The 576,716-nt window shown below is 36.5% G+C and overlaps 1 protein-coding gene, 1 long non-coding RNA gene, 1 other non-coding gene and 1 pseudogene across 8 annotated transcripts; 1 reads left to right on the top strand and 3 right to left on the bottom strand.

The window, feature by feature from the left end:
• Window positions 1–135,349: 135,349 nt before the first annotated feature.
• Window positions 135,350–463,229, bottom strand: CNTN3 (contactin 3). 6 transcript variants are annotated; one of them, XM_072785360.1, is made up of 25 exons: window positions 446,802–446,989; window positions 441,641–441,780; window positions 440,089–440,182; window positions 379,248–379,382; window positions 352,698–352,824; window positions 342,335–342,510; window positions 280,721–280,816; window positions 230,412–230,615; window positions 228,667–228,769; window positions 227,977–228,161; window positions 224,207–224,343; window positions 223,155–223,284; window positions 220,478–220,628; window positions 197,574–197,701; window positions 195,246–195,421; window positions 173,881–173,998; window positions 172,888–173,046; window positions 172,639–172,788; window positions 171,117–171,187; window positions 169,916–170,150; window positions 167,538–167,653; window positions 155,226–155,409; window positions 139,979–140,091; window positions 139,223–139,391; window positions 135,350–137,314 (listed from the first exon to the last, which is right to left on the bottom strand). In XM_072785360.1, exons 4-25 carry the CDS (start codon window positions 379,300–379,302, stop codon window positions 137,214–137,216), a joined length of 3,084 nt encoding a protein of 1,027 aa, XP_072641461.1. In that variant the 5' UTR covers window positions 379,303–379,382; window positions 440,089–440,182; window positions 441,641–441,780; window positions 446,802–446,989; the 3' UTR covers window positions 135,350–137,213. The 6 variants fall into 6 exon arrangements, with proteins under 6 accessions (XP_072641461.1, XP_072641462.1, XP_072641464.1 ...); XM_072785361.1 differs by having other exon boundaries at window positions 441,675–441,780; XM_072785363.1 differs by lacking the exon at window positions 441,641–441,780.
• On the top strand, window positions 263,418–275,841 carry LOC140609960 (uncharacterized). Its single transcript, XR_012011731.1, has 4 exons — window positions 263,418–263,618; window positions 265,074–265,178; window positions 271,480–271,645; window positions 273,447–275,841. It is a non-coding gene; the product is annotated as an uncharacterized lncRNA (long non-coding RNA).
• Window positions 463,230–535,272: 72,043 nt separating the features above from the next.
• LOC140611525 (U6 spliceosomal RNA) lies at window positions 535,273–535,378 on the bottom strand. Its single transcript, XR_012012676.1, has one exon. It is a non-coding gene; the product is annotated as a U6 spliceosomal RNA (small nuclear RNA).
• Window positions 535,379–548,528: 13,150 nt separating this feature from the next.
• Window positions 548,529–549,790, bottom strand: LOC140611282 (heterogeneous nuclear ribonucleoprotein A1-like; annotated as a pseudogene).
• Window positions 549,791–576,716: the final 26,926 nt, after the last annotated feature.

Below are 576,716 nucleotides of genomic sequence, written 5' to 3'. Positions count from 1 at the left end.
ATTTATTGACTGAAACAGGACTCGAAGAATCAGGTTCTTCAATTTATAATCCGGGGTTCATTTCACTCTAGCCTACTGATGTAATTAGTATATTTATAGTATTTATTGATATGTTTTTAAATATAACATATATATATATCATTTTGAGATATATATATCTCATTATGAGATATGTTTTATCTCATTTTAACCCTGCAGGAAACTCTCAAAATGAAGATGCCTCTTTTCAATCTACCAATCACAGAAGATTACTACAACTAACTCCAGAGATATTTTTTAAGTCCTCTGATGAACAGAATGGGAAAAAATATTTGCAAACCACATTATCTGGTCAGGCATTAGTATCCAGAATATACAAAGAACTCTCAAAACTCAACAGTAAAAGGGAAAAACTCCAACTCAAAAATGGGCAAAAGATATGAAGAGACATTTCACCAGAGAGGATACAGAGATGGCAAATAAGTACATGAAAAGGTGTTCAATATTATTAGCCATTTAGAAAATTCTATTTAAAACCACAATTTAAAACTACATTCCTACCAGAAAGGCTAAAATAGGAGAAAAACAGAGGATAGTAAGAATGAGAAAGAACTGAATTACTAGTAAACTGCTGGTGCACATGTAAAATGTGCATAGCGGCTGGTGCAGCCACTATGGAAAACAGTTAGACAGTTTCTTAGATAACTAAATGTGCAACTGCCATATGACGCAACAATTGCACACTTGAGCATTTATCCAAAGGAAATTAAAACTTAAATTCACACAAATTCTACACATGAAAGTTTATTTCAGTTTATAAGAACCAAAAACTGGAAGCAATCAAGATGTCCTTCAATAAATGGTCAAACAGTAGTACATCTATACCTTGAAATTCTACTCAGTAGTAAAAAATAAATAGAATATTGATAGACCTAGAATATGGATGAATTCCAGAGAATTGTGCCAAATGAAAAAAGCCAATCACAAAAGATTATAGTGTATAATTCACCTGAACATTCTTGAAATGAAAAAGAAAATCATAAAAATGGAGAACAGGGATTAAGAAGGCAATGGGGACAAAATGGAAGTGGTATTGTTATAAAAGACTACATGAGAAATTCTGTCTTAATCACCACCCTTACACCCCACTGGTAAGGAACAGATTCCCACCTGACACTGCTGGAGATGGCCAAACACCTGACACCCTGCGCTGGACAAATGAGATTGGCCGCAGCTTATTAGTAATCCAGGGAAGGGAACACTACACCATGCAGGACCACAGTGGGGGTTGCTATAGGTAACAGAGTGAACAGCCAGAGATTGTTGGAGGGAGGCTTTGCAATATCAAGAGGATAGAGTGACCCTTGGTTATAATGGAAGGATATGACTGGCTAATTTGAATAAGTTCACAGTCAGGGAACTGGAGTTCACAACTCAGGGATAAGCAGGAACTGTGCTTAACTGCATCTTAAAGAGGTAGCTAGGGGACCTTATTTGCAGGAACAGAATGGGAAGAGGAACCTATGATTAGGCCACGTTAGTGTTTTTTAAGATAAGAAAGCAACACAACACTGGGCCTTAATTTTAGGACCTATGCAGTAAGTCATTATGACAAAGGAAATGTTCTATATCTTGACTGGATTAATACTAACAACCTTCTTGTGATATTGCACTATAGTTTTGCCAGGTGTTACCATGGGAGTAAACATTGCAGTCAGCAGAACAGTAGCTTATAAGAGGACATAGAATTTGCCATGAGCTGAACTCATTCAAGAAAGTCTGTTCTGAAAAGATTATTAGGAGCTGAGTAGAACGCCTCCGTAACAATGCATGACTGTAAATCCCAAATGCCTATTTTGGAATTTAACAATAATTCTTTTTATGTATTTTTATACCACCTATTGTCCACCGTTTTTTAAAAATACATCTTAGGGGGTACAAAAAAGGTAGAAGATGTGGTCTTTAATGCTGAGGAAGGTCCATTTTTGCAGTTTCTAAACATGAATGGATCAGAGAAAACACAAGGTAATATAATCTAGCATGGTTCTGGTCAATACAATACAAAAGTGCTCACTGAATTTCAGAGAGCTGAGGCTTGAGTGCACTTATACAGTAGAGAATGGAAAATGTACAGTCATAATGGTAGAATCTGAAGATACATAGGGAAAGGGAAAAGAAGCACTTCAGTATAAATAGATACAACTGAATGACACACATATATATATTGTGTGTGTTCAGTGACAATTAGCATAGTCAAAATGGAAATTTTATAGCTCAATGGGTAAGACATCACATTCTGTTATTAAACTACCTAGGTTCAAATATTGATTTTGCCCCTCACCAGCCATTTAACTTTGGGGAAGTTATCTAACTTCTCCAAACTTCATTCTTTCATTCATAAAAGGGCAGGAAAATGGCACTGCCTCATAGTATGGTTGTACTGTCTAAATGTGAAAATGGGTGCAAAGGGTTTGTCACAGTGTCTAGCATATAATATGCATTTGATAATTGTGAATGATATTTTAAAAGTTGCACAGGTATGATTGGGCCAGACAATAAGGGGTTTAACATTTCCGGATCAGGAATCTCAACTTGATAGGTCCAGGAGGCAATGAAGAACCGTGGAAAGTTTTTCAAAAGGGTTTATAATCCATTAAATAAAATATATTGATTGACCCATTTATTGATCTGTTAGAATTCTTCAATTTGCTACTCTTCACATCACTCTCCAACACAGGAATTACTAACCTTGATTCACAGATAAGGAAACTGAGCCTTAAAGTGAGGGAGTTACTCAAGTTCAGGCAGTAAGAAAGATCAGGGCCAGGCCTACTAACTTCTGGTCCAAAGCTCTATCTGTCAGTCAGTGGTTTCCATGAAAGATATAACCACAGAGTGCAGATGGCAGATGGCCACTCTGAAAAAGGGGCAAGTTTCACATGAGCAGAAAGAATGAGGGATGCTCATTTGAAGAAATGAGTATGTAAAAGCCTATTATTATTATATATAATGAAAATAATCATTCAGGAAAATTCATCTTACAGAATAAAAGCTGGATAGGGAGAGGTTGGGCTGGGTGACCAGGACTGTAATCCAAGATTATAAGGAAATCTCCTTTGGTGTTTGTAGTTAGAAAAGACAGAAAAAACTGGACCATCTGAAGGAAGAGTCTTTTGAGGAATCAATGGATATTTTGAGACAGATGTTTTAAGTCTTAGAATAGTGACCTGTATCCTCTGATAGTTTTATACTGATTAATTAACCTCTTTTCAAAATGCCCCCCCAAATTAAAAAGCCACCAGCATAATTATGAGGGGCCAAAGATCTTCTTAAAATTGTAATGATTATTCTAAAATCCTCCTACTATTTCATCTTTGGACAAAGGATTTTGACAAATACAATTTTTGAGAGGTTCTTAGTCTAATTTTCTTTTACCCTAACCATAAATTTGCTAGGAGAATGGTAATTATATGGTAAACCTTTGGCTTTGCCATTATTGCTAACAGTGTTATATTTTTCTACAATAAACCTGAAATTTTCCATGAAATATAAACACAATCAGCTGTCAAAGCCCTTTTTAAATCACAAAGAATTAGAAAAAAGTGCTCTTGGATTTGTCTCAAGAACAAAAAAATGGCATTGTGATAATTTTGTTCCCCATTTCAGCCTTTAATGAATATAGTCTGTAATTCCCAACTCTGAATATTACTGAGAGATCACATTTTTCTTCTGTTTTAATTTACAGGTGAATTCCTTTGTTTGACAATTAGATACATAATTAACTGTAATTTCAAAGTCTAGCTTTGATTTCTAAGAAAAGAAGTTACACTAAGATTTAGAATAGCACATTGATAGTGAAGAGAAAGTAAAAACAAGGATAAAATCTAGAGCAGACCATAAGACAATTAGATTCAAAAAACTAATTTAATTGCCTAATAGTCATAGAACTATTTTCTCATTTTGACAAAATATATTTTACTTTTAGATATCACTGACATATATGCAAAAACTATCATTGGTACCTTAGAAATAAGAAGCCTAATCACACCAATATTAGGATTTCTGTATGTGCTATGGGACACAAATTAATTGGGGAATGTGCATATTCTATCCTCCTGCGGTCCTTTGCAGAAGGTCTCATGATTGGCACAACCATCTTCTCCCTCCTTTCCCCTTCCTAAAGAGCAGATATCCCATTCTGCTGTAGAGAAACTAGATTAATCTATAGGATAAAATAATGGATTGAAAGAAAGCATGGAAGAGACCTAGAAAGGACTAGATGTTATAGCAAAGGAAGAAAATGTGAAAAATTTGTGGAAAGAGAAACTTTGCAGCACATGTGATGGAAGTGGGTAGAAAAGAAAAGGGAATCTAAGAGTCTCCATGGAGAATGTTCTAGATCCCTTTATTGTAGGGTTGTCCCTCCAAAATAGAATGTGGTGAGATAATAGAAAATATATATGTCAGTCTCTGCCCACAGTTCCTGACGGAGAATTCCTGAATCCCTTGTAAATTCCTAAATGATAAGAGCAACTAGGAACATCTTCTATTCCAATAACGTGACTCTGAGTGGTCTCCTCTTGGCTCCTGGATGGAGGCTGGACACAGAAAGACCAACTGGTGATTTGAAGCTTAGAAACTTCGGCCCCATTCCTCATCCCCAGAGAGGTCACAGGTGCCTACATGAGGAAGTGTCCATAAAATCCCTGAAGTATGATGACATTTAGAGAGCTTTTAGGTGGGTAAATACAGCCACAAACTGGAAGGCTGACACATCCTATCTCCACGGGGACAGAGGCTCCTGCATTAGGGACACTCCCAGATCTCCCCCTGTATATACTGTCATCTGGCTGTTTGTATCCTTCATCATATCCTTTAATAATGGTAATCCTAACTGCTTCCCTGAGTTCTGTGAGCCACTTTAGCATATTAATCAAACCTGAAGAGGTGATAATGGGAACCTCAGATCTGTCAGAAGTGCAGGTCACAGTTGGACTGGAAATTGAAATTTGAAGTTTGATAGGAACAGTCTTGTGATTCATTAATGTGGGATCTCAGTCTATCTCCAGGTAGATAGCATCCGAATTGAGTTAAATTGTAGGACACCCAGTGGATGTCTTGAGAATTGCTTGGTGGAGGAAAATCCCCACAGGCTTGGTAACCCAAAGTGTCAGGAGTGTCCTGTATGAATGTTAGGGAGACATAAAGGATGTAAAACTAGTTTTTCCCTAATACTGATGTCCAGTTAAATTTGAATATCAGTAAACAACAGATAATATTTTAATGTGAGTACATCCCAATGCTGGGTCATTTGGCTGGTTGGTTCTTTGTTTCTTTCATCTGTTTCTCTTTCTCTTTCTTTCTTTTCTATATTTGGTAGCCCTGCTATAGATTATCTATTAAGGGATGGGATCCTTAAAAATTACTTTAGCTGTTAGGCTAAATGTCTTTGATATGGCCTTATTCTGTGATAGGACTAGGTGGATCCAGACTTTAATGAGTTGTATTTCCAATGATAGACATCAGGGTGTTATCTTGGGAACTTCCCAGAAGTTAGATAGAACCTGAATTTTGAATACCCTGAAAGTGCTGCAATAGACCTTTAGTATTGAAAGATCCATGTGTTTAAGCTTGAAAAAAATAATGTAACAAAGCCTCAAAAGTTCACAAAATATAATAATATAATCTGTTCCAATAAAAATTATCCTTTGTTTCCTAGGGATTATAACCCATAATTAAGGCAATCATGGAAAGAACCAGATGTATACAGTAAAGTTGGCTTTACTATAATTATTCACTCTCATATTTGGCTGGAATTAAAAACAAAGTTCATTCCCACAGTAGAAGAGAAGAATTGTGCTATTGCAATTTCACTTACTTATTTTAAAATTTAAATTTGGGAAAGAAATTATATACACAAAGCTGTTATTTGGCTGTCTTTTTGAGTCTGCAGAAGAGAGATAGAACTCTTCATGCAATATGGGGCATGATGCATTCAAATAAGCACTATAATTAGTCACAATAACTTTACCACACGGTGCTGGAAAATATAGAATATCCATACTCTAAGCTCTCAGTCTCAGCTGTCTGTATTTTATTTATTTATTATGTAGAATAAATGGATAGATGATTAATAATTAAATTTGTAGTGTTTTCTCTCTTTTTTTTTTAAGTTTTGTTAATGGATTTCTTCCCTATCCCCTTACTCTTAGTTTTTGCTATTTCAATGTTTTACTTAGAAACCTTCAAATAGCCCTTTGCTGAACTCTGGATAAAGTTTCATGTGCTTTTAATCTTTGACAATGCTTTCTGTCACATGGCCCCACTTGTCCTCGCCAGCCCCTAAGTCCATGATCTTGATAGGAGCAGATTCTCTGGGTTGATCCCCTGCTCCATCCCAATAAAGGAACTTTGCACATGGTGCCTCCTGGTAGAAAACATTTCTCCATATCCTTACCTCTACCTGATTAACTCTTATTCATTTTCCTTGTTTCAGCTTAGACTCCACTTTTTCTGAGAAGTAATAAGTCAAGATTGATTGGGTGACAGTGTCATTAGGTTCCATATGTCCTGAACTTATATCAACATAGCAATTATTACACTCAGTTATAAATATTTACTTATTTACATGTCATACTAGAGAGAAAATTCCTTTAGAATTGAGCCTTATTTACTACTTAACCCCAGTACCTAGTACAATCTTCTCACAGAATGGTCCTCAATAATTGTTGCTGAACGAATAAACAAATACATGTTTGTGCTGCTAGGAGTTTAATTTGCTACAGCAGATTTTCCAATGCAAACTGTTGTATCAGCAATACAAACAACAGCCATTCCAACAAGAAACCATTGAAAATTGCTGCAATTAGCAAAAACAGGTGGAATCTGGGCATCTGTTTTTAGTACAATCCATTCCCTTTGAAAAATACAGAAAAACAGTTTACATGCAGGCAACTGTGCTTGAATCTTGTGTCACACGTCACATCTTTGAAATTGTGTTAGTTTCTAGCATTAGTGAATATAAATGATATTACCTTCTCCTAAATCCTCCCCTTTTGAAAGCCATGTGATGGCTCAAATCTCTATGCAATCCATCAACCAGTGAATTTTAATTTCAAGTCATACTCTATAACAAAGGCCGTAGCTACATAGTCAATATTTGACCACTTGAAGCTTAAATTGTTTTCCAGGTTGACAAGTGCTCAATTGGTCAATTGCCCAAAAGATAATCCCACTGAGTGTCTTTATAACTGAAACGACTAAAGCTATATTCCAGATTTTTTTAAAAAGACTTTTGAAGACTGAATCAAATAAATCAACTAAAATCTACTCATTTGTTTGGCAATCACCTTGGCAACATCTGCCTCAAGTTACCATACAAATTCAGACAACGGTGGTGAACTCAAATGAAAATTTTGATGATTTATGTGGATTTCTAAATAGGAGAAAAGAGTAAAACAGGAAATGAAAAGGTGTGAATACTTGAACTGGATTATGATATGAACAAAATAGGAAAACTGAAAATAAAAAGTATGCTTTCCCCTCCCCTCATTATTAATACCTTAGCATAGTAGGATAAGTTCAAGTATTATACATACTCATTAGAACTACTCCAAGAGTCATGAGCTATCCTATATTGCTCCAGTTTAGTGATAGGTACTTCAAACATAATCACTAATCACACATAGCTTAGACAATATTGAGCAATTTCAGCACTTTTATAATTTACTATTATTTAGAGGGCAAGATACAATAGCCTGATGATTACCTTGTATTATCGCTTCTTGAGTTATCTGAGATATAATGCCAGAGTGATTTTAAAAACCAGCTTGCTAACTTTAAAGTACCTAGGGAGTTGAAGTAGCTCTATTTCTGAGTATTTGTACCAAAGAGGATCAACCTACTAGATTTGATATAAGCTTTCCAATTTATCCATTTTGTTCTGAGTGCTACCTATTTGAGAGCTCTGCAGTGTTATTTTAAGACAAGTTATGGGAAATTTATTAGACACTTATGGAATATGTTGGGCCAGATATAATGGGGAAAGAATACCAAGGCTTCACCTGGGCTCTTTTCTTGTGCTTTATAAAAGAAATATCGAATAATGTTGCTCTGGTATTTAGTATCTTGATCTGGAGGACCCTGGACATAGTCAATCCTTATGTCTTCATTTGATTTATATTGTCTGCTTACAGATGGATAGGTCTCTTTGGAACATACCTAATACTAACAAAAAATCTCAATTAATTTATAAATATGGCCTATGAGCCTTCACATTTTCAGGCTTTTGCATCCATTAAACAAAAAGCTTTCAATCTACACTGAGTCACAGTGTCATTTTTTTAAACATTTAAACTGTCTCAGAGCCTGACAGATGTATAATACAGAGCATTTGAAAGGGAACTGTTTTACTTAAGTAAGTTACAATGCTACAAAACACTGTCAAAATGCTGCAAAAACACGTCTCTTCAAATCACTGACTCTTTAAAGAAAATCACATGACTTTCCAAAACAACAAGTAATCTTTATTTTGGGTTTGTTAGTAATTGACTGGGACATGGTATTCTTCTGGAGTAATAAAACCCAAAAGAAAATGACCAAAAACTGGCTGGAGATAATTCATTTAACACTTGTTTTTACTGTTAGTACAACCCTGGCCTGAGGAATTTGGAAATTTCTCTTCAATATGTCAGCTGGAGGATAGCACTATATCCTAAAGAACTCCAGTTTGGAAATCTTAACTTCTTACCTCTATGATCCTGATTTGAAATAAATGCAAATAAATTTTTCCAAATGGTTTAGGGGACCTCCTTATTTGACTTTGAGCATCACTTGTGTTCATAAACTGCAAGAATTACAATTTATAGACTTTAGGCTTAGAGACCTGCAGTTTCTACTTTCTTTCAAAATCTAGAAATAACCTAAATGTATACCTGCATGGAGAAAGAATTCATTACTTTACTTAAAAATGTAATCCTCCCAACATAACCCATCTCTCACTAGATTTAATTTTCTCCATAGCATGAAGGACCATCTGACCTATTAAAAATTTTACTTATTTGGCTGACTCCTCAAGTTAGAATGTAAGCTCTAACAGGGAAGGGATTTTGTTTGTTTTGTTCATTGCTTTATCCCCAGGAATGCATACAGTAGACAGAATTAATAAATAGTTGTTGAATATAAATGAATGAATATATAAACATACCATAGTAAACTAGTAATTAGTAAAGGTTGTCAAGCGGAAAACAAATCTAGATTTAGAGGAGAGATATAATTCAAAAATACTGTTGCAATGTAGAGAAGGACAGCATTGCAGTTAAGAAATTGGGGGCTATTGCAATAAGGAGAATAAAAGGAATACCCTAATTGCAAGATCTATTAAGCATCTCAAACAACAAGAAGAAAGGCTTGTCTTTTATGGGAATGGGGAATACACAGGGTTAGAAGGAACTGGATGTGAGGGAGTGGAATAAGTAAGTAATGACCTTGGATAGTTCATCAGGAATGTTGTTTCCTGAAGTTTGACATTTCTTGATAGGGACTATTAAGGAGGTGCTACTCTGCTTTCCAATGATTGCTCTAGGGTGGGTCAATGTCTTGGAGCCTACGGGAGGAAGTCTGATTAAAGTTTGGGTAAGCCAAGTTAGTGTAGCAAACAGGTCAGCTAATCATTAATGAAACAAAAAATAGGAATTTGGAAGGTCTGCCTGTGTTTGGCCATGTAAATAAGAGGATGGGGGCATCTACAAATCTTCCCTAAGTCATATGGGGAAGTATAGCTCTTTGAAGTAAGCCATTCCCCTTAACACAAAAAAAATGTGGATTGGTGTTTTGCCAACTGCTATTTTCTAGGAGCAATGGGCTCAGGTAAAGTCCAGTGTTGTTAAGGGGTTTATTTCTAAGCATCGCCAAAGGAAGAAAGGCTTTAAGTATAAAAAGTATTTAAAGAACAAATGACACATATAGAATTCTTATTGTGCATCCTGTACATCAAGTCCATCCTATTGTATTTTTTCATAGTTCCAGGTGTGTCGTTCTAGTAGAATTTACACATTTATCATCCATACTAACTAGAAAGAGAACAAAGGTGGAAATATCGTGTGCAATTCTGCCTACCATTATGTGAGCATATGCCTCAAATGAGTGGAAGAAAGGAAATGGGACTGGATGCTCTGTTTCATGGTACTAATTGTGATCTTACCATTTAGAGATTTGAATTTTTATATATGATAAACCTGATGAACACACCACCAACTTTTATGTAGTTCCTCCATCTTAGTAAATGGCAAACTCACACAGTCAGTTCTTTATGCCCCAAGTCTGCAGCCATGTTTACCCTTGTCTTTCTTTCATAACACATTCAAACCACCCACAAATCTCATCAAAATATGGACACCTGACCACCTCCCACTACCTCTTGCTCTCTCTGCCTAGAATGTTCTTCCCACCATCATAGATTTCCCTCATATCTTTGGCTCTTGGCTCAAATGTCATTGCATCAGAAAGGTTTTTCATGTCCATCCTAGATCAAAAAGCAACCTCTCCTCTCTTAGCACCCCTTACTCTACTTTACTTTTCTCCATAGCACTAACTATGATGTCTCCCAATCCAATGGGGGTGGGCCACCAAATGGAGGGTATCCTAATCAGATTGGAGCCAATGGAATGAGTGATGAAAGAATTTGCCCAAGGTGAAACAAAAGAGATAAAAGTTATTGAATACACTGCAAGGGAGTGTCAGACAGGACAGCAACGGAGAGAGTGTCTGGGACAAGGCAGTGGGAAAGGGTCACAGATATAGGGTGGAGTGAAGGAGTATAGGAATGTATGCAATTTTCCCTTTTTGGTAATCTTAGAAACTGTGCCTAGTTGTAATTGGTCAGTTAGGGCCTGTGGCTATTTCAAGGTGGGCTTGAAATTAAGCATGAACCTGTTTACATTCAGCTAGGTGATAGCTATGGGCTCTTTTGCCTTGATCAAGTTTCTGTTGCTCAAGCCTGTTGCCTAAAAGTGACCTCTACACTAACCACCATCATCTATCCATTCATCCATCCATCCATCTACTCATTCATTGTCTTTATCACTCTACCATGGGATTTTTTTCTTCACTACTATATCCACAGCATCAAGAACAGCATTTATCACTGTCTAGGCATTCAAATAATATTTTGGATGAATAAATGATTTATAGTTTCATGAAATTTAAAGTTCTTTGTACAACTTTGTTGCTCTGAGACACTGGAAGGAAAAAAGGAAAACAAATTGCCAGTAATACCAAAGAATTTTCCATAGATGTACAAATTATCTCCCTTTAGAGAAAGAAAAAAAGTTATACTGACTACATTTAAGTAAAATATTGGATTTTTTTTTGGTATAAGCCTTACATACATCTAAGTTAAGTACTATAAATATAAGCTGATATTTTAGGTACATATCATTTTGGATCTTACTCATTTCTATACACACAGCATCTGCCACATGAATACAGGTTGGCATAACTTGACCACACACTGTTTAGATTTTTCTCAATTTGTATTTTCAATTAGTTGGGCCAATAGTTATTAGATATCTACTCCTCAGGGTGGGTTTAGGAAGATAAGTCAATAAGAGATATGTTCCACCTTCTAATAGTAGCTCCTTATGAATAGTGGCATGATGACAAGGCAGCCATGCTTTGATGCAGAAGGAAATGAAAAAGATTGCAAGAGATCTGGAACTGAGACCCAGGTGGAAACTGGTAGAAATGGCATAAAGCTTGTCCTGTCAAAGGTATTCTATGACTGATCCTACCTCTCACTCTCCTTGAACAGGAACCTTGGCTGGACCCAATAGTGTAGCAAAACATCAACAGGATTTCATTTCCAATCACATCCATTGACTGGAAATGAAAGAAGGAAGGCAGGATCATGAAACAGTCTTGCCTTGGCACCAGAAGGGTAAGAACAAGCCTAAGAGCCCAAAGGGGAGTTCCTTTTATTGATAAAATCCAATATATAAACTTTTTTCCTTATGAGAGGCCTAGGGAGAATTTTTTAAAACCTGCGAAATTTTCAACTGATCCAAACTCACCTGATAAGACACTTGAGAAGAGCTTTAATTTTAATAATAACAAAATAAATGCATATTAAAATTCCAGGAAACTTTTCTGAGTTTATCGAAATATAAATGTTATTTCAGTGCCAAAGAAGACTTAGAAAAAGTGGGCAGTCACAGGCTAGTATGAGTATAAATTCATACAAAGTTTGTTCAGGGCAAATTGGTAATATGCTTCCAAAGCACTATAATGTCCATATCTTTTTATCCAGCCATTTCATTTCTAGGATTTTATCATGCTTCTTCCCACTACAGAGCAGAGATGTTCAAAAATTATTTATGTGCTAAATATTCTTTAAGACTGCAACAGCAAAAATTTGGAAGCAGTCTAACTGTTCAACTAAATGAGTTACTTTTTAAGTTTGCAGGATATATATGAACGGAAAGATACGTTATTTTTTACAATACTATGTAGGGCAACCCTGAATTGGTCAACCAAAACAAACAAACAAACAAACAAATAAATTGTCTGTGCCTGGGCTGTGAAGTACCAGTTTAAAAATCACTTGAACTCAAGCATCAACCTAGAGGCTTCCCTGCCTTTTTTCTGTTGTGTTCTTTCAGCCTATAACAATAATCACTGCCCTTCTTCAAATCTATTTTTTCTTTTATTTAAAATTTAAATGTTTCAATATTTTAATTCATTTCCATCTCCAAGACATTTGTAAAGTTTGATGTATAAATCAAGATTAAAAAAATTCCTAAAAAAAATAAATTAAAAAATAATAATAAAAATAAATTAAAAAATTCCTGGGGCACCTGGGTGGCTCAGTTGGTTGAGCATTGGCATTTGGCTCAGGTCATGGTCCCAGCATCCTGGGCTCCCAGATCAGTGGGGAATCTGCTTCATCCTCTTCCTCTCCTTCTGCTTATTCTCTCTCTCTCTCATAAAATCTTTAACTAATGCAATAAGTAAATAAATCAAGATTTCCATTGTTTCTTCTAAATCAAATGATTTTAGGACCCCTGAGTGGCTCAGTGGTTAAGCATCTGCCTTCAGCCAGGGTGTGATTCTGGAGACCCGGGATTGAGTCCCACATTGGGCTCCCTGCATGGAGCCTGCTTCTCCCTCTACTTCTGTCTCTACTTCTGTGTGTGTGTGTGTGTGTGTGTGTGTGTGTGTGTGTGTCTCATGAATAAATAAATGAAATCTTTAAAAATAAATAAATAAATCAGATGATTTTACACTGTGAGGTCAGCATTCTCAGGTGGAGAGGATGCACTAGATCCACGTAGATAACCAAAATGTTTAACAACCAATAGGGCACAAGCACCAAACAGGCAGATGGACTCTCACTTCAGTGCCCAAGTCTTTACCTGCATAAATACAGGATCACTGGGTCTTCCGGGGGACCTGAGAGAAGATCCAGGTAACATAGGGAGGAATAAAGTGCTCTGAAGTTCATTTACTGATAGCTGCATTTTCTTTTTAAAGAATTCTTTCTAAATAAAAAGAGAAGGTGCTCAAGTCCCCCAGCTGTAACTCTGAATCTGGTCATCCTTCCACTCTTCTTCAAGTCAGAGGAAAGAAGGCCTCCATGTGACTAAGGCATTTGAATGCTAATAAATGTCAAAGAGTGAACTACAAACTGGGAGCCAAATGACAGAGAGAGAAAAAAGAAAGAAATAGAAAAAATAAAACAAAACCTGTTATAATCTGGATGTGCAAGAAATGAGGAGCCCTGAAGGAACCAACAAAGGCCATAGGACTGAAAAAATGAAGGGTGGGTGTCTCTATTTCTGCCCCAAAGCTTCCAGAGATGAGGGAGGGAACTACATGATTTTTTAAATGGATGAGTTCTGTACTTAGAAAAGCAAACATCCTTTTGCAGATTAGCATTCAAGGAAATTCTGCTTCTTTCTTTTCCTGGTCTACTGCCCTTAACAAGTTTTCATTTATTTTGTGCTCTCATGCTTTCGTCTTTAAACACTCTTTGCTCTCTCCACAATAAAGTATAACAATGATAGAAACTAAGTTTCAAGAAAGCTTCTAAGTACATTTAAATGGTTACAATTTCACCTCTAAAAGTAACATATCCTACTCCTCTATTAACTCCAATAACATTCAATTATTGTACAAAGTGCCAACACTTTATTCAAAAGTCAGCCATCTGGGAAAGGGAGCCAGGCTCAGAAGCCTTTCCAGAATCAGTCTTTAACTAGACATCTTTAATCTATAATTCAGTGTAATTCTGCTCTCTGACTACACCAACTGGTTCACAAATGGATGTGGCACCTTCATTGCTTACCGGAACATAGCTGGGAAATTTTACTAGAACTGGCTAGGAAGAAAAGCTTTCCTCCTGACATTTCTGAGATTTCTTTCTCTTAGGATACCTAAGAATGTCTGATAGACTCACTGCCAATACTTTATATCATCAATCTTTATCTTTTGAGCCAAAAAAAAAAAAAATCCAGTAGCAGGGTATATTTTGATCTTTTGAATGCAGCCATGTCTGAAGTGTCTGAAGCTGTTGTACTCCCAATAACCTTGTTTTTGGACAATAGTCGGCTTCAATGTAATTTTTTTGCACTTGACTGATACTCTTGATCTCATGAAGATGGGTATTGTCGTTCTCAACTACTTTGTTTGAGAATGACACAGAGCTCATTTGCATGAACATACAACTTCAAAATGTTGAAAAGAATGAACTGAAATAACCCCACCCCAACCCCCCAAAAAAGAACACCAGAGATGGAGGAGGAGAATTTTTTGGTTAGCTATATAGGAAAGGACATCTATCTGTAAACACTAAAAAAAAACTGATCTTACTTGAAGACGTTCCAGTTGTGACTAGAAAATGAAGATATTTTACTCATATTTTTATTTTACCTAATACTTGCAATAGTTACTTTTCTCTATTAGCCATTACACTAATATTTAACATGAGTAATTCATGACTGCAGTTGATATACAGGGGCCACTGAATTGTTTTTCTCTCATGAGTCTTAAGAGCCTTTAATTTCTTTCTTCCTTTTTCTTTTTCCACTCTGTGTGTCATAAGGAATTCATTTTTGGGTGCTCATTAAGGGTCACCCTTATCATATATCATATATCATGTCACTTTATACTAACGAAAAGCCTTAAAAGGTAGATTGATCCACTCTTAAAAGATTGTGTAAATGGAAGCTTTGTTAAGTTTAAATCAAAACTCATAAATAACAAAATAGGAATTGAAACCCAGGTTTTCTGTGTTGGTAACTCACGTTCATTTACTAATAAGAAACATAATATTAGTAATAAATAATCATAGAAATAACAATGACAGAAACACATTTGCTATGTTTTAGGCACTTTACATGAATTACATATAGTATCCTCTATTTTAAGGATGAGGTGACTAATGGAGGTTAAGGCTCTTGTTCAAGATCACACAGTAAGTGATGAAGTTCAGAATCCATCCAGGTGAGGTGTCAGGAATCCTTGTTTTTTAATACTATGCCATACTGCATCAATTCAATGATTCTCATTCTTTAGGCCAGGGCCGTATTTCTCCAGCATGTTTTTATTATCACCTCTCTAAGCTCTTGGTACTGAAATCCCTCTATCAGGAAGGTAACGTATGGGGTATATGTCCCGTAGGAGCAAAGGCTTTATCATTTCTGCTAACCTAATTTAACCCTTTATCCTTACACCTTTGGCTTTTGTTTGGTGGTATAGTATATGGGGTACTTGGATACATTAACTGACTGGAATGAGAAGCATTCACCCCAAAGCAGAATAAATTCCACAGCCTTTGATCAACAGTACTTTTTTAGCAAAACCAGGGGAAAAGACCCTACCTGTCATCTTCAGCCACCCTTCTCCCCTTCTTAAAGATATAAGAATGTGGCATATTTGAATTTAGAGCTGCAATCTACAGAAAGATTCTCCAATGGAGCGCTCTAAAACTTTCATTCAATGGCATTTTCCAAAAAAAATTATTTTTATTTGTAATGTTGGGATACTATCTAAAATCTAAAATCTTCTAAAGTACTTGGTACTGGGTTTTCACAGATTGTGACAGCATTTTTTTTTTCCTTCAGACTCTAGCAAATTGACTTTCAGTTTTCTAAGTTAAAAGGAAACTTGGGGAAGAAGAATTCTTTTTCTACTCAAATTTTTCTCTATTGTTAAGTTACTTGGTACCCCATGAGAAAATAGCTGCTGTTGTCTTATTTCCACCTCTGTATCTGTTTTTAAATTAATTTATAACTGATGCAGCCTTTATTTTATGACTACCACTAAAAGATGAATTATGAATTAATAGGGAATTATTAATTTTACCTCAATCAATAAACATCTTTAATAAGTGAGGATTGTCCATAAAAAATCCAATAAATCATTATGGTCAACTTTAATAGCTTACACACTAAACTCCATGTGACAATATATAGAGAAATATATTGGGAATTTATTATAAATATCTAGGAATAAACTTATGCTCACCTAAGATTTGAGTTATATTTGTTGACTCCAGTCGATATGATAATGAGAGCTATTTTCAAGGCCTTAGGAACAGGTTTTTATGCCAGAGACTAGAGAGTAAATTTAATTGACACTTCCCTGATATTCAGACTTGCCTCATCTGTAGAGCTTTCACATGAATTTTCAATTCAATTTCAACCTCAAATGGGAGCTCCCACAAATCCAAACACCTTGTTGAAACAGCAGAAAATGAATTATGTGGATAACAATATTTCATCAAGCCTGAAACTCAGCTGTGTTATGTCCAAAGCAGTAAAACTGTGTAAATAAATTGCTAAGTCACACTAAAATTGATGACTTGTATCTCATGTTTTAAAACCAGGATGACTAGTTAAAAGGAGAGAGAGAGAAGAAAAATCATTCCTTTCACTTGGCACATTTTATTGTTATTTTGAACGTTAAAGCAAAAAGTTATCCTATCAGATTTAAATAACTTCAAATTACTAATAAATTTGTGACTGGCTATGTGCATGCATTTGCATTGGGACCTTATATTTAAACTAAGATTTTCCTACTCAAACATTTCAAGAAAAATGTTGGGTGATTGCAATTTCATTGTATTATAATGGGCCCATGATTCTCAACTGTAAGGGAGGAAAAAGTTTCCCATGACCCTCTTAAGGTTCCTTGCTGGGTCTGCAAATTAGACTGACAAAGAGAGATGAACAGGAGAAAAGCATACACATTTCATTGAATTTTTATAGGTACATGGGAGCTTTCATAAGAGAAAGACCCCAAGAAGTGACCAGGCTGGAAGCTTTTATAGTTTTTAGACCAAAACAAAAAATTGTAAATAATTGGACAAAGGGATTTGGGCCAGGCGTAATAAATGACAAAGAAGGAAGATAAGTGTCAGTTTAATAAGGTTTATTTGTACAGATTTCTCAGCCCCAAATTCCCAGGCTCTAGTGACAGTAATATCTTCTTTCTTCCTGGTACAGGGAAAGTAACCTTCACAGGAGAGTTTTATGACTTGTTTTAGGGGAAAAGGGCTTGGGGCCAGGGGTGGTAGGAGCAATCTTCCTGTTTCTGCCGTTTTCTCAAGCCCCTTCAGCTTAGGATATTCAGTATGCCAATTTGGGGGATTCAATATCCCATATTTTGTGGTAGCATGTCTGGAACCCCATTCCAGCTGTCAATAAAAATTTAAATTTACATGGCTAGAATATCAATTTTGGTATCCAGGATAATCCAGGCAAGTTAAGTCCTCTACACGTGTCATACATTTTAATCACCCCCCAACTCAACCAAACCTGAATACCATCGTGAAAATTTCAAAAACAGTCAAGGCCAGAGACCTACTAACAGCTGCTGAAACAAACAAACATAACAATTAACAATAACAGCAGTAGCATCTCCCTCTTCAGGGGTTGGGTAACATATTTCTGAACCCCAGTCTGAATAGAAAGACCAATGGGGACAGCCATTGCTAGAAATGATCTTTCACTCAGAAAAAGAAACAACAACCATTCCCTAGGTAGATGGAAGCAGAAAAGAAATAAAATAAAGAAGGAGGGAGAAACACAGTACTTGCCCATCTATCCAGAATTCTCATGAATATAGAACTAGAGTCTTTGGGTCTCCATAGGATCGCCTGCATCCTAAAACTAGGGTGGATGCTATTCCATTCTACAAGTCTCATGCAGTTTGCTAAAGCATTGCCTGTTTTAGGCTTCTATCACCAGATTTAAACATTCCCAGAAGAGATCATTTATCTAATACTGTCCCTTGAGGACTACAAGGAGAAGTGGTGTGAGCAGGAAAGAAGTTTCAGAAGGAATGCTGAGATCTGAAAGGTGAAGAAGAGTAACTTCTGGAGAGAAGAGAAAAAAAAAAGACAAGTCTAGTGAGAAACAGAATGAGATAAGATATATTTATCATTTACTGAAAAGAATAAAGATAGCAACATTGGCAAGCTCTTTCTCTGAACCCAAGAGAGGTATTTTCCATGTAGTTTTAGCAAATTCCACTGAAAGCCCCATGGCTATTGTTGCTAGGATGCTTGCCCACCATCCAGGCTGAGCTTCATTGCTCTTAAGTACTGAAGAACTAGTTCTGTGCTGGGTGGTAGCCAGTGGCTGATTTCAGCAATTCTTCTATGAGCCACATCTATACTATCTCCAACTCCTTTTATTTAAAGAGTGTTTCTACAGTGCTGTGCATGTGTATTCTATCTGGACATAGGACACACATTTTTACTTAGGATGGATCAGCCCTTTCTTTGATGTCTTAGCTTTCAGGCATTCTGTAATCCTTGGGGAATGGGCCAAACCCCTTTACTTACTTTCTATTCTTCCTCTATTCTCTTAGGCATTTCATTGAGAACTTGAGACAGTGCAGAAAAAGTGGGCAGGAAAGAGCCGTCATTTGCATTTTGCCATCTTTATCCAGAAAAGTGGCTTCTTTTGATTATTTGGAATTGATTCTGTTCTGTTACACACTTTATCCTTCTTATAGCTTTCAAAAAAAAAACTAGAAGTCAAGATAGTGTTCTCTGGGATTGTGGGCTGATTCTATTTCATTTTTGGATGTAATAATAACAGGTAATGTTTACTGAGTGTGTATTATGTCAGCATTGTTCTAAGCTCTATACATGTATTAACATAACTTTACAACAACCCTGAAAGGTAGGTACTATTATTATCCCAATTTTATGGCTGGGAATCCCTTTCAAGAAATTTTTTGTAAGTTCATGCCTTTGATCAGTAAAACATGCTGCCTCCTATCATACTGAAGGAAACTCTGATCAAATCTTCTATGCTTAAAAATAAACTATATCCATAATTCTTTATTGCCTCCATTCTGTGCATTTTAATAAGTCAAAATAAAAACAAGCCAAAAAGCTCTCTACCATCCTCCCCACCCTATGTGGAATTAAAGATATTTCGTGATTTCTCAGTCATGCCTACTGAGTGTCTTTATCTGGCACATCACAAGAACTAAACTTATGTCCTTGATATGCTGCATATTTATCATGCTTAGGGTAGAAAAAGCAAGACCCAGAACTTCTATCACAGAGTACATAAAATTTCTCTTCTAAAAATCAAATTTCTCATATGGAATGATTCCCCTTTTTTAACCTCTCACTGGTTTAGACCTTAATAGTTTTCCTCCTTCAGAAAATAATAGTTAGCATTCCCATGGATGGAAATTGTCAGTCCCCATGTCAAAGTTCTTTTAACATTTAAGAATTATGTATACTTATTCTATATTTTAATCATATGTTTCTCCATGTGCATATGCCTGGATTCTTTTCCACGTTTTACTGTCAAATTATTCAGTTCAAGCGAAAGAGAAAAGCATTCCCTGAGTCACTTTGTCAGTATTCAGATAATAGAGACAAATCCCTAAACATCCTTTTGTTATTCCAGATCAGTTCAATGGAAAGCATCTTTCTATAGATTTATTTTCTCTTGTCTGTAGAAAGCCTGCAAAACGTTATAAGCCTCAGTTATAAGCATTCTAAGGCATGTCGGCAACTCCTTGGTGCCACGAGGTTGACATTATTGCTATATTGCTTTGCCATCAATTGTTCATGATTGAAAGTCTTCCTCTTTATCACCTTTGATGCCTTACTGACACTTCATAGGATATTTTGTTGCTCTCATAAATCCCTTATTTTAAGAACCTTTTAGATGATAATAGGATTGATAATCATATCTTGCAAAAGTCACTTTTTTCCCCCAGAGGATACCTTTTAAAGTCCTTGCAGAGCTCAAAACTAACATAATCTAAGTCACACTCTGACAAATATGGGCGAGTGCTTGTGAGTCCCAGCTTAAGTGGTGCTTCCACATGTCAATAACCTGGCACAATCAATAGGTCACTCAACATGGACATTCTATAATTCTCAGAAATTTTTAAAAGTTTAGACCCACATTGGTTTACTTTTTAGAATACAGTCAGACTGTATTAGTATTTTCATGTTGTATACTTTCAAATTCCACAATCCAAATTAGAACAAATTAAACCATATAGTATTTTATTCTGTCATCTATGTTTTTGGAGACAACTAAATTTAAATAAAACTGAATTTAGTTCTTTTCTGTAATTACCATTGAGAATGCATGTAAAGGGAAAAAGATACTCATTCCTAGCACAGTGCCTGGAATACAGCAGGGACTAACCAAATGTTTATTGAAAAAAATGAATGAATAAATAAAGTCTTGCTGTCTTACTATTTCCTTAAGATATGATCTCCCTGGTCATAGAATAAATTTTTATATTTCAATCCTTTTATACTTCTTTAGGCTTTACTATTCATTTTCTTGGCATCTGTACTGCTTCACTGAGAACATGTTACTAATATCCTTAGTATTATTGATTGTAATGGAATGAGTGTGAGTTGACTGATGGAAGCACTAAAAAAGCCCCTTCTGTGTAAGACTATACAAGCAAAACTGCTGTTTCCAGAATAAACTGGGGCAGCTGCTCTAATTTTGCACTGCCTGGGTTGCACCAAGCAGGTGAGGCTTCGTAGCGACCCCTTCTGCTTCCAGAGCATGTACCACATGATAAGTGATAAGTATGTTGAACACATCTTTTGTTTAATTCCCCCAGCCACCTGCATTGAATGCCTTTCATTAATATTATCCATTTTACATATGAAGACACAGACACTTAGAGAAGTTTATCCCAGGTTTGCAGCTAATAAATGACAGAGCTCAGACTGAAACCCTGGCTGCATCTTTAATGACTTTGCTCTACTGCCTCATGAGACAAGAAGAGTTCCTCAAAGAAATGATTGGGATGGGAAAGAAATCAAAATATCACTTTTTGAGTAATGAATATCATTTTAAGAAATTATTCTGGATGATTAAAAACATGGAAAGGCAGGATAACTATTTTCAACTCTCTGAAAAGCTATCACACAGTAAAAATTCATTTAGATTTTTCTATAGAACACCCAATATTAGACGTTAAGATTGAGAATGGAAGTTTTAGGGTGAGCAATTCAATCTCAATATATGAGAAACACTAGTAATATCTACACCAAATGGATTACAAGCTGCTTTGGCAGGAAATAAAAGCTTCAATAGGAGGAATAATGAACACTTGCAAAGATGATAAAGAATGGATTTGTAGATGAATAGCTGCACCAAAAGGCCCTAATGTCCTTTTCAAGCTAAAGATTTCATGATCCTGGGATTCAGCAGGAGCTAATAAAAGGAGGAAAGAGAAGAAAGGGGGAAGAAACATGAACTTAATACCTAGTTAAGAACACTACTTATGCAACTTCTACTTAATACTTATTGTAAGGTCAAAATTGGCCGTTTGGTCAAAATCATCATTTCAATCTTACATACAAGAAATAATATGCCAAACTCACAGACATGAAAACTGAGTCTTAGCGTATATAAATAGTATCTCCAACACCATACAGCTACCTAATAGCAAAGCCTGGATTGAACCTCTATTGTTTTTGATTCTAAGCAAAGGTTCTGAATGGAAGAAAAATTATGGATGAAAACTACTGGAAGAGAGCTAGAAACACAGATAAAGAAAAAAAAATCAGTAATGGTAAAGTAAAGACCATCGTGGTAGGTCTAGTGACTATGGCAATGGGATTTTTATAGTGGAGGAGAGAGATTGGGCTCAATGTTGAATACAGCATAGGCTAGTGGGAATTTATAGCCAGGGAGGAAGTGTGGAGGTCAGGGAGTGAAGTTTATGAAGAGGAAACACTACGAGTGAGGGGATTCTGACTAACTTGGCTCAACAGGATTCTTGCTGTAGACAGGTCAGGTGATCAGACACCACTAATGTCTGAGAATGGAAGATGAATATTGGAGGGTGAGGATTCCAATCAGATATTGAGGGTTGGGGGGGGGGGGTTCTGATCAAATTGACTCAGCAGGATTCTCACTCAACTGAATTTTATAAGAAAGTACTCAGATGAACCTAGAACATAGTCAGTGGGAGTTTACGGGGCAGGAGGAAGACATAAAGGTGTTAACATAGCATACACCCCTGCCAGGAGAGCCTCACATTTGCTCTAAGGACACTGCTATTTCTTCAAGTACATCCAGTTTTAGGCTGGACTTAGAGAAATTAGGTTTCTCAAAAGAGATTAGAGCTGGGCTTGGGCACTGTGGGAGAATAATTCATATATTTCCAATCTTTGAAATTTACCAGTCCATGGCTAGAAGCACTATGATGAATAGTATCCAAATAATTGGTTGCAGCTGACTTCTTATGGGCAACTTGGAAGTCTTCATGGGCATTTGCATGCAGTCGTTTCTTCAACAAGTATGTTGTAGCTACTGAATCTCCATCACTGGAAAAAAGTCATAAATCCCTATCGTCATGGAGATTACATTTGAGAGCAGAGAACACTAATGTATAAATAAATTCTGAGGCATACGGGGAGAAGTGCTGTAGAAGAAAAAACAGAGCATGACTAACAGGTTAGGAGATTGGGAAGGAGCTTTCAACCTTAAATCTAGGTACTGAGAAAGGCATCTGAACAAAGGCTTGCAGCTGGGGACAAAATGAGCTGTGCAGACATTCTAGGACACATCATTCTAGAGGGAGGAATAGTCAAGGCAAAGACAACAAGGAAGGAAATATGGTCACATGTTCTAAGAACAATGAGGTATGGAGAGGAAAAAGAGAAGAGGTCATGGCAAAGCAAAGGCAGGAGATGAACTGATGGAGGCCCTTGCAGATTATTGTAAAGCCATTAGCTTTTACTTTGCATGCAACGGAAAGCTATTAGATAGTTTTGAGTGTAGGAGTGTAAATGTAAGTAACGATCTAACTTACATTTTAAAATTGTAAAATAGGATCCCTGGGTGGCTCAGCGGTTTAGCGACTGCCTTCAACCCGGGGCTTGATCCTGGACACCGGGGATGGTATCCCGCGTTGGGCTCCCTGCATGGGGCCTGCTTCTCCCTCTGTCTGTGTCTCTGCTTCTCTCTCTGCGGATGAATAAATAAGATCTTTAAAAATAAATAAATAAATAAATAAATAAATAAATAAATAAATAGTAAAATAGATACCAAAATACTCCAGTATGTTCATGAGAAATGGACAGTCTACTAGTAATTGCCATAAGGAGATAAGGAAGAGGATTCCTATTGCATATCACATTGAAGAAATATATTAAAATTCCCTTCAGATAGTTGATCTCCAGTTGCCCTAAAAAATTATTCTTTGGGCAAATAACACCATCTCTCTGCCCTCTTTCTGACACAGCTGCCAGAACTCTTTCCTACTCTTCTCAGCATTTATTTTCCATTTCTATACCTCATTTGGCAAAACAATGCTCTCTAATTAACTTCAGAGCAAACTTCTATTTTTTTCTCAAGGGTGCCCTTGAAAGGCTCCACTCTTTACCCAAACTTATCAAAACGTTTAGTCAAGAACACCAGGTTCTTCCATCAAAATAATTTTGATGCTAAGAAAATAAAATTTTTTCCATATTGTTATTTTTATGTTGACTAATCTTAAAATACACTAGATGGGACTTGAAATTAGTTTTTTTTTTTTTTAAATTTAGGGATTGGGGTCTTTCTCAAAGTAACTACTTTAGCACATAGACTATGATATGTTGGCTCTCACACATTTTTTTTAAAGATTTTATTTATTTATTCATGGGAGGCACAGAAAGAGAGACAGAGACATAGGCAGAAGGAGAAGCAGGCTCCATGAAGGGAGCCCGATGTGGGACTCGATCCCATGACCCTGGGATCATGACCTGAGCCAAAGGCAGACACTAAACCACTGAGCCACCCAGGCCTCCCAAGAACTCACACGTTAGTTCAGAGGAGGTTGCGATTATAGGACATGTCAAAATATCTTGTAGAACACTGAACTGAAGGTGAAGTAAAGGAGATTTCATTTCCACTTCCCCACAGAGGACATACATTCCTGAATTATCCACAAACAGGCTTGGCAGCCAGGAGTTGATAAGGAGGCTTCTGATGTGGTGTAACTGGAGGAAGTTAGATCTTGAGACCTATTTATTAAAAACTGCATTTGTCATTAAAGCAAAGGCTTCAGAAGTCAGCAGACCAGTATAGGGAATAGAGTGTTTGGGCCCCTGACCAGAGATGAAGTTCTGGGAGAGTAGGTGGAGATAAGAAAGCCAGGCTTTGTTATTTTGCCCCAGGTTTATCCACCTAAGTAGAATCAGGGGCTGTGAAAACCATCAGACTCCATTGTACCAAGTTCTTTCTCTAAACTCTTTGCAAAGGTAGGACCATCAGCAGGAATAACAACATTTGACAAGTCTTCATTGTAACAGAATGTCCTCATGGATCAAACTGGATTACCACCAACATCCATAGTACAAGGGATTTCCAGTCTTAATTCAAGATGAGCAATGACTCTAGAAAATTCTATTATTCACAATTACTCCAAAATGCAGTCAATGCCTTAGAGCTCTGCTACCCAAAGTATGGAGCTCATGCCAGTAACATCAGCATCACCTGAAAAGTTTGAAGTGCAGAATCTTGGATTGTACCCCAGACCTAACAAATCAGAATATGATTTAGCATCCCCAGTGATTTATATGAACATTAGAATTATAGAAGTAGTGTCTTAGAGCAATTATTCTCAAACTTTGTACATAAGAATCACGTAGAATGGTTTTGAAACAACAGTTAGTATAGGTAGTTTAAAATCATATACTTGAATTATCAGAATTCTTTTAACACTTAAATGATTCCAAAATGCAGACAGGTTTGAGGATCAATGTCTTAAAAATGATAACATTTTCATTCAAATAGAAATGTACTCCAAACTTTGTATTACTGATTGCCAGTCAGGTTTTCCTGGGAGGTTAGAGATTAAGAAATTAATAAATCCTATCATATAAAATTTCAAATTAAATTTCCAAATTCTAATGATATTAAATTTCTAAAATTCTGATGACATTCATTTTAATTTGCAATAGATCAGTAACTGACAAATAGAGAAATCCAGAAAGACTGCTGAGTTTTTCTACTCAGAAATATTAAGGATTCTTTATTTTTAAATACTGTTTATAGTTCAAGGGTGTTTTTTCAATTGAATGATTTCCTCTTATTTCTCAAATCATTACTCAATAAAGGACATAAAGAATCTAAAGTATGTTCAATATTTCCAGGCATGATTATCACAAATGTTTTGCAAGTTAGCTTCAGGAGCTGAAGGATTTCTCAATGGCAGGTGATACTTTTATTGAATCAACAAAATTGACTGGTCTCATGGTTGCATTTAGTGAGTCAATCATTTTCACTACACAATGGATAACATTGAAAGGAAATTTTCTTTTATTCATTGGAAGGCTATTTTGTGATATTAGGAACAAAGAAAATCAACTTTCCATAGAACTAGAGTCAATCTTCCAAAACGTTACATCCATTAGGAGAAAAAAAGAGTGTCAGATGAGAAACAAATTGGCTAAATTGGTTGAAACAACTCTTTAAAATTAAGTTCACATATTAAAGGGAAGATAAAAGGAATAAGTGATTCATTTTCTAAGACACAAATACTTTCTGATTTTAGTTATTTCACATTTCAATTTCTTTTTTCTTCTTACATTTTTAGCGCTTCTGGTTATGAGCAGTAAGAAAATGAAATCAAACTGACTTGAAAAGAAGATTTATTTATTGGTGCATATAATTAAAATATTAAGAGGTTCTGGCTTTAGGCACTGTTGGATCCAGAGGCTGATTATGCCAGAGTTGGTCTTTTTCTATCTCCAGGCTAAGCTTTTTCTCTGTGTTGCCTTAATTTTGAGTTTTCACTGAATAATGGGCCATTATGTCCAATAACCTCACAGATTATATTTCATTGTCTTGTCTTGTTTCAGTTGTTTACCACCGAATCTGATTCCTTGGTGAAGGAGATGCTTCTTGGCAGTATCTGAATTCTGTGCTCAATCTATGGAGCTGGAGATAGAGCTAACTCTGTTTAAACTACATACCCAGAAGAGAAGGTGGTGGCTCCCTAAATGATAATCAAAGTGCTGATGTCAGAAAAGGGGTTAGGGATGCTGGAGAGGCACACACAACACTGAAAAGGCTCCTACATTATTTGCCTTTTATATAACAATTATTTTTGAGAAGTCCAGGAGAAACAGGCTTAGAAAACTATCAATTTATTCATTTTTGTTTATATCCTGTGGCATGGGCTTTCAACATACATATATTGAATCAACTCCAATTTAGGAAAGTAAAAGTGTCTGGTGTTCTAATCATGAATCCCAAAACTCTACAGCCCATGACAGGAAAACCAGAATACAAGAGAGCATGAGACAATCAGGCACACTAGGATAAGCCTTACTCAGTTAGTGTTTCTGTCTTTTGTTGAGTGTGTTGCTGTATTGTGAAATCTACCTCTTTTGAGGATGACCAAGTGCTAGTAAGTTAAATGCACTACTCCTTTATCCGTGTACTGTTGTTACACTCAGGGTCTTTAAGTAATCTGAACAAAGAAAATCAGCTCTGTCTGGGTCGAGATTCTATCTTCCAAAATGAAATACATTCAGGAAGAGGTAGACCAAGACTTCAGATGGGTTCCTAAGACTCAACAGATACTTTCTCTTTATTAACATATATACTAGCTCCCAGAATTTCAGGGTGGATTCTAAGACAGCAGTCACATGACTGAAATTGAAAGTGTATCTAATTCTCAGACTTAACTGCCTGTCTTTTTTTACAGATAAGAAAAAAAAGGAAAAAGCTTCTAAGACTGAGTTATATAAATAGGATTGATGAGAAAAATAGTCCAGAAACACTCAACTACATTTATGTGGAAACTATTTCTTCCAGTGACTTATAAATGTACAAAGCAATGTACTAGATTGATGTATAAACATTTGTCTTTCTTTTGCCCACCCCACACCGAGAATTAGAATATCAGCCCTTATTCAGACTTGTCAGCTTGTCAATGTAGGAAATTCACAGTGTCTTATCATTTAAAACAAAATGAACCGTAGACACTTTAAAGTAGGATCTCACAACCTCAGCACTATTAACATTTTAAGCTGATTAATTCACTATTGTAAAGGACTGTCTTACATAACTGTAGTATGTTTAGAAGTATCCCTAGTTTCTAAACCCTTAGATGCCAGTAGTAGCCTCACATTTTGGGGACAACCAAAAATGGCTCAGACATTGTCAAATGTCCCCTAAAGTGCAAAACTGTTTTTCGTTGAAAACCACTGCTTTAAATAAAAAATGAAAATATTGAAGTTCATAGAACACTTCCTTATCAAAATCATGCTAAAGCAGTATCCAGAATATAAATATTTTGTTTCTTTTTGACCCATAAATTCCAGGATTGTTACAATGATTTCTTTACAATGAACAACAACCTATTTTTTTTTAAGTGGTGAGAATAAAATCCCAAACTGCAAAATACAAGAACACTCCTTGGTACATAAACCTTCAAAGGTAAAGAGGGCTGCTGCTTAAAGCACAGTGCTAGATGAACCTGCTTATTTAAATCAAGATTCCTCTTTTCCACTTCCCTTCTGATTTCTGTTGGTCACTATAGTAACGAGAACATGAGAGATTCAGAACCAGGACACATGCACTTCAGCATGACAAGTTCAATTTAAATCTAGACCAGCAATGTAACAAGAGCAACAACAAAAAACCCCAAATCTGTGAAACCCAATGATTACGTATATACCATCAATAAACTTTGCAATGGCATTCTGAGAGTAACTCAGCTCAATATTACTAATCATCAGGGAAATGCAAATCAAAACCAAAATAAGATATCACTTCATACCTGGCAGCATGGCCATTATCTAAAAAAAGGAGAGACAACAAGTGCTGGCGAGGATGTAGAAAAAATAGGGACCCTTATGCATGATTAGTGGGGATGGAATAAAAGCTGGTGCAGCTACTATAGAGAACAGTATGGAGGTTACCAAAAATAAAAATAAAAATAAAAATAAAAATATCATACCATTCAGCAATTCCACTTCTGCAACACTAACTCAGAAAAATATCTGAACCTTGATGTTCATTGCAGCATTACTTACAGTAGCCAAGGTAAGAGAGCAATGTAAGTATCCATCAATGGATGCATAGATAAAGACGATGTGGGATCTATATATCTATATCTATATATCTATATCTACAGCAGACAAGCACACACACAATAGTATATCACTCAGACACTAAAAATGAATTAAATATTGCCATTTGTAGCAACATGGATGGACCTGCAAGATATTATGCTAAATGAAATAAATCAGACGAAGACAAATACCCTATTATCTCACTTATATGTGGAATCTAAAATACAAAACCAAATAAAATTAAACAAAACCTCCTAAGTACAGTGAACAGAGGTGAGTGGGTTTAGAGATGGGTAAAATGGATGGAAGGGATCAGATGGTACAAACTTCCAGCTAGAAAATAAGTCATGAGGAGGTAATATACAGTATGGGGAATATAGGCAATAATATTATATTAGCTTTGTACAGTGACAGATGGTAACCAGACATTACAGTGATCATTTCGTAATGTATATAAATGGCAAATCACTATGTTGTATACCTGAAACTAATATAATTTTGTATGTTAATTATACTTAAAAAGAGAAAGAAAAGAAAATCCTTATATTCTTAAGAGTGGAAAAAACTCAAACATTTTCGTTAAGGTATCACTCTGTCACATTTGTCCTGAGAGTTTTGGATCCCTTGAATATATAAGGTGCTTCCTTACCTTTTGGAGAATTTTTTGTTTATGAGATAGAGTGCCAAGTGTCTCCAATGATAGTGAGTGAATAGAATTTTGAATATTTAGATATGGGCTGGAATACTCCTATGTTCCATGTAAGAAATTGACATTAAGATCATTAAAGAAAAAAACCCTCTATTCTCTAAAGGGACATTTCTTTTTTTGTCCTACCAAAGTGTTAAAAATATTGTTAGAATTATATTTAGAACCAGAGATATGTTTCAAAATTGGAATCACATAGTGCAATGGAGAAACAATGAGTTGTTTCCTAGTGGGATTAAAAGTCATTGCGTGGGAAATATTATTTCCTGATTTTTATCATTGCAGGCTATTAAAGAAAATGATGCTTACGGCTTTCTTTTCTTAGACTTTGCTATAGCTAGACCTCAGTTTAAAGAGCTTGGGGATTGAATTTCTTACTTCTATAAACCTCAACTTCTAAAGGTGACTTCGATTTCTCTAACTATGGGTTAGTCTTTGCGTAGAATTGAAACTATTTTGAACAAGTGACTACTTTTAGAGATTCTTGAAAAAATAAGACAAATTTGTAAATATTTGTTTATTTAACTATATCCCTTTTTAAATTGTGAAATACCCAAGGACAAATCTACACTGTGGCAGAGAAGACTAGTTTTCCTTTTTATCTCCTTTTCATGATTGAACTATCTCCCATTGCATTTTAAAAAGACTCAAGCTGACCAGCTAGAGTATATTTCTAAACCTACCTTTAAGTCAAGTGCAATTAGTTTCTTACCGAGGGATTGTGAGGATAAGTGATATTGCAACATTTCTCACATCTTTTTTTTTTCTTAAGATTTTATTTATTTATTCATGAGAGACACACAGAGAGAGAGTCAGAGACATAGGCATAGGGAGAAGCAGGCTCCCCATGGGGAGCCTGATATGGGGCTGAATCCTGGACCACAGGATCACGTCCCAAGCCAAAGACAGATGCTCAACCACTGAGCCACCCAGGCAATTTGTCTCTCACATCTTTTAAAGAAAATCACCCACTCTCCATTTCCTCCTTCCCCCTTGTAATGGGCTAGAACATGGATGTGGTGGGAACCCAACATCAACCATATAGGATAGAACAATATTTTAGAGAAGGGGTTGGCAAACTATGGCCCATGAGCCAAATCCAGTCTGCCACTTGTTTTTGTAAATAAAGTTTTATTAGAACACAGGCACAGCCATTTATTTATTCTTTGTTTATGGATGCTTTTGCACCACAGTGGCAGAGCTGCATAGCTATAACACAGACCATACAGCCCTCAATGTCCAAAATATATGTACTCTCTGGTATTTTATGCAATAAACAAGGTTTGCCAGCAGCTACCTAAAAGGATGGTGGAGGAACAAGAAAGAAAATACAGTACCTAGATCCATGAATGGCCTAGTGGAGAAAACTGCCTTTCCATGATGGACAAGTTGCCTACTTCTGTACTGTCACCAGGGAGAGAGACAGCTGCTAGTTTTTAGCTAGGGCTAAAAACCCACTAAATTGTCACTTAGGGTATAAGCTAAGTAGTTATAACAAACTAATAACATGTACCTAATCTATTTTTGGGCTATGGAGGTGCTATGAAAGTGTATGTTGAATTAACTCATTAAATGAACATTCTTCCACAAAGTTTGATGACATTAATACTATAGATTTATGATAGTAACATATTAGGGCTGAGCACAACATACATAAGCACGGATATGTTTTTTATTCATATGTGAACTTAATTTTGAAAGAATTTCGGAAAGAATTGTAACTATGTACACCTTAGAATGTATGGTTATTAATGCAAACTAGTGACAAGAGACAAGAAGGGATGGATTCAAATCAAAGTTTTCCTACTACTAGGTATGTATTTGGAATTATGATCACATGTAGAATGGGATCATCATTATCAACCTTTGTGGGTCACTGTGGGGATAAATGAGATAATATAAAATAACTAACAAAAAGTAGGTGCTTCTTTAGTAATCTTTGGAAACTACATTGTGTTTGGATTTCAGTTAGGCTGCTCTATCCAAAACAAAGGTACAGTGGCTTAATCCAGTATCATAAAACAAGTAATCTAGGGCTACTGTCATTGCTATCCAGTGCTGAGGATCCAGTAGTCTTCTATCTCTGGATGCTGTCAGCCACAAGAGTTGGCTCCTATTTTATGGTCTGTAGTAGCAAGCCCAGCTCCTACCACATTCACTTTTCTAGCAACTAAAGAAGTAGCTGTGTTCCTGTGCTTTAAGATCATGACCCAGACATTGTACAACCACTTTCTGCTTAGTCTGTTGAGGTTGCTTTAACAAGCTCTCACAGACTCGGTAGTTCATCAACAACAGAACCTTATTTCTCACAGTACTGGAGTCTGGCAAGTCCAAGATCAAGCCACCAGCCTGGTCCAGTTCCGGTGAGGGCTTTCTTTCTGCTTCACAGTCAATATCTCCATCCTATGTCCTCACATATAAGAGTGATGGATCCCTGCAAGGGTCTCTTCTAGAAGTACACTAATCCTATTCAGAAAGAATGCTACTCTCATGATCTAACATCTTCCTAAGGCCCCACCTCCTAATACTATCATCTTTACACCTCATGATCTCAACCTCTGAATTGTAGGGGGACAAAAACATTCAGACCATAGCACTTTTCCTTCACGTGCCATTGCCAGCATTTAAATTTTTTTTTATTTTTTTATTTTTTTTGGTATGGCTCCACGTGTTTGAAAGAGTAGCCAGCAAGTCTAATCTACAGGCAGGTGGTCAAGAACCCCACGTCAAATTGGCTGCTCTGTTATTAAAGGACAGAATGGGTATGTGAAGTAACTGGCATTTTTTGGCCACAAACATTAACCGAGGTGAAAATGTGAATTTTACATCAATTGACTATTTGATATTTCTCCATTATCTTTCTTTCTAGATCACTGAGCCATAAAATTACATGCATATGCTGAGGACTGTATCACACATCAGATAGTTAAGATGTAAAATCCCCATGAGGACAGCCAAAGGCAGATGTACTCACCTTCCAGGGTATGTGGCAAGGTTGTGAGATTAAAATTAACCCTTGAATGGCCCCAAAAGAAATTGGTGTATAAGCAACAGCTAAGTAGATAATTATTGATTCGAGGAGTAGGGATGGAGTGAAAACCCCAGAGCATAGAGGATGGGGAATGTGTATGCTTAAAATTGAGCCACGGTGGAGAGCTCCACAGAAGAATGTAAGATGGGTCCAAAAAGAATGCCCTAAACTGTGGGAACACAGCATGGCTCTGGAAAACAGAGGAAACATCATTAGGAATTTGGACAGACATCTTGTAAGATGCAAAGAAAAATATGGATATTGTTCTTAAAAAAAGTAATCACATTGGCAGTCACAGAGCTAACATAGGTAAAAGAATTCAACCATAAGGTTGGGGGGGCATGATTAAGTACTGAAATCAACTGTATTTACAAGACTGAGAGACTTGTAAAAAGTGAGTCAGAGAGAATACCAGTTAAGTACACACTAAATCCCTGTGCTATGCACTGGTTTTAATGCTGCTATTTTAAAGATCCATAACATCCTCCAAAATACAGATTCTGGGTTTCTGTCACAAAAGTTCTTAGTCTTACCTTTCAGCAAAAATCAATTGCTGAAACATCCACTGAATACAAAGTAATGTGAACCGCTGTGTATGTGACCAAAGTATAGCTGTGGCACTGAAGATGCTTTCGAAATAAGGCAGCAGGAGGAAGTAGGCTCCTACACAGGTGACATTTATGCCACATGATATCATTATGCTCACCTGGAGATGCAGTGATGAGCAAAGCATGCTGGACTGGGTTCGTTCCAATTGAGAGCAGATTTTATGGGAAAGGAAGAACTAAAAAGTTCTTGAAGGAAGCAACAATTTTAAGAATCATTATTGGTGGCATAAAAAGGCAAAACAATGCAATGGCAACTCTGCATTTGAAAGATAAGAGGGAAAGATATATAGAAAATATTTGCAGAAGAAACACACATAATGAGTTCTATACAAAGGTCTGTCATACATGTATTCCAACTAACAAATTCTATTCATTATGCCCCCAAACTTTGTCTTTTATCCAGCACCCATCATGGCCTCCTTTTGGATCCCACTCTGACCCTGTGATCCATTCTCCACACGATGACCAGACTTCTTTCAAAATGCAAACTTTGTCCAATTTCTTTCCAGCTTCAAACCTTTCAACAGCTACCTAACATGAATAGAAGAAAATTTAAGGTTTTTCACTCAAACTGTGAGGTCTCTGAGACTTAGCCCTGTCCATACTCCAGTCAAATTCATCCCTACCTTACCTCTGCTCAGCATGCTCCCACCACACTGCATCCTTTCCCTTTCCTGTCTCAGAATTCCTGAGCATTCAGTTCCTGCCTCTAGAAACTAATTTATTGGTCAAATTATCACTTATCCTTTAGGTTGCATCTTAGATGTCACTGCCTCAGAAAACTGTTGCCTCCAATCTCAGTTGGGGTTCTTTGTTAAAATGTCCCAATTTGTGACATGTGTGATCACTGTCTAATGTTTATCTCCATCATGGCTGTTAAACTGCCTGAGAGGAGAGACCATGCTGATCTTGTGAAACCTCTTGTCCTCAATGACTGGCACTCAAAAAGTATTCACTGAATAAATGTATTAATGCAGGCGTGACTGAGCAAATAATAAAGGACTTTCCTCAAAAATGCAACAAACATTTTTAAAGCCTCCTGATGTTTTATCTTCACGATGTGTTAAGACAGTGAAACAAGCACATGTGGGTTGTAGTGTTTCTGAGGGCAAAAGTAAATAAAATTCAGACAGGTGAGTGAAAAGACAGATTTTTACGATTACATTGCTACTAAAAAAGATAATAATAATAAAGTATGGACTTTAAGCACTATCTAAACAAATTATATGTTCTCTAATTTATGCTCCCAAATGGTGACTCTTACTCTCCCTCTTTCTAGGGAAAGAGCCTTAACATGACTTCCTCTAGAGTGCCCAGCTGGTAGGAGGGGTTGTGCAACTGTTAGGACTGGCCCTTGTTCATACCGCCTCTTGTTTAGGTTGTCCATAAGTGTAATAGACTGAACTGTGAGTATATTAACTTGATAGCAGTTTCTCTGAAATTTTAGATTTTTACTGCCTTTTCTTTACTAGAGGTAAAATACGATCTAATTAATAGTAAGAAACCAAACCATTGACTTTTTAAAAAATATTTTATTTATTTATTTATTCAAGACACACACAGAGAGAGAGAGAGAGAGAGAGAGAGAGGCAGAGACACAGACACAGGCTCCCATGCGGGGAGCCTCATGTGGGACTTGATCCAAGGACCCCAGGATCATGGCCTGGGCTGAAGGCGGAGCTAAACTGCTGAGCCACCCAGGGATCCCAAACCATTGACTTTGAATAGAAGGAGATAAGGCCCACAAAGTATAGTTTACATGTAAAATGTAAATCTATTACGCTAATTCTGAGACCACTAAGCATTTGATCGTTTAGTTTTGTTGTTTTAAAGTTCTCATAGTAAATTTCTACTTTTTGAAAGTATTAATGTTTCTTGTAAAATGATAACATTCTTTACACTGCACAGCACAATTTGGGACCTATAATTATGGCACCACTTTAGAGGGAAAAATGCCTGTTGGGAGATTAGTAATTGTATTAGATGGATCTTGGTATGACATAGAACAACTTGAAGTAGAAAAGACTATTTTGGTGAGACAAAATGTTATTTTTACTGCAGTACCTTGGAATAGTTTTTATGCTCTAAAACCATGTGTTTTTTCCCCAATATACATAAACCTAAAATTTTATGAGGTAGAATTATTCTCTGCTGCATTTTATTCTTACATTTATTTGGGGCAACACTTCCCACGTTACTAAACAGTGAAGGCAAATATGTTTTTAGATTCAGTTTATGTTAAAATAATCCTAATCAATATCTCCTATGTTTCTATATGATGGTTAACTTTGAATAAATGTATCAACTTGTCTCTTCTGGATGACATAATTTATAAACCATTTTAAGTGACCTAAATGCCAATAAAAATATAATTTTGAATCTTTCTCTGTTAATTATTTATACTTTTTCAGAGACGCTAAGAAAAGTGTTCTTAAGTTTAGTATGTACACATATAAATACTCACCCCCCCATGTGTTTATATATATACATATATTTAAATTATTGGAATATATATTCCAATGAATACATATAGCCTAATAGTTAAGACCCTGAGCTTTAAATAAAGATTATCTGAATTCTAGTCTTGGCCTCACTGTCTATTAACTTTGTGATTCTGTGGTTGAGTAAATTCATTTATAACATGGGGATAATAAAATTATATATCTGCAGAGTTTTTGTAAGGATTAAATGTGATAAGACAAATTCACTTTTAACAGAGGGCCTAGCCCTCTGTTACATGTTCAGTAAATGTTACACATTGTGATATAATTATAAAATATTTGGGTCTGTTATCACAAAACTTAATAACCATTTGGATGAAAAGTAAAATATTTTAAAGCCTTTTACTCTATACTATTTGAAAAAGCTTTAACATATTCATAAAGAGATTTTCTGATTTGTGCTGAGAGGTCCGTTTAAACCAGCACTATTTCCCATGTTCTACTGTATCTCTCATTTTGCTTCATTTTTATCTTGTGATATAGACGGAAAACAGTGGTAAATAACATTTCAACACTCAGTGAATCTGTCTAACTATCTAATCTCAATCCATCACTTACCACTCTTAGTTAGAAATCAAAAGCATTCTAACAAAACAATACTTAATGACGAAGAGTGATACTTTAAACTCTCAAGTAGGAAAGATTTAAGCAAGCAAAAACATAAATCAGTATGCAGTGCAGGGTCCGAGGTTGGGCTTTACCAATTGGCACTCTTGAGCTGAGATTTTGGCGTATGGAATTTTCATTTGAGCAACAAAATGCATCTAATTGTGTAATTTACATTCCTTAACTAATGCATATGAAAAGCAAATAGAAAGCATTTTAATTTTTGAAGTAAAAAATATGATTGGCTCTTGTAAGGTTCTTATCTTCCAAGAATCTTCTTGGTTTAACACATAGATACAGAGAGGAGTTTGGTGGTTGCCATAGGGAGGAGGGTTGGGGGCATGGGCACAGTGGGTAAAGGGGATCAAGAGGTACAAACTTTCAGTTATAAAACAAATAAGTCATGAGGATGTAATGTACAGCCTGCTGAGCACAGCTGATAATATCATATTGCATAAGTGAAAGTTGCTAAGAGTAAATCTTAAAAGTTGTCATCACAAGGAAAAATAATTTTGTAACTTTGTAAGGTGGTGGATGACAACTAGATTTCCAGTGGTGATCATTTCATTGTATACAAATGTCAAATCATTATGTGGTATACATGAAACTAATTTAATGTTAAATCTCAATTATACCACAATAAAACAATAACAACTACGGAATCTTCTAGGCTTAGAGTATATTAATGAAACTGTTAGGTAAAATAAGACACTAGGGTAAGTTAACGATAAATCATGAAGACAAAGCTCTGAGGTATTTATGCCATCAATGAATATTTATATATGTGTTTTATACAGTAACAGTAAGGATTTTAAATTCTTAAATCTACCTCCCCTAAATTATCTTTTACTATCAAGTTTAATTATCTAATATTGAATGAACTAACAATGGGTTCATAGAGTGATACCAGAAGGTTTATTAATTTTTGCCACTCACCTAAATCAGGGAAATATAATATTTAACATCTGAAGAATGTAAAGAGTGTAAGAATTCTGTTATTTTTATTATTGCTCTTAAGGAAAAATGGAAAGTATGTCTCAAAGCAACTTTCTGAAATTTTCACTTCAAAAATTTCATACAGCTCTATTGTAATTGATTTTGTTGCATAAATATTTATTGAAAAGTTTACTGTATGCTAGGCATTTGTACACATACATTTAAGATATTGATATCTCCTCCCTTATTTTTTATGGTTCACAATAATGTAGAACAGATTATTAACTTCATAACAAACATTTTATCCCTCTTCCCTGACCTGAACAATGTGCCAATCTTAAAAACTTCACTTTCTTAGACCCAATGTACAGAGTGGGGTGCCCATGCAAATGAATTCCAGCCCATGAGATATAAGTGGAAGTAAATGAATGCAGTTTCCGGAAAGCTCTCTGTAAAGAAAGTTCAGTAAGCAAGAGCCTTTGCCCTGTCCCAGTCTTTTTTTTTTTTTTTTTTAATTTTTTTGTTTTGTTTTGTTTTTATGATAGTCACAGAGAGAGAGAGAGAGAGGCAGAGACATAGGCAGAGGGAGAAGCAGGCTCCATGCACCGGGAGCCCGACGTGGGATTCGATCCCGGGTCTCCAGGATCGCGCCCTGGGCCAAAGGCAGGCGCCAAACCGCTGTGCCACCCAGGGATCCCTGTCCCAGTCTTCTACCTACATTCCACATATGTATAAAATGAAGAGAGCCTTATCCCAAAGATACAGAGCAGCAAGTATTCTAATCTTTTAGTGGAACTACTTTAGCAGACTTTCACTTCTGGACTTACCACACACGAGAAAGATCAACCCAAATCTCCTTTAAGCCATTCTTATTTGGGTTTTCTGTTATAAATATTTAAAGACATACTAGAAATGACATTTAGGAATACACATTTCAAAGTTCATTTTAACAAGGAATTGTACAAGTTTTTAAAGTTCTATAAATACAGCAAGGAGTATAAGATCTTAAAAACATTGCACATGTGAGAAAACTCACAGATAATATCATACTCAGTAGTGAAACACTAAAAGCTTTTTTTCCTAAAATTAGGAACAAAGCAAGGATGCTCACTTTTACTACTTCCATCAGCAGAGTATTGGAAGTTTTAGAGCATTTACACAAGAGAAAGTAATAAAAAAATCCTAATTGAAAAGCAAGAAATAAAATTTTCTCTGTTCACAGATGACATAATCTTATCTGTAGAAATCCTAAAGATTACACACACACACACACACACACACACACTATAAAAGCTCATAAACTAACAAAGTAGCAGGTTAGAAAATCAACACAAAAATCAGTTGCACTTTTATATACTATCACTGACCAATGAAAAAATGTAATTAGGAAAATTTCATTTACAACAGCATCAAAAAGAATAAAATAATCAAGAATAAATTTACAGAGACAAAAGACTGGAATGTTAGAAACTGCAAAACATTAAGAAATTAAAGTACTAAGTAAATGAAAAGGTATTAACACTCATTAACCATGACAATACAACCCAAAACAATCTATAGATTCAATGCAATCTCTATCACAATGCCAATGCTATTTTTTGCAGAAGTAGAAAAATCCATCCACCATTTCATATGGAATCTCAAGGGACTCCAAATAACAAAATAATCCTGAAAAAGAGCAAATTTGGAGGACTCACACTTCCTAATTTCAAAACTTAATATAAGTTACACCATACAAAAGAGTATGGTACTAGTAAGGACATATAGACCAAGAGAATAAAAAATATTCCAGAAATAAATGTTCACATGAATGTTCAATTGATTTGCAAGAGCAGTATCAAGACCAGGGAAAGACATTTTTTTTTTAAGAGTGCTAGAAAAACTAGATATTCACATGCAAAGAAATGAAAACAAATCCTTACCTTATATCATATACAAAAATTAATTCAAAATGGATTAAAGTCCTAAACTTAAGAGGTAAAACTATTGAACTGTTAGAATATTACATAGGAAAATCTTCATGAGATTGAAATGGATAATGATTCCTTGGATATGACACCAGAAACACAGGCATCAAAAGACAAAATTGATAAATTGGACTTTATCAAAATTTAAAATCCTTGTGCATCAAAGGAAACTATCAAGAGAGTAAAAGACAATCCACAGAATGGGAGAAAATATATGCAAATCATGTATCTGATAAGGGATTAATATCCAGAATATATTTTTTAAAACTCTTACAACTCACCACCACCAACAACAACAACAAAAACAAACAACCTAATTAAAAAATGGGTAAATGACTTGAACAGACCTTTCTCCAAAGAAGATACACAAATGACCAATAAGCCTACAAAAATATGATAAATATCACTAGTCATTAGAGAAATGCAAATCAAGCCCACAATGAGATACCATTTCATATGCATTAGGATGGTTATCACCAAAAAAAGACAGAACATAACCGTTCTGGTGGGAATGTAAAATGGCACAGCTACTAAAGAAAATAATTTGGTGGTTTTTCAGTTCAACACAATTACCACGTGACTAGCAATTCCACTTCTAGATATATACCCCAAGAAATTGAAAGCAGGGGTTTAAACATATCCTTTCATACCAATGTCCACAGCAGTACTGTTCAGATAACCAAAAGGTAGAGGTAACCCAAATGTCTATCAGCAAGGAATGGATAAACAAAATGCAGTTATGTATACATACATATACACAAATACACACAATGGAATAGTATTAAGCCTTAAACAGGAGGAAAATTCAAACACCTACTACAACATGGATGAACCTTGAAAATATGTTAAGTGAAATAAGCCAGACACAAAATGACAAATGTTTTATGATTTCACTTATAAGAGAGAGATCTGGAATAGGCAAATACATAGAGAAAAGTAGAACAGAGATGACCAGGGGCTGGAAGGTAGGGAGAGAATGTGGAGTGATTATTTCATAAATAAACAACCTGTTTCATATGATGAAGACATTCTGGAAGTGGACAGTAGTGATGAGTGTGTAACACTGTGAATTTATTTAAGGACACTAAATTGTACACTTAAGAATGGTTAAAATGGTAATGTTTATCTTATGTCGATTTTAGCACAATTTTTAAAAAAGTACTGTAAGGATTCCAGTCTACTTTTCATTGTATAATTCATTTTAAATAAGTTTAAAACATTTTTATTTTTAAATTTATAATGTTTATCAGTCTAGGAAAGCAATTTAAAATACCATAAAGACAATAATTTCTTACCTAGAATTTTTTAAAAGGCCATTATGAAAGAATATCATTTAAATCATATTACCATGGCACCAACCCTTGTGCATTTTTAATATGAAAAAAAGACCCCAAAGCCATAGATAATCTACAGTTAAAACTTACTTGGGCAAACTTAAACTAATAGATGAGAGATTTCAATCTAAAATAAATCAGTTTCTTTAACAACCCTTGTCATTTGCCACAGTTTTGACTGTATAATGTTTGAGATGAAAATCTTAGATAAGTCCATGCACCAATTATGACATCTAGCTTTAGAATTGTGATTTATTGTAAAACGTTTTTGAAAATAAAATAAACCATACTGGATTCTTCCCTAATTCTAAAAGATTTTATGTTTTTTCTTTATGAGTTTTATCTTAAAAGAGAGAAAAAGCAAAATGACTTAATGCTTAAAACAACAAGCGTTAGCCACATTATAAAGAATTTTAGAGAGATTCTATTTAATTTGCTTTTTCTAATACACATAGGAAGAAAATCAGTTATAGCATTTCCAGAATAAAGGAACTAAAAATGTAGAGTGTGACCAATTCTGTGATGTGCATTCAAAATAATTCTTTTAAGACCAGGAATGTGGTCACTGTGTTCTGGTGACTTTGAAAGTTAAGCTTCTTTTCTTAGATGGAAATCTTGCAATTTATCTTTGAATATCAAAGCACACCTTGCTTTGGGAGAAAATGGATAGAAAATGTTTTTCACAGTAAGATAGGATGGGACAGATATTCAATCACAAATGCAAGAGAAAATAAAAATAATACCTTCAAAATATTACTTCCTCAGTAGTCTAACTCCTCTTTATAGTCAATATCAATTCTGCCAATCATGACACAAAATTTCCAAATATTAAAAATCAAGTTCCCAGAAGGTATATACAGATTCCTTCCCACACCAACTCTTAATTGCAGTGCTCAGCAGCCACCTGTTCCCAAGCAGCGTCACTTTAAGCCCTCAGAAGACAAGTTAGAAGTAAAAGTGAAACTTTTCACCATTTTGTTAACCTGGAAACATGTCTGGTTTTTGGATTAGAGAAAAACAGGAATCACATATTTTTAAAAGAGTATTGGACCACTGGCTTTGGGTACAATCAATATTTATCAGGGATTGTTTAGAATGCTCAGATAAAAACACATTTCATTCATTGTAGCTCTTACTTTCAGAGACAAGTTAATTATAAAAAGAAAAGATTGGCAAAGAAATTTTGCAACGTTTTGGCAAGGCTTATCTTCTTTCAATAAATGGATAGTCTTGGAATACACAATAACAAATTTTAAACTTCCAAACTATGATTGTATCAACTACATGCATTAAAAAGTTGAAAATGAATTCCCACCAATAAGCCAATTGTGGTAGCCCTATATACTTGCTCATAGATATGACAGGTCAGAACAAATTTATCAGCGAAGGAATTTCTTAGATGATAACTGAGTGTGTGATATTGAAAACTTGTCCAATTGGCTCATTCATAAACACTACCTTTAGAATCATATAGCTTATATTTGAGTTGAACCATAGCCTTATGGTTAGAGTATTATCCTATTAGACACAATAGAGCTCCCTGCTTGGCAACAAGTGTTTCGATACTTTGGCCTGATACACTTAGCTTATTTATATGAAAAATAGTTACCAACTGAAGATTGTGGGCTGACAGTTCACCATTTCAAAATCCTCTGAGGGTTCCACTTGGGAACACTGGATGACTAATTACCTAGAGTTAATGAAGTCCTAATTGCCATGGCATAAGCTGGTCCACTTAACTTTCCAACTTCAGAACAATTAGGCATCATTAGTATTATCCACTGACTGAGCTATAAAATAAGATTTAGCATTTCATTCTCAACAACCCTTAGGTATCCAAAAGGAAAGTATGTCATGACTTATGACAAGGTCTTCTAGAAAAATTAAATTAATGGATAAGTCAATAAATAAGAATTCAGATGGCTTTTCAACTAAATAAAGCAATGATCTAAATGTAAATTCTAAATAAATTGATATTAACATTAAATATTCAAGCATAAATTTCCAAATGATGGCTTAATTTCTGTCAAAAATTAAGACTTTTTTTGCTAAAATTAAGTACCAGAATTAAGTTAAACTATGGTGACTTCCACTCAAAAGTGAGGTAGAATCATGGGCAGGATCCCAGAGCACCAACTCCTAACAAGTAGAGTCAGTAATGTCGTAGAATATCTGAACAACACTTTTAACATAACTTAGTATTCAGAGATCTAATTGACATTCATAGAACACTGCACCCAGCACTGAAAGAATATACACCATTTGTGAGTCCACAGAGAACATTTGCCAAAATAAAGTATATGCCAAATCATCAAATAAAACTTTTAAAAAATTGCATAGAATTTAATTCATTCAAATTATGTTTTGGGAACATATGGGAATTAATTAACTAATTAGTCCAATAAAAATAACTAGAATATCCCTCAGCTTCTTGGAAATTAACCAATAAGTTTTAAATAAAATATGGGACAAGAAATAAATCACACACACAAAAAAACAATCAGGAAACCTTTGGAGGGATCCCTGGGTGGTGCAGTGGTTTAGCACCTGCCTTTGGCCCAGGGCACGATCCTGGAGACCCAGGATCGAATCCCACGTCGGCTCCCGGTGCATGGAGCCTGCTTCTCCCTTTGCCTATGTCTCTGCCTCTCTCTCTCTCTCTGTGTGACTATCATAAATAAATTTTTTAAAAAAACCTTTGGAATTAAATAATAATAAATATAAAATCTTCTAAGATACACATGATGCAGTATTCAGAAGCATATCTGTGCTTTAAAATTCATATTTTAGGAAGTAACAAAGATTGAGAACCAATGAACTAAGTTTCTATCTTAAGAAACTAGAAAGAGAAGTGCAAATTACTCCCAAGAAAGTAAAGGAGGGCAACAATAAAGAACAAAAGATAAATTTGACAATTTAGATAAAAGTACATGGTTTTTAAAAAACAGTGATTACCAGGGGTGCCTGGGTATCTGAGGGGGTTAAGTGTCTGACTCTTGATTTCAGCTCAGGTCATGATCTCGAGGTTTTGAGACTGAGCCCTGCATCAGGCTCTGCGTTCAGTGGGGAGTCTGCTTGAGACTCTCTCTCTTCCTTTCCTTCTGCCCCTTGCCCTGCATGAACTCACATGTGCGCTCACTCTCTCTCTCAAATAAATAAATAAATCTTTTTTTAAAAATCAGTGATTACCAAACTCAGTACAAGAAACCCCAAGTTCAGATGGTTTCAGTGGTAAGCCTTTTCAAACATTTAAGGAAGAAAATGTGAATTTCAAAAAAAGGATACTCCTCCCTTATTTAATGAGACCAACATGCCTTTGAAGAAATCCATTACGAAAAAGAGAAATTACAGGCGAATCTTTTCCAACAAGAGAGATGTAGAATCCTCACAAAGTATTGTATGAAATCCAAAACTGCACCGAAAAGATTATACACCACAATTAAGTGAAGTTTATTCTGTGAACACAAAGTTGGTTAACATCTGGGGAAAAAATGTAATTTGATGCATTAACCACAAAAAGGGGCAAATCATATGGATGCAGATAAAGATTGTGATAAAATTATATACTCCTTATTAAAAATAAAACAAAGCAAAAATAATACCACTCAAAAACTCACAAAAGCCAAAGTAGATTAGGGAAGAATTTTCTTAATATGATACTTTCTCTTTGAAAACACGCAAAGATCATACATCGTGATCAATTATTAAGTACTTTCTGCTTGCAATAGAGAATAAGATAAAGATGACCACTATCACCATTTCTAGTAAACATTGTATGGGAACTCCCAGCCAGTGTAATGCAAGAAGGGAGGAAAAGACAAGGGTTAGAAAGGAAGAATCAATATTTATTCACAGACAACATGAGAGTACCTGTAGAAAACCAGAAAGAAACAATAGGTGAGGGCAGCCTGGGTGGTTCAGCGGTTTAGTGCCGCCTTCAGCCCAGGGCCTGATCCTGGAGACCTGGGATGGAGTCCCACTTTGGGCTCCCTGCATGATGGAGCCTGCTTCTCCCTCTGCCTCTCTCTCTCTCTCTCTCTCTGTGTGTGTGTATATCTCTCATGAATAAATAAATAAAATCTTTACAAAAAAGAAAAAGAAACAATAGGTAAAGTTCAAAAGTAAGTAAAACTCATGTATGGTGAAAAAAAGTCAGGGTAAAATATTCCTTTGTGATGATGGAAAGTAATTTCTGGAAGTAACATGTTATAATAGCCAGTTTCTTGTTCTTAATGCTATCTACATTGATGTGTTCACTTTTGAAAATCTACTGCCCTATCAAATTAGGTTCTATAGGGGATCCCTGGGTGGCGCAGCGGTTTGGCGCCTGCCTTTGGCCCAGGGCGCGATCCTGGAGACCCAGGATCGAATCCCACGTCGGGCTCCCGGTGCATGGAGCCTGCTTCTCCCTCTGCCTGTGTCTCTGCCTCTCTCTCTCGCTCTCGCTCTCCCTCTCCGTGTGACTATCATAAATAATAAATAAAATCTTAAAAAAAAATTAGGTTCTATATACTTTATGTGTTAAAGTATAAAAAAATGTACATGGTATGTGATAGGTGATATTTATTGATCACTGAGATGATTATGCATCAAGAATTATGGCATTTAATAAGGAAAATATTTCAGGAGGCAAGTCCTGTTTGTAGACTCATTTTACAAATAAATAAATTATTGAAAGTTGATCAATCTCAAGTATGCCACAACATAAAAAACCCAGAAGTTTAAACACATATCCTTCTGATGCCAAACTTAGCTTTATCACTAAATTTAATATTTTCAATGCTCCTTACTCAATGTCTTTTCAAATTCTCTTGACAGTTCTTTCTGTTCAAGATTTTGGGCAACAAGCATAGGTTAAATTCTAAATCAAAATGATTGTGAATTCACAAAAGCCATGACATCAAATGATTACATGGCTGAAAAACCCATGCTTAAGGAGATGATATTGAGTGCACGCTGCATTTTACTTACGTTCACGCAAGATTGACTCAATCTGTCAAATGTTTAAAAATCAAAGCCAGACATACAGCCAAACATATATTAAATCATGTGCACAAATGATTCATAACAAAAGCCAATCCACCCCAGTGTGCTGGCAGCCATGAACAAATCACAGCTATGCCTAAATCTGAAGAACTACTCTTCTCATATATTGTTAATGATGAGATTACAAAGGCAGCAAAGCACAGGAGATGAATGGGTGTCCATAAAATATAAGACATATGCTTCAGTAAGACCCAAAGTAATTGAAAGAAATTAGATCATGGTGGCACTTATTTCTCCTCTATCTAGTTTTTTTTTTTTTTTTCAATCTCCCAGCAGAAGTTGATGTAAGAAGAGAAAATATTTGCTGGTCGATACAACAGGCAGTGAAATCTTCCCACTTTTGTGCAGATGGAAGCTAACTTAATCTGGTTCATATGTTCTAAGAACATCTTAAAATAAAAACTGGAGGCTGATTTGCACCCAGAAAAACTGTGCATAAAGCTGAAGGAGGCAAGCAATTTAAATTTCCAATATGTCACTGGAATTTTTTTTTTAATTCCAAAGGGGTAATAATGCTACCATTTTTCACTTCATCATTGGATTCCTTTTGAAACCCACACTTACATTTCAAATATTACATCTGACCTAATTATTTCAAGAATATTGAAGTTGCTTTAAAAATCAATTACAATACCCAGTATGTTTTGTTTCCACTTACAAATTCATTATAGAAACTTGCTGTCAGAATTCATAGCAGTAGAGTTTCTAGTTATAATACATGTATGACATCTGTTATTTTCTCTTGCAAGTGGAGTCCTTGGAGTACTTTGGCAAACTTGGTTATGAAAATATACAGTAACCATTTTAGCATCATCCTACATAATAGGACAATGCTTATCTAATTATTGTTGTTATACCTTTATGGAGTTTTAAATTCATATTCTACACTTATCTATATATATTTTTTTTTCCTGGGGAAGACAGAAAAGCCAAGCATTAAATTTTAGTGAAGTGTTCTGTTAAGGGGAGGGGTCTTCCATTTACTTCTCTGTAACTAGTTGGCATGTTTTCCACAGTAATAGAAAAAAGAGGTGGAGAAAGGACATGTTAAAAAATAAATTTGTCATTATTTCAACTCCCTGTTTGTTGAATCAAAGCTCCATGAAGGCAGGTACCATGTAGGTCTTACTCACAGATTTATTCCCAGATTTTAGCCCAATGACTGTTGCATAGTAGGTGCCCAGTAAATTTCCATTGAAAGGATGAATGAGCTTGCCATACAAGGTCCCTTTTGAAAGCTAAGAACAAAGAAATATTGTACTCAGCTAAGGGTCCCCAAAGATCACCCCCAGGTTTGGTGATTCACTGAAAGAACTCCCAGGATTCAGCATATAGTGGTTCTTACAGCCATAATTTATGACAGTGAAAGGATATAGAGCACTGTCAGAAAAGGAAAATGATTCACAAACTTTCAAGAGCCCTCTCCCAAAGGAGTCACTTGCTTAACTGCCCAACAGTGAGTTTTAACAACATATATAAAACATTGGCTACCAGAAAGTTCATCAGATTCAGCCCAGGGTTTTACTCACCATGGCTTGGTCACAAAGGCATGTCCTGCTTTGCATGTACCTAAATTCCAGACTCATTGAAGAAAAGTTGGTGTGCAGCACAAATCCTATTGTTTGCATAAACATCTTAGGCACAGTAAGACATTCTAACAGTTCTAAGTGTGTTGGGAAGCCTTTCAAAATCTCAGTTCTCAGATGCCAGCCAAGGGCCAACATTGTAAGCAGTTCTTCCTAGGATAGAGGTCTCAGGACTGCTATTGTTTTATACATAGGGCTCTTTTCAATTCATCATGCAAATGTAATGCTTGTCAACTTTTCTATTCAATTCCTATCTTCTTTTTTAACAGAACTCTGTGGGAAATTCCATATATATCCAATATCATTGGTTATTAGCAAACATTTTAACACTAAGTAACGTATCTAATAATATACACTGCTCTTTGGTTAAAGTTGTGATGAGAACCATATTAAATGACACAAAATAAATTTTAAAAGTCCCTTTCCTTTTTGAATTTCTGTACTGTTGTGAGTTATTTTGGTAGTTGTTCTAGGAGGGGTCATTTTTCCAATTTTGATTCATCTAAAAATGCAGACATTGTCTTATTAACATTTTGTCCCTTAAAGCATTTGGGATTTTTATAAATTATTAGTGCCACAAATATTTGTTGAATGAATAAATTTGTGAATATTTACATATGATCTTTGAAAGATAAATTTTGCTACTGGCTGAAATTTTAAGACTAAAAATTCCTTTAAAAATATTGCTTTGCTGACTACTAGGTAACTTGTTCTGGTTAAAGACACAGATTTTTTTTTCTTAATATTATTCAAAAAAGAGTCTACTTCAAATGGAGAATGTATGTGTTTAAGAAAGGAGCTTGAATTGGGAAGTCAGTTTCTTCTGATGGGAAAATAGGATGATTATAGTAAACTGCCTTAATAGCACCAGTATTTCACCTTCCAAGGTGAAAACAGAAAATCCAAGCACTAAATTTCAGTAGGACATTCCTTTGCCATGTATTCATGCAGGTCTTCCCAACGAAAGGCTTAATGTATTGCTTTCCCCTCTAAACCTGGATTTGATCATGTGGCTTGCATTGGCAAACAGGATGTCATCAGTCATGAGGCAAACAGAGCTTGAAAATTTTTTTGCAAGATTGAGTTCATGCTCTTGCGTTTCTGTCATTGCCAAGAGAAGGATGTTCTGGGCTGGCCCACTGCTCCCTAGGGAGGAATGAGGGACATGTGGAACAGAGCTCGGTAACTCCATCCAAGCTCAGTCTGGAGCAGCTGACTCCCTGCCAATGGCCACATGTCTAAGCAACCAAACCAACATTACCAGATCAACCAGCTGAGCCGGGCCATGGACCAAGTGAATTGCACAGACACATGACACATAAATGTTTATTTTTGTATGCCACCTGACAGTTAATAAAAGTCATATAAAAGTCATAGAGGCAAATTATAGGACATGTTTTGCCAAGCCACAATGAGGAAAGTTTTAAACAATATTAACCACTTATAGCTGACTAGAGGAAGATGTCAGGCATTTCCTAGAAACAGTATTTACATCTGTAAAAGACTTATTCTGGATCAGCTAAAAGCAAAACATAAATATTTTGCAAGGGCAACTTTAAAATAAAGTTAGAGTCACTCCAAATCAATCATTAAAAGCTAATTTGATGTCATCTTATATTCATAGTCTACAGAAATCTTGACTCTTAGATTATTTTATTTAAATTTTTAATCACATCTTGAACCACTTTTTCAGTGTATAACATCCCAACATAGCAGAGTAAAAGGAAACAAAAAGGGTGGTAGACAGTTTCATGATGGTATGACGAAGACTTCTCAGCCTGGTCTTGAGTTTACCAATTGGAGGGAGAGTAGTAGGAACAGAAACAGAAGTGAAACACAAGAGCCTGTACTTTATTTCACAGTTCTCTAATCAAGGGGGAAATAAAGGCAAGGGATAGGAAAAAGGAAGTATAGAGGTACCTGATTATGGCCATAAGTTCTCGAAATCCTAAAGGGATTAACAATAATAAGGCAACCTACTATCATAAGTATTTTCTTATAGTCACTTAGGTCAAAGTCCTATCTGATTATCTTACTTACGAGAAGTACTGTCTACTATAACAAATGAATCCTAGAATTTCAACGGCTCACAACAGTAAATGTTTTGTCTACATAATTGTCCAATGTTGGGAAGCTTTTGTTCTTGTTGTTCTTCAAGGTCCCAGGCTTTATCCACCTTGTGATTGTACCACCTCGAGGGGCCTGGGAGTCCTCTGCAACCAGCCAGTGCACAGGAAAGTGGCAGTGAAGGAAGTACACTTGCATCTTTAAAGGACTAGACCATAAGTCACACTTTCTCTGATATTCCACTGGCAAGAATTAGGTACATGGACACATAGAGGGGCAAAAGAGACTAGAAATGTACAGTTTCAGGCTGTATAGCAGCTTGCTAGCAACTTCACACAAAGGAAGTTTGGTGGTTAATTAGCCATTCCTGCCATGCTGATAGAAGTGTGCTTTGCCCAGAAAAATCAACACAGGCCTTCATTGCAGCAAGAGCTCAGTGCATATTAACAGAATAACAGAATTCATGAACTGTCTGGACTCATGTAGTCATCTTAGCCCTGTAGTGTGGATCTAGTTATTATTAGTATGTTTATTGGCTCTCATTGAGAAACTGCTTCATGCCAATGGCTGAGCTAACTAGCTCTCTGAGATAGGTATTTCCAGTATCCTTATTTTAGCAGATGAGGAGACTAAGGTTTATGAGTAGTCAAGTGACTTGCCCAAGTCACAGAGCTATTAGGTGTTAGAATCAGGACTCAAGGCTAAGTCTAACTCTACAGCAAAATATTTAAAGGCACTTAGTGGATCCTTTACAATTTTAGCTCAATCGTATGCTGATTGATAATGCAACATTTCCCATGTGTGGACATTTCTTTGGCAGTTATCACGAGTGCTTGGAGGAGATAGCCTAAGCCTTTAATGAGTTTTTTCCCTTGGGCCACCCCCTCCCTCACAGCTAGAATAAATTTAATCTTATAACAATCTGTACTGAAATATAGAAAGGAGTACTTAATTATTTCTGTTGAATTAAAAAAGTATTTATTTCAAGCAACTAAAGGCTTTTTATGTTGAAGGTAGTGATGGGATTTTTCCATCTTTCACCAAAAACTGGATAAAATGTGAAACTCTTAAATTGTGGCTGGAGAAATCCAGAGAACCAAATATTCATAAAAATTCAATATTAAGTTCTTTGTGAGCTCAGGTTTGAGCAGATGAACTGCTTTATTTATGACAGTTTAAACCAACTTATTCCCAAGTTCTTGGGCTGACAATTTACTAACATTCAGTTTTACCAGATATTTTTACAGAAATGATTTTATTTTTAGGATAAGCAGGTAGCTTGCCTTCATATAAAAATTTAATAAAAATAGAATCCATGATTTATGTTCACTGTATCAGTAGTTAATTAATATTAGCCACCATAGCAGGTAAACCTAAAAAACAATAGGGATTCCAGATCCCTTTCTCCATGACAATGTTTAATAAGGGTGGAGTGACATTTCTTCCCTTGCAGCTGTGTTATCTGTGGCTTCTAAGGCTGCAAAGATAGGGAAAGACACACAGGAAACACAACCTCAGCTGCCTTGGCTCCCCACTGACACAGGTCTCATCCAGCCTTACTCCATTGGCCAAAACTAGCCATGTGATCTCAACTGACTACAAGAAAGACTGGGAAATGTAGGGAAACAGATGAGTATTGGATGAGTGCTGTTTCTGCTACATTTACAGCTGAAACAGGCACCCAATTTTCCTGAAAGCTGGTCTAGAAATTTCCCCATGGATCTTAATCCCCCTGCAGAGTTACTTTGGAGCTAAAAAAAATTGTCTGTGGCTTGTTTGAGCTGTGCTTATCAAGGCTATCATTTAAGTAAAAAGATAATTCTGATAGAATTGTGGTGGCAGGTGTTATCCTCACATTCTAAATCTCCTGACTCTGAGTTTGAATTCCTTATCATTGACCATGGAATTTATTTTCTAAGCTTTAAGCAATTCACAGCTGAAACTTGATGACCGGAAGTCCGATGATTTAGTAGGAATGCATAGTAGTTGAAGTAGACATGTTTAATAATAGGAACAGGTATGATTTAGTAGGATTTTTCTCATAAGGAATGATTTTTTTTTTCTCTGTGGGTACAAATTCTGTTTCTCAGTTTCTACAACAAAGCCAAAGTAGCTTGTACTGAAAACTTTCTCTTAAATTGGACACATTGTGGGTTTGTTTGTTTTTTTTTTAAATACTTACTGAAAACTCAGCATAGAATAAAACTAATGACATAGTCACCTGTTTTTCTTTTCTTTTTTCCTTCCTTTAATCATATGGATCATGCAGACTGCATTACTATACCAAAGGGAATTTTTTTCTGGCTTTAAAATTTTTTAAAATTAATGTCATGCAAGGTAAAATGGTATTTTCTTGTCCTGTTCCTAAGAAAGTTGTGATAGCATCATATTTCATAATAATTTGGACTTATCATTCATCATGAATATCTCAAGTGCTTTATAAACAAATTACTATTTTTGGAAAGCAAACAGATTTCCTCAAACTTTGCTCAAATTGATTAGTAAAGATGTACCTAAGGGAGTTTTGAAATTCTTCCAAATCCTCTCACATGTTAACCACCTTTCATTATGATGAAATATAGCCTATTACTTATATGTTACTAGTGGATAAGAGGGATTATTTTAACCCAGTCCTCCAGCATGGGTTCCAGAGAAAATATTATAATCATTCACATACGCCAAATCATTGCAAGAATTCCTTATAATGAAATGATTTTATCAGGAGTTTTATTATAATATCACACTGTGCCTTAACTAATGCTTGTTTTTCCTGACTTTCAAATACCACATGACATTATGAGGTCACATAATGGCCTCAGAAATACTTCCATTTATCCAATATTTTAAGTCTCTGTTTCTTAGACACTGAGGAGAGTTTCCAGAAATTTTGGTATCTTGTGTTTAATTTATGCCTAAAAAAGGACTCTGCCATCCTGGTTTGAGGAAGCTAGAAAGTGATAATCCCACTGAAGAGAAAAAGTCACTTGAAACAGTCCATGGCAGATGACATTAAGAATGGAAAACCCGCTCTTCTTGAAGTCCTAAATATTAGTTGGCAAACTTTTAGCATTTATTCACTACAAAAATATACAATGGCAAAATTTTCAAATATGTAAAATTATAGGGGAGTTATTAGTGAAGTTTAATCATATGCACAATTTTCCTAGACAAATTAAAGAATTACAAGCATGAAAAGGTAAAGGAGGAAAATAATTATCAGAATTGGCAATTCACAAGAAGAAATTTGGAAGGAACTAAAAAACACTTGGAGGTTAAAGAGCATCCTACTAAAATATGAATGGATCAACCAGGAAATTAGAGAAGAATTAAAAAGATTCACGCAAACAAATGAAAGTGAAAGCACACTGTTCAAAGCCTTTGGGATATAGCAAAGGCGGTCCTAAGGGGGAAGTACATTTCAGTGCAAACCTCTCTCAAAAACTTAGAAAAATCCCAAATATACAAGCTAACCTTACACCTACAGGAATTGGAGAAAGAACAGCAAATAAAGCCTAAACCAAGCAGAAGAGAAATAATAAAGATTAGAACAGAATTCAATGAAATAGAGACCAGAAGAACTGTAGAGCAGATCAATGAAAATGGGAGCTGGTTCTTTGGAAGAATTAATAACATAGGTAAACCCCCACTCAGGCTTATTAAAAAAAAAAGACTCAAATCAGTAAAATCATGAATGAAAGAGGAGAGATCACAACAAACACCAATGAAATACAAATGATTTTAAGAAAATATTATGAGCAACTATATGTCAATGTATTAGGCAATCTGGAAGAAATGGATACATTCCTCTAAACTTATAAATCACCAAAACTAAAATGGAAAGAAATACAAAACTGAAAGAGACCAAAAACCAGTACAGAAATTGAAGCAGTCATCAAAAACCTACCAAGAAACAAGAGTCCAGGGCCAGATGGCTTTCCAGGGGAATTCTACCAAAGATTTAAAGAAGAAATAATACCTAGTTTACTGAAGCTTTTTCAAAACACAGAAGTGGAAAAAAAACTTCCAAACTCATTCTATGAGGTCAGCATACCTTGATCCCAAAACCAGACAAAGACTACATCCAAAAAGAGAATTACAGATCAATATCCCCGATAAGCATGGGTATCAAAATCCTCACCAAGATACTAGCCAATAGGATTCAACAGTACATTAAAAGGATTATTCACCATGACCAAGTGGAATTTTTTCCTGGGATGCAAGGGTGGTTCAACAGTAAATCAATCAGTGTGATAGATCACATTAATAATAATAAAAAGACAAGAATTATATGATCCTCTCAATGCAGAAAAAGCATTTGACAAAATATAGCATCCTTTCTTGATTAAAACTCTTTAAAGTGTAGGAATAGAGGGAATATACCTCAATATCATAAAAGCCACCTACAAAAAGCCCACAGCAAATATAATTTTCTATGGGGGAAAAACAGTGCTTTTCACTAAGGTCAGGAACATGACAGGGATGCCCACTCTACCACTGTTACCAATATAGTATTAAAAGTCCTAGCCTCATCAAAAAGAAATAAAAGGCATCCAAATCAGCAAAGAAGAAGGCAAACTCTCACTCTTCACAGATGACATGATACTGTATATGGAGAACCCAAAAGACTCCACCACAAAATTGTTGGAACTCATACAGTAATTCAGCAATGTGGCAGGATTCAAAATCAATGCACGGGAATCAGTTGCATTTCTATACACTAACAATGAGACTGAAGAACAAGAAATTCCAGAATTGATTCCATTTAAAAATGTACCAAAAACCATAAAATACCTAGGAATAAACATAACCAAAGAGGTAAAGGATCTGTACTCTAAAAACTACAGAACACTTATGCAAGAAATTGAGGAAGACACAAATAGATGGAAAAACATTCCATGCTTGTAATCCACATGGGGGGAATAAACAATATACTGGTATAATGTTTTATTTGGTAAAATTGCTCTGGGTATATACTACACATTCAATGCAATTTCTATCAAAATACCATGGACTTTCTTCATAGAGCTGGAACAAATAATCCTAAGATTTGTATGGAACCAGAGGAATGTTGAAAAAGAAAACCAAAGCTGGGGGCATCACAATGCCTGACTTCAAGCTGTAATTCAAAAGCATAAGATACCTAAGAATAAACCTAACCAAAGAGGTAAAGGATCTATACCCTAAAAACTATAGAACATTTCTGAAAGAAATTGAGGAAGACATAAAGAGATGGAAAAATATTCCATGCTCATGGATTGGAAGAATTAATATTGTGAAAATGTCAATGTTACCCAGGGCAATTTACACGTTTAATGCAATCCCTATCAAAATACCATGGACTTTCTTCAGAGAGTTAGAACAAATTATTTTAAGATTTGTGTGGAATCAGAAAAGACCCCGAATAGCCAGGGGAATTTTAAAAAAGAAAACCATATCTGGGGGCATCACAATGCCAGATTTCAGGTTGTACTACAAAGCTGTGCTCATCAAGACAGTGTGGTACTGGCACAAAAACAGCACATAGATCAATGGAACAGAATAGAGAACCCAGAAGTGGACCCTGAACTTTATGGGCAACTAATATTCGATAAAGGAGGAAAGACTATCCATTGGAAGAAAGACAGTCTCTTCAATAAATGGTGCTGGGAAAATTGGACATCCACATGCAGAAGAATGAAACTAGACCACTCTCTTTCACCATACACAAAGATAAACTCAAAATGAATGAAAGATCTAAATGTGAGACAAGATTCCATCAAAATCCTAGAGGAGAACACAGGCAACACCCTTTTTGAATTCAGCCACAGTAACTTCTTGCAAGATACATCCACGAAGGCAAAATAAGCAAAAGCAAAAATGAACTATTGGGACTTCATCAAGTTAAGAAGCTTTTGCACAGCAAAGGATACAGTCAACAAAACTCAAAGACAACCTACAGAATGGGAGAAGATATTTGCAAATGACGTATCAGATAAAGGGCTAGTTTCCAAGATCTATAAAGAACTTATTAAACTCAACACCAAAGAAACAAACAATCCAATCATGAAATGGGCAAAAGACATGAACAGAAATCTCACAGAGGAAGACATAGACATGGCCAACATGCACATGAGAAAATGCTCTGCATCACTTGCCATCAGGGAAATACAAATCAAAACCACAATGAGATACCACCTCACACCAGTAAGAATGGGGAAAATTAACAAGGCAGGAAACCACAAATGTTGGAGAGGCAGTGGAGGAAAGGGAACCCTCTTACACTGTTGGTGGGAATGTGAACTGGTGCAGCCACTCTGGAAAACTGTGTGGAGGTTCCTCAAAGAGTTAAAAATAGACCTGCCCTATGACCCAGCAATTGCACTGTTGGGGATTTACCCCAAAGATACAGATGCAATGAAACGCCGGGACACCTACACCCCGATGTTTCTAGCAGCAATGTCCACAATAGCCAAACTCTGGAAGGAGCCTCGGTGTCCATCGAAAGATGAATGGGTAAGGAAGATGTGGTTTATGTATACAATGGAATATTACTCAGCTATTAGAAATGACAAATACCCACCGTTTGCTTCAACGTGGATGGAACTGGAAGGTATTATGCAGAGTGAAGTAAGTCAATCGGAGAAGGACAAACATTGTATGTTCTCATTCATTTGGGGAATATAAATAATAGTGAAAGGGAATAGAAGGGAAGGGAGAAGAAATGTGGGGAAAATATCAGAAAGGGAGACAGAACATAAAGACTCCTAACTCTGGGAAATGAACTAGGGGTGGTGGAAGGGGAGAAGGGCGGGGGGTGGGGGTGAATGGGTGACGGGCACTGAGGGGGGCACTTGTCGGGATGAGCACTGGGTGTTATTCTGTATGTTAGCAAATTGAACACCAATAAAAAATAAATTTATTATAAAAAAAAACAAAGCTGTGATCATCAAGACAGCATGGTATTGGCACAAAAACAGACACAAAGATCAAAGGAATAGAATTGATAACACAGAAATGAACCCTAAACTTTATGGTCAACTAATCTTTCACAAAGCAGGAAAGAATATCCACTGAAAAAAAGATAATCTCTTCAATAAATAGTGTTGGAAAAATTGGATCACATGCAGAAGAATGAAACTGGGCCATTCTCTTACACCATACATAAAGATAAACTCAAAATGGATGAAAGAGCTAAATGTGAGACAAGAATCCATCAAAATCCTAGAGGAGAAATATTTTTGAACTTGGCTGCAGCAACTTCTTACATGTCTATAAAGGCAAGGGAAACAAAAACAAAAATGAATTATTGGGACTTGATCAAGATAAAAAGCTTCTGCACAGCAAAGTCAACAAAACCAAAAGACAACCTACAAAATGGGAAAAGATATTTCCAAATGACATATCAGAATAAAGGCCAGTACCCAAGATCTATAAAGAACTTATTAAACTCAACACCCCAAAACAACTTAATCAACAAATGGGCAGAAGACATGAATAGGCATTTCTCCAAAGAAGACCTACATATGACCAACAAGCACATGAGAAAATGCTCCACATCACTTGTCCTCAGGGAAGTACAAATCAAAATCACAATGAGATATGACTTTACACCAGTAAGAATGATTAAAATTAACAAAACAGGAAACAACAAATGTTGGCAAGGATGCAGAGAAAGGGGAACCCTCTTATGCTGTTGGTGGGAATACAAGCTAGTGCAGCCACTTTGGAAAACAATGTGGAAGTTCCTCAAGAAGTTAAAGTAGAGCTACCCTATGACCCAGCAATTGCACTACCGGGTATTTACCCCAAAGATACAGATGTAGTGAAAGGACACCTGCATCCCAATGTTCATAGCAGCAATGTCCACAATAGCCAAACTGTGGAAGGAGCCATGATGCCCTTCGACAGATGAATGGATATAGAAGATGTGGTATAAATACACAATGGAATATTAGTCAACCTTCAGAAAGGATGAGCACCTACCATTTACATTGATGTGTATGGAACTGGAGGGTAATACCCTGAGTGAAATAAGTCAATTGGAGAAAGACAATTGCCATAATGTTTCACTCATATGTAGAATATAAGAAATAGTGAAAGGGGACATTAGGGAAGGGTGGGTGGAAACTAAGTGTTGAAAAATTAGAGAGGAAGACAAACCATGAGAGACTTCTGACTCTGAAAAACAAAGAGTTGTGGAAGAGGAGGTGGGTGTGGGGGGTGGGGTAACTGGATGACAAGCATTAAGGAGGGCACATGAAGCAGGCTCCATGCACCGGGAGCCCAATGTGGGATTCGATCCCGGGTCTCCAGGATCGTGCCCTGGGCCAAAGGCAGGCGCCAAACCGCCGCGCCACCCAGGGATCCCTGAAATGCCTAATTTTTACTTTATTAATTAAAAAATTTGAGCATATGACAAGTTTTGATTGTAATTATCACAGTAGGATCCATATACACATCATTATTCTCTCTCGGTGGGCCAAAGGATTCATGGACACCTTGTAGATCTTCTAAGGGTTTCTCCAGAGGACAATGAACAACAGTGGGAACTGAATCCATAAGTTAATAATGAAAAAGCCAAAATCAACTGACAAGCTTGTTGAAAACACAGAATGCTCAAGAGTGAGCCATCTTCCTAGCAAAGCTAAGTCAATAACATACTCACAGGACACACTCACCTCTACGTGGACAATGGTTCATAAATAAAAATGAACATTATTCTTGATTTAGTCAATGTCAGCAAATAGCATATGGATTACTCACTGCTACTATGCAAACTTTGGAGGAAGTGACATCATACACATGCTACTTGAGAGTTAAATTTGGCAAAGTTTTTCTGCAAAGGGACAGATAACCAATATTTTAGGCTTTGGGGGACAGATGGTTTCGGTTGCAATGTTGTCATTGTAGCACAAAAGCATCCATAGACAATATATAAATGGATGGCTATGGCTGTATTCTAACAAAGCTTTCTACACAAATGGGCAGCAGGCCAGATTTGGCCTGAGGGCTGCAGTGTGCCAATCCTGGGTACAGGCAGGCTCTGAAAGGCACCTTCCACATCCCTGGACACAACACAAAACCTCAGGAAAAATTCTTGCCTCCAGGGGAAAGAAACGGGATGGGTGAAGGACAGGAGACAGAAATTCACTTTCTATCATATACCTTTCATAAATTTGAATTCTGTACAATATATCACATTTAAACAATAAATGAGAGACGCCTGGGTGGCTCAGCAGTTGGGCACCTGCCTTCGGCTCAAGTCACGATCCCCGGATCTGGGATCAGGATCTGCACTGGGCTCCCTGTGGGGAGCCTGCTTCTCCCTCTGCCTATGTCTCTGCCTCTTTCTCTCTTTCTCTGTATGTGTCTCTCATGAATAAATAAGTAAATCTTTTTTAAAAAACAATAAATGAATTTATCTTCAGAAATTATTATTCCCATGTGGCAATCAGCTTTCCAAAGCTTCCATTTTATCTTCTCTGGAACAAGGGTATAACATCTCTTCTCTTGCTTCCACTGGGTGACTATGGAAATAAAGTCAAACTCTATATGCAAATATGCTTTATATCCAGCTAAAGCACCACCTAAATATACAGTATATTTTCATTATTTCATAACTGTTGCTATGGGGAGACAGAACAGTTTAGCAACTAGAAGCTCAGGTATCAGAGCCAGATTGTTAAACACCAACCAGAGCGTTTTCAAACTTCTTGCTTTCTTATCATCTGTGTGTTCAAATAGAAGCCAATTTAAAATCAATACTAGGCACAAAGTAATTCAGACACAAAATCAGAATCGTGAAAACTGGTACATAGAAATAAAAGCTCTAACTTAGACTTTCTATAAGAATTCATAGTATTTTCTTCTCAAGTCTATATGATTTACTAGAAAAAAAACTGAGATAAGGGACATGCTTTCCATTTATCAATTTTTTAAACTTCCATAATAAATTGTGGAGTCAATGAACCTTCAACCCTGTCCCATTGACATTTACAGTTTCTATAAATGTTGTACAATTGGAAATTGTCAAGATCAGAATAATGACCTTAGGCACAAGGAAATCCTCAAGCACTAAGTAATATTTAATTAAATCATCTCAAACATATTATGTTAAAGGATGAAAATAAAATGTTTTAAAATGATTTTCAGTAGTAAATCTTATAACTAAAAGAAATTTCAGGTTAAATGACTTGAAATAATTTGTTTTCATTAAATATGGATTTACTGAGATTTATTTCAGAGGACAATTTAAATGATTTTTGGATTATACCCTCTCTAGCTATTGTTTATAGTCCCGGGAATGGATAAGTTAAGAAACAGATATGTTAGGGGATATGAAGAAAAACAAAGTGAATTAACGTAATGGAACAAAGCATTCACTGTTTAAATGAAATAGTAGTACCACACTTGGCAGTGTGAAATGTGAACAAACATCGATTAGTAATTGATAAAATACTATATAATATACTACATAATTGTATTTGAACCACCTAGAAAGTTGGAAAAAAATTGCTCACTTGGTTAAGGATACAGAATGCACAAAGTGATGAAAGCCAGCTGTGAAATGGAGGCTTTTGGGTAATTTTTTTTTCCAAAAATAAATCCAATATTGAAGTGGAAGATGCCATATATGTCACTGAATCTTACACCCTGAGGTAAGGCAACTATGAACAAAACTCTAGGTATGCATGATTCTGAACTCAAGAAGTAATAAACTGGAAGGGAAAATGGATTTTGAGTAGCAAACTCTCTAGGCAGCCTAAGATAAAAGACTTTCTTGTTCACAAATAGAGGCACCATAGCAAAGGATTACTTCATCAATGCAAGAGCTAATTAATTCTTTAGGAAATTGTTCCCAGGCACGAAAGACAGAGAGCAAATATCAAGGGTAATGGTTTAAAAGGAGTGCTGTAAGGATGAAGGAAATAAACCAAAATGAAAATTTTGGCAAGAATGGTTGGCTGGACCACCCATGAAGTTCCCCTCTTAGAAAGCTCTGGACAACCTACTTCACTGACCACTTGAATTATTTATTCCACTTTGTACTTCTCAAATCCTAAATCTCTGTTATGTTTTAAATTCCCCCAAAAGGAGTAAACCTGTGAAACCCTAGGTACTCTACCTTTGGACCCAATAAAGGTAGAACCGAGGTCTCCTGCCCCAGCTCTTCTCTTCCCTACTCATAACTTGGCTATGTGGCCCCTGGACACACAGTGTCTCTTCAAGGACCTGTGAGTAATAAATTTCATTCCATAAAGTTCCTCATGATTGCTGCTCAGGAACATTTTACAATCATAATAAGAATCATAAGGACCAGTCCAGCTACAATACTGGTTCTGGTTAGATAGATCAATGTCTGCAGGGACTTACCACAGGCAGTGAGGGCCCAAATGAGTGCCTCAGGCATTCTTAGGCCTATAGCATCACCACTGATAGGTTGAGGCTGATCCAAAACAGCCAGATCCTGGATTTTCATAAAAATGATGAGGAAGTTGCAATGCAATTTACTTCCAACCATTCTACCTCTACTTTAACTTGTAAAACTTACCAAAAAGAGAACATTAACAAATATATAAAATTATTTAAGAGAAAATTACCAAAAAGAGAACATTAACAAATATATAAAATTATTTAAGAGAAAATTTTTCTTGTTAATTTCTCTGGAGACCCCAGATTCTTTCACAGAAAGATTAATGGGACTTCATTCCAAAAGATTTTAGAATTTCTAGGCTACAGAGTATGATCTGAAGAATGGTATTTGACGGTTCTCTACTCAAGAAAAATCTACCCAGGAAGGGCATTAAACTTTTCTCAGGCACTCATCATTTAGAATAAAAGGGGATGATTCAAGGCTACTCCCCTCACTAAAATTTAAATCCCTCTCTAGCAGAGAGTAAGCAATTTGGTCACATTATTATCAATTAGAAAACTCATCAGGAATCAGTATATTAGATCAGAGAGTTACCAACCATATATCTGAGAGAATATTATCCAGGAAAGTTATGTTCTGAAGTTTTGAGGCAGAACAAGGTAATGAATATAGATGAAAGAAATGCTCTCTTCCAAAAAGGGTTTCTGCTTCTAGAGGACAAACCATAATTGGGTTTTCAGTGAGAGGTGGGCAAGTGAAGCATAGGGGGAGCTAGAATTCCTGAAGAGGTGAAGACAAATGGAGAGGGAAGAAGTTGAATGATGCTGAAGTTAGTTTTTTTATTGTGTACTTTTGCCAAGGGCCTGCTTTGCCCTCAGCTCCTGATCATGACCAGGTCTGCGCAGATAATGCCATGGGGCCGAAGCTGCGTGTGTAGCTGAAGAGGTCAACAGTAAATTCTAGTGAGTGACAAAAGACTCCTTTTCATGTCAGGCACTTCAGTAAGAGGAAGTTTGATGAAGGGCTTTTTCAGATGACTATCTTATGCCAGCAGATCCCAAAAGGAAGTAGGGGTGCTACCACTAATACATGGGATGATGAGGCTTTGGGGGCATTTCCTTTGAATGCTTTTATTCTGTGTTGGACTTATCTTAACATAATAAAGAAAATTTTTTTTCTACCTGTTAAGTTTACAGAAATTATAAAGTTCCCCTTTTAAATTAATTACATAAAAGAAAAGGGGGGTCAATTTAGAAAAAAAATAATATTTTGAATAGATGATACTGAGATGTGACAAGAACTATTGAGGTGGACTCAGAATAATGCAGTCTGGCTAACAAAGTCATATATAATTCTGTCCTTTCTTAGGACCCTAGAGAAGAGGAGATTTTGCAAAGACTGTAGAGATAGAACACATTTTATATTAAAGGAGCCCAATACCTCAAATTCCTAAAATTTTTATCAAATAAAAATGTAGTTAGAAATTCCAAAATGTGGTTACATTCTTTACCCTTTAAATTTCAGCAGGGATTGGACACTCCATTTTTACCTAACAGGAGCTTGAGGTTCCAAAGGTGTGAAGGGCCATGTTAAGGTTTGAACACAGGTCGACTCCCTCCAAATTTCATTGTAGCGATTATTCTAGCACAAGTTCCAGATGACATCTTGGTGAAATTGTTAAGGCAAAAAACCAGTAGGGTCAGCAAAATGGTAAATGTCTCAGGCACAAAGGACATATTTACTTCATTAGCTATTGCTGGTTAAAATTTTACCAATTCCTGGAAGAGAATTGTTAACATTAGATCCACATAGCAGTCATGATGTTCAACCAGAAAAATATAGTGAGAAAGATGTAGATTAAAAATTATATATGTTTACATATATGTATGTGTGCATACATACACACACCTCCCTACTCTGCATGTGTGACATGGGACTTTGTTGATAAAAATCAGCAGCATTACACTGGGTGCTCTGACATTTAATGCGAATTCCAAAGCCTTATTTTCTGGATTCAAATCCCATACCAGCTATGTGACTTTAGATGAGATTTTCACGTTTTGTGAGCTTCAGTTTCCTCAAAACAGTAGTAAGAATGGTAGCTACTTTTAGAGTTGGTATGAGAATGAAATAAGGTTAACATATAAAATATGCTGAAAATTGAGTCTCAGTGGGGCACCTGGGTGGCTCAGTGGTTGAGTGTCTGTCTGCCTGTGGCTCAGGTCGTGATCCCAGGTCCTGGGATTGAGAACCACATCAGGTTCCCCACAGGGAGCCTGCTTCTCCCTCTGCCTGTGTCTCTGCCTCTCTCTGTGTCTCTCATGAATAAATAAATAAAATCTTAAAAAAAAAACTGAGTGTGGGGGATTATAAATGATAAATAACTATGACATTATTATTCTCCATTTGATGTACAATTTAAAATACACACAATGCACAGAAGTATTGCTCTCATTTGACACAGCATTTAATGCATTTCAATCACAGATTTATTTATTAAATAGAACACTAAAATTATTTTCACACTAGCTGTTGACACAAGCAGTATAAGATGTTTGAAATACTTTTAATAGTGTGGTCACTATTTCAAGGAGACCCTTGCCTGAAAACTCGCCATAGCTACAGTCACCAAGCAAGTAAATGTTCTATTATGCCTGAGATCTACCAAATATTTGCCCAAGAGATTCTCCAGTTTATTAACTTGGACTAGAATGTCAGTGCTACACAAGGGTGAGAAGGAGCGATGGAAACACATGGAAGGGTTGGCCAACTCAGTGTTGGATGGAAGTGAATTCAAATCCTAAAGGATGATGAAGAGTCTGACAGCTGACTTGGCAAAGAGAGAGGCAGAGTTTGTCCTGGCAGTATTCACTGTGTACAAATGCCCAGAGGTGAGGAAACACTACTTATTCATGGGTCTCTTGCATGCTTTCTAGTACAGTATGAGCTTACATTATAAGAGGAGAGAACTTGAGAGATTAAGCCCGCTTAGGGCCTGTCTTGTCATGCTAAGGGTTGCAGTGTTTGTTTTGAGAGAAGTTGTGAGCAAGTGGAAGACTTTAAACTGGGGAATTACACAATCATCACTACTAAGAGGCCCCTGGCATCTATGTGATAGGAGTTCTGAATCCACTGTCCATGAACACTGCCTGAAATTCAGTAGGTCTGTGAACTGGGATGGCCAAAGGGAAAAAAATAACACATTTATCTTTACTAAGCAAGGCAATGTGGTCATAAATAAGCACATAATTCTACATTACAAATTCACTTACAACATATGAAGCTTTTAATAAAATTGGTTTTATCTGTAATCCTATGTATGTTATGCTTTTAAAAACATTTTTTTTTTCTGAGAAACGGTCCACAGGCTTCATCAGGTTGCCAAAAGAGTCTATGGCACAGAAGCCCGATGGAAGGATTACACCTGTGCATACAGAGACTCTGAAAGGTTTTTATGGGAAAGGCAGGGAAGTAGCCAAGAGTAAAAACCACCACACATCCCAATAAGGTAATATTTCAAATGGCTTAATTAGAAATTCCAAATACTGATAGCTCTAGTACTTTACTGTGTTCTAGGAAGAAAGCTCAAAATATTAGGTTGTCTCTTTCAATACCAGTCATCTGTCAACCTTATAGACACTACCCCTGCATATTACTTTTGGTTGCTTCTATACATATATGATGCCACAGTGGATGCTTTCTGGGGATATCTCCCCAGATCCATCCCCCTCCTTCTGGCAGTAGCAACCAATTAATGGATCCACTCCTAATAATTTGGTCTTGGGAATTTTCATCCCATGTATTTACCAAGGCTAAACTCATCACTATATCACATTCCCTCAACCACGTGACCTAGATTTGTCTAATCACAATAACTCTCAAGATTTTGCAGGAATAAGCTGACAAGATTCTAGTTGTTTCTATGGGACATGAACTCAAGGGGCTGTGAAAATGGAGCTTTTCCAACATGAGAAAGAAGCTGATATCAGAGGAAGAAGCCACCATGCAGACAGCAGAGGCAAGAAATGGGGAGAAACAGTTCTGCTGATACCATGTGATTCCTGAAGACAGAGCTGACACTAGACTTTTAAAATGCATAATCCAAGTGGTTTTCTTTTTCTATTAATAAAATTAGAGTGATTTTAAGTTTTTATTACTAGATAGAAGTTATCCTAACAAAAATCTATATAGGCCTTACCATAATGTAGATTCATTTATCAATTAATTGGTGACTGCATGGTTATACTTGTCATTATCATGTCTTTGGTGGCCATATTGTATTGATGGCAATCCTTAAGCTGAAATTTGTCAAATGTACTCCATGAACCACGTGCAACAGGATCCCACAACATGCAGGCCAACAGCAGACATTACTGCACTCAAGATCAAATATATTAAATCTCTGGGGGGAAATGGTTGAGACTTGGAAATCTGCATTTCCCTCAGATACTCGGTGATTTTCACACACAGAAAGATCTGAGAACCCTCTTTTATGGTTACTAAGGCTACAGAAAATAAGGAAAATTATGCCATCAGAGTTTCTGCGTTGGTACTATACAAAATCTTCTCTAGATGTTTTGTATTTTTCACTTTAGAATTTCATATTATTTAGTGGATGTTTTGCACTGTGATTTGTTGCACTCAAATGGTCACATGTGCCATAATTTCTGAAGACTTAGTACAAAAGTAGGTTCCCAGAACTTATTCTGAATTCAGTTAAGAATAAGTAGAGGGAGCCCTAAAAAAATCTGCCTTTTGAAAAATCAATTCTCCCAGGTAATTCTGATACTTTCTGATATTTAAGATCCATTGAACTGGAGAAATCAAGAAAAAAAAAACCCTGAATTCTAAGCAGAAGAGAAAGAATATTAAATCTGAAATTTTTTAATTCTCTTTTTACTTGATCAACCCAAGAGACCTTCACTTTTCTCTATTTGCTGTAGGTTTTTCCCTTTTTCATTATACCACATCTTTACCGCTACAGAGGTTGGGAATTCATGGTGTTCTCTGTATAGAACAATTCAAGCTACTTGCAAGCAATAACCAGTTTTTAATTAGGACTATACCTAAGGAAAAGACTTGGGCACTCTAATGGGCACTGCTATGCCCACATCTTGTCACTGCCCAGCAGGGCTTAATGCTTAATGAATTTTAGGATATTTTTAAAGTAGGAAATTGAGCATACAATTGCAAAAGTGAAAACACTGCTACATTCATCAAGTAAACTCGCTGTGAGCTCCGAATTCCATTTCTGTCCCTCAGTCAAAATTGATTTTGAATTATGCATACATTTTTGGAATAAGAAAGCTATTATTTATTTCTTTTCAGATATGAGTTTTGGCATCTTATCAAACCAGGTGTAGAAATTGAGCTGTGTATAAGAGAGCAGAAATGTTGCAGTGTTTTATTGTTAGTTTTGTTGTTGTTTCTTTCACAATTGCCTTAGGTAGAAATGAGAACTTTTCCCACATTGTAAACTGTCCATTATTAGGAAGAAGAATGGAAACTGCATTTATAAAATGTTTTCATTTTACCATATTGATAGAGTTGCCTTAATGTGTTAATTCATGGGATGCTCACCTTTTTGTGTGTATGTAGAAGATACGGATGGAGAGTGAGGGTGGGGGAGAAAAAAAAGATGTTCTTCATCAATTGCCTGTATGTATTAAAAAGCTGCAAAGAATAATAATACCTATTATATAGTATAGCTGTATCTATTATTTCTTCTCATTAATAATTCTGAAGAAGAAGAAAAGTCATTTCTATGATATTTTCATTTCTTTTCAGGAAAGTTTTAAAAAGTTAGTATCAGGACACCTGGGTGGCTCAGTGGTTGAGTGTCTGCATTTGGCCCAGGGCAGGATCTTGGAGTCCTGGGATCAAGTCCCATATTGGGCTCCCCACAGGGAGCCTGCTTCTCCCTCTGCCTGTGTCTCTGCCGCTCTCTTTCTCTGTGTCTCATGAATAAATAAATTTTTTTTAAGTTAGTATCCGTACATTAAAAAAGAATGTTTCTCACGTGTAGCAACAATAAGACAAAAGGATCCAATCATTTTCTTTTTCCAAAATAAAGACATTTTATCTGATCACTGTCCAGGGTGCATAAGTTATCTTTTAAATGAACGTCTGAATCAACTCTTAGAAATAAAGCTTCACAGAGCATCTCACTTCCACTTAATCCAACAAACAAGCAATCTGAACACATGAAGTGCAGTGCTGGTGTCTCCTACCACTATAACACAGTAGCAGCCATAAAGATTTGACTCAACATTTGACTGAAGCAAGAGCCTATATAGGCTCATGTGTTCTCTTAATGGTTTCTTTGTTATAAGAAACCAGTAGGCATTTGTTCTCATCAGGGACAATTACACTTGATCTTAGCCCATAGGCTGACAAGTGATCATCATCATGCACTATTAGCAATAGAAAATACTGTACATTTTGGTCAGCCTTGCACATCTATTCCCATCCCATGTCTGATTTTCAGCAAGGGTATTAGTGAGGGTTTAATCAGAGGAGGGCCACTATGCATGATTTATGAGGAGAGGAACTTACACAAATGTGGGAGCTGAGTGGCATATCCATCCAAGGCTACAGCTTCTGCATCTGATTTTGGGCCTCGCTTGCTATAGTTCATATAGGCTGTCCTCTAGTAGGGGAAGCTGGATATGAAGTGAGGCAATAAGAATTAAGTGCCATCTGAAAGGATACACTGTAATCTACCAAGACAAATGACTCTCTCAATTTCTTCAGGAATATCTGCTACGTGATGTCTGTAATAAAATACAGGTCCTCTGCCAACGGTAAACAATGTTCATCATGGTATTTTTTCCCCCAGTGATCAGAGACTCTGCTTCAGAATCCTTCTAAACACCGATACATAAGCAGTCATTTCCAATTAAATGCAGTTGATCAAAAAGAAGGAATCTATTTGCCACCTCTAGCGTCAACACAGCTTTCAAGTAAGGGGTGCCCTTTTACAGGCCTCCCTTACTCTCTGGATCTCAGTCTTCATCGATTTTATGATTTAAAGAGCCTGTGGGGATAATTAATCATGATTTAAGACATTGCTTTTTGAGCGAAAAATGAATTTCAAGGTTCACTAACCATCTTATGAATTCATGCTTGGTAGATTCCCAAGAGAAAGTATTTTATTAACAGTAGTAATAATAAAAACTACTTCCTTGAAGATTATCTACATTTGTTTTTATTTTCCCTAAATTTACATTCTTCAAGTCTATGTAAACTTGTCCAAAATATTAACAATTAGATCTTGAGAAGAGGGTAAAAGTTAACAGGTACCAATCTGGGAAAGATCTGGATACCACCTTCCTCCAGCCTCTATGGAAACTCTTCTGTAAGTACTGACTTCATATATTTCACAAGTGCCTGGACTCTGTTTTCTTTCTGCTCTTCTTATTGATATTTAGCTTAAATCAGCCCCTCTCTGGCTTCACTCAGGTGACCAGAATTCTTTCCAATTCCTCTCCTCCATGTGATCCTCCAGCTCTTACTTTTCCCTCAAATCTTTTCTGCATCAGAGGTAAGAGTGTCTATAATAAGTCCTCTTTTACCACATAGCATGATTTTTCACACATTCAAGCACTGATTATGCTTGATTGTTCTTCTCCAGAAGCATTCTGGTTTATTCACACTTCTTCCAGAGCTGGGAGACCCATACTATATTTAGCACAGCATTGACTCAGAGCGTCATAGCACTTGTTTTGGAATATATGCTTCTGTGATAGCCTTAGAATTAAAAACAAATTGCTTCTCTCTCTTTCTCTCTCTCTTTCTCTCCCTCTTTTCCCATATCATATTACTTACTCATATTGATCTTGTGGTCAGTTAAACTCCTTAAGGCTTCCCAAACAAGATTTTTTAAGTCACAGTACCATTCCTGTAACTGCACAGCTGGAATACTTAGACTTCAGAGAAAGTCATTATATTTGTCATTTTTGTAGTTTACTGGCCTCAAAAATTTCAATGGGAAAGGGTTGAGTGGTCTGTAAAATTTTTTTATTGGATTCAAGCAATCACGACTACCTTTCCTAAGTGCTGACAAGTCAACCTTAGACATTATTTTGGATTTTATCTGGCCTACTGGCAGGTTTACATATATACCCAGTACTGTATGTTTACATGGTTAAGAGCTCCACAAAAGTAGGAATTTCTAGATGCTTTGTTCACTGTTGTATCTCTAGCAGGAGGCCCTCATTTGAATCTTCAGGATAAATTAATGATGTGACAGGAACTTTCTATCCACTAAATTATTTAATCTATATAATAGCCCTACATGGTTAAGTAATATTTTTATTTCATTTTATAGATGAGGAAGTGATGCATTCACTTTCAAAGTTGAAAGTGAATATTGACTGGTTACTGGAAATTAGCTCTAACATGTATATGGAAAACAAGAAACTCTAGCCCAAGGAAGAGCCAAATTACCTAAAACTGATTAGATTTGCTTTATATACAAAGTATAGCTATTCATTCATTCAGACATATTTTAGCTGTTTTTGTGCACCAAGCTAGGAAGAATTATGCAATAAAGGAAAGCCCACAGTATCAAAGACCTGTTGATCATGCTCAAAATAACAGAAAATGTGTACTAATAAGAAATAATATGGAAATGAAGGACCACACATATGCTATGTAAATGTCTGAGTGGGCATGACTCAAAAATGACATAAGCAATTGTTTTTTTTAAGTCAACAAAAGCTCAAATGGGGGGGACAAAAATGGAATCGGATTACAAAATGAAATGTGATAAGAAGCTCTTCTGAACCACATAAAAACTGAGGGGATAGGTACCATTATGAGACCCACATGAATATTTATAAAAAAGATTCCATATTGATAAGGAAACCATTGATGATTTATTGCCTCATAAATAAGAGAGTGGTTAATCATATATACACACAATGAAGGTATTTCTTACTTAGGAAAATGAAATTAACTGAAGTCAAGTAAGGTTTTCAATTGGTCTAGCTTAACTAGTTGCAATTTAGATTTATTCCTCATCGTTGTTCTCAGAAAAATTCTTTTGTTGTAGGACTTCCTAGGTTATAAAGATGTTTTCTGGATTTTTTTTTTTTTTTGGAATCCACACTATTGATTTTCTTTGTTACTCATAGCAACAACATACTCTAACAAATCATTAGTCAAATTTGGAGGCTGACAATTCTAAGTTCAAAATTCTATAGTTGTACTAATCTATAAAGTCTGTATTAAATGTTAATACACATCTATTCCAATAGTTGGCATCTGTCATTATACACTTGCAAACTATTTGCCTCAATTTGACCTGTTCTAGTAAGAGTAAGCCTAATAAGAGAGAGTAGGGTTAATTTCAGTCCAAAGAGACATTGGAGAGATGGTTCATAAAATAATAAAAGCCAGAAATAAATTATTATTTTAGATGATTCTATTCTTTGAATGGCACATTAATCCCACCCCCATCACTACTTGCAATTTCATTCAGCAAAGTTATGGTATAAGCCAATCCTGTTTTCTGAATTTCAGCCAGAAACTTGACTGTTATCTTTTTATTTCCAAAGTTTCTAATGATGAGAGAAGCAATTTTGGCTTCTTTGGTTTCTGATAAAAATTCCACTATTAAACTTATTGAGAGTCCATTGTACTTCATGAGTCACTTCTTGCTTTTTGAAAATGGCTTTTTTGTGTGTGCAGTGTGGTGGTTTAAGTCTTTATTTTCTTAGAGTAGTTTTAGGTTAACAGCAAAATTAAAAGAAGGGTACAGAGATTTGTCATTCATCTCCACACATGTATTGGCCCCTCATTATCAACATAACTCACCAGTATTCTTTAGACTTGATGAACTTATGTCAATATATCATAATTACTCCAAGCCCATAGTTTACTTTGGCATTCCTTTTGGAATTGTACCTTCTCTGGGTTTGGATGAACGTTTAAGGTCACGTATCCATCATTATAATATCATACACAATAGCTTCACTGCCCTAAAAGTGCTCTGCTCTTTGCCTATTCATCCCTCCTCCCACCCCTCACTCCTGATAACCAGTCATCTTTTTACTATCACCATAGTTTTGTCTTTTCCAGAATGTCATATAGTTGGAATCATAAAACACATAGGCATTTCAGATTCTTAGTTATGTGCACTTAAGTTTCCTTCATGTTTTTATTTTTGTTTAATGGCTTGATAGCTCATTTCTTTTTAGCACCAAATAATGTCCCATTATCTGGATGTATCCCTGTTTATTCATCCATTCATCTACTGAAGGTCAATTTGGTTACTTTCAAGTTTTGGTAATTATGAATAAGGCTTCTATAATGTCTATGTGCCAAGTCTGTTATAGACTTTCTTTATTTTTGACTTTTGGTATTTTGGATATATGTCTAAGTGTGGATATCTAGGAGTTTATTCTACTTGGAATTTGTTGAGCTTCCTGTATGAAGAGATTAATGTTTTTCATCAGATTTAGGATATTTTTGGCCATTATTTCTTCAAATATATTCCTGTCTCTTTCTCCTCTACTTCTGGAATTCCAATTATGCATATCTTGGATTGCTTAATTGTGTCCTGTAGTTCTCTGAGACTCTGTTTTTCTTCATTTCCATTTCTTTTTTTCTTAGACTGGATGATCTCAACTGATTTCATAAACAACCTATCTTCAAGTTTGTTGAATCAGATCTGCTAGTAAGCCTCTCTTTTCAATTTCTTATATAGAAACATTTAGACACATAGAAAAATTTTAAAAAGGTAAAATAATCACAGTGATTCATCATTTTTTTCTTGGGGAAAATATGCATCAAATGTCATTTTAGTCAAATAGAATTAACTATGTGCCAAAGAGAGGGAGGAAAAATAGTGCTGACAGCTTTGCTTACCATGCATGAGCTGGGAACATTAATATGAGTTGGTTCAGGTCTTACAGCTACCAATGATTTAAGTGTCTCATTGTGCTACATCTGAATCTATTGTTTAAAGATGTAGAGCTGGAAAACTCCATTTTGCAAGATTATTATCTTCTGGGTACATGCAAACATTCCTGTTAACATACAGAATTATGCACATGATACCAAGTGTCATGGGTCATACAGAGTTCCCAGAAAATCGTGTCCATCAGGAACCGTAGAATATGAACTAATTTGGGGTACCTGCGTGGCTAACCTGGTTAAGTATTCAATTCTTGTTCCTGACTCAGGTTATGATCTCAGGGTTATGAGATCAAGCTCCACAATGGGCTCTGTATTCTGGACAGAGTGCTTGAGTGCTCTCCCTGTCCGTCTGCCCTCTCTCTGCTTTCACACATTCTTTCTCTCTCTTAAATAAAATAAATAAATGAAATCGTTTTTTTTAAAGGGCTTGAACTTATTTGGAAATAGTGTCTTCGCAGATATATTTAGTTAAGATTAGATCATACTACATTAGGGTGTATCCTAAATCCAAAGACTGGTGCCCTTATAAAAAGAGGAGAGGACTCACAGAGATGCACACAGAAAGGAAGAACATAGGAAGATGGAGGCAGAGTTAGGAGCAATGCAGTTCCAAACTAAGAAACACCATGGATTGCTAAAAGCCAGTAGAAGCAAGGAAAAGGCAAGGAAAGGTTCTTCTCTAGATACTTCAGAGGGATCATGGCCCAGCAATAACACAATTTTGGACTTCTAGTACTTAAAACTGTGAGAGAATAAATTTCTATTGTTCTGTACCTGGTTCATGGTACTTTGTAGGAGCAGACTTAGGAAACTATTATAGCAGGAATCCATACTTTCTGGAAAACATAAAGAATTTTCAAGAGTAAATTGAATACAATCTGGCATTATTTTCACCTTAGGCACAGAGTTAACACTAATCTTCTCACAGCACTTATGACTCTAGGATACAAAGAATTTCATAATCCTGAAAGCATAGTTTCTTTTAAAAGTATTCAAAATAGGGGCACCTGGGTGGCTCAGTCAGTTAAACGTCTGCATTCAGCTCAGGTCATGATCTCTGGGTCCTGGGATTGAGCCCTGTGTCTGGGCTCTCCACTCAGTGGGGAGTCTGCTTCTTCCTCTCCCTCTGCCTCCTCCTACCTCCCCCTGATTGTGCTCACTTGCTTTCTCTCTCTCTGTCAAATAAATAAATAAAATATTTTTTAAAAAAGTATTCCGACAAATAAATAAAATACTAAAAAATGAATAAAATATGTAAGTACTAAAATCTAATCTATATCATTGGCAATATTATTCAAATGCTTCAGCCTTTAATTTCTTCATTGGAAAAATGGAATGTCATATTCTAACCAACTATATGTATTTTCCTGTATGTGCATAGAGGTTTGTGTTAACTTCCTTTATAAAATTTAGAATGTTATTGACCGTGTAAAATCTTTCAGTTCAGAAGGCTTATGTTATTATCTAGTTATCTAGGCGTTCAAAAGTTTGTCAAAAGAATGCTATCTGCTTAATGCCAGAATAATAAAATTTTAAAGCTAAAGAAGTTAAAAAGTACAATACAACTGGCAAGATCTAAAACTTTCCTTTTGGGAACTGAATCTCAGAGAGTTTATCACCGCAGTGAAACCAGATCCTCAGACTCCTTCTATGATAAAAAAAAAAAAAATGCTATTCTTATTAGAAATGCTCCCAACGAGTTTTGCATAATTGGCATAATGGTTAAGATAGTAAGCTTTTGAGGATGACATCTTTGGTTCAAATTTTGTCTCTATCTCATACTTTGTGACTTTGGCAATTAATACAATCTTTCTAGAACCCAGTTTCCTTATCTGTGGAATGGATTTAATAATCATACTCTCACATCACAGAGTGAAGAAAATTAAATGGGTTAAGACATAGGTGTGTAAGAAGCAGACTAAGAAAGTTAGTGGCTATTATGACTACAACCAAACATTGTACTTTTGTAAATAGCTGCTATGTAATGCACTTTATGGCTTAATTCTGCATATATTTGCACTATTGCTTCACGTAGCCCAGGGTTTCTCAACCTAGGCACTAGTAACTATTGACCTAGGCACTGGGTAACTTTTTGTTGTTGGGGGCTGTATAATGTATTGTAGAATGTTTAATGGCATTCCAGGACACTATATGCCAGTAACACACATCCCACCAGGTAGCAATGAAAATTTCTCCAGGCACAGCCAAATACCCCTGGGGGAATATCACTTTTGATTAAGAACCCCTATTGTAGGGATCTCTGGGTGGCGCAGCGGTTTGGCTCCTGCCTTTGGCCCAGGGCGCGATCCTGGAGACCTGGGATCGAATCCCACGTCGGGCTCCCGGTGCATGGAGCCTGCTTCTCCCTCTGCTTGTGTCTCTGCCTCTGTCTCTCTTTCTGTGTGACTATCATAAATAAATTTAAAAAAAAAAATTAAAAAAAAAGAACCCCTATTGTTGTCTTAAGTTCTTAGAGGGCTAGGAGTTGGTCTTACGTCACTTTATTAACTCCCAAATATCTTCATGCTCTTGTATAACATTGTATTTTATAATTTGTTATAGCATACAATAATTGATGGGAAGCCTATTTAGAATTAAAACATTAAAGTAGGGCAGCCTGAGTGGCTCAGCGGTTTAGCACAGCCTTCAGTCCAGGGCGTGATCCTGGAGACCTGAGATCAAGTCTCATCTCTGGCTCCCTGTGTGGAGCCTGCTTCTCCCTCTGCCTGTGTCTCTGCCTCTCTCTCTCTGTTTCTCAAATAAATAAATAAATAAAATCTCTAAAAATATTAATAAAACATTAAAGTATACAATAAAGGAGGTTATTCCACCACCATTACCCCATAATGATCAGTATCTGGTAGCTAGCTCAGTGCTTGGTTTATGAGAGGTAGTTTATGAATGATGCTTAGATGAATGAATGTTGGTTGGTTGGAGAAATTGTTCATTTATTAGAAGGGGTGAAATTAGAAGCCTCCCATGTACTGAATTTCATCTTGTAAAGAAAGGCACTGAACTAAATGGCTTACATAGGGGCACCTGGGTGGCTCAGTGGTTGAGCATCTGCCTTTGGCACAGGTTATGATCCTGGAGACCCGGGATTGAGACCCCCATCAGGCTTCCTGCATGGAGCCTGCTTCTCTCTCTGCACGTGTCTCTCATGGATAAATAAAATCTTTTAAAAAAATAAAAATAAACAAATGCCTTACATACTTTATAGCAATTAACTCTTAATTACCAGATAATGGCAGAACCCCATTTTGTAGGTAAGAAAATCTATATTTAGTTCAAAGCCAGACAACTAGGAGAAGATAGAAGCAAGGTTTCAGTGCTTATCTTCCTAAATCCTCATCTACATTTTGTGTTCCTTGGATATCATGGAGTTACAATTAATAGCCCTAGAATGAATAGAATCATCTATTATAGTATCAACCTTTTTCAATTTGTTTCCTAAAATTACACAGACAGTAGAATGTTTTAGATCCAAATAAATGCACTAGAAACTAATGAAAGCCACTGATGACTTTGAAAGACAATTTTACAGTGTAAGGTTGAGGAAAAGCAAGCAGGTTACTTCCCCAAAGCATTTATTCATCAGTCATGAGCTTAGACCAACTTATCTTATTTGACATACATCTCATCACCTCTACTCAGGCTTGTAGCTCTCATTTCAGGATGGTATGTTCACAGTGGAAAATAAGTCTCAAAAAAGATTTATTATGTCATTAATCAATACTCAGTGCCACAGAGCAAATAAACCACAAACACGCTGAATCTGCTAGTTCAGATGTCTTTAGTACTGTGAGCCCAGAGTGACTGAGATCTGAGTGTGCTCATCCTAGGACTAAGGGTGGGTACAAACACACATATGTGATGTCCTATCTAGAAAAGCTAAACACTATTTAATAATGTTGCACCACTGTCCAGAGGTGTCTAGATCATACCATAACTTTATAAATTATAATTATAAATTATAATTTTATAATTATATAAAAATAGCAGTCAGTCCTGCTATTTTGTAAATAGGGTAAAAAAATCAAATGTAGATCATTAGAGGGGGTCCAAGAGGTGGTGTGGTAAGATCCTGAACTCACTGCATGCCATGGACATATCAAATCTATAGTTATAATAAGGATCATTTCCCTCTAAAAAGGATTTGAGAACTAGGTAGACTGCTATCCACAACAAAGGATAAAAGATCACATGGAGAAGGTAGGAGAAGCAGAGACATCGTCTTGCAAAACACTTCACTCCTGGCACTGCAACACACAATAGGGAGGGAACTCTAGACATATAGGGATTTATCTCAGAGGAGCAAGGTGTTGGTGTCCACATGGGCACTCTAGCTTCTGGGATTTGTACCAGAAAAAAACGAGCCCTCAGAACATCTGGTATGGAAAATCAAGAGACCTAACATCTGGGGGTCCCACAGTGCTATAAGAAATGGAGATTCCCCTCTTGGAAGGCTTACATGTGGCCTCGCTTGCCCCAGACCCAGTGAAAAACAGCAATTTGAAAGCCATCTATCAGAATATATGGGAGGGAGATTCATTTGCTGATCTGGGGGTATTGGCTGGAGGTGTAGGGGAAAGGTGAAACACTTTCTAGAGACAGAGGTAGTGGTGGATGTCTGATACATTCTCCACATAGCCTGTTAGCACAGGGGGTATGAGATCAAATGGTGCAAACCACCCCCCCCCCCCCCCCGCCACCTTGGTGAGATGGGTGGGGGTTGAGCAACTGGGCACTTGTTGAGGCTGAAGAGCATGGGCGATTGTAGCACTCCCTTGCTTTCTGGCTGGGGTCAAAGAGTTCTTCTGCTCCTAGCTAAAATCTGCAAGCTAGTGCAGTTTTGACACTCCTCAGTCCCCTGGTGATCATCAACAGTGGCAGCATTCTCCCATTCTCTGCCTAAAGCCAACACACATACAGAGAGAACACTGTCCTGCTGCATTGCTGAAGCCCTTGGGCACACACAATCAAGATATTTTCCCACTACCTTATTAAAGCTAGCGAATGCTCCCAGTCCCTATACTTTCCAGATGCCTTGCTAAAACCAGCAATTGTGCACAATCCACATGAGGGACACCCTTTGATTACCTGGCCCTGGTGGCAAAGAAGGCTGGTGTTACAGAGTTCACAGACTATAACAATCAGAAAGACAGTACTTGGCCACACCTAGGACACTGCACGGACAGAAGACTGAAATAAAACCCTAGTTTTTTTGAAGAAAAAGACCTATTTACTTAGCCTGGAGCTTCAGCCTGAGGGACAGGCTCCAGGTGTCCCACACATCTAGAAACTAAGGAGGTGCTTTCCAGGGAACATGAATAGGAAGATTCCATCTTTGTGCACTCCACAGGCCTTGCTATGGCTCAATGAGGCTTCCCAGAAAGGAAGTGATATACTCAACTGGAGTCCCGACTCTTGCCAACTATCTCCTAGGAAAACCTCCAGATTATCTGGTCTGGAAGCCAGAAGGGATTATAAATGTGGCCCACAGGACTGTATATATTTGTATACTTTGAAAGCTGCTGCCCTAGGGTCTGGCCTCCAATTAGCCTGAAATTAAGTGTTAAAAATGAGACTCCTTCTCTTGGATCACTAGTGGGTATTGGCATACTCTCAATAATGAGGGCATATCAAGAATAAATCAGGTTGTTTAACCAATCACAAAGGTTTAAGAAACAACCAAAAGCTAAGGCAAGATTAAATAAGAATTATCACCTATACAGTTCTATTCTCTCAAGACAGAGAGGTAGCTGTTTCACCTAATATATCAAAGCAAAAACAGAGAGTCATGCAGAAATAAAGAAACAGAGAAACATGATCCAACTGAAACAAAAAAATAAAACCTCAGGTAAAGACTTCAATTAATATGCAGCTAAGTAATCTACCTAATAAAGAATCAAAGTTATACATATGCTCAGTGAAGTTGGGAGAATGGATAAACACAGTGAGAATTTCAACAAAGAGACAGAAAACAAAAAAGTACAAAACAGTAGTCACAGAACTGAAGAATACATAATTGAACTGAAAAAATACATGGGTTAAATAGCAGACTGGATGAAGAAGAGCTCAGCAACCTAGAAGACAAAGCATTGAAATGCACACAGAGCAGCAAAAAGAAAAAATATATGTGTGTGTGTGTGTGTATATATATATATATATATATAATGAAAAATATATATATATATATAATGAAGTTAGTTTATGAGACCTCTGAGACAACATCAAGTGGAATAACATTGATATTACAGAGCTCCCAAAAGGAGAAGCAAGGACCAGAACATGTATTTGAAGAAATAATGGCTGAAAACTTCCCTAACCTAGGGAAAGATGCAGACGTCAGACATTCAGGTCCAGGAAGCCAAAAAAGTTCCAAGTACAATGAACCCAAAGACAGCAACACCGAGACACATTAATGTCAAATGTTAAAGATAAAGAATCTTTAAAGCAGTAAGAGAAAAATAAATTGGCTCAAACAGGGAAACCCATAAGGCTATAAACATATTTCTTGGCAGAAACTTTGCAAGCCGGAAGGCAGTGGCAGTACATATTTAACATGCCAAAAGGAAAAACTTCCAACCAAGAATACTTTGCCTGGAAAGGTAAAGAGATGAAGATTTTTCCAGATAAGAAAAAGTTAAAGGAGTAAATTACTACTAAATTACTACTAAATTAGCATTACAAGGAATAATAGAGACTTCTTTAAGATGTAAATAATTGACACTAATTAATGACAAGAAATCAATGGGCATTAAGGAGGGCACTTGATGGGATGAGCACTGGGTATCATACTATATGTTGCCAAATCGAATCTAAATAAAATATTTAAAAATGACAAGAAATCATATGAAAGTAGATCTAGTTGGAAAAGGTAAGCACATAGTAAAGGCAGTAGATTAATCACTGATAATGCTTTTAAGAAGCTTAAAAGAAAGAAGTAGTAAAATTAACCAAAACTATAATAATTAGTTGAGGGATATAGAAAATAAAAAGATGTAAAAAGTGCCACTAAAAACATAAAAACATGGGAGGGCAGTAAAAATGTAAAGTTTGGGAATATATTCAAATTTAAGTTGCTATCAACTTAAAATACAGTTATAAACATAAGATAATATATGTGAACCTCAAGATAACACAAAGCAAAAATTACAGTAAATACACAAAAGAAAAAATGAGAAAGGAGTGTAGGCATAACATTAAGTCATCAAAACTACAAGGCAGGAAGAAAAGAGAAGGAAAAAAAAACCCAGAAGAGCTACAAAATCATCTAGAAAATAACCAAAAGGCAATAAATGCATGCCTATCAATAATTACTTTAGATGTAAATGGACTAGATTCTTCAATCAAAAGACACAGAGGGGCTGACTGGATGAAAAAAAGTAAGATCCATCTTTTTGCTACCTATAAGAGACTCCATTCAGTATGACAAACACAGACTGAAAGTGAAAAGATGGGGAAGGATATTTCATGCAAATGGGAGTAAAAAGAAACCTGGACTAACAATATTTACATAAGACAAAATAGCCTTGAAAACAAAGACTGTAATAAAAGACGAAGAGTGGTACTATATAATGATAAAGGGGTCAATCCAGCAAGAAGATATGATTTATAATTATATACACACTCAAGATAGGAGCACCAAAATATATAAAGCAGATATTAACAGAGCTCAAGGGAGAAAGTGACAGCAATACTATACACCCCACTTACATCAGTGATCAAGATCAAGATCATCCAGATAGAAATTTGGTAAGGAAACTGGTCTTAAACAACACATTAGATCAAATGTAATTAATAGATATATACAAAACATTCCATCTGAAACCAGCAAAATATGAATTATTCCCAAGTGTAAATGAAACATCCTTCAGTACAAATCACATGTTAGACCACAAAACAAGTCCCAATAAATTCAAGAGGACTGAAATCTTATCAAGCATCTTTTCCAACTACAGTCTATGAAACCAGAAATCAATTATAAGACAAAAAACTAAAAAAACTATAAAATAAGTGAGGATTAAACAACTTATCACTGAACAATTACTGGACCATAGAAGAAATCAAAGGAGAAAGAAATACCTAGAGACAAATGAAAATGGAAATAGGATATTCCAAAATATGGGATGCATCAAAAGCAATTTTAAGAGGGAATTCACAGCAATACAGGCCTACCTCATGAAACAAGAGAAATGTCAAATAAACTGTTTAACTTCACACCTAAACACACTAGAAAAAGAACAAATTAAACTCAGAATTAGTAGAATGAATGAAATAATAACGATCAGAGTAGAAATAAATGAAACAGAGACTAAAAAGATTAAAGAAAAGATCAATTACACGAAGAGCTGCTTCTTCGAAAAGAAAAACAAAATTGACAAATTTTTAGCTAGATTCACCAAGAAAAGAAAAAGAGACAGTGTTTAAATAAATAAAATTAGTAATGTAAGAGAAGGGGCGCCTGGGTGGCACAGTGGTTGAGCATCTGCCTTTGGCTCAGGGCATGATCCTGGAGTTCTGGGATCGAGTCCCACATCAGGCTCCTTCAGGGAGCCTCCTGCTCCTTCTGCGTATGTCTCTGCCTCTCTCTCTCTGTGTCTCTCATGAATAAGCAAATAAAATCTTTTTTTTTTTTAAATGTAGGAGAAGTTACAACCGATACCACAGAAATACAAAGACTCTTAAGAGACTAATACGAATAATTATATGCCAAGAAATTGAACCACCTAGAGAAAATAGATAAAGTCCTGCAAACATACCATCTTCCAACATGGAATCAAGAGTAGAAAATCTGACTAGACTGATTATTAATAAGGATATAGAGTCAGTAATCAAAAACCTCCTAACAAATAAAAGTTCAGGATCAGACAGCTTCACTGGTGAATTCTACCAAACATTCAAAGAAGATTTAATACTTATAATTCTGAAATTCTTCTCAAAAATTGAAAAGGAGGGAAAGCTTCCAAACTCATTTTATAAGGCCATCAGTGCCCTGATACAAGAGCCAGAAAAGAACACCATAGACAAAAAATAAAATTACAAGTCAATATTTCTGATGAACATAGATACAAAGATCTTTAACAAAGTAGGAACAAACCAAATTCATCAATACAGTAAAAGAATCATACATCACAGTCAAGTGAGATTTGTTCCAGGTATACAAGGATGGTTCTACATTCACAAATCAATCAACATAATATGTTACATTAAGAAAATGAAAGATAAAAATCATATAATTATCCCAACAGATGTAGAAAAAACATTTGACAAAAGTCAACATTCATTTACAATAGAAAATCTCAGCAAAGTTGGGATAGAGGGAACATTCCTCAACATAATAAGGGGTATATATATGACAAACTCACACCTAGTATCATATTTAATGGTGAAAAGTGAACATTTTTCCTCTAAGATCAGGAACAAAACAAGGATGTTCACTATCTATACTTATATTCAACATAATACTGGAAGTCTTGACCATAGGAATTAAGTAAGAAAAGGAAAAAAAAGTCGTACAAATTAAAAAGGAGGGAGAAAACTGTCACAATTTGTAGATGACATGATACTATAGATACAAGGCTCTGAAGACTTGACAAAAAACTGTTAGAACTAATAAAAGAATTCAGTAGATTTGCAAGATACAAAATTAATACACAAAAAATCTTGCAATTTCATAAACTAATAATAAGCAATCATAAAAAGAAATCAAGAAAATAATCCCATTAAAAAGAATAAAATACCTAGGAATAAATTTAACCAAGGATATAAAAGACTTGAGGAAGGGCAGTCCGGGTGGCTCAATGGTTTAGCACTGCCTTCAGCCCAGGGCCTGATCCTGGAGACCCAGGATTGAGTCCCACATTGGTCTCCCTGCATGGAGCCTGTTTCTCCCTCTGCCTCTCTCTCTCTCCCTCTCTCTCCCTATCTGTGTCTATCATAAATAAATAAAATCTTTATATAAAATAATATAGATAATAAAATATTTAATAAAATAAAATAAAATAAAATAAAATAAAGGACCTGAGGAATGATAACTATAAGATACTGACGTGAAGAAGATGAAAATAAATAGAAAGATATTCCATGCTCATAGATCGGAAGAGTTGTTAAAATGTCCATATTGCCCAAAGCAATCTACAGATTTAACACAATCCCTGTCAAAATTCTTTTTTTTTTTCCTGTCAAAATTCTAATGATATTTTTTTACAGAGCTAGAGCAAATAATCATAAAATTTGTATGGAAGTACGAAACAATCCAGATAGCCAAAGCAAGCTCGAGAAAGGACAAAGCTCTAGGTATCACACTCCCTGCTTTCAAACTAGACTACAAAACTATAGTAATAAAAAGAAGTTGGGGATCCCTGGGTGGCTCAGCTGTTTAGCGCCTGCCTTTGACCCAGGGTGTGATCCTGGGGTCCCGGGATCAAGTCGCACATCAGGCTCTCTGCACGGAGCCTGCTTCTCCCTCTGCCTGTGTCTCTGCCTCTCTGTCTCTGTGTCTCTCATGAATAAATAAATAAAATCTTAAAAAAAAAAAAAGAAATAAAAAGAAGTATGGTACTGGTAGAAAACCAGATTCACAGTTAGGAGAATAGAAAGCTCAGAAACAGAGACACATGGGTGGCTCAGTCAGTTAAACATCAGACTCTTGAATTCAGCTTAGGTCATGATCTTAGGATCCAGTCCCACTTTGGGCTCTGCACTCAATGGGGAGTTTGCTTGAAGTTTTCTCTCTCTTTTTCTCCCTCTCCCCTTCCTTATCACTCTCTCTCTCATGAATCAGTCAATCAATTTATCATCTATCTATCAATTATCTATCATCTATCTATCTATCTATCTATCTATCTATCTATCTATATTTCAAAAAAGAAAGCTCAGAAATAAATCCATCGACATATGGCCCATTAACTTACAAAAAAGAAGGCAAAAATATATAATGGAGAAAGGACATCTCTTCAATAAATGATGTTGGGAAAACTCCACAGTCACATGAAGAATGAACAGACATGGACCACTATCATGTACCACATACAAAAATTAACTCAAAATGGATAAAAGACTCACATGTAAGACCTAAAATCATAGAAATTCCTAGAAGAGAACATGGGCAGTAAGCCCCTTTTCTTAGAAATATTTTTTGGATCTAACTCCAAAGGCAAGGAAACAAAAGCAAAAATGAACTAAAATACAAAACAAAAAACTTCTGCATAGTGAAATAGTGAAGGAAGCTATCAACTAACCAATCTACTGAATGTGAAAATATATTTGCAAATCATATATATGATAAGTAGTTAATATCAAAAATATTTAAGGAACTCTTACAATTCAATAATTTAAAAAAGTCTGATTTTAAAAAATGGGAAAATGGTCTTAATATACATTTTCTCAAAAAAGACATATAGATGGCCATCAGGCATGTGAAAAAGTTCTAAATGCCAGTAATTGCCATGGAAATGCATATTAAAACCACAGTGATGTATCACTTTACACCTTCCAGAATGGCTATTCTCAAAAAGACAAGAAATAACAAGTGTTGGCACAGAGGTAAAGAGTAGGGAACCCTGGTGCTTCATTGGTGGGAATGTAAGTTGGTGCAACCCCTATGGAAAAAGGTATGGAGGTTTCTCAAAAAATTAAAAATAGAACTACGATATGATTCAGAAATGCTGTTGGCTATCTATCCAAAGAAAACAAAAACACAAATTTAAAATGATATCTGCCTCCTGTGTTCACTGAAGCATTATTTATTATAGCAAAGATACAGAAACAACCTAAATGCCCATTGATAAATGAATGGTTAAGATGTTGTATGTGCAAGGGAATAGTACACAGACATAAAAACAACAACAATGGAATCCTGCCATTTGTGACAATATAGATAGACCTGGAGGTTATTATGTTAGGTGAAATCAGCCAGACAGAGAAAGACAAATACAACATAACTTCACTTATATGTGGAATCTACAAATCAAAACAAACTACAAAACAGAACACAGATTCATCAATATAGATGTTAGATAAGTGGTTGTCCAAGGCAAATAGATTGGAGTTGGGTAACATGGGTGAAGGTAGTCTGCAGGTACAAACTTCCAGGCATAAAAATAAAAAATGATGGAGATGTAATGCATAGCACGGACAAAATAGTCAATAATAGTGCAATAACTTTGTATGGTAACAGAAAGTAACTACACTTGGTAGTGAAAGCTCTGCAATGTATACAAATATCAATCAGTATGTTGTACACCTGAAACTTATTGTATGTTAGGTGCACTTGAATAAAAAAATCAAATGTAACTCCATGTTGTTTAAGGAATATGGAAACTGGTAAATGCCTTTTAGTGTGAAGTGCTACCTTCAAATGTGAGCTCTTCAACAGAAATGAAATAAATTTGGTGTCTGGGATTTCTGTTTAATGACTTCTGGCCATTACATAGGTGTTATTGTTTGGGGGCAAGAAGGGGACTTCTGTTCACTTTGGCCATAGTCAATGCAGTTAACAATCATGTACACTCAAACCTGATTACTGCTAAGTTGACCTTCAACTGTACTGTAAACAGGGTAGTCTCCATATATATTTATACTTTTCTATAATATTTAAGAGTTGCTTAGGAGTATACCAAAGGTACAGTTACTAAGATATCTAATTTTTTTTCTTCTATCACCCTTTGAAGGGAAGGGGCTTCAGTTGTTTCTACAAGGCTAGACCCATACTAAACAATGTATCAGTACTTTGTAACATAAGTATTGAGATATGTTAGTAACACTCTTGCAGCCTTGTTTTACAAAGTTTACTTTATATGAATCAATTCAGTACATTGCACTTATTGTTTTGGTTATTTTGACTATTTTCATTATATGAAATCTACCAGATGTCAGAGAATATTTAATCTATTTAAATGTTGAACTCTAGTAGAACTTGTACATTTACAGTAATTCAGGATTAGTAAGGAGGTGCTTAGATTGGAATAAAGTGGTATGAAAGGCAAAACCAAACAAACAAAAAATACGAAAGTATGTAAGTTTATGCCCTAAATTCCATTCAGTTTAAGATTTTTTTCTATCATACACAGTCAATCAGAACTTGCTTATAAATAAATTATATACTAGATATTCAGCTTTAAGGCAATTGTTTCTATGTTAGAACACATTTGTCAAGTGTACCTCAATAGAAAAATCAAATGTAACTCCATCTTGTTTCAGGAACATGGAAAATAATCAATGCCGTTTAGTGCACAGTGCTACCTTCAAACATGTGAGCTCTTCAACAAAAATATTTTAAGATTTTCTTTATTTATTTAGAGAGAAAGAGAGTATGTGAGCCAGGGGAGGTGCAGACAGAAAGAAAATCTCAAGCAGACTCCTTCCTCAGTACTGAGCGAACACAGGGCTCTATCTCCTGACCCTGAGGTCATGACCTGAGCCAAAATCAAGAGTCAGTCACTTAACTGACTGAGCCACCCAGACACCCCATTTATGACGTTACAATATTATGTCATTTTTATAGTCAATCTACAGAATTCTATTTAAGTCAATGCATTTGAAATAAATAGCATTATTTCAACTCGAATCAACCACTAAATGTATCATTTTTTATTGAAAAACACATTTTAAATTATGGAAAATAGACTTCAATTCCTTAATGGTGATGATGTAATGGCATTATTAGAGTGAGGAATTCCACCAGTAACAATATAGAGAAAGATGATGCTACTGGATATTGAGAAGTTCTTTTCTTTTAAATTCAGTTCGAACTCATTCAATTATTCTATTTTAACACATGGATTTTGCACTCTGGATGCTCACGGCTTCAAACAGGAAGCAAATCCAACTATAAATAACTGCAATAGAGTGAGATAAGAATAATAACAGACTGAATATAAGTTAGAGATTATGTAGGGAAGAGAAGGACAAGCAGGATGGTGGCATGGGATTTAAAAGGGCTTTACTGAGGAGGATAGTGTAAATTTAGGAAATCTGATTTAGAAAAAAGTTGTGGTTTTACTCACTCATGTGAAACTTTATCAACTCATCTTTAATTCAAGCATCACTCAAAGAATCTGGTAATTAGATAATATCACTCCATAATTATGAGCTGTAATATTATAATTAAACTTCTTTTATTCATTTTGCTTTGTTTGAGTCTGAATTTCTGGGAAACAACCCTTTGAAATTCACATTTAGAAGAAGAATAATGGCCAACACTGGAGCACTTACTACCACCTAGGCATTAATTACTCCAAGCACTTTACATGCATTATGTCATTTAATCCTGACAACTTGCTTATGATGTGAACTCTATAGTCTCCATTTTGTAAATAAGAAAAATGAAGCACAGAGAGATCAATAACCTTCCTGAAGTCACAGAGCCAAGATCTGAACCCAGTGACTCTAATTCTAGATCCAGATCCAGATTTCACCATAATCCCATACTGTTTTCAAATAATTAAAATAATAACTAACATCTAGTTTGATGTTTTCCCCAGTTGCCATTTTATTTGAGTTCACATATTACAGTGACATTAAAGGAACTTAGCCCAGAGACTTCTGTTAAAATTACTTCTGCTTTTGCATCTATTACGTAGTCCATGGCCCAGCAATTCCACTTTTAGAATTATACTCATTATATCCACGTTTGGTACATTTAACAAAAGACATAGGCACAAAGGTCCACAGCATCATTTGTAATACCCTTACACTGGAAAATAGCAAAATGCCTTTCAATTCTAGAGTAGATATACAATCCGTGGTACACTCCTAATGGAATGTTATATGGCAAGGAGAATAAATGGTCTATGACTACAGGCAATATGGATGAATCTCCCAAACAATGTTTGGCAAAATAAATCAGACAAATGAGTATATAACATACAAATCCATTTGTCGAGTAGGAAAAGAGACAAACCAACCTAAGCTATTCAGAGTCAGAATCATTATTATCCTTAACGTGTGGAGTGACTGGGATGGAGAAGAAGTGGACTCTTAGGAACACTGATAATGTTAAATTTCTTTTAATGGGTGCTGGTTATATGGATGTGCTTGAGAAGCTCATTGCGCTCTTCATTTATAAGGTGTACACTTTTCTACATATATATTATACAACAATAATGTTTTAAATAACATGATATAATGCACTGACCACTCAACAGAGCAGCTAGCTATATATGCAACATATTGAATGGAGCAAATACTAACAATTAAATGTTATTTTATCAAAACACTGCTTTGGGCATTCAGCTTCATATACTTAGCTCTTGAATCATAATATGATACAAGCATTTTATAATCTTTAAATAATCTAAGAATTTCATTTTTCTGGTTTGGATCTGGGCAGGGAGTGGAAAGCACAAATGAGCCAAAAGGTTTTAGTAAAACAGGGCAATGCTTTTGAGATGGTAGCAAGGAGTTGAGCAGGAAACTGGAGCAGCAAACGAAAGTCTCTAAGAAAATTCAGGAGCCCACTTACTAATTGGGTGGTGTGAGCAGAGTATCTAAGGAAAAAGTAAAAGATGTTCTGGCCAGGCATGAGTAAAGAGTAAAGGCTTTCTTGGACTATGAGTGCAGGGTTAAATTCAAGTGTGAAGGGCAGCGATAAAAAGCGATAGTTGGTTCCAGGCACAAATCCATGGTAACCATCTTAAATTGTGCTCTGTTCCCTTGTTGGTCTTTCCAACTGCACAAACTATAATTGCTTTTAAAGTCATTGCAAAATCCCCAAATATTAAAAATTATATATATATATATATATATATATATATATATAGACACTGTCCCTTGAGCCAAGCAGTTATGTGGGCATTTACTTTGTTATTCCTTCTCACTAAAACCTCCCAACAAAGGAAGGAAGCATATTAGTACTTAGAATGTTAATGTAAAATATTTAGAGGGGTCAAATGTTTGCAGCTTTTAAGTACTGAAACTATGAATACTTGTCCTGAAGCACATAAAGCACCATCACAAACCAGAAAATATTAATAACTTGCTGCTAACTTAAATTGTGCAGCCCATGGCTCCTCTAGATGATGAAAGTCAAGTAACTCTTTTTGAGTGTACACTGGAGTCATCCCTCATCTTCTTACTGGTAGTAGGTAAATAAGCCCCACGCTAATCTTTGTGTTAGTGCTTTCTTATCTCCCTGTTAATCTGTAATTAATTTAGGAAGTGGCACATACGATGTGGGACTGGAATCAGTTTTATTTCCAATGTTAGAATGGTAAATCCCTTCATTAACAGAAACAGTACATGGAATAGTTATTAAATTTATTCTTATTATGTTATATTGGGTATTTGTTTCAGATTGCAGTTATGCATGAATGGATATTATATGATGCTTTGATGACCTTTCGAAATTCATCTGATTAAACGCTGTTGTACTTCATTATGACATTTCTCTCCTTGTACTACTAGATTTGATGTGTATGGCTTAATAATGCAAGGAGACATGCATGCTAATAACTTCACAATTCATTGCTATTTTGTAATGCACATGAAATTTAGTACAAGTTTCGCTGGCTGGAGGCTTACATGAATCATATAAATTAGAGGGTAACAAAAGAACATATTAGCATTTGTTAGCCTAGATGCACGAATTTTATACTAACCATTTTAATATGTACTACAACTTTTCCACCCTCAAGTTAAAAAGCTTTTCAATTTTTCAACCAACATCATAATTGAATTGGTTCTCTTTCTGCCTAAGGATAACAATTTTACACTGATGGAATCTTTATTAGATTCTAAGGATTATACTGATGGTTCTGGTTTGTAAAGTCAAACAACTCCACCTAGAAAAAGGGGTATTTCAAATGATCATGACCAAAAAAAAAAAAAAAAAAAAGTTAAATTTGTCTTTTAAGGAGAAAATGCTTGTTTAATTATTATTGCAAAATAAAGCTGAATGAGCCTCTGATAACTTATTCTCAGGAGAAGTGGACACACACTGAGAAAGCTATGTAACATAAAATTTCATAAAGCAAAATTGGCCCCAAATCATGGCTATTTTTCACTCGAATTGGTGTTTTGTTGATTTCCTAATGAATGCGTTTTTAAGTTGGTGTTTGAAATAGAATTTTAGAAATCATAAGATAGGACCTTTCTTTTTTAGAGGTGAAGATTTTTGTGTGTGGCCTAATTCATTATTCTTGAAATGGGGTTTAAATCAACTTCATACCAAGTTATAGCATGTTTCACTTGATTTTCAAAGTCCCATTAGTATCCTGACAGCCTGAAAGAAACCTTCAGATACTCCAAATTAAAAACTCCAAAATTATAGAAATGGCCTTAGAGATAAGCTGTATAGGCCATGGTATTTTTGAACAATGAATCTGATGTCTGGGGGGGGAAAGGTTATGTGTAGACATCAAAGTAATTTTGACTATTTTTTTATATATTTTAGTAGATTTTTCTGCTGCCTTTGGTTGCTGGCTTAAATCTAGAGGAAGAGTCAAAACAAGCATTGCTGACCATAAAGGAAGACTTGAGAAGTGAACGAGATAGCTGGAGGGAAAGCAGATGAATGTAACTGCCTTGATTGCAAGCCACTGAAAGAGACTGTTAACTGATAAGCACATGCATATATTCATGGATGTACACACACACACTCATACACATACAAGTCAATTGGAAGGAAATAGGACAATTCATAAACTCAAAAGAAGAGTGACTTCTTCTCTAAATGATATGAATCAGAGCAATTCTTGGTTTCCAAGTAGTATGAATTAATGGGCATGTGGTTTTCCATTTAATACAATTTTTTTTTATGTTAAGCGTACCCACAGTTTTCTCTCAGTAACCAATTCTCACTTAGCTCAGGAGTGGATCGTATGTCCCTGCCTAAGCCAATCAAAGTAATTCATTCATTCATTCATTCATTCATTCATTTTAGCCTTGGCAATTGCTTAGGGATGTATATGTAACCCAATAATGTCTTTCTGGGACTTCTCAGAAATACTTTAATTCCTGTCACCCCAGATTTGAACTTGAGAGGTTATATTTTCAGGGCTATTATAATAATTTATTACCACTGAAAACAAAACATTGAAAGTTAGCAAAAATTTGGGGGGAAAATATACACATATGGACAACCATTATGTGATAAAGTAACTAATGTAGCAAAACCAAGCCAGACACTCACACATAAGCCTCATAACTAATATAGTTTTAATAGAGTGAATACTCAGTAAATGATGCCTGACACTGCTCAGAGATTAAATGCACAAAAGGTCTTCACTTAAGACCAAACCCTATCCAACTAACCAAAAGCCCTCACTTGCGTTAAGAACTTGATGATTCTTCAGAGAGTCTCTATTCAGCCACTTAATTCTTTATCTTTAGCAAAGTCATTATGGTTAATAAAGGTAAAAATGATGAAGTTAAACTAGAGCTCAAGTAATCAGTTGAGTGCTAAAGCTTAGGAATTATTTAAGTTCAGATCCCTAAATAAAATATGTTTTAATAAACTATTCAGAAGTACTATCTTCTAAAACTGAACTTTTACAATGGGCCAGTCTCTGAACCAGGTGTATTGGATCATTTTCTCACTTCATCTCCACAATTACTTTGTCAGGTGGCATAATTAGTACCACCTTCAAGCGAAGAGGTATAGTGTTAACTTGCTGAGGAAGGATTCAGATCTGTGTCTATCTGAAGTAAACAAACACCTTTTTTTACCACTGACCCATGTCCAATCTAGAGATATCTTTTGATTACACTTCTATTATTACAATTTAAAACTGAGGTTTTTTTTAATACCTGTAAGCTCAAACTGAATCTCCTTCACATGTTTACAACTCAATTTATTACTGACCTCTCTCATATCAGGTCCCCTCCCTGACAAATATAAACAGTGCTGTTGGGATTGTGAATTGGTACAGCTTTTCCAAAGTATTTGGCAACATGCTGCAAAGGCTTAAAAGTTCTGGTACTATGTGAATCAGCAAAGTTAATGCTAGGAATATTTCCTAAATGGTTACATGTAATCATATTGTTACATATTCAAGTAATTCATAACAGAAAAAAAATTACAATGCAAGTAAATCTCCAAAGAGAATTGAATAAAGCAATTATTGCTTAATTACACAATGGAATACTTGGAAGCCATTAAAAATGTTTCCATAGAATAATATACAATAGCATGGAAAATATTCACAATAAGCATATGGAAAATAAAGTAGGATACTTAACACAATGTATAATATGACTCTTTAATCCTGTTCTAATATACACACAGAGAAATTTTTGATTATCACTAAATAAAGGAATTCTGGGAATTTCTTTGCAAAAGCTGTGGTGGTTGCAAAGAATATAAACCTACTAGAACCAGCTGAAGCATAAAAGGTGACTATATCATAAACTCTGGGGTATTTAAATGAAAGCAAAGGGAGAAGTACAGTTGGGCCTTGGGAGAGATGGAAGTTGGACACTGGAAAGCTGTTCAGAAACAAAGCTGTTACATTCTTGAAATTGCTCTCCTCAAGGCTTCTGTTCCTTTGAATATCTGTTTTGATAACCCTTTATAGTTTGGCTTTCTTTGCTTCCCTGTGTGTATGTGTCATACATGGAACACCCAACCATATCCTGGTTCACATATTCTCACTTCAATCAATTAGGGAAGGCTGGCTTAGCATCTCTAGGTTAAAAACCTATAGGAATATCTCATCTAACTCGGGCCACATATGGATCCTAATTCAATAAATGGTGACAAAGGGACCAGGTCATAGAATAGGAATTTCGGTTTTAGTGCCAACCTAGGGGTTGGAGGTGGGAGGTCAAGGGCCTGGGACCTTACCTTATAATTTTTTCTGTAAGAGGAAAAGTGTGTCTTTGCTTTTGCATTATTATGCTTTTCTGAATTTTTCAATGTGAATGCATGCCTCTTTTGCACTAATGAAAAAAAATTACCAAAAATTTAAAAGAAAAAAAGAGGTTCAGAGAGGTCATGGGCATAGCAGGTGGTCTCCCCTTTTGGACAGCAGAACCATGAATTCTATCCTGCTCACATCCTCATAAGAGGTAGAGAATACTACGACTAGGAACTTGATACAAATCTTTTTTCATCACTGCACTCTTTGAACCTACTGGTTTCACTAAAGATCCTGAAGGTTCCAGTAAAATATCTAATGGCGGAGGGAAAACTAATGGGTCTAAGAAGCCAAAAGCATCAGAGGTCCCAGCTTTGTTTGACTCTTAAGAGAAAATGGGTAAGGAAAACAGAAGCAGCATGATATGATATAACATTCATACCACCCCCAGGAGAGAGGTATGTCAGGGATTATGTCCCATCTTTAGGAAGTTACTGATATTTATTTTTTTATTTTTTATTATTTTGTACTTCTAAAACATGCACATGTGTGTGTTTATTTATAGATACTATAACGATTTTTAATTCTGTACTCACTGATTTTTAATTCTGTAAAACCAATGGGCTTGAACTAAATAATATATAGCTCTGAAAATATGTAGTTCTAAATATCTGGTAAGAGTAATCATAAAATAACGAGGTTTAGATATATTCACTTGGTTTTTTTATGACAGTTAAAGTATATTTTCAAGCTATTTTGGCCTGTGTACCAGAAAGGAAATTTCAATATTTGGGGTCTTAGTCATTTACTACAGAATAGGCCTTGTCATTCAGGAATAATCAGGTATGCAATGCACTGCTATCTTAATGGGTTTTTAAACCCCCCTTCATGGTTCATTAACATGGATGGACATAACTTCAGAGGTCATAAAGCACAATAGCTTTCCTACACTTAGTTGATAAATAGGTCAATCAGCTTACTTCATAGAGTCAACAACATTCTAGATAAGCACAAATTGAAACTCATACACAACTAATTGTATATGGAATGACCAAAATGTCAGATCAAAATTAATATCTATGCATTAAACTATTATCAACTATATGAGATGGCCTTTCCATTTTGTTTTACTCTGTTGCTAAGCCACAATACTCTCATTAAGAGTGCGTCAATATTTTTTTTTCTTTTTTGGAGGCAGAGTAAGAAAACAGAGTTTTGCATATATAAGTTATATCTTCATTCAAAAATTTATTTTTATCTTGGGAGCTAATTCTCAATATGTTATACTCACTACTCTGTACTGTTTTCCTATTGCCTACTACACATTACTTTAGTTTCAAATCACTGTGGCTCTTTCAAAAAAAAAAATGATGTGTTACACACCATAAATGTACTTGAATTCCTTCCCTGATAATCAAAAGTCTGTCAAGAGGTTTGCTAGGATTCGACTCTGATATTATACTGTTTGACATCATTCAATAATGTGTTATACACTGAGCAAACAAGTGTTACTCTTTAGTCTCCAACATATGTCAAAATAAATGGCTATTTCAGTTCTAGTTTTCACTGAGTGACATTTCTATGTGGTGTCATGCTTTTACTTATCGACCTTAGCTTCCTGGAGTGATGAGCCTCAAGACCAAATATTACCTCTATTGTTCCCCAGCCTATTTTTAACAAGTTGTCAAATCCAAAGATCCATTCCAAACAATTTCATGAAACAGTCTATCATGTCTCATCTACTAAATTGCTTTATTATCTTCTGCACCATTGGTACCAAGACTAGATCCTGTCGTCCAGTTTCTGATTTCCTGAACTTCAGTTCATATTCCTATGTAACTTTTTTTTTCACTATAGCTACAGGTTTCGGGATTGTTAATGCACATTGACAAGATCATATCTATGGATAATCTTAAATAAGTGGATTATTTAAAAGTTATCTTTGGAAGTTGCTTTATAGACATCATTGCAGAGGCTTACAAAGGAAGAGATTCAAAAACTGAGTTAGATGGATTTATGCCAGACACTCAACTTCAGGGTCAAAATCTTACAGTGGATAATTCAAAACTGCTTCACCAATTTACTCTGAATTTCTGTGTTCATTTTTTCCCTCTCCCAGTGCATTTTCTGATGGTTAATATGACAGATACTCAGTTACATCAATTGCTCCTTTTTTCCTTAAAAGATTCTATAGTCTCCCTTTGTAATGTGGAGGCTTTTTGAAATTTCAAGTGAAGTCTATGCTTTCCTCATCTTTCTTATATATTATTTTTGCAAGTGGGTCATGATGGTAAGAAGAGAAAATGTGCATATTTGAAAGTTGGGGAAATTTCTTGAACTGAAAAATAATGTCAAAACAATTCATGTTATAAAGAAATCAAAGTACTAAAAATGAAACAATTGTATCTAACTTTATTATTCCCTACCCTGCCCTCCAATTACACGGAATCAACTACTGTCAAAGATTTTTATCTTAGATCTATTAATTATTACTTCCAAATCCTAAATAGTTCGCTTACCCTGGTATTTCTAGATTTACCAATATAAGACATTATTAAATACCTCATAAAATATGAGGATTTAAGTCATTTATTCTGTTTTTCACCTCCTTACACCAACATGTAATCAAAACACTGTAATGAACACTCCAAACTCCTCTTTACCATCAGTGGCCCCCAAAATTCATTGATTGGTTCACCTAATAAACATGTATTGAACAACAAATACACGACCAAGTCTTTTTTTTTTTTAAGATTTTATTTATTTATTCATGAGAGACACAGAGAGAGAGAGAGAGAGAGAGGCAGAGACACAGGCAGAGGGAGAAGCAGGCTCCATGCAGGGAGCCCGATGTGGGACTCGATCCCGGGTCTCCAGGATCATGCCCTGGGCTGAAGGCGGCTCTAAACCGCTGAGCCACCGGGGCTGCCCCAACTAAGTTTTTTATAGGTGCTGGGAACGTAGCGGTGTATGAAACACGATAAAGCCTGCCCTCATAGATCTTTCATTCTCATCAGGAGAAAATAGACAATACAATATGCCAGATGCTGATAACACGGTAAGAACAAAGAATGAATGCAGCATAAGGAATTCAAGAGGCTTATCGCATCATATGAGAAGGGCTTTTGACAAGGTAGCATTTCAGCAAACATTGGAAGATAATGAAGGAATAAGCCATGTCAGTATCAGGGGGAAGATGGAGGAAATTAGCAGAAGCATAGCTGGTCTGTCTATAAAGGAAAGGCAAGAAGACAAGGTGAAGCACAGTGATTATAAGGAGAGTAGAGAAAATGAGAGGGTTTGGGACAGACAACAAGGAAGAGGGTGTTTTGCAGATCTTAGAGAACTGTCAGCCAATGAGGAAATGTCTGGTAAAAGGAATGAAATGGGGTCCTAGCAGCATCATGCATCAGAATGGAGACCATACAGTGTCTTCACCCACCATGTCTTAGACTGGGCCTCTCCATCATAGCCTTTGTACCACATAAGCAGCAGTAGATTATTCTAATAATATGATTTATAATGGTGTTATGGAAAGCCCACTGGACTAGGGACAAAGCAATGGCAAGACAATGAATCTTTGCAAGGCAGAAAAGAGCCTTGGACCAAGTCAGTGACATTAGTTGCAGAGAACAGTGGACAGACTTGAAAGAAATTTCCTAAAACCATCTGTGACTATATATGGCTCTTTAAGAGAGTGAAAGGGCAAGGACGGATTTCCAGGTGTCTGTCTTAGGAAATGAAGAGATACAGTTGAGAACTCAGGAGAAGAGGCACGTTTATTGAAGTTTTAAAAAAAAGTCTATTGCAGGATAATTTACGGTCTAGGTACTTGTTTGGGTATTTGTTTTCACTACCACAATGTGAAAGCTAGCATTTCAGGGAGAGGTTCTTAAAATTCTTCCTTAGAATTTAGTGTGTACTGTTATTGTAGGATTAATAATTCTCATCCAGTTTTCTTCGATTAAGATTGAATTGTACACTTTGGAAAGGTGATAAGCTTAAAACCAAAGGTTACATACCAGCAAGTTGACAGAAACTGGCATAACTATTCTGGTCATTTAAAAGTCCCTAACTACTAGATAACCTAGTTTAATATTCCCCATATCTTGTTGCTGCATCTGATTTCGTTCAAAAATATTTGAAGGTTTACAATTTTCCAGATGCTAATCCAGGTCATGGCATAAGAGTGAATAAGCTATGGTCTCTATCTTATTCTTTTATGGCAACATATTCTATTAATAAATTATGAGAATGCCAATCATAACTCCATTTGCTGCTGAATAAGTACTTTTTAAGGAGAGTGAGGAAAGACTATTTTAAAATCATTTCATGGAATGTACTTTTCTAAAAATTTTAAGCAATTCCTCAATGGAAAACTTTTTAAAAATTATTATTCTGTTTTTCTTAATTCTCTTTTATAAATGATCCATATGAAGTTTGGCAAATGTGTAGTATCTTCCCTTCCCTTCCCTTCACACAGCAGAAATCATTAATCTATCATAGACTTCTTTCCGAATGAACCCTTCTGAAAATATTCTCAGAAATATTTTTTACAATAGAGCACAAAATAGCAGCAAGCAATATTTTATTCGTGCATATGAGATGAAAATTCATTGCCATCCAAGGCTTGAGAAGGCATTTTACAAAAGATGATAGGAAAATGGCCTATGTACCTCTATGAAAAGGATCAACTTCATGAGTCATCAGGAAAATGCAGATTAAAATGGCAGTGAGAGAGTAATATCTAAATTGAAAAACTCAGACAAGTGTTGACAAAGATGCAGATCAAATGGATGTTTCACTGTAAATTATTTAGGTTTTAAATTGGTCCAACCACTTCATGCTAGGGTTATACCTAAGCAAAATATGTCCATATGCTTACCAAAAGATATGCATAAGAATATTCATAGTAGCAGTATTCAAAATAGCCAGAAAAACTGGAAAAAAATACCCCATCACTAAATGGATAAATAACATATTTACAATGTTATTTTATATTACATTATATACTATACAGTAATTAAAACAAACTACATTAAATTGTACCATGGATGAAACTCATCAACTCAATATTGAACAAAAGAACCCAGAAAGGAATATATATTATCAAAGTTTGTTTATATAAAATTCAAAACACAAAATTAGTCTATGGTGTTACAGGTTACTGTTGGGAAGGTATCAAGGTTGTTGGTTGCTGATAGTATTCTAGATGCATTTTACATAGGTGGGCTCATTTTGTGGAAAATAAATTGAGCTGTAGTCAGATAATATGCATATGCATAATAAATTAAAATAATTATATGCATGTCATAGTATATTAAAACTTACTTTTAAAAAAACTAAAAACCTTTGGCCATCCATGAAATTCCACCAATTTTGGAATTTTCACTATTTTCTATTTGAAAATCCACTCATTCTGGAATTTTACTTCCACACGAACATCTATGCTTTCATGATGAGACATCACTTTAATTAATTGTAAGAAAGTTTAAAAATAAAATTTCAGATTCTAAAAATAGCCCAGGTTTCCGGTAAAAATTAATTTTCTACTACTAAATGGGCTCTGTTCATATTTCATTTGATCTTATCTTCATATCAAAATGTGACTGCAAATTTCTTTTCAAAACAAGTTAAGTAAAATTTGGTAATAAAATACTTTTAAAAAGAATAATGTATTAAATTATTAACACAATGACTTTGGGCATTTATCAAAGCTCTTGACCTTATGAGCTGGGGAAAGAGAAATTGAAAGGTAAAAAATATAGGATTCAGGTGTATTTTTCTAGTACTTTTTATTCTTCTTACTTACATAACTTGTTTCTTATGATTTCCCTGTGAATGTAAGATATTTGCTCTTTTCTGTTGATCATTGTTTCTTTGGATGATAAATATAAACCACGCTTTGCAGAATTTATTTGGGGAATTCTCAAGTGCTTTTCCTTATATACTTTTTTGTATGTCAACTTTCAATTCAACTCACTGGATTTATAACTGCAAAACTGGAGGCTTTTAAAAAGAGAGAATATCTGAGATGATCTATTTAATTCAATTTTAGAAATTTCATTCTTTTGGCCTGACACAGAGGCAGGTTTGTGATCCCATTTCTGATCGAGGTATCCCAAGGGAGGTGACCATTGGTGCTTGTGGCAAGGTGCTTTTCTGTGAAGAGATACTGTGAAGGGTTCAGGTTTCTGCCTCTACTCTACAATCTGGGCAGCTGTAGTAAACAGAGAATCAATCAATGAAAGCCGGAGCTCACATGTTTAATCAGCTTGACTATGATAAATAAACTTGTGGCTATTCACGTTTTTATAATTGATTTAATCTTATTGCAGAGCAGAATTTACGGGATTGGAATAATGAACCATCAGGAAAGAAAAGAAAAGTAGAACAACTAGGTCCTTGATGACAATACTGAGCTATTGAAATTGCCTCACATGGAGCTGACATATCATTGGACTTTGGCAGGTAAGGGCAGTAATAAATGTACTTAATTTTAAACAATTTTTCATTGGAATTATACAAGGAAAAATAAAACTATATTATTTGAGATGGATAAGTTTATTGTCTTCCATGCTTCCCTGAAATCTCAATGCAGTGTCTCAGACTTGACACATACCTAACAAACATTTGCTGAATTTGCAATTTGTGCTTTCAGCTCTCAGAACCTAGAGCTAAGCATATGCTTCCAAAGCTCTTCTCATTATCAAGCCCCCACCAACCTTAGGAGAAAAATTAGATTATTTTAAATTTATTTAAAATTGATTAATATATTGATTGGTTTAATGATTTTAAACTTAAATTTAATTTCCCACTAAGGAGAGATTGCCTTTTTGAGTACAGTATCTCCTCTCCATTAAGAATACATGTGTATGCCCCATGTTCGTTGCAGCATTTTTCACAACAGACAAGACATAGAAGCAGCAAGTGTCCACTGACAAACTGATGGCTAAAGAAAATGTGATGTATATATGCAAGAGAATATTATTCAGCCATAAAAAATAAAGAAATCCTGCCATTTGCGATATGTGTGGAACTTGAGAGCATTATACCACATGGAATACATCAGAAAGTGAATGACAAATGCTGTATGACTTCACTTAGATATGGATCTAAAAATGCTGAACTCATAGAAACAGAAAAATGGCCACTTCCAGGGGCGGGAGGGTGAGGGAAATATGGAAATGTTGGTCTAAGAGTACAAATTTCTGGTTATAAGACAAGTAAGTTCTAGGGATCTGACATAGAGCATGGTGACAAGATGTATTATAGACTTGAAAATTGTTTTTTTTTTTTTTGAAAATTGTTAAGAGAGCAAACCTTAAATACTCTTACCACACACACACACACACACACACACACACACACACACAGATAACTATGTGAGACGATGGAGGTGTTAAGTAAGCTTATTGTGGTAATAATTTTGCAGGAATATGTACATGTACTAAATCATCACCTTAAAATGACACAGTGTTATATGTCAACTGTATCTCAAGCTAAAAAAAAGAAAAGAAAAAAGAAAAAAAGAAAGTATGCTAGAGGATATGTAACCGGGCACCACATGTGTGGTGGGTTGGTAGGGGAGAGGGAAGAATGGGGGTGAAATATCTCATTTAGGAATTTTCTGACACCAAAATGACAATGACTATGGCTCATCCCTCTATGCAACGTTCTGCGATACATAGTAAATAGAATTACACAAATATAAATATTTACGAGTTTATTTATCATATTCAAATAGATATTATGCCTAGATTACAAGTTGTTTTTTAAAAATATTTTATTCATGTGTTTGAAAGAACACCCATTTGTAGCATTTCTTCCTCAGATAGAGTCATATTTTCTGAAACCTGGCAAGCACATTTTTATAAGATGCCTTGTACAATACATCAACAACTAATGAAGAAGAAATAATGATGACGGTGCACTGTAAAATGTATTAGAACACTAATTAGACAATCGCAGAAATGCTTACTGATGGCTTTTAAACACCTGCTTGGTAATTTCTAAGCCGGGGTGTTACTTCATTTAACAATACACGCTTAATTAGGAGACAGAGTTAAGATTAAATAATAAACCCAGGACCGCCCAGCATGCTCTATGCTTTTAACTTTCTACTTCATCCACAAAATTTAAGGAATGATAATTTCATTTACAGGGGAAGCAATAGAATAGATTTATTTGTTCCCTCAAGGCAGATTCTAATCACTGTTATGAACCTCATTTCATAGAATGGCAGAGAAGATTTAGGAATGAGGGTATGTATGGGGGTATTGCAAAGATGTGGGAGCCGAGAGCGGGAAGCTGATCATTTCCAGGTGTAATTTCTCCAGACACCAGGTAGTCCATTTCTCTGTGCTCAACAGAAACCAAATTTTGTTAGGGCTTCCATCTTAGTGTCCTACCTTGGGTACCTGATGTTTTATGTGCTTGCCACCCCACTTGCACACACATTTACTTTCCTCCTATTTTTGGACACACAAATACAGTGGAAGCACCCACAATAATAAATATGACAACACACAGTTGGCCACAGTTGGCAAGTGGTCTCTTAACACCGAGAGAGCATTCAACAGACCAGCAGGACTGTCCTCACCTGTTTCATTAGAAGTGCACCATCTCTGGCCCTGCCCTTGACCTACTAAACCAGAATCTGAATTTTCATTAATTCCTTAGATACTGTACATGACCATTAATTTGTGGTACACTGCCCGAGGGCATTTTATTTTTGATGTCCCATTCAGTCTTAGCTTTTGATTCCCTGCAATACTCTTGGGTCAGTGTAACAACCCTTTTCTTTTAGCTAACCACAATGGGCTTCTACTACCTGCTACTAGAAGACTCCAGAAAGCCCTGCTTTACCTCTTCAATCAATTTTATTTCCTAAAACAAAAGGAATTTTACATTTGATTTCCAAAACAATTTCCTTTCCCCAAGCAGCATTAAAATAAAGATTGAGGGGGATTCATACTGGGGGGGGACCCGAAATTGAGTTATTTGTTGTGGCTTAAAGGGTGATTGGTGAACATCTGAACACAGAATAACTACCCATGTTCAATGGCTGAATTTATTACAGGAAAGCCTACCACTACATGTAAAAAAATGTTTTTAAGAATAATACTGTGCTACTGATACTGTAAGAAATAAAAAAGGATGGAATGAGAACTTGTAGATTAAGAGAGGCTTAAAAGAGACGTCAGGCCAAATTAGAGGAATAAGAATAAACTCATGCTTCTAAGGGTGCACGTTTGGGTGAATAAAAACATTAAAAATAATTAACTATAAAGTCAAGATAATGGCTACTTATGGAAGAGGAAAGACGTGATTGAGAAAGAGCATATGGAAGGGGTATTTGGGTAGGTAGCAAAGTTCTATTTCTTAGCTTGATGATAGTTACAAAATGGGTTCTGTGAAATAATTTATTAAAGCATATGTTTGTTTTGTGTGGAATTTTTTTGTAAGTGTATTTTATTATAAAAATATATAAACAACAACAAAGTGTATTTTATTATAAAAATATATAAACAACAAAGGAATGTCTGGTAGGAGAGTTTAGCTTTACCTTAGAACTGAAGTACCTTTTCTGCATATCAGCCTCTTTGCTTTAGTTCAACAATATTAAAGTCAATTACCAGGGATCCCTGGATGGCTCTGTGGTTTAGCGCCTGCCTTCAGTTGAGGGCGTGATCCTAGAGTCCCCAGATAGAGACCCATGTCGGGCTCCCTGCATGGGGTCTGCTTATCCCTCTGCCTGCGTCTCCACCTCTCTGTGTGTGTCTCTCATGAATAAATAAATCTTTTTTTAAAAAGTCAATTACCAAAAAAAAAAAAAAAAAAAAGGGAAATATCTTCCATTAAAAATACAGCAAGGGAAAATAAATATTGGGTATATTTTCAGGACTCATCATTCTGGATTCACCTATTATTGACTTTTTTTTTTAAGAGGTTCTGTTTTATTTTGGCATTTCAGGAATTGGCTTGTGCTTCATATGGAAGCTCTAGATCCCAGGTGCCCAGATGCTAACATGATGATGTATTAATACTGGTCCTTTACTCATCCTTATCTTGGAGAGAGGGGTAACCACAATATCTAACTCAGATCTTTGATATGATGTGAGAATATGTTTTAAATCACTAAGTGCTGTGCCTCACCATTTATGATCCCAAGAGCTGTTAATTTCTAGTAGAAGTTGTGAAAAGAGCAAGACTTTTAGAGTCTAATGATTTGGACTGAGTCCCAAAACTCATTTAAGCAGGGTAGCTATTTTCTGCCTAATTTCATAAATCATTTAAGTGTTCATTTGGGAAAAGTTAATTTGTAAGGTATTTTCTATTGTTCTTAACATCTGGAAAATAATTCATTCTTCAAATCCTAGATTATTATCTTAGAACAATATCTAAGAGGTTGAAGTGCAAGGTCAGATCATTTGCACATTATAAATCTTTGATATGTACTATATACTTGCATTTATCTGAGATAAGGTAATAAAGCTAAAAAAATTTCAATCAATATTGTTTTCAAATCTTGATAAATGTTGAATCTAGTTCATGGGTACATGGAGGTTCACTGTATTATTCTCTTTATTTTCTAGCCTTGGAAACTTTCCTTAAAAATATCTTCAAACTCAAAAAGATATATAGATTAAATATGCATAGCTTTTGTATGTCAATCACAGCTCAAATAAAGGAGTCTAAAAATATACAGATTGAAGAAAAGAATAAAATCTTAAAAAAAATAGATAAAACCACCCTTAAAAATCTCTTCTGGAAGGAACTATGTTGAGGATAGTCTAACATGTCTTCTTTATAGAATTCCAACACAGCTAGTATTTCCTACTGGGTTGAAATAAGTCATCTTTTTCTTTGGTTAAGTACCAGATTAAAAAAAGGACTTGCCAATTTGATAGGTTAAAAAATTGCATTTTCCTCATTTAATTTGTATTGCTCTGAATACTAGTAAAGTTGACCTTGTTACATTTTTTATGCTTTTTAGTCCTATAATTGTCTTCTTTTCATATCTTTGGCTCATTTTACAATAAGGTCATTCATCCTTTTATTATTATTCTCTAAGGACTTCTTATACATTACAGATTAATTTTATTGTATAATACATGTCCCAAAGTCTCCCTGTCTTTATCTCACTTTTTACCATAGATATAAGATGTTAACCTTTATTCAGATATGCATATATATACATATTGTTTTTCCTTCATGCTTCCTTCCTTTGCCTTTTTACTTAGAAAAACTCTCCCCTTCCATTTATTGGTTACCTATTTACATATTTTTCCCCCTATTCTTTAAGATTCCATAAACTTTATAATATTTAAATAGTATATATATTATGATTTTGTATTATAGTTGACTCTTGAACATGGGTTTGAACTGCACTGGTCCACTTATACACAGATTTCTTTGTTCAACACATTATAACAAGTATATTTTCTTGTGGTTTTTAAAATAACATTTCCTCTTTCTAATGTGATTGTAAGAACCTAATATCTAATACCTATAACATATAAAATATGTGTTTCTTGACTATGTTATCAATAAAGCTTCAGATTAACAGTAGACTATTAGTAGTTAAGTTTTGGAGGAGTCGAAAGTTATATGTGGATTTTCGACTGTGCAGTTAGTTAGGTACACTTAAGCCCACGTTATTCAAGGGTCAGCTAAATTCCCTTTGGCACTTACTTAGATATATTTTGTGAAGTACAGATGTAACTTCCTTTTTCCCCTCAAATAGACAGTTATTATTTATTCTGAAAATAAATCCATCTATCCTTATATACTTGAGTTTTCTTCTCCTTCATATTCTAAACATTATGAAAACAGGATGCTTTGCGTACATATAATTTTTATTATAGGTGACCATTCAAAAGTTGACAAAAGGCAGCTTTAGTCTCTGTAGCTGAAAATATTTCATTTTTCAGAAACAGGTATACTTTGAGAAAATAAAGAAACTCTGAGGTCCCCATTTATTTTCACAGGATGAGTAGAAAGGAGATAGAATCTAAACTGTTCTGTAGGTAGTTCTGCTGCCCTTCTCTTGTGTTCAAAACAGAAATTTATGACACTAAAGTCAAAATCATGGTGCAGGTAACCTTGAAATAATCTTGAAATTCCCATGATAGGCACAAAACTTTTCATTTTTATTTTGAAAGTAAGGCTTAAAGATGTAAATAGTCTTAGAAGAGTTTACATTTTAACCTCCAAGAACTTTAGATATGATACTGATAAAAGCCAACCCTAGGAGCAGGTATCATTGATAAGGGTTCCTGTGACTGATTGGGCATGTTGGGGATGGAGAGAAGTTAAAAACACAAGATGAAAAATAGACAGTTTCTATCACTTGTCTTGCTATAGCTTCTATTTCCAGAAAGACGATCATATCCTAAGTACAATCTAGCAATCCTTCTCTGGAAGACGGGCAAATGAGTACCATCTGTAAAAAGCTATGGAATTCTCTAGGTCGTACATTTCATTTGACCCTGATGATGAAAATACCAGATCATAGGTTGATGAGAAAGATGAGATAAACAAGAAGAGTTATAAACTCAAGATACAATGGTGTACTACAGATACACGTAAGTCACTCCTAAGTTGTAGGAGGAACAACCGAAATTCCAGAGAAAAACAAATGACATATATTATACCTAGAATCTGAGTGGACAATGCTTGTAACTTCAGGGAGGGCGGGAATAACATTTAGATGACTTAGGTGGTAAATTGTCCTGACCCTAAGAGATGCAATGTTTCCATGGTAAGAAAACATCATCATTCTGGTGTTTATATAGGGACAGGAGATAACCCCTCCCAGGGACGCACTGCCCCAGATGGATATAAGTTGAATTTTCCACTCCTTTACCATACAACTAAGAGGTTAAAATACCTCCAATACAACAAATGCAGTATTTTACTGAAAGCAATACTTAATAGGATGTTTATTCTTAAGCAACAGAATGGACAAGGGAAGATATTGTCTTTGACAAAGAAACCCAAAAAAGTGCTTTTCTACTCAATTCTATTTTTGTCCCCTTAAATCAATGAACTCCAAGCATTCTCCAATACAAAATATTCTCTCTTTTACAAGAAAGGGAAATGCAGTCATTTCAGATTATAACTCCTTGCCTTAAACTCTTTACCTCTTCCAAATAAGATACATGTTTTCTCATTTATGTTGTCTTTCCCTGGAAATTGACTCTTGTTAAGAATAAAGAGTAATATCAAATCGAATTTCACATGGTTGAAAGGCAAAAACAGAAACATATTTCTGCTCTCTTATCCTAAACACAATCCTTTATAGATTAAGTATTAGTGTGTATTTCTTGTGAAATAGCGTTTCTATGATATTCTCCATTATTATTTAATGATATATCATTTTGCTTATTACGTTGAGGCTAAACTGGAGTGTACATGTTTCCCTGTGAGTGATTTTATTTGTTTTTGTTTTTGTGGTAGTGGTCATATTACTGTTTCTGTTTATCAATTTGATGATGACCATCATTTGGACAATATCCAATTCAGCACCTCTGTTAATTTTAACACACACCTCTAACTGCCTGCTGGATATTTTAACCATTGCTCACTTCTACCTAAAATCAGGCATGCTGAATGCTAGTATCACAATCTCCACCGCAGCCACAGTGAAATTGCCTCATTTGTTGATTCCCTTTTTTGTCTATGATAGGCAGAGCAATAAGTGGGAGTAGAGTCAGAATTCAACATTAGCAGAATCAACATCTTCTAGTCAAAGATGAGGCTTGAAATCCCTCATAATCCTTGTCTCCTTTCCTATTTTTTCCTTTCCTCATGTCTAATTATTCACTTGTTAGTTTCCTTTCCACAATTTCTTCCTTCATAGATTAAAGCAAACAAGGACAGCAGACAATGAGAAATATGTCTTCATCTCTCCCTGTGTCCAGGATTGGGAGGTGTTTTACTTCTATCAGGGCCTGAGGAAAGTTCACCTTCACTCTGTATTTCTAACCCACAGCACTATTAATGACACATTTCTATAGAGCTCAATGATCATACAGTTTTCTTTTATTTCCATCTGGCATGTCAGGTTCTTTTTTTTTTTTTTTTAATGGAGATCATCTACATTCAAGTCAGCAATTATTTTTGGAGCACATAATACATGCCTGGTGCTGTAACAGAAAGGGTGCCTACTTCCAATAGAAGAGTCTGGAAAGGTCCTACCTTTCCAAAAGTAAGAGGAGAGGCAAGTTCTAATGTGAGATCCTGCAACACTAAGGTTTACAGTTATTCTTACAACATATAAGTGCTAGAGATAAAAAAAGGTAAAAAAATTAATTTAGAGGAAAACCTCATTGAGAGCTTGTATGTTAGAATATAGCTTTCGCATGAAAGGGGTAAGCAAAGTTGTAAGAAGACAAAGGTTAGTAAGGAATCCAGCTCCCTGTTAAAACCCCATGTGTGATTCTTCAGGTTTGACCATGGTAACAGAGGCTTTAGTTGGCAGGCCTCATGGAAAAGCTGTCCTCCCCAAACCAGATTTGGGACACAGCCAGTGCATGGTAGCCTCCAAAGGGGAGTGCAGTGAAGGATGCACTCTGTGGGTGGTCATGCTCTTCACAGATTTATGTTCCTGGCCCAGAGGCTTCATTCCTCCGTCTCTTTATCCAAGACTTCAGGCAGAGGTGTTCTTTTGGCAACTTTGCTGAGGTCTCCTTATGCAATTGGGGAGTGGAGTTGGATGAGGAAACCTTCAAGACACTTTTATCTGCTCAGACTCAGTGCCTAGTATTTTTTTACACCTCAGCCTCCCACTTCCTCCTCCCCTTGACTTCAGGGTCCATCAAACTACCAGAGTTTTTGTTCAGGGTTCCCCCTTAGCGGTGATACAACCTCCTTTTGGCCCTACACGGGTGTGCAGTTCCATGGACAGGAATGGAACAGGAGGGGTCCCACCTTCTCCAGTTTTAGACTTGCTATTACCTTCCCAGAAAGTGATTAAGAGCTTAACCATTACATTTTTGGCTTCATGCTTTAATCAGGAGCAAGACACTATCAAATCCTCTGTGTACACAATAAGGCCTTCTCTATGAGACAGACAATTGTAAGGAAGCATCTTCACTAGGTAGACACATTCAAAATTTCCTCTTCCTTCAGAGCCATGGGGCTAGGGCTTGGAACTGGAAGCTCAGGCTGTATTTCACCCTTGTCCAACCTGCACAACCATAAAGGTAGACCAACCCTAGATTGACAGTACCAGCAAAACACACGGAAGGAGGAAGGGTAATTTCCTACAGATAATAAGGCTCTGGGCAGACACCAGAGCCCACCTCACATGCCATAAGCAGAAATCAACAGTGTCTACAGGCAGAAATAGAACGGACCATTAGTTACAAGCAATAACCCAGCTAGACAGAAGGCAAGGTGTGAATACAGGAGAAATTCATCCAACCATAACACAATGAAGGTGAACATATTTATAATCAAAAAGAAAAATCACATAAGGGAACAAAGGCTCTTTAAACAAACACTCAAGAGTTCTCACACCCATTGTATAATTGAAACTGTGATTAACACTCAAGAGGAGAATATTTATCCAGTACTTTGTCAATGTTTGTTGTTTTGTGAACCATTAAAAGCTTGGATCTCTAGTCTTGAACTTTGTATTTCTATCATTAAACTATAGCTTCTATCCACAAACCAAAGAGCAGATGAAATATAATTAGAATATGCCTTTCAAGGAGAGATAGGAATATGTAATAAAAGCATTTCACAACACCATTTGAGCTTGGACAAGGATCAGTGCCAAATATGGAAGGTTCTCCCACTGCATGTGGAAATGTTTGAATTGTGGGCCCCTTACTACATAGAGAGATGACTGAAGTCTCACTGAATTCAAAAGTAACCTGAAAAACTATATTTGTCTTTCTTTTTTCAAAAAGGATTTGAAATCCAATCTTTATCCTCTAAAGATAATATTTCAAGTGAGTACTTTTAGAGGATATTGTAATGACCCTGATTTCTTTTTTTATAGATACATCCTTCCTAGGTAGAATAATAATCTGATTTCTTAAGTGCCTTTAAATACAGCAATATCATTTTACCTACTTTAAAAAGTCAAATATGAATGTAATCACAGATCCTATTAATTATTGCACCTTCAAAATCTATTTTCACCATACTCAATGTTACGCTTTTATAATGAATACAGTAGGCAACTGACATTTGCAGGTTTGTATTTTATGATTTCGACAATTAACAATGATTATGAATGTCTATGACATGTAGTATTTTGTAATTTTCTGGAGGTCTGCATTTGAATTGCTGGGAGGTAGATGATCAAGAATAAGTTACTAAGCTAGTGACTGAGTACTCTCATCCAGCAGCTGCATACCTGACAAATGCCTATTTGCATTAACACAGATCCTAAATCAAGTTGCTTTATATTGTCAGAGATGACTCTATTCTATTCACAGGTGAAGTGGGCTGATGATCTAACACAATGACTCTCAAACCTGCGAGTGCATCAGAATCATCTAAAGGGGTTTATTAAAACACCAATTATTGGGCCCCATCCCACCCCAGTACTGTGTGAGTTGGAAACTAAGAATTTGCATTTCCAGCAAGTTTCAAGAGTTCTGAGGAGATGCTTTGAGGACCACTGATCAAAAAAATTTTATCCATTTCATCATCAGAAAATTTTTTTTCAAATTATAATTTCCTAAAGCAAGTAACAGCAATAGTTTCACCAATACAATTTGTTGAATCACACAATTACAAGGGATAACCTAGATAAGAATTGATATTTACTGATAACATTATCTAATGGTCAAAAAAAATTTTTATGGTCAAAAAAAAAAACAACACTTTTCTACAAGTTGTACAATAGCCACATCACCGCAACAACTAAGTCCTTCCCCTTGACCAATACCATGCCTCTCAGTCTACACAGGAAGTAAGCAACTAGGTATTAATACCCAGTATAGAAGGGGGCCTCTAGAACTTTTCTTTTACACTCCAAAACCTGGTTGGGATTCTATTTTTTTTTTGTATATTTTTTAATTGAAGTTCGATTTGCCAACATATATAGTATAACACCCAGTGCTCATCTCATCAAGTGCCCCCACTCAGTGCCCGTCACTCAGTCACCCCAAACCCCTGCCCACCTCCCCTTCCACTACCCCTTGTTCGTTTCCCAGAGTTAGGTGTCTCTCATGTTCTGTCACCCTCTGATACTTCCCACTCATTTTCTCTCCTTTCCCCTTTAATCCCTTTCACTATTTCTTATATTCCCCATATGAATGAAACTATATAATGTTTGTCCTTCTCCTATTGACTTACTTCACTAAGCATAATACTCTTCAGTTCCATCCAGTTCAAAGCAAATGGTGGGTATTCGTCGTTTCTAATGGCTGAGTAATATTCCATTATATACATAGACCACAGCTTCTTTATCCATTCATCTTTCGATGGACACCAAGGCTCCTTCCACAGTTTGGCGATTGTGGCCATTGCTGCTATAAACATCGGGGTGCAGGTGTCCTGCCATTTCACTGCATCTGTATCTTAGCGGTAAATCCCCAGCAGTGCAATTGCTGGGTGTAGGGCAGTTCTATTTTAAACTTTTGAGGAACCTCCACACAGTTTTCCAGAGGGGCTGTACCAGTTTACATTCCCACCAACAGTGCAAGAGGGTTCCCCTTTCTCCACATCCTCTCCAACATTTGTTGTTTCCCGTCTTGTTAATTTTCCCCATTCTCACTGGTGTGAGGTGGTATCTCATTGTGGTTTTGATTTGTCTTTCCCTGATGGCCACTGATGCGGAGCATTTTCCCATGTGGTTGTTAGCCATGTGTATGTCTTCTTTGGTAAAATTTCTGTTTATGTCTTTTGCCCATTTCATGATTGGATTGTCTGTTTCTTTGCTGTTGAGTTTAATAAGTTCTTTAAAGACCTTGGATACTAGCCCTTTATCTGATACATCATTTGCAAATATCTTCTCCCATTCTGTGGGTTGTCTTTTAGTTTTGTTGACTGCTTCTTTTGCTGTGCAGAAGCTTTTTATCTTGATTATGTCCCAATAGTTCATTTTTGCATGTTTCCCTTGCCTTCATGGATGTATCTTGCAAGAAGTTGCTGTGGCCAAGTTCAAAAAAGGTGTTGCCTGTGTTCTCCTCTAGGATTTTGATGGATTCTAGTCTCACATTGAGATCTTTCAACCATTTTGAGTTTATCTTTGTGTGTGGTGTAAGAGAGTGTCTAGTTTCATTCTTCTGCATGTGGCTGCCCAATTTTCCCAGCGTCATTTATTGAAGAGATTGTCTATTTTCCAGTGGATAGTCTTTCCTGCTTTGCTGAATATTAGTTGACAATAGAGTTGAGGGAAATACATTGCAATACAGGCATCCCTCAAAAAATTGGAGAAAACTCAAATACACAAGCTAACCTCACACCTAAAGGAACTGGAGAAAGAACAGCAAATAAAACCTACACCAAGCAGAAGAAGAGAGTTAATAAAGATTTGAGCAGAACTCAATGAAATGGAGACCAGAAGAACTGTAGAACAGATCAACAAAACCAGGAGTTGGTTCTTTGAAAAAATTAGTAAGGGCAGTCTGGGTGGCTCAGCGGTTTAGCGTAGTCTTCAGCCCCGGGCCTGATCCCGGAGATCTGGGATCGAGTCCCACAATGGGCTCCCTGCATGGAGCCTGCTTCTCCCTCTGCCTGTGTCTCTGCCTCTCTCTGTGTGTCTCTCATGAATAAATGAATAAAATCTTTAAAAAGGGATCCCTGGGTGGCGCAGCGGTTTAGCGCCTGCCTTTGGCCCAGGGCGTGATCCTGGAGACCTGGGATCGAATCCCACGTCGGGCTCCCGGTGCATGGAGACTGCTTCTCCCTCTGCCTGTGTCTCTGCCTCTCTCTCTCTCTCTCTGTGCGTGTGACTATCATAAATAAATAAAAATTTAAAAAAATAAAATAAAAAAAAAATAAAATAAAATCTTTAAAAAAAAGAATTAATAAGATAGATAAACCATTAGCCAGCCTTATTAAAAAGAAAAAAGACTGAAATTAATAAAATTATGAATGAAAGAGGAGAGATTACAACCAATACCAAGGAAATACAAATGTTTTTAAAAACATATTAGAACTTTTCTTATTGGCCATTGCCCTCTGTTTTAGAAAGCAAAGCATAATAGGAACTGGAAACTTTCCTTTGTCCAAGACAGGTCAGCCCTTCCTTAAGAGGAAGTAGGTAGAGAAGTGGGAGGTATTAATAAAGATTCTTTTGTTTTTTTAAATCTTTCCGTTTATTAGTTTCTTGATTAATTTTTTTATCAGTGTCTTACCATTTTATGTGTATATATATCTTTTACTTTCTTGGTTAAATTCATGCTTAACTATTTCACTGTTTTTTTTAAGATTTTATTTATTTATTCATGAGAGACACTGAGAGAGAGAGAGAGAAAGGCAGAGACACAGGCAGAGGGAGAAGCAGGGTCCATGCAGGGAGCCTGACATGGGACTCGATCCTGGGTCTCCAGGATCAGGCCCTGGACTGAAGGCAGCACTAAACCGCTGAGTACCCGGGCTGCCCTATTTTATTGTTTTTTAGTGATAATATAAATGAGATTGTCTATTTTTCAGATTTTTTTTCATGTGTAGAAATGTAACTTTTTTTTTTTTTTTTTTTGAGAGAGAGAGACAGAGAGAGAAAGTAAGCAGGGGAGAGGGAGAGAAAGAATCCTTTTCGCTTTATTTTTTTAGAGGTGGGGGTGGGAGTGGGAGAGGAAGAATCTTAGCAGGCTCCATGTCCTGCAGAGCCTGATGCAGGGCTGGATCCCAGGACCTTGAGATCATGACCTAAGCAAAACCAAGAATCAGAGGCTTACCTGACTGAGCCACCCAGGTGCCCCTAGCAACTGATTTCTGTATATTGATTTTGTGTCCTGAAACTTTACTGAATTTATTTGTCATTTCAAATAATTTTTGGTGGAATCTTTACTTCAATAAAATAAGGATTCTTTTTGGTTAAAGAAAAGAGTTGGCAAGCTTATTTATGCTTGCTCCAGTAATGGAGGCTTTTTACAATGGAATAAATTCAAATTGCTATAATTCTTGAGCTTCCTGAGTCAGAATCATTCAGGCTCAATTATTCAGGTCAAACATTAGAAAGGAATCAGAACAAAACTCTACCATTAACAGCAGTTCACCTTGTTCAAGTACCCTCTTTGTATCTTTAGAGCTGGCATTGTGATAGTCAGATTAGGATCCAAGGATTTGGGAAGCAGCCACCTCAAAGATTCAACTAGACAAAAATGTCAATGGTATTTTGAAAGTTGTCTCATACATAAACATATTACATAATAATGAATGCATAAGGATTTATCATCACCATATGTTTGTATATGATCACTGGCTTTCAAGATGTTCTAAAGCAGCACTAATACAGATATCCAGGGGGATGTCTTAGTTAAATCTTTGACAGATTTTCCTCATGTCCCTGTTGGCAAAATTCTTCATGGGTAAATTACTCTAGTTTAAACTTAATCACTTTTCTCATTTGGTCCTTAGAGAAACAATTGTGTACCTCACAAAAAACTCCCAAAATTTTAAGCTAATGATTTTAAAATCTCTATCACCTTTTCTTTCCTTTCTCATTGATTCAAATAAATAAGCACCTACCCCGAGTACTAGGCTAAGTAGCAGGGCTATAAATGAACTAAGTATGACTCTGTCCTCATGACACAACCAACATCAGGGAGAATTACAGTTTTCTAGGAGAGGGCATGAAAGTGGAATAAGTTTGAACTGAGGAACAATATAGAGAGAAGAAAAGCATGAAAGGAAGACTTGTCTTGGCAAACTGTTTCATGTAGTGGAGAAAGAAGAACCATGTGGTTGGAGCAGAGAGGAAAAGAGGGAGGGAAGGGCACAGAGACCATAGCATTCATGACTTTGTTGAAGATTTGGTCTTTAACCTAAGAACAATAGAAAACATATGAAGAGTTGCAAGTTAGGTGTGGTATGAGTAGACTGAATTTTTAAAAAATTATCCCTATGGCTGACATAGTGTGGAGACCACGCTAGAGAGGACTAGCATGGCGAGATGGTAATTATTGTAGTATTTCCACCAGACATGATGGTGACCTGGACTACAATGGTGATAGAGAACATGAAAAAATAAGAGCCCATTGGATATACATTCAGAAGGAAAAATAATCAAGATACTTTGGTGATGAAGTGAGTAAGGGGGAATTGAGGTAGGGGAGATTCTTGAGGCTGTGAATAGTAATGTCACTGTTTCCAAGTTTCAGGGACAGGGGAGATCAAGAGTTCATTTTCAGTTTGAGATGCCAGTGAACATTCTTGAGGAGATATCACAGATATCCAGGTCTCTCTCTCTGTAAGTCTAGATTTCAGAAGAAATTAATATTTAACCTTGTTGTTTATTAATATCTGTAGAAGAAATGTTGCATAGTGGCTACCTTAGGCTTTGGATTCAAAGGCATAGGGGCAGAACCAAAGACATCATGAATCCCCAGGGAAAGACTTTGAGCCAGCTTAGAAACTACCTTTTTTTTTTAAATGGTTTTCTGGTTCTATTCCACAAGCATCTATATAGTAAACTCAGTCTTATGGTTCACTTAGTCTGTAACTTAAAACTAAAAGAAATAAGCATAATGGATTTCCATTTGGCTCTGCCCAGATGACTAGTTGGCCAGCACCTGGATAAAGAGGCTAAGCTCACAGGGATCAATAAACAAAACAAACAGCAACTCTGTCCTGCCCTGGAGATTTCTTTATATATTTTGTTTTTTTACTCTAATTGCTTGGCATCCCAGTTAATGACTTTCTATGAGATGAACCCTATGACAAACAGTTCTGATTCTAGTGACAGTCAGCTCTTTAACAATGCCATGTACTAATCAGTTTGCTTAGAGATGTCATCAGCAGAACCAGTGAGTCCTACCTATGGAATCTACATTTTCATGCAATTTGAAGCAATAAACAAAATTCTCAGGATATTTACTCAGCACCAAAAGTAATCTATCTCATGCAAGGAAAAAAATTACATTTTTCATATTTGTATATAGACTTTGCTTTTCTCTGTACTATCTTGAGAGATAACCTCTCCCTCAGCTGAAGCAGAGTACAATTTCATAAGAAAGTCATATTTGGAAAATAATATCAATACAAATTACTTAAGTGGTTATGATTAAATAAAAAAGTTTTCTCCAATATGGAGGATAATTTTCCTTCTCTTTTAAACTCTGAATTAAAAGAACTCATTCTGCCTGTCACTCATAAGAGTTACATCTTATAAAGAAATTAGTATCAATTATGTGCAGTGCATCATAACTTAGTCCTCAACCATTATGAGAGGCAAACACTATCTTATATATCTCAAGTTATATACTTTTATATTAAAAATATTTACATATATGCTTAATGTTGTATTTTATGTGTTTGTTTAAATAGTCAAATAAATTGCACAATAATTTTTACCAAAGTGAAATGCCCAAGGTCAGACACCTGTTAAGTAGCATTTCTAAGAATTGAACCTTATGTGTGATCCTAAGTCTGAGCTCTTGACTAAAAAGATACATTCAGAATCATTTTTATCTTTGTAAGATTTCACAGCATTCATGGCATTGTCTGACTCTGTGGAATTAATGATTTGGATTAATTACTAAGATGTGAAAGGCCACCTTCAACTAAACTTTTACGTACCATCTTCGGTATTTGGGGACATACAAGGCTTGGTCTCCAAAGAGAATTATTTTCTCAGACTAAACGCAACTACTGAGAATTACAGCAACTCATTCAGCAGCAGCATCTATGTGCAATGAAATACTTGTCTTTAAAAATGATCAGTTCTCTTAGATATTCAGTTCATTCTCCAACTGTAAATTATTTAGAAAAGTTATCTCTTCTGCAGTTCTAATAAATCCTATGAACTATTTCTCATGATATCATATTCATATGCGAATGTGAAAATCTCCATCTTTTCTGTCTTTTGTGCCAAAATAAAATATAGCAAAGCTGCTGAAAACCTGTATTAAGGCATTGAAGTTGTGTTTCAAAAAATAATCAGGAAATAGTCAAAGAGAGTCTCTTTGTGTGTGAGTGAAACTGATTAAAGCCTAACATATTTGTAACCAAATGGAGGTATCACACCAATAGAATAAAAGGCTGCAAGTAGGTGTCTACTTGTTTTAACATGAAAATCATACTACTTACTCTGCACATATTGTTTTAATGCACATTTTTTCCTTAATGAGTTCTGAGTAATAAAAAGAGAATTATACTAGAAATTTCATATGGAATTATGTAGTGTATGAAAAGGGTTTGCATAAGGTTTCTCTTCTATCCAGGAGATAAAGTTTGTAATTCACTAAAACCCTGGATATTAACAGCTCCTATATCTAGCCTGAACAGTCTTAGCTATAAATGAAAATTTCATAGAAATATAGTCTAGTTTAAAACAGTGTTCTCAAAAAACAAATAAATAAAACAGTGTTCTCAGAAGAAGTTGAGACAGAGACAATAATATTTTACTTAGATTTATGCCTTGCCATACGTGGACATGCTAAGGATGGTTGGATTTTTTTCTTTTCTATATAAATCATCAGAAATATGCCTAACAGGCACTGTTGATTTTAGCTGACACACAGTGATTTCATCCTCTTCTTGGGAGACACCCTCTGCCTTTATTCTATCATGATTCTACGTCCCAAAGCAGGTTGAGCTCCGGGCTCAGCAGAGTCAGCTTGAGGATTTCTCTTCCTCTGTTCCTCCTCACTTTCTAAAGTAAATAAATAAATAAGGTAAAAAAAAAAAAAAAAAGACCAAAGCAAACATGTTGAAATGTCTTAAAAGTCCTTCCACATACCACCTGAAAATATTTTCCATTCAAAAGCCCATTCTAGGGACTTAATTTAGAAAAGTCTTTATTATTCACATAATCTTTAGATCTTAGGGCATTTGACAAGAGTTAAAAGACAAACCATTTCTCAAATAAATCAGCCATCAAATCTCAAGTATTAGTTCCTGTTAAGTGAACCCTGTAATTCGATCTTCCAATTAGTTCTAATAAAACACATACATCATAAAATGGAAATTAATTTTCAAAAATCTGGGATTCTTTGACAATAATGGATACATATATCTCTGGATATAAACTCTATATTTTAATCTGTTACATATATTTTCATAAGTTCTCTCATGTACTAACATCCTCAGATCAAAGGAGACTTCAAGACTTGGATAATAATTGGGAGATGTAGGCACCTAGGTGGCTATGTTGGTTAAGTCTTCGCCTTTGGCTGAGGTCATGATTCTAGGGTCCTGCAATGAAGTCCTGCATTGACTTGGCAGGGGGTCTGCTTCTCCCTCTGCCCTCCCCCTACACTCATGATCTCTCTTTTCCACTCTCACTCCCTCTCAAATAAATAAAATCTTTTAAAAAAATAATTAGGAGATGTAAACAAGTAGGAAGTGATATATTCTAGAAATCAAAATATAAAGGTACTTTCAGTTTGCCTCCAATACCAACTGATTAGCTTCACGTTCCTCAAGATTAAATATCACATGGTATTCCCTTCTGAAATAAAACAGGTCTAAAGTTAGCAAATTAAGGTAAGCAAGGCAGGTGTTCAGATGGCAGTCTGGGGGTGGGGGGAGGCATGGTGGTGACCAGGGATCAGATGATCAGGTATGAGGAGGGGTCTTCATGAATGAATATGGGGTGGGGTGGAGGAAGTAGCCTGGTGTTCAGTGTCAGAGTCCAAGCAGGCTATGAAAGGTTACCTGGTGTGGAATGTTAGAGCCCAAGAGGGGTATGGAGGACATCTCTGTGGAAGATGGTCTGCCGCAAGTATCTGAGTCAGAGAAAAGTGAAGATGTCATTCACAAGGGTAAGCATGAGAATGCCTGAGAATGACTATACAAGGGGAGGGTGTGGGTGGGGTGGTTGGTGGGTGATGGTGTTCCATACAAAGTACAGGAACATGGACAGGGATAGGAGATGTGATGGGTGTGTTGACAGGTGGTGGTGTCATTTCTGCACACAGGGAGATGGACCAAATGAGTAAGTACTTTAAGGGACATGGGATTTGTGTTTCTCATTGTCAGAGGAAGAGGTAACAGACCAAAAGGCCACAGAGACCAAACATATGTCCACTTTTTATGAGAAGGTATTGAGGAAACACCTAAAATGTTCTAATATTTAATTAGTGAAGTGAATCATCAATGAAACTGCTGTAAGTTGACAGAGGAGTCTCACATTTTCTTCAAACCTGGTGCACAATTGTGCATCACAAATTTAAAGGCATGAATTAAAGGCTCAATTCACTCACCTGCAGACTGAGGAATCTTAAGCCTAGGATGCGTGAATGCATAGGATAAAGCAGAGTAATTCGTACTGGTGGGAACAGGTGATCTTTCTCCTCCATGAACAAAGAACAGTAAGCTACTGTGTCTCATGAGACAAGTACAGGAAAAGAAACAATGCTAACATGACCAAAGAGATTATTACATACTAACTCTGATATATGCTTTAAATGTTTTGTCTCAGTTCTCCCTGCAACTCACAATAGATACTGGGAATCTGGATATTCTAAGACCATTTTGTAAAATGAACAACACAAAGCTTAGAATTTAAATATTCTAAGTTGGGACTTTGGACAAGTCCATTACAGGATTAAAGATCTTAGTCTGATTTCAAGCCCATACTTTCTATTTTATTTATATTTGCATATTTATCCCTAAAATAGAATATAGTTAGTCTCCCAAATATGATAGCTCTTCTGAAGTTGTGCTATTCCGGTTGCTAGTCTTCAGTAACTCTGTTACAATAAACACTGTCTCCTCAGTACATATTAGTATTGTGTGTCTTTCATGAAAAAAATGTGGAAATGAGGCTCTAAGATATTATGGGTTTAAGATAATCAAATGTTTTCTAAGGAAACGAGTTATTCCTTTTATCATAATGATGACAATTTATACATTTTCTATGCAAGGGGATTTTATTCTTTTTTTTTTTATTTCTTGTGGTGATCACTCATTATACTTGGTTACCTTATGTGCTTATTGATTTTTAAACTGCTTGCCGCCCATTTTGTTTATAAACTTAAATAGGAAGCTCCTTTGAGGCATGGGATAAAGTTGAGCACCTCCTGAAAGGGTTAGAATCTGGTTCTGGCATGGTCTTAAATATATTCCTATGGGAAACACATCTGAATTTCTGACATGAATCAGCATTTTTGTATTCACCTTTTAGGATGAATTTAGTTGGCAAACTTGTACAAATGTTAGATGGTGTTTATATATTTTCAGGGGAGATATTTTACTCCTTCATTTAGTACCCAGTTTGGAGACAGGAAATTTTCCCATTTTCATCTGGGAACAGAGTTATTTCGAATTCCCCCTTATATGAAGAGAATGGTACTCTGGAGTTCCAACCAGAAGAAAAGAGGATTTCTGCTTTGACTTTCTCATCTGGGCTCAGCCTTAAAGTTGTTCTTTTCTGTACAGGACCCACCCCAGTCCTGTGAAATATCAAAAAATGACACTCAGGAAAACTATGACTTGCACGTGTGATTCAGGTGAAAACTGGCTTCAGTGCTTCAATCAATCTCAGGGTCTGGGCTTCACTCAGCCATTGCTCTAAGTTCTTTACTTTTTTTTTGTCAGAGTATATACACACTTCTTTTCTTTTCCATTTTGTTGACTGTTTTCAAAAGAAAGGTCAGTCCTAGATCCTCATCTGCCACATTGCCAGAAATGGAACCTAGAAGGGTAAGTTTTTCATTATTTATTCAGTTAATCTCTAGAATTTGGTAATACATATTGCTGAAATTAATTTGAGGGAAAGACTATTATGGATGGCATGGTGATCTCATAACTTTCTATTTAAGGAAGAAATGTAATATATGTTAATCTTTCCCCTTGTTAATGTATTTCTTTTCTTTGCATTGAAGATCAATAATTTTCTTTTAATATTTTAAGGGATAATGAGTTTTTGAGAGGCCTATAGAGAGACTTGTATTCTATGCTTTTTTCAATAGGAAAAAGCTGTATCAGTTGATAAGCAACATAATCTCTCTGGACTACAGTTGTGAAAAGTTATCTCAAAAGGAAAGGTTTGTGTTTCTTATAACTACTCAATCATGGACAAGAATAATACATGGATGTAAAGATTCAGTCACAAAAAGGCCATTCTGGGACTAAAATCTCATTTGTAACCACAAGATCTTTGGGTGTGTTGATTTTAAATCAATGTATAATTTCATGGCAGTCACTCTCTACTTGTAATTCTGGTGTGTCATTTGGTCTCAAAAGACCTGATCTAAAGTTGGTAATGCTTATTACATTAAAATTTGCCAATGCCACTTGGAAAAATTAAACTATGATAGTTAATTAAAATATGCAGTGTTTAATATGGTGCTTCAAATTCTTACAGATACTTGACAGATATACAAGGGTTTCGGTGACTTGTCTTTTGAAATTCAGTGATTGGAGCTGCTTCTTTGAGTCTTATGTATACTCTCGTGCTTCACAAAGCTAATACACTGGAATGTGTCATGAGTAACCCTACAGTTTTACTTACACATATTTTGTATGAAATGCATGTTTTTAATACTTCTTATTTTGTATGAAATACAGGTTTTTAATAATTACATAGTCAAATCCTCTTGTTTGAGGTCTGTTAAAAGCAAGAAACAGATGTCCTGTTTAGTTAAGTTCCAAGAAAAACTAGAAAGGGCAATGCTTGGCAAATGCACAAATGATTGCTTGTGAATTTTATATAAACATTGAACTTGAGTTAGGCAAGATATTCCATTGATTGGTTTTACAATGAAACTCACATATTAAGTTAATAATACCAAAATTTGTTTTGAGAAGAATAGTGTTGACTGGAATAGTATCTGGCATGTAACTGTATTAATATTCAATCAAATATGTGTGGATAAATCAATCATTCATTGAGCTGTATAACAGATTTGTACACTTAAAATAGCCCAATAAATATCTAATAGCACATTATCCTTAATTTTATTAACTTGTCAAACAGCTCGTCTAAGTCAGAGCTTTCAGCTGTATGGATGTCTGGGTGATCCTTGGGATTATGTGTTAAATTATGAGTTTAATGCCTAAAGGTGTTTTTCCCTCCTGGGGAAAGAATAACTGCTTCCAGAAGACCCTTCAATTGTTTGAGATGTATAAAGTTTAAATATCACTATCTTAAGTAGGATTTGTCACCAGTTAAACCCAGGACCTGGCTTTGACCGTCCACCTGCTTATACTATCTTTTGTTTTCTATTTTTCCCTATGTTTTCTTTCCATTTTTCCTTCTTACCTCAGACAAACGAAACTTTAACCTCACAATTTTTGGAAATCTTCCCAGTGTATGGTAAAATATATAAAGAATTTCAGCCAAGTAAGTCCCTAAAAGTCATATCTATGATGTTATATTCAGGTTTGAAGTCAAAACTTGAATCATCTTCTGGTTTGCTTTATTAAATGGTTTCAACATTTAGCTAAAAGAGTCACACTATTTTATTCATCCAACAAAAGCCTACGGTGCAGATACCAACAGAGCTTACACTCAAACAGGGGGAAATGGAAAGATCTATGCCTTTGAATTATAGTTCTTTCTAAAAGAATTAAGTCACAAATTATTAGATGATTAAAGAAAATGAAAGAAAGCAAAAAATTAAGAAATAATGGTACTATATTATTAATTATATCCACATTTACATGTTAATGAAAACTGAAACCTTTTATAAAGAGCACTTAAGGATGATCTAATCTAACATTCATTTGACAGATGGGAAACCGAAGACCAAAAAGGTGAATTGGTTTGTGCAATATAAAACAGGTAATGCAAGAAGTCAGGAGGTAGGATAGATATCCATGTTTTCTAATAGTCTCAGAATACTTCCTCATAGAATGGGAACTCAGTTGTCCCCCATTATAGTGACTGAATGGGTGTTAGTTTGAATTCATTAACTAGTTCATTTCCACATAAAGAAAAAGACATATTATAATGCTAAAAACCTCAGAGTGATTAAGAACTAAGATGTAGGTCATGTATACTGATGGGTTAATATTTATCATCAGGTATTCTAGTAGTTCTAACTCCCTTAATAAAAACCAACTTATGGGTAAATGACTATCTTGGTAAAGATGGAATATTTAGGTATACCATTTTAGAGGGTCATTAGTAATATCTATCAATATTAAATATGTCTACGTTTTTATTTTACAATCACATCTCTAGAACACAAGTTTACAGACATGCATACAAATTAGCCAGAATACTTATAAAAGTGGCGCTTGTAATAAGAGGAAAAAAGGCAAATAGGTAGCTTTACTCAATCCTTAGGATTATAGAGACATGACTATTTTTCAAGTCTCTGAAAATTTTAGTCCCATCATCTAAAATGGATCTGATATATAGTAGGAGAATGATAAAATTTAGTTTAATTCTTCAAAAGCACAGAACCTGACACAACTCCTTGTACATAAAACATCAATAAATATTATTGATGAATTCCTTCTATCCTAAATGTACTATTTCAATCTATTGGGAGGCACCTTGAGAACCAGCATTGGTGAATGGTGTCAAACACCTAGATACTTTTCTAGGCTCTAACACATGACCATTCAGAACCTATTCTTTTGTTTCCTTTTTTTTTAAGCAGTCATAACACATCACCAACTTCATTTGACTGTTTTAAGCAATTAAGTCCTAACTTCAGAGACATGGTGAATGGCCATCATCATGATCATCATCATATGTATATGCACACAGGAGTTATACACTCTAAGCATTGTTTTTCTGTCTAGGAAGTGCTTAAAATACTGGCACCATTTTATCGGGTTGTAGTGGAGGTAAATAGAATTTTTTACTATAATATAGTGCTTTGTATTTCAGGTAATTATAAAGCAGCATTATTTAGTAACTATATTTCAACAAAAATCCTGAAAATTCTTCCGTAAAATATGTCTAATATGATAATTATACTGAGTTGTGACAGGGCTATTGAAGCTGACTTTATTTTTTTTATTTTAATTATTATATTTTTATAAATTTATTTTTTATTGGTGTTCAATTTGCCAACATATAGAATAACACCCAGTGCTCATCCCATCAAATGCCCCCGTCAGTGCCCATCACCCAGTAACCCCCACCCCCCGCCCACCTCCCCTTCCACCACCCCTAGTCCGCTTCCCAGAGTTAGGAGTCTCTGAAGCTGACTTTAATAATAAATCTATTTTTAAAAACTTACTAATATCATGTGACTACTAAAGAGAGATTCTGAAATTATAGTTTATAATAGTATAGCTAGTAAGATGTCAAAATTCCTTCTCTCTCTAGGTATAATCATTTATTATGTTTGGTCTAATTTTTGAGGTGTATACAACCCCTGACTAATATTGAACTTTATATTTCAAAAAGGGACAACAGGCTATGTTTTGCTTTGCAAGTTGTACCTTCTACAGCTCTCAAATTATATGATAAACATTTCAAATTGTCAAGCTATCCAATGTCACAATGTTAACTAGTGTATATTCTTACGATTGCATAGCTTCAAAAATAAACAGGCTTAGTTTTAGGTAGATCAGGAATCAGCAATTTATTTTCCATAAAAGCCCATGTTTTTTACTTGAGGGCTATACAGTCTCTACTTCAACTATTCAACTCTTCCACTGAAACATGAAAGCAGCTAAAGACAATACCTAAACAAAAAGGAATGGATGTATCCCAATAAAACTTTATTTACAAAAACCAATCTGTGGGGCATACTTCACCAAGGCTGTGTTCATTGAGCTTTGCTTTAAAACTCTTTTTAGCATTCAATACCTGTGCTGTAGACCCCTAAATCAGACAGTATGTACATGAATTTTATAACATTGTACAAACTCATGAAAATGAAACATCTCATGCAGAACCTTTAATTTTTAAAGGCACAGCATTGTCAAATAGTGAGTTAACCACTGTCATAGGGCAAATGAAAGGCATCTTTCATGGATGGAATCCTGTCAGAAAGAGTGTTACTTTATAAAGAGAAAATGGCACATTAGCTACTCTTCATTACATGAAAAAACAAAAGCTACTCACGAAATATTAAAAGCATGTGGATATTGAGTGAAGAGAGAAATAGATGAGCTATGGCAGCAAAAAGAACCATTTCAGTGCATTTTATTGATCATTAACCTTTTGCTTTAGGAGGCATTTGAAAACAACAGAGAACTGTGTTATTGGTTTGGCATGAAACCTCTAATGATGCATGAGAATATATGCTCAAAAATGTCAAAGGTCACTGGAGAAATCTCATATTGACAGATAAAATGTTTTTGATGTTGTGTTATACAGAAGTAAAGGGCAATAAGCTAACTTTTCTTGCAATGCTGGCTTGGGGAACTTTTGTGGTATTTAGTAAAGCTAAAACTGAATGTGGTTCAATCTGGCCTTCTCCTTCCTAGATATCATGAGATAAAACTGATTGATAACATATCAATATCAGGGACATGTTTCTTACCAATCATGCATTTAAAATTGTCAAGAATCAACCAAAATATTTATATTAATGGTGGTTCAGCAATTTGTCAGTAAAGATTGTCAAAGATTGGAGAACCTGTTTACTTATAGGCAGACACAGTGTTTGCTATATAAAGCATTCATGCATTTTGTTTCTTTGGTGATTGCTAATGTCTAAAATATGTCCATGAGTAGTATCTTAACTATTATAAATATTAGGATAAGCTCAATGGAGCTTTTTTTTCTAGAATGAAAGGTCCCCAAATAAACTTGAGAGGGATTTTAAAAATCTGGGATTGTGTACCTTTTACATATCACCAAATAAACATTGGTATGCTAAAAAGTTCTACCATTCTCACACTTAGAGCATTATACATTTAGGACCTCATCTGAATTTCTTAAACTGCTTTAATTGGAGAAGAATTCAACACTGCCTTCTAAAATAAACTTAATTTGCAAAATTAAGCTTTGCAGGTGTATTAATTTGATGAAGATAAAAATGAAAATTAGACCAAAAATATTAACTTGTTATAAGGATAGGATGGATTTCTTGATTTTGGTTGACAGTGATTTATAATCTACCTGAAGAGAAGGCAACATTTATAATGTGTGGTATAAGTTAAAAAACACCAAGTGTACATTAAAGAAGAAATCTTCATGGATTATCCTGTAGGTAATGTTCAAATGATCTAAGATGAGTTGGTCTGTAAGTTACTTTAAGTGATCAAGGAGAAACAAAACAAAAACAAAGAAGTCATACTTTATTTCTAGTTTCCCATCTTGTCCCACATCAAATTCATCAAACACTAAGATTAATCCTACCTCCAAAATCTTACAAGGGTTCTCATTGCTCCCTACACACTTCCTCCTCTCCAGCCCACCCACCAGAGATTCTCACTGCAACTTTCACACTAACCTCCCAGATGGCCTTCCTGAGCCAACATTTTTGACATACAGTGGTGAGTATAATTAAAACAAAATAAAACAAGAGCGCCTGGGTGGCACAGTTGGTCAAAGATCTGACTCTTGCTTTTGACTCAGGTCGTGATCTCAGGGTCATGAGATTGAGCCCCACACTGGGCTATCTGCTCAGTGCAGTCTGCTTCAGTTTCTTTCCCTCTCTCTCTCTGCCCATCCTCGTGCTTGCTCTCTCTCTAAGATAAAGAAATCTTTAAAACAAACAAGCAAACAGAAAAACACAAAGAAATTCCTCAAAACCATCACCAACACCAAAAAAATGATTTAAGTCATGCCACTCTTACGCTTAAACATTAAATTGCTTCCTTTATCCTGCATATAAAATCTAGCTTCCTTATTATGACGTACAAGTCAACAATATGTCTCCTTTATCTGATACCATTTTTTTCTTATCCAGACTCACTTCTTGCCTCAACTTCTTTGACTTAATGGTTTCTCTGTTTGAAATGCTGTAGTCTTAACTCCTTTTATGATTAGAAAATTCTCCTCTTTTAGCTCTTTACTGAAATCTTCCACCACCCATCACTTCTCACTCTTTCAAATTCCCCTATTTCCCATTGCCATTACTAACCTCCTCACTGTATTTCCTTTACGGTCTACAATTACTCAGCTCATTTTCTGATTACTTGCCTTATGTTGATTACTTATTAAATGAAAGCTCCATGAGAACAGAGGCACTATTTTCTTTGCTAACTGCTAAATCCCACTGCCTAGTGTGAAGACCTATCCACTACAGATAATCAGACATTAATTAAAAAACGAGACACACATGAAGGATGAAAATCCTGCAGATCCAATAATAAAATGATGATATAAGGTATACACACACACACACACACACACACACACACAACTAGATGTTTTATAATTAAAGCTTCATGTCCTTATTAGGTGTCTTGAAATTATTATAACTACTGAGATTAAATACTATATTTAGATTAAATATAAATAGACAAGGTAGAGAAAACACTAGAGTGATGAAAAAGTTAAAAACCCTTTAGTTTAAGCTGAAAAATCACAAGAAAGTTTATGAACAGAATGACTTTATGTACCTAATTTCCTGTCTCCAAACTCATAGAACCTGATCTGAAGCACTGCTCCATCAAATGTCAAGTCTCAGTTAATGACAACCATTTATTGAGTTCTTATCTAGATGAGACTATGCTTTCTGCTTTATGTGGATTCTATGTTAATCCTCACAACAAACTTTATTGAGTTGCTATGACTATTCTCATTTTGCAGATTAGGGAATCTAGAATCTTTTATCTCCACAGACCATAGAAATAAAAAAAAAAAAATCAGCATATCATCTGCTAGGCTTATGAGAAAAAAAAAGACAGTGAAGATTTTACTGCTGTGCTAAATCATTTATGAATCTTAGTTTAACTTCTGTCTCTTGCTGGAAAATAGAGAGACTATGGAGTGCTCAGTTAATTAAGAGAAATGACATAGCATGTCTTTCTCCATGATTCATGCAGAAATGTCAGTGGCTGGAGATTGGTATAGGAAGCAAAAGGAATGAGAAGATTATATCAGATTGAAATATGGGAGACAATGATCCAGAACTCTCATTCGTTAATTCACTTCATTAATTCATTTGTTGATTTCCTTTCAATTACCAACCAGAGTGTTATATGCTAGAGATAAAAAGATAAATAAAAAGCATTCCCTGCAGAGACACAATTACTGTCATTTGAGTACAGAGACAAGTAAACCAGTAATAAAGATATGCTGATCCCTTTGATAATGGATTGTATTTATGGAACACTTTTCAAGAGTTAAATATATACCTAAATTCTGAGTAAATAAAACCGTGTGAAGCAAACCAGCATGAGATGTTTTTATGAGACAGTAGGGAAATGCCAAAAGCACAATTCATTAAGTAAATAAGGACTACACATCTTAGGAGACAGATACAGAACAAAAAAAATTTTCAGAAGAAAGAGAAAAATCTCTATTTTTCCCTTTGAAAAATATTGAAGTATTCAATATTGTATTCAAGTATTCCAGATAGAACGTATTGAAAAATATTGAAAAATCCCTGTTTTTCTCTCTGAAACAAGAAAATATATTTCTTAAAGTTTGGCTATTTACAAACTTCCCTTGCTCTCCCAAATCCTATCATATTGTTATTTATTTTAGACATAAAGCTGTCAGATTCATGCCTGTTCCCATGCAAAACTTCATCCTTGATTGTCTGAAGTTAATTCCTAGAGCCACTGCCTGACAGATGGTTTCAACTTTTACATTCTTACAATAAAGAGACAAGTTTACCCTTTTCCAGAAAACTATCTAAATTTGATTTCCAATAACTATTAAGGATAACATTAACATCTAGACTTGATAGCTATACAACATCCAGCACATCTATACAATATATTTGACAGTCAATTGTCTCGCAAACCAAAATACATTTTTACACTGACAAGTCAAATTTAAGGGATCTTTTCAAAGTAACATTGCTGGAAGCATAAACATGTAATTGTAAACACAAATACTTACAAAAGCATTCCCATTCCTGAAATATTTTTTTATTTTTATTCAAGACTTTTACAGGCTATTTCCTTAATTACCCTTTATTCAAATCTGTTTTTCTTCTTCAACATTTGTAACAGTGATTATTATATACTCCTATGTTTATAAATTTTATTTAAACTTTAGTATAATGTCTGTGTTTGATTTTCAATATGTCATTTTTCAAGTGTCTGTTTTATGTTATTTTCAATTTTCAGATATTAAAGTTTAAGAAGTTAAAAAATATGTATATACATACTTATACATCCATATATATGTATATATTTATATGCCTTTAATCTGTCCCACAGATTGTACACACACACACACACACACACACACTCTTTAGAGAAAAGAAAATGTAAATAAAACAGAGAGATATATACTCAGATTTTGCATAACACAGCTTTCCCTCAGGCTCTATCTAGTAACCTTAATTTGATTTTAGGGCCTCCTCCCAAGCAAGCATTTTAGAAACTTCTCTGACCACTTCTGATTAATCACTAAAGCTCTCCATAAGGAACTCTTCCATTCACCCTCTTTGCCTAAAGATGCAAATTTGGCTTGTGCTTTATTGCATTATTCAGAATCTGAGCCCATTATTGTCCAATTTTATTTGTATCCAAGAATGATTTAAGATTAGAAAAGGAAAACTTTCTGCTTACATCATCAAGCACTTGTCTGTGTGAATCAATGAAGAAAACCTGCGTTTTAAATCTTAGGTTGGCCCACAGTGTGGGCTCTACAGACTGGGGAAAGTAGTGTTTTCTCCCTTTAGGCTCTTGTCTGGATTAGCATTATTTTACCTGCTGCCCTTGCAGAAAACAGGCTCAAGTCACCCCTGAAAAGACAATGCAGTGGTAACAGAATCTGAAACACAAATCTGAAATGAGGCCTACCAACTATAGATTCCATATTGAGTGTGGAGCTCAACCCAAACAAATGGGCAAAGTCTTGGGGTACCTGGTGTGTTATCATCACAGCCACTTGTTCCCTTGACTTGGGAAGAAACTGTTTTTTTCTCTTTATCTCAATTTAAGAGAGAGGCTTCAAGACCACTCTATATGTCACCCCTGTATTTGGAGCACACAGTGGATTGGGATGTGTTTCCTGCATAAAACTATCTGAAGCACCAGGCAGCCAACCAGCCTTTCTGAATTGAAATTAAGCTGGAATTCCTGCTGCATTGGTCTCTGTTGTAAATCTAGAGTTTGTCCAATCAATGAACATCTAAGTTTTCAAATTTCCTTGGATAGGATGTCAACCACATGAGAGAGCTCTTGGTGCCTTTAATCCATTCCCACATACCACACAAGGAGCCAGAAAAGCCCATCAAAAATATCTTAGCCAGCTGCAACAGAGCCAAAATGTCTAGTGTGACAAGTATGGGAACATAGAGCTCCTCAGTCAAGGTATTTAGTAAGAATTTCCTAGGATGGGGTGGTGAGTGGGAATGACGTCTCCAAAGAACCCATGAGAGCAACTTCAATGGATTCTCCTTGGACCTTGAGATCCACACAGCATGGTGACTCTCAAGACAGTAATTTCTAACATAGCAGTTCAAAGATACAAGAAATCAAAGCAGAAGGTACTAGTCCTCTTAAAGCACAAGCCCAGAACTGGCCTCGCCTCACTCTTGTCATAGTCCATTGGTTAAAGCATTTACTGGCCAGTTCGGGTAAGAGCAAGGGAAAGAGTCCCCATCTCTTGATGAGGGTATGATTGCAGCCATCTTTGGTTTGTCCACAGTCACAATTGAAGAAACTAATGGCAAGTAGGTGCTGATTTATGAAGTCCCTCCCTGCCTCTTTACCTTTTTCTCTGTTCATAAGCCATGGTTAGTGAGAAAGTGGAAAAACAGAAGTTCCAGATGAAGAGAGAAGCTATGCCTACCTCTCCCATTGAGACCAATAGGGTGCAGCAGACCTGAGATGAGCAAGGGGATGATTTTTTATTATTTTGTTTGTATTTAGATAGGAAAATTTAATTATCAACTAGAACACTTAAAACAAGTCCAGACATGTCACTGGACTTGCCATAAGTTATATTCAGGAGTAGAGAAACAATTAACATCATAAGACATTTAAAAGGGTGATGAGCCCTGTTAGAATGGCTACATCAGAAAGATAAGACATGGGAATGTGTTGGTGAGAATGCGGGAAAAAAGGAAACACTCATACACTGTTGGTGAGATTGTAAATTGGTGTAGCCAGTATGAAAACAGTGCAGAGTTCTCAAAAAATTAAAAATAGCATGGCTCCTGGTGGCTCAGCTGGATAAGCATCCATCTCTTGATATCAGCTCAAGTCCTGATCTCAGGGTTGTGAAATCAAGTTCCACTTCCCACCCTCAGGTCCCCCACCTCCCCGTCAGACTTCCCGCTGGGCTTAGAGCCTGCTTAAGTGTCTGTCTCTCCCTCCCCACCCCAATTAGCACTCTTTCTCTCTAAAAAATAAAACAAAAACTTTATATAGAGTCTAGCTCAGATTCACAAAGGCCCCCTCCAAATATGAATGAGCCTGAAGATATGCCAAGGTGTCATGAACATTTGACTCATAAAAATGTGAGGATATCTAAGAGTCCAGTTTATCCTTTATGTGTACAGAAAGGCTTTAAAACAACTAAAACACTGAAATCTGAATATATTAGAGAAGAACAAGAAACTTTTTTGATGCAATTTTTTCTCCTTTAAAAATACCACTTAGTCTCAAGGAAGAATAATTGAAATCAAGTGCTTATAGACTCAGGACCCTAAAATTTACTTATGACCATTTGGGGAAATTGTTCTGGACCAGTAAAGGAAAGAGGTCATTTTTCCTTTTCGGTCTCTCTTCCGAAACAGAACAAACAAAAGAGAAACCGTGGGCATTTCCTTTCAATATGGCATTTGCTGGGTCAGTTTGCATCTTGAGTAGCAAGCAAGTATACAAATGGGATCAATGAAAGTGGTATCAACTCTGGAATAAAAGGCACAAAACATTTCAAGTATTAAGACGTTAGCACTAACCTCCTCATTCTTGCAGTATTCTGGATGAGAGAAGAGTAGAAATCAGTTCCAAGCATGCAGGACTGCGGACTGACTTCAGCAGGTAGAGAGATAACCATGTACTAGATGTATTTCATTTAATTATCACAAAACAGAAGCAGGCAATCTAACCTCCATTTGACAGGATGTTTAAAGGAATTCAGAGTGATCAAGTAAAGTGCTTGAAAGCAGTAAGCAAGTGAGTGGCACACTAAGGATATGCCGGCTGATTCCAAGCCCCCTATTTGTAATCATTTCCCAAATCTAATATCTTTTCTAAAATTCAAGTTAGATGTACTTACCAAGACTTGACCAAGACTCAGCTCATACCTCTGTATAAAGTCCTTCCCACCAGTGTGTTGCTCAGATCTGGAAACTTCCCCAAGGCAAGTTACCATCTGCACCAGTTACCCAAGTTGCACAGGGCCTCTGCCAGTTCCGCCATCACTCCTGAGCCAGTGGGCCCATCTACTATCACATCCACCTGTAGCCCACTAGCTGCCTTTTCAACAGTGTGGTGGCTATAAACACAATGTTCTCCACAGGACTTAACAAGTCTTTGAGTAGAAGTATGGGTATGTGTTATTTTCAAGAAAATCTCTTTGAAGCTACAGAATGACTTTTCATTGAAAGGTGAATGTTAAGTAAGTGAAATGTTATTACCTTGGAAAATATACCCAGCACCTATTCTCCCTTTTGCCAGGTCTATAGATTCAAATCTTGACCTACATCTATTGCTCTCTCTTTCCTCAAGACTATTTCATTACTTTAAAATGAATCTCCCAAGGTATGGCATGAGGCAACAAAATTTTTTTTTTAAATCTGTATTCCTCATATAGAGGTGGAAAAACAGGAGAAAATGGCTTTTTTTCCCTCTACAGAACGTGCCTAATCAGGAAGGGCCTTGGATAGAGATAAACATACTTAATTTCTGAAGGGAGAAGCTTTAGGTTATGTGGTAGCAGTAGCCAAAGACATCACTTTTGGCGTTTCCAAACCCAACAGGACAGTCTGTCACTTATACATAGTGAGTGATTCTGGCAGTTGGAGGTACCCTGAGCTAGGTAAGAATACAAAAATAGTAATGTTCCTAAAATGGGCTTCTCTTGGATACACTTCACATGATTTCCTTTTACCTAACATATTCTTTTCTTCCAAGGCTCTCTAAAAATTTCTCAGCCATTACAGGCTAAGTTCCAGAACTTTTTCTACATGCTAGACCAGCCCTACCAGAACATGTGTCTCTGATTTAAACTTAATTATAAATAATGAGGAACATATATGAAGTCACAAACAGGCCTGTTTACTTAAATAGGCAATAACAAAACTCTTAGTCTGAGATTTAACACCTTTCTGAATAACATCCTCTGAATATTATCACTGGTGTAGTTGATTTGTGACAATATTCTGAGCTATTTGTCATCTGGGTCTGGCTTGAGAGATTACAGATTGCAGCCAGCAGAGGCTAGGCTCCTTACATGAACCCAGTATTGTGCACAAACTCTATCAACATTACCTTAGTTCTCACAATTACTTGAGCATATATTCTAAAATATCTTTCTCATCCTCAAATTACTCTCTAGTCTCTTTCTTTGCTTTCTTATATATAAAATTCCTGAGGCGAGGAATCTTAGACCTCTTATCTCAAGACCAGTGTCTGGAACTATGGATAAATTCATGAACCAACCTTTTAGTAAGATAGTATTACCATGTGTATTTGACAAGGAACCATTGAAGAAGGATTCAGCATTTAAAACCCAATAATAACAATAATATGATTAACTTATTAGAGTCTGTAATTGAGGACCAGGAGCCAAACTGTGATAGAGGCCTCCTATGATTACATCATGCCATCTGCCAGGATACTCCTCTAAGATGGGTCCTTGCATTGGTGCTGTTTTAGAGAAATACTGTGTCTTAGAGGGGATTAATTTCTTCTCCAAGGTCACACAGTTATTTAAAACATGGCTAGGATTTCCAACCCAGATCTATGACTGGGAACAAATGCTCTTAATGATGAGGCCATACCACCTTCTTTACAGTTTGGTCAACTTTCAGGGTATAGATGATCTATTGCTTATAATTACTTCAAATACAATTTTATAATACCTTTTGTTCTTCTAATTATCATATCTGTTATCTCCAGAGGCAGCCAGGAGAAAAAAATTAAGCAAACAAAACAGGAAAGGGTAAGATGAGATTGAATATTTCACTGATTTAATTCAACAAATATGTACTGAACAGATAAAGATGAGCGTTGTACAATGAGAGCGCTTACTGTGCCAGGGTTTATAATCCAGTGGGCATTCTGACGTGTGATCTTGATATTTAGCCTTGGAAGGGCAGCCATTCTCATCTGGATGTTTTGGAAAAACCACTACAACAATCAAATTGAATGGACATTTCCCTTCCTCATTAGCCAGTCTAGCTATACATTTCAGATTAGCTTTGGGTTTGTGTTTGTCACATTCTACTGTCTGATGCCAAAATAAATCTGCTAATTTACCATTCTTATCTTTGTCTCTGTTCCCCCCACACCCCCACAGAGTTTTCCCAAGAAACATCCAATTATACAGTTTCTAATTCTTCCTTTTCCACACACAGTACTAATGACCCAGGTAGAATCATCAGGCACCAACCTAATTTCAATGGGCAGAGTAAGATTAAAGAATAGGAATGAAGACGACAAATAACAGAAGTACCCTTTCTTACATATTTAATTCTGTATCAGTACATTTATTCTGTGTGCAAGTTCAAGAGGTAATTATCACCTACGTAGAAGCAAGACATGCTAAATTAGGGCTCAGTGTTCAAATAAAAACAAAAGCAGAAAAACCTAACGATTTAAATAAGCCATATTCCAATCTGTTTATATCATTTCTTTCAAAAGAATGGTACAATTTACTAATTGCTAATTTTGTAATTGCTGCCATGGGTTGATTTTACCTTCAATATTTACTGAAGTGTATCCAACTTATAATGAATATCAGTACATTTTTCATTTTTAAAAAGGGTATAATACTTCAGAAAAAACCAATTAAGGTTAATTTTAAATTTAAAAAAAAGATAGATGGCATTGTAAGAGTATGGAACGGCAGGGGGGATTTTAATTGGAATAAAAGAACTTGTAACATCCTAAACATTTCGCATTTTCTTTATTTTACTGAAATAAACTGTTATGTTTTTATTGAAAATGGTAAAAATATTGAAAATCAACACAGACCACCTTTAAAAATATTAAAGAAGGAGATCCCTGGGTGGCTCAGAGGTTTGGCGCCTGCCTTTGGCCCAGGGCGTGATCCTGGAGTCCTGGGATCGAGTCCCACATAGGGTTCCCTGCATGGAGCCTGCTTCTCCCTCTGCCTGTGTCTCTGCCTCTTTCTCTCTCTGTCTCTATGTCTATCATGAATAAATAAAGTCTTTAAAAAAATAAAAATATTAAAGAAAATGTATGATGAAAATTAAACACAAAACCTAGAAAATATTTTTCATACAAATATTTTTATAACTTTTATGTAAGGAATTCTGAAGCTGGGCCAGTTTTATCTTGGATAACTTTCCACGTAGGAATTAGAGAATATCAAAATTTACAATTGTCAAAAGGAAACTTCTTAGCTTTTGCATTCCCCAATTTGAGTTCTTATCGACAATAGAGGAAGAACAAAGTACACTACAAATTAGTACTACAAATGCTTACTCAAAATTTCTATATATTAAGATTTTTAGTTTATTTATTCATGAGAGACACACAGAGAGAGGCAGAGACACAGGCAGAGGGAGAAGCAGATTCCCTATGGAGAGCCCAATGTGGGACTTGATGTGGGACTCCATCCCAGGACCCCAGGATCACGCCCTGAGCTGAAGGCAGAGGCTCAACCACTAAACCAGCCAAGGCGTCCCTCAAAATCTCTAAATCTGATGGATCTGATTTTAAGAGGGACCTAATCGTGCCTTGGGGTGCAAAGTTTGCTGCTTGCCTGGGTTGGAATCCTATTTTACTTGCCCTTGCTAGAATGACGTTGTACAATGTACTTAAAATCTGAGCCTTGGTTTTCTTAGCTGTAAAATGGGCTTGATAGTAATACCTAACTAATAAGATTGCTGTGATGAGATTACTTTAGCAACAGTTTAGTGGCTTGGAGTCTGGCACAAAGACAGTGAAGATGTCATCGGACATTATTTCTGTTATAGTCCTACAAAAAATCCAATAAAGAATCACTTTACCCTTCCTAGGAATTACTGGTATCATATACCTTTGATCCCAGTAGAATGAGATCAAGGGAAAGCTCTAAACATATTAAAAGAAAGTCACCCTCAAATGTTTATTTTTCAGTGTCACATATTTACCTATTGATGGGAAGATTAATGATAAGAGCGTGGCTCTAAGCACTTACACACATGGTTTCATTTACTAACTTCCAGCTTTTTAAGTGGGTACAAGAATAACTCAATTCACAAAAGATGAAATCCAGCACAAAGGGTGCAGTAGTCATGGAAGGTCGGACAACTCTAAACTACCATGGCCCCATTCTGCAGACCGGGAGACTGAGGCTTAGGGAAGTAACTGAATGTAAGCATGTAGGTCATATGGGCCACTAATTGGTGAGGGTGTAATTCAGACCAAGGCATTATGCCCTAAAGCTGACCTGATTTTGTCACGCTGAACAGCCTTGGCTTTAGAAGACAGGACACGGGCACTGGTTTTAGTGGCGTAACCTGTTTCCGCACATCCCTTAGGTCTTTCCCTTCTTTTAGGTACACTAATACACCTAGTACAGCTGTTGTAAATTTAAAATCGCACCTCCCTACACACAGGTGAACATACACTCATGCTTGGCACAAGCCCTACACACAGTTTCCCCACTTGATTGTTCTGCTTTTAAATCTTTGAGTTTTCATGTAAAAAGATAATTGAATTATTACTCTACTGTGAATTTTCCTTACATCCATAATAATATTTAAAACTCTTTACTAATTACAAATTAATCTCTTCTAGTGTATTTTTTGAAGTATTTAGAATATATTACACAAATATTGTTTAGAAAGTCTCAAACCCTGGTACCTGTGAGAAACTATGAAGGACTAAGTAAGTTGATATTAATCTTAAGAAAAAAGTTGTCAAAAATGTGGGTGTAGACATCATCAAACAAGTAAAGTCATTAGAAACTAGATACCATAATTATATAAAGTGTATTTCTTGCTTCCCCTCCCTCTCTCTCTCCCATGCCCAAAATACTTTTAATATAAAAGACCCTTTTTTCTTTTTCTTATTATTGGAGTTCAATTTGCCAACATGTAGCATAACACCCAGTGCTCATCCCGCCAAGTGCCCCCCTCAGTGCCCATCACCCAGTCACCCCAACCCCCTACCCACTTCCCCTTCCACTACCCCTTGCTCATTTCCCAGAATTAGGTGTCTCTCATGTTTTGTCACCCTCACTGGTATTTTCACTCATTTTCTCTCCTTTCCCTTTATTCCCTTTCACTAATTTTTATATTCCCCAAATGAATGAGACCATATAATGTTTGTCCTTTTCTGATTCACTTATTTCACTCAGCACAATACCCTCCAGGTCCCTCCACGTCGAAGCAAATAGTGGGTATTTGTCGTTTCTAATGGCTGAGTAATATTCCATTGTATACATAAACCACATCTTCTTTATCCATTCATCTTTTGATGGACAAGGTTCCTTCCACAGTTTGGCTATCGTGGCCATTGCTGCTATAAACATCGGGGTGCAGGTGTCCCGGTGTTTCACTGCATCTGTATCTTTGGGGTAAATCCCCAGCAGTGCAATTGCTGGGTCGTAGGGCAGATCTATTTTTAACTCTTTGAGGAACCTCCACACAGTTTTCCAGAGTAAAGACCCTGCCTTAAACTGCTGTTTTAACCAAGTCAGTAGGGTATAAAAATAATTTTAAAAATATCCCCTTAGGGGCACCTGGGTGGCTCAGTGGTTGGGACAAGTCTTTGGCTCAGGTCATGATCCTAGGGTCCTGGTATCAAGTCCCAAATCAGGCTCTCTACAGGGAGCCTGCTTCCCCCTCTGACTGTTTCTCTGCCTCTCTTTCTGTGTCTCTCATGAATAAATAAATTAAATCTTAAAAAAATAGAAAAAGTAAAAAATATCTCCTTAGAAGATGGAAAGACTAAACTTTGGCTGAAAAATATAAGAAATGATAGCATCAGCATAACTATTATGATGCCCTCCCATTCCCCCCGCCCCTTAAAATATGCTTTTTTTACCATACCACAATTAATCATGCATGAGCATTTGATTGTTATAAATTTTATTCGAATAATAGAAAATAATACATACAGATAACCATAGGATACACACACAGAATTCAAAGATAAACTTTATACTTTTCAATATGAAACGAAGTACATATCTCATGGAGATATATTTCTACAAATGCCAGGAAACAATAGAATAATCATCTTGAAAATGGAAAGTATAGGAACATATTATCAGAATTACTAAATAATAAAAAGGTACAACTCCATTACGTGTAGCATAAAATACAGGTATTGGAGAAAGTGTTTCCCCACTTTTTGACTGGAAATAACAATGGACATATGAAATCTACTAGTCATTCAGATTTTTTCTAGATATATACAGTATATACAGACGTTACAGAGAAAGTTCTAAATCTTTTTCTCCTTTGTGTATAATGACTTTATCTTAAATGTAATATTTAAATGTAAAGTAACATTTTATGACGGTATCAGAATTTTGCTAATTTTTATGCTTTTTTGATATCTGAACTGTTGGCTTCAAATTCTGATATCTTTGTAAAGAAGAACAAGTTCCTGCAAAATGTGAAACTGGTAGGAAAGAGGTAAAAAAATTGATTTTGCAATGTCTAACACTCAATCTGTCGATTTTCATATATTCTTTACATATTGCTATGAAGTCATGTCTTCAACAATCTTTTGAAAACCACATATTGAAAGACTGAGTCATACATATCAAAGTCAGCAGCACTGCCATGGTTCTATTACAAATTTAACTCAGGAACTAAAAAGCCTGCCAGACTCACTCTGATAGACGGTTGGATTTCATTAAAAAACCATCTCCACCATCCAAAAAAGAGACGGTCCCTTAATGGAATCAGAAATTGGAAATGAAGAATTGTGTGAATTTTGTTTAATATTTGAGTTGAGATTCAAGTCATTCCTTATTCTCTCCACCATGTTTTAATAAAACCTGAAAGCTTGTTCATAGGTGTGAAGGAAACAATTACTTTTTAATTTTTTTAATATTTGAGAAAGAATAAAATGTGATCATTTCAGTTTCATAATATTATTGAAAAAAAAAAAGAAAGCATTACCCATAATAGAATGCAAACTTTAAAAAAGCCACTGGTCCTTATGACTTTTACATGGTTAAGTAAATTCATATTAATATTTTGCACAGATTCAGCGTGTTAAAGGTAACAGAACACTTTCACATTTCCTTCTTTATCTGTTAACAATGTATGGGGCAGGGTCAGATGCGAGGTATTATTTCCACATTTTCTAGACGAAAAATTGAGAGCTAGAAGAGCAAGGTGATTTGTAAAGAATCTCACAACTTTGTTATACTTAAACAAAACAGCACTGTTCCCACCTCTGGTGTAGCATTTTCCAACATTCTTTTGAATCACATGCACCCTCTTCCAAACAGGGTAATGTAAAGAGGTAAAAATGTATTTTCAGCCTTGAATATTTCAAGTGAACATTTCAGAATAATACTGATTAAGTCTTCTGAGCAATGCTGTTGTAATGGGAAAATAACATTTGGACTAAATGAGATTTTCTACATTAACAAACAAACGTGTGTGCATATGTGTGTGTATACATGAGAGCAAGTGAGTCTATCCATAGGCAGTGCTTAAAATCATAGCTTACGAAGATCTTTATCAAAAGTCTAATGTAGGTAATATGTAAATTCCTTTGGTTTATCAAGTAAATATTAAGGCATTTCAGATTCCCCTAAAAAGATTTACTGTTTTTTTTTTATTATATTCATATTTTACCTATAGAAAGTTAAAAATACAGAGTTGAAAAAAAAACATGCATAATCACTGCATTTCAAGAAAGTACTTTTTTGTAACCAATTAACTTTCTAGTAAATAATTTAAAAAAGTTACTATCACCACAAGGCATTTACAATAAAGAACAATACTACGGGTATATAACTTGACACAGCGTGGACATTTGAGATGGCTGAAGTAGAACCTCTTGCATCCATATCTGTCAAAGATGATAAATAACTCATTAATAAGGACTGTATCAATATAAATAATCAGGGCAAAAGCAATACCTCTCTATCAAAATCAAATCATACCATGAACCTAACCTAAACCCCCAAGTTATTAGCCCTCATATTATTTATCAATGTAGTATTGTATTACTTGCCAAAAACATCTCTGAAAACGCTCATATACTTAAGGTTTTTAAAAAACAAATCTAGGCTTTGTTCATTTAGTATTATTTAACTTTAATTGAAATTGCAAAAACAACTTAATCATTTTGAAAACAATTACACTCTATTACTGACAATTTTGAGATAATTCAATGGTTTAATTAAAGAAAGCTTTATTGGATAAGAGTTTGGAAAATCTGTGTTTGTTTCTACTTTATGCATTTCTAGATAAATTATTTGGCATAATATAAAACATCATCTTTTTAAAAAGAGGCAATCAATAAAAAGCTCCATTTTCCTGAGATGGCCTTGTCTGCTCTAGTCTTTGCAAGCTCAGCAGACGGCACATGTCAAACGGAAAGGCTACTTTTGATTCAGCAGCCCTCAAAATGCAAAAATAGTGTCTGTCCCTGCAAAAGCAAAGAACCTACTCCTTACACTTACACTCTGGCCCTATTATAATGTGAACTCTACATCTTGCCCTATTCTAGGAATAAGAGAACATATCTTAATTACTTTAAAACCTAATATAATAATCATAACAAACTTAAATTTCTAGTTTTGCTCTATTGAAGTGCATACAGTTTTTAAAATGTCTATAGTCTGAAATAGTTTTTATAGATTTTAATGCTGTGGAACTCTGTTCTGAGATAAATGCTTCCCATTTTCTTGGTATAGTTTAGCTATTTGTTTGTTTCAGTCTAAGTGTGGCAGTCTACATGATTTCACGTAAAGATAAACTTCTTTCAAGTTTCCATACCCCTCTTTCTCGTTACTTCCTAATGATGTCAGTCATTTTGTTTTTTAAGATGAAAGAGAGAGCTTTTAATTTTACACCCAAGATTATAGACTAGGTCAAGCCCAATGACACAGGGAACAAAATTACTTATGTCACTGAGAGCTACAGAATAGAATATGAAGACAAGACAGCTTCTACTTTACTTAACTGAGGTCCCCAAACTCCAGACTTGAGATTTGAAAGAATAAATGAAGTTTCTTCTACCGCTGTCACTGATTAAATATGAAAGTGAGCCTGTTTCCCTTCACTCTAAAAGTGTAATTTCTATAGTAAAGTAAGTAGAATTTGGATTTTAAAAGGAAAAGTTAGTGTGAACCTCCTTTGAAATCAGAAACAAATTACTTTTTTTTAAGAAGTGTCTTTTGGTTAAAAAAAAAAAAAAAAGGAGTGTCTTTTGGTTTGGCCAAGCAGTTTATGACCTTAACAATATTAAATTTTCCATTTTTTGGCAGCAGCTCTTCCTACCCACAGGTCCTATCCCGGTGCTTTAATAAAACCACCATTTTGAAAAAAAATTTTGAAAATTTTTTTTTAAAGAATTAGTAAGATTCATGTATAATTCTAGGAGGCAAACAAAGATCTTAAAAATAGTTTGTAAGTTTAACATTATTCTTGTGAAATGCTTAAGAAATTCTGTTCTTTACAGGCAATCCAAAGGCAAATTTAGGCATAACTCATAAGAAGGAAAAAAATTCAACTTGATAAAGTTCTGCTAAAATTTTTTGATGTCTTTTCTATTTATTATCTTTCTTCATATTTTGTATCACTCTTGAGAATTTTCTCTTAGCCTCATCTCTCATATTCCAAAAACTTCTTAGCATTCAGATGGAGGACATCATGGGGAAAAAATAGACAGAAGGGCATTGATTAATTCATTCTTGGGGGCTCATAACTCTGATGTTATCAATAAAGTAAGTGTTGAGTTTGACCAACTTACTGGTTATTCTTGGAATCCTGATCTGTTCGCTACTGGTTCCATCCCCTCCATCAGTGGTGGCCTTAACTTCAATAATGTAGTCCTCTTTAATGGGCAATAAAAGTTCTGCTGAAGTTTTATTTGTGTTTAGCACTTGCACATTATTTTGACTGCTAGTCCTATAGAAAACCTAAAATGAATGAACAAATACATTTATAATTCTTACATTGCCTACTCTTACTGTTTTTCATAGAACCGATTACACTGATGTCACCTCACTTATATTGTTTTGTTATAGTCACCAGAATACAAGTTCAATTCCTCGCTCTTTTCATAGGTCTTAAACTGGGGGTTAGTACATACTAGAATCATCAAGTCCTCAAAATCAAGAGTCCAGCTGGCTTGGGCATTTGTAAGGTTGGAGAGATGGAGCAAACCTCTACTGTACTGATTTTGAAAGCCAGACCAACAGGTTAGAGCCAACAATTTCAGTTGTTTTTTAAGTACTATATGAGCGACCATCAGAAGTAACTAATTAACATCATGAACAATTTACAAAAATTTTGTTCAAAATCACTGCATGACCAAAATTACTTCCCTTAAATTTATATTTAGAAATCAGATATCGGGGAGGGGGGGGATATCCTTTTTATAAAAAGTTTGATATCTCTTTGTCAAAATCAGATTATGGCAACCATATTATCACAGTTGGAAAAATCATTCAAACCCAGCTTCCCTTGCCAGGAATAGGAAAAGAAATCATTGCAAATAACTTACTTTATAACCCGTTACTTCTGATTCATTCTCCTTTGCTTTAACTTGTTCCCAATTAAGTAACACTTTAGTGTCTGTAGCATTCCAAACAACATTTCCTGGTGGCTGACTGGGAGCTTGAAATGCAAAATGATAAATTAAAACAGATTTGAACAGAAGTGATACTTTACATAGAACAGATAATGACAGTCATAGAAGACTTATAGAAGTATAGCAAAATCTCTTCGGTAATATGTTGCATATATGTATATATAGGTGGAATCAGAAAAAAAGATGAAGAGTAGCTAAATGCCCTTTAAAAAAGCTTTTTCGGGATCCCTGGGTGGCGCAGCGGTTTGGCGCCTGCCTTTGGCCCAGGGCGCGATCCTGGAGACCTGGGATCGAATCCCACGTCGGGCTCCCGGTGCATGGAGCCTGCTTCTCCCTCTGCCTGTGTCTCTGCCTCTCTCTCTCTCTGTGTGTGTGACTATCATAAATAAATAAAAATTTAAAAAGAAAATAAAAAAAATAAAAAAGCTTTTTCAAGGGACATCTGGATGGCTTCGTGGTTGAGCATCTGCCTTCGGCTTAGGTTGTGATCCTGGGGTCCTGGGATCGAGTCCTGCATGGGGCCTGCTTCTCCCCTTTGCCTACGTCTCTGCCTCTCTCTATGTGTGTCTCTCATGGATAAATAAATAAAAGCTTATAAAACAAAAATACTGTTCAATTAAATTGTTAGATAATTCATTTCATCATAGTCATCACATCTTTTAGGACATTTCTTAATTGTGGCTGAGGGTCTTCTTCTGGAAACCTGTCCATAATGGAGATAAGGAAATTCCTTTATCCACCACTAGAGGGATGCTTGTTGATTTACCAAGAAAGGCAGGCTGTGTGACCCACTTTGACACATCCGGAGGCTGAGAGAAATTGCCAACTGAGCAGATTAAAGATGCACAAAATGAAGTGTGGATGATTTTTAAGCCAAATTGTGTGATGAGATAGGCAAAATGGGAGGCAATCAAAGATAAGGGTTACTCATATTTATTCCCATGAAGTAATAGCTATTCATGTGAAAAACTGCAGCAGAGAGTCTATATTTCACTCTTCGTTTTCCAAGTTTTAAATCAATTTTTGAGAAAAATAAGGCAAAACCCTAAAACATTAATGAGAATTCCATTAGATAATGAATGAAATTCTCTGAGGTTGGAAAAACTTGGGTTCATAGCTTAGTTCTCTCTCACGAGCACCAGACAGCATAGTCATGCTGGGGCAAGGGGGTTCAGCGACAGCACAGACAGGACATTAAAATTCAGTTTCCTGTCAAGCACAAAACAAACACAATATTATCCATTTGGCCACAGCATCGCAATTGCCCAAAGCAGTGCTGAAATATGTTGTACTTGTGGATTTAGCTGCAGAATGTGATCTGGTTAACTGAATTTGTAATGGGAAAATGATATAAAATATTGGCTATGCAGAGAAATTTCTAAACATCATTGACTCATGCCACGAGGGAAAGACGGCTGAATTTACAGATGGGAAGAGCTCTCAGATACATTTATGTGACTAATGACACCAAACAAGATTGTATTCCCTGCAGATTCTTTTGCTGCGTGTCTGCTCTTTCACACTATTCTATGCTGCCTTTGAAATGTTGCGATCTGGCATTAGCAACGACTTGAGGTCAGCTCAGAGAGCTGAAGCTGCACAGCTCTGATAACAAAAATATGTTTAACGGCAGTTGCTTAGGGTTGAAATACTGTTGACCACGTTCTGGTGACTCAATCCAAATGATATGAATGCACAAGTGTTAGAACATTTCCCCCAAGTCTATGATTTCCTGCATCCTGACAGTACTATAACAGGACAGGTTCTGTTGGATGTGGTGCAGAGCACAGCCAGCATGGTCTGTTCTACCAAAAGCTGTGTGTGCTTGGAGATTACAGGAAACTTGAGTAATTTTGGTTGAATCATCTCTTCCAACACTAGGCTTGTAGAAGAGATGAAGTGCAAGTGTAACATTGAGGCTTATCTTGTATCTGTCCAAAAACAGATGAATGAATTCAGCCTGAATCAAATACCTTTTGAATAAACAGAAAGAAAGAAACAGGAAAAGGGAAAGGAAGAAAAAAATTAAGGTTTGTTCTGGGTCTGATTACTCTTATTCTGAATCATATCAGTGTTTCCTGAGCCTCAGATAATCATGTACCACTTTCATAACTTTTGCTATCTTTAAAAAGAAGACTAGATTTAAAAAAAAAACCACCATATAAACATCTACCTTTAGCTTCATCACAAGCACTAATACACAATAATGGGCTTAATATGCTACTGACATTCTTAAGGTGCTCTCTAAAATAAATGAGGCATTCTTAAATTTTAAAAAAATTGTGAACCACCTTTAAATCATCTCTCTTACTACTACTACTAAGAATAAATGGTGGATTATTAATCACCACTAATAAGAATTTTCCATCATCTGGAAAATTCTATACCAAATAAGTTTTCCTTCTATGTTCAAAATCCTATTATTGTTAGTAACTAAATGCTTATTAAACATTTATAAGATGGGCTGCGCAGGGTGCCCGGGTAGCTTAGTTGGTTAAGTGGCTGTCTTCAACTCAGGTCATGATCTCAGGGTCTTGGGAGCTCTGTGCTCAGCAGGGAGTCTGCTTCTTCCTCTCCCTCTGCCCCTCCTCCTGCTTGTGCTCGCTCTCTCTCTGTCTCTAATAAATAAATAAAATCTTAAAAAAAAACCATAATACGGGCATGGTAAAATGTGCTTTTATATAATGTAATTTACTTCATTCTCATTGCGTTATAATAACATCCATTTCTGTACATGGCTAATCTGGACCCAGAGACTTAAAAACAACTGAACACTCATGTTTACATCAGCATTATTCACAGTAGCAAAAAAGTGGAAGCACTCTAATCGTCTGTCAACAGATGAATGGATAATCAAAATGTGGTATATACATAAAATGAAATATTTTTTTTTCATAAAATGAAATATTATTCAGCCTTAAATAGGAAGGAGATTTGCTAACACATATTACAATATGGATGAACCTTGAGGGTATTACAGAAAGTGAAATAAGCAGGTCAAGAAAAGGGACATTCTGTATGATTCCACTTACATGAGGTACCTAAAGTAGTCAGATTTATAAAGACAGGAAGGGGAATAGTGCTTGCCAGGGACTGGGGGTTGGGAATGGGGAGCTGTTTCATGGGAACAGAGTTTCGGTTTTTAAGATGAAAGACTTCTAGAATGAGTTATACAACAACCAATCTTAACACTACTGAAGTATACATTTAAAAATGGGCAAGATGGAAAATTCATGTTACGTGTATTTTTACCATAATTAAAAATTAAAAGCAAGAACTTACTAAGCTACACAACTGGTCAGAGATATTATGTGGATTCAAACCAGCTCTGATTAATTCCAAAGTCCATGCTGCCCATATTATATTGTGCAGAGTACCTGAGACCTTATTTAACTTCCAAGTAACTGATCACAGATTTATAGATGATGTGAAAATGAATATTAAACAAGAATGTCACAAGAATGTCACAACCTCCACCTTCACAGAAATGTTTTCCCTGCTATCTCAAACTAAAGTGGGGCCTCTTCTTCAGATATTAGGTCCTTTCTTCATAATCCTCATCAAAGGTATATTTTGCATTTTGTTGTGGTTTTATTTTTATTAACATCCAGTTTTCCCCCATAAGATCCTTGTAAGCAGAGACAATATACAGTAAGGTCTATGACACAGAGAAATCAATATGGTAGATCACTGGCCCAATGCCTTGCCAAGGGTAGAGAGCAAATTAGAATTTTGTATATGACTGATGTTTTAATGTAAAAAGCACAAACTCAAGTATCAAGGAATCACTTTTACAGTGTTATCAAAAAATAAGTTCAATCCATTTCCTTCGTGTTCCCAAGAATGATTTGTGCAATGAACATTCTAAATAGGGTAAAGATTCAGAGTAAGCATTAGTGAAGTTAATTTCCTATGGTGGCAGCAGGACAACATTTGGCTGGCCACACTTCTCAAATGCAGCACATCAGATTTCGAAATGAATTGTCTAGCTACATGGTTAAAAGTTCTCCAAGACATCCCCCAAAATGGTATACAATTTACAAAGACAAAACTGGGAGAGTTAACACTCATTGATCATCAGCTTTGAAACCTGCAAAAGAAAGTGTGTTAAGGGTTAAAGAAAAAATGAATAAGGAGGTGACAACATCTGGAATAGTTTTTGAAAGGCAAATTACGATTTTTAGATATAGACGCGAAAGAGGGAAAGGTATCCTGCATAGGGTTAAACATGTGTGAAGGCACAAATGCAGGAAATAGCAAGGCACAGTGGGGAGCTAAGAAGTTCTGACTGGTTACAAGGTTATGGGGAGGAGAAGGGAGAGAGCAGATGCAGCTTAAGGAGCAAGTAGGAGGAGGCCTGGGTAGCTCAGTCGGTTAAGTGTCTGCCTTCGACTCAGGTCATGATCCCAGGGTCTTGGGATAGAGTCCTGTGTCTCTCTGCTCAGTGGGGAGTTGGCTTCACTTCTTTCTCTCTCCCCCCCGCCCCGCCCCCCACTTGTGTGTGCACAGGCATGCTCTCTCTCTCTCTCACTTTTTCTCTTAAATAAATAAAATCTTAAAACAAAAAGAAAAAACAAAAAACAAAAAACAAAAAAAGAGGCAAGTAGGAACCAGATGTGAAAGGTCTAAGAGACCAAAGAAACCAGAAGAAGGATTTTTCTGTAGGCAATTAGGAAGGCATTAAATAAATGAAAGTAGGGAAATGATACTACCAGTTTCGGTTTCCTAGATCTTTGTGGGAACAGAGGGAAAGGAGGAGAATCTTAGTGGGCATTCTGTTGGGAGAACATAAGTAGTGCTTCATGTAAGAGAGAATAAAGGTCTGTTAACATGAAGATGATTATAGAGGACCTGGAGGGATGAAATTTGTGTAGACGCAACAAATTATGATGACTGACATCATATAGGTGCTGGCAATAAAAAGCAAAGCTGGGATACCTGGGTGGCTCAGCGGTTGAGCATCTGCCTTTGGCTCAGGGCATGATTCTGGAGTCCGAGATCGAGTCCCACATTGGGCTCCTTGCAGGGAGCCTGCTTCTCCCTCTGCCTATGTCTCTGCCTCTCTCTGTCTCTCATGAATAAATAAATAAATCTTAAAAAAAAAAAAAACTAATTCTAGCTGATGACACAGACCTTGAGGAATAATGTCTCCACCTGGCATGTTTTTCACTATATAATTAAGAACTATTTATGTATTAGGGATCCTTCCGAGTACAGTAAGCAATGAGATAAACATGTTCTCTGACTCTAACCATAGGCCATATCAGTGGTTCCCAAGGATCCACATTTCTTCCACTAGAGAGGATTTTAAGTGGATGACATTTTTAATTGGAAATATGTACACACTTTCATGATAGATTAAAAAAATCTGTCACATCCAATTCTTGACTGACAGATGTAATTCTTTTGGATGAAGCCAATATTGATACATCTGTGGTAATCTACTTCACACACAACACACGGATCATTAAAACTAGGTTCTAATTAATGATACAGAACAAAGGTGGTTATGCAAACACAAATAACTTGTATGTTTCCAGCTGCACACAGATGTCTGCTAAGCATCCCAAAATACAGAGTGACAATTCCAACTAATTGACCTAAGGGAATATTTAATACAAATAATTCATCTTAAACCAAGTGATCAAGAAAAGAATATCACTTTACTAATAATAGTCACAAATACCCTGATTAATTCTTTGTAAAACTTATTCTCAGGTTTTCCTTTTTTTTTTTTTTTTTTGGAAATCAATTAGGTTTATTTTTCTTTGCATTTCTTTGTACTGTTTAATTTTTCAATTCAAATAATTGCTCCATTTTCATTTTATTAAAAATCTTAAAAAAATCTTATAGCTACTATCTAATAATAAAGAATATTAGGGATTTTCTGTTTCTAGTAAATGTATAGTTGCCTTTTATTTTATTATTTTTTAAAGATTTTATTTATTCATTCATGAGAGACAGAAGCAGAGGGAGGAGCAGGCTCCATGCAGGGAGCCCGACGTGGGACTCGATTCCGGGTCTCCAGAATCATGCCCTGGGCTGAAGGTGGCGCTAAACCGCTGAGCCACCCAGGTGTCCTGTATAGGTGCCTTTTAAAATAAATATATTTAACTATTAAATCTATAAGGAAAATAATAATACAGGTTGTTTGGGTTGGTGGCTAAACTCATGCAAATATCGAGGGACTGGAGATGGCAAAACGCTGGGCAGATTAGGAACAGGTTGAGTTTGCTCAATGCATGAACCAACCTTCTCTTTAGCAAAATCATTCCCATTTGTGGTTTCCATCGTCACCAAATTCAGTTACCTTGTATTGAGCCTTCAATGCCCTCTTCCATCTTCAAAGACTCAAACCTGAAGCAGGAACTCTTTGCTTCTACAATCTCTCTAAAAAGGCTGCCTACCCTCGTGTGCCAGGAGTCATCTTGTAACAAGCACAGAAACAATCTACCTCATTTACTTCAGACAAAGGCCTGAAAGCATTGTGGCCAGTTACAAGGCCCATGTCCTGAGCTACTTGCTTAACCCAACAGAAGCCACAGTGTCTCAACTGTAAAACAAGGAGAAGAGCTTGGAGAGCAACTGTTAAATGAAAACCCACAGGAGAGTGGAATCGCTTTACAACTATAAAACCTCAAATCGGAAGTTGCAACCTGAAAGTACATTAGACAGCCTGCAAACTTTTATTTTTTATTTTTTTGGTCTAACCCCCGGTACTTTAATTTTGTTTAGTTGCCGACATTTAAAACTCAGGAGCTTGGGATCCCTGGGTGGTGCAGCGGTTTAGCGCCTGCCTTTGGCCCAGGGCGCGATCCTGGAGATCCGGGATCGAATCCCACGTCAGGCTCCCGGTGCATGGAGCCTGCTTCTCTCTCTGCCTGTGTCTCTGCCTCTCTCTCTCTCTCACTGTGTGCCTATCATGAATAAATAAAAATTAAAAAAAAAAAAAAAAAAAAAAAAAACTCAGGAGCTTAAGTTCTGGATTTTTTTTTTTTAACTTTATTTATTTATTTGAGTAAGAGCACAAGAGGAGAGGGAGAGGCAGATTCCTTGCTGAGCAGAAAGTAACATGGAGCTTGATCCCAGGATCCTGAGATCACGAACCAAGTGGAAGGCAGACGACCAAACGACTGACGCACACAGACACCCCTAAATTCTGGATTTTTGATTGCTGATTGCTCGTGTAGTATTAGATTGGAAAGAATGGGGCCTACTCTGATGGATAGAGAGAACAGGCTGGACCTAAGATGCCCCAGCCACACTTCCCTGATCATTTATACCTGACAGCCACTGAAGGTATCTGACTTTACATTTCTCTTTAGAAATAAATACTAGTTTTGGCAGGCGGGGGTGGTGGTGGTGGTGTTATGTGTCTGGATGGCTCTGTCAGTTAGCAAAACTAATGAAAACTAATTCAATTTTAGTAGAAAGATAGCATATTACAATATAGCACAACACTGGTTGGCAGGCTGCGAAATTATTTCAGTAATTTTAAATGCTGTAACAAAAATTATTCATTGAAGGCCTTTATTATTGTTGTTCTTCAACCACCCATCATGATATCCTCTGTGTATTTGATTCATAGACTCCTCAAAGTCAGCTTTATAGATTTTACTTAGTCTGCAGCCTCTTGCCTATGAGTAAATGATAACTATAAGGCTGTTGACTGGATGAAGCTAGGAATATAAGGCATGTTTACCAGTAGCAAAATGATTAAATTGTGGTATATTATCACAATCAAATATAATACATACACTAACCTATTTATGAAAAACTGCTAATGACCATGGGATTTGCTATGATGTATAGGTAACTAATACACAGCATACTTCCAATACACAACAGACATTCTATAGAATATAAGCCTGAAAAGAAAGCCCAACAATTAATGGTGATATTTCTGAATAGACAGAATTATGAGTGATTTTTATTTTCTTCTCTTCAGTTTTCTTTTTTTCTCAAATTTTCAACAATAAACATGTTTTCTTTTATATAATAAAAAATAGAGGTTGTTAAAATTAAGAATATTATTTTCCAGAATTTTCAATAGTGATATTTTCATAGTGGTGATGGTGAAACTGGATTTACTTTCAAAATCTGGGATTTTAAGAACATATAGAATTTTAAGAACATGTTTGCTATGATTAATTATGGAATATTCAATAGATATCTCAATTTTTTTTTCTTGCCTCCTTGATGATAATGAAGTGACCTAGTGGTAAGTGGTTGTTCTCACCAGTAGCTAGAAACCGTATTTTATAGTTGGAGTTCAGTTGAGTTGAACATTAGCATTGGTCATGAAACTGCTTAAACATGTGACATTGTACAGGGATCAGGTAATGAAAAGATACTTTCTCCCAAATAAGGAGACATATTTGTTTAGGAACCATTAGAATTATTACAAATAAACAAATGACTAATAATAGGAAGCTGACTCAATGTTTAACTATACAACAAAAACATCTACATAACTCATCTGAAACTCAGAAAAGACTTTTCTTGGGGTCTAACCTGGAATGTCAGAGAGGAAGATCTTTCTTTGTTTTAAAAGACTGGAAATTTCCTTGACCAAAATCTTTCCTTCTTTGAATAATAAAAATAATACAATTTGTAAACTATAAGTAAAAGCATTTAAAAATTTCTAGAGAATTTGTAGGCAAGTGGAATATTTCCAAAAAAGTGCCAAAGCTCCAACAAAGTAAAGTTCATAAGATTTACACATTTAGCCAGAGGAATGACTTGTTCTTTTATTAGCTGAAACTCCCTGACTGAATTCTGTTCAAGTTCAATATTACATTATTATCTTGTTTCAGAACTTACAAAATTAGAAATCATTTTGTTGAAGTCCATAGACAAAAAACAAAACAAAACAAAACAAAACAAAACAAAAAAAACAAAAACAAAGACAAAAAAACTCCATTGCTCCTAAGTCTGAGGAATGTGCATTAATGAACAGTGTTTCTATATCTGTCTCTGTGATTTGTGGTATATCCAACAATAACATTAGTCACCTAGTGAGAAATTTCCTTTACTTTTCCTATTGGTTTGAAGAGAAAGCTGGATTTGGGGATACTAGGTCTTTAATAATCTCTTAGATACTAATATCATAAACACAGAGGAAGCAGGTTTAGAGGTTTGAATAGGCAAGAGCATGTTGCTAGTATTAAAAAAGTGGAGTGACTTATTTGTTAATTTTATTATTCTTATTGATTTTATTACTATTTGCCTTATTATTTTGTTAGCATGAATTTATGGCAATGATACTGGTTTCCATATTCAGTTTCCATTTTAGTTTTAAGTTTATAAAAGCAAAAATTACAAGCTACTTTTTTAAAAATAATACATTTATTTTTTATTGGTGTTCAATTTGCCAACATACAGAATAACACCCAGTGCTCATCCCGTCAAGTGCCCCCCTCAGTGCCAGCCACCCATTCATCCCCACCCCCCCCACCCTCCTCCCCTTCCACCACCCCTAGTTTGTTTCCCAGAGTTAGGAGTCTTTATGTTCTGTCTCCCTTTCTGATATTCCTTACCCATTTCTTCTCCCTTCCCTTCTATTCCCTTTCACTATTATTTATATTCCCCAAATGAATGAGAACATATAATGTTTGTCCTTCTCCGATTGACTTATTTCACTCAGCATAATACCCTCCAGTTCCATCCACGCTGAAGCAAATGGTGGGTATTACAAGCTACTTTTTAAGACAGGCTGCCAAGTACATATTAGAAGAGACCCAAAGGAATGGCAAAAATTGAGAAGAGAAGTCACATATAAAATTTGGGAAACCTTGCATTGATATCTTTTCCTAAATCATAACTTAGAGTGGATAATCAGATAATTAAATTATACACATAAAACTTGAGAACTTCCAAATTGTGTATTTGAAATAGGAATATTCATTTTATTTTAAACCTCTGAAATATTCTGACTCATATTCTTTTAGTGTTTGTTTTACTCACATTACCTTTTCAATTCCTTAGAACACACTTAATTGGTTTCCTTAAATTTAGACAATTGATTTTAGCTCAACTTATATGGATGAACATTCTACTTGCAAAAGCAAAAATCTCAAGGGCAAAACATTGTACCATTTAATATTATTATGTTTTATCAAGTGGACATACATGTATAATCATCACTGAAGGAAAAAAAAATAGTATTCCCTTGTTCCAGGGTAAGGTCTGGGCCTGTGATTCAGGCCAGGCTAGGGAAGGTTTTCTATCAACTGATCATAACAATTGGTTCTGGAATGAGCCAAGAAGAACCATCCTTGGCTCTGAGTGGAGTTATCAGCAGGGAGTGGTCCACTTTTCCCAGGGCGTTTAGTTGATAGAAACAAGCCTTAAGGTGCAAATAGCAATACTTCTACCCTGAAAGGGGAATATGGTGAGAATGATTCCATCAGAGCCAAGAGATGGAGAGAGTCTTGTTTGTTCAACATCCATTATTGGGCACCAACTATAATTACTTCAACACTGGAGAAAGAAGTCTGAGGAGGGAGTTATGATCAAAGTGGGTAAAATTTTTGCGCTGAAAGACAAAAATTGTCTTCCATTCAAAGCAGGCTGGAGAGACAACAATCAAATAAATGAGGATGAGTTATAGAATGTGAGGTTGGTGTCAGTGCTCTACCCAAGAACAAAGCAGGGAAGGAGAAAGAGTGTCAGGAGATGAGAGATGCACTTTTAAATACAGTATATTAAATACAGTATATATTCGGGTGGCACTGAGCTGATACTTGAGCAAAGATCTGAAAGAGATGAGAGAATAAGCCCTGGATAGCTGGAGGAACTTTCTGGACAGAGGGAACAGCAAATGCAGAGGCCCTAAAGTGAAAGTGGAGTGAGCAAAGACGAATATAGTAGGAAATAAGTCAGAGTAGGATTTGGAGGATGGATCATATAAAGCCTTGTTAAGCATTATAAGGATTTAGTATTTATCTGAAGTGAGATGAAATGGGACATCTTGAGCAATACTGGGGACTTTGGGAGACAGGGGTGAGGAGAGGCTGAACAGAAAGTGGTCATTGCCCTGATCCATGTGAGGGATACTCCACCTTGCATCAGGGTGACAGCAGTGAAAGCAATGGGATGTGGTAGGTTCTTGCAGAGTCAGATTCTGAACCAGTTGTAGGGGATGAGAGAAAGAGAAGAGTTGAGGGTGATTCCAAGATTTTTGACCTGAGAAACTGAAATACTGGGGTTTAATTTACTGAGACAGGAAATGTTGTAGAAAGGACAGGTTCTAAATGGGGTGGATGGGACAGTCAAAAACTTAGTTTTAGAAATATTCAGTATGAAGTCTTATTAGATGAATCTTGAGGATGTTGGTAGAGTGCTAAATCCATCCATACTGAAAGCCAGAATTACCACTTGACTTTTTAGTTATACAAAGCAGAATATTTGCCCTACAAATTCCTTCTTGCAATCTCTGAACATAAAATTCTCAATATGTTTCCTTTTAGAAGCCAAGAAATTTCATCATTTACATGCCATCTGCAATTTTTCCTCATCAGTGCCTTTAGAAACAAGATGTTCTTAAGAGTTAGCTCTCCTTGGGTTGCAAGTAACAGAGACCCATTTTAGATTACTTAAAGAGGCTAATTAGAGTTTAACTCAGAAATGCTTCCAAAAAACACAAGTATTTGGATATCAAAAATTAAGTGTTTAATGGAAGCTACAGCATTTAACTTGAGAATCCTTGTATTATTTTACATTAATCAAAAATAATCACCCAAGATCTGTATTGATATAAAGGCTTGCATACTAAATTCCATGATTACGAGTCCATGAAACTTGCACATTTTAAGCAAGATGGTAAAAGACTACATTAAGTGTTTTGAATTCACAATGTTCAGTCAAGAGGAAGTAGATTTGATTAATAATAGTCCTTCAGGCTGGCCTGCTACTTTAAATTTCATTCATCCATTTAGCTACCCACTCAGTATTTAACACATGGTCTGTAGCACCATGCTGGGCACTAGGGCTGGATGAACAAGACACAGAAGAATTCTTTCCCCATAAAGTTTATAATCCAGAGGGGAAATCAGACAGCAAGAAAACAGTCAAAGATGTTATTTTAGTACTTATGTCTGAAGCATGATGATAATTCTCTTTATATAGAGATAATCACAAAAACCTTACCAAAATTCTTATAGGATTTGAAGCTAAATCCAAAGTCAAAGGTTAGGATGACTATTAAGAGTTGCCAGTAACAGTAACAAGAACAATTTAATTTATATATCTATCTATTTATTTATTTTTAAAGATTTTATTTATTTATTCATGAAAAGCACAGAAGGAGAGGCAGAGACACAGGCAAAGGGAGAAGCAGGTTCCATGCAGGGAGCCTGATGTGGAACTTGATCCCGGGACTCCAGGACCACACCGTGGGCCGAAAGGCAGGTGCTAAATCACTAAGCCACTGAGGCATCCCCAAGAACAATTTTAAAGGGTTCCATTTTACTTGCATTTTGGTATCTTTAAGGAAAATTATTAACATAAAATTGAAATTTGTAACATGCTTCTCATATCCAATCTTAGAATAATTAGGATTTCAATTATCTCTATCAATCTCTGACCCAAGGTAGGAAATTTTTCCCTAATAACACTACAGATCAACAAGCAATTCCACTGAATTGTAGAAATAAGAATGTATCACTTTCTGAGGGATTTTATTCAATTGTTGGAATTCCCATCAGACTACAGCTCCATGAGCAAAGGAATTCTGTCTAGCTTTGATCACATTACCCATATCCTAAGCATGGAGTAAAATCTCAAAAAACACTGATGTTAAATGAGACACAGATATTCTGATTATATGGATGAAAGAGAGGCTCGAAGAATTAAGACTCTGTATGGATTTGGATGCCTATCCTGCTACTAAGTCTGTGATCTCAGGGAAGTTAAATAACCTCTATATGCCCCAGCATCCTCATCTCTAAAGTGAGGCTACCATCAGCTTTGAAGTCATGGTGTTGCTGTGAGAACTGAGAATCAATATACAAAACATACTGAGAATAGTGACTGCAAATTGCTCAGTAAGTGTCAGTCATTAAAATCATAATCACCATCATTATTGTTGCATATTTCTACTTTAGATTGAGTGTTTATGTGTTACACTGAAATCATAAAAATTTCTTTTTAAAATTTTATTTCACTCATTGTACATTATCTTAATATTCCTATTATTTGTCTTTTCCTTATGTTTTACCAACTTAAGTTCTTCACTGATTCCATGATGATGTCATACTGTTATAATCATAAATTTTTAGCAAGTAATCATATCAATTATTAAGTCAGAGGGAAGAGCCAGATAAACTTGCTTGCATATATTCTTGCAATCAGAATTTTTGATTGATGCTGTGCTTTGAATACATAAATAATGATGTATATTTAAATCTTACTAATTCAGAATTGTTATTGAGAATACCAAACACATTTAGCGAGAAGTTCTAAACACAGAATGTTTTCAGTTTAAATATTTCCAAACCCGTATACTCCTTGGTCTAACCCCTGAAATGTATTATGAGTAAGAGGTTGGGGTCAGGCTTCCCCTACTAACTCGTGAAGGACAATATTGAATTATTCCATGAGTTGGCTGATTGTAAATGTATGTTACTGAAGATTTACAATGGTTTGTGTTAAACTTTTGCTCTGCAATCTCATTATATCAGCAAACTGGTAATTGAGTTCTCTTTTATATAGATAATTCAAACATGAACATGAACTTCGCTGATCAAATTAACACTGGCTAACCAAAATCTAAAGTAGTAGGGCAGCCCTGGTGGCTCAGCGGTTTAGCGCCGCCTTCAGCCCAGGGTGTGATCCTGGAGACCAGGGGTGGAGTCCTGGAGACCTGGGGTTGAGTCCCACGTCAGACTCCCTGCGTGGAGCCTGCTTCTCCCTCTACCTGTGTCTCTGCCTCTCTCTCTCTCTCTCTCTCTCTCTGTCTCTCATGAATAAATAAATCAGATCTTTAAAAAAAAATAAAGTAGTAGAATTATGTTTTATATATATTTTAACTTATCCACAAAGTTAGCCAGTGATATTCAGTTTTATATTATTGGTATTCTCAGCAATTTTATTTAACAAATGTATGGTCTCATAAAAATTTGAGGATTATATACAGATATAGAAATGCATTACAGAAATCAAGCAAAATTAATGTCTCATTCCCATATGCAGCCAGTTAAGCAAACATTTTTACCGAGTTAATAAATTTTGAAAACAAGAAGAAAAATAATTTTCTGTAAATAAAAGTAATACATTATTGGGTTAAAAGTATTTCATCCTTCATGCCCATTTCCTTACCTGCACGATGCTAAAAATAATGATAGCTACCTCCTGTGGTAGCTAGGAAATTTAAATGTGGGAATACATCTAAAGCACTTGGGACATAGAGCATTCTCAGTTGCTATCAGCTATGATGAAGACATGACAGAGACAATTCAAACAGTTGTACTACAAGAAGTTACTAACAAAATACAACAAATAAAAACATATCTGTGCTCTCAGTTTAACTGAAATATATGTGGGAGACTATAAAATTGCAAATTACTGATTTTCCTGTAGTGTAATTCAAAGCCAAGTTATGTATAGCTCATAATTGCGGCTTGTGAATTTACCTGTGAATACATAGCTAACAAAGGCTCAGCTTTGAAGGCAACTAACATCTCTGGTCAGATTTTTAAAAGTATTGGTATATTCACATGGACCAACATCTTCTGGTGGTAACCTTTTAATGCACATTGGCATCTTTTAAATAAAGTAGGAAAGCAAAAAACAAGAAAAACACTCGACTCTCTAGTATGAAATTTAACTTATTCATGTTTACCAGAAATGCTCAAGCTTTGGAAAACTAAAAACAAACACAAACAAACATGAAACTAAACTAAGTTTATCACATTTTGAAAGAAAAAAAAATCCCATACTAAGATTTTTCAAAAGGTACACATTTATTTTCACTTGGGGTTTCTATCTAATGATTCAGGGGTATCACAAAGACAAAGATATATGTGACTGAATTTCCAAGGGTTTGGGGTTGGATTTGTAAGATTCAGTGTGCTTACTGACTTGGGTTGTCCATTTTAAATGATGAAGAAAGCTACCATAAATTACTTCCTTGCCATTGAAAAAATCAGAATATACGTACGAGTTTTCTTGGTGGTTGCATTCACTGTGGTGCTAAAGGGACCAGCCCCAGCACTGTTGTAAGCCCGGACAGCTGTGTAATATGCCAAGTTACTCTTCAAGCCACGGAGTCTGGCTGACGTCTCATTTCCTGCCACTTTCACTTTGCTTGATGATTCTTCTTCTCCATTATTCCAATAGCGCACCTGGTGGACAGAAAAACATTAATGATGCAAAAGGTTGACACAAACAGTACTACCCCTTTACATGAAGTGATTTTCATGAAAATGGGTACTGTAATATATATACATTAATCATTTATGCAACAAATGCTGGTTAAGGACCTCGTGTGTGCTAAGTGTTCCATTAGGTTCTGTTCCACAAAAGTGAGAGAAAAAGGAGGAGGAGACAGAAAATGAATAAGCACATGAAGAAGCCAGATAAAGTCAAAGAGAGTAAGTGCTTGACTACAGCTCATCAAGGGGAAAATGAGGGTGAAATCTTATTGAATAAAGCAAGTGCCCCCCGCCCCCTTCTCAGGCCCTAACCAACCAGGTCCAAGCTCAAGACCAGAATGCTGGCAACTCTATTTAACCACCACTCAATGGTAGAGGTTCCCTCCGGGAAGAAAGTGAACTGTCTGAGGAAAAAAAGACTATCAAAAAGCCAGCTGGCCACTAGATTATCCTACAGTGATGGCCAGGTGTCACCAAGTCCACCTGCTCATGCAGAGCTGCTGAAGAGAAAAGGAAAGCAGTTAACACAGTTAAATTTAAGTATATGATAACATGTTTTACTTGTATTTCATTATTCTGAATTGTGAAAATGATCCAAGATATTATATAAAGATAAATGCATATGCAGTATAAGGCATAAAAATAGGTTAATGAGAATATTTAGTAAAAAAGAAAGAAGCGTAGGAAAATACAATAAAAATACATGTTTCCTATCTCCAGTCTTTGCTATAAAGTTCTGCTATGCTCTGCTAGGAAGTTTGGATTATCTATAAAGTAAAAGCAAAACGAACACAAACAGCAAAGGCATCAAAACCACCAAATGGTTCAGGAAAAGTACAGCCATTCCTCAAGAGAAGGCCAGATATTACCATTTAGCCCTGTAAAGCAGGGACCAGACACTTAACATAAATGTGTAAAGCACACTGGGTACATATTTTTTGCTTTCATAAAGAAATACATATGCTCTCTCCTGTTTTTCTTGCATCATGTGCCCTTTCTGTCTGACTTTCATTGATCTATTCTTGATAGTGAAATATGAAAACGGAAGACCATTTCTGTAATTTGTGTATGTCAACAGCTGTTCAAGCACAATGAAAATGGCAGTTGATCCTTAGCCGTCAGAGTCATGAGGGCAACAGACACTTGTGGGGACTGTGGCAAAATAGCCAGCCAAGTTTCATCTTAGTAAGGGAGCCACTGTTTGGCTCTGGTTGACTGAGGGAAGATAGAGCCAATATTTACAGGACTTTTTTTCTTTTTTAAGATTTATTTATTTGAGAGAGAGAGAGAGAGAGAGAGAGATAAAATCTCAAGCAGACTCCCTGCTGAGTGTGAAGCCCAATGCTAGGCTTGACTCCCTGACCCTGAGTTCAAGACCCAAGCTGAAATCAAGTTGGACATTTGACCCACTGAGCCACCCAGGTGATTTTTTGTTTTTCTTTTTTAAGAAAAGGAGAAACCTTTATTTTAATGTGAAATGGTTCAAATTTAGTGTTGGCTCCATTTTTTAAAGTCATTGTCCAAACAAAGCACGTTTATGAGCTACTTTGGTGACCAGTTTTAGCCCTCTGAGAAAAATACACTAGAAATTACTGTTTTTTAAAAAAATGAATAACCATAAAATTCTTTATTTAAAAAAATTAGTAGCTAAGTATAAATCTCAGATTTTTCAATAATGATCCTAAATTAGCACACTAATATACTAGAACAATATTTTCCCTACATATGTATATGTGTATATATATGCATGTATGCACATATGTGTGTAAATGTGCAAATTTATGTATGTAAATGTATGTGTTTTTATTTATATTTACATTCATATATATGCTGGCATATAGGACCCCTTAAATTCATGTAAAATGCTGTGTCCATGTATATATGTAAGTGCATTTCTCTTGGAAAAGAGTTATTAATTCTTATAAAACCTTACAAGGAGGATATGAATTCAAATGATCAGGACTAATTGAATATGTTGTTTCTATTAAGTTAACAGTGAAATCTGATGATGACATTTTAGCAAAGAAAAATCCACATGTCTTAGTGAACCTGTTTTACCATTACAAAAGAAAACCACATAGATTGTATTCATTAATTGAAGATAACATGCAAAATTGTCTTTTATAAAGCCATAGCCAAATAAATTGTTAATGGATACAAAAAACTGGTACAGATTCCATATTCAACAACTGTTAACACTAGGTAGTGTTAGGTTTAGAGGACTCCAACTTGGTAAGACACATTCCCGGCCCTTGAAAGCATTATCTACGTATTAACTAAGAATGACACATAATCAATAATTAAAATAAAATGTTACAGACATCCTGAAATTTGCAGCCTTGGACATAATATAGATTGGGGAAAGAAATCACATAATTATGAGCTATTAAAATCCTCCCTTAACAGATGGAACAGCAGAGGCACCAAGGAGTTAATAAATAACTCAATCAAGGCCATTGGGTCATACACACTGGTCTCAGCTCATGGGCCATTCTTTCTTTGATATGTCAAATTACCTCAATATAAGTTGCCTACAAAAGTGTTCCCTAAGTGAATGACTTAAAGAAGAAATGAAATTAATTTTCAATTGGCATAAGGAATATTTCTTATAGATTTACTTATAAAAAGTACTTAAGATTTTTGATAGCAGGATGCTTCTGAAGTACTCCATGGGCTAGGATGAGGGATTTATTTTTAGAACTTGGTTGCTGACACATATTAGAAATATTGAGACCACAGAGAAAATTTGTGCCAAATTGAAATGTGGTATTAGTTAGAATTGATTAAAATTCTAAAAAATTGAATAAATATGCATACAACTCAAACAAAAATAAAACAGGGTAGTACATTGATATTCCCAATTTTCTATGAGTAGTTAATACATTACGTTCTAGAAAATTTTGTTCAAAAATATTTATTAAAGGTGGATAATTTTTTCTTAAATAGGGAAAAGTTTTAAAAAAGTGAAAAAAGAAAAATAAAAGAGGAAAAAGTTGAGAATGAAATAAAGACAAAGATCATATTTTCCCTCTCAGTTGTGTTTGAGTTTAAATAGTAAAAGTCTTATACCTGAGAAAACAGACTATAACTCCATGCTGATTTGGGTTTTATAGATATACCGCAATGTAGGAAAGAAGAAAGGAAAAGTATCTAGACTGAAGAAGAATCTCTGCAAATATAATTGTCCAGACTGTGTCAATTATACTTCAGTTAAAAGATATGATACGGAACATATATATGTATATATATGTTTGTATAACATCTGGAGGAAAAGAATTAATATAACAATGACAGAACATGAAAGTTCCATCTACTAAAGATGAGCAGAGAAAAATATTGCAGAATACATAAAGAACTCTGCCAACAAGAAAAAAAGTTAGCAGACTTAGCTAGTGGGAGACTAGCTACAAGATACTGATCTAAAGTGGATCCTAAAGTAAGTATATCTAAATGTCCAAATTTACTAAAGAAGGGCCTGAATTTATGTCATCAGAGTAGAAGATTAAAACAAACAAACAAACAAACAAACAAAAAAACAAAAGAAAACTGGATGGATTTGAAAAATATCAGAAAAATACAGTATTAAAAAATAAAGCCACTGATAAAATTAAGTGATAAAATGAATCATGTCTACGTGATTGAAAAGAGAATGAATAAATCCAGACAACATGGAGAGAAAAAAAAATTATGAAAGCAAGGTTAAGAGATACCAAACATCAATCAAATGAAAAGTTCCAACCAGAGTTTCAGAAGAGATGAAGGAAAAGGCAACAACAAAAGAGAAAACATCTGAGCGTTTTCCAGAATTGAAGATACGCATTTTCGAGTGGCAAATTCTGAGTTTGGGGGTAGGGGGTGGGAAATAAAAGGTAAATCCACTGCAAAGGAGCAGGTGACAAGAATAATTGTGGCTTTCAGCATTTTTCCATTGCTGTATACATGAGAGTTAGAGCCCATCTTCTTGAATAGCTGTGTATCACTGTGCCTTGGTTTGCTAGTACCAGTGTACCCCTGTGAAGAGAAACAACTGCACTTCTCGGTATGGCAGACAGCAGGAGGGACAGATGCCAAGTTGTGGTCACACACCTGACGCTGTGTTTGTCTTGGTTATTACCACAGCTCTACCACCCGCAGCAAAGCCTGCACAAAGTAAGCACTCAGTATTACTGGATTCTTAAATGATTTAACAAATGAAGTCTAAAATGCCACTTTCCTTTCCACCGGAGATTCAAAAATCCCCAACCCCTTGGAATCTCCTTTAGAATGCTAATGAGCTATCTGGTGGTTGCTGGTTCTTGGATAGCTTTAGAATGGGGGCTAGATGCCAGGGGAACCAACCTTATAAATAGAGGGTGGGAAATTTCAGCCCCAGCTCCTGACAAGGGGCTGAAGGTTGGGTTATTGAGGTTAACTAATGATCACTGATGTAATCAAAGCCTATGTACTGAAGCCTCCTCCATAAAAATCCCAAATCGAAGGGTTCAGAGAGCTTCTGGGTTGGTGAACACACTAAGATGCTGAAGGGGTAATGCTGCTGGAGACGGTGTGAAAGCTCTGTGAGTGCCCCTTCTACAGAAGATGTCTTATGCATCTCTTCCATTTGGCTGTTCCTAAATTGTATCCTTCATAATAAATATATAATGGTAAGTAAAGTACTTTCCTGAGTTTTGTGAGCTGTACCAGCAAGATCTCAAACCCAACGAGGAAATTGTGGGAGCTCCTGACTTACAGTCAACCAGAAGAACAGGAGGCATGGCATCTGAGGTGTGTATGGGTGTGTGTGTGGGTGGAGGAATTGGCAGCCTTGTGTCCTACACCCTTAATTGTGGTATCTGAACCTAATTCTAGGTTGATAGTGTCAGAATTGAACTCAATTTTAGGATACCCAACAGGTGCAGGAGAATTGGTCAGTGTAGAGAAAAACCCCAAATATTTGGTATAAGAAGTTTTTGGTGTGATAAGGCTAGCTGAAGACAAAGCACAGGCTGACACCCTGCAACATCCCCCTCCTCACCATAGGCTATGCTATACATTCCTAGGAAGCTCCCAACTGTCTTAATTTTAATGCCTTGCTAGAGGGAAAGACAACCTTAACTTGACAACGGCAAGGCCTCCACTATTTGCAGGTCCTCTTTAGCTTATGAAAGTTCTTTTGAAAATCTCCATTTACCTTACCTCCCCCAACCCCAAGTATTATAATCAGCCACCCCTCACAACCTCGGGGCAGCAGCTCCTTCTGCCCACAGGTCCTGTCTCCCTGCTTTAATAAAACCACTGTTTTGCACCAAAGATGTCTCAAGAATTCTTTCTTGGTCATTGGCTCCGGACCTCACCCCACCAAACCTCGCCTAGGTTCCAAAACTACATCTTCTGGACGAGTAAACAGAAACAAACTTGAGGAATATATGGATTTAAAATGCTATCTCTGTTTCTGTAAGCAATTTGGTTATTTCAAAAACTAATGTCCCTGCTATGAATCCTTAATATCATTGCACAAGAGATTTCACTTAATTAAAACTTAACACAAAGTGCAATTTATAAAAGTAATGTATTGAATAATGACACTTTTTTAAGCCATTAAAGTACAGTAATGTATTGAAAAATGGCACTTTTTTAGCCATTAAAATATGGGTATTAAGTCAGAAATACTATTTTAGTAGATTAAAGTAATTTTGTTTATACTTAAAGATTTTCAGAGAGACAAATATTTCAACTTAGCTACTAGAACAAACATATTTAAATAAATATAAGGCAGGCAAAATGCATCCAATAGTGTTTTGGTAGACAAATCTGGATCTATCTTCAATTCTTCTTTACTTGGCTCTCAGTTCTAGGAGGGCTACATGACCCTGGCCCTCTGGCTTCTCACTGGATTTGGCCAATAAAAGGATGGGAGTGTAGGAGGAGAGAAGCTATATTTATTGCCCTGGATCCCTCAGTGCTGAGACACAGTATGCCAGGGACTACCTTTTCCTAGCAAAGAAAACACACACACACACACACACACACACACACACACACAAAAAAAAAAAACAACTTCCAATTATAAAATAAGTCATGAGGATCTAACGTACAGCAATGGTAACTGTGAAGGTAGGTCTTTTATATTTTTTAAATTTTTTATATTTATTTTATTTTTTTCTTTTTAAATATTTTATTTATTTATTCATGACAGGCAGAGAGAGAGAGGCAGAGACACAGGCAGAGGGAGAAGGAGAGAAGCAGGCTCCATGCAGGGACCCTGACATGGGACTCAATCCTGGGTCTCCAGGATCACATCCCGGGGTGAAGGCGGCGTCAAACCACTGGGCCATCGGGGCTGTCCCAGGTCTTAAAAGTTCTCATTACACACCCCAAATTTGTGACTATGTGTAGCAACGGATGTTAACTGTTTTATTGTGGTGGTCATTTCACAATATATACAAATATAGACTCATTATGTTATATACCTGAAGCTAATATTGTACCTTCAGTTATATCTTAAACACATACCCACAGCTCCATTTGAACATCCCACACTCATACACAGTTACTGCTCTCTCTAGCATAGCTAATCCTCACTCTGAGCCAAAAAAAAACTGCATCTTTTCACTGAAATTCATTTTTGCCTGTTTCCTGTTTGTTTAAATGTGGCTCAATTGTTTCTATCCAATTTTCCTAAGTACATTTGATTCATTCTAGAATGAAGTTAATTTTTTGCCTGATAGTAAGGAATTAGACTTAATGTACATTCTTTTTTTTTCAGTAAAATTTTCACACTCTCAAAAAATTACTTAAATATTTGACATCTTTTTCCATTGTAATTAAAACGTTAGAAACCAAGCACATTCTGTAGAGCTATTTGGAACAGGAGTCTGGACAAAGAGGACAAAGAAGTCAATAGTTAGGCATTTTGCACACATTTTTTATTGTGTTGCCCTCCCACACATTTAAAAAAATCTACTAAGTTTCCCCCAAATATACTAATCTGTATTATTTCACAATTGTAGACTTTTGTTTCAATCACTTATCAAGGTCATTCTCCCAAGTTTTATTTTTTCAAGGCACATAATGGCTTTAAGAAATTGATGGTATATACCATGCTGTAACTTTGGAGCTTTTGTTCCTCTGGCACTTCCTACCCATGAACTTAAACACTCTGCATCCTCTTTATCATGTCTGTATCTCTTGTTCCTATCCAAAGGGCACAAGAAAAGATCTGAGCCTGAGTGTTACGGTTTAGCAGATGAAATAAATTGGAGCCTAGGGAAATGAGCTCCTCAACTACTACTTGGTCAAATCAGAAAGAAAATTAGTCTAGATGGTAATGATGATGTGTGCTCAGCATGCCACGTGGCACATGATCAACCCTCACTGAGATGAGAGAAGAGCAGGAGCTATTAACAATTTTAAAGCCATATTGGGGAAACTGCAACCCAGAAAGTTAGCCACATGACTGGTAATTAAACACTCTGCTATGTCATTTGTTTTTCCACGTTAGTGTTTAAATCATTATTGAACCTAAGAAAAAATATATTTTTATTCTGGTGTAATTATATAAATTATTTCTTAAGATTCTCCCAATTAGTGCATCCTTCCCTTAGCTTGTTTTCTTTCTCTTCCTATTTAACAAGCATTTGGGAAAGAATTTTCTGTAGTTGCTTCCTTTCAACACTGTATTCATACTACATTTTAAAGAAAGATTTTATCTATTTATTCATTTGAGAGAGAGAGAGAGAGGCAGAGACACAGGCAGAGGGAGAAGCAGGCTCCATGCAGGGAGCCCAACATGGGACTCAATCTGGGGATTCCAGGATCACGCTTTGGGCCGAAGGCAGGCGCTAAACCGCTGAGCCACCCAGGGATCCCCAAATTTCAAGATGAGTCACATTTTCCCATCGCCTCTCTCATCTTTTTGTCTCCTAGCCCAATGGCAACACCAGCACCAACAGAAACAACAGCCATTGAGCTGTACACTTGGACTGTGCTAAGTGTTTCTATATTTCTTCACTGTTTTTCAAATTTTTCCTTCCAAAGAAATCTTATCCCGGTGACCAATACTCAAAACAGAAAAGCCCAAGTCTCTTTGGGCTGTTTTGATAGTAGCTGCTTTATCTCATTTTATTCTCCTATGTTGCAGTGTATTATTTACTATTATCATCTTTATTTTAACTGAGCTTTGGAGAGCTTTAATAACTTGCTCAAGGCCACAGAGCAGTAAGATAGTAGAGTCAAAATTGCGTTTATTCAATCAACACATATTTTTTTGCATGCCTCCTGTGTGCCAGATAGGACTCCTGGCACTTAGCATACATCACTGAATAAACAAACAGAATTTCCAGTCCCTTGTGGAGCTTATATTCTATCCTAGTGGAATTGAAGGCAAGTTTGTCTCATTCTAAGATGATAAGGTACCATGCTGGCTCTCTTTGGATTCTTTGGTTTTCTCTTTCATCCAATCACTCTTTCCTGACATGGACAATAGAGGTATAATTGAGCTCTCTTTTAGAATACTCTTTTTTAAAGATTTTATTTATTTATTTGACAGAAAATGAGAGAGAGAGAGAGAGAGAACAGGAGGAGCAGCAAGCAGATGGAGAGGGTGAGGGAGAAGCAGGCTTCCTTCTGAGCAGAAAGCCCGACAGACCATGGGGCTCCATCTTAGTACCTAGGATCATAACCTGAGCTGAAGGCAGATGTTTAACTAACTGAGCCATCCAGGCACCCCTCTTATAACATATTATCAGCTTACATTTATGTAATGCCAAATTAACATCTATCTGTCCCTATGCTGCCAAAAAAATTGCCACCAACTACTAACTTTGCTGTGGTGCTTTGAAATCCACAAACCCCATTTCTGTATATTCTCTTGTTTATTTCTCTTAACTATTTCACAAAGTACAACCAACTCTCAAATTATGATTCTGTCTTGTGGTTTGTAAAGGGCAAAGTTATTAATGGGAGATGTGTATCTCAGTCTAATGTCTGAGGCAAGAAAAATGTGTTTATTTTCTTTAAGTAAATTTGATTTACCACTGAGTTTCCTATCCTGCTCAGCTAATGGGAAATTCAACCTCAGTCACTGCTGGGGCACCCATTCCCAAAACCTTAAGCCAAGAAAGCTTAATATTACATTGATTTGATCCCTTTGGTTCCTGGACCATGCTTGGAGAACGGAAAATCATTGATCATTGCTGAATGTGGGAAACACATGTTTCCTCCTGTGATCTTGCCACCAACATAGAGATTGCCAGGTAGAAAGGCATGGGCTCCCCAAGATTTTAAAAGCCTCAGATCTTTATACCACCAAGGTCACCTGAAATTTCTCTTCTATTTTGTCCTCAGTGGCATTTTCTTTTTTCTTACCCTCCAGGATACATGGAACTCTTCTTATTGGCTTGAGTTCTGGAAACAAAACTAGGAAGAAAGTACTTTTGCAGGCAATTCCTTCTAACAACCTTCATAAATTCTCTTAAGGCAAAGAAGCTTAGAGCTGAAGAATTGCTTGAGGATATTTACAGGGGAGAATTCTATTTATTAGTATTTCAAAAATTCTTTTGAGATACTGTTTACACTTATGGATTGTTTATTATTACAAGCCAGAAACTGTGAGAAGCACATTAAGTGTCTAATATCATTCAATACTTCCCAAATCCTAATAAGGTTATGCCAATTACTGCCCTATTCTGCAGGTGTGGAAAATGAGGCTCACAGACTTTATGCAACTTTTCCAGCACAGCCAGTGAGTGGCAGTCAAGATGTGGCACAGGTTCGAGCTCAGAACTACTTCCTTTTAGATCTCCTTCCATCCCATTTACCTTTCCCGACAATGCCGTTTCTCTAATCACTGGGGAGCTACTAAGGGTTGCCCACAACCTTTCACTGCTTCATAGAATTGAGGGAACATTCCAACTAAATGTTCTTGGCTTCCTCTCAGGTGCTGAATCAAGCTGCATGGCTCTGTTTCTAGTCAAGTTTCTCTGGGTTAGGACTCATGTGTCCTGTACTGAAGGTGTGGGAAGATCTTTCCCTATGGATACCTACTAAAAATATACATTAACAAGACCATTCCTAGATGTTTGGGTTCAGTGAGTCCAGGGAGGGACCTGGGGGGTTCATCTTTAGCAAAAGTTCAGGTAATTCTGGTGAAGGTATTCTACAGTACCATCTTGGAGCACTGCTGCTCTAGACTATCTTTTCTCTACTTTATCATTAATATTTATTCAAGTCAATATTTGGTTATCAGAAAAAGAAACTCTCCAAATTCAAATATAAAGGGAGTTTCCTGAAAAGGAGGACAAGGTGACATTATGGAAAAAAATACAGAAAGTCTGCTTGAGAACTGGGCATTGTCAAAGAGCTATTCTGTTATGCTGTTTCTGGATCCATGCGTCCCTGTCTCCTCCATTCATTGGAGTTGTATGAGGGTATGTCTGTTCCATCTCATTGCTGTAGATGAGATTTGTTACGCTTGCCCATATTCTTAACTTGAGAAGCCTGAACTGAGTCCTAAATTTGACATATCAGTGAGTGCATTACACTCATAATTACAACCTCTATGTTGCTTCATTCAATATATCAAACAAGAATCTGACTAGCTCAGCTTAACTGTCCAAGGATCAGGTGGGTACCCTGGTGCAATAGTTTGAGGTTATGTGGAGGGGTATTTGGTCCTGTGTTGCAAATGTGCCTGTGTAAGCCTGCCACTGAATCGGGAGTTATAGGCATGAGAGAAGGTTCTTAAAAAGAGGACTAAAGGTGGGGATGAAATCATACCTATGACTCTTACAATATCACTGTCAGAGAAGTCTTTTTAAGACTACTTTTTTGGGCACCTGGGTGTCCCAGTTGAGTAAGCATCCAACTGTTGATTTTGGCTCAGGTCATGATCTCGGGGTATTGATATCAAGCTCCATGTTGGGCTCTAAGCTCACTGGGGTGTCTGATGGAGATTCTCCTTCTCCCTCTGCCCCTCCCCCGCACTTGCATGCTCTCTCTCTAGGAAATAAATACATAAATCTTCAAAAAAAAAAAAAAAGACTTTACTTTTTATCTTGCCAGTTCTCAGATCAACTGCTTCCAGTTCTAACTCCTCCCTAGTAACCATGGGGCCCAGTAAGAATGGTTCTTTCCAATATTGAAAGTCGTCTGTGATCTGGCTCTCCTGTGTCTATCTGCAATCATCCAACCTACAGGAAACTTCTTCAGCAGATGGGTCTCTACTCCCTCTGCATTTCCAACATGCCACACTTAATCTAGAATTTTCCATCTTCTCTGTGTTTGCTTACTTTTCCTTTAAAGTCCCATTAAGCCTATGAAAATGTTCAAGATTGCTCATCACTCTTGCCCATTCCAATATTTCTCCTCTGTCACCTTTTCTGGTCTTCATTACATTTGGTCTTGTGTCATCCTATGTTTCAGATCTCTTATCTTATTTCTCCAGAGTACTTTGAAGGCAAAAATTATGTCACAGACTGCAGGCAAGAATTAAGTTATAGACAGATATCTTCTAAAGAATCTGAATTACACATTGTAACAAGTCTACCAAGAAAGTAAGACAAAGAGATGGAAGAAAATGATTTCCTATTGGGATAAATATCCTTTGGACTTAAATATTACAGTTTAACCTCTTATTTTTTTAGTTAATCTAAAAGATTTGGCCCATTTGATATATGATTTCCTTCCATATTACTGTTTTCTTTCTTTTTCTTCATTAAATATTTGTTTATTTATTTTAGAGAGACAGAGATGGGGGGAGGGTCTGAAGGAAAGGGGAAAAAAAGAACCTCAAGCAGACTCCTTGCCAACCATGGAGCCTGACATGGGGCTTGATCCACGACCCTGAGATCATGACCTACACCAAAACCAAAAATCCAATGTCCAACTGACTGTGCCACCAAGGCACTGCACTGTTTTTTGTTTTCTATCCCAAGTTATTTTATTCAGCTTAAGTTAAACTCAATATCCATTGATAATCACATGGGACAATGTACTGGTAAAATTTCAACAAAAGTTAGACTTTAGTTAAGATGTCATTGTTAAAAAGAATTTTAAATGAAAGGAGACAAGGTGCCATGGCAACATACATACACAGTCTAATTAGTTTTAAAAGAAATTACCTCATAGCCCAGTAAATGTCCATTGCTTAACTTCCAAGGAATGGTGTTCCATGACACTTCAATTTCTGAGGAGGAAAGGCTATTTGCAGACACTCGAGATGGAGCTATTGTAGGCTCTGTTTTGCAAAAGCAAGTGAAACGCAATTATTATTTTGATAGTTAATTAAAAATCTACTGGAGTTCTTATTTTCAAAAAAGCACTTTAACATATTTGAAAACACAATAAAATATAAAAACATTTGAAAACATAAACCATCTCCTGATCTATTTCCATGCCTTGGGAATAGACAGGCTTTTCCTTGCTAAATAGCTACAGAAACTGTTCTTTCCTCCATTGCAGTTTTTTCTTAGTATCTTTTCTGCCCTTCTTTCCCTTTGTTCTCCTCACCAGATCATTATTTATCTCCCCTTTATCCCACAGCTCCTGCTCGGGCACTCCTATGCCCACAAATGCTGCCTATTTGTTTGTTTAATTTTGTCTTATTAAACAAAGTCATGCTCTACAAAGTTCATTTATTCAATAAGTATTTACTTAGTGCCTTCTGTATCCAAGGCCCATAGGAAGGGTACACTTAAATGAGATGAAGCAACTTCCAGTTTACTGCTTTGAAGGAGTCAACAGACATGCACAGAACATTATCACACAACAAAGAGATTCCTTTGTAATAACCAACTCTTAGCATTAGGAAATCACAGTGATTCTCCTCTCTCAGGGCACAGCTCTGAGCAGGGACCTCCTCTTTCCCAATATCCATTTCTGTGTTAAAAGATACTTCTTCTGGGCCATGCTGATTGATAGTGAAGCAGAGTCTTGGTCCAAGGAAGGGTCTATTAGATTTTTCTCTCCTGAGAATTTGAAACTTGGTTTGAACAGATGAGGAGTACTTGAGGCCAGTCAGTCCAGCCCTGGCACCCTAGAGAGTCAAATGGTTTCTGAGGCTCCAGAGCTTCTCTTATGAATGACCTTTAAGAGGTATGCTGTTTAAATCCTCCTTTAATTCAATAAGTCCTAGTGTATTTCCAACAAATCTCTCATTTTTTTTTTCATAGAAAAGTCAAATCTGTTTCTGATGTTTGGAACAGAAAGTCCTTTACCCAGCTTATCGTGGTGGCGAGAATAGTAACAGGAGGAGGAAAATACAGGGGGAAAGAGGGTAAAAGGCTGCAGTTAGCCCTCTCCCCAACCGCCACCCCTCCCAATCCAAGATGCACAGGGTAGGCAGTGTCTGAAACCTCCCTGGTTACCTGCTATCCTTCCTCAGAACCCTACCCTTGTAATGAATATCCTTGGCCACTCTTGGAAATGGGGTCTGGCTATGAATATAAAGGCTCTTTTTTTGTGAAGGTTTTTATACTACTTGTTTTTCTCTCAGAACTCCACATAAAAAGAAAGGATATGTAGTGTCTGGGGTATTAAAAAATGAGTCTTCTTATTATTATAGACATGACAACTGTGGACCACCTTCTACAATTTATTACAAGGTCTCAGGGCAGAGAAGATACTGTGAAATCACATTTCATGAGTTCAGAATGGTGAAGAGCAAAGACTCTGGGTTAAAATACTTGCTTAGTAAGTCTGTATGGAGTTTGGCAAGTTTATTAATTTCTTTCATTAAACTTCCATTTTCTTACCTATAAATGGGCCATAATAACAGTACCTACATGAAATTCCCCCTTAGAAAATAAAAATTAGGTAAAGTCTGGCAATGATAAGCATTCAAGACACATTAGCTCCTGCCATTCTTATTAAGTTGAACCCCATTGGATAGCCAATATTTAGCTGCTTTTGTCTTATAAAAATGGCAATTTCATATGATTCTCCCGATAACAATATTTTCTAAAGAGATCCCATAGTTGAGGTAGGTATGAAAGAAAGGCAGAGAGATGCTATGGGTCCAGAGTGGGGTATGTACAAATCCACACTGGCTGGAACTGGTGCGTCACATCTTCCAGCCCATACATTGCACACTTCTCCATAACACTTCTGTCCTCCCACACTACTCTGCTAACATGCTATTCTCAGGTCATGGGAAACACTATAAGAATCGAGATTAGGGAACTTCCATGAGAATACCTTAATCTTATCCCCAAAAGAAGAAGGCTGTGGAAGTCAGTGCTGTTCTCTGCTTCACAAGCTGGAACTCAGAATGTACTCCTCATCCACAGACTTTAACCTTTAGTTATACCCTTTGACTAGCTACTGAGTCTTGTGCTTCATGGTTGATATTTATGACCTGGACTGTGAATCTAACTGTGACTTCAGTCATTATTCTTGTGAAGAAACTTATCTGAAGTCACAAAGAATTTCCACATCAATTTTGGGAGCATTAGTGGTTTATTAGGATTGAAACAATACATAATAAAAATATTCCCCATACCTTCTTCTGCAGAAAACACTGTAGTCACTGGGCTAAATGGTCCTTCCCCTTTGTTATTATAAACACCCACTTTCACTTCATACAATGAAAATGGCATGATGCTTTCATTCCTAAAGACATATCTTGGGGTATCAGGAGATGTGACCACTGTCTGGATCCAGTTGGTAACTCCAAGAGGGCGGAAAGCAACAACATAACCAAAACCTCCACCGTTCTGTAGTTCTTCAGGGACTGGCTACAAAGGAAAGACATATTAAATCACGCTTACACATGAGGGCAAGGCAAAAATAAATGGAGCTATAATCCTTAGCCTTTTGCAAAACCCATAAAATAATAATCAACATCATATTAAGCAGTTACATAAAAAAGGAAAGAAGGGTCGGAGGCACAGCCACCTGCTTTTAAAGAGACATATGCCACTCTTTCATAGCCATCCAAATAACTAATTGGAATTCTCCAAAATTACTCAGATATTTTGAGCATCCTATAGCCCCAACCTGAGTTATGTATCATAAAATATACATTCAGTTGAATATACTTTATCTCTTGAGTCATATAAAAATCACCTAATCCCTAATGTTGACTTTACAGAAAGAAATTACCCGTTGATACGATGACGAAGTACAAAGGCGTAAAAGTATATTTAAAAAAAGGTAAAAACGATTTATTAAGGTCAAAGCTGTATTTAGATCGTGTCAAAAATTTCTATTGACACTCCATCAGGATCTCTTAACTTCCTATTTTTTCAACAACATCTTCAAATAACACAGCCAATTCTCATGCTTTCTGACTTTAAATGTGTTAATTAAAATTTTTCCTAATTACAACATAAAGCAAGAGCTGAGAGCATGGCCAGGAAGCAAGCACCTGCTGGAATCAGAGTCTGCATCATCAGTGGGGTTACAGTTGTATGGAAAGCTGTGAGAACCGCTTGAGAGCAAACAGCCAGGACCTGACTCTCACCTCTGTGTTTACCAGCCAAACGACCCTGGGCAAATTATTTAATATTCTCTATGCCTTAGTGTTTTCATCTATAAAATGTTGCAAGAGTGAAATGAAAAAAATATACAAACTGCTAGAAATAGTAATTGGCATAGGGTGAGCTACTAGTATTACCACCACCTCCAATACCACTACCAGCACCAGCCAGGCATCCATGATGGGAATAGGAAACCCCAGAGGACACCATTCAGACACTTACATCCCAAGTTATCACCAGCTCAGACCGGCTTCCACCTCCTCCACTGACTTCTGAAGGAGGCACTTCTGGAACTGTGTAGGTCAGAGAGACAGAGATAAAACCTTATTTGCACTTGGTAATATTTAACTGAAAGATGATTCAATGTTGCTTATTTCTAATGTTTGAAGTAATTTGATCAATGGTACATTATACGTGTGTGTATGTGTGTATTATGTGAAACATACATGCAATATATATATATATATATATTTGAGGAGCTCACCAAATAATTTAGATTTACATGAAATTATCAAAGATTCAAAATATCTCAAACAATACAAAAACTGCCTCAGTTCAAAGGTCAATACAACAAGGGAAAGTGATTCATTGGGAAGTATGGAAAAGGAATCCAGCATAAATTTTTAACTTGCGACTATTTCACAGTAGAGATATGACTGCTTAACCAACATTGACTTTACCTAAAAAAATGACCTAGACTCAACTCTTCAAATTTTGTTAGGAGATATTCTTTATAAGCTCCCATAGGCATCAGATTCCTTGCTTACACCAAGAACTTTATGCTTAGTAAATTCTATGACACAACTAGAATAGAAGTTCCCTGACTGGGTGTCTTTGTTTACAGCTGTATTCACCATATATCTAGAAAGTGCTGAGTACATAGTAGAAACTCCTTAAATATGTGTTGCATTAATAAATAAATGGACTACAAATATCAGCATGGTTCCCCTATTTCTCATAATTCCTTCCATAAATATCACCTGTATTGTCCTGAGTAAAAAGGCATCATTAAAATTACTGAAACGTATTTCATGACTTATATTTTGGCTCGTTCCTAAAGTGATGCACTAGCTACACTTCAAACATCATTTTAATTAATATTAATTAAAAGGAAAGTCTATAGATTCTCTCAGATGCATCAGTAATGTGATACTATGTACACTTCCTAATATTCAGTTTCAATGTTAGGATATTTTTAGAATTATAAAAATAGTCTTAAAGTTAATACTAACAGTTGACACAAACATGAATTTTAAGAATGATTCTCTCTTAATCTAATAGTCGAGGGGTCAAAGTATTCCTAATCGCCAGTTGCTTGAGCTCATTCATGGAGCTTGGTGGTGAAATGAGATTTCCTAGCAGCAGAACTCCCAAATGTCATTATCCTAACAATTTGTCAATGCTTGTTATAAATGAAAACAGCATTTCCCCTGTTAATAGGGTGAGTATGTCAGATAGTAATTATAACCTTAAGTGACAAAAACATATTCACTCAACATGCAGTAATGAACGCTGATGATGGACTGAACTTTTGGAAATGTCACATTACATCAGAATCACTTACACGAGTGTCTTTTGACAAATGCCATATGGCCAGTTCTGCCATTAGATAGGTCAGATAATTGCAACAATGGATTATTGAGGTTGCTCCCCTGCTGGCCTGGAGACCAAGGCTGAGAGAAATGGAAATACACACCCAGGGAAACCTATTAACCCATTTTACTCAGAAAACAAAAACACTAACCTGCCTCTTCAGTTCTTACTTTTTCTGAGGGTAAACTGGGCTCTCCACCTCCGATTTTGTTACTGGCTACAACCCGAAATTCGTATTCCACCCATGGATTTAACTCGACTACAGTAGCTGTGTGTGTTTTTCCATCAATGACCTCAGGCACTAAAAAGGAATATATCAAAGAAATAACAGTCTGCAGGTCTTAGCACTGACTTAAAATCCATTTTTATGTACCAATGGCATTTGCTTTTCTCCCTTTACCTGTTGTGGCAGTTTGCCAACCCACGGAGAAAGGTGTCCTTGCCTGGACAGAATAGGATATAACTGGGCTATGATTATCTGTGCCTTCTTTCCAAGAGAGTTGGGCTGTGGTATCTGTAATTTCATCTACCTTCACATTTTCTGGTGGTCCAGGGGAACCTGAAGAAGGCAAAAATGCAAATGGTAGGTAGCAATTCCATAAATATCATCCTTTACCCAAGTGAAGAATGTCACATGATCGCTTTAATATCAACAACTGATCCTAATTTCAAAAATACTTAGGGAAAAAGGATGTTGGCCTACCAATACAACTACCACTTTTTCTTTTTGACATTTCTACCGTCTGGACATGAGTCAGTAATTTCAAACTCATAGTACTCTTGGGCTGCAAATGATGCTCACTTTTTGAAGTTCTCTGTTCAGCAGGATTCCTACACCTTTCCAAATTCAACATCCTTTACTTCTGGCCTGATGCCTTCTCCTTTCATCTATTGGTGCACCACTGTAGTTCCCAGTTTGCCATCTAGAGCTGTTTTATTTTATCCCACACTGCTCATTTTTCAGCCCAGTAGCAAATCAGCACCTTGGACAGTACCTCATATTGGCAAATTCTCTCAGGCATCCTGGATGATCCTGGTTTTTTGGAACTTGTCATATACACACTATCACTATTGTCTTTCATATTAAACACTATCACTGCATTAATGACATGCTCAAAAACACATCAGCGTGGCAGCAGCTGTGAAACACTTATTACAGTGAGAGCTATTAGAAATGCAGAGTTGAGATATTTATGTCATTGAATTAGCACTCATCCTTCTTGTCATATTCTCTGGTATTCTGGAGCAGGGGGGATCAAACCAATAATATAACTCACATGTCCATATGTGGTCTCATGGATTTTCCTCCAGTAAGGAATCATCAGTTAAGATGTAAGATGTAAGATTAAAACAACAACAACAACAAAACAACCACAGAGGCATTAATGTCTACCTCTTACTATGAGGTCAGCAGCAGATGAAACACTGTCCACCCCCGTCTGCACCATACACACATATTTTCCACTGTGTTTCAGCTGAATGTTTCTTATCATTAAATCGCCAGATGAACTCTGTTGGAAAAAAACAGGTAATGAAAAAACTGTCATTCTGAAAACACGAAGAATCTTGAGGGCTGTAGCCAAAAACACCACTGGGATGAAACCCATATTTAGAAAGAAGACCAAGGTGGTTCAAGACTATAGATTGCTACAATGAAATATATGGAAATAAAAACAAGTTAAAAACCATACATGGCTGCAGACATAGATTTCTGTAGCTAAATAAATGACAAGCTTTCCTCTGGGCATTTATGGCTTCAAAAATAAATAAGGACAGAGATTATGCTCTCAGAGTCTATTTACTTCCACTAGGGTGACACTTCTTTTTATATCCACTGCTCAGCACTGGCTCAACTCCTCTCTGGTTCCAACCTCTATGCAATTATCTGCCTGAGAAGAGGAGGGAAGCATTTAGGTATCTGGTGGGAGATAAATACAACAGGACAAGAGGATTACCATGGTTGAAACACTTTTTCTGAACACACTGGAGCTTAAAAAGCCTAAAGCTGTTTAATTCTTTCACTACAGAATTTAGGGTCTGTATGAACCCCTCAATATAAGAAGAAATTAAAATACTTTAAACGCTGAAAGTAGCAGCTGTCCATAAAGACATTTGCTGGCATCCTCTAGCACTAATTAATGGAGCAAATGTATTTCTAAAAGCTCAACTTCAAATGGTCCTCATTTTAAAAGAATGTAAAATCTTGTTCATAAAATTACTTATTGGAGACCAAGCATTAGTAAAGATAAGGATGAAAATAAGATGATCTGGAAAGCAAAGCTCTTTGAAAAAGGATTACTGACTGAAACATCTCTAAACTGGTACACAAGAAGAAGTGATAGTGTTCACCTTATTAATTAAAAGGGATAGTTTTATTCTTGGGGTTTCCTAGTATTTTTTTAAGATATTTTATTTATTCATGAGAAACACACAGAGAGAGACACAGGCAGAGAGAGAAGCAGCCTCCATGCAGGGAGCCCAAAGTGGGACTCGATCCCAGGTCTCCAGGATCATACCCCGGGATGAAGGTGGTGCTAAACCGCTGAGCCACCAGGGCTGCCGCTCCTAGTATTTTTTAAAAGATGGATTCCTCTATCCTACTTTTAGGCAATTTCCTAAGATCTCCTACAGAGCAATTCCTCAAATACTGCTTCCTAGTCTTTAGATTCTGAATGGGTTATATATTCTCTGTTGGTCAGATTGTGTGGCTTTTGCCTGAACGTCTTGAGTACTGGGGGAAAGCAGATGTGAAGTGATTGATGGCTGTAATTAAATGATAATCCAAAAACTGTTAAGTTTGCACATTTTACTTTCATCAAGTTGAACTTTTTTCTTTCTCTCCCTCTCTTTTTCCCCTCAGGGTTATTTAGAAATTTATCCCTAGGACAAAACTTTCAATGCTTGCTGACCTTTAGAAACTCTTCAGGTTTTATAAGCTCCATATACTCACAGGAGGTTGATTATCATTTCTATAGAAATCTCTTATTTTCAGGGAAGTAAGAACTGTTACTATTAAATTCCATCAAGGCGTTGGGTGAATTATTATTCTTCCCTAGGTTTATTTGCTTATTTTGAAAGCAGACCAGTAAAAGAAAATTGGAACTGGACTTTCTTTATGTCCTTAGCTACATAAATACATCTTTTAGGTACATTGGCTGGTTACATTTGTTGAAAGAGTAAGACAGTAAGAGACAGATATTGGATGTGTCATTTCTTTTCACTGATAGTATGATGGGTGAAGAGAGAAGAAACTTAGTTAGCTCATGTCAAAATGAAACCACCTTCCTGAAAAAAATGTTGTGAGGCTCCTCATCAGGGGAAATATAATTTTTAATTATCTTTTTACAATGTAGAGTGGAAAAGGAAGCAATTAAATAAGACATGTAGACAGTAGGAACCACTGATTTTTTTCAGCACTAACATGAAGTTGAGTGGATGATTACATAAATGGAAAATAAATTTTAGCAAATTTAGAAAGGATGCTCTCTTTCATTTCTGTCTCTTTCAATAAAATATATTTGCATTATTCCTCTTCAATTGCTTTTTCTCTGTAACTGTATCTATTCTTTTAATGGATCAGTACACAGACTTAAGATTCATCTTAACCAAAGTTCATTGAGTGCTTGTCATGTTGGGTTCACTCAAGGACACAGAAGTATCTCATACATGGTCTCTGCCCTCTAGACTGAAAATTCAAGTCAGGGTAACAGATATATACATGTTATATATCTGTTAACAAGTTACAGTTAACAAAAAGAAGTTATTTTTATAAATTTAGAAAGTTTACTTAATGGCTATATTTATTTGTTTGTTTATTTATCTACAAATGACACGGATGATTTGTAGATAACTTCAGAATAAATAAGACAATTTCAAGTCCTGCTGAGGCTGTGGAGCAATCAGAACTCATTATGCTAACAGGAGTATAGATTAGTACCACTATTCTGGAAAACTATTTAGAAATAACCCACTAAAGCAGGACATATGCATAATCTATGACCCAGCCTAAGTATAAACCCTACAGAGATATATGCACGTGCTCACCAAAGACACTTACAAGAATGTCTGTAGCAGCACTATCCACAATAGCTAAAAAATAGAAACCACCTAATCACTGTCACAATAAAGTATATGAATTAGTGGAACACTCATTTAGGGAAATACTATTAGACCATGAAAATGAATGAACTATAACTATAGACCAACACAGCTGTCTCAACTTCAAAGATATAAATTGGATAGAAAAGAGCACATTATGGTAATCTATTGTATCACAAATGTGGATTATGGTTGCCCTTCAAAGGATGAGTAGTATTAAGATGAAGCACCATGAAGACTTCTGGGATAAAGGTCATGTTGTTTCTTGATTTCAGTGCTGGGTACTTGAGTGTCTGCATTTTGTATATATTCATTGAGTCATATGCTTATGATCTGTGTATTTTTTTTTGTATTTTTTTTTGTATTTTTTTTGGTAGAATATAATGGCTCTTAAAATGCAGTTTTATTACATACAGCTATGTGTTTAAATGCTCCACATTAAAAAGGACCATAGGCTAGAAGTGGTCAAATAACATGATTATAATTCTAAACTCCAAATTTTTTCACAAGAATGAAACATTTACTAATAATAGTTTAAGTGATTATGCTATTAATTAGAACATCCTGTAATTTCTTATCAAGATTGAACTGAATATTCTTATACATTAAAAAAGATAAAAGAGGAAAAGACAATTCCTAAGGAAAGTTTCACTTATCTCAAACCAGTTCTTGTCCCCATCAGTTTTTTTTTGTTAACAGTTACAGTATAGTTAATTGCAGATTAACTGTGATCAAGGCAAGAGAAGAGGTGTGTCCAGAAAAACACAAGTAAAATTAGTAAACTATAACTCAGTAAAGCTGAAAAAATTTGTCAAAATGCGGTAAAGCAGTACTCAATAGATTATTTCTCAACATATCAATAAAATTGCATCTATTATTTAGATATATTTAGATTCAAGTAAAACTTAGAAACATTAAAGTTTTCAAGTATATTCTTAGGAACGAGGTTAATTCTTTGAATAGCAAATAGCTTGTAATTTGTTATCTATTAAATTAGTTTGTTAGTATTTCTTTGTATTGTTTTCCTAAACTCTCCCCCTGCCCCCCTTCCCTCAAATATAGGAGATCAGAACTGGGCAGAGGTACAGTCAAAGCTTCAGGTTTTTTGACACTTCTCTGTCTCTATTTCCCTTAAAATCTCCCTCTCAAAACATTAACAGTGCAATTTCCAATCTTTTCCTTTTCAATGCTGCTGACCAGAGATTTACTTAGAAATGGAGCTTTAACTAGTAGGTCAGGCCTATTCAGAGGTCTTACACAGGGAGTTTAAGGAGAAGGAGACATTTCCCTAAGTTATATGAATTTAGTTCTTTCTGAAATTCTCTTTTAAAAATATGATAATTCATTCAAAGCTATCTATTAAGCATCCACCTGTACTTTAGTTGCTGGGGATACAATGGTGAAAAAAAATAACAGTCCATATGTTCATGGAGTTTACAGTTGAAAGACAGGCATTAATCATATGACTACAACAAATCAATGTAAAATTATAATGTAATGATGCAAGCTCAAAGTACAGAGAGGAACCTATGATTTTCTGGAGTTTCGGTGAATTGATAGTTGAGACGAAATTTGCAACATGAATACAAGCTATCTAAAAAAAGAGAGTTATAAAAAATGGTTTATACTAGTGCACTTAAACATATACAAAGACCCTAAGGCAGGTGAGAACATGGTCTATTTGGGGGTATGAAGGGCAATGGCTATCAGGGGTATAGTTAATCCATTAATTGTTCATCTGTCCCCAGAAAACGTAAAGTTCATTGTAGATCATTTCAGGTTCATATTTACACCTTAACGACAATAACATTTTGAGTTTTTTTCTATTTAAAAAATGTTAAAACTTCACTAAATTTACTTGATTATCCAATTATTTGTTCATCTAACCATATAGATGTCTTCCTAGAAAAAAAAACTCCATTTCCAGAACATGTTACAGGTATAAACAGTAAATGGATTTATAAACCAAATCATCTTTGAAATAAATGCTAAAGGAAAATTCAGTTTGCATGAAATGAAGTAGAAGAGGAGCTTATTAACTTTTTCCCTATATTTTCTTAGGTGATGATGCTAATGGAATTTTTTATGTAATTTAAAAACTGTTCTGCCCTGGAAAAAAAAAAAGTACATGATGTGATAACCCATGCCAGGTGAAAATAAATAAGCAGACAGATCATTAATAATTATAGGTAGGCTGAAAGTACACTGTGATAACTACCATATGCTAAAAATCAAGGAATAAAATAAACCTTAGAACTCAGGAAACCTCTTGAACAGTGCAAATGTAGCATAAACTTTCAGTATAACAAATTATCAGCAAAAACTAATTCCCTAGTAAGCACTCTCAATGTAAATGCTGCTGCTGGACTGCCAAAAAGCATAATTTTCCAGTTTCAGGAAGGGGAAAAAAAAAGCCTTTGATGGCTATTTGGAAGGCAAGGTTGAATAGGTGGTCCTCCTCCTTTTTGTCACTTTACACAGCCTGTTATTGCATAGATTCCAATATTAATCATTCGTTCCATTGCTGGGTTGCCTTCTAAATCCTGGTACTGCAGGTAAATCATATGAGGTGCCTTGAAAACAGTCCAACCTGCTGGTTCTGGAGGAAGGAACTGGCTGGTGGTGTTTTCCTCTGTAAAGGTCCCTTAAGGAATTGCTGATAGACACGTATTTCTGACCAATCAAATTAAAACTTGCCCCCCATCAGCCAAAACAGCTGCAGCAAGGTCACGTCCATTACAAGCATACACTGCTCATACAAGGAACAGGAATAATGAGCCCCCGCTGAAACATGAAAAAAGGTCCTAATAATAAATACTTAGTCTTAGTTTTGTTGTCATTAACAGCTTCATCTGAAATTACCCAATGCTCGCCTGTCTGAATGGGTGATATTTAAAGGCAGGTAATATGGAGTTTATTAATACCAAAATTTGCTTGATATTCTTTGATACCAATGAACTAGAATAATTGCTCCATTAGTGAATTGAGAGTCTTGGCTTGTTCCATCATAACTGGTTGGGAAGAGGGACTCAAAAAATGATAAAGACTCAGTCCAAGGTACTTGGACTTGCTATAAGGTATCAGCTTTTCTATTGCAACATCAAGTTCACATTAGCAAATTGGGACTTTTCTTTTTTTTCTGGGAGGTGGTGTGTTGATGGAGTATCTAACTAAGCATTTGAGATCTCAGAATACCTAGTCTTTGTTCCCAACTGTAATTTTAACTCAGTGTTTTCTAATGACTTCATTCATTCAACAGTTATGTTTTGCCATATCCTAGTACCAAGGAGTATTTATTTTTTCTAAAGATTATAAACTTTCTTAGACTTATATTTATATGGAAATTGATATGGAAAATGTGTTTTCATCTTAAATGGAAAACTGCTGACCAAAAATAGTGACCTGCCAAAATGAATACAGTGAGTAGAAAACAGTGCAAAGGGACACTGTCAAAAATAATGTAAATGGACGTTAGCTGGACACTTCCAAAGTCTCTGAGACCGAGACATTTATTCTCTTGGTTAAAAGGGGAGATTGACAAGTATTAAAGAACCAAGAGTGACAAACCGAATACCATACCGAACCGTGTTCCTTGATTTAACCTAAATGATTCAAAGAAAATTAAAAATAGATCTTTCATTCTACCTTATTTAATATTGCCTATGGGTACATGGTCTGTGCCTTGCAAAAACATGGGGTGATCCAGTTCACTACACCCAGCAGTTCTCAGTGCTGGCTGGACAATAAATTCACCTGAAGAGTCTTTTAAAAAATACCAGAAATTCCTAGGCCACATCCCAGAATAATAAAATCAAAATGGACTAGAAAATGGAGACCCTCTACTTGACTCCAATGAGTGGTCTGGGTCAACAATCATTACACCTCCTGAGATTCTCCATTCTTCATCTTCATCCCTTTTGGACATAAAAGGCTGTAAATAATCGCTCATTTGTTTTCCTAACCCTAAAATTCTGCAACTAATAACTGCATGAGAAAATCATTAAGTTAGGCTATTACTGATGGGCTCATAAGCTGAGAATAGCAATCATATACATGTTTTAATCATAGATTATGGGTGAGAAAACCAGTATTTGTGAAACAGGAACTGTAGGTCAACCACAAGGCACATTTCCTTGTAATTAGACTGCCTTGGTATTCTCACTACAATTAAAACAAAACAAAACAATAGATTCTGAAATAATTCAACACGCTGATAAATTTCTATAGATTCATACAGAAACTGTTTAGTCAATATGCATCGCTCTAGGATTTCTCTGGATTTATGGGACAATTTTGACACAGAATTACAGTATTTCAAGTCATGAAAGACTACCCTGAGTAAGAATTTAACTTGTGGATCAGATCTCTCTCTTTGTAAATCCTTATATCAGAAGCTAAAAATTTAGTGAGAGTAGATTTATCTCTTGTAGAATGAAAAGACTAGCGTAGAAGAATAGGAATCCATCCATACACAGGAATAAAAAGTTGTTTCATGGAAACTTGACCTAGCGGTGCCAAATGTGTTATGTTTACTTGTAGTTCCAATTGCTATTGCTATGTGATTAAATTACCCAAAAGTTAGTGGCATAAAATAACAGTGATCATTTATTCTACTCTGGATTGTATAATTTGGGCAGAGATCAGTGGGGAGAGTTCTTCTTGGTTATAAATCTCATCAGCTGGGGTGGCTGGCAGGGGACTGGCAAGCCCATTTACATGATTAGCAAGTTGATGTGGGCTGTTGGCTGGGAATTCAGCCATACCTGTGGGATGGGGACTTTAGTTCCTCTTGAGGTAGGCCTCTCCACAGTGTGCTTGGGCTTCCTCATATTATGGTGGCTGGATTCCAAGAGAAATTGTGCTGATGGAACAAGATAGAAATGCATGCATTTTTATGAGCTAGCCTTAGCAATCATATAGCGTCACTCCTGCTGCTCTTTATTGCTCAAGGCAGTCATAAAGGACTAGGTTTCAAGGTGGGAGGTGTAGATTTCACGACTCAGTGGGGAGGAGTATCAAAGCCATTCCAAAGAAGAACATGTTGAATAAGGGATGTTATTATAGCAATTCACAAACATGATTGGCTATGCTCCTCCAGATCTCTCTGTACTTGCAATACTGCCTATTTTTTGGGTAGCTGACCTATATGTACTATATGTAAAATGGTTCCTTCATCCTCTGCCTTTTCCTTGGGTCTCTCCCATATCAGGAGATCTGAGGGAGAGAGAAGTTTGGGGTATTTATTCACCAAAATTTATCCTTGCAAGGTTGTTTTGAGTGGCTACACCGAGGACCCAAAATAGGTTAAAAGCAACAACAAAACAACAACAATCCTTGCCTGGACACTGTTCCTTTCATGTTAGTAGCCTGTGTATGAGTCAGGAAAGGACTTCTAAGCAGTCATGGAGGTTAAACTTATGCCTTCTCCCAGGAGAACTGCTTGGAAAAAAATCTCACTGTTGATTACAACAGCAAATCAATGTATTCCAATGGTTTTCCTAATACTTCAGAAGTACAGATTTTTAATCTCAATGTCTTATTGAAGAAGATTAAGAAAAAAGACTAGGTTTAAGGTCAAATATGACTATAGTTAGGGTATTTTTCTGGTAAAGAGTATGATCTAAAATTTTAGAGTCAGTATAAGAAAAAACAGCATAAAAATCAGTGTTTACAGTAATAAAAAAACATCTAAAATTTCTGATTTTTGAGTCTAAAATTTTAAATTGCCCTAAAGGAACCATTTATTCTTTACTTTCTTATTTAGGTTCAGATCAATTAAATGGCATAATTAAGTATTACATCTCACAAAGTAGAATGATTTTCCTTCTGAAATTGGGACATAAAATCTAAGCCAGCATGAACAATTACAACTCAATAATAAAAAGGAAAATAACCCAATTAAAAAATGGGCCAGTCACCCTGGCTTTTGGTTTTTAGGCAGCATACAAGCAGCTTAGCATCACAGTCTGTCCTAAAAGCAAGAAAAAGTTGAACGAACTGAAAATCAACAACTCCTCTTCGACCTGGCACAGAAGTGAGGCCATAGAGAAAAAACACTTTCTTCAAAACTGGAAAAAAAACAAAAGGTAAATACTGAGAATCCTAATTTCCTGGAGCAGAAACCTCCCTACGAGCCAGCAGTTGGGTAGAGAAATCTGAGCATCAATTGAGGAATTGCTGGAGGGTCAGTGTGTACAAGCTTGAGAGCTACAACTGCAGGAAACCCAACCATAGGTGGCTTCTATGGGTTGTTCCTCCAGGAGTTCTGCAAGGTCCTTACAATGAATAGAGGAGAAAAATCCCCCTATGTTTCTGGCATGGGAAGGGAATAGGAACCATTTACTATTTTGAAATCAGCCAGAGCATTCTGTTCTTAACAAGGTCTGGTTTCAGGAGAAACTATTTTACCAGAGCCTTGCTGGTTTTTTTTTTTGTTTTTGTTTTTTCTAATCAGAGACAAACACCACTTCTGGGAGAAAGGGAATACCCAAATTCAGCTCCCTCTAGCCTTCAACATGGGGGAAGGGAAAAGGACAACTTCAAGAATCTCACCAAAGAATGAGACCTAAGAATGCTCTCCCTCTGCCCACACTATACATTATAGTAGTAGAGGCCAATTTACTGTAGTTCTTTTCTCCAAGTGCACCGTCTGCTTTTCAATAAAAAATGACAAGGCACATCAAATGGCAAAAAAACATAGTTTGATATATATATATATATATATATATATATATATATATATGAAATAAAAGAAATGATACAAGGAATAGGAGGAAAGAATTAGGAATATTATGTTATAAGATACTTGCACTACCAGTGAAGCTGTACACAGTTATTTGAAAGTGAAATTGGGTTGGTTTTAATATATATTGCAAAGAGAGGCATTACCTAGTGCTAAAGTGGTTCAATATTCCAAGGCATAGCAATCATTAAAGTATATATACCTAACAACAAAAACCCAAAATACATAAAGGAAAAACTTGATAAAACTATAAGGAGAAATAGATGAATCCACTATTATAGTTGAAGAACTTAAAACCTAGCTATCAAAATAGATTCAATAAGAATAAATACAGTAAGAATATAGCATTATCATCAACTGGATACAATTTATACCTATAGACTTCTTCATCCCACAACAGCAGATTATACATTTTATTCAAGCTCACATAGAGCATTTACCAAGAAAGGCCACATTATCAGCCATAAAACACACTTTAATAAATCTGAAAGATATCCTATAATATCTGCTCTCAGACCACAATGAAATTAAACTAGAAATTGCTAACAGAAAGATAGATGAAGATGGCTAGAAAATCCCCCAACTACTTGATATTAAACATCATACTTCTAAATAACACTAGGTCAAAGAAAATATCTCAAGAGAAATTTAGAAATATTTTGAACTAAATATAAATGAAAATATAACACCAAAATTTGTGGGACATAGAGACAGCAGTGCTTAGAGGGAAATTTTCAGCATTGCATGCGTATATTAGAAAAGAAGGATATAAAGTCAATAATCTAAGTTTCCACTGTAAGAAACCATTTAAAAAAGAGAGATAATTAAATCAAAAGAAAGCAGATGAAACGAGAAAAATAAGATTAAAAATCAATGAAATTGGAAACAGGGAATCAATAGAGAAAAAGCAATGAAACTAGAAACTGATTCTTTGAAAAGATCAATAAAATCGATTACCCGTGGTCAGGCTAATTAAGAAAAGAAAGAGAAAACACAAATTACAAAATGAAAGAACGGGTGCCACTATGGATTCTATGAACATTAAAGAGATAACAGAAGGATACTATGATTAATTCTGTGTCCACAGTATATTTACCTACATGAAATGGGCCAAATCTCTGAAAGTCACAGTCTGCCGAAACACATACAAGAAGAAACAAACTTAATAGAACTATACTATTAAAGAAATTTAATTTATAATTAATAACTCCCCCAAACACAAAGCAAAAGATCCGATTGGTTCACAGGCAAATTCTACCGAGCACTTAAGGAAGAAACACTAATTCTCTATAATCCTTATAAGAGATAAAAGCTAAGGTAATATGTCCAAACTCATTTCATGAGGCCAGCATCACCCTAATTAATACTGAAATCAGACAAAGATATTGCAGAAAAAGAAAACTACAGACCAATATCCCTCATGAACAAAGAGATAAAAATCTACAACAGAGTATTAGCAAATCAAATCCAATAATGTATAAAAATTTATACAATACAACCAAGTGTGATGTATTCCAGTCATGTAGGGCTGGTTCAATATTTGAAAATCATTTAATATAACCTATCATATCAAGAATCTGATAAAGAAAAAAATTGGAAACATGTCTATTCATGTTTTCTGCCCATTTTTAATTGGATTATTCATTTTTTGGTTGTTGAGTCTTATAAGGTCCTTATATATTTTGGAATCTGACCCTTTATTGGATGTCATTTGCAAATATCTTCTCCCATTCTATAAGTTGCCTTTTAGTTTTGTTGATTTCTTCCTTTTCTGCGCAGAATAAAGTGACGGTAACCAGAAGGGAGAATGGTTGGGGTATGGGTATTGGGGGCCAAGGAGGGCATTTGTGATGAGAATTGGATGATATTTGGAAGTGGTGAATCACTATATTGTACACCTGAAACTAATATTACACTGTATGTTAACTAACTGGAATTTAAATAAAAACTTAAAAAGGAACCGGATGGTTCAGTTGGTTAAGTGTCTGCCTTCAGCTCAGGTTATGATCGCAGGGTCCTGGGATTGAGCCCCAAGGTGGGAACCCTCTCTGCGGGGAGTCTGCTTCTCCCTCTTCCTCTGCCCTTCCCTCACTTGTGTTCTCTCTCTGTGTCTCAAATAAATCAATAAAATCTTAAAAACAAAAACAAAACCTTAAAAAAAAAAAGAAAGATCATAGCATCACTTCTGCCATATTCAACTGGTAATACAAACCAGCTCTGGTACAGTGAAAAAGAGAAAAAAAGAGAAAAAAAGAGAAAAAAAGAAAAATCACATGATCATATCAATAAATGTAGAAAAAGCCTTTGACAAAAAAAAAGAAAGAAAGAAAAAAATCTATTCATGAAGAGCACTCTTAACAAACACAGAATGAGGGAAATTCCTCAACTTGATAGAAAACATCTACAAAATACCTACCATTAACATCATAATTAATGGTTAGAAACATAAAGCTTTCCTGATAAAATAAAAAACAAGTCAAGGATGTTCCTTTTCATCACTACTAGAAATCCTAGTAATTCAGTGAGACCAAAAAAAAAAAAAAAAAAAAAAAAGGGAAATAAAGGTTGGGAAGAAGGAAAGAAATTTGTTTTTTTTTCCTTAGATGATATGAGTATCTATGTAGAAAATCAGAAAGAAGCAACAAAACAAAATGCCTAGAACTAATCAGCAATTATAGCAATGTTGCAGGATACAAGGTTAATATAGAAAAGTCAAATGCTCTCCTATCTAACAGTAATGAACAAGTGAATTTGAAATTAAACACATTACTATTCAAAAATGAAATATTTAGGTATAAATCTAACAAAATATATATAACTACTATATGAAGAAAACTATAAAACTCTGATGAAAGATATCAAAAAAGAACTAAATGGATCACAATAGATACTCTATGTTTATAGGAACATTTACTATTGTGAATGTCAGTTTTCCCCTACTTGATCTATAGAATAAATGCAATCCCAATTTAAAAAATCCAAGCAAATTAGGGTATAGATATGGACAAAGTGACTCTAAAGTTTACAGGGAGAGGCAGACGACCCAGAATAGCCAACTCAGTATTGAAGGAGAAGAACCAAGATGGAGGACTGACACTATCCAACTCCAGATTTCATAACAGTAAGGGCAGATTCAAGAGTGGAATCCCATTATGCACTAAAATAAGAACAAACAACTGATGCCCCTTGCCCAGGGAAAAAATCATCTCCTAAGTGACACATCCCCCTCCCCTTTTTTGGTAACACTCTCCAAAGAACAAGTGTTTCAAAGTTTTCTCCATATCCCTCTTCAAATTCCCACAGCTTGCATATCACATTACCCAGGAAAAGTTAGAAAACTCTTAAGAAAAGCAGACTGTTTTTTTTTTTTTTTAAATGCTGTTTTATTTCAAGGAGCACTGAGTTTTTATGATTCTTTCCTTTTCTTCTCATCCATCCCTTCCTCCATCCACCCATCCACCTACCCATTCATTTTAACAAACTACTGTAGCTTTATTTAGATCTTGCATACCAATACAAATTATTAACATGTATTTTACCATAGAGGGAGTTTTATGTCCCATTTTATATTTTCTTGTCGGCTACTACTGGCACATAAAAAAGCTTTACTTTGTAAATTTGTCCTTATCTAAGCAGTTGATTGACCTCTCACTCATATTTAAAAATTTAGAGTTGGGGATGCCTGGGTGGCTCAGCCGCTGAGCCTCTGCCTTTAGCTCAGGGTGTGATCCCAGTTTGGGGATCAAGTCCCACATAGGGCTCCCTGTGAGGAGACTACTTCTCTCTCTGCCTATGTCTCTGCCTCTCTCTCTGTGTCTCTCATGAATAAATAAATGAAGTCTTAAAAAAATAGTGTTGGTACTATTGGATCTTGAGTAGCCCAAATATCATTTTGTCCTCAAATGATGGTAACTTTGTTTCCTTATTTTCAGAGTTAAATCATTTATTCCTATTTATACCTCATTGTATTGGTCCAAACATTTCCAAATGGTTTTAAATAGTTGTGTGTTTCCTTTCTTATTGCTGATTTAAGCATTTCCTGGTATTTCCCTTTAATGACATTTTTTTGGGGGGGATGTGGAGGCAGTATTTTTTTGTTACTATAATAGGTCATTAATTTTATTCAATGTCTTTTAAGTCCCCACTGAGAATAATGTGATCTATTTTATTATATTTATTGATATGATGCATGTACATTGGTTAGAATATACCCATGTAGGTTTTTAACGGGTAATTATCATTATTTTAATATAATGTTGAATCTCATTTGATAAAATGTCGTTTAGGTTTTCATACTATATTCATGAAATGAATTTATATCTACTAATTACTTGCTAACCTGGAAAACCAGGTTTTGTTCTTAGTAGCATGCTAGCATCACAAAATAAATTGAAAAGGTTTTTGAACTTTTTATGTTGTCAAGTAGCTTATATAACAAAATATCTGGTACCTGAAAGCTTAAAAAATTACCAATAAAATTATCTGGCCCTAAAATTCTTTTTTTGGGTGGGTTTATTGATTTACATGTTTTCATACTGATTATCTACTTAGGTTTTCTAATTCTTGTTAATTTTGATTATTTCTATTTTCCCAGAAATTTTCCATATAACTGAACTCCATTAAATACATAGGAGTTGAATGTGGGATGTTCTGTTTTTAATATTTCTTTATCTGTTATAATCTCTTTCTCTTAGTTTTTATCTTTATTCTTCACTGATACATTCTAGAGATTATCCATTGCTTTTTGACATTCCACCCATCCCATTTGTTTTGCCATCTCTTTTGTATATAATAGTTCTACTATTTTTCTTTCCTAAGTTTTACAAGGGTATGAAAAGGAATGCGTATTTTCTATTCGTATGGTAAATTTTTTATATGTATCTGTTTTCTTCTATTATAATAGAACATCAAAATGGTCTTTTTCTAATTTTGGCAAATTGATCTGTTGGCGGTTTAAAGAAGAGCTCTCAAAGACTGTATACCAATTTCGTTTCTCATTTTTCACTTTGCTTTTGACTTGGTATATTTTAATGGTATATTATTTGGAGTACTATAGTTTATGATTATTATACCTTCATGATGGAGCAAACTTTTTTCAAAATGTATTTATTTACCTTTTTTACTCTTGAGATTTGCCTTGAATTATTATGATCTTTTTACAAAATAACAGTTATTCTCTCTTTTGTGTTGCATTTGACTGATAAATATTTGCATATCTTTTCACTTATATCCTTTTATTTATAGCTTTGGTTTTTGTTGTAACTCTGATATTTTTATGGGATTAGTTCAAGTTACTTACTTGGTTTGACTTTTGTCAGTCCTCTTATAAATTTAAATCTTACAGGGTTTCCACTAGGGGTGGATTTGGACGATTCATCTTAATAAACATTTTATTTGATGAACACAGCCCTGGGGTGCCAATCACACCTGAAGTAGAAACAGAGCCTCTATATGCCTGATTGAGCAAAATGATGAGTTAGGGAAATAAACTCAACTTCAATTGTTTTGTGCATTTCCCTTTTTCCAACAAGCACTGCAGAATCCTTGTTTTTTCATCCCTAAGCTCCTTAGTGGGAAAAGCTGGACTTCAGGCAAGTGTTCAAGATGAATAATAGTAATTTCTTTGGTCTAATGACCACTTTTATAGACTCCTTCCTGAGTATATTCTCTTATGATCATTCCAAGTCAGATGATGTTTTGGATTTGGACAACATATAAAATTTATAAGACACTCCTAGTGAGAGATGCTTAAAAACTCAGAGTATCGCCACAACTAGTGTTTGGAAAGACTGCTTTGCCTCAGATCTGCATTTAAAATGTATATATAAGGGCATATGGGTGTCTCAGTCAGTTGGCCACCAAACTCTTGATTTTGGCTAAAGTACTGACTGATCTCCAGGTTGTGAGATTGAGCCCACATTGGGCTCAGTGCTTGGGTGTGGAACCTGCGTGAACTTCTCTCTGTCCCTTTCCCTCTGTACCTTCTCCCCTCTATCTTCCTCCCTCTCATAAATAAATAAATAAATAAATAAATAAATAAATAAATAATAAAATGCACATATAACCTTCTTTTAGACATGGTTTTGTATTATAAAAGAACTGTTATTTTCAAACTTTTGGTCCTCATACCCTGATAATTCTACGAAACAAATCAAATTAAAGTGACCACAATTGTGTTATTGTACACAAAGGATTACTTTTAAAGATACTCTTTTCTACTACTGAGAGCTGGGAAATGCATCAAGTCCCGAGACTCACAAGTAGCTGCCATAACAAGAGTGAGCCTGGGCTGTGGGAGATAAATCATACTGAAGTCAGCCACTCAAATGAATTGCAGTCACTGCTAAACCAGTCACCGCTAAACCTCTTATTGCTTCCAGTGACTTTTATCCACACACATTCTAATTCATCATAGATCCAATTCCACGAAATGTTTGTAAAGCTGTACAGCTTGGCTCTATACATTCTTCATTTCTAAAGCACCTGCACCACATTGATGTGGTGTGGTTTATCAAAGCATATCTATTTAAACACTCATTACAAATATACTGAAATTTTGGTATGTTTTGGTTCGAAAGTTTCTATTTATAGGGAGCCCCATCATATAATATATCTAAGTCCAAAAGGCAGCTTATTAGGTAAGTCAATATTGTCCTTGAGTGGTCTAAAAAAATTATATTTAAATTGCTAGGCCCCAGATACGTAGGTACCAGCTAGTAATGTCTTTTGTTTCTTTTGAACCTTGGGCTATTATCTCTTTTATCCTGATAGTAGAGACCAAGGTATATTTAAAAGTAGAAAAAGATGTTTTACTGGAGTTAATGACAGAATCTCTCTCCTTTCTCTCTCTGTTATTATTTTTTTTAATATGCTGACTGGGTACATGGATAGGAATTCTGTTGGTTAACCATGAGTATAAGAAAATGCTACTGTATACATATTGCTGAGCCACTGTCTCTTAATTTTTCTTTTTGAGTGGGGGGAAAGGCAGAGGGAGTGGGAGAGAGAGAATCTTAAGCAGGCTCCATGCTCATCACAGAGCCCGATATGGGCCTCCATCTCACAACCCTGAGATCGTGACCTGAGCTGAAATCAAGAGTTGATGCTTAACTGAATGAGCCACCCAGGGACCCCAAACCTGTGTCTCTTCTTATAACTGCATATACATGAAATTATAGTGCATATATATATAAATATGTACATTCATACCTACATACATACGATTATATATATAGAGAGAGACATATAGACATAGTGAAATGAAGAGATAAGAGTGTTCCAGAAGAGACCTATGTGTGCAAACTCTCATGATGGGAGAGAACATGGCAAATATTGAAAACTGATGTGAAAAAAGACCAGAAAATGAGGGAAGAAAAGTTAAAAAAGCAAAAAAGTAAGTGATTTACCCATTGCATCATCCAGTAGCAACAGAACCTAGACCTCATATGTACCTGAACACAAATTGCTTGTTTTTCCAGTTAACTCACAATGTGCCTACAACAGAGATTCGTGTGATACACAGTGGGCTTAAACAGAATTCTTTTACTGCTGATTTATTTATACAACTTTGATTCATCTCATGGGCACAGGCTTGTCTTCGGAACCATAGCTCTCACCTGTGATATGCCAATTTGCTTTAGTCACTTGGTTTAACAAGCTTTTCTGAATGTATAACTGTGCAGAAGCCTGTGACTGGCATGATGTTCAAACATACACAATAGATCTGATCTAAATTGTTAGGGCATTTTGAACTTGTTGGTTTTTCTCAACAGGTGTGTGTGTGTGTGTGTGTGTGTGTGTGTGTGTGATTTTTTTTTTACAATAAATGAATAAGTATTGAATACTCAGTGTATGGTCCAATAATACCCTCTCGTATAGTCCCAATGACAACTTAACTGGTTGAGTTAAAAGCTCTGAGTTAGATTTCCTATTTTTAAATTACTCCTCCCCCTTTAAAAACAGGTTCTTATTATCCACCTTTCTTGGCAACTTTCTGACATATTTTGCTGCTTTTGAAACGAGGGGATATAACTAGGAACATACTGGATAAAAGAGAAGCAGACTTTTCTAGGTATTAATGTGAATGCTGTAATGACTGTACAATCAGAGGACAAGACTTGTGTGATTACCTTCTCATGCAATGGAAAACCAATCTACTTAATTGCCCGTGCTTAAGGGTAATGTCATCATGTATGGCTTACTATTTTATACTGATGGGAGAATATTAAGTTACTAATGGCACAAGTCAGTAAAAGGATTCATGGGCCATGAACTAGCATCCTAGAAAATGAACAGAATTGGCAGGTGATAGAATTTATGAAATGTCATGTTTTAGATATCTGACTCTGGTAAAGAGATAACTTTATAATTTATGGAGGACCTATATGTAAGGCAGAGGCAAATTATATTAAAACCTCAAATATTCTTAACTCCAAGCTCCTCTTACAGAAAGCAGTAATCTAGCTCAGTCTAAAGTGAGCACTTCACTAAGAATATTTGATGAGGAGTGCCTGGCTGGTTTAGTCAGAAGAGGATGCAACTCTTCATCTTGGGGTTGTGAGTTTGAGTCCCAGGCTAGGTGTAGAGATGACATAAACAAACAAACTTAAAATAAAAATAATGTTTGATAAATATTAAAATCAAACTACTTTGGGTCTTGGGATGCCTAGGTGGCTCGTTAACTCTCTGCCTTTGGCACAGGTCATGATCTCAAGGTCCTGAAATTGAGTCCTGCATCAGGCTCCTTGCTCAGCAGCGAGCCTGCTTCTCTCTCTGCCTGCTGCTCCCCCTGTTTGTTCCCCCCGCCTCTCTCTCTCTCTCTGACAAATAAACAAACGAAATCTTGAAAAAAGAAAAACTACTTCAAGTTTCTAGTCTCTCATTATGTATTTGTTTAGCATTAGTTAAGATGGAGGATACTGAATTGGATAAAACACCATCAACAATTTAATATCCAGCAGATAAATCACAAACACAATCATCTACATTAGACAACAAAGGTAACTAATGTTTCAAATAATATTCTTTATTTAAGAATTAAGGTTAGGGCAAGAGCTGAGTTAGAGGAGAAGCCTTTTCCAGACTGGAAAAGGGGACTTTTTGAAGGTAACATTCTAGGCTTTTCTCTTTTCCTTTGTCTTCCCTCCAAAGAAAGACAAATGACAAATCCTGAGTATGCAGGAGAGTTGGTTGAGAATACTGGCATATGCCTGTTCCCATTGCGATAGAAGAAATTTGTGACTTTTTTTTTAAGAGGATTAAAAGTAATAGTGAAAGAAATGCTAATAGGTTGTAGCAATCGGTGGAGTTCTCGAAAGCCTTGAGTCATTTAGAATAATTAGGGAAACCAGACCTTCTAAAATGGAATAAGCCAGATGACAGAAAATAGAAATGGCAGTGAAATTGTACTGAACTATGGCTAGGTGTGGAAACTTCTCTTTTTTTCCCTTTTGAGACCATTCATATTAGTTACTAGGGCTGCTATAACAAAGTAACACAAACTGGGTGGCTGTAAACAACTTATTATTTTACAATTCTAGAGGCCGGATATCTGAAGTCAAGCTCTCTCCCCAAAATCTCTAGGAGAGGATCCTTCCTTGCCTCTTCCAATTTCTGGGAGCTGCATGTACTCCTCAGCCTATGGAAGCACAGCTTCAATTTCTGCCTGAATCTTCATATCGTCATCTACCCTCTGTGTCTGTGTCTTTACATGGTATTCTCCCTGTATGTTTGTGTCTAAATTTCACTCTTTAAAAACTTTTTTTATTGAGGTATAGTTGATAAACAATATTATATTAGTTTCAGGTGTACCACCTAGTGAATCTCCAATTACATACATAACAAAATGCTCGCTGTGATAAATGCAGTTAGCTTTTATCACTAAAGTTATTACAATATTATTGACTATATTCCATATGCTGTATTTTTCTTCCCATGACTTATTTTACAATTCCAAGCTTGTATCTCTTTATCCCCTTCTCTCTTCTTTTAAGGACATCATTCACATAAGATTTGGGCCCATTCTACTCCAGTATGATGTCACTGTAACTTAACTAAGTATATCTGCAACAACCCTAATTTCAAATAAGGTCAACCTCTGACGTACTGGTTTAACTAAAAAACCTTCTGTATCCTCTTTACTGTCAGCTACCACACTCACACTCAGAACACACCGCAATACTTCGGATACCAGATGTGTATGTTGTCCATACCAAGCATCTGACACAGTTGGATGTTCTATAATTCAGGTCTGATACTATCTGCCTGGAGTTAGCATCAGATCCCATGAGTTAAGAGGTTAGTGCTAACTCCTCCTAATTTAGATACCAATTACAAGGCTCAGACTATTACCTGCACATTTGACGGATTGGCCATAAACTGGGGTTCCCATTACCCTCTGCTTGGATTTAATCATTTGCTAGTATGGCTCACAGAACTCGGGGAAGCATTTATTATATGGCAGTTTATTATAAAGGATATAATAAAGGTTGCAGATAGATGAAAGCCAGATGAAGAGGTACCATAGTGTGAGGTCCGGGAGAGTCTGAGCCCAGGAGCTTCTATCTCTGTTGATTTGAGGTGTGCCACCCTCCCAGCATGTAGACGTGTTCACCAACTTATGAAATCCCATACTTTTGGGATTTTTATGGAAGCTTCATCACTCAGGCTTGATCAATTATGAATTCAATTTCTAGCTCTTCTTTCCTTCTCAGAGGATGAGTGGTAGAGCTAAAACTTCCAGGCTTCTAATCATGGCTTTTCTGGTGACTAGTTTTCATCCTGAAGCTATTCAGAAGCCCAGAGTCATCTCATTATAACAAAAGCATTCCTATCACCCAGGAAATTCCTAGGGTTTTAGGAGCTTTGTTGTAGGAACCAGGGGCAGAAATCAATATATTCTATTATTTCACAATTAGGCTTTAGGACTTAAATCAGTTTTTTAGGGAATGGGCACACAATAGAAGTTATAACATTATCCTTTTAAGTTGCACATGATCCTAGTGGGTTGATATACCTTTGTGTATATATACCTACATTTAATATGAAATTTTTGTCAAATGAATAAAACTGAGCTGTCCATCATGCCATTTTTTTGTTGTTGTTTTTATTTTTTTTATACAAAGGACAAAACTTGAACTCTACTATACATCATTGACATCTTAGCTAAGCACAATGAAGCTATCCCTAAGTCAATGCAAACAAGCTTCCAAGGGCAAATGGCCTTGTGATTCTGGATTCACAGACATGTGACCAGGTGGAGGGTGTGGCTCACCAACATCGAGTCACTTAAAAGTTCTCCTCAAAGTGTTGGTTCTTCCTTAAAATCTGTAATTCTTTCTCACATAAAACCATCACAAATGAGGAGTCAGAATGGAACATAAGAAATACTTGTTTTGAGCCATAAAGATTTAGGCTTGAACCTACAGTACACACTAACCAGCTCAGTGACCCTGGGCAAGTTAATAAACTCTTCAAATCTTTTGTCTGTGCATCTGTAAAATGCAAATTCTCATTGCTAATGCCCAGAATGATACTGAGGATTAATATAGACAAAGCTCTTGGCTTGACACAAAGGAAGCTCTTAGCAAATGTGACTTGTATTGAAAATCAACACTTGTGTAAGAAAACTTTCCCTTCTATAGGGTACTAATGACAAAATTATCATGGTAATACGTACAATTATGTATTTAATATAAATGCAACAAACATCAATTTTAATTAAAATTTACAGGTTGAAGTAACTGTGCTCACTTTCTGGCAACTACAGTAATAAAATTAGATCATAATAGAATCGGGAATGAAGATTTACTCACAGTACAAACAATTCTCGAGCATCACATATGTGCCAGATGTTTTTTAGTGATAATGTTTCAAAGCCACATGCGATGTAAAAAGCAGGAGGAAAGTGGCACACTTACCCCACCAACTTTCTCAAAGTGAGATCCATCTTTCTTAAAATCTGTGAGGGCCCCATTAAAATACCAGGTAAACATGATGTCTAACAGAGGGTCATGTTGCACTTGGCAGGGCAAAATGACACTTTCACCAACAGAGACGTCCATGTTGGATGGTGCCAAAGTTATTCTCGTTGGTTCTATAAAAAAAATCCAAAAAGTTTTAAGTAAATCTTTACCATTTTTATTTTGATGAAAGCATTTTCACAAGCTGATTGTTAATCTAACATTTATTGTATATAAGTAAAAGTCTTCAAGATTAATATAGACACTTTATGCAAGTCTGTAATGTATTTCATCAGATCCACAAATTCTTGCTAAAAAAGTTAGGATATTTGAATTTATAGGGTTTATCAGTTAAAAATTAAAGTCACTTGTAAACAAGAGTTATAATACCACTACAAAATCAATTTTAACTAATTTTATTGCTTCATGAAATGCAGAGGTAGAAACAGACACCGATGAATTTCCATTGACTTTGAATGACTCAAAAATGCACTGCTACCAAAATTTAAATAGACTCAAACACTTGAAAGGCCACACAAAAGATATCTAGAACAGGTATTATAAGAGGGATACTAAATTAAAATGTTAACTACTATGTTTCCCCCTAAATGTCCCCATGTACATTTCTTTCTCCTTATCATCACAATAGTCCTTCCATCTCTTGTATATTAAACTTCTTGTGACTCCATTTTTCCATTGCTGATCCTCATTTGTTGACTCCATGTTGCAGCAAAAGTCTTCGAAAGAATCATTTCTACATGTTTACAATTCCTCCAGTAAATTCCCTCTTTAATCCACTCCAGTTAGCCTCTGGATCTCTACAACCCATTTGCTTTTGTCAAGGTTCCCAGTAATCCCCCTGTGGCAAACCAATGGCACATTTTCCAATCTCATCTTACTTAATTGACCTTTCAGTAGCATTTGCTACCCTTGATCATTGTCTTCCTGTCAATTCACTGTCTTGGCTTGGTTTCTGGGACACCAAACTCTCTTTGTTTTCTAGTCCAATCCAATGCTGTTCACTCCTTTGTCCCTCTTCTCTTCTTAAATTCCTTAATGTTAGATTGCCTCAAACTCACTCTTTGGTTTTTCTTATTCTCTGTCTTCACCTGCTCTCTTGGTGATTTTAGCTAGTCTTTTCTTCTCAAGTATATCTATATGCTAACAGCTCTCAAATGTGTATTACTATCCTTGATCTCTCTCCCCAAACCCAGATTCATATATTTTCTCTGGAACAGCTACTTGAGTGTTAAAATAGACATTATTTTTCACCATTATTTCTGTAAACACATAGAGTAAGGTTAAAGTATCAACACCATTGAATTCAGGCATAGCCAAATGCTGATGCATTGGTCAAAGAAATATAAAATGGAATTATGTGTGGTAGTGACAGGAAGGATCCTGGAAGAACTAAGAGATCATTTGACCAGTCTTCCCTCTTTCACCAGGGTGGGCAATGTGCCAGATGGTGGAGGCACTGGGATCCTTTATTCCCGAATGAAGACAGCATGCATGACCCACCATGGACTTGCCGCAAAGGCAAAAAGTAAGTATTTGCTATTTTAACCCATTAAAAGATTGGATTTATTGCTAATGCCAGAATGCCACAGTCTGCTTTAAACAGATAGAGCCTAATGAACATTTCATACTTAATACATCCAAACTGAACTTCTGGTCTATCTCTTCCCAAACTTGTGCAACCTTTTAGTCTCAGTTGTTTTGATTGTCATTCTTTCTGTTATTTGCCAAATACCCTGCAACCATCCTTGTCTCCTTTCTCTTGGGCCTCAATTCAGTTCATCAGCAACTCCTGTTGACTCTACAAGCAGAGTATTTACAGAATCTGATCCTTTCCTATCAATTCCTCTGCTGCTCCATTCACTTGCGTCATTATTATCTCCAGCCTGGTTTGCAGCTGTGGTCTTCTGAGATCTCTCCCACTTCTATTCTTGATTCCCCATAGTCTGTTGTCATCAGAGCAGCTAGACTAAACCTTTAAACATAGATTTCACATCATGCCACTCTTCTGTTGATTTGCACCAGCCTCCACTTCTCATCCCCACTAAAAGCACATAACTAATGTGTTCCCTGGTGCACACTATGTGGTGTGTGAAGAAAGATTAATAATTGTTCTCTTGACTTCCACCTGTTAAATATAACAGTGCAAACACAGATTATACCTTCACAGTGCACTGCATATTGTAAAAAATCTGTTTTTTCTTTGATCTTAATAACATGCAAAACAGTTCATTTCCACATAGGGCAATCTTTAAGAAATGTACCTACCTGTAACAACCAAGCGAGTTGTGCCATTTGCTTTTCCAAACTGGTTTTCTGCTATACAGGTATAAGTTCCAGCATCAGCTTTAGTCACATTGGCTATTTTAAGTCCTCCATCTTTTAAAAAAGAAATTCTAAAGAAAATATAAATTAGACAAATAAATGCATAATAGTCATTTTTTCCAAGTAAATAGCAAATTTTTAATAGAAGTAGTGCCTTAAGCTAGTATTTTTAAGGGTATATAAACAAGTCCTTAGTCTTCTTGGGAATAAGGAACATTAAAAGAAAATTTACACATAAACACACGTATACACACACACAGACACAGCTGAGTAATAAAAGATGCTCTCCCAATTTGAGCTCTTCTTGACATTTTTATGCAGCATTACTTAACAGCATTATTTAACATTACACCTACTTTCAGGGGTGCCTTTATCAAATAAGTGTGAAATATCTTCTAAAAATATATAGTGTGTAGATTGTCCATGATGGGCTAGCCTTATCAGTTTGGAGAAAATAGAAAATAGACATGACATGAATTCCCTTAACTTTAAAATAGTATATTTCTTGAGAAGTGAGAAACTCTCTTTCCTTTCATAATGAACTTGGGAGAGTCACATTTAACCCAATATAAATTCAAATTTTGCAAAATAATATTCATGGTCACCTGTGAGCTATTGCAAATTATCTGGGCAATACAAATGAACCTTACATTAGAGTTTCTGAGCATATGCTTAAAGCACTTAAAGCTTCTTTATCTATCTAATTAATTAAGGAAATACAAATGAGTGTCTTACATGTGCTATGCATTATGAGACTCTCTGGGATAATAGTGTGAACAAGATAAAAAGTCTCTACTTTCATGGAAATAACAGTCTACTGAGCAGCACAGACAATAAATAACCAAATTAGGGAGAGAAGTTCAGATATTTGAGAAATATTCTGAAGGAGACAAACAGGGTGACACAATAAAGAACAACATCTGTAAAGAGGTTCCAGGATAGGGTACCTTAGACTATTTCTTAAAAGAGGTACCATTTCAAATGAGAAAGAAGAATGAGAAAAGGTTTGCCTGTCATTAGTCAGACCTATAAATCTTAATTGCCCATCTTGTCAGCCCATAATCATTTCCCCTTTCTTTGAATTCTTACAATCTTTATCACCTATACTATACATCTAGTAGTTAGGATGCCTTTTATCTTGTATGATTCATATCTTTGGTATGTGAGTGTTATATCTATCCAAACATAAGATAAACTTCTTAAAAAGGTTTCTAACCCCAATGTCAGCATTGTATGATATACGTAAACCATCGTCAATAAGTGTTTCCAACTTTTAGGCTATACAGTAGACAGGAAGGTTACATCAGAGTATAGTGGACGATCTCAACTCAATTTCTATTATCCTGTTTGACATAAGATTTTGAAGTGAGTGTCAAAAGTGCTATTAATCTGAGTTTATGTTTCAAAAATACGTAAGATATGTATTTTATATTACACCTATGTATTTTAATGTATTTTATATAAACCACATATATTCCTTTGATGACCTGAAATTCACTTTCACTCAAATCTTAGTTTCATTTTCTTGAGTGAGAAAGCGGTGAAATTAGAGCCAGCACATAGAGACCTGCTCATGATCCCAGGTAGAGTATCCACGATAGTTTGTTGCTCATGTGATTTTTTTTTTTTTAATATGTCAAGGCATGTTTGAAACAAAAGGGTTTGAGAACAATGGCCTAGAAAGCTAATCAGGGAACACAGAGCATTCTATTTTCCTTTGAAGAGCAAGTTCAAGGATTGAAAATGCCGAGAACTTTCCTAGGTAGCTGTGAAAAAGGCGTTGTATCTGATTTCTCTCATGGAACCCTGATTACTTTGTTGGGTATGAAATGCACAATGATCACTTTTCTCAAAGAGGTAATCGTAGAAGAATCTCTTTATTCCTTACCTTCTCAGGAATAAAGATTTTCTTAGTGTGCAATAATAACAGAAAGAGGAGACCATGCAGAGGGACACAAGCAAATAGAACACTTAGCATATGGAGACTATTTTGAGAAACATAGGGAGTGGGGCACCTGGGTGGCTCAGTGGTGAAGCGTCTGCTTTCAGCTCAGGGCATGATCCCAGGATCCGGGGATCGAGTCCCACATGGGCTCTCCGCATGAAGCCTACTTCTCCCTCTGCCTATGTCTCTGCCTGTCTCTCATGAATGAATAAATAAAATCTTAAAAAAAAAACATGGGGGGTAACCTGAAAGAAATATAAATCTGATCATGTAATTCTGTCATAATGCCCAATCCTGGCTTCTCTGCCGTCACATTTCGTATTGGAGAAAAATTATTACATCCTAAGCCTGATAAGTATTTTCTCATCAGAACCCCGCCTCTCTCTAACTTCGTGAAGCCTCGTGAATTCTACTCCTTGTTTGTTTTTCTCCAGTCACACATACTTTCTTTTAAATGCTTTTATGCTTCTTGTCTTGGTGCTTTGTGAACTCTGTTCCTTATGTCTGGGTAATGTGTACTTAACCTTCAGATTTTGGCCAATTCCTGAACCATGGGTCAGACTGGATATTCCATTAAATGATGATACATCACTTAATGATGATACATATTTTGTACCTTCTCTATAGCATTTGACAACTGTCCAATTACATATTTGTATGCTTATTTTACTACAATTTCCTCCTCTAGTAACCTCAGTAAGCTCTCTGGAGGTAGGGAGAGTGTCTAGATAGTGTCTGAATAACTCACCACTAAATTCCTAGAGCCTTGAATCATTCCTGACACAGAGTAAATGTTCAAAGTTGATACTTGTTGAATGAACAAATGACTGTGTGCTTTTAAGACTCACTACAAAAGGACTAAAATTAGTGAAGGCAAGTTGCAAGGCACTGAGGACTTTTAGAAATTATAAGAAAATAAATTCAAAAAGTGTGCAAACCATTATACAAATATGCATGTATATAAATATATATACATATGCGTATATTTATGTTTTATATATATCTATACATATGCATATATATATATATATATATATATATGCATACAGTTGGCCCGTGAACAACACAGGTTTGAACTGCAGGGGTCCACTTATTTACAGATTTTAATACAGTACCATAAATGTATTTTCTCTCTTTTATAATATTCTTAATAAGACTTTATTATAATAATATATACTGCATATAACATACAGAATATGTGTTAATTGACTGTTTGAGCTATTGATAAGGCTTCCAGCCAATAGTGGGCTCTTAGTTAAGTTTTTGGGAAACCGAAGTTACATTGGATTTTCCACTTTGCATGGAGATGGCACCCTCAACCCCCATGTTGTTTAAGAGTCAACTGTGTAAATATATATGTGGAAAAATGAAAGATAAGACAATAGAAGGCAAGATGAAGAGAATTTAGAAATTCCTAGGATAAGAGGACTACAAATCTACTTCTACGCAGAAAGAAGTTAAGAAGGAGGGAGAAACTGAATAAAGGTGGGAAGAAAGGGAAACGGGAATGTAGGGAAAAGAGAGTAAGAGAAAAGCCTCTGAAAAAGGTTGATGCTCCTGACCCACTTTACTTGCTAATCCTATCTGTAAAAATTTTGGGCCACGACCCTCAAAGAGGATAGGACTTGACCATTGCATTGCTCAATAAATTTAACTTATCTTTGCTAGTAAAAAAAATATAAATAAATAAATAAATAAATAAATAAATAAATAAATAAATAAAATTTAAAAATGCAGCTTTGCTGGAAATTTTCATATGGAAAGAAAGCAAGCTAGAGGATGGTTATGAAGAGGTCTTAAAGATATTTAAATAGTGAGGCTACTTCCTCTGCTCTGAGTTAGAGGCTGGAGGTAGAACTGGAAGCTCCAGGAAGCTGGGCAACTGACCACTTCCAAGGTTAGCAAGCATGAATCCAAAGTAAAATTGTCTCTGGTTGACTGAATACATTTTCACCTGAAGCTCAGACCTTCAGATTTAAGTGTCCCACAGCAGAGAGAGGCCATTTCAGATATCTTCACATGCTATGAATTAGTGTAACAGCTAACCTTCCACTACAAATATAGAACTATTAGGGATATTGGAAGAGCTACAAAACCTTCAGTGCATGAGGTTTAGTAGCTATAAATGAACAAATCTATCTTCACAACTATGCCAAGATGAGGAATAGTTTCAAAAACAAGGCTAACAATTTAGGAATCACACAGACTCCAAAATAAACATATTGACTCTTAAAGAATGCAAACTCTGTACATTGTAAAATTTTGAGCTAATTGGGTATTTTCTTCCTAAATTGGTTCTTCCAGTAAGATCTAAGAGGCCCACAGGGCATTTCACACAACATAAAAATAAACAATATTCAGTAAATGGATGGAGTAATTGTTTCTCAAAAGAAAACCTTCAATAACCCATGCTTCCCTACAGAGATCCAAAGTGAAAATTTTATACCACTTCAGTATAAATGAAATTGCTTTCTAAGCTATCTGGGAACACGTTTGCTGGAAATGGATAGAGCTGAAAATGTAGATAACAATGAGTGACTCTAAGTCTTGGCACAAAAAGTTAGATTTATGAGATTAACATTCAAAAATGTGGTACTCCAGTTTCCTATGAAAAACGTAGAATTTAAATCACTGTGGCATTTTTAACTCCTTCATCGGTTTTATAATATACCTTTATATATCCCCCTTTATCAGGCCTTCCTTTCACAGTACAAGAGGTTAATTATCTTACTTAACTTTGTGCAGTCTGTGGTTAGTTTAGGATAAGTAAACTTAATTGCTCTAAGCTGCTCTAATGTAATTCTGAATTCTGTAATTCAGTGGTGGCATTGAATTTATGACTGTTAAGAAAAGCTGTTTGTTCAGAAAGTTGACTTGTTATCTAGGCAACACTGACCTGTACTTTATGATGACATATAACCATCCATAATGACACAGTATGTTTTAGAATGGGAACAGTGTGGAATATTATGCATGCAAGGCAGGATTTCTGAATATATTGTTTTACTCTTGCTTATGTTCTGAATATTACGGTAATTTATTCAACTTGAATTTTAATAAACACGCTGCAACTCTACATTTTCTCAGGAAGCACATCTCAGTGGAGATGAAATCACATGAGATTGTAATGATTAAACTGCTGTATAGAAAATAACAAGGCTATTTTGGACTTGACTTTCTGAGTACATATTCGAAGAGATGGATGCTTACAATTAGCCGTAAGAGAAAAGTACTCACAATGCATATATTATAGGATAAATACTGACAGTTAAGAAAAGCAAATATAAATTGATGAAAACGCATGAGAAAATAAGTCAGTGAAAAAGAGCACAAAGCGTACGTTCTCATTTGCAGCTCCCTCTCAGCCACAAATGCTTGGTGAAAGAACTTCTTGAGTTCAAAGACAAAGTGTACATGCTATTTAGGAAAATATTAGAATTTTTATTCTTTTAGCTAAACCATTGTGGACTTTTGTCTTATAAATTCAATTAGGTTAGTGATTTATTGGTTGGAAAATCTCTGAGGAAAAGAGACGCAGAGTAGAGAAAATTCAGCTGTTAATTATCCTATTTTTGAGTAAGCACTAGGCTAATAATATGAGGTGCTGTTATTTTTTTGGACACACACATTACATGGAACAGGCACCTGAGATACTAGAGAGATGTACTTTTTCCATATCAATTAATATTTTTTATATTCAGAAGAAGAGAAGCAATGATAAAGGAACATGAGCATTTCTTTTATAAAAGCTTACCAAAATATGTGCATGTTGACAAATAAATCTGGAGCTCGGTTTTTGTTACAACAGTGATGTGACAGTTTTTTTTTTTTCTAAAATGGACTCAAGCCATAGATAAAAAGGCTCTTAAAAGGGGATTTCCATAAAAAAACAAAAACAAAACAAAAACAAAGAAAGGGGGATTTCCAATTTGAATAACTATAAAACTACTCATCTAAATAATTCATTAATTAGGTAATGAATTATTAGGGCTGAAGTAGTCCATTTGAAACATTAAAATCTTTATATAAGGAAGTATCTGCAAAAATGATAAATACTCTAATGTATGAAGGAGTAAACCAAACAAGACAAATAAACAACCTTCTAATGGCTCATGTATTTAAAAGAAAACTTCAAAGATAATACTTATTGATATTCAAAGGGACGTTATACTTCACACTATTCTTTCCTGCTTGAGAGACAGATTTTTAAGTGAAATCAATGAAAATCAAAATGTCAGCTCTATTACTTATACTATACATAAAGCTGATTCAAAACTGCTTAAGTGAACAGCATGGTTTTCTGATATTTCATTCCTGAATTAGACAGATCTAAGCACCCTGGCTCAGGTGAAAACACCAGGCCTCTCCCTGTCAAGGAAAAAGAGAACATCAAAATACATTCATTCTCTACAGGAAGGCAGACACCAAAGAGAAAGGAGGGGAGCCCAACGTCGGGCTCCATCTCATGACCTGAGCTGAAATCAAGACTCAGATGCTTAACCAACTGAGCCATCCAGGCACCCCAGGGAACCACACTTTGAGTAACAGTATTCTAAGCTATGCCTATCAGATTCTTCCTCCTTCAACTTTAATTTGTGACATAATGACAAAAATGATGCTTAGCTCATTCACTCCAGCACCTGCTTTGAGAAGATGGTGCAATCTCTTCTACTAGGATTTCTGGAGTCCCTTGGTTTTCTGCTCATCTCTGAAACATTTTCTGCACCTTATCTAATAATTCTGAGTAACATCCCTGAATTAGTTTTTAGCTACAGTTCCCAAATTCCTAAAGGATACAAGCAACCACAAATGGTGCCACATAAATAGTATTTTTTCCATGTATATTTGTCATCTTAACTATATGAAGGACTCAGATGCAATCTTCCATATAGAGAGGACCAGGTTTTATCACAAATCAAGAGTGGCCCAAAAACATCGGCCTTGATATTGGGTTCTTGCATGATAGAATGGTTCTGGCCCCACTATCCCAACTCCAAGGTCATTTTTATTTTCGATATTCATCAGTATAGAAGTGGCCATTTACTTATGCAGTGTAACTAAACTGGTTGGGAAACAGGGTTCTTAGAATATTTGAAAAGTGTGAGAACTCTATGCAGAACAAATACACAGACACATACATAACCATTAGAACAAATGTGATACAATTCAAGATGAATCACCTAAGGTTCTATGGACATCAGGTTGGCAACTCCTGCTAGCAATTCAACTCATCCAATGATAAAAGACTGTGTTTGAAAACTTTTTCTCTTGGATGCATCAGTGTTAGTTGTTTTAGATGCACTTTATTAAGATTTTCCTTCATGATGACTGTGTACTTTTGGTGGTTAGCTCCTTAAAACTTATCTTCAACAAAAATGTAAACTTTAATATTAGTTCAATTGACTCTTTAAGCACTGACTCTTCATTTTCACAGCAGCCCCTTCTGAGTACCCTACATTCTTGACACCAAACATAATCTTGAAACAATTTCTATTTCAAGCTCACTAAAAACATTATGTGGGAAATAATATGCATGGAAAATTAGCTAGAAGGAATGTGGTCTATCTCTTTCTTGAGAGCCTCCAGGCTTACTACTCAAAGTTATGCTTGGATTGCAAAGAAGAAAAAAAAAAAACCCTTTAATATTCATTGAAAAGTCACTGTGTTTTTTAAAGATTTATTTTATTCTTTCATTTGAGAGAGAGAGAGAGCAAGCATGAGCAGGGAGGAGGGTCAGAGGAAGAGGGAGAAGCAGACTCCCTATTGCGCAGGGTGCTCAACGTGGGATTTGATCCCAGGACCCAGCGATCATGACCTGAGCCAAAGGCAGATGCTTAATGGACTAAGCCATCCATGTGCCCTGAGAAGCCATTGTATTTAATTTTAAGAATGCAGACTTAGTACTACATTACTCAATGTTCTCTTCATGAAAATCCATTGGATTTGGATATACACATTTGCAAATGTATGCCTAGGAAGAGTTGCATATCTGCTTATCAAATGGGTTCATTTCACCTTATGGACATCATGAGTTGTGCAACTGGCAGTATTTTTCTCTGCTCATTTTTAGCACAAAGCTCTGAGCCAAAATTGAGCATCTCAACTAAATGAATGGATCCATTGACCTATGTTTTATAAATTTGCCTCAGACACTCATCCAACAAGGATTTATTCAACATGTACTATGGATCAGGCTCTATAAGAGGCAGTAAGGATTCACTGGTAAGAATTTAGGCTGTTCTGATATAACTTACATTCTAGGCAAGTGGAATGCTGGCATCATTTTTTTCCTCCTCAATTTCTTCTCCTCAATATATACTTTGTGTATACTTTGATAAACTGTCTCAAGTTCTTTTAGGAATGAGACATGATATGAGTAAATGGAAAAAACTAGAAGACAAGTTATTATAATGAGGTTAGAGTAACAAAGAAATAATAAATAATAAACATAGTGAGGTATCAATATTTTTAAGTACCTAGAAAAATGTATAACTTATATCCAGTTTTGAAATACTACCATTTTTCCAATTAAGTAAATTAATAAATACTGTGGAAAATAAAGTGCCTGATCAAATATTAAAAGTAAAGTTAGACATGCCTCTTTCTTTAGTATTTGAAGGTAAAAGGTCAGGAGATATTTTTTTCCCAAACAAGATAGATTTTTATATATTCAACCTCAATTATAGATTTTTTTTTCTAGACTTCATACTCATAAAGGCTCAAACACTCATCTTCTTATAGAAACTGCTCTAGCAATGAAATTTTCATTATTATAGAACTTAAAAATATCACTAATAAAATCAGGAAGTGGAAAACAAGTCAAAGTTCACAATCAATTGTTTTTAAGCTTATTAGGCAGTAAGAAATTTAACTCAGTGTACCAACTCATTAAAATTTATATAACAGATCATAAATTATGAATAACACCTTTTAACATCAGAATGTAGGAGGTAGCAACCAGCAACCATCACTACTGAAACATGCTTATTCTTTTTTTATGGAACTACAATGGTACCTCACCAATCATCCATTCATCCACCCATCCATCCACCCCTATTTCTGTTAAAGGTTCATGTAGGAGGAAGAATTAAGATAAGGATCTTTTTTATTTTCAATAGGAAATCCAAAGTAGAAATTTGCTTAAAAAAACAGTTTTTGTATACTTTAAATAAATTTTTGTGGCAATTTAAATAAGAAAATTATAGGGGGCATCTCGGTTGCTCAGTCAGTTAAGCAGTTGACTCTTGTTCTTAGCTCAGGTCTTGATCTCAGGGTCTTGATCTCAGGGTTGTGAATTCAAGCCCCATGTTGGGCTCCATGCTGAGTGTGGAGCCTACTTAAAAAAGAAAAGGAAGGAAAAGAAAAGTATAGGTATTTTTAAGAAACAAAAAAACTGCTCAAAAAATAATGAAATTCACTTTAACAGGTGTTTTTTGAGGACTTAAATTGTGCTGAGTGTTTTGGAGAATAAGATTAATAACTAGCCCTTACCCTTTGAAGACTTACAATCTAATGGTTGAGAGGCACACACATAGTTCATGCACAACTAACCATAAAATGTGATCATGTGGTATGAAGATTTTTATAACTAAGGAACAAATTCATCCAACTCTACCTTTAAAATATATGGTATCTTTTTTCTTTAGTTCATCCACTGTTACCCTAAGTCAAGCTTCCAGTCAATCTTGTCTTGTCAACTACAAATTGCTTTCTCATCAGATTTGTGCTACCTTCCTTTCTCTCTTCAACCCACTCTCCATACTCCAGCCAGAGTTTTCTTTTAACCAGATCATGTCACATTCCTGCCTTAAGACCTCCAATTATTCTTATTCTATTTAAAATAAAATCCAACATTTTTTATCATGGTCTTTATGGATCCCATCTCTGAGACTTCATTTTATTTATTTGTTTATTTATTTGTTTATTTATTTATTTATCTTATATATATATATTTTTTTTTTTTCTGAGACTTTATATTATGTTACTGTCCTGATCGACACATGACACCTCAGTGACACTGGTTTCCTCCTGATTCTCAAAGACATCCATTTCATTCCCATCTGTAGGCCTTTGTTCTTGTTGGAGTGTCTTCCTGGAAGGTCCTTCTCCCAATTCTTGGCATGATACATTGCTTCTTACCATTTAGTGTTCTGCCCCAAAATTACTTCTTTAATGAAGCTTTTCATTTTAAATAAAACTCTATATAATTATATATATATTAATATATTTTTATTTATTCATGAGAGACACAAAGAGAGAGAGAGGCAGGGACAAAGGCAGAGGAAGAAGCAGGCTCCATTGAGGTAGCCTGATGTGGGACTTGATCCCTAGACTCCAGGATCATGCCCTGGGCCGAAGACAGGCGTTAAACTGTTGAGCCACCCAGTGATCCCTGTATATTTTTTCTTTACAGTAAAGAAATTATCTTTTTAACTTACATGTACTCTGCTTCTCCCTTCTGCAACTTCTATGAGGTCTTTTCAACTTATCTGCGTTCTGTATTTCCCTTCTGCAAGTCCCATGAGGAAGGGACCATGGGTGAATTGTTCGTGAGGTTTCCTTAGGACTCAGGGTAAATCATGACACATGGGATGTGCCAGGTTGCACTTTTCAAAGGTGGCCACAGTTAGATTTCCCATCCCACCTGCTCCTCTAGAATCTTGCTATGGTCTCATCAAGAGGTAGAGTCTAATTCTGCTGCCTGTGAATCTGATTAGCTTAGTGATTCCTTAATAACCAATGTAATGTTAGAAAAGTGGGATATTGCATCTTCTGAGCTGTCTTCCATGCATCTTCCATTATGCTGTCTTGAACATTCACTCATGAACCCATTAGCTGTCTTGTAGGCATTTCAACTCCCTAAAGCCACCATTGTAAGGCAGTGCAAACTAGCCTATGTGGAGAAACCACATGGAAAGGCCTTGGGACTGCCATAGAGAACAGAGGGTATAGGCAGCTCCCAGATCTTCTGGCTGTAGCCACTACTTGACTCCAGTCATAGGAGACAAGATGAGCTAATACCTAGTCAAGCCTTTTCCCAATTTCTGACCTACAAAATAGTGAAATCTAACAAAGTGACTGTTTTAGCACCATTGACTTTCAGGGTGATTTGTTATGCAGCAGTAAGTAATGGGAACAGATATTAAACAAATATTTGAGTAATAAATGAATGTTGAAATGAACAAACATGTATGGAGCAGAGCCTGAGGCTACAAGGATAGATAAGGAAAAGGCTTTTTGAGAACCCAGGTAAGATGGCCTCTGCACAAATAGTTCTAGTATACTGTGTTAGATGATACAATTGGATAAAGAAACTACAAGGATAAAGCAGAAGAAAGAGTAATTAATCTTGCCTTCTGGAGGAAGGTTTCCCACCATGAGTAACAATAAGCTGGGCCTTGAGTGATAAATTTGGGTTTTGTAGATTGAGAAGAAAAGATACTCTAGCCAGAGGAAATTACAAGAGCAAAAAACGGCAGGATGAAATGAGAACTCTGTCTCTTTCTCCTTTCTTTTAACATTTATTCAAAAGACAGTGGTATGCACCTCTGTCCTCTAACTTGATAGTGTTAATAGAGTCATTATTGTTACTTTGAGAGAAAGCATCTGATTTTTCCTATCTTAACCATATTAGTAGGAAAAAAAGAAAAGGTAGAATGGGATGATAATACCGGTTTCTACAACAGCATTGATATTTTTTTCTTTTAGTTTTCAGTGAGAACAAGGATATAGAACATTGACTGGGCTGTAGGCAATTATGCATGGGATTTGGGGGCTTGAGTGAGAAATGCTCTATGACCAAACAGTTGTGGTACGAGTGAACACACCCACTAAGTAAAACACTGACCAAGTATGGGTATGAATTAATTACTAGGTTCTAACAAGGAACTGGCTTCAAGTAGATTCCAGTGTCCAGCACATTCAAATTCATTAACCAGCTTCACCCTATAAAAATCATTACACTGACAAAATATTTTTAAACTGACCTTAACTTTTTAAAAAAGATATTTATTTATTTATTCATGAGGCACACACAGAGAGAGAGAGGGAGAGAGAGGAAGAGGGAGAAGCAGGCTCCATGCAGGGAGCCCCATGTGGGGCTCGATCCAGGGACTCCAGGATCATGTCCTAGGCTGAAGGCAGGTGACCAACCGCTGAGCCACCCAAGGAATCCCTTAAAGTGGCCTTAACTTTTATAAGTTAATTCATAAAAATCAGATTTGAAATATGGAAACATGGTCATCTGCAAAATTTAGCTGAAACGGTTTTTGAAAGTAGCAATTTCTTAGGGTGCCGGGGGGCTCATTTGGTTAAGCTTCCAGCTTTGGCTCAGGTCATGATCTCATGGCCCTGGGATTGGCTGATGGGATCTGTGCTCAGCAGGGAATCTGCCTGAACCCTTCCTTGCTCTGCCCTTCCCCCTACTCATGTTTTCGTTCTCTCTCTTAAATAAATAAAATCTTTTATAAAAAAGAAAGCAGCAATTTTCTTTAATAACATTTAGGTAAATTTTATTTATTTAAGAAGGTTTAAATAATGGAAAACTCAATTAAGAGTTGTAAAACACAAATAACTTACTCATATTTCTTTTTAACCCAGTGCTGTTATCCCTAAAGTAACAGAGCAACATGATGAAAACACTTAATATTGAAAACAACATTAATAGCAACAGGTACCTTTTCCTGAAAACATCTGGACGCTATTATAGTAGATGCTTCACATACATTATCTTGTTTACTTTTTAAATGTAATTTAAGTTCAATTAATTTACATATAATGTATTACTGGTTTCAGAGGCAGAGGTCAGTGATTCATCAGTCTTCTATAACACCCAGTACTCATTATATCACAAGCCCTCCTTAATGTCTGTTACCCAGTTACCCAATTTCCCCATCCCTCTCCCCTCTAGTGACCCTCAGTTTGTTTCCTATGCTTAAGAGTCTCTTATGGTTTGTCTCTCTGATTTTGTCTTTATTTTTTCCTCTCTTCTCCTATGATCTTCTGTTTTGTTTCTTAAATTCCACATGAGTGAGATCATAATTGTCTTTCTCTGATTGAATTATTTCACTTAGCAAAATATCCTCTAGTTCCATCCATGTCTTTGCAAATGGCAAGATTTCATTGTTTTTTGATGGCTGAGTAGTATTCCATTGTATATATACAAATCTTTTGTATCTATTCATCTGTCGATGGACATGTGGGCTCTTTCCCTAGCTTGGCTATTGTGGACTTTGCTGCTATAAACATTGGGGTGCAGGTGCCCCTTTAGATCACTACTTTTGTATCCTTGGGGTAAATACCCAGTAGGGCAATTGCTGGGTCACAGGGTAGCTCTATTTTCAACTTTTTGAGAAACCTCCACACTGTTTTCCAGAGTGGCTGCATCAGCGTATATTCCCATGGACTGTGTACAAGGGTTCCCCTTTCTCTGCATCTAAACTATCTTATTTTTTATCTTTACAACTAGAGCCCATTGGGATAAAGAAATGTAAGAGAAATGAGGCTGAGACAGAGTTGGACATAATTTTTTTGAAGGAAACTTTGTCCTTTCTTTGCTTGTCAGGGAAGGTCAGTATTTTTGTCCAACCTTTGCTTAAGAGTATGTGCCAAGCAAATACCACCTAACAGACTAGCTAACTTTGCAATAAGAATTTCTGGCCCATTTTACAAATAAGGTAATACGACTCAGAGTTATAAATGAAAGAGCCAAGATTAAACCCACATCTTTCTGATTCTGATGCTTTGTTCTTTCCATGTGTTAAAATTAAATCAAGAAGGAAATCAAACCTACATTTAGCTTCATCGAACACAGTGAATAATGTGTATAGTACTTAGTATGCTGCATGCCAATTAGGCATAAATAATTCACATAAATAATGATACAAATACATACTTAGAAACATAGATGCCAAAAAATATTAAAAAAAGAAACGTAGATGCCTGTGGTTAATGGGAGAAGCTCTGTAGGCATGTTCTGGTGGCTGGAGGGTGGGGGATGGCAGAGAGGAAGTGATTAGGATGGCTTCCCAAGAGCCATATCCCAAATCAAAAGTCTGGATTGCATTGGTTCTCCTCTTGATTATCTTCACTGTTAAACGCTAGCTTAATCTTCTAATAGGGCATGAGATGTAAGGGACAAATGTGCCCTTTCCTGTTCTCTTTATAACTGGAAGCATGAGAGAAATGGAGGTGTGATAGGAAGCCCAGACAGGGAAGGGGGCTGTTCTCTACTCTCTGAAACTGTTGTATCCTTAACCAGGTATCTAAGTGTCCCCTTTAATAAAAATGATCTTCCGATGTTCATCTCCTTTGAAGGAGAGAGATGGTTCTTTATCTGGGAAAGGACCCAGGTCAGGCCTTCTTATATTCCTGTCATATATGAACTTTAGCACAGACACAAATGGAATAAATACCCAGTTTCATCTCTGTCTATGCCATCAATCATTTTGTTCAGATGGTGTCTTCCCTACTCTTTTGCCCTGTTAGATTTTATAGGTCCTTCAAATTGTAGCTCCCGGGTTGCTTCCTTAGAGATGCCTCTCCTTATAGGGAGCTGCTTTCCCAGTTTGCAAGGCTGAGACAGCATTTCTTCCCTGTGTTTCTTACTCGCTTCTGTACACCTCCATTATAGACAAGGTGGTAATTTCCGGTTTCTTTGGGACAGTACAGTTTATATATGTTGTCTTGGAGGTAATTACCAGCAGTGCCCCCTTTCTAAGTTTATAGAATAAATTCTATATGGTCACTTTGATCATACAATCTATCCCAGTGTAACTGATGACTAACTTTTCCAAATTTGTAATAAACTATGAGTGGGCTCTTTAAGTGCCCTTGCTGTTTTGTATTAATCTGTGTATTCCCAGGGCTGGGGGCAGCCTGCATTGCTGAATAAAGACAAATTAGTGGACAATAGGAGTACCTTCCCTGTAGATAGGGAGCAGAGATGTCAATCTTTATTCAACTAATATCTAAGCTGAAAGTGGTAACATCATTGATTATTAAATCAATAAGATTTAATTATTTATATGAGAGACACAGAGAGATAGGCAAAGGGAGAAGCAGGCTCCCTGTGAGGAGCCTGATGCAGGACTCGATCCCAGGACCTTGGGATCATGACCTGAGCCAAAGGCACACACTCAACCACTGAGTCACCCAGGTGCCCCAACATCACACATATTAAATACAATTCTCCTTTGATTTTCTAAGTTCACCAGTTAAAGATTAAGTTGGAGCCAAGGGCATAGGGAGTGAAGAATTACCTGGTATCTTAGCTCTTTGCCCAGGGTAGATGAACTGAAATTGAGCTTCCATACTTATCTGGCAGTTGTGAAGTCACAGCTGTTTAGATGAGTAGACTAAAGATGAAAGGGAAGATAACAGAATCCAGCTCTTTGGATGAAAGAGAGCATCAGAAGGCAGAAGAGAAGGGAGCAGCATTTGCAACAGTATGAAACAAACCAACCAGATTCTCTGTGATAAGAGACAGAGGAGCCAAGAAATGTGGGGGAATGGGGAAGGGAAGGAGACAGAAAGTTTGGCGAAGGAATCCTTATTCTTTATCTAAGAGCTTGAGACAAGAGAATGTGCCATCTAACAGATTTTCTGGATAGTAACAGAGTTCCTAGACACATCTTTACAGAGCACGACTGTGGCGACTAGTAGTAGCAGTGGTGGAAATGCCAAGTGATTCTTGCTCTGACAGAATTATTCTGGTTACTGGCAAAAGTTTCAATTCTGCTTTTAGGTGCTGTCATGGAATCGCTCAATGTCTCACAGAAGGCAGAAGTCACCTGTTGGGAGCATTTTTTTAAGCCTTTCAATTTCTCAATGAAACTACTCATGAATTCAGGATGAAGTGCATATAAAATTGCATGTAAATTTTTGCTTAAAATTAAAGTATAATTTATATATAATGTAATTCACCCTGTTTGGTATGCAATTCTTTGAGTTTTAATAAGTCAATGTGGTCATGTAGTCACTGTTACAGTCAAGACCTAGAACAGTTCCCTGACCCTTAAAAGTTCCCGCATGTCCCTGAATAGTCAATCCCTCTACCTAATCTGGCAACAGTGATCATTGTTTTCTGTCCCCAAGGCTATACCTTTTTCAGCAATGTGATATAAATGGATTTATACAGAATATAATATTCACTGCATTTTTAAAGCCAGTTTCTAACTATATGTAAGAAGCATGTTAAGAATTGGTTAATACATTTTAAAAGCGTTATGTGGATTATGGCTATTAATATTTGGGAAAAAAAACTTTGCTATTTCTTTCTTTAAAAAGCATTTAAATTTCTATAATATTAAATGCTGCCTAGAACATCTGAAACAATTTTAATGTGTTTAATTAGAAGTAATGGGCCATTCTTTGATTCTCTTTTGAATTGAGGCTATTGCAATAAAATATTTACTATTATAAGTAATAGCATTCAACTGAAAGCCCCATTTTTAAAAATAATTGGCTAATGCATTTTAAGTACCACTAAGTGATAGAGAAAAGCTAAACATTCTTTAAAATATGCCAACTGGCTATTTCTTCTTGAATACCATGCCTGGTTGCATTCTCTAGAGTCTTTTCCAATTTTACTTTGCTTAAAGGAGAAAAAACATCCTATTTCAATTCCAGTCTTCTTTGAAAATATGTGGATTATAAGCAAATGAATTGAAGAACACTAAAACACTGACACCTGTGTACTACCACTGACCACTCAAAGGGGCAGGGCATTTCTATTTATTCAGAAAACCTGTTTCTTGCAAAGGGGAAAAAACACAATAACTTCTCTCAGTATGGATGATACAAATATAAACAAAACAGAACAAAAAAGCAAACAACTTTGCTCAGTAATGATGCTAGCAATTTCGAAGATTAGGATATCTGCATATCAAGTGATTTAACATTGACCTTTACTTAGTAAATCGATTACTTATAAATTATGACTAGAGGCCATTTAACTAAGACTGTATAAACAGGCTTCCTCTATCCATAACTTGTTTCCATGAGCTTCAGAGATATGGTGCTGACTCTTTACCATTTAATGCTATGTGCCTTCCAAGACAATTTTATTTAGTGCCATGGTTTCAGCTACCATGTCGTGCTCAGAACACCTAAATGTCTATCGGTAGCTCAAGTCTTTCTCCTGAGTTCCAGATTCATTTAGTCAACCCCTGTATGCTCACATATATAGTTGGATTTTCAACAAGGACTTCAAACACCAAAAATCCCAAGTAGTACTTATATTTGTGCTTATTCCTCCTGCTCTTTCTGTAATGTTCCCTGTCTCACTGAATAGGTCCTGATGTCTAAGCTGGAAATTTCGGGTTCATCCTTGACTCTTACCTTCTCTTCAAATCATTAATCTAATCAACTCCTAGGTCCTGTGGATTTAACCCCTTCTCAAACTCCTCAATACTTCTCCTCTGTCTTCTCACTGCCCTTTCTTTAGTTCAGGCTAGAAAACTTTCTTGTTCAGGTTGATGAAATGCTATGAATTGAGATTTTTGCCTCAAGTCTTCCTGCCACTCCAATCCATGTTCCCTGTTGCCACCATTGTGATCTTTCTTAAAGAACATAATCAAAATTAAACTTGGTCTTTTAATTCTGCTACTTGGATTTTACTCTGTTGCTTCTCAGCACCTGTGGAGTAAAGCCCAAGCTTCTTGATTTGGCTTACACATCATTCCCAGTAAGATTCTGGTTCACCTCTACCGCCCTGTTCTGTCTACATCCGTCCTCACAAGGCATGTTAAGCTGAAGCTGCTCAAGTTCCTAAACCACCCTTTACCCTGTGCCTTTGCACATGCTCTTCCTCTGTCTGAAGCATTCTTCTTCAGGGAACTCTAGTCATCGTTTAAGTCTTGCTGAACATATTACATTCTCCAGAAGGCCTGCGCAGATCCCTGATTTGGAGAGGGGGCCCTCTCTGGTAATCACCAAACATACTGCACTTTCCTAATTAAGTTTTATTGTAACTGCTCTGTGTTCTTTTGTCGGTATACCCCCAAAAAGCTACAAGCAAGAATATGGACTTATTTGATAAAAATTAAATATCTGGTGCCTAGCACACAGTAGGCACTCAAAATAATTTTCCAATGAATGAATGAGCACTTGATTTTGAGACCTCAGGAATCACTACTTGCATTTTAAGCTCTTGCAATCTATTCAGAGCAGCTTTTCTAAGACCCCTGCTGGGAAGTAATTCCTTTATTACCTTAGCTTGAAATGCTCTCTGGACCTCAAAGCAATAACACCGATTTCTTCAAAATGATACTGTAATTTAGGTGTCTCACTGACTTAGATCCCCATTACTACAGGTGATGCATTAATTACAAAGCTGTTATTGTGCTGATATAAAAACTTACAAACCAGGTTGATTATAATCATTCAAATGTACTGTGTGATTTACATCGTAGACATATTTATTAGTTTATACAATTTTTAAGACATTTTTAATCCTTAGATGGTTTTTCCTAATTTAGACTTTATTTTATTTTTTTCCCTGATTTAGGCTTTACATAATAATGTATGTATTGGCTTAATCAAAGGTTTATTTGCCACCAGCATTCCCTACACTAAATTGGAGAAAGGTTTCCTACTTATAAGTTTCTCATTCACTGACAAACCCAAGTTCACATACAAAACAAAAACAAAAACAAAAATAGAAACAAACCTAAAAAACTAACGGCTTTAAAATCTTTCCATAAATACCCTATTAAAATTTTGTCTTCTCTTATATTTTCAAATGTGTCAATAAACTCTTTTGTCCCCAAAATGAGATTTGAATCTGCACGTTTTAAGTTGGAACAGCCAATGATTGAACAACCGCAATAAATCTATCATTTAAAGTGCTTCCCCAATTTGGCTTAAGGCTGCAGACTCAATCAAGAGGGACACACATGGGGTTTTCATTGCCAAGTGATGGCTGAGGCCCACACTGATTTCACACAAACTTGGGGAGGATTCAAAAGTGCAACTTGTTCAATAATTGCTTCTAGCAGTCTTTTCCCTAAGCATCAAGGCTCTGGCTCATCAGTGTTTTTGCTGTCCAAATAGATAAAAACAAAATCCAAACCACCAGACCTGGTGCTATGTACTGAATGTCTGAGTCTCTCCAAATTCCTATGTTAAATCCTAATGCCCAGTGTGATGCTATTAGGAGGAAGGGCCTCTGGGAGGTGGTTAGGTCATGAGCCCTGAGCCGGGAGGGGGAGAAAGAGCTCACGAATGGGATTGGTACCTTTATGAGGTACCATATTGCTCTCTGTCTGCCATATGAGTATATAAGAAGATTGATATCTGAAACCCAGAAGAAGGCCCTTACCAGAACTTGACTGAGCTGGCATCCTGATCTCGGACTACCATGCCCAGAATTGTGGGAAATAAATTTCTGTTGTTTATAAGCCATCTGATTTATTGTACTATGTCATAAAAGCTCAGATTAAGATACTTGGCAGGGAAGGCAACATTATGAACCCTCTTCTCAAATATGTCTCCTCTTTCTAACTATTTTTGTACTTAAAAGTTTCCTTATTCACAGAGGAGATGTTAGAAATATTTAAAACAAATGAAGGGTCAGTAGTCCTCATATGGACAGAAGTAACATTTATGAACATGATACAGGTGCTAGAGTAAGCCATTTCCTCTTTCTACTTAAAACATTATTCCAATTAAAAAAATTAATCCCAATTTCTCATTGGATACATACATGTCCACCAAAAAAAAAAAAAAGATAAATAAAAGAAAATCCATATTTTTTAGCCTCTCCCTTACATTTAAGTTTGGCCTGGGAACTAATTTCTGCCCAGTAGGGGCATAAAAGAAATTACTGTTGAAACTTTTGGAAAGTTCCTAAGAAAGGGAAGAAGTATACTCTGATTTCTACTTTCTTCCTTCCTGTTACTGGGAGATGATATTGAGAAGCTGAAGCCCAGGGAGCCATCTTGGTTCAGGATATGAAGATAGTGGAGCAGCAAGATAAAAGGGGTAGTCCTGATTGCCTACCTTTAGAGACATCAAACAGCCAATGAGCTACCCAACTAAAGAGCAAAAAGCTTCTATCTTTCTTAGTCACTGTTACTTTCAACATTTTATTTGTAATATATCTTATTCTTACTTATCAGTATAAGAATGTCTGCAAATATCAGACATTCTGCTAAATGCTCACTGTATAGCAACTATGTTAAGATAGAAATTATGATCTCTTCTATGAGTGAGGAAATTAAGATTCAAAGGTGTTACATAATGGTCCTAATGACACCAAGGTAGTAAGTGGCCAAATCAGATTCCGGAATTTATAGTCTTTTTTTCCTGCATTATTACTGCATTACTCTATAATGTGGGAGTAAGTCCCTCCTTGTGTGCCTGTAGTTTAAACTCTTAATCTTCTTATCCTCTTTTGAAATTAAGATTAAAAACCTCTGCCTACTATAGGCACTACTGTGAAGACAAGTGGGTTCATTATTGTGTAAAGCATTGAAGTCCTTGGGACTTAACCACTATTTAATTTATGTACACAGTTAAAACTATTTAAAACTTTTTTGAACACAAAAAGTCAGCAGTTATACAAGAAGACTTAACTTCAATACAGCCACAATTAACTAATTTGTGCCACAAGCCTATACTTGTTTCAACTGGTTTACAAAATTAAACTCCAAATCACTAATTAACTTCCTGTTTCAGAAATCTATTCTGTGAGGCCCAGCATTTAGCTGAATTGTGCTTAACCACTCAGCTCACAACTTTGCCTTGTCATCCTGCTGTGGCTGCCTTTCAATGGAAGTGTTTTCCATTAAATACTGGAGGAACTGCAAATTGTGTTGTCATACCAACTCACAAAAATATCTTGGTGTCTTGGTAATAAAAGCAGTCAACTTGGTTGTCTGCAACAAGACTTTGTAATTTTGAAAAACTAATCCACAGTTCTTGGCCTACGGTTTTATTGTTTGTTTCCCCTAATCTCTAAAAAGAGTAATTTGGACTCTGATTGCAAAGGCTGAGACCACCTCTAAAATTCTGGTCTCCCTATACAAAATGTGGCATTGAAAATGCTTAGAGCTTATGTCTAGAGTCAAACAAACAGACAGGGATTAAAATCCTGGTTCTGTAATTTTAGGCAAATTACATAATCTAAGTTTTGTTTTTCTCATTAGAAAAATGGAGATGATAATATGATTTATAACACATCATAGAGCTCCAGAGATGTTTAAAATAGATAATGAGTGTAGAGTTCTGTATCCATTTCCTCTTGCTTCTGTAATAAATTACTACAAATTTAGTAATCTGTCCTACAACACAAATTTATTATTCTATAGTTCTGGAAGTCAGAAGTCCAGGATGGGTTTTAGTGGACCAAAATTATTGTCTGGGCTATGTTTCTTAGGAGGGTTCAGAATTATTAATTGTTCCTTCACATTGTTGATAGAATTCAGTTCATTGTGGCTATGGGACTAAGGTCCCTTTCCTTACTGGCTATCAACTGAGGCTGTTCCCATCTTAAAGAGTTATCCAAAATCCTTTGCTCATGGCTACCTTCCACCATCTTCAAAGCAGAAATACCAACTGAAGTCCTTCTGAAGTTTGAAATCTCTCCTGCCTCATCCTTGATTATCATATATCTCTGACAAATCCTTCTGCCTTCCTCTTCCCCTTATAAATTTTCAGGTGATTACTGTGAACCTACCCACATAATCCAGGATAAGTTCCCTATTTTGAAGTCATCTACTTAGTAATTTTAAGTATTTAAATTTAATTACTTTTTGTCATGTATGTAACGCAATCAGAGGTTTATAGGATAAGGACATGGACATCTTTGGGGTCAATTATCTATTTATCACAAGCTCTGAGCATAACACCTGGCAATGTAGTTAAGTACTAAATAAATAAAAATAGCTAATACTTATGTTTACTCACTGCTCGGTAAAGACTGTATATGCTATATAGATAGCATATATATAGGATATATATAGTGCTATATAGATATTTATGTATTTCATCTAATAATCCCCATTATTATCTAGTGATATCTAATATCACCATCCACATTAAAATGAGAAAATGAAAAAAAAAATAAAATAAAATGAGAAAATGAAGTGCCTGGGTGGCTCAGTTGGTTAGGTGGTTGGCTCTTGATTTCAGCTCAGGTGGTGATTTCAGGGTCCTGGGATCAAGCCCCTCCTTGTTGGGCTCCATCCTCAGCAGGGAGTCGGCTAGAAGATTCTCTCTCTCTCCTGCTGCCACTCCCCTGCTTGTGTGCACACGCACTCTTCTCTCTCTCTCATAAATATATATGTATATATATTTATTTTTATATATATCTATTTTTTAAATAAAAAAAAGAGACCCAGAAAGTAAAGCTTTTCATTGAGCAAGCAAAAGGTAGAACAAAGAATTGAACCCAGGCTGTTTGGCTCTACAAGTGGTACCCTTAAGCTTCATCCTTCCTCCTCATTTTAAATATTATAACAATCAGAAAACCAAGAAAGCCTTTGCTTAAACTACTACCAAGAATGCTAAATTATTTCAGTATAGGGCAACAGCAATATTGGTATTTATTTGGCATATGTTCTTAATATATCTTCTCTTCTTTGTCCAAGGATGTTGGCTCATGTGGGTCCAGGACTGATTTTCTTTATCATTCTACTTTGAGTCTTACCCAGTGACTGGGGAGGAAAATCCTTGCTAAGATAAGGTATTCTGTATGGGTAGAAGCTAGATGATATATCTAACTTTTTCCAGATTTCAAAAATTGCACACTATCTTCCTGAGAGTATTACAAAACCAAAAATACTACTGTCTTGATTTTTCAACAACTCATATTCTACTCATTTCATATTGAAAACCTGCTTTGACATCAGTATGGAAAGTAAGAAGAAAGTGAATCACCATTATTTTGGTCAGCAAATACCTTTCATTCTCCTGCACGATCATATCTCCTTTTTTCCATGAACAGACTGGTTTGGGGGAGGCTCTAGGTTTACAATCCAAGCTGACCATGCTGCCCACCTGCACCTGCATCAACTTTTTCATTGGAGCCTTTGAAAAATCTGGAGCAGAAGCTGAAAGGCAAGAAGGAATAAAATTTTATTTTTAATTTAATATTTTAAAATTTCTGTAGGTAAAAATAAAATAAAATAAAATAAAATAAAATAAAATAAAATAAAATAAAATAAAATAAAATAAAATTCCTGTAGGTTCAGAGGTTGACTTTATAATCATTTTTAAAGTTTTCTGACACACAGATGTCAGTACTTGATTTACTTAATTGACTGGGCACCACTCAAGTTTTTAATGCTAAAAAAGTAATTCCTACTATTTTGTGCTCTAGGAAGTTCTAAATCTTGGGATGATTATTTTATATAGGAATTTTTAAAGTTTACTGTGAAGTTTGAAAGTAGCTCATGAGCTTATTTAAATGAAAACCTATCACAGAATGTTCTTGAAAGTTAGTTCCATGCAGACAACAATAGTCAGTCTCTTGTGATCTCTAAAACTCAGCACTTGGCACAGCGCCTGGCACTTAGTAAGTGCTCAGTAAGTGTTTTTAGAATGAAGGCTGGGTATTGAATTATTATTCTCTTCCATAAAAATTATCAAGATCTATTATAAAATTTTCACATGGCTGTGTTTACCTTCTGCATTGAAGAAATATATAATATGCGTTATTATATTAGTGTTACAGTATCACATTAAATACAATAATATGTAAAGAACATCATATCTGCCAATAATGCACACAATGCTGATCCTGAAACAACTGAACATTCAAGATAAATAAAAATGTATCTTTTGATTGAAATGGTACTTTAATCAGAAAATCATTCTTCCTCTTATTGCAAATTGGGAAAAGTTAACCAAACACAGTGCATTTCTCCTAATGTTTAATGCTCTGTCTTATGGAAAATCCCAGGGAATACAATTTATTTATTTTTTTGGTCAGTGGGCATCATATAGCTAATTATATTATGCGGTTATATATAAGACTGTGGATAAAGAAGATATGTTACCCAGACATTGTTGGTCTTAAAAATTAAGATCTTAAAATAATACTTTTGACTAAAAAAAAAAAACCCTTTGTACTTTAAGTGAATTATATAGATTTTTAACATAGCTCATATTTTTCCCATACAAAAGCCTCATACAGCATGTTTGGTATGAAATCACGCATTTTAAGATGAATGAACCATCACTCATAAGGCTAATTTAATACAATAGTACAGCAATGCTTCAACTTAAGACTAGGTAAAAATCCACTCTCTTTTTGTTAAGTACCCCACTTCTCTGTTATGGATAAGAGTAGCCAGATTTTCAGTTGATGATCTGCCTTTTCCAGAATTGAGGCTTCCCAGTGCAGATGATGTATTTCTAACCTCCAGGCATCAAGGATGAGAGACCTGCTTCCCATCAAATCAGGGATTCTCAGTGTGGCACCTGACATTTTGGGCTGAATAATTATTTGCTATGAGAGTCTGTCTTGTGCACTGTAGGATATTTACATTGTAGAATTATTTGTGAGTAGCCTTTCTGGCTTCTACCCACGAGATGCCAGGAATACACACTGGCTCCCTTCTTCCCCTATCTGTCCTCAACATTATGACAACTAAAAATGTCTCCCAACATTTCCAAATATTTCCTGAGAGCAAAGTCATCCCCGACTGGGGATCGCTGAGTTAGGTCAATCAGGGTCTTCCAACTTCTGGACCATATGGATTGACCAGCCATGGGTATAAGACTCAACTCAGTGATGCAGGGCCAATGCCATGTAGGACTGCGATTTTTATTAGCGCAATTCAGAAAGCCATGCTTCTTGCATTAGACTGACTGATCACGGAAACTGAATGTGTTGGGGATCAACCATGTAGATCCTGATGATGGTGATGATGCTTGAGCCCTGGATCATGTTCTGTTCATATCCAAATCTGCACTTTAATTACATGGAACAAAAAATTTCCCTTCTTCTTTCTCTCTTATTTACATCATATGATGCTATGCTCTGACAATTTTGGTTGACTTTCAGGCATTTGTCACTTACAAAGTGTTTCTCTAGATAATTGCCCTACACACAATGTAACATTTTCTACCTTTTCATATACTTAGAGTGCAAGAAGAAGAAAATAATTCAGAATTTCAAATAGTTGAGCTTTGTTAATTAAAACTTCACTATGCCCAATGTTTGATGCTTTGAGCAGGGTCACTAAAAACAAAGCAACTCTTTATGGATCCATAAATTATTGTTTTCAATTCTGTTCTTTACTTTTGAACTTTTACTAGCCCTGCAACAGAAAACACCAAATTCACTTATTATCTTAAAAGGCATTGCATAGTTTGTAACATTGGAGTTGGATAAGGATGTTTTAGGTCAACAAGTTTCCTTATTGTTGTTCTATTTCAGCCTTTGAGGTTTATTCCAGCCACAATTGCTGCTTTTCCTTAGAAATCACTAAAATATATTCCCTGATTAAAAACCCTGATGTTGTTATAATACTGTAGAGAATATAGGAGTATAATAGGAGAAGTAAATATTTCTGGTTCTAGCAAAAATGGGGGATTTAAGAAAAAAAGTGACAAGAGAAGCTTTGTCTTACCTACAACCTTAAGTTCTGCACTGGAATAGATGAGACCATGTTTGTTTTCTGCTATGCACTGGAACATTCCAGAATCAGTCACATTTAGGTTCGATATTGTAAGGGCACCATTTTCTATCTGTATTCTCTCCTAGGTAAGAACAAAAATCTCTTGCATATCAATGTATGTATCATTTTAAAAGAAAAATGAAACCACTATTATTTCAATGATATACAAACCTCCTTCATTTTCCTCAGAGTATTAGGCAACCTGACCTGAAATTGTAATATTTCCTTATTTTGAAAATCTGAGACTGATTTAACATAACAGCCACACATTAGAAATACTAATAAACACCCTTCAGTCCAAATGCCTATCAGTAAAATAAATAACAAAGCAAGAAGTAAAATATTATAGGCACTTCATTTTTCCCTATGGTTAAAGTTGCAGACTTTAAAAAATGTATCATGTTTCCATCCCATCAACTGGAAAGGTTTTCACCATTTTTTAAATCATTTAAATTAAACACATTATATATTCTGTGCACCAGAAAGGGTTCTGGAAAATACATTTATTAAGGGTTTTTAGGTAGTATGACAAGTTATATATAGAAATTTGAAGGAACATAATTGACTTAGTACACAATTTTTTAAAAGAGTAAAAATTATATGGCTTAAGAAAGCAAGTGATTGAGAAAATAAGTACTCATGTAAAAAGGTAACCATGTAATGATACATTTACTCTCCAGAGGCCAATACCAACTTGTCAAACAGGAAAAAGAAATTATATTCCACATTTGATTAAAGTCAAGTCTTTTCTAATTTCAAAAGCAAAAAAAAAAAATAGTATATCAGTTTTAGACTAAATTCACAAAATTATTTTTTACCAATCAAATATAATTGTTGAAAGTATTTCCTTTTTGGCAGACTGGATTCTTGATTTTATATTTTTCTTCTCTTTATCACTTTATAGGTACAAATGAATGTGTACAAACTTTGGCACTAGGTACAAGGAAGGCATTTATTTAACACAAAATGAAGAGACGAAGGATTAACCAGGCTCGTTACCTTACCTCAAGCACAAGGGCTTCTCCATTTTTCAACCATCGGTAGGAGGGTTTGGGCTTACCACTTGCCCGGCATTCCCAAAAAAGATTGTCCTCCACTGCTATTTCTACATCTTTTATGAGCTGAACCCAATGAGGTTTTGCTGCAAGGAAAAAAAAAAAAAAAAAAAAACAAACCACCCAGCAAATAATAAATAAATACTTTATATAAATGGATATAAACACTGTGAGCAATTAATTAATAGGAGCATAGTGACTAAAATTATATTTAATTCCCTATTTACTAAGTGGGTATGGGAAATATTTCTAGATTTGAGAATGAATGTTTCAATTTGTCACTTCTTAAGCCAAATTCATTATGCTTTCTCCGTTTTCAAAATTCTGGGCATTGTACTATATTCTCTTTCTTAAATTTTTATTTATTTATTTATTTATTTATTTATTTATTTATTTATTTATTTATTTTAAAAGGGAGACAGTGGGGATGGGCAGAGCAGAGGGATTGAGAATCTGAGAATCTTAAACAAGATCTACACTCAGCACGGAGCCTGACACATTGGCTCGATCTCGTGACCCTGAGAGTTTGGCCTGAGCCGAAATCAAGAGTCAGATGCTTAACTGACTGAGCCACCCAGGTGCCGCGGCACTATGTTATATTCTTCAAGTGTGTCTTAGTAGATTGTAATGCAGGGATACTAAATAGACTCCTTTCCAAGTGCATTTGTGAATCATAAGGTCACAATTGATGACAACTTAGTACACATATGACAGGAGATACTCATCTTAATTATGCACTAAAAATTAACATCCGTAGAAGGGAAACTTCTATAGCTGAGGAAAAAAAATCTCCCTCAAGTTAGAAATAAGTTTTAATTAAATACAAGCCAATGAGCATCTTATGAACCTCTTTGTGAATTAAAATGAAAGCAGAGAAAGATGGATAAATTGGTTCAATTTGAATAATATGATTTTTTATGAAAAAGAACTAGCTCATGCAACCTTAAATTATGTATGCAAATCAGTGGCATCAACTGGATTTATCATTTTCTCTTACATTTTAGAAGATATTTGGAAAATTCTTTTTACAGATGAAAGCAACATACCACTTATAACCAAAGCCACTCCATATACACAGCATATTCAGCCAAGTCTCAGCTTGCATTTTAGATCCAAAACTGGGAGGTGAGATGTCTTACTGGTTTCACATTGCATTATGCATGTGATGTCTACTGTGAGATTCACATTTGCATCCTCCATATGGAGAAACAGTTTATCTATTTCTATTTAATTGCAACCATGGGAAGATTTGTCTTTCCATTTCTATCTTGTAAAATTGCTTTTTTTTAAATAAAGGAAATAGAAATATAGCTATTTAGCTTTTAGAGAAAATCTATTGGTCTAAATTTTGCCTTATTATTATTATTTTTTCTCATTATTATTTTTTTTTACATAAATGACTTCCTCAGTCTGAAGTATAGTTCAGTCTAAAGTCACTTCACTCTACTTATATTGAAGCACATTTTTTTTTCTTTCAGGAATTATCAGCCTTCATGGAATAAGACCGCAAAGAAACTCATACATGAGTCCTTCTCTAAGACTCAAGATTCTAGCAAAAAATTTCCACTGGTTTCTCAGAACTACTGTTCTCCAAATGAGAGGATAATTCATTGGGCTGAAGCCAATCCTGAGATTACAACTGCCATGTTAATTGTGATTTCCCCCCTTACTCTATCATATGAGATCCAAATATTCTATCTATATGAAATATTAGAACGGATAACCAGAGAACTTCATGGCACTGATTGAATATAATAGTCTTAAGTCAGAAATGTAGTGTAACTATCATGAAACTCCTTATCTCATTAATTCCTGATTTATTTCTTGGGTATATATTATATTACCTACCTAATGAAATAAAGCAGTAGTCTACCTTCTTTAGTCAGTATAGGGGATGATGCTGGTTGTCTGTTGTGTATCCATTTCATCTTTTCTTTATTTGTAAAATAACCCCCATTTCTCATTAAACTATCTTCTCTTTCATCACCTCACACCGCCCATAAAATTCAGGGAATCTGACCATATTCCCTGTTCCTGATGCACTTAAATTGTATAAGTCAATTCTCCCCACTACTGATTGGTTTAGGAATGAACTTCCAGGCAATGATATTTGAGAAGGGAATTACAAGATGTTTTGGAGACAGGAAGGGTGAACAAGGGTTAATGTTCTGGTCTCAGTGGACAGCTATTTTATGACTCTACCAGAGACTAACATGCAGGTAAAGGGAAAAGACCGGTAAGGGCAGAAACAAAATCACAGAGAAACTGAGCAAGGACCTGCTTATAAGGTACTTGAACACCAACTTAGCTTTGAATTTCTCATCTTATGAGGCATTCAATTATTTATTTTTTAGTCAAGGTTGCTGGTCCACAGAGCTAAAACATTGCTGCTGAAACATTTAGACAGTTGGAATAGCTTGTGTTTTCTTGTAAGGGTCACTTCTTACCCTAGGTCAAGTAATTCTTTCTCAGAAAGGAGAAACTAAGCTCCTCCTTTGGAGCTTTCTCCTACCAGAAAAAGGGACTTGCTCTGGGTGGTCTTAGAGCTGTACAGTCATATGGCTTAAGTGCCCCCTGACCTACTTTTTTTTTTTTTCCCCCTGACCTACTTCTTTATTGTCCCATCAGTATGTAGACCTTGACACCTAGGTAATGTCACCGTGGTGCTCTGTAATCATGTAACGAGACAGTTATAACACAGAATGACTCATGATATTAAACCAGGCCTCCAATTTGTTCCTGACAGATCCTAAAATCTTACAATAGGTGAACACATGTCAATTTAATCAGAAGCAATGCAAATTTTTTTGAGGGAGGTCATAAAAAGCCCTTTAATTTTAATATTTGTCTTTGCAAATGATTTCCTCCCTGAAACATTTATGTATGCAAACTGTTTCCATTTCCACTTTCTAAGATAAATAGAATGCAATGCAATTTGCCTTTCACAAAAGTGGTCAATTCTCTCTCTCGTTTTACAATGCTTCTCATGATCAAACTGCAAGTATATATCCATTGAGCATATATCTTCCTATATATTACAGTACATTTTGTAAAATCATGTATTTATGCTTTCTAAATCATGCTTTCTTCAAAAAACTTACTTTTCTTAATAAAAATGATCTGAAAACAAAAAGGATAATTTAATTTTCCTATACCAAATGACTCTAAATAAATGTAGCATTATTATCCTTTCCTTACCCAAACTGAACAGTACATCAAATAAATGATTATAAATTAAAGGAAGCAAACACAGCACAGTTACATTATTGGAAGGGAGAGAATTAATACCAAAGAACTTCAGCCTGACTTGATGTGGTTTGTCTAATGCAGTAATTACAAGTTCTCTCTGTAAACAGTTTCTTTCTGTGTAGTAAAGATCATAAAGAAAGATACAGTCACATTTTCTAGGGGAGAGGATAGACACAAAGGAGATTGCTCTGTGATATGACCAAGTGTATAAAAGCATTACTCATAGAAAAAAATGAAATATTCATTATTATATGAATCGTTTTAAAATGCAAAAAGACTATGTCATGCCTCCGACTTCACCACAAAATGGTACTGCTTCTTAATTCCTCCTATATATTCATCCTCCTTTAACAAAACTCAAAAGAGAACAAGGTGAACATTGGCATCCTGTCATAACTTCCCACTGCCCAACAATATTTTGTTGAGAGAGCAAAAGCTAAAAATTCCATTTGCCCAAAGTAGATACTCACCATAGTAAGTGAGACGCCCTCTGGCGACATTTCTTCCTCGTGAATTCTCAGCAATGCATTCATAGGAACCCGTATCTTCCTGTTGGAAGTTGGGGATTTCAAGCACGCCATTGAACTTTCTCAGTTTAATTTTACTGGAAAACGGCAGTCCGTCACTTCTCCTCCAATTAATCTGAGGTACAGGGCTAAGCAGAAAATTGTCAAGTTATTGCTCTTTTACACAGATGCCTGGATGCATCTTAGGCCCTACAAAAGGAACCTTTTGTTAGGATAGAGCAAAAAGGCACCAGGTTTCCAATGCAGAACATCTCCAGTTGTCAATTACATAAACCTGATACAAGGATTTACCTAAGTTGATATTTTAATAAGGTGTGCATTTTCTTGAGTTAATTCATGACTTAAAGAAAAAAGAGGAACACGTCTCCATTGTATTATGACAAATGAACAAGCAAAAGAAAAATAACAGCAATCTAGTTCATGAAATTAGGCAGGCACAGTCATTTTCTGCGAATTGCCTTTCAAGCTTCAACCTAAATTATGTATGTGCATTCTTATATTTTATTTTTCCTTTGCTTCTAAATGAAAGAAAATTTTAGAAAATAAGGACAAGAAGACTCTGTCAAAAACTATTTTGATCTTTTACGGCAAACTAATATTTCAGCACATTGGGGTAAGTGTTACAAAACTTACTTTCCAAGAGCAAAACATTCCAATTTCACAGTTGCTCCTTTAGCTGCCGGAAGAGTTTCTGGAAATTGTACTTCTATTTTTGGCTCATATTCACCCATCACACCTGTAAAGCCATATGAGGTTAATAGTTTCAATGTTTCCTATGGAATTATCTCATTTTTCTTCAATAAAACTTTCTTTTGCTCCATTTTGAACTAGTTTCTCTAATGATTTAAATTACTAGCCATCCATTAGGTACTTTTAAAAGCAGAGCTAACTGGGCCAAATATGCAACATTATTAAACATCAGGGACCTCAGATTCTGTGATTCATAAATTTACTGCTTATAGAGCAGTTCCAAGAAAACCATTATACCCTTTACATTGTGTAAAAGGGGGGCTTTTTTATTCTGTATTTAATCTGGACATTTCTAGTCAAACTGAAATATACAATGTATTATGACTTCTTGAAATATCCTAAAGAGCAAAAATTATGGGAGGGAATTTACTTAATGGTACCCTGGTAGCAGAGAAACCAATCTTAAACTTATTAAATGGCACCCTGGAGACGAAAAACAGTAACTTAATAAATGAGAAAGGTCAAATTCAATTATAACTGACTGGAAGGAAATGTTTAGATAATATGTGGTCATGGCATGGTGCTTTATCAGATATGGCTTTGTGTAAGTGGGGCAGTTATGCAGGCTTACAAATCTGTTTCCTCTGAAGTTCATGTGCTCCCTTGAAATAGCCATAAAGGAGTTGAGGGAACACATGTTTTCATTTTCAGCTTTACTGAGGTATGATTAGCAAATAAAGATTATATAAATTTAGAAGGCACAGCCCGATTTTTTTTACTGTGTTCAATGTGATGATTTATATATGTATATACATTCTTAAATGATTATGTCAGTCAAGTTAACACATCTAGCACCTCACATAGATACCATTTAATTTCTAAATATTCTGTGGTAAGAACACCTCAGGTCTACTCTCTCAGCAAATTTCAAATATACAGTACAATATTATTAACTATTATGACTATGTTGTTGGAGGTGGGGGAAATGGGGAGAGGTTGGTCAAAGAGTACAAACTTTCAGTTATGAAATGAATAAGCTTTGAGACACCTGGGTGGCTCAGTGAATGAGCATCTGCCTTCAGCTCAGGGCATGATCCAGGGGTCCTGGGATCAAGTCCCGCATTGGGCTCCCCACAGGGAGCCTGCTTCTCCTTCTGCCTATGTCTCTGCCTCTCTCTGTGTCTCTCATGAATAAATACATAAAAATCTTTTTAAAAAATAAAAAATAAAAAATAAAATGAGTAAGCTTTGGGAATCTAGAGTACATTTGAAAACATTTTAAGAGATACTTTATATCCTATAACAAAACAACCAAACTTTTAAGAACCTCAAGGTGACCAAAATCAGGACAAGTGGTTCATGACAATGTAACCTGAGCCAGAGGCTCAGAAGAACCTCATGCTTGGTTTGATGGTCTCCTATCATCATCTTGAAATTCTTAATAATTTCTGAACAATGGATCCACGATTATTATTTTGCTCTGGTCCTTAAAAACTATGAAGCTGGTCCTGGGTAAGGATTAGGAACAAGGACCTATGTTAATGAAATAATCTGCATCGCTGTACTCATAATTTTTTTTGTTTGCCCCAAAATGAAATAATCCATGATATACTTTTCACCTTTTCCCTTTGTTTTTGGATGTATTCCCAACATTTACATTTAGAATTGCACCTTGAAATATTTCCTACCATCAGAACGTAGCACCAGAGGAGTTGGGGAGCCCAGCACTCTGGCTTTCGTCACTGTACTGGTCACCACACATGTGTAATTACCCACATCGGATGGCTCGACCTTGGCTATGTAGAGATGGCCTGTCTCTTGAGAGACAAATCTCCGACTATCTTCTTCAACAAATGATGGATATTCATTGAAGATCCAAGCATATGATAGTTCTAACAAAGTTTGGGGGTAAAAGAAATTCCATCATTAAAGAAAGTTTTCCATATTATAACTAAAAAATACACAAAATCACCTTTACTGCAAAGCAATGCTGAGTGCATTTATTGCAGGTCATGAAGAGGAAGAAAGAGTTCTGTGAACTGATTCTGCGGTCATTCTGCATTACGGTGGAGGACACTGCTGATTAGCATTCTTCTGGGAGCAATATTATCACCATCATCATTATCACTACTCCTGACACCTCCTGACAAGTCTCTCTCGCTTCGGTTTTCCTCCCTTTTATTTTGTGTCTCCACACCACACATTCTACACTCTTTCAAATTACCGATCCCGTCCTTTCAGTTTTTGATATAACTTTTCTGTAATTTCTTGGTATTCTTGAGAATAATGCAAAATTTCTTAACCTGAATAGGAAATTCTGCACAATTAGACCCCTGCTTAAAGCCTTACCACGTGGGTGCCTTTGCATGTGCTGCTCTAGAAAGCTGCAGTGTCCTTGTTTTCTGTTCACTCTCTTGCCTCTCTCCCACAACCTTTCAACACTAAACCCCCTTCTGCCAGAGTAACTTCCAGATGGTTTTCAAAGCTTAGTTCCAAATATAAGGAATCACCTCCTCAGAGAGGACGGGTCTTCCTTCATCCTCGTCCTCAGAGTGGGTTCTCCTATATTCTAGAGCAACTCTTAAGCTCACATAGGTTAAAGCACTTACTGCTTTGTATGTAATGGTCTACTTATCTGTCCTTCCATTGCTTGGTAAACATTGAGGTCAACTTTTATCCTGACTGCCCTGCCCCACCCAATTAGCAAAATGGAATATCCAAAGATACTGAACAGTTCTCAGTAAACATTTATTGAGTTAATTAAGGATATAATTACACTATTATCTCCTATGTAAAGTCCAATGTGAGAGTTTTCTTGACTTTTTGGGTCAAGGTAAACCAACTTTCTCCAAAGGAACTAATAATGTTCTTCTACTCTGTGATAATGAGGGTAAATCATACAATGCTGCATTGTTCTAGATGCCCGTATTTTTTAGAGGCAAGTTGTAATTTAAGCACACTTAACCATGGTTGGCTTATTTGATTCCTTTTTTTCCACGGCCCTACTGTGTTTTACAATTTCATCAACCTTATTGTATTGGTTCGTTGCTGTAATGCTTTTTCAAAAGAATTTTTGGAAAATGTATGTAATCAAAATAAATTTAGTAACAAATTGAAAATATACTTAAGACACTACTTCAGTGGCAAAGGGTCTTCGCATTTGGCAGAGGTGGACAGTAACTCAGTATACAAATAACAACGAGACAGTGTAAAAGGTCTGGGTGAGAGTTACTCTGGATTTCAGAGGAAGGACAGGTGACATTCTCTCATGACTAAACAGCAGATCTTAAAGGATAGAAGAACATTCTGACAGGCAGGGAGAAAAGCACTCCAGATGAAGTGAAGAGCATATGAAAAGTTGGCAGGGAAGAGAAAATGTTAAGTACCTGGTAGCAATGAGAAACCACTGACTTCCTTCTGCCTTCAAGCAAATACAAATGTTTGATGATTCCAAAGGTTAGCAAGTCAAGGGCAAACTGGGAGCACATTTAGAAACACGGATTTTTAACCTTGAACTGCTCTCCACATCACGTTATAATAGCAGTAGGGTGTTTCAGGAAATTTCAATCAGTCACCTGACAGGCTGTGAAATCCAAAGTTGTTTGTTGGACTGTATGAAAATGAAACGTGTCTCAAACATCCACTCCCCCGCTAGCCTCATGCTTACTGAGATGGTGCTTTGCTCTTAAAATAGTACTAAATAAACCACAGAGTTAAAGAATGCTGGTCAGGGAGGCTGGATTAGTTATGCAATTGTTGAAACTGACAGGTGTGGAAGCCTCAGTTCCCCAGGCTCTTCCTGTTGCACTAAGCATGCCGTCCCACCCAACATCCCCTGTCCCCTAACTCTGTAACTTCACCTTGCTTTAGAGAAGACAAAGCCATCTCATTCTGCCTTTCAAAGTATTCTATCCATGAAATTAATAGGATTGCCTCACTCTCTTTTATTTTTTTAATTTAAAAATATCCCTTTTATCCAGTAAGTGTAAAACTTCCACTGCTCCCCAACATAACATACCTCAGTTGGGTGTGAAGAACAAGAAATCAACCTTATTAAACCAGTTTATACTAAACTAAGAATTGCTGGTGGGAAGAACGCAGATGCAGAATCTAAAAAACCTAAAATCTAATAAATTCATGTAAGAAATACTATATAGCAAGGAGAATGTCTGATCAATAAGCACATGCAACAATTTGGAATAAATATTACATATGTCATTTTGACTGAAATGCTGTAAGGCTCCACTTTAGCATTTTTTAAATCCCAAATCAATACTTTCAAGATTTAAATAGTGTATTATCATTATATTGTTATACAGATACTATGGTGGCTTTGCTTATATGACCCCTGTAATGAAGGACTGTTAGAAGAGAAGAAAGTCAAAATTAAAATCATTTTAAGCTGCTCACAAAATGAGCACGGAGAAGTGAATATGGCTGGATTGAAGGGTGGGTTGTGATAGATATGGAAGTGTCCCACTTAGGTCTCACTTCAGGAGAACTTCATAGAACACAGTTAACTGGTGGCCTCCACCTGCTAGCCTATGAGTGGAGTGCTGTGGCTACACTTTCCTGGGGCTGCTTCTAGCTAAACGATGAACCCCACTGGGGTGTTCATGCTGGCTCATTCCCCCTGTTGCAGGATGTCCCCCATTGGGCAATTCAGGTTGGAGACGTCCCATCAGGTAATAGTCATGATATTCTCAGAACTTCACAGTGATTTGGCTTTCTTCCTATCCAAATTTTCTTCTCCTCTCTTTGCTCAGAGATAGTAGATTTGAATTTCAGACTGGAGTTTCCTCTACCAATTTCTGCTTCTTCACCGTTTAACCTTCACAGGCATTTTCTCCAGGATTTTTTCTTTATTATTTTTTTTTAATAGCAAGTCTGATCCTCTAATCCCATCTTGGAGTCTGCTTCTCAGAACACTTGAACTGACACAATGCTGCTGAAACGGAGTAACAGACTCTCCTCTGTGTTAGAAATTGCCCCTTCCCTTAGACCCTCAGGAAATATCCTCTATTACTGACCTCCTTTTCAATAACTGTTTAATCCCCTCACCTCACCCTCAGACTTTTCAAATTTACAAACTAATTCCTAATTGATTCTTAGCACCTACCCTCCACACAAGCCCTGACAAATCAGCATCCCAGAGGAAAATGGTGTAAACCCACCCTGAGATCCCCACCAAACAAATTAGAAACAATAGAATCTTCATCCCCCTAGGCTATATTACTGAGCAGAAGCCCTAAAGCCATCACTTACTTGTAACTTGAGAATGCAGTGGAGAAAAGCTGCTCTTTTGCAGGAATTTGCACTCCTGCATTCCTCTTTGACAAACTGTGTAACAATCAGGCAGATTTGGGATCTATCTCAGAATAGCATACAGGTATTCCTTGAATTACAAAGGGTTTATTATATTTGTAAACCATCACCCAAGGCATGTTGTATATGTGATCTTCACACAATCATGTGGACTGTATACTCCCTGTATATTAAACAGTGTAGAAAGACTTTTTTTTTTTTTTTTAAAGATCTTATTTATTTATTCATGAGGGACACACAGAGAGAGGCAGAGACATAGGCAGAGGGAGAAGCAGGCTCCCCATAGGGAGCCTGATGCAGGACTTGATCCAGGGACTCTGGGATCATGGTCTGAGCCAAAGGCAGAGGCTCAACCACTGAGCCACCTAGGTGCCCCTGTAGAAAGAAATTTTAAAGAGTTTTCAATAACACTCCCTCTCTCTTCACATCCTAATAGCATAGTATGTATACTTTTGAATTAAAAGTGCAATACTATGGTCTAACTATTGGAATATATTATAACCAGAATACCATAGTGGTCTTCCTCCACTATTTCTGCCAAATAGTATATTCTCACAGCTACAGGAGAAAAAAGGATCTTTGATGAGCAGCACAAAAATCGAACTCTAAGGTATTGAGCTGGGATAAACAGGAAAAACAAGAGAGCAGAAACAAGAGCCACTTTAGGGATGGAAGAGGTTGTACTATAAATTGATTTTGAGACTCAGGCAGGTAACCTAGAAGTAAATGCCCAATGGGTAGGTGAGACCTTTAAATGTAAATGTATGAGAGAGATTGGGCCTAATAATGGCATGGGAGGCTGAATCATGACCCCTAGAATATTTCATCACTCTAATCCCTGAAATCTTGAACATATTACCTGACATGAAAAGAAGGGCTCTGCAGATGTGATTAAATTAAGGATACGGAGATGGGAAGATTATCCTGGATTATCAGGGGTGGGGGAAATGTAATACTAAAAGTCCTTGTAAGAGGGAAGCAAGAGGGTCAGAGAAAAGGAACTGGAACTGTGGAAGCAGGGGCGTCAGCCAGAGAGTGCTATTTGAAGATGCTATGCTCTTGATCTTGAGGAAGGGACAGGTGGGGCTAGGTAGGGAGAGATAGATAAGGGACTATGTGATCAGGCTCAGAGAAATTCCCAAAATGCTGAGATATTAGGAAACCAGAGAAAAGAGAACAAACCAGACCACCCTGCCTTGGTGTGGGTGGGGAGGATTTTTTTTTTTTCTTTTTTCGTGATAGTTGCCTGTGACCAACAAAAAATGACCAGACCCCAAATGAAGCCATTAAAGATGTTATCACCGGGCATCCTGGGTGGCTCAGCGGTTTAGCGCTGCCTTCAGCCCAGGGTGTGATCCTGGAGACCCGGGATTGGGTCCCATGTCGGGCTCCCTGCATGGAGCCTGCTTCTCCCCCTGCCTGTGTCTCTGCCTCTCTCTCTCTCTCTCTCTCTGTGTCCCTGAAGGATAAATAAATAAAATCTTTAAAAAAAAAAAGATGTTATCACCACTCCTTATTCAAACCAGGGCATCTCAAGAATGATAAAGCCACAAGGTTCCCAGTCAGTTCTAAATAAAAAAACTGTCAGGGGAGGGAGGCCCACGCTGGCAACCCTGTTGGGACCCCTTTCACTCCCGGGAGCTTTTTCTATGCCCTTGCTTAATACTCTTCTATCGCTTTACTCACTCTCCTTTGTCTGTGAGATTCATTCTTCGGTTCAGTGAGACAAGAACCTAGCTCTCCCACTTCAATCTGAAGATGGAAGACAGGACCATGAGTCAAGGAAAACAGGTGGCATCTAGAAGCTGGAAGAGGCAAGACAATGGATTCTCCCCTAGAGCCTTTGGAGCTTTCAGCAGCCCTGTCAACATCTGGCATGTTGATTTTAGCTCTGGGACACCTGTATTGGACTTCTGACTTACAGAATTGTAAGATAATAAATCCATGGTGTTTTAAAGCACTAAATTTGTGGTAATTTGTCATACTAGCAAGAGGAAACCAATAGAAATAATGATAATAGGTAACAATCAGGTGTTATTATTAAGTCTAGGTGCAGTGCTAAGTGGTAGAGAGAAAATTTCCAAAGAAAAACAATGACCAGAGACAAAAAAAAAATAAATAAATAAATAAAAAAAAAGAGAAAGCCTACACTTAGAAGGCCTACAGAAGAATCCTATTTCATATAAAGTGATTTTAAGACCAATACAGTGGCAAAGGGTGAGGTATTCCAAAAGAGCAAATCACAACCTCAAAGCAAATGAACGAATTAGTGTTCTGTTTTATACAAAGATTCAGATCCTTGGGATGCCTAAGTGGCTCAGTCTGGTTAAGCTTCTGACTCTTGGTTTCAGTTCAGGTCATGCTCTCAGGGTCATGAGATTGAGCCCCACTTTGGGTTCCATGCTGGGCATGGAGTCTGCTTGAGATTCTCTCCCTTTCCCTCACCCACTGCACTACCCTCCCCCCACTAAAAAAAAGCCAAAACAAAACAAAAACACACAAAGATTCAGACCCTTGACAACTTACAGAAAGAAATCAAACCTGTGTTTAATATGGTATATACAGCCATGACAGCTACAACAGAAATTTGTAGCACCTACCTACCTTTCTTTACAGACTTTCTTATTGAGATGGAATGAGACATAACTTTTATGTCTCAGAGAGAAGATCTGCAGTATTTCATTTATTGCCTGCATGACCATGTTAAAATGTATGGCATCACTCTGATTGAAAACATTAGAGAATTATGTGATTTATTGCATTCTGATTAAACTAAAAAAAAATCTGCTGTAATACCATCAGAGTTTACTTATCATAAAAATCTGCATTTGCAATAAACATTAATTGTACACTGCAAAGTAAAATATACATCAAATCAGCATTCTTTGGACATTTTTCAACATCATTTTATGTATGATGATAAATACAAAGCTATAATAAAGATGATAATTTTATATACTCAAACAAACTAGACTTTACAAAATCTGTCATAACCTGTGGTGTAAATCACAAACACATTATGCCAAAACTACTTGGCCACTGGGCTTTCTATTAACAACACTACGTTAATATTAGGTATGTGAATATTTTTTAGTAGAGAGCAAAGAGGCTTTACCAATCAGAGCCATAAATTAAGATAATGAAGTGTGGAAACTGCTTTCTAAAAAAGTAATATGTGATGAATGACATCACTCCTCCAGCCACATTCTTTCCCAGGTCACTTAAGTACAAGGCCAGTCAATTTAACAGGAAATATGTCACTCTAGTGTTTATCTGGAGATACATTAATACATATACTAGTGACATTTAAGGGTTTATTTCTAGTTTCATTATGAAATTCTATTATGAGGGAGATTTAATCCTTTGTATAGGCATTTTCTAGAAGAAGCTGTCAAATAAAACTGCAGTTGAACAAAACTGTAGAAGTAACCTTGGTTATTTTCTCTGGTGCCAACTGGAAAGTTTGATCTACCTGAAAAGAAGGAATATTAGGAGTTTGTGGGAACTTGCTGGATGTCATTCAAGATTTATATCATTGATTCAGACATTTAGGAAGGAAATTTTACTATGGAGCTTAGAGATGACACTCACTGATGGAGGGTCTGAGGCAGTACATAACTCGAAAGCCATGTAGAAAACTGAAGATAATTTAAGGTTCAAAGAGCAAAACATCACTGGTTAGGATTGAAAAGTCTGTATCATCAAAGCAGAAGGTATCTATGGACATCACCAACATTTCATTGTTTTGTCTTTCAAAAGCTGTTTTGTAAGTTGTTGCATTGAGGGCAACATTACATATACTGCAGGTTTCCTTGTTAGCCCATAAATGTCTGTCTAATTTATTTTTACTTAGAGTACTAAACTGTGACTTTTGAGGATCCTCAGATAAAGAGAACAATGATCGAGGAAAAAGAAAAAAAACTAAAAATGTCATTCCTTTACCTTTTCATACTTCTGGGCTGATTCTAAGCCAGGAGTCAGCAAAGTAAAACTACAGCATCAAGTCTAATCTGCTATCTGCTTTGTAAACTAAATATTTTGGAACCTACTCACATTCATCCAATTATTCTTGTCCGTGGCTGCTTTTATGCTACCAAAGCAGGTCTGAATAGCTGCAACAGAGACTATATGGCCCATAAAGGCTAAAATATTTATCTGACTAAAATTTTAAGAAAAAGTTTGCTAATTTGTGTTCTAGGTTAGTATTAGCCAAGGACCAAGTTATGAGTTCGGTGACCTTTACCTGCCTTACTTTACTTTTACTCCTCTCTTCCTTATAAGGCTGTCATATTGTCCTAACCACCACATGAAGCTTCACAAAGGCCAGTCTCCTTAATCTTCTGTACTCTTCTCTTTTGCTTTAGCCCCGTCACCTTTTGAGAGTATACACGAGTCATTTCCATAGCTTCACAAAAGTTTCCAAGAGATAACGCAGTTTTCTGATGTGTTTTCTGATCATCATTTTTGGTTCTACCATTTTCTTTCAGAAACAGGAATATTGGGGATCCCTGGGTGGCGCAGCGGTTTAGCGCCTGCCTTTGGCCCAGGGCGCAATCCTGGAGAACCGGGATCGAATCCCACGTCGGGCTCCCGGTGCATGGAGCCTGCTTCTCCCTCTGCCTATGTCTCTGCCTCTCTCTCTCTCTCTCTCTCTCTCTCTCTGTGTGACTATCATAAATAAATAAAAATTAAAAAAAAATAAATATATTAAGAAACAGGAATATTTTCAGTGGGTCCCTGCATCTCCCATTGTATTGTGACTCCACAAGGCTGTGTTCATTTTTTTTTCAATATTTATTTACTTATTTTAGAGAGACAGAGAAAGAAAGAGTCCTGGGGGAAGGGCAGAAGGAGAGAAAGAAAGAACCTAGAGCTGACTCCCTGCTGAGCATGGAGTCTGACTCAGGGCTTGATCCCAGGACCCTGACATCATGACCTGAGCCAAAACCAAGAGTTGGAACCCTAACTGACTGAGCCACCAGGTGCTCCTGTCTTCATTTTTAATGCCAGGGAAGCTCTTCTAACAAGTTCCTTCATCTCTTTCCTGGTACCCTGGCCACAAAAACTGATGTGGTGCCAGAGTTCTTTCCTCCATATCTGTTGATGCAGAAATGTAGGGAGCCCTCTAGAGGTCATTCTTTATTCTTGCTTGGACCCACACATTTCTTTTTCTCATGAAGAATTTTTTAATTTTCCCCAGAGAACGAGCCCTCTCCCATCCTTAATACAAGTTGTTTCAATGGACTGACCCCACCCTTGTCTCCTTGTTCCAAAATCTCATGATGAGTACGTGCAAGTGGGCGCCAACTTCAATGACACTCCAACCCTGGTGTGCAGCAATGATTTCAGGTAACTGAGAATGGGAAGGAGCAAAAAAAATGGGCAAGACATTTACTGACCTAGTTCCCTTCACCAGGGTGCTAAAGAAGCATGTCATTGTTAAAGAAAGTAGTTTAAGTTTTTCCAAGAGAAAATAATACCTAATCAGGACGGGCCAGTTTACTCTGATGTCTTATGAAGACAGGACAATCTTGTCTTGTCACAGACCCAACCTGCAGTTACTGCAACTCCTGGGTTGTGTGTGGAATTTCTGCTATATGATGAAACTCAGGCAGAAACCCCAAAAATGATAAGAGTCAGATCCTAAGGTAAGAGAGACTTGGGAATATAATGCATTTCTTTTCTGCTTCCTCATTTTTATGATAAAAATATGCTTTTCCAAGGAGTTCAAGGCTCTGAAAATGGTAGAAAGCAATTTTAAGATTAGCTCAAAACCCAAATGCTGCGGATGACTACAAGTTTCATTGCCAAGGCCTGCTTGTGCAGCTAAAAGAAAGTGCTTTGTAACAGCACATTTCGCACAATGCCATGCTTGATGCAATGTGTATATTGGTGTGCAGATCTTAACTCTATGTCAAATCCCTCTTGCCAGGTTTGCACTTTCCTCATCACTTATACTGAATAATGGACATTTTTTATGACTTCAGTGACAGTAAATAACATTTTCCTTTTAAGTGCAATCCAGGAGAAGCTAAGGAATCCTACAGCTCCTGAGAGTGTTAATTGGAGCCAATTATAATTTGATTGACCTGCCTTGCTATTAAAATGATATGCAGAATTTACACTGTCCTTGCAAAATGGAAATTTCCTAGTATAAGCCCACCCTTTAATGAATCCAAAGGTAGTACTTTTGGGTTACAAATCCCACATCAACTCTCAGAAGCTAATTTCAGACAGGGGTTTCATTGGGTTGCAAATGATACAAAAGAACTCTATAGATGGGGAAAACATGTAATAAAAGTAACTGGAATAATTAAGGACTAGTGGATAAAGGAGCATCACAATAACTGTGCATTCGTCATTAGGTCTCATTTTCTTAAGGAATGTCATGGGCACTTGATATTTCTCTTCTTGCTATGTGGGTGATTTTTTTTTAAATAGCAGAATAAAATGTCCACTATCACTGGTAAATAGAATGAGTTTATTAGCAGAGGATTAAGTCATCCTACCAAATCACAGGGGCCTTTTTACTGAGTACAATAAATGAGTTCTCAGGAAGCTGAAAAAATTAATATTTCTCTCTCTCTCTCACACACACACACACACACACACACACACACATACATACACAGTACTACTATTTGCCATTAATAGCACATCAAACTGTTCATCAAAATAGTTTAGTACTATATAAAAACATTTTATAATAGATCTTTACCCTCTGGAGTCTGTAACTTCTCTGAATAATAGATTTTAAATGGTAGTGGTTTCATTATAAAGTATACTTCTGAAATAGTACAAAGTCACCTAATTTTTAAAAAGTGACTAAATGTCTGATTAGGGCAGGTTATGCAATTATATCTGAGTACATAAACTTGGTAACAAAACAGAATGCCCCCAAAATCTAGCATTAAAAGTAATTCCTGTCCTTCTCATCCATAAGGCTCTATAAATGCCAACCTCTTTAGGTACTAACAGATGTACTCAGGACACTTTACAGCAGCCTCGGGTTCAAGTCAAATATAGATAACAGTTTGTAGGTTTTGAAAAAAGATAGGAGTTAGAAAAATACCATTACCTCCTGATCCCTTCCTTGTTATGCTCAATTATAAACACACATGTTTACACATACATTTCTTCTCTGCCTCCAGTGTTTCTAGTCCTTGCCTACTTGGCTATGCAGATATGTCCAGGGAAAAATCTATCACTCTGTAGAAATGTCTTTCAAAGCCTGAAAACAATTGCTATAGCTTTTTCTGTGATTTTAATAACCTAGCTGAAAAAAAAGGCCCTGCTGATGTTAGAGAGAAATACCACAAAGAAATAAAAGCCTATTGCTCAAATGCAGACTTTAGTTAAAATTCTCATTTGCTTAATGTTTGACGTTTTCTGGAAATCATCTTTCTGATCCTTGTTTCTAAAGATTTACTATGTTGACCAATTGGCTTATTTATCAAATCCTTAATATTGTTGTAACTTTATATTTGATCCCTCTCTATTAATTGCTTTCTTTTTATAGTATACCCCATTCAGTGCAAAGAATGATTTCTGGTCAATGAAAGATAAATCCTTAGAGAAGTATCTGAATGGTTGTAATTCAGGGACCCTTTTACAATTTATACTATCCAGGAACAGTAAGAAGTAAAAGTTAGGAAGAAAATAATATATTGCTTTTATTCTGTCCATACCCTGACATTATGAGCACCTCAAACTGATGGGTATTCATATCATGTGAGATTCTATTTTACAAAGAACTTTTTGATCTAATATTAATTTCTAATAGTAGACTTACCCTTACTACTTCAGTAGGTTTTCCTTATCCCCATTTTATTTTTCAGCGTCCCAGCTATCCGTTTACAAACATCATATTTAACTAATAAATGTGCACTGTATTGCTCAATAAATGCAGAGGTGTAAGAATAGATGAATAACAAGCTGATAGAGAGTGTGTCAAAGGCAGCATTTCAACTATGAATTCTTTAGCACTGGATTCCAGTGCTATGAAGCCCTTATTTTTCTATATCTGGTTAATGGATTAATGACTCTTCTAGTCATTCATAAGGGGACCAGTAGGATTCTAATCTGAATCTTCTTCTAATATAAAAATATTGGGTGAATATTGGCTTCACTGTGATTTTCAAAATTGTAGAACAGGAGTCCATTGAGGCAGACAGAGTTTTAAAAATGCATCCTAATTACACTTCAGTCAGTAACTGGGCTCATTTGTGCCTTATGCAGAAGGTTGCAAAGCTCATGCCATAATCTTCAGTTGGAAAAAAAAAAAAAGACAATGACCTTTCAAACCAGCTCAATTATTTAATATAATCTAATTGTGCTATTGACAGTTGTCTCTAAAATGTGGTCAAGTTTATGTTTACTACATCAATTAATTTCTTTCTTTTTACATTTTTCAAATAAGAAACAAATTATAATAGTGTGAGAGCACTGGCTCTTTGTTTTTTTTCTTCTTTCTTCTCTCTCTCTCTCTCTTGGCTCCAAATGTATTTACCTAAAACAATACAAAGAAATGCAAAGCAACCACCTGCTCCCTCTTTCAAACATTTTTGTCTAAAGCACTGCTGGTAAAGGGGACATAGGTCTTGTGAAAAGAAAAAACAGCCATCATGTGAGTGCTCGTCAGCTAATATGATGAAAAGCTTTTCTTTCCAAGAAGTAAATATGCAGATCTACAGTATAAGAACATTAGATTCTGCCTTGATAAAAGTCAAGAATAAATTTATGAAGGAATGTTAATCTGTTTGACATAAATGTTCATTGATCCTCTTTCACTGGAAGTATTCTGAACTTCATTCCTTCCTAATCCAGTATTACTTCATCTATTTATTCTCCCAAACAATACTGCATTTTTATTTTCTAAATAAATTCACATTGAACAAGTTGTCTTGCTGATTTACCCTGCTTATTTTGATTCTTTTCCCTTAATATTACCTGAGGTGATATAAATACCTTTCTGTCAGTTACGTTTCAGCAGTTGGTATTCTAAGTGAAAGCAATGCATTTATTTTCGTTACCCCGTGGAACTCTAGTCCTCTGCTTCTAGACACTTTTCCTGTCTTATTTATTTATTTATTTATTTTGAGACCATATGTAGTATAAGGTTCTGGGAATTACTGAAATTGCTCATATTTGTTTTATGCTATATTTTACTTCAACAACATACCTTCTGGAAAATTTATGAGCATGTTCATTTCCTTCATCTATTTTATAAATTCAACTAGTTGACCTTCCACTGGCATGGCATTAAGGGCTTTCCTAGCTTTCAATTTGAATGTGTTACGTCAAAGAATATTTAGCATGCTATGTTTTAGATCAAGCAACCTTGTAGCTACTATATTTTATTTCTGTCACTCATAGACACTTAACATACTTGGGCTCTGGTAAAAATAATAAAATTTCAAATTCCAGTTAGAAAATCTGTTTTTGTACCATTTGTTCACCAGAGAAAATGTATGAAGGTGATGAGAACGGTCTTAGCAATAAGGATTTGATTATTAACCCTGTAGGGTACCTGATGACTTGTAATGACAGCAGGTAGACAGAACATGGAAACTGTTCTGTTGTAGCTCCAAAGTTCCTTTCAGCCTCTGATATATAAAGATACAAAGGGGCACTTCTTTTATTGCTTATGAGGAAAAACAGCAAAGATAATGGGGATAACATAAACTCAAAGAGCATAAAATACTGTTTAAGGACACATGGTGCTTGACCAAGCCATCTTTCGGACTGTAAAAACAACTTGAAATAAGTTTTTTGGGACATCTTTGGAAGTAAGGATTTCCATGTTAGAGTCATGAGATTTGAGGTTTAGACATTACTTTGTCCCATTCTAGGTTATGTGCCTTTGATAAATTATCTTAAACTCACTGGTCTCAGATTCCCTTTCCTGAAAAAGGAGAGGGTTGCATGAGACTGCTTTGGTTTTCAAATTGTGGAATATGGCTTCTCTGAGAATTGTGCAATTGCTGTAAGACTAGAGAATCCATATGCATGCTGTACTTGATGGAGAGACTGAACAAATTATATGTTATATAACATAAAGACATGTCCTGTTATTTAAAATGTGTAGGCTACACTGTGATTGACAAGAATGTATATTAAATAAAGAAGTGTGACATCAGGACTTGTGTATCATATATTGGGTATCATGTATTTTCTCTCCCCAAAATACAAAAAGCCATAAAAATAGCTAAATTGAACACTTAATCTAATAATCTAAAATAATCTATGTTGATATTGATTTTAGCACCAGATACCGATAACACCTTTACATATTAATTTATTTAATCCTCATAAGAGTCTATGAGGCAAATACTGTTATCATCCTATTTTACACAGATGAAGCAACTAAGACAATTAGGGAAGCCCCAAGTAATAAAGTTAGAAGGATTTGAACTCAGGCAATGTGAAACAGAGCCCAAGCCACTACACAGAACTGTCTTCTCATTGTATCTTCTCAATCATGTGAGTGATAGTAACATTGTGACGTTAAAATGAACCCATGAATTTAAAAGGGTTGGGGAATACTGGTGTTTATGATATCTTCCATTACTTAAAATACTGAATAATCTCCTTTATAGTTTCACTTCTACAAAAGACAAGCTAGTGTATTGGTTAAAAACAAGAGTCAATGGCAAACAAACCAACCAAAACCAAATAACTATTTTTTTAAAATCCCCAAAAACCATGACTAGGATCCAGTTCTGGTTATGGTACTGCCAGATATGTAACCTTAGGGAAAATTTCCTTTTCTCCCTATGCCTCAGTTCCCCCCCCTTTTTTTTTTTTTTCAAAATAAAGATAAGAATAGCACCTACTCCATAGGTTTGGCTGTGGATTAAAGAAGAAAATACAAAGCACTCACAGGCATGCATGACAAATAGTGTGAGTGCTCAATAAATATTTATGGTTTTTGTCACTGTCTTTGATGTTGTTTTGATCTTGTTGGATTGTCCTCTGTGGGGTCCTTACAAAGAAGTCAACTATGCAAAATGTAGGCTTTGTGAAGAAAGCAGAGAGGCAGGGCTGAATAACATGGGCTCTGAAGTGAACTAGCCTACCTCGATTCAAGGAGTGAAGATAGAATTTTCCCTGGCAGAACTAGGGAGCAGACCAAACCAACTGGAAGAGCTTAAGATCCTGGTAGGGAGGGCAAGGCAAACAGGTGTCAAACAAATTTTCGATGCTTCGTTGATGGTGAGAAGCTCTAAAAAATGATAATGTGCATGGAGATTGACACCTATAACCCACTAGGTTGAGTGGTGGGAATTGTTTTTTAAGTATTTTAGTGTACTTTTAGCAGATACTAAGGTATACACTTTTGGATATATAGATACCATTAGATATAAAAAGAGAAGAAAATGTGGCAAGAATAAACTTTCATCAAAACAAGTGGCAGAACCAGAGAAAAATAAAATAATTAAACAGAAAAATTAGAATTAAAATTTTATTCTCAAGAGAAAATGTAAGCCAGTGTAAGCATTCTGAAAAAGTTATGTGGACTAATTTCAATGGAAAGGTAATAGGACCAAACTTGGAACCCAAAAATATTCAAAATGCAGGCATGACAAAACACTGCATCCTTTCTGCTAAATTAATCAGATGAACTAAATTTCCCGCAAAAACAGGGTTCTCAGTGCAGGTGGTGTTGAGTGAGCTGGGGAGTGGGTATGTTTGCTCTGCATGGCGCTGGAAGCTACTAATGATTTGGACTTCGATTTCTAACTTGCTTTGGAAATATTTCCAAATGGGAACAATCATTTCTAAATGTCAGTTCACTGTCTCTACTCTTAAGTAATGGAAATATCTCATCATATCCCTATGAGAATATTGAGAGCTCGCTCTCCCTTTAAAATCAGAAGAGCTGTTAATTAAATGCTCATCTCCATGCCATTGTTTTGGGTAATATGCAGATATTAAATGAATATGAGAGAAGGTCCCCATTCTACTTCACTCCTGAACCTTAATGGAAACATAATGACACAGGTAGGAAAAGAAACAATTTATATTTAACATTTTTAACATCATACATAGAAAATGGGATCCTGGTAATTAAAAATGTTCTCTCCTTTTCTTTAATTGATGAATTCTCATTCAGGGGTGAAAGGGAGAATATTCAAAGGTGGATGATCAGCTCATAGCAGCTCTGCTGGCTGCTGGCAGTGTCAGGATGCTCTACTACAGGCTGATTAGCCAGATATTAGCCTATCTCAGTGCCATGATGGTTTCTGATAAAAACCAATTCAATGACTTAAAAATTACCTTAGTACATCTCAAAGGGTGGGTGAGAGATAGCAAAACCAAATAAGCTAATATTGAAATTAAAAAGGAGCATGAATTTCAATAAAAGTCTACATTGTAAATATCTGAGAACCTAATATATGAGAAATTTATTGGGTTGACAAACATCTTTTGAAAGATTAATTACATAATTCCTTTTTTTAAAAAAAGATTTTATTTATGTATTCATGAGAGACACAGAGAGAGAGGCAGAGACACAGGCAGAGGGAGAAGCAGGCTCCCTGTGGGGAACCTGATGTGGGACTTGATCCCAGGACCCCAGGATCACAACCTGAGTCACATCCTCAACCACTGAGCCACCCAGGCATCTCTAATTATATAATTCTTTTTTTTTCTTTTAAAGATTTTATTTATTTATTCATGAGAGACACACAGAGAGAGGCAGAGATACAGGCAGAGGGAGAAGCAGGCTCCCTGTGGGGAGACCGATGGACTTGATCCTGGGACTCCAGGATCATGGCCCGGCCGAAGGCAGGCAGTGGCTGAGCCACTGGGGCTGCCCTAATTACATAATTCTTATGATAAGAGTATACTTCAGCTGTGAGTGGCTGTCATATCGCCGATTTTAGAATTTCAAATATTTTAAACATGACTAAAAAACTCAGTGCAAGACAAATCATAGCATATGCCTACTTGAAGGTTTTTCCTGTTTAAAAAAAGAAAGATACACAGAAAAATAAAATAAAATCCCATATTTATTTTTATTACAAACTTTCTCAAAAAAGGTATAAAATAAATGCTAATAATTGTATTTATTTTAACAAATATATCCCAGTAAGTTATATTCTAAGGGGCTGCTAAAATAGACTTTGGGTACAAAATATATTCTATCCATTTGTCTTCACAGGACATTTCACAAAATTGCCTACAGGCACACAGGCAAGAGAAAATCGACTGGCCTTTACAACCTCAACAAAGAGAGCACTCTTGTCGTCCACGTGGCAGCAAGTCCTGGATAAAATCAGGGAAATGAGATTCTTGACAGATTCAGCCATCACTTAAATGTATTTAGAAAAGGACAATTATGCCACCAGACTCGCTTTTCTTCATCTCTTATGTTAGTTACCAAATTTTAATGTGATTACTGAGGCTAATTCCCACTGTTTTCCATATTAGAGATCGATATGTATATTCTTGGCATTTGTCCCATACTATGGATTAATTTTTCTTTGTATTCACATTGTCAGCATGCAGCTTCAATTGACTTCACATGCAAGTTACTGACAGAATAAATGAAAGTATTAAAAACATAATTTTAATTATTAAAATTATTGACCTTTATCTCTCAAATATTGTATGCTAGATATTTATAAGCAAACTTTATGGAATTACATTGGCTTTTATATTTGTAGAAGGTTAAATTAAATTAAAATCACCCTGCTAGTGTCACTGAATTAACGAGTTTGGATTAATTTTGTAAATTATTTTAACACACTGCTAAGTATGAGGTTTCTAGTTACATGAGAGAAAATGGAATAGGAAGAATGTCTGGCTCAGAAAGTCTACTTCAAAAACCATTTTACATCAACAACCATGGCACATAAAAGTGACTCAGAGAAGGGTCATGGCCAATTTTTGAGCTTTAGGCTATGCTGCGAAAAGTGTGACACATATTGAGTAGAGTATTTTATAATAACAACAGCAAATACAGTCACAGTAGTAACAATAACAGCTATTACTTAATGAGAAATGACTGTGTCAGGTATTTTATCACTGCATACTGGTATCTCCTTTAATGCTCATACCACTCCATGAGGTAGGAGCTACTATTCCCATTTTACAGATGAGAATACTGAGGCCCATAATGGTTATATGAGATCTCACACAGAGTAAGGCAGGGAAGCAAGGCTGGAACCCAGCTGATTCCTAAGCCCCAGATCTTGAAATGTAAGTACTGGCATACCTACTACCTACTAACTCACACTTGTCATCAATCTTTCCTCTCTCTTTAATCCAAGCCTTATCCCATATGCCAAGATAAAAAAAGAGAAAGTGAAGGCCTAAAATTTAGATCCCAAGCCTAACGACTTGGAAAGAAGCCTTATTATTCCCTCTGGAATAAATAACACGCTTCTGAAAGATGTAATTAAGATTCTTGGGAACCAGCATGATAATAACTTGGAGGAGTCAACACTACACCTTTGCCTTTTTTTCAGCTCTCTTCTTTCAAACTCATCCCTTAGTCACATATCATACTTACTTCCCCTTGTAGTTAAATGGTACAGGGAATTGTATACGATGATCTTCAAAAAGTTCTCTATGAACTATTAAGAACAAAAATGTCATTTGTTAGTCAAGCAATCTCATTACAGGGCATTCCTCCAACAGGTCACTCAGAGCTCTAGTAGAGCTGGATTCCAAATCCTGCAGCATTTGACCTGGGTGGGACCCAGGACCAAATGAGAGCTTTTGCTATAGGGTATGACTCAATAGAAAATACGGAACAGCCCTAACAGCGTGCCATTTTAGTCTTTATCTTGCTGCTGAGAGTCTGCTCTTTTTGAAGAAAAGGCTATTTCATGACAGAATAATTGGTTCTGAGTCCACAGTTCTTTGTGTCAATGTTCTTCCATTCATGAGGCCCTAGAAAGCTTTGAGCTGCATGGGAAACATATAAAATCAAAAAATAGATTCGATGCATGTGGAAGCTCCACAATGCAATCCCAAAGTCAGGCAGAGCAAAGTCAGGCAAAGCAGAAATGGCAGCAGGAAAGAACTCCTTTGGGGACCTGCACACGGTCAACAGGTACAGCACACCAGCCATGGCCTGCCAGGCAAACCGGGTCAGCCCAATACCTTTCCCAGTCAACAGTATCCACCTACGTTCTATACACTGAACACTTAGCAGGTGCTATGCTTGCCCAGCGCAGATCATGTCATTATAAAGATGGTAATGGTGTAACCGTAAAAGTCAGATTTAGCAGTGTTCAGACAAATGGGTAAATGTAACTGGGAAATCAAAATCACAATACAAAGGTTAATTTAGGGGAAAAGGTAGAATTATAAAGGCACTATGCACTCTGAAAGTATTTTCTTTTACATTTATTAGCTTCTCTGCCAGTACTCTATTTATTGAAGTATAATAAGAACCCATTCCTGGTCATGAATTACCGGAGATGTGTCTTACTAGAGGAATTAAACACATAACAGCCTCTAATATGAATGAAGGTATTTTAATAACTTTGCGTTTGGCAGCCCGATAAAACATTATGATCATCTTGAGATTTACGCTGAAGTTAGCAGCCCTGCTTCATGGAAACAGGCTCCACCTGAGTAATCTATGCTTTGCCTAACCACACGCTTCCTCCTTATGATGATACTGTTTCAGGTTACAGAAGACAGAAGGTACAATACCCATAAAGACATAAAATTGCCAAGACTGTGGACATTCTGTAAATATGTGTATCCTGGATTGGGAGACAGGAGCACCTCGAAGCATACGCTGATCTGACTCTACTGCCCATCAACCATGTGATTTACTGAGCTCCAGTGTTCTCATCTGCTAAATGGGGAATATAACATCTCTGACCTTTATGGAGTTGTTGTGAAAATTAAACAGTGAATATATCTCAGTGGCACAGACTGAATACTTAGTAAATCTTAGCTATTATTGTATTTATTTACAAATATTTATTTATTTATTTATTTATTTATTTATTTATTTGAAACAGAGAGAGAGAGAGAGAGCAGGAAAAGGGGCAGGGAGAGGGAGAGAGCATCTGAAGCAGACTCCCAACTGAGCACGGAGCCCACCTGGATATCAGGACCATGAGATCAGATCTCAGAGGCAGATGCTTAACTGATCAAGTCACCCAGATGCCCCAGCTATTGTTATACTTAGTATTATTTTGCACTCTCATACTTAGATTGTTAACACACCACCTCTTAATTTCGATGTGTATGGTTATGTGACTCTCCCCCTGTAAGAAGTAGAAACAGGCCCTGGAATGACAAAGAAGGTATGAAAAGGAATAGAAAAGGAGAGGAAGAGGGAATAAGAGGGGGTAGGGGAGAGAAGGACAGAGAATCCAAACCAGGGTCTAGTAATGTTGAGTATTTAATTGACGGTAGAGGAGTTTAAAGGGCATTACTCCCACAGAAAGAAGCCATGGTTAGGCAAAGAAAGGTCACTGATGTAAATGGGAGGTGACAAGGCAAGGGAAGAATGCCAATGGCTCTTGCTTGCTCCACTTATGCTTCTTCCCTCCCTCCTCCACCTTTTTTTCCTTCCTTGTTCTTCTTTCCATCCTTAACCAGCAATCACTAAACCCTTAGAATGTCACGAAACCACATTCTATAAATACCCCACTAACAAAAGGCCGACAGATTAGATAGTAGGTACAGGATGCTGCATAAGTGAACAAGGCAGAGAGAATTCAGTGCCATTATATGTATGAGTCATGTAGTAACAAACAAGTTAGAGGAATTACCTGTTCTCAGGGAGCTTAATATTCTAGTAGTGAGAGAGAGTGCAAGGAACAAACATAGTTATCAGAAAAGTATCAAATGATGATAGTGACTATGAAAAAATGTTAGAATGCTGATGTCATAAAAATCAACTCAGGAGAACTACTTTGGGCAGGTAAATAAGAATAGGGTTCACATTTCTAATTCTGAGTTGAGGTTTAACATTCATATGTACAGTGCACCATTTTAAGTATAAAGCTTGGTGAGTTTTCATATTATGCATACATCTGTGCAATTATCACCCAAACCAAAGTCCAGAACATTCTCAGAAATTTGGTTTATGTTTTTCATAAATGATATTGTGTTATAGATCTAATTCTTAAATTTTTAAAATCAGGTACTATTTTAAGGTCTCTCCATCTAAGGCATTTCACATGTGGCTTGTAACCTCTGTACAACACTTCCTGATGTATATTAACCACATTTTTACTATATTTACTTATCCTCTAATACATTAAGGGACTGCCAGGTTGCTCCCAACATTCCAGTGGTCTAAATAATACTGAAAGAAACATCCTCAAACATGGACCCTTACTGTGCTACAAAAGAGTTTTTTATTTATTTATTTATTTATTTTAATACATGACGAGGAGCAAAAAGTCAGCGTCTGAGTCTATAAGAACATTAAATAGACTGCTTTCTGGAACACGTGCCATGCCATACTCCTACCAGCAGTGTGCATTTGATTGCTGTTGCTTACATTTGCATGCTTGCATATCTCACCATTTTGAAAATCTTTTTATACAGTACTAAAACTTTTCCTTTCTTTTCCCTTTAATTTGCTGTTCCTTCCCTTGGCACATTTCTCCACGGATATGGCCATCCTTTTCTGGATGATTTGCGAGGGTAGTGCCTATTAAAGGAGGTAACACTTCAGCTGAGGTGTGATGTTAACAGGGAGGAGCAGACCTTGGATAGATCAGCAAGTTCCAGGCAGAAGGAACATCCAGAACAACAACTCTCATGCAGGATTGAATCTGCCATGTAGAGGGAACAGAGGGGCTGGAACACAGTGGGGAAAGGGAGGAGGAGTACAGCTGAGGTCAGACAGTGAGGAAGGGCTGAGAACAGTCCTGTGATTCTAAACCTGCCAGACAGTGCTGAGTTTTTCCTGTTCCATTTGCAGAATTTTTAATGTTGAACCTGACCTTTTACCAGCCATCAATGAATAGAGAATGACAAGCACAATTGTAGCTGATATACCTCTGAGGGTTTAATAGTAATAAAAAGTAGACCAACAATTGTGATTCAAAGCACTTAGAACATCATAAAAGTACATTCTATAAAAATCTCAATAACAAAAAGCTAAAAGATTACATATTAGGTAGAGGGGATATTGTGTAGCAGAATAAGACACATCACCGAGAGAACCCAGAAAATTGCTTTTTCCTCCTGGGAAAAGTCAAAAAGAATAATAATAATACACTTATTTCATTAGACCAGTCTGTGGAGATGTTCATCTTAAATTAATATAGAAATGAGTCTACATAAGGCAAGGGATTTTGAGATTTAAATTTAAGGACAAATTGTTTTTCTCATTTAGTAAGTCAAAAACTCAAAGGGTAGTAAGTTACTAGCTATAACACAGAGGAAAAAAAAAGCCTGCATCTGATTAAGGGGAACATTATTGAGTCTCAATAAGATATATACACTCTTCAGACATTAATTAAATATCTAGCATTTAGAAAAAAAGTGATTTTGAAGCAATATATTATAAAGCTCTTAGAGAAAAGAAACAGAAGAATTATTTATTTATTTTTTAAACTGGTGTAGAGTGAAATGGCAAAGGATCTATCATTTGAATGACATCAAGAGTGTACATTTTGTTGGGACAAAAGATACTCAATCTCAATTTGTCTGTCTGGCCAACAGTGAAAGTCATTATGAAGATAATGATGCTCATGATCATCTAAACCACGTTAAGAAAGGAAGCAAAGAACAGCAAACACTGAGGAAAGTATATTAAGTCTATCTGGAGACAAATGAAGATTTTGAAATGTTAAAAGGAAAAGCTAATCTCTCATTTTAGTCATTTGATTTGAAAAGATGGGGAGGAACCAGGAAAGCTAGACTGAAGCGAGTTTTTTTAAGCATTTGTGATAAATGTTAAAATAACCATCACAAATGGTAAAACCTGTATTCTTTTTATTCTTGATCACCGGCTTCTGATTTCAAATAAAGATATGATTTTTAATCACTTCTTGTTACTCTGCTGTGATAAGTAATTTGATGTGCATGAAAGTGCTTTGAACTTACAGAAGAGTCTATAAATATAGGACTCTCATTATTTCAAATAAATAAATACATAAAAGTGTTTAATGTATAATGAAAAGGAAATATGTTAAAAGAGTGATAAGATAAAATGTAAATAATATAAGTTGATACAATGATCAAAAACTGGAATTAACAGAGTAGCCTGAGAAATCTAGATTCTTGTTTGCAAACGCAATGGTATTCATTCTGCTTCCCTGCAAACTGTTCATGTCCTTTTTGGTTTCTCTGGCTAGTCCCTAAGCATCTCAGGGCCAGAATGTCAACTTCATCTCTATGGCACCAGAGTGTGGGATGGTGTTGGAGGTTAAGAAACATGAGAATTCACTTAAACGTACCCAATCATAAGCTCAGTGTAACACGTAGGCTTTGAAGAACAAAATCAGGATTTGTCTGATTCATGAATCTGTAATCAGTATGCTAAGCCTTCAACATTGCCTGCCATAAGTTTATACACATATATACCACATACACACATACCTGGTTTCAGCCTACCTGAGGACATCTTCCCATCCTCCTCTCCACCTCTCCTTCTCCCCAGACTTGCTGGCCTCATGCTCTTCCCAGAACTCCTAAGGACCACAATTAGGGACCTGGCATTGGCTTTCTCTCTACCTCCAAAGTTTACGCCACCCCCAGTCCTTCCCTGGCCAACTTCTTGCCATTGATTGGGCTCTGCTGCACTAGCCTCTTTCCTGAGCCTTGGATCTAAAGAAGCCTCCTCTCTCTGTCCTGTGTCACAGGTTTATTTCCTTCATAGCTTTTACCATTTTCTCCCATTTTGCTTATCGATCTTGTTTATCTTAAAAATTGTTGCCTCTTTGCCAATATAATTAGAGTCTACCTCCAGGTGAGTTAAGACTTTACTTAATTTTTTTAGCCCTGAGAGTCAAACAATACAGACTTGAATCTGACTCCCTATGAGCACATATTTATAAAGCGTTTATGAGGGTAATTGGCATTTAGTAAGAGTTATACAAATGCTTGGTTAGAAAACAACAACAAATAACAACAATGAATTTGGGCCCTGTCCATGCTAATAGCTAGTCAACCCTGGTCAAGTTATTTTCCTGCTTTGAATCTGGGTTTCCTTATCCCTGAAAATGGAATAACACTTCTTATTTCATAGGGTTTTTGTCAAGAGGAAAATGTGAAAATTAACAGAAAAGTATTTAACATGCGAGTGTTCAAAAAATATTACTTTTTTTTCTCCACTGATTTTGTCTAAATTTTAAAAACTGTTTTAAAACTGTGTGTCTCGGGGATCCCTGGGTGGATCAGTGATTTAATGCCTGCCTTCGGCTCAGGGCGTGATCCTGCAGTCTGGGGATCGAGTCCCACATTGGGCTCCCTGCATGGAGCGTGCTTCTCCCTCTGCCTGTGTCTCTGCCTCTCTGTCTATGCGTGTCTCTCATGAATAAATAAATCTTAAAAAAAAAAAAGACAAAACTGTTGCAAACTCTGTTCTTAAGTAGTTTACTTTTGGTAAAGTGATTTGCAGTGATGGAAAGGTATTACATGACAGGAAAAATATTAAAGATTGTTAACTAGGGGTAAAGCATGAGCAGTTTAACCTGAGGTCTCACTTGTTTACCCCCTTTGCAATCTGTATTCAGCCTTAATTTCTTACTTATCATCCAGTTTGTAAGTGTCTTTATTACATGCTTCTCCACCTTTAGACTATGAGCAGCATGAAGGCAACTATGGTGTTTATTTATGTTTGTCTCCTTTAAGCCCAGCAAGGGAGTGGGTATAAAATTAATGCTTGGTGAACTAAGTTACAGTGGTGGGAATCTCAAATAATCATGACTAGGCTGCTTATGTCTGGTTGTAGCCTACAAATAAAAAGGTTAGGCTGTTTTGGGTAGAGATTTATAACTAGGTCTTAAAATAGTTAACAACAAATTTATGAATACTGTCTCTAGTTAAAATTTGTCCGTACATTTTATACAAAGAAATGATTCTGCAAATTAACATAAGGCTCTTCTTTGCTCCTTCAAAGATGCCATTTCTTTTCCTTTTAACTTTCCCATTTGTTTATCTTCAAACAGAAGGTGTTCCTAATAATCTCCATTTAACAGATGGGAACACTGAAGTTCAGAGCTGCTATTAAATTGCTTTCTCAAGCAAGAGCACCATCCCAGTTGGGGTCATGATAGAAGTCTTGTATCTTCCATTACTCTTTCAATTAGAATCTGCTTCCTAGTAATTAACACATTCTCTTTAGCTAGCAAAATAATCATCCTTTGTAGAGCTCCGGTGTGGAAAATTCCTATTTGAGCAAGACTTATTTTGGAAAGTTTTATAAGGAATTGAGATTGCAGGCCATTGTGAAAATCACTGGGCCATTTTAGGTTTAAAAGTGTAATTGTGATCCCTAATGCCCTGCAACCATGGCAACACAATGTGCCCCTTTTTACTTGTTTACTTTTAAGGAATTAGAGCACTATTTAAGGATTAAGATTACCATGCATGCTATACCAGCTGACCTTTACAAAGGCTAAAATGAAATCTCTTGAGTACTCAGCCTTATAAATCAGTGTTGGTGATTACCTTGGGTTACATAGGTATATATATATATATGTATATATATACATATATATAGGTTTATATATGTATATATATATAAACATTTCAGTTGCTAGGAACTATTTATAATAATCCAGCAGTAACTATCACATTTTAAAGTCTGATTTGCACACCAAAGGATACTTTAATATAGTATTTATGTTTGAATAAGTTTGTGGATCAGTGTTTAATATCAGCTATGAGATCAAAGCAAAGAAGGATTCCCTTTATCTTGGATTTCCAAATAAGAACACATTCATAATTTTCCTTACTTCTATTAAAGATACATTAATATTTGTATAAGAAGAGCAGGGAAGAAAACTCAGGAGGAATAAACCTGTGACCCTGTTGAAGAGAAATGCTTCATAACTGACAGGTTATATGTGGCTGGAGACTATGAGACTGGCTCCGTTATTAATGAAAATATAAAAAAAAATTTTAATGCATGCTGGTTCCACTACTTAATAAGATCCAATTTAATTTACTCTTGAAGCTCAATCACTACAGAAGATGAGTTTTTCTTTAACTACAATTTTTTAACTGTTCATACTAAAAAAGAGATTCAAACGGTCCTTATTATAACCAAATTAGTTTTTGTAAAAGTATGTACTCAAGATAAAAAAGAGACTAGGAAAACAGTATTTACAGAACCATTTTTTACCACTCAGCCACAGTCTTTAATCCCTCCATTTGAATGTGAATGCTTTGTTCATACTCTCATTCATTTTCTCTCTCACACAGTTATCTCAAACAAGCTGATTCAGGGGCCTAATTAAATATTTTAAAAACAGTATTTGTTAGAACCATTTTATTTTTGTTTTATTTTAAAAAATATTTTATGTATTTATTTGACAGAGAGAGAGAGAGAGCCCCCACACACAAGCAGGGGGAGCAGCAGAGGGAGAAAACAAAGCAGACTCCCTGCTGAGCGGGGAGCCCAATGCAGGGCTCAATCCCAGTGGGGACTGACATAAGCCAAAGGCAGACACTTTACCAACTGAGCCACTCAGGTGCCTCTCTATTTTTGTTTTAAAGATTAATTCATTTATTTGAGAGAAAGAGAGAGAGAGAGAGAGAGAGTGTGTGTGTGTGTGTGAGAGAGAGAGAGGGTGATGGGAAGAGGGAGAGAATCTCAAACAGTCTCTGGCCCAGTGCCAGGACTGATGCAGGGCTTCATCTCAGGACCCTGAGATCATGACCTGAGCCAAAATCAAGAGTCGATGCTCAACTGACTGAGCCACCCATGCACCCTAGAACCATTCTAAAACATATGATACCCCTTTCTTTTAGCAAATTGAGCCTGAGGAACATAATCTGACATCATAAGCATCAGGTACATAATGTCATGTAGTGCAATAAAGAGAGGCCAAGAGAAGCTCACAGAAGCCTCAGACCTGCAGAGCTGAAAATGCTGTGGTGTCTGCTCCCTGTTCCCCTCATTTTCCTCACTTTCTGCTACTTGGTGAGTCATTTTTTCCAGAATAGCTCATTCTTCCAACCACTCTCTAATACACAGGCTTTTATATCAGCCAGCATTTTAGATCTAGTTTTAAGTATAGGCTTGGCTGGGAAGCACTTATGAATGGAGCTCATCTTCCTCTAAGAATAAACTTTGCAAAAGATACAAGGTCTTTTATGTTTCTTAGGCTGGAGGCTATGTTGCCCAGGAGCAGAAGCCTGAATGCTGGGGATATATGAGGCCCCAGGGTTCACAGGTACATCTTCTGGGGGCATCAATTTTACCCCTTGGATATATTATAGGGTAGAAGGCAAAAACTACATGATTCTTCAAAGTGAGATATGAGACTTCAAAGGATTCTTGGATTTATGGTTGCTCTCCCACGGCTATGTCTCAGAACCCCTAAGGTTTGTGTTTTTTCTCTCCTCTTCCAAGTTAAAAAAAAATACAGAAGCACTGCTTTAAGGCATGGGTATGAAATTATGTCATGAATACATGAGGTTTCTGATAATCTAACAAAGGTCTTTAAGGCTAGGTTATTTTTACTTTTTAATAACAGCCCACCAAATGAAGCCTTACCTAAGTTCATAAAACTTTACATCTTTGCAACTCACCACTTTCTACCTTGCCATACTTAGAGCTATGCCTTTTTCTCCTTCTATACCACAAACTTTTTCTCCTATATCGCAAACACAGAAACTTCCTATACCACAATACCTTAGGTAAGTAGGTAGTAAATAGCATTGTAAGTATGCCAGCAGGTACCTGGCACCTGTTTACTGAATGTACGCTATATACTAAGCATTATCCTTGGCTCTAAGGGTACAGAGCTAAAAGATTAAGCAAAGTCTTAATTCACCTGGAGGTGGACACTTTAATTGACAAGAGGGCAACAATTTTTAAAATAAACAAGGTGGATAAGCCATAAAATGAGGAGAGAATGGGAAAACCCACGAAGGAAGTGACCCCAGGTGACAGTGCAGTGACAGGAAAAGGAGGCTGCTTTAGATGCTCAGGAAAGAGGCCAGCTCAGCAGAGCCCCATCGATGGCAATAAAAAGTCAGCCAGGGAAGGACTAGGGGTGGGGTGAGCTTTGGTGGTAGAGGGAAAGCTAGCACCAGCACCCTAATTCTGGCCCTTAGCAGTTCTGGGAGGAGCATGAGGCCAGTAAGTCTGGGGAGAATGAGAGGTGGAGAGGAGGATGAAAAGATGTCCTCAGGTAGGCTGAGACCAGGTGTCTTGCGTCTTATGAGAAGGATAAAGAATTTGGGCTTGACTTTATCTGTGATAAGCAGCTGCTGAAGTGCTTTAAGCAAGGGAGTAAAAGAATTGAATTTACATTTTAAAGTGGTAACTGGCTATTGTGTACACAATGAGAGAGGCTGGAGCAGGAATAGGGTGGCAGGACACTCCTCCAATGACAGAGAGTGCCAGGTGCAATCAGACTTGGTGAATGGCAAGCATGTGCACAATCTTGTTGAGCAGAATTGCTGAAACAGTATGAAGTATAAGCGAAAGAGAAGCACAGGGCATACTTCACATGCATTCTCTCATGGACTCATCTGAAGAACTTGTGAAGTTAGGAGGACAATTATTGTCCCTTGAGCAAGGTCACAAGGTGCTGGGTGGGTGAGTCAGAACTGAAACCAGAATGTGGGACTCCACCCACTTTATAATAGAAACTGATCAGGTCAGAAATTCTAGTTCTTCGACATAAAGATGACACCATCAGAAAGAGGCTGAAGGTCTAATCCATTTACGGCCTGACCTGGTGTTTGACATCCTCTATAATACCCCATACTGCACAGCAGTTTGTGCTTAATATTTTAAATTTTCAGTGTTTTTTTCCTTTTCAAGAATATATATGCATAAAAATGTTACAGGAAACAAAAGCTTGTCCAATATTCTGACCTCCTTATTCTTCTTGTTTGTCATTAAACCCTTTAATGAAGGAAGTTGATTCACTTCTAGTTCATTTTTCTCTTCTCTCTTGTCTTTAGGATTATTGATATTCCGTGCTTTGCTTCCTGGAGGCTCACTTAACCAGGAAACGTATCTTTATCATGAAAAACAATCTTTTACAAGCCACCTCTTCCTTGATGTCTTCCCTCTTCCAACCTCATAACACTTTATCCATTTGGCTTTTACGGGATTTACCATTTTCTGTATTTCCCTTCTTACAAATCACAAACTTTCTGACAGATGCTCTTACCTAGTGCACTTTGAAAACAGCAGGCACAAAATAAATATATACAAAATAAACCATTATCTAAATTGCTAGGCTAAATTTACCTATAATGAGTCCATTCCATTTTAGGAAAGATGCAAGGGATCAGGGATTTTCTTTCTTTTCTTTAAGATTTTATTTATTCATTCATGAGAGACACAGAGAGAGACAGAGACACAGGCAGAGGGAGAAACAGGCTCCATGCAGGGAGCCCAATGTGGGACTCGATCCCAGGTCTCCAGGATCAGGCCCTGGGCTGAAGGCAGAGCTAAACCACTGAGCCACCCGGGGTGCCCGGAATTTTCTTTCTTAATTCAGTTTGGGTGAAAGTAAATAGACAAATATTCATTATTTCAACAAATGCTTGCTGAAATTAACAAACAGGAGTGATTTGTTTACAAGACTTCCCAACATGCTAGGGATGTTGTACACATTGGACACATAAAAGAAGTTGACTAGTCTTCTTAGTCAGTGTTTATTACTCTGGTTTAATTAAACTGGAAGAACATGAACATGATTAAGTCATTTCCATGTCTGTCTCTCTTAAATTACAACTCTACCTTTTCCTCCCAACTGAAACTTAAGTCTGTTTCCTCTTGAGAAAAGCTTTACAAAAGATTTTCTTACAAAACTCAATATGGTCTTAAAATAACCCAGGACACAGCCTGCTATCATGAAAAGGATTAATTATCAGGAAACCTGAGTTTTCAGATGGCGTGGCCATATACTATGTAGTGTTGGTTCAATCAGTTGACCTACAGTGGTCTCAGTTTCCTCATCTGTAAAATAAAGAAATTAAGGTAGAATTTTCTATAGTATGTTTATGGCTAGTACACTACTGCAAAATACTGACATGGTTATAAAACAATGTAGTTTGCTCTAGAGCTGTTTGTTTTTCTATAGAGACATTTTTAGAGTAAGAAGCCAAGTGAAAAAAAATGGACTAGACAATATTACTATTATAGAAATTGAATTAACAGTCCTCACTACTTGCACTTTTGAAGAATTCAAACACAAAAAATCTTTTACAATAACCCAAACTGCAGAGTGAACTTTACACCTAAAGATACTCATCATAGCATTATAATAGTAACAGTCCAAATGAGAAATGAAGGGCCAGCTCCTTAATGTGATAAAGAATATCTAGCAGAATAGCAGAAAGAAGTATCTTTAGTGATACACAATCAATGGGACTCTCTTCAGATGTATTTAAAAAATGGCTCTGGGACGCCTGGGTGGCTCAGCGGTTTAGCACCTGCCTTCAGCTCAGGGCCTGATCCTGGAGTCCCGAGATCGAGTTCCATGTCGGGCTCCCTGCATGGAGCCTGCTTCTCCCTCTGTCTGTGTCTCTGCCTCTCTCTCTGTGTCTCTCATGAATAAATGAAGTCTTTTAAAAAAATGGCTCTTGTCATAGTATTTTCCAGGAACACATAAGCATCACTCAAGAATCCTAATATAGTGTTCAGAAAATCTGGCCATATTAAAAAAAATGAAAAACTAGGTCATCTTCTTATATACTAGAAAATCTTTAGAAAAATAATACGTAAATGCCTAGATACGTAATTTTTAAAAATATATGTAGTTTATGCAGAAGGAACTGATTTATTGAAAAAAAACTGTGATTTAATGCTGAAGGTATATACATCATATTCATGAATGCAAAATCTTAATAGTATATATATCAATTTTCTCAAAATAACATGCAAATTAATTGGAATTATCAGGTAATTCCAATTAAAATTTTAGCTATTTAATGTGATGATTCTGATGTGTATTTAGAAGAATGAATATATTTGAAAGAATATTTTTTCTTTTTTTTGACAAAACAAGTTGTATTAACAGGGGAACTTGCCCTACAAATTATTAAAACATTATGAAATGTAGCAAGTGTAGGTAGCATTTAAAATATTGTATTGATGCTATAGGGAGTGAACAATGATAGAGTAAAGAATTCAAAAATTGATCCACGTATATATAGATGTATGTATGTATGCATGTATGTATCCATGAAGCTACCTAGATGACATTTTTAAGTGACTGGATGGCATTTCAAAGAAGTGGGGAAAACAGTGGATTATCCACTGAAGAGCATTGGGATAACTGGGTATCCATTTAACAAAAATGATGCCAAATCCCAATCTCATACATTATACCAAACAAATTCTGGATGGATTGAAATGAACATTAAAAAATATATAAAGATACTAAAAGAAAAATAAGTGAACATATATGCAATATAGGGACTTTATCAAGAATGATGCCCAAGGCTGAAAATCATATGTAAATCAAAGAGATTTAACTATAAAAAGCTTTAACATAGTAATAAGACAAAATAAGCAGGCAAATATGAAGTCCAATAAACATAGTAACAAGAGGTGACAAATTAGAAGAAAAATCTGCCAAATATGAGAAACAAAACGCTAATCATCTTAAAATATAAAGAATGATTTAAAGGCATTATTTTTATAGTTACAGTTGTTCCTTTTCACAAAAAAGACTATTTCTAATGTGTTTAAACTAACATAGGGAAATGCTTAAGCTAAAACATTAATAGAAAAAAATACAAATTTGTCTGTATAGTAGTCCACAATTATGGAAAAATATGTGTAAGAAAAAAATAAGACTGAGTAAATAGACCAAAATGATGGCTATTTTGGCACTGTGGTAATGTGAGTAATTTTACCTTTGTGATTTAAACCTACTAAATTTTCTAAATGTTCTATAATAAGCATCGTTGCTTTTATCATCTGAAAAAAACCATGAATTATTTTTCTAAAAGTACCTTCAAGGAAAGGCTTGAGTTCATTTTGGAATCTTACTTTTTATATGTTCCTTAGTTTAACTATATGCAGTGGAGACTGTATGCCAATAAACACCTTCTTTCTCCATGTGTGTTATTTTCCTTCATCCAGTTTTCTTTCTTAGCAAATCTATAATTTGGCCAAAAGGAAAAGAAACCATGTGGGTACCTGTGTGTTTACGCAAAGGAAATAAAGTGGCTACATTATTTCTCATTGATAGTAATTATTTTTTTTTTCTGCCAGAGGAAGAGAGCAATAAAGAAAAGATATATGGGAGAATTTTAGTAGAGAACATGTACTTACTAATTTTTTTCAGGACTAAAATGACAACTCCACTTTGTTTGTTATGGTGTATCTCGAAAACTATCCAAAGACATAAAAGAAAAATAAAAGTTCTTGTGCTAAATAAACAGCACATTCTCAGACCGAAAGACTTCCAGAGTGATGTGGCCAAACTGAAAAGGTCCTTCATGTCTCCCTTGCAAGTGAACACTGAACTCTGCTTAGAGTTGTAGCATTACACTGGAATTTGTTATATTTTTCCATGTACTGCTCAAGATAAAGCAAAGTGAAACTTAAGAGAAATGATGAACTAAACCTACTCTGTGGGTTGTAGAAGAATCCTGACTGAGAAAACACGAAGCTGTGAGTAAAATATAGGCATGCCAAATGTTCTAAGCAGAGGACCTAGAATTTTCTGCACCCACAGAAGCTTCTTAAATAGCAAGTCTGGATTATACTGGTAAATAAACACTTGATGGTAAAATATAACACCATACCGCATCCATCCAGAGATATCTCAGTCTGACAAAGTAAATCTTGCTGATGTTTAAAGCAATTAGACTGGTACTCCTATTAGAATAGGAAATATGTGCAGGGGCTGAATACATACCTAATAGGTTCTCCAGTGGTGGTAGTTGTGAGCAACATGGTGAGTCTCTAGTTAACCTTTCTTTGACCTGATATTTTCCAGTTTAGCCAGAATGGCCCAAGCAATCACTGGCTTCCTGCAGTTGGCTTATACCTTGGAGTAGGAACAACAATGATGCTTGAACAAATTCTGCTCCACTGTGGGAGGCAGGAAACTTCAAGATAACGTGCTTCAAAGGAAATTAATTTCCCACTGGTCTTGCAACTTTGTGTTCTATAAATCCCTGGTTTTAAGACTAGGAATATTTCTGATGTGCTTTTGAAAATCTGATCTAACTAGTGTTTAAGAAAAGGAAAACAAAATGCTCCAGAACACAATGTTGTAGGCCTTTAATAAAAGGTTTGCACTGAGCAAATCTTATCCCTGGATTATCTCCCTAGTAGAGTAACCGTGGTTGGTTTTTAAAAGGTATCACAGAAATAAGAAAAGCACGGAAAGGGTATGCTCAGGAGGCAATGCAGGTTTTAATTCTTTCAACTGCACTTGGATTTGGAAGTTGTTCCTGTCCTTGGAGGGGACTCGACTGAGGTAGGAAACTTGCTTGCAATTTGAATCTCTCTTGATGATTTCCAAACTGGGCCAGATTTCTGGAGCCACTCTTAAATATATGTACCTACCCTGCAAATCCTGGTAGACAGCATGCTGCGCCTTTGTAAATCTGCTTGGAATTGTCTGCAGAATAGGACATTCCATTTTTTAAAAAAGATTCATTTATTTATTTTGAGAGAGAGAGAAAGAGAGAACGAGCAGGAGGGGCAAAGGGAGAGGGAGAGAGAGAATCTTAAGCAGACTGCCTGCTGAGCTTGGAACCCAATGTGGGCTCAATCTCATCACCCTGAGATCATGACCTGAGTCAAAATTAAGAGTCAGATGCTTAACTGACTAAGCCACCCAGGCTCCCCATCCTCCATTTTCCATGTGGAATCTTGTATGTAGCTAAAGGATTTCTTTCCCTTCTTCAGTGCACTTGCCCTGCATGGAGACTCTTGCATCATGATTCCAAAACAATTTTCATAAAATTCATCTCTCCTTTTCTTTTTTAATGAAGCCCCTTCATGGTTACAGAGAGACCATTTGAAGGCTGTTTCCCTAAGTTTTATTAAGATTGTAGTAGGACTAAGAGCATAGCTGTTTATACAATTATCAACTCTACAATATTTTTTTCAATTCTGAGTTTAAAGCTTTCAAGTCCTTTCAGCAACACGCCACACAGAGCTTAGAAGAAGTAGTTCTCCATGCCACAAATCGCTCAAGAACTTTGCAGATACATAAGGATGCTATGTTATATCCCCTACCAGGATGTCTTATCACAGTACTAGCAATCAAATTGCTAGTTGTGTCAATTCCTGTTAACATTGACTCAAGGCATCTATCCCTAATCCTATGCCTAAGGCAGTGGAGTTCACAAATATAACAAAAAAATATACATAGGTACTATTCTTTGGGGAGAACATTATTACACTTTGGTTCTAAATTTTCTCTACATAGTACCTCCAACTGAAATCCCCAGGCTGTCTGTTTAATGCTTGCTTCCTTTGACTAGGAAGTCAATTCTTGGCTTGTTTTGAAGTTCGTGCAACTTGGAGATATTTGGATATCCACTGAGTTTTGGATTTCATCTAGTCCTTTTACTTTCTGAAGAATTTCTTCGTTGCATTATGATATTATGACCATAATGACTTAGTTTAGCAAACTAGCATTTATTTCAATTTAATTGAGGATCCTTATTGATGCCTTGTAGGTTGGAATATATACCTCCAATACACTTCACTAACATTTAGAAAGAGGTTATAGATGCATTGATATATCCACTGCCGTATAGGAGATAGAATTTTGGAAAATATTGCTTCTGATCTACTTCACTAATAGAAAGAATAATAACATCTTTAATAATAACACCCTCTGGGTGTTACAGTTCTCCTTATGTGTCCATGTGTTATTCTAATTATCTTTTAACTCTCCTTATTCTCTGGTACTGTGGAGAGAACAACATCCTGTCACTGTATGGCTAAGGACTGGTGAACCTGTCTTTGGCCTGATCTATCGTGATGAATCCAAGACAGAACCACAGCTATGGAAAGCTAGAATGTAAGTAGCTTTTACTGCTTTCTACCACTGTATTAAGAAAACTCATATAGACTTCAGTTTATAACCATGGGAAAAACAAAATATATCATATGAGCATCTGTAAGTGGTTGGCAATATTAAGTATGTGTCAAGAATTAACATTTCATGTTTATACCAGATGTCAGGTATACTGCTCTCTCTCTGAGCTGTCAAAAAGCATAATACAGAGAGAAAAGGTCAAAGAATCCTAAGGGATGCTAGTGGTGCTTAAAGGTTATAATGATTGAAAAAGATTGCTCTAAGTCTACATATATCACCACTTCAGATGTCATTTCATATCTCAAGTGGAAACAGAATGGGCCTTCTTAAGAGATTTCTAGAATACAATATGATTTGGCAGTAATGATGAAAACACACTTTGGCTACTGTAAGCCAGTCAGAACAGGTCCCTTTATTTGAAGATCAATGATTATGGATGATTGATGGACTAGTTTCCCCACCAGAAAACACCGGCCTGTTGTTATTACTAACACAGATGTAATGTGAGCCACACATAATTAATTGAATTTACAGAATGCCAGAAGTACATTAACTACTCAAAGCATCCTTTAATTTTCTCCCCCAATTTTCATAATGATATAATGAACAAACCACCCTCTAACATATCAAGTATTCTACAGTCAAAATAAAAAGGAATGAATTCAGGCAACTGACTCCACTTGTTCACTGATAAAAGATATATTCTCTCTCTATCCTTCTCTCCCTCTTTCTTATCTCCTTCTGTCTCCCTCTCTTACACTTTTCCTTCTTTTTTAAAATAGTTTGTCAACTCAGAATCCTGCCTTTAAAGAATATTCATATGGAACTATATATTTAAAATAAGTAGAAACAGAAATGCTCTGCTCTTTATGAAGAGGAAGTTAGAGGTCTGTACATTGAGCTGTCCCCCCTTTTTAAAAGATTTTATTTATTTATTCATGAGACACAGAGAGAGGCAGAGACATAGGCAGAGGGAGAAGCAGGCTCCATGCAGGGAGCCTGATGCGAGACTTGATCCCAGGACCCCAGGATCATGACCTGAGCCAAAGGCAGACTCTCAACCACTGAGCCACCCAGATGTCCTGAGCTGTCCCCTCCAGTACTTTCACAAACCCTCAGAGCACTTGGCAGAAGACATTTTGAAAATTACTGGTGTGCACATTCTTCAAGCTAGGTGAGCATCTCCTGAAGTGTGCTCCTCAGAACATCTGGTCCTGCAAGATGCTTCGTAAACAAAGGGTTCTCTTGTCAGGTAAATTCAGGAAAAGCTGCATGCTAGTCCTCTTGGATAGGGAGACTTAATGCTATACTCTTACAAGCTCTGAGAAAAAAACAATGTTTTCTTTTGCTTTCCTCAATATTTTTAAATTTGGGAGTTTAAATTAATATTTTGAAATTAGTATTTTAAAAATACCAGTTTTTTTCAAACTGCCTCACATTTGTACATGATAGTTATTACTGTTCCATAAAAACACAGTGTGAAAAATGTCACACAAATAGTCTCTGAGTATAACATATATTGATAAAATACAAGACCACAAAAGGAAATAGTCTATGGAGGGAACACAGAATTTACCTTTAACAATCATATTTAATGTATCAATTCATTAATCAGATGGTTATGTCAGGGCGCAGTGCATAAAAAATTCCTTATCTGTGGAAGTTGATCATTACCAGGCAGTACGGGTAATATGTGACATGTTGTATAGAAATCAGACGGGAAATTAAAAGAAGTAACAGGAATGAGTTGCAAAATGCATAAAACTTAACCAATACAATAATATCACGAGCAGCATTATGTTAGAAAAATGAGAAAAAATTCTCATTTTTACATAAATTCCTAGATTTATGTAAAAATTTACTTCAGGAACAACAATTTACTTATAGCAATAAGAGAATAAGTAATTATGTTTTTGCTGAGTTACTATATTTACTCTTGGGAACATCATGCTTCTTCAGGGGAACTGGCCTTTGCTGACATCTGACATTGATCCTCCAAAATCACCTTTTGCCAGATTAAAATCAATTTCAGTCTCAAGCATTACACAATTTGTACTTATGCGTAATAAAATCACACATTAGATCCCTACCACTCTATGGTACTTCGTTGACTAGTTTAGCCCCACTTTGGGAGCATAAAACATTTGCTAAGAAAAGTAATGATGTAAAATAGAAGGGGAGAACGCTTAATTACTTCAGAAGAAGTATGTAAAATGAATTTAGAGAACTATTTCCAGAAGGAATGAGATGTGACTTACAAATAACCGCAGGTCTCCAGGAACCCATAATTAGCTGTTTTAATTAGCCTTGTTTGGAATTATTTTATGTACTCCTGAATCTCATAAAAGTGAATTTTTAAAGCCTATAAACCATAACCTTAACCCTCTCTCAGACTTGTAGACTCCCATATTGTTGAGTCAATGGGGCTTATTTTTTAGCATTAATCCTATGTCCCTAAGGAAGAGACCTCCATATATGGCCTATAGGCTGAAGGCAGCCTTGAACCATGTATGGTTTAACCCACAATCTTAAAACACTTGAGGAAATTTTGCCAATATAGAGTTTCTACCTTTTTGTGAAAAATCCAAAGATGTACTTTTCTCCATGGCTATAACCAGCTGGAGTTGAGCAGTATTTGAAACCTTTGCATGGTCTGAACGTTTTGGGTGCCACTTTTTTCATCAAGATATATTATTCCTGGGCAGCCCCGTGTCTCAGTGGCTTAGTGCTGCCTTTGGCCCAGGGTGTGATCCTGGAGACCCGGGATCGAGTCCTACGTTGGGCAACCTGCATGGAGCCTGCTCCTCCCTCTGCCTGTGTCTCTGCCTCTCTCTCTGTGTGTATCTCTCATGAATAAATAAATAAAATCGTTTTTTTTAAAGATATATTATTCCTATGTTTTCCTGTTGGTAGAGTGAGGACAACATAAACTATTATATCTAGGTCTAATCAAATGTGGGAAAACTGAAAGTACAACTACAAAAACCAAATAGCTAAAAAAACTAGAGAGCATATAATTATCTTATTAAAATTATTTGTTGCTTATTTCTGTGATAAGATAGTTTCTTTCTCTTTTGTTTTTTTGAATTATTTTATTTTATTTATTCATTCATGGTGACAACTATAATCCGCAAATGGAAAATATATGTGACAAAAACCTAAACGAACTAAAAAAAAAAACTCTGTATTTTCTATGGTTAAAAATACAAATAAAGTAAATGATGTTAAAAGATTTAACTTGTAAGTAGAAAAAAGTTCAAGACTTAAAACCCAACCCTGCTCATTCATTTGCATCACTTGGCTGGCTCCTGCAGAATATGGAAAGGTGAATACTGTGGCATTTCTGTGAATTTAAGAACTGAATCTTACTGAAAACTTTGCACATGACTCATTTCACAATTTCTTGGAGTTAAATCCTGGTATCATTTTAAAGTCCAACTTGCTATATTTAATGGGGGAAATCCAGTTTTTAAATAAGAGTGAGGCCAAAGAGAGAAAGTGATCAACTTTGAAATTCCCTCCCTACAAGTTCTGGGTTTTACACTAGACAGATACACCCCCTTGAGATGAAACACACACACACGTACATAATAACAACGAACAGATCCAAACTACTCAGGAGTGAGATGCCAAACAGTGCCTATGAAGACCCCAAGGTTAAGCAATCTTTACCAATTACCAGTAGCTCATTTCATGTGACCATCAACATACACAGTTGACTGTGGGTGCCTACCAACAGTTCAACATTTGGGAAAGTGGGTGAAAGCCAGGGAATAGTCAGTTATATACAGCATACCAACAACCATGCTCTCTAAGGCAGCTAATGTTAATGAAGAAAACATTCAGCTGATAGAGAAACTGCCTAGCTTATAAATAAGTGAACATCAATGTTTTATATAAGCCAAGAATTCCATTTCCCTTTCAGAGTCTAAATTGTCCTTATTAATAAAATTCAGCCACTGAAATATTGAATGCTCACAATTTCTTCATCATAAATGACATTCTTCCATTCCCTGATAGATTTCCTTAAAACATTTAAATTTGTATGACTTGATGATAGTATGTTTCAAAGTGTTGCTCAAAGACCATCTGAATCAAAAATCCCTTGAGTCATTTATAAGAGTACAGATTCCCAAAAAGACCTCACACTACTGAGTCAGAATCTCAGAGTGGGATCATGGAATGAACATTTTAAACAAACTCTCCAAATAAAACTTCTCACATAGCCACCAGAGTTCACAAACAAACCCTAAGTCATGTGACTGTATTTTATGCCTCAGTTCTCATGCGCTTATATTCAAAACACAGATCTAAATATGGCAGAGACAAGCTAGCCATACTTTCAACTTGTTCTCATTTCTTCCTTGGCACAGACTGGGCCACATATTCTCATCTCCCTCCTTTGCTCTCAGTGTGACCATATGGTTGGAGATGAGGCAATGGAATGTTCACAACTTGGGGCACCTGGGTGGCTCAGTGGGTTGAGCATCCAACTCTTGATTTCAACTCAAGTCATAGGATCATACCCCATGTCAGGCTCTGCATTTAGCACGTTATCTCCTTCAGATTCTCTCTCCCACTCCCTTGGCCCCTCCCCTAACTTGTGCTTGCTTTCTCTCTCTCTCTCTCTTTCCCCTCTCTAAAGAAATAAAATCTTAAAAAAAAAAATACAAAACAAAGACTGTGCGCACAGGTAATGTATGACATCTAGATCTATTCTATAAAAACCACCCATGTGGCTTCTTTCACCCTTTTCTTTCTGCCAGCTTAAGGGAGACAGAGGCAATGACCATGGATTTTAGATTAATGGGCACAAATGGATGGAGTCAGAGAGCTTGAATTGGACCTTATCTGAATGAGAAACCCAGTTTGATTTCAGCTAATATATTTTCAGGTTTGTTACCACAGCCCTTGGAATCTTAATTAAAACACTAAGTCCATCTAAATGCATTTTCATGGCAAAGCAACCAATGTTTAGCTTTCCCTCTTACCAGTGTACAGATTATTTCTTAGGTTTTCCCTAGTGCTGATGTGGTTTGTTTTCTTTGTTTGTTTTTAATGACAAAAATCACCAACTAATGATCATCCTCAATTTCTGCTTAGAATGTCAGGAAAACAAAGCCTTTATACATCCTTGATGAGCACTAAATTAACAATGTTATTTTTACTTAAAGCAGAAAGCATCAGTCAGAGCGCTGCAATTTTTAAATAAGATCTTGTTGAGGCACTACCACTGTGACAGTGGACCTAAACTTCCAGTTTATGCATGTAATTTTTCCTAATGGGCTTAAGGCTCCTTCTGACTTCTGTCTGTGGGTGGACAGAATCAGAGCAAGGAAAACTCTGCAGTCTTTAGAACAGGGAGAAATGATTTTCTCATTCTACTGAGAAGAAGACGACCATTAAGGGGATCTGAGAATGAAGTGGAAGGGAAAAGTATGAGGCCATGGGGCAGTGATAACTATATACGGAATGGGGCACCTTGGTGGCTCAGTTGGCTAAGTGTTTGACTCTTGATTTCAGCTCAGGTCATGATCTCAGGGTTGTGGGATTGAGAGCTCCATGTGACTCCATGCTCACTGGGGAGTCTGCTTGAGATTCTCTCTACTTCTCCCTCTGCCCCTTCCCCTCCTTGCACACTTGTGTGCTCTCTCTTTCACTCTAAAACAAATAAGTAACTCTATAAAATGTGTGTGTGTGTGTGTAATGGTCAGTGGCACCCCTGAGATGTTGGGGAAACTGACTCAGAGATTGCAAATATAAGTAGCAATGAATACAGATTCTTCAAATTGTCATCTATGACCCTGCCTCCTTCCAGGGCCATTTGTGATATGTTCACTGCTTACGTCAATCATAAAAGGATGCTGGAACTGCCCAAGGACACTTGTTGAAACATGTAGCTTCTTTCTTTACTTTTTATATTCAATTTCTTATTAACCTTGCATCAGTTTCATCACCCTATCTTCAGATTAGTTTAGCCTTAATAGTAATGCCCTTTGAATGAGGTATGAGCCTTTAATTATAAGAAACAGAAGACCACTACAGTCAATTTAAATAATAAAGAGAATGCAATACACACACACATATGTGTGTATATATATACATATACATACATATATATATATATATATATATATATATGTATGTATGTATATCTCCCTGTATACTAAGCCTGGTGCATGGCACCCAAGGGCAAAAAAGCAGCTGCCAAGGAGGGAAGGGAGGAGAGCCTGTGGGTAAGCAGTCTTTTTTTTTTTAAGATTTATTTATTTATTTATGATAGACACACACAGAGAGAGAGAGAGAGAGAGAGAGAGGCAGACACATAGGCAGATGGAGAAGCAGGCTCCATGCTGGGAGCCCGACGTGGGACCCGATCCAGGGACTCCGGGATCACGCCCTGGGCCAAAGGCAGGCGCCAAACCGCTGAGCCACCCAGGGATCCCCAGGTAAGCAGTCTTTAGTCTTTACTCTCTGTCCCTGGTCTCTTAATCCATGGCAGGGCTGCATCTCTGCTCCATGTACATCACCTTTCTTGGCTGCCTGGTCTACATAATAGTCTGTCTCAAATTCCAAAATTCAGAATTCTTTCCAGTCGCGTCAAATACCAAATTTCCAGAACAGAGCATCTGATTGGCCCAGCTTGTTTCAGGTGTCCTTCTCTGGACCAATCAGCCAAGGCCAGCTGGAACATGCTGCATGGAAGTTCAGCCCATGGAGGCCATGGGATGGGGGGTGGTAAGTCCCTGGGGACAGGCAGTCACTGATGCTTGTACAGAATAAGCATCTCAAAGCCATCTCCACTCCTCTATTTCTAAGTATCACTGTATTGTTAAACAAAAAAGTTAAGTCTTCCATCCGCAACCACAAATCTATGGGAAACCCAAACATTTTCTAGAACCGTGTTTTCCAGAGTGGGGTACAAATATTCCAAGCAAGAAAATCCTCTGGAGTAAAGGGAAAAAGTACAATAAACTTTCTTTATAGATTTACTTTTATTTAGATATTTTAAATTTTTATATTTTTCCTTATAGTAAAAATACTAGGGCTATAGCATATTTTTTTTTGTCTAATAAATAAGTTACACATTTCAAACAAGTCACATGTACTTAAATCCTCACAACCACCCTATAAGGATAAGTTCTATGATTATTCCCTGTTTAGAGATATGAAACAGATTCAGAGGTTAGGCATTATGCCCAAAGTTTGTAGTTATGTCAGAGTTAGAACTAGAACTCAAGCAACCTACTTCCAAAATGCCCAGCTTGTACCTACTATTCCTCCTAAGTATGTCTGAGAGACAGACAGAGAGACAGAGAGAGACAGAGAGAGTAGGGTGGTGGTACCTATAGACATTTTAATTATAAATTTTCATATATCAGGAAATTCTGAAGAACACCATACTAGAAGGCACATAATATATAAATTAAAAAACTGGAGCCTATAATTTTTGTGAACATAGGGAAATCTTCCTTCAAAAATCAAGAGATTTAGGTCTGAAGCCTAAATCTACTATTGTGTGGCTTTCAACAAATTATCTAACTGCTCTGAGGTCCAGCTTGTCAATATACCCTTCCTTGATGTTATGAACAATAAACACAATATCTGGTTGAATAATGATAACTACTGCTGTTTTTTAGGGCTAACCAGTCACCAGCAAAACCACCTTTCTACTTCTTGTGGGACCATAAGCCTCTGAGGACAAGGGGATTCCTATTCATCTTTCTTTTTTTTTTTTTTTAAGATTTTATTTATTTATTCATGAAAGATACAGAGAGAGAGGCAGAGACACAGGCAAAGGGAGAAGCAGGCTCCATGCAGGGAGCCTGACATGGGACTCAATCCCAGGTCTCCAGGATCAGGCCCTGGGCTGAAGGTGGCCCTAAACTGCTGAGCCACCTGGGCTGCTCCCTATTCATCTTTCTATTTCTTACCCACTTTCAGGGTTTTTCACTGGGGAGAGGTTTGGGGTGAGGTTCAACAAATACTGATTTGAATACATTATCAACAATATTCTGTTTTCTTCTACTTAATACTAAGATTATTCATGTAAAAGGTGGTATTTATTGTAGTAAAATCGCATTATAAGACATCAAACATTTTCTATACATCAGCATATACTTGGTGGATATATGATCAAATCAATGGATGATTAAAATGGATGGATGGATGGATGGATGGATGGATGGATGGATGGATGGAGAAAAGCAAGGAAATAGGCAGACTCAAATGAATATTTCTAATTCACAGATTCCACATCCAAATACTTCAGAGTAACTATGGATTTTTCATCTTCATTTCCAATCACAAAATGGATGTTCAGCAATTAAGACTGTTCACTACAACAGATATTTCCTTTAGAGATCAAAATATTTTGCTTTACCCATACAATAGCAGCTGAGGTTTGTGTGTCAGTTGACTTAGAACATATTTGTCTGAATGCTACTATGATTTGTTAATATTTTGGACTCCTGTAAATGTCAATAGTCACATCAGAATGGAAGTAGATTAAAAAAAAAAGTTTTGCAATTGTGATATATTATTCATTTAGTCTACCAACGGATTCTCTAACTTCTTGCCATGACATATTAACCTAATCTTGTCCACTTCCTTCTCCCCAGTTAGAAGCAATAAAATCAGGGTGATAGATGCTTATTCCTCAGCAACCCATCAGTCATCTGCTGTATCTTGATTGCACAAGTTGTGATGGCATTAATGCCTGCTAAGATGCAACTTTTTCAGCTCTAGGTAAGGGGAAACCATTGGGTTCTCAGAGAAACATTTCACACAGTGATCAATGATTGCAAATGTGATGGAAGCCAAAAAGCCCATCAACGTATTATGTATTCTTTACCTTAAAGTTTTGTAAGACACTTGTTTTAAGTTTGATGAAATTATAAGCATAGACAGTAGGAAAGTGTTGTTCAAGGAAAACGAGTGTTTAAGAAAAAATAGTGTTAAATTCACAGATTATTTGTGGAAATTATTGTTTTGAGATAATCCCATCAAAAAGTACTTCACAGTGTATTGAAACCTTAATGAAGGTCTAGCAATTGGACACATCTTTCCAGAAAATTCCTCTTGGTACCTTTTCTTCAGGCTTGTCCCATCTAAGCTACCTGAGATGACTTTTATTTTTCAGTCTTGAAGAAAGAATAAAAAAAACTCAACAACCAAAGATGTTGATACAGAGGGTGTAAATCCCATGCCATCTGGTTATGTTGCTAACAGTTCTCACCTCTGTCACACCAGGATTTACAAAGCAATTTTTAGCATAAAGCTACTTCAGCCTTCACTACCTGCTGTTTGGCATCTCACATTGTCCTCTGAACATCCCAAAGGCTATGTTTTTATAAGTGGATGGGTGTCCAGGGCTGTCATTTCAAGAAGAGCATGCACACAGCTCAGACACAGAAATCTGGATCAGAGAACAAACATGTCAAAAACCTACAACCTAATTCTTTACTCAGAATCAATTTCATCAGCCATCTTTGGACAAAAACCAACTCTTTATTAACATGTGTGTATGCAATAACGTGACCACCCTATGAATTCCTGTCTAATATTTATCATGAAGTACCCATGAACTAGTCTTGTAACCTTATGTATAATAGGGTAATTTTTCTGGTGGATTTGAATTTCTAATGATTTTATAGTGATGCCAACAACTGCACAGTAATTACACTAATTCCCAGCTTTTCACACTGTTGGTAACTAGATTAATAATTAAGCTATTGATAATCCATGTCCAGGCTCCTATTTCTGACTTGTCAATTCCTAGTTTTCCTACTATTTCTAAGAGGATGCTAATTCTTCTTGCTTCAGATTGTTCTACAGAGAAGCCAACAGACATAAGTGACAAAAAAAAAAAAGTCACAGAATGAGTGGAAGATAAGACCCTTCTCAAACGTCAGTGACCTGTGTTGCTTAGGAGTTGTAGGGATTCCTAAGAGAAATTCCTAATTGTCGCCTACCATGAGACAATTTTTTCCTTCTTATTGGCATCAAATAAATGGTGGCTGCTCTTAAGCAAAGCAGCCCCGGGTTGCTGCCGCTTTCTTATACATTATCTACATAAGTGAATTAAGGGAGTATAAATAATATAATGCAGTTTCCATACTTCAGTACCTTTATTTTGGCTCTTAACATGTATAATTCCCTAATCTATTTTTAGGAGAATATTTCTGATTTTTATCCCAAATGAACAAAGGAAAGTAAACACTTTATTTACAAGAGAAGAGATTTTAACACAATTTTACTATGGGCCTATAGTAGAAGAAATAAAAGCCAGAAAATTAAGGAAAAAAGGGTAAAAAAGGCTATTGCAATCTTCAATAAAGAGCTGTGAAGTGGCTCTTATAGATCACAGTATGGCTCCAGGAAAAACACAACCAAAACCCAAATAGAACACCTTTGGTATGAGTCCCAACTCCATACCCTCCAAATCACCAAATAAGGGATGTCTTTCTAGTACAGGACACTTTAGAATCCTGAAGTGTCCTCCCTCCAAGAAGGCAGAAATCAGTGTGAGAAAAATAAAGCTGTTTGGGGGCACACTGCACCAATGGATGATTAAAAAATGCATGGCATACTGTAACTGATGTGTCTTTGTGCCTTGATGTTTCATCTTATTGTGATTAAAATAGTAAAAGCATTATCTCATGCAGTATTTGAGACATGCATTCTCAGAGGGGTTTTACAGAAACATCCACCCAACTGAGAGTTCCCATCAACAGTTAAGGTACTTCAAGTCATATAATTCCAAAATCTGAAGAGTCTATTTCTGGTGGGGTTCTCTGTGAATTCTTAGATTGAAACTAATGTCAAATTCAAGGTTATGTTGCCTCTCACATAACACCTGGGAGGTTAAAAGTCATGAGATAAAACCATGATTCTTTCTATGCTTGGGACTCTGGCACCTTCATTTCAAGGGCAACATTAAATGGGCAGTTCTCTTTGCCCTAGGACTTAGGAAAACAAAAGAAAGACAAGAGTTTTAGGAGACATTAAATATATATAAATCTGTTGGAGACCGGGAAGGCCATCAAAGATGGGAATAAATCTGAGTGGAGAGCATATTGAGAAAGGCTAGTTAGGAGGAATGGAAGAAAAAAAAAGTGATGTCCTCAGTGGGGAGGTAATATTTTGGTTCTGAAGTTACAAATATATTCCAGTGTCTAGGCCAAGAAACTGGCTAGGGAAAAAGGAAGGAGTGAGAGCAGAAGTAGGTAACGGGAAATCATTAGGGACTCCACCTAATGGCTAGGGTATTGCTATTCAGAGTGTGGCCCATGGGCCTGCAGCAGCAGCTTCAGGAGAGAGCTTATTGAAAATACAGCATCTCAGGCTCCAACCCAGACCCAGTGATTCAGAATCTGCATTTTAGCAGGTCCCCAGTTGATTCATTTGCCATCAAACTCTCAGAAGCACTGGACTAGCATATACCTGAGTTGGGTATTTGGTTGAACTCCAGGGAGATTTCTGCTCAAGGGGACTTTGGGCATTGTTGATCTGTTGTGTTTCCATAAACAATGGCCTTGAACACTAAAACAAAACCACTAACTCTGCTGCATCTAAATTTGAAATGTCAGAAGCCCTTGGCTTAGGACCGTGACACTTTCATTAAGGACTCTGTGCCTTTGTACCATGATTACTTAGAGAATGCCACCTGGGGTCTGCTTAGGATTTGCCATAACAGAAAGAGCCCTAGCCAAGAGTCAGGCACTGAGGGTCTAATTCTACTTCTTCAGAGTTCTAAGATTTTAGGAATACCATTTCCCCTCTGAGCCACATTTTGTGAATTTCCAAACTGTAGCACTAAAAAACTGCTAGGAGGCTCAGTGCTGATGTTTACTTTCCAGCCTTCTGCCTCATCTGTCATTGCTCAGCAAGAACTTTGGGCTCAAGGCATTTAGGTTTTGGCTAGGTAAGAGCTGAGCCTCTTGGCATCTCCAGAACTGAAGCATCCCCTACTCTTTGACCGTCCCTCAAACAGTTCCTCTCCATGCTTTCAATCAAAACAATTTCCTAACAAAGGATTTCCATGAGAAGCCAGCACACTGTTTAGCACCTAAGTAGGACTCCATAAATAAAGGAGACTAGGACTGTGATGATGATTTTTACTATTAAGATTTTGCCATTCTGTGCCTACTCTGTTAGGATATTATTCTGGTAAAAAATATGGTGGATGAATAAAATAGGGTGGTATATTCAGTAATCAGAAAATATCAACATAATTAAACACTTCCAGCCAGTGAGAAGGGACCAAGAAGAAGTGAAGAAAGGGGAAGAAGTGAATGAAGATAATGCAGAATGGTGAAGACAGAAGCAAGTGCACATCTCATAGGGTCACAGGGTGGGCCATGAGTGCCACAGATCACATGTACTGAGAAACCCTGGCATCACAGCTTTAGCTGTGTAGTGATCTGCCTCATACCCTTCATTAGATTAAAACTCCCTAAGTCAATAAGAGACAGGAAGCAGGGTTAATATCAGCTGCTATGACTGGAGTTCACTCTCATCTGTCCGCACCTGCACCTGCCTGGTTGGCACCCAGGGTATATTGGTTGTTAGATGCTGATACCTCTAGAAACAAAGTTTCTAGTGATTTCTCAAAAAGCCTTTATAAAAAAAAAAGCCTTTATAATTGACCAAATCTAAAAAAGGATTTCTTTATTCCTTTCATGAATGTGCTCAATTGTTCAACCAATATTCAGTGACTACTTGTTATCAACCAGCCTTGTGCTGCTTATTAAACGTGTATTAAATTATTTCATGTGTGCTGAAGTCCATTTCCCTTGGACGTTTGGGTGCAGAGCCAACAGTGACTTGGGCTCTGTCTTCAAGGAGTTCACAAGCCAATGTATTAGGGCAGTAGATGTAAATTGTGAATATCTTAGCATTAGATAGACTTGGGTCAATGAGAATCCTGTTTTCAGCATCTAAGTCTGACAGCCTAGCCCTGATCATTTTCCTGCGTGATCTGGCACTGAGGAAGGTAAGCTTTTGTTCAATTCTTTACAGTCCCATACATGGTTTAGCTTCTTCAGTGCTAAAGTTTCTTGCCTTCTTCATCTATAATCCTACTTGACTTCTGCAATCACCTCAACCTATGTGCTCTAAAAATGAGAAGAGGAATATGGGGAGTCACCAAAAGTTCTCCAATTGCATGATATTAGAAGATTCTTTTGGGACATGTTTCATTCAATAGCTTAAGTCAGCTAAAAGGTCCCTCCTTTGTTATCGGCAAATATATCTAATCATAAAAGGACTTAAAGATCACTCAGTCATGTTCTTAAATTAGGCCAACATTTCCAAAACTCACCACAGACAAGATTCTCCAGCAGTTATTTTTATATTTAAAAAAACAAAATGATTTTGATACTTTTATACCACCTGTAGTTTTAGACATTTACTCTTTCTAATGCATTGCTTCCTGCTTTTCCTCATAACTAAGCCCTCTTTGCTTTTAGAAAATACATGTTTCCCACCCCAGTGCTTGTCAGTAGACACAGCTGACCCTGCCCCCCTGCTGTAGGAATAATCTCCTAAAAAAGGTTAATTCAGCTAAAATAATGAAGAGCCACTGAACAGGTTGTCTGGTTTATTAGGATCTCTAGCATTAAGGACCATGAAAGCTTGGAGTTATCAGAGGCCACCTATGACACCATAAGACGTCTACTTCACATGGAATCAACATTGAGGGAAGCAGAGCCAAGAGATATAAGGAAAGTACAACTGTGAAACTGCTTGAACCTGTGGCTCCAACAAAATGGGAGATGAATTCTCAGGGGGCAATCAGAGTTTGGGATAAAATATTTTTATCAATGATAGAAACTTACAAAAGGAAAGAAACAGGTGCTGGACTGGAGGAGAAAGAAGTCTAATTGTGAGATGGTCCAATGAAGCCCTAGATATCCTGGAAGGAAGTTCCAGAAGGACAGCCCATCAGAACTGTTCAGTGTTGAGCACAAAGGGCTGACCCTTTACTCCTGCCCTGATGAGTCACCAGATGTGGGCTGCTACAGACAAGGTGAGACTCTGGGCAACTGGCTCTCTATAGTTGAGGAGACTGGGAGGGAGTTAAGACCTCGAGGCTATCGACTGACCCCACTACCCACAGCGAGGCAGCAAGTCTTTCTGGGTGGTACATATCTGTGACAACCATACAGCTCAACTAGACCACAACTAATCATCCCAGTGATGTGAGCCAGTAAACTCCCTATTTTCTTCAAGCCAGTTTGAGCTCAGTTACTTTTATTTACATTCAAGAAAATCTGTTTTCCTACAAAGTTAAAATTCCTTTGGAACTTCAAGATACCAGAAAATATACGCTACTGAAGTACACTGGGGAGCCCAATATAAACCCATCCCTCAGCATCCTGGCAATCATGTCTGCTAATCAAGCCCTACACTGGCAGTCTCCAGCTGGCTCATACATTTCAAGTGATCAGATAGTGAAGATGGTATATGTTTGTTTTATTGGACTGAGGGTTTTGTTATTAAAACTGACAAGTCACCGGGGGGAAAGGACTATGGTTTGTATGTCACAAAACAAATAAAGCCCATCATATTTTCATTTGAATAAACTTTACTATGATGGGAAGACTTCTCAGCTTCGCCTCTGGTCAGAAAGATCCTCTCTAACCTGTTTATCTCTCAGTATCCTCTCCAGAACAGAATTGTTGGTTTCTCCAAGAACAGTGATTTATACATTAATAATGTCCTCTTTGTTCCCACTAGTGACCAAGCTTGCAGGAGTAAGCATGAGAGCAAAATCAAACCAAGACTCGAGGCTCCTACTGGGGAGCAATGCTTATTAAATTATTTTCATATGTGCTGAAGTTCATTTTCACTTGGGTAGCTATTTTGTTAAGCTTCTGAATTTTTAGCAGTATTTCAATTTATACCAGTGTAGCATAAAATTTGCAATTCCAACACCCCAATGAAAATGATGTGAATGTATATATATATATATACACATATATACGTATCATTTTCATATGTATATCATACATAGAGATCCAATAGCATATATTAATCATCATGTTTGAGTGTGTATATGAGAGAAAAGGGGAGAGAGAGAGAGAGAGAGACAGAGATGGGGGAGAGAAAGAGGCAGGGGAGAGTCAGAGAGAGAGAGAGAGAGAGAAAGAGAGAGAGAGGAAAAGAGAGAGAGTAGGAAACCACATAGATTCCACAAAGACTCTGGTGTCTGTCATGTTCTAAAACTAAGTAACAAATGAAATGGTGTAAGAAGCATGGTTCAGCACCATTAGGTAACTGAAACAAACTTGATCTCATCTGCCTTTACAACACACCTTGTAATAAATTATGTTTATAAACTTCACAGAATGGACTATCTCTTATAGAGTTTCTTATATCCCAACTCAGCGGACAGAATCCAATCCTTGGGTTGTCAATTTTCTTAGGGTAATTTAAGGAAGCAAGACCAACATGTGCTGTTGGTCTTGCACTGATGCTTATTCAAGAAATATAAAAAACTTACAAACAGAAGTTCTCACCTCCAGAGTGTGGCGGCGGGCCACAGAGTAGGACGACACCCTGGCCTTCACGCACAGACACGGTACTTCTCATTTTGGTTTTGAAATTTTCAAGATCTGATTTGAAAACAAAACAAAATGGAATTTCAGAAAGGATAACACAAATTAAAATCTTCACATGGAGACAATCCATTCTTTTGCAGCACAATTTTTAAAAACGTTTCTCAGGAATCTCAAGAGGAAAACATTTGCTTGGAGAAGGAAAATTAAGGATTTTGATTTATTAAGCCTTCTTATAAATTCAGCAATACAATAAAAATATATACCCACTAATCCTGTGGTGCTGTAACAGTGTCAAAAATGGCCTGGGCTGTCCCAAAGGACAAAGCATATTGGAATTAAATAACCGCACTATATGACTTAAAGAAGGAAATGGAATACCTTGAACCAAAAATATATAGAAACCAATATCCACATTTGCCACAGTGATTCATCAAATCATGAAGACGTGTAGCTTTGCCTTTTAATGAAAGTTAGCTATTCATGAATTTCTCTCCCAAAATATTTTATCATAAGTAGCCTAAATGAATTTTATTCCACCTATAAATATTGTTGTTATTCACAAAAAGAATTGAAAACATTCAGGTTCTGGTTATAAATCCTATTTGTCCCATCTTGAAGGGTTACATAGAGGATATGTATCACTAAAAATTACCATCAAGGTAGAATTTAAAGAATAACAGTAAATTAGATCCATCTATTCCTTTATATTTGTAGCTGCGAAAAAAATGCAAATCATTTTTATAATTGCCCAAAGGCTTTTTTTCCCCCCAAGTTTTTATTTTTAATAAAGCAATCAAGAGGGATCCCTGGGTGGCTCAGCAGTTTAGCGCCTGCCTTCCGCCCAGGGTGTGATCCTGGAGACCTGGGATCAAGTCCGACGTCAGGCTCCCTGCATGGAGCCTGCTTCTCCCTCTGCCTATGTCTCTACCTATCTCGGTCTGTCTCTGTATCTCTCATGGATAAATAAATAAAATCTTTTTTAAAAAATTAAGCAATCAAGGTAAATGTGATTTTGGTCAGCTGTGATCATTTCTTAAAGTTGTTTAATCTCTTCCAGTGACAGTCCAGGGCAACAAATTCTGATTCTTATTATCCAGCATAAATTACAGAAAGGATTAAATTCTGTTGGTTCATTTTGAACAAAGCTTAAGCCTTTGGGGAAAAAGGAAGAAAAAAAATCTGTTTCTTTTAACCCAAAACTTGTGAACTCCACAGTTAATATACTCAGTGGTGTCACTTTCTGTATCAGAACAATTGAACTGTCAATTTGTGAAAGAATACACTCATTTCATAGCTTTTAAGGGTTCATATAAATTGCCTATGTGGTGAGGCAGTGTGTGCACTTCAGAACACAACTTGGAAAATTGCAACTTTGCCTTGAAAAATGTAAAAAGCGAAATAATTATCTTCAAACTGATACACAACTACCAACTGTATTCTAAGCACTTAAGTCAGCTTATCAGAGGGAAATAGGAAGGTCTACTTGCTTCATTTTAATTTTACTGAAAAACAGTATTAAATTACTAAGTTATAAGCATGGAATAAATCTATTCAGCAAAACTCATTAGGTATGTCTTTAAAAGAAGAAAAAATGGTGTTTCTGGACTTGTTTTAACAGGCAGTTCCCCTACAAAAACGATATGATAACACAGTATTATATTATCTTAAATGTGTAACTAAAATGCACATAATCAAAACATTAAGGTTCCCGAAGTGTGCCTGAGTTGGAACTGCAAAACCATAGCATCCAAATATTTCTCAACATCTAAACGGGGGAGTACACCATATCAGAACGTAGCCTATATATGGAAAAATAATATCAAATGATGATTTTTGGCAACCAACTATGTGTCATCATTGCTGACTTCTTACTCAATTCTTGTTTTATTCTGTTACATAAATTCACACCATGGAAATGATTCATCACTGATTTTAGCTCAAATATGCAAAAAAAAAAAAAGGATGAAAATGTTCTGTGGGAACTAATAATGTCTCTTCTCTGCTAAAGGTAAAGATCCCTTTTGTTTAAAGCACTAACAGGGCCTGGAACAGATCTGCCCATTGCTCTAGACATTTCATTGATACTGCCTCTAATGCTATACATGGGCAAAGAACATTATTTCTTGGATACCTGTGGCCAGTTTGTGGAGCACAGACACAAGGGAAAGCAAAGAAAAATACCAGTACTGCCTTTAACAGGTTTTCCAGGGCTTTGTTGCTAGTGAATCACTCTGACTACAGTGAATTTTCATTTTCTTTAAAACACAATCCCTTCAATTCTTAATTCATGTTACTCCAAGTGTAGTCTAGCACCACCTGCATCATTATTACCTAGGATTCCCATTACAAATGCAGGTATCTGGGAAATCGCTTAAAACTAGTAAATTAGAATGAGATCTGCATTTTTAACAAGCTCACTAGCTAAAGTCTGTGCACACAAAATGTAACTTTGTGGCTTCCTACTAGGAGGTATCAAGTTCAACCCAGTTTAAGTATTTTAAAACATATCTTTGACTTTTTAGAACATAGGAAAATGCCCATGGGGTATAAAGAATCTTTGAAACATCCATTTAGCAGCAGGGATGAAAAGTGAAGCAGTCACTTATTGAACAAGTATCCACTGAAGACTTTAGCTCACTGCATTCATGTTCTGAAATATAAATCACTGGAACCTTCTTTCAAGGAAAGCTCTATCTGGTTAGAGATGGACTTGACACCAACAGCGAAAACCTTGCTCTTACAGTGGTTAAGTACACAGAGGACAAACACTCAACCTAGAGATGCCTTGAAAAAGCAGCAGTTGGCCAGTCAAATAGAGGATGGTGTGGGTGTTGAGTAGTGGGGTGTGGGGGGGAATTCTGTTCAGACAGAGAGATCAACAAAGTAAAAACACTGATGCATAAGAACACCTGCTTCAAAACATAGAAAGATTTCCTCCCTTTAGAGGGAATACTAAAGACTACAGAGATAAAGGTAGTGTAAGTGTCCAAAAAGTTTTAGATTACTGAAATATCTCCTCGAAGGTTACATGTGTAACCCAAATTCAAGTTAAGGCTATAAAGAATCCATTCTTGGCAAGTACTGTATTAGAACACACTCCTCTTAGGAGTCAAAATAAATATAAACTAAATCCAGAATTTATTAGATAGAAACTTCTCAGAATTTTATTTTTGTCTCCTTTCCAAACTCTGAATTTATTTTGGAACCTCTAATTAGCTGGATTTTAAACACAAACCAACATGATAAAAAAAGTCTACAAAGAAGTACAGTTAACATCATATTTAATGGTGTAGGGCTGAATGCTTTCTCCCTAATATCAGGAATATGAGAAGGATATCTGTTCTTAGGTAACACTCTTAATATTGTACTAAAAGTTCTAACCATGGCAATAATGAAAGAACAAGAAATAAGAAGTATACAATTTGGAGAGGAAGAAACAAACTACTGCTATTTGCAGATGACATGTCTAAATAGAAAATGAGAAGCAATCTATCAAAAACAGAACAAAACCAAAAAGCAACTTCTCAGTATAAATAACTGAGTTAAATAAGATGATACAATTTCTAGACACACTGAACATGCAAAAATCAAAATTAAAATGCAAAACTGATTATAATCATTCCAAAAATTAAAATACTTACCTATAATAAAGCATGCAAAGCATATATATATGCTGAGAATGACAAGATACTGATAGAAAACAATCAAATGTAAGTAAATGGAGAGCTGTACTGTGTTCATGGACTGGAAGACTCAACATAGCATGAACTCTCTGCAAATTGATATGTAGGTTTAATGCAATTAGTATCAAAATTCCAGCACATTTAAAAAACGTGTTCTGCTTTTATTTTTTTGAAAGTACAGGCAAGCTTTTTCCAAATAGTATATGTAAAAGCACAGGCCTTTGAATAGGCCTTAGAAGACCATCTTCACTAAGAAGAATAAAGAGGAAAGAATCACTCAACTCAATATTAAGGCTTATTTTATAGCTACAATGACTAAGACAGTGTGGTACTGGTAAACGGATAGATAAATAGATCCATGGAACAAAATAGCCTAGAAATAGACTCATATAAATATGCTCAATTGATTTTTAAAATTTTTTAAATTTTATTTTAAAAATTTATTTAAATTCAACTAACATACAGTAGATTATCAGTTTCAGAGGTAGAGTTTAGTGATTCATCAGTTGCATATAACATTCAATGCTCATTATATCAAGTGCTCTCCTTAATGCCTGTCACCCAGTTACCTCATCCCTGCACTCACCTCCTGTCCAACAACCCTCATTTTGTTTCCTTTAGTTAAGATTTGTGTGGAATCAGAAGAGACCCCGAATAGCCAGGGGAATTTTAAAAAAGAAAACCATAGCTGGGGGCATCACAATGCCAGATTTCAGGTTGTACTACAAAGCTGTGGTCATCAAGACAGTGTGGTACTGGCACAAAAACAGACACATAGATCAATGGAACAGAATAGAGAACCCAGAAGTGGACCCTCAACTTTATGGTCAACAAATATTCGATAAAGGAGGAAAGACTATCCACTGGAAGAAAGACAGTCTCTTCAAGAAATGGTGCTGGGAAAATTGGACATCCACATGCAGAAGAATGAAACTAGACCACTCTCTTGCACCATACACAAAGATAAACTCAAAATGGATGAAAGATCTAAATGTGAGACAAGATTCCATCAAAATCCTAGAGGAGAACACAGGCAACACCTTTTTGAACTCGGCCACAGTAACTTCTTGCAAGATACATCCACGAAGGCAAAATAAGCAAAAGCAAAAATGAACTATTGGGACTTCATCAAGATAAGAAGCTTTTGCACAGCAAAGGATACAGTCAACAAAACTCAAAGACAACCTACAGAATGGGAGAAGATATTTGCAAATGACATATCAGATAAAGGGCTAGTTTCCAAGATCTATAAAGAACTTCTTAAACTCAACACCAAAGAAACAAACAATCCAATCATGAAATGGGCAAAAGACATGAAGAGAAATCTCACAGAGGAAGACATAGACATGGCCAACATGCACATGAGAAAATGCTCTGCATCACTTGCCATCAGGGAAATACAAATCAAAACCACAATGAGATACCACCTCACACCAGTGAGAATGGGGAAAATTAACAAGGCAGGAAACCACAAATGTTGGAGGGGATGCGGAGAAAAGGGAACCCTCTTACACTGTTGGTGGGAATGTGAACTGGTGCAGCCACTCTGTAAAACTGTGTGGAGGTTCCTCAAAGAGTTAAAAATAGACCTGCCCTACGACCCAGCAATTGCACTGTTGGGGATTTACCACAAAGATACAGATGCAATGAAACGCAAGGACACCTGCACCCTGATGTTTATAGCAGCAATGTCCACAATAGCCAAACTGTGGAAGGAGCCTTGGTGTCCATCGAAAGATGAATGGATAAAGAAGATGTGGTTTATGTATACAATGGAATATTACTCAGCCATTAGAAATGACAAATACCCACCATTTGCTTCAACATGGATGGAACTGGAGGGTATTATGTTGAGTGAAGTAAGTCAATCGGAGAAGGACAAACAGTGTATGTTCTCATTCATTTGGGGAATATAAATAATAGTGAAAGGGAATAGAAGGGAAGGGAGAAGAAATGGGTAGGAAATATCAGAAAGGGAGACAGAACATGAAGACTCCTAACTCTGGGAAACAAACTAGGGGTGGTGGAAGGGGAGGAGGGGGGGGTGGGGGTGAATGGGTGACGGGCACTGAGGGGGGCACTTGACGGAATGAGCACTGGGTGTTATTCTGTATGTTGGCAAATTGAACACCAATAAAAAATAAATTTATTATTTAAAAAAAAGTCTCTTATGGTTTGTCTCCCTCTCTGATTTTGTCTTATTTTTCCCCTCCCTCCTCCTATGGTTCTGTTTTGTTTCTTAAATCTCACATGTGAGTGAAATCATATAACTGTCTTTCTCTGACTGACTTATTTCGCTTAGCATAATACCCTCCAGTTCCATCCACATTGTTGCAGCTAAGATTTCATTTTTATGGCTGAGTACTATTCCAGTGTGTGTGTGTGTATGTGTGCGTGCATGCGCGCGCCACATCTTCTTTATCCATTCTTGTCTATGGAAATCTGGGCTCTGACTTTTTTTTTTTTTTTAAGATTTTATCCATTTACCTGAGAGAGATAGTGTACATGTAAGAGAGCAGGGGTGTGGGTGGGGAGGGGCAGAAGGAGAGGGAGAAGGAAATTTCCCACTGAGCAGAGATCCCGACTCCAGCTTGATTCCAGGGTACCTGGAGTGAAAGGCAGACACTTAAGCAACTGAGCCAACCAGGCATCCAATGCTTAACTGATTTTCAAGTGTCAGAAGCAATGAAATGGAAGGGGAGCCTTTCTTTTACATGGTGCCAGAGCAACTGGACAACCGTGGGGGAAGAAAAAAGACCTAAATCTCACTCATATGTAAAAATTAACTCAAAATGAATCGTTAACTTAAATGTAAAAAAAAGTATAAAACTTTTAGACTTTTAGAGAAATATAAAGGAGAGCGTCCTTGGGATCTAGCACTAGGCAAAGAGCTTTTGATAACAAAATACTTGACAATAAGTATTTGGATTATAAATGGAAGAATAATGAACTGGACTTGATCAAAATTTTAAAAAATTTGCCTTATGGAAACCCAAGTAGAGAATGAAAAGACCAGCTGCAGACTGGAGAAAAGTGTTTGCAAGTCATTTACCTAGTAAATAAATAGTATCTAGAATACGTAATTCCTCTCAAAACTCAAGAATAAAAGCCAAAACTATTCAGTTAGAAAATGGGCAAGCAACCTGAACAGACACTTCCCTAAAGAGGATATACAGATGCCAAAAAGAATGTGAAAAGATGTTCAGCATCATTAGCCATCAGGGAAATATAAAGTAAGTCCCCAATGAGATAGCACAGCACGAATATCCGAATAGCTAAAAATAATAAATGGTGACAGTACTAGACCCTGTGAGGATGTGGAGAAACTGGATCGCTCCTACTTTGCTGGTAGGAATACAAAATGCTACACAGTCCCTCTGGAAACACAGTTTGGCAGCTTCTTATAAAACTAAACACACAAGGACCATATCATATCCATCCAGGAAAATGAAAACATACCTTCACACAAAAAATCTGTACGTGAAAATTCATACAGCTTTATCTGCAATTACCCTGAACTGGAAATAACCCAGATGTGCTGCAATGGGTCAGTAGTTAAGCTAACACTGGTGCATACACATCATGGGGTACCATGCAGCAATAAAAAAAAGTGAGCTACTGATACATCTTACAACTTGCATGGATCTTCAGAGAATTATGGTGGGGGGAAAACAACAAAAACCAAACAATCCAGAAAGGTTGGTTATATGCTGTACGAGTCCCTTCATATAATGTTTTTTAAATTCAAAGAAATTAAAAATAGAGAACAGGTCAGTGTTGCCAGTGTTTAGAAAAGGTGGGAGTGGGGATATGGATGTGGCTGTAAAAGGGTACTGGTGGAGGGATGCCTGGGTGACTCCACGGTTGAGCGTCTGCCTTCAGCCCAGGGTGTGATCCTGGAGTCCTGGGATCGAGTCCCACGTCAGGCTCCCTGCATGGAGCCTGCTTCTCTTTCTGCCTATGTCTCTGCCTCTCTCTCTCTCTCTCTCTCTCTCTCTCTCTCTCTCTCTGTGCGTGTCTCTCATGAATAAATAAAATCTTTAAAAAAAGGGTACTGGTGGGGATACTGACAGTAGTGGTGGACCCACAACCCACATATGGGCTAAAATTATATAGAACTAAATACACACACATATGAATACATGTAAAATTGGGGAAATCTGAATGAAAAACAAAGAAAAGCTCCAGGTCTCCATATTTCCTTTTGTTTACTCTTCTCTACACCACTCACAGTCTGGAATGCTGTGCTCAAATATCCCAAAACTCCAACCAGATCATAGGGGCAGTATCTCTAAGGCTGGCATCAAAGGAAGGTATGGGGCCAGGAAGAAGTACACTCCTTATTCAGACTGCACTCCCTGAGAGAATTCATATCGATCATTCCTGGTGTATCAAATAGTCTGCCTTGATGCCCGTTAATTTCCTGTATTGAGCAGGTTTTTCATGTACTTCCTAAGGACTTTACTTCTAGGTTCATCTGCCCAAGCTGTGGAGAGGAAGCCAAGAGCACAAGAAACCAATGATGCATACACAGAAAAGACTGGGGTGACTCCAAATTCCTGAGCACACTCATGTGCTCAATTTTCAGTCTGATTCCACTTGCTACATATTCCTGGTGCTGGTCTCTCCATGTAGATTAATTCAGGTAATCACCTAGTAAGCAGAATTATGTGAAATGTTACTGAGTATAACTGCAGGGCTGTAGTGAACATCTACCTGGGCATTACTTAAAATCACCCAAAGAATGGCTGTCAATTCTCACTCGAGTCAGTTTGGGAAATGCTGTGTTAAGCCAAATTAAATGAGTTTTTTCATGCAGAATGTCAGAGACCTTAATAGAAAATAGGCACTGATGAGGTCTACTAATGTCGGATGGGTACTAGAATATCCCAAACATATCTGACCAAAGAATTCTGTGTAGAACATTTTATGGGAAATGCTGGCAAAGGCCCTATGTTGAATTAGGTACATATATGTGCAATTGGGTATGCCATAAATATGAAAAAGGATGACGATAAAAGACTGCAAAATATAGCCATTTTCTCCCTAGGAGGGTTAAAATGAAGCATAAAAGTGGCAATATGTCAGAAATTTTAGCCAGCTAACTAAATGGTCCGAAAGCTTAAAAATTTAGAGTTCTGCCTCCAAATACTTTGTGATCATTTGCAATTAGAGCATGAAGAATTATTAAAATGATTGTCACTGAAAATTGTATGTGAACTTTACTACCCGTGTAACACAATTCTACTTGATGCTATGGGGTGAAGTGTTATCTTTTCAATTAAAATGCAAAATATTACTGAGTAGTGATAGTTAAATAAATTGTCAAAGGAACATAGATATAGGCAATGGCAATGTAATAGTCCTCCATGTATAATGCTTTAAATGTCTTTAATGTTTAATATTGAAACACTTAGTGGTTTGTAGTTACCGAATTCAATCATCACCTGAACAGTGTAAATGACAAGACTATCTTTCAAAGAATCGGATAGCTTTTAGTAAAAGAAAGCTGTGCACTCCTCCACAAAAGCTAAGAAAAAACTCAATGAACACATCCAAAAGGGCAATAAAAATCAAAATCGCAGTTCGGGTAAGGTTTTCTTCTTCATCTCCACGGTACCAGGTGTTATAAATAAAGAAGAATCGCAGGCAATGATTCAGCTTCTACTACAAGTGGTAGAATTTTAATTAGTTGAAAAATCTCATTAAAGCATGTGCTCCTATAAAAAGAAAAAAAAAAACAACAACTGTTTTTCAGTGGATGACCATGAGTTTTCTTCCTTTTTCCTGACACACACAGAAGCCTCTGCAAGATCTCCCACAACTGAAAATTAAGACATAGCCAATTTACTCTCCATCATCTTCAGTATCAGCAAATCCAAAACATAACCAATCTTTTCTGCTCCGTATCCTGACCCCCAAATTCAAAGTGGCTCTTCTTGTTTTGTTCCCTTCTTTGATATATCAGTCTGATTCTCAAAACATTTAATCAACTCTGAAATCCCTATGGGAAAATTCTACACGTGTGTCTTAGGAAAATAAAAATGTTCCCTTATGTAAAAACTATGGCTTGTTCAGCAAAGCTCACTAGCGTTTTAGTTTTGTTTCTGCAAAAGCAGAGCCTCAGGTGATGGAGTGTGTATGTGTGGAAGATGGTCTCAGGAGGTAGCAGGGAGGGGGTGAGAACAGTAAGAAGCTGGTACTGGAGTCCATGAGGGCTTGATTGTTCAAAAACTTCCAACAAGCTCACAAATGCCTTACAGAACTGTCATGTCTACCCTCCTGCAAATAAATTAAGGTGGGTGAAGGGGATGTCACACTGGGTCCCAAAAATGTCTATTGCAAACAGGTTTTTTATGTTAAGCCTGGCCTTGTGAGAGGTTTTAAAACAGGTGTGTACTGTTAGTTTCCAAGCATACTTAAGTATTCAGTATTTTTTTAAAGATTTTATTTATTTATTTGGGAAGAGAAAGTGAGCACAAGCAGGAGGAGGGGTAGAAGGAGAAATAGACTCCCCACCGAGCAGGAGGGCTTAAACCTGGAGCTTGATCCCAGAGCCAGATCGCAGAGCTCCAGGATCATGACCTAAGCTGAAGGCAGATGCTTAATTGACCTAGCCACACAGGTGCCCCAAGGATTCAGTATTTTCTAAGCCGAAGTAGGATATAGGGAAGCACCTAATAAAATCTTAACATCTTCAGGAACTGTTTAGTTTTTTTTAATACAATTTGGGAATTAATTTTGGCATAAAGGGTGAGTGCCAGTCCATAAACATTCTACAATACCACACAGGTGGGCAGCCCAGGTGGCTCAGCGGGTTAGTGCCACCTCCAGGCCAGGGCGTGATCTGGAGACCCGGGATCGAGTCCCACGTCGGGCTCCCTGCATGGAGCCTGCTTCTCCCTCTGCCTGTGTCTCTGCCTCTCTCTCTTCTCTCTCTCTCTCTGTTTCTCATGAATAAATAAATAAAATCTTAAAAAAAAATACCACACAGGTATCCCACAATTCAGCTTCTCTCTGGCTCCCATCACCCCATTGCTTTGGCACCCCCAACTGTCTGCCACATACACTGCAAGAGTAACAAACTGCTTAGATTTCCCTGAGGACAAAATGCTGGTCTAGTCATGTCAATTGTGTTCCCATTTCTTCATGGGGATAGCATACTTTTATTCACCTTCAAAATCAGCTTCAGCCACATAACCCTTTCTTGAAGCTCCTGAAATTACCTCCAACCACCTACCTCTGAACTTCCCATACTTTTGTATTTGCTAATCTTGTTTTCCTATTTTGGGGGCTCCATCAAGATTAGAGCAATATCATTTTCACCTTTAATATCTGTAGACAATAGTATATTTTGTGGCATTGTGTGGGTCATTGACAGAAGTTTAAAATGAGTTAAGCTGTCTTTTTTTTAATTTCCTAAAGATTTTATTTAAGAGAGTGAGGCAGAGACATAGGTAGAGGGAGAAGCAGGCTCCCTCTTCAGGAGCCTGATGCAGGGCTCAATCCCAGGACCCGGGGATCATGACCTGAGCAAAAGGCAGATGCTCAACCACTGAGCCACCCAGGTGTCCCTAAACTGTCTTTTAATCATGTAATTTTTCTTGGAATCTCCATGGTATCCCCACCAGTCAAAGCCTATGTGCCTGTGTTGCACATTTCTGAGCTTTCTATCACAGTAGCTTAAGAAAAGGACACAGGAATAGGAACACCAGAAATCACACCTTTGCTCTATCCCAGTTATGAGTGTCCTGTGACTGTTCTGCACTCTTAGTTTTCCATCTGAAAAGTGTGGACACCTGCCCTTTGAAGCTCACAGGGTTTTTTAAGAAAAGGATCTCTAGCATCACAGATCTGAAAGTCTTGTGAAAAATGAAAAACATTATAGGACTGCAAAGTTGTGCTATTCCTTCTGAGTGGTTTTATACCTGTCCCTACTTTAGTCTCTCTCATCTTGTCCTCTATAGTTTCAAACAAGTACAGATTACCCCACCCAAAAATCAAAATGTATCTTTCAATGACCCTCATACTGACTTTTTTTCTTAAAGATTTTATTTATTTATTCATGAGAGACACAGAGAAAGAGAGAGAGGCAGAGACACAGGCAGAGGGAGAAGCAGGCTCCATGCAGGGAGGGAGCCTGATGAGGGACTCGATCCGGGACTCGATCCCTGGACTCCAGAATCACGCCCTGGGCCAAAGGCAGGCGCCAAACCACTGAGCCACCCAGGGATCCCCCATACTTGACTTTTTAAAACATCTCCCTACCCTCGGTCCTGACCGTTTCTCTGTTTTAACTTGGGCGGAACTCAGGTCTTTCTCCCCTGGAGTTAGATGAACCTAGGTACAAATCCCTTCTCCGAAACTCTGTTTGACCTGGGGCACATTACTTCACTTGTTAATCCACACTTTCATCATCTGTGCATTGAAGATAATGATAGCAATTATTTCTGCTATATTTGTGAGGAAGAAATAAAATCACTCATGCTAATTTCTTAACACAGTGTCTCATTGAGAAATGTTCAGTAAATGACAGCTATCATTTCTTTACATTTTTTCCAGGAACCTCATCAAATCTGAAGCTTCTACTACTATGTCCATACCCGTGACGTGTCTATCAAAATTCTGATGAATTACTGAACACTACATCTGAAACTAATGATGTACTATATGTTGGATAATTGAATTTAAATAAAGATATTTTTTAAATTTTATTCAAAATGGGCATTTTCTGCTTGCCTTCCAGACACTTTTGGGATATCCAATTGCCACCTCATATTTGACATTTCATTTTCCAATGCTCTTAATGCTCCTTACAAAGCCAGTTCCACTTCCAACTTCCATATTTCTCTCATTGATCTCTATGATGTCCATATCCAATCTGTTGCTTTTCTTTCCTACGTCTGCTTAATTCACTCTATTTGATCATGTTAATCATTCTGTAAAGTCTACCTCCTCCCTCTTCCCAACTCTAATTTTTCACTGCCACCATTTTAATTTAGCAAGGATTATGCTATGATGAAAATTCAACTGTCTATAGTAAGCATATGGCTCCAGTATGCTTGTCTGTCTTTTATATCTAAGCATTCCTAATGTTGTAAGAAGACAACTTATCAACACTGACTAAATGGATGTAGGAAGAAATTAATGGATGAATGGATTTACTAGGCTCTCTGATAGAAATTTTCTGAAATTTATCTCATTTAATTTTCAAAAGAGCTCTATTACAAAGACATTATTTTTCCATTTTCCAAAAAGCTATGGCTCAAATCTATTATGGACCTTGACAAAAAGTGTTGTCATATGTGGTAAAGACAGTTCCATTGATTTTGGTCCACTTCTTTTTAACTTTATGTGTGTAATAAGTCCAGCCAGCTTTTGGGCTTTTCTTTCCAGTTGTGGTCTCCTCTCTCTCTCTTTCAAACTATCTATCCTATACCCACAACTTCGAGTTCAGTCTTCTTCATAAAACACATCCTCAGTTTTCAATATCCACTCAACAATCTACATTCATTCCTTATTACCCAGATGATAAAGTCCACATTCCTTATCCAAATATTCAGTCATTGATTCAACAGATATATATGTATATGCATGCGAAGTATGTGTTTCTGTCTCAAGTACTGGGACCCACAAGCACAGTTTGTCACTTCGACTATTTCTGCTTCTCAAACTTGGGTCCCATCCCTACTTTCAACTTACATCAAATTTATATATCTCAAGGCCTAGTCAAAAATGTTCAATCCTAGTGAAGGAAGCATGGTTTGATAATTCTGAACTCTTCTGGCAACTGTGTTTTAGATCTGTCTGTCTAACAAGACTAGGGTGGAGGGCTGTGACCTCCTTCATCTCTTCTTTTTGCCTTTCAAAGACCTCATACTCCACCTATCCCTGACAAGTGGCTTCAACTTATATGACATGATCTCTATGTAAAAGGTACTCTCATCTGTCCAAGGCAAACAGAACACCTGTGCCTAGTATCTATTCTCCACTATGTCCTTCTGCTTCTTTCTGTTTCATTTGTTAACAAAACTAATTGCTCAGTTTAGACATTTTGTTGTTGTTGAAATTAAGTTACTAGAGAAATACCAAAGAAATTTGATGAAATCCGTATATTTCAGAGCTAATGTTTATAAATAAATACATTTAAAGACTTTTGGAAAATTCAATAAAGAAAATTTATCTTTTTCTAAAAACTGATGCCAAAATAGGTGGAATAGGTGGGGCCACATAAACATAAAATCTTGAAAATACAAAATAAAAATCTTTAGGCTATTTCCATACCCAGAATGCTTCAGAAATATTTTTAAATTGTTATTCAAATTTTAAAAAATCTACAACTAGAAGTCTCAAAAGATTCATATGGGTATAATTTATACAAATAATATAATGAACTGTTAACATCCCACCTTTAATCAAAGAAGAATGTTTGACACTATATTAAAAACCAGAAAACAAAAACAAAAAGCAAAAAAAGCCATATACAGTCATATATTCTAAGCAAAAATAAATTTTTATGATATATATGTATCTTTTAAAAATACCTGTTATAAAAGGATTTTTTAATCAACTATTGGTAACTATTGGTCCTGACTATGTCAAATGAAAAACCCCCTTATACATTTAGAAAAAAGTAAATGCTGGGTTGTTAAATCAAACAAGAAAAAATAAGAATACTTTAATATTTATGACACTGGCAGTTTTGTTCTACTAGTGTATTAAATCTAGAAAAAAATAAAAAAAAAACCAATCCTCTCCATTTGGTTATGGATTCTAATTTCTCCTATAATACTAAAGTTAAACACATGAACAGTTAATGTAAACTGAAGAATAAAGTAAATCCTTACTTCTGGAAAATGTTTTTCTTCTTATTCTTCATGAATTAAAAAAAAATCTCAGCTTTATCATCAAAACCACAATTTAAAAAACTTATATGGCAATACTATAGATCATTTTCCTCTTCTTTGAAACAAAGATCTTTAGGCATATCAGAGATTTGAGATAACTCAGAAAATCTGCATGAAAATCATATTTTAAAAGTTATTTTGATTTTAATAGGCCCTCGAAAAAGCCAGTGTCCTCATATACAACATTACCAAATAAAGAAAGATAAATTTTCAAGACTATTAAAACTATAAAAATTAACCATCATGTTGGTTGTGCCATCAAGGAGTTTTAATAATTAGTATTATAAAGATATACTTGGTCCTTTCATTTAGGAACATCTACTTGCCAATTTGAAATTTTTTTAAAAATCACGTACTGACAATATTCTGAATATGGGAACATATAGCACTTCAATGTAGTTATCTTAATCATGTTCTCAAACGTTCTTTAAAAGCATCTCAACAGTCTAAATTAAAATATGCCCATGGCTTCTTCAGCAAAGAATTTGAAGTTATACTTCAGTTGAAGTATCTGCTACTAAAACTAGTCTATGATTTTGAACAAATTCTCAACTTCTTTGATACACTGATTTTTCTGAAAAATAAGATTTTCTGAAAAGTGCAGGGAATATAACCTCTGTCAGAAGACTGCTGAGAGGATTGCATGAGAAAATAAATATAAAATTCTTGGAATATATTACGTGCTCAACAAGTATTAGCATGCTGCTTCACCTCCCCATCCTATGTGTCTTATCCTCATGTTTCCAAACTTATATCATTCAAGACTAGCCAACATCTTTCCTTCTCCTTTGAAGCCTTCAACAATTACTCCCCTTTTTCTATATTTAGCTTTTTGCTTTTTATAGGTATGACTCCTTGGGAACATCATAATTCTATTGTTTTCCCCTCACAAATAATGGAGTAGTTGCTAGGTAATATTTGTTAAATTCAACACATGTAATGAGTTTCAAAATCTCCTGATCTTTGGCATCTGTCGTTGGCCAAGTAGATCAGTCACTGAAACTGTTTATAAATGTCACAGAATAGTTGCCTTTAACATACATATCATCTTAGGAATGAATATATGGTCATATCATATACTTAGTTTCATTGTCACATAGGAATACTAAAAATAAAACCAAACCAGCATAATGCAGTAACTCTCCTAACATTAGAGAAAAAAATATCAAATATGGAAGCCTTTCACTTATTTACAAATAGTTAATTTTTTAATGATTCACTCAGCAGCACATTTCCACACTAATAGCAAGGCTTATAGGTGATGAGAACTCCTAGAGTCTGGCATTCAAAGAGTACCCTTGCTACCTAGAAAGAAGCTAATTAGGTTTATTTTTTCTTTATTATAAGATCACTTCATACTGAAAATTCTCATTAAAATAAGAGAAAGAGACATCAAAGATTACTTATGGATTGCTTGAAAAAAATATTTACCCAATTCAGTTTAAAGGACTGAAATGACTTTAGATATGCATAAGCCTCTAGAGATACATGTATTTTATCTCACATGATTCTCAAAAAAAATCTGTGATACAGGCAATATATATCATTATTCCCAATTTTTATGTGAGCAAATCAAGGCTGCAGGATGTTAGATTTTGCCCAAAGTCACACTGCTAATTAAGTGTCAGAGCTAGGCTGATGGCACCTCCTCTGATTTCTAATACAGAAAAAAAAAAAGGAAGAACATCACATCCAAATTAAAGTTTAAGCTTCTGACTCTTTTGCAGTCTCAAGAAATTCTACCTTAGAAAATTGGCATGAATAATATTTGCTCAATTTGAAGGTCATATTTAAGATACGTTCATTCTTTCCATCATTCACTCAATTATTTCACAAATTGTATTAAGTGCCTACAAGACAATGAGGGAAAAGATGTGGTACTCCTTTGGAAACTTGCCAGCTGGTTCCTTGACCACATGGTGTCTTGGTTTCCTCTTTCTCACTAGGTGGAAAACCACCTGTCCAGGAATCCCTTGGGGGTTTGATATAGTGATCAAAGGCACTGATCAGGGATCCCTGGGTGGCGCAGCGGTTTGGCGCCTGCCTTTGGCCCAGGGCGCGATCCTGGAGACCCGGGATCGAATCCCACATCGGGCTCCCGGTGCATGGAGCCTGCTTCTCCCTCTGCCTGTGTCTCTGCCTCTCTCTCTCTCTCTCTTTCTCTCTGTGACTACCATAAATGATAAAAATTTAAAAAAAAAAGGCACTGATCACTGAAACAGGGCTTTCAAAATGTAAATGACAACACCATATTTAGATGTAAGTGCTCCCCCCAATAAGCATCCCTCTCTATAATCTTAATGTAGCTTCATGTTTCTTCAGTCATTATACAATATTGTCTATAAGGTGTATTCACTGTTTATTTGGTACTGACCTCCATCCCTCATCCTGTCTAGAAAGTGTCACAAGACTACAAAATTTTTTTCTGCTTTATTTTTAAATCCCGGGCACACAGAGTGGTGTTTTGCACAAATTATGTACTAAGTATACAAATCGATGTTATCCTATGACTTCAGTGCGAGACCTCACTCTCTTATGCCTCTACATTAACCTATTGGTTAATGTAGTGGGAGGCTGATATTATCTTAGAGCACAACCTTGCATAGTTGTTTCTGTTGTTCTGTAGATCTCTTGAATTATTAACTTAAAGCTTACAAAGCAAACTGGTAGAAAAAAATCTCCTACAAATTATAATTGTGAAATTTGAAGAAATGTGTGTATTTTCCCCTAATGTTAACACTGGGCCTGATTTACTGTGTCATAGACATCAATTTCAAAACTTTTATAAGCAAAAAAAAAAAAAAAAAAAAGGTAGCAATTTACAATAATGGGGAATAGTAAAAAGTTACATTGGTAATAATGGCTTCTTATTAATTTTATGAGGTCTTTAAAATGTTTAACCCAGAAAAAAATAACCTATTATAAAGTTATATAGAAAATAAGGCATGTATTATTTTGTCATTTTAACACCATACCCTAAAATAAACTAAAGCATAATAGATGGATATAAATATTATGATAGCCTGCTTGTTGCCATGGAAACATCACTATCAGTATATCTCTGAATATGCATTTGCCTGTTTCTCTGGCTAAGCAAACAAACACAGATTCAGACTACTTGTTTTCTTTATAAGTTATATCAAGATCCAGAATAAGCAAAGAACAAGAATGCAATTTTGTGCTTCAGAAATGCATTACACATGATACTAGGTGACACATGGATCCATTAGTCTAGTAGACCCCCTACCTTTTAGTACTTAAGGAGCCCTACAAAGAGGTTTCTTGGTTTAAATTTTTAAAGCACAAAAATGTACACAAATTAGAAACCAATTAGGGCAAATATGCTGATGTGGAGGGTAAGACAAAGTGAAAATGGGACAAATGTAAATATAGTATTGTTAGAATAAATGTGCTAACTTATTAAATGAGTGATATACTGTCCTCTGGACCTGTCTGTTTACTAAAAGTGCCAGAAATCATGAGGCTAGCAGGAAAAATGCATTCCATCAATCCTATGTATATCTCTCCCCATAAATAAGTTTTCTTTTGCACTTAGCTGACATGACCAATTAGGCTACCATTCTCATAATGATCAAAGTGTTGTCTAATATTGCCTACAAGTATATACTCCATAAGCCTGACATTTATTTATTTATTTATTTATTTATTTATTTATTTATTTATTTTATTATTTTTTTATTGGAGTTCAATATGCCAACATATAGCATATTACCCAGTGCTCATCCCGTCAAGTGTCACCCTCAGTGCCCGTCACCCAGTCACCCCAACCCCCCGCTCACCTCCCTTTCCACTACCCCCCTTGTTCGGTTCCCAGAGTTAGGAGTCTCTCATGTTCTGTCATCCTCACTGATACTCATTTTCTCTCCTTTCCCCTTTATTCACTTTCACTATTTTTTTATATTCCCCGAATGAATGAGACCATATAATGTTTGTCCTTCTCCGATTAACTTACTTCACTCAGCATAATACCCTCCAGTTTCATCCACATCGAAGCAAATCGTGGGTATTCGTCATTTCTAATAGCTGAGTAATATTCCATTGTATACATAAACCACATCTTCTTTATCCATTCATCTTTCGATGGACACCGAGGCTCCTTCCACAGTTTGGCTATTGTGGACATTGCTGCTAAAAACATTGGGGTGCAGGTGTCCTGCCGTTTCACTGCATCTGTATCTTTGGGGTAAATCACCAGCAGTGCAATTGCTGGGTCGTAGGGCGGGTCTATTTTTAACTCTGAGGAACCTCCACACAGTTTTCCAGAGTCGCTGTGCCAGTTCATGTTCTCACCAACAGTGGAAGAAGGTTCCCCTTTCTCCACATCCTCTCCAACATTTGTGGTTTCCTGTCTTGTTAATTTTCCCCATTCTCACTGGTGTGAGGTGGTACCTCATTGTGGTTTTGATTTGTATTTCCCTGATGGCAAGTGATGCGGAGCATTTTCTCATGTGCTTGTTGGCCATGTCTGTGTCTTCCTCTGTGAGATTTCTCTTCATGTCTTTTGCCCATTTCATGATTGGATTGTTTGTTTCTTTGCTGTTGAGTTTAATAAGTTCTTTAGAGATCTTGGATACTAGCCCTTTATCTGATCTGTCATTTGCAAATATCTTCTCCCATTCTGTAGGTGGTCTTTTAGTTTTGTTGACTGTTTCTTCTGCTGTGCAGAAGTTTTTTTATCCTGATGAAGTCCCAATAACTCACTTTTGCTTTTGTTTCCCTTGCCTTCATAGATATATCTTGCAAGAAGTTGCTGTGGCCAAGTTCAAAAAGGGTGTTGCCTGTGTTCTCCTCTAGGATTTTGATGGATTCTTGTCTCACATTTAAATCTTTCATTCATTTTGAGTTTATCTTTGGGTATGATGTAAGAGAATGGTCTAGTTTCATTCTTCTGCATGTGGCTGTCCAAATTTTCCCAGGACCATTTATTGAAGAGACTGTCTTTTTTCCAGTGGATAGTCTTTCCTGCTTTGTCAAATATTAGTTGACCATAGAGTTGAGGGCCCATTTTTGGATTCTCTATTCTGTTCCATTGATCTATGCATCTGTTGTTGTGCCAGTACCACACTGTCTTGATGATCACAGCTTTGTAGTACAACCTGAAATCTGGCATTTGATGCCCTGGCTCTGTTTTGTTTTTTTTTTCTTTTTTCTTTTTTCAATATTCCCCTGGCTTTTCAGGGTCTTTTCTGATTCCACACAAATCTTAAGATGATTTGTTCCAATTCTCTAAAGAAAGTCCATGGTATTTTGATAGGGATTGCATTAAACGTGCAAATTGCCCTGGATAGCATTGACATTTTCACAATGTTAATTAATTCTTCCAATCCATGAGCATGGAATATTTTTCCATCTCTTTGCGTCTTCCTCAATTTCTTTCAGAAGTGTTCTGTAGTTTTTAGGGTATAGATCCTTTACCTCTTTGGTTAGGTTTATTCCTAGGTATCTTATGCTTTTGGGTTCAATTGTAAATGGGATTGACTCCTTAATTTCTCTTTCTTCAGTCTCATTGTTAGTGCATAGAAATGCCACTGACTTCTGGGCATTGATTTTGTATCCTGCCACACTGCTGAATTGCTGTATGAGTTCTAGCAATCTTGGGGTGAAGTCTTTTGGGTTTTCTATGTACAGTGTCATGTCATCTGTGAAGAGGGAGAGTTTGACTTCTTCTTTGCCAATCTGAATGCCTTTTATTTCTTTTGGTTGCCTGATTGCTGAGGCTAGGATAAACTTGACTTTTTAAACACTGAGGTCTCTGCATTCCTGTTCTACTCTTTTTTTTTTTTTTTTTTGCTTAATTATTATAGTAAAATAAATTAGATGGGAAATGGGTTTGGACTCAGATCACAGAAATAGAAAGAGATTTTAGAAATACTTCTATGAGGTAAAATTACCCAATTTGTAATGTGTGGCAATACTGATAAGGTACAATAGAAAGTGCTAGAGGAAACTCCAAGTTCCTTTGGATGGTGTATGTGGTACTGTGGGATGTGAACCTGGGCTCTCCTGCAGCAATTCACCATTGCCCATGGCCCTCCTCCACTGCAGTCAGATGTTATTCTTTTCTCTAGGCTGCCTACAGCATGGCTATATCCTGTTTCTAGGCCTTCCTTCTCCAGCTCCTTCCACTTGGCTAACTGCCATTAACTCCTCCAGACGGGCTTGGGTACTGTTTCTCACTGGAGGTCTTCATTATCCCAGGATATCTCATTATCCCAGGATAGTGGTTTTACCTAGTATGTGAGCTTCATGAAGGCAGAGAACTCTTGGGCAAGACATGGTGCTTAGTAGGTGCTATATCAGTTTCTTAAGGCTGCTGTAACAAAGTACCACAAACTGGGTGGGTTAAAACACAGACATTTTCTGTCCCATAATTCTGGAGGCTGGGAAGTCTAAAATCAAAGTGTTGTCAATGCTCCCAGTGATACCTGTAAAGGAACCCTTCCTTTCCTCCCTCGAGCTCTAGTGGCTTGCAGGTAATCTTTGGCACTCCTTGGCTTATAGATACCATCACTCCAATCTCTGCCTCACATGCATCCTCCTCATGCATCTGTCTTAAATGGGTATATTCTTTGAAGAACACCAGTCACATTAGATTAGGGGCTCACTCTGCTCCAGAATGACTCATCTAAGCCAATGACATCTGCAATGACCCTATTTCCAACTAACGGTATACTCTGATCCTGGGTTAGGACTTTGACTTATCTTTTTTGGGGGCAAGGGCACAATTTAACCCAGAATAGGTGATGAACAATATAATGAATAAAGTACAAATGCTATTTCTAGGGAAGAAGGGGCATTCAAGAATAGACATGAGTGTTTCCCACAGTACCGATGCATGTTTCAGAATGCTGAGCGGAAGATCTTACTGAAAACCAGGCTTCCTGTGTCTTGTCCCTGAACTTTTCACCTCCCAGACTGTGGACCCTGTTTTAATCACAAGCTTCAAGATCATGACATATTTCCTCAGACTCTTCTTATGCCTAACACTGCTACCTTTCTTGTTTCCAGCAAATATTCTTTTTCTTGTCTTGTACTCCTAACCCAGCTGGCACTTTAAACTAAATGTGGCATAGCTTCAGTTAAAAATTTTTTCTGAAATTACCGCTTTAACTAAATTTTGATATACTTCTAGGAAAACCATTTTAATTGAGGCATTTTAGCAAAAATTTAAATTTTCTTAATTATAAACCTGTCAGCAACTAGCTGAATATGGCCTGCTCCTTTACTGCTCAATTAAAGGACATTATCAACTGTAAAAAAAAAAATCATTAAAAGCTACAAATGGCTAAAATTAGGCAATGCTAAACACAAATGATTCTGATTATTTTTACATACACCAAAATACCTTACTCATGATGTCGTACATGCTAATACAGAAAGATGACTTTAAAAAACACAACTATGCACGAGAAGGAATTAAATACAGCTATCTTTCCTGAAGTCAGCAAACAGAATAGCTTCAATAAAGTATGCAGTGCAGTGTCTAGATGGCTATTGCATTATTACTCTATGATGAATACTGCCTTTTGGTATGCTTGATGCCACTAATGACATTCATAATATTTAATGCACTAATGATATATTTTAGTTAGAAGGTTAACTGATGTTTGTAGTGCAACATTCTCTAGAACATCACAGTCTTCTGACAATAACATATGGGAACATTAAAAACTACTCTTGTTTTATGAATGCTTTCTACTAGAATCAATGAAATTAAAGAGAAATGCTATAACAAGATATGTATTTAACTATGACTGTAAGCGAAAGTAGCACTGGTAACGCATGGATGTGAAAAGCAATATATTTTATGGAGCTTCTTAATGGGTACTGCCAAAGCAAGGGTAACAACAGTGAAGAATGCTGTCATAATGCTCATAGAGATGTGCTCCATCATGATGGATCACAGGACAAAGCAGGGCTTCTGCAATGGCATTATCAAGTACTCTTCGTTTGTATTTGAAAAAAACAGACGGGATAACTTAGTAATTTGCTTATACTTATGAGTCTGGGGCACAAACGAACCTAAAGTCAGGAGCACCACGTACAGCTGCATAGATGCACACTGCATAACTTAAGTGAGCATCCTTCACATGGACTATGATGTAAATAGGGCCCCAAAGATATATGCAGTGTTCAACTCATGATGACACAAAAGGAGTTCTGCTTAAATCCCAAGTCTTCATGATCCTGATTTTTACCCCAAACCACATGAGCTCACAATGTTGCTGCCTAGGTCAAAGGCAAATAAATGCCAGATCTGAATTTCTTTTACTTTCCCCCTGTCAATCGCTACTAGTCAAACATACCTACCCCTAGTTCAACCCGTAGAACTCCATACATCTGACTTCTAATATACTGGTCTTAGAGTCAGGAAAAGTTCAGTTAGGACTTAGTAGCTCTGTAACTCTGGGCTAGCTGCTTATTGCCTCTGTGACTCAGTTTTCTCATCTGTAAAATCAGAGCAATCCTCACCTGGACAAGTTGTACTCAGATTTGCATATAGGCTTTTAGGATTTACTTAGATTGGCAAGGGAATATCTTACTGTTTTAGGAGGATTCTGTAAGCATTTCTGAATATATACATGTGTATACATATGTATGCATATAAAAATAAACAAAAATTAGTTTTATTTATATACAAATACATGTGCTTTCATAATATAATATAATATAAATATATATGCATATATAGAGAGAGACAAGGAAAGACAAAGATAGACTCTATACTAAATGACATCATGAGCCCTAGAGCTGCACTCTTGAATACAGCACCATTAGTCACATGTGGCTACTGAGCCACTGAAATGTGACTAGTCTGGATTGAAATGTGTTATAACTGAATATCAAAGACTTGGTATAAAAATGTAGAGTATCTCCTTCAAGCTTTTTATACTGAAATCATATACATCTTGAGATAAAATTTAGGAAATATTTAACAAAATGTATTATTTAAATTAACTTCACTTATTTATTTTTGCTTTTTTAAATGTGGACACTAGAAAATTTTAAAATTACATGTGTGATTCACATTATATTTTCATGAGACAGTGCTGCCTTAGAGTATTTTGCTTCAGGAAGCCAGAACACCTCTATGTACATTTCCAGAGATCAGGGTCAGATGGTAAGGGCTTTGACTTTTAGACAGACAGACTTGCATTGTAGGGCATGTCAAATACTTCATTCTAATTTCTTCCCTACAAATATTCCATGCCAGGTCTTATTATATGTGAATGTAATACCAAGTTGCTTGAAAGTTCCAAAGACATTTTCTTTCATTTGTTCCATTTATAGTTATTTCATTAGACACATATTCATCAGGCCTTTAGCAGTATACAGATGGCATACTTCAGTACGGTAAAATGGAGGACAGTTTGACAAAGTAGGGTGAGGCAGCCCACAGTAATACTCCTACTATCAACCTGTTTTCAAGTTCAAGATTTACCATCAGCTTTCACTCCTAAGATGAATGATCTAGTGTGCACAGGTTATCATCCCTTCGTTGGAGAGATCATAAGGAGTTTCACAGCTCTAAGTATTAATAGTACGAACAAGAATCTTCTGGACCCCAAATTAAATTGCTCTATTTGAAAAACATAAACCATTTTATAATAAAGAGATAAAAACAATCTCAAAAGGTCATTTTTTTCCCAGCTACTTGAGTAATAACTCATTTTGGCACACCCATCAGGACGCAGCCCAGCTTAAAATTGGATGATCCATGTAGCCCATTGCCTGATGTCATTTTATGGATGGGGCACTCAGCTGCGAACATCTGCTTTAAGATTTTCCAGGTTAAAGCTTTGTCTTCTATGCTACATGGGGCAGAACTCTAGAGTTTTTGACCAATTACTGACGCACAGACTCAATATGATTCATGGGTCTTCTATGGACAGAGAACTTATTCATTCCACCTTCAGGAATTCCACACTGAAGTGTGTAAGCCCTGTATCTAGGTTAGAGGGCAACTTCCTTTCTACTTTGTTGTTGATACTCATTCTGAACACGTATGTCATGCTGTGTACATTGCCAAAAAAGACATAAGTAGATAGGCTTCTTTTATTTTTATTTTTTTAAGATTTTATTTATTTATTCATGAGAGACACAGAGAGAGACACAGACATAGGCAGAGGGAGAAGCAGGCTCTCTGAGGGAAGCCCAGTGTGGGACTCCATCCCAGGATCCAGGGATCACGACCTGAGCTGAAGGCAGACAGACATTCAACAAGTGAGCCACCCAGGTGCCCTGATAGGCTTCTTTTAATCAACAACATAGAACAACAGCAGAACCACTAGGGAGCAATTTCATTTCATGGCATTAAAGGATTAAGACATTTGACTTGTCCTGGAAACTGAAAGGCACTGTGATATTGTACATACCCTCTATTCCTCTTTATTCATATAATACAAACCACTTCAATGAATCTGACATGTATGTAAAGTGTGGAGTGTAATAACACATAATAAAGTCAGGATGCCACTTGCTACCCTGAGCAACTAGTTACCTAGCCTCTCTACAAACAACGAAGTTTCTTTAGCTGTAAAGCAAGAACATTACATACATTTCAGGAGTTGTTGAGATTAAATGAAATATCACATACAGGAGTAATATAAATGCTAAATATGAGGCATTCTTACAGTGTACAAGCCCAACCAGAAATGTCTTTTGTGGCTATATTTACGAAAAGGCCCTTATGGTCTATCAGAACGGTGTATTCCACTGTCTTTCTGTGTTTTGCAAAACATTCCTTATTTTCTGTGTTGTACAACAGCCATCACTATCCATCCCACATTCACCTCAGCTTGGTTCTAGGAAAAAGCCTCTTCTGATGATCATAAATGCTTTCTATATCCAATATTAAAAATTTATAAACCGTCATGTTTCATTTTGGTTGCAGCTATCAGGATACTTCCCAGCTGTTAGAATTAACATCTCCCAGGTGCCTCCAATCCTTTTAAATGGTCTCTATTTTTATCTGGGCTTGTCCCATTTTATATTAATTTCCTTCCATAAGCAAGTCTTTCAGAAGCCATTGAGTATAAAACATAAAGAAATATCTATGTATTATACAATAAAAATTAACGTAGATTTTTTGTGGCTTCTTATTGTGCCTGCTCTGGGGCCATTTCATTGCCAACTGACATCCTGCCACAAGAAAGACAAAGTAAAATAAAAAGACTGAAATTAAATTTGTCATTTTTAGATGAGGTTCTGAGTCTTAACGTAAATCACACCACTGCAGTAAAGAGTTTAAATCTGAATTATTTATATACTCTTTTAGAACACTAATCTCCATCGTCATCTTTGCTCAATTAAAAGAAAACCAGCCATTATTTTTAATAGAAGAATAAATTCCAATTTAGCTTATAACAATCAACAGGGGAGCATGTTTAAAGTGAATATTCCCAGGGCCTGCCTCTAAGGATTCAGACAATGCAGGTGGTGGAGGGGCATTGGCTCCATTAAATATAAAACACATATTAATATAAATATAAAATTGATAAGTCCAGATAGTGAGCTGAAGGTGAAATATTTTTACAATTTTGCATAAATGGATAGTCTATCTGATAGGCAGAAAACCCTCTGAAATACTTTATCCTTCATGAAACAGTAATCCTGGGTTGATTGAAGTCATTTCAATTCTGACATTTACGAAAAGCTACTAAGAATTAATTGGTCTTCTTCCAAATTTACAAGAGAATACCTGAATACTCTCTTATAGAGGTGAGCCAAAAATATTTACCCAGGACCCTAACATTCAGAGAGGTATTCGTAGAACATTATCATTAAGCAAGAGAATTATTTGAAAATTCTGGACACATAAGGCAATGTAATTACATATTTCTCAAAAGAGCATGTTAAACTTCATCTCTTATTTTTATAATAATTTGTTATGATAATATGTAGTTATATAATCATTTAATAGCAAGAAAATGAATCATGCCGAGTCTTTCCTTCTTACTTCTTACCTAAAAAATGAAAATAGTCCTTTGCTTGTAGCCTTATGAAAATTAAGTGACTTGAGTCTCTAACACACAGTAGGCTTTCACTGCGTGGTTGCTTTAAGTGTCTATTACTGTGGTAGGGTAGGTTTTATATTCTGCTTTCTAGCTATTTGAAATATACTTTAAACATATACCATTTTTTTGAGATACAGTAAAAGAAAAGAATTCTAGTGTTCCAGTTATAAGAATATAGAAGAAAATCTCTATAAAAGATTACTTCAGAAATACTAAGAAAAATCTCATACATTATTGCTGGAATTGCAGGTTGGTATAACTTTAGAAAGCAATTTGACAAATTTCTCTCAATCTCCATAAAAGGTCCATATACAAGGATATTCACGGCAGCACTATTCACAAAAGAAAAAGTCTAGAAAACACCTAAATAATTTTTAATAGAAACCATTATAAAGAACATGGCTAATCTGAAGCCCTGGTTCTCCAGCATCAGTGAGCATCAGAATCACATGAGGTCTTGTTAAAACAATGCATCCTGTATGCCACGCAACAATGTTGGATGCACTGTATTGGGAGGTGGGGCTCCAGAATGGGCATTTAAGATAAGTTCCCAGGTGAAGCTGATGCTGTTGATATAGGGAATCACACTTTGAATCTACTGGTCTATGCCACAGATTATTACACAGCTGTGGGAGAAAAAATAATATGTTCTGATATGGAACAATCTCCAAAATATGTTGAATGGGAATTGTAAGGTGTTGGACAGTCTGTTTGGTTTTAGCATTTCAAGTATATATACCTATATATGCTTGAACAGGCACAGAATTGTGGCCTGGCAACCATGGATATGCAGGTGGGAAGAGGGTATACTCTTCATTGCAGGATTTTAGCATTTTGCATGAGCATATGTTATTTTTTAAATGAAAACCTATCCAGTGGAAAAAAGAAATAAAAAAGCAATTCAAGAATATTCAATTTTAATTACTTTTCTACTAAATTACAAAGCCCGTCTTCCTTGTCTAGGAGCATCTTATTTCAAAGGTACTGCAGAAGTATAAACTTGAAATCTGGAGAATCCTAAAGCCAGCTTCACTTATACAGTTTCTTGGCAACATATTAGGATTATGTTGCATTAATGGGCTAAAAATGAGGGGGATAGATATGAAAAATGACATGTTTCTTTTAGAACAGTAAAGTACGATACTAAAATAGTAACTTAATGTCAGTACGTAGGAACAGATGAAAACACAGAAAGAGATAATCTGCTCATTTACCATTAGGTGGTATGTGCTATAAAAGCACCTGATATTAATATAGGTTTCAGTGGTGGAAAGTAAATTGTCTAAAACAGGTTGTTGAGCATTTCTTTAAATAGGAAGCCAATGACTGGTTGGAAGTTTCATTGTAGCTAATTCACATTTTCAATAAAAAAAACAAAATTTTCTCAGTTTTCTTTGTTACGACTTAGGTTAAATTTTTTTGGCAGATGAACATGTGGTATTCATCTCATCTAGCTGAGAATTTGAAATATTCCTTTTATGTTGAAATAGCAAATGATTAAGAGTATACTCAAAAAAATCTATTTACCAAGGAGTCCTTTTTCTATATACTCTATATACCATAAAAAAGCAAATAAAATAATTCTAAAGCCCAATAAATACAAGGATATAAAACTCCTTCCACAAACATGCTATAATGTGTTAATGGTAGACTTTATTTTAACATTATTAAAATACTATATAAAGTTATATGATAAAATTAACATTCTAGGAGTTAGTGGTCTATTTTAATATTCCTAAAATCTGATGTTTTGTGGAATCTTATGGTAAACAAGATTATATAACTGACTTCAATGGAAAAGAAGTCACCATTTAGCGTAGAGTAAAAAAAATGTAAAAGCGTTGTGATTGTTTACAAAAGTTTAATGTACTCCACATGAGTAATGGTTTTCAGAAGATAACTTTCCAATACAATACAATTTTAGAAGTCTGATATGTATGTTAACAGTCTTTGATTTATAGTTAGGTGGCCAAGATTTTCATTTAATTACATTTTTAATGCTTTGCTTTGCGTTTTTTTGTTTTTGTTTTTGTTTTTGTTTTTTTGCTTTGCTTTGTGAAAGAAAAAAATTTTGCATGGCCCAAAAGGATAGTTAAATTAATCTATGACAACAAATTAGATTCTAAGAAATTTAAAAAAAGGAAAAAGGAAAAACATACACAAAATAGAGTCAGAAACTGTTATAAAGTGCTATCTGCTTATATTCAGGTCACTAACTCCATTCTGAGCTAACAATTATGAAGAACACAAACATTTATTTGGTTAAATAATTCATAATGTCCAGAAAGTTCTTCTTGTTTGATTCAGTGAATAAAACACAACCATACCTGATACCAAATCTAGAAGAAAAAAGTCATATAGGTTCCCATAAAGAGGGTCTATCTACTGGTATCACATGCAGCCCCCTCAACCTACATCTTCCTGGAGGTACACAGTGGTGAGCATTTTATGGATGCCCCTCATAAGATCTTCTGGGTTGACCACAGAAATTCATCTACACCAAGATAATTTTGAATGTGAACAGAGGTATTAATTCATGAACTATGCACGAGACAGGGAAAACAGATGTAAACTGAAAATGTTCCAGGCAAATGGGAACAAATGGTCAACCCTGCTGAATCTATGAGTAAAAGTAATTCTATAGAGACTCAGGGAGGGCATAATTGGTAATTTGATGAGATCTGCGTAAAAAAACTCTTGGCTGGAGTAATGTATATATTTTCTCTGCTTCTGATTAGCAATGGGAATTTGTAGAAGCATAAGCAATAAAAGTAGCTTACATTTTCCATGACTTATTAAGCGCCTGGTACTAATGGTTTCAGGAATTGGTGAACTACGGCCTGCCTGAGGGCTAAATATAACCTGCTGCCTGTTTTTGTTCAGCCTGGGAGCTAAAATTATTTTTTTATGTAGTTGAAAATAATTAAAAGAAAAATACTGTTTCATGACAAGTGAAAATTACATGAAATGAAAATTTCAGTGCTTACAAGTAAAGTTTTGTTGGGACACCACTGCACCCATTTCTATGGCTGCTCATCTCACACCAAGGGGAGAACTGAGTAGTTGTGAGAGACCATATGCCCAGCAGAGAAGCCAGACTCAAAAGGTTGTGTACTGTATGATCCCATGTGTGCAACCTTGTAGAAAAGTTACAAGTATGGTCACAGGGAAGAGATGGGTGGTTTTCAAAGGTAAGGGATAAAGAAGTTTGACTGACTATAAAGGAAAAACTGGGGATTGCGATTGTGTCACTGATGCAACTGTCAACACCCTTAGACCTATACAACCAAAAGTGTGAATTTAACTGTATATAATTAAGAAAAAAAACCTGTCCTGTTTGGTTCCAAACCCCATAGCCATACAGATTCAACAGAACACAATTTTCTCTCTTTCCAGTTCCATTCTCTTCCAGCTGGACACTACACACCAACAGTAAATTCCCAATCTCAGTTCAGGCATCTTTCAATACAAGAGCTACATTTTACTCAATTTAAGACCACTAAACCCACCTGCTTCATGTGAAGACCAGCCAAAGCCTTTCTCGGCTTGCCTGAGCACCCCATAACCATCCTGCACTGACTGGACTCTTCAGGGCTTTTTGATGCCTCGTCTCTCTGGGTTGTCTAAGGTATTTCTGTGGGGTCCTCCGTGCAGCTTGCTCTACCCCATGTTGCCTCTTCTCTCAGATACTACTCTCCCAGATCCAGAGGGCTCTCGCTAGCATTTTTCACTCATTCTTCTTTCTGACACCCAGTCTATCACCCAGTCCTATTACTTCTATCACTGAATACCTCCTGATCTTCTCTACATATCTAGGGCTAAGATCCCCATCCAGGCTACCATCATCAACTCACTCTTATCAAACAATCCTGCCAATCATCCAGGTGTGGATCGCACTCTCCTACTGCACTGCTTACACCATCCCAATGGCTTCCCACTGAACTGACTTCTTGACAAGGCTTGCAAGGCCTCTGCTTGCCTCTTTCCTTAACCTCATCTCTACAGAACTCTAGGGTTCAACCATCAGACTTTTCTCAGGCCTTGGAATGTCCTGTGCTTGCTGCTTTTCCTGCCACAAAACCTTTACATATGCTGTTCCCTCTGCTAAAACTCTCTCCATCTACTCTTTTATTGTCCTCTTCCACCCTCCATTAGTTCTCAGTTAAAAGCTGTCTTTAATCTTAAGGGTAGTTTGCCTAAATGCTCCCCAAAAAGACTATACCCTTCTTTTAGTACCTTCTTTTATTACCTCTTTGGTTAAGTTTTCTAAATTCTGGCTTTTCTGTTTGTCCTGAGATACTTTAAAGCAAACCTAACAAGCTCATTATTTTACTTTAAATGCTGTAGTACTTTTTCCAACACCTATCCCTTTTTTCTTCCAGTCAATCTCAATTTTTGCCATTAGCACACAGTGCTTGCAATATTGTCTCCCAGTCAGTAGAGTATCTTTTCGTTTTCTTCCCATGGTCTGTTTTTTTGTTTCTTTTTTGCGTTTTTAAATTTTTTAATGGGGCCCAATTTACAATTTTTTTCTTTTAATGGATCATGCTCTTGGTGTCAAGTCTAGGAAGTCTTAAACTAGATCTAGATTGAAAAAAAAATCCTATTTTTCCTGGAGTTTTTATAGTTTCACACTTCATACTTAAGTTCATGATTCACTTTGAGTCAATTTTTGTTTAAAGTGTGAGGTTTAAGTCAAGATTCATTGTTTTGCCTATGCAGATCCAAAAGCTCCAACACCATTTGTTGAAAAGGCTACCTCTCCTTCACTGAACTGCCTCTGCACATCTGTCAAAAATCACTTGAGAGTATATGTGTGAGCCTATTTCTGGATTCTTTGTTCTATTCCTTGAACTTGTGTCTATCCATCCCCCAATACAACACAGTTTTCATTATTATCACCAAGTATTAATCCTTAATATCAGGTACAGTGTTTCCTTCTACTTTATTCTTCTACATCAAGATTCCTTTAACTATTTTAGGGTCTGTACCTTCCCAAATAAATTTTAGAATGAGCTTTTCTCTATATATAAAAATAAAACAAACCTTGCTGGGTTTGCTAGCAATTGCATTAAACCTGTAGATCAAACGGAAGAGAACTGACTGACATCTTTATTATGTTGAGTTTTCCAATTTAGGAACATGGTATATCCCTCATATATTTAGGTATACTTTGATTTTTTTCAATAACATTATACAATTTTCAGCGTAAAGATGCTGAACAAAAATATTTTGCAAAGTTTATACCTAAGTATTTTGTTTTCTTTGGAGTAACTGTAACTGGTATTGTGCTTGTAGTTTTGGTTTCAATCAGTTCATTTATTATCATATAACAATTTGTCTAGTTTTTGTGTGCTGAACTTGTTTTCTCTGACCCTGGTAATCTTCCTTTTAAGAAATTTCCATTGGTTTTTTGAGATTTTAGACAGAGCCTGCAAATAGAGACACATTTTTTTTTAACTTTTCAGTACCTATACCTTTTATTTCTTTGCCTTGCCTTACTGAGATGGCTGCAATTTCTAGTACTATGTTGAATAAGAGAAGTAAGAATGGACATCTTGCCTTATTTCTGATCTAATGGGAAAACCATCTGGTCTTTCACCATTACTATGTTGTGAGCTGTAGATGCTATTCATCAAGTGGAGGCAATTACCTTCAATTCCTAACTTGGTGAGAGATTTCATCATGTATGGACACTATTAAATGCTTTTCCTGTGTCTACTGACATGATCATATGATTTTTCTTCTGTAGCCTGTTGTTATATTGAACTGATTTTCACCCCTTCCAGCATATGTGGATATAATGGGAAGTCTGCAACCCAGGAGAGGCCCTCATCTGACCATGCAGGCATTCTGTTCTCAAGACTTCTAGCCTCAAGAACTGTGAAGAATAAATTTCTGTTGTTTTTAAGTTATCTAGTCTGTGGTATTTGCTCTAGCAGCCCAAATGGGATGAAGACAACAAGCTTTTTGTTTCACTGATTTTTTTGTCCCTCCTCCTCCTCTTTTCTTTTCTTTTTTTTCATGTCATTTATTTGCTGAAGAAAAATCAGACATTTGTGCTACTGACTTGATTATAATTTGGATTAGATTTACTGCATCTCTGTCCTTTTAACTTGAATTTCTATCCCCTAAACTGGTAGCTTGACCGACAGGCTTAATTAGAGTCAAGTTACTATCCATTTTAGTTAGTTAGTTAGTTAGTTAGTTAGTTAGTTAGTTAATTTTTAGAGGGGAGAAGGGCAGAAGGAGAGGGAGAGAATCCCAAGCAGATTCCTTGTTGAGTGCATTCCCCGTTGAGTGCAGAGCCCAGTGAGGCGCCATGACCCCAAAATCATGACCTGAGCCAAAACCCAGAGTCAGATGCATAACCAACTGAGCCACCCAGGTGTTCCTCCTTTTTTTTTTTTTTTTTGTAACTATCACTCATAGCGGCACTGTATATTTTCTATATTTCTTCAAATCAAGAGGTACTTAATTCTGGATGCCCCTTTTTTGGTAATGTTAAAATTGACCAGTAGGTTCAGATATTATCTATTTCCCAACATAGATATAATCTCCACTAATTGGGAATTTTGGTGAAATTGCAATTTCACTCTTCAATCTATTTGCATCTTATTTGAATTATACCGTTGGATACTTAAACATATCAATTACTGAGATGGTTTATGAAAAAAAATTGAGGAGTGAGTACGGTCAACACTAGGGATATTACTAGGGAGGGATGTTATTACAATGTGGAACTTTTTTTTTTTTAATTTATTTATGATAGTCACACACAGAAAGAGAGAGAGGCAGAGATATAGGCAGAGGGAGAAGCAGGCTCCATGCACCGGGAGCCCGACGTGGGATTCGATCCCGGGCCTCCAGGATCATGCCCTGGGCCAAAGGCAGGCGCCAAACCGCTGCGCCACCCAGGGATCCCCAATGTGGAACATTTTTATAAGTGGTCAATTCATTAATAGATATTTTCTGGTTCAAATCATTTTTACTACTCAATTATACTTCATAAGTATAAGGAATCAGATAAAAGTTACAAGAAGGCCTCCAATAATTCAATGACCTATCTCCAATGCCCTTCAGCTATGACTTATCCTTCTAAGTTAGAACATCTTGGGGTGAGGTAGAGCAACAGCAACAATGTGGCTTTCCCTTATATAATGTGTAAACCTTGAAGTTTCCCCCTAAGTACCTACAACAACTACAATATTGGCTGTTGGATAATTTAATAAATTTGTAAAAAAAAAAACCCAAAAAACTATTTTACCCATTCTTCTCCAGCTATCACAGCATCCTTCAATCTTCCTTTTATATTCACTCAAAAGCTAAGAATCAACTCAGAGTCCTCTTGCTTCCTTGTTACTTATCCAAGTCCAGTCAAGTCTATTTTGGACATGTTTATCTCAGAAATCAATTTAATTTCTTTTTCTTCTGCCTCTCTCTGCTTCTCCTAATTAGCCCTTTTTCTAAACTCCTTACCTCCAAACTATCATTTTATCCTGCCAGATTAAATGTCCAGGAACACAAATCTGGCCATCCTGCTAACTCTAATATTTAATGGCTCTTCATTACATAGAGATTAAGTCTCAAATCCCAAAAAATGGTATACGAGACCTGTGTCATCTAATCTTATTTCTCAGCATTCTCTTTCTTATACAATTTATTTCAAAAAAATAACTATTTCTTTGTATCTGTATGTCTATATTTAAAGAAAAAAAAACCTCCACTGACTAGAATATTATCTCCAAAAATCTATGGCAGTGTCAATATCCAAAGTATCTGATGACCTATGTGACAGGGGCACCAACAAATTAGATGGACTGTCAGCCAGTAAATCTCACTGGTTGGTACCAGTTTAGGGCAGGCCTGTTACAAAGCTTCAGCATGCTTCTGTTTGCTTTTTTTTTTTTTTTTTCAAGATTTTATTTATTTATTAGAGACACAGAGAGAGAAAGGCAGAGACATAGGCAGAGGGAGAAGCAGGCTTCCTGTGGGGAGCCTGATGCAGAACTCGATCCCAGGACCCTGGGATCACAACCTGAGCCAAAGGTAGGCACTCAACCACTAAACCACCCAGGTGCCCCAAAGCTTCAGCATTCTTTTGGAAACTGTATCCTAGGCTACTTCCTCTATAGTATCTCTATTCACTCCCACAGATTCCCATAGTCCCATATAGACATTAAAGTAAGGATCACATCATTTCCTTTTCAATAGTTATGTCGTCTTCCTGTCTGGTCTGTAACTTCCTAAGGTTCGGAGCTCTCTGATTTATCTTTGATGCCCTTCCTATCTCTAGGGTAAGGACTATCTTATATCTGTTTATGATAGACCTACACATTTTTGAAGTCCGAAAACAAATGGCATCTCCCATGTGCAACCTTTCATATTATTCCTGGCCTTGTCAATCTCTCCTTACTTAGTGCTTCAATAATTTCTTCAAATTCTTACCTGTCCATCAGTCTATCTTTCTTGTTAGGCTGTGGGTCAGTGAAGGGTGTGGGTACATGTCTTTATGCCTCCCATATTTAGCATAGTGACTGGCACACAGAACTTGCTCAATAAAAGGTTATTTAAATGAATTATTAAATGAGCTCAGTAATGATTGGTTCAGTGGAGGGCTAGAAAGGCTCTGACCCATTAAGCATTTATTTCTAACAATGTATAGACAGCTAATTTGCATTATGTGTATATCTCTGTTCTGCAATAAGCAGACTGAAACCTCAAGTCTGTGCCATGTCCCTTTTGTCTCTCACATATTACTTAATATCTCTGAATATGTGCAAATGAGTGATATATAACATCAATACCAATAGACATGAATTTTGGTTAGTAAGTAAAAGTGCAAGATTAAAAGCTAACTATGTAGGATTTCTGGCAGCTGGGAGAAGGAGTGAGGCATACCTACCCTAGTCTCCTGCTGTTAGAATCCATGGTTCTCTCTCTCATTATAAAGCTGACTCCTTTTGTGAATGCCACTATGAGCAACTAATTGGTTTTCTGGATTCCAGATTTCCTGCACAAGATGTCAAATGAGTTTGCACCTCATGCAGACATATCTCACAGCAGGGACAAGACTATCTTAAAAACGTTACATGTTTCCAGTTTAACACTGTTCTGGCTGGTTTCCTGGTCAGTTACTTAAGGAAACCTTAAAAACATGTCTTATGCTGTTGTTGTTTTGTTCTCAGGTCAACATCTCCTGGAGAGCCAGCATGTCTTATTCACACCCTTCACTTTCTCTCTAGGAAATGATGCTGTGGTCTAAACAATCTTTTGTCTTCTCTATCAGCATTTTAAAATCAATCCATATTACAAATCTGTTGATGTGAAGAAGTCCAGAGGGACAAGAAACGGTGGTATCTGGCCAAAATATGTACCTGTTTTTAGTGTTTTTATTGCATTTGATCTAGTTAAAATCTGTAAACAGACATTCAAAAAGAATCAATGTCAGTTTCCTAGTAAACCTAGCTAGGACTTCAATGCTTTGCATAGATTTTGTTTTTTTGTTTTTGTTTTTGTTTTGCTTTTTTTTTTTTGTTTTTTAAGTAGGCTCCATACCCAACATGGGGCTTGAATTCATGACCCCGAGATCAAGAGACACATGCTCCACCAATTGAGCCAGCCAGGCACCCCAATGCTTTGTATAGTGCTTTTTACCCCCAAAATCTGTGTAGTAGTTAAATCATAGACTTTGGATGAAAAATGCTAGGTTTCAGAATTTGGCTCTCCTCTTGACAGCTGTGTGACCTCACACAGTTGTTAAGAGAATTAAATGAGAGGACTATATAAATGATTTTATTAGCACTGTGCATGGTCTATAATAAATGCTCAACAGATATTATTTACCATTACTTTATCTAAATATACGTATGCCAAAAAATTCCATGCTTTATTAAGCAGCATTTAAAATTCTCAACCAAATAAATATCTATTGGCCCCCAAATAAACTTCGTTATGGGACCCAAACTACTGTATTCTGATTTCTTCTTTGCTGAGATACTCTGTATCTATATATAGATAGAAGGGCAAGAATGCAGAAAAATAGTGCTAAGACAAGAGGAGAGTAGTTTACATGAAAGAGTGGCAGTAGAACATGCTGACAGCTGAAAACCCAGCTACCAAAGCTACAGTACTTAACATCCAGATCCAGAGAGGGCCAATCAAAAACATTTACTAAAGAGCTACTAGACCCAAAGGACAGTCTGTGCAAAGTGCCTACTCAGGAAAAAAAATCCATTTTATACAGTAAATTCATATTATACAACTGTTGAATGTAAAAACAAAAATCCACAGGGAAAAGAAATGGTGGGTTTCCAGCCAAGAGTGTATGTACCACATTTTACTGTTTCTGTTACATGGGATTCTGTTAAAATTTATAAATAGACATTTCTTAAGAACCTTCTGACAATCTCAGTTTCCTATTAAACCCAGCTGGGCCTTAAATGCTTCGCATAGCACTTAGAAAGTGGCAGGTACACAGTAGGCCTTTGGTAATTGTTAGCCAGCTTGCAAAATTATTTTCCACCAGGTACTATGTGCAATTCTGGGGATACAAAGTATATAAAATGATCCCACATACAGTACTAAGTATTGTGTAGACAGACAGGAGAAGCAAAAAATAACTAAAGGTCCTTAACATTGCTATTACATGCACAAGTCAGTTAAGGGATGTAGGGATTCATACATTATTTAAGGAAAAAGAAAACCAGAAGGTTATAACAGAAAAAAAAAATGAGAACAGTGGAACTACAGCCTCAGTTAACCCACCACATCTGAAATAGCTTTTCCATGCTGCTGCTCTAGGAGGAACAATCTAGAAAGCGCTGTAAAATGGTGATTGTTTCTAAGGCAATTAAGTGCCATCTTATTCTTGACCAGGAGTCATCTTTGCATACAAAAAAAAAAAAAATGTACTTCTTCACCCAAGAAAAAGTTATAGTGAAAACTTCACTTTTGCCTGTGCAGCATCCATCTGTTTTCGGTAAACAACTCCGCATTTCCTTTCAGGGTACTTTCCACACCACCTGCTTCAGTATATGAGGACTGATGAGGCTCAGCCAGCTGGTAGAGCCCAGCCACATGGTCATAGAGTAAATCCTGGATGAGCAAGTCTCTGGTTCCAGGTGGCGAAAGCCTACCCTTGGGATTCATGTGTAGAAAGCGAGTCTTTGTCCTGAGATGCCTAAGCATGGGAGGCTGGCAGTGATCCTGGTGGAAAGCAGCTAGAAAGAAGCTACTCCAGAGTGAGGCCAGAGGAGGGGAGGCCAACATAGAGGAAACCAGAAATCAGGGACTGAGGCCTGAGGACATTATCTGAACTCTTACGTCCCGCCTTGGTAACAGCCAACTTACTCAGGATTTTTCAGCTGCAAGAGCCAAAAAAATTCCCTTTGGATTTCTATCCAATTCAGATTTGAGTTTCTATCACTTGTCACTGCAAGAGTCTGAAGGAAAACAAACAGGGACTGAAAAGACACCAGAAAATGGTGCCAGAAGGAGAGAAAGATGGAGAAAATGAATGATCTTGGTGGAAGGGAGAGTGACAGAGGAAAGTCAGGAGGCAATAACGGGCAAAGGAAGAAGATAAACATGTTGTATGTCATACATAATATTAGTCTTTCTGGACACTAATTCCTTGCAGAGGAACCCAGGGCCACATCAAGAAAAAGGGATTTCGAGTTGCGGACACCCGAGACATGGTATTTGAAAAAGCATAATTAAAATATTAATAACAAAGTTCACAGCCAAGAAAAGAAAGAAAAATATAATCAAGAAATGGAGATCAATTTCTAAAATATTATGTTGGAACTATTATCACACATTAGGAGACACACAATTATGATGGTGGGAAAAACTAGGATATTTATAATTTTATCATTAATACCTATTCTAAATGGGATCTTGAAAGTGAGATGAGTTGTTATGGAAGAAAATTTATCTAATGACTATGGGTTGAGTAAGACCTTTCATTAACAAGCTGTCTACTGAACAAGCTAAAATACAGATTTTTAAGAAACATTTTCAGTGCATGCATTTAAACAAATTTAATATTTTAAGAAAGCAGTTATCATAAGAATGCAAACCTGAAAATCAAGAAGTGACAATCAAGATATTAGGATTGCAAAACAAAAAATAGATCTATTCACTTTAAATCATCGTATATCAAGATTTTTGAGTGGAAAGGAATAAAACTTTACTGGGAAAGTGACAAATAGCATTGTTAATCATAGCCTGCACATATAAAGAAGAAAACTGATTATTAGTGTTCACTGTAGGAAATTTTCATCAATAACTTTACCAAATCAAATAACTGAAATGATGAAATATTCTATTTTATAAAAAGAATGTTGTTTGAAATATTGAAATTAAAATTCTGAAGTATCTTTAGAGCAAACAATTTTTTTAAAAGATATATTGTACTCTTGAGTAGCATATGCTTTGATTTATCACAAAAGGATTGGGACAGACAATTCACAAAATAAAAAAAGGGGTTATTAGTATGTCTTCGGCAAATCAAATGATTCTAAAACTAATAAACAAGAGATGCCTTACCAAATGGAATTATGAGAATATATATACAGTGAAATATTATATGCTTATAAAAAGTATTTTGATTTTTAAAGCCAAAACTTCAGATTGAAGTAAAATAAGAAAAAGAAGGAAAAGAAAAAAAAATCCACCAAAAGAGATCATTATTCTGAAAATTACAGAATTACATGTATGATCCTAAAGACATTTTCCAACATTTGCAAAATAGAACCACAGCAGTATAATGGATGAGCACTAAACCAGGACTCAATTAAATAGATGCTCATGTAGAAGAAAAAAAATACAGAATATTTTTAGCATGATACAGCAGGATAACACAACAGCCTAAAAATTATGGTACACAATACACTATAAAACACCACACACCTATAATAGTGCCTTATGTGAAATTAAAGGGTTGAGTTCAATCTAGCTTTTTCACAAGCCATTTGGTTTTAACTTTAAATATACCACCCAAGCAGCTGCTACTTTTACCAGGCAACACTCTCTTTCACAGACAAGGCATAGCAGTTCTGCTATGGACAAGAAATTGCTTTTAGAGTTAAGACAGAGTGATACAAACAAACAAACAAAACCAACAGAACAGCAATGAAAGAATATTCCTACAGTGACCAAAGAGGAAAAGTAAAACAAAGCAACAGGAAGATTCTTTTTAAACAAGTACTTTTCTGAAGTTCAAGGAAATAAAACTGACCTATACTGAGAAGCATTCAATCTACTTTTACTATAATGGCATCGTATTGGAACAGAAGAAAATCCATCTGGAAGAATGCCAGTTAATCAAAGGGCCAAATGGCCTTGTGATTTTGCCAGCCTCGAGAAATTTCCAAGTCTCTTGGATACTGGACTCTGATAAGACAGGATTTCATAGAACTTATTTTTTATACAATCGCACTCAATTTGAAAGGAATCAGAATCAGCGTCAAAAAAGCCAAGCAGCATTTTTTCTTTGATCCCCACAATGATATATACCACATGTTTTGTATTCAAATGTATGTATGTATAAGAAGTTAATATAAAATAGTATTGCTATCTCAAGCACAACCTTGAGTCTAGAAGTTTATCATGATTGGTCACTGACAGAAAAGCAAAGGAAGCTAAAATCCAGCCAAGGCTTAATATCAAATAAGATTTATTAAAAAAAAAAATGAAACAGTGGGCAGCCCGGGTGGCTCAGCGGTTTAGCACTGCCTTCAACCCAGGCCGTGATCCTAGGTCCTGGAATAGAGTCCCATATCAGGCTCCCTGCATGGAGCCTGCTTCTCCTCCCTCTGCCTGTGTCTCTGGCCTCCCTATCTCTCTCTCTCTCTCTCTCTCTCTCTTTCTCTCTCTCTGTCTCTCTTGAATAAATAAATAAAATATTTTTTAAAAAATGAAACAATAAAAACTGAAATGGATGTGTAATTCAGAGATCAGAAATCTTTTAGATGCTCAGACTTGATACCTACCGTCACCATTAACAAAGAATCTAAGTTAATGAGTTTCACATAATGGGCAGTGACTAGCCTACAATGATGGAGATGACTCCATTCTAATACCACTGCCCCTGGAGGAAATGCCCTATTTGACTTCTTGGAATTAACTGATGACATTTTTAATGATGGAATTAGCTAAAACCAACTAAATAAGACAAAACTGCAGCTAGGGGAAAAGCAAAAAACTATACTAAACAATCATCTAAATTTTCATGAATGCTATCGTATTTCAACATATGAACCATAAAGTTCTAAGACTCTCCCCAGCAACAACCTTGTGATTATAGCATACAAGGGCCATGTCCAATAGTCAACGTCCATAGACACAAGACCGAGGCGACTCTTTCATGTAACAGATATCAGAGGAATTTAAACATTACTCTTCAAACTGTGAAATTACATGGTCATACAGAAACAGAGTTTATAGGCTTGTCATTTAGTTGTTAGCTTCAAAAAGTACTCTGGGGAAGGGAAAAAGGCAAAAGGATTCCAAAGGCTGTTATTATACTCTGATATTTAGGTATTCTTGATAAAAAAAAAAAAGAAGGGAAAATTATTCCATGAAAAACTCTCAGATATACAAAATCTAGAAGTTAGTATCTTTGCCTTGAAAATAACACTAGTTTCATTCTGTTCAGCTTAACTTCTAACCTTAGAATCATACAGTGGTAAAACAGGAGAATGTTTAAGGTGCCCAGTGCCTCCTTACAGATTAAAAAAAACTTTAAGGGTTTTTTTAATCTGAGCTACTCAGAGTTACTGAGTAATTCCCATTCATTAACTAAGCTAAGACTAGAACAAGGTCTTCAACTTCTAACCTTAAATTCATTCCACTCTAGTACATCAGTGTGATTAATATAGTATTTATAGTATTTCACTTGAACCTTATTGAATCACTCCCAAATTGAAGGTTTTTAGCTAAGTAATCACAGAAGATTTCTATTAATGACCCAGACTTTTAAAGAGGTGACTCAAAAGCTCATCTGACACACAGAATGGTAGGAAATATTTGCATGTATCTGACAGTTGAAGGACTTGTATATAAAATGTATAAAGAATTTTTATAACTCAATAATAAAAAGATAACCCAATTAAAAGATGGACAAAATCTGTGAGTAGACATACACACAAAGCAGCTATACAAATACCCAATAAATCAATGAAAACATGCTCAACATCACCAGTCACAAGAGAGATGCAAATCAGAACTGCAATAAGATACCATTCCCCACCCACTGGGATGGTTACAATAAAAAAAAAAAAAAAACCCACCAAATAATGGGATGGGAGAAATCAGAACCCTCATACACTGCTGGGGGGTCTCTACATTGGTGCAATGACTTTGTAAAATGGTATGACACAGCCTCAAAAGGTCTAACAACATTATCATATAAACAAGCAATTTCGGGGGGGTTGGGGAAAAAATAAAAAATTAAAAAAATTAAAAAATAAAAAATAAAAAAGAAACAAGCAATTTCAATCTTCAGTATAAACTCAAGAGAAATAAAAACCTATGTCTATATAAACGCTTACACAAAATGTTAATAGCAGCATTATTCATAACAGTTAAAAAGAGAAAGCAACTCTAATGACCACCAATTAATGAACAGATAAACAGCAAATGGTATATCCATATAGCAGAGTATTATTCAGCAATAAAAAGGAATGAAGGATGATATATATATTATACTAAGGGTGAATCTCCAAAACATTATGCTAAGTGGAAGAAGCTAATAAAGAAATAACCACATACTGTATGATCCCATTTACGTGAACTATCAACAACAGAAAAATCCATAGAGACAGAAAGTAGATCAGTGATTGCTAGGAGCTGAGATGGGTGGCTTTTAGGAGGAAATGGAATTGGTTGTCAATGGGCACAAAGTTTCTTTTGGGGATGATGAAAACGTTCTAAAATTGACCGTGGTGATGGTGAACTTGCTCATTGTACACAAAATACAAGTGAAGTGGTATATTCACAACTCTGTGAATCCCCTACAAACCACTGAATTACACACTTTAAAAGGGGGAATTATATGGTTTATGAATTGTATCTCAATGAAGCTGTTCTTAAAAAATATCTGAACCTGTCCCCTGTTCCAACTCACCATGCCCCAGGCACTGGCAAGATCATGTCTGCACACACAATGCCTGCTTAAGAACTGTAAAAACCTGCCTTCTCTGGGCAAGACAGAAAGCCACCCCTTCTTCCATGCTGACACAGCCAGACCTGGAGCAGGCTTCACTGCTGGAAAAGAAAGCCTTGGGTGGATTTCATCCAGGAGCCCTTGGGCAGGGTATGTCTTGCATGAATATGTATAACATGTTTGTGACATGCTGCTCCTAGATTACTCTATTATTACCAGAACAGATGGAAAATATCTTTTTCAGGTGACCTATAGATATGCTATCAAATTGTATTAATAACAAACACATGACCTTTCCACTTCCCCCTCCTCCTACCATCTAATCCACAAAATATCATAATCTTCTAAAGTTGCTTATCTCAGTGACCTGTACCACCAAATCAAGCCTGTGAGGAAAATATTCCACAGCCTTCACATCCAATCCTTTACCAAGATTTACCATTTTTATCACAAGCCATCTAAATGCCAGCTTCCCCCAATAATCATCAGCTGTGTAAACAGCTGTAGTAATTTCCTATTGGTCTCCTTGGTGGCATTTCTTCTGCCCTTCAATCTAATTGCTACAGAGAAGTCCGCCATTTGATCTTTATAAATCAAAATATGTCATCTTGTTTTTTGGCTGCTTGGAATAAGATAGCTTATGTGAGCTTGAACGACTTATCCCTGTGGATACTTCTGTCAATGTACCTCATGCCATTCTTCCTTCACTGGCTACAGTGTACAGAACTTCACTCATGTCTAGGTGATGATGAGCTCTTTTTCAATTCATTTTCTTTTTTTTTTTAAGATTTTATTTATTTATTCATGAGAGACACAGAGAGAGAGAGAGATCCAGAGACATAGGCAGAGAGAGAAGCAGGCTTCATGCAGGGTGCCTGATGCGGGACTCGATCCCAGGACTCCAGGACCATGCCCTGGGCCGAAGGCAGGCACTAAACCACTGAGCCATCCAGGAATCCCCCGATTCATTTTCTTTAAGGGTAAAGAGTGAAGATTGATTGTAGAATTTCAAGCAGTGAGGATTATGGGGAAAGGGGAGGCTATTGGTTTTCCTAATAATAGTACTATCACAGTGTATAATTTTGTATTAATTTGATGAAATTTTGTTCTCCACTGCCCAGCCTCTTAAAAAATGTCTTAACAATAGCAAATACTCAATGAACACTCACTGAATAAAAGGATAAGCTCTGGTTACAGAGTTTTACTAACTTCTTCCGGTGGCTCACTGTTACCATTATAAAATCTACAATGAAAATGCTTCCTTTACATTTGGAAGCTTTGCTATCATGATAGGGCCAGTTGATTAAATCATGGACCCATGCTAGCCTCATGTAATGAAGATCTCAGTGATAAAGATTCCAACCCAATTCAATCTCAATAATCCAGATTAAGCTATCCTATCCAGTATTTCAGCACAAGGGAGTGTCCTAGGAAAGATGTGTATCAATATGCTTTTAGAAGAAAATGGATTGGGAAATATTCTGATTAATTCAGACATGTTGGTCAGATGTGCTTCAACCATGCCATCACTCTCATTCATATATATGCATCTCAAAGACATGAGGATCAGTAGGTAGACACAGCAAATTCAATGGAAAGTTCAATTAAGATACTTGTTTATGGAATCCTCTCAACTGAGATTTCCTCCAAAACATAGGGCCTGAAATAATATTGTCACATAATAAAAATCCTTAGATATGTGCAGTTATTTTACAAACTAAAACTTTTTATGATTCAAAATGCCAAGAACAAATATATTCTGTTTATATGAAAAAGCATAAGACAGACTGAGAAGTTACTGAAAAATTGTTGACTTCCATAGAATCTTGTTTTAAGAATCATTCCTATGTGACTGAGTTAGAGTGTTGTGTTTGACTAAAAAGTTTTGCTTTGCCTTTTAAATTCATAAAGCATGAATGGCATACTGATAAAGTTACAGCCTTTTGTTTTAAATTTAACTTGTTTTAGACCATCAGAGCAAAGCAGCTTTGAACTTCATCAAAGTCATTATGTTCAAAGATGAAATTTATGTTTTTAGCTGCACTATTTAGTTATGAAATAGCACTGCCTGTAACTCACACCAAACTAAGCTCCTACTAATTATAGCACAACAGTTTAAGCTAATTAGTCTTTAGTGATTTTTCTTTTCAGATACAGCCAGCAACGCTGAGTTTCATCCTTAACATTTTCTTCATTTGTTTAATCTTTCTTCAATTTTATTTTTCCAAGCCTCAATGTGTTCTTCAAGATTATAATCTAAGAAAAGTGAAAAATCTGCTACCTTTTCTGCTGGTAGAGAAAGAAGTAATCCTTTGTGGGGGGGCAATATGGTCAATTTCTGTAATGGAGAGCAGTGTAAAAAAAGAAAAAGAAAGGGAAAAAAAAGAACTTTGAGTTCAAGAGACACACTGTCTTGTTTCTTTTTAAGAGAACAAGGTAGCATCATTTATAATCTAGTACTATCCTTCTAATTTCAGCATATCTGCTCTTAGCATCTGTGTTAGAGGTCACTAACTGGTGATACCTGGGCTATATCTGGTCTTTAGACTTGTTTTGTTCGATGCAGAATGAAGACAGAATTGGCCTATGCAGTGTTTTCATTAAAAAAATTAAGGTTAGTCTCTAACATTTAAAAAGTCAGGACATTTCATGTAAAGAATGATGGATTCCGGTTTATCTTGAAAAGTGATTAGCTTTGGTAACAGTGTTCCTGTATTTTCTCATTTGTTATTTCATCCACTAAACAAATACTGGCTGCGTGAGCATCTACTTAATTCCAGGCACACTGTCAGGCTCTATATACAGCAGAGAAAAACACAAACAAGTCTTTCAATATAGTAAGGGAGTTAAAAGTAAAAAGATGTCCAAAGTCATATAAGGATCAAGGCTGTGGTGAACATACAGAGGATCGAAAAGATTTGCTTCTCTCTTGTCTTTTTAGGAATTCACATAAAACACTGACCTGGATGAAGTGAGCAAGCTGTACAGGTCTGATAGAAGCCCTGAGGTAAGGACATTCTTAGCATAGAAAGGAAGGGCAGGGTTAGTGGGGTTGGATTCAAGGACACAATAAGCAATGGGAGGAGATCACACATGGGAAGCAGGAGAGGGCCTTGGGAGCTAGGGTAATCCAGTGAAATTAGGCTCATTCTAATGGAAAACTGCTAGGGGTTTAAGAAGAGACTGATTTTACAAGTGTGGAATCACTCTACTCCTTGGATGGAGAACAAAATATTGTGGGCAGTGGCAGGGATGGGAGTGGCTGAGTGGCACCATGAAGAGATAGGAAGTAGGAGGCTATGTGAGAAGGCTGGCTAATGCAGCATGGAAGGTGAGAGGTGGACATGACTTGCGTTCCAATGGTAGCAGTGCAGGGAATGAGTAGTGGTGAGCTCCTGGGTATATATATATATTTTTAAAGATTTTATTAGTTAATGAGAAACACAGAGAGAGGCAGAGACATAGGCAGAGGGAGAAGCAGGCTCCCTGCAGGGAGCCTAATGCAGGACTTGATCCCAGGACCCCAGGATCACAATCTGAACCAAAGGCAGACGCTCAACCACTGAGCCACCCAGGTGCCCCAGCTCCTGAGTATACTTTAAAGGTAAAACTAATAGGATGGATTGATGAACAGATGTGGAAAGTGAATAGCAGAAAAAGAGCTCAAGGATAATTCAGCTTTGCAGCCTGATCCAGTGCAGCAAATGCATCTTTTGTGTGGGAGGGGCATCAAATGAATTTTTTTTATTCCAGCATAATTAACATACAGTGTTATATTAGTTTCAGGTACAATATAGTGATTCAACAATTCTAGACATTATTCAGTGCTCGTCACAATGGCGGGAAAGGAGAATCCTAAGCTCACCTTCTCTCACCGAGGCACCTAGGTAAGAGCCACATCAATGCAACTAACCCAGAAAATAAATGTGTCTTTTATCAAAGTGGTGAACACCGGAGAGGAGCAAGGTTAACAGGAAAATCAAGATTCTTGTTTAGAGGGATCCCTGGGTGGCGCAGCAGTTTGGCGCCTGCCTTTGGCCCAGGGCACGATCCTGGAGACCCGGGATCGAATCCCACATCGGGCTCCCGGTGCATGGAGCCTGCTTCTCCCTCTGCCTGTGTCTCTGCACCTCTCTCTCTCTCTCTGTGACTATCATAAATAAATAAAAATTAAAAAAAAAAAAGATTCTTGTTTAGAAATATAACTGTGAGATGTCTACTGATATCCAGAGTAGAACTGGCAGGTGGTTATTTGAGCCATGAGTTTGGGAAGAGATCAAAGCTGGAAGTATGAATTTAGGAGTAAATAAATGACAAAAACTGAGGAACTGAGCAGTAAGCACCCCCTTTAGAAAAAGCATGCCATCATCTCTGGCCCATTCTAGACTTTACTACCCCTTATTGCTTACTCCAAGCTTGTTTCACTCATTGATGTTATCTTCCTAAGTAACCACATTGGATAGATATTATAAAAAAAGCCTAAGAAACGGTAGAGACATCTAGTTCTACAAATTGCCTTGCAGTGTTGGTTAAAACACATCAAAAATTAAGTTGAATGCTGAGCTGGGCAAAAAAGTAAACTGCAAAGCAGAGCAATTAATTCCAGAGCTTATGCTGGGGTTGCCAGGACAGTGGAATAAGGATGTGGCCAGTGAGAGCATTAGGCTTGGCAACCTGGGAGCTGACGCTGAACTCTCCATGTGGAAACAGGAAATAAGGTTTTGGGCCTAGGAAGTGACCATTTGGAAATAAGCCCTTCCATACACAGCTGCACACCTGCAAGGCTGCACTCATGGCTAAACTGATTTGTGGACTCACGGAAAGAACGAAATAGTTAACTTATCCTTCTCTCTCTCCTTAGGTGAGGCTAGGGTGCAGGTGAGGGGTTTGCAGGGCACAGATACTTCGATGAAGAATTCATGATGTGGGACCTACACTTCACACTGCTTGGGATTTCATAGCACTAAACATATAGTTGACCCTCATTATTTGAGTTTCATTATTTGTGAGTTTCATATTTGTAAATTGATCTACTCCCTCAGATTTTTTTTGTAAACTCCAAATCAGTATTTGTGGCACTTCTGCAGTCATTTTAAGACATGCATGAAGTGGTGAAAAATTTGAGTCACACCATGTGCACATTCCCAGGTGAGGTTGAAAAGCAATGCCTTCTTGTTTCAGCTTTCATACTGTAAACAAGCATCTTTTTTTTTCTGTATATTTTGTGCCACAATTTTGGCATTTGTGTCCCTTCTGCTGACCTCACTGAATCAGATGGACGCCAAGTATAGTACTGAAATCTATCTCGTATTCTTATACATAAGGAAACTGTTGTGCTTTATGGAAAAAAATATGTTTGTTAGAAAAGCTTTGTTCAAGCATGAGTAATAGAGTTCTTGACCAGGAGTTTAATGTTAATAAATCAACAATATACATTACATAAGATTTCTTTAAACAGAAACATACATAAAACAAGGTTATATATTGATTGGTTGATGATAATGTTATGATCAGAGGCTTGCAGGAACCTAACCCTGTATTCCCCCAAAGAGCAATGGTTCAATATTCATTAATTCAGTGTTAACAGTGACTTTATAGAACACAACTACCATAAATAGTGAAAATTGACTGTTTGTGTTGGGCTACATAGAACCAATATATTAAAATAAAATTGTTCCCAGGTTGGTTATATCCCTGAGGTTCCTGGCAAAAGCAATAAAACCTTCTTAAACCAAGGCTAAAGAGAGTCTCATGTTGGCCTGGGTAAGTAGAAATTTTGCTAAAGGTCATATTCACATCGCAGGGCACCTGGGTGACTGAGTTAGTTAAGCAGGTGCCTTCAGCTCAGGTGTGATACAGCCCTGGGATCCAGCCCTGTGTCAGGCTCCCTGCTCAGTGGGAAGTCTACTTCTCCTCCTCCCTCTGTACTCCCCCCCAACCTACCGCTGGCCACTGCACTTGTGCACATGTGCTCTCTCTCTCAAATAAATAAGTAAATAAATATTTATTTTTTAAAGATCACATTCATATCCAAAAATATAAACATGGGAATATTTTTATATTCCCAACGAACCAACAAATCACAGGTTAACACTGGCAATATCCTGAGCTAATAAAACAGTATCAAAGAATATCTAAATACTTAAGAGTTCTAACAATTAAAATAAAGAAAAATGGGGTTGCATGTCAAACCATCAGGAACACAAGATGCTCTGAAGAGAGAACAGGAACATAGAAAAAAAAACCTGATAAAATGTCTAGACAGGGAAAATACTAGAATTAAAAACTCAGAGAGTTTAATAGTAAATGAGGCAGAGATTAATTAGTGATGTGTAGGCTAAAACTAAGTAAGTAACTCTGAGCACTGCAGAGAGATGTGGAGACAAGCCAGTTAGCAGATATGCAGGAGAGAGTGAGAACTTTCAAAATATATTCAAAAGGAAACCAGAAGGAGTAGAGTTGCCACGGGGATAAATGAAACTGGAAGATACCTGCTGAAAAATTTTCAATTGCCATGAGACATGTATCCCAAGATTCAGGAAATCATATCATAGAACTGTGTAAGAATGGTAACTGTTGATCCTTGTATAGCATGAATTTTGTGCTAGGCACTGCTCTGGATGCTTGACATACTTTAGCTCCTGTAACCTCACACCTGATGAAATAAGTCCCACTGCTCATCTTTGCTCTATGGATGAAGAACTGTAAACACCAAGAGCCTCAGTGTTCGTCCGAAGTCACACAGCTGGTAAGTGGTGGAGGTGGGATTTGAACCCATCTAATCCAGCTCCAATCTCAGAGTGTAGCAGTACATTTTGCAGTGAAATTCTTTTTTTGAAGAACAAGGGCATACAGACACACTTTTAGGCCAATGGGAAAAGAGAAAACAAAATAGTACTGACCATCAACAGAAACATACTAAACAGATTTCTCAAAGATACAGATTTCAAAGAAGGAAAATGAGCCCAGATACAAGAGAGAGGGTGCAAAAATGACACGGTAAACACGTGAGTACATCTGAAAAAAACACTGATTGCGTGAAATAATAAGGCTTCTACAGAAAACACATACATATTTAATTCCTCTCTTCCTCTGAGATAGTCCCCAAACTAGGATCTTCTTGCAGTGTAGAGGTATTTTTGGAAGGCAAAACTCAAAGACAGGAAAAGAGAACAGCAAACTGCAATATCAACTATAGAACCCAAAAGACAGAAGGGATGGTTAACCAGTTTCGCATCATGAAGAAAGAGGACTTTTAGGCTCATAGCAAGAAAAGCCTAGAAGTGGGCAGATTTATGGGCACAAATCTCAAAATGCTTAAGAATGGAGATAGCAGGCACATCTTAAAAAGGAAATGAAGGTGGAGAAGGTGGTAAAGTAAGAATTTTAAGCAGCAGATGCCCAGATCACCTGTCTTCCCCTCTACGACCAACAGAGTTCCATTCCACATCAAAGAAGAAGCTTATTGTCTAAAGGGAGTAAAACGCAGGATGTCTTGACTAGACATTACTCAGCAGATCTTGTGACATGCACTGTGAGGAATCAGGTGGATTAAATAAATATATGTGCCCTGAATACTGAAATCATTTAGGCCTTTTCCCTCATTAGCAGTAGCTATTGCCATCCAGGGAGAAGACTGGATTTTTTTTTCCTCCCTCTGGGAAATCTGAATTACCCAAAGGGAAGAACTAAAAGCCCTGCTAGCAAGAGGTTTCTGATGAAATGAGCATCAGTATCATTAACCTCACAAAGACAAGGTCCACCATGAAACTGAAGATTTCTGTCAGGGATGAGTTCCCCACACTGTTAGGTCTGTGCAAAACAACCAAAAGTTACCAGATGTATACAAAAAAATTCTTATAAGAAAGATTGAAACCAGCCAGCATAAAACAGGATTGAAGCTACTTGGAAAAAACACTTTGTACAGGGGAAGAAAATATAAAGGAAGAAAACCATCACTCATGGGACGCCTGGGTGGCTCAGTGGTTAAGCATCTGCCTTCAGTCCAGGGTGTGATCCTGGAGAACCGGGATCGAGTCCCGTATCAAGGTCCCTGCATGGAGCCTGCTTCTCTCTCTGCCTATGTCTCTGTCTCTCTCTCTCTCTCTGTGTCTCTCATGAATAAATCTTAAAAAAAAAAATCACTCAAACAACTTCATATATACATGAAAAGATATTACAACTATTAAACTAGAAAAAGACATAAAGAGGAAATTTAAAATGTGAAAAGTCTCTTAAATTGCAAACATAAGACAGCATGTATTAAAAATTCAGTAGAACTAGTCAAAGGAAAGATCTCCAGAACAGATTTCAAGAAGATATAACTGACAGGATATATGATGCATTTCAATATCTGAGAGGACATTGAGAAGCTAGCAAAATTTTAGATGACAGAGTATAAAACCATAGAAAATCAAGAAATTAAAGAAAAAAAAGATTACTAATTTCTGGGAAAAGAAAAATTAGGCACAAAGGAAAAATAACTAGCTATTATATTTGTTACAAAACTTAGCTCTGAATATCATTTATAAAGTCATCACTGGGTACTGAATTCAAATTTTGATCCAGTAAAATCCTACAATAATATGCCCTAAGTGACTGCATATTCAAAAATTAATCAATTGGAAATTAGCTTCTTCCCAGCCCCCTAGTTTCAAAAAAAGGCAGGTGAAATATTTATTCATTGTGAAGATTTGAATGAGGGCGACTTGAAAACTGACTGATTTGTGCTCATATGAAGCTCTATCCAGTCAGAGTACAGTAAGTGGAATAAAATGTAGATTTCCGTTTTTTTTTTTTAATTTTGTGCTTTTTTTTTGTAAAAGTGATGACTTTAAAAATGCTGTATTTCATAAACTGTTTTTAAGAGTGATGACTTTGGGATCCCTGGGTGGCGCAGAGGTTTAGCACCTGCCTTTGGCCCAGGGCGCGATCCTGGAGACCCGGGATCGAATCCCACGTCGGGCTCCCGGTGCATGGAGCCTGCTTCTCCATCAGCCTATGTCTCTGCCTCTCTCTCTCTCTCTCTCTCTGACTATCATAAATAAATAAAAATTTAAAAAAAAAGAGTGATGACTTTAAAAATGCTGTATTTCATAAACTTCATAAAAAGGCAACCTCACTTTGCTGTGGTGGTATGAGAGTGTTCTAGCATCAGTTACCATCAAGTAATGCTTAAAACTAAAAAATCAAGAAGTAGCAACATAAGTAAATTATGTATTTTAAAAATGTGTTATATAAGAACCAAAGAGTTGAAAGTAGTTTCCTCTCAGAAAGGATAAATCAACAGGATATGGGCAGAAGCTGGACATTTTCCTCATAAAACAAACAAACAAACAAACAAAAAAACATAAAAAAAAAAAAAAAAAACAACAAGAGGGGCACCTGGGTGGCTCAGTGGTTGGACATTTTTTTGGCTGAGGGTGTGATCCTGGGGTCCTGGGATAGAGTTCTGAATCAGGCTCCCCACAGGGAACCTGCTTCTCCCTCTGCCTATGTCTCCGCCTCTCCCTCTGTGTCTTTCATGAATAAATAAATAAAATCTTTTAAAAAAGCAAACAAGAAACTATGTCGAAGTTTATACATGCTTACATTATTTAGTTCTGAAATAAAAGAAAAACTAGAAAATAAAAGGAACAGGATCAGTAATGTCTAATTCATGGCAGTAAGAATTTCAACAAAAATATTTGATAACAATAGTACAGTACTCTGGAGAAGAGCAATATAGTTTAAAATACTTCAAAGTCAGGGCAGCCCAGGTGGCTCAGCGGTTTAGCGCCACCTTCAGCCCAGGACCTGATCCTGGAGACCCAGGATCGAGTCCCACGTCGGGCTTCCTGCATGAAGCCTGTTTCTCCCTCTGCCTCTCTCCCTCTCTGTGTCTCTCATGAATAAATAAATAAATAGAATCTTAAAAAAAATAATAAAAAATAAAAAACTTCAAAGTCCTCTATCGTCAGAGATACTGATTAACTTTAGACTTTGTGGGATCCCTGGGTGGCACAGTGGTTTAGCGCCTGCCTTTGGCCCAGGGCGCGATCCTGGAGACCCGGGATCGAATCCCACATCGGGCTCCCGGTGCATGGAGCCTGCTTCTCCCTCTGCCTGTGTCTCTGCCTCTCTCTCTCTCTCTCTATCATAAATAAAAAAAAAAAATTTAAAAATTAACTTTAGACTTTGTTAAACATGCATACTGAAATTTCTAAGGTAATTACTAGAAGAAAATAAATAAGGTGTACAACTTTCAATCTTCCTAAGACGGGGGGAGATTCTCAGTCAGTCCAAACAAAGAAGAAGAACACACACAAAAAATCAGAACATATTAATAGAGCAAGATTAATATATTAACAGTTAAATTCTAAGGCAAGCCATTTATTAGGGATAGTTGGTCACCTCATGTTAACCAAAATATTACTATTATAAATTTTTATTCATTAATAATTCACTAAATACACAAAGAAAAATACAGAAATACAAGGATAGGCAGAAATCTATCACTTTATGAAACTGATTGATTAGATAAAGCATCAGTAACGAGATATACAATTCCAATGAACATGGACAACACTGCTTTGAACAGTGGGGCAAAGGTTAGAAATCAGTAAAAAGAGGTACTTGGGTGGCTCAGTTGGTTAAGCATCTGCCTTCAGCTCAGCTCATGATCCCAGGATCCAGGGCCCGCTCACTGGAAAGTCTGCTTCTCCCTCTGCCCATCCCCTTCCCACACTTCTCTCTCCCATGCATGTGCTCTCTTTCAAATAAATAAAATCTTTAAAGAAAAAAATAGAAATCAGACAAAAGATGACTAGAAAAAAACACCACTGGGCAGCCCGGGTGGCTCAGCGGTTTAGTGTCACCTTCAGCCCAGGGCCTGATCCTGGAGACCCGGGATTGAGTCCCACATCGGGCTCCCTGCATGGAGCCTGCTTCTCCCTCTGCCTGTGTCTCTGTGCCTCTCTCTCTCTCTCTCTGTCTCTGTCTCTCATGAATAAATAAAATATTTTTTAAAAAGAAAGAAAAAGCGCCACTATGTTTGGAAATTCAAAAACATGTATCTGAAAATTCAAGGATCCAAGAGAAAATCATAATGATATTATAACACATATAGAACTGAACCATAATAAGTATGCTATATGTCAAAACCCTGGTTTACATTTAAAACTATGATTTCAAGAAAATTTATAGCCACACATATTTGTGTTAAAAGAGAAGAATGGGAGGAAATAGCCTTATAACTTAAGTGATTAAAAAAAGAACAATAAAATAATCTAAGAAGTTGGAAAGAACAATAAAACGAATGAAATATAATGATTCAAAAGTGAACAGTAATGCCAAGTTCTGAAAAGTTTGATTAAAAAGAGTACTAAAATAATACTTAGAATGAAACAGGGAATGTACATATAGATGAAACAAAGATAAGTTGATAATAAAAGGAAATGTTTTGAAACGACTTTTTGGCAATGCTTTAGAAACCATAAAACAAAGGATGCAATTCTTAGAAAAAAACCCTAACTTTGCATAAAGAAAAAGACCGTATGATTACTTCTACAACTATTCAAAAGATTCAATCAATAGTTAAAACATTTTTCTCAGTGAAAACTCCAAGCCCAGGTGGTTTTATTCATAAGTTCTACTTCTTATTCAAATAGATAATTCTACTATTTCTCAAATTTTTCTAGGTAATATAAAAATAATAAATACTCTTCAGCTCCCTTTTAGAGGTGAAAATAACTTTGACACTAAAGCCAAGGAAAGGATAGTATAAGAGAAAATAAAATCTCCCCCATGAATACATATGCAAAAATGCAAAATAAAATATTGGCAAACAGCTAATATCCATTTATTTTATTTTATTTTTTTTTAAATTTTTTTTTTAAATTTATTTATGATAGTCACAGAGAGAGAGAGAGAGAGAGGCAGAGACACAGGCAGAGGGAGAAGCAGGCTCCATGCACCGGGAGCCCGACGTGGGATTCGATCCCGGGTCTCCAGGATCGCGCCCTGGGCCAAAGGCAGGCGCCAAACCGCTGCGCCACCCAGGGATCCCTATCCATTTATTTTAAAAACATACATAAAAGCCAAGGTGAAACTAACCCAGGAATAGGAGGTTGGTTAATAATTAAAAATTGTTTACTACAGTAACCATTTAAAGAAAACAGCACGAATATCCCAGTAAAAGTAGGAAAAGCACTTAAAAGAATAAAGCATTCATGATAAAAACTAACCTAGAGAGGATCTGCCTTAACTTGATAAAGAGTATTTACAAAATCTACAGGACATATCATATCAAATGGTGAAATGTTACTTAGTTCATCTTCTTTAAAATCTGAAGCAAAATAGGAATATCTACCATCAAAGTATTTAACACTGTATTAGGCTAGAGAACATGCAGTCATATAAAAAGATATAAGGCTTGATAAGGAAACAAAAACTCTCATTATTTACAGATATTATAATTCTCCAAACACATCCAAAGAAACCAGAGACAATGACCATACGATATATTCAGGTTGGTTAAGAACAGACTCTTCGATCAATGGGGCTGCTAAAGTTAACATCCATATTGGAATAAAACAAATGAGTACTTCTACCTTACATGATATACAAAATCAATTCCAGACAATTAAAGACTTAAATATAAAGAGCATAACATAAAACTTTTATAAGTACATTTAGAAGAATGTCATTACCGCTTCAGGATAAGGGAAAAAAAATGTTAAACTCATAAGAGAAAATAAGCTATATGCGACGCCTGGGTGGCTCAGTGGTTTAGTGCCTGCTGTCGGCCCAGGGCATGATCTCGGAATCCCGGGATCAAGTCCCACATGGGGCTCCCTGCGTGGAGCCTGCTTCTCCCTCTGCCTGTGTCCTGCCTCTCTCTCTCTCTCTGTCTCTTATGAATAAACAAATAAAATCTTTTAAAAAACAGAGAGAACATAAGCTATAAAGAAAAAGATTGATACTTTAATTCAAAATTAAGAATACTTGTTTATCATTTGACAGCATGAAGGGGGAAAAAAAATAGCCACTAAAAAGATGATGATTAATTCAGTGTACAAAAAACTCCTAAAAAAAAAAAGAGACTATCATATAGTTAAAAAAAAAAATCAAGATCACAGAAATATAAATGATCACCAAACATCAAAAAGGAGCTGAACATCATTGTCATCACAAAAATGAAAATAAAACCATAGTGAAATACAATTTTATGTTCACCAGACATGCACAAATTAAAAAAACGAACAATAACAAGCATTAGCATGGATGTAGACGAACAGATACTCATAAACATAATGTTGAGGAAACAAAAATGTTGTAAAATGCGTGTATGCTGTATGATGCCACTGTATAAAAGTTTAAAAGATTAAAAAGGGGGCAGCCTGGTTGGCTCAGCGGTTTAGCGCCACCTGCAGCCCAGGGCGTGATCCCAGAGACCAGGGATCGAGTCCCACATCAGGCTCCTTGCATGGAGCCTGCTTCTCCCTCTGCCTGTGTCTCTGCCTCTCTCTCTCTCTCTCTCTCTCTGTGTCTCTCATGAATAAATAAATAAAATATTTTTAAAAATAAAATAAAAATAAAAGATTAAAAAGGTAAAAACAATTTAACATGTGGTTTAGAAATACACATGTGTATTCAAAGAATAAGAAACACTTTTAATTCAGAACAGTGAATACCTATTGAGAGGGGAAGCGAAGGAAGAAAATGTCAGGTGGGGGAGCTAGCAGGTAGGTTTAATTGTACTTCAAATGCTTTAAATCTTACATGGTAGCTACAAAGACATTCTTCACAGTTTTTCCATTCCACTTGTAGGGGTAATATAATTCATGATTAAAAATACACTGCACCACAAAACGACCAAAATAAAAACATTTTAATAAAGAATTGTAAGAAATTCAGGAATAAGACAAATAAAACTGATTATTAATAAAGCAAAGAAAGATTATTTGGGGAGTTTGGAGGTACCATCCTAACCTGCTGCGATTGGAATTAAGAATTTGGAAAAACATTTTCAAGTATATTAAGAGAGTATCAAAATTATACAATGTAACAGAACAGCAGATAATTGAGAAAGCCTAGAACTCAAACACTGAATCACTACATATTTCTCCCTTCCATAGGTTTCCTAACTGTTCCACAAATAATCTACTAGAAGTGGTTGAGAATCGCTACAAAATGGAGACTTCTTAAATTATGGATGGGTTTTCCACTTTGATTTTTTTACAAACACTGTTTTCAAGCAATTTGAAAATTAAGCTAAAATTTCTTTGTTTTTTCACCAGCGTTAAAGGGGTCCATTTACTTTTGTTTACTCATTTATCCATGAAGCACATTTTATATATTTTCCCCATGACTAATAGAAACAAAAAAGTATTACTAAGCATGCAAACATAATCAAGAGAGGAGACAGCTAGTAAACCACTAGAACATTTTTCCCTGACAACAGCTTACCATCCATTTGCATGCAACGAAGACCATCAAAATTCCCCTGAAGTCATGAGCATCTTTTACTAATACAAGACTCTTGATCCTAATTCTTTCTTTAGTTAATTTATCACATCCCTTCAAAGCTGCCAAGTTAAAGCAGTGCTCTCTTACCCCTGGTGATTTGAAACCTCTGATATAGTAAAATATCCCCCACTACTTTTGCCACTGTCTTTGGTTTCTTTACCAGAAACCTATCTCTTAACCATATGTATTTAAAAATACATTTTTTACCTTTCCAATCTTATGTGGCATTAGGCTAAGAATACCCAAAATTCCTTCCTGTAACTTCCTGAAAACACTTATGAACTACCCCCACCCCTGCCAACTGCAAAACCAGACCAAACCAAAGAATCTCACTGTCCAACAAGACTGCTAAGCAAGCCCATGCTCAAGCATCGGAACAAGTAAAACCCAACGAACTAAATGGTTCATCCTGGGTTTTCTTTATATTCTGTCCCTCGTTTGCCACAAGTATCCTGACAGGGCACATCCGAAGGAAGAAACTCAAAGACAGTACCAGACTGTACCAGACAAACAAACAATGGGCATTTTTCTGTGTAAGTAAGTTTTTACTGGGTGTGCGGAGACTGAAAGGTCCAGTCACTCCTATGCAGGCCCATTTCTCACTGATGTGTCTACACAGAGCAATCTGGAGGGATAAGGTGATGCCTTCCTCTAAGATGAAGAGCATGATGCTTGTTGCTTGCTATAAAAGAGACAGGATCTCTTATTCCAGTGATCCTCAGCTGTGAGAGCAGCAGCTATCCCAGTCATTTCTCATTACCTCCATGGGACTTGAGAGCAAGGGGAACTAAAGCACGTTGCTTGCTGTGCTCTGAGTAACAAAGTTCTTTGTCACTGACCCAAGAATATCGTCTTATGCTAGCACCCGTGAAACAGCAACAGGCTGTGGGACCCGGGAAATTAAAAAAAATCCCCGACCCCTGGACAAGCAGAGCAGGACTGATTCCATTTTGTGCTGCACCCGCCACCTCCTGTATGACCCCCACATGACCTGCTTATTGCTTAAGGCGCTGCCCCACCCTAGTCAAGCCATTGGGGTTAGGCGCACCCTAATCGGAAATCGGCTCAGAACAATGTAACCCTGCCTTGTGCCCACCAAAGCTGCACGCCAATTCTGACCAAAGTAATAGGCCAGCTCAAATGGATACTATAGGGTAAAATGTAATTCAATTGGCCACCTGTGTGTGGACCAACATGACTGTGCAACTTTCTGCATATGTTACAATCCCACTGGCCCCTATAAAGCTGCTACTCCTCTTAGCCTCGGGGTCCAAGTCCCTGCTCTGCTGTGTCCGGTATACTTGGACCCAAGCTCGAGCTTGCAAATAAACCCTCCTATGTTTGCTTCGGTGTCGGCTCCTTGGTGGTTTCTCGGATTCTCAATCTTGGGCACAACACAGGCCAGCTTATTAGCTTGTAAGTAGGGTAAATAAAATCCCAGACTTAACAATTTTATCCCATTTGCCTATCAAGTACTGGCCAGGAAGTAGGGGAAAACTGGAAGACACATGATATAATTTTAGAAGTATTTACAAAAAAGTCATAACTCTATGAATGATAGACTGAGAAAAAAATCTTTTAATTATACTTTTTCAGATATTACAAAGTATCAAGAATCTATAACAGAAAAATTCCACTGTCTAAAAGGAATAGCACATTTGATGAAAGACTCCTAAAATAGGGACTTAAACTAGGAATTCTACATTCTCCTACAGATCTGAGAGAAGAATCTGACTTCTGCATCTAGAGAAGCAAGCAGAGTCAGGGTAATCCACTGACATCATCTGTTGATAAGGGTGGGCTTTGGATAAAATTGGCTTTAGAATGTATTGAAAATATTAAGCATAAAAATGAAAACACTCATCGAAAGTCGTAAAAAAGACTGCCCGTATATCAAAAAAAGTACTTTAGGAAACTGACTCTATCTTCGAAAGAACAAACAAATAGATGTGGCCTCGGTGAATCAGGAACAGAAATTCATAGGAAGGAACAGCCGGAGATAAAAAGTATTTCAAGAAATAGAACCAAAAAATCTGATATACAGAGTACCAGTGCCTTTTAAAAATATAAATAAATCACACATAATGCTAAAAGATAGAAAAGGAAAATTTTCTGAACTGTGTATAAAATATGCAGTACAATAAACCAATTTTTCAAGTTCTAAGCAAAGTAAATTAAAAGAGAGTTAAACCTACCTGTATGCTGGAAATATGCATGTTTTTAACTAAAGGGATGAAGAAAAAAATGTTCTCATATGCAACTAAAAAGTGAGACAAAAAAACAAACAAAAAAGCAGTTGGTGGTTGATCTCCCAAGAAATATAAGGGATTCTGATCCCAGACCTGTATTCAGCAACACTAATTCTAAAAGATAACAGAACATCACATTGGAATTCTTTGCCAGTTTTGGGATCCAACCTTTGTACCAACCAAAAAGTGTCTTCATATATAAGCCAATATAATGATTCTTTAAAATGCAAGAGGTTCAAACACAGTGATAACTATGAAATATAACTCATTGTTAAATATTTAAAAATTGAGAAATTAAAAAAATAGAATGCAAGAATGGGAAGAAGTCTTGTGGCTGATATTGCAACTAGGTAAAACATTGATATTTCATAGATTCTGGCAAAATTCTGGTTAAAAACAATATGCACATACAAAATTATTCATGAGAAAATACTATACATATACTTATTATATACATATACACATGCATATATACATAGTACCTAACATATATATGTATGCCTTGTGTGTATATATGTAAGAAAATGACATATATATGAAAATGGCATAATAAGAATTTAAACCAGTGACCATAGAAATCACCAAGATAGCAAAGTATATATAGTCAGGGGGAAAACAGGAACTGAACTTGTCTAAGACGGAAGGACTCTGAAAAAATAATTTAGGTTTAAAATTCTGGCTACTAGAGAAGTATATACAAAACACCAGTGAACTTAAAGACAAAATTAAATTTGTATAGTATAAATATAATACCTAGCCCTCAAAAGACCCAGAGAAGATAGAGCTTTAAGTCAGAGAACCAGAGGGGAGCCTGGGTGACTCAGGCGGTTAAGCATCTGCCTTTGGCTCAGGTCAGGATCCCTGAATCCTAGGATGGAGCCACGCATCAGTCTCCCTGCTCAGTGGAGCCTGCTTCTCCCTTTCCCTCTGCCTTCTGCTCCCCCTGCTTGTGTGCATGAGCGTTCTCTCTCTTTCTCTCTCTCTCTCTCTGTCAAATAAATGAGTAAAATCTTTAAAAAAATAAAGTAAATCAGACAACCAAAAGCACTGTTCACAGAGGAAAACAAAGGAAAGAACAAGTATGAAAAACAGAGCACGCAGAATAGAATATCAAAAGCAGAACCAACCACTGTCATTATAAAAACAGAAAGCTACAGAATAAGCCATGCATTAAATGGCACATCATCAATTTATTAATGGCTTGTGGCCGTGGAGGGAGAACACAGCCACATTATAAGCACACATGCATTCCAATTTCAGGATTACTGAGGTCTAAAGAATGAAGAGAAACCTCAGAACCAAGATAATCCTGATAATGCAATTCATACAAAATATACCGCCATAACAAAGGAAGAGAATCTAGTAAGAAGAAACCAAAAGTAGAAAGTAATCAAAAGATGTGTCCAAAAGAGAAAAACTCAATGAGGTCTCTGGTCCCAACTCTAAATTCCCTAAAGAAAGAAAGTGATTTTCTCAGGTTGGGCCACAAGTTCACCCAGGTCCAATTAACAGAGTACAAAGTTGACTTCCAGAGCTAGGCCTCAGAGAGGGTTGCCCCAAAGGTTGCTGTGAGCTGGGCAAGATGCAGAGGAAGGTCAACAAAATGTCACATTCTTTTCTTTTTCATTGTCTTTGCTCCTAAAACATTTTCACACCTGACAGATATAATTCTCTTATATCAATGCTCTCTGAGAGCAAGGACCTTGTCTGACAATCTTTTTTATTTTCTTTCCAGTTCAAACACAGTACATAGAGTAGCTACTCAATAAGCATATCCTTAACGAGATTCTTTTTCCTGTCCTTAACAGAATCCTTACAAAAACAGTACCCACTTGCATTTTAGGCTCTGCTTTGTACAGTACACAGAGATCCAGAAGATCATACTGAATTGTTCCTCAACCTATTTATTCAATTAATAATATCCACACATTGCTTTTGAAATCCTGAATGACCACACAAACTCAGTTAAATATTTTTAAATGCTGGACTTGCTAGACATTGTAAGCATAAACTTACAGGCAAACTGGAGTTTAGCTTCTCTGCTGACAATGGTTCCAAGTGAATTTGTTGCAAAACACTGATAATTTCCTGTATCCCAATTTCTGTTGGGGTTAATAACCACAAGATTTCCTCCGTCCAACTTATACCGATATTCCATACTCAGATTAATATCGCTTCCATTCAGCTGCCATCTGCAAAACAAATGTCAAGGTTTTTCCCCACTTAGTATATTTATATTTTAAAAAACCCTATGGGGTACCTGTGTGGCTCCGTAGGTTAAGTATCTGCCTTCGGCTCAGGTCCTGATCTCAGGGTCCTGGGATGAGGAGCCCCATATCAGGCTCCCTGCTCAGCAGATAGCCTGCTTCTTCCTCTCCCTCTGCCTGCCACTACCCCCCACTCCACCCCTGCCCACTTGTGCTCTCTCTTTCTCTCTGTATCAGAAAAATAAACAAAATCTTTTAAAAATATAAATAAATAAATAAATAAATAAATAAATAAATAAATAAATCTTACATTATAAAATCCACTTTAATCATCACCTCTCTTACAAATGAGAGGTAAATATATTATTCCATTGTGCCATATCTGAAGCTCAAACATGGCCTACTTAACAGAAACCAAAGCTTAAAGCATAGTAAAAAGCACAACAGAATCACATCTAAAAGTTAAATATTTTTCACACTTTTCAAAAGAGGTGAGAATAATTTGTTCATGAACAAATTAAGCTAAGTCCATATAGGCAAAGATGAAGCAGAAAGTGGAGGTAATTACCTCATGTACTTCAGGCCAATCTCATGCTGCCAATGAAGGGGGAAAAGAGCACACTTCTTTGATTTATTCAGACTGACTGAGCACATTTAATAAATTAATTGGATAAGTGCTCAACTATCCATTTCAATTTATCTGGGTAAATACCTATCCCTCAGGCACTCTCCACTCTTCTCAGCCATCACAATGCTATTTACTAAATGGTACACTGTGGTAAAAGACCCTATATACTACCTAGGGGGTCTCAAACAGTAAAGGCACTAACCCCCAGAGCCATATTTATCAATGGGAAGCCAAAAGAATAAAAAGGGTGGGGGGAGTAATTTTTAAACAAGAGTTTTTAAACAGAAAAACCAGGGTTTTTAAAAAAGATTTATTTATTTGAGAGAGAGAGAAGGAGAGAGAAAGAACAGGCAGAGGGGCAAGAGGAGAGGAAGAGAGAGAATCTTAAGTGGACTCCCTGCTGAGTGTGGAGCCTATGAGGAACTCGATCTCAGAACCCTGAGACCATGACCTAAGCTGAAGTTGGACGTTTAATCAACTGAGCCACCAAGGTGTCCCCAGAAAAAAACAGTTTTTAAACAGTACGTATACTTGACACATCAAAGTAGACTTCGCCTTTAAAAACTCAGAAATACCCCATAATTTCAAGAACACATACATTGTATAAATTAGAGCCCATCTACCTCCTAGAAGACTTACTTTTTATTACAAAAAGAAACTGCTATCAGTTCTATAAATTTTTGTGTATTATAACAATCATCTCAATTACTCTTTGTAATTTTAAGAATGTGAGTAATCTAGTAGTCATTTTATAGATGATGATTTCAATAAAAAAGCTGAATGAGATGTCAACTGTCCCCAAATTATTCAGTACTGGATTAGTAGTAGTACTCACTTGAAGTCTAGCTCAGAATTCTTTCATCATGTCATGTGCCATCTAAAAGTTGTTGTATTTATATATAAAATATTTAACCTGAACATATGACATGCTCTAAAAGTAAATAAAGACATGAAATGTTAACATTATCACAAATGAAAGTATGCAATGTCAAATGAAATATATAGTTGTGAAATGTTTGAATTTAGTATGTTTAAGTCTCATAAACAATTGTGAAACATTTTATAAAGTGCAATTTGATACCATTTATATACATTTGTTTTTAAAGATTTATTTATTTACTCATGAGAGACATAGACTGAGAGAGAGAGAGAGAGAGAGAGAGAGAGGCAGAGACATAGGCAGAGCAGAAGCAAGCTCCTTCCAGGGAACCTGATTAGGGACTTGATCCCGGATCCCAGGGTCACAACCTGAGCTGAAGGCAGACACCCAACCACTGAGCCACTCAGGCGTCCCCCATTTATATAAAGTTTCAAAACATATAAAATAATATTAATAATGCATGAAACATATTTTAAAGCATGAAAATGATAAACCTCCACTTTAAGGTATTTTAAAGCTCTCATGGAGAGAAAGTGAAGTACGTTCAGGGAGCAAATACTAGGAAATTTAGGCTTTTGGTTTTATTTTGTGAGTAGTGGTTATATGGATGTTTATCATTGCAGTAGATTATATATCATTTTCTATATCTGAATAATATATAATAAAGTTTTCATGATAGTAGCCATAGGAAATGAACAAATGTATAAGTTTAGTTCCACATTTCAATGAATTCTCAGGCAGATACAAATATGTACACAAACCACATATGGAAAACATAGTCCTAAACATGCTGGGCTTGACTTTCACAGAATAAAACAACAGTAAATCACAAGTGGGTGCATTGAATGTTTAAGCTGTAAATATTTGTCAGTTTCTGACAACTTTTAATTTAATGCTTGCAGTGGGAAAAACTTCTCTAAACTCAAACCAGAAAAGACATAGATAATTTCACATATTTTTGAACTGAAGACTCTCATGGCAAAGGGTACTTGTGTTTTTGTCACCTACAAAATACAGTTTGTATGGGAGAAAAGGGATTTTAGTTCTAGAGTTAGACTGCTTATGACCTAACTAAGTATGTCTGATGGCTTCATTCGAAAATTCTGCTTTTGTGTTTAGCTGATGAATAATAAAGGTACAGTGGCTATGTGGAAAATTGTAAAGATAAATAAAAATATGGAGAGGCACTTCTTCTAGCCTATTTAATAGCTGGGAAGATTTAAGAGATCAAAAAGTATGTGGGAAAATACTTTATTTCAGTTGTGTCTAAGATCTAAAAGATATCATCCCAAAGCTTTGACTAAACAACTAAAATGGGAAACATCTTTTATGCATAACTGTTTCTTACTTCCTTTAGCTCAATCTTCATCATAGACTGACTCCCTAGATTATTTCATTATGTGAAAAGGCAAAATCTACTCTCTTTTAAAATATGTTTCTACTATCGCAAAAGAGCACCCTTGCTTTAGCTAACTCTTCAGAGCTAAGATATACACGACATACCTGAAAGAATGCTAATTTTAACAAAGTGATAGATTTCTCTCCTTATTAACACTATTCATCATTAAATGGACCTAATCCCCAGGTGGTATAAAATTTCTCAATATCTTATTAAACATTAATTGTTTTTTCCCTTTTTGAAAGTATGTGGATTTAAAATGGCTGTATTTATTTAAACTCTGGAATGTGTGAGGAACCTTTGGGCCTGAAATTCCAAAAATTATCATATCCTGAGAAAATAGTGTACTTAAGTTCCCAATGCAAAGTATTCATATTTGGGCCTGATTTCCAGATATTTCTCAGATTTTCTTTGTACAAGAAACATGCGGAAAAACTGAAGGCATACACACATACTCCTTTTACAAATATGTGTCCAATAAATCTACAAATTAGATTAATTTTCTTTGCAGTGAATTGTAATCAACTGTTCAGAGTTCATGAACACGTAGTAATAAAGTGTGACAGGTGAATGGCATATTTAGGTCATGAATTTGGGAAGCTTTTAGAGGTAGATACTATCTTTAGTTTTTGCACATTCACAATTTCTTATAAAAGGTGCAGATGTCCACTTTTAGGAATAAAATGTGAAGTTCATGAGAAACTCTATAAAGTTTCGGAATGAAATCTTCTTGAAATGACAAAATTGTTTAAAAATTCATAAAAGTAACATTTGCATACCCAAATTTCATTCCAAAAGGCTTAATGCAGTGATCTGGAACAAAAGAAGACAGCCCCATGGCTCTGGGGCTGCATACACCAGCATTTCAATACTATAACATTTACATTGTGCTCTAGAAACAGACTAACCTTGTAGCTTTAGCTCAGTGGTAAATGTCATAAGATTAAGCACCTTTGTATAATCATCATGTTGTAACACTCTTGAATGATCTTATAAGTTCACTGCCAGCCTTCAGTGTTCAAATGCTCATTCTACACAAATTAGGATTTGCTTTTAGAAACCACAAGTGAGAAATGGTTTAATATTCATATTTCACAAATCTACTGATTCTCAAGCAATGAGCTCTCATCCCCTTCTATTTCTTCATGGGGAGGTTATATGTTAATTTGCTTCCGGGCCGATAAGTACAAGTTGGGAGATGGAATGAGAAGTCCTGGGCTTCATGCTCTGCTGGAATTCCTGAGACAACATGAATCTGATCAATCCACTTCTCCTAAAATCTCACCTGTATCCTCTACACAACAGGGTGCTGTACCTCCTCACTGGAGAGAGGCTGGGCAGGTGGAGTAAGGAGATTTGGCCAAGCCTGTTCAATGGAATGGTAGAAGTCTATGGCAAATTTCTCCCTAAACATTTTTTTAATACAATTTCTTTAAAACATATATGCCCTTGAGCCAATAGATTTTGAATTTTGAGAACAGCATAAGGTACCTGACATAGAAACTATTTCAACTGGCAGTTACTATGTTTTCATGATGAAAACTATACTTGTTACTTCTGGGAAATAGACTAAAACATCAGTGACCGAATTGCCTTCTAATACAAAAAACAAACTATGTTTAAGAGTGTGTATATGAGTCTGCATGTGTAAGCAAACATGAATTTATACAATAAGTTAAATCAGTATGAAAAGCTTGCTTCTCCCTCTGCCTATGTCTTTGCCTGTGTCTCTCATGAATAAATAAATAAAACATCTTAAAAAAAAGTATGAAAAGCCTAAATTTTCAGAGTTGAAAAGTGCTTTTGAAAGCATGACCTCTGATGAATGATGACTGTTTCAATCACTGCTGAATTCCCACCACCAGTCATAATAGGTGGTTCACGGTAGGTGCTTATAGAAGTTTTCTGAGTGGAGTAACCTAACCATATCTAACCTCCTCACTGAGATTATCCATATTAGCAATAAACAACTCAAAGATGAAGAATTAATGCATATTTATTTCATTTACTTTATTACTTATTATTTATTTACCTTAGTAGTTATTACAGGAGATGGCAACGCTTAGAGAAAATCTCACTAGCGTGGAACAACAATCATGAATATAAGCACAGCTCTACCTTGTCAGTATAATTTAAGGCACCGAGCCCCAAACAGGGTCTTTCTCTAGAATGTGATAACAAGGTTAGAGACTGTTACCCTGTGAAACTGAAACAAAACTGAGTGACTTCAGGTAGTTTTGAAATAATCCCTGGATATAATTTACCTCACAGCTGATTATACAAAGGTAATCCTTCAGCATATCTACACTATCACACCAAATCTGGTCACGAAAATGGAAATATAAACAATATACTAGTGAAAAACGAGTGTGACATATTAGACTTCAACATAAAACAAAGCGAGAAGAACAAAATAATTTACTGAAATATTTAGGGAGCGGGGCTAGGTTTGGGAAATAAGCCCACACTAAACACTTGTTAAATCAACAGGCAATACTTTATTTGGGGTTTGACAGGAAAATTAGGAATTTAATCACAGAAGCAATTTGCGGTTTTAGATGCGGCTTTCAAGTTAATAAGCAAATGCATTTGTGTTCAAATGCAATGTTTGTTAATATGTTTACTGAAGTGATGAGAATAATTGCAGCCCTTGAAAGAATGAATGTTCGAATTTGCATATTCAATACTTTATCCAAAAATAACTAGTTAGGCTTCAGCAATAATTGCCAAAGATATAAATGAGTTAAATTGCAATGCTGTGTTTTTAAAAATTAAGTTTTTAAAATGTGTTTTATGACACAGATTCCCATTTCTCACTCACTGATAAATTTTAAACATATACATTTAAGAAAAAAAACCCACTGGGATTAAAAGCAACTTTCAGTTTGCACAATTATAGTGTGGTTCAAATTGATCAGTGACTGCCTTAAAATTATCCCTACGAGAATTACAGAAGAGGTTTGCTATTCCTGCCTTCTCTGCATCCATGTTTGCTCTTTCTGGTAGCAGTTCCCGCTCACTCCCATCCAAGAGGCCACTCCTCAGGTGACCAGGCCTGGCCACTCAGAACAATGCACGTCTTGGCCTCAGTGATTAGTTAAGAATACAAATGTGACCCAACTGATTTAACTTGGTTTTGACCTTCATGTGTTATCCTTCCTCCTCACCCCACTTCAAAAATACGAAGAAGAACAACAAACGATGTGAATTAATTTTTACACTTCCATCTGTAATATCTAAAATCCAACTTCTACATTTTTCTCGGGTTTTGATTGCTTACACTATTAGCTATTTTTTTATTTCATGTTTTTTTCTGACACCATTCAAAACTTTTTATGACACTAATAGGAAAGGTGCCCTCTGAATACATGTAGTAGACTTCTGGTAAATTCCATTATAGGGAGCCATACTTTAAAGGAAGAACCTGTGGCCAGGGAGATGATATTTTGCAATGATATTTAGTCTTTATAATTTGTATATCTGATATTTTTCACAGTGTACTTTATTAACATAGTTTACTTATTATATAGAACTGCAAGAAAATAATGTTGTGGTTATTTCCTTTTAAGGAGAAAAAAACAGAAAAGCTATGGATTCAAGGATCAGTCTACAGCAGTGCCATCCAAAAGAACTTTCTAGAAGCATAAAAATGGTCATCAGTTTACAGTAGCTATATGTGCCTACTCAGCACTTGAAATAAGGCTGCCTTGACTGAGGAAATCTATTTTTAATTTAACTGATTTAAATCTATAGGGCCAACTTCTGGCTACTGGCTACCATATTGAACAACACAGCTCTTAAATCTCAAGCTCGACTAAATATTGAAAACATAAAGCCCACATGGGCCACATTCCACTTTAAGACTTATTTTCTTTGGCCTACATTACAATAATTTTTAAAAAGGCCAAGTCAATAATAGAAGTAGAGAGATTCCAAAGAGAAAATATCTGAATTTTAAAACATCTCTTGAAAGCCTTTTATTACATTGGACTAAGATTCCTGAATGGTAACCATTGGCCAGTGTTGAGAAGTGGTCATGACTACTCAATAGCCTTGTGGCTGTGTTCGACAGTTTCCAGTCATTATTCAAAGTTTCTATATGTTCCCAAGGCACGCCCACCTCTTTTAGCTTTGCTACTTCCCTGGTCCCTACAGGTATTTGCATATTTTATCCCACCCTAGTTCAAATATGTAGTTCCTTTAAAGGGTGAATGGTATCAGTGGAAGTGACCAGGGTTCTTCCTATTTGGGGTCTTTCATCTGAGCAAATGGTGAGCTTTTATAACCCCAGGAAAAGTCAGAGAAACCCCTCCCATTTAAAAAAGTTATTAATATTCCCTCAGGGCAATCTCTTTCAGCATCATCGGCAATTACAATGAGAATGAATACTAATTAACCTTTAAATATAGGCTTTGGGGCTTCGGTGGGGAGATGCAAAAGAAAGAATAAAATTCTCAATTAAACCCTAACACAAGTAATTTCTCTTGAGAATTTCTGAACTTTTGGATTTCTAATATGACCAATTAAGAGTTCTTTTTACCCAATGGGAGACTCAAGAAAAGATCTCTCATCAGATAAATCTGTCTCAGTCTACAAGACAGGCTGTGGGCTTATGGAGGATATTCTTTTATAAGACTCTTAAACTTTATTCTTAATCTTGGGAAACATGTTTGGATTGTCTTCAAATTGTAATTTCACATGAACCACTGATTTTCTTCTATGGTATCTATTTATCTATCTAACAGCTTCTATTTATAAATACTTATAAAAAATATCCTTTCTCTGATTTCATGTAAAAAAGAAAATCCCCATTTTTATGTCTTCAATGTTACTCCATACTCATACCATTAATCTATAGTTTTTAAAGGCTAGTAAAAAATAAAAATAAACAAGCATATTTTCTTCTAAAATATTTAAAGACTACTGTAGATCATTACATGACTGACTAGGAGAAAAAAAAACAGGCCATAACTGAAGGCACTGTCTAAATAGACAAGTTCATGATTACAACCTACATTGTTCTATACTCCTATTTACTCTATCAGCATAACCTCTTACATGGATAACATGAATAACTGAGTTGTTATATAAAAGCCTAATATTTTCACAATGTAAAGAGGTTCCCTTGTGCTTTTTCAAGGTCTTGACTTTCAGTGACTAAAAACCCTTAGTTTAAGTGGAATTTTGTATTGGTTACAAGTCTTTACTTTAGAAAATCTTTAGAGCTATAATAAAAGTATCTGGGCTATTTAGCTACAAACCAAATACTTTAAAACAATACTTAGCATGTTAAATTTCTTCATTTATCAGACATAAAACTGATTAATCAATTTAAGTCATGTATCTCCTAGTTTCAGGTACAGATTTTCTTTAAATGGCAACATACAATATCTCAGGCCACATCATAAAATACAAGAAGCGCTATGTAAACGACAAGACCTCTTCATCAACATTTTATACATGTTGTCAGTATGTTTAAAAACACACTCCCTGGCATTATAATAAATACTCAATATATAAATAAATGATTGCAACAAAAGAGTACTTCTGGATTTCTGAGCTCAAGACTTCTTGCTATTTGATAAAATTTTACAAACATAATTATACTATTCATTTAGAAATACACTCCTGTCTGACTAAATCTTGCATCTTGACAATTTTTCAGCTGAATACATTTATCATCAATTTATTCATAAGATAAATGCTGGGAATACAACTTTACTGAAAACAGAAACAATCCACAGGTAAGTCATTCATATGGACACTTTGTCATATTATAGTCCTATCTAAAACGATAATCTGTTTCAGAAAAAAACAAATGAGTGCATTTAGAAAATGTTAGAATGCCCTATGAAAATGCTGGGCGAAAAGTTTTGATGATAACATCTTATTATTACTATTGATCTGTTTATCATTCCCCCAAAGAGGAAATTATTTTCAGATGTTACCTGTGCTTGTGTCTGATTAATTGTACTATCTCATAAAATACAATTTTTTAAAATCTTATGTTATACTTTTCTTATTTCTACAGGGTTTGGAAGAGGCAGAGAGAACTTTTTATCACCTCTGTCAGTTCTGACTAGTAACCTGGAATCGTTGTTTATTTTTTTTAACAGGTGCTCAATAAACATGTCTTGAATATTGTTGAAAGAGACTGACCTCGATTACTTTCAAATGCAAAAATACGAAGGTCTACCCAATGCTGACCCAATTTAACAATGAATGTTGCCTTCTATTACTTACATGTAATAATTAAGAAAACAATAGAAGTTCAATAAGATCTACATTACTACTCTAAACACTTATAATTTTATTAATATAGTCTGAAATATGCTTGTTCTGCAGGTTATAGAAAAGGTTTTGCCAAGAAACTAATACTGTAAACAGAGTTTTTGAGACAAATGCTCACAAGTATTCAAAAGAGCATGTTGTTTTCAAGGTGCCTCAAGCACTTTTTTGTAGCCACTTACATGAAAGCAGCATATGCTATTTATCAATAATTCATTTCTTCATTAAATTGGGTCACCTAAGCACATCTAACAGTAAAAATTGTTAATCTTGTGTTCTTTCAAAAAGTAAATACCCATCCTGTCCAAATAATCTACCCTTGTCCCCCAAATGTTAATATTTTTATCTTAAGGTGATGGGAATTCACATTTTTTTCTTTCCTTATACCTTTCTGTGATGTTTGAAAGTTTTCGGTTAACAAGTATTATTCATGTAATCTGAAAAATGCATACTTTTACATGAAAAAAACTACTAAATTAAATATAATTTCTCTCCAAGAATACTTAAAATGACTTTAGTGAGAATGTATTTTATTCTTCTATATTTAATTTACTTCAAACACATAGTAAAATGGTAAAGAAAGAAGTATGAATGCTGAAAAGTGTCTTTTTTTAAAACTATGTTTTCTAAATACCTTTGGAACATTTGATTTCATCCCCACAACTGGTATGTTCCCAATGACTACATTTTATAAACACAAATTTTACATTAAGTTGCACTATAAATCAGTGAATAGACATTGTTTATTTAAGAGATTCTACTATGTCTTTTTTAAATCAAAAAATCTTCTTGTAAAGTGAATAATCAAATATATACAGTATGCATCCAAATGTTTACATGTGATATCTGTTGAACATAGCATACAACTACAGTTTCATGTATTATTTCTTAGTGATGCCATGACTATATTGAAACAAAAAAGGGCACAATTGCTACATGATTATTTCTTAATTTGGATTTGAAACTTGCCACTATACCTGTAATGAGGTGAAGGGTTGCCTCTTGCTTCACAATTTAAAGTTATTTTTTTATCCTCTGAACCCACAGGGAAAATGCTGTTGCTGGGCTCTCTGATAAACACTGGACCTTGTAAGAGAAGCTCACCTGCATGGGTGGAAGACATCCAAACAAATAATCACAATAAGTAAAAGGCACTGTAAAAGCCGCATCCTAGAATCGAAGAAAAATAAGCAACCAGTATCTGCTCTTTAAAGAAAAAGAAGAAACAGCAGGTATTGTTTCCCTTGTCCATAAAACATGCTCTGCAGGCATTGCTTTGCTAATGAGCATCAGTTAAACTGTTGACAGCCTAGAAACATGTATGAAACAATGAAAATTTATATTAAAAAACCTTGCCATATTAGTAAAATTCCTTAAAAGTATAAGTAAGGTTGTACTAATTACTTTTTATAATACAAAGTCTACCTAACTTTTCACTGGTGAACATCCTCTTGTAGGAGGTCTTTCTGTCTCATTACAAAAGTAAAGTTGTATTCAAAACGAGTTGAATACCTGACCATGACTTTCTTACAAAATCTGCCATGCATGCAAATCTGAAGGTTGACAATATTATTTTTCTGTTTTGACCTCAAAACACTCAACATTTGGTGGTATTTCTACTTTATTACCAGCCAAGTGAAGAGAGAAGGATGCAACTCTGAGCAAGTATCTTTTAAAAGGTTTTTTACTTGGATGTCTCTGCCTCTCTCTGTCTCTCATGAATAAATAAATAAAATCTTTCAAAAAATAAATAAAAGGTTTTTTACTTTGTGAAGAAAAATTGAGTATTTTCTGAGAATTTCCACATATACACAAAAACAAAAATCTGTCTTTGTACTCAGAATTTAAAAAGGAATGGGATAATGCCATCAACAAATGCTTATGCTACTTTAGTTGTACAATCATTGCCAAAGCATTTCTGAAAACAAACAAATTCACAGGAAAAAATGAGAGAGAGAGAGAGAGAGAGAAAGAGAGAGACTTCTTTACTCTCCTATCTTGGAATGCTCAGTAAAATGGGAGGAATTTCTGCTGAAGCAAAGAATGAATAAACAGACTAAGAGACAAGGAGAGCTTACAAGTAGTCGGACAAAGAAAACAGGTTGGAAAAGCTCCCCACTCAAAAGTCCAGAAGCTAAAAACTTGTATTTTGGCTACTTCAAATGGTAATAACACTCATTCATAAGAAGTATTTACCATAATAACAAGAATAATAAAATAACATGATACTGAAAATAATCACTGACATGATGAAAACAGCAGCAGCTGATGCCAGTGCATGAATCCTACATGACAGTATCTGATTAATCTTCGCAGAGATCATTATTCCCAGTGAACAGGAGAGAAGCACTAGGCCTAAAAGTAGTTAGGTGACAGGGGCAAGTTCACACAGCATTTCAGAATGCACACCCTCTGGAACATCTGAGTCCAGATTCCAGGCAGGAATACCCTCCTGTTTTATATCAGAATGTAGTCTTGCCCTTCATCTGGTCTTGGCTCTCAGCTTCTGGTAGGTAACCAATGTCATACATGATCAGAATGCCTTTGTTTAGGGTAGGGCCTCGCCACACTGGATCTGAGGGTAGGACCAGCCACATCTGACAGTGGCGGATGGGGATTGACCATACCAGAAAGCCCAACACGTGATTGATGATGGATATTTGAGTCATGAGGTAGGAGCTGACTTAGGCAACTGAGCTCAACTACCCATGGTGCCATTTAGGTAAAGATGCCCCAGTAAAAACTCTGAACACTGGGGCTTGGTGAGTTTCCCTTGTTAGCAGTAGTCCTTGCTTATTAACACACATCAATACCAGGAGGTTTACTCATTCTGAGAACAACAAAAGCTTAGTATTAGGACCCTTCCAGATGTTATGCTATGGGTTTCTTCCTTTGGCTGATTTGAGCATGTATCCTTTCCCTATAATAAACTATAATCACCTGTAATCACAATTATAATAGCTTTCAGTGGCTCCTGTTGGTCCTTCTAGCAAATTATCAGAGCCAGAACTTGAAGTTGGTGTTAGAAATGAGGGTGGTGTAGGGACTGTACACTTATACCTCAAAGTCTAGCTAAATCTAGACACCCTTTCCACTGCAGCATCACCACTAAATTAACCCTTACTAAAACCAACCACACCTTAAGAAAACGGCTTGCTATCCTCTTTAGTCCCTGGTTTTTATTTACCTCTGAGAGGAAAATAACACAAGGAAAAAGTTCTCCTTTTCTATGAAGAAAAGGATTTTGAAGAAATGGATTTTGAAATAGCTATTAACACCCCTACCAAAAGATTCGATGTGGTCATTTTCCTGATTTTTACCCCTAAGTAAGTTTACTGCACAAAAATATATACAAGCAAGACAGCTGGCTTTAATAGTCAAATTTACTGTCTCAGAAAGTTGAAAATAATTCTAATACCTGTTTGTAAATATTTACAAATACGGTGAATTTTTCATAGCATTTTTTTCTGGTCTAATAGCTCTTAATTTACTTTGAGTAGCTAATATATTTTGTTCATGTATAAGTTGGTATAGCATCATCATTCCAACAAACTCTGATATGTGTAAAGCCTGAAAACAATACTATAGTAACATAATGGTGTAGATTTGAAAATTCCAGGAAGGTTGGGAAGAGAAGCTGACAAAAGGAAAATTAAGTCAAGATAAGAAGGGGGGTTATTTCAATGAAAAAGACACAAAGAGGTGTTTTTTAAAAATTCCCTATAAGTGACCACAATGAAAATCAAAATGTCCATTCCATCATCTTCTAACACAAGTCAAATCCCAAGAGATACTCTAATTATTCTCTAGAGACTATTATTAATTTTAAATGAGGGTGCTAAATAACTAGAAGCCTTTTTATTCTGAGATCCTTTTTAGAGAATGGCAACAATAGCTAATTTACTTACATTTATGTGCCAGGCACTGTACTAAGGAAATTACAAGCCTTGCCTCCCTTATTCTCAGGGTATATTTGAGCCCATCCCCTACTCTATGAGGTCCAGCTGTGGTACCACCCTGTAACACTACCATCCTCCACCACCATCTTCATCTATTCCTCTGAGTTCATGCTGACCGTTGTCACATTTGGGCTCAGCCCCCACCACCCTTGTTATTCTCTGCTCTGATTTCCTTTTGTCATTCAGAAATTGGCATAAATGTCATCTTCTCGGCTTAAATGTCCTTCCACCCACCCCTCACTTCCACCTTTCACAGAGGTACCAAAGCACATCTCACTGAATTTCACTATTTATAAACATTATACATGTTCACATATGCACTTGTTATTTTTATCTAGTTCACTGTTGTATCCTCAACTCCTAGAACATGGAAGATATTCCACATTTATTGAATGAAAAAGATGAATGAAGGAATTCTCACAATAACTCAGTTTAAGGCATATACTTTTTTTTTTTTTACAACTAGTGATTGATAAAGCTAAGATTTTAATTTCAGAGCTTATGTTCTCAACTTACAGTTATTAGGCCTCCCCAACAGAAAGAAATGAGGCACAGACCAATTAAATCACCCAACCTCGGTAACAGGTTTTTTTGGGTGAGAGACCTGGGATCAGACCCTAATAATCCTATTCTTGTTGTGCTTCCCTTTCCAATAAGCCAGACAGTTCTAAATATGGTTAAAGGCAAAAATTAACCATTAGCTTGCCTTTTAAGTTTTAGTATTTCCTGATAACCCTGGACCTTTCCAGCCTGCGAGGTACATACCCACCCTTTCTGAAATTAAAGTTCCTAAAGGCCTTTTAGACCTTCAGCAGCCATTCAAAAGCCTCCCAAAATGTAAGTACAAATTAATAATCAAACATGACAGTTCAGTTCATGCTTCATACTCTGAAAAGGGACAAAGACCACTCAGTCTTGCTTCACCAGAATGAAGTAAGAGATGCTGGAGTATAATGTTGTAGTCTCTTGCTGGCGACATAAATTTAAAAGAAAGAGACTCTGAAGTCCTTGCTAATCGAAAAGAAATTATCCAGCATTTTCTTCAAAATGAATTTTGATCTTCAAAAGGACAGAACCTTGACGATTCACACGGATATTCATAACCAGCAAAAAAAGAAGCTTGGCTGAGAAGAGAAGGAGGCCTCCTGCCTAACGAAATGGATTCAATGTAACATTTAGATTGATGCTAAACTTTACTTTTTGTGACAGGGGCATTTTTTTGATATGCTAGCCTGACTCCAAAGCTCCATTTTAAGTTTACAGCCTAAAATAAAGGGCATATAACATTTCCGAACAGGATTAATAAGTCCAAAAGTCCAATCCTGAGGTGTTATTTTTTTCCCCCAAACGCCCACGGGCTACTCAGAATAACTACCTTTGAATGTAAGTACAAGCTTTATGAGCTCCTAAGGTAATGTCACCTAAAAGATCAATCTGTGGTCAATCAATTCTAATAGTCACACTCTATACAGTTTTTATGAAGGCTGACAAAGAGAAATAGACAAAGCATTCCAGGCAGTTGGATCACTTTTACTATAAGAAATAAAATTCCTAAAAGACCATGATGGTATCTCTGAAATTCCTATGGAAAAAGGAAAGCGTATCCTATTTTCTCTCACTTATTTACATCATATCTACATAATGCAAAATTAAAGGATATTTTGAAATGAAGAGGGTAAATCCAAAAAGGGAGCTTGGGTGGGCTCTGCTATTTAAAGCAGAATTTAAGAGAAGGTGGAGCTAGAAAGGAATAGTCAATCTACTTATGAGGTATTCAAACCAGACATAATGAGCTCTACCCTAGGTCAGAGAAAATAAAAGTAATACATCACCAGTGAAATGAGATCTGTACTCTAGGCCCTACTATTCTATAGAAAAAAAAATTAAAGATGGAAACATTTTATAGCAGTGAGGCATCAACTTTTTTTTTTTTTTTATCTTTAGCATTGGTGGCGTGGAGCTAGAAAATGCCAAACAAACAAGAAATGACAAAAATAAAATTCCATTTATATTCTCCCAAAGCCCAGAGGATAAAGAATTCAATCTTAATTCATTTTTTAAAATATTTTATTTACTTATTCATGAGAGAGAGAGAGGCAGAGACATAGGCAGAGGGAGAAGCAGACACCATGCAGGGAGCCTGATGTGGGACTCGATCCCAGGACTCCAGGATCACGCCCTGAGCCAAAGGCAGATGCTCAACCGCTGAGCCACCCAGGCGTACCTTAATTCATTTCTTATACAAATATTTGAATGCCAAACACGTGCAGTTTTTAAGAAACTAACTGTAACAGATATGATGATTGTCGACTCAAACATTCTTTTTCTTTGCTTTCAGAATCTGCCTTTTATCAAAGATACAGAAAGCACCAGATAAGCTACATTCCCAGAACTCTTTGTAGTTCTTGCTGGGAAGAAGGGAAGACAAAAAAGATTGGGTTCTGAGACTAGTAACAGCCCAAGAGGGGTATGTATTAGTTTGTGAGGTCTGCCATGACAGAGCACCACAAACTGGATTGTTTAAACAACAGAAAATTACTGTCTCACAGTTCTGCAGGCTAGAAGTCTCAAATCAAGATGTGGGAAGGACTGGTTTTTCTGAGGGCTATTATAAGGGAAGAATCTGCTCCAACCCTGTTAACTTAGCTTATAGGTGGCTGTCTTCTCCCTGTGTCCCTTCAAGTCATCTTCCCTCTATGTGTGTCTCTGTGTCCAAATTTTCCCTTTTTATATGGATACCAATCACAACAGATTAGGGCCCACCCTAATGACCTCATCTTAACTACTCCCATCTGCAATGACCCTATATCCAATAAAGTCATGTTCTGAAGACCTGGGGATTAAGACTTCAACACACAATTTCTGAGGGGGACATAATTCAATCTGTAACAAGAGGTATGGGACAATCTGCTAAAAACTTTTAGGAAAGAGTCTCTACCCTGATTTTGAGGAAAATCAAAACAAAACAAAAGATGAAGGAAATGCTGACCTTGCTTCCTTTCTTCTTTGATATGGAAATTGTCAGGTGAGGAAGGATGTAACACTGGGAACCCCCATGACCATCTAGACACCATGAGGGTGTGTGTGTGTGTGTGTGTGTGTGTGTGTGTATCACGGAAAAGCTAACCCAGAGTCCTCACATCTTTGAGTTCCTGAACCAACATGAACCACATAAGCCTAAACATCATGTTAGAAAAATAAACCTCTAATGGATTTTTGTCATGTGCTGCTGAATGTACTAGAACTACGTGCTAGAAAGAAAGAGAAAAAGTAATACAGCGTACTTAAGATGAAAAAGAAACAGAAAATGCTTACCAGGAATAACTAATTTATCCATTTCCCACATCTGGAAATGTTATCAAGCAATTAGGTTATAAGAAAAAGTGCTGGAGTATAGCAAACACCTGGAGTATGAGAGCATAATAGAGACCAATAGAAAGCAATAAAAATTATTTAATTTGCCAAATTAGTGGTTTACTACATGATTTGCTCAATCTCTATTTCACGTTTTGTCCATAAACAGAAATTTTTAAAAAGCTGCATGGGAAGCAGTGTGCAATAATTAGACAATTAAAAACTGAAAGGGACAGGTTAAGCTTTACAGGTGCTAGAAATAAATGTTTAATAAAAAAAAAATTCTGTGGATGGCAGAACTTTTCAAAGCACAACAAATTTTTAGCAAAAGTTGCATTTTTCTTTCATTGCAATATGTTCTTTAAAAAAAAACAACACAAAGATGCCCACACCCATAAGCATATATGCACATTATGGTCATGTTGAAAGTTAAGATATCTGGATTTTAGCACTTTTATTTAGTGAACTAATGACATATATATTTTTTTTAATTTTATTTATTCATGGGAGACACAGAGAGGCAGAGACACAGGCAGAGGGAGAAGCAGGGAGCCCGATGTGGGACTCGATTCCTGGACCCTGGGATCACACCCTGAGCCAAAAGCTCAACCACTGAGCCACCCAGGTACCCCACTAATTACATATTTTGATGAAAGTTACAATCTATTTCATTGAATTAATATTTAGTTTATATAGTTAAGTAAAAGAAGAGAACGTGGGAGAATTTTGAAGGTGCCCAACATTTTGATACTTTTAGGCCAATGGCTGTATTTCTGATTTTTGAACTATTCTTTACAAATGAATGAAATAGTTAACCAATTGACTGTTATGTTGCAGAAATAACGTACTTGGGCGAAAAAGGCTTAGGTGATGGGTTGAAGCCTCTGTAGATTAAAATCTTTTCATAATAATTTACAGCTTTATTTAAATTCATGTTTTGTCTCTATATGAATGTGAGTTCTAGTGCTTTTGAACTTCCTCGACATCCTTCCATAATCCCTAGACCTTCCTTGCTAGATGGTTTAATAACAACTCGACGTGAAAAGACAAAAAAAAAGTTACAATGCTATTGTTAGATGCAGTATGCAATGTGCACAATACAGGCAGGAGTGTACAATCCATGGCTCATTTGTGTAAAAAAAAAAAACAACCACTTACATCTCCGCTTTCTATTATACCAACTCTCACTGAACATCTCTGACATATGCAAATTCACGAGGTTCTCACGAATCATATTGAATTGAAGACTTCATTAATCAACTCTTTTAAAAACATTTCTTAGGCATCCTACCCTCAAAGGTTTTAATAGAGTTTATTATGTTTATGGTTTCTATTCTTTACCAAAGACACTGGATCAAGGCTTTCTGGGGTCCAGGTATGATTCCTTCTGTGTATTCTACAAAGAATGTTTCATATTGAACTCCAGTTCAAGGCTATTGTTTCTATGAAAAAAATTACAATAAAAATTTCTATAATAAATCAGTTGTAATGGAAAAGCTATTAGGTAACACCAGCTAGTGATTGCATTCTGTAGTATTTTTGCAGTGTTAATCTCATAAACCGGAAAAAAGCATAATCGTTTCCTGCCTACACCTCAGTAAGCAGAAGCCGGCAGGGTTTGTAAATATCTGCAGATATAAAACACCATCTAGTTCCCTCATCCCAGCAAGGATCCTGTTTTTTTTCTTTCTAGACCACTAAGGATATTAAACTGGGCCATGTGGTAGGTAACAAAGATCCACAGAAACAGGTCAGAGGAAGACCGTTGCCTAAACTGTCTGGGACTATAGGGTGAAGGTAGGGGGGAGTCCCAGAGCTGCCTAAACTTGAATAACTAAATAATTTCTCAACTTTACTCTCATAACTTTTCATTTACCCACATCTAAAATTTATTTTTCATGATTTATTGTAGACATGGCATGTGTGTGTACACACACATACAAGGTATTAAAAAAAGTCTCTTGAAATAATCTTAATCTTTATTGCATTCTGGATCATAGCATTTTTTCTATTCTATTCCACCCAATGTCCTTCACCTATTCTTTATTTTTTAAATGCCAGACATACCTACTATATTAATATCATCACCCATCAATGAGTTTCCATTCCCAATTTGATAATCCCTGGTCTAGAACCATGCCTCTCCTGCCCTCAATGTCCTAGATTATTATTTTGGGAGGGACTTGTGATGATTGCAAGGTATTTCTTTAATTTTCTCCACTTAGAAATGAGACCAACTTTGGCAGTGAAGTAAGGCACTGTCTACTTTTGAAATGGAAAGAGTACTTGTGGTCCTAACATGTAGAAATGACAAGAGCCTTTCCCAAATCTCCTGAACTGCTACATTTTCTGTTATCTTGCAGAGGGGAGCAAATACTATTATGCATTGCTGCTAACCTTGGAAAATAAGAACATGTTTTATTTTGAAAAACACAGTTTCTTGCTTTTTTATAACGGGGATCAAAATCCCTCATTATATATACTTATTAAACAAATGCACAGTCTCAAACATCAACTTATGAAGGTAAAATAGACACTGCTTACCAGGTCCTATACTAGACACTTTGCATTTACTGAGTCACCTAATTCAAAGTGAATATTAAACACTCATTTTAATGTTATTGCTTTCCTTAATATTGAAACAGAATATAAATAATGATCCTCAGGGCTGCAGAGGATGAATTAAATTGAATGCTCTATACACATTTTTGGCACCACCATTCTGGAGAAGCATTTGGCGATACATATAAGAAGCCACCATCATGCAGGAAGCCTAAAGAAAATCTGCCCTCAATTATTTTATTGATTTTTACTCAGTATCACTACTTAGCAGTCTTCCTCCATTCAGAATTCTTAGAACAATTTTTGTGTACTCTACTCATCACAGTATCCCTATCAGACTCTATTGGCTTTACTTGTTTTTCACTCATATTTTCCCTATTCCCAATCTTTAAAATTTGGAAGATAGTGAATATAATAAACACACATTTCTACCTTCTTATCAGGTCTATCAATATTACATATATTGGAAAACTTAGTACATTAATGTTAGAATAGAAATATGTGTGTTTGTGCTTCTTTGCAAATGATTTTAATTTACAAAATGTTAATGCTGATCTAAATAAAAGAATGTATTTGGCCATTCTTTTTTTTTTTAAGATTTTATTCATTTATTCATGACAGAGAGAGAGAGAGGCAGAGACACAGGCAGAGGGAGAAGCAGGCTCCATGTGGGGAACCTGTTGTGGGACTCAATCTCAGGTCTCAGGATCACCCCGGGCCAAAGGTGGCACTAAACCGCTGAGCCACCTGGGCTGCCCAAATTTGCCCATTCTTAAGATAACCCTAAGCAAATATCCTTTCTCTGACTGGAATACATATGTCCCACTGCAACATAATTCATCATATAAAAATATGGACTTATATAAGCTAACTAAATGATTGTACTGATGACTCTCAAAAAATACCCCCATTGTGTTCTCAGAGGTATCTACCATCATTGGATGGCTATTTCTGTTTGAAAAACTTACAGGATGTTGGTCACCTATAATTCATTCACTCCCTCCTGAATACTGAGAATAATGGTATTACACAGAATAACTTCATTAAAACTATACATAAATAGCACTCTTAAAAGCGGGGATCCCTGGGTGGCGCAGCGGTTTGGTGCCTGCCTTTGGTCCAGGGCGCGATCCTCGAGACCCGGGATCGAGTCCCATGTCGGGCTCCCGGTGCATGGAGCCTGCTTCTCCCTCTGCCTATGTCTCTGCCCCACCCCCCTCTCTCTCTGTGACTATCATAAATAAAAAAAAAGTTAAAAAAAAAAAAAAAGCAATAGCACCCTACCAGTCATCTCTTGTATAACTTCCGAGTGTGGAAGCAAAGCCCCATTTCTGGATTTTAATGACTCATTTGAATATAACAGCTGCCTTAGCCATTTAAAAAAAAAAGTGAGCTTTTGGTGGGCTATTTTATTACTCAGATTTCCAAGGAAGTTGCTTAAAGTTACTCTTAAGAGAGTTTAGCATTTACACAGCTTTTACTGTTCCATAAAATAGATTTCTTTGCAAAATATCCCCAAATCCATAATAAATTATTTATGTGAACCATGAATTTAGTTAACATATAACCAACATGCAATTTTTATTTTAGTCTAAATCTTCTAAAGTTGGACATAATGTTAGGATTTGAATCTGTCACCTGTATGCTATACATTTCTGTATCTTCATCTCAGAACTGGAGCTCTATTTAGGAAAACACATTTGCTTTTCGGAGAGGGCCTGAGCTACACTGTCTTTTCAGGACTTTTCAAATGTGAGATTCTTTAATTTTATAAAATGTATATGACACAGCTCATTACACATATTTGGGAATTTTGGTTTGTAGAGCTATACACCGGTGGCTACTGGGCCAAATCTATCCTGCAGCATTATTAGACTTGGATCATAAAATGTTCAGGGGAGGGGGAATAAAACAAGAAAACCCTTCACTTAAATGGCCTCATTATAAATCCAAAAGTAGTAGGTATGAAGTCAAATTTAACCTTAAGAAAAAATATCAAAGATCTAGTAATATCATGCCTCCTTTTTCCCATGGCAATCCTAAACTCAGCAATGCCATACAGACAGAGCAACCCAGTCTTCCCAGAAGGCAGCCCCTCGGGGAGTAAGCCATCTTGGGTTGTTAGCAAGAAATTCATCCACAGTTACGGGAAAATAACTTTGTTTACCAACAAAATTATCTTGAATTCATTCACACCACCCTTCTTCCTGGAATGACTGATTTCCCTCCTATCATCCAAGACATGGAATCTTTTGATAGTCCAGCCAAAATTAATCTCACTTTATCAGAAATTAAATTTAGTGCATTGGATTATAACTCTCCCAAAACATCTGTATTTTAGTAATTTGTGTGCAGGTTGTCTACTTTTTCCTGGACCTATATCCTTTTGATTCCCTAACAGTACATTTCAAAATACCTTGCAAATAATAACATAAGTGCTTGATAAAAAATGATCTTAAAAAAACATATATTATGCTTTAGGACAGAGGTCAATAAACTATATACCCAGAGGCCAAATTTGACTGCCATCTGTTTTTGTACGACCCATGAATCAAAAGAACAATATTTCATGACACATGAAAATTATATGAAATTCAAGTCTCAGTGTCCATCAATAAAGTTTTATTGGAAGACAGCCATGTTCACTTGTTTATCTATTGTCTATGGCTGATTTCACATTTTAATGGCACAGTAGTTATGACGGAGACCATATGGCACACAAAGCCCAAAATATTTACTATCTAAATACTGCATGAAAAAGTTTGCCAACACCTGCTTTAGGAAGGAATATGTCTAATAGGAGGAATAGTGCCTTTGCATTGAGTTAGATATGCTTTTTTCCCCTAAATATTAACATCTACCTTTTTAGAGAAGCCATTTAAGTTCTCTGAGCCACTGAGTTATAGGGATGATATCAATATTAAAGAGTTTTTGATGCAAAGATAAGCAATATTTTTAATGCAGCAGCAGTGCAATAAATGGGATTTGATATTATCACCTATTTTTGCTTAGCACTTGCATCAAACTTTTAATTACATCTGACTGAGGAATGGTGATTTATGAGAAGGTAGTCTAATAAACGGCTTCATTCATTAGACTGTCCTATCTACAAGACATTGCCTTTATCTTCATGGTACTTGTGAACACTGCCACCTGCATTCAGTGTATCTGGTTTGAGCAAATAATTGCAAGTATTATGTCTAAGACCAAAGGTCCTTATTAATCTATGGAGGGTGGTAACTTCAAAAAAAGAAGGGGAAAATGCATCTTTATAATACCTATTGCGTCAGTTCTCATTGAGAGACAATTCTCCAACAGGTATTTACTCTCCTTCGTGTCTTCAAATAATTATTTGCCAAAGTAGTATCAATGGGAAACTCAACAAAATAAGCAGCAAAGAATGTTCAAAAACCCCATGAGGCAGGAAAAAAGCATTAGATTCTTCTATATTGTTGTTAGCCAAATGTTTATTTTCTCTCTTCTCCCATAATAGGAATAATGGCCATAGCACTGAGTATTCTAAATTTTCTTTGCTGCATAATCAAGCAAAAAGAAAAAAATTGTTACATTGTGTGCTGCAGTGAATATCATTTTTTCACTGAAGACGGATGGCTACTCAGAAACCCATGTAGTACATTGTTCAACAGCCAATTCTTCATAATTACATGATCTGTATATGACCTCTTTGTATGTTTTTTAACATATGTCTGAATTTAAGTATCATTCGCATTTGTGCACACATGGGATGGGAACGAAAGGCTCTCATTTCCTATTCAAAAAATTAGGGAAGGTTATTTTAAAATCCCGTAAAAGAACAGCTATTAATGAACAACTTATTTGAGGACTAAAAATCCAGGAGTTCTACTTCAAAAACTTAAGGCTGATATAAAAACACATATAGATTGCCATCTGCCTTTAAAATCACTTGGGTGGCACATCCTGACTGCACTTTATGTTGCATGGGTTCTAAGAATAAGAAGGAATGTGTGATGCTGCCATGAATAGTAGAACAGGGAAATACTATCCCCAGGTGTTTTTTGAAAAATACTTGAAACTCAGTAGCGCTACGTGTCAACAGGCAACACTAATCAATGTCACAATGGCAGCAAGTGATCCCAGAGTGGTCTGGATTCCTTTAAGCCCAGCCAAGGGCAGTGTTCATCGCCCTTCCTTGCTTGAAGAATCGAAGACCAAATGATGTTCTTCACATGCTTGGAATAAACCGTGAATGAGTCACCAGAGCCAATGAAAACGGCAGCCTACACGTTCCACTCTCTCAGATCAGCAGACCCTATTAAGCTATCCAGGTAAGCAACTGAATGGAGTTACAGGTTCAGAGAATGTGGATTCATGAGTCACCACACCATCACACATCATTGCGTACCATCTCACACCTCTGTAACCGGTCCTTGAGTTTTCTTTCTTGACCACCTTCCACCAACAGATCACAGGCCTCTGATCACTATGTAGTAAGTCCAAGAAAAGAGCAGTTTCTTCTGTGTACGAGTCTCCCAAGGTCACTCATCACGAGGGATGGCTCGGGTCTACCTGAACAAATAGACAATGCTTTCCTTTCCCTGTTTTTTAACTGTCCTTTTAGTTAAAGGGAACAAATTGCTTCCTGTTTAAGTGACAGGTAGGAATATTACTTTTGTCTCCAGTAGTCCCATAAATAAGAAGAGTAAACCCAGATAATATAAAGAGAAAGTAGTAAGTCAAATACCAAGATAAGAGCTTAATTCCTTAGCTGCCAGGCAGAAGTTGGAAGAAGTTGGAAGAAGCATCATTTTGGTTAATCTAATGGCCCAGTAGAGGTATAGGTTTTTCGCCTCCTTTTAGTGTCTCAAGCATCAAGTTTGTTGTTTTTCTTCTTTTTAAGCAAGAAATAGCCACAATGTAGCATGACCAAGAAACACAATACTCAGTATATGCTTTTCAGATACAGACTGTTGTGCAAACATTTATCACCAGTATTTTATTTATTTTTATTTTTAAAATATTTTATTTATTCATGATAGACACAGACGAGAGAGAGAGAGAGAGAGAGAGAGAGAAAGAGAGAGAGAGAGAGAGAAAGAGAGGCAGAGACACAGGCAGAAGGAGAAGCAGGTTCCAAGCAGGGAGCCCGACGCGGGACCCAATCCCGGGACCCCAGGATCACGCCCTGGACCAAAGGCAGGCTGAGCCACCCAGGGATCCCTATCACCAGTATTTTAATATTAACCATACTACATGAATTTCATGAATAGTAGTGCTGGAATGACACAAAATTTCACAACCAAATTTGTAGTGTAATGTTAGTTATTTTAGATTCCATTTCTTGCATCAATGCTTTAATGATAAAAATTAATAAATAAAAAGGTTCCTGAATCATTTTCATTTATACACTTGTTTACTGACGGGCAGATGAATTCTAACATTTCACCCATTTCTGTAAGTCATTTGCCTTCTTGTTTTCACTAACTCTGTTCAAAGAAATTAATGTGGTGTTCCTTACGGGCATTGGGAGTTGACCTCATGTAAAGACAGAACAATCCTGGCAATCAGTAGACAATTAGTGAAATTAGCTAAGCTTCTTTGCCATGGTTGACAAATAAAAACTCCAAAATCTGTTCAATAATGTGGTACTGCTTTAAAATGAAAATTGTATCACAAAACATAAAATAACCATCTCCTCCCATAGTTTCTTCAAATTATAGACACAGATACTTATAGATGTTAAGATGCGTATATAATTTGATTGTTCCTTACTGCATACTATCCTCATAAGGCAATTTGAAATTTAAAAATATCTCTATCTAAAATAGCATCCAATGTTGCATATCTAATCACAGAGTTGTCACTTGATATTGTCTCTAACTTAAAGTGTCAGCTGATGTTCAAAGGAAGCAACATGCAGAAGTAAACATAAATTATATCTGCATATCATGCATGAGGGGAAAAAAAGGCACAAGACAAGTCAAGGCCCAGTGACAAAACAAGAACAAAGAACCCTGCTATTTCTCAAATTAAAATATTCTGCAGTTTTTGAGTTAGGGTTTTGCTTTGAAAGTAACAGGGTTGCAGAACTGGTACCTATGAATGGACATTTTCTTTTGTCTAAGATTTGAATTTACACAAGTAGGGACAGGGTTGGGGTGTGGTGAGGCTCTAAAAGGGTGGATGGTCAATGGAAGGTCACTCTAAGAAGCTAGGGAAGGGATCCCCAAGGAATACCTTTGCAGGCTTTTTCACTGCCAGAGTGCTTGAATGATATGTTAAGCAAAAATGAAAACTTTTAAAACTTCTAGGAAACAGAAGAAAGAATATACATGGGAACTGGACACTACACAGTTGATGTGAGAATTATAGAAAAACATGTAAATTCCTTGCATGGTGCTTGCCATCGAGGACAACCAAGTAGTGGTAGTCATTATCTTTATACAAGCTTAAAAGACATGGACTGGCAAATGGTAATAATTGAGGAAACAATCTATTTCCACACTGATGAGTATTTTTATATAATCAAACTCATATAATGATTAGCAAGATGGTACAAATATAGTATAAAAGAAATGCACATCATTTTTAAAGACTCAATCTCCCAAACACTCAGCAGTAGGTAAGATGGATCAGAGTTACTTGAAGCAATAAATGTTAGTACCTGCTCACAATTCATTCTAGGAAAGCAATGTACAGTTTTTAAGAGGGAAAGATGAAATAAACACAGAAGCCTGGACTAGGACTTAGAAATCATCAATCCCATTGTATAACAAATGGGATTTTTATCCCCCAAGCCACTTGACACACCAAGGCAATTCCTTGCCACATAATACCAACTAAGAGTCAAGTGTTTTGACTTAGGAGTAGCTCTGTATTGAAAGGACCACTTTCCTTTTAGTAGCCCAACTGTCCTGGGACATTTTAGTTTCTGTCCATTCTCTTAAGGCTTTTCACCTTAAGAGTGGCTGGAAGAAGTGGTATATTTACAGAAGTGTTTTTAATAGACAACTCCTTCCAATGTACACCTGGGCTGTCATGGACATACACACCTGTCTTCTAAACACTGGTCAGTATCAATCCTCTCCAGGGGGAAATATTTAGTTCTTTTCTGTAAAAGGATCTACAACACACCATACTCAGAAAAGGCTTATTAGCACAGTTGAAAGCTTCAAAGGGGGAAATTTTGGCAATCTAGATCAAGAACCCAGTGGGCCAGTAATTGGCCAGGTGACTGGGGCAAAAGGGCCCCAAATATTCTAAACCACACTGTTCTCATTTACAAGGTGAGCATGGCCTGGAATACACAAGTGTATGTGCAAAAATATATGCATGTGTATGTATATAAAAATAACCCTCTCTTATCAAAGATTACTGTCATTGATGTACTTCCTTCCTTCCTTAATGGTTTCTACTCCAGTAATTCAGGGCTGCGGGAGGGGCAGGAGAAGAAAGAATCTCAAGCAGACCCAGCACTAAGTGTGGAGCCTGACACAGGGCACGATCTCAGGACTCTGAGATCAAGACCTGAATCAAAACCAAGAGTCAGATGCTCAGCCAACTGCACCACTCTAAGGGCTTACTGTTCACAAGTCTAAGCAGCTTCTTCTCAGACTCCATCTTCTTCCAACTTTCCTTTTTTCCTGAAATAATTCTCCACTTCCACCTTATCTTGGTGGTTTTGAGATCTTCCATATCTTTGCTGTCTTTCCTTCCCTCTTACACTTGCACCTGGGTTTGGTCTGCCTCCTATAACTCTCTACCCATCATCCTTAAACAGGCTCCCCAGTTGCTCTCAGAATGAAAACCCCTCCCCCATCTTGATCTCCTGCTGGGATACCATGTGCTCCCTCCACCAACACTGGGATCTAATCTTTTGATTTTAACAGACTTGCAGCTCCTACCACCCACACTTTGAGTATCTCAAAACTCATTATGCTCAAAACACATCCAAATCCTTGCCTCCTTCTGTGTTTATTAGTTCTGTTAATTGCCTCATTATCTTCCCACTCAACTTGGAAACTTTGAAAGTCTTCGACAATCTCTTCTCCCTTACCAGGTACAACCATCCAATTGCTTGTCATACCTTTTCAGTTCTGGCTCTGTAATTTCTCTCATCACCAGCCTTACCTCTAGGACTCCAACTGCCCTGGTTTGGGCAGAAGTTATCCCTCACATTATGGTACATTCATGTACCACAATGACCTCAAGATAGGTCTTTTCTTTTGTTTGTTTGTTTGCTTTTCTTCCTTCTAATTGATCCTACAAATATCCTTTGGGAGCAATGGTCTTACAGCAAGTCAAGATGCTCTCATTCCTTGCTTAACAATTTCTAGTCCCAACCCTTTTTTCTTCTAGCTTTTTCTCTACTATTTCTCCTCAAGTGTGCTAAGGGTATAAAATCTACATCTGTAATTTTCAATGGAAATAGAACTATACTTGGTACCATATTATATAATTGGAATTTGCTTAGAACAGAATTTAAATGGTCTCACTAAAAACAAAAACAAAAACAAAAAAGATACATGACACATATAAAATTTACATTGTCTGGGGATCAAAAGGAAAATGAACCAGATGAAATTAATTTTAATCATATATTATAAACAACCCATTATATCAATATTATTTCAAAATTCAAGCAATATAAATACTGTTAATGGGATATCATCTATTCTTTTTTCAAAATATGTCTTTGAAATTCAGTATTTTACACTTAAAAAAATCTTAGTTTGGATTAGCCAATACCTTCAAGTGCCCAATAGTTCCATGTTGCTACCATAATGGACAGTGTAGATCTATAAAAATATTACCTGGGTTTGAAATGTTGCTACATTTAACAACGGCATGTAGCTTGATGCAAGGTAATAATCTCTCTGTACCTCAGTTTCCTTCCATAAAGTAATAACATTTAAATAATACCTATCTCAAAGAGTCATTGCAATAATTAAATGACTTAACACAAACATTGCTCACGCTGAGGTTGATGTGCAATAAAACTTCAACATATATTAACTGTCATTATAATCATAGCTATTCCATACTTGCAAAGTATAATCAGCATCCAATTCTATGTTACACTTTTCTCCGCACTTAAATAATCCTTCCCACCTATTATGTGCTAAATGTTCGTGTCCTCCCCAAAATAGTATGTTAAAGCTCTATCCTCCCATATAAGAGTATTAGGAGGTGGGTCCTTTGGGAGGTAATGAGGTTTATATAAAGCCATAAGATGGGACCATCATGTAAACATTAGTGTCCTTATAAGATGAGACCAAAGAGCTTAATCTCTCTTTCTCTCTGTCATGTAAGGGCCTAGCAAGAAGGTGGCTGTCAACAACTAGGAATAGTGACGTCAGGAAGTGAATCAACTGGCACCTTGACCTTGGCTGTCCCAGCCTCTAAAATTATGAGAAATAAATTTCTGTTGTTAAAGCCACGCAGCCTATGCAGTTTGAACAGACTAAGATATTGCCTCATTTTCTTAGATTATGTCCAATTTTAACATAATGGTTATATCCATGGGCTGTGGAGTGAGGCTGTCTTATACACTGGTTTTTGAATCCCAGTTCAAACCTTTATTATCTATGTGAATTTTAGGAAATTCCTTAACTTGTCAGAGCTATCAGTCCCTGATTTATAAAACAGGGATAACAATAGTATAAAGCTCAGAAGGTTGCCAAAGGAATTAAATGATACAATCTACACAAGGCCCTTACTTCAATTCTTGGTACAAAGTAAAGCACTCAATGTATGTTCACTCTAATTATTATTATTTTAAGATACAGCTTAAATGCTGTCCTCCCCAGGAATATTTTTCCTTCTTCTTTTTTTAAAAAGATTTACTTATTTATCTGAGAAAGAAACACAGCAAGGAGGGGCAGAGGGAGATGGAGACAGTCTTAATCAGACTCTGCCCTGAGTGTGGAGCCCTGAGACCACAACTGGAGTAGAAACAAGACTTAGATGCTTAACTGACTGCACCACCCAGGTGTCTTAACCTTCTTCATTTCTGTAAGTTCTCTCTTCTGAAAACTTCCATTTTAGTTTCTTTTTCCAGCATTTTTAAAAAATAAGATCTTAAATCTTAGCATTTTTCTTCTCTCACTGTTTATATATGCTTCCTTTTCTTCCTAAACAGATAGCAACCCAATCCACCTTAGCCTCTTCTATACCACTTATTGAAGTGCCTTACATAAAACAAACATTCAGGAAAATGTCTGTTGAATAGCTATTTGAAAAGATAACCTGGGTTACAATGTGTGGGATGTGCTGGAAAAAGGAAGGGAAAGAAGGCAAAGAGATGAAAAGCAAGGTTAGGGCAACAGTTCGGGTCAAAGATAACAAAGACTGAAGTAGACTACAGAAAACTGTACTGCAAGTGGTGAAAACAGAAGAATGACAAGGAAGTGTAATTTAGGGACACCCTCTACCACAACATAAACACTGCCTTCTCTTTGCTCATAGGTATATTTGTAAGATAGATGCTACTGACCAGAATCAAGATTTCTTTCGTTGTGCCTTACTTAAATGCAGGTATACACATGTGTTTGCTTGTGCATGTGTGTGTTTATCTTATACTCAAAGTTCACTGTCATTCATGAGTTAATAAAGACTGTACTTCTACATAGCAGAAACCCAATCCTTTTAGCTCTGCTAAAACACCCCCATGGAAAGGTAAAATATGCACAGGGATACTTAAAAACACTTTTATGTGAGGAGTACTTTAAGATGACTTATCACTTAGGCAATAGTCAATTAAGTTGGTTTGAATGAGCACTGCATTTCCAGGAGTCAGTGAATTAATCAACAGATACATTTGAGACAATAGCTACTTTAAGAGCTAAATAAAATTGTGGTTTTTATTTAATCTCATGTGTTTGCTCAACTCTAATAGCATTTCCAATGCACATTATTTTTTAAGTCCCCCAAATGCTTTCTTAGTCACCATCAGGCTTACAAAAATCCAATATGTGGAGCTATCAATGATCAAGGTTATAAGAACAAAATGCACCAACAATCTTGCCTTGTTTTTCTCTAGATTTTCACATTCATACTCTGATAAACTGTCAAGATTTAAAAGGGATAAATGAAAAGCATTTCAAGATTTAGGGTGCTGCAACTGAGGAGGATGATTTGAAATAGTTTATCGGTGAAAACAAGGAGGATGTCAAGATTTATAAGCAGAAATCAGCGACATCTCCATTTCACCAGTATCAGAGCCATCAAATCATATTACACTGCACACAAATACCACAGAAGAAATGACAGTAATTTGAGTTTATGGCAACAGTTTACTTGAAATGCCACATCCAACACCACAGACTCATTTTCTCAGTGATTATAAGGGTGGCATCATTAAACCAATTGAAAAATATTCCTCAATTATTTCAGAGAGGACTTAAAAAGTTTAGTTTGCTTTTAAAGCTTTCCTTAACCATGATTTGGATGAAAAACAAGTGCAGAAAGTGATTCACATTAAGGTGACAAAGAACGGGATTTAACCACATTTTAGGAATATGTGATTCGGGCACTCAAAGATGTTATGTCCTTTGTACACAAACTATTGCCTTTAAAACAAGCAGAGTGCATGATTTTCAAATGCAGCCCAAATATGTGAATTCTGTTTATTTATTGGTAGATGTTGTCCATTACTAAGTCTACACTGTTAAAGGAAGCCAAGGCTCATGTTTGGTGATCAGATATTTCATCCTCAATTACAATATCAACAGTTCTTAAGAAATTATTTAATCAAGATGATCTGAATCATCTCATGAGGCGTGATCTATAGTCTCAGTTATAACACATTTAAGGATACAATGAGGAGTACAGGTTGCCTTCTTAATTCTTGAAAGTGGCAAACAAAGTTCATGGGTTAGTGTAGCTCTGCAGAATAAAGAGCTACACTTTATTCTGAAGGTATGGTGGGGGGCATTTACTGCTCTTTATGCTGTTTAAGCCAAAAGTGGGGCCATGTAAGTACAGTACCACTGAAGAGCTTATTTCTTTTGCTGTCTCCGATCCGTATGCACAGAATCAGCATTTCTCTCAGGCTGGTTTTTCTGATGATTGCATGATGGCCACCTGCAGCAATCAGGGTTTCAGCATTCCTCACTCAGACACATTAGGAGACAGGGCACTTTCCATAAAGTTTGAACAAAAAGTTATGGCTAAAAGATTGCCATGAACTCAGTAACTCAGGGCAGGCACTGGGGCAAAAGAGACAGGTCCATCTCTGGAGCTTCGTATGGTGCCAATCTTGTCCAAGCATCGTGGTTAACTCACAACTGTAGAACAGAGTAGATGTTGGAGACACTACCATAATATCTACTAAAAGGTTAAGGACAACTGAAGATCATCCTCCCTTCTCAGATTAATGGCTACTTAATTTCATGAATAATTTTTAGGTATTATAAATCCCAATATACTGATTATTCATTAAAATTTTAAGAGAAGAATTTGATGATATAAGAACACCTTGAAACTTCTATAGAAATATGATATTTTTCATGATGGTTATTTAACAGGGCATCAACAATGATTTCAGCTATCCAAGGAAATTTCTCTTTCCAAAAGACATATTTACTTAGCTCTTCCCACTAGAGGATTAAAACTAATAACACAATATAATATAGTCTGTGAAGTCTACAATGTCCACATTCATTGATTAAAAGCTTGTCTACATTCAACATGCAATGACACTTGAAATGCAAACTCAGCCTACAAAGAATTTAGTTAGGCAATACACTTTAAGGAATTATGTACAACTCATCATATGAAATCAGAAAGTCCCATTATCTCAATTCATTTGGTTTCCTATTGGGCTAGTATACAGTAAAAACATTTGTAAAATGGTCAGGTTTCTATTTCATAAATGTCTAGACTTGTGCTATCCAAAAATAAAAGGCAAGCCATACACATAGTTTAAATTTTCTAGGAGCCACATTTCTTCATGAGAGAGGAACCACACTTAAAAAGGTTAAAAGATACAAGTGAAATTAATTTTAATAATATTTTACTTAACCAAATATATCTCAACTATTATCATTTCAACATCTAACCAATAAAGAATTACTGAGATTTTAAATCTTAATATTTTTGGTACCAAGTCTTTGAAAATCTTTGTATATTTTATACTTATAGTACATCTCAATATAGACTAGCCACACCTGGCTAGTGGCTTCCATATTGGACAGTGAAAATCTAGAGTTACTAATATGGTTAAGCAATTAACTTACAGGTAATTAAGTCGTGAGACAACAGTCACCTGAGTTCTTGATTATTCTTTCCTCATGACTTATACTTTGACTTTATTCCAGAAATTAAATCATTGAAGTAGTAAGTACTACTGATTATAGTAGAGGACTATCCCTTGATTTCAAAGAGAAGTAAAAATCTTGATACAGCCACAAAGATGAAGAAAGCTACTTAAAATCTTAGAGACTGTTCTCCTTGTCTCTAAGATAGAAGTGATAATATCTATCTCATTGTATTTTTGCGAATTAGATGAGCAAAGTAAAGCACTTCTGCAGTGACTAGTACAGAGTGAGTGAGGTTCCATTCATTAATATTGTTAGTATTATTAACTTTGCTGTATTTACTATTGTTTTCCTCATCCACATGTTTCTTTTCTGGCTTCTTCTCAAAATAGAGTTCTCTTCTCTATCTCTCATCTACTTACATTTCCAGCTCTTAAACTTTTTTGACAGTAAGTTAGTAGGAAATATATGAACTATCAGGACTTTACACACATATGTTCAAAGAAAGACTCCAGAAGGATCAGGATATTATTGGTTTTGTTTCACTGCTATATTCCAAATGCCTATAAGTGCTCAACATAAAACATTTACTAAGTGACCCGTGCATGCTGTTATATTAATTCTTTTTAATTCTAATTTACCTATTTTAATAAAAAAAACACTGGTCATGATCCACTAAATTGACTTTGTGCTTTGTGTAACCCGTGCTTGCTTTGGCCTTCATTCCACTCACGAGGCACACCTCCTGAGGTGGACAGAGGTAATTTGGTTGTTTTTTTTTTTTTTTTGGAATTAAGCAACCACTTTTTAATCAATAAATATGAACATCTGTGTGTTAACCAGTTATTAGGCCAGAATAAAATTGTAACTTATCAAGAATTCAAAAGGTAACCTTGAAAACAAAGTGGAAAAATCTTTGCCATAAACTTTTCCCCCATAGAGAATTAGGGGTAACAAAAAATTTACTCAGAATAAGGCTTGGAATAATCTAAAAAATTCCAGGTAGATTTCAAAGCTAAAAAAAAAATTAATTTGCACATAGTGGTCAATACGGAGATTATCGGACAATTCAATGAATAAATGATTGAAGGGAGGAATCGCTGAACCTCAGGGAATAGTGACATAGCCTTCTAGTCACCCTCAACTCATCCTTTTCTCTCATACCCCACATCTATTCTACCAGCAAATCTTCCTGATTTTACCCTCAAAATACATACAGAATTTGACCAACAACCTTGCTACCACCCTAGAGTCAGCCACCATCACCTCTTGACTGATGATTATATTAACTTCTAACTAATGCCTCTGCTTATTCACTTCTCCCTCCACAATTAATCTACAACACAGCATACATCAAGACCCTTTTAAAAAGTAAGTGAGATCATATCACTTCTCTATTCCAACTATGCTATGGTTCCTGAGGGCATTTAGAATAAAAGCTCTCATTTACTCATTTTCTCTTACATCCATCCCCACATTACCTCCTGGCTCTCAACTATTGCTTTCTTCCTGGTCTAACCATGCTAGCTTTCCTGCTGTTTTTAGAACACTCAGCTTGTCAAATGTTACAACCTTGGCATGCACTATTGTCTTTGCCTGATCTCTCTTCTCTAAATACCCACAAGGTCAACTTATTCAGCTCTAAGTCTTTGTTCAAATGTTATCTTCTCGAGGAGGACTGACCTTACTTGAAATGGCAATCCACATCCCAATCTCCCGCACTCTCACCTATTTTGCTTCTCTTCCCCCCATTGCACTATCATCTTCTAACTTGATGCCATTTTCTACCTCACCATGACACAATGTAAACCCCACACGGACAGAGTTTTGTCCATTTTCTCCACTGAAAACTATGTGTGTTGCATAAACAGATGCCAAAAGGGATCTGTTTAACAACAAATGAACCCTAATGTTTTTTTGAAGAAAATCAGTCAAATCTGTCCAAAGAAAAAGTATTGCCAGAAATTACTTTTGCCTCTTTGTTGCAGGGGGAAACATGCATATACACAGTAACAGAAGGAAATGAAAAATAAAAGCACAAAATAATGGATAATAAAAGCTTAAATATGCCTCATATTTAATGTAAATATATGTAATGGAAACATAATTATCAAGCACTTGCTGCATTTATTGAGTTTATATCATTGGCTAAACACTACTCTAAGAAAGCAAATTCCCACAATGTGTTTTTACTTGCCATTTGTTATAAGATAATCCCTATAGCATGAACAGAGTTTCAACTTTAATACATAAAAGATTACTCATATTGGTTAGCAGAATATCACACTAACTTTTAACTTAAATTTAATATAGAACCTAGAGGAGCACCAAAGTATATAAAGTATACAATCAATGCTTTTTAGAAAATTGGTATGAGCCCAGTTGTTCTCTGTGATATAATTACGAAGATTACCAATTCTCTAAATAACATTCTACATAAAATTTACCTATATCAATTAATCCAATTCTTCCTTAGAAATTCTCAAAGCTTTCTTATCAACATATCCAGAGAATTAAGTTGACCTTTAAACTGTTTTATGATGGGTATCCTTGGGTGGCTCAGCGGTTTAGCGCCTGCCTTCGGCCCAGGGCATGATCCTGGAGTCCTGGAATCAAGTCCCACATCAGGCTCCCTGCATGGAGCCTGCTACTCCCTCTGCCTGTGTGTGTGTGTGTGTGTGTGTGTGTGTGTGCATGTGTCTCTCCGTCTCTCTGTGTCTCTCATGAATAAATAAATAAAATCTTTAAAAAAAATAAACTTATGATGCTTAACATTTTAGCAAAATGGATACTGCTTTTTCTATAAATTTGCTCAAAAATATGTAAATTACAACTGAAAACTTTGTGATAAACTCATCTTGTTTTCTGTTGTTACACTTCCACTTCTTGCATATATCTTCTCTGGGAAATTTCAAGGTTGCTCTATGAAAGTTAATATAGTAAATAATAATATTGCTGCAGTACAATCCTTTTTCATTTTGGTCCCCTCTTCAACAACAGAATTCAAATTTGAAACTGTGTAAATGAAAAAAAGAATCCAAGAAAAGAGTATTCTAGTCTAAATATCTGTGTTGATCTTTCTTTAATCATTACTTGAAAAGGCAAAAATTTATAAATAGTTGGTCCATTTTTCTTCAATGCAGATTAGAAGCAGTCAAAGATAATAATTTAGGAGCAAGACTGAGGCATCACAGGGGATGAACATCCATTTAGAAGAAACAAAAACTTTACTTTAAAAGTCCTGCATCAGACTCCCTACAGGGAGCCTGCTTCTCCCTCTGCCTGTCTCTGCTCTCTCTCTCTGTGTCTCTCATGCATAAATAAAATAAAATCTTTTTTAAAAAGTTGGAGATTTTAATTTATAATCTCTTACTGATTATGAATTTTTGCCATATATTTTTATTTAAGTATGTGAAGAATGTTTTAAGTTTGACAGAAGAGTTAAAAAATCTTGAATATATGCATTTCTTTAAGTAACGTGTTTTACCTGGCAATACGTTTGTCCTCATCCTACACCAATTTTGCCCTCTTGGAAAAGAAAAATTACAAGCTACTTTTTAAATTAGTTTCCGTAGGTATCATAAAGAAATTGTGCTTAGGCAGAAAATTGGTTGTCTCCTCAAGAGATGGGCACTGAATTTTTTAGAAGTGAGAGGTGATGATCTCCGGAACTTATTTTCAGATGCATTAGCCAAATAAATAAATAAACAGATAAAAGGAAATACAAACAAATGGACACACGGACAGAACAAATACAGTAAAATGGCATAAAATTCAAATTAAAAAAAAAACAAACAGAAACAGCATGTACATGTGTATTCATTATACTATTCTTTCAACTTTTTAGGTGCTGGTTAATTTTTATAGTAACAAAGAAGGGAAACAATAAAAGAAACTAAAAATACTAAATGTAGTATATGTTTCATTTTACTTTTAAAAAAATTTCTTTTACTTTGCCACTCACCCAGCAAACAAAACAAAATTAATTTTTGATTCCTAAAATAAGTTATTTGCGAAAGTAAAAATCACATTCTTTTTAAGATTAGATATGAAAATACTGGTGGTTTTTAAAACTTCTATTTTTCCTTGTATACTAGAGATTACAACTTTAAGCTCCTTTTGGAAAAAAAGTCACAAATTAATATCCTCAAATTGTGATTAACTGTTATAATAGTACAGTGCGTGTGTATTACTAGGTATTCTTATATTTGCTTGGAAGAGAGAAGAGCTTGCAAAAATTAGGGAGTTGGGAAGAGAATCCAATTATCAGAAGAGGAAATTGGAATTTTCTTTCTGGGAAAAATATCTATTTCTCTTTGCTACTGATAGAGTATTATTTCAACATTTAAAATTATTTAACATATAACTCAAGTATAGTTCTAACCTTAATTTTAAAAATACAGTTTATTGTTACCTCCTAGGCAGCCAATGAATGAAAGCAGGATCAACTGTTTCCATGACAACATCATCTTTAATTGCCAAAAACAAGAGTAACTCTTGTCCAGTCTCTGATGAATAGAATGCTTTGTCTTCAGGTAAATCCTTTAATCTGTAAAATATATGTACAAAGAAGTTAGACTTAAAAAAATTGCTTTTAAAACAGATTTTCTTCTTTTCATATAACTGCCATTCACAGCCGCTCAAAATCCTAAAACGAAACAAATCTTTTGTGATACAAAAGAGAAGATGTATGAAATATAGATACTTCAGAAACACTTTTTGTGGGGTCTCTGAGTGGCTCAGTCAGTTGAACATCTGACTCTTGATTTTGGCACAGGTCATGATCTCAGGATCCTGAGATTGAGCCCCGCGTTGGATTCTGAGCTGAGCTTGGAGCCTGCTTCGGTTTTCTCTCTCCCTTGACCCCTCCCCAACTTGCATGCTCTCTCTCTAAAAAAAAAAGTTTTTAATAAAAACTTTATGTAATGGATATGCAGATGGAAGCAGCTTCACAGAATTATAAATGTTCAATAATACTAAAATATTAAATATTAAAACTTTAGCTAGATAATAATTAGAACAAATAACATATTATCCTAAAATCCTAACTTTTCTCATTTTTCTCTAATGATAACATTTTGATGAAACTAAGAGTCAAATCATGCAGATATCGTGAAGCCCCATTTTCATTGTCTCTGAATCCCTAATAAGACATATAAATTATAAATAGCATTATCAATGCTCATATTAAGCCTATTTTTTCAGAGACAATTGCAGAAAGCCCTCAATTATATATGCTGCATAAACCAGATTAAAAAATGCTAATGGTGGAAATTGTTCAGTCTGAGGATATTGCAAATGAAACAATTTTCTACTTTCTTTCTTGAATTCTCACAAACTCAACTGAACGTGCTGATCGAGAGAAAATAATTACGTGGATACATTGCATCACTTTCAGTGGCCATTCAAAACTAGTACAAATGCATGGTTAATGATCAAGGAGACTAGATGTGCACACCTAAAATTGGAGAATCTTTTCTGGACTGCTGAAACTCAGATGGTTCCATACAGGGGAATTAATGACTTTGACTATCATCCACATTAGGAGAAATGCTTAGTACTCTGGTTCAGCAGCTGCTATGCATTGAGCTGTATTAGTTGTTGTTGAGCAAGACAGAGAAATCTCAGCTTTCCTAAGACAGTGGTGGTTTATCATGAGATCTTGATGTGTGATGTGATGTATCTGATTGGAATGAAGTGTGTCCAGATAACAGTGTTGATAGTAAAAATATGACAACTTGCAAGTTATGTACTTAAAATAATATATTAAATCAGTCATTTCTGTCTAGTAATGTTATTCTTGTGCACTTGTAATCTAATATATGTTGTTGGCGGGGGAAGTAAGAGGTGGAACTGCAACAAAAATACCAGCATTTGGGTAAAACTTGGTCCATGGGAACCTGAAACAGGTAGAAATACCTTTTGAGAACTACTTTTCTAAAGAACTGCAGGCAAGTAACTTACACCATCATGGGATCTATGAGCATCTCTCACTAGCCCCATTACTACAAATTCCAAGTATCTTGGGTTCCCCTATTACAAACACTGCTAAATAAATTCAAGTGCAAGCAGTCTACTTAGGTGGTGAAGGACAAAAATGTCAGCATATGGAGAAAGGAGACGGGGAGGAGGGAAGTCAATAAAGGGTAAGAAATAAAGTCACTAATCCCTATGTTTGTTTGACGGGAGCTTACTCTTGCTGGGGAAACTCTGGAGGTCCAGGCCTAGTAGAATGCATGCCTCAGAGTCATTCAAGACTTATCTAGAGTTGCCCAAAGTTATCCTCGCCAATGAACAAGAGAGCTGGGGTATTTATACACCAACCTCCATTAGTCACCATTTGAAGGCTATTCTTAGGAAGTATTAACTACACAGCACTTCTAACCTCTGGTTGGGGGAAACAAAATGTCTCCAGAGGCCAAAAACATGACTTCAGCTGGAAGTGGTGTTGCACTGAACTGGAAGTGGTGTTGCACTGAAATGACAAAAAACTAGAGGGTATGTGTGGGGAAGATGTAGTGTCTATCACAGCAGGCATATGAACCTGAGAGTTTTTGAAGCTATTTTCAACACCATCAGATCCCAAAAGACTGATGGCCAAAATTACTCAATGATTTAAGTACACAGTGAGGACACACATTCTGCCACAATCAATCATTACACTTCTCAAGCTTTTCCAGTGGCTAAGTTCCCCTACTTGGATCAAAGGCTTTCAGATAGATACTTAACCTTCCTTCTTTTATTTCTTCTCAATCAGTGACAGATTTTGTGTTCATAATTGTTTTCAATTACTAAACTGAATGATAACTGAAATCATTCTAGATTATATTTAACTTATAACTGACATCCATAAATGTTATAATCTCCTCCTAATCATGCATGTCAGAAAAGTTCTCCAGAAATCACAAGAAGGGTAACATAAATTACACAAACATACACATGCATGTTCACACACACACAAAGTAGAAAAGCAGGAGATTTTTTTTAAACCCTCAAGTAAAATACAATGGCAGTCACAAAAGGCATGGGAATATGAAATGCAATGATATTATATATGATGTGTCCGATTCATAAAAAATTCGGAGTGATATCAAGATCTATTAAAGTCTGGAGAAAATAGGTAAGTCTTTTTTTTTTTAATTTTTATTTATTTATGATAGTCACACAGAGAGAGAGAGAGAGGCAGAGACACAGGCAGAGGGAGAAGCAGGCTCCATGCACCGGGAGCCCAATGTGGGATTCAATCCCGGGTCTCCAGGATCATGCCCTGGGCCAAAGGCAGGCGCCAAACCACTGCGCCACCCAGGGATCCCTAGGTAAGTCTTGAACAGAGGAAAGGCTTGAGAAAAACAGTGAACTGGTATCTCCTCCTGTGAGGAGTGAAAGCTATCCAGTTTATACACTAAATCAAATCAGAAAGAATGTGGTAATAACAAAAAAAAAAAAACATAAAAAGAACAAGTAGTTGGAACTTTCAGGAAAGAAGAAAAGACAAATTTTAACAAAGCATCCTGTAGTAACAATATCATAATCATTAAAGAGCATCCAAGGAGGTGCTTGGGTGGCTCAGTTGGTTAAGGGTATGCCTTCAGTTCAGGTCATGATCCCAGGGTCCTGGGATTAAGCCCTGCATCAGGTTTCCTGCTCAGTGGAGACAGTTTCTCCCTCTCCTTCTGCCCCTCCCTATCCTTAGTCTCTATCTCAAATAAATAATTAAAAAAAAAAAGCATCAAAGGGCACCTGGCTGGCTCAGTTGATAGAGTATGAAACTCTTGATCTCATGGTCATGAGTTCAAGCCCCATGTTGGACATAGAGCTTACACACATACAGACAAATATACATAAATGTATTACCTATTTATTAAAAAAGCACATCTACATAAATATGAAAGACTTTTCTCTGTGTCATATAGAAAACAAAATATATGGTCTTTGCTCTGACATTGCAATGGAGAAAGAAAGTGTTATAAACACTTATAAATAGGATAAGGAGAAAATTACTAGATTGATACTCTCTGAAGGTAGGACAGCAGCTCATCCATCACTGGTTGCTCCAATGTTCCAAACATCCTGTATTAGAGTAGGCTTTCAAGTTTCAAGTTTTAATGTTTCTTGCTGAGCTTTAAGAACAATGAATAATTCAACTTAGGAGATTAAATCTTTGTACTGGACATCAAGTGAGTGAAAGCATTTCTATTAGAACAAAAAGATAAGTCACAGTTTGGGATTCAGCCACTATTTGAAAATAATTTCAGGAAAATGTGCATAAAGACATTAAAAAGATGATGCTTTTAAAAATGTTATTGGGCTACCTGTGACTCAGTCAGTTATGTGTCTGCCTTCAGCTCAGGTCATGATCCCAGGGTCCTGGGACTGAGCTCCCATCAAAGTCTACTTCTCCCTCTCTCTCTGCCCTTCTTCCCCACCCCACCCTCCTCTCATGCTCTCTCTCTGGTGTGCTTTCTCTAATAAATAAATAAAATCTTTTAAAAAATGTTATCTTCAAAGTACCTGAGTGGCTCAGTCGGTTGAGTGCCTGACTCGTGATTTCAGCTCACGTCATGACCTCATGGGTCATGGAATCAAGCCCTGCATCAGGCTCCACGCTCAGTGGGGATTTTGCTTGTCCCTTTCCCTCTGTTTCTCCCCTCACTTGCCCTCTCTCTCTAAAATAATAAATAAATCTTTAAAAAATGTTATCTTCCCAACAATGCATCCCCCAAACAGCATGCCTATCACTTAAATTTTAAAAGTATGAAAGTGTTCTAGGAAGTTATAAAGTCTTTTTGAAAACTCATCCATTCAATAAATATTTATTGAGCATCTAATAGGGGCTGGGATTTCAAGTCTCAAGGAAGGTAGCAGTGAGGACGACATTATCAGGTCATTGATGAATGCCCTCAGGCATTCCTGCCCACAAAAAGTAAAACACAATTCAAAAAATTACAAAGTATTTATAAACTAACCACTGTGAAAGGTATAATGGAGGGGTAGAAGTCTTTGAAAAGCTCAGTGAGATAGGCCCTCATCAGGAAGGTCAGGGAGGGGTAGCCCCGGTGGCGCAGCGGTTTAGCGCCGCCTGCAGCCCAGGGCGTGATCCTGGAGACCCTGGATCAAGTCCCATGTCGGGCTCTGTGCATGGAGCCTGCTTCTCCCTCTGCCTGTGTCTCTGTGCCTCTCTCTCTCTCTGTCTCTATGAATAAATAAATAAAATATTAAAAAAAAAAGGAAGGTCAGGGAAAGCTCCTCTGAGGAGATAAAGTGTAATAGAAGAAAAGAACGTATCATATAATCAAAGGCATGGATGTGTTGAAGGGGAAGGAAAGGAAGGAATTTCCCAGGTATAGACAAATACTTGGTATGGCTTTGATCTGGCAAAGAGCCTGGTGAGGAGTCACTACCTGGACTTTCTCCCATCAACTACCACCTCATCTCCCAAGAACTGCCCCAGCACCCCACTCCAACACACTGGACTGACTACCTAAAAAGTTAATCCCTGGTTCAGCAGGGGGCTTCCAGAATCCTGATCTGGCCCATGTCACTTCTAATTGGTCAGTGTCCATGCCCTATCTCTCTGATTAAATATTTTGGCAGTCAGCTATGGACATAAGGAATAAAATATGCAAGGGCCTTGGGCTTAAGGGCTCATGGCTTGTTGCTAGAACAGAAAGAAAGCTAATGAGATGAAATGCAGGTGGCCAGGTTGAGTGTGGTATGAAATAAGATAGCAGATGTATAATGCCTGGCTGCAGACCTCACATGTCTGGCTAAGAATATTAGTATCAAGATAAAGTCCTTTGAAAAGTCACTGTAGTATTAATCAGTAATTGCCATGATCGGATTTGCAATGAACATTCAATCAGACATATTATATAATCTGTATCAGACTTAAAAGGATGAAAAGAAAACATTTTGCAACACATTAGTTTTGTTCTTATCCTCAAATTCATAGAAATCAGAGGCTAGACAATATTAGGTAAACTATCTAATTTAAGAGAAGAAAAACAAATATTCTAATATTCTTATATATGCACCCACACATACACATACACACACAGAAACACACTGAATAAGGTTTGAACATAAAACCTCATTTAGGAATATTCTTTCTAAAAATTATGTCGCCCACTTTTAATCAGTGCTGAAGTAGGGCACTGACTTTATAAATAATGAAGGTAATTAATACAATCACGACCTGACTTCTCAGCATTGCCAAGTATTGTCACGGAGAGACGGGACATAGAAAAGCCTGTTCCATTTCTGAAATCACCAAGCTAAAATAAATACAAAGGAAACTACTGAAGCAAGACAAATACAAATCAAAATGTCATCTGCTACATTAGGAATATTCTACTAGTCATAGGAATGTTGTAAATAAAAGAAAAAATACCCTTTAGAATTTTCTCTGCTAATAGACATTTGCATCTGGGGGCTACAGCTTAATATATTCATAACACGTTTCTCATGGCAATCTTTAAATAGCCCCCAAATTTAGTACATATTGACAACTGTACTATCTATGCTTAATGTCAGCAGAGCTAAAAAATGCTAGACCTTGGACTCAAAACCAAAAATGCTCTAAATAGTTGTTCCTGGTTGCTCTAAAAGAAGAGGCCATTTGTGGCTTTTGTCACATACTTTACAAAATTGCTACCAAGATTATAGATCACGAAATATTGATAATATATTTATAATATTAAAAGTCCATGGGTAACTTTGAATGTAGTCTTGGCAAACGCTCAGAGTTAAGTTTCTTTATGTGGTGGAAAGTTTAGGTGTGAGAATGATCTGGTTTCATTTGTATCAGAGTAACTGGCACTTAATAAGCATTCTCTTTTCAAGGAGACAAACCCTACAGAAATTTTGTCTAGATGGATTGTTTAACACATCTCTCATATCCACAAAAAGATAACTCTGACCCTGACATCTGAGAAAAAAACTCCATTCACAAAAAAAAACTCTATTCACTGAATATATATTGTTCTGAACCCCCACCAAATGCCCCTCCCTGCCCCTCACCAAGGAGCCAAAACAACCCTTGAACAGATTAGAGATTTATAGTATAGTGAAACATTCAATTATTAATAAATAAAAGTTTGATGCCTATGGGTTTTGTATTTTGAGTCTTCTAAAACTAGTATTAACTCACTATCATGGAATGCAACCATAATACCACAGCAGTCAACTAATAAATAAGTTTAAGGGCTTTATGAGACCGTACATCCTACCAGATCAGAAATCAGGCATCATCTACCTCCCTTGTTTTCGTTCACAATCACCATTCATTCATAATCTGCACATCTTCCCGAAACGCAGGTGATCTATTCTGCATACCAAACCTCTTCCCTGCTGGAACTGAACTGGCAGGGAATTAAACTTACATGAACATTGGACTCCCCCAAGTCCAAGATTCTTGACAACTCCACACACATCCTCCCTATAACTCACAAGGGTTCAGTAGCTAAGGAGAGGGAAGCTCATAATGTGCCCAGTCTGATCATATCTTCACACCAGCAGTTCTATGTTTATAGTAGCACAATCAGCAAACACAGCAAATGCCAGCTGGAAGTCATCTTGTGCTCCCCGGGACCCCTACAGCACCTGATCTTCCTTCCTTCATGCTCAACATTTTCAACACCTCCCATTACGGTTAGTTTGACTATGGTTTCTCTTCAATTAGACTAAGATGTGCAAAAAAACAGTGATCTATATAACCTGTTGTAGGTTAAGGCACCTTCTGTGAATCAGCCAAACCTATGGATTCAGCTAACTAACTCTCTGCCTGAATACATACAGACTGACATAAGTTCTGCACACAATTGTTTTTCTACACAGATATATCTACATAGATATTATCTATCGATATAGATATAGATATAGATATAGATATAGATATAGATATATGAATGTATATATATTTGGGTATTAATTTTTGTTTTTGGGTTCATGCAAAATTATGAGAGACTATCAAAAATAGAATTAAATATAAATTATACAGAGAGAAAAAAATATGTTAAAAAATATTCTGAGAAGGCTACTGTTGAAGGCTTGATAAAGAAGCTGAAATTATGAAGCTGTTTTTGGTATAGTGAGGCATGTCATCTCTGACATCCAGTTAATTCTTTTCTTCTGGCCTTTTAGCAATCAATGTACACAGGCAGAAACAGAATCAGTCACGTTGTGCATACGATGAGTCGATGAGTCAGCTATATAAAAAACTTTGCCAGAACACTCTGAGTTGCCTTGTGTTGATTTCAGAGCCTCTGTACTTTGTCCTCAATACAAAGACATCTTCTCTGGCAACTCAAAGAGATCTCCCTGTCCTCAATTCAAAGAGATTTTCACTGATGATGTGTCAGGAAAAATTACATATCCATTCTTCAATTGGTTCCACTGGCTTCAGCCAAACGCACACTGAAGGGAAAAGACACGGCCACCAGAACATGCCAACCCATTTCCTGCTTCATAATATTAGACAAAATGTCAACCTTTCTTAAGTGTACTCCAGAGAGTGCTTACTTCAATTCACTTGCTTTATGTTAAGCCTCAAATGAACATGGCCATTTCCAGGGCACGCTGTTTTACAAACATCTCTCCAACAACGGGTGACTACTTAGCATGCAACGTTTGCCCTTGTAGTATGCTCAGGACAATACTTTTGTTTTGGAACAAGTCCGAATTTCAAAAAAAGCAAAAAAAATTGTGGGATTTTCTAATGGAGCCTTCATCCTTGAAAAAGACCTTGTCTAATGTTTTTCTAATATAGTCAGACCTAAGGTGCTCTTTTGGGATTTTTAAAAAATTTCATACCTTGGGACACTTGGGTGGCTCAGTGGTTGAGCATCTGCCTTTGACTCAGGGTGTGATCCCAGGGTCCTTGGATCGAGCCCCCCGTCAGGCTCCCTACAAGGAGCCTGTTTCTTCCTATGTCTCTCTGTGTCTCTCGTGAATAAATAAATAAAATCCTCAAAATTAAAAAAAATTAAAAATTGCATACATCTAATGAAAGAAACCTTGTGAGGGCACTAGAGTGGCTCAGTTGGTTTAGCATCTGGCTCTCAGTTTTGGCTCAGGTCATGATCTCAGGGTTGTGGGGTCAAATCCCACATCACGCTGCTTGCTCAGCAAGTCTACTTGGGATTCTCCTCCTCCTCCTGCCCCTCTTCCCCACTCACACATGCATGCTCTCTCGCTCAATAAATTAAAAAAAAAAAAAAAAAGGAAAGGAAAGGAAAAGAAAAGATCCTTGCCCTCATTAAGGGACTTAGACTTTGGGGTCTCACCACATTTAATGATAATAAGAAAACTAAACAATAAGCAAATTCTAGGACATATTTTTATCCTTGACATTTTCCAAATTAAACAGGAACAAAATGAACAGACATTTCCATAATTATAAATGCTGCATGAGTTTTCTTTCCTTCTTATCAAATAGGAAATTACTGCAGACCTCATGATATGGTGATGAGGAGCAGTGTACCTTTCCTAAGTTGGCAAACAACATTCCTTGCCATCATATGTTTATTTAGAATTTTAAAATAGCTTAATACCAATATGATGGAAATGTTTTTCTACAAAGACAATTTCAAAATTTCAGAAAGGAAAATAAATACTAACATAATAATCAATGCCTTTTATTGAGTGTTATTTGCCAGGTACTGCTTCATATACTAACCCATTTCATCCTCACAATAATCCATGAGTGTTCATTCTATGATCACTCTCACTCATTTTTCATAAAGAGAGACATAGATCCACCAAGACATTCATAAAAAAAGATGACAGATGCTGTGTATTTTATATATATATTTTTTTCACATAATAGGTGTGAACTCGAATGCTTAGGCAGTAAGAATCATTAGGGAACTATAATGTATGAGCTGATACTTTATATATTTTTAAAACTCTGTATTAATATAATTGACAACTGAAGTTAGATCTTTAAGTGATAATACATTAACTTTCATTTAATTTCATTAAATTTTTAAGAAATTAAATTTCTTCTACCTAGGGAAAGGACAGTTGTTAAATAAACAACTCTTCCGCTTTATTTCAAGCATATGCACTGTGATAACACACCATCCCTGTTGTAGGCATGAATTAGGAAGAATTCAGCAACTCTATTTGGGATTAAATCAAGATATCTCCAAGACACTCTAAGCCACAAACATAAGGTGCAAAACAGCGTATGAAAAGTAGGATACTTTTTGTATGGGGACCAAAAGCATATATCTATTTACATTTGTAAGCATAGAGAATAGTTTGAAAGGATTTGTGAAAACTAAAGAGAACAGCTATGTCTCGGGAGGAAACTGTACACTTGGAAACAGGAACTAGAGGAATAAAATACTTTTCATTTTACATATTATGCATTTTAAATTTTCTTCAATGTCCATATATTGACTTCTCAATATAAAAATATAAGTATAAAAATTAACAATTTTAAAAGAAAAAAATTACTTAATTTCTAACATGACAATAGGTAAAAAATGTGTAAATAGTTTTATTGTCAGAATCAAGTAGGAAAAGGTAAAAGGGGGGTGAAAGTACTAGAAAGTACATTTTGGCTAGAATATAAACTGCATTCAACAGGAACTCTAGGTCGGTACACTCGGCAAGGCCATTCCATTCCTTCCCTCATAATTTTGGATGAAGAACATTCACTGAGTGCCTGCAGCATGTCAGGTACAGACACGGAGAAGATATTTTAAAATAAAATATCATCTTTGCCCTCAAGAAGCACGCTGGTCCATGAACATTCTAATAGAAGAGTCTGGACTGGAGAAGAATCTGCAACAGGATGTTAATGTGAAGTTCCTTCGGTCATGTGGACACAGCAGGTCTCACATCCCAAACGAAAGGGAGGTTCCAGAAGAATAAGGAACAATTTTTCAAAGGAGATACCGCAAAACCATTCGTCTGGCTCTGAGACCCTTGTTCACACAGGAGGTTTCAGGAGACTAAGTGAAGGATTTTTAAAAGTTCCTTTTGAAGAGAATTCTGGTAAGTTCTGCCCCCTTAGAGGCAGGAAGAAGAGTACTTTTTTTTTTTACCTACACTTTAAGGACACCAGAGAGAGCTGCATTCTAGGGGATACAGTGGTCTAGGACCACACTAAAGAGTAAGAGCAAGCTGAAGCAGAACAGAAGGTTGCAATGGGTGAAGGAAATGGAACTTAAGGGATAACAGGGGCACAGAGTGCATGGCAATTCCTTGGAGCAGATATACATTGGGGAGCACATGGGGAAAGGCAGTGCCATACATCCCAAGCAGGAGAAGCCTGAGTGGAAGGAGGAGACCTTCCAGAGAAAAGCTAGGGTATCTCTGCACTTCTAGAGCCTGAGAAAGATGGAGATGAGAAATTCGTGGTGGGAGTGTATCACCGCAAAAGAGAACTGAGGGAGGAACATATCCAAAGTTTAGGATCTCTAATGAAACCATGAAAGAACGAGTGAAAGAAAATACCAGTTTACTGGTAAGTGTAAGATGCCATGATCCTAAATCACACTAATGTAATCAATCAAGTAAAACTGACTGGACTCTTTCTTCTCTTCCCTTGTAAAACACTAAACCAAATTGGGATTAGGGAATTAAGAGGAAGGGGTGAGGACATGCTAGGTAAGAAGGGAAGCCAAAGAATTCCTTCTCTGAGTGCAGACTTCCTCTCTCCAGCAGCTAAGCACTGGAGAGAGATTAGCTATGTCTTCAAATCAAGTTCTAAGTTTACTATTACATGAGAGGGAGCACTTTAGTTTTTTTTATCAAAATTACATCCGATATCTAAGCATCACCAAAAGTATTGTGCATAGAGCTACTTGGGTTTTCATCCAGGAGCAGGAAAGGACTCCACAGAAAGAATCTAAGGGGACAAAGAGGAACAACAAAGTTGCCATGTGGCACAGCTCATGAGCTACACTTCTTCACTATACAGTTACAGATAAGATGTACGACCAATGGTTAGGAAATGAGGACACTTCACAGGACATCTTAGAACAGGTGGCATCCTAGGTGATTCTTAATTAAAAAGGGTTTACCTAGGAGACAAGGCAGGAGAGCAGTATGGGAGAAACTAATAACATCAGCAAATCCCACCACAGTAAGTGATTCATGGGAGCGAATGAAATGACTCAGGGTAAATCCATAAAGCACTGGGCTGGAAGAAGGATGGAGAAGCCGAATATTTAAGATGTGAGCAGAGGAAGACAAACTCCGTGAGGACAGGAAAGGGCCACTGTGAAAGGCCAAGTGCAGCCCATGGATGGACTGCATTATAAAAGCAAAGAGTTACATGCAGTGTGTAGCTTTGCAAGGAAGTGATGGAGAATATCTTGATTGCCTGGGGCTAGGCGTGTGAATGCACAGGGACTGCTAATGGGTAGGAGGGTTTTTTCTGCAGTGATGAAGTTTTCTAAAACTGAGTGATGACAATGGTTGTGCAAGTCTGTAAACTTACTAAAATGCACTGAATTGTATACTCACATGAGTGAGTTTTATGGTATGTAAATTTTACCTCACTAAAGCTATTTTTTAAAAAATACACAAATAGAGAAAGAATGAGAACAAGAAAGAATGAGAGACTGAGGGAGAGCGAGAAAGAGAGAGAGAGACACTGTGAATCAAGACCTTCAACATGCCTTTGACGATGTTATCATGCCAGGCTCAGTGCAGTCCTTGGGAAGAAGTTTCAGCCACATTGTGGAGGGCTGAAGTACAACTAGAGGGCAAGGAAGTGGCCACAGCAAGAATGAGCTACTCTTTCAATAATTTAGAATGAGAGAGACTGGATAGTGGTTGGAGATGGGTGGAGGGTCGATTGAGAGTCAATGAAAGCTATTTTTAAGTTGGAGAATTGTTGAGCATATTTATAAACTGAGGGGAAGAACTGAAAAGATTGGAAGTAAAAGGTCTGTTTTTCTAGAGGAGAGAATCTTCCTGGAGTTTACTTGCATGGTATTGATTCTGCTATCACCAAAATCATATGAGCAAGGTTGAAAGTATATGGTGAAGAGGAAAGAGAAATGATTCACCACTGTTCAATAGCTATAGGAGAAAAGATGGACTCTTGGATGGAGATGTCTCATTTTGGACTATCCCAGGTGGGGATCTGTGGCTCCTTATCAGTGTCTCCAAAGTGTCAGAGAAACACTAATGTCTAGCCAGGGACCAAGTGCTCAGCATGTCCTGTCTGCCTATGGTTTGTACTATTATTTTCACAGGTAAATTAATACAGAAACCGTGATTTGATCTTATGGAGTCACTCCATTTTAAGGAGTTCTAAAAACCAATTGTACTACATCACACAACCTTTTTTTTACATCAAAAACTACTCAGGCAGCAATTTGACTACACATTCTAAGTAAACATTCTCAAAGTACTCAAATATTTATGAACACTAGTAACTAAGTATGTACTAATACAGCTCTTTGGAGAATCCCTTTATCCTCCAGATTTCTAAACCATCATGTTGGCACAATGGGTTCTAGGTAGATACTAATGGCAAACACTAAGTACTTAATGTGTGCCAGGCAAGGTTCTAAGAGTTTTATAAATGTAAATATATATACTGTAACCATCCCCATCTTATAGACGAGGTCACGAAGATAGATAAACTTTAATTAACATGTCCAATTTCACATAAATGACCCTGCCTAACTCTGGTATTTCTAAATAATCTATAACTGGTTTGCCCTAAGACATAGGCAGAATGTGGTTCTTGGAAGCTTTAGATCTCTGATTAAAGTTTAGCTAGGAAAAAAAAAGAAGTTTAGCTAGGCATGTATACCAGGTGAGGTGATGTGTTCAGGCTCTATGGCAGTGGCTCTCAACCAGGGATGATTTTGCCCCTCAATGGACATTTGTCAATGTCTGAGGAGGTTTCTGGTTGTCACAACTGGGGATGGGAAGGATATAGATAGGATGAGACTGGCATCTAGAGGGAAGGGGCCAGGAGAGTCCCTAAACATTATACAATACAAAGGAGAGTCCCCCCACAACAAAGAATTATTCACCCACAAATATAAACTGTATCAATGTGAGACACCCAACTCTAGAGTAGCTGGACATCAGAAGACTCCAAAAATAAATAAATAAATAAATAAATAAATAAATATTAAAAAAAAATAAAAAATAATAAAAAAAGAAGACTCCAAAACCAGCTTCTGCCAGCCTGGCAACATACTGTTCACGTCCTTACAGAAGAAAAGCCACACTTCAACCTTCATGGCTCCTGCTCTCAGACAACAAGGAGCCTTGGTAGAAAACAAAACAGAAGACCATTATGGCCCTAGTTTGTAAAAACAACTTTTTATTACAAAAAATTCTCATCACATACAAAGTAAACAAAGTCATGAACTCCCATATACTTACGATCCAACTTCAACAAATACCAGTTCTCTGACATTCTTGTTCTGTCTGGAGCTCTACCCCCCTCACCTCGCATTTGATTATTGTTTAGTTACTTTAGGTATAATTTGCATACATTAGAACAGCTGTACAATTTTAATACACAATTTTGAATAATTATTTTTATTGTAAAATAAAGCAAAAATCTTTCCGTTGTAAGGTAAAATATGAATTCAAAGACAAATGTATGCATGGCTCCATGAATTATTATTAGGAAAATCCATTTGTATTATGTCCTCATTTTATTTTATTTTTTTATTTATTTATGATAGTCACACAGAGAGAGAGAGAGAGAGAGAGAGGCAGAGACACAGGCAGAGGGAGAAGCAGGCTCCAAGCACTGGGAGCCCGACGTGGGATTTGATCCCGGGTCTCCAGGATCGCGCCCTGGGCCAAAGGCAGGCGCTAAACCGCTGCACCACCCAGGGATCCCTATGTCCTCATTTTAACAAGTGTCTTCTCTCACATGCTCCATCAGGTATGCTTTCCCTGATACCTAGCTTCTAAGTCAGTGTTTCTCAAACTTCAGGTTATGTTTCATTTGGGAGACTATGCACTGACTTTTTGTTTATGTGTGTGTTTGGGGACAAATGAAGGAGGAGAAAATAATGATCATAATGTACTGAATTTAATAAGGGTTAGTACTGGTTTGCACAAGGATACTCTAGAAGTACAATGTATTAAATAGTAAGCCCTGAAATAACTAGTATTTCTTACTATGAATGGTGGTAAAGAATAGTTCAAAATCATGAGAAGCAGAAGGTGCTGTGGTTAAATATGAAATACGTGTGCATGTTATATATGTGTACATGTGTATAAATATGCAACGTAAAATATATGTATGTGTGTACACACACACATCCAAGATTATAAAACTGTAGGCAAGGTGTTATTTAAACCTCTTTTGCTCTCAAAATCTGCATCTGTAAAATAGAGGTGGTAAAGATGTACATAATTGGTTTATTGTAAAGATTAAGTAAGATCGTGATTATATGCTGAGCCAACTCCTTGGTATTCAAGACACAATAGTTACTGCTATTATTTCAAAGAAATTAAGCATAATTGACACCTTGACTAGAGAGAAATCAAAGACTTAAAAGTACTAACTCAAACACAGGTCTCTAATTCATTTTAAGGAGACATCAACTGTTTACATCCTTTTAAAAAAATACTTGTTCTGCTTAACTGTGTTTTTTAAAGTTGCTTTATCACAATGAAAGGAGTGATTTTGACACCTTTTGGAAATGCTAATCGTGGCTATGAATACTTATCTGCTTAGAATTCACACCTATTAGGGGCTGTATCTAGGTGTATAAAACATCCATTCTATCAACACAGAAGTGTAAATCTAAATTGAGGCAAGCTGTGATAGCAGCTTGAATTTATACCCACAGCAATTTCAGCTCAGGAGACAGAGAGAGGAAAACTACCCGGGGCTACCTCCCTCAACACAATAAGCTTCTATTTGTTTTCATACAAATATATAATGGTTCTGATGAAACCCATACAACACAATGGTGGTGAGGGGTGGGAGGATCCTCAAACTGATTGCCCATGTGGAATAATCTGAAATGTACGTAAGGAAGGGTGGAGACTGAGCACAGAAGCATGTATGCCCATGTACCTCAGCCTTGGGGGCTGTCCACATGGTGCAAAGTGAGCCTAGGGCTACCAGACCATCTGATTTTCTGGTAGATGTTGGACCTACAGAGTTTTATAGGTCTCTCTGTTTTCAAACATTTCAAACTAATTAAACACACAATTTCAAAACATTTGTGTTGACCAAACAAAATGTGTCTACCATTTACATGCAACCCATCTTGAAATCTGATCAAAATGCACTTTTCCACTTAAGAACTTTGAAAAGCATAATTGGTCACTCTCTTGCTCCTGAATAAATAAACTCTGTATATTAGAAACACTTCAATATTTCTTCTAATCAGACATATAAATTAGGGCACCTGGGTGGCTCAGTCAGTTAGGCATCTACCTTTAACTCAGGTCATATCCCGGGGTCCTCCCCGCTTAGCAGGGAGCCTGCTTCTCTCTCCCCCTCTGCTCTTCTCCTCCACTCAGGTTCACTCTCTATCTCAAATAAATAAATAAAATCATAAAAAAAAGAAACACAATTTCCGTACTGTACACTCAAAACTAATATAACATTGTATATTAACTGAATTAAAATTTTAAAAATGCAATGTCTTTAATTTTTGTTGTTGTTGTTATTGGGCACCTGGGTGACTCAGTCAATTAAGTGTCTGAATCTTGATTTTGGCTTAGGTCGTGATCTCGGAGTTGTGAGATCAAGCCCTGTGTTGGGCTCAGCAATGAGCATGGAACCTGCTTGAGATTCTCTCTCCTTCTACCTTTTCCCCCCTCACTGAGCATCCATGCATGCACTCTTTTCTCTCTCTCTAAAAAAAAAAAAAAAAAAAACTTTTCTTGGGGAAGTGTGAAAATGAAGGGAAGGATGCATGCATCAAAGGAGAAAATGTCTGTCATGCAGAAAATATCCCACTGCATTCAATGAAATGGTTCTCATACATCCACTAGAACTGATGTCTAAGAACCAAAACTTTGCAACCAAATACCAGAGGGTACCAAACACTGTGCCCACACGGAAGATACCTTGGCTCTGGGTACACAGGCTGCCTCAGGCCACAAGGTGCCTCTCTTCTCTACCCCAGCATGCTGTAAAGAGATTAGCATTTTCTATGCATGCCATTTGTGAAATTAATTAGGAAAGCATTTGTAACTATTGGCAGGAAAAGTTTGAAGACCGTAATGAAGATCATGAGGTACACCTAAGAGTTAACAAATTCCAGTATTCATTTCCCCACATGGGCTGATTTAGGGCATAGAACTGAATTTACCAAAAAAGCTACATGCTGGGGATCCCTGGGTGGCTCAGCGGTTTGGCGCCTGCCTTTGGCCCAGGGCGTGATCCTCGAGTCCTGGGATCAAGTCCCGCATCGGGCTCCCTGCATGGGGCCTGCTTCTCCCTCTGCCTGTGTCTCTGCCTCTCTCTCTCTCTATCGTGAATAAATAAATAAAATCTTAAAAAAAAAAAAAGATATTACCCTAACATAAAATAAAGGTGGCTTAAAAAAAAAAAAAAAAAAGCTACATGCAGATTTATAGGTAAAGGTCCAACTCTGAATACCAGTGCAGTTTCTTCGGCACCTAGAATTTTGTGTGAATACACTTAGGATAAATATGTTTCTAATAATGGACATTGTGGTTTCTAGTTTGTTTAAAGTACAAATTCTGCTTACAACCAGCTTCTCTTAAACCCTCCAGATAACGCACAACTATGTGGACATCTGAGGTTCCATTTCATTTTGTAGAACCAGAACAAGTTCCCTTCACCAGGGCTTCACATTCTGGAAAACAAAAAGATAGATTTCACGAGTACATACATACTTGACGTTTCCTAATATACTCAAAATTGAGGACATTAAAGAACTAGACAGACATGAAAAATTAGTGAAGAATGCCACTTCACCACGGGAACGGTGTGGAAGTGCTCAAGGTCTATCCAGTAAAGAGGGTCAGCTCCTTCTCACTTTCAGCTGCTGACCTTTTTGTTTTCATGTTGGCAACTCATTTTTTTTTAACACAGAATTGCTCTAACAAAACTTGCCGTAGACAAGATGTAGCCTGAAGGCCAGGAGTCTGAGGCTTCTGAATATACAGTTACAGGTGAGGAACAATAAGACAACAACAATAAAACTTCTTTTTCAAATAAAGATAAGCTCTCCCATGCTCACTTTCTGCTTTACCGTTTCCAAGCGCATCCCCACTGTACACCCAAAAGCCTGTCATGGTGCTTGGCGCACAGTAGACACTCAAAACAATATGTGCTGAATTAATGAACATCAGATTTAGGGCAGTAGTGCCACACTTGGCTTCATATCAGACCATCTGGGGGAGCTTTGCAAAAATGCTGATCCCCCAGTCCCACTGCATCATAATTTCCAGGCACCAGGCCCGTAATTGCTGCTGCTGCTGTTGCTGTTATTGTTGTTGTTGTTTTAAACTTTCCAAAGTAATTCTGCTGAAGAGTTATTGATGCATTCCAAAACGACTGGTGAGATCACAGTGAGCTTCCAAGTTCTAGCCCTAGGTGTCAGTACCAAATCTGAAAGGTGTCTTCACCTCTGCGGCTGGTTTAACATTTTTAATTTGGGTTCAGTGTCCCTGAATCTCCTCCTTTTGCCGGTTCTGCGATTCCTTATTAACAGGGAAGGAGGAGACAGAATGGAAAGTTCAGATTGCTCCCCCAACGCACAGGATGTTTCCAAGAAACCCCTGAGAAGATTCCACAAAAGCCTCAGCTAGAAACACATTAACAGTGAAGGAAGAATTTCTTTCAAGACTAGTATTTCCCAGCTAGGAAGGCATGGGGGTCTGGAAGCCCAAAGAGAAGCAGCAAGCCTGAAGAGAAGGGCGGTTACCCAGTTCCCAGAAAGGTGGACTTGGGAAAGATTCCAGGAAGGAAGAAGGGACAGGCAGCCTGACAGGAAGGGACACACAGAGACAACCTGGAAGAATGAACCATCTTAGCCCGTCCTTCCAAGTATTGTTCATTCTCACCCACTTCCCAAGTCATTGGCTCTGTGAAGACTGGGAGATAATTGCAGGACACCTGTGGAGGACGAAAGAGGGTTTGCACTTCAAACAAACAGACGTAAATTGAATTATAAAACTATAGGAAGCAGGTTTTCTTGTTGAGTAAGAGCTTGTGGGTTGCAATTCCAACTTCCTTTTTTTTTTTTTTTTTTTTTATGATAGTCACACAGAGAGAGAGAGAGAGAGAGAGGCAGAGACACAGGCAGAGGGAGAAGCAGGCTCCATGCACCGGGAGCCCGACGTGGGATTCGATCCCGGGTCTCCAGGATCGCGCCCTGGGCCAAAGGCAGGCGCCAAACCGCTGCGCCACCCAGGGATTCCAACTTCTAACACCCCACTACAGGAAGGCTTTTTATACAAACTTGGGGTGATACTTAGTTGAAAGAATGCTGCGCAGATTAATTAATAACTCTTTGTGAAACACTTTGGTGGGTGCAATGAGAATGCTCTTTATTTTGGTTACATCATCTACTACTTTTACAGTTTGAAAGCAGAATGATTAAAGTTTGATCACAAGCTAAGAAAGCCGAGAATGCTGAACTTCACTTAAAATTCTCTCCCTGTGTATCCCTCCTGAGCCCAATTACTTCCAGGGTCAGACATCTATTTTATGTAGCAAAACTGGTGCGTGGAAACATATAAAATAGATTCCGATTTATCGTAATAAAAATCTTCCCATTTAATGTTCATTTTGGAGACAATCTATGTTATTGGAGCACATATATTTGAATAATGTTTATTATCATGTGGGCATTCTGAAAACTTAAGTGTTTTATAATATAAAGGGGATATGGACATTCATGTAGGCGGCATGTATTTTTTTGTGAAATGCTCCTCCCTGAGGCAGAAATGGAGGAAAGAAATCAAAAACAAAGCTGCTGGCTCTATGGGGAGTAGTAACTAAAAGCCTGGAAATTGCTGAAGATTTGCAGCTGCAACCCAAGCCCTCTCTTCACCAGAGTCTAGGCTGATACTGAGTTCAGGTATACACTGCCTAGCTATAACAGGTATGCACAGCTTTGCCAATTCTGATTGGGTAGTACCATGCCCCTTCGTAAATATTCTGAATACCACCTTGGCTGCCCTACAAAAAGTAGTTTAGTGGGCTTTTCATATTATGCAGAACTATATAAATGGTCTTTTTCTAACATTTTAAAAAGAAAGCCCAACACTAATTCCATCCAACATGTGCTATGATATTTTCTTCTCAGCACATGGTGTCCCATGGACACAGGCCTGATATAAATGAGAGCATATCTAGCACATGATGAATGATGAGATTCAACTATTTAGAGTGCACTTCTGGGCAGAAGTGTCACTCTGAAATTTCAGGATTCGATTTATTACAAGTATTTAGTGCCAAATACTAGTGCTAAAATGTTTCTCTTAAAGTACTAAAAGGCAAATGCTGATAGTAATTCCTGCCATTGACTATCATGTGCTTGGCATTGAGTTCATTTAATCCTCAAAAGGGCCCTATGAGGGAAGTGCTATGATTCCTGCCACCTACGGAGAAGCAAAGGAAGGTGTAGAGGAGGGAAGTAAGCTGTCCACCATCACCTAGCTTATGAAGAGTGGTCTGGAGTCTACCCCAATGCAATTTTAGGGCTCTATTTCCACTTCCTGGAATATCCACAGGCCCCCTTCACCAGCTTAAAACATCAGATCCTTCTGGGATAGAACAACAACAACAGCAAAATAACAATTTAATACAGTATCATCTAGGCAGTCCCTACACAGATATCTCTACCATGGAGTTCTGGCGCTGCTTTTTTGTTAGATACTGGTGATCATTTCTTCTTATTTGTACATTTGAGTTCACTGACATGTTTGTACTTTCTTGCTCCTTTGAGCCTCTGAGGAGGTGATAGAGTGGGTAGGTGAATAAAGAGGATTGCAAGCGAGTAGGATAGAAACAATATGTTGGTACAAAGTCAAGTCCTCTACTATGTCTAAATGTAAAGGAATTATTTCCCATTTCCACATTGTATTTGTTCAGAAAGAGGGCTCCATTTACTAAGAAGACGTGATAGAATGACCTGGTAGAGAGCCTTCCAGAAAAGCACACATAAAATCCAGACCTGCATGACCTGTCATGCAGCACATTCTATTAGGGAAGCTGGGCTTCTTCAAGGTTACCACTCCAGGGGACAATGTTTCTAAGAACTAGGAAAGTGCATCGTTAGCAAAACACTTCTCTCTTCCAGGGCTGGCAGCCATCCATGTTCGAAGAAGCATGCACTTGAAATAAAAAGCCAACCTCTTCGCAAACACTCTAATTCCTCTATGGTTTCTATTTTTGTTTATACTTTTTCCCAAGATTTTCATAGATTCTTCTCAATGTCTTTCAATAAAAAGGGGTGGGGAACATGGAAAAGTGTGAACCAACAAATTGCAAGAAATGGTTTTAGATTCTCAAGTTTAGGGGATTTTCTTCATGTACTGCTTAACAGTTCACAGTTCTCTTTCTACCATAGAGTTTACATGAACACTGACTTGGTTATAAATGATGTTATCAGTCTGACTTTGGTTCTCAGCATGTTTCCTGTACTGTTACTTTATGTATGTATGTCCTGTTTCTCCAAGCAGATGGTCAATGAAGTCTGATGAACATTTACTACATGCCACATTCTATACTAAGTGCTTTCCATGGATTCCATCAATTCATCTTCACACAAACAAACAGAGTAAGCTACTCTTATGTTGCAGAATTCGAGTTTGAGTTCTAAGGAATCCAAGCTTGGGAGATGAAGCAATTTGTATATGGCTAATTAAGTGACACAGCTGGGGAAGATCTCAACAGCTCTATCTCCCTCTCCTTATACACTGTGTCCTAGCCGTTACAGACTTTCTGCTACTTCCCTCTACCCAAACGACACTGTTAATCCAAAGTTAACCAGGATGCAAAGAAGAAGTGATACAGCCAAGTGGTATCACTGAATCAAGCAATATTAAGTGATAATTTGTCTATTCTATGTGTGTGTATATATACTCATATACATACACTGATATACATACACACATGATGATAATGTTATTTATATGTTTGCAATCATAATATACAGATTATTCTGTATTTTTCCATTGAAAATATTCCAAATTTTTGGTCTCAATACAATAATACAAATCCATTGTGTAAAATATAACATATAGCAAGCAAAAAAGAAAAATAATCAAACATTATCAAAAATGTCACAAGATAGATAAAAGCACTGGCAGAAACTTAAAAGTTAGAGTATCAACTGTCAGTGAAACAAAAAGAACTTTTATACCTTGACTGTTGAAATATAAGTTCAGATTAATCACTTTGGACAAAAATGTCTATTATTTGCTAAATGAAGGCACAGACATTTGTCTTCTAGGTATAGACACTGGAAAAATTATTGTACATGTGTACTATTTAACATGTCCAAAAATAAACCTAGCAGCATTACAGATAATATCAAAAATATAAAATAAACCAAAGTCCTTCAACAAGTATTCAGTGAATGCATTACTACAAAGCAGAAAGAATTGGTAGAAGTATAGTTTTACATACCCACATAATTGAATCTCAAAATACATTAAATGAAAAAACACACTGCAGAAGAATAGAGTATAATACCATCTACATGAAATTCAAAAAAATAAAAATAAAACTTAGTTGTACAGAGTAACCAGACTACATAGCAATGTTGAAACAAAAAGCAGGAAAATGATAAATGTAAAACTCAAATGGTGCCAACCTCTACAATAAAAAGAGAGACAGAAATAGAGGAAAAACAGAGAGCAGCCTTCAAAGCCACTGATAATATGCTATTTCATAAGTTGTGTAGTGGACTCATGAGAGTTTATTTTATTGCCCTTTATAAAGTACGTACGTGCAACATGTATTCTTTTGTATGCATGAAACATTTCACTAAAAACAAATATTAGATTGTTTTTTCTCTAAATTCTATAAAGCTGGAGATTAGAACAAAGAGTACAGGTAGATTATGATGGTAAATTGGTTTCACTGTACACATCAACTCTCACCACTTGGTTGTAGCTTTCTGTACAACTATGTGAAAAAGGATACTCGGATCAAATCTGAGTTCTGCTGAAAGTAGACCCGTGCCTGACTGCCAATGTCTGCTATGAGTGCAGGAAGAAGCCAGTGACTTGACTGCCATGTGTTTCGCTACTGCTGTTGTGTGACACAGGAATTATGACTGTAACTGTGGGATCTTTTCCAGCCTACTTTGGGACAAGGAGGGACTTAAGCACTAAAATATGTATTTCATCCTATAAATAAGAGAACCAACCAAGACTTTGGAAAATGATGTACTTAAATAATTTGTGATTTAGAAAAATTAAGCCAGGGGTCACTTGCAAAACCGAAAGAAGATAAATCAGGCCATTAAAATAGTGGATTACTGTCAGGGAGATTTTTCAAAACCCTTGTTTTTGCTCTACCCACGCAAAAGCTGAGACTTGGGAATGTACGTATTTGAAAAGTTCTTAATGTAATTCTTCTCCACGCAGTTATTTGAAAATCACTAAGTAAGTTATTAAATACTCAGCAAAAATGCCCTAAGTAGTATATCACGATGACTCAGAAACGCTAAGTATCATCTGACATGACTCAGCAGTAATCACACAGTCTTGACTGTAGCTATGGGTGTAAATTAATTAGATACATTGTTTCAACGTTGTTTAATACAGTCACTAATTTTGATCCTATTTATTCTTTTCTACTTGTACAGCTGAAAAGGTTCTTTTATGACTTCATATTTTCTTTAAATATAAAAAGTACTGGTTAATAAATTTTCTGTTTTTTTCTTTTAAAAAGTTAAGAATGACAGCTGCCCAAATATACCTAACAGTTAAAAAACACAGTGTGTTAAATTTCAAAGTATTCAACAGGCAGAAAGTAAATGAAATGTGTGGAAAACTGAGACACAAGTAATCAAGATAGAAGAGAATACGAGAACATGCAGGCATTCAAGGAGACAGCATGACAAGAAAAAATAAGGCTGAAAACCAGCATATAATTTATTACTTAGCAATGATAATCTCTGCTGGTAACAGATCTTCTGAGATCACTTCACAAATGATGTAGCCAAGCTAAGGCCTTTGGATTCAATGCTCCAGATAACATGCTACTGATGACACTTATCACAGTTTTCCTACAAAAAGGGGGTTAAAGTGAAAACACTCGGAGATTCAAAATGGAGAAAGATAAAAATATGCATTTGTAAAAACATGAATTAATACTTATAGTAAAATACTTTCCAAGTAAAATGATACAAACTAATTGTGGCCAGGAAGTAACACAACTAGATCTTCAATATTATTTTCTAATTTCACCTAGAAGATATTAACATTTATATTTTATACGCAGATATTAATTTATGTCCGCCCCCAAAAAAACCTAAGGAACACTTTGATCATAGCAACTGCACAAACATGACCATTACATAATCAAACCTGTAAGTACCTCCATGATGGACTTCACAAAGACCTCACAGCCTCACATTTTATCTTGAGACCATAGAAATGCCAAAGCTGAGCAGAAAAATGGAGACAGGATAGGAATAGGAAATAAAACTGACAAAGTAGCAATTTGGTAACCATCTAATCAACTAGTTAAGAGTTTTTCCTGTGGACGGAAGCATGGGTGGCTCACTCAGTTAAGTGACTGATTGTGGCTAAGGTCAAGATCTCAGGGTTCTGGGATGGGCCCCCCACCCCCATTGCTGGGCTCCCACTCAGCAGGGAGTCTGCTTGTCCATCTGTGCTTCTCCCTGCTATTCTCTCCCTCTCTCTGTCTCTCTCTCTCTCAAATAGGTTAATAAAATCTTTAAAAACAAAAAGTTTTTCCACTGGAAATGAAGGTCAAGTACAAAGACCTCTAAAAGAACACATAAAAAAATTATTACTTCTTTGCGAGTGGTTTTTAATCAAATTTGACTGACAAGTTCAAGATAAACTTTCAATTTGCAATGGTGGAATTTGTAGTCATTGAGGATAAATTAATCAGAAACTACGAATGCAAGAGTCAGAAAGAACATGGACTGATTTTTCTATATTGATCAGAGACCACAGGCAGAAAATAAATTGGGAAAGGTGACATGGGAGGTCAAGCTGGCATTGAAAGGTGAAAAGCATTATTAGAATGTCTTCTCAATAAATTATGATGTGAATTTACAACCTTATGATATAACAATATATAGTGAATGGCTCAAGAATATTATATAACTGACTTTGAGAAACTTTTAAGTTTAAAAGAGCCTTTATTCATCCTCAGATCGTATTATCAAACTCTTCACTGAACACACGTAAAAATGTTCTGCTTTTAAGTAGTATTTACAATATAGTTTTATGAGCACTCAAAATTATTTAATGATGCATAAATATCTTCTTTTTATCCAAGCACTTTTATTTATCAGTACATAAACTTTCTAAGGTTTACAGTACTGAATATAACAGGACCATCTCCTACTCTAAAATAAAGACTGTATGAACGCTTCTGGAAAGACATGGCCTTAACCATCTCCTTCAAAATCCTTTACGCTGCTTATTTAAAAAGCCAATTATAGAGCCCCTTCCACCCTTAGATTAACTGAATGAGAATATCAGTGTGAAATCGAGGAATCTACATTTTATAGATATAGCCTAGGTGATTCACTGGTACAGTGAAGTTGAGAAGTAATGGGAAAATCTTTAAAAATAATTTTGAGGTACAGAACAAGAAATCTTCAAAAAACTAACATCATTATTCCAAAACAACATATGCGATATAACAAAAGTTCCAGGAGGTAGTTGTAGGGATGTGTGCTCTGCAGGGCTACAGTTCCAAATACCCACTAGTTAATTCACAGCAATTAGCTGCTATTATCCCAATTTGAAATCAGAATGTCTATCATTTGCTTTAAAATTTTTCAAAATAGAAAGCTATCCTTTCAATTTCTCTAATCTCTGATGGGATGCCTATTTAGGATCTTCAATCCCGTCAAAATAATTTTCTGAATGAATCTATGTATGCTAATTGACCACTCCCATACTCAACCTTTAGGGCTCTGTGAAAATTATCCTTTTGGAACCCCCATTACTCTCTTTAATATTTTAATAACTCTAAATCTACTTGGTATCAGTTTTATCAAATTCAAATTCCAGCACATCTGAAGTGTCTGTAAAATCCCATCTGTCTATTCACAAGCATTAATGTACACATTTTATTTATACATTCTCAGATCCAGTAACTGCCTTAATTTAGACTATAAGTTCATTAAGGTCAAGGGAAAGGACTTTAATTTAAATTGTATTATAAGGACAACTTCTTGATCTTTTTCCTAACAAAACATACAGAATTCATAAATATGAAACTCACTTTCTTAGAGCTACTCTGATATTCTGTAATAAGAAACAAATGATATAAATTTGGTGAGTTGCTACTAAAAAATGCTGTGATAATTTTTTTTTAAATGTGACCATTTAGATCATATCAATAAAGCTATCTTGATTATAGTAGCCTATACTTTATGTACCAACCTTGGGAGATAAAAGGCAGAGTTGAGAACTGGGTCCAATCTCTACTGTTAATCAAACTACACCATCTCTTAATAACTCTTGATCGACTGATTGATATTTTTATTTTTTAAAGTAGGCTCCACATCCAGTGTACAGCCCAACACAAGGCTTGAACTCATGACCCAGAGATCAAGACCTGAGTGGAGATCAAGTCAGATGCTTAACCAACTGAGTCATCCAGGCACCCCTCTTAAGTAACTTTTTAAAGTTCCTGATTTGGACAATACCTGGGTAGCTCAGTCGGTTAAACGTCTGACTCTTGATTTTTGCTCAGATCGTGATCTCAGGATTGTGAGATCCAGCTCTGTGTTGGGTTCTGCAATGGGTGTGGAGCCTACTTAAGATTCTCTATCTCGGGGCACCTGGGTGGCTCAGTGGTTGAGCATTTGCCTTCGGCTTAAGTCATGATCCTGGGGCCCTGGGATCGAGTCCCACATGGGCTCCCCTCAAGGATCCTGTTTCTCCCTCTGCCGATGTCTCTGTCTCACTCCGTGCCTCTCATGAATAAACAAATAAATAAAATCTTTAAAAAAATTTAAAAAGATTCTCTCTCCGCCCCCCCCAAAATAAAAATAAAGTTCTAGATTTGGTTTCATTTCTTGAAACTTTAAAACAGTCAATAAATACCCACATTCACAAGAACTCAAATTAATTTTTTAAATTCCACTTACTTTTCTTTCATTTTATTTATTAAATTTTGATTTAGTACAATTATTTTTCAATTTCTTTTTCTCTTACTACCACTTTTCTGCACTTCACTCTTTGCCCCTTTATGCATATCACACTATCATTTCTATTCCACTTATTCCAGGTTAACAAACCAATAGAACGGGTCTCTTTCCATAGCTTCCCTCTTTTTATTAATTCAACTATTTAGGGATCCCTGGGTGGCACAGCAGTTTGGCGCCTGCCTTTGGCCCAGGGCGCGATCCTGGAGTCCTGGGATCGAATCCCACGTCGGGCTCCCGGTGCATGGAGCCTGCTTCTCCCTCTGCCTGTGTCTCTGCCTCTCTCTCCCTCTCTCTGTGTGACTATCATAAATAAATAAAAATTAAAAAAAATAATAATTCAACTATTTAATATATATACATTCATACAAACAAATTAATACACAAATATACCGTATACCTAAAGTGTCAATGATTTACAAAATCTACAGTTGGCCCTTGAAGAACATGGGTTTCAACTATGCAGATCCATTTATATGCAATTTTTGGATAAATATAATTTAGTATTGTACATGTATTTTCTCTTATAATTAATTTTTTTCTAGCCTTATTTTAAGAATACAGTACATAATACATATACACAGTATGTGTTAACTGACTATTTACGTTATCATCAAGGATTCTGCTCAACAGTAGCCTATTAGTAATTAAATTTGGGGGGAGTCGAAACTTATATGCAGATTTTTAACTGTGTGGATGGGCGCAGCACCCCTAACCCCATATTGTTTACAGTCAAGTACATAATATACTATAGGTAGATGCATTGACATGTATCCAACCTTTGTTAAACTCTTAGACAGAGACACGGACACACACACATTATTTCACTTATAGGAACAGATTCTCAGAAATGAAAATATATGTAATATATCATTTTTATTTATTTATTTTTTATTTATTTAATTTAAACACATTTGCCAACATAAACTATAACACACAGTGCTCATCACATTGCTTGCCTTCCTTAATAGATAATTTTTAAAATCGTAGCATCAGATTGGTTTACTGAAAGGATGAAACAGTTTTTATTTCTACTTGACAAGCAAATGCCATCACTTTTTCACTTTTGCCATGACTTCATGAAGTTTAAGCATCCTTTTATATATTTGCTAGCTCCCTGGTTTTACTTTTCTATGAATTACCTATTTGTTTCTTTATTCCTTTTTCTACTGAGCTATTATATAGAAATAGAATTAACAAATGCTAAGAATAAGAAATCTTTGTATATTATTTATATTAACTTTGCCTGCCATCTACTTGCAAAGTTTCTTCAACATATTTTCTACTGACTCTCTCTGTGCTAATAGTTTCTATGTAATAGTTTTCTATGTAATAATTTTTGGGTTTTACATAGACAGTATATCTATATTTTCTTTATATTTTCTCAGTTGCAATCTTTTTTTAAAAAATATTTTATTTATTTATTTAATCATGAGAGACAAAGACAGAGAGAGAGAGAGAGAGAGAGAGAGAGAGAGAGGCAGAGACACAGGCAGAGGGAGAAGCAGGCTCCATGCAGGGAGCCCGACGTGGGACTCCATCCCGGGTCTCCAGGATCACACCCTGGGCTGAAGGCGGCGCTAAACCGCTAAGCCACCTGGACTGCCCTCTCAGTTGCAATCTTAAGAATTTTTTTCCCACTATTAAATATACAGCTTCTTAAATGTCCTCCTAAGATTGTCTTCATATTTAAATCCTTCACTATACAGAGTTTATTTTAATATATACACTGTAAGGTAAGGGCCCAATCTCAAACTTTATCCCAGATGGATAGCCATTCGTGCCAACACCACTTCTTAAATGAATCATCTATTTACCACTAAATTGAAATGCCATCTTTAGTATATATTAAATTCTCACATATACTAGGATCCATTTCTAGATTCTATATTCTAGTATGCCAATCTGTCTCTTCTTATGCCAAATCATGTAGATTAGGTTATAGTACGTTTGTAGATATAATGGTGATCACAGGCATCCTTGTAAATTTTTTTTTTATTTTAATCTTAGTGGCTAGCCATTTAAACTAGTACATGTTGGTTTTAATAGTTTTTAATATAGAGCCTTTATCCTATCTAAACACTTTATATTTCTATTTTATCTACATATCAAACAAGGAATAGCAGCTGACCCTTATTAGATGGTTTTTCAGTATGTATTTACTATGGTCATATGGTTTTTCCAAACTAATTTGTTGACCTTTATGACACAATTAAATAGTCTTATATTCCTGGAATAAACCTTCCTTGGTCAGAGTTATCTTCTTAATACATTCCTGAATTCTGTTAATATTTTAGTTAGAATTTTACCTTTTTAAGTTAGAATTATCTTTCCTAAAATCACATGTATATTGGGCATTTCCTTCTTATATAGCGTATCATTCTGACATTACAATTATGTAGCCTTCGTAATATAAATTACTGAACTTTCAATATTTTTCTAGGACATTCACTAGGGATAGACAATTGTACACATTTACGGTCTTGCTCAGGGATGTGATAACTCTTCCACCTGGACATAATATAGTCTCAAGGGACCTAAACAATGTGGACATTCTGAACAACATGATATTATATTAATAACAGCATGTTAATCAGACCAAATGAGCAAAATATGGCAGGGTTATTAGAGGTCTTGATGCATGTATTACAGAAAGTGGGAGGAAAAACCCTACCTACATCCAGTGGTTGGTCTCATAGCTGAACTTCTTTTATTTTTATAGGTCCAGTGTATAGAGCATGTGAGGACATTTCCACCAAAGTAAAGGACAGATTACTGCATTGTCAAATCTTCCCCCACCAGTTAGCTCTCTTTCTCCTCTAAACAATTCTCTGACTTGTTACCCAGATGATACATAGAATTCCAGTTTTCAGTGGGCCCAGAGCCAGAAAAGACTACAGCAGACAAGGACATGAGTGCAAGCAGCCCTTCACCTAGGGCCATATGACCTGGCAGATGCTATGGCTTTAGCACTATCAGTGGTGGGTAAATGCATTATAAAGTTTCTGGCAAGTCCCAGTAAGAGAATCATAACATATCCCCTCAGGGTCCTGGAGCAAGGACATGCCTTCTGCAGTGGAAAATTATACACACCATTTGAAAAACAGCTCCCAGAGAGCTATTGTGCCCTGGTAAAGAGAGATGCCTCATCATGGGACATTAGATAATCATTCTGATATAACTGCCAATCATAACCTGGTTCAGACAGGCCCATCAAGTCACATGGTCAGGCAGGCACAGCAGAAATCCATCATAACATGGAGGTGGTTATTTCTGGGATGAAGCATGAGGAGGGCCAGACTGGCCAGCTGTGCATGCGTGAGCATGTCAAAAATAAACCACATCTCCAACCAGAGGAAACTCTGAAAGACAGCCATGAAGGGAAATATTCAGAATGGGCAGAGCATCCATTTTCTTTAAAAGAGAAGTATCCCAAGGTATGAATAAACCCAGAGTGAAAGGCAGGGGTTAATAACTTGGCTAGTTGGTTAGGAGACTAAAATAGGAAAGAATAGTAGACCAGGAACTGAGTGACCCGTGGAACACAAATGTGAAAAGAAATACAAGAGTGGCTACAAAAGGTGAAGATGTTGATATTATAGGTATTACACCCCAGAGAAGTACCCAATAGCCTAGGTAGGCAGAAGAGCTCACCAGTTACCAGCAAGCTTTTGTCATCAACTACCACAACGCTGGCACAGTCGGTGCAGAAATGGGGCAGCAGCACAGATGGAGGCCACAGATGGGGCCCAAAAACACAGTCTCCCCACTCACCAAAGCTATGCCAATCACTAGCAAGAGATCAACACTGAGCTCCAAATCTGGCCATGTCCATAAAGAAGCAACAAGCAACCTGGCAATAATTTGATTACATCGGACTCCCTCCAACCTGGAAGGTACAAAAATTCATCTTGATGGAAACTGATCTATATTCCAGGTCTAGGTTTGCCTCTTTTGCTCATGGGTCTTAACTAGCACCATTATATAAAGGCTTATAGAGCATCTGAATCATTTAACATGAGATCACCGATAATATCACATCAGATTAAAAACCCTACTTTACAGCAATGGAGATGCAAAAGTGGGCACAGCTGGCACATGTGCCACTTAACACACTTTATCCTACTAAGAAGCCCTCGGCCCCATAAAGTGCTATAATGATCAGTTTCCTTAATAGACTTAATTTCTTAGAGAAGTTTTAAGTTCACAGCAACACTGAAAAGAAAATATAGAGATTTCCCATGTACCTCTGCCTCTATACTCACACAGCCACCCTATCAACATCTCACACCAGAGGGTAAAGTGGTTAAAATCAACAAACCCAAACTGTCACATCATTATCACCCAAAGTCCATAGTTTACCTTGATGTTCACTCTTCTTTTTTAAAGATTTTATTTATTTCAGAGAGAAAGAAAGAGAGAGTGAGAGAGAGTACAGGCAGGGGGAGCAGCAGAGAGAAAAGGAGAAGCAAATTCCCTGCTGAGCAGGGAGTCCGATATGGAGCTTGATCCCAGGACCCTGAGATCATGACCTAAGCTGAAGTGAGACACTTAACTGACTGAGCCACCCAGGCACCCCACCTTGGGGTTCACTCTTGGTGTACATTCTATGAGTTTTGGCAAATATTTAATGACATGGATCCACCATCACAGTATCACACCCAATAGTCTGACTGCCCTAAAAATTCTGTGTTAAGCCTATTTATCTCTCCCTTCCCTTAACCACCCTTAAAAATCTACTTACTGAGACACCTGGGTAGCTCAGTGGTTCAGCGTCTGTCTTTGGCTCAGGGCATGATCCCGGGGTCCCAGAATCGAGTCCCACATCTGGCTTCCTACATGGAGACTGCTTCTCCTTCTGCCTATGTTTCTGCCCCTCTGTGTGTGTGTGTGTTTCATGAATAAATAAATAAAATCTTTAAAAAAATCTAATGTCTCCACAGTTTTGTCTCTCCTGGAATGTCAAATAATTAGAATCAGAGAATACAGCCTTCTCAGATTGGCTTCTTTCACTTTGTAGTATGCATTTAAAGTTCCTCCAAGTCTTTTCATGACATGAAATAGCTCATTTCTTTTTAGAACTGAATAATATTCCACCGACTATATATATATATATATATATATATATATATATATATATATATATATATAATATTCCACCGACAATTCACTTATCCATTTACCTAACCAAAGGACATCTTAGCTCCCTCCGTATTTTGGCAATCATGAATAAAGTTGCCATAAATGTCTGTAAGTTTCTGTGTAAGTTTTATTTATTTATTCTGTGTAAGTTTTAACCTCCTCTGGGCAAATACCATATAGCACAACTGCGGGATCATATGGTACAAGTGTATTTACTTTTCTAATAAACTGACAACCACCTATCAAGGTGACTGTACCATTTGGCATTCCCACCAGGAATGAATGAGAGTTAATGTTGTTACATCCTCACCAGTACTCGGTGTTATCAGTGTCCTGGATTTTGACTATTCTAATACATGCATAATGGTATCCCATGGTTATTTATTTATTTATTTATTTTTGCTCCTGATGATATGTAATGTAGAACATCTCTTTATTTAATTATTTGCCATCTGTATATCTCCCTTGGTGAGATGTCTATTAAGATCTTTGGCTCATTTTTCAATCAGATTGTTCATTTTCTTATTATTGAATTTTAAGTGTTCTTTGTATTTTAGATGACAGTCTTTTATCAGACAGGCTTTCTGTAAATGTTTTCTCCCAGTCTGTGGCTTTCGTCTAATTATTTTGAGTATGTTTTCAGGTGTTTATTGGCCATTTGTATGTCTTCTTTAGAGAAGTCTCTCCTCAAATCCTTTCCCCATGTTTTAATTAGGTTGTTTCTTTGTCATTTCACTGTAAGAGTTCTTACATTCTCCAGAATCTTTTATTTTTTACAAATATTTTACCCATTCTGTCAGTTGCCTTTTCACTCTTTTTATGGTATCCTCAAAAAACACAAAGGTCTTTAATTCTGACGAAGTACAATTTGTCTCTTTTCTTGAATGCCATAGCTAAGAAGCCACTGCCTAATCCAAAGTATGAAGACTTGCACATAAGTGTTCTTCTAAATGTTTTGTAGCTTTAGCTCTTATGCTAGGCCTAGATGATCTATTTTAAAATAATGTGTTGCACAGTGTGAGGTGGTAGTCTTATTTTGCATATGCATACTCAATTGTCCAAGCATTGTAATGGCATTCCGAAGGCACAGGAAGCATCAAATTGTAGAAGATTCTCTGAAAGAATGGGGCATCATGCTCCAGGACACATCCTAAATTAATGACCATTATGTATGGAGATGTGCCCTTAACTGGTAAAATATGTAAGTTTTAGAGTAGAAGTGGCTTCACCTACGACCCCCACTGCCTCACATAGAAAACATCTTTTTTTCTCTTTGCTGAAACTCAGAATTTAAGAATTTTTGTTTCTAGAAAGATTTCTACCTGACATAGGCAGAGTCCCACTGAACTTTAAAGTTCCATCTTTTCACTTCAGATCCCTCACATGCCAGAAGATCAACAAAGAAAGAAGAGAAACACCTGCCAAAGAGAATCTAGAATGGGTACAAAAGAGACAATAAGTCTCATGTACATACATATAGTCTTTTTAATTTATTATCAATATAATAAAATACATATTTTTACCTGAAAACCAGATGTAGAGGTGAAGAATATATTTTATCCTATGAATTGTCTGCTGTAAGTTTCTCCAAGAGACCAAGAAGAATCTAGAGAAGATGTTTCAAAAACCTACCACACAAAGTGAGTTTTTGTGTCCCATACAAGAGGTGAACTACAGTCGTGCCCTTTAGAAGGAGGCACTCATTATCCCAGTGGCTGGAAGTACAGGTGCCTGAGACCCCCTACAGCAAGGGCCTTCAACTACAGAAAATCACCTTTCTCAAAGTTGTTATCTCTTTCCCTAGGGACAACCTACAGGCAATCACTGCTGTTTGCATGGTATATAAAGGACTAGTCTCTTGCCTCAAAGAAAGGCAAACCCTAAGGTCCATTCCAGGCCAGACCTCACCCGAGGATGGACTGAGGCTGTGGATATGCCTGCAGCACAAGTGATCTTGTCCCTTGGCTCAATCCTATTTCCTTTGTTCTCTCACAGGACTTGATCCTGAAAGCACTCCTCCAAGAAGTTGCCTATAAGCAGAACTGGGTCTCAGAGTCATTCTCCCAAGGAAGATAATCTAAGTAACATCTTCCGGCTTTAGGAGTACATTTTTGCAACACACCTCAACAACTGTTAGTGGCATGTACATGTATCCCTGTGCCATATGTTTAAAATGATGACCTGTGGCATGCAGAGCCCTCCTGTGAATATTTCTTTTAATCAGATATGTATCATTTTCAAGGATTTGAAGAAAATAGCATATAGATGATTCACATAGTCTTTGGTATATTGGACTTGTATTTGAGTCTTTGGCTATGTACTGTGATCTGACCTTGGGCATATTACTTAACATCTTATATCTTATTTTATCTACAACATGGGATTTATAATAGTAACTTCATTCAGGGGGCTACCTTAAAAGCTAAACACCCTAAGGCATAGAAAAGTATTAAGCACAGAGGCTCAGTGAACATTAGCCATTATTTTCATAATTAATGAAATAATTACTAAGGAAAAAATATACAAAATTGGATTTAAATACAAAGTTTCCTAGTTTACACTGGACCTCAGATTCCTTAACAGCAAAAATGAAACAGTAGATGAAAAGTTGCTAAGCTGTCTTTCTGTTGGAAAAAGCCGTGATTCTTTAAGGGCAGGGAACCAAATGATTTGCATTAGTTGGTTTTATGGTATTAACGATCCCTAAGATGTTGATGATTCCTCCACAGCAAAGGGGAAGCACTGGCCACCCCTGCTCCTTTGGGGCCTCATTAGAGCCTTGCTCCTCAGCAGCTCGGAAGATTCCTCGTCATCAGGGAGCTTTGGCATGTGGCAGTGGCTGTGTACCTTGTGACTTATACAGCCTACCTCTACCAGCAGGGAGCTTTGTGGCTGGCAGTAAGTCCTGACAGAATTGAAGGGTAAACATAGAAGATTAAAATAATCTAAGACACCCACAACCAACCTAAATTTAAAAAAATAGCAACTCTGAGCAATATTTTAGTGCTTGTGCATTGCTCAAAGGAGAAAAAGAGGAAAGAAAGAAAAAAAATATCCTGCCTCCTTAAAAGAAATGAAGGCATGACCCTCCTGCTTGATTTAATGTTGTTACTTCTGATCATGCTAGGCAACTACTTAATACAATAATATACAGATTTAGTGGCTTCCTAAAGGGTATTTCAGTGGCCCCTAGTCAGAACAACGGAGTCTCAATTATGATGAAATCTAATGTCTGAGATACTGGGGCACTGGTAATATCCCCATGTCCAGAATATGCATCTCTAAGGCAAGTGAGATCATGTATCATTCATTCAACAGGTGGCAATTCAACAGGTATTTTAAGTTTACAATCACCTCAATGGACTGGATGACCATCAATGACATCAATATACAATGTCAGCACTCCTCAGGCTCTGAAGCCAGACAACCCCGGGAATTCATTGGCTAGATACTAGCAGATACATCAGTGCACTCTTTCAAGCATTAGTTCCTCCTCTAAAATAAGAATTTAATAATAACACCCAGCTCTTGAGGACCAGATGAGCTAATACCTATAGAGCCCTGAATGCAGGCTGACTGACTGATAAGGGTTACTTCTCATTCTGAATGATGTTATTAGGGATGGTAACCTCAAAAGAGGGTAGATTTAATTATATATTCCTTAGACGCTATATTAGCCTATAAATGCCTTTAAAACTCAATTTGCATAAGAATATATAAATGATTATGTGTGTCTATATATATATAGACACACATATGTGCATATGTGCATGCATGCACATATTTATTTAAAAATTTAGAAATAATCTATCCATGCCTCTCTCCATCTCCAGGCTATCACCCTGGTCCAAACTATTTTAATCTCCTAATAGGATTATTGAAACTGATAATTAACTAGCTTATCTGCTTCTCCTCTTGGTTTCTGCTCCTTTCCATTTCCCTCCCAGTGACCAATGTTTAAACCCTAGATGAGCTCTTGTTATTTCCTGCTTAAAACTCTCCAATGACTTCCCATTGTCCTTGGAATAAAATCCAGCCTCCTGCCATGGGTTACAAGGGCCTACCTGTTCTGACCCCCATTCTCTCCCTCTAACTTCCTCTTCTTTCACTCAGCCTTCATACTGCATTCCAGCCATTGGCCTTCATCCTGTTCTTCAAGTAAATCAACTGTATTCCCTCCGCAGGACATTTGCACTTGCTAATGTCAGCCTGTAAATCTTCCTTCTACCCCAACCTCCCATGACTTGCTTTCCCTCCCATGCTTCTGGTCTCTGCTCAGGATAAGCCTCCCTTACAGAGTATCCTGATTCCCTCACTATCCTCATTACAAAATCTTGTCATCTGGTCCTTATATTCATTATCACTCCCTGGATTTATTGCATTCATTTATTTTTACATGTAGCATTTATCTCCTTTATATTATTTCTACTGACCACCTACTTTATAAATAAGAAAGGTCAAAATGGATTTAGCATTCAAAATTGCAAGCTCCCAAGAGCTTTAGAAAACATTTCTAGAAGCTATGAAGTGAGCTATTCTCACAAACCTGACTCATCTAGGATAGCAATTCGCCTAAACCCTTGGGACCGAGATCCTACACGCCTCTTGGCATTTTCCCCATACTTCCACCAACCACATCATTTTTTATTCCCATTCCCAGTAGAAATTATTGACATAACAAAGTGAAATGAAACAAAATTGTTAACATGTTTACAGGTAATGGGTTCTAGCATATATGACTGCTGTGAAAATAAACACATTCAGTTTTTACAGAGTCAGATTCAAACAAACATAAGCTAAGACCTGCTTTTGTTGCATCTGGTGTTATTTTCATAACTCTCCCCAAAACAATGTTTTCCTCCTTTTAATAACATTTTTCATTATGCAATGTTTTCTTCCTTTTTAAATCTTAATCTGATGTCCTGCTTTACAAACTTTAAAAGAAAAAGTGCACACATCATCGTTATTTTTTCTTTGTTTGCCAAAGAATTAGATGCTATGGCAACAGCATCCAGAAAATGATTATTGAAAATAATTAGGGCACAGGCATGAACACAAATTATATCCAGGTTATAAACTCAAAAGGGAAAATGATAGACTGATGATGGGCCCATGAAGGTGAATCCTTTTGCTCAAAAATGAGTTGATGGTAAACTATGAAGATTTTTTATACACTCGGAAACACCGGCCACACATGGCTTTTCTTCCTCTGCTTCTCCCTCTGCTACCACAGCTCAGCACTAAACTCTGGATGCTTTCTGTTAACACGATTCCAGAGTGTTTTCCCTCAAGTCATTGAGAGGACCTCTCCCTCCTGGACATGTCAACTTTTCCAACCCTTACCTTCAAAGCAATTCAGACAACAGAAAGAAAAAAAAATTACTGTATTTGACCTTAAAGCTGATCACTTGAATTTCCATGCAATTAAAATCAATCGAAATGTAAACCCCACAGAGAGCTTCTATTAGAAAGGCTAAGAGACACAGAGGCGTCCCTGGCATGCAAAGTGATAATGCCCATCTGAGAATAATGATAAAGCAGCTGCAGATGTTCAGTCAATTAGACTGCCTGATTAGCTGAACATTCCACTGCATCATGCAACTCAATCACGGCTCGCCCCACTGTTCCTTTTCTGGGGGAATGGCTTTAAGCAGCATACCCACTACAGCTGCTGGGTACCATCGATTTGTTTCCCTACATTCCACTATTCACATCACCTCTCAGTGCTTCTTTTGGTTGCCAAATCACAGATGTTTTTGCTTTCTCATTTCCCCTTTTCCGAATACCTATTTCATTTGAAACCCAATAAGCTTGATGGGGGGAAAATTTTTCCACATTAGCTCTTCAATTGTGGAAGCTAAAAACAGTTACATCAATGCCTACTGGAAAGGTTATACCTGCAAGTGCCACAATGCTACTGTTAAGTAATGATGGAATCCAATTTGGAATCCTAACATTCCTATTATAAGTGAAGCAGACTTGTGCCATTCTATCTGGGCAGTCAGCATCCTCACTGTTTACATGTGAAAACTCTCTGCAAGGCCCAAGCCAGAATCCTCCAGAACAGAACTCCACTTGCCAGAAACCTATTTCCCCAGGCTCCCTTGCAGCTATGATGTAGCACACGACCTAGGCTCTGACAAGTGAATACGCTCATCCCAAACTTTGAACGGTGAGCATATGGCACATAGCATTCATCTTAGTGGAGAGTGGCGACAGTAGTGGTGTGTCCTTCACTTTCCATAGAACACACAGCAGCAGTTCCAGCACCTGGATCTCATTGATACAAGCTCTGAGTGTTCTTGATGTTCTTGGCTGTGTAGATTCTTGGCTTGGCTCTCTGGCCCTTTAGATATTTTCTTCTTGATTTATCCAGCTAAATTCCCTTTCTGCTTAAACAACCAGAGAGGTAGTTTCTATTGCCTGCAAATTAAGAATCCTGACAAATATAGCCAGAGTAGAACAATGATATGTGATTCTTAGAGCAGAGTGTGAGACAGAAAAACACATCTTTCAGTAGCCTAAATAAGACAGAAGCTTATTGCTCTCCTACTTACCAATTTAGACTTCAGTAGCTCTGTGCCATCAAGTCACCCAGGAATCCAATGCCCTCCTCTGCAAGATCAAACCTACCTTCCACTATTTCCTCATTTCAACTCAGGAAAAGGAAAAAAGCTGGAGTGGAGTTTCAGTGGTTTTCTTTTTTGTAGTTGTTGCCTACTGCTGCTATAAACAATTCTACAAACTTTGTGGCTTAAAATAACACAAATTGATCTTTTGGGTTAAAATCAAGGTGTCAGTAGAGTTGGGTTTCTTTGGTTTTCTTTGGAGGATGGAATTTGTTCCCTCTGCTTTTCTAGTTTCTAGAGGCTGTGTAGGGTACTTGGCTTGTGGCCCCTTTCTCCATCTTCAAAGCCATCACTCTAACCTCTGCTCCACCATCACATCCTCTCTCTGACTCTCATCTTCCTGCCTCCCTCTAATAAGGAAGGGCTCTCATGATTACACCAGGTCCACTGAGATAATCCAGCATACCATCTTTAGAAAGTCCCTACTGCATGCAAAGTAACAAATATATTATTCACAGGCCTCAGTAATTAGGGCATGGACATATTTGGGGGACTATCATTCAACTAACTACAGGATAGAAAACAGAAGTGGAACCTATTATTTTCAATCATGTCCCACCAATCTGAAATTAGCCATATGGCCACACATAGCTGCAAGGGAACCTAAAAATGTCAGTCAACCTGTGAGGATGTCACCTGCCAAAACCCCATGATCGTGGTAAAGGGGGAGGGTTTCTATAATTGAAAGAAAGGTGAGATGCATGAAGTGTGTCAGTTAGAGGTCATGCTGGTGGTATCAAGGTAGCACAGTCTAACGGTATAATTCAGGAGAGTTTAAGAAAGGGACTGCTCACAAATGTATGAACAAGGTTAAAGGAAATCACCAAGACAGAGATGATTAGTTTAGCTGATGCTAAGTTTAGCATCTGAGGGCTCTAACCAACTTTAGATCTAAAGGGGCAAATATTAGGCCACTGACAGTAGTTTCCTAGGGCTGCCATAACAAATTACCACAAACCAGGTGATTAAAAAAAAAAAAAAACAGAAATTTATTCTCTCCATGTTTTGGAAGAGAGAAGCCCCAAACCATGGTATTGGCATGGCCAGGCTGCCTCCAAGAGCTTTATGGAAGAATACTCCCTTGCCTCTCCTATCTTCTGGTGGTTGCTGGCAATCCATGGCCTTTAGCTTGTGGCAGCATTCATTCCAATCCTCATGCTCATCTCCCCTTGGTCCTCTTCCCTGTATCTCCTCTGGTCTTCAAATTTCTCTGTCATTATAAATACACCAAACACCAGTCCTTGGATTTAACGCTCACCCTGACCTAGTATGGACTCATCTTGATTACATCCGCAGAGACCCTATTTCCAAATAGAGTCGCACTTAGGAGTACAGGGTTAGGACATTAACATATATTTTGAGGGAACACAATCCAACCCAGAACAGAGGAGATTACGAGGCACTGGAAAGGGGGATTCTAGCTTAACAGAGGATTGGTTAAGAGAAGCCGTGACCTTCCAGAGAGAACATGGCCCAGTTATGGCAACACAACATGGAAACAGCTCATGTAGTAACTATGGATTACACTCTTCTCTCACCCTCTGAACTTCTGCCACCCATTGGCTGATTTCCACTAAAATCGAATCTGGGGGATAGGAAGAAAATCCAAAACAGCAATCCACAGAAGTCAGCATTTTGGGGTACAGAGTAGGGTGGACAGGCTTGTACACTGGATGTGGAAATGCAGAGTTTAGAGACCACTCAATGTCTCTGTTGTAGGCATCCTCATGAATACAAGACCTAAAGTGGCTTCTGAATCATTGATAGATGATTATCAAACAGCTGAAATCAATTCAGCCTGTTTGAGTTCCTGCTGTGTGACACATATCACCGTAGGTACCACAGTGACTACAAATATGGCACCTTCCCAGGGGACTGACCTGGGAGGAGGGGGTACCTGCATACCCTCCAAGGGAAGGGCCTTTTCAAATCTGGAGAAGATAAAGGGTGGAGCCTTTTTACAAATGATCATTTCCTCTACTGACAACCGGATGATGCCTCTGGGTACCTGCTTTCAAGATGCTCCAAGATAAACAAAGGAGACACACAGCTAAACAAAAACAATTTGATGGTAATTATAAGAATATGCACAGGAGCTAAGAGAATACAAATGAGGGACAGTTATCTGGGCTCAATACCTCTCCCTGATAAACTGGTAATCTACAAAAACTAAAACTAGAAAAAATCTGTGTTAGCAAGACTGAAACAGTTCTCAGCCATCCTGTGTCAACTGCGAGCTCCTAATTGAACCTGGTAAATGTTCTCAAACACATTTCTAGTGACAGTCCCCTAAACTTTCTCAGCCAAAAGAGAAAGAAACTCCTAAGCATTTTAGAAGTCATCAATATCAATTTTCCACTTTTGAAAGGCTGAGAATATTATCCCCATGCTGTCCAATACAGAAACTCATTCACTTAATAACTTTTTAAAAAATTTATGTGACATTTGAGTAGAGATTCCTAAATGATTTAATGAAGGCAAATGGAATGTTCTCATCTGTATTTAAAGAAAGCTTTAATGCAGACTCTAAATCATCTGTGCACTTTGTGTCCATGCGTAGGCACATGAATGTGAGCACATGTGTATGTGTTTAGGGAAAACAATTCCTTCACTCCTCCCACGTGGACAAGATCCCATTAACTTAATATGGCATCTTATGCTAACTCCTCTGCTCCAGGAGACATGGAATGGCTTAGCTGCTTCATATAACTGAAAACAAACTGAATATAATCAGGCCACTCCATGCTTCCTTCCCTTGGTTTCATGTCACTCTGCTGCTCTCTGGGAACTGGTTATGTGACGTGAAGCCTATACCAGTCCATCTCTGCCTGTAAGAGGTAAGTATCCTGCTAACCTATAGGTGAAAAGTCTTAACAAGGCCACCAGAACCAAAGCTCTGCTCTCCAACTTGGCCTCTATCAGTAACAAAGGTGAAAATTTGGCTTCTGCAGCCTCTTCTCTGCTTCATTTTCCATTGTTTTTCAGAATGTGAGTGGGCCATGGGGTTCTACTTATTGGGGGTCCTCTCAAAGGCTTTAATCTCTGGTGAGCTATCTTGGACTATGATAAAATATACACCAAAGTGTCAAAGCTGGTGAAGCCAATGATGCTTTTAGGACATCAAGACCTGTGGCTTCAAGTCTTGGACTTTAGCGTGTGGGCAAAGGAAACAAACACTGATGGCTGGATAAAGCTTGTATGAGGCCAGGAGCATTAAGCAGCCATGCCCTGGGAAAGAGGATCGAGCTTGGAACCAGACAGTATCTTGAACATGGAGGGTTTAGTGGGTACAGTTGGGATTTTACCAAAATCCATTTGGACCCACTTAACAGGTTCTGGATGCCTCACTCCCAGTTTCCAGTGTGCTCTGTGTCTAAAGAATCATACCTGTTACCCAGGACCTCCTGTAAAAGCATGCCCTTTTATTACTGGAGTTGTATCACCTTCACAAGCATAGAACAGAAAATGCCTGGGAATTATATCCCTTGGGTGGAACCCAAAGCCAACCTCTGAATGGTGTGGGAGGACAAAAGCCCAACTCCTTTACCTTAAAATGGGATAGGCTTTGGGTATAATTTATATGCCAGAGCTTCTTGAAGGATCAGGCATGACCAGAACTTTGCCTGATCTGCCCACTGCTTAGCTTTTTTCCGTTTCATATCCTTCTCCCCTGCTTTCCCACCAGTCCTCCCTGGGAGCATTTCCTAAAAACAAACAAAAAGAAAAAACCCAGCACAAATGACCTCACCTCAGTCAACCATGGGGGAAATCCCATTGAAGAGTGAGAGACCAGAGCTTTGCCTGAACTGAGCAGCTCCTTCCAAAGGCAAGAACTCACTCTGTGGGCACTGAGCAAAAGTACTAGAGCCTCCTCAGAGGCAACACAGCCCCCGCCAGATGGCAGCAAAAGGGAGGGTGACAAGCATGTCTCCAACAAGGTTAGGTGGATGGCTTTGAGCTTCAAGAGCCAGTTGTCCAGTTGATGAAGGCCACCCTGCCATTCCTGGGCAGGATAGATCGAGGCCAGGATTACACTGCAGGAAAACAGCCCTGATAGGCCTTTTACGCTTTGGTAGGCAAATAAATTTTGCTGCTTTTAATGGTAATTCTCCATTTGCCAGATAGAACTACAGGGCTGGGCCTTGGTAAGCAGCACTAATAAGAGACATCATCCTGGGCCAAAAACAGAGAGTTGTGGTAAGACATATACTGAATTCATTTTGCTTGTCCACAGGCTCAACAAGGGAGAGCTCACAAATGATGACTCGGTGACTTTAAAGTACGATCTTACAGATGAGTACATCAGGAACATCTGGTCCCCGAGGGAACATGCCAGAAAATAAACAGAACTCAGAAGAGTCTGACGCAGTATTTGGTCTTCAAAAATTCCTGGGGCAGAAGTTTCGGTAGCACTGACAGAGCCGCAAGTGCAGGGACCAGCTAACAGTGAGTCTGCTGCTGAAACAATTGGCAGGATAGAGGAGATAGTGTCCCTGGTGGACACGGAGTCAATGGGACAGCTACCAAGGCACAGAACTGAAAATGCCCAACATCAAAAGAGATGCTGTATCGGGAGGGAAAGCCCACACTCAACTCAGTGCTGCACTAAGTGAAATGAAGAGCTATCTACTAGAGAAGAAAGAAAAATAGTATCTATCTCTATCTTAAGTAGGACCTACCGATTAGGGACACCATCCTTGCAAAAGTTTTTAAACGTTGCCATGTTACTTTTCTACTGCTGCCTAACAAGTGACCACATGCTTAATGGTTTAAAACAACATAAGTTTATGCTCTCATAGTTTCCATGGGTCAGGAGTCTGGGCAGCAGCTGCATCCTCTGCTCACGGTCTCACCAGGATGCAATCTCACCTGAGACTTGCGATCCTCTTCAGAGTTGACTCAGGTTTCTGGCAGATTTCAGTTCCTTGAAGTTGGAGGACTGAGCTGCCCCTTATCTTACTGTCATCCAAGGACCACTCTTAGCTCCTGGGGCTCGCATGGAGGTCCTTGCCATATCAAGGCAGTTCACAACTTGGATGTTTACTTCCTTCTGAACCAAAGGAAGCTCAACTTTCTACCTTCACCCTCTACAACCAGCCAGAGAAATGTTCTGCTGTGAGAACTCAGCTTGCTTGCTTAGATAAGGCTACCTGGAGACTCTCTCTTTTGCCATATAAGGCACCAATATCACCAGAATAATATCCCATTATATTTACAGAGTGCCACCAACATCCAAGTAGATTATACAAGACATGCTCACTAGGCTCAGGGTGAAAATCTTGCTGCCACCCTAAAGGGAATCCTGCTTACAATAATGTATACAGTACAATTCTCGGCATTAGGAAACAGTATGCAAAGGTGGATGTTTCCCACCAGGTATGGCAAACGGATAGTGTCCATTTGGACTTCTTACTAGGGGACAGAACTGGGCAATGAAGGTGAAATCAAGATACTGTCTCTCAGCCCTTCTTGGTTTCAGAGCACTGGCTCTCTGGTGACATTAAGTGCTGGTTTCTACAAACATAACACTGCCTGAGATGAGTGCCCTTGTAGACTAAAGATTGGATTTTTTTTCAGATCAGAATATGTTGTAGGGGAGGCAATGCTGAGTGATTATCTGGTGTGTCCTATTAATTCTTTGACTCTTTAAAAACAAAGGACACTAGAGTCTTGGCCTCAATTTCTGAGGTATTCCTTCCTCAGACTGCAAGGGTCAAGGATCACCAATTTTCTAATGCTTTGCTTAGAATTAATAGGAGGGGATGGATGTGGGGTTCTACTGTTACTTCAGATTTTGAAATTGTAACTTAAAAATAGGAAATTTGACTGTAGACTTTAATTCACGTGAATGTGAATGTGTTTTGGTATTTAACTTCTAAAGGGACTTAACATTTCACTTTTTCCTTGGGAATAAGATAATGGAGTGAGGATTCCTACTTGAATTTAAGGCCCCTCTAAAATAATAAAGAATAGACTATAATAGCATATACACATGGTGTCACATTTGCACAGGTAAGTGCTTTTGCATGAAGTATAATTTCTGAATTACATATATTTGTGCACTTGTGCTTGGTTATTATATAAAGCAGATTTCTGACTGTAGGCTGCAGTAGGAGTAGGTTGAAAGTCATTTAATACATATAAAGTGTTTAATAAGTGCATGTAATAAGCATCAGTGTATTTTAGACAGTGTTCCTATTTCTCCCATATCTATATCAGCAGGTCTCAACCTGGGCGGGACAGTGAATCATCTGGGGAGCTTTAAACTGCCTGAGGATGTTTGTTTCCTCACCCTTCACACCCCCAGAGTCTAATGTGACTGGCATGAAATACAGTTTTTTTATGAAAATGGCGATCAGCTCAATGTTAAAGACCTACAACGTGGCTTGTGCTGCCTGTGTAACCCTGAACAAGCTACTTAGCTTCTCAGAATATCAGTTTCTTCACCTGCAATATGGGAAATTAATCTATTGTCTGCTTCTGTAGGGTTATTACAAGGATTATATGGCATACTGCATGTAAAGCACTTAGCAAAGTGTCTGTTGTGTATGTTTACAACGTGGTAGCTATTATTCTGACATGATAAAAAACCTACAACAGGAAATGCACAACTCAGATAGATATTTACTGATTCCTTTTATCAAAATAAGCTTGTTGCTTATTTAGACAATATGCAACAGAAGTTATTTCATCCTTGGAAACAAGGAAACAAAACTTACAGACCTCAGCTCTCTCTTTCATTAATACCGATTATGAATAACACCTTACCATCTTTTGTCACTTCTTCTTAGTGTACTGGTGGCCCAAGTTCATCTTTGCTCCTTCTGGCTCTGTGATCATCTACAGCTCCTTCCATTTATTATACCAATTAGGGTATCATATTAAATGTGTCAGTGGTGGCTTTGGGCCACACGCTGACCTGTTTCTTAACTACCCCCACAGTCTGCACATCACCTGCCATGAGCTCCAAGGCTTTACATTTCTCTTCAATTTCTTTAGTGTTTCTGAGTTACTTTTAAATAAAATATATGGACTTGTCTTGCTGTTCTACTTTCTTCACTAAGGACTGCTACAAAGGTCACAAATATGTGTACCTAACCTATTTCAGTTCCCTGGGACAGGTAAGTTAAAAGAAAATTCCGTTTTTCACCCATCAGATGAACAAACATTTTAAAATCTGGTAATACCAAACACTGGAAGAGAGTAGGCAAATAAGAACTCTCTGGTACTGCCAGAGGGAGTAAAATTAATGCCACTACTTTGGAAGGCAATCAGAAATTATCAAAGTTTAAAATGCACTTATTCCTGCACAATGCATGTGCTGATAAAGCAACGATTGCTCTTGTGAATATCTAATGTAGAAGAAATCTTGCTTCTGAAAAAAGGAGGGATAGCCCAAGATATTCACAGCAGCTTGTCTGTAATAACAAAAATCTAATGTAAATGCATATCAGAAGGGGAATGGCTAATTGAACTATGATATACTTCACTATGGAATACCATACAAATATCAAAAGGAAAAGTTGAAGGTATTTACCATAAAACACAATGTTAAGTGATAAAAGCATGATATAAAATGACACATCATGATATTATTTAGGTAAAACAATACACAGCAGTATCTTATATTTTCTGTTTGTACATTCAGTTGGTTTGTCTCTGGAATGGTAGACTCTTACCTATACTACTTGGGTTTTTTTTTAAGATTTATTTATTTATTTATTTATTTATTTATTTATTTATTTATGAGAGAGAGAGAGAGAGAGAGGCAGAGACACAGGGGAGAAGGATCGCGCCCTGGGCCAAAGACAGGCACCAAACCGCTGAGCCACCCAGGGATCCCCCTACTTGGGTTTTATTAAAGGATATATTTATTAATTACTTGTGTAAGTGGAATTATAAAATTCTGCTTTCTTAAAGAGTAACAACAGACCTCTCTTTTTCTCTTTCCTTGCCACAGACAACCTGGCAATGGGTGAGAACTTTTATGAGAAGCCAGGAGAAGTCCGGGGCAAGAAGTAACCGCCTGCATGCACAGGAGGATACCTATGATCCAGAAAATCAGGAAGGTCTAAGATTTCATGTACCTTTCATGTAGGTCTACATGAGTGCCTGGAGAGACTCTAAGAATCATCTTTGAATCACCTTATTGGGATACAGTTAGTGCTTAGACCAGGTTGGAGAGAGTGGAGGTTCCTTGCTTTATCTTCCTACCCAGTGCATGTAAGACAAGTAGAGATGGCAGTTTCCCCACAGGGCTCATGACTCTTTGCCTCATCGCCTGCAGCCAGAGCATGCCTTGTACCCAAATCAATGGAGAGGATCGACAGGACTCTAGTGAATTGCAAAGGACCTACTCAACCAGAATGTAAGAGCATTCTCTAGGCCTCAACATTCAGGGACGCCCCAAGCCTCAGGCAAAAGGATAGAAGGGGCTGGCACAGCAGATGTATGTCTGAGGACAGTGTGAGATGTAGGTGGAGGGTGGGCAGGTTAAAGAGAGGAAAAGTTCTTCAATTGTGCAAGCCATCATAAGCACTGGCTCCCACACACAGGTCTCTCACAGAGTAAGCTCAATGCATTTTCTCTGCATTGCTATTTCAGAATCTATATGATAGGTCACAATCACCATTGGTATTCTGATCATGAAAGATAAATGTGGGAGTGAGAGTTGAGAGTAGTCAATGCCTAAGCCAAACCATATGAAAGCCCAGAATTCATGGTCTACCTATACATGAAAATGTTTTCAAAGTTGGGACACATTAAAATTATACCTACCCAAATACTCAATAGTGAGGGATTGATCAATAAATTATGGTATACCCATTTCTGGAATATCATACTCCTATTAAAAATACAGTATAGAAATATGTTAGTCAACATGGAAAACTGTTCAAAAGAGGCAAGGAACAGTGAAGTTCCAAAGAGGTGCCCTTGAAGACAGTCTAGGATTAAGTCTAGGATATGTAATTTTTTAAAGATTTTATTTATTTACTCATGAGAGGCAGAGACATAGGCAGAGGGAGAAGCAGGCAGGCTCCATGCAGGGAGCCCTATGTGGGACTCAATCCCGGGACTCCAGGATCATGCCCTGAGACAAAGGCAGATGCTCAACCACTGAGCCACCTAGGCGTCCCAAGGATATGTCATTTTTGATCTATGGATATTTTAGCAAGACTCCTACCAAGACTCTTAGCTAAGACTTTTGTAAGATTCTTAAGCTGTGTGTCAGTATAATAAAGCATTTGACTTACAAAATTGTTGTAAGGCTTAAATTAATGCATATATAAATACTCAGAGGAGTGCCTGGCACTTAGTAAATGCTCAATAAATATCAGCTATTATGTTAATATCATCATTTTTCAAAAATTGGTGTTAAATGAAAAAATTTTAGAAACTGATGGGATATTTTCCCACTTTGAAAAAGTATACAGATATATTTATATATAATCTATATTGATATAGAAATAACTCAAATATACATGTTTCAAAATACAGTAACATATAAACAATTTAAAAGATATGACTAACAATTTTTACTAAGTACTCTAGGAAATATTTTATTTCTTCTCTTTTCTAATTTTAATAACACAGTTGTTAGAACGCTGAACTTTGAAGCCAGACTGTTGGCATTCAATCTCTGGTTTGGACACTTACTAGCTGTGTAACTTGGGAAAGTCACTTAACCTCTCTGTGCCTCAGCTTCCCTTATCTGTCAAGTGATAATATGTTTCTAGCTATGTTAAATTTGAATAAAATATGCATCTTCTTTAAAAATCATGCTATTTACCATGACAAATGAAATAAAGTTAAACTGTTTTAAATATACATGATGGGTATGAAAGGATGTCAATTTTTACTGTTCTATCCTGAGTTTATAAAAATGGTTACAATTTTGAGATGACATGATCTTATATACAGAAAACTCTAAGAAAGCCACAGAAAAATTACTAGAATCAATAAACAAGCTCAGCATGGTTGCAGGATACAAGATAGAGATAGAAAAATCAGTGGCATTTCTATACACTGAAAAGGCACAAGTTGAAAATGAATAATACATATATTTATAATAAGCATCAAGAATAACATAATACAGCAGTGAACATTATCAAAAATAAGAAAATAGTTAGAAACAAATTTAACAAAAGTAGTATAAGACTTATACATTGAAAACTACCCAAAAATGCTGAAAGAAATTCTAGAAGACCTAAAGAAATAGTAAGTCCCTACTTGTTCACAGATTGGGAGATGTAATGCTGTTAAGATGGCAACACTACCCAAATCGATGAGATTCAGTGCAGTTCTTGCAAAATTCTAATTGTTTTATTTGTACAAATTGACAGACATATCCCAAAGTTCATATAAAAATCCAATGAATCCAGAATAGCCAAACAATCTTGAAAATGAAAATGAACAAATTAGGAAGACTCACACACTTCTCAATTTCAAAACTTACTACAAAACTGCAGAATTAAGACAGCGTAGTACTGGATTAAGTATAGACACATGAATAAATGGAATAACACTGATATTCTAGGAATGAACTCATATATCCAATGAAAACTGATTCTTGGCCAAGGTTTTCAGATAATTCATTGGGAGGAGAGAGTAGTCTTTTCAACAAATGGTGCCAGGACAACTGGCTATCCACATACAAAAGTATACATATGGACTCCTACCACACAATGCATACACAAATTAATTCAGAACAGATCAAAAATCGGTATGTAAAAGCAACAGTTATAAAACTCTTAGAAAACTCCTTGAGACCTGGAATTAGACAATGTTTTTGAAATAGGACACCTGAAGCATAAGCAACAAAAGAAAAAAAATAAGTTAGACTTCACCAAAGTAAAATGAAATATTTCATGTGTCAAAAAACACTATCAAGAAAATGAAAAGAGAACCCAAAGATTGAGAGAAAATACTTGCAAATTATGAATCTCTTAAGGGCCTAATTCCCAGGGTTCATAAAGAATGCTTACAACTCAATAAAAAAGACAAATAACTCAAATAAAAGACAAGTCTCCAAAGAAGTTTTACAAATGGTCATAAGCTTATGAAACCATACTCAACTGATCACAACAGAAATGCAAATCAAAACTACAATGATATCACTACTTTGCACCGACAAAGACAGTTATAATAAAAAAAAAAAAGAAGGAAAGTAACAAGGCAATGGAGAAACTGGAACTCTTCAGCATTGCTGACGGTGATGTAAAACAATACAGATTCTGTGGGAAACAATCTAGCAGCTTCCTAAAAAGTTAACCTCAGAGTTACCATATGACCCATCAATTCCATTCCCATTTATATATCCAAGAAAATCCAAAACACATGTTCACATAAAAACCTGTATACCAATACTCAAAGCAGTTATTATTGATAACAGCCACAAAGTAGAAGTAACCCTAACAATCAACAAATTGTGGATAAGTATAATATGAATGGACAAGTATAATATAATATACACATATATATACACAATGAAATATTTCAGAAGTAAAAAGTTATAAAGTATTGATACATGCTACAAGGATGAACCCTGAACAAACACAAAAGGCCACTTATTGTATGACTCCATTTCTATAAAATTTCCAGAATAGGGAAACCCATAAAGAAGAAAGTGAATTAGCCACTGGCAGGGGCTTAGGGGGTGTGGATAGAACAGGGAGTGATTGCTAATGAGTACAGGGTTCTTTTAGAGTGAGTAAAATGTTCTAGAATTAGGCAGTGGTGATGGTTGTACAACCTCATGAATATACTAAACCCTAAACAACAGTATACTTTAAAATGTTGAACTTTATGATGTATAAATTCTATTTCAAGAGATAAAAACTGCTGAGAACAATTTTAAAAACTGAAATCTAACTTCTAACTTCATGTTTCATGGTAACTATACCAAAGCCATTAAAGTTTGCTATCAAGTTAAAGATCCGTCCATGAAATTTATGTTATTTTCTCCAAACAAACTTCTTTTCCCCCACCCCCAGTGTCACACCTATGTTTTTAGTCATTAAAATGTACCAGTTACCTTTAGAATCAGCTGGTAAAAAAAAAAAAAAAAAAAAGAATCAGCTGGTAATAAACTGGGTTCACCTCAACTTCCATTCTGGAAAATTCTTGGAAAAATCTAAGGTTAAAGGTTCAATCAGGCACTTCCTGAAGGATCTGCATTAACTTCATATAATCTTATCACCGAAAATAATTTCACCTGTGGTGAGAAGTGCATATGTGACATCAGAGAACACATTGCTCATTGTAATGGAATGCTTTCTCAGAAGCATTTTCTATCCATTTAAAATAAAATGATTAGATAATGTGTGGATATTCAAGTGTGATTCATCGTGCCTAAGTCTCTCCCCAACATACACAGACACATGCATAAATATACACATGTTTCAAACTGTATAGTCAGGTATTTTGCGATCCCTTGATGTATAGGAGGTTATCTGGAGAAAGAACTCAGTTCCTGGCTTTCTTATCTCTCAAACTCCTTCATTTTCTGGTGACTCTCTCTTTAGTTAAATCTTTCTGGGAGACTTCTGAGTTCACTGAGTTACTAAAGAGATACCCACTATCCCAGTCTACAGGGTTCTTGGAAATCTGGCACCTCTCCTTTTTCAGGAATAAGCCTGAGTGAGTAAACATTTCCTAGGTTGGTCATCCTGGTATCCTGTGCTCAACTTCCCGAGGCCCATCACAAAGACTCTCACCCCCAAAGAAACCTATTTACTCTGGAAGATTCTATCACCTGTGGTGTGTGCCAAAGACACCTGCTCCTTTTAATATCCAAAACCTCTGCCTCCTTATAATGCCAAGATTCCTTCTCTTTCCTCTATTCACCTCATTCCCCTCCTTCCACATCTTCTCCTCTTCTTCTTTTCTTCCCTTAAACCCAGAAGCTCATCTTTTTCCCTAGGAGAAGAGAACAAAGGAATATACTACAGATTTATAGCTTCAGAATCTATTCTGCTATGCATTTATATGAAAACAAACACAGTTCTCTGATCTTGAACATATCAAATAAACTTCCAATGTTCTTATCAAGAAAATGAAAGAAGTTGGGAAGTTAATATCAGTAGTTTCTTTCCATTTAAAAAAGAAAAAAAATCCAATATTATATAATATGTCTAATTAAAATGGAACTAGAGAAATTCATTCCCAAAACCAGACGAGACTACTTACAATTTCTTAAGAAAAAAATAATAATTCTTAACCTGGCCACAAGCAAGAAGGAAACAATTTCATAAATCAATAAGAATTGAAATTGCGTTAATCATTTATATGTAAACCAGAAAAGAAATTCTTTTTATGGCTGAGATAAAAATCAGAGTGATCATACATTATTCTATTAAAAATGCCCTGAAAATTGTATCTCTTCTTTAGAAAAGTTTTGGTGTTTCTCACACTGTAATTTTAAATTTATACTAAGTAAAAGAAAAGGGAAACAAAATACCTACCCCTGATGTTCAATGATTTCTTTCCTATTTAGAAAAAAGAAAAGTATTCTTACATACTTTCTAAGTAAGTGCATATTTAAAGAATTCAAATAAAGCCTTAAATCCTACTTTCCTACTAAAAAGAGAGTGTTCATTTTCTGGGTTAAAACCCCCCACTTCTCAGCTTATTTTACTTCTCAAATTAACCACCAGTTCTTACAGATTTGTATGGACCATCTCCGGCCTTCTAAGGAGCAGCAGCTATGAACTTGTTAAGAGGTCTTCTTACTATACCTAAGAATAGAGATAAACCTCTCTTCTGAGTTTATCGTGTCCAAGCTCCATTCAAGAAGGAAAACAAAACACATACTTCTCCCTGGAGGAAGACCCAGTTATTATGCCCAAAACACAAAGTCATCACAACCTAAAGTTAGGGAAAATGCCGTTTAGGGAATTATGCTGAAGATGTTTTAGATGAATGGATAAACTAATATCAAATGAGAATCAAATACTTCCACGCACTATAAAAATGAAGAGATACTTCTCTAAAACAGATCGTTAATCCAAGTTGTATCAGCAGTTTCCCCCTTGGAAGTTGTGATTTCTGACTGTTCAAACTTCCCAAGTGATGGCATTAAAATGCATCTGGCTTCATTCTTCAATTGGCTTCACAACATTACTTATTCTATTATACGTTTTCAAGAGTGGGGGGGGAGGAAGAATTATAGTACGTGGATGTTACTGAAATGACCTCAAACCCAAATAGCATAGTTCTCTCTCATTTAACCAATGCATATTTCATTTTTACTACCACACAAGATCTCCCGTTAGTCTAAATTATTCATGATCACTCCTTCCCAGTAACATCCATATGTTCTCACTCACCCAAAAGAGAAAAGCCATTTCCATTCTTGATTAGTACCATTTGCAACCTATCACCTTTCTTTAAAATGAAAGAAGGTTGAATATTTTAAAAAAATCATTATAATATTGGCAAATGCTTAGGTCACATACAACCATTAATTTTAGTCAAAAGTTTTATCATTAACCAGCGATGACTCTTACTGACAGAAATCTATGATTAGATACTTTAATGTTAATTATGTTGCCGACACATACGCAGTTCACAGAATCTGGAAATGTGCCTGGCACAAGGCACAAGGCAAGCATTCCATCCATATTTGTTGAATGAAAAAAAATGAGTGTCTAACTGATGGAAGTTTTATTTTAAACTTTTAAAAAAGATGCATTTATTTTAAATGTCCTATATTTCTATTATAACAAATTTTTGAGAAATCCTTACCAATTTGCAAATGAAACAGTGAAAATACCAACTTCCTTATAAGGTAAAGTTAATGTTACTTACTACTTCCCTATTAAAGGAACACTAATGTAAAGAAATTATATGTTACACACAACTTAAGAAGATTCTCATGCAATAATACATCACTTCTACTGATCAGTTAATGTGAAATCAGGTTCTATGAAATGCTACCAGGTCATCTAAGTTAAATGAAAGGACAACTCTTTCATACAGACATCTCTTCTCTAAAAGCTCATTCTGCAAGTTCATGTACAAGTACATTCATTAACCCTCAGAGTATTCCATCATGCAATCAGGAATCATTAGAATTTAGAGCTGGCTACCATGGCATGTTTCAAAGAAGACTAAAGTTACTAACGGGTCTCATGACTTACTATACTTTCCATATGATTTGGAAGGGATAGGGGAGGGAACAAAGATGACAAGGTTTTAATCACTAATTGCAAAAGACTTATAAGCTTTAAGTAGCTTTATTCTAAAACCCCTGTTTGTCAATTATACCTCAATAAAGCTTTAAAAAAAAAGCATCCTGTGACTGTGTCTGCTGCCTCAATAGGAGTAATGAATAAACCCATGTATATGAATATATGACAGACCTAATAAGCCTATCAATATCACATTAAATGTAGACAAGCACTCGCTATAATTAAGAAGCAAAGACTATCAGACTGATTTTTTTTAAAAAAAGCAACCATATGCTCCTTACAAAAAATATACTTTAAATTAAGGTAATAGATTGAAAGTAAACAGAGAAAAAAATTTCCCATGCAAACTCTAAGCATAAGAAAGCTACTATTATATACCAATATAAGACAGAGTAGACTTTAAGACAAGGACTATTACTAAGAATAAAAAGGGCATTCCATAACAACAAAAAGATAAAAAAAAATTACAAAAGGATTACATCATTAGGTAGAGATAGCAATGTTAAATGTATGCACACATAACAAAAAGATCTTAAAATATAGAAAGCAAAAATTGACAAATCAAACAGAGAAACAAAAATATACAGTAACAGTTGAAGATTTTAAAAGCATTTTCTCAGTTATGGATAGAAATAGTAGGCCTCAGGATCCCTGGGTGGCTCAGCAGTTTAGCCCCTGCTTTCAGCCCAGGGCGTGATCCTGGAGTCCCGGGATCAAATCTGACATCAGGCTCCCTGCATGGAGCCTGCTTCTCCCTCTGCCTGTGTCTCTACCTCTCTCTCTCCCTCTCTGTGTGTGTGTGTGTGTGTCTCTCATGAATAAATAAATGAAATCTTAGAAAAAATAAATAGTAGGCCTTCTGTCACCCAAGGGAGGGAAAAATCACCTAAGAGACAGAAAACTTGAAACAAAGAATCAGCCAATTGCCACTAACTGGCGTTAACAGAATAATAATCTAACAGGAGAACACATATTCTTTTCAAGTTCACTGGGACATTCACAGAGATACACTGATGTTGCTCTCTAAAGTACGTTTCAAAATCATCAAAGAATTGAAATAATAAACAGTAGCTCCTCTGACAAAAAAGTATAAATTTAGAAACTAACAAACCTCATATTGATAAATACAAAAATACTAGGGAAAATGTACTTCTAAATAACCCAGGGATTAAAGAAGAAATTAAATTAAAAATATGCTAAAATTCATAGTAATGAAAATATATCAAAAATGTGCAGGGCAGAGAAAGTAGGTCTTGGAAGTGTATAGTTTTAACTCTTAAAGGAAAGGAAGAAAGGTTGAAAATAAGTGATCTGAGATCCTACTTTAAGTAGCAAAATACTCAAGCAAATGAAGCTCAAAATAAATGCAACAAAGAAAATGTTAAAAAAGCAAAATAACTAAAAGTTTTAAAGGAACAATAGGGAAAATCAACAAAATAAAATACTGTTACTTTGAATATCTCAATAAAATGGATAAATCACTAGCAATACTACACAGGAAAAAAAAGAGAAAACAGAAAATCCAACATTAGGAATGAAAAGAGCAACATCACAACCTATCCTCCAAACATTAAAATGATAATAAGGGATAATCACAGAAGATACTGTAAACAACATTATGCCAATAAATTCAGTACACTGAATTGGATACAAAGGATAAACTCCTTCAAAAATACAAATTATAACACCTGATCCAAGGTAAAGTAGAAAATCAAAGTAACCCCATATCTATTAAATAAATAAATTTGTAATCAAAACCCTTCCCATAAAGAAAGCTTTAGCCCTGATGATCTCATGGCTGAATTACAACATTAAGAAAATCAAACCAATCTTACACAGATCATTTCAGAATACGGAAGAAGAAGGAATACTCTCTAAAGCATTTCATATGGTTAGCATTACCATGATCTCAAATAATCTGGCAAATATTACAACCAAATTACAGGCCAATATTTTCTCATGAAAAAAGAAACTTTAATTCCCTTAAGATTCTAAAAATGCAAAAGTCCTTAAAAATATTAACAAATCTGGGATCCCTGGGTGGCGCAGCGGTTTGGCGCCTGCCTTTGGCCCGGGGCATGATCCTGGAGACCCGGGATCGAATCCCACTTCGGGCTCCCGGTGCATGGAGCCTGCTTCTCCCTCTGCCTGTGTCTCTGCCTCTCTCTCTCTCTCTGTGACTATCATGAATAAATAAATAAAAATTTAAAAAAAAAAAAAATATTAACAAATCAAACACATCAGTGTATAAAAAGAGTAATAAATCATGAAAGAATGGAGTCTATCCCAAGATATAAGATTGGCTTAACCTTCAAAATACCAATCAGTGTATTTGCTACATTAACAAAGAGAAAAATAATCACTCTCAACAAATGAAGAAAATGCATATGACAAACGCATCACCTTCATGATAAAATTATCAGCAAAGCTGGGTTAGAAAGGAGCTGCTCCAGTAAGAAAAAGAGTGTCTACACCTATAGCCACATCATTCTTAATGGTAAAACTAAATCTTTTTCCACTTTCACAGAGAAAGCCAGATGTTTGTTCTCTAACCACACGTATTCACCACTGCACTGGCAATCTTGGACAATGTAGTAAGTCAAGCAAAAGAAATCAAAAACATTCACATGGAAAAAAATATAAAGCTCATTATTCATAAACAAAATGATGGTATATTAGAAAACTCTTTAAGATCTACACAAAAACCAAAAAAATACTTAGACTACAATAGGAATCAGCAATGCTGCAGAATACAAGTTCAATACACTAAAATCAACAGTATTTCTAAATGTAACAATGAAAACTTAGAAAATGAAATTTCAAAAATCATACTTCCAATAGCATATAAAAACATCAAACAGCCAAACTATATCTAACAAGTATGTCTGATACTCCTACACTGAAAACCACAGATATCACTGATATAAATAAGATGACCTAAATAAAAGGAGAGATAAGCAATTCTCATTGATTCAAGGATTCGATATTGTTAAGAGGTCCATTCTCCCTATAATGCCTTAGAGGTTCAAAGCAATTCCTTTTAAGATCCCAATAGGTCCTTTTAAAGAAACAGATAATTCTAAAATTTACATGGAACTGCAAAAGATGGAAAAGTACAAAAACAAGGAGAAATTTAAAAGACTTATTCAACCTATAATAAGACAGTGTTGAATCTGCATAAGTAGACAGATCAGTGGAAGAGTTCAGAAACGTATCCCAAATATTAGACTGATTTTTTTTCCCTGTTTAAACCAAGTTAGCAAACCTGTTCATGTGGCTGAATGGGTGGTGCCATTTTTAATAAATGTGATTGCAAAGATGGGTATCTGTAATTTTTAAAAATCCTCAATTCCTAAGCCACTCTATTTATGAACATTTATTTGACATGGATCAGAGAGTGAAATGGTAAAGACCAAACCACAAAGTGTCCATAAGAACACACAGAAGAATATTTTTGTGACCATCGGCAGGATACACAAAACATTAACAAGTTCATAAAGTGATAAGCTGGATTTCTTAAGAAAATAAAAATTTCTTTTCATAAATAGTATCATTAAGATCAACAGACAATCCAATGTAGGAAAAATTTTAGAGGTACACTTTTATGCTGAATATATAAGAAAATGATAAAAAGATTTTTTTTTAAATCCAATAAAAATGGGCAATAGACTTGAACAAACACTTCCCAGAAGATATATAAATGACAAATTAGCATATGAAAAGATGCTTCGCAGCATTCATCATGCAAATTAAATCACAAATGATACACTTTTTCAATTACTAGAATCTTTACAATAAAGATGCACAAATGCTGGCAAAGAAGGTAGTAACAAATCTCCAAATATTGCTGGTGGGAAAGTGAAATGGTACCACCACTACTAAGAGTGTGAGAGTTTGTGTGTTTGTGTGTGTGTGTGTGAGGGGGTTGGGGAGGGAGAAAGAGAGAGACCCTGAGACAGAAAATTCTACTCATAGGCATTTGCCCTGAGACATAAAAACATGTCCACAAAATACACAGTACACAAATGCTTATATAATCTCTATTTATAACTGTCTCATTTGTACTCGTGGGAATTTAATTTATGGTGGTGACTGAGTGATAACATGGAGAGGTTAATGCCATTGAAAGATTGAAAAAAAAAAGACTCGTTACTTACATTTCCCAAAAGGAGAGGGCATGCCATGCCACACAGGGCCACATGAGGAGGTACCACTTTTGGAAAGGAAGCAAAAGAAGAGCAAGAGGAAGGCACAGGCCACAGCTTTTATTGGAAAAAAGCAAGACAGGACCAAGTAAACATCTTAGAATAGGCTAATCCAAATGACTATGGAGGACTCTGGGGCACAGGAGTCCTACTTAACTGCCTGGTACCTGGTTCTGGGTTGGTTTGGGGCAGGGAGGACCCTGGCTTAGTGGGTGGCAGGTAGATGCAAGAGGCAGTTCGGAGCATGGGTTCTGATCACAGAGGAGATATAAATGACTTTGGTCAGTATTTTGGCCCTGCAATTAATGAATGCCAACTAGACAAATAGAGAATCTAAAAAAACACAGAATAATAGCCCAAGACTGCAAAACAAACCAAAGGCCCATCGGCAGACAAATGAATAAACAATTTGTGGTATGTCCCTATGATAAAGTACTTCTTAACAATTGAAAAATACTGTTAGATGCAATACTACCTAAATAAATCTGAAAAAAAAAACGATCTTAAACAAAATACTTTAAAGAACATGTAGATTATATTTTCAGTTATATGAAGCCCGAGAACAGGCAAAACTCTATTGCAGCAGGAACTAAAAATGAGATATCCTGGGACCTGGGGGGCTGGGATTACCTAGAAAGGGCCGTGAGGGAAATTTCTAGGGGAATACATCTTATCAACATCTTGTTGTGCCTATTCGTGGCTACCCAGATATATTTAATTGTCAAAATGCGTAAGATCTGTACATTTAGTTGTCAATTATGTATATTTCATTTAAAAAAAAAACTGTTAGAAAAGGTTATATATCTGAAGCACAGAATTGCTTTGTCTATTTTTACTGCTGACTTTTCACATTCATCCTTTATTTAAAGTCCAGTAAGAAACAATTAATTGCAGTTGTTCCAAGCATAGGCTTTGCAGACAGTCCTAGTTTCTAGTCCTGGCTCTTGTCCCTGGTTCTTATTCCAAAATCTGTGGGACTTTTTTACCAAGGTACTTATCTTTTCTAAGCCTCAGCTTTTTCACCTGAAAAAAATAGAAAAATAGTACCTACATCTCACTTACATAAACAGTCCAGCAATATCACAGCATAGTGAGCTACATACTGATAACATTCATCACTACATGTCTCTGGCTAAACATTAATGTAATATGCATTTCCTTCATTTGTATTTGATAAACTTTGTATCTTATTTCTTATGATCAATGTGACGTCTTATACAGTTGTTGACATTCAAATGGGATAAAATATAGAAAAACGTCATGTCCATTATATTCTTGCTTCTCAGAAGGTATGAACTGTATGTAGCACTGTGCCTCCAATGTGCTCTACAAGTACTATTACACATGAAATGGATATGATTACTTCTCTATTACAGATGAGGAAAACATGCCCTAGAGATATGCCATGCTCAAAGATGACAAATGGATAAATGACAGAGCCAAGACCTCAACTTTATCATTAAGAACTCTGGTTCTTTCCATCTTTTCATCCTGACAGCCTCAGCAAACTGGCTAATTCCCTCATGACAACAAGATGTTTGTCTTTGATCAGGTGTCACACCTTTCAGTATCTAGATTCCAGAAGGAAAGAGGATGGATCTTCTTTGTCCCTTTTTTTTAAAAGATTTTATTTATTTATTCATAAGAGACACAGAGAGAGAAGCGGAGACCTAGACAGGGAGAAGCAGGCTCCTAGCAGGAAGCCGGGTGGGGGACTAGATCCCAGAACCCCAGGATCACACCCTAAGCCAAAGGCAGACACTCAACCGCTGAGCCACCCAGGGATCCCTTCTTTGTCCTTTTTAACTCAACCAGTCTGGTAACAAACGTAAGGATTGCTTCCTCCTTTTTTTAATTCCTTTGAAAGGAAAAAAAAAAAAGGTAAGAAGTGGCATAGCTAGCTTTAATAAAATAGTATAGGTGTGATTTTCATATGCATGGAAGTCATTAGATTTAAGGATCCTGATGGGTCTGTATTCACAACTTATAAGAGAGGTCTGTGTAAATGAAGCCAAGTTGCAATAACTTGGAGAATCACAAATTAAGTTGTAAATTCCATAGTGCTTTTATGTATGATCGAAATAGAAGTTGGAGTATCTAATCCTTATTGCTTTAATGTTAAGGAATAACTGTTCATAAATCCAAAGTCTATAGATTTTCTGTAAAACAACTGTTGGAATTAAGTCCTTGCAAACTACAGAATTAATCATTTACTGACATTTGTGGGTATAAATTGCATTAGATTTTCTATTTTGAAATCAGGTGTAGACAGGCAAAACACTACAAAAAACTGACCATCTTTTATACTACACTAAACTGAATGGAATCCCATATTTGTATTTGACTCCAAATCTCTTATGGCATAATACTGGCCTCTTGTAGGTCATACTAAAAAAAAAAAATCACATAACTTGATCATTAAAGATTAAGTATATGTACATTTTAAGGCATACTATAAAATTAAAACACACTTAACTTTGCAAAATCATTATATCTACCATCTTGAAATACTAAATGCCTGTCTTAACAAAATCTAATGATTTTCCTATTTCAAATAAATGCAATCAAAAATGCAATTTTAATGTCAGATAAATATAGATTAAAAAAGGATCTATTCATGCCCATTTAAGAGTTTCTTAACTGTCAAAATGAGCTACAGAAGAACAAACGGGAATTGCATTCTATTTTATTTCACCTTTCTACAGAGGCACAGTATGAAATTCTTTTCTTGTAACTTCCTTGTTAAAATTACAATGTATCAAGTAGAATACCAACCCACTGGGATAATGGTAAAATTACTGTCTTGGCATTCAGACTTCATTTCCTCAAAGATTTTGGAAGTTGTGACAAGCTGCTAGATGTCTTCAAACTACAAAGAAAAGCAAAATATCCTTATTTTGGCTGGCACAGGACAAGACAGCAAACAAAGCAGGGTGTATAGCCTCGGGCAATGATTTCTCTATAGAGATACCATATCTGAGAAAAACATTTATCAAAATATTTGTTCCTCTATACCAATAGAAGAGGTTTCCAATCAAGTATGTAATGGACATTTCATCAAGAAACCTACTAAAAGTCATTAATACAGTGAGTGATCAAAAGGATAATTCTAAAACATATATATATATATATACACACACACACACACACACACACACACACACACACTCCATTGGGCAGCCCGGGTGGCTCAGCGGTTTAGCGCCGCCTTCCGCCCAGGGTGTGATCCTGGGGACCCGGGATTGAGTCCCACGTCGGGCTCCCTGCATGGAGCCTGCTTCTCCCCTGCCTGTGTCTCTGCCTCTCTCTCTCTCTTTCTCTCTGTGTCTCATGAATAAATAAATAAAATCTTAAAAAAAAATTTATATATATATATATCCTATTAACTTCCTTATCTGGATTGACTGTCAAAACACTCTCCTGGATCTTGTGGAATTAACACCTCTACTCTATCTTTTAACCTGCATTAACAATGAAGGATATAATGTACAGTTTGAGACAAAAGGTATTAAGAAAATATATCAAGTGACTGCTTGTTAAATACAGTGATGGATCACAGAATTGGACTGGCGGCTTCACATACCTAGGAGAGAACTGGGTAGCTCTGAGAAGCTGGTTGAGGTACTTCACTTTTTCAGCCTCACCTTTCCCAGCTGATCAAAAGGATTAATAAGGGCAGCCTGGTGGCTCAGCAGTTTAGCACCGCCTTCAGCCCAGGGCATGATCCTGGAGACCTGATATCGAGTCCCACATCAGGCTCCCTTCATGGAGCCTGCTTCTCCTTCGGCCTGTCCCTCTCCCTGTGTCTCCAATAAATAATTTTTTTAAAAAAAGAATTAGGGGATCCCTGGGTGGCGCAGCGGTTTGGCGCCTGCCTTTGGCCCAGGGCGCGATCCTGGAGACCCAGGATTGAGTCCCATGTCGGGCTCCCTGCATGGAGCCTGCTTCTCCCTCTTGCCTGTGTCTCTGCCTCTCTCTCTCTCTCTGTGTGACTATCATAAATAAATTAATTAATTAATTAATTAAAAAAAAGAATTAATAGGAGCACTTACTTAATGGTGTGTTTGTGGGATTCCATGAATTCATATACATAAGGCATATAGAAAGAACATAGCATAATAAAATACACAGGCTAACTAATAATAAAATATTATAAATGAATGAATGAATAAAGTAACAACTCAAGCAAGACACTACTTTAAAACACTACCCAGGATATACAAAAATAAAAAATAAAAATAAGGTAAAAAAAAAGTGTTAGTCCTTTTTTCTCAAGTAGTGTTTAATCTAATTAGGGAATTTAGGAGTTTCTGTGGTATTGTCTTGCCTTCACCGAGTATCTGTTCTGCCTTAGTATTTACTTTGATGAGCTACCCCTCCAAGTCAGTCTCCCTCCAAATAATTCGGGTGTGACATATCCCACTTCTTGCTCTTTCAAAGATCCAAGGAGAGGCACATGAGCCATACCTGGCCAAAAAAAAAAAAAAAAAGCAATTTCAGAACTTGGTATCTAGTAGTAAGACAATGGTTCCTTTTTCTATGCAGGAGTTAAAAAGCATTAAAAATATAAGAATAGGGGCACTTCAGTGGCTCAGCTGGTTAAGCTTGATTTCAGCTTAGTCTTGATCTCAGGGTCATGAGTTCAAGCCCCACACTGGGCTCCATGCTGGGCGTGAGCCTACTTAAAAATAAAAATAAAAATGTAAATAAAATATTTTAATAAATAAATAAATAAATAAAATATTTTTTAAAACATAACAATAGAGACAAATAAAACTATAAGTGGAGCATGCAGACAGTGCAGGCAGATAATATTGACACAAAGGAAATCCCACTGAGTTCAATATCAGGGCTCACCTGTTCATAAATATTATGGTTTTTCTTTCCACTCAGGCACAGAGGAGGACTCCATCCCCCTTTGAGTATGGGCATGGCTATTTGACTGGTTTTGGTCAATGAGATATGAACAGAACTTGTATCTCCCCTAGGCAGAAGCTTGAAGACAACAGCACAATTTCCCATGTTCCCTTTTCCATATCATTTCAAGAGAAAGGTACATGTCAGAATTGTGCTTCTGTCAACCTGAGCCCCTGAGTAACTCCAATGAGCAGATTCCACCTGCTACTTACATTGGATATGTAGCATGAGCAAGAAATACACTTCAACTGTATTAAGCTATGATGATTTTGAGGACTTAGCCTGCATGACAGATACATGAGCCCAAAGAGAAAAAGGGAAAGTGGGCAGAACTAGCCAATACCCATTGTGAAACTTTTGGATTTCACTCTACTTAGTGACATCTGTCCTGGATGTTTCAATAACAAGCACCAATGCATTTTGAGGGAACTGAAGACAGAGGCTTTAGTGAGTTGGAGTTGTTCAGGTATCTGACATTTGCGACCAAAACTACACCTCTGAATACAGGAAGGAGCTATATTCTTGTGCAGAAAATAAACATATACAACCACAATACAGATGTTAAATTATCGCAGGATGCTTTCAAACAGATGAAGGATCACAGTATAAGCTTTAGACATAGATTTGATTCTGAGAAGCAGACAGATGAATGCAGCCTGTTCCTAGATGGAGAAGGGCACGTACTATTTACTATGTGGACACTTTAGAAAACATCTGGGGGCACTGGAATTGGCTCACTGGGGAAAACCAGGGTCTCTAGAGGGCAGAGGCTATGGAGGCTAGATGTTCTGCAATGCAATTCCCACATGGCTTTCAAGTAGGAAGGTGAGAGAAAAACCTACTTATTATCCAAGCTTATAAATAATTATTTGCACAGTATTAATACGGAAGAATGCAACTCCAGTGCAAATTGAAAGACTGAATTTGTAACGTTCAGAAGTCACCCAAAGTTGTCCACCATGTCAGAAAATCACATTACCAGTGGCATCACCCCTAACGGGAATCTGGTCAAGAACTTGAATCACTATCACTGGTAATTAGTCTGCAATTGTATCCACCACATTCACACACTGATTTTATAAATATATTCACACATACATCCTTAGCTATTTTTTAAAATGTCAAATGTGAAGAAAAATGACTCTAACGTTTAGTTGACTACTGTCTTATTTCTCTTTAGTACAAGGTTAATTATTACAAGTATACATACAAGCATGGGTAATCTCATCTTATTTTCAGGGTGGCCACAGCCAAGCATTTATTTATAGATTAAAACATCAGATTATATTATGACTTAATACATTTCTCCTTTCATTACACTTGGGGCTTACGTTGGCTCTTTTGAAATCATCTAATTCTGTTGTATTACCTATGAATCTCATGTCATTATATAAAGAGGATGTTGCAAAATATTAGCTATACACAAGATGTATAAGAACCATGGACTCTGATGAAAGTAACTGAAAGGATCATACTGTTGTCAAAACGTGGGAAGCCTCGAACACTAGGTTAAGAGCTTTTTTTAAATTTTACATTTTTCCATTAGCAGCGAGAATGTATTATAGTTATGCAATGATCATGTGGTGCAGAGATGGCAGTGTCTGAAGATAATTAACATGGTACCATGCAGGGTGATGGGAGGAAGTGAGAAAACATGGAGGCAGCAGCTGTAGTCCTTGTGATGTGATAATAAAGGTGTGAACTGGGGGAATGGCTGGGAGGTATGCATCTGAGGGACAATGCAAAGAAGACTCCAGCAAGACAAGTGACAAGATTTGGGAGGTGAGGAGAAGAGAATCAGTGGTACTTGATGGGCTCTGGTTTCCCTAACAGGGAAGACAGACGGTCCTGAGACAGAAACAGGGAAGTCTCAGAGGAGAAGCCACATCTGGGAAGAAAGAGGATTTTAAGGTCACACATACTCAGGTTTAAATCAACAGCAAGACATTCAGATGGAAATGGTGGTCAGCAATTGGCTGGCTACTTGGGACCCTGCGAAAGGAAGAATCCAAAGCTGATAATACATAATCAGGACACAGGAGTAAAGAGTTACAGAGAGGATGGACTCTCTAAAGGAAGAAAGGCAGCAAGAGGAGGGGGTAGGGGGAGAAGGCAATAGAGAGCGGAAGCTCAGAAAACATCTACAATGGAGCAAGGGAAGAAGGATAAAAATCAGTTCAGACAGCGGTCAGAGACCCAAAGTTCAATGGTATGAAAATAAAAAGAGGTAAAGTGAGGGCGGGAAGAAGCAACGAGAGCAACTTCATGGAGAGCTTAAAACAAGGCTGGAGACATCATTGCCTTGCCAGAAAGAAGGAGCTTGTGATTTCAGGAATGCCACTTCCACAGTAGTGAGAGCAGAAGGCCGACAGGAAAGCAATCAAAACCAAGACAGGCAGGTGCAGGCCACCTGTTCTAGAAGCTCAGTGGTGTAAGGGAGAGAGCAACAGGATGAAACCTTAGGTCACTGTTTACTGATTTCCATATAGACTACCAAAAGATAGGCTGATTTACACAGACAGGGATTTTACAATAAAATTGAGAATTGGGGAACAATACATCTACTCTAAAATATTACTGGGCAAAAAGAAAAACAAAATGTGTATCTTTTTCTATCCATCCATCCATCCATCCATCCACCCATCCATCTATTGTCTATCCAGTGATTCTTACTTTAAAAAGTTAAAGGAATACAAATTTTCCTGAAGGAAAAGGAGGGTTAAGTGGAGGTTGTTACTAGGATTTTCCTTCACAACAAACGACTGTGGGTCACATCCACCTGAAGATTGAGCTCTAGTATTCTTAATAAATTTGTTTTTTAAGGAGCTTAAAGCAAACCTCTGGATTTATATGTCTAACTGACCATAAATCCTTTCTAGAAAATATCTTTTTTTTTGGTAGGATTCCAAGAATATGTGCAATTTACTAAAGCAAAAATTGTTACCTTTAATTACTCCATAAAAGTAGCAACAATTAAATGGATGGTAGGTTGTAGGCACAAATAGAGATTTACAATGATTTTAGCTTCCTAAAATGTAAACAAATAAGGAAATTGGCTCAATATTTTAACATATTATTAGGTGTTGAGTTTTGGGTTTTGACATTTGATTTTTTTTTAGAAGATGTCACAAATTCTGACTAGAAAATTAACTGGGACTTTTATAGTTTGGCAAATTTGTTTTCACTTTAGAACAATTCATGATAAGAAGTCTAAAATGCATTGTGGCTAATTAATGGCTTTTGGGGGGCTGATACACATAATACATGAGCTTTCTAATGGTTTTGCCTCAGATCCTACTGAACCATCTCTCTCTAAAATTTCAACACATGTAAGTGGTTGAAAGAATAGAAATTCCATTTTCTCCTCTCTTTCATAACAACTTATGGCGCAAAGGTGATTTGCTAGTGAACATCAAAGAACAAGGGATAGACATGGAAGATTGAAGGAACATTATCACATGTGACGTTAAATGTCCAAACACGTACTAGTCTAGAATTTCTAATGATGTTATAAAGTCTAAGTGTTCCCAAGAAGGGAAAATATCTTCACTGATGGTAAGATAGTACTAGTATTCTTATTTGAGAAGAATTGAGTGTCTCTGTGCCAGAAATTGTGTTATTTTTAATTCTGACAAGTGAAACTCAGTCTAACTTTCCAAGACACACACATACATTCTCTCTCTCTCTCTCTCTCTATATATATATATATATTACATATATAATATATATATTTTATAGATATATATATAATTGTCTTCAAACACTGCCATTTCTGTACCATGTGATCCTTGTATAACTATAATACATTCTTGCTGCTAATGGAAAAGTGTAAAATTAAAAAAAAATCTTAACCTGGTATATAATAAAAGGGTAGAAGCTATCTAAAAACCTCACCGTTGCCCTGTTGCCTGCTAGAATTTTTCTAATAAGATCAACATTAGTTGCTATTCCTATTATGTTAGCACCTAAGAGAAAGCCCACCTTGACAGTAAGAGATATGTCACTGACTTAAAACTTACACAAAGAAGAAATATCAAATATATATTTCTTTACCCTCTCAACACCAAGCCACAGTTCAGAGGAGTAACTTGAAACAAAGTGACTGACAACTCACTCTCTAGAGGTGGAGGAGAGATGGTACTTTGAATAGTGGACACAGGGGGATAAAAGGCCTAGAAAACATAGGAGAGAAGAAATTAAACTCCCAAGGGAATGTTTTATTCTCCTAACTACAGGCTCAGTGAGAGATGAAGATGAGACATACTGGCAGACTCTCAATAGGCTGTAAGCACCGATTCTGTTTTAAATTCCTAGTGCACCCAATGTAACAGTGCTAGGCTAAGGAGCTGTTTGCTAGTGAACAATTGGATCAATCCCTGCACTTAGATTAAACACAATGTACCATAGTTACATACTCCAAGCTATTTCTAATCTGATAAAAGTATGGACAATGTATACAAAGACAAAATAAGGAAAGGAAACCACAATGTATTACCAATATTGAAATCAATGGCTCCCATCCCTTAAGCATATCAGTTAGTATAAAATAAAAGTGTAACTGACTCGAGTACCTGGGGTCCTTCCATTTGGAAGTGGTACAATTCTGTCATTGCAGAATATTACTGTTTAAGAAGCAAAGTTCCAATGCTTCAGCATGGCATCAGTATGTGCCAGCATATTGATACGAACAGCAAATGACCTGCGGTTAGTTCTTTTATCTTGAAGGGAAGTATAACCAAGTATCCCCTAGAATTCAGGTTCCCCCTCATTCTCTTAATCACACTGGCAATAGAAGTTAGACAATTTAAACAATCCATCCATTCATTTACCTAGAATTCTAGAGTAGCAAAGTAATGAAAGGAGGAGGGGCTCCATTCACTCAGACAATTCAGAGGCATGACATAAGGAATCTGTCAAATATGCATTGACTATACACAAGATTCACGAAATCAGATTTATTCTAGGTTTGATCCTAATCCAGAAACACCCCCCCCCCCCACTTTACAACCATTTCAGAAGAGTTTACCCTTGGAATAATGATTTCATTAGATATATAAACCTCTCCACATGATTTAATAATGTATGTGAAAATTCTCTATACTCTAAGTAAAAATCTTTCCTAAGCAAAAACCTTTCTAGAATGATATTGCATCAAGCAGATTATTATTTTTTTAATGAATAAGGAGTAACCCAGACTTTGTTCCTCCTAGCTACTGAGCTGTGGCTTTGTGAAATGGAATTTACAATCACTAAGGAGAAAACAGCCCCAAATCCCACAACTCCTTTCACTTAATTATTCATGACATTGATCAGCACATTTATTTTTAAAAACAGATAAAGTTAGAGCAGCACTCATAAAGGAAGAAAACTTCTTGCTATCTAGCACTACTGTAGGCTACGGAGTTTCTTTTTTCAGGGATTTGTACTTTGCATGTGCAAATTTTAAAACCAGGCAAATATTATCACTACATATTTAAAACGAGCTTATAATGTTAAAAGCCAAGTCCCACAGGTGACACTTTTCATCCCAATTCACTCATCAAGATTAGTTTCTGTTTATTGTTCATAACCATAAAAATTAGATAACTCTAGCAATACTAAAAATAATAACATATTAAAAACTAGACTTTTTACTCCCCAAATGAACCAAGGGTATCTTCAAAAATTCTAGAACAAAACTTAAGAGATACATAGGTAGCTTCTTTGGAATGGGAGATGTCTGTGAAGATGGCAACCAATAATTCCTCTTAATGCTATCCACCATGCTGCTTCTCCCCATCAATAAGTAAACCTGTTTCCCCTTCTCTCATTCCTGGAGTGGCCTTGTGACATGCTTTACCCAACAGAAAGTAGTAGAGGTGATGTTCTGCTAGTTGCAGGCTTAGACCTTATGAGGCCTTATAGCTTCCACTTTTACTCTTTTGAAATGTAAAAGAAAAGTAAGCCCAGATTACTGAAGTGATGATGACATTTAAGAGAGGGCAACCCATCTAGGTCCTAGTATTTCTAGTTACCCCAAAGAGGCACCAGATATGTGAGTGAAAGTATCTTGGATCCTCAAGGCCTAGTCAAGTGACCCCAGCCAACACCACATAGATCAAAGATGTGAAGATATGCTGTCCCTGAAGTACCCTGTTTGAATTTCCAAAGCACTCAGACACAATTCTAAACAATGTTTTAAGCCATTAAATTTTGGGGCAGTATCAACCAGCAATAAATAACCAATAAATATATTTATAATGGAGTTCAATACAATGTGATTCCCATAGTTACACTACTCCTTTCATATAATAAGCAACTCATATTAATTCTATAAAAGAATCAATGAACACATACTTCCTGAGGCATTTACTAAGTGTAAGGCACAGAGATAAAATTAATAATAGTAATACCAACTGTTTAATGTGAGCTTAAGTATGATTATTTATTCATTAAATATGTGTGGAATGCTTATAAAGATGCCAGGTAGTGTGCCAGGCACAGGTGACCAGCACCCAGAGAAGTTTTACAACTTAGAGGGATATATAGACAATTATAATATAGTACAATAACTGCTATCATAACAAAGAGTCAAAATCTAGGTGTGGAGATTTTTAAAAATCCAGAAATAACTATGTTGAGGCAATATGATACACATCATAAGAAAAGTGGCTGCACTGCTCATTTGTTGTAAGCATTAAATGGAGTGGTTAGCATAGCACTTAGCACATAATTAATCCACATTAAATGGTGCTGAAAAATCTAAACTATACAAAGAGTTACAAGAATTCAAACAGGGAAAGATCATGAGTGCTCTGTAGGCTATTTGTGGTCTTTATCTAATTAGTTCAATAGTTTTGAGAGCCTACTCTCTGCCAGACAATGGGTTATAGGGGCAGCCAAGAAAGACAGGTTTCCTGCCCTTAAGCTACTCAATCTGGAAACAGACAGTAAATAATGGTGATATAGATACAGAAACGTAGAGCAAAAAAATGTCATCTGTTCAGGAAGTGTCACTTAACTGGCAACTTATAAGATGAGCAGGAGTCAGCCAGGCAATGGCTGCTGGGTAAGTACATGTGTATCAATGCATGTGTGTGGTGGGATGGAAGCAACAGGGGTAATGGGGAAGTGTACTCAGCCAGTGGTCCCACCACATGCAAAGACTCATTCATCACTGCTAGAATGACAGAACCCAGGAGTTGCCCATGATAAGGACAGAAGGGCAGGAGGGGTAAAATCATGGAGGCTCTATGAGTCCTGTCAAATAATCTGGACTTTATCCTAACACCAACTGAAATTCTGTAAGGTCTCAAAGAGGGCTTCATATTTCATTCTGCACGTTAGCTGAAGTATGGAAATAGGATCAAAATAATCAAGACTAGGTAGCAGAGACAGGAAGCCAGACTGGATGCTTTTGTAATAATCGACAATAATGATGGTGGTTTAGATGAAGATATTAAGAGAACCGAGCAATTTCAATGAATATTTCAGATGCAGGAAAGACAAAACTTGTGTGCTTTTCAATTGGGCTTCAAAAAGAGGAGGTCAATAAATCCCAAGTTTATGGTTTTAGTAATTGGCTTGACGCAGATGTTGTTTTCAGTGGTGGGGCAAAGTGGAAAACAGTGGTACGAATGAAATTTTGGCAAGGATGTTCATGAAGTCAGCTCCGTATGTGTTGTGGCTGAAAGCCTCTGAGAGAGCCAAGTAGGAGTGGTATTATTGATCAGCACAGATCAGGTTATTGCAGTAACCAACAGCACAAAAATTTCCATGCTGGTGACAATGAAGTGTATCTTGTGCTTATGTTTGATGTTTAATGCAGGTCAACAGACGGTTCTGCACATAGCAGTCACTCAGGTCCCAGGCTCCAGGAAACTACATCTTAACATGGGATTCCATGGCCTCAGAAGCAAAGAAAAACAGAAGGAACGATGTACTGGCTACCAAGCACCTGCAGGAAGTGAATAAATGTGAAATGTTCACATTTCATTGGCCAAAGCAAGTCACCCGATCAAGCCTGTCATGATCAATAGCATGGGAAAGAATCACCCTTCCTCAGGGAAGAGTGAATGATTCTCAATAGTTTGTAAACAGCAATAAAGCAAACAATCAGGTAAGTAGGTTTAGATCTTTGGATAAAGCTAACTAGAGCTAAAGAGAGACAAAAGAGAAATGTTAAGCTGAACTTTAAAAAATATGGGTATGATTTCAACAGAAGTAAAGAAAAAATCATTAAGAGGATTCTAGGTATTAATGTGGGGTAATGGTAAGGAAAGCGCCTATGGTAGTTTTTGATAGCTTCTCTGTTCCTCTCTTTATTATAAAGAGCAAAAGAGAAGAAAAAAATGAATGATTCACATGAGGGAGAAGGAAAACGAGGCAACTACAGACTCTAGGACTTAAGAGCCAAGGAGGGCCAGCTTTGGAAATATGGGAAGAGGGAGAGTTAAGCTAATGGGGGGGGGGGGGGGGCTGAAAGAGGTCCTGAAAAGTGAACTCAATTTCAGTCCTAGAGATGAGATTCTACGTAGAGAAAGGAAAGTGAGTCCACTTGGGGTGTGAGATGAGTACAAGAGTTCACTCACAATCACTATGGAGGATAAGGCTATAGTTCCCATTTCCAGTTATATAAATTTTTCTTATAAGTGGAGGCTGTTCGAGAGTGAAAAATGCAGTACCTGCAGACATGGGAAATATGGATTCCATTTCTGGGTAGGTCATTAACCTGTATTTGACCTGAAGAATTCTATGAATCTTTTTGGCCTCATTGGCAAAATGTATTCTAAGATGCTATGCTTTGTAAGAATTTCTGGGCAAAAAATAAGAGCTCTTTACAGAGATTTTTTACCTAGACCCATCATCCTCTGCCCAGTCTCCTATTACTTATTCACAACAGGGCCTGGCATCAGATCTACCTCCATCACCTATTAGTGTCCTACAGTCTGCCCAAATCAGGGTCTTCTGTATCACAACTTACAGCTCATGAAGTAACCCCTTAAACACACTCTCAACTATAACAAGCATGAAAATGACTCACTAGTTCAAAAAACTACCAGTCCAACTTTTACCAGCCAAACTAACTGTGCTCTGATTTCTGGCTCTTCATACCCGGAGGATTGAGCTCATCCTAAAGCCTTCCCTAATCATTCTTGATAGTTCTACCAGTTTCCTTTCATTCCTCCCAACTCCCTTGTCTTTTAGCATATACCATACCTCCATTATTCCATTAGTATATATAAAAATATAGTGAATAATATGGACATCAACAGTAAAACAAGCAACAGGTAGGAAAACTCTGGGGTTTTTTTAAGGGCCTGACCTTACTTTGCATATTTATCACAACAAATCTATACAGGACCAATATTCCAATTTTACAGGTGAAGAAACTAAGGCTTAGGAGAATCAATTAATGTGCATGACATCACAAACTATTAAGTGGCAGACACTTTGCCTGGATTAAGAAGTATACACATTAACACTAGGCAAAACTTCCCAATTTTATTCCTAGATTTTCAAATACATAGTTCTTTCAACTGGACTATACATTCTCTGAGAGCTTTCACTGTATTTTCCAACTCTGTGTATTACTGAGCTTCACACAGGACTCCTTCACTTAGGCAGCAATTAGAGAGTTATAATTCATTCATAGGCAATAAAGTGACATTTTACATTTCTTGTTTTTAATTTGAAATGCAACTAAAATCTAGCAGGCATTTATGATGCTTAATGGATATGAGGTTTAGTGGTATGGCAGATTGCATTATTGGCCCAAATTTTTCACCCTTCCTGTATCTATGCCCTTGGCAATTGCTGCCATTAAAGAGACAGAGGGGAGTTCCCCACCCCTGACTTAGAGTTTGCCCATGTCTGTCATTACAGCCAACAGAATATAGCATAAGTGACAATATCTGAATTGTGGCCAAGATCGTGTATGGTTCCATTTGTCCTTCTGCACTTATCCAATTGGCATGAGAATTTCTACCAGGGAATTTTTCCTTTAACCTATACCTCAGAATTAGATATGGAACTATCTGGGCTGGTCAGATCTGAAGTTTGAGCAAAGAAACCCAGCCAGGCCCAGTCAAGATCTGCCAACTCCTAGCTGACCCATAAAAATTTATACGAAAGCCCATAGCGTATCAAGATATGAGAGGATCTAGCAGAAGCTCTAACATGTTAGTAATAGTTTGGTTCAACTTTTTGCACTTCTGCTTTAAGATGTAGGGCTTATAATAAAATCTTAGACTTTCCGCCTTCTTTCATAATCAGATAAGATTTAGGGATATAGTTCCTGTGGACAGGTTGAGTATAACAAGTGTAAATGTGACTAAAATGTATTTTATGTGTAGGAGATTAAGAGAGGTAGATTATGGTAGATTATATTACTATATGTAACCACCCCCTTATCCTCTCCCTTCTTTACTGGCACTGCTGTGACTTCTAGTCAATGAAATGTGAAAACAACCTATATGTGACCAGTCCTAGCCAATATTTTAAGTGCAACTTTATCATTCAAGTAAGCCTCTTGGGTTTCTGCCCTCTGCTGTGAAAGTGTGTCCCTTTCTTAACCGGAGTTCCCTAAAAAAACAAAATCTGAGATGAAAAAGATTTACTGAAGAATGCTCTCTAAAGAAACCACTGTAGGGAAGCATTAAAAAGCATGAACATGGGGCCCCCCTTTTTTTTTTTTTTTTAATTTTTTTTTATTTATTTATGATAGTCACAGAGAGAGAAAGAGAGGCAGAGACACAGGCAGAGAGAAGCAGGCTCCATGTACCGGGAGCCCGATGTGGGAATCGATCCTGGGTCTCCAGGATCGTGCCCTAGGCCAAAGGCAGGCGCCAACCCGCTGCGCCACCCAGGGATCCCTGAGCATCTGACTCTTGATTTTGGTTCAGGTCATGATCTCAGGATTATGAGACTGAGCCCTACATGAGGTTTTGCACTAGGAAGGAGCCTGCTTGAGATTCTCTCTCTCCTTCTCCCTCTGATCACCCCTCATTCTCTCTCTCTTTCCAAGCAAGCAAGCAAGCAAGCAAGCATGAATAGGCAAAGGAGGAGCCTGAAACTTAGAATATGGCAACTGCGACCTCAGTTGGTCTTAAGGGGACTTCTAGGGCTGGGATGGCTTTCAGAGTTGTCCTAAATTAAGGCAAATGGACCAGGTTTTTGTACCCAGGCATGAGCCAGTCACTGGCATGGGCATCAGCCAAGAGGAGGCATAACCTTGCCTGGGACAGTTCCATCTACAAAGGGAAGCTCCCCAGTGAGGGATGACCTCTGAGCCATCAGCAGCTGATATATCAAGCAAACATGGGTAAGTATATAAAGCTCTAAGCTGGTAGACCTTGATGGAGCACCAGAGTATATACTACATTAGCTGTACCTTTACCTTAAAGCCCAGAATGAAAAGCCATGTGAGGAGACACCTGGGTGGCTCAGCAGTTGAGCGTCTGCCTTTGGCTCAGGGCGTGATTCTGGAGACCCGGGATCGAGTCCTACATCAGGCTCCCTGCATGGAGCCTGCTTCTGTCTCTGCCTCTGTCTCATGTGTCTCTCATGAATAAATAAATAAAATCTTTAGGAAAGCAAAAAGAGAAAAGAAAAGCCATGTGGAGAAGGCACACACAGTCAAGCAAGAGCATGGTAGAGAACACTGCTGCCCCACCTCTGACCCATAGCTTTCAGGTAACACAGGTAAGTAAAATTTGTCCTTAGAAGCTAATGAAATTTTCAGAGTATATCTTACTAAAGGAAAGCTGACTGATACATTTATAAAGCAACATAAAGAAGTAAAACCTCACATTTTAAAAAATACTAATATTTTTTAAATGTGATTTTTTTTAAGATTTATTTGAGAGAGAGAGACAGAGCATGAGTGGGAGGGGCAGAAGAGACGGAGAAAGAATCTCAAGCCAACTCCATCTGAACGCAGAGCCTGACGTGGAGCTTGATCTCACTACCCTGAGATCACAACCTGAGCAGAAACCAAGAGTCGGATGCTTAATCAACTGTGCCATCTAGGCGCCCCTAATTGTGTTATTTTTTAAAATTATAATACATATGTATGTATTGCTGCTGCATAAACTACCCTGAAACTTAACAATCTAAACACAATTTATTTGCTGTTGATTCTGAATTTGACTTGAGTTCAGCTTGGTGGTTTGTTTGCTAGTTTTGCCCAAATGTCACACATGTAAGTCAACCATCCAATGGCTTAACTGGGATGGCTGACCTTCCATGACTGACTACCAATTCTGGCTATTAGCTAATATTGGCTGTAGGCTTGTCTTTAGGTGGCTTCTCAATCTCTGAAAGGTGGGCCTGAACTTCCTTACATGGAGGCTTCAAGGCAGGAAGAGAACAGGAACATAAGCTCCCATCACCTTAGAGCTTAGGCTCAAAATCCACAATAACACCACTTTGGTTACTTTTTATTGATCAAACTCAAAGGCCAGTGCAGATTCAAGGGAGAGGGAAGCAGATTCAAGGGAGAGGGAAACAGATTCCTTGCTTAAAGACAAGAGCAAGTCACCATGCAAAGTGCCAAGAAAGGTATTGTTGCAGCCAACTTTGCAAAAAGTCTCCCACAGGGCTTATGTGTGCTTTATCATTTTCTAAAGGTATTTTTCTCTGAAGATCAAATTTGATCAAGTTTATAGTCACTTTCCCTGCCCCTGTAAAAAACCCTGCAAACAAATAAATGTGATCTTTTCAATTAGAGACAACTGAAAACATTTACCCACTAGGGGTCAGTACAGAAGAGTCAATTCAAAAATACAACCGGAAAGCAAGAAAGAAAAACTAAGAAAAGGAAAAGAAGGGGAAGGAGAAGGAGGAGGAAGGATTGGACTCACTTTAAATCATATGGCATATTAATCCAATGAACAATCCAAAATTCCTCCCCTTCATTTACTCTCTTCTGCTTGAATGCTTAACAAAACATTTGTATTTCTTAGGAGTTTTATGATTTGCTATTAATTCTATTCCTTACTCTAGTCTACGCTTTAGGTGGTATGTGTGTGGCTGTGTCTGTGTGGTCAAAGTGGGGAAGGAAGAAGAACAAGGACATAATCAGATTATTAATAATCAAATGGAAGAAAAAAATGAAGATTCGGGAGGAAAACCCTGAAAGTAATTTCTAGAAAAATGACAAAAGAGATTTCCAAGCAAGTCATAATGCAAAACCATTTACAACAGCAGACAATTATGGCACTATTAGACTAAAAAGAGAAATGTCTATATTCTAGAATTTCCCATTATATGGAAAGATGCCCTCCACTTATAAGCATCTTCACAGAATATGTGGTTTGGTTTCAAATAAAACAAAAGCCATATATTGAGACCCTTCCGTTCTTTTTAGAAACGAATACTGCCACTAAGTACCACACAATCAATTTCAGAGTGGTAATTTCTGTTTAACATCGGTGAAATAATCCAATAAATTAGTACTAAATATAAACATGTATATTTTTCCATTGCACATGAGAAAATTTTTATTTAATAGCATGAGAAAGTGAGAAAGAAAAAAACCTTTGACCACAACCTTCAAATTTCAAAATTCTACAGCTGATGCACAGAGTCCTTGGTTGTTTTTTCTTAGCAGAATAAAAGAACTCCTAGTAAAGCTTCACCAAGAATAATTGAGAAATATGATAAATTGCCTAACATATAAATGTAAATATTTTTGTAGGCAAAGGGAATGGAAGAGCAGTACTGTCTGCTGTAGCACACACCCGACTTTGGTACAAATATGCTTTATGTATTCCAGAGCCTTCAGAATATTCACTGGAATTGGTAACGACTGGTAATCAGCAACTTTTCTGCTGCTTTATATTCACAGAAGCGGCCAGTCCAAGTGAGTAGCAGCCGTCAGATTAGATCACTAGCTATATTGTTCGGGTTGATTTTAATTGCCTGGAAAGGGTCATTACCATCTTCTGCAATATGTTATTTTAAAGAGTGGCTATTTCTATGTAAGAACAAAAATGGACCAGAGTCTACTAGTGTTGGAAAGTACAAGGAAGTATTCAGTAGGATCTTGGCCCTGGTGGCGTAAAAATCCTGCCCAAGTTTGATTACATTAACAAACAAACACACTTACCTGCAGAACTTCTTAAAACTAATATGGAAAGTCAACACAGATTCCCAAACTGATGACCAGAGAGAACGACCCAAATGTCACATCCTGCTTTATAAAATGCCAAGACTTCTGTTTCCATAGCAACTTTTACATATAGGCAACTCCAAGGTGAGTGAGTTCATGATATTTAAGAGCAACAAGAGAAATATTTGCATGGGAAAAGGTCTATGGAAGTAGGGTATTTGAAACCTGGAGGACACTTACAAAATTATTACATTAGTGTATGTTTAAAATGGGAATGGCAGCTCTCTAAGGATATTTGTTCTTTAATTTAAACCCTAGATATATGATTCTATACGAGGGATAAAACTGCATAGAGCTATAAATGCACTCATAATCAGGTTTAAAAATTATAGTGATAGCTATAAATAAGATCTGTTGTCTTGTTAACAGTAATGCACCAATGTCACTTTCCTGATTCTGATATCATGCTACAGCTAATATGCAATATCACCATGGGAGGAAGCTGGGTGAAGGATACACAGACTTCTCTGTATTATTTTTACAACTTCCTATGAATCTAATTACTTAAAACCCCAAAGTTTAAGGGCGACTGGGTGGCTCAGTCAATTAAGCATCTGCCTTTGGCTTGGGTCATCATCTGGGGGTCCTGGGAAGGAGCCCTTCGCCAGCCTCCCTGTTCAGCGGGGAGTCAGTCTGCTTTCTCTCCCTCTGCTCCCTCCCCCCTGCTCGTGCCCTCTCTCCTGCTTTCTCAAATAGATCAATAAAAAAAAATCTTTTAAATACATAAACAAAAGAAAAAGTTTAAAAATGTAAGTTACCAGGTCTCATCCCCACAAATAACTCAGAAAGTCCTGTAAGGACCAAAGCATTTCTCTTATTTCAACAGAACAGTTAATGTTTCTAGAAAGGTCATAAATTGGGAAAAAGTGAAAAGGATGTGGAATATTTTCTGTGGTATAAGGGTGCCTTCTATTGAAGGACAATTGGTGAGATTGTTTCACGCCCCCAAGGCATCCCCTCCCACTCACCTTTTTTTTTTTTTTAACTATGTAGCTATTTATAGTTTAGGAAGATGTACTTTTGATTTGCTGTGAAGCATTTAGTTATTTCTCTCATATTCAATGTTTTACTCTAATCAATAATGGATTTTGAGAATTCCAAATTACCCCCATTGCACTAAAATATGCCACTTACATCAAGGACCAGCCATTGGTACTAACTACCTAAGCTTATGCCCGCCCCCTATAGGGCATATGTCTGTCAAAGAATTTTCGAAATTCAGACCATATCCAGATAACTATCTATTGTCAACTAATAATTTGTCATCCAGAAATTATGCAAAAATACAATAAAATCTTTAAAGTATACAGTAAAAAATTTTAAGTCCAATAAAAAAGGCCTAATACAACTACAGTAGAATTGCATGTAAATAAAACAGATCAGATCATCCTCCTTTCATTCCACAAATACTCACCAAAATCCTAATATGCTGTGCCATTCCACCCACAGACTATCAGGACAGACAGCTACTAAACAATTGCACAATACCAATTAAAGTCTAATCCATTCTCCTTCTAGAGAAAAAAAAATTTAAAACACAGTTGAGAGCAGAAAGCATGCAACTGAAACCTTGTCTAGAGGACACCAAAGGCTTCTCAGAGGACTAGATAGGTGGGTATCACCTAGACAAATGGTAGGATTAGAATTAAGGAGCTTTCCTGGCAAAAGTAACAGTGAATTAAGAGTGGATATGAGCTGAGATGTGAATGAAGGGCTCTGAATGGGAGCCATGGATGCAGGACCCTTGAAGATAAAAGCATCATCTTGAGTTTTTAAGAAAGTTTTTTTTTTAAAAAACCTGCAAATTGGAACTTCAAGTATGGGCAGGAAATAAAGGGAAGAAGTCTGATGCAGACAGGCTCCATCACTGGCATTTTTTTCCTCTAGGCAAAGGATGTCCAACAATACAAGGCTTGTGGCTCATGGATTAACACAGCAGCACGTGTCAAAAAGACTGTAGTTAAGAAAGGCAGTGGGGCAGAAGGTGGTTTCTTAATCTACTCCATCTAGGTAAGAAGTATAAAGGGTATAAAGTGCTTGGAACCTGGGCTGGTGCCTAATTACACAAATATTCTTATATTTTTCATCAGTTAACTAGTTGCAAGGACGATAGAAGAGGGTGGTGCCAAAGACCATTGGTGCCCTATGTCTCGATGACCACAATGAGAATAAATGAAAGAAGATAGCACTATAAGCTGGAACCAGCTTGGGAGGGAAAAGGATAAATTCCAGTTTTGACATAATGGGTTTGAAGTAGCAGATACCCAAGAGCTCAGAGAGCTCATGGGCAGGCGACAGGAAAAACACTCTCATGAAAAGTTAGCTGTGGACTTCTGCTGAATATGAACATTACTGACAGGATCTTTGTTCACGGGGGTGCTCGGGCCATGTTTTGTAAACTCAACACCCTCCAAAAGCATAGTTCTCGTGGGTTTATCAAACTCCACTGTGAGCCAGATACTCTGATAGGAGCTGCTTTGCAATAGTGGGCAAAACAGATGTGATAACTGCTTATAAGACGCTTACAGAATAGTAAATAAGGAGTCAGAGAAGGAGATAGTTTCAAGTTATAAGTGCTTTTGGGGATATGAACAAAAAGAAACTAGAAGAGGGACTCTAAAAAGAGGAGAGAAAATAGCCTTCTTTTAGTAAATGATATTTAAATTGTGACCGAAGGAATAAGCAATAGTCAAAAATGTGTGCGTGTGTGTGTGTGTGTGTGTGTGTGTGCGTGTGTGTAATTGGGGGTAAAGACTAGAATGGGCTTGCAAGCAAAGAGATAAAATAGATCCTAAGGCTGGAAAAAGGTCAACAAAAGTGGAGACAATGAATCAAAGCCTAATGAGGTTCGTGTTCCTAAAAGCATGCCATGGGATGATGTTGGAGGGACAGGTAGTGTTTAAATCCTACACAGCTTTGTAGATCATAATTTATAGTTCTGAATGCAACAGAAAAATCATTTAAGTGCTTTGAGGAGAGGAATATTAATTAACTCACATTTAAAGAAAAAAATACTTCCCTGACTGCAGTGCAGAGAATTATTTGGGGAGAAAGGAGGCAGAGAAACCAGTGTCGTTATCTCAGGGAAGAAGACAGTGACTCAGAATAGGGCAACGTGAGTGGAGATAGAGAGAAGTGGACAAATGAGACAAACATTAGAATCAAAAGGACCACACGAGATTTGAGTTACGCTAGTTCCCCAAAATAAGAGTGTCTGAAGTATGGAAATGGTCCCAAGAATTCTTGGTCCCAAAGACAGTATAGGAACAGGCTCATTTATCGCAATATAATCAAAGTGGTTTTTGAATTACAGTCTTCATCCCTTCAAATGTGAAAGGCAATCAAAGTCAAGCAACTTAGAAAAACAAATGGGACAAATTTGTTCTCCTGTTTCGGAACACAGAAAATTTACAAACTGAGTTATAAAAGCACCTAAAAGAGTGCTATGGGATTGCTATAACATGTATAATCTATTACTTAAAATGCCAGTATGTCTGCAATAAGGAATATGCATACTTTCTGAATTATTTTATCCTACTTAATAAAAGTCATTTTTTTCCTTCACTTTTAGCAAGGCAGCTTCTTGCACAGTAAAGATTCTACAAATATTTACATTCCAAGTAGCAGAGCTGTTTGAGATGCTATAAAATTCTGCCAGCACTTCTATTACAAACCCTTATTTCTTGTTTATAACATGTACATAAAAGGGGAGAAATAAAAATGTACTATGGATTGAAACTTGGCATACAAAGTTTCAACTACAAGTTAGATTTCTCCTGCAGCAAATCTTCAAAAGAAATATTACACTATATTTAGTAGATAAATGAGGGGGGAGCGAGGGGAGGGATGGTGATATAAACTGAAAAACCACTTAGCATAGTTGATTTGTTCTTGAAATTTTTACACCAATTAGATCTGAGACCGGTATCTATTATCCCTTAACTTCAAAGAAATGTTCTATCTTCAACTATTTTGTGGACAGCCCAACACTCAATCATTGCCAAACATCTTTGCAAAAAGAAGTTTCTAAGGCAAGCGTAAGAAAGGAAATAGTCTGCCAGCATTAAGTGACTAATAAATACATTTTAAGACCATGGGGACACCTCCGAAATGCTCACCTTCAAAACGACAAAAAGGCTTTAAAAGTGAACTGGTAGTGATGCTGGAACCAGAGATGGCAAGCAAATATACACAGCATCAATGAATCCTCCTGCCATCTGATTATCTCCCAATGTATAGAGTTTACATTATTTTCTTGCCAATACCTTACTAACCGATGACTAGAAAACACAGAACTGAACCAGCACTAAGCACAATATAGTGATATATGGATTTGGCAGTTTTAAAGGGGCAATTATATCTATATACCATTTCAGCACAAAGCATCAAGAGTTAATGAGAACTTCAAGTTGCACACTTAAATTACGCAGTAAAAACTAGAAGATGTGTACTGAATGTGTGAGGAGTTGGGAACTTATAAAAGAGAAAGACACATATTTTGCTAGCAGAGTGAAGAGGCTATTAGTTTGTAATAACTAGGCATATATGAAATGTGACAGTGATAAAATTGAACATAAATCAGCAATGGAAAGGCTACAGCTTGCTGTCTGTAGCTAATTTTTGCTCCAGTTGAAATTGCTCAGCACTTTGGTCCTATTAAATGTTTTGCTGCCATTTTAAGGAACAATTGAACCATCTGGTTGGGTTGTGAAGGACGCTTAAAAGTTAGAGTTCTCCTGGAGAATGGGCTTAACGCCTTCATGTCTTCAGCCTGTTACTGATGTCCAGACGGGGCTGAATATTATTGTCTGAGGCAGCCACTGCCTGAATCTATTACCCTGCAAATCAATTAGCTGCTCCGAGTCTGTTATCCCACCTTCAGACAGGAGGGTCACACAAATGCATTGAGCCTCACCATTTACCTAAAATAAAAATGTGCAGCAATTTGCTCTATTTCCTTGGTGAACACTGTTCCTTTCAAGTGTCCTCAAACTACACGTTGACTCTCAACTGACTTCAAGTAAGCATTCAAAGACCAGTAATTCCTGAACCCGCTATTTTTGTAATTTGCAAGCAAACGCATTTCCATTAGCAAGGCTAAACCCTATCAGATGTCTTCTATGAACCACATTTACAAGAACCTGTCCCATTGCAACCAGTGACTGGCACATATTAGGCATTTTGTAAATGTTGCTCAAATGGGTATGAGTAGTAATCTACAGAGAACCTCCTCCCTAGTACCACACCCCACAAAGGGTTAAAATCACAACCTGAGATGCCAGGTGAAGGCAGCCAAAGTCGTGTTGCTGTTAGTAAATACAAGTAGCAAAGCAAAAGTAATACATTTGACTTTAGTATTGAGACATAATAGGGCTTCCAAAGGCAATTACTCCTTTCAATCACTGAAGAGCTCTGACTCATTGTTCTGATTAATTCCTGTTTTTAATCTATTTACAGATCAGGATTCTTTTTCAGCTAGTGTGATATTCATCTCTGTGGGGGTAAACAGAAACCACAGCTTGTAGAGTCCTCCTACTTAAAAAAAAAAAAAAAAAAAATTCTTGCTTAATCATTTTTAAATTATTTCTGGATTTACCTACTCACCATATGAGCTGGGGTTTCTGACCTCCCTCCTGAACATCACACATCTCCCCTCTCTGTGTTGCCTCCTCTAGCTATGTTTCCTCACATTGTGATTCGAGGTGGACAAACTGACGACCGACCCCCTTCCCAAAAACGTCTGTCCCCCTCCGTTTGGCTCAGACCAGAGACTATCTTCACCATGGTGGGTACCGTTTGTTATCAGATCATTCCTCTGGGCACATCTCCTTGTTGTAAATCAATAAGCAAATGCAATACAAGAAAAGGACACACGGATTGGTGAGTCGTGCGGGGCTCTGCACAAGCACAGCCCATAAGCTTGTTCGTTCATTTCAATCAACCAAAAAAAAAAAAAAAAATTCTGATGGTGCTGCGACTTGGGGGACCCAGTTGGCACTTCCCGGTTTTCCGTTCCTGATACTCTGTTACCTGCTTGCTTAGCTCTGCAGGGCTCCTTGGAGAAGGCAAAAGGCAGCCAAGACCGGGTCCGAGCTCCAGAAATCTGGACTACAGCCCATTCCAGAGGGGTGGGGGAAAAAAAAAAAAAAAAACTGGCAAAACGCAGCAGCAGATCCCGTCCAAGGCTGCAGATTTGAAAGTGGAAAGAAAGAGAATGCAGCTTGGAAAACTTGATCGCTAACCGAGGAATCCTCTGCCGCGGGTTCCTCGGAGCTGGGGACCAGGGAGAGGTTTCCAGCAAAAAAAAAAAAAAAAAAAAAAAAAGCTATCACATCCCGCCCCCCTCCCCAATCCCCCTGCACCGCGTCCCTAGGATTCCTCTTTCGGCACTTCTGAGGTCCAAACTTTTTCTTTCTTTCTTTTTCTTTTTTTTGTTTTTTGTTTTTTGTTTTTTTCCAACTTCCCCAGCCAAATGCTCTGCGCTACGGGCTAGCTCGAGGGACCTAGCTCGCGTTCCCCCGCGCTAGAGGCGGGGTTGCAAAGTGTTCCCGGTCTGCACACCAATTCTGCCAATCTGCAGCCAGACGCATCTTTCCCTCTCCAGCCGTCGGGTGCACACCCCCCGCCAACAAACTTTAGGGCCAGGAGCCTGGAGGGCAGTGCGCAAAGTTTGCCTGGGCAGGTGGCTCAGCGCAGCGCCGCCCGCCCAGCGCGAGGAGCCGGGCGTGCCTGACTTACCGGGTCCCCGCAGCTCCGACTCGCCCGCCCGCCGCCGGCCGCCCTCCTCCGGGGCCTGGGGGGCCGCCGTCGCAGCGCCCCGGTGCGCGCCGTTCCCGGCCGAGCCCGCGGCGCCCGCCTCCTCCGCCTCCGCCTCCGCCTCCTCCGCCGCCGCCTCCTCCGCCGCCGCCGCGCGCCAGGCTGCTGTGGCTGCTGTGGCTGCTGTGGCTGCTGTGGCTGCTGCCGGCGCCGAGCGAGCGCTGCCTGCGCCTCCACCCACCGCCCGGGCTCGGGCTCCAGCGCGGGCACCGGAGGGAGGGGAGAGGGGGCGGGCGAGAGGGAGGGGCGGGGAGCGCGGCGGAGCAGCCAACGGGGTCCCGCGCCCCGCGCCCCGCGCCGCCCCGCGCTCCGCCGCGTGCGCCCACGTGTGTCCGGCCTCCGCAGGGCCCTGGGCGGCGGCGGTCCGCGTGTCCCCGCTTGGCCGCCTCGTGTGCGCGCCGCTGGGGCCCCGGGGAGCACGGGGTTAAAGAGGTGGCGGGGGGCGTCCACTTCGAGGGGAGCCCCCCGCCGCTGCGCTCCCGCAAGCGCGCGGAGATCGCCGGTTTAACATCAAGGCGGATCCTTATCAACGGGTCACGGTGTGCCAGGTAGTGGACTGCGCAATTTAAGGGAATTAGTTCATGGCGTCCCCAGAGCAACCGTGAATCTAGTATGATTCCTTGACTTGATGACGAGGAAATTAATTGGCCCAAGGCCTCGGTGAGTCAGTTAGAAGAATAATTCACAACTGGATTGGGACAAGGACCCTGTGAGGGGAGGTACCGACGTCTTATTTTGTTTGCCTGTGTTCACTCAGGCGAGCGAAGCGGCTGGTTGGAGAACCTGGACTCGGAGTGAAAGCCTGCTGGAGTCCTGAACGCTTGCTTTGAACGGCTAGGCTGGGCTTACTTACTTCCAGTACCTGTGCAAAGGTGGCTCCGGGAGCTTTACTTGTAGTTGAAAAAAGATTGGAACCAACCTACCTGTTCATCATTAAGAGGGCGTCTAGCTAAAATAAAGTGGAACGCGTTGGAATATAATGCAGCACCTATGGCGGGGGAGGCACATTTATTACCGGTGGCATGGAATGACCTTCAGGAAGCATTGTTAGGAGCAAAGTTAGTTCGGGGAACATATTTGCAGTTTTTGTGTTTATATGCACGTCTATGTATGCGTTTTTATGCAGTCACAGTTTCTAGAAGGATGGCCTAGGATACTGTTCACAATACCCCTTGTGACTAAGACTGTAACTGGGGCCAAGTTTTATGATTCTCTGACATTGTTTTAAAAAGTTATCCTAAGTTTACTTTGTCTTTATGAGAAACAAGGAATCTAGTCATGTTTGTTTAATTGGGCTTAATAGGTTCACAGTCTTGTCTCCTCTTCTCTTCCTGTGATTCCTCCTGCTGGTGACAAAATTCCAAATCAAGTGCAGCATCCTGAGGGGAGGAGATCTGAGAGGGGTTTAAGGGAAAGAGCTGCTTTGACTGCTCTTTCTCATTCTTCCTCTTTCCCGGCAGCAGCCCCGCCCACACACGCACACGCACACATACATACACACATACACACTCCTGCCCCAAATAAGTAAGTACCCCTACCTAGTCCCCTGCAGTTCAGAAGAGAATTTGATTTGTTGGGGAAACTCTTGCCAAGGGGTTTTAAAAGACAAAAGGCAGAACCCAGGTGCTTAAGATGCAGGGCAGTGCTCCCTACAATAAACCCCGCAGGCAGGGCAGCACCAGCCACTGGGGCTGGCAGTTGGAACTCAGTCTAAGGCTTGAGCGAGGCAGGGATTGCCCCAGAACTACTTGAGAGTGATGCTCTCTTTCCCCATGAGCACCCAGCAGGGACCTGGAATGCACTAGATAACTTTCTCTGATGTTGGCCACTTTTGTCTAGGCTCTCACTTGATCAGGAAACTTTTCTTCCCTGTGAGAGTAATGGCTGGATTACCAACAACAACAAAAGCTGGCTTTATTTATGTTTGAAAAGGGGGGAGGCAAGGATAGATAGCACATGCTGCTACAAATAAAATAATGTGCTTTTTCCCATCAGAATTAAATTGCAGTAAATTTAGGCTCCTTAAAGTCTCTCTACTTAGGAAAAGAAAAAAAAAATAGAACAGGTATGTGGAAAGGTTGTTTATGGTCTTTTCAGTTGTTATTGGTTACTGTAAATAATCTTTTTGCTTGCAATCTGGGAACATGTTGGCAAACCCCCTGAGTGTGACAAAATGTTTTATTGAGTAGAACTGGTGTATTCTGGAAGGAACTGAGAAAATTTTACATGCAAATTATGCTCATGCCTGGCACCTAGCAGGTGCAATTACTGCCATGCCCACATCTATCAAAAGGAGTGCTTCTTCTCTTAATATTTTCAAGTTGATGTCTCATAATGCATTTTTCCTTCTAATACATACATATATGCTGTGTCTAGTGGGAAGGGAAAGAGCATTTTCATCAAGGAGGGGGAGCTGGCCCCTGGCAGCAAATGGCAGGGAGAAGATAGGAAAGAAGCTTCTTACATTAGAGAAAAATGTAAACCTGAACCCCTCACCCTCTCCAAATAATTAGTCATTTCCAAACTCAGATTACATTCCCAATGGTGGTGAAAACAGGTTAGTACTGGAAAGGGATCTAATGGACTTTCTAATCTATGGTTGCAGTAGAAGGGGGTGGGGCGTCTTAAATTTGTAGGATTAATGATGAACATGTAGTATGAACCGCAGTTTCATAGGCAGAACAGGTAAGAGGTGTATAAATATATGTATTTAAAAAATATATATATATATGTATTTAGAGAGATATGCATCATTTTATTTCCTCCCTTTGCTCAAAATGTAAAGCATAATTTGAGTCAACTGAAAACCTGATATTTACCAAAAGTTGATACACAAGAGCAGGTTTAAATAAAATTCCCATCCAATTTCTGGGCCGGAAGCCCAGGAAATTAAAAAAAAAAAATTAAAGGCACATGTGGGTCTTCTCAGTGTGAATGCCGGATGGAGTTTTTATTGAATTTGGCCTCAACTGATTGTAGCATTATAAGCAATTCTGCAGTTAAGTTTCAGCAGCCATTTAGATGGCACATCCTTTTTTTAGGGTATTATAACTAAGAATAATAACTTCCTTTTTATATGGCACCTTTTATATCAAAGCACTTTAAAGTGTGAGATCATCTTCCCATTATTAAGATACCCCATCTGTGTTGGAATATAGAAGCTATTTCATGCCACTGACACCACATAACCATTATTTGTTTGCCTGTTTATTGTGTAGCAAAAGGAAATGAAGGAAAATATTTGCTAAACCCACAGCCTGACAGTCTTAGGTAAAAGTCTAAATTGGAATGTAGCCAAGTTATTAAAATATACTTATTTCTATAAAAAGAGGTGTGAAGTCTTTTAGTTTCTGTAGGTGGGAAGACAGGTCCTATGGACATTGCCATGTTACCATTCCAGAGTTCTAGCTCATTATCTAGATGTAAAGATCATATGGCTGGGTATCCAGAATTGTCATCTGCAGTGCTGGGGTGGGTGCTCCTGGGGGTTCTTTGGGTCAAACTAAAAAATAATATTACATTGTCAGAATCCAAACTGGAGTAAAAATAAGATGGCTTCAATAACTGGATAATACAGGCAAAAATCTTCTCATGAAACTTTCACCTTAAATATCTGCTTGTCTAGCGAATATCCTTATTCAAACAAGCTTTCCACTTTGGTGGTGAGAGGGTCAAACTGGAGGATTCGGGAAACTTGAATGCATACAAAATGCTTAGCACTGTGCCTGGGACTTAGCTCTGAATACTAATCAAATATAACGAATTCAGGTGCCTACTCATTTGTTTTCTTCTCTGAAGAAGTTTGCCGAACTTCCTGTCTGCAGTGGCTCTGCTGTCATTCTCTCTACTTCACAGAACATATCCCTATGTGACATTTTTTTTAGATCTATTTTGTATTGCCAGAATCCCTTACTAGAATGAAAGCTTCACAAAAGTGGGGGCTTTGTTTTGTTTACTGCAGCTTTCAGAGCCCCCAGCAACGTGTATGATAAACACATGATAGGTGTACCTTAAATGTTTAATGGTTAAAGGAGCTTCCTGTGTGCCAGGCACTGTATTAATTGCTTATATGCATCACCTTGCAACCCTCACAACACTAAGGCACTAAGAAAAGTGAAGTCTCATATTTAGAAGCTCTTTCTTCAAAGATGACAAAAGGTATAAGTGGCAGGGCTTGGCTCTGAATCCAGGGGTTTAATGCCAGACTCTACTCTCTGTAGATCCCTGTAAGTTTAAGTGGATTTTGTTGCCCATCTAGTCCAGCACTTCTAAAACTTTAATAATGCCTGCTACAGGGGATCTAATTAAAATGCAGACTCTGATTGAGCAGGTTTGGGGTAAGGCCTCGAACTGCATTTCTCCCAAGCTTTCAGAAGATGCCAGTGCTGTTGGTCCACAGTCCAGACTTCCAAGGGCTAGGATATGGTCCAAATCTTTCATGCTAACATATAAGCCAGCTGGCACATTCCAAACTCGAGGGAGGTAAATTAATGGAAGTTAAAAACAGTGTTGGGATTAGTTAGTTATGAAATCATAGAATTCAACTTAGACATGTTTCTTCTAGGTTTATAGTGACGGATCCAGAGGACAAGCTCAATAAATGTTAATTTCTTACACAGAAGAAGAACCTGATGTATATAAAGATGATGCAATATTTCCCAGTTCATGGATGATAGAGCTGAGAAAGCTTGATATCTGACTTCTCTGTTTGATCAGAAAGCTCTGGCTCCCCTCAATCAGTTTTTTTTAAAGTAGATTTCATGGAAATTTGAAATGGCAACAGACTGACAAGGTTAAGAGAGTTGGTAATGAGGGTGTGCAAAAAAGTAGCTAGCAATTACACTTTGGTAGGGATGGGGTTGTTGCAAAATGAAGAAATGAGGCCATTCGAAGTTTACAGCTCTTAAATTGAAAACCTATTACATAGCACCCTAAACACTACTACATATACAGACCCTTCCCCCAATGTATGTGACTATACACAGGTAGGTGTAAGTTTTCAATTTAATAACTTAATATGTGTTCTTCTTTTTGCCCAGGTGTGAATGAGAACAACTCTGTCTTCCCCATTTAAATATGATCATATTTTTAAAAAGAAATTATTGAAAATACGAACTTTGTACAGAGTGACTTGCCTTTCATTATTTCATTTTTTTTTTTTTTTACTTTTTACTATAGGTTTCAATAATTATTTTATGAGTACATCTGAAATGCTTTTCCCAAGACTACCACCATTTCTTGGAATAGAGGAGAAGGTTTGTTTTTTTTTTCATATACTCAAATATAGAAAATATTCTGTATATACTTATATTTTAATTCTGTTCGTTGTTATACTAATTTTTTGACAGCAGTAAATTTATTGATGTTAAATGTGAGCTTCTGCTCTATCTGCATCTTGAAATGTTCTAGATATCTAAAAACCAGTTAACTGATAGGTTGAGATTAAGGGAATTTTCTTTTTTTTTTTTTTTTTTTTTTTAAGGGAATTTTCTAAACTTGAGGCAAAAGAAAGTTCTTCACAGGGGAATTTGAGAATGAAAAACAAAAAGTTTGTCTCTATGAATAAAGGGTGGCTAGTATTTTTAAGTATTTTTTAAAGTATGTAGTATGAAGTATAAGTATGAAATTATGATTCTTTTAGTTACTTCCAGGTGCTATAACAAATTACCATGGACTAGGTCGCTTAAACAACAAACCCTTATTCTTCACACTTCTGGAGACTTGGAGTCTACAGTCTAAGGTCAAGATGCCAGCAGGTTGGGTTCTGGTTAAGGTCCTCTTCCTGGTTTATAGATGGTGTCTTCTTATTGTATTTTGACATGGCAGAAAGCAAAGAGAGAGTGAGAGAGCAGGAGAGAGCAAACAGGCTCTCTGCTCTTACAAGAGCACTAATCCTGTTCATGAGGGTCCACCCTGCCCCAAGCACTGCTCAAAGGTTCCACCCCTTAATACCATCACGTTGGGGGTTATGATTTCAACATATGACATCTTTGGCTGGACACAAACATTCAGTCCATAACAATGATACAAAGTAGACTATGCTAGATAGAAAACATGGTATAGCCAACCAAGAGACAAGCAAGGGGAAGTTTATAATGATTTAGTTGCTATCATCAGATCCTTATGAGCCTACAGAGTAGTGTGAAATAATATTTGACAAGATTTATAGGCATCTATATCAAATGGGTTCTTCAGACTCTGAAAAAAGAAACATAAGAAATAATTTTACATTTCAACAGTTTACCCCACTGAAATGCCTTTTCTTTGATAACTTGGTGTAGTGTTAATATGAGCATCCATAGATATAAAAACGGAGTGGTCACTTCTGTCATCATTGTAGAGTATCTCATCATGGCCCCTCAATCTATAAAAGTAGGGTCTGTTTCCATTGTTTGCTAATCACTGAATATCATCATTGGGAAAGAGTAGTTTCCATACCTAGTCACAACTAGCCAAACACCACACAGGTCAGTGGTGGCAGAGCCGCTGATTTCTAAAGTGCCAATGACTATCTTGGGACCTCTCAGTGGTACAACACACCCATGCATGAAAATGCTCATGGAAAGAACACATGTCAGATGGTAAGTTTCTAAAATTCTTTTTGATTACATGCCACTCATTTTGATCACCACCTTTTGATATTTTTTTTTTCATTTTTGTCAAAATGATGAAAGGAAAAGAGATTTTTCTCATTGAAACACATTCTTCATTATGCTAAACTATCCTTTTGAGAAACTAATAACCAGAGCTCTTTAGCCTAGTGGTTCTGAAACATGTGAGTCACTCGGGGCGCTTTAAAAATCTAGATGTCCTGGCTGTGTACCTCATACTCCTTAGTGTGGAATCTCTAGGCTATAATACACAGACTTTTTTTTTTTTTTTACTTGCCCTTGTGATTCAAATTTGGGTGAGTTACGCTGTCCTCAAAAGCTGTGTTGAAGTTGTTCCCCACCCCCTACCTGTGAATGTGACCTTATTTGGACATAGGGTCTTTGCAGATGTAATTGAATGAGTTTGTAATGACTTGTTACAGCAGCCCTAGCAAACAAATACAGCACTTAGTCAATCCAAGGACAAGGCTGGCTTGCAGTTTGTGGTTCCTCCTTTTATCTCCTTTAGTTATCCAGTTGAATTAGTGGGTGGGTTCTAAATTAATGGCCATTTTCCCTGACTATGTCAGAGTAAATATGCTGCCTCCTTTTTCTTCCTTCATGCCCCGCCACTGCCATTAAGCCAGGCAGAAAAATTCAAAGCACTTATTTTGATGAAACATTTCTTTGGGTCATTATAGTTTTAGGTATTAGATTTTGCCATTTGCTATTCTAAGCATTTGCTTGCTTACACACTTTTTATCATGGTCCATAAAATACTGTGTGAGCCACATTACTCTAATATTTTTTTTTTCTGCTAACCGAGTCCAGTTGGTGCAGGATGTAGTCAGTATAATCATAATCATAACATAGTTTTTAAGGTTAAAAACAATGAAGAAGAGGTAGTTCCCTTTTTCTTGAATCTTTAGGCCAAGATAGTAAGTTCCCAAATATCTTGTCTGATAAAACCATCTCTTCTATTATTCCTTCAGTTATTATGAAATGATCCTATAAAGTAACCTAATTAAAGATGAGATCAGGGACACCTGGGTGGCTCAGTTGATTAAGCGTGTGCCTTCAGTTCAGGTCCTGGGATTGAGCCCCATGGTGGGCTCTCTGCTCAGTGGGGAGCCTGCTTCTCCCTCTCTCTCTCTCTCTTTCTCTCTCTCTGCTGCTCCCCCTGCTGTGTGCATAAGTGCACGTATTCTCTTTCTGTCAAATAAATAAATAAAATCTTAAATATAAGATCAAAGAAGAGTTTGGGTGGCTCTTAGTCATCTTCAAACTATTATCACAGTTTTCCACAATCACTGGAAAGACAAGAGTAGGTTTGCTTTGGCCATGGAGCCAACATCTCAGTCAGCCATTTTAGATAACTGAGTAACCGTGTGATATTCTTACTGAGATGTTATTCTGGTTACAGCTTGAATGCATGTAAAGGTTCAAGCCAGTCTAGAAGGTTTATAAACTAGAAGCCCCAATATAACTGTTACATATCTGACACCCAAACCAACAGAAACTCGAACTACAAGTGTCAGTATAAAAGCATCAGGAGAGTTGTCAAATGAGATGCTATTTGACTGTTAAAAATACAAAAATAACTTACTTTTGAGAGTTAGTGAGTCTCATGGATGTAACACCATTGGTGTAGAGAGAGCTTCTAACTTCTCTTGTCAAAGATTGCTAGTCCCTCGAAATAAGCATTACTAGTATTGTGGTTAATTCTGTTTTGACCACCAGACAAATAAATATCATTGGGACAATTTCTGGCTTGTACCTTCTCAGAATCCTCAGCAGAGAAAACACACATAATGAAAGAAAGGTGGAAGATCAGAATAATATTACTCAGGTAATTGCAGAGGGAAGAAAGATCTCTTACTCTTTGGGAGTCCAAGTATTTTATACATAGCTAATGGCTGACTACATGGTTTGTGGCTCCAAGTATGAAATGAAAATGTGGGACCATTTGTTCAAAACAAAGAGAAAAATGTGTGGTGTAAAAATACAGCTTTTTTCTTTCTCCCATGGTCTATCTCCCTTGAGTTCTCATGATGGTTTTTATTTGCTATTTAATGTCATTCTAAGTAAAGGAGAATTTAAAATGTTAATTTTTAGCATGAAGTTTACCGTGCATCTTTACGTTGTACAGTGCCAACTTTAAATGCAAATATAAGAGCATTTAACTTATATGGTGAAATCACTAGAATTATAGTTTGTATTTTGTAGCTTCTACACGTCTATTTGGTTCTTCCCAGAACAATGGAAACCCTGGACAAAGCTAACTCAGCTGTTGCTATTTAATCTGATATGCATACATTTTACCAATATCCTCTATTTTTGGCTTATTGATGAATAAGGAAGGATTGAAAGGAAAAGGAAATCTGGATTGCCCTGTCTTTCACCCTACTCCCGTGTCATAATTTTCACATTTGTGGTTGGCTAGTACAGGGAAGTAATAACATATAAGAAAAGACTGAGTAAGGCTCTTTGGTCATTAGTATTTCTGAGAATGCCATTTCTCTCTTTCTGCATTTGAAGCAAAATTCTAATTACAATGGAAAATGTGGCCTCTCAGGGCTGTCAGCACCTTGCTTACTCAGATGTAGATGTAATCATCTTCCTTTTTACTCAGTTTGGGTCTTTCTGAATTCCCACATGAAGTAGGTATGCCGGAAGTCTATGTGGATGGAGCTTTGAGAAAACTTGGTGAATGGTGCATGTCAGACATGCACGCTGCACATCTAGCTTCTGCTCAAGCACATACGCTATTGTCCAGTGGATTTCATGTACAGAACTTGAGTTCAAAGATAAAATTACTGAGGATTTTTAGACAGCCACAGATAGCATTAAACCAAAAAGAGGACAACTGCACAGGTAATGCCAGTATGAGGCTGCCCAGGGCACAGTCAACATAAGCCTATAATTGCAATTTTCAACTTTAACTCTGCCTTTTTACTGGCATATGATGTCCTGGATTTATATGCAGGCTTTGGGATGATAGCTAAAGACTTTCAACTGAGTAAGTTACTTGAGCTATATTTAAAAAGATAGTGCTGTTTGTTTGCTGTTCCATCCTAATTTTGACTCCGTAAAAATTGATTTTTTTTCTTACATGAAATAATAAGCACAGTGTCCATGAGTAGGTTTTCACATTTTTCCTTTGTCAGTCTCCCTCTCTTTTTTTTTTTTTTTTTTTTAATCTATGTCATACATTTGGTATTGGGAAGGATTCACAATCTATATTCTGGATTCCCAAAGTCATCTAACAAGCCATGGGCAATTAATATTTATTGGAGAGCAATATAATGTTAAATGCAGTCACACCCTTCGTCTTCTGGACACATTTATATGCACTTAGTTATTTTTTAAAATAAGTATAGCAATTTATTTTGCTGTCTTTTTCTTAAGGAACAACTTATATACCACATGTTTAAAAAGTGATGTTAAGGTGCTTAGCCACTTGGCTTTGTGATTCACTCATAGGTCCTTTGGGGCCAAATCTGTTGGTTACCCATTGTTCACCTACTTTTCCCACTACTCCCTTTTTAGAGGGTTCCTGCATTTGAAATTTAGCTCATTAACTATAAGTAAGAAAATGCAAAAAATTTCAAAACTGGCATACATTACAAGAAAGCAGCCTGGGGGCTGCCCTTACTATTCCAAATTTTAATACTCCCAGGTGTTTTTTTTTTTTTTTTTATTGAAAACACTGCAACTCTACCCTGTATTTGGTATGCTGCCCTGCTTACCAAGAGTGCAAATCTAGTGTAAGCCTTATTCTTAATAAGGCTATCAGAATCAGAGCCAATCAAAAAAGGAACAGCCTTCATAAATATTCACACCTCACCAGAGACTTAGCTGTAACAAGTAATGAATAGTCATAGGAAATCTCATCATTGACTGAGATCCGTCAATGCAAAAACAAAACCCATTTCCAAAAGCAAAATAAAGGAAGCATGTCTGTAAAAGGCTAAGAGTAGTGTTTTTGAGAACATAAATATGTTTCTATGATATTCCATGTATCCTTTATTTTCACCCCCACTGAGATTAAATATAGATTTTTAAATATAAATATCTGTTTTAAAGACCTACTTTTCCCAATATACCATTTTCCCCCTTCTGTTTGGATAACTGTGTGTTCAGATGCCACAGACGGCAATAAGATAACATGCATTTTCTCTGTATAGCACATCTGTTTGCTTACAGGACTCATGGGAAGGTAGTAGGTGATTTTTAAAATGGTTTCTGGCTTGTGGTAGAACATTTCATCCTGAAAACTGGAAAGCCACTTGGTTCGACTACCCTCAATTTGAGAATAAAATATTTGGGCTTAAAACATAAAGTGGGTAGAGGCATATGGGCTACAATGAGTCAGGAAGTATTCTGGACATTAAATCTGGGAGAGCAGAGGAAAATGTGTCTCTTCTTCCTTATTTCTCCCTTTACTGCTTGCTAAATAGAATTGTCAAAGCCTCCAACCTCCTGCATCTGTTACAATGTTTTGTAGATTAGATATTTGGAAAGCACTGTTGTCTTTCTGAATCTGTCTTAAATATGGTCAGTTCTCAGTTCCCAAACCCATGCAATTAAAAATGATCTTGGAGGTGGTGCTATGAACAGGACACCTCTGGTTGTATGGTATATTTCCCCTCTTCACACACTCCGCTTATCTGCTTGATGAAACTGTAAGAGACACTCAAAGGACTTCCAAGTATTTTAACATATACACAGAGTCAATCCATAGGGAATTCCACCATTTATCCATTTAACGCTCTTACTGTCCACCCATCTCTCTCTCTCTCTCTCTCTCTCTCTCTTTTAACTAAATTGTAGTTGACTTACAGCAAATCCATTTCACAGCCTGTTGCCTCTTCTCCACCCCTCCCCCCACCTTCAATTCAAGAAACTTGCAACTGCCTACCAAATTAAATATAAATTCTGCTTCTTCTCATTAGGGCTTTATTGGAGTCAGGACACTTTGGGGACAAAACAACAGATACCCACACAAAAAGTAAAATGTGTTGTTCAAAGAACTGAAAAAAAAAAAAAATACAGAACCAGCATTAGCTTTAGACACAGCTAGATCCAGAGCCTCACAACATCTCATCAGTGCTCAGTCTCTCTCTGGCCTCTGGCCTCTACTTTTCTTTGCATTGTATTTAGAATCAAACACATTCTCTGTTGTTGGTGACACCTAGAAGCTCAAGGCTTACTTACATCTTCCCAGCTTCTTGTCTTTCTGAGTGAGACTGCTCTTAATTCCAACAGTTCACAGAAGTTCCAGAATGAAGTCTCATTGTACTCACTGGCCTGGCTTGAGTGACCTGCTTTTCTCGGAGTCTGTATCTGGAATCAGAGAAGACGATGCTATGATTTACAGATTTGAGTCATATTGCCACTTTTGGGAACAGGGCATGGAATCAGCTCCCCAGAACCACATGGACTGTGATACTCATAGGGAAAGTAAAGTCAAATAAAGACAAAGAAATTGAGAGTTGGAGCTTGGCAGGACATTACAGTATGGGTCCATCAGAAGACACAACCTCCATTTCTTGTCTTTTCTTATTCTATTCCCCTAAAACAAAGAAACGAACAAACAAACAAAAAACTGTTGTCATCACTTCTTGATTTTATCAGCCACCACACAAGGGGATAGTAGTGGGGATTCTGTGCTAAATGGAGGTTATGAGTTTCAGCCATGGTTTCAGGAGCTATAGACCTTTTCCCAAGAGATGCCACTCAGCCACATTGATAGGAACTTTTTCTCCCAGTTCTTAGTTCAAAACCTAGTCCTGAAATAACAGTTGTCTCTGGGGATACTGGGACTCTGTTAGTGTAAAGCTTTAAATGTGGCCCCAAAATTTTAGTAGCTGCAGCCTCCCTGGGATGTTTAATTATGTATTCAACATAGGTTTAATAAAAATACAGTTAGTAAGATAATTGTTCCCCTACCTAGAACCTCCCATTTAAATTGAGCCTCTCAGACCATCACTGCAGTATACTGGTCAGATAGACATCTCAGTACAGCCTGATTGTCTATCCCATTGACCTATCCAAAGGCTATTTCTTAAAGGTATGATTCTGCTAAGCAGTGACTCCCCAATAGAAAATAGGATGCAAAAACAAGTTCTTGACTTCTAAGGATCCTTGAAGTCCAGGCTTGTGCGTGTTTCCACTTGTCATAACCCCAGGGAAGACCTGAACAAGCATTTTAGCCATGATGTGATGTCTCAGAGAACCTTGTTCCTTGAACTGTGGTCTGAGCATTAGCATCACCTGGGAACTTATTAGAAATAAGTAACCTTAGGTTCCATCTCAGAGAGCCTTTCTAGTGCCTGAGATTTTTAGTTTTGCAGCAGTATGTTGCAGTAAAAGGCCAGACTCTAGAGCAAGGCCACCAATCCTTAGTCTTTCTGTGCCTTGGTTTCCTTAGCTTTATAGTGGGAATAGTCATGGTGGTGCCCATTCATATCATTACTATGAGGGTTGCATGAATTAATGCATAGAAATATTTAGAATAGTGATTTCTCAATCATTGAAAGTTTTTATGATATCATAATAATGATTATTATTATCCTGTTCTTGAAATCAGAGATAAGAACAACACATAGTCAAAGATGGAGAAATACTTTCATACCCTGAGTTAAATTTATATAAACTCTTTTGCTTTGCCTTGGTATTTTTGAATCATCTTTCATAACTTTATTTATCTAGCAGAGATCATTTTCTTCATTTGGCAATGATTTGATATTTTGTCCCATTTTTCATGTAGTATACGTGACAAAAAGGCTGTATCTTCATCATATTTGTTCATCTTGGCATGCTGGATTACTTTTGTTGTCTATTCTATGCACTCTCACTAGGTAAGGTGTACAGCAATCTAAGTCTTCTTAGGCAACAATAGGTACCTTCTTTCTGATACATGCATTATTTTTATTCTTATTATTTCTACTAGCAGCATTCATCAGCAGTGCACACACTGACATTGAGGCACCAACAGACCCTAGGGTGAGGGCTTCCGAAAATCATTTTATATGACTTCACAATCAAAATTGCAAACCATATGTGGTCTGTTTCCACACCTTTCTTGCCCTGCCTGCCATAGTCCCAGCCAACTTTCAGACCAGCACCTGACCTAGCAAGAATTAACTGGGTCATTTAGTTCTGGTCTCACAGTCATGAAACACCTCAAATTGGCCTTTGTATATGATTGCCAAGTAAGTTTGTGAAGTTTTCCATGTCGTCATTGCTTTGTAAATCGATTTAGTTGATATTAGTTTGTTAAAAATAAGACCTTAACAATATACCACAACTTTATAACCTACTTTTGGAATTAAAATTTTTTTTTAATATCCTAGAAGCCTCAAAAAAGAGAAGCAGCCTCTGGCCCTCTGTTCCAAACACTTTTAAAATGATCTCTATTGAAACATTCCAGATGCCACCTTCCTCTAAGCCCTCATAGCAAGTTTGGAACTTCTCACCGAGTCTGCATTATATTCTGCCTTGAACCATCATGCACAAGCCTTAGATAATAACCTTTTGAGTTCAAGGACTCCTTATAACTTGCCTATGGGATATTTATATTTTTCATGATGTATTTGCTCAAGCCCTAATAGTATCCCAGTCACCTGGACAGAACCTATGTATTATTCATTCATTATAATTATTATTCAGAACCTATGTATCTAGTAAGATCCTAGCAAAGGGTCTTGTGCACAAAATAGGTACACAATTCATCTTTGTTGAAATGGCATGAATCTTTCAGTCTGAATTTGTATTAGAAATGTCTGTGTCTTGTGTGTGTCTTCATAGTCTGGATTGTAGTTGATAATGAAATCCCCACTTTGCCTTTGTTCCTGTAAATTAATCAAGAATTTTACTTTTAAGAAATAGTCCTCATCAGTACCCTTCTTACTTTTCATCAGAGAGGACCAAACATATTATCTTTGGCTCATTTCACATATCATTCTTTCCATCATATATATGCTTTGATCGTGTTATACTTACTAGTTTATGTGCCTGCCACATTTTCTTCTTCTGTGAGACCTTCAAAAAATAAAGCTATGTTTTTTTTTTTCATTATTATATCCCTAGGGCCTGGATCATATTTTGGTCTATAGTTATTTTTGATATTTACCAAGTAGAAGGAACAATGGATTGATGTAAAACAATTCTTCTAAAGTGAGGGTGGATTCTGGTGTAATGCTTAACTATCACCATGATAATATTTCATAATAAACTGCCCCGAGACTTGGTGGCTTAAAATAACAATCATTTATTCATGTTCATGTATCTATGGTTTGACTATTCTAGCAGTGCTTTGCTGGACAGCTGTGCTTCCAAGTGTGGGTCTGGCTGTGCTTGGATCCTCACCACACATGGGGCTCAGTCTGTACCACCTGTGTCAACTCTGAGGAATGGGAGTCACCCAGGGAAACTCTTCACATATGATGGCAGAAGTGTAAGGGAGCAAGCCCTACTACATAAACATATCTTAAGCCTTTGTATGTGTCATGATAGTAGCATCAGTTTGGTGTTTAAAAAAGCAAAAGCCTGGGGATCCCTGGGTGGCTCAGTGGTTTAGCGCCTGCCTTTGGCCCAGGGCGCGATCCTGGAGTCCCGGGATCGAGTCCTGCGTCAGGCTCCTGGCATGGAGCCTGCTTCTCCCTCCTGTGTCTCTGCCTCTCTCTCTCTATATATATATATGTCTATCATAAATAATAAATAAATAAATCTTAAAACAAATAAAAGCCTAATGTCTAAGTTTAAAGACAGTGGGTGGGTTAGTATGCTTTGAGTCTATAAGAACTAAAAAAAAAAAACACACAAAAAAAAACATCCTTAGGGCAAAGGGCAAAGATACAAGGAGGGGTGGAGAATTGTGGCCAACATTTCTTTTTTTTTTTTTTTCACTTTTTTTTTTTTATTGGTGTTCAATTTACTAACATACAGAATAACCCCCAGTGCCCGTCACCCATTCACTCCCACCCCCCGCCCTCCTCCCCTTCCAACACCCCTAGTTCGTTTCCCAGAGTTAGCAGTCTTTACGTTCTGTCTCCCTTTCTGATATTTCCCACACATTTCTTCCCCCTTCCCTTATATTCCCTTTCACTATTATTTATATTCCCCAAATGAATGAGAACATATAATGTTTGTCCTTCTCTGATTGGCTTACTTCACTCAGCATAATACCCTCCAGTTCCATCCACGTTGAAGCAAATGGTGGGTATTTGTCATTTCTAATAGCTGAGTAATATTCCATTGTATACATAAACCACATCTTCTTTATCCATTCATCTTTCGTTGGACACCGAGGCTCCTTCCACAGTTTGGCTATCGTGGCCATTGCTGCTATAAACATCGGGGTGCAGGTGTCCCGGCGTTTCACTGCATCTGTATCTTTGGGGTAAATCCCCAGCAGTGCAATTGCTGGGTCGTAGGGCAGGTCTATTTTTAACTCTTTGAGGAACCTCCACACAGTTTTCCAGAGTGGCTGCACCAGTTCACATTCCCACCAACAGTGTAAGAGGGTTCCCTTTTCTCCACATCCTCTCCAACATTTGTTGTTTCCTGCCTTGTTAATTTTCCCCATTCTCACTGGTGTGAGGTGGTATCTCATTGTGGTTTTGATTTGTATTTCCCTGATGGCAAGTGATGCAGAGCATTTTCTCATGTGCTTGTTGGCCATGTCTATGTCTTCCTCTGTGAGATTTCTGTTCATGTCTTTTGCCCATTTCATGATTGGATTGTTTGTTTCTTTGCTGTTGAGTTTAATAAGTTCTTTATAGATCTTGGAAACTAGCCCTTTATCTGATATGTCATTTGCAAATATCTTCTCCCATTCTGTAGGTTGTCTTTGAGTTTTGTTGACTGTATCCTTTGCTGTGCAAAAGCTTCTTATCTTGATGAAGTCCCAATAGTTCATTTTTGCTTTTGTTTCTTTTGCCTTCGTGGATGTATCTTGCAAGAAGTTACTATGGCCGAGTTCAAAAAGGGTGTTGCCTGTGTTCTTCTCTAGGATTTTGATGGAATCTTGTCTCACATTTAGATCTTTCATCCATTTTGAGTTTATCTTTGTGTATGGTGAAAGAGAGTGGTCTAGTTTCATTCTTCTGCATGTGGATGTCCAATTGTCCCAGCACCATTTATTGAAGAGACTGTCTTTCTTCCAATGGATAGTCTTTCCTCCTTTATCGAATATTAGTTGCCCATAAAGTTCAGGGTCCACTTCTGGATTCTCTATTCTGTTCCACTGATCTATGTGTCTGTTTTTGTGCCAGTACCACACTGTCTTGATGACCACAGCTTTGTAGTACAACCTGAAATCTGGCATTGTGATGCCCCCAGATATGGTTTTCTTTTTTAAAATTCCCCTGGCTATTCGGGGTCTTTTCTGATTCCACACAAATCTTAAAATAATTTGTTCTAACTCTCTGAAGAAAGTCCATGGTATTTTGATAGGGATTGCATTAAACGTGTATATTGCCCTGGGTAACATTGACATTTTCACAATATTAATTCTGCCAATCCATGAGCATGGAATATTTTTCCATCTCTTTGTGTCTTCCTCAATTTCTTTCAGAAGTGTTCTATAGTTTTGAGGGTATAGATCCTTTACATCTTTGGTTAGGTTTATTCCTAGGTATCTTATGCTTTTGGGTGCAATTGTAAATGGGGTTGACTCCTTAATTTCTCTTTCTTCAGTCTCATTGTTAGTGTATAGAAATGCCACTGACTTCTGGGCATTGATTTTGTATCCTGCCACGCTACCAAATTGCTGTATGAGTTCTAGCAATCTTGGGGTGGAGACTTTTGGGTTTTCTACGTAGAGTATCATGTCATCGGCGAAGAGGGAGAGTTTGACTTCTTCTTTGCCAATTTGAATGCCTTTAATGTCTTTTTGTTGTCTGGTTGCTGAGGCTAGGACTTCCAGTACTATGTTGAACAGCAGTGGTGAGAGTGGACATCCCTGTCTTGTTCCTGATCTTAGGGGAAAGGCTCCCAGTGCTTCCCCATTGAGAATGATATTTGCTGTGGGCTTTTCATAGATGGCTTTTAAGATGTCGAGGAATGTTCCCTCTATCCTACACTCTGAAGAGTTTTGATCAGGAATGGATGCTGTATTTTGTCAAATGCTTTCTCTGCATCCAATGAGAGGATCATATGGTTCTTGGTTTTTCTCTTGCTGATATGATGAATCACATTGATTGTTTTACGGGTGTTGAACCAGCCTTGTGTCCCAGGGATAAATCCTACTTGGTCATGGTGAATAATTTTTTTAATGTACTGTTGGATCCTATTGGCCAGTATCTTGTTGAGAATTTTTGCATCCATGTTCATCAGGGATATTGGTCTGTAATTCTCCTTTTTGGTGGGGTCTTTGTCTGGTTTTGGAATTAAGGTGATGCTGGCCTCATAGAACGAATTTGGAAGGACTCCATCTCTTTCTATCTTTCCAAACAGCTTTAGGAGAATAGGTATGATTTCTTCTTTAAACGTTTGATAGAATTCCCCTGGGAAGCCATCTGGCCCTGGACTCCTGTGTCTTGGGAGGTTTTTGATGACTGCTTCAATTTCCTCCCTGGTTATTGGTCTGTTCAGGTTTTCTATTTCTTCCTGTTCCAGTTTTGGTAGTTTGTGGCTTTCCAGGAATGCGTCCATTTCTTCTAGATTGCCTAATTTATTGGCGTATAGCTGTTCATAATATGTTTTTAAAATCGTTTGTATTTCCTTGGTGTTGGTAGTGATCTCTCCTTTCTCATTCATGATTTTATTAATTTGGGTCTTCTCTCTCTTCTTTTTAATAAGGCTGGCTAATGGTTTATCTATCTTGTTAATTCTTTCAAAGAACCAACTCCTGGTTTTGTTGATCTGTTCCACAGTTCTTCTGGTCTCGATTTCGTTGAGTTCTGCTCGAATCTTTATTAACTCCGTTCTTCTCTTGGGTGTAGGATCTATTTGCTGTTTTTTCTCTAGCTCCTTTATGTGTAAGGTTAGCTTTTGTATTTGAGTTCTTTCCAGTTTTTGAATGGATGCTTGTATTGCGATGTATTTCCCCCTTAGGACTGCTTTTGCTGCATCCCAAAGATTTTGAACGGTTGTATCTTCATTCTCATTAGTTTCCATGAATCTTTTTAATTCTTCCTTAATTTCCTGGTTGACCCTTTTATCTTTTAGCAGGATGGTCCTTAACCTCCACTTGTTTGAGGTCCTTCCAAACTTCTTGTTGTGATTTAGTTCTAATTTCAAGGCATTATGGTCGGAGAATATGCAGGGGACAATCCCAATCTTTTGGTATCGGTTCAGACCCGATTTGTGACCCAATATGTGGTCTATTCTGGAGAAAGTTCCATGTGCGCTTGAGAAGAATGTGTATTCAGTTGAGTTTGGATGTAAAGTTCTGTAGATATCTGTGAAATCCATCTGGTCCAGTGTATCATTTAAAGCTCTCGTTTCTTTGGAGATGTTGTGCTTAGAAGACCTATCGAGTATAGAAAGAGCTAGATTGAAGTCACCAAGTATAAGTGTATTATTATCTAAGTATTTCTTCACTTTGGTTAATAATTGATTTATATATTTGGCAGCTCCCACATTCGGGGCATATATATTGAGGATTGTTAAGTCCTCTTGTTGAATAGATCCTTTAAGTATGAGATAGTGTCCCTCTTCATCTCTCACTACAGTCTTTGGGGTAAATTTTAGTTTATCTGATATAAGGATGGCTACCCCTGCTTTCTTTTGAGGACCATTCGAATGGTAAATGGTTCTCCAACCTTTTATTTTCAGGCTGTAGGTGTCCTTCTGTCTAAAATGAGTCTCTTGTAGACAGCAAATAGATGGGTCCTGCTTTTTTATCCAGTCTGAAACCCTGCGCCTTTTGATGGGGTCATTAAGCCCGTTCACATTCAGAGTTACTATTGAGAGATATGAGTTTAGTGTCATCATGATATCTATTCAGTCCTTGTTTTTGTGGACTGTTCCACTGAACTTCTTCTTAAAGGGGAATTTTAAGAGTCCCCCTTAAAATTTCTTGCAGAGCTGGTTTGGAGGTCGCATATTCTTTTAGTTGCTGCCTGTCTTGGAAGCTCTTTATCTCTCCTTCCATTTTGAATGAGAGCCTTGCTGGATAAAGTATTCTTGGTTGCATGTTCTTTTCATTTAGGACCCTGAATATATCCTGCCAGCCCTTTCTGGCCTGCCAGGTCTCTGTGGAGAGGTCTGCTGTTACCCTAATACTCCTCCCCATAAAAGTCAGGGATTTCTTGTCTCTTGCTGCTTTAAGGATCATCTCTTTATCTTTGGAATTTGCAAGCTTCACTATTAAATGTCGAGGTGTTGAACGGTTTTTATTGATTTTAGGGGGGGATCTCTCTATTTCCTGGATCTGAATGCCTGTTTCCCTTCCCAGATTAGGAAAGTTTTCAGCTAGAATTTGTTCAAATACATATTCTGGCCCTCTGTCCCTTTCGGCGCCCTCGGGAACTCCAATTAAACGTAGGTTTTTCTTTCTCAGGCTGTCGTTTATTTCCCTTAATCTACCCTCATGGTCTTTTAATTGTTTGTCTCTTTTTTCCTCAGTTTCCCTCTTTGCTATCAACTTGTCTTCTATGTCACTCACTCGTTCTTCCACCTCATTAACCCTCGTCGTTAGGACTTCTAGTTTGGATTGCATCTCATTCAATTGATTTTTAATTTCTGCCTGATTAGCTCTAAATTCTGCAGTCATGAAGTCTCTTGAGTCCTTTATACTTTTTTCTAGAGCCACCAGTAGCTGTATAATAGTGCTTCTGAATTGGCTTTCTGACATTGAATTGTAATCCAGATTTTGTAACTCTGTGGGAGAGAGGACTGTTTCTGATTCTTTCTTTTGAGGTGAGGTTTTCCTTCTAGTCATTTTGCTCAGTGCAGAGTTGTGGCCAACATTTCAGTCCACCATATCAGGTTGTAAAGAAGATTCATGAAAGAAATCGTGATCTTAGAATTGGACAGTTTAATTTAGCTATTGTTGTTCTAGGATTTACTTGTGTTCAACATCTAAGATATCTAAGGATGATTCTATTTTAAATCATATTTGAACATCTCTTGAGTTGGTGCTTATAGAGTTGTCTTCTTACTGCCTTTAAACTATAAATTGTATACATTTATGGATATCCAGATATTGATGTGCTGTGCTTACTAAATTTAAGGTTAGTCGCTTTCATGACTAGATTGACTCTACAATCTTGGTTTTGCAAATTTCACCCCCTGGTGAAATTGCCTCCTTAATAATTACTAACAATTGTTATTTGTTCAGAAAGCCAATGTTATTTAAAAACCTTCTTCCTTATAATCAAGTCAGACTCCATGAACAGTTAAGATTTCTTTATTATTTGTAAGTGAGCATGATTTTAATACAAGTTTATGCAGTAGTTCCAAGGTTTAATATTTTGCACCCTCTGCTGGGGGAAAAACAAAGAGAATTACAGCAGATGTGGAGAAGTAAGTGATTTGGGATATGAAGTGAAAACCTTAGACTAGAAGGGCTCTTGGCTCATTAAAGTCTTTCCTTTCACAATTATTTTGAGAATATGGTTTTATAACTCTTCTTACATAAACAACGTAACACAAATTTAAATTCACAAGCATTAACCTAAAAATGTCCAAGCTTACAATTGATGGGTTGTTGAGATCTGAAAATCCCTCTCAAATCTTCCCTATGGATAAATTTTGGAATATATTTAGGGTAAATCCTGTTAATAAGAACTTGAAATATCAAGAAAAGGAAACACTACATATCTGAGGAACTGAGACTAAAGTAAGTTCCATTAAGAAAGCCAAAAGCTGGTAATTTTCTGTTCTATATTCCACAAAAGAGGTTGTCAGCTTATGTAGTGCTTGAATTATAGGGAAACAAATATCTTTTTGTTTAAAAAGTAAATTTAAATGCTGTAACCTCTGTGAATTACTAAGAATGCTAATGGCAATATCCACTGGCACACACTTTCATTTAAAGGCTTCCACATAATGGCAAAGACAGCCAAAAATTACTTAGATTCAAGCATAACATGTATCTGAATTTCATAATTCTTTTCAGAAGGTAGAAGAAAGTAGCTATCTCAAAAACATCCTCCAGCTCTTATTCATAACAGGTGAAAAGTTTCATCGGAGTGTAATGATCACTTAGAATGACAAATGTGTTAAATGGATGAATATTAGAATCAAACAGGTCTTCTGTCTTTTTTTTAAAGATTTTATTTACCCATTTGAGAAAGTGTACACGTGCACATAAGCAGGGGGAACGGGAGGCCAAGAGAGAAGCCGGAAGAGGGGGAAGCAAGCTCCCTGCTGAGCAGGGATTCCTGAAGAGATCTTGGTTCTAGGACCCCGGGATCATGACCTGAGCTGAAGGCAGACACTTAACTGACTAAGCCACCCAAGCCCCTCAGACAAATCTTCTTTCTAAAGCCTTCTACCTGCACATGTAGAAATACCTGTGTGACTGTTCTAGTTAATGTTGAGTGCCATAATATATTACTGAAAGTGGTTTAGACATCCATTTCCCACACTTTTATAATCCATTGTTGAAAAAAAATCTTTCAATAGACACGGCTGTCTCAGTAGCCTCTGGAGCAACACAAACCTGATATTTTCTAATCCAAGGTTATTTTTCAGGTCATCAATTCTATTTCCAAACATCTGACAGACCCTGGTGTTCTTAATTAGAATGGTGGCACATCTATCGATCATTATCTTTATGACTTCAATTTTCTCCTCAACTTGTAACAAGTTCAGAAGCAGGCTTTCGCAGACCTTGTCTCTTGCTCTCTGAATCACATCTACCAGAACTTGCTAAGCCAGGCTGACATCATTTGATAAGTAAAACACGTATCCTTAGATGTTAAATCAAAAATAGGATGGTTTACCTCCAAGGAAGGGACCTGGAGGGCAAAATGGTAAATTGTGATTTCACTCTCTGTTTCCCTCTCCAGATCTCTCTCTCCCTCTCTGTCTTCACATAAAGCCTCACACTTAACAAAATACTAAATATGAATATGAATAGAATTACATTTCACTATCTCTGTTGCTAGTCTTTAAATGGTATAGGGAACACAAATATGTGACTTTTGTAAGTAACACCCTCTAAACAGTGCCATGGATGAGAATACAAGAAAAAGAACTACAAAATTCGTCCAAGTGTATTTTCTGCTGGTTTGGTGCTATGAGAAAGCTTCATATAATGTCTCCTCTCCTTTCCAGTCTTCTCTCCCATGATTCACAACATATGCTGTTTTAGTAGAACCTGTGCAAGAAAATGGGTTGAGAGAGTCAACACAGTGGGTATTCTGGGATGGAATAGTTGGAATTCAAAATGCCATTCTTGTCCATTTCTTCATGCGTTATAACCTGTCTAGAATATCTTTTCTTCTCATTTTTAGTCCTTCACATCAGATTATGTTCAGCTTGCATAGACTAACTATAGAACTTATTTTTTTAAATGTCAGATGAGATAATATTTTTTCTAAGGCTAGCACTAATCTAATTAATTATTTAATTAATTTCAGTTAATTAGTTAATTAATTATGCCAGGTATTTGCCCTCTCAACACAAATTTGGACAGAGCTGGTTAACCATCATACTCTCTGACCCAGATCCCTGTAGCAGTTTTCTCCTGAGCAAGAAAACCCCCAACTATTCCATCCCAGAATCCTTACTGTGTTGATTCCCTCAGCCCACTTTCTTGCCACATAGAGAAAGATCTCAGGTGCAGCCACTCTGGAAAACTGCGTGGAGGTTCCTCAAACAGTTAAAAATATACCTGCCCTACGACCCAGCAATTGCACTGCTGGGGATTTACCCCAAAGATACAGAGTTTATTTCATTTTCATACTTGGACTTGTCATGTTTTTCCATGAATGTTTCTGCCCTTGTGTTAATCAGGATTCTTTCAGTCACAGGTAATGGAAAACACAAATAAGTTCAAAGTAAGAAAAAGGAATTTATTTATTTACAAAGTAGGAGATGATGCCAGGTAATGAGCAGAATGAAAGGAAGAGATTGAAGGCCTTAAAGAACTGAAAATGAGGGCTCTGTGCTTCCAGGTACTGTCTATATGTATCTGTCTCCCATTTGCATCATAGAGAGCATCATAGTTGCTAAAAGCACCAATTTAGAAACCAGAAAAGAGTCAGTGTCTCATTGTATGGTCATCTGGGGAAGGCATCTGATTGGCTCTGCCCTGACTCATGTACTCACTTCTTGCACCAGTTACAGTTTCCTGGGTTTGAAAAACTGTTAGATTGAACCCTATATAATCTTTGCTTCTATAGGTTTAAAATGGTCAAATGTAAGCAAGTGTTTTTTGTTTTTTTTTTTTACTCCTCTTCTGAATGAGGATCAGATCTGGATCATACACTACTCTTGGGGCCAGGTGCTTTTACTGTGACCTGAAGAATGAGATGAGAGTACTGTTAGCCAACAAATTAGTTGTTACATGCTTTCAATAAAAAAGATTTTATATGCTTCAGTAACTTAAGGCCAATAATATAATCTTTGTTATATGAAGACCAAAATCATGAAATATACATGGTGTAATATAAACCTGACTTTTACTAATCTGAGGTTATTTTATAGGTCGTAAGTTCTATTTCTAAGCATCTGAAAGGCTCTGGTGCTCCTAGTTGGAATGATAGAGGCAGTTCTATACTTATTTTTTCTTTTTACTAAAATGGATTTTAATTATGTTTAATATGCTAAATTTCATATCATATATATCATTTCTCATCTAATTCTCAAGTAATTGAGACTAATATTCTGAAATCTCTCCTATCGTCTTATACAAAACCATTACTCTGTATTAAAAAATGAGTGCTTATTTATTTAGGATCATATGACAGGAGAAATACAGGTATGAGACTGATATTATTCCTCTGGGCTTTGTAAGTTTAAAGAATACAGGTCAATAGCAACTTTATTGCATTGGAGCACAATTATTTATGGTTGAACCCTGTGAAATGCCAATATCCAACCATTTTTGACTGACCGAACTGGCAGTTTCATATGGTTCAAACTGTGAATCCATGAGAGAAATATTTACCAAATCCGGCAAACTTGGCTTCATGCAGGATGGAACTCAGTGTCATTCTTGATATAGGTCTCAAGTGGTGTAGGAGAATCCCCCTGAAATATATTTAACTTACTTGTTTCTCCCCAATTTTAAGAATAGCAGCTTGTTGCTGTGGTATCATGGACCCAAGTACAGCTATAAGTGGACAAAGGACAATTTTCCATTGCAGTCTAGATATGCATGTGGGTCATAGTAAAACTCCCAGATCTCCATAAAGGAGCTCAGGCCGTGACAATTTTGTTCATTGTTTTGTACTCAGCACTGAATACTGAACCTAGAACAAAATAGGCAATTAGTACAGTAACATTAAATGAATGGAATGAAAATAAATATATGTGATGGTTTGAATGCACTTTGAAGAAATTATTTTGATGGAAAAAAATGCCCTAGGTATATGGACAGTTTCATTGGTTAGTTATGTGCCATTTCACTGACAGCTTTGGTGAACAAATTGTGAGACAACACACCATGCTGACTTGCAAAATATGAAACAAATAAGTAAAAAAAAAAAATAAGCAAAACCAGGACTGGTGATATCTACTTCATGTTAAACGATGAAAGTGAGAACTATAAGGGTTAACTAATTTGCCTAAGTTCACACAGCTAGTTAGGATGAAACATATAAGACTCAGGACTCATGAATCCCATTCTGATGGTCATGCCATATTTTAATTAAAAGAGAAAAATGAAATCTGTATCTCTCATTCATTGTCACATTATAGTAAACCCTTAAGTGGATTTAACTGAATTAGATGCAACATACCAAGGCAGTACATACCCCAGAAAAAAACATTTTCCTTTGGAAAGGCTGTATAATGTTTCTGAACATTTTTTTTAAGATTTATTTATTTATTTATTTATTTATTTATTTATTTATTTATGATAGACATAGAGAGAGAGAGAGAGAGAGAGAGAGAGAGGCAGAGACACAAGCAGAAAGAGAAGCAGGCTGCATGCAGGGAGCCCGACACGGGACTCCATCCCGGGACTCCAGGATCGCACCCTGGGCCAAAGGCAGGTGCCAAACCACTGAGCCACCCGGGGATCCCCTGAATATTCATTTTAGAAAGAACCTTACACCTTTCATTACTTCTCTACACTGAGTAACACTGAAGAAGGCAGAGTGTGTTTTCTACCCTGATTACTTTCTGTAAGTTTAATTTATTCAATTTTTGTTACTAGACATGCACAGGGATTAAAACTTTTATTAACTCCTTTATTTTTTCAGTAAGTAATTGTTGAGAATCTGCTGTGTGACTAGACAACACTAGTGCTGTAGATGCAAAGGTGAGCAAGACACCATAATGCTTTCCAATTTGAAACCTATATGCTACTGAAGGACACATACACACATACAATCAAAGGCCAACAAGTTTACTGATTGCATATTCTGAAAATTAAGAAAATTAAGAGGTTGCTAAGGTAGAAAATAATGAGGATATGGAAGAAACAGGGAAACCAATGTAGATATATCAAGAACGTACACTATGATAGGTTACATGTAATAATGAGAAGGAATCATTGAGTTTGAAGATGTGAGCATCCACACAGGGGGGAAAAAAAGACAGTATGTGTAAAGGCCCTGAGATGGGAAAGAAGTTTAAAAACAAAACAAAACAACAACAACAAAACAAAAACAAACAAACAAACAAACAAAAAAAAAAAAACAAGAAAAAATGCAAGGACACCAGAGGGCTTGAGTGCCATCTGAGCAGGGCAAATGGGGAAGAACAACTTACTTGTTTAGGTTAGAGCTTGCGCTTATTTCTACCAGGAATATTTCTCTTTCTCTTCTTTGGTGCTTCTTTATTATCTGACTTGTGTTTTAAAAAGACAGAGACAGTGTTCCCTGGGTCTCCTGCTCTCTTACATGTCTTGCTGGCAATGCGAAGGTTACTAGCTTTTACAGCACATCTCAAGTATTGCTCAGGGTTATTTATTCAGCCGGTAACCTTGAGAGATGAGGCTACATCTTGACTGGACACTGAACAGGCTTGCTTACCATTTACTATAAAAATGATGGATTTCTCCAAGCTAAGTGTTCTCGGCTATGACACAAACCCACTGCGTGTGTAGCACCCAGCACATTGCCCGCCATAGGACTTGGTGGTAGAGGTAACTGGCACAAATATGCTGATGCTCATGCTGCTTGCTGTGCTTTGAGTAATAAAGTCATTTGTCTCTGACTCAGGAGTCTTTTGCGTTAGCCAGCATCCATGAATGGTAAAGGGTCGCAGTAGCTTAGAGGCAGTGTGAAAATCAAGTCCCTGACCTGACAATATGTTTTTTAACTCCTCAACAATTTGAGGGAAATAACAGAAAGATAGGACTTGCCTTTTGAAGAGTGTAAGCTAGAGATTTGACCGAATATAGATATTAGCTTTTAGTGTGATTTTTAATGAGGAAGAACATACGAGAATATTATTAGTGTTTAGTTACCATCTGTGAAGAGGTGCAAAATATCATTTGATTACTTTCATAGGGATAAGATATATTATTTTTAGGAAAAAAGAATTTCTATGCTATGTGAGTGATTTTTCATCTTGAATTTATAATATCGAAATACAAATAAGCACTTTAGTTTTGTTATATACCCACTAGAGACTCTTCTGTTTTGCTGAGGTATCTGTATATAAATGCATTCTTTTCTAAGATGCTGTGATCTCTATAGTTTTTATCTTTTTCATAATAATGTATCAAAATACATAAATTTCTAAGAAGTCTGTTTCATTCATGTGATGATTAGAGATTATGATACTGTATTCCGTTTAAAATTGCTGTGTTTAACGCCTTGTGTTGAACTCTTAAAAATTCTCTGAAACTGGAACTGCAAGGGAATGAGTAATTTATTCAGGTTGCTGCCAGAGGAAACACTCTTGAAAGGAGTGTCTTCTCAAACCCAGTCATAAGAGATCTTTTTCAGGGGAAGGACAAGAAAGCAATCACACCCTCGCTGCACATTTGGTGGGCTTTGGTGAGACAGGTGCCTCACATGGGGAGAGAAAGGGGAGAGTTGTTGTGGTTTGGTCTGCGTCTACCCTTTGCATCCTGTTCTTGCAGAGGTTAACTTGAAGGAATTTAGAAAGAGGCTGTTTGTCTAGGAACATAAAATTGTAGTACTTGAGCTAATTTTTTACAATACGTTCACTTCTGCTCAAGATTCTTTTGAAGGTTGAAGAAAGGACCGACATCATGTTTCTTAAATGTATCCCTTAATATTACAGATGTTGTAGCCAGATTGTCAATAAAGTTTATTTTAAAAATAAATTCAACTTCTATGTGACTATAGTTATTAAATATCTTACAAGAGATATTTTGAAGCTCCCTTTGTTAAATCTTACATGCATGAGCATTTCACTGATAAACTGTGGAAAGGTGATTTATTCTACCTCAAACGTAGAGTCTAAATATAATCATTTCATTATTGGTAACAAATCACCTTCAGAGCGTTTACAGCTAGAATATTTCCTCACAATCTGGCATTAAATGTTGAATGCAACTTTCAGTTCTCTCTCTCTACCATGTTGCAAGGAACCTGAAGGTTAATTTCCTTCCCATCTGCCTTTATGCCTTTTTCTGTCGATCTTATGCTTTTTCTCCCCCTTTTATGTTCCATGAGAATATATTTTTTCCACTCCAAACCCCTTTCTCTTTTCCACTTGCAGAATTGGGCAGTGGATTTTCAGTAAGATGCCACACTAAAGGATCACACTTCCATTAATGTAATGTAGAATCTCTCTCTTCCAGTTAATCAACTGATTTTATAATTTGAATTTTTGTTTTGAAGGAGCTTTTTTTTCTCCTGTAGCACTTTGAAAGTACTGGAGAACCTATATGAATTAATCATTCTAAGTGATATTCACACTACCTAGGCATTTTTTTTTTAATTTTTATTTATTTATGATAGTTACACACACACAGAGAGAGAGAGAGGCGCAGAGACACAGGCAGAGGGAGAAGCAGGCTCCATGCACCGGGAGCCTGACGTGGGATTCGATCCCGGGTCTCCAGGATCGCGCCCTGGGCCAAAGGCAGGCGCTAAACCGCTGCGCCACCCAGGGATCCCCCTAGGCATTTTTTTAATAATGAAGTTATATTATGACTTTTTCCTCCACTGAGACTTTGTCAGTACTAACTATAAATGACATAATAGTATGTGCATCTGAATCTATTCAAGGAGACAGGCAGGGTTTTTTTTTGTTTTGTTTTGTTTTTTTTTTTAGACAGGCAGTTTGATGACAGCATTTTAAAATTTCAATTGGAGTTATGATCAATTTGAAGAAAAACTTGGGTATCTGATGGGATGTGTGCTGGATTTATATGACAGTTCAATTGTCCTCTGTCAAATTGTAAGCAGTGTGCTTGATGCATAGGTTCGTGGACAGTCTCACCTGTTGACTCTAATCTTAACTTCTTAATCTCTGATCTGTGAGCTTGGTCAAATACCTAAGCCTCATTTTCTCACCTTCAAAATGAGAACTGTAATACCCAGATCAGAGGATTGTTGTAATGATAGGTAATAATTGCTTAATAAACTCTATTGCTGTATTGTTACTATAACTGATGCAGAGCCAAGGTAAAGTCATTCATTGACCAAACTCAGATGGCTCTGTTGAAATGGCAGGATTAATTATGGCCTACATCTTACACACATAATGCCTTAATCACCCTATTTAAGCCCTAATAATGAGCATCTAAATATATGTTATCTTGGCCTCAATTTAGATTGTAACAGCGTATGGATTATAGATCTTTGATATTTTTAATTCGTTCATCTTAGTGCATCAAATACTTTCAAACTTCTTAAAAGAAATTTGTGTTGCGTAGATCTGCTGTTTTTGTTCTGTGCTTCACACCTGACATTAGTACCTGTCAAAATATGTTTTTGGCATTTTGTTATCACATATATGGAAGAAAAAAGTTTTTGGCATTTTGTTTTCACATATATGGAAGAAAAAAGTTCATATTCTTGCTTTTTTTAAAGCTATTGATGTTTCTTCTGCCTACTTTCAAATATTGTATTGTTATAAAATGTTTTCTTTGTGTTTTAAAGACAGAATACATAAAGGCAGTGGCAACATGGAGTCATGGAAAAAGACTATAAGTTGCAGTTGAGATCTGGAATCACAGTCTAGTTTCTCGGCTCCTTGGTCATGAGGTCTGGGATTAGTGATTTACACCTGAGGAATATCAATTTTCTTATTTATAACCTAAGGATAGTAATATTCTCATAGGTTTATAGCGAAGATTTATGGAAGAAAAAATAATATTGCAAATAGCAGAATATACATATAAATGTCAATTGTTGCTATGAAAGTGACTTAAATCCCAATAATTTAAAGTAAGTTGCTTGTGGGACAACTGGGTGGCTTAGCACCTGAGTGTCTGCCTTTGGCTCAGGGCGTGAAACCAGTTCCGGGATCGAGTCCCGCATTGGGCTCCCTGTGAGGATCCTGCTTCTCCCTCTGCCTGTGTCTCTGTCTCTCCCTGTGTCTCTCATGAATAAATAAATAAAATCTTTAAAAATACATACATACATACATACAAACATACATAAAGAAAATTTCTGGTAAACATGATACATAATCTTGGGGGTTTTGTTTTTAAAGTAAGTACTTTGTGTCTTTATGTTTGTTATTACCTATGTTTCTAAATCTTTAGATGTGTCCGCTTACATTAATATTAATTTTTAAAGTGTGAGACTGGTATCTCACATGCATTAGGATGATTACTTAAAAAACAGAAAATAACAGGTACTGGTGAAGTATAGAGACATTAGAATGGTTGTGTACTGTTAATGGGAATATAAAATGGTAAGCTGCTATGGAAGGCAGCTCAAAAAATTAGTCGTTCCTCAAAAAATTAACAATAGCATTACCATGTGATCCATCAAATTTACTTCAGTGTATGTACTCTGAGTAATTGAAAGCCAGGTCTCTAAAAGATATCTGTACATTAGTGTTAATAGCAGCATTATTCATAATAGCCAAAAGGTGGAAGCATCCCAAGTGTCTATTGACAAATCATTGCATAAACAATTTCCATCCTCAAAAAGAAAAGAAATTCTGACACATGCTATAAACATAGATGAACCTCCGGGCCCTTATGCCAAGTGAAATAAACCAGTCCAAAAAAATAGAAATACTGTTTGATTCTATTCATGAAAGATACCTGAAGTAGTCAAATTTATAGAAACAAGAAATAGGATAGAGGTTGCTAGTGGCTTGGGAGAGTAGGAATGGGGAGTTCTTCTTTAATGTATACAGAGGTTCAGTTTTTCAAATGAAAAGAGTCCTAGAGATTGGTTTGAGTATAAATGTACTCTACACTACTGAACTATAACATACAAATGGTTAAGGTACAAATGTTACATTTTATGTTACGCGTATTAAACGTGTATGCTCCCCAGGTGTATCTATGAAAGCCAAGTTGGTGGTTGTTTGACTGAAAGCTATGTAGCCAAATAGCATAGCCTGGTATTTAAAAGTGCTGAGGTTGGGTGGGCTATCAGGCAAACCTGCCTTGTTATGGACCTGAGGAGTTTCTAACTCTGGAGTAGATAACTCTAAAATTGAATAACTGCATCTTTAAACTGGGTCGAATTAATGCATTAGCTTCAGTCATGTTGTTTTGAAGTTTAAAGGATATATTGTTCTAAAGCACAGCAAGGTATCTGTATTTGCTAGGGTTGTCACAAAAAAAAAAAAAAAATTACCATATTTTCCCAGAGTTCTAGGGGCTAGAAGCCCAAGACCAAGGTGTTGACAGATTTGGTCTCTTTAGAAACTTTCTCATTGGCTTATAGATGGGTGCCTTCTCCCTGTGTCCTCACATCATCTTTCCTTTGTTTACACATGTGTATAGCTCTAAAATCCTCTTCTTAAAAAGACACCAGCCATATTGAATTAGTGCCTACTCTAAGTACCTTATTTTAACTTAATTCTGAGGCCTTATCTTCAAATGTGGTTAAATTCTGAGGTACTGGAATTTAGGGTTTCAAAATACAAATTTTGGGGACCAGAGTTTAGCCTATAACAGTATCTCATACATCTTAAGTGTAGAATAAACTTAAACTGGTCTGAATTAGTTATTTTCATAGATAGATGCTTTTAGTGTGCATATAAAATATGATATTCCTTTTGTAATTCATATGATTTGAAAATGAAATGTGATATAGATAAGGTCATTCATTCAGCAAAATGGGACTCATCAATCAATTGAATAGATGAGAGTCTACTTGGATAAAGTTAGGGAATTAAAGTATGGTTCATGTTTTCTGGAAACTAGAAATAAATGTCATTACTTTAATGGAGATATTTACTCTTTATACATTGTTCTGTTTGATGCTCATAAGAACCTCATTAGGTAGATGTGGGCCTATGTTTTATGTCTTAAGGTTATATATTTATTTCTGTTGCATCTGGTGCTGGAAATGAATTGTGACAGTTTTAAAAATATACCCCTGTATCATTTTAAAATAGAAGTTAAGTGAGAGAGTCTTGGCAATAATCCAAGGGCAAAAACATACACAAAATACTGAGAACTCTGGATTTAGGAGACAAAATGAGCATGTGTCTTTAACATCCCCTTCTGTTCCAGTTCCCTTGGAATAAGATATGTGTGTGTGTGTGTGTGTGTGTGTGTATTTATAAAAGTTTCATAAGTAAATGACACATAGGAGGACAGATACAAATTGACAGAGACACACGAACAAAGGGAAAAACGGCAAAATTTGTAAGAGGGATGAGTCCTTTCTATGGTCTTAGTAAGGTTTGGAGCGCTTCAGGTTTAAAATCAATGGAGTAGGGGATCCCTGGGTGGCGCAGAGGTTTAGCGCCTGCCTTTGGCCCAGGGCGCGGTCCTGGAGACCCGGGATCGAGTCCCACGTCGGGCTCCCGGTGCATGGAGCCTGCTTCTCCCTCTGCCTATGTCTCTGCCTCTCTCTCTCTCTCTTTCTGTGTGACTATCCTAAATAAATAAAAATTTAAAAAATAAAATAAAATCAGTAGAGTAGGAAGGAAAATTGAATGTTTATTTGAGAGATTATTTGGGCGACTACCTTTATGATGTTTGGGGTTAGGGACCCTGAGCTTTCCTCAGTCTCTGCTGGTTGTTCAGAGCTGGAACCAGGCCTGTGGATCAGATAGCTCATAATTTCAGAAGGAACAGGTGTTCTATCTGCAGTAGACAAGCTACTGGTACAACCCATCAAGAAGCCTATTCTGCTTGTTTCCTGAAGTTGCTGAGGGTAAGCTCTTATAATCATAATCAGTCTCTCAGATTGCAATGTTGAACAGTCAACAGATAATTTTTACTTATTTTAGGAGTTCTCACCACCCAAGAAAAGAGAGAGAGTGGGAGGGTGGGAATGGAGGAATTAAAAAAATGATGAAATGGTCTCTGAGTGATCAGAAGGATTAGCATCCTTATCTCAAAACAGACTGGAAAAATAATGTATTTAATTTTTTAAATCCAGTAAATAGTTATAATAATAATAAAACTAAAAATGTTTGCTTAATATAGAATGGACACAACTACAGAGGAAATTAAAGAATGAGAAAAGGAAGCCCGGGGATTTTCTGAAAATGTATTTCCGCAGCTGAGAGACAGAAAGATAATTGATATAAGAGGACCGATCTAGAACTTTCAATGAGATGAAGAGTGGACAGTAGGAATGATGATGAAAAAATTCCTCATTAGAAACCAGAAGGTGGATGAAATTAACAGTACCCATTTTTTAACCACTCTGGTGCAAGTTCAGGGTTCTAGAATTAAAAACAAAAAAAGTTAAAAGGCAAGCAGCGAGGAATAAAAACAGAACAAAACAAAACAAATTACCTACAAAGAAATGAAAATCCAAATGACATCACCATTGTTTTCAGTAACAATGAATGTAAGAGAATGATGAGAAGAATGGGAAAATCCAGAATTTCCTCTGCCAAACTACGATTCAAGTGTGAGTTATTTATTTTTTTTAATTATAGAAGGACCCTGAATTTTAACACACGTGAAAAAGCTACTTAAGGGCATGTTCCAGAAAAGAGAGAGAGAGAGAGAGAGAGAGAGAATTTAGAAGCTTGGTTACAAGAAATTTGAGTAGGTAAAGAACCCAGTAAAACTTCCTTATGGTTAATTCTAAAATGTATTGCTGCAGAAGAAAAAAAAAGTATGCACATGTGAAGATGAATATCAAGTCTGAGCTAGAAAAAGTAGGAGGGATAGTCATAAAAATAAGAAGGGAAAAGAGAATATAAATTGGTATGGAAGAGGTTTAAAAATAAGTAAATGCTTTTTTACCAAAATCCCCAAGTTTCTAGACAATATTTTGTGCAAAAACAGATCAGGGATATATAGAGCCTACCTTGTTTTTTAAAGACTTGCGTTAGGAAGGAATGTAGGGAGTGACCATGAATTAGAAGCTGGTAGACCAGTTCTTAACATCACAAGTTCTCTTTAATATGAACAGATTCCGGATACACTACCCTAAAGTATGACACTCGGGATTATGGAATTTGTTAGGCTAAAGAAGTTTGATATAACTGCAGAAGTAGGAAGGTCATTCTGACCTTTCCCCTGCTGTTCTATCTTGAAATAAGTCAGAAAACTGTCAAGTGAGAGTTGCTCTCTCTATACACCCAGAGGAAAGGAACATCTTTATCTCCAAAGACAAAGGGATGCTGAGAAAAATCCTAACAGGCTTTACTGAAGTTCTCACAGTTGACTTCTTACCTCATAATCTTTAACTTGTATTCCTTCATGACTGTCTACTCCTCATCAAGCCTCGATAAAAATACTCATCTGTTTTCCTGTGTCACATAAAATTTAGATTAAATAAATTTGTATACTTTCCCTCCTCTTTTCCTCTTTATCTGTGTTTGTCAGTTTAATTTTCAGACCCAGCCAGAGCCCCAAGTGGGTCAAGGAAAACTTTTTCCTTCCCTATATATACATGATCTTAACCCACAGACCCCCATGTTCAAAAAGCTTCTCCAAATTGCTTTTATAGTGGAGAAAGGACTTTTACTCATGAAGTGAACACATTTTTCAAAGGCTATTCGGAAGGAAAGCACTGATAATGCTCACTTGAAAAGAAGACAGATCCATTTGAAAGCTCGAGGAATCAGAGAATTTATTCAGAAGTCAGAGGGGAATTTTACATTGAAAATCTGTAAAGGAGTCCTGATGTTTTTCAAGGGAGTAAATCATTGAGACTTTTTTTTGTTTCTTAAGTTTTAAGTCCAAGAACATGGAGTTCTCTTATCTGTGAAGTTCTTATAATTATGAGGAGGAAAAGTCTCATCAAAATGTCTCCTAATTGACTGAAGTAGTAGCAAGCCTGTAAGAATGACTATTCTGAAGAATAAATGGAAAAGTCATTCACAAATTTGCTCCTAAACCATGCATAGGCTAAAGTAAGTTAAATACTTTAAATTATTAAAAAAATATATTTTTACATTATATAAACAATGTGGAACAAAGAAACAGCAGAATATTCATAAGTGGGATGATAGGATAAATTTCAGTGCACCTATACCATAAAATAATATGCACACATTTTATGATAAGATAGACCTGTATATACTATCATAGAAGAATACCCAAGATATAAAATTTAAAATATCAAGGAAAAATATAGAGTATTTTTCATTTATATCTTGATTTAACTGTGTACATACAGTTAAATATACACATAAATGTAAATTAACACATTAAAAGTATTACCTCGAGGAGAAGAAATGGGGTATGTGTGTGTGCATGTGTATGTATCTGTGTGCATATGTGCATGTATATGCATATGTGTGTCTTGTGTGTTCATGTGTGCATGTTTATGTGTGTTTTGTATGCCCGTGTTTGTGTCTGTGTATAAAAAATTAAGGGTAATTGATACGTTAAATTCTGTATATTTCCATATTTTGTTAATATTTTGAAATCAGAACCGCCTTATTTCTTTATGATGAAGACTTAAACTTAATAAGATAACCGGAAATCATGTCAAAGTATTTCATCTTCACAGAAAGATAAAGACACTGAGTCTCAGGCTTACCAAGCTCTTTGTAAAGTCAGAAAAAATGGACTACCATATGAATTCAAGCCTAGGTTTTTGGAACCCGCAATCTCCTCTGTTTAAAGTGATATGTTTATTTCTAAATATTATAAATTACACATGGGGATATTCTGATTTTAAACCTACCTGGCACATAGACTTCATACATAAATCACAAAGCAAAACAAAACACATACACAAAGAAGACACAAATAAAGGTCACTCACTATTAAATCACTTAAGGAAAACTGATGTGAAAATTATTAGGTATATGCTTCTAAGTCTTTCTTTTGTACTCATTTATATACTATAAAATAGTTTTAAATTAGTGTTACATATACAGATTTATATATTTCTAATTTTTAACATGTGTCCATATACATGTGTATATGTATGTATTATGTATATACACACATATGCACATATTACACGTTTAAAAAATAAAAGTCCTAATATACATTATGGCTTTTTAAGCATAGTATATAAAATATTTCCCCATACACTAAACAGTTGTATAAAGGCTACTTGAATATCTGTGTATTACTTTACCTTTTGTGTGGATGCAGCAGAACTTAGTTAACCAATTCATTATTCCGAGGAATTTTTGCATCGTGTTAGCTCTGTATATTTCCTTGCAGCAAATGTCTAGAAATGGAATTTCTTAGTCAGAACTCATACTTGTAAGTCTTTTGATAGATCTCATGGAACTACTCTTCAGAAAGTTTTTACCATGGCCGGTTAATAAGCAGGCTCCTTTCTCTTTCCCTGAACAACATTAGTTAATCAAAATAAATTTTATTACTGTTAAAAGTTCCCAATACAATAAGTACAAAATGCTATTTTTCTGCCTTTCAGACTCCACCATTTAGTGCCATTTAGTGCCAGTTGTGAAATGTCTGACAGAATGCATAAATCTCTGGGCAAGTCTTTACTGTCAAAGCAAGTAGGTTTTCAAACTTTCAAAGTATCCGCTTAGAAGTAGGTCATCCGGGAAGAACTCCTAAGTGCCAGTTATATTCCAGGGTAACCCAGATAACAACTGAAGTCACTCACTTTGTCCTTTGAGATGCAAATAAAATTAGTTCAAACCTGTCTTGCTATCCCTAGGAAGTATAATATTCCCTCTAAGAAGTCTGAATCCCAAGGAGCATATGCTTTCATGTAACCTTGCACTCTGATTTCTGGCTCCATCTGCGCCTCCCCGTTTCGCAGTGCACCTGCAGAGTTGTACTGTCCTCTCTGCATTATTGATGAAACAGGGACCACACTCTTAACACGACTCACGCCGTCCAGTGGCATGCGTAAAGGGGACCTTCTAGGTGGGAATTAGAGAGTTTACACCCCAGTTCTACCCAACAGATGACATTTATAAATTATGAATTTATGAAATGAATAGAAATGAAGTATTAGCTATCTCCATTCTTAAAAGCCATTTCAGTAGCACAGGAGGCATATCTCATTGTCCTTTCTCCCGAGGACGGCACCTGCTGACGTGCATCTCAGACCTTCGGTCCTTCTCTCCGTCCTGCAGTCTCTGCATCTCTGCTTCTTCTCGCTCAGCACTCCCCCACCAAACCCAGTTAATTTCTCTTGCAGAATTGTTTAATGATAGCTTTTCTCTCTCCACGCCATTCAGCTGGAACCCAGGAGACTTCACCTTCATAAGTAACGTGCCCATTCGAGAATGTTCCTAGACAAAGACCATTTTCTCCCAGATAGGAATATTATCATTAGCACTTAAAAGAACATCTCACAGCTTCAAAAATACAGTGTCAGGAAGGCTTGGTTATATGAAGGGGAACAAAATTGGATTTGTGCACTCCAGGCTGTCCAAATGCAGCATCTCTTTTCTAGGCTTGTTCAGGACCCAGATATTCTTGCTTGGCCTCTGGCCACCTGCTGGCTTTAATTATCATGTGTGATCCTGACCTGCCCATATCTCAGAGGAAATCTGAAAGGTGGACACAGTGGGTATATGTTTTACTCAAGAACCACAGCTTAAATCTGGCACACGGGGTCACTCTTGATAGCTCTGTGAACTCCTACATTTTGCTGTCTCCTACGCAGTGTCCTGGCTGGTACAATGTTCTACTATCATTCTTGACCTAATATGATGACACAGATCTTCTATGCCAATCCAATATTAAGTTCATCCAATATGAGTTCTGTCTTTATCCTACTTGGCATTCAGGATGAGTATATATCTAAGGCATTTTCTTAGGGACAGAAACCCAACTCAAATTACCCTAAGAGTAAAAAAAAAAGAGAGGGAGGGAGGGAGAAGAATTTATTGAGTAATGTCTTGGGAAGCCTAGTGGTAGAACTGACTTCAGGGAATCCAGAGATTAAAATCCAGTCCTCCCTCCTTCCCTCCCTCCCTCCCTCCCTCCCTCCCTCCCTCCCCCTTCCTTCCTTCTTTCCTTCCTTCCTTCCTTCCTTCCTTCCTTCCTTCCTTCCTTCCTTCCTTCCTTCTTCCTTCCTTCCTTTTTACTTTCCTCTTTTTCTCTCTCCCCTGAGAGATACTGTTTCCACTGTTTATCTCTCCCTTACTGCCAGCCCTCACAAATGGAGTGCTGTAGAAGAGCTTGCTGGCTGTAAGAGATACTATACAGACTATGCAGACTCAGTCAGTATGGAATCATGGAAAAGAATCCTCATGTAGTGGTTAAAACACTGGGTTCTAATTCTAGTTTCGGTTCAAGTTAGCTATAAGTCATCAAGAGGTTTTCTTAATTTCTGTGTATTTCCAGGACTTGGATTCTTCATCAATCCAGTAGTACACAATATGGTTTATTAGAGTTGTCCAAGGGGCTTATGAAAAGCAGGTGCTTGAGCTGTTCAGCAAATCCACTGAATCACAACCTGAGGAGAGGGTTCCAGACTCTGTGAATACCATGGATGCTAATATGCTATTGGATTTGGGAAACACAGAAATAGGCCATATGTTTTGGAAGTTTTCTCCAAGATATAAAATGTATGACACTAGGAAGCTGTAGGAGGACCAGATCCAGGTACATACTACATGGTATTTTGCGAGTTGATCATAAAAAAAACACAATATCATTATAAATAGTTACACAAGAATCATATGTTCCAATTAGACTTGACATTTCTCTGAGATGAAATAAAATGGAAGTTCTAAAAAGATCACAGAAAAACCTTTTCAAACATGCAGGAAACGTGGCATGCATGCACTCTTCATATATCACCAACAAAAAGATGAATCGGAAACTTGTGTGAAAATAACAGGTAGTGATGATAGATTAATTAAATATAGATCTTAGGATATGCCACCATGGGAATTTTGGTGACAAAACACAAGACAAATGCATAATAATAGCATGATTTACTAGGTAAAGAGAGAGAAATTAAGTAGGTCTCATTACTCTGAATAGCGGTTGTGACACTTTTCAGGTCAGCAAGATTCTTGCTGCCCTTTATATTCAGCATAATAACCATAACTTAAAAGATAATCACATTGTGACCACTGTTGGATGCTTCTTGATTCTAGATGACTCCATTAATGGAAGCTTCCCTTCCTAGATTGATTTAAGGAAAATCTGGAATAGTTTTATACCCAGGTCTGTTTAGGCAGAAAATCCTACAATACCTTAGTCATTAATTAGTTCATTCATTTTATGAGAGAAACAAACACCTTATTCTATGTGAAAATTTACACTATGTATTAGTCAGGAGTTTTTCAGTTACAGACAAAAATATGCAACTCAAATGAACTTATGAAGAAATAAAAAGAAAGAAAAAAGAAGAAGGGGCTATCTTATTAGTATAGATAATTGCAAGTCTGAGGGTCTGCTTCAGGTCAGCTGAGTCTAGAGTTCAGATGCTGTCATTAAGACTTTGCCTATCTTGGCTTTATTGGTCTCATCTCGGTTTCATTGTCAATACAAGCTTTCTCCATTTGGCAGAGCCAGACGGTAGCTGGCAACTCAAATAATTATAATTATCTAATAATACTGAGGATAGTTTATCAAGTATCTACTATGTTCTAAGTACTCTACATGAATTAACACCTTTATCCTTGCAATAGCTCTGGGAGATGAGTCCTGTCACTGACCCATTTTAGAGATGTGAAGACTGTCATATAGAAGTAATTTACCCAAGTTAGTCAGTGTTGGAAATGGGATTCTAATTCAGGCTGTCTGACACCAGAGCCCAGGACCACTTGCACTTGGTTGAGGGGGAGAAGATTGGATCTACTCTAAGGTTGTGACCAAACATGATCATTATAAAATAGGAAGTGAGAGTGTGGTTTTCCAAAAGGAAGTGATGATGGAGAGACCAACCGAAGGCCTAAGATATTTTTTTCTTTTGGTAACTGAACAATATTATGTAATTTAAAAATGAATTTGGCTTTTGCCATCTTGATTTCCTCCTTTGTAAATCATGAATGATCCCAGGGTTGTTATCAATATGAGTTAATATATATTTTGCCAATAGTAACCCAGTATAAGATATCATTTAAATAAAACTAGCTTCCATTACTAAGGAGTATGTTCCAACATAAAAAAAATTTGCATTTGGTTGAAGGACCAAAGAATTGGAATTAATCTAAAAGTTGGGAAAGTCTGTGAGACAAACTAATTTTGGGAAGGAAGAAATGTAGTAGTCAACGAGATTGTTAGAATAAAGGAAGCGACAGTAATGGGAAAGTAAATGAATCTATCTTGTGAGGGTCATTTGGTTTTTCTACCTTCTAGCAGTTCAGCTAAGTTTTTGGAAAGACACGTTTGATTTAAAAGCATGGAACAAATACATAGGTGTTCAGGTCTTCAGGAAGATGAGAGAGCTGCAAGATAAAAGAAAGTAAGAAATAATTTGAACATCTTACTTTAGAACATCTTAAATTTACTTGCTTTGTTGTTCAGCCACACACAGGCAGAATCAGTTCATGCACATACACAAACACACTTTTTTGGTGAAAGCATCAGAAGTGAATGTTTCTTTACATCAGATTCAAGACTGAAGGCATCTTTTGGGTGATGAAATCTTTTTTTCTTTTGGCAAAGCCAATCTTTGTATCTTCTCTGTGCTTCTCTCTTTTAATCTATTTAAAAAATAGATTCCAAGTCACAACAAAACTCACCTGAAAACAACGAGAGGCTAAAAAGCAAAGCAAAACAAAACAAACAAGATGGGAGTCAAGCTACACAATTCAACATCAGCAAAAGAGTAGAAATGGACACCTCTCCCCAATATTTGTGTTTTACCACACTTAGCTGGTTGCAAAGGCCAAACTGTCTTTGATAAAATCGTAAACTTTTTTATGAGGGACATATATGACAAGAGCAATCATTTTTGCTTTCACTGCTAAGCAATATTTTAGAATAAGATTTAAAGAATGGCCATAAAGAAAAATGTAAACCCTTCTTCCTTCAGCAACATATTGCAACTTACTGGTGTAATATAATAGATGGAGGATTTTTATTTTGGGGAAATATTTTCATATATTTTTCCATTACTTTTTGGGATGGTCCCTTTCTGAGTACTTTGGGTACAATTTAATGAGAGACTTTCATGGTAATGAATAGAGTGGCTTAGAGTAGGGAATTGTTTTGTTAGCATGTTTAAGAAGTGTTCTCAGGAATCCATCATCCTTTGGAACTATATTATATATTAGAGTACAATCCATATAGATGTGTTTTTTAAAAAGTAAATATCTTAATCTTAAAAAAGCATATTGTCTTTGATATATAATCTGTAGAAAGACACTTCAGTGTGATTAGTTCCCCCGGGAATAATATTTTTCTATGTGTTACCTAGATGAGATTGATCACATTTTAACCAGGTTTCTAGTCTACTAAGGAGTTTTTACTCCTCTCTAGGGATCTTTCCTCATCTTTGCATTTTTGCTATGATAAGAGATGGGATTAGGCTGATTCTTGTTAAAGCAAAATAAAATCTGATTAGAGAAATATAAAAGCAGTAGATTGAAGTGTTTTTGAAACTAGATATAAATATATGCTTTCAAGTAAATTGGTGGAATGAAAGTATATGGAATTTATTGTATGTGCTTATAAAAGATACTGAGATACAGAGTTTCAATAATAAAAAAATTTATTATCCTGCAATATCCCTTATGGTTTAGAAGTAAGTACTTCTGTTGACTTTTTTCATTTAATAATACTGAATTCTTATAATGTTCTTTGAAAAACTATTCAAATTTAAACATGCTTACATATGTATCTACAGACATATAGTCATCAGAGTGACATGGAAATTAATTTTATTCTCCATTTACTTACTGAAAGTGTAATTTTCTTCAAACTAAGCATATTTATTGATTCTAAATCCATCTTTGAGAAGATGGCATCATGTACTATTAGTGATATACTTTATTGTAGTTTATAAATATTTTTTGAAGTGACACTTTTATATTTGATTCACCAGATAGAATATTCTTTATTTTGTCTAATTAGTAATATTTTCCAAGTTCTGATTAGCTGTCAGTAATGTGGGCAAATTACTTTCTTCCATGTTATAATTTTTCCACATTGTAAACTTCAGAACTGATTGTGTATTTATTATTTTCTAAGGGATGATTTTTTATAGTAAGTCTTCAGAAAGATTGTTAATTATTTTCACTAATGTTTAATACAGCACTGTGCTGATCATCTATTAAAGGCAACAGAGATTGACACTATTTACTATCCTTGAGAGGAAATTTGTGCACATTTCTTTGTGTGTCACATTCTATAGTACTTAGCCCTGGACTTTATTTTTAACTGTTGAAAGTTAATTTACTGAACTGGAATTTGTTACATATAGGAAGCTGAATGCCACAGGCTTTGAGTGCTTTAAATTGATAAAAAAAAGAAGCATACCCTTTGGAGACCATAGTGGATGATTATTACCCATCCTGCCCAAAACTTTTCACTGTGAGCATAGTCACTGAAGTAATTTAGTTTCACAGACTGATTCTAGATCAACCCCAGGCAAGCTTCAGTGAAAATACCAAGAAAAATGACTGTTCATAGTAAAACTTCTGTGTTTACCAAATTCAAAAACGCATTATTATGTTAAAGTACATCAATTACACAATCAGCATGGGAAATTGGAAAATTTTTATTTCCCAAAGTTTGCAACATCCCACATTCTGGAAGTTGGAGATCTATGTGATGTCATTACTCTTTGCTTGTTAAGGATATTTTTGGTGGTGTTGTTTTCCTTAAGTACAGATTAGAAACAGGCTTCAAAGTCAGATATAATTATGCTTGGATTCTGCTTGTTCCTCCTACTAGCCTCGTATCAAGTTTCTGATTTTCAGAATGGAGACAGAAATACCTACTCCATAGAGTTGTTTTAAGGATTTTTTAAAAAAGATTTTATTTATTTATTCATGAGAGACACAGAGAGAGGCAGAGACATAGGCAGAGGGAGGAGAAGGCTCCTCGCAGGGAGCCTGACGTGGGACTCCATCCCAGAACTTCAGGATCACACCCTGGGCCAAAGGCAGACGCTCAATGGCTGAGCCACCCAGGCGTCCCTGTTGTAAGGATTAATGACAAATATACACAAGCATTTAGACCACTGTCTGGGTGAAGGTGAGGAAACTATTAACGATACTGTTACTGTTCTGTAGGTGTTATTGCTATTGCCTTCTGAGGTTAGATGCTATGTTTAATCAAGCAGTCACTCCATTCTGATCTCTCCCGATATTAATAACTAGTTACTTATAATTGCCTGGGGAAAGCCAGTAAAGATGAGGTATACTAGGATATTTTCATTTTTATAACCAGATTCTAAATCCCAACCTTCAGGCTGAACTTGCTGGAATTTTCTTCAGCACAGAAAATCCACTGTGATAAAGTCACCTCAAATAACGTCATCAATGGGGCTCCATGCACAGGCTTTAGAAATGAAAGACATTTGATTCCACTGGAGTATTCACACCTGTTTGTATCCTATCCCTGTAGAATAAGACCAAATATATTTTGTTTTCCACCAGATACCCAGTATCTAACATAGAGTCCAGAATGTAAGAAAACATAGATATATATTTGTTGAATACATTTATCAAAGAGGACATTAAATCATAATACCATTGAGAAGTTTCTACTTCCCTCTTCTTTTTTTAATATTCTGAAAAACATTAGCAAAGCTATTTTCTTGTCAAATTTTCAAATGATTATCTTCCTCATTGCAGACGTATAAATCTGTATTCCTTGGTGTTAGTTATTATTCTAGGGGTAGCCAAAGCATAGTCTATTAGAAAGTTACTGGCTTACCTCATTGACTGCAAAGAAAGAACTGACAGCAAAGGGCAAGAAAAAGAGGAAATTCAAGAGCTCTCATATAATTTAGTTGCCAATAGCTTCCAGTCTCTCTTTAAATTTTCAAAAAAGAGAATCTAATTAGCCCAGTTTGGGTGAGTTGTCTACCTTTGGACCTATCAGTATCACTTATTAGTGGCATATCTGCTAAGAGTCTACTGAAGGGCTAGGACACCTAGTGTATAGCAATTAGAAGAGCTGAAAGACAACCCATCTCTATCAGAAAGGGCTAAGCTATCCTGCAGTAACAAATTACCCCAAAGCCATAGTGACTTCAACAAGTTTTATTTCTTACTTTCAGCACATTTCCATTGCTAAGTCCCTGGGGCTCCACTTCGCATCATCCTCACTCTAGAACCCAGATTGAGAACAGTCTGTACCTAGACATATGCTGCCCAATACAGCAGCTTCTTAGCCATATGTGGCTGTTTAAATTTAACTTTAAAATACTGCATTAAAATCAAAATATAGCTCCTCAGTCATACTAGCCACGTTCAAGTTCTCAGTGGCCTCATGTATTGTGACTAATGGCTAATATATTGGACTATGCAGAGAACGTTTCCATCTTTACAGAAAATTCTAATGACAGTACTGATCTGTTACTCATCACTGTGGCAGAATAAAAGAGGGCACTGGGGACAGAAGGCCCAAAAGGTCTTGGAATGGCAATTAAACCCTTTAGCTGAGAAGCAACATGCATTATTTCTGCTCACAGTAATGGCCCCACCAAATTTCATGACTGCCCGGTACCCAGAGGTTCAGGAAATGTAATCCTACTGTGATAGTTAATTTTATGTGTCAGCCTGTCTAGGCCATAGGATATGGCCTGAGTGATTAAACATTATGTCTAGGTGTGTTTGTGAGGGTTTCCAGAAGTAGTTAGTATTTGAATTGGTGGACTGAATAAACCATATTGCTCTCCCAGTGTGAGAAGTCATCATCTCATCCATCGAGGTCCTGAATAAAACAGGAAGTCAGAGGCAAGGTTGAATTTGCTATCTGCCTGGCTTCTTAGCTGGGAAATTGATCTTTTGCCTTAGTGCTCCTGGTTTTGGGCCTTCAGTCTTGGACTCTGGAATCTACACTTCTGATTAGCTCTCTGCCCCCCAGAGCTACACAGCTAGCTCCCCTGGGTCTCTAGCTTACAGATGGCACATTGTGGGATTTCTCAGCTTCCTTAATCATGTGAGATAGTACCTTATAACAAATCTTTTTTTCTATATCTATATTTATATATCTATACCACATTGGTCCTGTTAACTTGCAAAACCCTAAAACATCTACAATGTGACTAGAAGCAGAAACCAAGACATATTTGGTAAACTAGTACTAATAACAGTCATACAAACCAGCAGGATTTTACTATAACAACAAAATTAGGAACCACATAAGATTTAATTTTTTTCCTTCAGTAAAATATCTGTGGTTTTTCCTTTCCTTAGGGGAACAGTGTTGGACATAAAATCTTCATTTTTGATCTGGAATGGTCACACCATCCAAAAAGCTACCAAACTTTCTGTGTGTCTGTGTGAGAGAGAAAAAGATGAGGGGAAAGAAAGAGAGAGAGAGAGAGCAGGGAAAGCAAGAAAGAGATGTGATGGATGTTAAAAATTTAGTTGGTGTTGGGGTACCTGGGTGGTTCATTCAGTTAAGCGTCTGCCTTTGGCTTTGGTCCTGATCCTGGGGTCCTGGGATCCAGCGCCATATCTGGCTCCCTGCTCAGTGGGGAGTCTGCTTCTCTCTCTCCCTCTATCCCTTCTCCTGCTCATGCTCTCAATCTCTCTCTCTCTCTCTCTCTCTCTCTCTCTCTCAAATAAATAAATAAATAAATACATAGAACATACATCAATAAATAAAATCTGTTTTTTAGAAAAAGAATATGGTCTGTCATTACTTTTGTCTAAGTCTCCTTAAAGGCAGTATCCACATGATTTATTTCTGCTCTCAGAAAATTGGTTTTATATGACAATATTAGCTTGGTAAGCTAAAAGAAAAAAAATATCCAATCTTAAGAAAGCAAGGAGAACAATTACGCTTTTGTAGAGCACCACTTTTACCTTCTGAACCTCTGAAGGCAGCCATTCTAACAACAGTTGAGAATGTTACCTGTGTGCCATGTATCATGCTAAATCTGTTACATGATTAAATTATTTAATCCTCATCACCTCAGATTCTACAAATATGAGATTGTTAAATAGCCAGCTTAAGATCATAAGGCTAAAAGGTGGTAGCCTTAGTACTGAATTCACATCTGTCTGAACATCCTGGATTCCAATCCATGTACGTGGTGACTTCAGAATACCGTTCATCAGTTCCTTACATTTCCCCTACTAACGCACTAAGATAACAATTAAAGGACAAATTGTAGAAACTCAGATTTCCTGAAGACCTTTAATCTCTTTCTGAATAACTTATCTTACAGGTGAAACAAGAGGGCTACGCTGTTGATTAAGGTCACAGAGGTAACAATTAGCAGAGGCAGGACGGAGACCAAGGCCTTCGGAAGGATGTAGCTATTTACATTTACGGGGGCAGAAGAATGGATGATGATTTTACAGCTACCTGATGTAGTTTCATTAATTTTTTCTCACGTTATTTCACTCAGCAGATATTAAGAATATTCTACATTTCTAGCCCTCAAGTAGGTCATAAGGACAGAACTCTAATCAGACATGGTCTCTACACTTGTGGAGAGTGTCATTAATTGTGGCATAAATTTAGTTACTCATTTGAGACTTCAAGATGTTTTCTATCTTTCAAGCCTTTGAGACTTCAAAATAAATGCTAGTTGGTATTAGCACCTTTATACTCAAAAATCAATTTTATTCTTCATGCTCAAAAGAGCACAAATGCTTCTTTAGAATGGATAATGTCACTCCAGGTTTGTTAGGCTGTTTAACATTTTACTCTCAGCAAGACTTCTGAGACCCTCTGCCCATCGCTGTGTTGTAGAGTTTTCCGGATTTGAACCAGTAACCCAGAAGTGATAGAATTTATATTCTGTGTATGACCCAGTTACAATCTCTGACACCTCCTGTTTTCTCCAAAGGGTTGATTTATTATTGCACAACAGATCTTTATACATTTCTTCGGTTACAAGGTATTCACTGGTGGCTGCTCATGCACTTGTTGTTTGAAGACCTTGCTTTCTGAATTCTTTTAATGCTAAGCCATCTATCTTGAATGCTCAGTTTAAGCAAACTTGACTCCCTTTTGCTATCAGATACCCTATTTATAAGGGTAATTTCATGCCATTTACACAGGAAAAGCATGGCATTTGCTTTTCACATAAAGAATTATGTTTTGTTCTTAGTGCTCTAGAGATTGTAAAAATGTACCCGGTTGCTTTGGAGGATTTTCCCTTGGAAAAAATTAAATCTTAATCTACTTTATAAAATTCCGTCTTATTATTTTGACCATATCCACTCAAAATAGATTTCTGTCTGTGTTCTGCAAGGGAAAAAACAAACCAGCCTCCAAACTAAAATCTATATTTTATGAGAAAACAGACAAAGGAAAGGAAGGCTGTTATTAATGTGTTCTATATCATGCATATCTCTCCTTGAATTTTGAAACTGTGAATCAGTTACATAAAAGCACGTACATGGTAGCTATTACAATTGCTTGTACATGGACCATAATTTATTCTCCGTAAATATTTGGTCATTTGGATTGAGAAGCAAAGCACAAAATGCATTGGATGCTGTTGTTTCCCCACCTACAACCTGCTTTTCCAGCCCAGTATGTGCATTCATCAGGGTTTGTGAATGATGACAGCTAATGGCTCACTATTCCAAAGAGTGGCTTCCCTTCTCCCAAGAGTTGGCCTCAGATAATAATGGCCATGTACCATGGAGGTGACACAATGAATCACTGATCTGCCAGTACTAAAGGTCACCACCTCATCTCAGTGTGATTTGTCTCTGTGGTACATTTTATGTTTCATGATCTACATGGATCAGGTAAAGCTAGACTTAACTGAGAACCCAACCTTGTTTATCTCCTTTCCATACCCTACTCTTGCTTCCCTTCTGATTTTGACATCTTACCCATACCAGAGATGTAAGGCTCTTAAGGAGTTTTTGGTTTTTTTGTTTTTGTTTTTTTTTTAGATTCATTTCTTTATTTGAGAGAAAGTGAACACAAGCAGGAGGAGCAGAGAGAGAGAGAAAGAGAGAGAGAATCTCAAGCAGATTCCATGCTCAGCAGAGTCTGACATAGGGCTGGAGTCCACAACCCTGAGATCGTGACCTGAGTCAAAACCAAGAGTCAGACACTTAACCGACTGAACTACTAATGTGCCCCTACGAGGTTTTTCTTTAAGATTGATATCAGAATGCAATAAATAATATAGCTGAGGGTAAGATGAGGGACAGAAAACTATAAGGAGATAATCTGCTTGATGGGTAAATAATGGGAAGAGGTCACTGCAGTAGCAAGATCATATTTTGACCCTAGCAGTGAATCAGATTTATATAATTCATGACCAATAATGATTGCCTATTTTATTTATTTTTAAAATTTCATTCATTCTCTTTTCAGATGTAAACGTGTCTTTTAAAAGGATAAATCTTCCTTGCAAAAGATGAAATAATATATCTAGATCCTCTCTCCCTTTCAGGAAGGGGGAATTAAATCTTCTCCCCTTGGATATGGTCTATATTTTGTATCCTATTTCCAAAGAATAGGGTATAGTAAAGGAGAAAAAAAATAATTTTACAGTTGAGAAACCTTAACCGAGTGATCAAGGTTAGGAGCCTCCATGATAGCTCATGTTAATATTGTGTACCCTCTGATACAATGTCATGAGTAGGGCACTTCACCTCTCTGGTATTGGTATTATTCACCCAAACCCATAACCCTAGTCTCATCCTGAGAAAACATCAGATAAACCAAACTGAGGGACATTTCACAAAATACCCGATCAGTCTTTTTCAAAAATTTCAAGGCCATGGAAAACAACAAAGAAAAGATTAACAGACTGTCATAGATCAGAGAAGACTAAATTCAATGTAAAATCTAGATTAAATCTTAGAATGCAAAGAGGATAATAAAGAAAAATATCATTAAATCCAAATAATGTATGTAATTAAGTTAATAGTGTTGAACCAATGTCAATTTCTTATTTTTGCCAAGTATACTTGGCAAATGTTATATAAAACAACATTAAGGGTTACAGGGTAAAGGGTGTATAGGAATTCTCTGTGTTAGCTTTGCAATTTTTCTGTAAATCTAAAATTATTCCAACATTAAAAAAAGTCTTATTACATAGAGCATCATTGCCTCAATACAGATATATTTATATCTGAAAATCAATGATTAACAATGTAGCAGAACCAGTGGGAGTAATTCTAGATATAATTAGTTACTTTTAATCTAGAAGCCCCCAAATTAGGAATTCCAGATTAATTTGAGGGAAAAAATTGATCTTTTAAATCATTTAAAATCTCTTAGTTATCCCAAATAAATTTTGAGATCTTACCATGTTCCAGGCACTGACAATAAATGGCCACATGCCTATATTATACAGTATGTGCTTTAGAAACTGACTGAGCCCAAATCTTCTTTGAATAACTATTTCTGGCCTCAGTTTATTTAATTGCAAAATGAGATGATAAGAATAGTACTTACTTTATAGAGTAGGAAGGTTAATGGGGATAATACACGTACAGCAGTTGGTACAGAACCATGAAGTATATGTTAGGTATTGTATTATTATTATAAGGATCATTTAATATATGCATAACCTGGTATTATTAGCACTATCATATATCAACTATCCTTGTAGTAATTCTATCAACTGTAAATTTTAATATATATGCATACATATTTAACTTGAGTCTCATAACCTTCATATTTCAAAGTAAATATATTTCAACTTGTTTTTCTGCAGAGGTGAATAAATATTTGGGGACATTTGAAGGAAAAATGTTGCATGGTTCTGCCGATATACAAATCAATTAATAGCATGAATATCATTTACTAGAATTTAAATCATCAAGAGAGTAATACATTTTTGATCTCTAATTGATACGATTTAAAATTCCATCATAGTCATTTATAATACTAGTTTATTATGACCATTTAAATAAGAAATTGAGGCCATGTGTGAAAGCTACATTTAAATACATTAAAATAGATGGACAAATTGAGTTATGAGATTATATGAACAAATAACATTCCAGCTAAAGAGCTGAGACCACACAGTAGAAGTCAGTTCTTTCTTGCTGGCAGCAATACAGGAAAGACTGTTTTCCCAGTCTGTCTTTTGCATTTCACCCTTTACAGCCAGAACCAGATAAAACTACTTTGGGCCATTTGTTTACTGACATTAAAGTGGATTTACTGAGACTGAAAGCCTTTCTATTGTCCCTTCTGGGCTGAATCAACTTTATTTAAATGGTAATTCACTCACATATTTCTAATCTCCTTCAAATGCTTTCTTTGTTTATAACAACCAAAGATATTGAGGATTTGGAAAAACAGTTTGCAAATATTATTGAACATATTGGATAATAGAGCCTCCCGCTGTTACTTAGTAAATTAGACATTCCTAAAGAAAATGGAATATTTCCATTTTCAAACTAAAGATTTAATATATTAGACAAAGGATTTAAACATAATTCTATATGTATAATTAATCACTAATTCTTGTAGATAGTTAATAACCACTCTTAGAAAATAGAGTCTGTTATCAAAACTTCCCAAAAGTCACTTCTATTGTGTTACCCCAACCATTACCTTTTCCTCTTAGTTAAAAATATTTTCTACTGGCAATAACTTAATTTTTTCTCTTCATTTGGGTCTTTTGCCCCTTGCTTCATTAAAAATTTATCTTTCATTTTTAAGGGATACTTTTGAAACAAATTCTTGGACTTTGGTTTGACAGGTGTACTCATTTGGCTTACAAACTGCAGTTATAAATGCTTTGTATTTCTTCTCTTTAAGAAAAAACACGTTTTGAAGGTTTTATATTCTTGCACTTCATAGTGAAGGCTTGACACCACAATGCAAAAATCAACACCCGCTTTTATGAATATGTTATGCTCTCTTTTTAACCACCTGATTGGCAGGAATACTAATTTGACATGTCAGTGTGGTCAGAAAATGTGGAGAATATACAGGCAACCAGATGTGGTCTTGGTATATTTTTTATAAATTTACCAGAATTTGATTACAGGGACCTCATTTGTTGTTGATGGGTTCAAAAATATTTTGAGATAACGCTCCAATTAAAAAATCAGAGATTACAGGGGCACGTGTGTGGTTCAGTTGGTTAAGTGTTTGCCTTGGTTGAGGTCATGATTCCAGGGTCCTGGGATTGAGCTCTGTGCTCATCAGAGAGCTTGCTTCTACCTCTTCCTCTGTCTGCCACTCTATCTGCTCTCTCTATCTCATTCTCTGTCAAATAATAATAATTATATATATATATATATATATACACACACATACATATTTTAAATCAGACATTACACAGATTGGAAAAAAAATATTGTAAGAGGGAAACCCTCTTACCACTTCTGGAGGGAATGCAAATTGGTTCAGACACTATGATAAACAATATAGAGTTTCCTCAAAAAGTTAGAAATAGAACTACCTTATGATCCAGCAATTGCACTACTAGGTATTTAGCTAACAGATATAGAAACACTGACTTGAAGGGACACTATGCACCCTGATGTTTATAGCAGCATTATCAACAAAAGCTAAACTATGGAATGGATAAAGAAGAGGTGGGACACCTGGGTGGCTCAGCGGTTGAGCATCTGCCTTCAGCTCAGGGTGTGATCCTGGGCCTGGGGATCAGGTCCTGCATGGGGCTCTCTGTGGGGGGCCTGCTTCTCCCTCTGCTTATGTCTCTGCCTCTCTTTCTGTGTCTCTCATGAATAAATAAAATTAAAAAAAAGAAAATGTGGGGGTGCAGATATAATATTTATGTGTGTGTTTTAGTATATGGAACATTGGAATATTACTCAGCCATCAAAAAGAATGAAATCTTGCCATTTGCAACAAGGTGGATGGAGCAACAGTGTGTTATGCTAAGCAATACAATAAGAGAACAACAAATACCATGTGATTTCACTCATGGAATTTAAGAAGCAAAACAGATGAATATAGGAGAAGGGGGAAAAGAGAAGCTCTTAACTTTAGAAAACAGGGTTACTGGAGGGGTAGTGGGTGGGAAATGGGCTAAATGGTTGGTGGGGATTAAGGAGGGCACTTGTGATGAGCCCTGGGTATTATATGTAAATAATGAATAATTAAATTCTACTCCTAAAACCAAGATCACACTATATGTTAACTAACTAGAACTTAAATAAAAACTTGAAACAAAATGAAACAAAAATCAGAGATTGTCTACCAGGTTTATCTTCCGTATTGTATTCAGTGTGAGGAACGGGGAGGAGTTAGAGGGATAGGAGTGAAGTTTTTAGTCTGAATAACTTTTTAAAAGTAATAATGCCATTTACTGGATTAGGAAATACTGAAAGAGGAACAGTTGGAGGAAAACTCAGAAGGATATATACCAAAGTATATGATAATGGTCATGGCTAACACATATGTGCTTGCTAGTTCTGTGACAGGCCTTGTTAACTGCTTTACGTTTACCTTCACTCATTTAACTATCACCTTAACTCTTTGACATTTAGTATTACCACATTTGGGAGTATGGTTTATTTTTATATTTATCTAAATAGGCTAACTTTATTTGCAATGAACATGTATATCTTACGTCACAAAGAAAAGTTGAGTGTGAAAAAAAATCTATCAGAAATTCTCTGACTGTATGAAAAAACAAGATTCAACTATGTGCTTCTTGTAAGAAACAGACCTGAAGCAGGATATTTGAATACCCCTGTCTACCAATATCATGGAACAACACTAAGAGCATTACATTGAGGGCAAGAAGTCAGACCCCCCAAGTTCTATGTAAGTTATTCCAATTATAAGGAGCTAAGAACAGGCCATTAGAAATTTATGAATTAATTAAAAATAAAAACCTAGTATACTACCTGCATCAGAATTATCTGAAGTACTCTTAAGTTCCTAGGATACATCAGGTCTTTTGAATATTAGAATATTTTGGAAGTAGGGCCTACAAGACATTTAAAAGGAAGGTATACCAAATAGTAGAAAAACAAACAGACAAAATGATATGTCTCCTGAATCCCAATCTATGGCCATTCCCATTATGTAACAACTAATTCTTATTTGTTCTTAGTTCAGATGTGAGGTTAATTAAGAGGATCTGGCAATACAGAAATGACCTTCTATATCTGCCTCCACTTTGAAACCCAGAAGTAATCTCACCATCATGCATTTCCAGGCTTGAATAACACATCACATTATAAAGTTGATATGGGACTTGTCAGAGGAGTGCTTACCAAAGGGAAGCGGACTGCTGTTTTGAAGGGAAGAGAGAAAGATAATGGATACAAGAAACAGAGAAAGAAAATTAGACTCGAGTCTCTAATTTATGGCAAAAAGAAGAAACAATAACTTTTTAAAATAATTTAAAGATGGTCATTTTTAATTCTAGAAATAATCTTTAATCTCTATTTAAACAGATCTGTATCAGGTAGTAATTCATGGGTGTAAGTCTATTGATGTATTTACTAAATTAAAATTTAAATATACTACCATCAAGAAAGGTAGATTTACAATTATTTTTTTTTGGCAAAAGTTCCAAAGGGTTTTATTATTATTAAGACAGGTGATATACTCTGAAGAACATTAACACCACATTCCTTTCAGTCTTATAGGAAAGAAATATTGTTTTTTAACTGGAGTCCATCAAAGATACGATCACGGAGTTGTAGGGTGATTGTAAAACTTTGATCCCTGATTCTAATAGAAAACAGTTACTTTATAATAACACTCTTTGTGTGTGAATCTAGTTATTCAACATTAATTCATTTAAATTTAGCTCTTTTTTTACTAATTGCCATAAGGAATATTCATATACATATTAAAAAGCTAATTTTCATAGTCTCTTTTATTAACATATATACCTGTAATTTAGATACAAATTAAAAACAAACCTTAGGTTGTTTCTCAGAAGCAAGCCAAAGTCTATGAAGAGGAACAAGGTATAATTCATTGAAATTAATCAATTCAATTCATTAAAAAACATGAACTGCTTTTCATCAATGCCTTTGAAATCACTATTGCTCAAATCCACAATTCAAATATAACCCATGGAATTCCTAAAAAGATGAGTTTGTTGAAATAGGTGACTGAGGGCTAACTAGTCTGCTCAGTCCTCTTTTTTTCTTTTCTTTTGGAAGTGAGGGTGAGAGTTTGCAACACATACATGAACAGAAAGTGCAAATGTGAATATTTTTCAGATCTTAATATCAGTGACTAAATTAACTCTTTAAGTTCTGAAAATAGATAATTGAATGCTCTGTAATTTACAAAGTAGCTTCCCAGTCATTATGTCAAGTTACCTTAACAAAAACTATGAGATATGAGAGAGAGGTTTGATAAATGTAAGGTACTACTAAAGTTACTGAGGGTTGGGTGATGTTGATGGGAGTAAACATTGTAGGACATTCAGGTACTTAGGAGTTATTAATAATTTTCCTTCTTGAATAGCTGAGGAAATAAAGGAGTAAGAAAGAGATTGGGTTGGAATCCAGATACTTTTCTCTTATCAAGGTCACCTTCCACAGAACTGCATTGAGTTTGGTTAACCTCTCCCATGAAGAGGGCCAGTGTCTGATCATTTCACTTTATGCCTTAAGAATACAGCCACAGAATTAAACTTCCAGGTTTATTTTATTATTCTAATTTTACCTAGTGTTCCATCTTCATATCTTCTCTCCTTTGAGTGGCTTCTTTCTTTTTTTAAAAAAAAAATTATTTATTTTAGAGAGAGGGGGGTTTGTGGGGGAGGAGCAGAGGGAGAGGGAGAGAGAATTCTCAAGCAGACTCCCTGCTGAGTCCAAGGTAGGGCTCTATCCCCAGACCCTGTGATCAAGACCTGAGCCGAAATCAAGAGTCAGACACTAACTGATTGAGTCACCCAGGCTCCCCTCTTTGTCTTTGATTACTGTGCCACAAGAGATCATAAGGTTGCTGATAGTAGCATAGGTAAGAATGGCAGCATATTCTCAAAGAAGAATATGTAAAGTGTGTTTAGAACACATGGGCATTAAAAAAAAAAAAAAAGAACACATGGGGATTTCTCTCATTTCTCCCACTAATCAACTGCATGTACAGAAAAAAATCTCTAAAGGGAGGAACTCTTGTAACACCTGTATTATTCGCTTCATATAGTAAGAATAAAAGGAAATCACATGTCATTAGAATTTAAAATAATAAAATGCCCTACACATGCAATCTGTTTCTGTAAAAACTCAATTTCTATTAGACTATGAATAAACTGAGAGCCAAATAACCTGTCTTAGGTACATGCTGGCATATAAATATATTCTCCATTAGTATCACAAAAAAACAGGCTGGAAGGATCCTTAAATTATTTTAGTCCAACCACCCCACTGTTGCTTAGATACATTCAACATACATGGGAATTATATAACTAATGAAGGTATTGGACCTCATATCCAGACACAGGCCTCTAAAGTGTGTCTATTTAATTTTTATACATAGCGGTAATGTATTAATATGGAAGTTTTGGAATCTTGGAAAATATGAACATATATATAGTGGAGTTGTAGTTTACTTAAGGAGGAAGTGGGCAAGTCAGCATTAAATTGCTCATAATGGCTTGAACCAGGGATGTTAAGGTTTAAGAGTCATAAACTGGCTTGTTTTATTTCTCTGCATTTGATGTTGTGCCTGTTTGAAGGCTAAAATCTTGGGGAGGAGGTTGAAAGTGGTGGGTGCGGGGGGCAAATACAGGTATGGTTCTCTCCTTTTGGTGACTTCTTCAGGTTTCATTTGCTTATGTTATATGTGTATATATTTTAGGACTCAGCTGGACCCAAATTTATTTCTAATGTTAAAAAGCACTAACTATAACCCTGCAGTCTGTTGCTCCCAGCCACAATAAGCATTTGCATCTGTGTTCACACACCCTCTGGGCTTCTCTGCGTTTTCTTTTATCTTGATCATTTTTGTAAAGCTTCGGCAACTTCATGCTTCAGTATAGCATAACGGAACATTTTCCCATCTGAAACTCGGTCTCAAAATTCTTCCAAATGAGGACTAGGTCCCTCTCCTTCTTGGTTGACATTCACCTTTAATTCTCAAGTAGCAGTGGAGCTCATAGCACTGATGATGCATATATAAAGTGGCAGTGCCTGGAGTTCTGAACAGTGATTTGATATTTGTAGGAGGATCAAGCATTCTGAGCTGCAGTTTCATGCTTTAGTTATGTTTTCTAACTTATTTCCTATTTACCTGCTCCAAAATCCACTTAGATTTTAGCGGACGAAAGTAATTGATGTCTTCGATATCCAGCTTCAGGAATTTTGGGTTAATAATTTCCAGGTTAAGAAGTCAAAATCTCAACCTGTGTATCCACAAAGACACACATAAGTATTCACGTATGTATACCTATAGGAAAAGCTCACTGTCTCCTCCTTACCCTCATGACACCTCTAACCTCAGATACATGGGTTTTTCTCAGCTAGAAATTCTGACACTGCCTGTAGTTAAGGCATATCCCCCAGGTCAAAGGCTCAGTACCACAAGACTACCCTCTACTTCAGGTGCCAGTTGTAAATGATGAGTCTCCAGATCACCCACAACTTCTGTCTGAGGTGACTACAAACGGGAGGTTCCTATGACCCTAAGATTTGATAATTTGCTATGGCAGTTCACAGAACCCTGGGTAACAAGTCACTTATTATTGCAGATTATTAAAATACAAAGGCTATTTTAAAGGACACAAAAGAACAGCCAGATGAAGAGGTCCTAGGGAGAGGTCTAGAAGGGTCCAAAGCACAGGAGCTTCTATCCTCATGTTTTGGGGTGCATCACTCTCCCAGAACATGGATATATTCACCAACCTGGAAGCTCTCTGAACCTGCTCGCTTGGGGATTTTTTGAAGGTTTCATTCATCACATAAGCATGATCAATGATCATCTATAAGCCCCAGCTCCACGACCTCTCCTGAGGATGAGGGGTGAAGCTGAAAGCTTCAGTCTTCAAATTAAGACTTGGGCTTTCTAGTGACCATTCCCCATGCTAAAGCTATCCAAGAGCCACCAAGAGTTTCTTCATGAGATGCTCCTATTACCAAGGAAATTCTGGGAGATTAAGGAACTCTGTGTCAACTGGGGTAGAAGATCAAATATTATAATAAAAGATGCTTTTAGCACCTTTATTACTTAGGGATTATAGTGGTTTTAGGAGTTTGGGCCAGAACCTGGGAATGAACATCAAAATATATCTATTTCTTACTGTATCGTAGTATCATAATATATGAAATATATATATAGATATATATTTATATATATAGAATATTTATTTATCTGTCATGAATCTTTTTATGTTTCTGCCTCCCTAAATAAACACTCATTAGCTCACATTCTCTGTTCTTCACTGAATTTTGTGCTACTCTTATTAGTTATCAAGATGCCCCTGGAGTCCTAGTATCTGGGCTTAGTATCCCAAAATTGTTATTCCCTAGCCATGTGATTTAGGACAAATTACTAACCTTTCTGAAATCTCAGTGTCCCCATCTGTAAAATGGTTATGGTGATTATAAAGATCTCCTAGGATTGTTGCAGAATGTTGAATGCTTAGTACAGCAATTATATAAACAATCATTAAATATTAGCTCTTATAGGCAATGTTGCATATATATGTAACATATAATGAATTTATATAACACTATATAATTAATATAAAATATATAAATGGTCTATAATAAATAAAAATATAATATGAATATATTTATATGATGTAAAATAAGATTTCATATTATATATGTATTTATCTTATAACATATTCAATATGTAATTATATATAGCATATTATTATATAACAATATATAATTATATTGCAACACATATATAATCATACAAAATAATTACATAATACATAATTGTATATATAATAGAATATTATTCACCCATAAAAAGGAAATCATGACATTTGCAACAACATGGATGCATCTTGAGGATATTATGCTAAGTAAAGTAATTAGAAGAGAGAAAGTCAAATACTGTAAGATCTCACTTTTATGTAGAATCTAAAACATTGAACTTACAGCAAAAATACAATGGTGGTTGCCAGGGGCTGAGGGGTAAAGGAAATGAGAAGATGCTGATCTAAGGATACAAACTTGCTGTTTTAAAATGAATAAGTTCCAGGGATTTAGTGTACAGCAAAGTGACTCTAGCATATTCCAGGGATTTAGTGTACAGCAAAGTGACTCTAGCATATTACAGCAAAGTGACTCTAGCATATTTGAAAGTTGCCATGAGAGTGGAGCTTTAATATTCTCACCATAACAACAACAGAATGGTAATTATATGAAGGATAGGGTGTGTCAACCAACCTTATAGTGTTAAACATTTTGCAATTAAAAAAATGTATCAAATTGTCACAGTGTTACACTTTTAACTTACACTTTGTCAATTATATCTCAATAAAGCTGGAAGAAAATAGCTCATATTACTCCCCTTTTAATCTTTGTGTTTTGGTTTTATCATTTACATACTCATTTAATTTCCTCATCTAAACCGTAAACTTCTAAAGAACAAGGATTTTATCTTCCCTAGCTTTATTTTCTAATGCCTATGATAACAATGAGAAAGTGTGCAGCTCTTAATAACGAGTTTGGGCTTCGTGGTCAGAAAGACCTGGATTAAAAAAAAAAAAAAAAAGACCTGGATTCACGTATAAATTCAAATCTGGTTCTGATACTTAAGGGCAAGCTTCATTTTTTCATATATAAATTTAGAATAATAAAAGTACCAAAGTCAAGGTTATTACTGAGTTTTTAGAACAGAAACTATACAAAGAACCTAGGTCATTACTGGCCACAAAGTACAACATCTGTTAGTGTGGTGACAGTATCTCGTATTATCATCACCTGGGGAGAAAGAAGAAGAGCTCAGATAAGTTTCGAAAATGATCAGAACTATTAGAAAGGAAATGTATAAGAATGTGAACTGATTACATATAATCTGCTAAAGTTCTTTCTCATGCATATGGTGAAATTAGTCATACTTTTTTAAATGGGCAGAATTATATTCTGGAGCTATAATATCATATAGACAGCACATTCCCCCTCTCAGCAAAGCAGATCAGAAAATGGAGGTCTAGGAAACAAAATTGGTTTGTCAGAGTGGACAGATGTCTTTAATGATGTTTCCTTCAAGATCGCTTTTAATGTTCTCTGACCTTCATTTCCTCCAATGATAATCTCTAGCCAACATAAAAGTAGCCATTTGGAAAAGATTTCTAACTTACCTTATCTGCTCTCATATACTTGTTCTTCTATTTCTTTCCCTCATATCTGGGACAGGAGATCTAGCTCATCATTTAATTTGAGTTTCAAAATATCCTTGTACACTATATAGGGCAGGTATAATTATAGGCAATTTTAAAATGAGAAATAGCCCCAGACAGGTTAAGTTAGTTATTCATTGTCATATAGCTGTAGTCACTGGTAGGCAGGATGTGAACCTCATCTTTGTCTAGATTCGGTGCTCTTCCTCTCACATCAGTCTGGTTTTGACTTTCAAGATCGGTTGGGCCAGGCCGTTATGCAACGGGTAGTCTTTAACTTTGGATGAAAAATGTGCCTCATGCCATCAACCATTCAATCAGTCGATAAGTTTCAACTTTATCTTAAGCATTATAATGTTTTATAACCCGGGAGAGGAGAACTCAACCAAATTTAACAAGAGAAAAAAAAAAAGGCTTATATATAGGAAACATATGAGCAAAAGAACATGCTTCGTGGATGCAGCTTAGATAAGAATCTGTTTAGGGTACGTATCTTGTCTATTTGGTCACTCTTTGGAATTCCATTCCTAATGCAGTGCTAATTGCTTAGGAAAAACACGTTTCTAATGACAAACCCAATCGAAGGAGTGCAGATCTTTTTTCTTTTTTTTCAAAGATTTTATTTATTTATTCATGAGAGACACAAAGAGAGAGAGACAGAGACAGAGACACAGGCAGAGGGAGAAGCAGGCTCCATGCAGGGAGCCCGACGTGGGACTCCATCCTGGGTCTCCAGGATCACGCCCTGGGCTGAAGGCTGTGCTAAACTGCTGAGCCACCCGGGCTGCCCAGATCTTTTCTATTATATATCAGTCTATACAGACTCTATTGACTTGTGTGAAATACAGGAGTTTTTGATGTTATGCTTGAAGCTTACTTCTAGGAAAATAAATGTCTGATTTTTAAATTTTTATCTTTATTTTTGACCTCTCCTCAAAATGCAGAGTATAAGCTCTCAAACACAAAAAACACAGAGGAAAATATTATTCACTGACTTACTGAAGGTAAACCTTATTGAGCAAAAACACTGTCCAGTGTCTTGAAGGGGCTGGAGTCAATAATTCATCTCCTTATAGACACAAGTGAAAAGCAACTCTCAGCAGAGATGCCTGCTCCTGCTCTGTGTGGTGATTGATGGAGAAGGAAGTAGGCAGTAAGGGCTCCTAAGGATTTCTTGCAGAGTTCATAACCTACAGTGCAAGGATAACTTAAGTGATAAACTTTATACGGTCTGCAAACCACTGCTAATAGTATGCAAATATTCCTACATGCTTTTATGTATACACCTTAAATGAAACATATATAAACTTAGTCCTTTGTTAATAATCTCTGGTGTAAGCCACCAATGTAGGTAAGTCAAGGAGTTGAGACAGCACAAATCAGAAGAGAATTGTATAGCCAACGACTACTCCTAGAGACTCAGAAGGAATAGCTAGCTAAAATGTTGAGGCATTGCTGTTGTAACTTCACTCCCCCAGTCTGTGGACTATTGGTAGGATGGGATTTTGAGATGGATAACGTTCATTAGGCAACATTTCAATATTGTAAGATTGAGAAGATTGTAAGATTGTAAAGATTGAAAAGATTCTATTGCCTGCTTCTTTTAGGTGTCTAAAATTATTCCATTAGATTTGTCGTAAGTGATACACATGAAAAATGTGGAATGAACAGCTATATGAGGAATGGCAAAGTGCTGGAAGAGCTGAGAATTTTAGAATAAAACAGACTATATATGTGGGGAGCAGCATCTGTCTCCAGGGAAGGGAATGGATGCCTAATTGTATTAGGGGCACTTATTAAATGTTAAGCTTCTTAATGTTCCAGAAAGTTTTATTTCCAAAAGTTGAGTCTTCTACGTTGTACTTTTTAATAGACTTGAGATTTAACATCTGCCTCCATCACACTTCTCTTTTCTTACCATTGGGTTCTCTTTTCATTTTCAGCGCTCTTATATTGCAAGCTCCAAAACATTTGTTTTTGTCAACTCTGTGTGTGTGTGTGTGTGTGTGTGTGTGTGTGTGTGTGTGTGTATGTATATGCATGGAATTTTACTATCTGCAAGCATCTGTGTTGAAAAGAAGAGGATTGGGAAGCCCGGGTGGCTCAGCGGTTTAGCGCCACCTTCAGCCCAGGGTGTGATCCCGGGTCCCTGAATCGAGTCCCATGTCAGTTCCCTGCATGGAGCCTGCTTCTCCCTCTGCCTGTGTCTCTGCCTCTCTCTCTCTCTCTCTGTCTCTCATGAATAAATAAGTAAAATCTTTTAAAAAAGAAAAGAAAAGATGATGGTAAGAGAAAAAGTTTTAATTTCTGTGCTGAATGTCACTAGATATCTCTTTTCTGCAGGTATTTCAAGCCTATGAATCTTTTGTATTTTTTTCATTATCCCAATTAAATACATGTGATTTATTGCAAAATTTGCAGGGGTAAATCAGTATCACAGAATAGAGTATACTGTAAATGCCATGGCTCTATGATAAAAAAAACCTAAGGGATATTGGCTGTTTTGGGCAAAAATTCTTTATTTCTTTTGTGGGAAAATAATCGTTGTCAGTTATTTGGAATACGTTTTCTTGTTAGTGGATTCTGTCTATGATTTATATTGAATTTCTAAAGAGGAAAAACACGCATTTCACTTGGTTGGTACCAAGAGTGTAGGGAAATTTCAGAACTGCCAACTCTAGATAATTGCCAATTCTGAGATGCCAATTCTATCGATTGTGGTTTTTCTAGATTTGACACCGTTTTTTTCTAATGATGGCATTTTATGGGCCATAGGGTTTACTATAAAAGAAGGTCCGTGATTTATTGTAGATGCACAGAGAAAGAGAATTATCCCAGTTATTAAACTGAGGGTAGTCTGTAAAGCAACCATATTAATTTATGCATGCACTTCCCGTTGCTGTAATTAGAGGTGAGCATCATATTCTTAGAAATCAGTCCATTCAAACTATAATTACCAGTGTCCTGGAAGGATGATATTTATTGCAATTTTTAAATGGTCATAATATGGGATTAGAATTACAAATTTTTTGAACTTGTCATGGTTTGAAGTTACCTGCTTGAGAGTTAAATATTATGTTAGAGACCAAAGCAATGTTCAAGCTTAGTTAATATATAAACATTTTTCTCTTTGGTTTAAAAATAAGCAGATGATACAGAGATAGCAAAATACCTTGTTCATACACTAGAGAACCTCAGCTGTTACAGATAATCAGACAAGTTTTGTGGCTTGATTTTAACTTGCTGCCTATTTCTAAATTACTAATGAAGGAATTTAATAAAGATTCCAATATTTGACTTCAAACTTCAGGTTATTCAAAGCTTCAGTTATATTCAAGTCTGTAGATGCTTTTCAAATAATAGAACACTTGCTTCCTATCTGGAGGGTCATAAACATTTTTAAATCCACTAAGTAGATTTCTTCCTAAGCCTGGTGAAGAGATCTAACAATTATTAAACTACCAAATTATACTAACCTGGGTGAGCTTGGCTCTTTATAAAGTATGTTGACATTTATATAAGGAAACAAATAGCTGACTGGGGTCATTTCTGCATTGGAAAATAGAAAGTTTTAGTTTGAATTACGTAGGTTTAATATGCTGTGCTTTTTAAATGTTATCACCAATTAAAGTGCCCTCTGTTGCCTGAATACTGCCAGACGCATTTCATGTTAATGTCTACGTAGTTTCTAGTACACTGTGACCATTTAGTCATATTGTAAGAGATGCAAATGTGTTTTTCCAGTTTCCTATTCAAATTATTTTCCCAATAAATCTGGTTTCCATATTGAAATAGTGCACAAAATTTTAGACCATATTGTGTTTTGTATCTGGTCTGTTCAACTACTCTGCACACTTCTCATCATGCCCCATCCCTCCCCCCTTCCTTCTTTCCTGATGTTCTTCCTTCCTTCTCAGTGGAAATGAGAGGAAGACATTTGATGCGCTCTTTGTTTCTGTGATTATTTGTAATGTTAGGCTTTCAGACCCAACTTTTGGTGACATTTACTCAGTTTTAAAACTCAAAAGAAAGACATTGATTTACTCTCAGAGGCTTCTTACCAGCAATCTGTCAGAATAAGGTGCTGGGATTGAGAATGGGATGATTATTTTTTTAATGATGGAGTTTTACCTTGTTAAATCAGCTTTAACATAATTTAAGATGATCTAAGTATTCAATTATAATATTTGTTTACAAAAGATTGATGGAGAACTGTTTAAAACTGAGGTTTTAAAAGTCGTAAGTACTACATCTCTTGAAATGATATGAGTTTACAACTTCAGCCCAGCGTTCAATCCCCCTCATTAGCACTTGAACCCCCTACAGGATCTGCTCTTTCTCCTCCTTGCTTGTTGTCCTTAAATAATATGCCTTCTCTGTCCCTCCACCTCAACCATTCCTTAGCTCTTTCTCAACCATTTTTCTGCCTGGAATGCTTTTCTCCAGTCTATCTACAATGCTAACTTTCTCATCACCCTCAAGTTTGTCCTCGAAGATCCAACCTAATCATCTATTTAATCCTGAAACATTTGCTGCCACCCCACCACAAACTCCTGATCCTCTCATTCTAGTTATTATTTTTATTTTCTGTTTATAGTACTAATCATCTTGTACCCTAGATAATTTACTTATGTATTATATTTTTCATGGATTTCTTTAACTCCCATGTTAAAGAGTAACCCTCACAAGGACAGTGATACTTGTTAGAACTGTCCATGGATGTATTTTAATCACCTAGGACAGTGTTTGAGACACAGAAGTTCAGTAAATATTTGTTGAATGAGTCAATCATTTTATATGACCTAATTGATATGGTAGATTTGCCTCCACTTCAAAACAATACCATAAAAGATACCCACAATTTTCTTAATTATTTTAAAAAGTTAATGGTGAAAGCATAGATTTTGGTAAAGGGGATAAAATAATTATTGAGGACTAAAGAATAGTTATCACAAATGTGAAGTGATAGCTCAGTTTGTATTATTAGTCCCAAATCACAAGAACATTCAAACACCTGATTTTCTTTTTTAGATTTTATTAATTTTCTCATAAGAGACACAGAAAGAGGCAGAGACATAGGCAAAGGGAGAAGAAGGCTCCCTGCAGGACTTGATCCCAGAACCCTGGGATCACAACCTGAGCCAAAGTTAGATGTTCAACCACTGAGCCACCCAGATGTCCCTACACCTGCTTTGTTCTTTAGAAAGAATACTATGAGGGAATTATGTTTATTGTAGTAAAACCAATTCTATCATTTTAACACCAGTAAAATTGTTGGTCATCAAAATATTGTCTGAGCAGAAGCAGGTGTGTTGTGAAAGTTTTATAATGATACACATCTGAAATAAATGGCAGATTTTGATTCCTTAAAGAATAGTTGGAATGTTTGAACCAGAGTAGCAAATAACTTTTGTTTTCTCTGTTGAAGTATTTTTTTCCAAATTGCAAATTCTGTCAAAAATGAGTTTATCTTTTTTTTAATTTACAGCTGTGAAACTATTTTTATCTCTTTTAAACTACGCTAGTTTATATTCAAATGAAATCTAAATAAATATAAACTTTTAACCACAAAATAAATTAAGTTTATAGAATGATATCTTTTGACACACAAACATTTTCACTATAAGCACACAATTAATAAGCATTCTCACAGTAAATGCAGCTTTATCTGGTATTATATTTGCTGAATGAGACAAGAATATTAAAGAGTTATTGACAAAGGAGAAATGTTCAATAGTAATCTCAAGTTTACCTTATAGAGGAAAAAAAAGGTTTTCTTTGAAGAATGGGAGAGATTTAATTAAACATAAAATAAGGAAAAGGTTACTTTCTATTAAAATTTAAAAGGTTAAGAGAGTAAGTACAAAGCAGTCCATGAAACCATTTTTTCCCCAAATTCTCACCTCATTTGCATCATACAAAGCAGATAAAGTCATGCATCCCCCATACCCCAAAGTGAATGACAAAGGTATGTGTATAACATAAAAGAACATCTGTTAGTAGGTCTCTCCTGAAGAAATGGGAAGGGCAAAAGCTTCCTTCTTTCAGAATTAATTTGATAATAAGAGTTCTCTCTGAAATCTCAGATGACTCAACACAGAATAGCACAGAATGTCAAAGCGTAGAGGGAATTTCCAATGTAAATTAATAGGATGATGGTAATAAGTAGATGCAGTGCTAATTCTTCCTTTTCTAATTGCCAGTATAATCATAATACAGTAAGACAGTATGGGAACACATGAAAGTAAAAAAAAAAAAAAAAAAAAGAAGAAGAAAGAAAGAAAAAGGGCAGGTCTGCTTGTTATTATTTTAGTATGAGATACAGCAGTAAATCTGAGGCAGAGGGAGAACCCAGTTGTTGTTGGTTTTTTTTTTTTTTTAATCATCTTTCCACTAAGGGAATTGCTCTATTTCCAAAAATGAGTTCTTAAAAAAAGAAAACTACAGTCTGTACTTTGAAATCAGGTGCAATTATCCTATTAGCAATTGAAACCATCCCCAAATTAGGATAGGCTTAATTTAAACTTCTTAGGTCTAAGGTAATTGGATTGATTACTCACTAGTAACTAGACCACAGTTAGTGGGATGGTCAGTTCTATGATCTTGTGAATGTAATCTCTAATTCAGAGTCATCAAGGAACATCTATGGAAAATTTCTGGTTTACCATGTTTTGTGTGTTTGTGTGTGTGTGTGTGTGTGTGTGTGTGCGATTAATTTAAGTAAATTCCATAGAGAATCTAAAAGTTGCTCTGAGTTCCCTAATGTGATTGGAATTAAGGTGCTCCCATTGACAGAAATATCCTTCTCACAAATATTTTTTGTTGTCATATATAATGATCTCAAATAAAATAGTTAATTGATGTTATTTTAGGAGAATGGGAGGTTTATTAAAGGGAAAGGAAACATGTTTATATGTTGAGTTGTTATTTATTCATAAATTGTTCAGTGCCCCACTTTTCAGCTAGTTATAAAGAAGAAAGAACCCATAAACTAAGTCATATTAAGATATCAATGACAAATATTGTATTACAATATTTGTATTACTCTTTTCAAGATTGCTTCCATCTTCAAACAGAATGTCTAGAGGTAGAAATATTTTAATTTAAATAAAGAGTCTTTAGATAGTGGTACAGGTGGAAGACAGACTCTAATGGATGCTACGTTTCAAATCAAATCCAATAGCATAATTTCTATTATGCTGATAATGAGTGTCCTTCTTGGATATTAAAATGAAGCTTCTCATTGGTTTCTGGTTGTGGATAATATAAAATAAGGACACTCCACCCTATTTCTCTCACAAATCAGCTATAAAACCTGAACAATGTGCATGAATCAATTATTTGAGGATTCTTCAAAGTGAATATATTCACAATAGCTAAAAGGTGCAAAGATGGATGAACAGATAAAGAAGACATGTTATATTTATACCATGGAATATTATTCAGCCATCCAAAAGAGTGAAATTTTGCCATTTGTGATAACATGTATGAACCTTGAGAATATTATGCTAAGTGTAATAAGTCAGAGAGACAAAAACATTTTTCACATGATTTCATTTATGTATGTAATCTAAACAAACAAAGAAACAAAACAAGACCCAGATTCATGGACACAGAGAACATGGTTGCCAGAAGAATGAGTTCAAAATGAGTGAAGGGGATTAAGAAGTACAAACTTTCAATTATAAAATAAATAAATCACGGGGAAGTAATGCACACCATGGGGAATATACTCAGTGACGTTGTATTAACTTTGTAAGGTGACACATGGTAACTAGACTTACTATGATTAACATTTATAATGTATACAGAGTAAATCTGAGGCAGAGGGAGAACCCAGAGATCACTCTGTTGTACACCTGAAACTAATATATTGTATGTTAGTTATACCTCAGTAAATTTCATAAAATAGTTTAAGAAATTGAGACTTGAGGGACGCCTGGATGGCTCAGTCAGTTGAGTATCCCACTCTTGATCTTAGCTCAGGTCTTTATCTTGGGGTTGTGGTTCAAGCCCCATGTTGGGCTCCATGTTGGGTATGGAAACTACTTTTAAAAAGAAAAGAAAAAAATAAGGCTTGAATATATAAGTAAACCAATATCTGTGCTGACAAATCATACGAGTGGAAATATTGCTATAAACAAATGTGACAAGCGAATAAAGCCTATGATAATCACAGAACTAGAAGTTCAAAAGAAAAAGTAACAAAGAATTTAGGATTTAAAATTAAAGTAAAAATTCACCACAGACAAAATATTTGCTGTGAAAAATAAGGCAGAAGTATGCTTATGTTGAGCAAAATTGTCCATCTGTCCCTGTGTATTCAGGAACCAACTGAATACTTCTTGTTTCCCAATTAAAATAGAAGACTGAGCTAGTATTAGTGCAGAACAGAGACAACAGTGCTGATTGCAATTCAGTAACTCATGTCATATTTCATGTATTATGACCCTAGTGTCTACATATTTTTTAAATTTGCATTGCTTTACTTGATGCTATTGGACGAAATTTAGCACTTATGAAATAATTCTAGGTTATTCATGATTCTATTAATAAAAGATTATAATTCTGGATATGAGACTATGAAGACACAATGGACATTTGTTGGTTGTCCCCTCTTTTCATTCATCCTTATTCTCATCTCAAGAACTTTCCACTTGGGATCTTATTTTTTCTGGGGAAGATGGGACCAGATTTCTGGGACCTTGGAACAAATCTAAGCCCATTAGCACATTCCATTGCTCTGGCCACAGAATTGGTGCAGCGACAGGTATATAATTCTGAGCTGATCCAATCAAAGTGAACCTTTGAATGTGTGCTCAGGTTGCTAGGACAAAAATCCCCTCTCTACTGCTGATAGGAAGGAATGGTTTTGTATCCATGAGACCTATTAACTACCATTTTTGGGATCATGATGGTGAGTGACTTAGGGTGACATCAAAGTTGAAAACAGAGTAAAGAGATTCACAGAAATCAATCATGTGAAGATCTTAAGCCTGTCCTAAATGCAGCTTCCTTTTCTGCACTTTTCAGTTACATAAACCAAATACGTTCCTTAACTGCTAAGCCAATATGAGTTGGTTTTCTATAATAAATCACTGTATCATACCTGCCACAGAAGGAAAACTAATGCTTTTTGTGATAGACAGAATAATGGCCAACAAAAGAGGTCACACCCTCATCCCTGGAAGCTGTAAATACATTGTTATATGGCAAGTGGGGAATTGAGATAGAAAGTGGAACTAAGGTTGTAATCACCTGACCTTTAAATGCAGAAATTATCCTGGATTGTCATGATGCACTCAAAGTAATTACAAGCATCCTTGAAATTAGAAACGAGAGGCAAAAGATGAGTTAGTGTCAGAGTTATTTGACTAGAGAAGGATCTAGCCAGCCATTGCTGTTTTTGAAAATTGAAGTGTGGGGCAAAGTGCCAGTGAAAGTGGCCAACATCAGGAATTAGAAATGCAAGGACATGGGTTCTGTCCTAAAGCCTCCAGAAGGAACAAAGCCCTGACAACATCTTGGTTTAACCCCCATTTTGGACTTCTGATTTCCAAAACTTAAGATAATAAATTTAGGTGGTTTTAAGGCACCAAGTTTGTGGTAATTCTCCCTCATGTCCCACACTGGTTTAGATGTCCCTCCGTACCCTTCTTCAGCCTCTTGTCTGCAGCTTTCATAACCTCTACATACGTCAGCCTGGCTTTCTTAAAAACAGGGAATTTACACAATCACAGGTAGTTAGGAAAATTCAGAAGTTATTATCAAGACAATATTGACACAATACTTCAATCTATAGTCTTAAAAAAAAATCTATAGTCTTCATTCAAATTTTATTGTCCCGTTAATGCTCTTAATATCAAAGTGGTTTTTTTTTTCCCCTCTCTCTGATCAAGGATCCACAGGATCACACAGGCATTGGATTTAGTTTCCAGGCCTGTTTAGTGTCCCTTTTCCACAATGTTTTCTTTGTCCTTTGTTATTCATGTCAATGACATTTTTGAAGAGTATAGGCCAAGAATTTTTCTGAAAATCCCTTTGTTTGTTTGGCGTTTCCTCATAATTAGATTCAGACTATGCATTTTTGGTAAGAATACCACAGAAGTATCCTCAGCGCATCCTGTCAGCAAGCAAATGATGGCAGGTTGGGCCAATTATCAGTGATATTAATTTTGGTCAGTTGGTTAAGATGGCAACTACCATTTTTCTTTACTATAAAATTTTTAATTCTCTGTTTATAATTAGTAAGTATCTCATTAGGGGATACTTATAGACTTTTGTCTGCTAGTTTTAACATCTGTTTGTCGTCCTTGCCTGAAAATTATTACTGTAGTTGTTGCCAAATAGTGATTTTCTAATTTATTATGTCTATTATTAGAATTCTATTCTAATGAAGAGAGGTTTTTTCCCCCTTATGTATACATTTAGTTTTCTTACATTTATTTTTATTACCATGCACTTCTGGATTCCTCTTTTCTTCTGTAGGTTGTGATTCATTACTATAATTATTTATTTTGCTCTACTGTCTCACACCAGGCCAATGGTAGTCTTTTCAAACTGACTCCAGGGTCATTCATGTTCCCATGAATCTTTGAATACCTTCTTACAGACTGGCACAAAATACTCTAAGTTCATCTCATACTTTCCATATCCCAGCCCAAGAATAAGCCATTTCCTTAAGGAGATGGTATTTGGAAATCAAGATCTCAGTGATAAGTGTGGTTTTTGGTACTAGAGTTTCATTGCTTTCAGGTCTTTTCAACAAATAGATCTAGCAAATAGAGAGGAGACTTGAAGTCTTCAACCACATTTCTGGATTTGTCTAATTTTTCAATAAGTTTTTCCTTCATTTTATTTGAAACTCTATTGTTGGTGCAGCAGTTAGGATGGCTATGTTTTCTTGGTAACATGCCCCATTTATGGTTATAAAATGTCCCTCTTTGTCCATGGTAATATTTTTGTTCTGAAGTCAACTCTAATATAAATATAGTCGCTCTGATATTCTTTTTGTTTTCTGTATTAAAAACAGCATTGCTGAGATATAATTCATATATCATACAGCTCGTCCACCTAAAGTTCATTTTGTCAGTATTTTTATAGAATTGTGAAACCAATACCATAATGTAATTGAAGAACACTCTGCTTCCCTAAAAGACACCCTGTATTTATTAACAGTTAGCCCTGTCCCCACTAGAGCCTCCTACACTCAGGTTTAAGCAATCACTAATCTACTCACTGTTTTCATAAATTTGCTCACTCTGGGGCACCTGGGTGGCTCAGTGGTTGAGCGTCTACCTTTGGCGCAGGTCGTGGTCTTGGGGTCCTGGGATCGAGTCCTGCATCAGGCTCCCTAGAGGGAGCCTGCTTCTCTCTCTGCCTATGTCTCTGCTTCTCTCTGCCTGTGTCTCTCATGAATAAATAAATAAAATCTTTTAAAAAATTTGCTTACTCTGCATACCTTCATATAAATAGAATCATAAAATATGTGGTCTTTGTGACTTTCTTGTTTCACTTTGCATAGTGTTTTCGATCTTCATCCATGCTGTAATGTATCAATACTCAATTATTTTCATAGCTGAATACTATTCCAATGAATAACATATTTGTTTCCTGTTGCTGATAGAAGTTACCATAAATTTAGTGGCTTGAAGCAACATAAATTTGTTATCTGACAGTTCTATTGATTAGAAATTCAATACAAGTCTCACTTTGTTAAAATCAAGATGTTGGCAGAGCTGCATTCCTTTCTGGACACTGGGAAGAACCCATTTCCTTGTTTTTCCCATCTTTTAGAGACCTCTCTCCATCCTTGATTTATGGCCTTCTCTCTCCCTCCCTCCTCCCCTCCCTTCTCCATTTTCGAAGCCAACAAAAGCAGGGGGAGTTCTCACACAGAATTTCTGTGACTGACTCTCCTCTCTCCTTCTTCCAATTTTAAGAGCCTTGTGATTACACTGGGCATCTTGATCTTTCAGGGTAACCTCCCCATCTCACAGACCATAACTTACTCACATTTGGGAAGTCCCTTATGCCATGCAAGGTTACATATTCACAGCTTCCAGGGATTAGGACACAGTCGTATTTAGGGGCCTTTATTCTGCTTACATCACTTGGATGTGCCACATTGATTTATCCATTTATAAAGTGATGGACATTTGGACCGTTTCCACTTTTTGGTTTTTATGAATAATGCACTTGTGCATTTCACATACATATGTTTCCATTTCTCTTTGATGTATACTTAGGAGTGGAATTGCTGGGTCATGTGGTAACTCTATATTTAACTTTATGAGAAACTGCTAAATTGTTTTGCAAAGAAGCTGCATCGTTTTACATTCCAGCAAGCTATGAAGGTTCCATTTTCTCCACATCCTCACCAACAATTGTTCTTTCCTGTGTTATTTATTTTAGCCATCTTCACGTTTTCCTTTCTAATTAGTGCTCAGATGATAAATTTATTTCCATTGTTTCACCTTCAACCTATGTATTTATATTAAAGTGGTTTTCTTGTGAACAGCATTAAATGCACCTTACATCATCTTGTGTTTGTACATAGACCACAGCCCTTTTAATATTAATTTCTATAACAGATTTTGAGAGCTAAGTTTTTGAAAATATGGAACACTTCACAGATTTGCCTGTCGTCCTGCTTAGGGACCATACTCTTTTTCTCTGTATTATTCCCATTTTAGTGTATGTATTGCTAAGGTGAACATTCTTATAATAACATTCTTGCTTATAACCTTATTAAGTTATAGGCCTTGTGAGGGCAGAGATAATGTCTAATCTATTTATAATTGTCTTTTCTAGCTTTGTGCCTTAAGTATTTATTGAATGAATACATGAAACTTTATAGATTTTCATTGTACACATTTTATTCAGAGGGCTTATCCCATGGTTGTTCATTGGCTCTCAATAATTTTGTATTGATGGGACAACTGAGAGTATTGATCATACACTTGAAAGGGGACTGGATTGAACCCTTGAAAGGGGACTGGATTGAACCCACTTTTTTCCCAAAAAGTGATTAACAAACCTTTAGATTGCATCAGTTTCCAACTGTTTGTTAATCTAACAACTGTTCTTTTCTTTCTCCCAAATCAAATTCTTTTTATTTTAATATTTATGTGATCTTTTTCTGGATGGGCTTGACATCATGCTCATTTAATATTATCCTAGTCTACTCTACATGATGCATTTTCATCAACTAAACATTCCATCTAACAGATGTGTCAGTAAAAGGATAGCTCATCAGTTGCAGTAGAAATAAATTTGTCAGATGATTGACACTGTTCACACACAAAGGAAGAGGTATCAAGTGAACTGATGTGTCATGGTATCAAAACGCAAGACAGCAAAGTATTTATTTAAAGAATATATTAAATTTTTTTAAGATATGGCACTATCTGGAGTTCTAAAGAACATTTCATAGATGTTAAATCTGTATTTTTGTTGCTTTAGTGTTTCAGAGTCTGCTGAAGGATTCGTCAAAAGTAAATTACAGTTAGAGGATCTGTTTTCCTATTATCATGGAAGGAAATACAACTTAGTTTTAAAAATTAAAATTATGGACAAAGCATTAGACTCTTAATCCTGTCTCATTAGAAAAGACTTAAGTGCAAACAGCCAATAGCTTTTAATTATAAGAGGATAGATATTGCAAGCTTTAGCATCATCCAAATATAAAATCTGTCTTTAATACCCTAGATTAAGTGGAATAGATGATGATGATTTTGTTTTAAAAATAGGTATGGACAGTTTTTTACATAAGAGAAATTACTTTGAATTGTTTTCTAGTTCTTTTGTATTTCTCATACTTTTCACCTGGCTCAAGTTCAAATTCCTTGAGAATAGGAATCATGTCTTTTGGTTGTTTGGTACTTTCACAGCAGTGAAAAGCATAACATGCATACATAGTAGGTGCTGATAAATGTTATGTGAAAGCATGTCGCCTCTCTGACAACTTCTGTTCTGCACTTGCCCAGATGCCTCTTCCAACACTCTTCTTCCTGTGTGACTCTATTTCTTGTTCAGTCTCTGCTCAGATGTCACCTTGTCACAGAGGCCTTTCTTTACCACGTTTTATGAAATTCAGTTGCTTCTCCCTGGTCCATTGCCCTGAATGACTTTTCTCCGTTTAAGAAAGAAAACAATGATTTTTCTATGGTCAGAATAAGAAATTCTGACATATTTTTAAATATAAGCTTAATTGGTATTATGACAGTACTCTAAAATTTTGTGAAATTAGAAGCTGTATATAGCTAGAAGAAAAATTATGCTTTATCCTGCAGTGACATAAATATGCTTAACATTTAAATTTAACACTTCCCAGGTTTTCTTTGTAAATATTAACTTATTTCCTATTTTCATTTCTGAAGTTTAGAACACACGATAAATAGCATTAAACTTTGAATTTAAATGACAAAAGAAAATAATATACCATTAATTTTAGCTATTTGAAGATCGAAAAAAATCTAAAAAGTATGTAATGTGTGAAGACAATTCAAAATGATATATTGACGGGATCCCTGGGTGGCTCGGCGGTTTAGCGCCTGCCTTTGGCCCAGGGCGCGATCCTGGAGTTTCGGGATTGAGTCCCGCATCGAGCTCCCAGCATGGAGCCTGCTTCTCCCTCCTCCTGTGTCTCTGCCTCTCTCTCTCTGTCTATCATAAATAAATAAATAAATCTTTAAGAAAAAAAATGATATATTGACTGTTATCAGTATACATTTGTTTCTGTAAAAAAGTAAAAATAGCATCAAATTTTCCTAAGATGCATTAAAGAATTAAGGATTTTAATACTTATTTAATTGATATTGATGCTTAGGTGGATATTTAAAAACGTTTTTTCTTTTTTTAAATAACATTTTTAAAAGATGTTATTTATTTATTTGACAGGGAGATAGAGAGACAGAGCACAAGCAGGGGGAACAGGAGAGACAGAAGCAGACTCCCCACTGAACAGTGAACCTGATACAGGGCTTGATTCCAAGACCCTGGGATCATGACCTGAGAGGAAGGCAGATGCTTGACTGACTGACAGCCATCCAGGTGCCCCTAAATTTTATTTTCAGTTCACTAAATAATGATAAAACATTTTATACAGAATGGAGTTTTGCCATATTTTTGCTTCTGTCTTCTATAAAGTAGAGATTACATAATTTCAATTTTAAAAATCCATAGAGTAAAATTAACCTGTACAATTTAACATCCTTAAAGTCAACAGGTACAGAGGCCACAAGATTCTGTGGCATGTTTAATTACCAAAACTGACATAGGAACATTCTGATTAAAATATTATTTCTATCTTAGCATTGCTTTTAGAAGATTCAGTTTAGGCCAATATGGAAGTGGGAATGAGAGGGAACAGTTGTTTTTTTTTTTTTTTTTTTTTTTTTTTTTTGAGAGGGAACAGTTGTGATGATGTTTTGGCTGTATGATGCCTGTGAGAACTTTGAGATTTCCCAAATTGAACTCCTTTTCTAATCTAATAGAAGTCTGGGTATCTTATATTGATGCCAACACCTACTTTACAGAATTGTTATGAAGACCAGAAATACATATCAGTCAGGAATTAAGCACAATGTAGTAGACAACTCAGCACATAGGGACTTATTATCTGATGCATTCATTTGCAAGTTAAGTTTTACTGTTTGCTCATACATGACACTAAATTTAACTCTCTGTCTTCCTTCCTTCCTTCCTTCCTTCCTTCCTTCCTTCCTTCCTTCTTTCCTTCCTTCCCTCTCTCCCTCCTTTCCTTACTAAAAACGTCTCACTAATTCAAGGCTTCAGCAATTACTTATCCTTTAGAGGAAAGTGGAATAGTAGCTATTATGTCAGACTTTCTAATAGATATGTGTTAGAGATTGTTCATCTATTTTCTTCCTGTGAAACAGATGTGGTATTATTATCTGCTTACCCATAGCAATATAGGTAGACAGTAAAGATAGAAGATAATACGTGGAAATAGCTTACAAAAATCTAAAATATTTAAATCTGCCTTTTGGTTTTGTACATTTTATCAGAGGTTACAAATTGGTGGCCCTAAGAGGACTCTAAGACTTTTTATTTGGTATGCATATGCAATTTTTTAAGAAGGAGCCTGTGTTCTCCAGCTTACCATAATCTTTACAAGTCCTGCACTTTCAGGCCACTTTGTTAATTTTTATTAATTCACATTTCCATTTGAATTATTACGAAGGTGAAAAGTAAAAACTGATTTGGTGTAAACTTCAAGTCATTACTTTGTGAAAACAAGTTTGATTTAGCAGCTCCTCAAGGTTCTTTTAGCCTATCAACCAGTGTCATATTGTTACTTTCAAGCAGAACTCAGGAAGTTTGTGGACTTGATTAGTAAAATAGACAAAATTACCTCTTTCTTTCCAGCATGTTATTTAATTAAGAATGTAGGCCACAAACCACAGTAGTATTAACAGTACCTACACACCATCACTAAGAGAAGTATTTTTGTATCATAATACAAGTTTTGCAGGTATCTTGAAATATTGCCCATCTTTACTTTGGATTTAGAGTTGTTGAAGCCACTGCTAGACCATGTTGTCTAATGTATCATTCAAAAGCATACATTGCTATATCACAAATATGTCCTAATACTATTTTAATCATTGTATTTCAGAATAATTTGTTTCCTTTGTATCTTTTATAATCCAGTGTGTTTTAGTCTATGCACTTAACATTGTTCTGAGAAGTATCTTGGCAAGAGAGAAACAAAACAAGAAAGAAAACAAAACAAAAACTAAGGCTCTTTTAAAACCTTGTTTCTTTATCTAAAGAAAATACTTATTAGTTCAAAACAACATATGTATCAATTCGGTGCTGTCATATAATAGTTTATTTCAGTGAAAGAAAGCATATTGGAAATTATTATCTCCCAGTTGCAAAATCATTCCTTTAGTAAATGTTTCTTTACTTAACAGCACCTTTCTCACAAACACATTTATATGCACATTTTATCTTTTAACACACTTAGCTAAAAGGAGCACAAAATGGTTTAAAATTATGTATTAAGAATTTATTACACCCACCACCATATTTGCATAGACTTGAAAACAGCAAAATAGCATCGTGTAAAGCACATACAATATGGGTTTTGAAAATCTGGACAAAACATTCGACTGTAAAAATTTAAATAGTATGCCTGGACTTTGATGAGTCTGTTACTTCAAAAATACACAGTTGCTCTCTGCTGCAACTTCCCAATTTATGTTTTCTACCTGTTGGAGTACCAAGCAGCATTTAAACCTTCATGTCAGCTGTGAGTTTGTGCAAAAAAGTAGTCACTCCAGACATACCAGGTGCTTCTCTATGTCATTGGAACGATCAGTGTGATGGATATTCTGTTCTCTGGCTTTCGTCTGATCAGAGTCTGAGCAAGGATTATGCCTCTGCTGAACAAATTATGTTTTTTTCTTACAAGCTTCCTTGAGAACTGATGATCAGCACTCTGATTTTTCAAAAGAGCAGTATGACATTAAAAAATGATCAAACCATTAAAAGTTGAAATACTAAAGGATTTTATTTAAACTCTTGTAGTATTACCGTCCCCCACACCTACAAGGGAAAAAAGAAAGAAAATCGATCTATACGGAGACAGTGTGAAGATATTATAATTTTATATCCCCAGCCTGAATTTCTTTTAACAACAGATCCTATATCATGTCTAAGAGAATAGTAATATTTTATACATTAATAATATTTTGCATATTAGAAATAATCAATCCATTATGAATCTACCATTCATGTTAGATTATAAAATCCAAATGTGATGATCTTTCTTTTAGCCCATCATTCCAATGCATTGGAATGTTTTATTAGTGAATAGATCCTAGTCAGTATCATAGGGGCCTGAGGAATTGAGACAGGAAAGGAAAGAAAGTCAATAAATAGGCTATACAGTGGCTCAATACCCTTGGAAAATTCTGGAAGAAAGTGTGGGAACCATGTTAGAAGCTGGGGTAGTTATTTTCCAGCTTTCATCTATCATTGGCTTAGAGAGCTACTCTAGAGGCATTAATGCTACTGCACTTATCACATTTTGTGGGTCCCATGCACAGGTAAACAGAAGAGGAAGTCCTCAGGTACAGACTCTCAAGTGATCACAGGATAAGGCCTTCTCTATACCTGCACGACTGATGAGCACAAAGAGGTATTGGGGGAACCTACCGTGCCTCCTATAACTGCCAGAGTAGGACACAGGAAAGACAATTTTTACGTGATTCATAAAAAAGAAACTACATGAGATTAGGAGAGAAAATCTCATAGCAATTCTGAGGAAACTGGACTAAAAATTAAGAAAAATATCTTCCAATGCTTCTTTAATTTTTGCTGCTATTGTGATCATTTAAATGCATTCAGTAGAAATATGCATATTATTTAAAAAAAAAACCTTTTGAGAGAAGGTAGGTGGAAGTTATGGGACAAATACATGCAATGAGGAAAGAAAAAGAACAAAATTGCAATAGTGAAAGAAAGCAGGATGTGCTCAATCTCCCACAGTATTTCAGCACAGAAGGCATGAAACGAAAACCAAGGGCAGATATCTCATCCTTCACTCCCACCATGCAGAATTTACACTGTGAAAATTAACAGTCTTTCGCTTCATCAGAATTAAAATCATACACAATTTGCAGACATACACTCACACTTTGGAAATATATATATATATATATATATATATATATATATATATATGGAAAGAAATTATTCATTTATAGCCTTTATAGAATTATTCATTTTATAGCCTCCGTTAGAAAATGCCTGAGCATTATGGAAAAATTTTTACTGTGAATTAATAGTTTGTTTTAATTCTTTTCCTCTGATTAGAATATACATTCTGAAATCAGGAACTTACATTTTTTTCTCATTTTTTAAGACAATGCCTGTTATATGATATCTATATGTGATAGTTGAGTTGGTAAATTTAATTGAATGCATTAAATGAAGTCATTTCTATAACCTAGTGGCTCTTGAAGGGGGATAATGGGAGATAACCACCCCCCACCAACCACCATTTGTCAATATTTAGAGGGATTTTTAGATGTTGCAGCAGGATGGAGGATGCTACTGGCATCTAGTGAGTAGAGGCTATGGATGATGCTAAACATCCTACATGTAGAGGACAGTCTCCACAACAAAGAACTGTCCATCTCAGAATGTGGAAAGTGACAAGGCTGAGAAACACTGCTATAATGCCTATCACTGTTTGGTCTTTCACATATTCTATTCACATTATAAAATGTCCTATTAGTCAATAACTAGGACACTGCTGTTTTGTCCAATATTAGTCTCAATTAATCACATTTAAAGTTAATTTGATTCATTTTAGAGCTAGTATGTGTACCCAGAATTTGGGTTTCTCCAGAAGCCCAGAACTCAGAAACAAGTAGTCCTACAAAAATGGTTTTTGAGAGGTGATCACTGGAGATATCAGTAGGAAGTAGGGAATTAAAGAAGGAGGGGAAAAAAGGTAAGCCAGTTAATAGTGTGGCATTATCAAGAATTTGCCCAATGTGGGCAACCGAAGCTAAGTCCTAATGGAGAACCCTGGGAAAAAGTATAGAGTATGGCTCAAAGTTATCCCAAATGAAGGGTGAAGATTCTAGGATGCATATCTACCAACTCCCTTTCATCATTGGCTGGAGGCTGCTTTCAGGGGCTTTAACTCTGACACACTTCTGGTTTCCCTCCACTCAGGTTGAGTATACTCCATAACCAGATAAAGACTTCAGGTAGAGAATCATGGATGTTCCTATTAAGCAGCCTTTGGTGTGACAAGGTAAGGCCGAGGGGTTACAGCAGGCAGGAACAGCAGCTACTTCATCATGAAAGGACAGATTTTTGAGCAAATATGAGTTCATGTGGGGAATTGTATAATTATGATGGTTTACAGTGAGTTTTTACTAAAATTTTACTTTTCCTGTATCTGTATTATTACCTTTTTGATGTATTAGAATCATAGAATCACAAAGCCTTTCAATGTGTCTAACCCAACCTCCTCCTTAACTTGGACAAGCAGATACTTAGCTTCATTTTAAGCATTTTAGTCCCACTGATTTCAAACTACTTGATTAATTTAATTGATCCTGATTAAGAAATAGTCTGTTTTCTTATGCATTTTTACCTTTTTTATGGATTAATGAATGTCAAACTGTTCTTGACATGTAGATCTACTGCTTTCAGTAATACCCTGACATTAATTCTTGATTTATTTTTGGAAAAATATATTAAACCCAAAAGAATTGGCAAAATTTTATTCAGAAAATGGTGTTGAAAGTTTCCATATTTTGTGTACATTTATAATTTAAATAATAATGAAAGCCTTCCATTAAATACTCATTCCAAATAGGTGTGTGATACTAATTTATAAGGAAACACAAAATTAGTTTTATAGAAACTTCTAAAACTGGTATAAATCAGCCCTCAATGCAATATTCATCTCTGTCCACACATTATATTAGAGTGTGCTAAAATGTATAAATTTAACCCTGATACATAGGAGCTGAAGGCTCTTTTACATGATTTATGGGATCACTGAAGGATTTATTTCTCCTCCCCAGTCGTTTTTCTACTATCGTCTCAAGATTTATACTATCCAATCAGGTAAAGACCACTTTCAACCCCATTTGAATAACTGCTGATAGGTCATAACTTTTCTAGAAAGGTATATCAGATACTCTAGTGATGTTCTTTGATTTGACAAATCCTGAACAGGAAAAGTTTGGCTGCTAAGATTTTCAACATCAATCCACTCTTCCTGTTCTTACAAGTCTTTTTTAGGTCTCAAAATACAAAAAGGAACTGTATATGTCAACTTCTCAAAAACTGTTACCAAAAAAAAGTTAGAAAGAAAACTGTTTATTTTAAATTTAATTTCAGGAAAGAATATTAATATAGATGATTTTATGATAGTTACAACAATATACTGTCATGCCATAAATGAATTGTCTTTCATTTTAAGTTTATTTCTTTCAAATTTTAATTAGATGTAATATAATTTTTCTGCACAGTTGCATTTATCTCACATTTTATTCACTGCTATTATTTATATCACTCTGTAGAGAGTTAACAAAGGACAAGAACAGGAGATAAAGATGTTTTACACACTCTACATGTTATCTTATAAATATTTTATATAAGGCTGATTTAAGATGAAAAGTTTGGTACTATTAAAAATATCGAAGATGCTATTTAAAACATTTAGATCATGCCATTGGAACTACTTTTCGAATACTTTATGCCAATTATGTTACAGAAGAGATTCTAACACTATGAAAGACACCAGTTTTAATGGTGTTTTACAGAAATATATTTCTTGAAGAATTAATTTATATATTTAGACAGTGAATCTGGCGTGAGTATGCCCTAGTTCCATTTGTGATACATGGATTCCGTTTGGTATCTTTGACAAAGTGCTATAGCAATCAACCTGGTTTTTATTTAGCATTTGAAAGGACAATCAGCCAAATTCTAATCTCAGATGTGTGAACTTATCACATATTTCATGAAATATGCTGCTTTGCAGTATCAAAAATGGATTTGAGGCATTTATGGCAAAGCACAGTACAAGAGAGGCACATGAGGGTGGATGAATTCATTTTCAGGGGATGAACTTAGGACTTTACTCATGCTTTCAAGAACCAAGAACACATGACTTTTATTTCTCTCTTCATGTTCCAGTCAGTTCAGAGAATCTTATCAGTGGGCAAAATACAGAGGCCAACCGCCATGTGTGGGAAGGAAGGAGAGCTGCAAAATTTAGAAGTCCCAGATTACCTGAGAGCTACTCAGTGTACAGATGGGTTGTTTCCCATCAGTGATCCCTGATTGAACCTGCCACTGAATTCTCCTGAATAGCTCTTCATGAATTTCAGTTATGCTTATTTTTACCATGAGTTTGTATACTGCCAAATATGATCACTATTTTTTTGTACAGGCTTTCTTGATTTGAGTCTTTCCCTTCACTTTCTGTACCTCCCAATGAATAAGGAACATCAGGAGGTGGCAAAGCACTTTTAATATTTATACAGTCTTAGTCAACCTTCTGAATTTCTGGTCTTCCATGAATGTTTCCAAAATGTTTCGTCCTTTGTGGCCTCTCCATCGAGACTGAGTGAAGCTTAGATGTGTCATTAAGAGAAGTATTTACTATAGAACTCATATCATGTACATTTTAAGTTTTACATTGTATAACCTGATCATCTATTCTATACACCATATTTCCATTCTATTGTATATAATTATGCTTAGTTAAATGCAGATTTTTGAAAAGTTCTAATGAAATACCCACTTGTCGATTTTTATGTTTTTTCTTTTATTTTTTTTTAAATGGAACTATAGATCTTACACATTATTATTTAACATGATTAATAATAGCTTTTTTTTTAGATGTAGGCTACATTCTCATAGACACTTAACTGTTCTGAAGGAGGCTGCTTTATTTTTAAACATGCAGTTCAATTGAAACTGAAATTATGCAGTTCAAAATATATATATTTAGTCCCCTTTCACTTTGAAGAATTACAGTCCTTGAATGCATTTCTTTCCATTATTAAGTACAACTATACCTGAAGATGAAGTCCTGTAGGCAAACCAAATGCCAGCCTTTACTGCACACTACCTATTTTAAGTGGATAATTTAAAACATACACACCCAAATGTATTATCTTTCTTCCCACTTAGATACTGGTTGAATATCTCATCTGCAAGAGAAGCTCAAAGACACATATTTGTTGTGTTTGATTGCAACTAGCCCTTGTCACTTTGCAGTAAGATACTGTGCATCATACAGTAAGGACTTGAAATCAAGGACCGATATGAATGAGAGGGATCAACATTTCCTTCTAGGTGGCTCTGAAGAAGAACAGGATGCTTTAGTCTTAGCCCTGACTCTTCCATTGATTTACTGTGTGATAGGGAAAATTGCATAATTGTTTCTTCTGACATTTTATAAAGGGGTGCTACATCTTTGGGGAATATTTAGAGTTATAGTGTAATAATTTCTACATTTCCATGAGTAACGTTGCCTATAAACATTAAATGTTGGAAAAATTTAATGTTTTGGCTAGACCAAATTCATTCATGAAGCTGTTGTTATAATATTTTTATTATTATTTTTCAGTAATATGTTCAATACGTAGCAACCATGGACCCTTTTAAAGTGTATTAACATTCCTGGCACTTAACATCACCAGAATGAATCTCTGAACATGAATCCTAGTCATTTAACAGTTTGTAATATAAAAATCCAATGTGTACAAAATTAATCAGCAATGGCAGTTAAATGAGCTTATGACTAATAAAGACTCACAGAACATTTCAACAAATAGTATAGATACTGAGTTTTTTGCTAGAATGACATATTTAATATCTTGCTTTCATTGATGAATCCTGCCTTCTCTAATCCATTATTTTGGCCAAGTTTCTTTCAATTTTTATTTAGCGTGACTAAATATTTCACTAGACTATGAAATTTTTTAAATTTATAAACATTTTATTTATTCCTGAGAGACACACAGAGAGAGGCAGAGACATAGGCTTCTCCTTGTGGGAGAAGCAGGCTCCCCACAAGAAGCCTGTTGCAGGACTCGATCCTGGATCCCGGGATCACGCCCTGAGCCACCCAGGTGTCCCTAAACTATGAAAAATTGTTAAATGGTTAGAATTCTGCAAATACTTATTGAGTCCCTACTGTATGCCTGACATTGCAGAAGGTACTGAGTTAGTGCCTAATTCATAAAGATACCCATAAGAAGCCATTCCTGATCTCAGGACCTCATGGTTTATTCATTCACAATCTATGATATGACAAGAACCGTGATTAAAGAACAAAGCCATTTTTTTCAACATATATTTGTTGAGTACTTACTATGTACCAGGTCTCATTCAAAATATTGGAAAGGTGTTGGTGAACAAAACAGACAAAATCTCTGTTCTGTTCTGATAAGGTAACATGGTAGTAGTGGGAAATGGAAAATAAATTGTAAGTATACCTATGAATAAGTGTCATAAATAAGTAAATTATGTAGTATGCAACATTTGACCATCCCCCCCCCCTTTAAGGAAAATAAACTTATATTCTGGTAAAGGGACATATTTGGGGATATTTTTAAAAGACTAATATAAGTCATATTATTCATGTTGAATATTCAAATACATTTGAAAAATATGAAATAAGTTCTAGATTGACTTCCCCAAATCTCATACTTTATTGCTACTAAGATGCACATATCTTCACATATTTAGTAGGTGTGAAAACAAAGTGTATCAATTAATCAATAGGATGTAGTGTTCGTTGTCAACTGGGCAGCAGGTGCAGTATAAATTGGCACTGGCTGTGCATGCAGAAACTGGGATTTCATTCATGGTGGTATGATTTCATTCATGGTACAGCCATTATCATTGGCCTTTCAGTTAACACAGCATTAATGAACCCATTAAAGAAAAAAGTATGAATCCTGGTTGTGATTTAAAATCCTTCAATAATTGCTGGATTTTTCCCTTTTACTCATGAAAATAATTATTTTCAAAATGAAGGAGATTTTTTCTGATATTTAAAAGCCATCACAAAAAAGATCATCTACTTGGATTTTACACATGAACATTTCATAATCAGTAGGTGAAAGAGACAGAGACCATCTGCTACAATTAAACAAGGAAGGTTTCATTCAGATAACTAGATAATCCTTATAAGCTATCAGCAGGAGAATCAAAATCAAAAGTCAATGCATTAGCTCTTGTCATTCAGAGTAGTTCAGTGAGGTTTCTGAAGACCAGGTTATCTTTTTTTAAAGATGCATTCTTGTATGATTTGGACTTGTTTCATCTCTACCACTCTGATTTTTTTTTTATGTCTTTAAGTCAATTTATAATAATGTTGTAGTTTTCTCTGTAAATTCCATTATGTTTGCATAGCAACTACTCTGTTCTGCATACCAGGTAGATTAAAATTTTTGACCACTATTATTAGGATGAGTAAATGCAATTGTTTAACAGCATGATTGGAGATAAACAGAAGGGGTGGTGAAGAATTGAATGAATGCCTAAACTCCTGCGTGGTGCCTGTCACATTTCAGTCTCTATTCACTCTTCAGATTCCTGGTCTCTTTTACTACCCTCTTCTCTCTTCCTTTTCTGCTAAACCACACATACACAGAATGAGCAATATTCATCTTAAAAATGCAAAGGTAGGGAACAGAGAGGTTTTTGCTGTACATTTTTGGTCTACTTTTTGGGAAAGGAAAGAAGTCTTCCTTGTTACTGTCTTTAGAGTTTAGATCAATTCTTTTGGAGAAAGAAGTACAACTACTGGTAGATAAGTTATTTTAAAATCAGATAAAAACTGGACTTTCAGTTACTATTTTGATTCAATAATGTGGTACTTTTTAATTTTGTGAGCCAATGTCATTTGTAAAAGCATATAAAAATATTATTTATGTACATTATGGTATTAAAAATATTAATAGAATAAATGGTCTACAAACCATATGGTAAAAATGACATTAGTATTTCTAACGGAATTTCTTCTTAAGCTTACTGGTAGACTTTTCTTTTTTTTTTTTTTTTTTTTTTTTGTACTGGTAGACTTTTCTCATTTTGTTACATAATTTACTTTTGTAGTTAAGAATTTTCATGAAAATCTTAGTGATACATTGAAAGATCCATCTCAGTGTTATATACTCTGATATATTACTTCTATGGTATGCCATGTATAACAGGAATTGGAGAACGGTGAAATTTTTAGGTGAATGAGCATTTTCTCTTTAGTTGGCATAATTTCATTTTTTTAAAGACACATTTATTCAGCATCATGATCATACTATTACATTTAGCAATCAACAACATGAGTGCAAAAAAAAAATCTACATTAAAACCCTTTGTTGGAATGCTTTACACTTTCCACAGAACAAAAACTAAAATAACCTGTTATACAATTAGTCACAAATACAGTCCTTGAGTTTTTTGCCCATACACATGAGTATTGTCTAAAACATGTCTTCTTCGTAGCAGCTAGGCCTGCCACCACTGTGCTTGGCTGAGTTCATAAATCTGTTGTAACCTGTAGCTTCCCTGTCACTTCTCTGGCTCTCCTCTCCTGCTAAGCTTTGTTTCCTGGCAGTAATTAAAACCTTCTGCTACCGCTATAGCTGCTACTGCTGCTGGAACTGCCATAACCACCTTGGTTTCGTGGTTTGGCAAAGTATTGGCCTTTTCGTGGCCGAAAGTATTTGGCCTCCACCACCATAAGGGCCAGAGCTTCTGCCTCCAAAATTTCGTCCTTTCATGGGTCCAACATTTGAGGATTGATTGTTGTAATTGCCAAAATCGTTATGGCGTCTGCCACCTCCAAAGTTGCTTCCATCATTATCAAATCCGTTATAGCCATCCCCACGGCCACCATATCCACCACCACCTCCACTGCCACCGAAGCCACCTCGACCCCTGAAGTTCCCTCCGTGACCAAAGTTGTCATTCCCACCAAAACCACATCCACGAAAACCACCAAAGTTGCCAGAACCACTTTGGCCTCTTTGGCTGCAAGAAGCACTAGCCATCTCTTGCTTCGATAGGGCTTTCCTTACTTCCCAGTTGTGGCCATTCACAGTATGGTATTTTTGAATGACAATCTTGTCTACAGAGTCATGGTCATCAAAGGTCACAAAAGCAAAACCTCTCTTTTTGCCACTGCCTCGGTCAGTCATGATCTCAATCACTTCGATTTTCCCATACTGTTCAAAATAATCTCTTAGATGATGTTCTTCAGTGTCTTCTTTAATGCCACCAGCAAAAATCTTTTTCACAGTTAAGTGGGCACCAGGTCTTTGAGAATCTTCTTTTGAGCTAGTCCTCTTTGGTTCCACGACTCTTCCATCCACCTTGTGTGGCCTTGCGTTCATGGCTGGGTCCACCTCCTCCACGGCGGTGTATGTGACAAACCCAAAGCCTCTGGAGCGCTTGGTGTTGGGGTCTCTCATTACCACACAGTCTGTAAGAATCCCCCGTTGCTTAAAATGGCTCCTCAGACTCTCATCGGTTGTTTCGAAGCTCCAACCTCCGATGAAGAGCTTCTGTAGCTGCTCAGGCCCTTCGGGAGACTCTGACTTAGACATGAGGGTGGTGGGAGGGGAGACTTTAACGATGCTTACTCAGCGGCATCCAGGGGCAGAAAGGAGTAATCTAATGAATGTATCTCAATTTCACTCTTTATATTATTTTTTTAGCTTAATTTAAAATTTCATCCACTTGGATGAAAATATTTTTCTTTCATTGTATTGTATTCTATTGTGGCTTAAGAAACCAGACACACTCGACTTTACTTGAAAGGATCCCAAAATCAGGGTCATCTTTATAAACATTGGTTCCTTGATGGAAGTTGTATAAAAAAAAACAGTTTTGGTGGGGAGCTCATAAGAGGCAGTTAATTATCATGTGAAAATACTATTATGACTGGCATTTTCTGCTTTAGGCTATCTCCTTTACCTGCGTTTTGTTCAAGTAATTTTTCTTAGCCTTTCCATACCTCCACTGGCCATGACGACCAGCTCTCTTTTTTACATCCATTGTTTTCTTTGCACTTTTTGTCCATTGTTTTTCTTTTCCTCCATTTTTTCTTTTATTTTGTCACCCTTTTATGAGATTCTTTTTGGCTTTCATACTTTTCAGATTTGGCTGTTCATTATTATTAGACAACAAGAGCAAGTCTTCATTTGGATTAACATTCCATCTTTAAGGTTCTTCTTGGCTAGATTTATTGGTGGGGTTTTCTATTCCTTCTCTTGTTGGGATCATTTCAGAGCATTGGCCATGCCTGCTGTCCAAGTGCTGAATATACACAGTGTTCCTGTAATAAAAATGAGAGCCTTTGAATACCAATTTTATTAGCTTACCAAAATGCAGATTCTCTACGCCAATTTTATATAACATGGCATTTGGATACATGGCAGTATTTTATGAAGGACACTACGTGTTGCTGCCAGAGTTTGTATCTAATCTAATGTCTGTGACTGCTATGCCAACAATATGTCTGAGTAGATTTTTAAAAAAACAAATATGACCATTATCTCCAAAGAAAGTGTTTAGTCATTACAGTTTATAATTTACATGATTGCTCAGATAAAATTTGGCATTGGAAACTCTTTCCTAAAAGTTTAACATTTCTGTGTAATTGACACATCTCTATACCATCCCATTTGACTAGAATGAGGTCACTAAAGTAATCACAAAGCCTATAACTTAGAGTTTTTACCATAGTCTCTGATACAATAAGGATCTAAGTTTCATGATAATATATGATGTGGCCAAGTAATAACCAGGCCCATTAATCTTTTATTTAAACTTTCTCTATTGTATAATTATGAATATGTGGCTTTGTTCCTAAATACATATATTTCTCGGTTAAAATATATAATTTTTGGGATTTCAGCTTGATTCCTTCATGTGAAAGTGTGTAAAAGAATTCTTTGAATCAAGTCTAGAATATATCTCTTTTGCTATGACTTTCAACTTCTACTCAATTCCAAAGCAGTTATATTTTTAAAAATATTTTATTTATTTATTCATGAGAGACACACAGAAAGAGGCAGAGACACAGGGGAGGGAGGGGCAGGCTCCCTGCAGGAGCCCAATGCGAGACTTGATCCCAGGACCCTGGGATCATGACCTGAGTCGAAGGCAGATGTTCAACCGCTGAGCCACCCTGGCTCCCCCAAAGCAGTTATATTTATAAGGCAAGAGATGATGTGATGAGATACATGGGCCCTTTCAAACGTGTTTCAAGAGGTTGGCTCTGGAGTTACTCTTAGTTCAAGCCCCAATGTCATTACTTTAATTGTGAGATATTTGGCAAACCAAAGCTTTTAATTCCTGAGCTTTACTTTCCTCTTCTGTAAAATGGGAAGGATTAGGGGGATACTATGGGTGCCTACATTACAGGACTGCAGAAAGGATTGTAGTAGAAAATAATTATATCTGGCCTATGACAAACACTTGAAAATGTTAGACCTTATAAATATATTTAATATAAACATATTTTCAGAGAAATTATGTTACATTTAGAGATGAAATGTAAGAACGAACAGGAATTTACAGATGCATTTGCTGGAGAAGCCATGATTACATATGAAAGTCACAAGTAAAAGGACAGCAATGAGGTCTACTTATTCAGGTTTATCCCAGTATTTGAAAGCAGAGTATTCCTATGAAATCTCCTGTAAGCTGAAGGCATAGAGCAAAGAAGCAAATTACTATTGATTTATAAGGAAAAAAATTGGAGTGTTCCCAGACCCACAAAAATAACCTCTCTCAGGCTTTTCTGGTACCTTAGGACATATCTTGCTAACGGAGGCACAAAATAAATCGAGATAAAGCACAGATGTTCACAGACACAGTTCCGAGCTATGGCGGTCTGATGCTGAGATGCTGAGTGTGGTTCCAGGGGAAGGAGCTTAAGTGAGGCCACTCTCGCTGCTCAGGGTGCGTGCTGCCTCTATAACAGGCTCACTGCAAAAGAAATGCCAAATGCTGTTTTTGGTTTTCTTCTTCTTTGTGAAAGCAAAACTCCTCTTTGGATTTCTGTCAGTTAGTAAAAACAGGTACTGATGTAGGTCTTTCATGAACACGTAACACAAACTTTGGAAAACCAGGGATGCTTGTCATATATTTCATTGGATAATCTGTCTTCCAGGATATACAATTTAATATGGTCCCAGGTGGGAAAACCTTCAGAATGTAGCCAGAAGGTCTCTGCTTTTGCTTCTCTGAATATCGCCACTGTGCTGGAGAGAAAACAAGAAATGATATAGAATGGGTTTGATTTTTTTACTATTTAGGTGCTCACTGTCTAAAATGAGTTTGTAGAAACACAAGCTGATATTCTAGAATGTATGATGCACAGAACATGATTCAGTTAGAGATGTGGTAAAGTCTATTACATATGATGACTACAAGTAACTTACTTTAATTTTAACATGATATTTTTAAAGCCTGTTACTAGGTATGTCTGGGTGGCTCAGTGGTTGAGTGTATGCATTCGACTAAGGGTGTGGTCCCAGAGTCTCAGGATCGAGTTCCACATCAGGCTTTCCTCAATGAGCTTGCTTCTCCCTCTGCCTATGTCTCTCATGAATAAATAAATTAAATCTTTAAGAAAGAATGAAATAAAATCTGTTACGCCCTGTGTGATGCCTAATATCGAAGATATTTTAGAACTATTGGAGATATTTTGAACAAGTTAAAATAATAAAAATTATAATAGCTGTCATTATTTCTGTGCACAAAATAAAAAGCAGTATAGGCTTTGAGACTTAATTTTCTAGAAATGTCTGTTTTATTAATAATTCAGTTGTCAAATATAGAATATAGCAGGTGCTTTTGACATACTTCAACCTTTTCTCTGTCCTTATAAAAGTGAGTTGAAATGTTTCGTGAGTTTGCCCTGCATGGTATTTAATAATAATTCATTTTGTAGTAATACATTATTCTGTTACAATAGGATAATGAGCCATTTAATCAATGGGAGACTAAAACATATGTACATATTCATGTCTCAATTAATCAGTCATCTAAAAATTTATTGAGGGATTCTAGAAATTGTGAGTGTTAAATATTTTCAAGAGTCTACAGTTCAAATGGGAGGACAGCGGTAATGCATATGTTACATGTAAGAGAATAATTAAATGTACCTCACAGAGTACAAAAGCCGTTTCTCAAAAACTTAAAATAACAGATAAATCTACAGTGCTGTCAACATTTTGTGCAAGTAATGCTACCTTACAGTATCTCATAGTACCTTGTAGCACTGTATCACCAGAAGAGTTATAGAGACTGGCTTACTATTTGAGGTTGTGTCAGCCAGGTCTTGCCATGTCATTGCAGCTCATGAGCATCATACCTACCTGGGTAGAGGCTGGTTTAACAATGAGTATATCAATGTCATATTTTGGAAGGCTTCATGGAATAATACTGTATTTCTCTTGTCCTATATAACTTCTGCATAAAGTTGTAATTTTGCTAAATATGAATGCATACTAGCATATAGTACATAGTAGCCGCTATAAGATGGAATGGAAAATTGGCAATCATTATTGGATCATTTTCTACTGCAAAATGCTGAGGATATGCACAGCACCACCACGTGCAGTTGTGTAATTGTGCACTGCACAGCTCTAAGGGTCACTACCTGTGTCATCATCTACAAAAAATGTTGTACCCAGGAAAACTACTATTACCAGAGGTCATAGCCCTGTGCCAGTAACTGTTATTTGCTCACTCCCCAGGGAACATTTTTTTCATTACAGATGTTTGGTAATAGAGAAGGATTCCCCAGACCAAAGTGCAGATTCAGTACAAAATAAGTGGGTAGGCTTTTCAAAACAAGAATGACTAAATCACTACAAGTGATGGTGATGATGTATGTATATTGTCAGTTGCTAACAAACCCTTTAAGGATCATATTAGCAAGATTCTGACAGAATTTTTGAAGAGGCAAGAAAGTATTTTATTTTCACTTTCTATTGTTTATTTAGGTTCTGTATTAGCTGCTTTTGAGAACTTATGTGGTGAACAGAACCTTAGGTTTTTAAGAGTCTGGGTTGTGGAAGGATTTTTAGTGAAGCCATAAGCAAACTTTCTTTTTCTTTTTTTTGTAAGCAAATCTTTCTATCCAAAATGTAATCATTATATATTAGCTTAACTCTTCTATCCTCAACTGAATTTTTACCAACTACCTCCAAACAAACTCAGTAAGAATTAAGAATATTTTTCATGATTGGAGACAAAACTTATTTGTACATTCTTGGAAAAATGCATAAAATTTATGGTGTATGGTATATTTAGGTACAACTTGGTAGGCTGAAGAACTGTGAACAGAGAAAGTAGTGTTCAGGTATGCTAACATATGCTGCATTCAGATTTGGCTGTTCCTGTTTTCCTTTGCCACATTTCTGTATAGAGGAGGGTACACATAGATCGGACTACTGTCGTGGAAAGATGAAGCAAAAACGGAAATCTTTTCTGGGTTATGTACTTCTTACTTCTTACCAGTTAAATCATTTAACTGGATCAAGATGGAGAATATTTTTTGCACATTGCAAACTCAGCTCCCTGATCTATAGTGACAAAAAACAAGAATGGTTGAATAGGTCTGGGTATTGGGTATTGGATGGTAAGGGGTAGACAGGACTTTCTGAGGCAAGGGACATGCTATATTTTGAATGTTATGGAAGTTATGTGGGTATATCCTTTTGCCAAAACTCATTAACTGTAAACATATGATGGATGCATTGTATGAAATTTATAGTTTAATCAAAGTGAGTTTTAAATACTAGATGCCGGTATCCAAAAGAAAAATTCAGGTAGAAAACATTTTTCTCTGTGTAGAGAAAGGAGGATATCACATTCTATATATTTAAAAACAAAAGGAAAAGTCTTTTGAGAATTAATTCCCAAAGAAGTGAAAATATAACTAAAAATAAAAGTGACAACATCATTTAAAAGTTTTCCAGGTCATTACATCCGTGGGTGTGGGATTATGTATGTGCCTGAAGAAATAATAGGCCTACTGCTAAGTAAGCTAAAAATGTATAATTTGTTTGCTATAAACATCGGAAAATTCTTTCTCAAAAACTATGTGGTTTTTTTTGCAAATTAGGATATTCATTTGAAGTGTTTGAACAATATGAAATATTTCTCTCATTTTTTCTTAAATCCTATACCCACTTTTCAACTGGGACTTCACAATTGGGAACTCAGAGTTGTACTTTACTGTGTATAATTTCAGATTTTAGCCACTCATTCAACAAAGATTTTCGTATGAATGAATGGATTTACAAAATAGATGGGCGCACATACACATGCACACTGCAACTTGATTTTCACTTCAGTATTTTTAAAATATTTCAAACATTACTCAGTAAGATTATGTCCAAATCCAAATTTGGTCAATTGAAAGTATATGTCTCCTCCAGAGTTTATCCCAGAGGGCTTTTGGTTGTTAACATTTTAAAGTTGTTGATTACAAAAGAATGTTACAGCAAATGTTTTAAAACTTTTAAAATACATATAAATTAGGGGTGCCTGGGTGGCTCAGTCACTTGCGCCTCTGACTCTTAGTTTCAGCTCAGGTCATGGTCTCACGTGAGGTCAAGCCATGTGTCGTGGGGCTCTGAGCTCAGTGCTGAGTCTGCTTGGTGTTCTCTTCTCTTCTCTTCTTCCCTCCCTGGGGCTGTAGAAGTGGGTTTAGGTGCCTGGTAGCCTGGTCACAGAGAAGCCTGAGAGGACTTCTACTCCTGTGAGCCCGATGGACGTGGCCATTTATATTTGGGAAATGCTCAATACACCGGGGACTGCCTGTCTATTTGGAAGGTTCATTAACTCAGCATCCTGTTCTCAACCTCTAAGCTGCATTTTGGAATCCTTAGTCCGTATTTTCATTAAGCCTTAAACGTTTTTTAATGTGCATTTGGTGCCAACTTTTTTCTAGAGCTGTATCAAAAACGAGAAATCTTGCTTCCCTCTTGCTTCCACCTCTCTCCTCTCTGGGCTTGCTCGTGCAATCTCTCTCTCAAATAAATAAAAAAAATATTTTTAAAATACATATAAATAACAAAAGATAGATTGTAAAGTTCAGTGGGTTTTGACAAATGCATACACCTGTATTCCACAATCCTATCTAGAAATTGAGCTTTCCATCTTCCCAGAAACTTCTCATGATCTTTCTCAGTCAATGGCTTTCCCACTTCACCTCACAGAGGCATCAACTGTTCTTATTTCTTTCACCATAGATTAGTTTTGTGTGTTCCAGGACTTCATATAAATGGAATCAAACTGTTTGCACTCTGTATCTAGTCTTCTTAGCTTCAAACACTTATCAGTAATCTCTTTTTTTAAAAAACTTCTGAATAATGTTCAGTTGTAGGACTGTATTACGATTTGTTTATCCATTGTCCATTGATGGATATTTGCGTTATTTCTAATTTGAGGCTTTTATGAATATGTGCTTATGACCATTTTGTACAAGGCATTTTTATGCATGCATGCTTTATCTCTTTGGGGTAAATATTCAGAAATTGCTGTGACTTAGAGTTAGTATATGGTTAACTTTTTGAGAATCTGCTGGACTCACTCCTAAAGTGGTGTATCATTTTGTACTCCCAAATGTGAGTAAATGTGAGCAAATGTGAATCTGGCTAATAGTCAATATTTTAAACCTGTTAACTTCAAAAGGATTTTGGTACCCAATATTTTACAAGAATCGTGGGTTTAAATGGAAAATTTGGCCACTGCCATCAGGGAGCTACTTTGAGCTCTCAGGGGTTATTTTGTAAGAGTTAAATGTCAGAAACCAAAGAACAATTCAAACTTCTGTTAATTGTCAGGTGTATTAAGTTAAAGTCCTTGACTTTTCAGCTGTCCTTGGCAGATTATGTAGTCATCCCATGTGTCTTAGTATTAGACATATCTTGAAATATTATATAAATTTTAGTTGTTTAAAACAAAACATAATTTTCTCTGTTTTTCTTCTCAAAATCCGGCACAACCTACTATTTCCCACTGACTTAACTGTAAAATTCATGACCCAAAACAGAAACAAACACATGCCCTCAATTTTGTTCCAAATTTTTGAATTCTCGCCAACTCTGACATTTCTTAACACCTCTTAAGTCTTCCAGTTGGGTCTTGAGGTCATATAGACATCAGATTCTCTATCCCTTACTCACTTTAAAGTGTGGTAAATTAGTTAACAGAGAAGGAGACAATTGATGGCCATAAAATCTACACGAAGTGATTCAAATAAAGCATTTAATTAATAGATGATGGCAGAGCTGGGTTGGAGTCATTTGAAGGTTCAATTGAACTGTGTGTCCAAGACAGCTCACTCTCCTGGCTGGCAAGAGATGCTGGCTGTTAGCTGGGAACATACCTGGACTTTCCAGCATGGTGGACTCAGAGTAACAAGACTTTTTTGGGGCAGCAGGCTTCCCTCAAAGTGAGTGTTCCTGAAAAATAGATAAAAAACTGCTTGCATTTTTCTGAACTAGTGATGGAAGTTACATAGTATTACTTCTGCCATACTTTATTGCTGGAAGTAGCTATTAGCCAGCCTGCCGTCCAGGGGTGATAAATATGAATTCATGTCTTCATAGGAAAGCCATACATTTTGCATAAATGTTTTAAGCCAACATGGCAACAAATTTGAAGCCTGGAGGAAGTAGATAATTTTCTAGCAAAACGTGAATGACCAAACATGACCCACAGAGATACAGAAAGCTTGAATAAATCAAATGCCATAGAAGTGATAGGAAGAGTGATTAAAGATCAGTGATTAAATAAATGCATCAGGTTGTTCCCCAAAGTTTTATGTATTTTTTTTTAAGATTTACTTATTTATTCATGAGAGAAAGAGGCAGAGACACAGGCACAGGGAGAAGAGGCTCCATACAGGGAGCCTGATGTGAGACTCGATCTCCGGACCCCAGATCACACCCTGAACCAAAGGAAGACACTCAACTACTGAGCCACCCAGGCATCCCAAGTTTTATGTAACTTTTAAAGAAGAGAAGTATGGGCAGCCCCGGTGGCTTAGTGGTTTAGCACCACTTTCAGCCCAGGGTGTGATCCTGGAGACTTGGGATCAAGTCCTATGTCAGGCTCCCTGCATGGAGCCTGCTTCTCCCTCTGCCTGTGTCTCTGCCTCTCCCTCTGTGTGTCTCTCATAAATAAATAAAATCTTTTTAAAAAAAAAAAGAAAAAAATAAAGAAGAGAAGTGCCATGTTATTTAAATCAAGGGCTCTCACACTTTAGTGAACATTGGAATCACCTTGCCAACTCGTAACCATGCAGATTCCTGAAGCTTATCCGCAGAGACTCAGGTAACTAAAGTCTAGAGTAAGGAATGATAATGTGCATTTCTAACAAGCATACAGGTAATGTTGATACCACTTGTCCAGGGATTACACTCTGAGTAGCAGTAATTTAAACCAGAAGTTAGCAAACCATGGCTGGTTGGTCAAATCTGGCCTGCAATCTCTTTTTGTTAATAAAGTTTTATTGGAATGCAGCCGTGCTCATTTACTTACATATTGTCAATGTCTGCTTTCCCAGTATACTGGTAGAGTCAAGTAGGTGCAACAAAAATTGTATGACCCCCAAAAGACTAAAATACCTACCAAGATGTTGGCCAACCCTTGCCTAAACCACTACATTAATCTAACTCAGTATATTTCCCCTTTTCTAAAGTTTAGCAGACTTTTGGTGTCTTCTGTTGATTCTCGTGGTTAAGATGAAAAACAAATCTGCCAAATTGCTTCATCTCACATACTATGTGCACTCAGTTTGCAAGGATCTGTATCACTGTATTGAAGATATGAAACTGTCCAAGCTCAGAGAGAAGTAATGTGAACAATTAGTGATGAATGCCACAGACACTGAGAGAGGTAACTCACAGGCCTGGTGTCTATTTCTGGACCCTGACTGTAAAATATACAAGGTTTAAGAATATTAAAAAAAAATGTTGGATAACGGGACCAAGTATGGATGTAATGCACACATTTTAAACTACACCATTAAGTATGTCTGATTTTGTTCCAACTGTTTTAGAAGGTATAATAATAATATGTAAATATTTCACAATCGTAAAAACTGAAGAAAATAAAATCGTCTTGTGATTCTAAAAAAGACAACACGAATTTGTAGCTATCAATTATTGTAGGAGTAGGGATTCCTTTTCTGAATGCCATGTCAAAGACATAGTGCAGTGTTGTTTCATGTTTTCTAAATGGATCTTTTCTCTCTGCAGTGCCTTCACCCATACTGTTCCTACCTTCTGAGCAAGTTTGTCTTCCCATTTTCAGAAGTCTAAATCCGCATGGCAGTGCTCAGCTCAAAGTCTTACACTTTAGTCTTTTCTGAATCTCTCCAGACTTCCTTCCGGAGAAACAAAGGAACACACAATCTTTCAGGTGAAGTCTAACAGTCCTTTAAAAACACATGAAACAATTTTGTTTTCATTGTAATTGTTACCACATTTTATGTTATTAGGGAATGAATTATAATGAAAATAAAATTTGTTTTCTTATATTTATATATCTTAATGTTTGAAAACTAAAAACAACACCACACCTCATCACATTACCATCTTTGTCATCACCACAAGAGCTCACATTCACAAAGTGTTTTCCATATGCCAGACACGTGCTGTGTATTGGCATTATTTTTTTTTTGTATTGGCATTATTAAATCGATTGATCAATCAAATGAACAGAGGGAATTTTGAAAAATCTTGCCCACATTTGGTTCTTTCCCCCCAACTTCCTTTTGAACATGTTAGTATTCTCTAATCTATTATAGACACCCAGAATGGACATTGCGTGAAAAATCAGTACAGAGAATGCTGCATTCACTTAGAGTTGTGACAAGTATTAAAAATCAATACACACTATTGTCTAATTTCCACTTTTCTTTGAAGTATTCTTTCTCCTGCCCTCAGTCCTCTCTTCTCTTTAACCCTAGCTAATATAGGAGTTTTAGCATAAACATTTGTAAATCAGACTATGGTGAAGATGAATCACTAAAATATTATGTGAAATCTTTAAATATGTATCTGGAGTACAGGATTGGATGTGTCCATCTACTGGAAAGTGCATCTGTCTTTAGTGCTGAATGTTAGTGGTTCATTGGAGAATAGAATACAAGGCAGTTTTTCAACCATCAAAGAGATAAACCCATACTAAAGATTTCTTCCATGTCCTTGAAGTGTTCTTTGATTTAATCAAAAGATCTGTTGTTTGTATAATAAGAACTGGTGATGCAATTCATTTTTTAACTTTATGGTAGTTTTGGACATCAAATGGTTTTTAAAATCAATTTATTATATTGGCTGCATATCTGCAAATTTGCTGAACCTTTTTAAATCACATTACCTCTGATAGTTATTTTCTGAGTTATTTAAGATTGTCTATATTTGAGTACATGTCATTTAAAAATAAAAATAGATAGCTTTACTTCTTTTCCAATATGGATTTTTTTTATTTGATCTAATTTTTCTGGCTACAATTTCTATTACAATGTTGTATAGAAGTAAAGAAAATAGATATCTTTGATTCCTGATCTTAGGGGGAAAGCTTTTAGTCTTTGACCTCAGTATAATGTTTGCTGTGGGTTTTTCATAGTGGCTGTTTATCCGATTGAGGAAGTTCTATTCATAGTTTGTTTGAGTGCTTTTATCATGAAAAGATTTGGGATTTTGTCAAATCTTTTTTCTCCGTATATTGAGATGATCATGTGGTTTTTTTTCTTCCATTCTGTTAATGTGGTATATTACATTTATGCTTATCATCTGTGTTTTTAAAAATCTCCATTCTGTTCTTTATTCTTTCATCATTCTGCTGTCTTTGTTTTTCATTTGTTCTTTTTTTTTTCTTGTGCCGTAAGGTGTAAAGTGTGATTTTGATTTGAGACTTTTATTCTTTTTTTTTTTTTTTAATGCAGAAGTGTACAGCTGTGCATTTCTCTCTGAGCATAGCTTTTGCTGAATCCCATAAGTTCGGGTACATTGTATTTTCATTATTATCCATTTCAAAGTATTTTGTAATTTCCTTCCTGATTTCTTCTTTGACACATTGGTTAATTAAGAATATGTTTATTTTTAGGTGTTTGTGAATTTTACCAATTTCTTCTGTCATTGTTTTTTGATTTCATTAAATTGTTCTTGAAGAAAAAACTGTATGATTTCAATCTTTTTAAATTTATTGAAAGTCATTTGTAGCCCAAAATGTAGTCTATGACTTTCTATACCCAGCTGGGAAAAATGCTTATTCTATTCTTGTTGGTAGAATGTGATATAGTTGTCTGCTGTCTGACTGGTTTGTAATGTCATTCAAGTTCTCTTTTTCCTTATTAATCTTCTTTCCAGATTTCCTGTCCCACATTTGAAATGGGGTATTGAAATCCCTAACTCTTGTTGAACTGTCTACTTCTCACTTCAGTTATTTCAGTTTGTGTGTGTGTGTGTGTATTTTCAGACTCTGTTTTTAGGTGTATATATGTTTATAGTTTTATTTTCTTCATGGATTAACTTTTTATCATTATGTAATGTCATTCTTTGTCGCATGATAATTTTGGTCATAAAGTCTATTTTGTTTGCATTAGTATAGTGACTATACTTTTGGCTATTGTTTACATGGAATATCTCTTTCAACCATTTACTTCCAATATATTTGTGCTTTGAATCTGAAATGAGTCACTCATAACATATAGTTCATGATTTTATATCCACTCTTTTCGTTTCTGCCTTTTAATCAATAAATTTAATCCAAATACATTTAATGTAATTACTGATATTTTGACATCTTTTTGTTTTCTGTGTGCCATATATTCATGTTTCTCAATTCTTTTACTATTGCCTTTTTTGTATTGAATAGTAATTTAGTAGTGTGCCATTTTAATGCTATGGTCATTTCTTGTGCCATATATATTTGAATTAGTTTCTTAATGGCTGCTAAGGATTATAATTAACATTTTAATTTTAAAGAATTTAGTTGACAGAAATACCAACTTAATTTTAATAGTGTAAAAAAAAAGCTGCACCTATATGGCTTTGTTACCCATTTTTATGGTGTTACAAATTTCATCTTTATACATTGTGTGCTCATCAACATAGATTTGTATTTATTTAAGTTATTGTTTTTAATCAGATAGAAAAAAATATACACTACAAACAAATGCATTAAAGTATAATGCTTTTCATATATGCCTATAGAGTTATATACATGATCTCCATGATTTTTTTTAAGGTTATAATCTTTTTTAAAAAATATAAATTTATTTTTTATTGGTGTTCAATTGACCAACATATAGAATATCCCATCCCATCCCATCAAGTGCCCCACTCAGTGCCTGTCACCGCAGTCACCCCCACCCCCCACCCACCTCCCCTTCCACCACCACGTTTCCTAGAGTTAGGAGTCTCTCATGTTCTGTCTTGCTTTCTGATATTTCCCACTCATTTTTTCTCCTTTCCCTTCTATTCCCTTTCACTATTTTTTATATTCCCCAAATGAATGAGACCATAGAATGTTTGTCCTTCTCCAATTGACTTATTTCACTCAGCATAATACCCTCTAGTTCCATCCACATTGAAGCAAATGGTGGGTATTTGTCGTTTCTAATGGCTGAGTAATATTCCATTGTATACATAGACCACATCTTCTTTATCCATTTATCTTTTGATGGACACCGAGGCTCCTTCCACAGTTTGGCTATTGTGGACATTGCTGCTATAAACATTGGGGTGCAGGTGTCCCGGCATTTCATTGCATCTGTATCTTTGGGGTAAATCCCCAGCAGTGTAATTGCTGGGTAATTGGGCAGTTCTATTTTTAACTCTTTGAGGAACCTCCACACAGTTTTCCAGAGTGGCTGCACCAGTTCACATTCCCACCAACAGTACAAGAGCATTCCCCTTTCTCCACATCCTCTCCAACATTTGTGGTTTCCTGCCTTATTAATTTTCCCCATTCTTACTGGTGTGAGGTGTTATCTCATTGTGGTTTTAATTTGTATTTCCCTGATGGCAAATGATGTGGAGCATTTTCTCATGTGCTTGTTGGCCATGTCTGTGTCTTCCTCTGTGAGATTTCTCTTCATGTCTTTTGCCCATTTCATGATTGGATTGTTTGTTTCTTTGCTGTTGAGTTTATTAAGTTCTTTATAGATCTTGGATACTGGCCCTTTATCTGATACGTCATTTGCAAATATCTTCTCCCATTCTGTAGGTTGTCTTTTAGTTTTGTTGACTGTATCCTTTGCTGTGCAAAAGCTTCTTATCTTGATGAAGTCCCAATAGTTCATTTTTGCTTTTGTTTCTCTTGCCTTCATGGATGTATCTTGCAAGAAGTTACTGTGGCCGAGTTCAAAAAGGGTGTTGCCTGTGTTTTCCTCTAGGATTGTGATGGAATCTTGTCTCACATTTAGATCATTCATCCTTTTTGAGTTTATCTTTGTGTATGGTGCAAGAGAGTGGTCTAGTTTCGTTGTTCTGCATGTGGATGTCCAATTTTCCCAGCACCATTTATTGAAGAGACTGTCTTTTTTTCCAGTGGATAGTCTTTCCTCCTTTATCGAATATTAGTTGACCATAAAGTTGAGGGTCCACTTCTGGGTTCTCTATTCTGTTCCATTGATCTATGTGTCTGTTTTTGTGCCAGTACCACACTGTCTTGATGACCACAGCTTTGTAGCACAACCTGAAATCTGGCATTGTGATGCCCCCAGCTATGGTTTTCTTTTTCAATATTCCCTTGGCTATTCGGGGTCTTTTCTGATTCCACACAAATCTTAAAATAATTTGTTCTAACTCTCTGAAGAAAGTCCATGGTATTTTGATAGGGATTGCATTAAACGTGTAAATTGCCCTGGGTAACATTGACATTTTCACAATATTAATTCTTCCAATCCATGAGCATGGAATATTTTTCCATCTCTTTGTGTCTTCCTCAATTTCTTTCAGAAGTGTTCTATAGTTTTGAGAGTATAGATCCTTTACCTCTTTGGTTAGGTTTATTCCTAGGTATCTTATGCTTTTGGGTGCAATTGTAAATGGGGTTGACACTTTTATTTCTCTTTCATCAGTCTCATTGTTAGTGTATAGAAATGCCATTGATTTCTGGGCATTGATTTTGTATCCTGCCACACTGCCAAATTGCTGTATGAGTTCTAGCAATCTTGGGGTGGCATCTCCATGATTTCTGATGTGATATGAGTTGTCAATCTTACTGAGTTGTTTTGTTTATGGATGAATTTCTCTTCTTTTTTTTCAAGATTCTGTCTTTTGTCTTTGATTTTTGACAGTTCAATTATAATATGTTTCAGTGTGAACCACTTTGACTATATCCTATTTGGGGTTTGTTGAACCTATTGATAAATAGATTAATATTTTCATTATGTTTGGTAATGCAGTGTTATTACTTCTTCAAGTATTCTTCAAATATCTTTTCTACATCCTTCTCTTTCCTGAAACCGTAATTATATATATGTCGCTAAACTTGATTGTGTGTCCCACTGGTGTCTTTGGATCTGTTATTTATCTTCAATTTTTTTTCTTTTGTTGTTCAAATTAGATAATTTCAAACAACCTATGTTCACTCTTGCTCAATCTTTCTTTGTCTACTCAAATCTATTGTTGAGCCCCTCTGGTAAATTTTCATTTTAATTATTGTACTAGCCAAGAACAGTTATTTTTTTTCTTTTCATGACTTAAAAGTTTCATTGATATTTTTTATTTAGTGAAATATAATTTTCATTCTTTCAGGTCTTTTGACATTCTTTCCTTCATTCTTTGAACATATTTAAAATAGCTGATTTAGGAGATCCCTGGGGGGCTCAGCGGTTTGACACCTGCCTTTGGCCCAGGGCACGATTCTGGAGTCCCGGGATCAAGTTCTGAGTCGGGCTCCCAGCATGGAGCCTGCTTCTCCCTCTGCCTGTGTCTCTGCCTCTCTCTCTCTCTCTCTGTCTATCATAATAAAATAAAATAAATAAATAAATCTTAAAATAGTGATTTAATTTCTTTGTTTCATAATTACAATGTCAGGATTTTCTCAGTGACATTTTCTTCTGTTGATTTTTTTTTTTCCTGTGTGGGCCATACATTCTGTTTTTTTTAAAGCCCAATAAGTTTTTGTCAAAAACTGAACATTTTTAATATTATAATTTATAACTCTGGAAATTAGATTCCTCCCCCTCTGCAGAATTTGTTATCATAGTTTGTTTGGGTTATATCTTTTAGTGACTTTTCTGAACTAATTTTTAAAGTCTGTATTCTTTGCTGATTGTGGCTACTAAAGTCTTCTGTAACCTTTTTAGTCAGGTAATGATTACATAGAGATTTCTTTAAGTTCCTAGAACAAAGAATCATCTAGTCTTTGCAGATTTACTCCGTGTGTAGGGATACATTTCAAACATTTAGCCTGGCATTTTCCAACCCGATCTTATCCTTCACTTTTTGTTTGTGCTGATCCTTCAAGCTATCCAGATATAAGACCTCAGGCGTCCTCAATTCTTCTCTGAGCATGCACCTAATCCTGAACATGCATTTGGTCTATATTCCCAGGAATGTCTCTGAACTTTTCAAGGTGCTTCTTCTAAAAAGCATCTCATTCTTCAGCATTTCCTCCCATGGTATTTAGGTAGTCTTCTTGTTTGCCTTTATCACTGTTATCTTTCACTTTGGGCAGGAAAGATTAAAACATTTGTCTGAAAATATTTTCTGTACATGTCCCTTGGACGGCTTTAACATTAGAGTTAGGCAAAATAGAATAGACCTTTTGAGCCATTCTTATTTTTCTAAAGATACTCCATTTATTTATTCACAAGAGAAAGAGGGAGAAGTAGGCTCCCTGTGGAGAGCCTGATGTGGGACTCGACCCCAGGACCCTGGGATCACAATCTGAACCAAAGGCAGACGCTCAACCACTGAGCCACCCCAGCGCCCCTGAAGCCAGTCTTCTATGTAGTCACCAGGCAGGTGAACTAAGGATGGGTCTTTGAAAATGAAATCAGTCATATTCCCTTGGACACTGGTAGAATGCAATGTGTTATTCTCCAGACTCCTGCTGAATGAGAGCACAGAAACTGGGACAGTGGTCGTGGTGGTGGGTGGGCAGAGCGGAAGTTACACTGTAGTGGAACTCACTGTCCTTACTTAGATTTCATGAGTTCAGTTGGCACTCCTTGAATTGCTGCGGGCTTTCTGTTCATTTTCAGAGTTCTGAAAAAGGTTGATTCTGCCAGTTTCTTAGTTATTTTTATGGAGGGGCAAATTTCTGAAGTTTCTTACCTCTCCATTTTTGCTTACATTCCCTCCCCACAATCTTGTCTGTTCTGGCATGTTGTTCACTTTTTCCATTAAAGCCCTTGACATATTAATTATAGTTATTTTAAATTTATCTTCTGATAACTTCAATATCTGCATCATCTGGTCCTATTGTTTGCTTTGTCTTTCAGACTGCGTTTGTCTTGCCTTTTACGATACCTGCAATTTTTTGTTGAAAGCTGAGTATGTTCTGTTAGTAATAAGTACTGAGGTAAACAAACTTTTTATATTTATTTTTATCCACAGGTAACACTTAATTTTTTGTTTCATTGAGGTGTAACTAAAATATGGTCATATAATTTTAGGGTATACAGAATAATGACTTAACTTACAAATAGTGTAAAACGATTACCACAGTAAGTTTAATTAACATTGATCACTTCATTTAGTTACAGAAAAAAGAAAAACTAGCTTTTAATGTGAGGGTTTATGTTCATCTGACTAGGACTTAGCTGCGATTAATGATTGCTATACCCATAAGTGATAAAGGCTTTAAATTCCTCTAGTGTCATATTTAGCTCCTCTGTTGACTTTGAGTTCCCCTGGTATTCCCTAAGTATTTTTCTCTGTGTCTTCTGCTCTTTTAGCTATAATCTACATTATTATGTGGAGCCTGTTGATGTGGTGATAATACATGGGAATTATGGGAAAGAACTGTATTAAATCTACTTTTAGTTGACCTGTGTTTCTGGGTTTGGCTTTGACCTTCACAAGTGTTTGTCCAATGGTAAAGGACTTCCTGCTGCCTCAACACACACCACTTAAGGGAGACAGGATAACTGGAGGGAGACCAAAGACCTTCTACCAACTGGGAAAGGCTCTGGTAAAATCTTTAGCTTCAGAGAGTACGCTTTTTTTTTTTTTTTTTTTTTTTGACAATGCTCTGAGCATATTTCACTGGGATTAATCCTTTTTTTCTATCTAGAATCACAATATGATCTTTCTCTGGTCTTCACCCATCAGAACCCAGTTAGGATCTTGGTAAAACCTACTAAAGTGTCAGGACTCCCTGAGGGAGGCCAAAGGAGTGTCTCAATTCCACGCTAGTCCACACTGAGCCTCCAGTAATTCTTAAAATTACCACTTAAGTTTTTCTACCTGTTTATGTCTTCAGTTCCAAATAAGTAGATCTTGGCTATGATTCCTTTTATTGCTCTTTCTCTCCAGATCTGTCTTCAAGCTTGGTTATCTGATAGGTCCAAGAAAAATCAGTGATTTTCAATTTGTTTAGCCTTTTCTAGTTATAAGGGCAAGAGTGATGACTTCCAAGCTATTTACATATCAGAACTAAAAACAGAAGTCTGGGGGATCCCTGGGTGGCTCAGCGGTTTAGCGCCTGCCTTTGGCCCAGGGCGCCATCCTGGAGTCCCGGAATCGAGTCCCACGTAGGGCTCCCGGCATGGAGCCTGCCTCTCCCTCCTCCTGTGTCTCTGCCTTTCTCTCTCTATGTCTATCATAAATAAATAAATCTTTAAAAAAATAAAAATAAAAAAAATAAAAACAGAACTCTGTGTCTTTATTTTTAATCTCTTATTTTTCCTGTGCTTCTATTTGGATAATTTCTATCATTTTAACTTCACGTCCACTGATCTTTTTTTCCTCAGAATTTTATATGCCATTATGCCATCCTGTGAATTTTAATTTTTTCAAAGTTAAAAAAGAATTTTTTAAAGTAGTTTCCATCCTCAACATGGGGCTGGAACTCATAACCCTGAGATGTTCTACCAACTGAACCAGACAGGTGCCCCATACTGTGAATTTTAAATATGCAATATTGTGTTTTCCACCTTCAGAATTTCCATATGGTTCTTTTATATCTTCCATTTTTTAAAAGATTTTATTTGTTTATTCAGGATAGACACAGAGAGAGGCAGAGACACAGGCACAGGGAGAAGCAGGCTTCATGCAGGGAGCCTGAGGTGGGACTTGATCCCTGGACCTTTGACCACACCCTGAGCGGAAGGCAGACACTCAACCACTGAGCCACCCAGGTGTCCCTATCATACATTTTTCTACTCACTATATTAATGCTTTTGTTTAAATTCTTGAGCATATTCAGGATATTTATGATTGCTATTTCAAATTCCTTCTGTGCTATTTCCATTATCTATATCATATCTTGGTTTATTTTTATTGGCTGATTTTGCTTTGTGATTATAAGTTATAATGTATTCTACTATCTTGTATCTCTGTTCTAGAAGTATCTTCAGTCAGGCAGTTCAGTTATTTGCTGATGAGTTTTTAACTTTAATTTCTTAAAAGCCTTCTTTTGAGGCTTGACTAGAGCATATTTACAGTAGTAACCTTTACATTAAGTCTAGTTTTTTTCTTTTTTTTTTCAAAAAGATTTTATTTATTTATTCATGAGAGACAGAGAGAGAGAGAGAGGCAGAGACACAGGCAGAGGGAGAATCAGGCTCCATGCAGGGAGCCCAACGTGGGACTCGATCCCAGGTCTCCAGGATCACGCCCTGGGCTGACTGCGGCGCTAAACCTCTGAGCCACCGGGGCTGCCCAGCTAGTTTTTTCTTAATATTAAAGTGTGACTGTTCTCCCTACAGAGTGCCTCAGTGTTCAACAAGGTCTCTGTATTCTGAATGAGTTCTGGGAGGTTCTGCATATAAACTTCTAGCCAATTTTTGTTTTGTTTTACTTCAGCCAATAAAATATTTTCCTTTGACAGTAATGATGAGTACTTATTCAAGACTAAAAAAACTTCCCACGAAGACTGCTAGAGCTCTTTTTCACTAAGGCTTCCTCCTTTCCAGTACTTTGTCTCACAGATTACAGCTAATTTAGCTTCTCCTGATTCTCAGCAGTGTCTCTTCAATTTATCAAGATCTTCCTTCTCTGCTTGGGACTGTCTTTCCTGTGTCTCCAGGTAGGAAGCTGTGTCAATTTCAAGGTGCATCATTTCTTTTTCTTCTTTCAAGGATCACAGTCCTGCCTGCTTCTTGTCCAAATGTATCAAAATAATTATTTCCTATGTTCAGTCAAGTTCTCTAATTCTTTATGGCAGGAGGGCAAGTTTCATACCAGTTATTCCTTCAGAGTCAGAAGCAAAAGTTCTAAATTATACTTCCATGTCATTGGATTTCCATAATGTAAACCACCATGAATTTTTAGGGCACTATGGAATAGCAAAATAACCTTAACTTTATAGAGATTTATTGGATGAGTGCTAAGGAACTTGTTAGTTTCCTTATTCTTAACCAATTTTATTCTAAAAGTAATTTCTTAATCTTATGGGTTTTGGAATTCTATGCACTTTCACATGATAATACTGTTTTTAATCATTCCATTACTTGGCAATGGATGAATTTCAGTCCCCAAATTTTCTTAGCATACATTCAAAATTAGCAAAAATAAATTGATGCAAACAAGAATAATGGTAACCATATTAATGAATATTTATGGAACCTTAATTCTGTGCTAGCCAGTGAGCTTGATGCTTTATGTAGTTTATTTCATTGAAACTCTACGCTATCTTTATTTTTTATTTATTTATTTTTTTAAAATTTTTATTTATTTATGATAGTCACAGAGAGAGAGAGAGAGAGAGGCAGAGACATAGGCAGAGGGAGAAGCAGGCTCCATGTACCGGGAGCCTGACATGGGATTCGATTCCGGGTCTCCAGGATCACGCCCTGAGCCAAAGGCAGGTGCTAAACCGCTGCGCCACCCAGGGATCCCTCTACGCTATCTTTAATAACAATTGTTCTTATTGTACCTGATATTACAAATGAAAAAACAGCTAAGGTAGGTATTATTATTATACCACTTTTATACATAAGGAACTAAATGCTTAAAATAGTCTATGTTCTCAAGGGTATGAACTTAGTTTTATCCCAGGAAAGTATGAATAAATGCTAATTTCTCTTTAAAAAAGAAAACAATGCAAATTTAATATGTATGATTTAGGATATTCCTGAAAGAGTAACCTTAAAAGCTAAAGCTAGATGCTTTCTTCAGGAGTGTGGAAAACATTTTTCAGTTAAAATTACTTGCAGTATCCATTTGAGATTTCAAAGGCTCATCTTAGAAACATGTAGCTTATCTCACGCCTTTTATTTATTTTCATTTTTATAGTTATTGACATCATTGTTTTGTGGAGACAAATATTTCCCCATTTCTAATTCCTTTATATATAAATATTTATTTATAATCAAGTGCACCATCATTTGTATTTCTCCAAAGATCTCCGTACCATTACATTCTGTTCTGTTTTACTCTAGACATGGATTTATTTATATTCCAGCACCTCCCAATTCACTTTGCACATACTGTAGTGGTATTCGTTATGCATTTGTTGAATAAATGAGTAAATGCAATAAATAAGTAATGAAAGCCTGAAGTCCCATGTCTGCTCTCCAGGTTCCCTCTGCCAATTACTTACTCTTTTTGCTCACCACAGAATTCCACATCTCTAAATCACTTATAGTGTGGACGAGTTATTGCACTTCCATAGAGAATCTGAATTCCTGCATTTATTCATCTTTCCTCCCCTCTTCTTTTGACTTCTACTTCTCTGAATTACAGATGTGCACACACGTACAATACACAGACACGCAAGAACATTCATACGCTCACACAGTTTCCTTGTAATTGTGTTATAAGTTTTTGTTTACTCTTTCATAATAGAAAATTCCTTGTAGACATGAAACATAATTTTCCTTCTTCCAACACCTCACTCCTCATTTGCAGTGAATGGAATCAATGTGTTCATCAAGGATTGCCCACTCCCAAAGAAAATGCTATCTAGTATGATTTCTTGATTGTTTAGCACAGTATTCTATACAGAATTTGTTCATATTTAAATTTTTGAAAAGATTTTATTTATTTATTCATGAGAGACACAGAGAGAGAGAGAGAGGCAGAGACATAGGCATGGTGAGAAGCAGGCACCCAGCGGGGAGCCTGATGCGGGATTCGATCCCTGGACCCTGGGATCAGGGCCTGAACCAAAGGCAGACACTCAACCACTAAGCCATTCAGGTGCCCTGTGTTTAAGGATTTTTGCTCCTACTCTTACTGCTGAGATATGTGTGTGTGTGTGTGTGTGTGTGTGTGTGTGTGTTTATCACATATGGATACTTATATATCACAAACACTGCACATAGCATTTTACTTTATACTCACTCTCTTTACAGTACAAATAAGCAGATATAATCCCAATTTCTAGAAATGTAAATTATAATATGAAGAGAATTTCAGTTTAACTGAGGCATAACGATATAATATAAAGAGAGAACACCCAAAATATTTATATTAAAGTACAGAGTAGAGTGAAATTCATTAGTGTTAGTAAAATATTATAAATTATTATTAATTATATATACACACATATACATATATATTTCTATATTTTGGAAGTATAATGCTAATAATGTGGAAAAGGTTATAACATAAAATTAAGAACATGGTTGTGGATATCAGCTCTGGGATTAAATGTTAGCTCTGGGCATGTAAGCTGTAGGGTTGTCGGGAAGTTAAACTCCCTGATCCTCAGAGATAATACCTTTTCCATGGCACCGTTTCAATGATTGAGTGGTTAAAAGTCATTTCCCCCAAATATTACTTTTCTCTGTGTGCTTCCCCAGCTGTTCACATATTTACATTTCACCTGTTATTTACTTAATATTTCTATGAAAGTACTCATATTGGTTTTTGTATTTAAAAAGAAAGCAATAAAGAGAAGCAGCATTTTTCTATTTCATGTGGAAACTAATACATACATGTTAGTATAAGAAATTTAGTGTATTTTTGATGATATCCGTACAACTGTAATTGGGTTAATGCTAATACTAAATTAAGATGACTTAGAAGTAAATATGGTATAATTAAACTGTTCAGTAAATTGTGATTGTGATTATTGCTGATAATTAAAATAGTATGATAATAATAAAATAAATTATATTTTATTAGAAATATTTTTAGGGAGAAGATGAAATTTCACTCTGGTAGCTAAGTAAAGAAATTTGGTAAATAGGTACCAATGATTCAGGCAGTATTCTGATTTCATTTACTTAAAACCTAATGTGATACAGTGTCCCAGTTTTTGCTTTAAAATATATCAGAAGGGAAATAGATTTGGTGCTTGAGGTCCAAGCAGGTGAGCAGATTGCATTTCTGTCAAGCCTCTATGTACTGATGCTGCTGGTTCTTAGTTCACACTTTGAGTACTACTGCTCTAAGTCATTTAGTCCACCTTCCCTTGTTGTTCATTTGCACATTTACTTCTGTCTTTCAGTGAGAATAAATCTATACCTAGAAGGAATGAATCCACTTAAAGTAATAGGAGATTATTTTACATTGAGGGACTTCCCTAAATAATCTACAACAGGTTAGTCCTATTTCTTGACTTTGACAATCCATTTCACCTTCCCTAGCTCAATAATCCTAGTGATCCTGACTCAAAATAAATCTGCTATATCTACTTCTACCTATAGAAGTTGTAAGATTCCATATCCCTCATCATTGTGCTCACTTTAGCAGCACATATAAACATATCCCTTATCATTTGGAAAGACCAAAGAGCATCAAATTTATGAATGGATGGAAATGTCTCTGTGTTCCAGATGGTTCAGGCTTTGGAGAAAGTTCTGTCATTAAACGTGTCCATGGACATTAAAGGTCTGAATCATGCTCTCCCACCATGCCTATCTCCCCTGCCCCACTGAAATCCATCGTGAAGCCATGTCTCTGCTTTTAAATGGTATTTTTAGGGGTGCCTGGGTGGCTCACTTGGTTAAGCGTCTGTCCTCAACTGAGATCATAATTCTGGGTTTCTGGGACCAAGCCTCATATCAGGCTCCTTGCTCAATGGGAAATCTGCTTCTCCCTCGCCCTTTGCCCCTTCACTCCATTCATGCTCTATCTCTTTCTCTCTCAAATAAGTAAATAAAATCTTTAAAAAATAAGTATATAAATGTGTTTTTAATCATTCAAGGGTCTTAAGAAGATTGAAGAGCACCCTGGGAAGGATGACTTTGACTCTTGGCATGCACCCTACACTCAAGCCTGCCTTCTGCTCCACCTCACTACTTGTCCTACAAAAAAAGATTCTATTTTAAACTCATACTTATTACAGATTCCTCAGTTCCTCGTAATGCCTTGCAATGTTTTTAATTTTTTTAAAGATTTATTCATTTATTTTAGAGAGAGATCAAGTGTGGTCTAGAATGGGGGGAAGAGCAGAGGGAAAGAATCTTCAATCAGACTCCTCACTGAGTGCAGAGCCCCACTACAGACTCGGCCTCACAACCCATGAGAGGACCTCAGTGAAATCATGAGCTCAGCTGAAACTAAGAATCACATGGTCAACTGACTGAGCCACCCAGGCACTCCACAAATATTTTTAAATTCATTTTTCCTTAACTGTTTCCTTGATTACTAATGTTACTGCCTTACAAATCCTGTTAACTATATTTCCAATCTCTCTTTACCTAATCTTTTTCTAATGTTTTTATGTCCTATAATATAATATCGGTTGTCACTTCTTTAGCTAGCTACCATTTTTCTAAAAATTTATCTAGTTTTGTATTCTCTGGTAGCAATCTAGAGTGAACTTTTCCCATTGATTCTCTCAAGCAAGGTCCATATTTCATTGTCACATTTGATTATTGGTTTATATAATGTTTGACAGATTTGTAACTGTTTTTTTCCATGATTTCTAAAATTCCAGCTAGTGACTGCTCTTGTTTTCATTCATTTTTCATATTTTTAATAAAGATCATCTGAATTTAATTTGTCATTTGAGTTGACTTACTTAGCTCATAACCCTTATGTGATCAGGTGAATATACTCTTCTTAAGTTTTTTTATTTGCAGTTATATTTTAGTTTATGTTGATTATGCAATTTTAATTTTTGTATGTATTTTAGGGAATGCTGTTACCCTATACATGCTTAAAAGTCAAGCCTTCAGTTTTGCTGAAAGGGACAGATAACTGTATGATGGTCAGCAACTAAAGGTGTTACTAATTTTTCGGTCTTGAGCAGTCATTTTGTGTAACCACTACTAGTTTGAAAGTAAAAAGAGTAATTGTGTTATGCATTAAGAGCTTTTACTATGAAAAACTGCCCTGGTTGTAACTGTTGTTCCTAGTTTCAATCTCTTGTGTTCTCTTCTAGTTCTTCTTCCTTTCCTTAGCTCTCAGTGCCTTCAGAAAATCCTCTGCTGTCAAACTTCCAAATTCCCTCACCAAAACCTGCTGTTTCATGGAGTTGTATCCATTTTTAGGAACTTTTTCTGAAATCCATCGATGTCTCCATCAAAATCTACCAGACCTTGGCCTTTCCTTTTCACTATACCAGTTTATCAGACAAATTATCTGATAATTTTTATGAGCAAATATGGATGCTTAATCACTTAAACATAGGGATGCCATTTATTGAACACAAGGGCAAGAAGTGTGATGGGACTTCTCAAGGACCAGCTAGAATCAGGAACTGGAAAGCTATATTTATTCACTGATTTTGTTCTGTTTAGAAAACATGGTCTAATTTGTTAATTCATCTCTATAGACATCATTTTGTTCCTCCATGCGTATGTTCATTCCAGAGCTCTCAATTTCCTGTTTGTATTAGCAAAACAGATGATCAGTCTCTTAGTTACACAGGAATGGGATGCCAAAGTAGGCCCACACTGGTATCAATTTCTAGCCCTTTATCAATAAACCGTTTCCAGGAGAAAGATGTGTAGTACAATTGTAACCATTGAGGCTGACCCCTGAGGGTAAGAACAGCTGTCATGATTGTGGATTTTTCAGTCATGGAAAAACTTGGTATGTGGGTTCTTATTTATAAATGCATATTTGAAATTTAATATTATAAAAATAAAACTTGCAAATGATAAAGCACATTTGGGTAGAACATTATGATACCAAATGAAAATAAAATATACTATTCCTGAAGTAATCACTTTTAATTTTTTATTTTTTTTTTTATTTTTTATTTTTTTTTATTTTTTTTATTTTTTTTTTTTTTTACTTTTAATTTTTTAAATTTACTTTCTTTTTGCATATTGTATAAACTTAGCATAGAGAAAAAAATGCTTAATATGCAGCTTAACCATGTTCGTAGTGTAAACACACCCATGTTGTCAGTATCCAGATCAGCGATTGAATCAATAGAATATTACCAGCATCACAAAAATCCTCCTTATAGTTTTTCTGTCATCACAAAATGTAACTACTACCTTGTCTTCTAATATCCAAGATGAGTTTGCCTGTTTGTTAATTTTTCATAGATAGAACTATACATGTTTGGTTGTTTGGTCTGATTCTTTTGCTCAATATTATGTCTTAGGGTTTTATCTGTATTATATCATTGTAGTTTATTTTCAAAGCTACTTATTTTCAAAGTATCTAATTTTTATGATACTATATCTAGTCTAATGTCCATACACACTTGCATTATTTCTAGGTTTTGGCAATTCCAAAATACTGCTATAAGAATTTCGTGCATGTGATTAGCTGTACATATAGACACATTCTTGTTGGATGTACTCCTAGAAGACATATTTCTAAGGAATAAAGTATGTATATATTAAATAGTGGAAAGGAGCTTTCCAAAATAGTATACCAATTTACACCCAAACCGTCAGCATATGAGAATTCTAGGTTTTCTACATACTAGAGAACATATGGTATTGTTGGCCTTTTTGGTTTTAGCCTTTAGGCTGTCTAATCATATTACATTGTGTTTTAATTTACACTTTCTTGATGACTATTATGGTTGAACATCTTTTCATTTGAATATATATATATGTATATATATATGTATATATATGTGTATATATATATTTGTGAAAGTGGCAGGTCAGGTATTTTGTTAACTTTTTATTTGCTTTTGGGACACCTGGGTGGCTCAGCAGTTGAGTGTCTGCCTTTGGCTCAGAGTGTGATCCTGGGGTCCTGTAATTGAGTCCCACATCGGCTCCCTGCGTGGAGCCTTCTTCTCCCTCTGCCTGTGCCTCTGCCTCTCTCTCTGTCTCTCATGAATAAATAAATAAAATCTTTAAAAAAATTTTAAATTTGTTTTCACACACACACACACACACACACACACACACACACACACATTCCATATACAGATCTTATGTCAGATAGATATATGGCAAATACCCTTTCCAAATTTGTGTCTTGACTTTTCACTGTTCAGTTGATC

The sequence above is a fragment of the Canis lupus genome, chromosome 19, assembly GCF_048164855.1.
Source record: "Canis lupus baileyi chromosome 19, mCanLup2.hap1, whole genome shotgun sequence".
Classification (NCBI taxonomy): domain Eukaryota; kingdom Metazoa; phylum Chordata; class Mammalia; order Carnivora; family Canidae; genus Canis; species Canis lupus.
This window is presented reverse-complemented; position numbering and strand designations above follow the sequence as displayed.

Coding starts and splice junctions, on each gene's coding strand:
- CNTN3 (XM_072785362.1), bottom strand. CDS start 379,302: ATGATGTTGTCATGGAAACAGTTGATCCTGCTTTCATTCATTGGCTGC. Junction 220,629..223,154: donor TGCAGAACTTAAGGTTGTAG/GTAAGACAAAGC, acceptor CTTGCCTTTCAG/CTTCTGCTCCAGATTTTTCA. Junction 195,422..197,573: donor AACTCGCTTGGTTGTTACAG/GTAGGTACATTT, acceptor TTTTTTTTATAG/AACCAACGAGAATAACTTTG.